Source organism: Marmota monax, unplaced genomic scaffold (genome assembly GCF_021218885.2).
Source record: "Marmota monax isolate L192 unplaced genomic scaffold, Marmota_monax_Labrador192_F-V1.1 WCK01_AAM20220418_F8-fsc00065, whole genome shotgun sequence".
In the NCBI taxonomy this organism is placed as follows: Eukaryota; Metazoa; Chordata; class Mammalia; order Rodentia; family Sciuridae; genus Marmota; species Marmota monax.
The window spans coordinates 593597-1170312 of record NW_026694038.1 but is presented as its reverse complement, the minus strand read 5'-3'; the positions used below and the strand labels follow the sequence as shown (position 1 = coordinate 1170312).

Here is a 576716-nt window from a genome sequence, read left to right as displayed (position 1 = left end):
ATCTTAATGTTTGCTAGTCTACTAAGTAGAAATGGAAATATCTACTAATTTTAGTCTAAATTAGTATGCATTTGATAATTATCAAAGATGACCAATTTTCCTATGTTAAGGTCTTTATTTCAATCTGCAATGAAAGCTCACTCATAATTCTAAAATATAGATCTTAATTTTAGAGCATTTTCAGGGTCGCAGCAAGATTGAGCAGAATGTACAATGATTTCCAGGAAAATCCCTCTCCACACCCATACACAGCTTCCCCTCCTGTCAACATTCAGGCTGTTCATGAATTTTGTACACTTCTCCTGTGTTTGGTGTGAGTTCTTTTGGAATAGTCATCTATTTCCTAGTATTTGGCTTCTTCTTTTCACTGTTTTATGGTGTCTTTTGAGGAGCACAAGTTCTTAACTATATGTGTAGCTCATCAATTCTTTCTTTTATGAATCTCTTTCTGCTTTGTATGCAAAACTCCATTTTAATCCAAGGCTATGAAAGTATCTTACTATATGTTCTTAGGAAATTTTATCCTTTCATGTATGAGGCTTTAATCCACTACAATATATCATAGTGTATAATAACATGTCATATATAATAGTGTACTATAATAAGGTAAGGCTCCGCTAAAACCTTTTTAGTAGAAATAATGCAGTTCAAGTTTAATCAGTATCTTAAATCCTTTAGCTCAAAGTAGAAAAACTTTGATAAACTTTGATTCTTCTTATCTCTTTCTTACATACATGCTACTTTGTTGCCCTTTTTTTTTAGTTTTTCCTGTTTTAAACATAACATGTTGCACCTTTTCTTATACAAATAATGTTTAATTTATATTTATATGCATACTTTTAAATTCTTCATTTTCCATTCTTGTGTTGCAAAGATTTCCCAAATAATATTTTTTTTTCATGAAGATCATTGCAAACTATTTAAGTTACTTGTTTTCACTCTAAGTGAAATGAGGAGCCTGCTTGGCAATTTTGGTAAAGAAATGATATGATCTGACTTATATTTTAAAAGGATTGTGCTGCTTGCTGTGTTGCAAAAAATGTACACATAAAAATAAGTGAATATATGGAAATCAATATGGAGGTTCCTTAAAATATTAGAAATGGAACTACCACTTGACCCCCATATACCACTCCTTGTTTATTTATTCTTGTCTTAGTCAGCTTTTTTGCTGCTTTGACTAAAGGAACTGACCAGAAAAATTGTAGAGGAGGAAAAGTTTATTTGAGGGCTCATGGTTTTGGTATCAGAGGTCTTAGTCCTTAGAAGGCCAACTGCATTCCTCAGGGCTCTAGGTGAGACAGAATATCATGGCAGAAGAGTGTGGCAGAGGAAAGCAGCTCAGATGATGATCAGAAAGCAGAGAGAGACTCCACTCTCCAAATACAAAATATATATCCCATAGCCATGTCCCCAATGAACCACTTTCTCCAGCCACACCTCACCTGCTTCCAGTGACCACTCAATTAATCCCATCAGGGATCAACTGATGAGGTTAAGGCTATAACCCAATAATTTCTCCTCCAAACTTTCTTGCATTGTCTCACACATGAGCATTGGGGGGACACCTCACATTCAAACCTTAACAATTCTAAAAATGAAAGTCACCATACTATAGTGATGCATGCTTACCCATGTTTGTAGCAGCACAATTCACAATAGCCAAACTATGGAACCAGTCTAGATGTCTATCAATGGATGAATGAATAAAGAAAATTATATTTATACACATACATACATATATGTGTATGTTTTATTTATCCATAAAGTAAAATGAAATGACGTCATTTTCAGGAAAATGGATGTAACTAGAGATGATTATGTTAAGTGAAATAAGCCAAACACAGAAGGGTCATATATTTTCTCTCATATGTGGAAACTAGAGAGGAGAAAGGAAAAGAATGGTATGGCGGGGGGTGGGGGGAGGTTGGGAATCTCATGAAAATCAAAGCGAGATCAGTAAAGGGGGAGTAGAAGGAGGGAAGGAGGGAAGAATTTCTGGGGAGTGATATAGGCCAAATTTTATTACTATATCATGTGTTTGTACAAATATGTCACAAAAAATCCCATTACTATGTAGAACACTAATATACCAATAAAAAATGTAGAAAAAATAAATGAGTGGACAATCAGACAGGAAGCTATTGTATTATTCAGAAAAGAAATGATGTGGGTTTAAGCAAACTGGTTAAGCTCAGAGGTAGGGAGGAGGGAATGTTTTTGAAGATGGAACTGCAGAATTAAAACATTTCTCTCCTATGTTTTCAAACATTTTTATATAATAAGATATTTTTAAAATGCCCAACATTATTTGGAGAAATATTTACTATTCAGCAATCATGTTATAGATTTTCTTTTACTAGAAAGGTATGCATTGATTATTTTAGTTTTAGTTTTCCAGAAAAATAGTAATTCATCATCACATATACGTGAACTATCTCTTGAATTTATATTTGACAATTTTTAAAAAATTTAAAATAATGTTGTTCTAGTTGTGTAATGCTAAATTATAAAATCTTCCTTGAATCATTTTTGAGCATGACTCATTTGTTGCCTAGTCTTTGGTACTTGGAGGTAATGGAAATTTAATATTTTAAGATGTGACTTTCATTTTCATTGAGTCCATTAGCTTAAGATTTCATGAGTAACATTAGTACTGAGCAAAACTATCAGCTGTATTAAATCAGGATATAGATAACAAAATTGCATTTCTAGGAAAGTAAGGACAAATAAACTTTTGGAAACTAGAGAGTTTCCATAGGGAGGTGATTGGATGAGTAAATGCAAAGACTAGAACAGCGTCTCAGATTGGACCAATAGGAGGAATAACAAGTTGTGACAAAAGTTAAAGAAATCAAGCAAAAATGCTTCAATCCCTAAGTAAAAAAGAGATGAAAAATATTGTACTCTAGATGCATATACCCAAAATGTGCTAGGAGTTATTATGTGCTTGTGTTTGTAAGGGTAGTTTAAACTTCAGGCAGAGGAAATTGGGATAAAGCATCAACTTCTCATTCCTTGTCTAAGATTCTTAATAGTTGCATTGTTTCTATTAATACTAAGGAGAACACTGTGAACTCAATGAGCTTGGTTTTAAAATGCAGAGATCTCACATTTTCAAAATCATGTCAGTATGGATGAATCTTCCACAGTTTCATCATGACACACTGTTATGGTTTGGATATCAAGTGTCCCTCCAAAGCTCCTTTTAATGCAAAAATATTCAGAGGTGAAATGATCAAATTTGGAGAGCTGAAATCTAATCAATCCATTCTAGTTTGGATGCACTGATAGGTTAGTATATGTAGGTAGGTGGAGCATATAGCTGGAAGAAGTGGGTCACTGGAGGTGTGCCCTGGAAGGGTATATCTTCCCTGTGGCCACCTACCTGTTCTCCTTCTTGGCTTCCTGGCCTTGCCATGAAGTGAGCAACTTTACTTTTCTGGACCCTTCTCCCATGATGTAGTGCCTCACTTTGGGCCCAGGGCAATAGAATTGTCCATCTATGTACTGAGTCCTTTAAAACCCTGAGGCCCAAACAAACTTGCCTTCCTCTAAGTTGTTCTTGTTTGGTGTTTTGGTCACAGTGGTGTAAAAACTAACTAAAACACACAAAATATAAGATCTTTTACTGGAATGTGAGGTGGATGGTATCCAATTAGCTGGGAATTCTTTAGCAGTAACTTTGTATCTCAGGATGTTACATTCTCAGCACATTCTACCTTAGTTTTGAGGACTACAGGAGAGAAAAAGAGTGGAGAACTAGGTTGGTCTACAGTAACCAGGAGAAATTTCCTACATCTCATGGAATAAATTCAAAATTGACTTCAGTTGCAAAAAATAAAATCATCTTAAGAGTAGAAGGTAGAAGAATTTTTTCCCCCACTGAATCTCTCAAAGGCCTTTCTATGACCATATATCCCAAAATTACAAAAGATTAATAAAGTATAACTACATATAAATTCAAAATCTCACCAAAGAAGTACCTAAGAGCAAACAAGCATATCTAAAGAGGAGGGCCCAAGAGACTATATGAACAGTGGCCAGAGATCAAGGAAACATAAATGGCTCAGCAGATGTGGATGTGAAAGGGTAACAAGAGCATTGACCAGGTGGAAGCATGATGCCAATCAAAGACAATCTTTAAAAGATGTGGCAGTATGTTAGTTTTCTAGATTTAAATCCAGTGATTTGAGGAAGAAGAAAACACTTGAATTTTTTAAGATATCATGGTTTCTCTGAGTTAGCATGAAAAGTGATTGAATTTTTACCATCAGGTAGATTGGGGACTCAAAAAATAAACCAATTAAAAAAATTTTTATTTATATAAAAGTTTCCTCACAGCAAAAAAATACTACAAACTATGCCAAAATGCAGATATCTCATATTTAATTTACTATATTGAAATTGTAGTGATTGCAGATATATAATTAACAAAGTGAAAAATACAAACAAAACACTGAGGAAGAAATATTTCCAATATATATCACAGAAAAGAAATAATTTAATGTATATATAAAGTATTCCTGAAAATAAATAAGAACAAAGTTATGTGACCAAAGACTAATTATGGAAATGAACTGAGGGAATTTTTCCCAACCTCGCTATATAAACTACATTAAAATTTCAAAATTTGTCAACATATTTCTTGATAAATCTTTGGGGATACAAGCTTTGGGGAATCAAAGCTATATTACCAGTGGAAGTATAATAGGTTTTTAAAAATTCCATCGACAATTAGGCAATAGCTGTGAAAGTTACAAATGAACAAGAATTTGACTTAGCATTCCATTCTATGGACACATTTACATACGTGTGAAATGAATATGTTGAGTGTTTGCAATTAAGTTATTATAAAAATAGCAAATGACTACAAGAATTTCCCTATTGATCAATGAAGGATTAATTAAATAGATCTTGGTAAATCAATGGAATACAATTGTTATGAAGCTTTATAAAAAACCTGAATAAATGTGCAAGGAGCTAACATGGAAAAAAATTCTTATGTGAAATTTTGCTACATACTATACAATTAATTTTTTTGAAAATGTAAATGTGATACCTATTCACACAATTTTTTAAAAAAATTAGTGAAGTTATTATATAATAATACATAAAACCAATAAAAAATATATTGAAAATACTTTGCATTTGAGGAGTGATGAAATTAGGTTTGGTCAACTTCTTTCTTATAAGAAAAATATAAATGAAAATCATATGGTAATGCCATTTTCATCTGTCCAAAAGGAAAAATCCAAAATTTGACAATTCACAGTATTCGGGAGGCTCTGGGCAAATACTCACTCTTATATAGATGATTTGCCAACCCTGTAGCTTTCTCCCCCCAGTATTTCATTTTCTTTTTCCTAGAAAAAAGTCATTTCCCACTATAATAGCTGAAAATATCAGCCACTTTCTTTCCAATTTTGCAGCTCAAACATGTGCATGCAAACAAGTATAAACAAATAGAATCTGACAGGATATCTGGGATTGATTCCTTTCTAATAGAAAGAAACACACAGAAGGAAAATTCAACTCCATAGAGTTTTGAATGTAGCAACTACCTTGGACCATAGAGAGTCCAATAAATGTGGGTCACAGATTTTGTATCATACAAAGATGACAAGTCTGTCCTTCCAGCCACATTTAGTGTGTGGTTTTATTATTTGCGGCTTTAAGCATTCTAACTGATGAATAAATTTTAAGTTATTGTAACTTCTTCATAGGTCAAAAGTGAAGATGTAGAAGATTATAAAGGCTGGAGACCTTTGAAAGGAGTAAACATTGCCTTTTTTTTTTTTTTTTTTTTAGCAATGGTGTTCCTTACTTGTGTGGTTTAAGTACATATGGTTTTAATCTCATCATTGACTACAATTTTGTGCATAACAAATACTAGTATAATTTACTGAATGAATACGGAATTCAAGAAAATAGCTTCTCGATGAACAATGATGATACTGATGGTAGTCTCTTTTACATCTTAGTTGATTTTATCTACTTCAGATGTCAGCAGTTCTTTGTGATTTGGGGCCCTAAAAGTGATCATTCAGAAGAGTTTCATATTACTGGCTTCTCCTAAGCTATCCAGTGACCCACAATTGACTCATAAAAATCCAATTCATCTATGATACTATGCAACCCCTGTAAAATTACTACTTCTTTAATAAAACTAAATAAGCTTGCCTTCGAAGCAAAATTATGTTTTAGGTTTTCAAGTCTATATTCTAAAATAATCCCAATGATTTTATTTTTCTCCAAATCAAATCATATGAACAACTGGTGTATTGTTAAGGCATTTGTATGTAACAAATAAATCAATAGACCTAGCAAAGATGAATTTAAGTAAAGATTTTTATTAGCAATGACTAAACCAATTCTAGTCAAAGAGCTGATTGCAATGATTAATTTACTAGATTATGTGACTTCTCTAATTTTCTGTACTATAAATGCTCATTTTCAATGAAACCATATGTGTGCTCTTGAAACTGAGAAATTCTACCCAAACTAGTATCCAAAATCTATATATAAATTTTTTAAATTTAGGAGTATTAAAGACTTATTGATTCTTTTATTTTTCCATTATATTGAGAACAAAATCACATTTCTTATATGAACTGGTTTTCATGCTTGGTATATTATTATGGAGTTGGAGATTAATTTTTCTGAAAAACTTTTAAAATCTATTTGCAACAGAAATGGCATCTGAGAAATTAATAAATTTCAAAAGCTTTAAGACTTCATTTCTCAGAATTACATGTATACTTAACATAGAATTTTATGAATAAAATATTTTGATAAATATTCAATTCTAAGTTGACTATTCAAAATACCTTACTCCAGGGCTAGGTATATAGCTCAATGGTAGAAGACTTGTCAAGCATGTGCAAGGCTCTGGGTTCAATTCCTTCACTTCCCAAAAGAGAAGTCTTATTCTATGGTTGGAAATATTCTTTTTTATTTTCTTTATACTTAAATATTTTAAGTTAGTTAGGGATGTGTATTCTGTCCTCAGGAGGAACAGAAGCACATACAGTGTGCAGCAAATTTGGCTGATCTTCCATCTTAAGGAAACTAAATTTGCTCATTGTCTCTAGGAGACATCTAAGGGTGAGATACCTGAGGGGAAGAGAGAAAAGATGAAGACATCTGAGGTCTTTTGATGAGCCCGGGGTCATATCCAGTGGGGAGACAAATATTCAAGGAAAATGTAGATGTCTCTGAATTATTCTTAGAAATATTGGGTATGGCTGCTCTCAGATTTATCATGTACTACAAAACAAAAGTTCCCAAAGTCTTTGTGAACACATTTCATTCATTACAGTTTTTATTTCCTAAAGCTAGAACACCTATCTTGTTCTAGTTCTCTTTTTCTCTCCAAATGTTTTTCTTTACAGTCTCCTAATATTGAACTCTTTTTCTTCTCTTGATCATCCTCTCCTTACTTTTGCTTTCCTATTCTATGAAGCAGAAAGTGGCTCAGTTATAAGCTTAATTTAGATAAGGTCTTTTCTCTAACGAGGCTCTTAGAGGAGCCTACTGTATACATTGTCTTCTATATGTCTTCATTAGAAGATTTATATATTTTGTATTATCTTATGCATGTATTATACTTATTTGTTTCACCCACTATTATATAGCACCATAACTGAGAATAGGGGTTGTCAGAAATACACATGTATTTACATGGTACATACATACATATAGACATAGTATCATTTCCCCATTTTATTTCAGATAAGACCAATATTTTTTCAGGACATCTACTGCATGATACAGGTGTGACTGCACTTCTAAGTATTCTTTCATGAAATTTTACAGTAATTCCATTCATATCTGCCTGACTATATCTTGCACACTCACCATGACTCTCTTACTTCCTTTGGGTTCTACTTATTTCTGCCTTTACAACCTCATCAAGGCCATGCTTAGATGAGCCTGCAAAGATATGGAATTCTTAAAAGGATGTGTTTGACTATCCCTCCAAACAAGTATGTCACCATTTTATTAAGCTCTTTGTCTCTATTTTCTAATAAGCATAGTAATATATCCATCTTGCTTTGACTGAATATCTTTGTCATTGTCTTATTCCAGTTTAACTTTCCATTCATGTAAACGTATACTGGTTTCACAACCTTTTTTTTTAATTTTTGGATAACATTTATTATAGCACATTGTTACCCACAATGATAACAAAGTGGCACCTGCTTCTTCCAAGTTTAGCTCTCTGAGTGTAGGTTTTGCTGTGTTCCTTTCTGTAGCAGTGAAATGTGCAGGGACACCTCTGGTTTGCTCCTGGTGATAGTGACATTTTTATTCTCTCTTTATCTGTCCTGTTGTTATATGTTCATTTTCATTAGGTTCTGTGAATTTTAAAAATGTCCTTGATAGCTTCCTCATTGACTCATGGGTTATACAGAATGGTTTGTTTAATAGTCACATTTTAAGATTTTCCTGGGGTCCTGTTGTTTACTCCTGGTTCATTTCATTATGGGAAGAGAACACTCATTTCTTATTGCAACCTCGATTCTTCTGAATCTTTGAGGATTCCTTTGTGAACTGGGACATGGTCTCTCATGTTGGTGTTCCATGTGAACCTGGCGAGAATGAGAATGCATGCTCTTTGATTATTGCACAAAGCACTCTGTGAGTGTGAATAAGATGCTGCTGATTATGGGACTATTCAGTTTCACTCTGTCCTTACTGACTCCTACCTGTTCGATCTCTTTACTAAGCATGTCAATTATTGATACAATGTGTCCAATGCCAGTATCTTCAAGTTGGAGTCTTCAGTTCTAATAGGGATTTAATCTGTTTCTCTGTTCAGATGTGTCATCTTTTGCCCCAGTGGTTTGAAGCTCAGTGGTTTGGTAGATACCTATTTAAGAAAGCACATCTTCCTGGTGGAGCCCTTCTTTCCTGCCTACATAGGGTCCCTCGCTGACCCCAGACATTTTCTTTCCTGTAAAGTCTACTCATATGAAACTAATGTGGCCACTGCTGCATTACTAAATTAAAGTGACCCAACCTAATTTTACCCCTCCTTTACTGACAGCTCCCATATCACTATGCTTGAAGGGAGCTTCTCACATACAACATGTAATAGCCTTGTATTTTTTTTAAATAAATTTTTCAAACAGGTGAGCATAGCTCAACCCATGGGGCAACATGCCTACATCTGAAGACATGTCCTCAAACTTCCAGGACCACAGCAATGTCCAGGTCACTATGAGATGTAGTAACGGTCGGTCAAAACCTCTCCAGCTCAGGGAAGGAGAATGCGAATCATTCACACTGGCTGCCCATAGGACATATTCTTGCTTTTTTATTACACCCTCAGAAGAACTATCTGTGATTCCAGGAGAATGATTCGAATCCCTTTTGAGGGCAGGAACACCAGTGGTTTCACAATCTTCATGGAAGAAGCAACCAAACTTGTTTTTTCTCAAACTTTTTCAATTTCTTAAAATTTACAACTAAAGATCATATGTATTTATCATGGATAACATTTAGAAATATGAATATATTTGTGGGGTGGCTAAATTGAGCTAATTAAAATACTTAGTTTTTTATGGTAGGAGAAAATCCTCTCATCTGGGACAATGTGGATGAATCTTGAGGACATTAGGTTAAGTGAAAGAAGCCAAGCACAGAAAGACCTTATCATATGAACACACTTTTAAGGGGTATATCAAAATGTTGAACTCATGGTAGTAGAGAGAGTAGAATGATGGTAACCAAGGGCCAGGCATGGTGTGGAGTTGGGAAGGTGTTGCACAAAGGATATAAAATATTCAATGGAATATAGGAAAAAGTTTAAGAAATATCTTGTACAATATTAACTATAGTTAATAACATTAGCTTTTATGTATATGTCCCTCTTATGGGAGCCTAAAATCATTCTTTCTTATTCCAGTATTTACAAGAATAAGTACTAACTGGCCATATTTAACTCATCTCTCTTTTACCTAAGGTCATCACATATTTATTTTCTGTACCCTCTTTAATTTAACCCAATCATTTCATATACATTTATGAACACATTGCAGATAAGGTATAATTAATTAGACTTCAGTGTATTATTGAAATTTGTTTTTTTTTTGCCTTTCTTTTAAATTCTGCTTACATTTATATAATAAATATAGAAATTTCACAAAAATATTTAACCAAATATTTTTATTCATTCTGAAACATTAGCTTTCTTTATATATTTCTAAGGAGTTTGTCTTTTTTTTTTTTCCACATCCACATACAAAGCAGTAGTGTGCTCCTGAGGAACAGAGCACATTAACAGAATAAAGCTTTGTTTCATCCATCCAAAAAGGACAATAGGCTTCCTCAATCTCAACAGGTGCTTTTCTTTTTTCTTTTTTTAAATATCACTCATCTCCTTCAATTAGAAACATTAGGAAAATGTGATATATACCCTCTTTGGGCTCTAAACTTCTTTCTAAGTAAGTCTTTAAACTTCCACTAGCTCATGGAATAACCGGAAAGCCTTTTATTTACACCTCGGTGAAAATACTTAACAAAGAATCTTTAAGTAAATTTGTGCAAAGACACATCTAATTTTGGTGCTTGTATCATAAGAAATGGTAATACTGCTAATGATTATAATTATTTTTAGCTCTTTCACATCATTAGCACTAATGCATTTAAATGGTACATGCATTTTGGTTTGGAAAGCATCTCAAATGGGTATCATTTTAGAGCAAAATTGCTTAGAGTGAGTTTCCTTTCCCAAGGAACTTGGTTTCACTGCTAAAGAGGAAAAATCCCATTAGCAGTCATGGAACATTCACTGCCAAATAATTTCCATTTCCTTGAGGTAGAAAAAAGCCCTTTAAAAATCCATTATGGGTAATGGTAGACAAGCAACCACAACCCATGGGAGCATGGGAGGAAAGAACATCAAAATAATCAGTATTCATTTAAAATAGTTTATTTGTGCAATATATCTAACTCTGTTATACACACAGATGCATATATGTGTATATCAATTATGAAAAACATTATAGGTCCAAGTTTATTGTTTTTACAAACTGCTACACTGTTTCCCAATATCAGTTATTCAAGATTGAATTTATGTGTAAAAGAAGCATAACTATAAGCATCCTAAGTCTACTTCTGGACTTATTACTATTTTTCATTGTGCTCTTTATTCACATGTCTGCTAGCACTTTTGATTATTTAGGCATAAGATATTTTCTTACCTGCTAAGCTAGTTCAACCTTATGATTCTTTTGCAAAGGATACTACCTCCTTCTTAATAATTGTTTATTTTTCCAGTTTGAAATTTAGGTAATTATACAAAGTGATATTTATACAATCCCCTAAATATCTCATTGGAAAAATTAATATTATAATATATATAAATGAACAAATAAACATAAAACTTGATATGCAAAATCAGTAGGTATCTCTATGATAGTTTTTTTTTTTTCCCACTTTACTTACTGGTATGGACCGAATGTTTAGGTACCTCTATAATTCATATGTTGTAGCCTAATCCATGATATATTTGGAGGTGAAGCCTTTACAAGATAATTTGGTCATGAAGGTAAAGCCCACATGAACAGGATATATATTTTAATATACATATTAATATACATGTAATATATGAATAAACATGACATGAAAGGCTACATTTGTATTTAAGCCTCACTTTGTTGAACTTGGCTGCAACACGTTTACTGCTGTTTTAGATATTAAGTTTCCTGTGTTGCATCCCCATGTGGAGAGCTGAAAGTGAACTGAGTAAAAATAAAAGCAATTAATTCTTGTTTTAATGCCAAGATTCTATACTTCATAAAAGTCCTCTTAAGAAGCAATTTCTCAGTACTTACCATTATAAAGAATATTTGCTAGTTGCACATTACAAAAGCTGAGACTCAGTAAATGTGAACTGAATTGACTTGATTAGCAGTACCAGGTACTTGAAATGCCCAGCCAAACTAGTATGCCAAACCACTATCTTCTCATCATTCAAAAATTAAATTTCACTTGCTTTGATTTGACTTCCAGATATGAGAGAAATTCACATTGAATTCTTCCATTCGAATCTTACCTTTTGATGACAGATTTTGTAGGTTCTTTTGCAGCTCTGTGCAAGATCTGACACAAACAATAATCTTTGTTGTATGTCCTATAAATATTTTATTATCTATGGATTTTCTGTTTTAGGATAAGTGAATGAATTTATCTCATCATGTCTGTGAATTATTATAAATTCCCCAAAACAGAGACTACAACTAACTTTATACCATTTTATGGCATATACCCATAAATAGTTAGAAAATCAATAAATAATTTTGGGTGTTATTGAGGACTTGTATCATGGTAATGTAAGTTTTTCCTCTGATCTATTACCTATTAAAGGCTTTTCTGCCCTACACATATTTAAGTTTTAAAAATTCATTTTCAAGTATATTTTCTTCATTTGCAAGTGCATGTATAATTTAAAGGAAATTTAACCCACATGGTTTCATTTATTCCTATTTAAATTGTGAAAATATTCACTTTAAGAGCTCTTTGAAGTTCAAGGGTATGTTTAATAGCCCATTTAAGCCTTTTTATCTTTAAACTCAATTGCATTGTGCCAAGAATAAACAAAGACAAACACCTAAAGGTTAGGGTTCAGCTAGAGATTTCAAACTCTCATATTTTCCCCCATGTGCTCTAAACTTAAAAATTCAAAACAAAGCCTCCCTTCTCTAGTACCAACTAGAAAATGAACAGTTGGAATGTGGAAAGTACCTTCTTTATTATATTCATTGACATTGAATTCTGAAAAATCTGATTTGTTTGTCAACAGATTTTTTTTCACTGAAGCTATTGCTTTATTATGACTTACAAGAAATCACCAACATTTTATCTTAAATATTAAATGAAGAAAATAAATGGTATGGTATGGCTTTATTTATCTGATTTATTAAACAGCTTATGATGTATGACCAAAGCTGTTATTTTTATACTGTAAGTATCTTGATTTCTAAGTGCCAAAGATAAAGAGAGAAAAATCCACTTGAGTAAACAAGCAGAAGATTGAAAAAAACTTACTCTGTGAGATGAAGCACAGCACTTTTTACATAAGAGATATTTGGCCAGTTAATTTCAAAGTATGCAATCAAGGTATATTATTTACCTTACCAAGTTGTACATTATTTTTCTTTGAATTAGTCCAGAAAGACTAATAGCAGTACCAGGACTGGTGGGTAAATCTCTTCACACGTAGACATATACCATAATGCTAGATGCATTGATAGAAAGTATTATGCCCTCAGCTTGTCAAAAAGTCAATGGTATGATAACCACTTCAGTTATTCCAGTATGAAGTGAGTAAGAAATAAACTGATCAATTTGAGTTGTACTATCTAATTGATGCCTATGGTCATCACAAGCAACTAAGTTATATGCTTAATGTAAGTACATTTGATTAAAGATGGAATAAAATGTGAATAGCATACTCTGTTTCTAGTAACTATAAGTTTGCAAAATTGTGTAACATACATGCAACTTTGAAATGAAGAATATTAATCACAAACTATTCCCTTGTCATATCTATAATTCATTCAGTAATAAATTTTTGTTCTTATTGATATAAGTTTTTCTTGGTAATTATGATAAAATTTGGCAGCTCTTAACTATGAATATTAGAGAAAATGTAGTGAGTGGATATGGCAGACTTACTATGTAACATTTCATGATATACATTTTTCTTTAATGATTTTTTTAGATGATCCATCATAGGTTATAAAAATACTGAAATCCTATAATTTGGGGGGTTGCTACTAACAACAGCACCTTTTCTATTTATTCTTCATTATAAAAGTAGCAAAAATTATGTATTTTTAAAATAGGCTAATATATATAAACTGCAAAGTAGTTTTACTTTCACATATAAAATATATATCTTAGTATGGAATTCTACATGTACATGTTTCTATATCAGAGAAATAGTAAATATTAGTCCAAGGTACATTGAGATACCTTAGGTAAATTATCTTCCAATGTATCTTCCATTGCTTTTAAAAAATACAGCTGAATATCAATAAGTTATCCTTCTGGAAATGATTTAAATGATTTTTTAGTAGAATATCTAATTCTTTTTAAATTTTTTTTTTCATCTGTATATATCTAGTCTACTTGTTTGAAGGGGCTTGGATTAGGGCAAGAATGCTGCTGAGAATCTATATTTTATTATTAAGCAAAGAAAAAAATGGCCCCATTGTGAACACCAATACTACTGGTACCTTCTCAATTACTAACAACCCAGCATTGCAGACAGCAGAAGAGTGACTATAGACACTTTCAACTGACAGTCGCAAAGTGGGCTGATTCTCTGCTATCAATGGGAAAAAAGTGTGGTACATTTCAAGATCTATATAAGAAACAATATGTTGAAATAAGATTTTTCTCATCTTGGCTTACCTAAAACACTAAGACAAGAGATTAGCTATTCCAAAGTCAGACAGTCTTGCTGCAATTTCAAATGTAACTGTTTGAAGACCTGTTAGACAACTCTTAACCTTTCGTCCATCTCTAGGGTCTCAAAGGTTTAGAAGTCAAACATTAAAAGAGGAGTATCAAAGGATTTACAAAGAAAGCTGTTTGTATATTGGGAGCCTCTCCATACTCCTTTCCATGTAACTAAAAGACTGGTGACAGTGGCTTCATTGGAATCTGGAACACTTGATGTGTATTTACTAAAGTTAGAAATATGGTGGTGAATTAGTATCTGACATCTGACTGAGACATCGGAAGAAAGAGATGAAAGCTCATTACAAGAAACTGGATCAGCTGGAAGATGCAGAAAGAAGGTCTATAAATTTGTCAGAGTAGTTTCAATGGAGAATGGGGATATTTGAGGATGGGAGCATGAAGACAAAATCCTGATATAATTACATTGAAATGAGATGGGTTGGTGAGACAGTGTAGAAGGTAAGTGGAAAAAAAAATTCTGAGTAATAGCCCTCTCCTTTTTTGAGGGAGGCAGAGAAAATGGGAATGATCTAGTTGGAATAAAATAATGATTTGGGCATGACAGAGTTTGTAATTACAGGAAATAAGTTTTAGTAGGGTAGAGAAGATGGGATACAGTGCACAGATAGAGCGAATGCCCTTTGACAACTGCAAGAAAAAAAAAATTTAAAAATCCTTTGTAGGAGGAGAGAAAGTAGAGATCCTAGCATCAAGTCTAAAATTCCTAAGTCAAGGAGAGGACATCAAATTACCTTGCCATTATCTCCAGCCTTATGTGTACTATTCTTTCTTTTTCTCCTCAGCACAAATGGTGGGCTTTTCCTGGTTCTTTCTATAGTCCCTCATTGTTCTATCATTTACACCCACATTGTTCTCACTACCTGGACAACTCTTTCATCCAAAACCATCTCTCTTCTATCTTTAGTACTCTATTTGCCCAGCTAATTGTAACTTGTGTTTTACAACCAAGCTTAAATATCAGATTCTTGGGCACAGCTTTCCAGTCCCTAAACTAGGCTAGAAGCTCGAATTACGCAAACACATAGTAACCAGTATTATTTTGCAATATTGATTCCTCTGCACTTATTTGTGTGCTTTCCTTGCTTTATTGTGAAGTCCATGTGGATCATGATTAGGTCTTCCTTATGACATAATGCTACATCTATGATAGTTGACCTACAGAAAGTACTTAATAAATTTACAGACTGATTGACCATCTTGCTTAATTAGCTGAAATTCTACCCTTAGTTATCTCTTTAGCCATGTCTTTAAATCTGGAAAAGTCTGCAAAACATACATTGAATATAAGGGAAGCTATTATACTAATACTCATTAACACTACTTTTCAGGTAAGAAAGACACTTAGCAAAAAGCAGAGCAAGACAGTAATGAAACAAGGTGTAAATAGCTCAATGGGGACAGGAAAAAAAAAAACTGGAAAGATCTGAAGCATTGGCTAAGGATTTGGCACAAAATCAACTAAATGGAAGGAAGAAAGTCACTACATTTTCTGAGGAAAAAATAGAAATTTTCCCACATTCTGTTTTCAATTCAGTCCAAATAACACTGGTCTTTTCTTTTTTTGTTAACCTGATCATGGTTCAGACTTATGCTCAATTTAGAGAACTTGATTACTCTTAAATATGGTTTGGCAATAGCATTTTCCAGCTTGCTCCCATCAACTGAGTATCTGCTTTATATTATTTTTTTCCAAAATTTATTTTGAGAAGTTGAATGCCAACCAGTTCTCCAATGTAAATATTGGGGTTTTGTTTTCCTTCTGTTTTCTGAGATAGCTACCTTCTTCAAGTTGTCCCTGAGGAATAATCCATATTTTGTGCATATGATAAATATTTATTAAGGACTAAGTATTTAATAAATATTTAATAACTAAATAATATTAAATTGAATAATAATAATAAATTTAATTAAATAGCGATAGATTAGATACATAATAGTTTAAATTAAATAATATTTGATATTTAATAAATATTTAATGAGTAAATATTTATTAAGTTCCTGTTTATTGCATAACAGGAAGTGCTATTAGTGTAGAGGGGCATTGTTTCCCTACACAGTGACACAAATTGGTACCCAATTAATTACAAAATATAATGGGAGGTGATTAGAATTATTGGACAATAGTAAGTGGTCTTCACAGCCAGGTGAAGGAATAATAAATTATCTTGAGAGAATTCAACGGCCTTTATAGAGAAATTCTGAATGGAGCCTGTGCTAAGAGTTGTAACTCAACAGGACATTCAAGCAGAAGACTGGCACTATTACCAGCATGGAGATGTCAGCTGTGTTTGGACAGGTGACAACTTTGGTACGCCAGGAATGCTGTGTACATAAATGAAGTAGGGACGTGAGGCAAGAAAAGGGAGCTTCAGTTGTTATTCATAGGACATTAGGACATCGAATGGCTTTCTTTAAACTTTATTTTGTTTGCAGTGTAGTGTAATCTAAATATAATGTGTTCATTTTTTTGTTGCTGTGGTCAAAACACCTGACAAGAAATAATTAGAAGAAAGCACATTTATGTTGGCTCATGGTTTCAGAGAATTTAGTCCATGATCTGCTTTCCCCAAGGCAGAAACATTATGGTGAAAGAACCATGGTAGAAAACAGTTGCTCAGCTCAAGGCAGCCAGAAAGCAGAGAGAGAGAGCAAGGGGCTAGAAAAACGATTAACCTTCCAGGGCATGCTGCAGTGACCAACTTCCTCTAAGTAAGTCCCAACTTCCTCTAAGTCCCAACTTCCTCTAAGTAAGTCCCAACTCCCAATAGTCCATTCAACTGTCAATGGATTCATCCGCTGATGAGGTCACAGCCCTTATGATTTAATCATTGCCTAAAAGCCCCATCTCTGAAACTTTCAGTTTTGGGGACCCTGCTTTTAACACACGAGCTTTGTGCCTGTGTATGTGTGTGCATGTGTGTGCGCGTGTGCATGATACAGAGAATTGATTGAACCAAGGACATTGTGCAGTCAGTATATCACTGAGCTACATCCCAGCCCTTTTTGTATAATTTTATTTGAGACAAGGTCTGGCTAAGTTTCCCAGGCTGACCTTAAACTCCTGATCCTCCTGCCTCAGCCTCGTGAGTTGCTGAGGTGTGCACTACTGTGCCAGGATTAACACATGAGCTTTTAGGGGAGATTCCAGATCCAAAGCATAGCACCTATATTTTTATATACAGCTAATTTGTAGAATTGGATGAAAATTGGGAAAGAAGAAGCCCAGTTGATCAGTCTTATTTGAGGAAAGAGAGAAAGCCTGAATCTGGAGTGAACAAACTCACATTCACTTACTGAACTCCTACTAAGTACCTGATAATGAGCTGGATGTTTCATAAAATGTCTGTGTTAAAACTTCCAACATTCTTACACTACAAAGTGGACATCTCTATTGAGAAAAATAAATTATAAAATAGCAATATTTATGTGTTCATTATCCAAGTGCTCTTCATGAGTTTAAACTCAATGATCCAGCAAACCAAAAGCAGGCCCAGAGAGGTTAAGTAACTTGCACAAAGACACATGACTTGCAAGTGGCAGATTTAAATAAAAAGCACAAAAAGTATAGCTCCAGGATTCTTCTACAACCCTAAGTTTTGCTGCCTGGTAAGGAGATAGTTAATATACCAGGTATAATGCTATAGTTTGAGTTAGCAGTGAGGTTACTAGGGCCATTGAGGATGGTAGGAGAAGGAATGGAGAGAAATTGTAGACCAGTGCTGAATTCCTGTAAAATGACTTTTATTTTTGTTATGAAACTAAGAAATAAAACTACATAGTTATTTCTAGTTATGTAATTAATCCTTTCACTGTCTGGCCTAGCATGTTGGTAAAGTGTGTGGTCTCTGGAGAAAAAATTTCTGGATTGAGATTTGGCTTTGCCAGTTATTGGGTGTGTGACCTTCCAGAAGTTGCTGAATTATTCTGTTCCCGTTTCCGTGTAAATGATATGAGGAGTCTTAAATACTGCCCACCTTAGAGTTTTGTACTAGGCACTAAATTATTTAATGTGATGCAGCACTTATAATGGTGCCTTGATTGTATGATAATCAACATTATATAAAATCTGTTAAATAAAACACAATATCAACTCAAATCTCAGTTATAGCAATCAGTCGTATTAAATACAAACATAATCAATTGAACATCTCTATTTGTGCACAAGCTGCACTAATGTATGACCTGTGTGTGTGTGTGTGTGTGTGTGTGTGAGAGAGAGAGAGAGAGAGAGAGAGAGAGAGAGCAAAGGTGTGGTGAGCCGCTTCTGCCGTTTCGGCAGACTATGGTCGCCATTACAAGATGACGCTGGCTCCGCTGTGGTCTGTGACAAACAACTCCTTATCTAGGAAAGTTGGCACATGATTTTTCACCACCCTGTGAGAAAGCTCCACGCGGCAGCTTTGCATTGGGGCTTGGGATGCTTTATTAAGGCTGGGAGGGGCATCCGAGAGAGGGAAGAAGAAATATCAAGGGCCTGAATAAACTGCTGAAAGAAGATTCCTGAGTTGCGTCTTCCTTGCGGGCAAGGGGTCGCGACAAGTGGTGCTGAAACCCGGGAACCAGAACTTTCAGCAGTCAGGGGTGGTGCACCGGTTAGTCCCAGGTAAGTGGGATCCGCGATCAAAGCGGGGTTAGTCCCTGGTAAGTGGGATCCGCGACCAAAGCGGGGCAGCTCCTCTGTAAACACAGAGAGAGCCTTACATTTTATTGCAGCTGCACTGTGTACTTTCGCTTTTGTTTTCTGTGTTTCTTTTGTTGTGTCATTTCGCTTTTGTTTTTTGTGCTTCTTTTGTTGTTGTTACGACAGGGACGCTCCCCTGTAAAAGGAAGAGAGCGGGGAATTCATAGAACGGAACGCTCCCCTGTAAAAGGAAGAGAGCGGGGACTTTTGTACTTTCACTTTCTTTATAGCTCTAAAAACATTATGGGTGTTGCTTCTTCAAGCCCAATTTTGTTGGCCCTAGATGGGTTGTTACATTCAAAAGGACTTAAGATAAAGCAGAGTACTTTGCAGATGTTTTTAAGAGAAGCTGATATAGCGGCTCCTTGGTTTGCTTTTTCAGGGAGTCTTACGGTTCCCAGCTGGGACAAATTAGGGAAAGATCTAGATTTCGCTCATGAGCAAGGTACCTTGCAGGGTGGCATTATACCACTTTGGAAGTTAGTTAGAGGATGTATAACAGATGGTAAATGCCAGGAAGCTGTGAGTGAGGGTCAAGCTATTCTTGAGCAACTGCATGAGGAAAAATCTGAAGGATCATGTAGTGAAGTGGCAGAGAGTATTAAAAGTAACAGTAGTGAGAAGGCAAAAGAGCCTGAAGATAAAAATAGGAGAAGGCTCTACCCAGACTTGACCGAATTAAAAACGCCTGAGAACACAAGCGACTCAGAGAGTTCTGAGGACCTTGATATATTGTTACAACAACTACATAAGATAAAAATGAAAAAGAAGAAAAAGGAGACACAGGTGGGCACGCAGGCCTACTGTAAGAAGGAGAAGGGAGTTAACATTGGTCAACAAAACTCTGAGGAGGAGGAGGTAGAATATCTAGAAGAAGATATGGTGCCGATTGCCCCACCTCCGTATGTGGGGGGGAGCCAAGGTTCCGGGAGATCTTTTCATGCACAAGTTTGGAGGACAGTTAATACAGATATGGGACTTGCATACCCTGTATTTCAGGACAATAACAGGGGAAGATATCATGAGCCTTTAGACTTTAAGATAATTAAAACCTTGGCAGAATCTGTCTGCACTTATGGCATAGATGCCGCTTTCACTCTCATTCAGGTGGAGGGACTTACTAGATTTTGCATGACTCCCTCAGATTGGGCTAGTCTAGTCCACGCTTGTGTTTCCCCAGGGAAATATTAGGAGTCCAAAGTTGGCTGTTTAATGTTTCTGGCAGTACCCAAGACTCGGAGCGAGGTAGGAGGCTTAAAATTTCTGCAAATAATTCACAATTATCTAATGCTACATTACCCTCCGCAGCAGTCCGTCTCCAATCTCCGTTCCTGTTTCTTTTGGCTAATGTTACATTACAGGGGATGCTTAATTGTTCTAATATTACCTGTTATTTGTCTGAGTGTTGGAATGGCTCCTGGACTACGGCAATGGTTATGAAATTTCCAACCTTTGTCCCGATCCCGGTTATTGCAGATCCAGAGTCATTTCCTATTGTTGAACTGATTAGAGCCCGCAGAGATTTTGGAATTACGGCAGCTATAGTGACAGCTGTGGCGGTATCTGCTGCTGCAGCAGTTATAGCTGGAGTAGCCATGGCCAGCCAGGTACAAACTGCTGCCACTATTAATCAGGTTATTCAACAAACATCCACCATACTTGAATCTCAAAGTAGAATTAATCAACACATTTTATCTGGGATTCTGGCTGCTAATCAAAGGATAGATCTGCTTCAAGCTCAAGTTGAGGAATTGTCTGACCTAGTACATTTGGGTTGTGTTGATCAACGTGCACATTTATGTATAACCTCTGTCAGATTTTATGATTCCAGAAATGCCTCCCGCATCATCGGGGAATATTTATCCGGAACCTGGTCCATGGAAGCAGAAAACATGATCCAGTCTCAACTAACCCAGATAGCTGTCTTGAACAGTACCCGTGTCGATCCCGTGACTTTGGGTCAATTCACCGATTGGATATCTTCTGCTTTTTCCTTCTTCAAAGAGTGGGTGGGGGTAGGCATTTTTGGTGCAATGTGTTGCTTCGGTGTTGTACTTTGTTTGTGGCTTCTCTGTCGCCTTAAAACTCGCCATGCACAAGAAAAGGCTATGATCATACAAGCTCTTGCAGCTTTAGAAAATGGCAACTCGCCTCAAGTCTGGCTTGCGCATCTTAAGCAGTAAACCTTTGTCATGGTCGTTACACCCCAAGTTATTATAACATTGCACTGGGATCGACATGACTTTCCTTGTTATTCTCTTAGTGTTGGAAAGCCCTTGCACTCTGCCAGTCTTACTGCCATTGCACGCAGATGGGTTTCCATACTAGTACTTTTCTATCGCCTTGAAGTTCGTGCCTTTCTTTCAGGGTGCTGTCAACTTGTTTGTCATTATAAACAGTCACAGTTCAGCCTCAGCTATCCCCCTTCGTCCACCATCATCACGATACAGGATGCAAGGCAAGGCACTGCACTTGAGTGATCCTTGACGTGGACCTCAAGGAGAGCATGTCCTATTGCATGCGGGTTAGACGCGTTCACGCCCCGCCCCATGAAAAAAGGCGTCGGCTGATATGGCTTCAGATCTGGGGAAGGCGCCTCCTTAGGACTGAGTCATACTATGCAGCCACTTCTGCACAGTGGGATAGGACCTCTACTCTCGCCTGTATTGTTTTAAGAAAACAGAAAAGGGGGAACTGTGGTGAGCCGCTTCGGCCGTTTCGGCAGACTATGGTCGCCATTACAAGATGACGCTGGCTCCGCTGTGGTCTGTGACAAACAACTCCTTATCTAGGAAAGTTGGCACATGATTTTTCACCACCCTGTGAGAAAGCTCCACGCGGCAGCTTTGCATTGGGGCTTGGGATGCTTTATTAAGGCTGGGAGGGGCATCCGAGAGAGGGAAGAAGAAATATCAAGGGCCTGAATAAACTGCTGAAAGAAGATTCCTGAGTTGCGTCTTCCTTGCGGGCAAGGGGTCGCGACACAAAGGTGTATATTTATGTTTAAGGAAAAAAAGAGTGCATCCATAAAACTAGTATACCTGTTTGGCTCTGCACTGTTTTCCTCTTCCTGGGAAGACTGGGGAATGAACTGCTTACTTATTTCAGAGGTTTAACAGAAATAATAATGGTACAGAAATGGCTTATTTTGGATTGTAGTAATAAACATCTGATGAATTTCTGCAACTATCTTTCATATGAGCAGAATTGAGTCACAGAAAGTTTTGTAAAACGTGGAAAATCTAGTAATTCTCATTTTATAAAATAATTGAGGCTTGTCCCAGTTACAGCATTTTAGGGAAATACTTATATTTGTGAAGTAGCTTATAGATTTATGTGGACATTTTGCTCCAAAGAGTTTATCTTTTCACTTTGACTCAACCCACTCAGCATCATAATCTCTAGTGTTTTTAGAAGCAATGTCTAAATCATATTTCAAGGTAAATGCTTGTATTATATTTGTTTGATATTTTTAGAATCTGTTGTAAAAATTAGTGTAACTGCAGTAAGTCAATTATGAAACAAGCTTTGTTTCATGTAGAATGTTGGTGAAATTTACTGGATCAGAGCTTGCATGCTTATTTTCATAGTATTTGGAACGGTCCTTGATACTATCATTCCTCCACAACCCCATATAGTCCCCTTCCAAAGTAGAGCTGGCTTTGGATTGGTAAATAAATTGGAAAGAAAACTTTCTGGAGGTCCAAGGAAGAGTTAAAACAACTTATACTAGTCTTAAAAATCCTAAGTCCTGATAAGTAGCCTTCTCTCATGCAAGTGAAATCCTTATATTCCTGGCTTACTTTTTATTTGTTCCTGGTGTCATGACTCCATCTAGCCTAAGCTGTTTATGTTTAGTAATTTCCAATTTCCTCCCCTTACATTGAAAATTACACTTGAGTTTTCCTGTAGGCTAATAAATAATCCTTATGGATTTTATTTAGTAAACAAGAAAGGATTGGATAATCCTTTGAGAACATATAAGAGATGAGGTGTTTCTTGTTTGCAAACACCCTTTGCAGTGGAATCTTAGTGTTGCATTGTATATCATTTAATTAAAACATTTATATGTGTATGGTGAAGTCTGTAATTTTTCTGCAAAGATTTTGATAAAATTTTGCTTAAATATTGATAATTTTTTATGTACATCCTTAAAAAACAAAAGGAACTTTAGCCTGACTGGCACCTGATTCTCCACTTCAATGGGTCAGCTGACCTCAAAGCAATAAGACCCAGGAAATTTCCTGTTTAAATTCCAGTCCAACACTAAAGGATCAATGGACTCCAATAAAATGAACTCCAGAAATTTCTCTTCTGTCCCATTTTTTTAAAAAAAACCCATTATAACCCAGACCCTTGCTTCAGCCCACCGCCATTTTCTGCCCATGACAATAAGTCATGCCAGGTGATTGACTGATTGAATTCACCACTGAATAATAAATAAAGAAAATCTTGCTGAAAAACAAAAACAAAACAAAACAGTCCATTATGAGAAAAGCAACATCTTCTAAGGATAGGTTTTAAACATTTCCTTTTGAATCTAGTTTTAAAAGATGCAGTGTTTGGTTCAGTTAACAGGCTGAATAATTCTTGGTAGTCTTTATTACACTGGACACTGTTGGTTATTTGGTAGTTAAACACTATCAGGTTTAGTTTTCACCAGGGAGGAAAGTTTTAGAGCTACAATTAGCATATGCCAATGTAAGTGGGTAAAATATTAAATATAAAGAAACTATAATCTTCAGTCTTTGCCTTTCTAAGATGGAAGATCCCTGATTAGTAAGGTAAACCAGTGAATGGGGCTGCAACAGCAGAAGCTGAGGGAGAAAATATTATATAAGAAAGAGAAAATCAGGAAAAATATGGATTAGGATATATAGGAAGAACTCCGCTCAGAATGGTGTTGAAACAGTCCTAGAAGTGTTAAGTCTACAGACAGAATTAGGATATAGAAGAGATAGGAACTGCTATGGAAAGTGGGATGTTGGGAAAAAATAGTATTTCAAAAGAATTTTGGGGGCAGCTAGGGATATAGCTCTGTTGATAGAGTGCTTGCCTCACATGCACAAGGCCCTGGATTCAATCCCCAGCACCACCTCCAAAAAAAAAAAAAAAAAAAGAAAAAGAAAGAAAGAAAGAAACCCAAGACCACTTAACCACTGAGCTATGTTCCCAGAACTTTTTATACTGCATTTTAAGACAGGGTGTTTCTAAGTTGCTGAGGCTGATTTGAACTCGTGATCTCTTGCCTCAGCCTCCTGAGCTGCTGGGATTACAGGTATTCACCACCAGGCCCCTCTTAAAAAGAATTTTAGTGTTTTGTTTTATGTGTTCTGAACCTCTCCTATGTCCTCTAAAATATATTTAAAAATCTTAATTTCCCCTAATATTGTTGTTTAAAATATTATTTACTGATTACATGAGTATCGATAATATGCTTATTTATGTTTATTAAGATTTTATTTGTGAATAATAATATTAATTATTTTAATTTGGGATCTTTTTTTGGATGCTGATGATTAATACAATTGTATAGTATCAATGCATTCAAGATGTAAAAGACCTTTTCTTCACTTTCTCTTCTCCTGGCTCTTTGCACCTTGTTCCCTCTCCCAACTCTGGTCCCAGACTACCACTGATCCATTTTCTGTCACTATAATTTGCCTTTTAATAATTTCAAATGATCACAGGATAACATGGTAGATAATTTTTTTGTGTGTTTGCTCTTTGCCTAGCTCAGTGTTTCCCAATCTTGTTAAACTTCTCTAATTTTTATATTTTTCCTATTTTCTATTCCATATATTTTTATCTTTATTGTTTCCTCTTTTCTGTTTGCTTTAGTTATGTTTTTTCTTCTTTTTCTTGTTTCACAAGGTAAAAATTTAGCTTATAAGTTGAAATGTCCGAGAAATACCAGTGGCAATAAAAAGTCTAGTCAATTTACTTCTATCTTTAATTTTATGCATTTTCTTTGCATTGTTTTTGTTGGTTTGGTGGGGAACAAAATGTTAATCAACTTTAAGTGGGGATGTATGGTTTGTGTGTGAAATGTGCCCAGAAAGCTCCTATTAATGCAGGAATATTCAGAGCTGAAATACTGGATTATGAGAGCTGACTAATCACTCTATCCTAGTTTGAGTGTACTAACTGAGTGGTAATTGTAGGTAGGTGGGGCATGGCTGAAGGAGGTGCACCATTGGGGGCATGCCCTGGAAGGGTGCATTTTCCCTGTAACACGTATCTCTCCCTTTCTTTCCCTTTTTCTCTGCTTCCTGACCTGGAGATGAGATGAGTTGCTTTCCTCTGCTAGGCCCATCCCCCATGTTGTGCTGCTTTACCTTGGGCCCAAAACAAAGAAGTAGGCCATCTATGGGCTGAGACCTCAGAAAGTATAAGCCCCCAATAAAATTTTCCTTCTCTAAGTTGTTTTAGTTCTTTCTGGGAGCTATAGATGCATTAGAGAAAGAAGAAATGAAAGCCTGGGTGTGAATGACTTTTTGCATGTCATTCTAAGATGACATATAAAAGTCAGAATATTTCTTGGCTACATATAAAGATACTCCATATTGTCTAACAAATAATTCTTATAATTTGATTCAAAATCTTGGCAGGGATCCCATGAGATAAAACTTACATCCTATTAACATGGCCTTGGAAATGTTGAAAAATAAGTATGGACTAAGATGCATGTAGAAGAAAGGTCAAAAGACTCAAGAAGGTGTTCTTGCTGGGAAAGTTATATTAAGTAAAGAAGAAGGGCCAAAAGGACACTCCATTTGTTAAAGAAGCATGTGAGAGGAAACCAGTATCATTGGGAGGCTCAGTGGTGATTGCCCTGTGTAGGCCAGGCTTACAATAGAAAATGCTGATTCAGAACACAGTTCCCTAAAAGTTGTAAGGGGCGGGGTGTCATGCAATGATAGAAGCCAGCTGGCAGCACTTAACCATCAGAATTCAGGTGGGAGCAATTACCATAAGCAAGGTCTGAGTGGCAGCTGGTGATCCTGACCCATTAAAAAGTTATTGAAATAATAGAACAGCGTGTTCCTAGACACAAGATAGTAGGGAAGCCAGCATAAATATTATTTAATCTATACAGTCAAAGCAAATAAAAATGGGTTGATGAGGAAGCTGAACACAATCTGCCAAACAAAATGTCACATTCTCATGCCCAGTTTCCAGGCTTGAGACAGCTCAAAGACTGGAATCCACTGGCTAAAGGAGAGGCAAGTCTGCATCAATAAAGACTTTGTAATTTCACTGGAAGTGTGTACAGTGTGGTACCCGTAGTGGCTTTCTAAATAAATTCATGGCTATCCACTTGGCAACTGTTTATTGAGAAGAAGGAAGTAGGGATTTTGCACTTAGGACCCAAGTCCTGAGTTGATATGGATAACCTGGTTTCCAGTATCATTGTGGTCTCACTGTGACATTGAAAGTGTATGAGAACTTAGTAATACATAAGGTGCAGTTCACAATGTTCCCACTAGACCTACATATCCACCAAGCAGTTTTTTTTTTTTTCCTTATTCCTGAATTTTCCAAGAAGTTCCAAACAAATAGGTAAGGGCAATGGTACAGCTACCTGAAGAACAGCTAAGTGAAGAAACCTTTCAGTGATGGGGCACCATTCTCCATGAGGACATAGTATACATTAAAATTAATATTATTCTGTACTATGTATGCAAGTGATAAAGTACATGGGCCCTGGTACCATTGTTCCTGGGGAATTTGTGCTCACATTTTTTTTTCATCTTTAGGCTCTATGTGTTCAGAGCAATTGGAAATGATCCCTATTCTCACCACTCAGTCCAACTTTAATAATTATCAATGCATAGCCAATCTTGTTTCATCTCTATTCCTAATCCTCAACACCACATATTATTATTCATTATTTTTAGGTAGTTTCTGGTATTATTTCATTAATAATATTTCAGTATGTATTTCTAAAATGAAAGGACTTCACTAAAAAAGAAAGAATGCCATTATTGAGATCTAAAATTTAATAATTAAAGTATGATCATAATTTTATTTTAAATTATGCACAACTGATACTAAAAGACAATATATATATATATATATATATATATATATATATATATATATATATATATATATAGAGTGCTGGGATTGTACCTTTATTTTTTTTCATTTTTTAATAGTATTCATTAATAAGATAGTATGGAGTGGGCCAAGGTTTGTGACTCAGTGTTAGAGCACTTGCTTGGCATGCATGAGGCACTGGTTCAATCTTGGAAACACATAAAAATAAACAACAAAACAAAGATAGTATGGAGTAATAGTGAATCTAAAAGATGAGTTTTTTTTCTAGTTCAAATAGTACTTTGTATGCCAATAGATTAACAATTATCATGTATTTTAATGAAATAAGCAAAACTTTTAAGAATAAAGGAAAAATGGAGAAAAATATTTAATACTGACTGGTTAAAGATATAATAGAAAGATAATGATGGTTTCTTAGTGAAATTTTGACATATTACCATTTTACATGGACATATACTTGGAAGATTACTAGCTAGTACTTCCATTTTCATTCAGGAGCCAAACAGGGAACCCGGAACACAATGCTCCTGTCTGTATTGAGTGGTTTAACACAAGTGGATGAGTAAATTCATGCTTCTAGTATGGGCCCCCGAGAGCTTTACCACTGTGACTCTACCTGCCCAGGGAGGAGACGCCCCCAGTGGAGTATGGATAAATCCAAACACACAGTGTGAGTTGGCTTGAGATAGGAACCAGTGGAAGGCTTGTAAACTTGCCTTTACCTTTGCAATCACTTGGGATAGTCACATTTCTTAGAGGGAAGTGAAAGCATGAATTTTAATGAACTACTTTTACAAATTGGCAAAAAGAAATATGAAGAAAAAGCAACAGTGACAAAAGCATGATAAGTGCAGGAAATCGCCAAGCATTTCCTTCATGCAAATTAGAAATTAGTATTAGTCCAAAGCATAAATGAAAAGGATAGAACAAACTAGAAAAGCTGTTTGCATTAAATCTAACAGAGCGTGGTTAGTACCAGTTCTATGTTAAAAGTTCTAACTTGGCTTAAATTTATAGTGAGGTGTGGGAGCAGGTGTTATGATTTAGGTATTAGATGTCCCCTAGAAGCTCATGTGAGAGATAATGCAAGAATGTTTAGAGGTAAAATGATTGGGTTATGAGAGTCTTTACCCTAATCAGTGCATTAATCCTCTAATGGGGATTAACTGGTGGTTACTGTAGGCAGATACGGTATGGCTGGAGGAGCTGGGTCGATGGGGATGTTCCCTTGGGTTTATATTTTGTCATACATAGAGAAGAGAACACCCCCCCCCGCCCACTTCCTTGCGGCCATGTCCTGAGCCACTTTCCTCCACCTCACTCTTCCACCCCAATGTCCTGCCTTACCTTAGGCTCTGAGGAATGGAGTCAGCTATCTATGGACTAAAACCTCTGAAACTGTGAGCCCCAAATAAACTTTTCCTTAAATTGTTCTTGTCAGATCATTGGTCAGAGCAACAAAAAAGCTGACTAAAATGGCAGGTAGGTATATTAATTAGTCAATATCTCTGTGCCCTTATCTGCAAAATAGAGATAGTAATAATATTATTGTGAAGATTAAATAAAATGAAAACTGTTAAGCTCTTGGCACAACCCTCAACCCATCTTTATTATTATTACTATTATTTTAAAAAGTAAATCTTTAAACACAAAATTTTAGTCTATAAATATTTTAGAGTATTAAAATAATTTCAATGTGGAAATTTGCATAATTAATATGTACTAAAATATTGAATTTTGGAGGAATAAAAGATAAATGCAGTTTAAAACTGCATTTTTCCTGCTAATGTATAGCAAATTCAAAAATTGATGCCACAATTTAAATGAAATGAAGGAAAAGAGACACTTGCAGGTTTTTTTCTGCTATAATTATAAACTAGTGCAAGCTTCCTGTAATTATATTTGAATACTTAATGGCCAACTTGAAATAATTATAGTGACTGCTTCCTCTATTAAAACATATTGTAAGGGAAAATAAGACAAAGATGTATACAATATATTCACTGTAGTTTGAATATCATTTGAAAATGGCACAAGTAAATTCCCAGCATGAAGCTTACTGTTAATCAATTGGGAAGTCCTCTGAACTACTAAAATTTTCATTAACATTAAGAAATTCTGCATGATGAAATTGGCTGTCCAGGATCATTGGCTCCAACTCAAGCTTGCTCTTCAGGCTTCATTCATGGTTAAGGGTATGTAAGAGTGCCCTCAGCCAGTTTTCTCACATCATAATGTTCTTGGGTTCTGGAGTCAAGCTCTGAGAAACAGCAGACTGTAGACTGGGATGAGGCTAAGGGAAAAGGCATTTCCTGATCGAGAACTCTATTCTCAAGCAGACTCCTATTTTAAGAGCCTAACTCTGAGGAGTTTTTAATTTGATGTGTTTCCTCAAAGTTTAGGAGGAAATGAGATAATCAAACAATTCATTAGTAATTGCACATTGTCTGTGACTAAACCTGTTGAGCTCTTTATACTGTGTTGCATAGTTAAGCTTCCTCACTGTCTACTCATCAGAATTAATAGATGAGTTAAAGAAGAATTAGATTTAGATTTCTGTGGAGATTCTGACTTAGAAAATGAAGCATGAAGCCCAAGAGTCTGGATTGTAAGCCAGTTCCCCTGTTCCTTCCTATTGTAAAGCATGGTCTTTTGAAAAGCAGAATTGGTATCAGTGGGGGAACTTTGAGAATCACAGGTGAAACCCTTGACTATCTAATTTGGATCTCCTTTTCATTAAGATCCCTAGGTATTTTGTACTAACTTTAAAAGATTTTCTTCAGTTCTAACATTGAGTCTATTGAGTCTAATAAATACCCAAGTCTGTTAACTTGATGATGGAACATCAGGAAAGCCTGAGAGTAAGAGTGTTGTTTTCATAATTTGATTGTTTTTATGTCAAACATATAAACCCAGTTAACTATTTTGTCAGGATAACCCATACAGAATTAGTTTTGAAGAACTGTTTACCAATTAAAAAGTCTTAGCTGTAAATAAACCTATGTCATAACCACAGAACCACACACAACAAAAATCAATTCAAAGTTGATCCAAGACCTTATATTAGTATGACCTGAAAGTTTGAAGACACTAGAAAAAAGCACAGGGGAAACCATCCAAGATATTGGCACAACCAGTGATTTTTTAGTAAGGCCCAATAGCTCAGGAAAAAAAAACCCAAATTAAGAATTGACAAGTGGGATTATGTCAAATTAAAGTTTCTGCATAGCAAAAGGAAAAATGAGTAGAATGAAGAGCTAAACCACCGATTAGGAGAAAATCTTTGCCAACAACAGTTTCAGAGGTCTCAGTCCATGAATCTGACAGAGTATTAATATTCAAAATACATAAAGAATACAAAAAAAATAACCAAATAAAAATATTCAAATGATATGAATACACCCTTCTGAAAGAAGTACAAACAGCCAACAATTCTATGAAAAAATGTTCAATATCTTTAGACATCAGAGAAATGCAAATCAAAACTACATCAAGGTTACAGCTCACCCCAGTTAGAATGGCTATTATCGAAAACAAAACAAAATAACAAATGTTGTTGGTAGAAAAAAGAACCCTTACACATTAATGGTGGAATGAAAATCATTGCAGACACTATGGAAAACAGTATGAAGATTTCTCCAAAGAGTAAAACTAGAACTACCATATGATCCAGTGTTATGGTTTAGATACATGGTATCCTCCAAAAGCTTACGTGCAAGAAAATGAAAGAATGTTCCAACGTGAAATGATGAAATTATGAGAGTTGTAGCTAATTGCTGGATTAATCCACTGATTTGGATTAACTGGATGGTAACTGTAGGCAGGTAGAGTCTGGCAGGAAGAGGCAGTCACTGGGGATGTGCCTTTCAGTTTTACATTTTGTCCCTGGTGAATGTAGCTCTCTCTTGCCTCTTGGTGCCATGTCCTGAGCTGTTTTTCTCTGTTACTCCCTTCTGCCATGATGTTCTGACTCATCTTAGATCAAAGTTTTAGAGTTGACCATTCATGCATGGACTGAAACCTCTGAAACTGTGAGCCAAAAAAGTTTCTTCCTATAATTATTAGGTCTTTTGTTGGCAGTGGCAAAAAAAAAAAAAAGCTTACTTTAAATCATCCAGCTATTCCACTCCTGGGTATATATCCAAAGGAAATGAAGTCAGCATATAAAAAATACCTGTATACCCATTTTTATTTTATTTTATTATTATTTCACAATAACTAAGATGTGAAATTGATCCAGGTGCCTGTCAACAGATGTCTGAATTTAAAAAAAAAAATCTATATATGCACAGGGAGTATTATTCAACCATAAAGAAGAATGAAGTCATGTCACTTGCGGGAAGATGAATAGAACTGGAGCACATTATGTTAAGTATAACAAGCCAGACATATGAAGAGTATGTTTTCTCTCATATATAGAAACTTCAAAAAAAATAGATGACCTGAAGTAGAAGAGGGACTTTAAGTAATGAGAAAGAAACTGGGGGAATAGGGAAGAGAGGGGAGGGCAGAAGAGGACAGAAAGAAAGATGAATATGATTAAGGCATGATCATATAATGCATGTATATAAAGATCTCATTAATTTGTATAATTAATATGCATTAATAATTATAATAATAACAGAAAGTTCATACAACTGTACATAATTCTTTCCTATAGGATATTTATGATCATGTATAATATGGAACATATCAAGATATTTACAGACCTAATGGAGTGAACTTAACTGAAGACACTAAATTACAACACCAACAAAAACTACTGCGATATAACTCAAAGCAGCATGTCTTAGCTTTGCTATATTTGGCAGAAGTAACAGTAACAAAATCAAGCTGGTTGGAGGCTCATTATATCTCACAAATGTAGAAAGACCCAGAAGCCAAGAGCAACAGAATTTGAGTCTTCATTAATAAATCTGTGTACAATCTATTCATGTTTGTACTGTTAAAAAGGACATTTGTCATGTATCCACAAACTGTGGCCATACAATAAGCCCTACTTTCTATTATAAGCCAATAAAATAATAAGCAACAAAAAGTATGATGGTATCAATATTTAAATCATTTCAATAGAACCAAAGTTTGTGATGTCATGATTAAAACCTGGCATCTCTCAGGAGAAAAATTAGCACAATCAATCCAGATCAGATAATAATGTCATGAAATCTGATAAATCATAGCTGGAGTAGCACTGGAAGAATGATGAGAAAGGCTAAGTTTTAGCCACAAATTGCTTGTGTATCAGCTATAAATCTGGAGGTAAATAATTCGAAATCTTTATATATCAAGTCATGTTCTTGCAGTCAGGTTCTTAATTACTGCTGTCATGTATTTATTTACACAGAGGTACTTTAATATTGATTGTGGAACTTCACATTAAAGAATGGAACTACCATATGATCCAGTTATATTACTCTGCAAGATTGATCCAAAAGAACCAAAGTTAGCCTACAATAGGGATACAAGCATACCCAAATTTATGGTAGCATAATTCACAATAGTCAAGTTATGAATATAGACTAGGTGTCCATCACAGATGAATGGATAATGAAAATATGGTCTATATAAAAAATGAAGTTTTATTTGGCTATACAGAAGAAGGAAATTCTATAATTTTCAGGAAATTTTATGGAATTGAAGAACATCATGCTATGTGAAATAAGCCAGACTCAGAAAGTCAAGGACTATATGTTGTCTCTCATATGTGGAAGCTAGAAAGAGGGAAAAAAAAGAAAGAAAGAAGGGGGCCTCGTGAAAATAGAATGGAGATTGGTAGAATAAAAGAAGGAGATCAGAGGATGAGAGGAGAGGAGAGAAAGGGGAGATAGTGGGGAATCAAATTGATCAAATTATATTATATGCATGCATGAAAAACCACAGTGAAACTCAATTTTCTGTATAATTAATATACCCCAATAAGAAATCTTTAAAAAGAACATTTATTTCCCTAAGGGCAAAACCAAACCAAAATCAAACCATTACCAAACCAAAGAAAATGAACTAATAAGTGAGTTATGTGGCTCATTCTCTTACTGTTTTATGAGACCAAATTTATTTTAAGCTCTCAAAGAAGCTGCTTTCCTGTTTGGTTGAATTGGCAGCCATCACTGCAAGAACTGGGAGAGAGTTTAGAAGTCATTTTGCCAGAAATATGGAAGAATAGGAGGAAAAAAGCATCATGTAAGTTATTTTTTTGATAAATTGCTCCATTCTCTAAAAGAAAAAAATAAAAACAGACACAACAAGGCTAATTAAAGCATAGCATCTAAGTGCTACTGGTGTATGACACCCATTTTTTGCATATCTCTTAACCATGGAAAATGTAAGTCTAGCAAACAATATCTTTGGTAAGAAATAGCAACATTGATATCTATTAGATAGTGGGAAACAATTATAGTAGGAATAGTAAAAATAAAGAGATTATGTTGTTTTTTAATAGGAAAAGATATTAGGGCAACTTACACAATCATTATTTTAATGCAGGAATAATAACTTCTACTCAGATACTGCTATTGGATTTTTAATTTTTTAACCATTATAGAATTTATCTATCTTCAATGTGGATTTCTTTCTGTAGTAACATTAAATATCAGTATTATATTTAATTGCCACAGGCCACTGGCCCCAAATATATTTCCAGTCCCATAATTCCTATTGCCTTCAATAATAACCCCATAATATATATGTATACATTTGTATATATACATACACATATTATCAAGTAGATACTTGGCCCAGGAAAATGTCTGAGAGAAGATTAAAAATATTAAGCTACTAGAGAAGTTTTAATCTGGGATGGTCACTGCAATCAGTTGGGGAGCTTTAAAGATATCAACATGATGCTCATTCATCTCAGGCATGCTGATTTCACTGCTCTTGGATACAGTAGGGATTTTGGGATTTAAAAAAAAATGCTTTCCAGACATTTCACCTATATGCTGAAAAAATATTAACCATGATTAAGTTGAAATGATCACAATGGTATCTTGATTATTCTTTCTTTGGACAAGCACTGGCACCCTCTTCTGATTCCCAATTCATTCCTTCTTGGTCTGATTTTTTGGAATTCTTTCGTTGCAAACAAGAACTGAAAATACAAATGGATTATGCCATGCAAATGGTTTAGGTAGAGCTCTTGAATTGCTGATTGAGGACCACTATCTCCTTAGAGTCACTGCCTATGCCACCTCCTTAGTCTCGGGGTCCCAATCCTTCTGAAGTTCCAAGTACTCAGCCTCAGTGTCGTCATCACTCAAAAGAAGGCAGGAACAATGAAAACTAACAATGAACTATGTTTGTATTTCTGAGTTAGTGCCTAAGGTTTCAAGTCTCTCAGATATGACTTAATTATACATACAAGTTTTTAAAGAGTATATATTTTTAATGTTTTATAAATCTGCCAAGTTGAATCTAACAGTACAAACCATGTTTTATTAGTGCAGTTTTTGTCATCTTATTTTAACTATTATATACATTGCATAAATCAGAAAGTGTCATAACTATCTCCAAATTTTCAACAACTGTTTATACTCAGAATATAATCTGAGAATTTTTCATGTGTCATGCAAAGTTCTACCTTGTTACATGCCTTTCTGCCTTCACAATCATCTTTTCTACCGTATTTCTCTTTGCTCAGACTGTGTCAATAGTATAAGGTCACTTACTACTTCTTTTTTTTAATTGGTCCATTTTAGTTATACACGACTGTAGAATCCATTTTGGCATAATTATACAAGCATGGGATATATGTTATTCTAATTCAGACCCTAGTACCTCTCCTTGCCCTTCCCTTTCCCCACCCTCTGCATCCCTCCCTCTATTGATCTTTCTGCCATTTACCCATAGTTATTATTTTTAAATTAATTTCTTGTGGATGTGCACAAAAGTCAGATTTAGTGTGATATATTAATATATGTACATAGGAAAGTTATGTCAGATTCATTCCACTGTCTTTCCTTTTCCTATCCTCCTCCCTTCCCTTCATTTCCCTTGTTCAATACACAGCAAAATACTTTCAGGTTGTTAATGTAATGTTACAATTTCTTTATCTTTTCTTTTCTTTTTTAGTTTTGTTACTGGGGATTGTTCTCAGGGGTACTGGACCACTGAGCTACCTCTCCAGCCCTTTTTTGTATTTTCTTTAGAGACAGGGTCTCACTAAATTGCTTAGGGCCTTGCTTTTGCTGAGGCTGGCTTTGAACACGTGATCCTTCTGCCTCAGCCTCCCAAGCCACTGGGATTACAGGCATGTGCCACCACACCTGACCTAACCTTTTTAATTGTACCAAGCAAGGGTTGTTCTCAGAGCCTCTGCACTTGCAGTTTACCCTTCCTGGAACTTTGCTCTATTAAATAGCCAAAGAAGTTACTTCATTCAAGTCTCTTTTCAAATACAACCTCATCGTGGAGTTCTTTTTTTTTTTCTTTTTTTTTAGTTATAAATTTTTTTTATTATGCCATTATACATGAGCTCTATTATTATTATTATTATTATTATTATTGCATTACAATTCTTAATACACCTTTATACTACAATTTATCATATCTCTGATTGTATATAGGGTATGTTTACACCAAATTCACATCTTCATACATGTATTTTGTATAATGATGAGGGTCTCCTTTCAATCATTATGTCCTATCTTTATCAATCTTTACTCCCTTAATTTCTTCTTCTTCTGCTACTGTCAACAATTTGACATCTTACATAATATCCACTTATTGACTCCTGCCACAACACACACACGCACACACACACAGAAATACATTGTAAATCTTAATCTAAGGATTTTTTAAGTTTTCATATCCAATGCATTTATAATATATAGTATGTACTTAATAAATACTGGTTGAATGTACAAGCAATATAGAAACAGAAGATCACTATTGATGATTTTTTAACACTAAGGAGTTTTAGATATCCATGTCTCCTCACATTCTAAATCTTTTTTTATTTTTTACAGTTGAAGCACTTTATGATAAAATTAATGAATATTGTGCAGCTGGCAGACTGAATACCTTGATTTAATTTTATGTTTCCAGGTGGGATTTTATCTAGGCGATCAATTGTTTTTAATGCATATATAATGCATAGCTTTGGAAAGAATTGAGTACACAAGTAATTGATTCTCATTTCTAGGGTATGTGGTATTTGATTTATAAATTATGGTATAAAGTCATCAAACATGAGAAAAAAATTTAATAGTATAGTACCTCATTTTCATTATAAAGATTATATATATAGTCATTCTATTTTAACCATTATATACATTGCATAAATCAGATAGCACAAGATATTTACACAGAACTGAGTAATATAAAGAGACTTAGTCAAAATGCCTGACTTTTAGATATCTTAAAATATATTAGCAGAGATAATATCTATAGGCAAAAGAAATTAGCAAATGATAGAGTGTTACAAACTAATTGTAGAGGAAGAAAATTCAACTTTGACCTGAAAATATCTTACAGTCAGATAAAATGTCATAGTAGAAGGACAATAATGTGATAGTGTCTGTTGGCAGTGAAATATAAACATTTTCCTAAATTACACAAATGAAGGCCAATCTAAGAAATTAATAGCCCATTAACTATCAAAGTTCAAATTATTAGAAAAAGAATGAATGTTAAGAATAAAACTAGGGCTGGGGATGTGGCTCAAGCGGTGGTAACGCACTTGCCTGGCATGCACGGGAGCGCTGGGTTCGATCCTCAGCACCACATAAAAGTAAAGATGTGTGTCCAACAAAAACTAAAAAATAAATATATTAAAAAAAGAATAAAACTAATCCAACCAGGAATGTATGTAAAACTCTAGATAACTAATCAACTAACACAAAAGACATGATAATTTCTATTTACTCTGGACATAAAAAAGTTGCTGATTGCAAAGCTTCTCTTTTGAAGAGTTACATATAACTCTAAAGTTTTAAATTCCTAGTGAGTTGACTATAACTGACTATAACCCATGTCTGTCATTCTCATGAACCCAGAAAAGCGATGACATCGGTATAAAGTGAGCAAACAGACCTTTTAGTGCTTACAATAGTGAACAGGTTTCAGTAAATCCCGTTCCTGCTTAAACTGAAAAGAAACTAATCAAACATTGTGTGGACATCAATATAGCTTTAAATTTGATTCATATTCTCCAAAGACTCTGAAAGTCCGTTAGCACCAAGCTAGAGAACATTGTCTGTTTTAGTAAAATCCCTAGTAATAACAATAATAAGGCTGTTTTCTTGAGGAACCTTTTAAAAATATTTATATCCACTCCAATCTATTGGCTGCATCATTTCTAGGACATACTTTTTTTTTAACCTGTCATAAGTTAAAAGTATTTATTTTCTCTCTACCTCCTTGCTTCTACCTTCCCTTGGTTTCAACCACATGCACGTTCAAACACAAGTGCACATACATAAACACACTTTGACAGCACAGCAAGAGATATGCAAATGACAATGACTTTTTCCTTTTCATTAGTCTGTGATAAGTCCCAGTTTAGCCCATGAGAATCAAATGGATGCAAAGCTTTACACTGAAACATGAACAAGAAAGAATGAAATTGTCAAGTGAAGTACTCTCTGTTCAGTTCCCTTCAAGAAGTATTTTTTTAAAGAAAGAAGTATTTGTTTGTAATAGATATCAGGTGAATGATTTTTATACTTACATAGATTTTCTTCCACTTCTCCTTTTATTGACTGTCATGCAATTCTTTACAAATACGCCTACTAACCCAAACCACAGAAAATTACAGACAATAAATGGATAAGCTTTGGGGGCATAGTCTCACTACAAACTTGACAATGGATGTCAGAGCCCAGCAAATACCCTACTGGTCATTTCTGCCTGAAGCTGGAGGTCTGAAATATGCATTTTCTTGGCTTCCACAAAGAAATAGGAGGTTAAATAAAGAATATATTCTCAATAAAAGGAGAGAGGGAGAAAAGTTTATTAGGTTTGCCACTCAAAATAGTAAATATCATGGATATGGGATATTAAGTTTAATTAAATATCTTATTCCTTCCTGTATGCAAAGGAAATGAATGATTATTATATAGAATTTTTAAAAAATATTTATTTGATAAAGCTTTTCTGAATGTTATTCTTGGCCCTCAGGCATAGGCTTTTGATCTGGTTAAAAGTTTTATGACAGTTATGAACAAAAATTGAAAGAAAGACACATAAAGTTCTTCCTTAAAGAGACAAATTTTTAAAACAATAGATTTTTGCACTATTAATATCAAAATTTTTAATTTGTTTTCTTATCATTATAATTAATCTTCATATAAGAAAATGAAAACCCTAGGTGTTTTCCATAGTTAATTTAAAATTAAAAAACTGATACACTGATAGAAGAAATATTTAAAAATTAATAGCCATGAAAACCTACTGCCTATATCTTTATAGGAGTTTTCTACTTTCTCAAAAAAAGAGACTTTTAGGTTTACTGATTTCATGCTGAGTGTGGTGGAGCATGCCTGTAATTCCAGTGGCTTGGGAGGCTGAAGCAGGGGATCTGGAGTTCAAAGGTAGCTTCAGCAAATTAGCAAGCCCCTAAGTAACTCAGTGAGACCCTATCTATAAATAAAATATAAAATAAGGGGCTGGGGATGTGGCTCAATGGGAAACCTTCCCTGGGTTCAATTCCCAATATTGAATGATGATGGTGATGGTGGTGATGATGATGATGGTGATGATGATGATGATTCATTGATTTCATATGTTGGTTCTTTCTAATTTGTACAAGTAGTTAAGATTTCCACATTAGAAAGCTGTGAGGTTATTCCAGTGCATTTTTTCACCATCAGAGAATAAATATTTCTTTTTTTTCTTATTTCTTGAGAAGACTTTGTTTAGAGCAAAGGAAAAAGAATTATATTTCTATAAACTCAGAAGTAATTTGAAGCTTTGGAGAAGTAAAATCTGTTTCCTTCAGATAGAAAATATTGTGATAATTCAGATAGAATTTTTTTCTGAATACAGCAAGATATTTGAGGCAAAATTTTAGATATAGAGCAGTACTGTAAAGGTTTTACATGGACTCTACTAGAGACATTTAGATGTTATAAAAATTATAGCACGTAGTGTGTTAAGAATATCTTGTTCAAGCACTTTGATGCCCTGCTCCCCACACTCCAAGATATTTCTCAAAGATGTTTCTGGAGCTCCCACTGGAACTGCTGATGGGTGGGAATAGCATTAAGTAAGAAACCCTTTGGACTTTTCTTCAACCAGGAGAGACCTATTCTGTGACTTCATATAGGACTTTTAATATAATTAATGAATTAATTAAAATTAGGTATATATGACAGCAGAATGCATTTTGATTCATTGTATGCAATTGCAGCACAGCTTTTCATTTCTCTGGTTGTACATGATGTAGCATTGCACCATATGTGCAGTCATACATGTACATAGGGTAATGATGTCCATCTCATTCCACTATCTTTCCTGCCCCATGCCCCCTCCCCTCTCATATTGGACTTTGCTATTGCATTTTATTCAAGGAAAAAAAATATGTGTCACTTTTGGACCTTTAGAATGTAGATATCCCTCTGTAATATGTAGTATAAGATATTGAGTGTGGGAAATACTTGGAAAAGTTAAGAGGGAGATGGAAAGGAATAGGTGGAGTGTGATAGTCTGAGCCCTCAGAGAGACAGATGCCTAATAAAATATAAATATGAAGTTTCTATATTAGAAGTACCCTTTGAAAGGAAATAGGAGGCTAGAATTGGCTGGGATAACCGTCAAAACATGACAGAAGTCCTGTTCCAAGGAAAGGAGGGTTGAATGGCAGCATGTCAGACAGCTGTCCAATCTATCAGAGGGCCATCAAGATCTTCTGGTGAGTTCTCAAGTTTAAGTTAACTTTCAAAGGAATTCTGTATCTACCAGGAATGCTTGCTGCCTTGGGTAAATTGCTAGACTTAGGCAATGGCACAAAGTGTTCCATGGAAAGCATAGTCTCATTACAAACTTGTCATAGATGTCAGAGCACAGCAAATACCCTACTGGTCTCTTCTGCCTGAAGCTGGAAAATATGCATTTTCTTGGCTTCCACATTGGTGAGCACCATGTCACAATGTTGATCTGTTAAGAAAGAGAGGGAACAAACATTGACCAAATGGGAGGAAACTCAAACTGTAGGGCAGCTCTGAGAAAGACCACCAGGCTGACAGTGAGCCTCAGAGGAATGGTTGCCCAACAGGAAACATACACCACATCAAGCCAAAATGGCAGTTTAATTGCTACGTGAAAGGTCTTTCCAAAATCATGTCTTTAGTTTTTTTTTTATACAACTTAGAATAAAAGCAAATATCTTCACCCCAACCTGAAAGTATTTCTATCATACTTTTGTGCTTTTTCATTACTGAGTTACACAATATGACAAATTTGGTTTCTGTGTTATATGTCTCACCAACAAAGCCTTCAAATAGTTACAGTATAAATAAAAATCACAATTTGAAATTGCTTACAAATTTATCTTTCTTTTCTTTTCTTTCTTTCTTTTTTTTTTACACATGTTGAAATTGTTACTGAAAGTTTCACTCAGAGAGAATCTTATGGTCAAGAGTTAAGAATGACATGATTGATTGCTGAATTGATTTCAAGTCAGTTTGAAGAGATAGAAATACTTAAGGTCAGATGTGACTTCTTAGAGAACTAATGAACTAAAGGGGACACTCACCTGGATTAACAGGATAGTCTCATTAACTCCGTGAGAGTGAGACAGGTCACTCTCACAGCTAACACAAGTCCTTAGATGTATTCTACAAACTTTTGTGTCTACTACTTTAAAAAATATTTGCCTACCATAAAATTTAAAGTGCATAATTCAGTGGTTTTACTATATTCATACAATTGTGAAACCATCACCAAAATCTGTTTAGAACATTTCATCACCCCCAATAGAACTCTTGTACTGATTCCAGCCCGTTTGATTTATTTTTACTTATTTTATTTTTTGCACAAACTTCTGTTGATTTGCAGATGAACAAAGCCATGATCAGAATTGCATTGCCTGGCCTGCCTGAACAGGGAGAATCTGTTCAGGATTGTCCAACTATCTCAGTCAGAGAGCATCAAAGAAAGCTTTGCATTTCTTTTGATATGGTTATCTTCTTCTATTTGAAGATGCTTCTGTTGACAAGATTCTTTCTATTTGTTAGCAAGAAGAAAGTCATAAAAATCACTCATCTATGTTCCATTATCTGGTATGTACTCTTCAAGCTTTGCTTCTGGAATTTGAAGTCATGACTTTGTGGAAATACTTTACAGTAGTTTCTTTTAAACACTTGAGAAAAATAAATGTAATATGTACTGGACTTTGTGTAAGTTAATTCAAGAAATAAAATTAAATTTAAAAAGCGGACATTACTGCTATTATTACTGTGATTATGGGTCTCACCAAGAAGCTACAGAATTAGTCTTTTTCCATATTTTATTTTTTCCTCTAATTTTTTAGCTTGTTGAATATTATACTTGTTATTAATTTCCTAAGATGACTTTGATTTTGTGCATTGTAGGGTCATGTTTACAATTTATTGCCCTAAATTGAAAATATCCTCTTCTCTCTATGAGGATGTCTCTGATTGTATGCCTAGTATTGCCTTTTTCCTTATTGTTTTCAGAAAAAAAAAGAATAAAATAAGCCAGCAATATTACATTTATTTTACAACATTAAAAAAGTTAACTTTATAAGATGATGTATGTATATTTTTGTATGTCAGTTTTGATTTAATAATCATATCATAAAAAAGTAAAATACTGGGAGTTTTGTTATACACTATTGTTTTAAAGAAATTTAGACTCTTCTTTTGCTTTAATAAGGAATTACTAGGATTTCAGATCTAATGTGAACTTAAAATTCATTTAATTCATCTCTTTCCCTGTGCATCTCTGTAGAAAATATCTAGCAAATTGGCAACCACTTGAGTCAGAAATAAAGATTATTATTAGAGAATAATACCTTCATTGTGTAGAGTATGCCCATCTCATCTACTGGTTTTACTTATTGTTTGGGAAACAACTCAAAATTATTTTAGTCCCTTTCCCCCATGGCATACCACATTAAAATTAGCAAAACTCTCATGTCTCTATATAGATATGTAACTTTAGCTGAATATATACTAATATAACTTGCTTTTAAAATTAAACATTTCACTACTGTGGCTTTCAGTGCATCCTGGATACATTAAGAGTCTTGCTTGAAGAAAGCACATTTATTAGACTGGGTTGGAGTTTTTATTTCCTTGACTGTTTTGCAAACCAAGATTCTGATGAGAAGCAAAGGGAGGGAATTTCTTCTAATCCTTTAGATATCAAGGTGAAACCTCTGGGGAAATTGCAGTAGAAAAGACAGAGAAGGTTGAGCTTTAAAAATAACAGAATCTGATAATTAGATTTAATTGGGTCACCTCCTTACTATCATCACATTCTACTCTCTCCTTTAATGTTATTACACATCACAGGTGAAATTAAGAAAAATTTTGTAATGAACAAACTGAAAGTCTGTTAAAAAGTGAGAAATTTAAGCAAATAGAAAAGTGTTTAATCTGTAGCTTTTTAAAAAATTAGTGTATATCTTTTCATGAATGCACCTTAGTTTCCATTATGTAAAAATTAGAATGAATTTGTAAAACCAACATAATGGTAAATAGAATTTTATAATTCTACATAGAAGTTATAACCAGAACTGGGGTTTGTTCTCTTTAAGTTTTTTTAAATATGCTTCTTTTAAATTAATTTTTTAAATTTATATATGACAGCAGAATGCATTACAATTCATATTACACACATAGAGCACAATTTTTCCCATCTTTGGTTGTATATGAAGTATATTCACACCAATTAGTGTCTTCATACATGTACTTTGGATAATGAAACCATCACATTCCACCATTATTTCTAACCCCATGCCCCCTCCTTTCCCCTCCCACCCTTCTGCCCTATCTAGAGTTTGTTTATTCCTCTCATGCTCCCTCTCTCTACCCACTATGAATCAGCCTCCTTATATTAGAGAAAATATTCAGCATTTGTTTTTCGGGGGATTGGCTAACTTCATTTAGTATTATCTCCTCCATTTACCTGCAAATGCCATGATTTTATTCTCTTTTATTGCTGAGTAATATTCCTTTGTGTATATATGTCACATATTTTTATCCATTCATCTATTGAAGGGCATCTAGGTTGGTTGCACAATTTAGCTATTGAGAATTGTGCTACTATAAACATTGATGTGGCTGTGTCTCTGTAGTATGCTGTTTTTAAGTCTTTTGGGTATAGATGGAGGAGAGGGATAGCTGGGTCAAATGGTGGTTCCATTCCCAATTTTGCAAGGAATCTCCATACTGCTTTCCATTTTGGCTGCACCAATTTGCAGTCCCACCAGCAGTGTATGAATGGACCCTTTTCCCCACATCCTCGTCAACAGTTATTGTTGTTTGTATTCATAACAGCTGCCATTCTGACTGGAGTGAGATGAAATATTAGAGTAGTTTTGATTTGCATTTCTCTAATTGCTAGATATGTTGAACATTTTTTCGTGTATTTGTTGATTAATTGTATATCCTTCTCTGAGAAGTGTCTGTTCATGTCCTTGGCCCATTTATTGATCAGGTTATTTGTTTATTTGGTGTTTACTTTTTGAGTTCTTTATATACCCTAGAAATTAGTGCTTTATCTGATGTGTAAGCAGTAAAAATTTGCTCCCGAGATATAGGCTCTCTATTCACCTCACAGATAGTTGTTTTTTTTTTTTTTTTTTTTTTTTTTTTTTCTGAGAAGAAACTTTTTAGTTTGAATACATCCCATTTATTGATTCTTCATTTTAATTCTTGCACTATAGGAGTCTTATTAAGGAAGTTGGGGCCTAATCCCACATAATGGAGATTAGGAACTACTTTTTCTTTTATTAGAAACCGGGTCTCTGGTTTTATTCCTATGTCCTTGATTCATTTTGAGTTTTGTGCGTGGTGAGAGATAAGGGTTTAATCTCATTTTGGTGCATATGGATTTCCAGTTTTTCTAGCACCATTTGTTAAAGAGACTCTTTTCTCCAATGCATGTTTTTGGCATCTTTGTTTAATATAAATTGTAATTTTATGGGTTAGTCTCTGTGTTCTCTATTCTGTACTATTGGTCCACGAGTCTGTTTTGGTGCCAATACAATGCTGTTTTTGTTACTATTGCTCTATAGTATAGTTTAAGGTCTGGAATAGTGATGCTACCTGCTTCTCTCTTTCTGCTAAGAATTGCTTCAGCTATTCTGGGTCTCTTATTTTTTCCAGATGAATTTAATGATGGCTTTTTCTATTTCTATAAAGAATGCAATTGGAATTTTGATTGGAATTACATTAAATCTGTATAGTGCTTTTGGTAGTATGGTCATTTGGATAATATTGATTCTGACTATCCAAGAACAAAGTAGATCTTTCCATCTTCTAAGGTCGTCTTTGATTACTTTCTTTAGGATTCTGTAGTTTTCATTGTATAGATCTTTCACCTCTTTCATTTAGTTGATTCCCAACTATGTTATTTTTTTTTGAGGCTATTGTAAATGGGGTAGTTTTCCTTTCTGAGGATTTGTCACTGATACACAGAAATGGCTTTGATTTATTGATTTTATCTCCTGCTACTTTGCTGAATTCATTTACTAGTTCTAGAAGTTTGCTGGTGGAATTTTTGGGTCTTCTAGGTATAGAATCATATATCATCAAACAGTGCTAATTTGAGTTCTTCTTTTCCTATGGGTATCCCTTTAATTTCTTTCATCTGTCTAAATGCTCTGGCCATTGTATCAAGAACTATGTTAAATAGAATTGGTGAAAGAGGGCATTCCTGTCTTGTTCCAGTTTTTAGAGGGAATGCCTTGAATTTTTCTACATTTATAATGATGTTGGCCTGGGGCTTAGTATAGATAGCCTTTTTGATGTTGAGATATGTTCCTGTTATCCCTAAGTTTTCTCTGTTTTGAACATGAAGGGATGCTGTATTTTGTCAAATACTTTTTCTGTGTCTATTGAAATAATCCTATGATTCTTTAAGTCTATTGATGTGATGAGTTACATTTTTTGATTTCCTGATGTTGAATGAAACTTGCATCCCTGGGATGAATCCCACTTGATCGTGGTACACGATCTTTTTGATATGTTTTTGTATTCTATTTGCCAGAATTTTATTGAAAATTTTTGCATCTATCTTCATAGAGATTTTGGCCTGAAGTTTCCTTTTTTTGATGTGTCTTTGCCTGGTTTTGGAATCAGAGTGATATCGGCCTCATAGAATGAGTTTGGAAGTGCTGCCACTTTTTCTATTTCCTGAAATAAATTGAAAAGTATTGGTATTAGTTCTTCTTTAAAGGTCCTGTAGAACTCTGCTGTGTATCCATCCAATTCTGAGCTTTTCTTGGTTGGTAGTCTTCTGATGGTGTCTTCTATTTCATTGCTTGAAATTGAACTGTTTAAATTGTGTATATCATCCTGATTCAATTTGGGCAAATTATATGACTCTAGAAATTTGTTGATGCTTTCAATATTTTCTATTTTATTGGAGTACAAGTTTTCAAAATAATTTCTAATTATCTTGTGTATTTCTGTAGTGTCTGTTGCGATATTTCCTTTTTCATTAAGTATGTTAGTGATTTGAGTTTTCTCCTCTTCGTTAGCATGGCTAAGGGTCTGTAAATTTTATTTATTTTTTTCAAAGAACCAAATTTTTGTTCTGTCAATGTCACTGATTTCAGCTCTAATTTTAATTATTTCCTGTCTTCTACTGCTTTTGGTGTAGATTTGTTCTTCTTTTCTAGGGCTTTGAGATGTAATGTTAGGTCATTTATTTGTTGACTTTATCTTCTTTTAAGAAATGAACACCATGCCATGAACTTTCCTTTTAGAATTGCCTTCATAGTGTCCCAGAGATTTCTATATGTTGTATCTGTTCTCATTCACCTCTAATTTTTTTTTTTTAATCTCCTCCTTGATGTCTTCTGCAACCCATTGTTCATTCAGTAGCACATTATTTAGTCTCCAGATGTTGGAGTAACTTTTATTTCTTATTTTATCACTGATTTCTAATTTCACTCCATTATGATCTGATAGAATGCAGGGTAGTATCTCTACTTTTTTATATTTCCTAAGAGTTGCTTTGTGGCATAATATATGGTCTATTTTAGATAATGATCCCAGTGCTGCTGAGAATAAAGTGTATTCGCTTGTTGAATGATGAAATATTCTATATATGTCAGTTAAGTCTTAGTTATTGATTGTATTATTGAGTTCTATAGTTTCTTTGTTCAGCTTTTGTTTGGAAGATCTATCTAGTGGTGAAAGAGATGTGTTAAAGTCACCCAAAATTACTGTGTTGTAGTCTATTTGACTCTTGAACTTGAGAAGAATTTGTTTGATGAAAGTAGTTGCTCCATTGTTTGGGGCATATTTATTTATAATTGTCAAGTTTTGTTTGTGTATGGTTCCCTTGAGCAGTATGTAGCATCCTTCTTTGTCCCTTTTGATTAACGTTAGGTTGAAGTTTACTTTAATTGATATGAGGATGGAAACCCCTGCTTGCTTTTGCAGTCCATGTGAGTAGTATGATTTTTCTCAACCTTTGACCTTCAGTCTGTAGATGTCTTTTCCTATGAGATGAGTCTCTTGGACAGTATATTGTTGGGTTTATTTTTTTAATCCAATCTTTTAATCTATGTCTTTTGATTGGTGAGTTTAGGCCATTAACTTTCAGGTTTATTATTGGGACATGATTTGTATTCCCATACATTTTTGTTTATTTTTGGTATTTAGCATGACTTGGTTTCTCCTTTGATTAGGTTTTCCTTTAGTGTAATACCTTCCTCTGCTGATTTTCATCCTTGTTTTTTATTCCTCTTCATGGAATAGTTTGCTGAGGATATTCTGTAATGCAGGCTTTCTAGTTGTAAATTCTTTTAACTTTTGTTTATTGTGGAAGGTTTTTATTTCATCATCGAATCTAAAGCTTAGTTTTGCTGTACATAAGATTCTTGGCTGGCATCTATTTTCTTTCAGAGCTTGGTATATATTGTTCCATGATCTCCTGGATTTGAGGGTCTGTGTTGAAAAATCTGCTGAGATATGAACTGGTCTCCCCCTATATGTGATCTGATTCCTCTCTCTTGTGGCCTTTAATATTCTATCCTTATTCTGTATGGTATGCATTTATTTTCATTATAATGTACCTTGGTGAAGACCTGTTGTAATTTTGTACATTTGGTGTCCTGTAAGCCTCTTGTATTTGGTTTTCCAATTCATTATTCATGCTTGGGAAATTTTCTGATATAATCTCATTGAAAAGATTGTGCATTCCTTTTGTTTGAAACTATGTGCCTTCCTCTATCCCAATAACTCTTAGATTTGGTCTTTGGTGCTGTCCCATAATTCTTTTATGTTCCTCTTACAATCTTCACTGTGTAACCAACTTTATTTTCCAGATTGTATATTTTGTCTTCATTATCTGACATTCTTTCTTCCCAGTGACTTAGTCTGTTGGTTATGCATTCTATTGATACTTTTATTTGGTTTATTGTAGCCTTCATTTCAAGGATTTCTGTTTTTCTTTCAGGGTCTCTATCTCTCTCTTGAAGTAATCTTTTGTTATCTGTATTTGCTCTCTTATCTCATTGTAGAGTAATCAATTTTTGCTTGTATTTGCTCATTTAAATCATTCTTTAATTCACAGATTATTTTAATTATGAGCCTTCTGAACTCCTTCTCTGACATTTCATCAACTTTACCGTCCATGGGTTCTGTTATTGTTTGTTTTGGGTACTTTCCTCCTTTCTTTTGTCATGTTGTCATGTATCTTCCTTTCTTGCAGTGTGGATCCTGGACCTGGGTCCTGTGCACTTGGTGAGGGCAGATCTGGTCTGGGCCTGCCCTACTGGGGTAGTCTGCTGGATGGAAGTGGTGGTCTCCTGCTGCAGTCTGGGCTCTGGCGTGTGTCTGCAGATGGTGGGATGGACTGGGGCCTACTGTGAGCTTGGATCCCATGCACGCTGGTGTGGGTGGATCTCTTTAATATGCTTTTAATAAGAGTCTTATATAAATTCTGCCAAAATTAAATTTATATCAGTATATATGAAATTTCTAAAATCTAAGGTTTACTTTTGTCAGTATCCTTTTATGAGTTGATTATTAAAAATCAACTTCTAGGGAAGAGAATGAAGAGAATGGTAGGTTTCAGTTGCATAGAAATTGATGGTGAAATTAGATACATCACTGGAAAATGTCTTCATGCTGAAAGGAATTAATATGGTATTTTGCCAAGGTGTATACTATACAAACCACTCTCAATTTTGATGTTTTAAAATTACATATTATTTCTTGGTAAAGCAACATTATTTGCAATGCTCTAGCTTCTTGTTCATACGTGCAAAATTATCCTATTCAAATAATAAAGTTTGTGCAAAATGGATAAAATAAAAAGTTTACAAAGTGGGGACTGAAAATTCCTAATAATTTTTGTTCACTAAAAATAAAAGTTCACTTTTATAGCTGTATTTGACACCTTTTGTTTTTGTTTTGCTATATTCCCTCTCCATTTCTTCTCACAGCATTCAGTCTTAAATAGAAAGGCCCATCCCCCATGCATATGCTCTACTGGGGGTCCTATTCATTGAATTGTATCGACAATTTTAGAAGTATGAACAAAACTCAGGTTTGAATAATAAAAATAGTAATTTATTCTTCAAAGCACTGGCATAGGCATCAGATAAAATCTAGAAGTTTTATATAAAAACATTGATGGGTAGAAAAACTTCACTTTACTTTAGAAAGACAATCTGGACTGATATAAGCTAGGATCTATCAGATGTTATGTGCTTGCAGGATATTAAGTAAGTCTGTCTGCAGAAGGAAGAATTAAGTCAACTTATAAGAAGCCTGCCAGAGAGACAGATGGATGAGAACTTGAAGGCACCATTTTACACTTTGGAATCCTAGATAAAATTACCAGTGAATCCATTTTTTTCTTGAATAATCTAGATTGACTTGGCTTTTCATTTCACAAGTGACAAAAATCTTAACAAATGCAATAAAACAATAGCCTGAAAAAGAAAAGCGATGTATAGTAACTTACTGTACTAGAAAGGAAAGGGTAAAGTTACAATGAATAAAGTAGTAAAGCATGACATGTTGATAAAAATTCACAAGGTGAACCACTGAAACAGAAGTATGCACTGGAAGGGCCTATGTGGGTGTTAACTCTATGCTATTTGTAATTAATCTGTGTGCGCTCGCAATGCCCACCCACATGCCTGGTGGGGGTTGGGAAAATTGGTACATAACAATAGGGTATCAAATTAATATTAAACAAATAGTGCTAAGTTACTTATTTGTTAAAAAAAAAAAAAGCCAAGTCTGTGAACGTCTAGAGCGTTCGGGTCCCTGGGTAAGGGTCACGAAATAACCGGGACACAGGGGATGCAGAGCCAAGGCAGCAATCGCAACTGCATGCTGAAGTTTATTTGCAAGTTCCTTTTATACACTTCTTCTAACAAAGCAAGCAATTCTTTAATATCACGTTGCCCACATTGCCCAAATATCATGCCTCAGCGGATACACAGAGCTAGATTCAGATTGTTCCTGTTTGTTTGATAAGTACCCTCCTAAAGTTCTTTGTAGACATTATCTAGTCCCCTGAGGATGCATTTGTTTCTTCAGAATGTACTGTTCCCAGGATAAGTATGCAGGAAGCTTCTTCCTCTTGGCCAAACCATGCAGAACTTGTGACTTGTGATAAGGGGAAGAGAACTTTTCCTCCTCCTAGCTGAGGTTTGCCTCAGCTGACCTAAATCACAGCCACAGCTCTTGCAAAATGTCAGGCCTGAGGGAGCTAAACTCTTCACACTTAAACCCCAACAAAGTCATTCACTCTTAGAACATACCACCTATTTGTATGTTTCCATAACAAATGTGTGTTTACATGTTAAGTTTACATGCTAAAAGTTACAAAAAAAGGAAAAAAAATGCATACAATATAGATGCATATAATGTTTACTGCCTCTAGAAATAGTGGACATATTATCCTGAAAAATAATGAAAATAACCAAAATACCATGCATTGCATTTTACATACTAATATTAGAATATTTTCCAAATTTGAAAACTAAAAAAAAAGGAATGAAAAAATAATAAACTTTATTAAACAAGAGATAAGACAATTAACTAAATAAATTCAAGTGACTAATAACTATATATAAATTAAATGTTCAGTGTTAACAGTAATAAAGAATGTAAATCAAATGTAGAAAAGAGAGAGAGATTTACTGGGATTAGAAAATGGCAAAGAAATTACACTACCACACTTATGGTAATAGCTTGATCTTGGGTCCTTTCTTCAAGAAAATTTGCCAGTTACAATAAGATTTCTTACATTCATGGTCTTTTAATTGGACTTCTAGGTGTCCACACAAAGCAAATACTTCCATAATTGTTTTTTACGTGTCAATTAAAATAATTATACACACGAGTAATCTTAATGCTGTTGTAGTTAATTCAATTATTCTACTTTCACATAAAGAAAGATTTGAAAGCCAATTACTTTTTCAAAAACAATGATAAATATGATGTGTACAAATATAAAGAAAAGAGCAGAAAACAAAAACATGTGATACTGTTATTTTATTAAAAAAAAGAAGGAAAATAAGAGGAAAGGAATAGAAGGAAGGGAGTGGAGGTAGGGGAGGGTAGTCCAGAAGAAAACTTGAAAGATAATTTTTTGGGTTTGAGAGATTATTATAAGACATTTACATCAAAATTATAATACCTTGGGAAATTCCTTTCTTTAATAATTTTATAATTACTTTTGTTTTGATTCTTAAGAATAGAAACAGAACATTTCGTTTGTTTAAGGACCTGAAGCATTCTCAAATATTCTTAGCTATTATTGGAAAAGTAGAATTTAAACATTTTATAGGATATTTCAATTCAACTTTATTTTTATCTACATAAGAAATAAGTCTAGAGTGTTATTTAAAATAGGATTAAAAATAGCGAGCAACAGTGATTGTGAATTGACAGATTACATTACTATTTACAAAAGAGAAAAGAAACTCTCCAACTCTCAGATCACCAAGAAGGCAAATTTTCAAAACTTTAAAGAAGTAGTGGCAAAGAGGAACAAATGTCTAAACAATTTAGTCATATTCTTACATAGTTAATATGAATTCATTTAATGTCTATTAAAGTTCTATAGAGTTTGGTTTGGCAAAAAAAAAAAAATCTAAAATCACAAGTTTGATGCTAAAAATTTTAGCGTCTTTGTCCTCAGCATAAAATAATGCTTGGAAAGTAATAGACACATGCAACAAGTTATGCTATAGTAGGCCACCTCAAAATGGCCCTAAAGATCCACACCTTCCAGTGTTCTCATTTTGTGCAGAGAACAAATAGAATATTTGTTCTATATTGCTTCTAACCAATAGAATATGGCAATGATGGTGGGGTGGGGGTTACAGGGTGGGGGCCCTTCTGTGATAAGGTTTCAGAAAATTGTGAAACAATAGAGTTGGCCAGATTCTTGCTGGCCAACTCTATTGTTTTCATGATGTGCATATTTGATGATGTAACCCGCCATATTGATGATACCCACATTGCAAAGAACAGAGAGTGTCCTCCCATGAAGGACTGAGACCCTCAGTTTTACAGACTGAGAGGAACTAAATGTTGCCTGTAACCAGAACTGAACACAAAAATTGAGCCTTTACATAAGGCTGCTGATTCTGAATCCACATCTTGGTTTCAACTTCATTTTTACACAAGAGAAATTAGAAACAGAGGACCCAGTTAGGCCATGCTCCAATGACCAACCCATAAAAACTATGAGATAATGAATGTGTTGTTTTAAGCTACAAAATTTTGGGGTGATTTGTTTTGTAACAATAAATAACAAAATTTGTTTGCATTACAATATGTTCAAATACACAAATAGTGGAGTTATTATGTTTATGGGGCTACCTAAGGTAATAGGTTTCTAATAATACTGAACTTCAATTGCTTCTAAATAGTTCACTTGAAGAGACTCTCTAGTTCATAAAGTACCTCTTATAGTTTTGTATTAGTAGTGAACCTGAAGAGGAAGAGGAGGAATATTAAAGGGCACTGACATCCAGAGAATATTCACTATATCATTTTTCATACATATTTATTGAGTATACTTTTTAAAAAATACTTATTTTTTAGTTATAGGTGGACACAATATCTTTATTTTTTTATTTTATGTGGTGCTGAGGATCAAACACAGTACCTCACTCATGCTCTACCTCTGAGCCACAACCCCAGCCCTTGAATATACTTTTTTAACAGAAACTTTCTTAGATGTATAAGCAATGTGCACAATTTCACTTACATTCAGCTACAACTACTTGAAGGTTGTATGTAAATGCCAAACATTGGTTCCCTAAATATAAATCTATCCCCATGATACTGACTATGACATTGACCTGTGAGAATTGAAGCTTAATGGCTTAGGGTTCAGTTTCTCACTAAAACTAAGTGAGATATACTTACATGATCCTCTTTTCCTTCTACTTGTACATATTTATCATAAATGATACCTACAGGTTATAATAAATATTTCTGCAACTGAGAGAGACATTTATATATATACTTTATATCACAGTCAATAATATAAAATTTTGTATGATTTTATGCACCATAAAATTCAAATATATTATTTATCATGTACAATTAAAGGAAAATCATACTATGTGTGTTGGAATGAAACCTAGGTTGTGAGTTTTGAATGAGTATTAGAATTAATTCTGCAGGTGGACCACAAGGATTTGACATTTAGCACACATTATTCAGTCTACTTATTATAAATGTTATATTTCATGTATTTTTTTTCCATTTCCCTCTGATTATGTGGAGTAAGTGTACATGAGTAAAAACGATCCTGCATTAGTCATAATTTTTGGCAGTATTGAGGCTACTGTTAATAATAGAGGTTGAATAAATCCCCATTTCTTCTACTTCATGCTACACACAGTCAACACAGCTGAGTTATTCAACCTTTACATGGGAACTGCTATCTGAAAAAAATGTTTGACTCTAGTATTACTTTCTTGGTTTCAATATCCAATTATTGAAACATTTCAGTGACTTACCAACTAGTAAGATATATTCAGGCAATTCAATATACAGAAGACATATATTCTCTCTCTCCCTCTCTATATCTCTGGCTCCCTTTTCTCCCTCTCCTCCTCTCCTTCTCCCTCTCCCTCCCTCTCCATGCTATTCCACATGCAAAATATTCCAAAGATGAAAAATTCATTTGTAAGTGTAACTATGGTAGTACTACATAACATTCAAGGATTTCCTGAATTAATATTTAATATTTTTTCAGTAATGAATGACTCCCATATGTACCATTTTACCAATAATTCAGAACAGTCTTTTGTAGTACTACTGAGATTGCTTGAATTATTTGGAGACTCTAGAAGGCCTTTTCTTGACATAAATATCAAAATATATTTTAAGGTAAGAGGTAGAGACCTAATACTAAAGTCCAAGACAACTAAATATTTCCTCTATGGTTGGCTGGACAGTTCATTGCTTTGGAAATTTCTACACAGTTTTAAAAAAAAATTATATATGGTCATTTCTAATACTACAATTAAAACCAAATATATTGGATATTGTTGCCTTAGACATAAAATAAATAACCTCTATTTCCTAAAACTTGTTAAAATTTTCTTGTTGATTCTCCTTTTGAAAGAACTCTTCAGAATCCATACTATTGCCGCTCTATTATTGCCATTCTTATTATACTAATAGATAATATTTATTAAATTTGTTTTCTATTTTAAACCTTGTATGATGCATGTGAGGATTGATTTATTATAGTTTTATCAAAGTAGTAAAATATGATCACTCCCTTTTTGCAGACAATAAAATAGACAAAAAAGTTGACTATATTTCTCATATGACATAAATGGTCGATCCAAAATTTGAATGAAGCCATTCTTGTCTTAGGAAATAAGCAATACTTTATCCAAGAAGACACTAGAAGCAACTCGATTTTCTGGTGAATCCAAGGGAAGCAATATACTGTGACTGATGTCAAATGTCATTTTCAGAGAGGCTGCTTATCTCCTAGTACAATGTGAGTCCACCATGAATCTATTCTCCTGATAAAAAGTCTACAACTTCCTTAATATCAGTTCTCAACAGTGCTAGCTTTTATGAACATAAAAAATATTCAATAAAGTAAGTAATCCAAAGCCAAATGTTTTATAGAACTTGTAAAACTAAAATATATTTATAAATGTCAATTTGGTATACACATACACATATATACTCTATTAAGTAAATGTGTGTTTATAGAAAAGGAAAAATTTAAATATGTAGTCACTTTCCATGTATACAATGTGAATCACATTTGAGAAAGTCAATTTTGTTCTCATAAGTTTTATATTTGGTGAATTATGCTTTTCTGGCTAGAGTAGATCATGCCATCTGGTGTACAGAGTGAGTGCTACTATGAAGAGTAGGACAAAAACCTTATAAACCAGAACAACCACAACCTCAGAATTCAGTAAATTTTATACATTACATTTGCTTGATTAGACTAAAGATTATAAAATAATATTAAGGGTTTTTTTTCTAGACCAGGAAAGTTTGCATCTCTAGGTTATTGTGGCCATAATATTAGCCATTAATCCTTTCCTCCTTCCTTCCACCCCATTTCACCCAACGTTATCAACTCAAAACCATGTCCACTGATAAGATTTCTCAGTTATTTATTCAAGTGACCAATGAGAAACATATGAAATAAAATTCTAGAAACTGTAGGAATAAATTAAACAAAAAATATTTATCTGTTTAAAGGAAAAGTTCTAAAAATAACTAAACACAAAAGGAAGCAGATTATCATAGAAAACTTATGAGCAGTTAGAGAAAGCAGAAATAGAAATACCTGATGACAATTTCATTAATATGTGAATAAATAAAACATAAAGGGACATTACAAAGCCTAATGGACATAATTATATTATTAGTCTAGTCTGAATTCAAATCTAGGATTCACCTTTCATTATCGTCCTCAAAACTCATTTTCACTTCATTGTTGAAATGAAGGTAATTGTAGAACTCATCTCAAGGGATCATTGTGTAGATTGCATTAGGTCACAATCACAAAACAGTAAGGACAGTTCTAAATACTTACTAAGCATGCAAATGTCTGATATTGAAAAATTATAAGAAACTGGTAACACTTGCTTAGAATGTCAGCTCCCTTGTTTTCTGTGACTCGGTCCTCCACCATCTGTATAGACTAATTTGTTGCCAAACTAGAACTAAGTTCTATAGCCACAAAAATCTTCAAGGGAGACTGGGAAAGGGTAACCACAGTTTTGTTCCAAAAAGGAAGAGAAGAACTGCATTGAGGCATGTGACTATCAATCTCAAATATCAATATCAAACGTGTTGCTATTTAAGTCTGAATTTGAACTAAACATTTTACCCATTAATAATGATGTACTCATTATTCAGCTACATTTGGACCCTTAATAAATAATGACCAAGAGCAGCACCCTGAAACATTCCCCTAAAGTATTCTCCCCAGATCTTTACTTAATACAAACGATGCCAATATCCATTAAGTCTCACAACAAAACACACATATAGTCTGCCCTATCCTCTGAAAAACAACTGGGAACCACCCATTAATTAAACAAGGTTTAATACATAGCAGGAGTAAATAAATTTAATTTCCAAGTACAAAAAATCTATAAATTTCTCTTAACACTCCATAAATACATCATACATCATTCTATAGTTTTTTTTCCTTTGGTTGCAGCAAGGGTGTTTTTCTCTATAAACACTTCTGTTTAGGGCAACTTTTAAATCCCAACAGAATACCTAAGATCTTTAGTTAGGATGAAAGCCATTTGAAAAAGGGGGCATGAAATGCAAGTCCTGGTGAGGGACGGGGAGAGAATACAGAGAAAAAAGGAGCTGGTGTGTAGATGAAGGAGCACATTTTCCTGTTTCTCAGGTCTGCCTGGGAGTAGCTCAGCAGAGTGCCCTTGTTTAAGAAGGCAGCACAGGTTTTGTTGTTGTTGTTGTTTTTTTAAGTTGACAAATAGAGCCACACTTGGAATACTTGCTCTTAGCAGATCCTTTGCTTTTAGAGCTTCCAAAATTTTGTCTGTGTCCTCCTCTCTTTTTATTTTTTCTGCATAATTGCCTTTCTCTATATTCTCTATGTGGTTAAATTATTAATTCTTTGAATCATCGTTCAGATTTTGCAGTTGTCCACTCCTCTTTCTGTACCCTAATGCACACATATATATCCTTGTGACCCAGTGTGACTACAGTCTACCAGTTGGCTGCAGCACTTCCTGGAAGCTTCTTAGAAATGCACATGACTCTGAAACATTAAGTCAGAATCACATTTTATAAGATCTGCAGTATGATTTGTATATATTGTGTTTAAGAAGCATTAGCATATATCACTATTTATATTTTAAATATTTGTGCACATAGAATTCCTTCAATTTTATTGTGTGTGATTTAGGTAAAAAAAAAACTGTGATCTATTTATATTTAAATGAGTACTGCCAAACATTATATTTGTTCAAAAAGCATTTTTATACCTAAATAAAAATATCTTGCAAAAAATAAAAAAAGAGAAATAGAAATCAATTGAAAAATGAATATGACCCTAAAATATAAATAAGCTCATGTCATGAGTATATTCTTCTCAAATGTAAATTTAATTACTAAATAAACTTGTGATAAGCTACCAAAAAATAAACTTTAGTAATAATTAAGCTGATAATCTCAAAACTTTCCCTTCTACAGCCTAATAAACATCAATAAGAAATTATCTTCTCAAGAATAAAAAAGGAAACTAAATTAAATTCTGAAAAATCACTAACTTATTTGGAGAGAGAACTTTTAAGTTTTGAGATGGAAATTTATTTATTTATTTCCTTTTCAGCATATACTATATTATATTGTCTCTAACACTTAGTATTTTTTCCTCTTGGAAAGCATGTGTGTACATTTGTGTGGGCACATGTGTATCTGTGTGGGTGTTTTCCAAAAACTACACTCTAGATGTTTGCAATAATAAACAAATGTGCTTACATTTCCAATTGGAAGAGGAAGTTTTAAATAAAACTGTTTTGGAGGGCCTAAAGTGTCAATGGGACTTCTTGAGAAGGTCAAGAGCAGCCATTTACCTAAGACTTTGACATTGCACTGTTTTGAAGATTACTGCACACATTTTCCAGCTCTGATATTACATTTAATTTGATTTCTCTTTCTCTCTCTCTCTCTGTCTTAATGGTGCTGGGGATTGAACTCAGGACCTCACATATGCTAGGCAAACTATCTACCACAGTGCTACTTACCTAATCCTAGTGGTAAAGGATTGTCTCAGATTTGAGGAAATGCACTACACACACACAAGGACCAAGGGATATAGGGAGTAAGACTAATTCCTCTGGGTAGGAGCTTCTAAAAAACAGGTGACAAGAAGAACATTAGAAGGTAGGAATATGAGGCTTGTGGGATTGTGTCTGCAGTGAGATTGCTCACTAAGAGTTTAACTTGCCTACTGCTCACCTAAAGCAAAAAGTTGCCCTGGGCAAGGATCTCTGCATGTTCAGCCTGAGTGGCTGCAAAATGGAAAAGTATATTCTTGGTTTAAAGAGGTATTTCGGTCTGTTTAGGGTACTACAGCAAAATGCCACAGACTGTGTGGCTTAAACAAAAAACAAAAACAAAAAACATATTTCTCATAGTTATGAAATCTGAGAAGTTCAAGATCAGGGTGCTGATAGATAAGATCCTGGTGAGGATCACTTCCTGGCTTGTAGCTGGCAGCCTTCTTGCAGGGTCTTCACTCACTGGAGAAGGGGATGGGAGAGAGAAAGATAAGTCTGTCTTCCTCTTCTTCTAAGGTCACTAATTACACCATGATGTTCCCACTTTCATGATCTCTTCTAAATCTAATTAGTTCCCAAGGTCTTCACCTCCAAATAGCATTGCTTTAGGCATTAGAGCTTCAAAATATGAGTTTTGGGGACGTAAGCATTCAACCTATAGCAGGAGGCATCTGTCATTTAGTTCCAGTCAAATGTTGTGACTCAAATGCACTTATAGGTTCAGGACTCCTTGAGAGTCTAATCTTACAAATGAATTTGGAAATCTGGATTTTATAGTGAATCCTATCAATTTGCTTTAAAGCACTTTATAAGTCGACCCTTTAAACAACAACACAACTTCTTTGGAGTATGCAAAACATTAAATATTTTTATGTGTCAATTTCAAGTTGTCTCACTTTATGGAAATTCTCTTTGGACAAAAAAAGCAAAATTGAAACAACTGAGCACAGGAGAAATAGAGTGGTTCACTATTGCTTTGCCTCCCACTCTCAGAAGAGCCACCCTCTCATTATATTGGTTGCATCCAGGAGCTTCAGGGCCTGGCACCACCATGAGCTGGAGGAATATCAAAAGGCCTATGACTTCAATAGCTAAGCTATGGAACTAACCTAGGTGCCCTTCAACAGATGAAGAAAATATGGTCTATATCCACAATGGATACTCAAGCAAAAAGAAGAATGAAATTATGGCATTTGCCGCTAAATGGATGGAACTGGAGACTATCATGGTAAATGAAATAAGTCAAACCCAAAAAACCAAAGTCTGAATGTTTTCTCTGATATGCAGATGCTAACACAGAATAAGCAGAGTTGGGGAGGGGGTGATAGAAGTTCATTGAATTAGACAAAGGGAAAGGTAGAGAGGATGACAATAAGAACGACGGTAGAATGAATCAGACATAAATTTTCTACATTCATATATGAATACACAACTAGTATAACTGCACATCATGTACAACCAAAAGAATGGGATCCTAATTACAATAAGTTATACTTCATGTATGTTCAATATATCAAAATACATTCTACTATCTTATTTATCTAAAAATATAAATAAAAAGGTCATAAAAAATGTAAATAATCCATTTGTCCATCAATTGATGAATAAACAAATTGAAGTACATGTACACAGAGTGTTATTGGATCACGTAAAAAGTACTGACTCATGCTACAACCTGGATGAACCACACAAACATTATGTGCTGGTACTGTAAGATCTTCAGGATATGTGGAGATGTTATGTTGAAAAATACGCACTTGGATCTCATTTGTTTTAAATACAAAGGTAAATACAAAAAAATAAAATAAAATAAAGCCCTGTGTGAATTGGGGCAAATTGCCTAGCCCCTCTGAGCATTTTTTTTTCCAGATAAAAATTTTTCCATAGAGTCATAATGAAGATTAAACAATCAATATACATATAAATTTTAGAAGTCTTTAAAATACTGTCATGCATAGCACTATTCTTTTAATGTAAATAAAATGATTTTCATAGAATAAAAAAAGGGGGTGTATGATTTGACAAATGATGTTAAAGAGGCTTCTCAAAGAGCATATGAGTAAAAGTCCTCTTTCCCCTCAATAGTACCTAGAGAAAAGTAGCCTTATAGCAGGGGTAGAATGTGGAGAAGCTAGAGGGGAGCATGATATATCTAAGCTGTGAAGATCTGTAAATATGAAAGGGAATCCAAGTAGCAAAATGTTCATTCAGTACTCTAAGAAGATTTTATTTTCTTCTTGTTAATTTTTTTTTCATTTTTCCAGGAAATTTGAATGGGAAATGAAAATTTGAATGAAATTTTAATGTCAGGGTGGGGGAATATCTCAAACTAGAGATTATAAAAGTCAGAAGAGACAATTTAGTTAACATTCATAAATCACTGACTCTTGGAGTTATGCACTACATTTGATAATTTCATTTAAAAAATGCTTGAAAGTCCTGTGAAAATTCTCCAAATGGAAATTTCCCTGAAGGTATAGGGGAATAATTTATTTCTCATAATTTTTTAGAAGCAACATGTAATTTTCGTTAGTAATCTCTGTTGTTAATGACTTTTAGTAATTTTCGTATTCAAAGTTACATTTATTTCAATAACATAAAATATCTGTGAAATAAAAAACTTAATCTCTTAATGTCTTTTGTTATTTTTAATTTCAAAAAATAAATTATTTAACTGAATTGATTTTTTTTGAGAATTTATTTTAATACAAAGTTTCAAATAAAATATTGGAAATCTGGATAAAACTAATAGAAGACAAGTTTTCCATTTATTCAAATGCAATTTAGATGTTAAATCATAAGCAAAACATTTTCAGGGAGCTGGGGTTGTAATTCAGTGGTAGAGTGCTTCCCTACCATGTGTGAGGCACTGGGTTCACTCCTTAACACCACATGAAAATAAATAAGTAAAATAAAGGTATTGCATCCATCTACAACTAGAAATTAAAAAAAAAATTAAAAACATTATCAGATTGATTTTAGAAAGTTTGGGAACTATTAGGTTAAAAGGAAGTTTATTTATCTCAGCAGAATTTCTTTACATTCCATAATTTGATTTTTTTTTTTTTTGGTAATATATATCTGTTTATGTGTGTGTGTGTGTGTGTGTGTGTGTGTCTGTTTAAAAGTGATGGCTTAAACCACCTATCAAAACATAAACTTGATATAAAAACAGGAAATTTTTTGCTGTACTTTTATATCATAAGTTAATCATACTTAAACATAGAACTAAATATAGACATTGAAAGATTAAAGATTTTTTTCATTTTTAAGTCCCAGCACCTGCAATCACAATTCTGTGATTTGATTTACTTATCTTGAAAATAACCATTGTTAATTTTTAAATGTGTTCAATATAACTGAAACATGGGTTTTTTACATATAAGTGAAAGCAACTACTGGAAAGATTAAAACAAAGTTTGAATTTAAGCAGGAATAGCATTGTCTGATTCTATTTACCCATGTGGTGTATGTGTGGCATGCCTGACCGTGCACATTCATATGCGCCTGCAAGTGTTCAGGCCTGCTTAGGTTCCACTTCGGACTCTTTATTTCCCCTGAGATTCTGACCATCCTAGGCTTCTCTGTACCTTTGACATATGTTTACGCACAAAGGTGGAGCCTGCTGGGGAAATCTCTGCTTATTCTGAAAAGAAAATAAGCTCAAAATTGAGCCAACGATTAAAAGAATAAGTCTGGTAACTGCTGAATATTCTTCTAAATTTAATATCACTATTAAAATGCAATGTCCCAGGGCTGGGATTGTGGCTCAGTGGTAGAATGCTTGCCTAGCACTTGTGAGGCACTGGATTGGATCCTCAGCACCACATAAAAATAAATAAATAAAATAAAGGTATTGTGTCCATCTATAATTAAAAAAAAAGCAATGTCCCAAACTTTATTCACCAAATATGTCAATTTATTTTCATTTTTCATTTCCTTTAATTTAATGTATTATTTGCTTACATTTTTTTAAGTTTGAAATTTACTAAAAAATTAGAGTGGCTAGAAATTTTAGAATTTTAGTTATTAATAGTCACACATCAAATTTTTTTGTGGCTTAAAATAAAAGATATGGGAAGTATTTGATCTACTTTTAAAACATGCTTCTAAAGACAAGGGCTAAACTTTTGTAAATAAAATTAATTGATAACGTTGAAATCACTCCTAAATTTTTATTTCACCTCTCTCGTTACAATGATATCAATTCCCAGAAATGTGTCAAGCTCAGTAATTCACTGAGTTTATCATTATAATGCGACAGAATAAATTATATATATATATATATATTTCATAGGTAATAGTTTATTGTGCTAATGTGAACTTTGCCCAGATATCTAGCATCTCCACTATAACCTCACAATTTGAAAAATTTCAGTCCTTCATCCCACTTGTCAGATTCTCTGCTGAGCATGACAGTATCAATGCATTCTCCTTAGCTCCATTTTTCTCTGCTTTTACTCCCTTCAACTTGCAGGAATCAAATATCAGGTGTAGAAACAGAGACACAAAGTTTCTAATAACTGTTGTTAATAATTAATTGTCCCAATGTTAATGCCTGAGACTTCTGCTGAGTAAGTCCCAGCATTGTTTTCCATAGAAAAGAAATGTGAACTCTGTAAAATTCTGAGATGAAGTGAAGCATAGGAAAATACTTAAAAGTATCATGTTATCAAAATAATACACATATAGATTTTTTTACTAGTAGCAAAATATTGGGGATGAACTCGTCTGAGATTTTAAGTTATGTGTAGATTTCAATTAAAATTCTTACATTTTTATGCAATTTCTAATTTATCCCTCTATGTAAATTATTTAAACAATTCAAGTTTTACTGTCATACAGCAGTAGAGTGCATGTGTGATGTGTATGTGGGCATGTGTATGTGTGTGTGTGTGTGTGTAAGAAGGATATATACCTAATCTTAAGCGGTGCTTATTATAGGATATTAGGATGTTTATGGGATACCACTAAGATTCCTGTGTTTTGCATATTGTGGTTTAAAGTAAAAAACACTTTAAAAATGGTGGCATTTTCTACAATCCAAATGAAAGTTGAAATTTGTTCCTGTGAAGTGTGGTGCTTATTTTACCATCCAAATTTATGAAAAATACCCATAATTTCTGATGACTAATCCAAATGCATATGCTTATCTTAAATTCGAAGGTAGTTTGATTAATAGGAAACGATGGAGCTTTTCATATTGTTTGTTTTACATGTACCCATTTCCAAAGGGCATTTTTAGTATCTTACATAAGCAATCATTTGTCTACTACAAAGCCCTAGCTTCTGTTTTCTTCAAGAATATATTTTATTTTAGTTTTCACATTTTAAATATGGCATGAGTAACAAGTCACATTTCATTTTCTATTTTTCATGACTACCCCATTGTTTTAGTGCTATTTCTTGGAAGAATTATCTTTTTTACAAATTGCAGTGGTGACTTTGTCATATACAACGTGTCCAACCTTGCACAAATACTCAGTTATCCAAGTTACTGCAGCTTTAGTATGTATGAAAATTTGGCTAAGTTCTACAACTTTTTCTGTTTTCTTCTTTTTAAAATTTATTTTGCCTGATTTAGGTCCTTTATATTCCTACATGGTTTTAGAGAGAAAAAAAATCTTTTCATTCTCATGAAAATAAAGCTCACTGAGATTTGAATTGGTATTACATTTAAGCTGCAGATCAATTTGGAAGAACAATTTGAGTTTTCAATTCATGAGCACAAACATATCTCTATTTATGTCTTTTAAAAAATTCCCTTAGCAACAATCTAATTTGTTTCTCTAGGGAAAACATTAATGCTGGTCATACTGGTGCACACCTCAGGTCCTCTGAAGGCTAAGACAGATTGTGAGTTCAAGGCAAGGCTCAGTAACTTAAAGAGACCCTCAGCAACTTAGTGAGACCCTGTCTCAGAATAAATAAATAAATAAATAAATAAATAAATAAATAAATAAATAGGGCTGGGGATGTGGCTCAGTGGTAAAGTACCTGATTTAGAGCCTCAGGACCAAAACAAACAAACAAAAGAAAAAAACAAACAAAAAAATCTAACACATTTGTCTTTTTGGTGATATTGTAAACAGCATTTAAAAAAACTTCTAACTATTGATCAGTGTTTTTCTAAAAATAACTTATTAACACTAATTTTTTAGATTGTTTTTAATCTTCTAGATATATTTTTGTCATACATAGTAAAAATAATTTCATTTCTTTCCTACCAATCTTTATAGGCTTACTTACTTCCTCTTTCATTGTACTGGCAAAAAAATTGAAAATAAGTGATTAGAGTATATATATCCTTCTTGTTTTCTAAACTTAAAGAGGAAGATTTCATATTTTGTCTTTGATTGTGATGTTAACTATGTTTTTTTTTTTTTTTGTAAATACCTTTTAGGAGATTAAGAAAAATCCCTGCTAATTCTCTTTCTGAGAATGGTAATGAATTGTTAATTTATCAAATGCTTTTTCTGCCTTTGGAGATGGTCACGTACTTTTCCACACTTATTGTTAATATGATAATTTACACTTGTGATTGTCTTTGGCATGATAACTAATATCAAATTTATGAAAAAACTCCCACTAGAACATGATGAAATAAACATATATGAATATTTTGTTTTTATTTGTGTAGATATGTAAGAAATATTGCAATTTTCTTATAAAGTTCATATACATTGTTATGATGCTGATGCTGATTGCAAGAATGAACAGGGAAATATTTCCTTCTTTTATTATATAGTTTGTATAAAAATTGTCATTTATTCCTTAAATATTTATAGAAATGTATCAGCAAAGATACATGGAGCGTCACCTTTCTTTGTGGGAAGTTTATAAATGATGATTTAAATATTTTAAAAATTATTTCTTAGATTGTCACTTTTATGTTTTACCTTAAGCATTACTGAGGCTTGGAGCAGTAAAGAGAGTTAGTGCTGACAGGTGATGCTTGTCCATGTTAGGAGACTGTTATACACACATGAGAGGGACTCTTCAGGAAATTTGGGAAGCCTATCACATCATATAGCAGATCTAGTTACGGAAGATAAAAAATATGGAAGGATGATGTGGGAACATGTATGTTCCATTTAGAACTTGAATTTCATGTATAAGTTCAAAACAGTACATTTTTTGTAAGAAACAAAGTGTGGTGAAATGTCAACAGATTTTAGTTTAAGGACATTGCTGATTTATTTTGTCTTATTATTTCTGAACCTAAATTTACCCGTGCTGAAACCTATCACTGGTGTATATGAATTTCCTCTCCCCCATCAGCAGCCTGCATATTCAGAAGGTAGAATGAATATTTTTGCATTTGTTTTCAATTATGTCTCCAGATTGGCTCATGTATGTTAGAAGATTAAGGATTTCCCTTTTGAAATAATTTCAACAATTTGCTTGATAAAAAAGTATCTACCATATATTGCCTGATTTTTCTTTGAAAATACTCATGCTTTTCTAATTTAAGTTGGTATGAGAGAGGGAGAGAAAAGCATATTTATTCTTGACTTATTGAATTCAGAATTTTTACCAGGGTCATGCATGAAATATTTCCATATGCTACTGCACAAAATGATATGTTCATATTAGATTACCTGGTTCTTTGTTGGTGATGATACTATATTAAACCATCCCTTTTCTAAAGCAGAGAAAAACAGTAAAGGACAAAAGATAGCACCTATTATGTTGGTTTCACTTTCCCAAATTTATAATTAGTCCTAAGAACGTAAGGTCTTTAATGAAATTGGATAAAAATGATAATTATAAATTAAACTATTTTTGCTACTTTACGTGTTGCCAATGTAGGGAACAGGTTTCAGAAGGCTTACACTTGAATTACTTATTTATTTAAAAACCTCGATGAAGCACTTACTATGTTTTGGATATTCAGTTAAGTTTTGCTGAATTAAGGATTGATAAATGTCTAATTAGTTGCTTGCATGTGCTAAAGTCATAGTAGATGTGATCTTCACACAATATGATCTGTCTCCAGGTAAAGAAGCCTAAATTATATTTCACAATCTAATCTGTCAGAAGCCATAAGGAGAATAATGTGTTAAATGTTTTTTTCTGATAGCAGGATTTTTATGAAAATTGAACTTAATATTTCATTAACCACCTGATTAAATCATTAAATTTGCATTTGATTTAATGTTCACTGTGTAGTATATTTCACAAAGTTCTAATATAGTTTCATCATTCCTGGTTTAGAAGATAACATTTTACATATTGTTTAACACTCTTAACCTAATTTTGAATATAGCATAATCCTTAGGAAATGTTAACAAGTTATTATTAAATTTTATGAACATACTTAAATGTTTAATATGATTTACCTTGGGGATGTACCTTATTTTCTTTTGAATTTCAATGACAGATTAGGCATTCAATAAATGTTAATTGAGCAAGTCAAAAAGTATGATGATATAATTTCTTCTCTGGAAATGAATGACAAAATAACATTTTTGTAATAGAGACTGTGATAATTTAAAACCATCGATCTAAAAACCTGTTCAATTTTGGGAAAAAAAATAGTGGGACATACTGTAAGTGAACAAAATAACATTATGGATGATTTGTACTTAATTTCAGTGTGACCTTCCGTATTAGGAACACTAAAAATCTTTCACTTATCTCATCCTTTACTTTCTATTTATTATTTTGATGGGAAGCCCTACGTCATGCTATGGCCCTGCCCAGATTTTACCTTCTAAACTTGGAGGTCTTGCTATAGAGAACTTCTCAGCAGAGTTAGAAATGGAAGGAGCCATTTCTCCCTAAGTTTGTTCATTCATAAGAAAACAGTTTTACAATGAGGAAGACTATTCGTTTTTCACTCTTCCTTACTTCCATCTAAACCAAATTCAAACATCTTTTTTTTTTTTTCTTTTTCAGGTGCTGGGGATAGAACCCAAGGCCTTGTGCATGCCAGGCACAATTAGAATTTTCTAATTAGAAAACAGAGATTACCACATTATTCGTATTCTGTTCTAGCCAAGGCAATTTTAATTGCAGGGTTTTATGATTCACTTAAGCAAAGACCAAGAAGGGTTTTTAGTTTAAGAAATCCAGACTCAGAGACTTTAGAAATGAATATAATACTGGTCTCACAGAACGGAAAGCTGTCAGGAACTGAACTTAATCCACATATCTCAGAGTTTTCACATTTCTCATTTCTTTTTTCTGCTCCCCCCACCTACATTTTCCCATGTCTGTCAAAAAGAATTGCTTCTTCTGTATATTTATCACCCTCAAATAGCTAAAAGCTTGCATCTTTAACTGCCAAATAAATCACTGCCTGACTGCTTTCTGTGTTCTTGAAATTGGTATGAAAAATAATCAGATTAGTTTAGTTTAGACTATGGATCCTTGTTCCACTTGTGTATTGTGTGTCTATCCTAAAGTAACCAACAATGTTCAGGACTATGAATACATGTGATCCCTGGGTACCACATCCAGAAACTCTAGAAGGGACAGAGGCTTGTTAGAGGTTGTGGTTGAATGAGGCAGGCAACTTCACTACCTTGGCTGGTGTAGCACTGGATTAATTTAAAGTGAGCAGTTGCCTGTGTTCATGCCTTAATGGATTGCGAACCCGTTTTCTGTCTTTTTCTGTTTTTCTTTCATTGCACTCTGTTTAGCAGCTTTTCAAAATTTTGGCGAATTTAACACAATTAAATGTTTTGATATTACTGTTTTTGTTCCTGTTGTCTGACTAGACTTCTTTTTCCTTATTCATACTTTTGTGCACTTTGAAATATCTACAACCTACATAATATTGATGTGAAATAGCTTAAAACAATTATAAAAACATATTTTAAGTTGTGACACTTCTAAGAATTGAAGTTATATCTTGTCTATACTCTCATCCCCCCTGAGTTGACAGTGATTATACCAATGGAGACACTGTAGCTTAGTGACCAACCTGAAGTTACACCACTTACTTGCTCATTCTAGCTCTACCTTATACTAGCTTTATTATCTTAGGTAACATGCTTAATACACTTAGTTTACTAAATGTTTATCAAAGGTCTAAGTAGTTGTTTACTAAGTGTGAGCTATTACTACTGTTAATGCTACTAATAGTAGTATTATTAATAACTATTATCACTACTATTGGAACAACTACTAATGTTACTATTAGTCAATTATTTTTGAAGCTTATTATTTCCTTAGTATTTACATATCAATTAAACATATTCAATTATATTCCTGTGGCTTTTCTGAGAAAAATATTTAAAAATTTTAACTAGAACTTCATTAAACTTTCTGTCAACTTTATTGAACATTTCTCCACTGAGAAAATCCTATCTCCTAAATTAAGGTCTATCTAAAAACTTTAGCTCTGTTTATCATAGGAAATTTTCATTTTCAATGCTACATCATTGCATGTACCCATATGAAGCTTTCCTTTCTCCTGATTCATTCTAATCTTGAATGACAGCTTAGGTTACTACTAGATTCTTTCAAGGTAAGGAATTAAATTATGTAGCATTTACTTTTTATGGCTTTCTAAAATTTAAGTTGTATTTTTAAATTATTTTACATAACAATAGTCAAATATATAACATCTTATTTGAATAAAAATTATATGATTTTAATGGTTAAATGTTTACTATTCTTAAGGAAATAAAGTTTTGTGATGGTTAAGCTTTCAATATAAATTTTGCTATCATAGTTTCTAATTTCTTAATGTGGAGCAAGACTTTCCATTGCTTATTATTCCTTACTTACATTTAACCAAGTTCAATCATCTTTGTGTGTGTGTGTGTGTAAAACTGCCATATTATTGAGGAAAGAAAGAATAGGAAGACATTGGACAATGTTGAAAAAGTACACATCAATTTCTTTACAGATTCTTAGTTGCCTTATTCATAAGAACAGTATACATGAGTAAACTATGAATCAAATATGCACATAAATTATAAAAGCAGAACACCCTTTTCTGTTAAAATAATTCACATTGTGGCAGCCCTTGTTTATTTCAAATCTTGCTGCTACATAAATATTTATATCGTAAGTGCAAATCAAGAAGAAGGTCTTTTTTAAATTAGTGTTAAGTTTGAGAATAGATGGCAGCTCAGTTTCTGGAAAAAGAACATTCTCTGGTGCTTCCAATCTGATTTCTGAGAATGGCAATCTTCATGTATGCTCACTGAACTTTTTCCAGGAAGGGCTCCTTGAGTAGGGCAGCTGGTTAAAAGCTGGCAACACATTTACATTCTTTGGGCTGGCCATCCTTGGGAGGAGGATTATTAAACAGATGTATGGGAAACCTTATATTTACATTTGATGATGGTAATTCATATGGGATGGTAGAGATTAGGCCTTTCTTTCACCTTTATAAGAGCCTAATCTTATTTAACTGAAACAATTTTCTTTTGTTTCAAACAGATAAAATTATACTATTATAAATAATTGAAACCAAATAGAAGCTTTCTTAACCCCAGCTAAACAATCTTGTGTGGTTCTCTCTCTCTTTTCATTTCTTCCACTGATGAGATTTGTATTCTCAGAAGGAAGCTTATGGAATGTTAGTTGAGCTCACTGAATCTAGTATTTTGGCTAAAAATACCTCCAAACAAACAAAACCCCAAACCTGTATTTGTGTTTCTATTTTTGCAATAGAAATTATGTTTTTGATTACAATTAAATGACTTAGAAACTACTAATTCATTATCTTGATACTTCTGGATCTTTATAAAATATATTCTTCTGGCAGGAGTATGGTATTTAATAATTTAAAGAAAAATTAAAGTTATATAAATCTGTTGTGTGCTGTAAAAGTACAATTAAATAGAATGTAATGCAAATACATTCCCCATGACCTTCAACTTAAAGGACAACATTGTGTTAGTGTTTGCAGGGCCACATCTAATAGCAGATTTCAGACACTAATCTTTTGAGTGGTCAAGTGCCAGAGCCTATATTATTGGATAGGAGCTGACATTTAAGTTGAGACTCACTGGATAAGAAATGTATGGCTAAGAAGTATTTCCAGGAAAGGAGCATCAAGTTTCGTATTCATTGATTCATTTATTCAATGTCTCTTTGCAAAACTTCATATAAAATCCTAATGGGTATTGGGAAGTAAAAAAAAAAAAAGGCAAATAAAACAATTCACTTTCCTTTAAGTCATTTGAAATATAAAGAAAGGAATACTTATTTGCATTTAATGCAAAAGAAAAAAAAGAAGTATACAGAGTTGAGGTAGGAGAAACAATTTTAGTAAGGAAATGAGCCTAAAAGTGACAGTCTCATGGTTCCACATTATTATGGTATGAACATCTCTGAAATCTCATTTCAGGAGCAATGCTAGAGAGAATGCCAGAAGGTGAGGTGACTCACCATTCCCATCTCAGGGTCAAAGTTGATGACCAAATATAATAGATCTGGAAGAAAGAGGTTAAGCTGGATAGAAAGAGCATTTCTAACATACAAACATGCACTCTCTGTTTTAGAATAACTATAATTCTGCTGTTTCTTTAATAAATCATGACTATTGTGTCTATTTTCCAAGCATAATCTTTAAAAATTAAAAGTATTAATATTGAGAGAACTACCATTGTAGCCTTATGCTAAAAAGAGTTATGAAACTTGATTTGTATATAAAGCATTGTAATATGCTAACTCAATTAATCAAGTGGTAGTAACAGTGATTCTTGATGTTAGTATTAATGACCTTGAATCAAACTCTTCGTTATAAAAATATTCAGAAGATTTTTACCCTCCAAATCCTCATCTTTTCTTGCATGTTTAAAGGCAGTCTCCTCCTTGGTTAGTCTACCATTCTTAGGTAGACCTTTAGATTTATGTTTATTCAAGTGAAAATTCTTTGCAATATCTGTTCCCCTGAAGTGTGTGGTCAAGATATCTGAAGATCCTAAATCAGTGACAATGCATTCATTACTGTGTTCATATGAGAGTTCAAGAAACTTCAAAATTATCAACAAAAGCAATAACAAGGGCTGGGGATATAGCTCAGTTGGTAGAGTGCTTGCCTTGCATGCACAATGCCCTGGGTTCAATCCCTAGCAACACACACACACACACACACACACACACACACAATAATATGTAAAAAGGTCACAACAATAAAAATAGTAAACCAAAATGAAAAAAGACATAGTCAACTAATGTTTTACATATATCCATCTGCAATAAGGAATTTAAATCAAGTATACTGAAGGAAGGAAGTAAATGATCTGAGGAGAACTGACACAAGAAGGAATAACAAGCAAAGAAACAGGTAGACATGTAAGTAAATATATTTTCTGTAAGGTAATAGTATAGTGTTGTCTAAATTTTAGATCTAAGAAAAAATATTAATGATTTAGATAAAATTTATATAATTTATAAAATTGAGACACTAAATTTTAGAAAATGATTGTTAGTATATAAATAGTAAAATTCCAAAGTATTCTTATTCAAAGGGAAAAGATTAACAAGTAAAAAGTCACATCAAAAAAGTAAAATGTCAGAAAAATATAAAAATATAGAAACAGTGATATACCAAAAATGTGAAATAAAAATGGCAGTAGTAATTCCAGTGGTAGTAGTAAGTAAGTTGGCCAAAATTGACATAGGTTGCAGGTGAAATAATGACATGAAATTAGCTATATTATACAGACAATATGGAGATGTAGAAGCATTCAGTGAAAAAAAATGTGAAGAAATTAGCCAACATGACGTTCTAGAAACTACTGGGTACCAATCCATGCATGAAATTGGTGGTGGAGTTAAAGTGGGAGAGATCATTTCAACAGTAAAATTCATTTAGTTATGCCTTAAGTTATATATACAAATGAATGAAATATTTGTACTCTGTTTCAAATCTGATTTAAATAACTTAACTCTTAAAAAACCAGACATATCTTAGAAAATAAGGAGAAATTTGAACAGGACAAAAGAAGTAAAATTAGGACAAGCTACGTTTTTAGAACTGCATTACTACAAGTTTACGGATTGTTTCAGAAATTGAAATTATGCATTCAGAGGCAGAGGTGGATACAAGCATGGCAAAGTCATAGACTGGATCTTCAGCATCAGAAAAAGGAATCATAACCCAAGAGGCCAACAGCTTTGTGTAAATGGTGTATGCATGGGGAACACTTTCTTTCTTTCTTTGACCATATGTTTATTTGTCATATATCAATTAGATTATAACAAGGTTATGTATCTTTGTCTAAACGATATTATGAACCTCCCTGTAGAGATAGCTCTACAGTTAGAGTACTTTTATTACTCTGATGATAAATCTTTTTAAAAAATACTCAGTGTTTCATTTAATATGAAATTGTTGAGTCAATATAATCTATTCAATTCATTTAATATAAAAATTATAGTATTGTTTGCTATTGTATGCAAATTGCCCATATGTATGCCTATATATAAATGTATATATATATATATATATATATATATATATATATATATATATTTCTTACAACATAGAGGTAATTTAATGTTACATAATATAAATGGAAAGACTGCATTTTGTAAAGTAAAACTCTAACATGGACATATTGTATCCATAAGGGCTCCCTCTTTCTCCACAGAATAAATCACCAACATTCATTACACGGTTTCCTGTTATGGTTTGAATATGAGGTATCTCTCTAAAGCTCCTATGTTAATGCAGGAATATTCAGAAATGGCATGATTAGATTATGAGAGCTATAGACCAATTAGACCATCTAGTTAGAATGGAATAAATGGATGATAACTATAGGCAGGTGGGGCATGGCTAGAGAAGGTGGATCTCAGGAGGTGTGCCCTGAAAGGATTCACTTTCTCTATGGTTCCTTCTTCTTCTTTGTCTGCTTCTCAGACACCATGTGGTAAGTCGTTTTTCCTCCATTAATACTTTTCATTATGATGTTATGCTTCATCTTGGGACCAGAACAATGAAGCAGGGCTACCATAGACTAATAAATCTCTGAAATCATGAGCCAAAATACTTTCATCCTCTAAGTTATTCTAATCAGTGTTTGTTTTGTTTTGTTTTTGTTTCTGTATTTTGTCTCTTGTTTTAGTCGTAGTGACAAAAACCTAACTAAAAAACTACCCAACCTGCATTCAAGGTATATTTCCAGGCTAAATTTCAGCATCCAGTTCATTCCTTCTGTACCTTTGTTCATGATGAATCCTATGTCTGAAAGCTTCCCCTGTTTTGTCTGGACCATTCGGGTGACACCTACATTTGTGTCCAAATATCACTTAACGTTATGTCTGTCTTATAACATATTGTCATCATTTGCTCTATCTCCCACTGAATTGGAAGCCTCTGATACATCTTAATTTTCTTAATGTCTGTTATGGATTCAACATTTAATGTGTCCCTGGTAAATATTTATTGAAAATATGAAAGAATAAAAGACTGAATAAATGATAGTGTTTTTGCAATTTATAAATGTATCACTGTTATATATTTTGTTTGTTTTTTAAAATTGTGCTGCCTTGACTTAGTTTAGAGGTCCTGACTGGAGGCCATTCAGTTTCTATTCTTGAGCAAGTGAATAAAATCATATACTCAACCAATTTCCTTGTTAGGCTCTCTCTCACTCTCTGGGCCAATGTGTACCAGCCATGATCATCCCAGGGGCAGATACTAGACAACTGAGAAATCCTGCATGCAAGAAAACTCACAAAATCATTCAACTTAGCTAATCTGATGGAGCTGGAGAAAAAAAAAAAGCTAGCTAAATCCATCCTCATACCTACATAAGCTGCCTCTTACAACTCTAGTTTACCATTATCCTGTGCCAGGTATAACCCCCCCACACACACACATGAGACCCTGCTGGCAGCCTTCTCCTTTGGAGCTGCAAATTAGAAAATGCTTTGCCTCTCATCTTATGGAGGCTTACTGTGTTATGTCCTACCGTCAAAAGAATCTTGAAACCTTATGAAACATATAACAACCCTTACCTAAAACATATGAGCATCACATAAAAATAATTAACTTTATATTCAGGACTCCAAAGAAGAAGGATTCTTTAGGAATTTCAAACAAAAGATATTCATAATAAAAAATCATAAAATTATTTCCCTAGAGAGGACAAAGAAAGTGTAGACAGTTACCATGTTTAACTAGCTTTTGAATTTATTAAAAGATGGAATCATGCTTTAATTCTCATATAATGCCTAGCACATACCTATGATCCATAATAAGAACTTAAAAATGATTACCAATTGATTGAGTTCAGGACATATGATAGATCTTTTTTAGATCTGTCTTTCCAAGAAAACAGTTCTTAGTGTTTCATTCATTGTGTGTGAACAATTTAATACAATATATTAATTTAGGGTGGGCATAAAAAACCCTGAGATTAAATAACAGACTGAAATTGTAATTAAATTAAGACTCAAATAGTATTTTATTGTTTTAAACCAACTAAGCTGATTGCAGCTAGTCTTCTTTTCTGCAGTTTCTAGCATCTGCTGAATTTCCTCTGTAGGTTGTATTGTCCTTACATTTTGGCAGAAACATAAGAGAGCATATTTTCCTTACTGCCCCTCACACTCTTTGATTGGAAGGTTCCACTACTTTATTTGGACATTTTCCATTATACTTCTTATAGCATCCATATGCTAGCTTTTTATGCCTATTAATGTTTTCTTAACTCTGGGCTCTCTTCCAAACACACCACTTTGAAATATGGAACTCCTTACTTAGTTATATAGCCAATATCTGAAAACTTCAACCAAGAAAAGATTTTCACCAGAATTTTCGAAGGTGCTGTTAAGATCAATCAATGCAGCCATTCAATGAGTGCAGAAAAGAGTCTTATATCAGCTCAGGAAACCCACCCCATAAAGCCTCTACCAAGGAGAACATATCAGAAGACAGAAAATACAAACCACCATGAGGGAAAACTGTAGCCAAACTCAGCGGCAACAGATGTAGAATAAATGCACTTATTGACTAACTTCCTTGTGAAGCTATATTTATGTTTCTACTTACTGGGTGCAGATTCTACTTTCCTGCCAATGTTAAATGCTATTGATTTAATGCATGTGACAGCTCTATACCGCATTGTAGCCCTGTGAGATGTAGGGGTGGAATAGAAACATTGACTTCTTTTTCTCAGAGAGAGAAGGTAACCCATATAATGCATGAGCACTCTTGATCAAGAAAGGCTTATGGCTAAGAAGTTGTATATTATCTTTTGGGAAAAAGCATAGACATGAAGCAAAAATACATTTTGGATGGGGATACATAATATACTGCTTCATTTCTAGATGTCTGCCTAATATCCTTGCCAGAAATTTCAAAGATTTGTATAAAAATTTTCTTAAAAATATGCTTACCAATGTTCTGTGAAAGAAAAAGCAAGGCACATAATGGCTTCATCATCTCAGAGTGAATCATAATGAACCAGATACTGCATCATTAGTGAGAAAATGAATTCAGAGAAATGAGACATCAGGGGTCTGGCCATTGGCAGAGCCATGCTGGCTAACACAAGCAGAGGCCTTTGATCTGATTGTATATTTGCTCCTTTGTGATGATGACATTCCATCTCCAGCATTTAGGATATAAACATTTTAAAGTAACTGGTTATGTCACTTGGAAACAAAATCCCAGAAATACTGGCTAGAAGCCAAGGAGTTACCCCTAAATGCATAAGAAAGTGGTTGCAGCATATAATTAGGTTAATGCTGGACTGCACTCTGTTTTTGATGAGTTGGCATCTCCCAGACTGCTTTGCTTTAAGTGGGCTAGTGCTTGGGAGGAAAATATACCTATGGGACCTAAAGGGAGGCAAGCACCAGAAAGCAAACAAAGGTCTGGGGTTTCACAGACATTTCAAAAAAATGGAATCACAAGACAGAAAGATCAACTGTTTCAGTTCCTGAAACTACCTGGGTTGTAAGACTAAATGATAAAATATGTTCTTCTTTTCACTATGTCTCCATAAAAAAAAGACTCCGTCATGTTCTTTAGTGAAGGTTTAAAGCTATGTTGAAAGTTCTTCCACACGACTCTTTAAACTCTCTTCGTTGTAGTTTAGTCCAGTGAACTATTTTCTCATAATCTCTTTTTCATGTATGCATATTAACTGTTCCAATATCTGTACTATTATAGGTACTTTTCAATGGCTCAAAAATTAATCATGATTTTGTATAACAAAAGGGTTGATCTAATTATAATTTGGCAAGTGTTATACTCTAATTTGCAAATTTTCTACTAAAGTTCTGATCACTTGCAAAAAATAACATTCTATATTCTTTGGCACTTTTTTCAAGTGAAAGATATTGTAAAGGGCACCTACTATACAGTTTGCCCAATGTCAAATTGTTGTTAGCTAAAATCAAATTGGTCTGAAAGTGAGAATGTAAAAAAGTATCAACATGTAGAAAGAATTTCTTACATATAAGAAATTCTGATTTTTAGATAAAATAAAATTTTTATTTAATTTTATTATTAAGTATGTAAAATTATATATATATCATGTTTTAACATTTTAGTGTTGGGACATAAAATTTTCAAAAACTTTAATTGGAGTAATATGCTTCAGTTGTTTATTGCTATTAAAATATTAAAAACAGAATCATTTTATTTGAAAATTTTTATGCACTGTGAAATGTCAGGAAAATGCCTTCTAGTAGCATGTTTTTTTAGAAGAAAATTTGGATGAAAGACCCATATTTGAGAAAATTGCAAGAATACATTGACCTGAAATTTTGAAAATTATTAGCAAACTATAGCAATCATTTTGACCAGCTTTTTGGTAAGAGTGTTAGTCTCTATAGACAGAAAATTATGAGAAATTCTCTTAATTATTGTGATTACACTATTTTGAGTTTTGTTGAGAAAGAACAAAAATGTTGTTGTACATTTGTTTCCTTATCCTCTCTTTGTTTCTTTAAACATTAGATTCTTTATTCTATTTGGATCTAAGTTGCTTTGTCAACTATTTTAAATACATAACCTTAGAGTTTTCCTCCTATGGAATTTCATGTCTATGATGACATTCTACTTTTAAATTATTATGAGAACTACTAAATAGATTATGTTTTTTTAAAATAGTTATGGCCTAAATGAAGTGGAATAACAAAATATTAAGAATTTATTAAAATTAAATACTGTTTGATTAGTGCAATGAATTTTAAAATTCAAGACAATTCTATAAAGACTAAAACTAATCTATATAGTCATTCCTCAGCTCACAGAGATTGGTTCCAGGACCCTAATCTGCCTTGGATACCTAAGTCCCTTATAAAAAAATACTATAATACTTGCATATAAAACAATACTTGCATATAACCCTTACATGCATTTTCCCATGTACTTCAAGGCATCTCTATATGATGATATTAGGTACAATACATATGCTATGTAAATAGTTTTTACATTGTATTGTTAAAACAACAAAAAATATCCATACATGTTCAGTATGAATGCAGTCATCAAAGGCCCAACTACATAGGACCAGTCAGTAACATTATCTTGTTTTCTCATTTTTTAAATATTTTCAATCTGTGGTTTGTCAAATCCATGTATTTGGAACCCATGGATATAGAAAGTCAACTATAATTAATTTCTACAGTTTTTGTAATAAAAACTTGTCACCTTAAAAAAGGGATATATTTTTCCTATAATGGCCAAGGTTATACGTTCCACCTTTTAAAGTTTCATGGTTTCTTACATTTTGAAACTTATTACTTCTGTTTTTGCATGTTAATATCTTTCATGGTCATAATGAATTATCGCAGCATTTCATTGTTACAAATTTGTGCCCATGTGTGTATATATTCAAAGAAACATTTATTTCCTAAAAAGAGGTCTTCTTCAATTCTAGCAATGGTTTTTGTTTGTTTGTTTCTTTTGAGGCCCTGGGGGTAGAATCCAGGGCCTCACTCATGCTAGGCAAGCACTCTGCCACAGAGTTAATCCCCAAACTTCAAGCCCCTGTTAAATGGACCTCCCAAGGGCTACACCAGACTTCACTCATTTTTTTGTAGTAGTCTAGGCAGACCAACTGCAGTGTCCTTGCATTTACAATATTTTTTGTCTGTTTTTCCTTTGGTTTCTTCCTCCGTTCATTTCTTTCTTTCAACTACTTTATTAATGTAATTTCACCCATGTGAATAATCCAATTACTTCATTTAAGCTGTATAATACAATGGAGTTTAGTGTATTTATAGTTATACATCATTTCACAATCAATTTTAGAACATGCCATCCACCCAAACTATCCTTCATATGCCTTGGCAAATTTCCCATTTCCTCCCAACCATCCCAGCCCTGGGCTAATCTACTCTCGGTTTCTACAGCCTTGCCTATTCTGGATATTTCATATAAATGTAACTATACAATATGTGATCTTTTGTGACTGACTTCTTTCACTAAGTGCAATGTATTCAGGGCTTATCCCTAATGTAACATGTTTAAATGCTTTACCTGTGTATTGCTAAATGACACTTTGCTGTAAGTATATAACAATATTACTTATTCAGTCATCAGTTGGTGGATATTTGTGTTCTTTCTATTCTTTGGCTGTCATGAATAACACTGCTCTGATAATTCATGTAAAAGTTTTCATGTAGACACATGCTTCAATCTCTCTTAGGTATATACCTAGAAGGAGAATTGCTGGGCCATAGGGAAACTCTATGCTTAACATTTTGAATAACTGACAGACTGTTTTAAAAAGCACTGTACCACTTCACATTGCCGTCAGCAGTATATAAGGGTTCCATTTTCTCCAATTTCTACACAACACTATTTAGTGATAATTTTAATGTAGCTATTAATGTGTTAAGTGGTATCTCACTGTGGTTCTGTTTGGTATTTTCTAGTTAATCAATGATCAATAATTTGAGTACATTATATGCTTGATAGCCATTCATATATCTTCTCTGAAGAAATATATAAATATACCTCTTGTTCTGTTTTTTAATTTTTTTAACTATTGAGCTATGACAGGCCTTTTTTACATATACTGTATGAAGACCCTTATCAAATATATGATTTGTACATATTTTCTGCTATTCTTTGGCTTATCTTTTCACTTTCTTGGCAATGCTCTTTGATGCACAAAAATAAATTTATTCCCCTTAGTTGATGTCTTATGCAAGGTTTTGCCTAACCCAAAGTCACAAAATATATTCATATATTTTCCTCTAAGAGGTTTATTGTTTTAGCTCTTGTATTTAGGTCTGTGTACCATATTAAGTTAATTTTTGTGTGTGGTATAAAGAAGACTCTTTTACTGTCTCAGCATCATTTTTTTTTAAAGAACTCTTCCTTTCCTGTTGAATTTTCTTGACACCATTGTCATAAATTAATTGACCACAAATGTAATGGTTTACTTCTAGATTCTATATTATATTCCATATTTCTATACTAACATATGCCAGTATCATTCCCATTGCTACCAGCTATTCTGTAAGTAAGTTTGAGATTGGAAAGTGTGACTTTTAATACTTTGTCCTTATTTTTTATAATTTTTTGGCTTCTGGGTCCTTTGCAATTTTATATGGATTTTAGGATAGACATCCATTTGTACAAAGAAGGAAGCTGGGCTTCTGATATGCATTGTTTATTCAGCCATGTAAATAATCAAGAGAACACAGCTTTCACCACAACTCTGAGGAATAAACTTGATAGGGGAGCCCAGCATCCTTGAAGAGCTCTGTGGTCACTTTTCTCTGTAAGTCAGAAATTACAGCAGGACATGCTGCCGATAATGTGAGATTTTTAAAGTGTAAAGTGGATAACTGGATCCAGGATGGCAGGGGCCAGGTGGTGTCACTTAATTGCCAAAGATAAAGTGATTGTTGTTTCTGTAATGGACAGCTGAGTTCCCTCCTTTAAGTGAAATAGATAAGCAGTTTTTAAGATTCTTATTTGTTCTGTAGAAGTGGAAGAATTATAGTTCAAGAATAAATGTCTAATTTCACCCATAAAAACAGACGCAGATCCTCAATCAATTTTGAGATTTTGGCCAGTTTAGAGATTCATTTCTCCTTAAATGAATGGGAAGCCAGTTCCCCTTGAAAAAGAAAATGCTACATTATATAAATAATGTATAGACAAATAGTTGTACTTTTAGTCTTTCCCTAGCTTTCCCCAAATGGATCTATATATTTTAACAAGGATGCCCTATCTTTGGAGAAAAGGAAATAATCTCACTTTTAAGGGATTACCAGGTAATGATTCTGAACTGATATTTAATTCCAAATGACCCCAAGTGTAACTGAGGTCCCCCAGAATTAGTTTGAGCTTATGAAAGTCAGGAGATAAATAGAATTTTAGCTCAGATGTGTCTCTCAGTAAATTCGTAAGTCTGTGAATCCTTTTTCATCTCATTTCTTGAGTATGTCTATTCCCAGTATGCATACTGGGAATGCATAATGGGAATAGACATACTCAAAAATTGGCAGATTTTCCATTTTTGTTTTCTGACATGTGGAGTAAGAGTGATTATGGTAGGAAAGACTGAGAAGAAGCCACTAAAACTGCCCATATCTAGGAAAATAGCTAATCAAAAGCAATATTGCATTTCTAGAGTGACTGCAGAACCTAGCATCATCATCAGGTACTTGATAATGTAGGGGTGGTGATTCTCAACACAAACCCTTCAACCCACCTATTTTGCCTGTACACAGAAGACAGATGAATCATGGAGAATGAAAATGACAGTGGATTAATTTTAACAAAGCAGTGACTCCAATTACAGCTTTTGCACCAGACGTGATTTCATTGCTTGAGAAAATGATCCTCAGAATCTGGCATGCAGCTATTGATCTGGCCAAAGGTTTTGTTTAAACTATCTGCTACTAAAGAATACCAGAGCACCTTGAATTCAGTTGGCAAGGCTAGCAATATACCTTTATTGTCCCACCTCAAGTGTATATTAATTCTCTATCCCTAAATCATAGTAAATTCATGGAAATCTTTTTTATTTTGAACCCAGGAACCCTTAACTACTGAGCCACATTCCCAGCCCTTTTTTATATTTTAGTAGAGACAGGTATTGCTGAGTTGCTTAGGGCCTCACTAAATTACTGAGGCTGGCTTTGAACTCGCAACCCTCCTGCCGAAGCCTCGCAGGCCACTGAGATTACAGGCATGTATCACTGCATCCTGTTTCATGGGGATCTTGATCACCTTTTCCTACCACATCAATAACCTTATGCTAATTAAACCTGGTGAACAAGAAGTAGTATCTACTCAGATTTCGTGATAAGACATGTGCATGTCAGAGGTTGGGAAGTAATTCCAACAAAAATTGAAGAGTTTTCTACCTTGGTGAAATTTCTGGGAATCCAATGGTGGTGTGGGACCTGATAATATTCTCATTAAGGTGAAGATTTAAATTATTGCGTTAGCCTTTCTTACAATAAAAAAGGTGCAATGCCTCAAGGATCTCTATGGATTTTTAGAGGCAAAATATCCCTCATTTAGTTTTGGTACTCTGGTCCATTTATGAACACAATAAAAGTTGATAATTTCAAGCAAAAGAATAAGAGAAGGTTCTGCAACAGGTCCAGACTGCTATGCAAACTCTTCTACTTCTTAGGCCACATAACCCAGCAGATCCAGTAGTGATCGAGGTGTGAACTGAAGTTAGAGATGCTGTTTGGAAGCTGTAACAGTACACTTGTTTGTGTGTGTGAATCACAGCATAGACACAAAGGATTTCAGATTAATGCCATGCCATTTTTTTTGTGGATGGCTCTTCTCCTTTTGATAAACAATTTTTGGCTTACTATTTTTCCTTAGGCAAACCAGACCCACCCACAAACTATGTATGTGTTTCTGTGGGGATGTGCATGCACATACCAAGGTACTTCAGGCTCCACTGACTTTAAGATTAATTATTTCCTTATCTGCAATGTAACTCAAATAAAAAGGCACTGGACCAACTTCTTAAAGCATATGCATTAAAGAACATTAAATTCTATTTTGATCAATGAAAAACATTTCATCTATATATGTTTAGGTGAAATACATTTGCTCTCCATGGGCAAGATGAAAGGAATGTTCTTCAAGTAATGGAAATTTTATGAGTTAGTGAATTAATTGCTGAACATGATCTATCCATTTTTTCCACAAACACTTAGAAAACATCAAAATGAGAAAACTGTATTTGAAAAATTTCTTAAGAAATTTAATTGAAATGATGAATAATGTAAAGGTTAATGATAAATAATCAGAAATCAGTTATTTCCTAGATGTAGATTTTTACATCATGCAATAAATGGCACTGATTGCCTATTACTTAGTCTTGCTCTTACAATGGAAAACCTTATGATGTTTTAAAAATGTTTTATCAATAGGCAATCAGTTATATATAACTTTATCTAACACAGTATGATTGTAGACCACCTTCAAATCATCTTCACAATCTGTTATGTGATAATGCTACATTTAAAGCTGGAATTACAACCTAAAAAACGATGATAAATACCAAACCTATGTGCCATGAGCAGGTCCTAACCTTAATGTCATAAAAGGAAAAGCTACTGCAATGGTATCAAAAACACTGCTTTGCTATTTTGCCACAATTATGAGTTTTACTTTTGGATAACCTTTTAAAAAATTTTTATTGGCACATTATAGTTATACATGATAGTGGGACTTATTGTTACATATTCATACATGCAACCAACAGAACAACATAATTTATTCAATTTCATTCCCCGATATCTCCCCTTTTCCTCACCATGTCCCTCCCCTGCTCCCTTTCCTCTATCTAGGTCTCCCTTTTATTTGCATGATACCCTTCCCTTTCTTTTTCTTTTTTTCTCTAGCTCCCACAAAACTTTCTGAGTTTGGCTTATTTTGTTTAACATAGTGTTCTCACATTCCATACATATTCCTGAAAATATCTTAAACACACTTGACAACTTGGGTTTTTCTCTAAAAAGAAAGTTTGCTCTCTATTATAAATCTATAAATATTTTTGAAAGTTTGAAAGTCAACCCAGAACGTAAAGGAAATGTAAAACTGCATTTAAAAGTTGATAAAGCTTAAGTGTTCTGTTTTAATTGCACATAGGGAAGATGGTTAGGAATGTTTAATAAAACAAGGGAGAAATCATCACTGGGGTATGTTTGAAGAATACCTTCTTTGTCATTTTAAAATGTGTTCATTAAAAACAGAAATTTCAGAACAAGAATGGAATATCAAAAGATCACAAACAATAACATTAGTAGGAAGCATTCTAAAATTCAGATGTGAGTTGTAATAGAATAATTTAGATCCATACCATGAGCAGTAATTGAAGAGGAAGACAAAAATTTTGAGTGTAAGTCATTAATGGGCTCTTTGAGTATGTGATTATCAGGTTATTTAAGAGAAATGTATCACATTAAATTATTTAGAAGACTTTTGGTATAAATAATATAAAGCCCACAACACACTGCTACAGTGAGAATATGGAATATTTAAGAAATACTGTGGCTTATATAGAGAAGAAACTTGGTAGATATTACCCCAATTTGGCACCAACCCTGACAAGTATATGATATTAACTGATAGTTATAAAGGTAAAATATGTTTTAAAATGTTAATAATGTGGAGATATTTTCTATTATCTCTATAGTAAATGCTAGTATACATTTTTGCTAAATTAAGGGACAACCAGAAGTATCTAGATAAATATGTAAGGAATAAGTGTTACTGAAGTGTGTCAATCAATTGATTATTAAAACATATTTGTTTACTACTTAATCAGGCTCTGAACTTCCCAATAGTCCCCTCAACTATTAAAAAGGACACTGCATTTTTCATTTGCCTGACTCAATACAATGTTTCTCTACTTCATTAATTGTTTTCTAAACTATCCTTTGTGAACCATTAAAAATTGATGCTCTCATTCATAGCATATGGGAAAAGAGAAATACTTATCAGGAAATGTGCACAAATACATTACAAATATGCTTAAAAAGTAAAGAGAACAGATTCTTTTGATACAATAATAAATATTTCCCCATTCATTTTCATGATTCATCAGTTATGTGGTATTTACTAACTTCTCAATCCCGGTTTCTGAGTCATTCATTGGTCTAGGCACTGAGAATATATTTATGAAAATACACAATCAGGTTTCAGTAAGTATACTTTAATCAGAGGTATTCCAAGTTGTTCTAGCCTGAATAAAGCCTAGAGACAGTATACTTTTTTTCCCTATTGTATCTGTAGATGGGCATGTCTTCTTTCTTTTCATTAAAAGTAAAGTCTCTGAACCAGCAGCACAGGCATCATTTGGAAGCTTGATAGAAATTCAGAATCTCAGACCCCATGCCAGACCATTCTAATCAGAATATGCATTCTAATAATTCCTCAAATGATTTTTGTGCACATTAAAATGAAATAGCACTGGACTGATTTGCTATGACTTTCTGTCTCTTTAGAGCATTTCATTGGTCTGATACATGTGTATCTGACATCCCAGCCAGACAATACTAGAGTTGGTTAAACAGTCACTCCACAGAGAAGCTAGATCCCTTGAGATGTTTCATTGAACTGGGTGATGGTAGGAAACACAAAATACATAAGGAAAGACACTATAATATTGTGAGAGATTGAGGAGGGCATCATTAATACTTTAGTGGCAGAAAGATGCTTTCATGAGATGTCATCTGACCTAGAATTATAAGAATAAAGAGAGGCATAGAAACATTTCTTGGGCAAGGTCTGAGAAACATGGCAAATCATGATGCATCTGGGACAACATTAGTTATTACAACAAGAGTGGATCTTAGTCTGCACGAAAGATTGAGTGGGATGAAGTAACCACAGATAAAACTGATGGGAATGTAACTTAGAATCATCAGTGTATATCAAGAGAAGGTGATAGAAAAAAGTTATAAATATAGTACTTTCAGATTTGAGTTTTAACTTAAATGCATGGAAGAAGAAACATTATTTCTATGGGTGATTAATGTTGTACAATGTATAGCCAGCATCCTGGATACTCTAATGGCATTGAAAACTCTCCTTCTTAGAAAAGATACACATAAACAAAGTACATAGTTTTGTTTATTCTGAAAGGTGTGTTAATCCACAGCTCCAGTATCCAGAACAATCTCCCCATTGCTAAACATTCATCATAAGTGAGAACCCAGGATTCCTTGTGTTCAATTTTGATATTTTAACACATCTGATCATTCCTCTACATATCTTCTACTTGAGCAAGGCTCCCACCTATTTAAATGCAGTAGACTTTAAACTATTATCCCATTTGCCTGACCTCAAGTGTGGAATCCCCAAATTCAGTCAGTATTTTCCATTAAAGCTATATGTACAAAATATCCTACTAAAAACATAACTGAGGTAAAACACAGAGATAACACAGTAATTTAGTTGATATTTCAAGAATGTAGATTATTTTATCAAACTTTTTTTTAAACTAAGCATTTTGGAGAAAGTTTTGTTAAATTCATTTCCATGTTTCAGGAAAAAGAGATTTGAAGTTCTTCTCTGGCTACTAAATTACAAAGCTAATGGCTGAATATATTCTGAAATGTTATGACAAAGAGGTGTAGCTATTCTCCAGTTCTGTTTCTCGTCCCACCTGAGAATAATGTAGATCCACAGGTGTGGCATGAGAATGGCTTCTGACCACAGGATGGGAATGGAAATAATACAATTGACTTCTGCAGGCAGCACATAACTTCTTTCTGATTTCCATTCATATTTCCTATTGCTAACTGAATTTTGATGCCCAAATTCATCCAAGAGAGCAGGAGTTGAAGGTGGTAGAACTTTTATCAGCCAAGACACTGTGGCAATTTCATGCAATATACCCCTTCCATATTCCCCCACTCCTGATCAGAGGCACCTGACTGGACTTTGGACAGAAAGTAAAGAAGGGCCTTTCTATTTTATCATGCTACTGAAATATCAGGAGTTCTCTCCTACAGCTACTATCAGTTTCCTGACTTGAAATACTTAGAAGAAGACTAGAGGTGGCAAAGTGTAGTTGAAGAGATTAAAATCATCATGGATCAATTTAAAAGCAATAGGTCAAATCTCTTCTTGGAACTAAATTAAAAATTTGAAAGGAGCCAAAGAACACTGATGATGGAGGCAGTGGGATCTTGTAGGCTCTTTAAGAAGTTTGTTTTTCTTTTGTCTGAGAGGATTATATGGGGATTTCCCTGAGCTATTTGTTTCCTTATAGTAATGAGATTATGTTCTTATGTTGAGAGGAAAGCTTTGAATTATTATGTACCTGTGTATAGCTCCTACTTGCAAATACAATAATTTCTTCTTTGTTATTTTGCAAAACCTCAAAAATTTTTGTAAATAATTTTCGATTGATCGTGTATATAAATTAGTTTTCCAAGATATCTCTGGACAAGCAATTGAATTTTGAACTTCCTTTTGGATTTAACATCCTATTTTATACACTTTTAACTGTTGAAAATAAAGTTACAGACCCAACCACCCTTAGTCCAAAAAATAAAAAGTAAAAGATTGATACTTCCTAGAACTACAGGGATAATCAAAGCAATGATTAAAGCAAGTTTGTCCTCACTGATCTCTGTCTCAGAATCCTGTTTTTTTTTTCTTCACCTTATCCACTAAATATGAAATTATTTTGTTTTCTTTATTGAACTTCTCTAACTCTCAGTATAATGCACATTAGAATAGGTCTTGCACCCTTTTTATTCTAGTTGATTGTTTTGAGTCTAGCACAGCATTCAGACTATAATAGGCACTGAAAGATTTTTTTACACAAAGTAATGAGTTTAATGGTTTTAAGATAACTAATTTTATTAAAATATTTACCACTAGAGGGCATTTTCTTTCTATTTTAAAATCCTAGTTGCCTTTTTTTTTACTTTTTAAACTGAAAGTATTGAGTAATCTGCAAAGAAAAATTTCAGATAAGTAAATCATCTGAAATTATTATTAAATTATTCTTTGAGACACATATTACCTTAAAATACATATATTAAGTATTCATATTCTATAGTTATACTAGCTAGAATTTAAAACACTGATTCAGTAAAACACTCAGGCTTTATAATTTAGACTAGTATATGAACACACTAATATATGAACACATGAATACTCACTTACATACACATGTAGAATTGTGCAAAATATTCCAATGACATAAGTGAGGCACAAAGCCCCAGCATTATGCATTTTGTAGTATTTTAGTCATCTGAAAGCATATTATACATTTGATAAGATTTGATAAGAGATAAAGACATTTTGATGAAGTTAAAGAACAAGTGTATTTTCATTAAAAAGGACAAAGGAAAATAAAGTGGTCACAAAAATACTGACTTACAGTTTGAGTTGCTGGCTGGGTTCCCCTGTGAGCAGCCCCTGAGGTGGAATTATTCTGCAAGATGTTCCTCAGAGAGACAGAATGCCACTGGGGTCAACAGGTAGAAGGGAAGGGATGGAAGCAGACTTGGGGCAAGGCAGAGACCAAATTCAAGTTATAGAAGTTGACAGAAGTTGGACTTCCTGATTCTGCCTCTAGCAGTTTTGGATGTGAGTCTCTAAGGAGCTGAGCATCCTTGAGAGAACCAGCACGTTGCAGTGGAGGACTCCCTGAGTACACTGCCAGTTGTAGAATGGGAAAAGAAAAGCTTAGAGGGAGGTTTGGGAAGTGCCTGGCCCATGTCTGTCACAGCTTAATTTTATGAAAAATTTATGTAAACCGCTAGTTAAGTGGAGGTTCTGGAATTAATAGGTATGTTTGGGAACACAGTGCATATTGTAGATTAAGTAGAATTATTTCAATTTAATGGTTTTGAAAAATTAATGCATGAATGATTAAAGTATGATATTAATATTGCAGATCAGAAATTGAGAAAAAAAATGTAAAGGTACTTTGAATAAATGAGTGAACATTTAAGTGGAACAAGGAAGTTATCAAAATAATTTAACATTAATAAAGCCATTAAAATTTGTTATATATATGCTTGCTATAATCTCAATGTTGATATTAATGTTCTTGAGTAGATAACATTATATTTTAACTGTCAAGAATTTCCATGCTACAGCTAATTAACCTGAAAAAAAACTTACAAGAAAATATAAATATCTAGGTAGAAGAGGTGGGAAAAATCTCTCTGACTTGTAAAGTGAGAACTTCATTTTAATTGTTCTTTGTCAAAACATTTGCCTTGTTCTCCTTTTCCCTTCATCCCATTTCACATTTTAGAGTGAATTCTACATAACTTTGTGCAACCTTAAGTGAAGTAAAATCCTGAAAGGGCAATGATAGTTTGAACAATTCTGTAATTCAGCTTCAAAAAAAGGAAAACCCTCTAGGTAATGATTTTCTTCCCTACTAAGTTAAAAAAAAAAAAAATTCTGCATGTTCTCCACACTGTTGACCAGCAGATGGCATTCTTGCTCCTCAGAAATGAACCTAGAAAAAGAAACTTTTCAAGATTATCAGTCAAATATCTCTTCTTGAAAGTAGTATAATAAAGAAGGTGCCTTTAGCCCATGTATGGAAACCAGTTGAGATTCTTTATGTGCAGGTGCAACTAATCCTTTCAAGATGTAATGAAGCTCAATAAATCCTCCTTCTGCAATATCTTCACTGGTCTTTGAGGCGGATTTTTTTGTGTGTGTGTGTGTGTGTGAGACAGTTCAGAATGGCTCAGCACAATGCTATATGTTTAAGCAATAAGGAGAATGACTGCCCCATTGTCTCATTTCGAGCTGGTTGGGATGTAATTTCCTTTTTCCCCGTTCTCAAAATTAGCTTATGAGGACAAGTTCCCCAGGTGAGCATAAGTTCTCCAGATTTTTCCCCGCCTCAAAGTAGATGACCAAAAGACCATGCCTTTGCTAGCTGTTTCTCTTCACTTTATGTGCTGGGAAATTCGCTTGAGCATGACATGCTGTCCTTCATGTCTCCATTATTGCTTCTGGTTTGTAGAACAAATTATTTATCCCCTGTTATTCATTGCCTTTTAATGATTACATAAATACTAGGGCTCTCCTTTTGAAATTTTCAAAATTATTATACTTAGGATTGACAAGTTTTTTTTTTTTTTTATACAGCTAAGTTATCTTTTTGTGTAATAGAAAGCAGCTAACCCATAGGACAAGCTCTCTAATAACAATCATTTCAAGATTGCATTTTTAAGCCATTTTTTAGGAAATCTCAAATTCTCAGAGTTAAGAATATTACTGCTAACTATGTTTTTCTGAGAAATAGTATAAATAATAAAGTCTCAGAGGTTTTCTAAGTTATTCTTAAAGAAAATTACAATAATGTCAACTGATGAACCATCTAAGCTTTTCACCACACTTTCAGTTTAGAAAACCAGTAGTGCTAGGAAGAAAAGATAAAAGCAAAATTCAGAGGAGGTCTGTTACCCTTGACAGTTACTTGGAGTTTACATCTTCCTTCTTTTATAGCCTTCCATTTTCCTCTTGCCATTTAATTAATAAGAAAACCTGCTAGGAATAAGAATTAGGCCCAGAAATGGCATGTTGTACCTACCCCAAGTCATCCCTCTATGACCATATGCTAGTCATTTAAGGACCAACCACACAAAATACATTCTTTCATAGCAACTAAAGGCAACATTTAAAATCCCAAACGAATTGAGTCTATTTTCTGCTTATTTAAAAAAAATTCTGTATGAAGATATGAATTTGATGTCAACCTACCTTATATACAATTAGAGATATGATAAATTGTGGTATAAAGGTGTATTAAGAATTTTAACACAAAAAAACCATATTTCTCATTCCACAGATCAGAGCTCACGTGGAACCATGAAATAAACTAGTTATGTTTATATTAATTCTTTTTAACTTAAAAATTGATGTGGAACACATCCTGATGATACCAAGTTTTTATGTGCCTGTTTAAAACTCCCAGTAAAAATTTTGGTAGTTTTCTTAAGTAATTTATTTTGCAACATTGATTCAAGATTTTAAGAAGTCATCATTACAATTTTTGTTTATTTTGCCCAAGAGTTTTCATGAAGTCTGATTTTCTCTCTCTGGTCAAATGGTTGTTTTACATTTTTACCCTTAGCAATATTAATCCAGAGTATTACTGCATCTAACATTCTGGCATCTGGAATAAAGAAAAAAAAATCACACTTAAAAAAAATTCTGAAAACTCCATGAACATAGACTATTGTTAACACTTAGGTGTTAAATCAACATAAACACAGACCCCCATTTTTATCATCTAGATATTTTAAGTAGGTGCATGTTGTCTCAGGCACCTCTTTTTCACTTAGCATTTTACTATGAATCTCTTTCATTCATAAATATCTGCACACAATTCCACTGTTGAATTGTACTGTAGTTTATCTTACCAAAGTCCTATTTTTTTTGGTATTTAGGTTGTTTTCAATATTTTTTCTTATTAACAATGACTGTGTACTAAAATTTTTTTTCTATATTTTCAAATTGCAATGAAAATCAACATCTGTATCAATTCCTATGTTTCATACAACTTATATTCCTCTTTAATCTGTCATCTACCTTTCTGCCTTCAGCCCATTGAGCTCTAGACTGATTCTGGTTTCTAAAAGAAACCACAGTTGTTATAGTCTTAGAATCTTTGCTGTTGCCATTTCTTCTATTTTGAACGTTCATTCTGCTTATGTTTTTGTGGCTGACTCTTTCTTTTAATTAATATGCCAGGGTAGATGTAATTCTATCATACCATTCTCTTAATTCTTTGTTATAATCAATTTCTGCTGCATTAGTTCCTAGGGCAGCCATGACAAAAAAAAGTTGTAGAGGCCAGAAGTCTGAAACTAAGCTGCTGATAGTCTATGCTCAGGAGTAAGGCTCTAGGGACAGTCCTTTCTTGTCTCTTCCAGCTTCTCTTGGTTCCTGGTATTCCTTGCCTTGTGGAAGCATAGCTCCAGCCTCTGCCTCTCTCCATCTGCACATAGCCTCTGTGTGTGTTCTGTCTTCTCATCTTAAAACAGGCACTAGTTTAGGGTTCATTCCAATCTCACACAACCTCTACAACATCCCTATCTTCAATTCTGAGGTTCTGGGTAGACATGGACCTTAGAGGAACATTATTCAACATCTGTACTCATTATTTGATATTTTCCTTAATTTATGAGATAAATGACTGATTGTCTTTCTCTCTGTACCCACCATGAGCATGTTGGCTCCCTGAGACAAGAAACATTATCTATACGTTTGTCTCATATGCAGATACGTAATAGAAACTCAAATCTTTTTTACTTTTAATAAGTGAATGAATACTTGGTGCTTCAAATAATCATAGTCCGGGACTATCAAACATTTCAGTCATATGACTAATTGCCTTTGTTCTGATACCATGTTAAATAAAAACATCCCCTATAGGTTTCTCTCTTTCACAGTGATATTTCTTTTTCTTAATTAATAAATTGTCATATTGTATTTTGTAGGCTGGCGTCAGTGTTCCTGAGTACAGCAGCTCTGGAAATTTGGAAGGTCAAGTTTCTAACATTGGGCCTTGTTGAATACAAGAAGGTAATTCCACTTTGTGTGGCCTTTGTTCGATTAATCTTTAGGATATCCCCTGGAGATACCCGAAACTTACCAGATCCTCTTTTTATTAAAACCTCTGTTTTCCTCCAACAGGGGAAAACCAGCAGAGGATAAGATAATATCAAAAATCCTAGAGGGCTCTTTGAATATCATCCTAGGCATCACCAACTCAAATCTCTTCCTTAACTGGATGAGGGTCAGACAGGTTTTAAATTCCTGTTGTTCACACCCTATCACAGAGGATTTCATACTTGGTTACACATCAAGATCACTTCGGGGAACTTGAAAAAATTCTGATCCCAAGCAGCACCCTGGACAAATTATATTATAATTTCTTAAAATACTTCATAAATGTAACTTGTATGTGTTGAGTAGCACACCACATGCTGATTGGATATATGTATCCACTGTGCACTGATTACCACAGTCAAATTAACGCATCCATCCACACATACAGTTTCCTTCCTAAAGAGATCTCAGTGCAGCAGTGTTTGATGATTACTGCTCTTTCTGTCTTCCTGGTTTCTGTTCTTCTCATTATTTTTTCTTTTTCATGGGGCTGATATTCTAATGTACTCTGTGATTCTTTTGAAGGGTCCTTATTTGTAGTTCAACTTTCCTTTCAGTTGTTAGGAGGGTATTTAGCATATCAAGTCTGGGAAAGAACAGAAACTACAGCTCGTCCGTTTACTACACACATAACATCAGTGATTCTGGTAGAAGACTAACGTTGCCTTAGGTAGAGTATGTCTGTTGTGCTCTTTTCTTCTGTGTCTTTTCTTTTTCCATCTTCCTCTAGCATTACCAGAGCATTGTCATTTGTCTCCATACATTGGAGGTCTGCCAAGAGACACACAAAAGCTTCAGATCATATTGGCAGAGAGGGATGTGTGGTGTGGGATGGCAGAGGAACAGGAAATGGGCTTGGACTAATGCACATTTATTCCTTTTGTGGTCTCTCAATTAATTCTACTGTGGTTGTATCTGCCCATTCCAGGAGTCTGTCCTAAAATTTCTGTGGCTTTGCTCCTAGGAAGTTTTAAAAAATCGTACTCTTGCAGAAGTATGTTCAGGTGATATTTTTTGTCTTTTTTCTGGCTCTTAGGCATAACTTGGTTTTGATCTTCTGAAAAAATTTTTTTCTATTTCTAACATGGCTGTATATTTATAAAATTTCTAAAATATATATATATTTCCTTAGTGATTCTGGGGTTTCATGTGAGGGAAGAAGACTGTAGTATACTCACTATGCCTCTTTGTCCAATGCTGCAGCATAATATCAAATTGTATACACATGATTGCACACACACACACACATTTGTCATTAATCTCAAATATGGCAGTCCGATTTTGACATACTTGTGAATAAAATTTTACATGTTTCTAGTGGTATTTTCACTACACATCAACCAATTAAATACCCCTTGAGTGCTTACTCTATGTGTCTAGAACTATGCTAACAGTGTAGATTTGATGATATATATATATATATATATATATATATATATATTTTTTTTTTTTTTTTTTTTTTCTCTTGAAAACCTACCCTCAGGTTAAGGGGTAAGTCAAATTAAAATATAGAGAATAACTTATATAGATGTATAGTACAAGATTATATATAATCTACAAAAGTGTTAGAAGAGAGGTCTATAGAAAGTTTTCCTGAAGGAGTAAGAACAAAATGAGTATACCTTTGAGGGATCAAGATTTAATATTTTTAATTACTTTTTGGTTTGTGGTCATTGTGGATTTCTTCTGTCTTCATTAGCTGAACTTAGGGAAGCTCTGGGTGGAGAATGGTGCTTTGGTTAAGCACTCAGTGTTTGAGTCATGTGACTTCCTGTGGACATGGTTATCTGAGCACACGAGGCCTTCTGTTGGTTTTTCATTCTTTATACACTTTGACATTGTCTCTTTATCTTGTGAACTATGTGAAGTCTTTGCTTAAAATGTGTCACTCCCTCTTAGCTCAGTGTTAGCCTGACCTGCCTATTGCCACTGGTCCACTGGAGATGTATCTGTGTGTCAAGTTCATTTCCTCAGTGATGTTATTGTGTTTCTTTCTGCTTGGGGGGTCACTGTATTTAATTTTAGAAATTATCCTATTACTGCTACTCTTTTTATACCCTTGACCCAAAGGAGCTGGAGTAAACTTTTCCAACTTGATAGAATTAAATGGTTTGTCCTCAGTCAAATCTTACTACAGAGACTTGTTTGTATTTTCTCACATTTGTTTGGAGAAGAAAAATATATTTCAAAATATTATTACCACTATAATATATGACAATATTAAAATATAATTTTTAATACATTAGTTAATTTGGGATAGTTCATCAACTGTTAATAGATAAATATGGAAATTATTCTACATAATATCCTTATTGATTGATGTATTTTGCTAACATTTTGCATATATTTCTAAAAATTTTAGTTGATAAACAGATTGCTGTGTATTTTTGCACATGTTCAATATCCTGTTTTCTTATTATTTAAGTTTTATGCTTAATGTACTTATGAATATGAATCAAGGTAATAAAACCTACTGAATTTAATTAAAAAGTACTGATAAAATTGAGGGACAATTGAGAAATTGTGAATAGATATGTTAAAATATTTACATATCTAGTTTGATTGCAGGTTCAGCTTTTGTCTATTTCAGTAGTGAATATCTTTATTAGGTAACTTTTTGCAGATGCATAACCAGCCAATTTTAGGAATTGAGTTACCAACGAGTAAGAAGTCTACTCTATTTTAAATGCAACAATGTTTAAATACTTTGGAGAAAATTTCAGCACTTATAAAACAATTTTATTTTATACAATGAATAATTCTCTCTCTTAAAAAATTTGATTTTATTATTTTTAAAGTTACTTCCCTGTTTTAAAGTGTTAGTTGCTATAATAATATGTAACTAAGATTAATAATCTAATTTAAAATGTAGAAGAATTAAAATACTTTTATAAATATACCTCATTTGAAACCACAGTGATTTGGAGAATGTATACAATATCAGTTTTCTCAATTAACAAAGCATTTGGGGAAATCAATCCAAATAAGAAAATATAATAACACTCCTCTGAGATTTCAGAGTTAAGAGATAGTGGCAGAAAAGAGCTGTTGTTAAGAAAATGTTCCCAATAAATAGATTGTCTGCATTTCTCCACATTAATCTTTCCCACTTATTCATTTGATTGTATATTACTTCCATTTCCCTATCCAACTAGGTTTTAGTCTCTAGCTCATGAGCTAGTTATGAAAACAAAGTATACTTTCTCATGGTATTGTTTCTCACTAGCAAAGCCTTGGACACCACTGAAATACTACTTAAGTGAAGGTTTATTTTTCAATATTTGCAAGTATAGTTGTCCATATGCTTATTTTAGTTCTCCAACAGTAAAAATTTATAATTTTGTGATTTATAGCACCTACTTACCTTTTAATAAAAATAGGTGAATTTAGAAAATGCACTCAATTCGTGGATGGAATCAACACATGTCAAACACTTTGACTCTATTCATGTAATTACAACCTCAAATAGCATTAGTTCAGTTCTGTCAACTGACCCTGATGGAAACTATCATAGATTTACAATGTGTCAATTTTTTTATCCTGGAGGTTTTTCATTTGAAGAAGGGCAGATGTTGAGATTCAAACTGAATGGGACCAGTTCTTCATTAAGTGGTTTCCACTTGATCCTATGTTCATGGTATAAAATTTGCAATTGAACACTCTTATACTGTTGAACAACAGGAAGCAATTTAAATGAAAAGGTTTTAAGGGTTAGTTAACTCAGAATGTATATTATGATAACATACGGAGGTGTTTGTCTCATATTAAAGGATTTCTAGTATGCCAATTTAAAGCATTCACACATTTTTCTGGATCATTAGAAGTACTCCATATTTGTTGGATTAAAGAATTAAGATAAATATTATAATAAAATATAATTTAGTAATAATGATTAAAAGAAAGGGTTACAGCACAAATAGTAAAACTATCAAATAATATAATAATCAGTTTCAGTAACTCTAACATATTTTATCCTCCTACTTGGTATATCAGCCATAGTGAGTATTTTCAAAACTTTAGTTTATATACGGAAGCCACAGGGAAAAGACTAATTTTCAGCCACAGCTGCAGAACTGCTTGGCTAACTATGTTAGCCTTCACACCCATACTCACCTATTACCCATTTTACAGAGCTATAACTATCACTTGTCAGACTGATTCTAATAATTAGCTCAAATCTCTCTTACTCTTTGATACCTTCTGATTCCAATTGCAAATTGTCAGATACCATTCTCAAAAGTGAAGAAGGAATAACATGCATTTATTTCATCCTTCATGATTTTTTCAACTGCAGCCACCCTATTAGCTGTCTCTAACTAGCCAGAGCATGACCAACTCCTTGCTTTCAATTTACAGAACATTTACAATGTGCTGTGCATAATTTTGTGTTGAAGTGAACTGACAAATTTCACCATTTTCTACATGCTAGGCACTCTGATTTACTCATTAATTGTATTATATTTTTAAATCTTTACAGAAACCCTGGAGATAACAATTTTTTTATTCTCATTTATCAAAGACGATAAGTAGCTTGTGAGTAAATAGCAAATCTAGGCTAAAGCTTTTATTCAACAAATAGTTATGAAGCACTTACTGTGTACAAAGCACTTCCCTTTGTGTCAAGTAAACTTGTGGGCAAAACGAATAACAAATATTGACTTGCTTAATGTTTTACTGTCTGTATCACACACTGATACATGAGATTTCAGTGCAGAAAATTTCTTTTTTTTCACCACTAATTCCTAAGTAATCAGACTCATTCTTGACAAAGACAATAATGTTTATAAAATATTTATTAATAAATGAATGAATGAACTGTGTCCTTTTGAGTGATGACTTATGGGCCAGAGATCTAGATAGCGATCATCTACGGAAACAGTTTCCGGAATCATCTACGGAAACAGGATTGCAAGTCCAATCTAAAAAGAAGACCTAATAATGTCAGAGTAGTAATTTTTATGCTCAGTTATTTAATCTCAGCAATTGGGATTTGTCATAAAGATTACACTGATTTAAAATCCCTCCACATTTTCCCCCAAATCTGTAAATAATGCAACAGTAGGTCTCCAGGGAAGATGGCAGGTGCAGGTTTGCTAAAAACATGAAGACTTTGCTAAATGTCTACACTCATCTGTACTCATGTAATGGTACATTCTTCAAGATAATGATACGTTAACATGTTTTTGAATTGAAAAATAAAATGTCAAAAACAAAAATTGCCAAATAATTCAGACAGGCATTTTATGATGTGAAAATAGCTTTCACAAAATCCCTGGATACTCATATCCTGAGAGGTTTTTACTTGAAAAGTCGACAGCCTGTTGATGTTTTCCCCAGTGCAAGTTCATTCTCAAGAGTGACCTCTTCCTGGGGTATATGTTAGCAACTAACATACTTAGCTAAATATAATCGTGCATAATGTCAGTTATGTGAGAGAAATGAGTGATTTGAACTAGAATATTTCTACATAAATGAAATAATTATCAGGAAGGGATTAATAGGTATGAAGTAGTAGAAGCTACTACTAAGCAAATGGAAAAAGCAAGAACATTAACATTATGAAATAGTTGTTCTTGAAATATAAAAATATTTACACAAAAGCATCTTGTAAAAGTGTATTTGCATAAATATCTCAATTATGATAAAGAAATATTTACTTTAGCTTCTTATATCATAGAGACCATGATATTTACTATGAAAAGCACTCTATAAGGAGCCATGAATCCTAGTATTGGAACATTGCACCAGGTGTCCATTTCTTTGGATAACATGCCTACAAGGGCAGGATTTATCTGAGAAAGGGAACAGCTCCAAAATTACTTTTGAGACTCTCTTCTGACTATATAAAATGTGAATCCTTATATCCTGTAAGCCTCTTCTTAAGATGCTTACTACTTTCTATTATATAATTCATAATAATTATTTTATCTCAACTAATAGCTTGTGACTTTACAGAAGTCAGGTTTATATTTTCTGTTCCAAGTGCATTGTAAGGATTTGATAATTTTATTTAGTGAATAAATGAAATATATAGATTGCCCTAGTCTTCCTGATCTCATTGATGATAATTATATAATGCATGTGTAATTTATACATATTCTCATCATGTGATAATTGACTATCTGCCATATGCATCTGTTTCTGATTAATAGAGCTAAAATTAACAGAGTCATAGTACAGTAATGCTATGGTTGTATTATAAGGGATAGGATTGTATTGTTTAAAAAAGTGGACTCAGATTCTCATCATAGAATAAATCCATATCCACAATTCTGAGCAGAAATGAACATATCTCCCATAGAAGGAGAGTCAAAAGATATGGTGAGCTTTGCAGGCAGGCAGAGGAGGTAGTAATCTGAATGATAAAATTTAGGAAAGATCCTTCCTGATCCCAAAATACTTCACTCTTAGTACTTCATATTGTCATTAAGATTTTCTGAAATTCCCTTACAGCAAGTATTCAATGTATATTAATACACACATTTCAGAAGTTTGTTAGAATGACATTTTTAATCTGTTTATAACAGTCTTGTGATATTTATAGCATTTCCTAAAAGTTTGCTTGGTTTGTCTTCTTTCCTTTGGAAGCTATGGAAGAGTTTGCAGAAAGGCTTGGGAGTGTGTTTTCAGTTTCTTCTTGTACTTTGGGAGAGAATTAGAGTAATTGTACTTAGGTAGTCTTGCAGAAAAGTCTTTGACACACACCTTTATCTTGCCTGAGGGTTCTTTGTGTCAGATTTCAAATGAATACTTGAAAAAGATTATTAAGGAAAAAAATTTAAAATGTGAGTAGACTTATTGCAACTATCATCCAATTATATGAAAGTGAAGGGTTGTCTCACCTCACTAAATTTGTGAAAGGGAGGTTGATATGCTAGGAATGAGAACATGTCCAGAGTAGCAAAGTTGGGGTAGGAGAAGAATTAGGATGGCACCAATGAGTGGCAGTGGGGTCTGTTGCTAGCTTCCTGAAACAGGTGTTTGGTGCTGATGTGTGAGTACCCACAGGATTGGGCACTAAGTAGTCCAGGTAATAGTGCCACAGTCAGCTGTGGATGAATGCAGGCATGCAGCAGCAGGTGTCAGGCATTGGGTTGGATATAGAACTGCTACAGGATCTGGTGGTCGGCTGCATAGTGGCAACAGGCAGAATTGAAGGTCAAGACTTGTAGAAATAATCTATAACTGTGAGGTTTCATATGGCGTTTTATTGTTCTAAGTGAATTGCCCCCAAATTTGGTGGAAAAGATAGGACTTGTGGCTTTCCCCTGATTGAAGGGTGCATGCCTAGTCAAAGGAGTTATGATGCATCTTATAAGCTAGTGTTCTGTAACCTAGCAAAGAGGACAAAAGTTGCATAGGTACTTGACCCATAAAGGCTGTGATTCCCACAGGCAATTTTATTTTTGAAATTAAATATGCTACAACTGCCTGTTGCAAGCAATGAATAGAGAAAGGGTTTATTATCAGGGCTAAACATGTTTGAATTAGTTACCACACACACACACACACACACACACACACACTTATACACACTTAAACTTGTATGGTTTTCTTAATACCTAGTAAAAACCTTCCAAATTTTGAGAATCTCTTTCCTGTTAAACGTTTGCTCCCAAACCAACCCTTTAAACATTGTTCTTTTTCAGATTCTCCCAAGCTCTAAAATTATCTTTCCTCTGTAATACTTATTTGAAATTCTGATTTCCAATAGAAAGCAAAGTCAGTTTCCTTTCTTTCTTCTGTCCTGACTGCTCTCTCAATGTCACTTTCTGGTCATTCCTCTAACCCCTCGACCATGTGCAACCTGTGTGCCTTTATTTGGGGAAGTTTCTTCCTCTCTAGGAATGGCCAATGACCTCTGCCCCTGTCTTCTGACCTTCTTGTGTACTGTGTGGTTCTCTCTCAGCCCTAAAGTAGAAAGATACTGAGTCTACTAGAAAGTGTAGTTCTTCTACTAGTTTTAAAAATTTTCCAGCATATCTAACAAGTTAAAGCCTAGCCCATTTTACATAACTTTTTTTTTTTGTCCTGGAGTTTGAACCCAAGAGAGCTTAACCACTGAGCCACATTCCCAGCCCTTTTATTTTATATTCTTCAGTAACTTGCTAAGTTACTGAAGTTGGCTTTGAACTTGGAATTCTCCTGCCTCAGCCTCCCTAGCCATAGGGATTACAGGCATGCGCCACTCTGTCAGACAACTTTACATAACCTTTATAAGTCATCAGCTACTGGCCACTACTTTAAAGTGGTCAGCAATGATTTGAACAGTAAAGGAATGTAGGTACTCTACTACATCTGGGCAAGGGAATGTCAAGGTTTTTCAAACTTCAATGAAACTGTCAGGAAAAAAAAACACATTTACAAAAGCAGAATGTGCTCTCAATGGAACTTTGGACTTAAAAATTCTGTAGCATTGAATTTGTGTCTAATGATAAAGCTGTTGATGTTATATAAGACTTTTATCTAAAGGTTAACTTTTTTTGTGAAAAAATAAAGTAGTAATTTATTAAATCATATTTAAAAACTGAATCTTTAGTGATAGAAATGAACTGCTTATATTTCATGATCCAAAGAGTAAACTAGCACCTCTCTGTTAGGGATTTTCCCCTAACAACTGCACAATTAGTGTATCTGCTTTGTAAACATTCCTGTACCTCCATTTACCCCCAGACTCCCATTCCTATTGCTCCCAATTTATCCTCTCCCCCAACAAAAATTTAAGAGTCTGTGTTACACATTACCTAATCAGCAGTATTTTAAGATGATTTACAGAGGGCTTAAGATAAAACTGCATTTTTCAAACTGCATGACTGGAAACTCCCTTGAGCTTTAATTTAAAGTCCTCGTTTCCTGAAATCTCATTGACATAAAACATCCAGTACTTCAGTTCTTTTTTATTTTTTTGGAAGTGATATTTAATAGGCACATAAGGCTGCTGCAAGTCAATAAACAATTTTCATACAACAATAGTGTATGGAACCCCTCCATTTTTAGGACAGATATTCTATTTGATGAGGGTGTGTGGATCTGTTGACAGTTGGTAATCCAGCAAGAAGTGCACAGGCTACTTTAAACAGATAGTGTCTGTCGCTTTGACATGCAACAGTGAGTGCAGCATAAATAAATAACTTCATTCCTCACAGTCAGACTTGAATTTGCCAGGAAAGATTATTGGGGTGAATTTAACATTATGAAAACATTTGTGATTGGACAACTAATGGGAGACATTGGTGCTTTTTGCTGGCAGTGAACTGGCAAACTTACTGAAACCTCTGTAAATATTGTCTGGTACTTGAACACTGCACACATGGATTTTATTTATGATGCTTTTCAAGAACCCTGAACTTGGGATCAGCTGCTTATAGTGTAAAAAGCAGTAGTAGACCACCCAGCATGATTCAAGAAATAAATAAAATCTTAGAAATATAGGACATATACCCATCATGCATTGCTAAGTTGTTTGTATGTTGAAGTATACAAACATTATTAGGTTTTAATGGCACCAAGATATTCTAAGGAAATAGCCTTGATTAATGTTGCATATTTAAATTTAAAACATCTTTCTGATGGTAATCCACGTATTTCTATTTAGAGGAAGTATTTAAATTACTGTATTTCTTCCTTAGGAAAAAAATAAAATTATTTGAAAAATTTTTGAGAAATTTAAACAGCAATTCTCACACTTATGCCAAATTTCAGGAAACCTAATACGTGAATAATCCAGAGAAATCTGTACTTTCATTATCCTAGTAAATAAAAAGAAAATGAGAAGACAGTGTTAGATTAAAAACTATACCCTTCTATTGCATTTCATAACCTAAGAATGTTGTTTATAAACTAGATACAAATATTTCTGTAGGAGAGTTTTCCATATCTGAATTATAATGCAAAATAAACAAAAGATATCTTAGAATAATTTTTTATTCTAAGATATTTAAGGATATCTTAACTGCTGAATAGTAGAAATATCTTCTAAGAGAAATTATACCTCTAATCTAGCTTGTGTTATTGCTGGGTAAATATTATTGAAATAAAATAATTTCTATATATTTCTGTTATAATAATTCTCAAACCTATGTAATAGCTTCTCTTCACTAATAGACTAATTAACTAACCTGGTGTTCTGGGGCCCTTACATCCTTATTTCTTGGTGTCTAATTATCTGATCTCTTCCTTTAGGGCCAGTAGACCTAGGAGGTAGGAGAGCCTTCTTAGGTCTCAGACAGGAGAAAGCCTTTGTGGTGCCAACAGTTCTTAAGCAATCAATCATCAGATACAGTAAGAATTATCCAAATCCATGCACTTTAGAAAAAAATTGGATCCAAGCCTACACAAATGAGTCATATAGAGCACTGCTGCTCAAACATGATTGTGTACACAAATTACCTGGGAACTGAGTTAAAATTTTGATTCTGATTCAGTAGGTTTAGGGTGGTTATTATGTATATGCACAACTCATAAATTTTCCAGTGATGCCTGTCTGTAGTCCACACATAGGACATATGTTTTAAGTAGCCAGGACTTGGTGGATGTTTGACCAAGGTAGACAAGACAGAGATCAATAGGACACAGAGTGGGTTCTTTGGAAGGGTAGAAAGACGAATGAGACAGGAAGCCAAGCATTTGCACTGTTAATAAAAAAAAAATCTCTTCATTTTATGCTTCACTTCCCAGGAAGATCAATGCACATTTTTCCCTTTTCTCTCTTGGTCTGCTTTCGGCCTTTCTTCCTGAGCTCACAAAATTTGATACTTTTTTGCTCATTATGCACTAACATTTCCAATTTTGAGGAATCTCTAATCCCTTAATGCTCTGTTAAATACTTTATGTCATCATGTGGCTAATAAATGAAAGTTGGATATACAAAGTGAACTGTGTTATATTCTGTGCAAGAAATTTAAGCACAAGACTGATCACAAATACTGAGAAAGGGAACTGAGAAATAATCAGAGGACACATTCATACTTAAGAAAGCCTACTTCAAATTTCCCATGAAAAAGATTTTCAGTGTTATATACTGAATGTTTATACTGCCTATTGAGTTTTAAACTGAATATTTCTTTGACAGTATAAAATATTTGTGCACCATCTTTACTCTTTCCCACCCTCCCAGATTGTCTAATACACACAATAGTCTTTCCTGGGGACCAGCCCAAATGGTCTCTTAAAGTTCCTACGACCAGAATGATTGCACTTCAAAGCGTGCATTGTTGTTTCATCTCTTTATGCTGCTTTTTATCAATTTCCAAGATAGTTAAAGCTGAAAGATGAAAATACTTCAAACAAAAAGCAATTATTTAAAAAAAATTACCAAATAATTGAAGCCGATCAGTGTTCACACTGTTGGAACTTTTATCCTTTCCTACCAGACCTTGAAGTCTGTCAGATTTTGCTGAGACATTCATATTAGTGAACATCTGGATCGTGTCATAGTTGGGTCTGATTTTTGCCTAACAGTTTCTTTGTGGATTTGCCTCCCACAACACATATGGTTTATTTCTTGTGTTTATCCTTAGCTTGGCAGGGTTTTGAGGTGTCATGTCTCTTTTCATCTTTACTTTTTAAGGGGAATGATTTTGCATAAATTATTGTCTTTCTAGGTGTGAATTATGATAGTGCTCTTTTTCATGTGTTCTGTAGAGACTATGAATAAATGCCTGTTCTTACATTTTCTTCTTGTGAATTATATCTCATTACAAGATATGTAGTTTCTTTTATATGTATATTTTTTCACATTTTTTTCTACTTTTGAAAGCTCTTCATCAGCATTTGTAATTGCTTAGACTATGCCCCACGCTTTTTCACAAAAGTGCACTTAACACAATATGGTTTTTATTGAGCCTATATACAAAAATAATTATTTTGATTTTTGTGAGATAGTTTAAAAATAATGTTGAAAAATGCCTTCATTTTATGCTTGAAAATGCTAACTTCAAAAATTACATATTAAAAATACACCAATTGGGGCTGGGGATGTGGCTCAAGTGGTATGACGCTCGCCTGGCATGCGCGGGGTGCTGCGTTCGATCCTCAGCACCACATAAAAATAAAATAAAGATGTTGTGTCCACTGAAAACTAAAAAATAAATATTAAAAAATTCTCTCTCTCTCTTTCTCTCTCTCTCTCTCTCTCTCTAAAAAAAAAAAAAATACACCAATTGAGTAATTTACTTTTTACAGTACATCCCTGAGAGTTATGATGGCAGACATAGTCCCAAAATGAGAATTAAAAAATAGTATAGTTGGTATCTTGATTTAATGGAATTTTGATAGGAAGGCTGCAAAGTCAAATATATATTTTAATTGTAATTCTTGTAGAATTTCTTTTTAAAAGTTTAAAAGGCAAAAAGTAAACAAATGAGCAACTGAATTGCAGGGGTAAGGGAAATTATTGCTATTGTTATGATTATTAATTTAGAATGGGAAGAGCAATTACAGGTATAAGAGGCTGAGCAAGCTACCTGTCTAGGGAGTGTGGCAGTAGATGTAATCAAGAGCATTTTCTTTGGAAACAAGGAGGAGCATCTTTTTATCAGGAGTGAATATAGATTAGCATTATTGAGAAGCAACTTTATGGATTAGTTCTTTGTCATTTCTTTTTTACATGTGAAGAACTGAAAATCCACTTTTATAAGTGGGAGAACTTAGGCCAATGAGTATTAAAAATATAAATACCCGAAGACATTACCAGCTAAAGGGGTAGAGCTGCCATCACCACTTACTTGCTGGCCCCTAAAACCCCCTCTCTCAAGTGCTCTGATTTGAACTTGGTATTTCCTCAGTGTGGGTGAGGGAGGCACTCCACTTGTTTCAGTCAGCTTTTTCACTGTGGTGACTAAAAGACTCAAGTACAACAATTGTAGAGGGGGAAAAGTTTATTTGGGGTCTGATGGTTTCAGAGGTCTCAGTCCATACATAGATGGCTCCATTCCTTGGCTCAAGGTGAGGCAGATCATGGCAGAAGAGTGTGGCCTAGTGAAAAGGCTGACATGAGATTAGGAAGCAGAATTATACTTCACTCACCAGATACCAAATATATATACCTCAAAGGCACATCCCCATGAACCATCACCTCCAGTCACACCTTACCCACCTTCAGTTACCACTCAGTTAATACCATCAGGGAATTCATTCACTGATTGGGTTAATGCTCTCATAACTCAATCATTACCATTCTGTCTGATAACAGGTAGAAATAGAACAACTGACCATAGAATCAAGATGTTAATAGGTCATTAGTGTGGCAGTTGAATTTTATGTGATAGTTTGCTTCCTGGAGATGGCAAGATCTTCAAGAAACACAAATTTCTTTCCTTTTTTCCTTTTAAAGTTATGATTTTTAGCTCAGAGTTTCCAAAATTACTGTATGGGGTGACAAGGAAGCTTTTTCTCACTGAAGAGAAATATTCTGTTTTAACAATGTGGAAATATCTTTTAGGGCATTACTATGTTGAAGCGATTTTTAAAAATGTATTTATTAGTTCTAATCAGATCAGTAGAAAGCTCTTCCATTTATTGTACACAAATGAAGAATTTTTCACTTCTCTGGCTGTGCATGAAGTAAAGTCACACCATCCGCTTTGCCCTATCCAAAGTTGTTAAAGCAATTTTTAAGAGATACTGGGCCAGGCACTGTGGCGCATGTCTGTAATCCCCATGGCTTGGGAAGCTGAGGCAGAAGGATTGCAAATTCAAAGCCGTTACATGTATTGGGATTGAATGAACATACAAAGGTTCTAATTACTGGTTCTGAAGAATGAGAACATACATAGGATTTCCTTCTGAATGTATGTTTATAGATATTGATATTTGTAATATGCTAGGAAGCAGCATCAATGACAAGCATTTTTATAGTTGCTACAGCCACATGCTTACTATTGAATGCTAACAATTTTTAAAGTTTGTTTATGAAATTTTGTCTTTTATATGTTAAGCTTTTATGAAAGGTTATATTTCTCACAAGAGTAGTATTTCAAATTATTTTTAAATAGATATATTTTTAACAAAATTATTTACAAAAATAGACACCAAATATGCATTTAGATTACAGCCTTTTTTAAAAAAAGGTTCTATTTTAAAAGGTTCTATTCTTTTGTATATTTTGTATAAATTCAAACATTCTTTTTTGTTACACTTAGACAGTTTAAGAAAGATACAGAAAGAAACCATTATTTTTCTTTGATTTTTTTAGAGCAAATAAATTACAGACACCAATTAAAACATTTTATAATGGGCCATGACCCACTTTTCATTGGTTCTTTCATTTTCTATATTGTTGCAAAGTGCCCACATCAATAAATTATTTCCTTGAATGTGCTTTGTGTTTGGGTGAACTAAACTAAAATATTTTTATTGTAGTGGTAGTTTATTAAAACTCTGTGATACAATATGGTGATGGAATATTCTGTTCCAATTGGATCAAGTGAGATCAAATAACAAATTGTAATTTCAGTTTTTAAAACTTGCTAAATGTAGCCAGACATAATTGGGCAAGCCTATAATCTCAGTGACTTGAGAGGCTGAAGCAGGAGGATTACAAGTTCAAAGCCCACCTCAGCTGAATTTGTAAGAATTCAATATACTCATTGACAGAATATTTCTCCATAAAAATACAGGATGTTTTTCTGATGCTATATATTAGTCATTATATAATAATTTAGCCCACTTTCCAAACCAAATAAGTTATAAGTAGTTTCAACTGACATGTAACTGGGTCAACAATAATGCAAAGAAGAAAATGAGCAATGTTTCTAAACTGGAATAGGGTAGCAATGCCAGTGTGATTTATAGATGCACCCTGATCAGTCAGTGGAATTTATTGAAAGGCACAGATACTTAGACTTCAACTCATTGGTATATATTTAGCAGCAATTCAAAACACTGCATGAATAAAATAAAAGTATTTGAGACCTAGTAAAACTGTTATTCTTATTTGAAACTCAAGGAAGCAAACCCCCAGAAAATTGAAGTGCATTTAAAAAAAAAATGCTACCTAAAGTGGAAAAAAAAGTGTTTGATTTTTAGACACAAACTTTGCCTAAAGAGCTTAAACCTTTCTGGATTTAGCTATCAACAAAATAAACAAAGCATTAAGAACTGGGCTACACAAATGGTATGGATTTACAAAATGTATTTACTTGAGGTCTAATGCTCCAGTGAGATATACAGAGAAAAGATGGAAGTTGAGACTTCAAAATTACCCCAGTTGTGATGACTTGAACACATTTATGAGAACTTTTGCTTAGGTACTATATAAATAAACATTGTATCTACAAGTATATTGTTTAGATTAAGAGAAATAAAATACATGCCTTTGTTATATGAGAAAATACTTGACAGTTTAATGTAATGGTGACAGATTCAAGACAAAGCTAGGCCTCATCTCTTTTGTTTTCATTAAAAAAAAAAATAGGAAACTTTGCCAGTCAACTGTGTGTGCTAATCTCACCTGTAGCATTGTTTAGCCACAAGTTACTCCATCTACAGTATTCTTTGAATAAATACAGGCTTCATATTTTAATACTATTTTGTGGAATTCTCATTGCTAATTGATAAGGAGATGTTGGAACCCCAGGAAGTGTACTCTAACACTAGGTGAGTGAGGTAGGTGAAATGTAACATAAGTTTCTGTTTGAATTGTGTTTAAGCACAGAGAGGTCAACAGATAAGACAGCATCTCCAAGCCGTTCATTTGTGTTATTCCAAACTCGAGCTAAGTGTGGTGGGTTGAACTAGAGAAAAAACTGTGGCACAAAGACTAGATGGAAGATGGCTATAGGAACACTGCCCAGTATTTTGGCTACAGCTGAGTAAACATAAGTGAGGTCAATATTAATAGGAACAATAAGGAGAGTGTGGGTGGGGTAGGAGGTACAATGTATGACATATAACATCACCTGCCTGGGATGAGTATATGGACTATAAGTAAGAAGTGATAAACCACAATCCATGAAAAAAATAAATGAGTACATCATTTTGACTCAAAGTAGTGGGCTGTTTACTTTTCTTTTTGAACCATGTGCTCTATTTATTTAGAGTACTAATTCCCAGATTTTTTTTTAAAGCACTTTTTACACCTCTCTTTCATACTCCTATTTTCTCTACCCAGACTGCCCTTCTCTCTTTCTCCATCTAGGCAAATCTGACTTATGTCTCAATTCACAGTTTAGATATCACCTTTTGTCTGAAGTGCTCCGTGATCTCCCTTCTCACACTAATGCCTCCCTCCTCTTTGAACTCATAGCATGCTTATCATGAACTTCAAGTGGGAACCCTACCACCTTATATGTAACCTAGTTCTTTCCACCAGTGATGCACTGAGCTCCTTTCTGTATTTGCCATCATGCTAGGCTCTAGGGAAGAACTGAACTGGATACAAACCCTGTTCCCTATTCTCAGGGATCTCACAGTCTGAAAAGGGATTCAAGAATGTGAAAAAAAAAAAAATCACACTCATGTGACAAGTGAGTTAATAAAAGAAACATACCAGGCACAAATTTAGCACAGAGAAGGTGGTTAATGTGTTCTAGGGACAGGAAGATCAGAATAAGCTTGCCAGATACAATGGTGGTAATTCATCTCACAGTGAGCTCTTGGAGGATAGGGTTCCTATTTCATGCAGTACCCACATTACTTAATAGGCCACCAGCACAGAATTGGTAGTCAAGCTCTCAGTGACACTTGAGCAGGTAGAAATCTGGTTCCAAAGGACAAAGTGTCTAGAAGTCCATTTTCTTCATATTCAAATTCATCTATTTGTTGCTGTTATTGTACTATTTGATTTGATTTGGTTCCTTTCCCTCTGACTGTGATTTGCCTGTATGTTTGAAATGGTGTTTTCTTTGGTTAGGTTGATTATGAAAATGGTCTTACTACATGAATCCCATTTTTGCATCTTTCTTCTCTATTTCATTTTGGGGTCCTCATAACCTACTAACTTAAAAATATATATTTCTATAATTAACTAGTATAAAGAAATTGTTAGAAATCAAACAAACTAATAGGATTTTGCAATTGCTTTGAAATATAATGCTTTCCTCTTTATGGAAATTTGTATTTTCTAAACATTGACATTGATTTTAAATAATTATTAAGATAAATTAAAATGAAAACACAGTGTCTTTGGCATTGGGCCAGTTTATATCTAACATGTTATTATACAAAAAGGTGATGTTGAATCCTACTTATTAGTGAGTGTGTCTTTGAAGTCATGAAACTGGATAGATGTGGACTAAATGGAAATTGTGCTTAAAAATGAATTTGTAAGCCAAAGATATCCAAATGTTATACTGATTCCTTCCATATTAATAAAATGCTTGCCTATGAATTTCAGAATAGGCAATATCAATAACAATCACCTGCCATCTTTATAGATCTGGAATGAAACCAAACTGATGATGGTAATGACACATTGTAGAATTTCATCCCCATATTTTTTTAAGTATGACATCAAAAAGAAAAATATTTAATTTAAAGGTCATAAAAGTTCACATCATCATCATAAATATAGAATCTAGTTTACATATGACTACAATGAAGAAATCTGTTAGCTAATTATGTAGCAACCTGACTCTGTTTTTCAGAATTTCCTAAGCTTATGTTCCTTAACACCATATGTTACAGGGAACAGTAAAGACATCTGAATTCAAATATTTTGAAGAAATGTGTATTTAGCAACTGAATACATGCTAAAAGGAATAATTTACAGCAGCAGTTTCATTACATTTTTTTCTCTCCAGTTTTCTAGTTCCCATCTGAAATGCAATGATAAATACAGATATGGAACATATTTACTACCTGGCAAAAAGCATGCTTGTTGAATGGGCACAAACCTTCTGCCCTTAAATATAAGTACATAAACCACCTTGTCACCTGTGTGGGAAAATCTTGCATTTTAAGGTGATGTTCAACACATTGAAATGGAGTACCTATAGAAAGTTGTATTTTACACTGTTCTTCCTCTTTGAAATTATTTACATCTCTTCTGCCTAATGTGTAGGTAGCAAAAATATTAAACACATACCATTAAAGTCACTAAATAATACATAAAAAGAAGCAATAAGTGTGCATCTACATGCATTTACATTTTACATTTTATTTCAATGGGGCCTTAATTTCTCTGCTGTGATGCATCTTTTTTTATACTGTAAGGTTGCTGTTATAATTTCCCTAAGGTCACATGAGTCTCTTAACCAAGTTTCATCTCTGATGATACATGCATATGCCAAAGTCTATTAAAGCTGAATTATTAAATGGGACATTAATTCTACTTCGTGCAAACTGCCCCTTCTCAATACATATCAGCAGAAAATGATGACTGTAATGAGTTAATTATCTGCAAGTTATACATATAATTTTTTTTTCAAAAATTTAGATCTGATGGTTTATAAAGTCATGCCAGTAGATTTTTTTCTTTTGATGCTTTTAATTGAAATCTAGACTTTTTTCTATTGATATTTCATAATGCTAACCAGAATGCATTCAGGTTTTGGAAGGCATCCATAAGTTACCATACAATATCCATCCCTTCAAATCCTCTATTTTTAAACACTAAGAAGAAATAAGATACTTTTGTTATTGTGAATAAATTTGTTTCAGCTGCAAATTTAGAACAAAATGATACAACTGAATTTTAGTACCTTTAAGTTACTCTACCAAAATATGACCTATTTTGGAGCACTCTTTGTTCCTTGACTTATATTTCAAACACTTTTTTCCTGTACAGGAGTGTATTCTTCAAATGGTTTAACAATCCATTTGAGGATGCACATCCAAAAGCAACACCATATTAGTCAATGGAGCCTAAAATTGGATGTAGAATACTTTTAGGCTTTTATTTGAACAAGTGTCAACAAATTATTTATTCAAATAATCATTAAAACTGAAACATGAGCTTCCATCTGGGAAATATTTCAGCTGATGGGGAGTAACAATGCACTGCAGTCTGAGGTGAGAAATTAGTGCTGTTAATTAGAATCCCAAGACAACTGGAGTTAAAACTTCAATGTCACTTCATTAATTAGTAGTAAGATATTTTCTTCCTTTACATTTTTGTGTGTGACAAGGACCTAGGGGAGTGAGGTGCTAAAAGAACAGTGTTATAATGCTGAAAGTCTTAGGCATATTGAAGTCCATGATTCTCAAGGAATCATCTTGGGACAACAAAGTAGGCAAATCCTTAATTAAAAATCGTTTGCCTTATTTTGTGAGGAAACAAAGAGTTTCACATTTTCTTAAGTGTGGGTGTATTCTGGAAAATAGTTTAAGTCATTCCCATTGACCTGAGAAGAATGATGTATTCTTCATACAGATAATTGTATTTTAAAAAAGTGAGATAAGAGACAGCTGATTTAGACCAAAACAGTTGGGAATTTGTCTTTAGAAAGTTATTCTGGATACTATTGGTCTCTCTTTTCATGAATCATTAAGTGGCTTATACAATTCTTAGTGGAATCATGAGAGAAATTTTATGTCTAAAATATCATGCTGAGATTCAAGCACATAATTAAGAGCATTTTCTATTAACACTATATTAAGAAAAAGCTTATTTTCATGAGCTGTACAGTTCATTTTTCTCCTCGTTGATCCTTTAGATATAATAAAATGCATTTAACAAATCAAGTTGTTTTTTTTCCCTTTGTTTTGGCTGGTTAAATGCTCTGTTTTTTGTAGAACATTATGCAAGTTAGAATTAATTTAAATAATACTTTAAAAGAGGAGGTGTCAATAGCTTCCATTTGTTTGATTTCCTCTGAGAAATAAGGCATAATTTACATCCTGTTTTGGACATTAACAGTTAATGATATATATGTTTCTAGAGTAACATCAGCTATCCCTCCTAGAACTGAAAACAAAATGTTAAAAAAAAAAAAACAAGCAGCACACAAATGGAATTTTTAAAACAAACTATATAGCATAATAATTGTAAGACAAAAACCTACTCTAGCTTAGAAAACAGCTAATTTTTACTGCATATTTGTCATGGTACATTTAAATTATAGTTTTAATAAAATACATCTTTAGATCAAAGCTGAAAGAAGACATCAGTAGTAGATCAGTGTATTCCATTTTGCTTCTGGATGATGGATGGCTTATGTTTTTTATATTTCCACAGAACATTTCATTCAGTATCATTTTACTTATTTCACTCCTCCAGTACATACAAACACGAGTGCTGGTAGACAAAAAGTATCCTTGAATCCAACCACATTTTGGAATATTCATCAGCTTAGTAAATCCATGCAGTTTATTTTAAACTTTCAGTTCAATCAAATGGCTTTGCTGATGCAGTTTTTCTCCTTTAGATGGCAATATGGCAAATGACGTTTTTATTTCTCAGGCAAGGAAGAAAGCGAAACCTGTACAATGAAATCTCATAGGAAACATAAAGTCTGCTAAAGTGAACATCTGTGCTCACCTGTGATCTCTGTTAGGTGTTGGTATTAGGAAGAAAGCCTGTTAGGAAAGTTATTCATGGACTTAATTTATAATTGGTGGAACTCAGTTGAATTTCCCACCATTGTAAACATCCACATAATGCCATGAAAAAAGTTCATGTATATTGCATTTTTTTTCCAGTTATTGTCTAGGCAAGGTTCTACTTGAGGTTTTTAGAGGTAATGCAGCTCAGACACTCCTGGGTGCCCTCTCAAATTCGTGGGTCCTCCTATTTCTACCTTTCTTATTTTCTTGTAAGTGCTTCCATTTATTACTATTCCCTTGAGTATGTCCTGGCCTTTGCCGACGTTGTTTTCGGTCCCTTTTCCAAACTTGTTCACAGAATTCATCCATTGTGTTCAGGTTGGGGTGGTTGATGAGCTGCATAAAGTCTCTGTACCACACCTTCTGGCTAGGTGTCATGCTGTTGGACATTTCTTTGGTCTTGGAGCCATCTCCATCATCATCCTTATGAAGAAGTTCTTCTAGATGCTCTGTGTCAATGACTTCTAGGGTCACTTTAAGGAGAGTTTGCATGAATCCATGCTCCACAGCATGACACAGGTAATTTCCAGAATCCTTCCTCTGTAGACTACGGAGCAGAAGTCCTTGTTCTGTCCTGATGATATGATCATCCACCCTGATCTGGGGGAGGGGAGCATAATAGAATAATTATATATGTATACTAAATATAAGATCTAAAAAAGCGCCAGTAAAAATTTGCATTGTTTGTTGAGATACCTTTTAGCATTTAACAAAATTGCAAACTTAATAAAAATGATAGGCTTCTCGCATCAGAAAAATGAGTTATATCCACCAATTGTTTTTAAGATACTTGTGCCACTGTTGCAATAGAATTTCTTATCATAATAATTTAATATGTTGAAAAAAACTTGAGGAAAGAATAAAGATGTATCTTATTTTATAAAGTTGAAAGTAAGTATATACATATAACACATACTTTAGATTGAATACTGAAATTGGAACAATACAATCATGATACTAGGACACAAAAGAGTATTAAGTGATTTGAAAAAAAAATGAAATAAAAAAATCAGCAGTTGAATAGGCAGAAGAAATAAATTTGAGATTTCAAGTTTAGCAATTATTTATTCAATTTATGAGATCTTGGTTGTGAAATAAGTTGGAGGATATGCTGTTGAATATAATATAACCTCACTTTTATTTTGAACACAATTTACAATAGAGATCTCAAAAAGCCTAACCTGGCAATGTATAAGCTCAACTGACATTGGCACAATGTAATTCTATAGTTTAAAATCTGTTTAAAGTGTCAATAAGAAAACAGGAGTATTTTTACCTTTATATATTCATATTTTGTTTGTAAATTTAAAAGCACATTATAAGGTTTAAAAATCAACTAAATACTCTGGTTTCCCCTTTTAAATGCTTTTCAAGCATTTTAAAGGTCCATAAAACTCAATGAAATTTTTGGTAGACATTTTAGTTTCACAAAGGAAAAAATTGATCTATTGAGGAAGATCTGCTTGAGGCTACCTCAACAATTTGTCAAGAGACCTCATATCTTTTGTCTCCTATGTCATAAATCTATTGCCTGCTTCTCCCAACTTTCCCTATTTGAAGAGAAAGTTGTGGAAAAAGGAAAAATAAAATAATAAATGTATTTTCAAATCCAGGAAGGTTCACAGTGCAGACAAATGAAAATTAATTGAAGAAAAGTTAAAAATTAGTATGAAGACTTGATTTTTTTGATGAACAAATATAAATAACATAATAGCTTTCTAGATAACCACAATAAGAAATATGGAGACTTGAAAATATATCTCCATACTGGTTCTGGGGCAGCAACTCTTACCAGGTCACATTTGTTTCACCAGCCTCTAGATTTACAAAGCCTGTTTTTTAATCAGCCTATATAATAATGAATGAACTATTGGTCAATTAAGAAAAGGATAAGTTGTGCAGAGGTGTACTTTTTTTTTGCCAAGTAAAATCTGGGGTCACTTAACAGTACATGTGATGTATAAATAATTCAGTCAATTGTGCCCCTGTACCTCTTCTTTTCGCTCTTCATTTCGTCTTTGGAATTGCCAATAAACCAGTGCTCGCTGTGACTTTGGACTGCATTCCAAAAATGTGCTACTATTTTCTACTCCATAAATGATTCTCTCTTCAAGACTGTGGACATGATGATTATCTGGCCAGTGACAAGAAAATGAAAAGAGACAATGTTAGAAAAGTAATCTCAACTTTTCAAGACATTTACCTGGAAATTCAGTAGATAAATTGTTGTCATGTTGGAACCTGTTTTCAGATTGATTCAAGATGGCAGAAATATCAAGGCTGTAAGGGTTTCGGAATCCAAATGCCTACCTATATAGACTAATCATACTGTTATAGGTTGTACAAAGCATACATAGAGATTTGTCTACCTGCAAATAACATATTAGCAAAATCAGTGATATGTGGAGTATAACTAAATATCTTTATATTACATGATAATACTCTATAAGAAACTATTTTTACTATAAAACTCTTCTCTCTGACTAAATGGAGTCAGTTTGTATTATACTATCATCTAGCAGAAAAATTACTGAACTGGGCTTTTGGAAAGAAAAATATGTTTTTCAGAAATTATTTTTGTCTCTTTATGTTTGCTTTTCATCTATAAAATTAAATTCACCAACCAATAATATTTATCTAGTATTTTACAGAAGGTAGAGATTGGGAAGTTTATACTCCCCACCAAAAACCCTTAAATAATCCTCAAGTTTTTCCTGCAGATCAATTGGTGTGAAATGTTTGGGATGGCTCAGAAGGAAGATGCATAATTACAATGCAATGTGGTTTCAATCGTCCTTATTTTAAAATGACACATCTTTTATTATTTTCAAGAATTAGGCTGTGGAATATGGCAAGAGTATGTAATAAAATGCAGCAATATGGAAACCTGTTTCCTGATTAAGTTTCTATTATTTTACCCTTTATGTAACCTCTTTCAATGGGGTAACTGAAACATAGCTCAGATCAAAAGTACGACACCGAGAATCTAGGTAAAACTCATTTGGAGAACAAAACTCCATATTATCTTATATAATCCTGTTTCCATTATGACATCCTGTACAATCTGGAACTCATTAAATTAATTTAGAAAATAATAAATGTATTTTCACATCCAGGAAGGTTGACAGAGTAGACAGATGAAAAACTTTTGCTCTCTACTTCAAACTTAGCTAGGTTTTTAATTTAAAAATTATTCTCTCCCCCCCCCCCTTTTTGGGGCATCAATTTGACAGTTTTACTCATGTCATAACCAGCTGAGTACTTTTGTCTGTCATAACTGATACAGCTTGCTTTCACTAGATTTCAGGATTTCCCAAACCCTTCTTCTATCCAATCCCTGGGCATGGCCTATGTTCCTTGTCTCCTATCTCACCCTGATGCAGTTGACCTGGGCCTCCACTTGCTATCCCCAGGGATATCAGCCCTCAGTTCCTGTTTCTCAACTGCCCTGAGTGTGAAACAAAACTCTTCCCATATTGGGAAGTATCTGTCCCTTCTTATTGAAAAGATCCACCCCCTGGAAACAAGGCAGAATAAGAAATGACACAAACATAAAGAAACAACAATATTTAACTCATTCCAAGTCACGCTTTTTTCCCTCTGCATTGTATCTCCTTGTGTGTAATTTCTACAATGAATATGGCATGCTTTTTTCCCTCTGAAATTATTAGTGCATCTCAAATTTACGAAATATGGTACATGTTACTGTGCTAGTTTACAAGACATCTGTTCCCTGGATACAGGTGAATTGAATTTCTATGTCCAACAGGATCTGGAAAATCTGTAGTTCAGGAACTATCACCAATAATGAGAATGCCTTGTCACCGAGGCCAATACTATTTATATACAGAATAGATTTTTTTCCTACTATTTTTTTTGCAGTGTAAATATGTTTGATCTAGAAATCTTTTTACTCTTAGGAAGAACTTTCCATTTAATCTGTGAATGAATCATAATGTATTTGGCTTGATAATATGTAGGTAAAAAAAACATGTGAAAAGCCATTGTCTTCTCTATTAACAGGATGATGCTCAGAGTAACTTATTTATTTCTTGCCTGTTCTGTTTAAATTACCGTCAAAATCTATCAAAGGCTAAGGTATGGGTAAGTTGTTGCTCTCAAACATAGAATTCTATTTAAATCCCTAAATACATTAGTTGACACAGAGAAGATCAATGTGACTTCTATAATGGGGCAATTAATTTATTTTTTGTTTGTTTTTGCAGTGCTGGGAATGGAATCCAGGCCCTCAAACATACTGAGCAAGTGCTCTACCATAGTGCTATACCTTCAGCCCTAAGACTTACATATTATGAGAGAAAGTGCTTCACTATAAATAGATGCAATATCTTCAAAATTACTGAGCTGTCTTCTTTTCTGTTAATCTATTCATTTCAGTTAATCTATTCATATAGTTTAACTTTTCTGATAGCTCTAGGAATACTGTTTGGTTTTTATTTTCTTTTTAATGCATTTTCCAATGGCAGGGAACTGCTCTCAATGTACTAGAAAAAGAAAGAAAGAAAGAGAGAAAGAAAGAAAGAAAGGAAGGAAGGAAGAAAGAAAGAAATAAATCATCTTAATAGTAAATGCCTTCTTACATTTAACGTAATTCATCTTATCTGCTACTTTTCTATAGTTTAATCTGATAGATGATGATTTGTGGTTAAACAAAGGATTTAGAGCAAGTTGTTTTTAGTTTAATGTGGTAATATTTTATGGCCTTTGCAAAATCATGACTTTTAGGTTTTCTCACCTTGATAAGATAACTACAACTGGGTAATTTGGTTCATTGGCTTGGTGCCTCCAGTTAGTCTGCTTTGATAACTACTCTTACCAATAACTTAGAATCTCATTCTTCCTTATCTCAACCCTTTCTTTCTCTCTTTTCTGCAAGCAACAATAAAAGAGAATTATCTTCTAGCTAGTAACCAGTGAAGTTTAAGATTCTGTCATAATAACTTTGAATCACAGTCTGTTCACAGACTTTGTTAAGTTCTGCTGCCATCAGCCATAATTATAAAAAAGTAAATTTCCATTGCATACTGTTGTTCTTTTAATTTTCTATAATAGAATGTTTTGATCATCAGCAACATCTAATTTAAGACCAGAACTTTCATTTAATGTGGTCTCAGCCCAGGACCCATATATTTGGGTGCACAGATATAACCATTAGTAAATCGTAATCTATTAATTTCCCCTCATTTGATAAGTTATAAACAGAAACATAAAAAAAGGTTTAAAAATAATTATAAGGCACTCAAAAAATATCCATTCTGTTCTCTAAGTGTTCTACCCTAACCATTTGCACAAGTTTTGTACAGGTAGGAAAGATTAAAGACCCAATGACAATGTGTTCTTCTCTCTCATTTTTTCTGTCTATTCCCTCCCTCCTTCACCCTCTCCCTCCCTCCCTGCCTCTCCAGAAAGATTTATAAGCAAAGGAAATACTGATATTCTTGTTTTCCTTCCTTATTATATTCTTTACTTTTTCTTGGGACATTGTACTATCAGTTTATTTAAGGCAAACAGATCTATATATGAATGACTGCACAGTGTAGCTGTACTTTTCAGATAATGTATAGGCTTTATAGTTAACCAATGCAAATCAAAAGCTCAATAGTGTTGATTAAAGATTTCCTGAGGATATGAAATCTTACATATTCAGGTTAAGTGTAAGTTAATCTCTCTCTGGATTAAATCAGTTGACCTGAGAGCAGTTGACATGGAACCTACTGTGTTAATGGACATGGACTTTATTGAGTTGTTTGGTGGTATTCCCTGGATTGTGTCAAGGGAGCCCACAGCCAACACATTGAGGTTACTCACTGTATTTCTGTCACATTATTGTTGAGTACGGTGTTTTCTGCATTGTGATGCTTTGGGAGATTTTTCTCTGGCCTAGTTTTTAGGAATGATTAAGATTCTCTTGATCAACGGACTTTTTAAAGATGAATTTTGTGATCATATTCCCACTCTACATTGGCTGAAAATAAAACATTAGCCAAGTTGATGTCATACCCTTCTAACTATTGGTAAATATGTTCTTGCTGCATGACTGGTTTTGTTCTCTGTCAGTGTACCTGCTTTGCCTTTGAAACACTGTTGTTATTGCTATCTTTGATTTTTTTGAATCAAACAATTGTAAACCATTTTTAAATATATTAGATTATTTTTCAAGTGTAGAAAATGCAGTGTTTTATAATGTTTTAAATACCTTTTTGTTATGATTAAAATATGTCTACATAAAATATTAGAACAACGTCTGGGCATAGTACAGTGGCATGTACATTAAGTGACATTATTGTTACTTCTCTTGTGCTAGCTTAAACTGCCAATTCAAAACTTAATCTTTTTCTGAGAATCTCCATTAAGCTAAATAACGAAATATTTTCCCACATCAATCCTATTCCCAAACAAGTATCAAAGAAAATATTTTCTTTTCAATAGTTCCCCAAAATTTCTTTTCACATATCTCTTTAGAGCACATGTAGTCTTACTTGTTATAATTATTACAGAATGGTTATCTTTCCCAATACTGTGTGCTCCATACCTGGCAGAAAGGCAATCTAGAATGCTTAGAGGATGTTTGCTGAACAGTAAATCCAGGCAACTACACTGAATTTAAAAGCTGAAATCTCAGGTAACTTTGACATCCTTAAGACAAAGAGTTATGATTTTGTGAAAGAAATGAATAAAAATTTCATCAATCAAAAAAGGCATAGGGATTATAACTCTGATTATGATAGAATACTTCATTAAACTGCTGGTGGATGTATGCCTAGCAACATTTTTTAAGTTTAATAAGTTATGAAAGTTGATTTGAGATATGCTAAGAGCAGTGATGACTAATCAAGTACATCCCAATATCAACAGTTCCAAATATGGGATAATAAGAAGATAATGTGATTTGAGAACTCCTATGAACATATTCTCACATCCCCAGGGTGACCAATACCACTGAAGATCCATGGGTGATCTTGTAGATTTCCAGAAAGAAAGCAATCTCACTGAAAATTGTTTTTAAATACATCTCACACTTTGAAAGCAACTGTTTTGAATACAAACTTTTGTCATGAAAATTAGAGTAGACAAGAAGAGTAGAGTTTTAAATTGGCATAATAAATTCTCATGGGTTCAACAATCTGAATAGTAGAGCAAAATAATTGAAAACAACAAAACATTAAAATTACTTTAAAAGCACCATAGTGTGTTTGGATAACACAATGTTACAATATGTTGCAGCTGTTAATGACAAGAAATAATGTTTTTAAGGAAGCAATCTTCAATTAATCATTTCCTCTTTTAGTGGGATAATTTATGGAAATGAAATGAGGCTAATAAACCAGAAAGAATGGGAGGAAAGAAAGAAGTTAAATAAATTGCTTCCTTTTGTAACAACAAAAAAGTCATGATATCCATCATTTGGCCAGAAATATCATGTTGCTAAAGGCCTTATTTAGCATTTGATTCTCTTCCAATATAGCAGAAACAGAAGGCATCACGTTTCAGCTTTCCATTTATTTCACTCTCCATTTTAACCCCATAAATGTCTCCCAAGATTGAAATGTGAATAATGTAACAATCTTAGGAAATTTGATGTCATGTAGAAGAGACAGAGATGGATGAAGTAGGGAACCATGTATTAATTCACTCTCTGATTTCTGACATTAATTTTGATGTTCTCCCTCTTTATTAAAAGTTGAATTTCATAAATAATAAATATAAAATAAAACTTTGGAGAGAGGCAAACGGATGCAAATTATTTTCAATGTTTAGGTTATTTAGCAATTAAACTTCATTACTAGACTCCATAAAAATCAAATTCCAGTTCTTTTCTTCACATTGTATTTTTTAATATTTCTCTCACTAATATTCACTAAAGTCTAGCAAAAGAGGAAAAGAAATGTTGCTCATGAACCCTTGCAACAATGCACTACTTAGGTACAAATTATCTTACTTAGGTTTTCCTTGCTGGATTCTAGGTGATTTTCTCCAGAAATACAAGTGCTTTATTGACAGAAAAGATTTGTTTGACTTCAATGACTGAAAAACATTTTTTTTAAACTAGAAGTACCTTAAAAGTCATTTCAAGGATGAAATAGATCTTAATAGAACTCTTGGAAAGATATAAAACATTTTAAATTTTTAAAAATGAAGAAAATCATTTCATTCATCTTTAACATTCTTGTATATTTCAGATCTGCACAACAGATTTATAAAGTTTATACACTGTAGTGCACTTTAACAACTCTAATATATTTCTATATATATTAAAGTATATATAGGGATCATGCTTATTTATTTATCAAGATAATGCTCAGTCCTGTTTGTACAGTGTTTAGTGTGGTAATTATACTAACTAGATTATCTGTAAATGTTTGTTGGATGTGTTTTGCTTGCATGCTTGCACCAATCAATGTATGCATGATTCTGTATTAAAGTATATTCATGTGTGTTTAATCTATCTACTAAATTGTGACAGATATTTATGAAGTTTAGAGAATGAAACTTGTCAAAAACAAGTACATTTTGGAACAAATACAAAAAGACTTGATTAATTAAGCCTTATAGAAAATTTAAACTTGTAATTTAACAACTTATTAAAATAAATCTAAATTAAACTACATTGTCTTATGCAGTAAATTAAGATCTTTTCTTGATTTTCTTGGGGCTGGGCAGTAATTTTCAACCATTCTATCATTTAGATGTTAAAATTCAAATAGTTTCCCATCTACCTGGATTCCCTGGATTGCTGTAGATTTGTTCTTAAAATGTGCTAGTATGAATATAGATTGGCAGATGGATAAGCAGAGAGAAAATTTTAACTTTTGTACATAGGTAATTATTTTAATCAGGAGAGTCAATAGTATGTTCTTTTTGAAGATTATTATTTTAAAAATATGATAATGAAATTGATGCATTATGAAGTAAAATATGAAGCCTTTTTAATAGTTCCTCACTGTACCTGATAACTTTTGATGGCATAGATTGCGACGCTTCTTAGTATAGAACAAGATGAAACTAGATTACTTAAAAAGTAATACCAATATGAAGATACCTACTATAATATTTGTTTAGTCTACATGGAACATCTGGTATGTTTTATTTTCATGATTTTATAGCAAATGCATTCCCAGAGAAAGCACAAATAATCTACATGCCAGAGCAAAATTACCATAAAGCATTTACTTTAAAAAATCAGGAAACATGAAATTTAATGTTTCACTTACTTTTCCCAAGAGATACCATAAGAGATAGAAAACGCTCTTTGTCTGAAGCAGAAATCTTCCATAACAATAACGAAAATACCATATTGTACTTTAATTATATGTCATCTTTATAACTTTCGGAATGAAAGAAAAATGCATCAAGCTTACAAACCCCTTGTTTATAACAGCTAAACTTTAGTTGTATTACAATTAATCTTTCGTGACATGCTCAAGGAGTTTAATAAGGAACAAAGATAACAGGTAATTCAGACCTCTTCTTTCCTGTTTCATGTAATTTGCACACATTTTATGTGCATGATTGAATTGTTTGTGCAAGGTAACATCAGAAGACAACTATTACTGGTTTTCAGCAGTGACATAGTTTCAAAGGGGTTTATAAAAATCTTAGAATACTATAATGATTTGATTCTAGGATGCATACTCATTTACATTTTAACATCTCTAATAACAGACTGTGTCTCACAATTGTTCTTCATCTGAGTTAAAGTAGCTTTCCTCCAGGAAGAATTCTTTCTGACATCTGCCAGACATGTGAGACCCCACAAACCTTATAGCTTTTTAAATTAAAGCTTCTACCTGAGGTTTTGGGTCTACCCTGCCTATGTGAATTCAGAAAATAAACCTTCATTAGTACCACCTTGAGGTTCAAGGAGTGCTTTTGCCCCTTTTCCCACAGTCATGATTATGGTGGAAGCAGGCCACCTTCCTTGCTATCTTCATCTGCATGGAGTTTATTTCTCATTTAAACTATTTCTCAGTCACTCTGTGTCCCTGTTCCATGCTGGAATCTTTTAGTAGGTTACCCATTTCGGGCAGTTTTTCTTTCTTAGCAGCACATAAATAGTGCTGCATTTTACATTCTTGTCATCTTAGACTTGATGAAATTTGGTTATTTATTAAAGTTGGGGATTTCTTAATGCTGACATCAGCTCATCTATCAAATCTTAAGGCTCCTCTTTGGGCTAAGTGCTCAGATTCAGAGTTGGAAGAAGCTAAGGAGCAGACCATAATAGCACTGCTGCAAACTACTAAATTTATGGCTCCATAGACCATAAAGATGGCATTGCCAAAGATACTTTATGAAATTTGGAAATGATTTTGATGCCAACCAAGACATAAATTGAGATGGGCTAGCTGTGGAGATAATTTAGAAGATTAAATTCTGTGGATATTTTACTGTGAGATGCTAAAAAGGAAATGCATATATGCAGACCAGCCAAGAAAACTATTGGGGAGTGAAATTCAATGATGGCATTAAACTACAAGATAGGGCATAAAATATTTCAAAGATCCAGAAATCTAAGATGATGTTATGATTAAAAAAAAAGTACTGGGACTTATGGTGTATCTTTTTCCTTTCTGGACACATAAATCATAGTAAGGCTCATTTTGGGTTTGTAAGGAAGGAGGAATGGGAGAGAGTTTAGAGGTAAATTGACTTGGCCAGTCATTTTCTTGAATGTAAAGTTGGACAAGCTCCAACTCTGTGCATAGCAATTATTTCAGGGAAGGGAACAGACTGGAAACAACCTGAGACTTCTCTCAAGCATCCTGTTTAAGGTGTGACTGGGAAGACGAGATCTGCCAGCACACATGTATTTTTAGGGTTTGATATTAAGAGCTTTCTGAGTGAGCAGTTAGAAGTGATGGAGAAGTGTGTGCTAGGATTCAAGGGAAGTGGAGCTGGATGTTTTTCTATTTCACTAGGGCTGCTTTGTGTGAAAGGAAGTAGAGTGCCAAATGAGTGTTACAGGTTTCATCTAAAGTGAAATTTCTTTCACCTTAATTCTGAGTTATTTTATGTACAGTTTTTCTATTAAGAACCTCGGGATATGTAAAATATAGAGTGTTACAGAATGTTTACCATTACAGCTGGAAATGATCACACTGAAGTGTGTAATTTGGCTTCATGTTGCTTAGCAGCTTTCTGTGAAAACATCTCATATCTTTATATGTTTCCATATGAGCATATATATTTTATTGAATGTGAGAAGTGACATTAGCAAGACAACATGCATGATTTAACAGGGTTGGGCTCTGGAATTTTGCCCATTTTACTCTCAAATATTGACATCAACTCTTCCAAGGTAATTCACTGATTCCCAATAGTAAGACAGCCTAGCCAAGTGGGAAGGCCTCACTTAGTTTCCAAACATTTGAAATCCACTGCAATCTATTGTGCATATGTTTTATTTTTGCTCAATTAGCAACGTTAGCTGACAAGAAATAAAAAGAATAAAGAGGCCTTCATAAAGGAATGTTTTATCGCTGCAAAGTTTCTAGGGCTATTTTATCCTTTCCCCCCACGTATCACAAATATCCAAGTAGGGTTGTTTACCACAAAAAAGAAAAGAAAAATGATCCTGTAACATCAACTATAGAAATTCCTTTTTTCTCGTATAGTGTGTATTTTGACTGAAGAACTAGGAGAAAATTTATTCATATTTTCCTTACTTGTTATATATGTACTTTTTTTTCACTTTTCATAGACTCTGCCCATTCTGATTTCACACACACACACACACACACACACACAAAATCTTTAAAATCTGAAATACTCTCAAAAGCCCATTCAATGATTAACATTATTTTTTATCCATGGTCTCACTTTTATAAACAAAATCGCTTTGGTCAGTTTTTCCTCTTATATATAACAGACACTCATAACTCCAATATAAATAGTATTTTAAAATACTAATTGGCCTAATAAAGATATTGTACTGATAAACATAAGGATGTATCAGTAAGACTATGTATACATATAATTTCTAACAATTTTTGAAATAGCACAGTGCTCTGAACATGATTGTATATAATCATTATTTATTAATTGGATCTTATGATGGTTCTTAAAAGATTTTATTTCTTAATATGATGGTGTTGAAGATAATAATGTATGACTCAGAACATTTTTCAATATAAATACTAGATGCTGCTTAGTTCAAATCTCTTACTGGAAAACAATAATAGTAAGGAGCTTATTATAGCTTGAAAACTTAAGAAAACTTATTCATCTAAACTGTATTTACAGAATACTTACAATAACCATGATGCTACCTCTGGGGTAGTATTACAGGTATGATCAAGAGCATAATAACAAAGTTTGTATTGATATGGAGATTAAAGTCTGATTGGAAATGAATTCTAATTTTATTTTTTTGTTTCTTTTAGTTCCAATTACTATAACTAACTCTCCAACTCTAAGCAAATAGATTATTTACTCTAATAAATTAATATTTTATAATTTTTTATCAATTGAATGATGTTGATCATAATTCAATATTTTCACATGGAAGACCAGTGAATATTATGTTGTCCAATTGATATATGTCATTTGAAAAAAACTCGGGGAGGTGTGTCAATAAACCATAATACTCATGCAGGGACATTCATAATATTTACTTCATTTAGTGGCCTCTTTCTTGTTTATAATGAGGACAATAATAGGAAAGTCCTTGGCAGTAAAGGTTTTAAATAAAAATGGGTCCTAAATATTGGCTCCATTAGTGGTCACCCTACTTGGATATTGTCATCTCCCAAATAACCCTATGTGGAATTGTACACCAGCACATTCAAACTGTGCCAGAGGGATACCTGGAATTCAGATTTTGGAAGGCAGGCTAGGTGCAATGTATGATAGTTCTTTTTTCTTTTTTAACATTCATTAAACATGAATATTCTACACACCATTAGTAAGTCAAATAAGAGCTAATGAAATTAATGCAAAAGGCACCAACATAGTTTATTATGTTCAGTTAGTATCACATTTTGCAAGTTAACTATTTTTTACAATGAATTGTTATAGTGATGTCATTGACAGGTTTCCCCAGCAGAGGGAAGCATAACTTCATTATTATGTTCATAAATGATTGAGTTGGGGTGAATGAGTTAGATATTTACAAGAATGGTTGATGTTTCAACATTATATAGGAAACTTTGACATTAAATAGGTCTTGACATCTTTTAGGCAGTCTAAAATGAATTTGGTCAAAAGTGCCCAGTTCAAGGGAACATCCAAATATTAATTCAGTGTTGAAGAAAACCATGTCAGTTTACTTGAGCAGAATGATCAAGAATACATTGTGTCTATATCACCAGCATATAAATGAGTAATGTGCATTGCTTATTTTAAGACTATATTTCCTTCTTCAATATACTTAAATGAATCTTTTTGTTGTCCTATTCTCAGGTTGCTTCTCTACATCAAAGTACAAACTTAAATTGGCTTCTTTTTGTTAGTATAAGAAAGCTAAGCTTTGAATCTCATAAGGGTCTAAAATTAGAGTTTATCATGACTGTGATTGTAAAATATAGTTCAATGCTTGTGTTCTTCAATATTTTCTTTCTGCTAGATTTTATTTCCCTTGGAAGACATGGTACCCTGCATGGGTGTGTGTGGATATGCATTATCATATGATTTAGCCTGGTATTTGCAGGTTTAAAGTTGAAAAAGATGACTTACCATGGTGTTGTAAGTCTGAACAGTGAGTCAGTGGGTCTCCATTTCTTATATCTTGTCGTCTTGTGCGTCTAGAACAATTACATTTAAAATGTATTATTGTATTTCTACTTTACCCTCTTAGGAATTTGTCATAAGAATGAAGAAGAAATAAAATCCGCATAAAAGACTCCAGGAACTTATAAGAAGAGATGTATTTACATCCAAACAAAATTTTTAAAAAGCAGTTCAGTATACCTATAAAGAGAAGTCTCCAAGACCAGAGACTTCAAGGTGGGAACAAGTAGACAAATATACCAACATGGTATTAGGTACCTTTTGAATTATCTACAACAAAGAATTTATGGATCTTTGATAACAGGTATTAATAACAGTCAAATATCTAAAAAATCGAAGGGGGGAATATTCCACAAAATTTGGAATCGCAACCCATTATTTCAGGAAACAGAATGAAACTCTGATCATTAATGTGGGAGTGAGGTTGAAAATTAAAATTCCCCTGAATGGTATCTTTTTCTTAATGCTTATACAAAGTTGCTTAAATAGACATCTTTGAAATTTTAAAATATTAAGCCTAGGAATTATTTTTGAAGTTAGTTTTTTTTAGGTTATTTTGTTCACATTTAAAAAATGGTTTATTTAATTATCTTATGGTTAGGATTGCAAACCAATTGACCAGCAATGTGAATAAAATGAAAAAGGCAAAAATAAATGTAGAACTTAAGGGCAAGACCTCCTTTTGCCAGAGTAAGTGAGAAAGGAGAGGTGAACTGATTTCTAAGGGAAAAACCAAATTTGTTTTTAAACATCAAAATTAATTTTTTATACTCTATGGCTCAAATTGCATTTCAGGTTCCAAACAGTCTGGGCATCCTTTCTTTATAGTTTGCTAGTGGGTGGAAAGAAGGAGGGGCCTTTAGCTATTACTACAGAGAAAGATGGGAAGTTTGAAGAACAGACTAAGTATGGAGAACAGTGGTGGGGAACAGACTGAAAAGATTGGGCACACTTGACTATTTTCTGCAGCTATTTTAATGGGTATTGTCTGGCTGAAAATTAGTTATCATCCCTGAAAAAAGCTTTCACAAAGGCCATTGAGAATTGCAAATATGGAATTTGTTACTGTATTCATAAATTTAGACGTCTAAAGTATTTATAGATTTCTATTTGTAGAATTAGTGAGACTATCAAACAGATGTTGCACATTTCAAAATTGAGCCAAGAGAACTTGTGAAACATGAATCAAAAAGCATTTGGGAAGGCATTTTTCACTGCCATTTAACTTTTTGAAAAATGCCATCACATAGAATATATAAGTTGTAAGGCCTCTAAACATCCTTTTCAAAGACATGTAGTGTCAGACCCATGAAATTGGATTAAGTAAAATCTGTAAGGCATAACAAAATAGTGTTAATGAGAATTCCTTGGATCCTGAAGTGTAAATATAAAATAAACACTTCCAAATATATAATGCACAGGTTTTAACTTAGTATAGAAGTGGTTATGGTTTTCTTTTTATCCCCTTCCTTATTAAGAAAAGCTTAAAATTCAAATGGATTATTACTAAATTAAGCAACGTTATTCACATTCACTTGGAAAGGAAGCAATATTCATTTGCAGTTCAAACATAAATTTCACATTTTTTAACATAAAAGTCCCCTAGAGCTAAATGTTTTTAAGAAAAAAAATCATTCTAATTTTAAATAATTTATTATTATTACTGTAAAGACAGCATGTTGTTATTTATTTTAACTACCCTTGGTACATTCTCAGTATATATTATTTTCACTCTAAGCTTTTTTTAAATTTAAAATTCCAACAAAATCAATATAGATACTAATGTAATACAAATATATCATCAACTCAATTTTGAATATTGAAGGCTTAAGATATTTGCATTTTTAATCCATTCTGAGTTATTACTATATTTGCTTATAGGGTTAACATGATACTGTGTTTTAATCCATACAATTATATGAAAGACTTAGGTTGTAGATAATTTAACACTCAGTCAATGCTACCTAAATTTGGAATAAAAAATTTTATGCAACATGGGGGCCTTTTCCTTTTCCTAACATTTTTCCCACACATTTAAAATGACTCAAAGGTTGCAGAACTTATCTCACTAGCTATGGAAAAAAATCATGTTCATAGCTTATTTGAAACTTTAGCTATAATTTAAAAATAAACAAAACAAATTATATTGCTTCTAAAATGCAGTAACTTGGTGACACTGGTTGCTGCTTCATGTTTCAAAAGGTTGATGTGCCATCAATCATTAGGGCCATATTAACAAGCTGCTGTATATTACTTTCATCTATCATTGCTTGTTTCATAAGCAGTAGATATCAATAGAGAAAGGTAACCATCAGTGAATTGCAGAGGATGTACTGAAGTGGCTTTTTGTCAAATGAAGAAAGTATTTTTATTTTTTAAAGTATAAGTAAACCGATTTGTCAACAACTTCTAGGATTTGTCTATGAGTTCTCTGTAGTAAAATCACATTTCCAGGAAATAAAACTGTCTTTAAAGATCCAATGTCTGTTCCTAATGCATTCAATCTTGTATGCAGTAACCCACAGTTATGTATCATCTCAATGTAGTATTGTAGACAACTCTCTAAGTATATCTTAGTAACATTCAAGTTCAAGCATGCCCCCCTCAAATACTTCCAAGTATCATTAAGAATATATATCATTTATAATATATATACTATATCTGTATATATATATATCACTTTATATATATATATATATATATATATATATATATATATATATATATACACACACACACACACACACACACACTACATATATACGGACAGATAGATGGTTGTTTTATTATAGTTTTATATTTAAAGTTTTAACCTGTAAATACAACATGATACAATAATAATACAGAGGCATTTAGATTTCCTTGAGTTAAATAAAGAGATGCTGGATGCTAGTTAATCAACACTTATACCACACACATACAAATATGACTTTTTCTATTATTAGAAAAAAATTAGCCTTGATTTTTTAATGGTTGAGTCCTGATGTTCTCCCTAAGACTCCAGAGGTGAATGAATTTCTTTCTGTAAGAATTTTCTGTCCATCCAGGGAAATAAATTCTCTTATTAAAATGTAAAAACAGAATAGAATGTTTCTAAGGAGAATAAAAGAAATAAATTTTGTTGAACAAAAAAGCCTCTTGCTCAAAGACACAAGGCCTGTTCTAGATCCTGTTCATAACTTTCTGTGACTTTGACCCTAAATTTCCCACTGTGTAAAATAAAATTGCAAAATTATAATTTCCAACTGTAAAAATTTAGGAAAAGTATTGTACTGTCCTAAACTTTCCCCAGTCATTTAAAAAAGCCAGTTGTTCCATTGCATTTAGTACCCAACTTTCCTACTACACATTTTTTCTGGATGTTTTCACTATTTTAAGGAAAAGGGAAAAAATTAAAAAAAAAAAAAAAATGGAAAGAAGCAAACCCAGTTCCAGCCCAAACCTCTTTTATTCATCAGAAGAGGGTGGTATTCTTATTTTAAGAAAGCTCTTCTAGAAATGGAATCAAACAAGGAAACTAGCAAACATTTTATTTTTCATTCCTACCTCTTTGCAGTAGGAAAATATCGAGAGCATGAGGAACCATCCCAGGCACAGTACGGGTCTCGAGCCAGGCAGCACTCTGCACAAGCTTTCCCATAAATATCACATCGGTGCAGAGGGAGTTGGGCCACCCCAGCAGTGGAACCAACATATAGCTGTTGCTGTGAAAAGAGTTTACCAAAACTACTTTGATTTTCAAACCTCCTTTTTCTTAATAGAAAGTTTATTTATTGACATCATCAACACTTAACAACAATAAATGATATCTCTAGGTATAAAAACAAACCACATTGTTAATAGCTTCTTTGAAGGCTTAGCAGATAACAGGAGAGTTTAAAATGGAGCAAGAGCAAATTTTAAGTATTTGATTGAAACAGGTGTTTTTCTAAATATAAAAGGAAGATAAAGTTATCTGTACACCAAGCAAAATGATGTTCAAACTTTGAGTTTTTATCCTTAACATTTTTTTTTTTTATTTTCCCTTACAGATTATACTTTTGTTTGACCAAAGTATCTCTTTGGCTATGTGCTCCAGATGAGCTGGAGGCAGACATCTGATTCTGACTCCTGGGTGCCCTATTACATCACATGTGATGCACCATTTCCTCCTATGAGAGGGAAAGGAAGATGTTTAGGTATTTACATTTGAAAAGAACTTTGGACTCAACTGTCTTGCTTTTGCACTGCCTCCAGGAAGATTATTTTAAGCAGTACTACTAAATCACTTTCCATTCAAAAGATCATCAAAAGGGAAGAGAGTGAACTCTGATGCAATCTACCAAACTAAAAGCACTGAATTGGGCATTGAAGAGCCCGGGTGCTCAGTCTAGCCTTGATAACTCTGTGTGATCATGGGACATTCACATATTTTTTGTAGGAATTACCTTCCTTATCTATAAAATAAGCATGTTTCACAGATATTTAAAGTGAGCTTCCAGATGACATTTCACAACCCTATAATCTTCAATGAAAATGGATATATTGAATGAGGCAGAATAGGGACAAGTAAAAAAACCCAAAATTCTAGCAGCTACTATTTCAAGATTTCAGTACAACTTTAAAAATGCCTTGAAAAAAGTTGAGTGAATGTAACATATCAGCTGCAAACTTATATAAACACAAAATGAAACAAAAATAAAATTATTTTGTGATTTATCCAACATGTACTTTAATTAGTACCATAGCTCTTTTTTCCTTGCACTAGAGGATTGATTGATTATAGCAAACCTTAAATAAAAGTTATCTAATTGCTAAAACATGTAGTAAATCACAGGCGAAAGACTTCAAATTTTTATCTTAATTTCTCCAGTATGGAGATGAACAATATTCAGAAAAGTCACACTTTGAACAATGGTGTTCTCTTTTAACATTAGAAAATATCTAATAGTCATAAATGGACACAATTAAAACTGTATTTCCAAGGACTTTCATTTATGGACAATATATGTATATATAAATAGATAAATTGAATGCAGAGTGAAGTACTATTACAATTTAAGAAATCAGTAAAGTTATAAGGAATGTTTATGTAGAAAATAATTCAGTGCTAAAATCTAAACAACATACTTATATCTTGAGATAAGAAAGGAAAATAAGAGGGAAAAAGTAATACAATTCAACAGTTATGGTTTGGATCTGGAATGTCCCCCAAAGCCTCAAATGTTGGAAGGTTGGGTGCCCAATGTAGCATGTTCAGAGGGAGGACTTTGGGAAGGTGATTAGGTCAAGAGGGCTCTGACCTCATAAACAGCTTAATCCTCTGATGGATTCATAAATTGACAGCATTATTAGAAGTGGCAGAAACTATAGGAGGTGGGGCCTGGTTGGGGAGGTCACTGGGGTCATGCTCAGGAGGGGTATATCTTGGTCCTGGTCCCTTCTCCCCATGACCCCTACACTGTGTGTTTGTGGGTGTGTGTGGGGGGACTTCCTGGCTGTCATGAGGTGAACAGCTCTGTTCCCACTCTCTCTGCTTCACCACAGTGATGGGAATCAGGTACTATGGACTGAAATCTCTGAAGCTGAGGAAATAAATATCTGCTCCTGTTGGTGTCTTTTCTCAGGTATTCTGCCACAGTGATGAAATGCTGAGTATGAAATGCTGACACAACTATGGAAGCATTTATTCTGGTAAATATTGCTATTTGATTCCACTAAACAGAAAACATAAAAATATCATATGTATTACTATCTGCTCAACTTTGTACTATAATTCAACTTTATTCTTACATTCAATTTTAGTATTATATTGAATGATACTAAAACCCAGGACAAATTAAGAAATGATGGTGAAATCCCTGGGAGGAAATGGCAAATAGTATCTTTACCCTTTTACCCTTTATTTCTTTTTCCAGTAGCCTCCTTATCCTTTTAAAATGAATTTAGAGTCAATGGAATCAAAGAAATTTAAATGTGATTTAAAAATAAATGAATATTTAAACAAACAATGGAATTACTTAAGATTGTTGTAGCAAAGTCCAACAGAATCATGGTTGGCAACAGTGAATACAGACAAGCTAATTCACATATTGTGATCATGACTACTTTAAAATTCTACTAACCAAATTGGTCAGTTAATCAAAAGATCTCTATGTTTGTCCAATAACTTTTAAGAAACATAAGCAAAATAAATACATATAGATGTATGACATTTGAGTAGGAAAATAATTATCTAAATAAAACATCTAAATGTCATATCCCTTTAGAAGAAAAACAGAAATAATGTATGGGAAGAATACACTGTAGTATTTACACATAATACGTGTGACCACTGAAGTTATTGTGTTGAAAATCTAAAGTGTGATTAAATGCTAAAAGTTAAATGCAACTGTCATTTTTATTTTGTCAAAATTCTTCAGGATTATTAATGATCTACTAACATAATTATGCTATCCAAATGAAATATAGGGGAGGCTTGCAGGCCTCACTGAACACAATCCAGTCACTAGCAAGGAAACTGATGTGCTTTTTCTGCCCAATTTAACATCTCCACAGGCGTTTCACTATCCTCCTTAACAAGTTGTGGGCCATAGGCAGGACGTGAGCCTGTTTATCCAGAAAATTAGTGATAACACTACTTGTCACTCTTGAAACAACTGCCTTATTTTAAGAATGCCTGCAAGAATGCATGAAATCAAGTCAGGGCTGAATGAAATCAAACTTCCTTCCAGAAATGAAAAATGTATGTCAGGGACACTTTCTTCTCTCATGATATTTTAAACTGTGAAGTTTTTGGTTTGTTGGTAAAATACTGCATTGGTTTGCACTCTTTTAGGTAGTTTTAACAAATTTAAAAGAGAAAGGAGTATTTTACAAAGCTAGATGTTGAGGTAATGCAGTTAGGATTTGCTGACATAAAGAAATAATTTTAAAAATCATTACAGGAAAGAGGATCCCAGTCTAGCTTTCATCCTGGAAATCCCCGGATTTCCTTGCCAACATGTGACAATTTTTAGATTACCAGAACAGGTGAACACATACTTATGAAGTGTGAGATAACAGTATCAGGTCAATAATATCTGCACTCGGGGTTGTTTTAAATACCTTGGAGATTATCAATCTATTTTGATATGTCTATGTGGAAAGGACATACACTGAATTTCATTGGCTCAGTAATTTAGTGTTTTATTCAAGGGATAAAGCATGGTCATAGACAAGACCTGTAAAAGACTTAGAAATAAGATTAGCCAAGGGAAGGAGTAGGGAGAAGATAAGGGAGAAAGAGTGGAATGAATCTGAGCTAATTTTTAGGTACATATTTGAATATAGTACAATGAATCTCACCATTATGTATTTCCACAAGACATTAATTTTAAAAAAAATAAGTGTAAGTAAATAGCAGAATTATTGTTAGAGAAAAGAGAACAGGGGAGGGAACAGGGAATGAGTTGGGCTAAGTACTGTGTGCTGAATTGGAGCAAATCATATTCCATGTATTTATTTCATATTAACCAAGTGATTCTCATAATTTACATTTTCATGCATGTTTTTACTATAGTAAGGGGCTTCTTATTTCACTCTGGCTTTTTCTGCTTACTTATTTAATAATTAATTTCAACTTAGTATCCAAACCTTTTGTAAATTTATCATTAATGTACTGAATTAAACACTGGTAACATTTATGAGGAAAAGATAATTAGAAGTTAAACCTATACTTATGCTGTTCATATCATTTAGTATTTAGAAGTCTTTTGCTTTTCTTAAGTATCTTGCCAGAGCATTCATTTGATATGAATGGAAACACTATTAACATGCTGCCCTTAACTTTTGAATTCATGCAGTTTTAGAATTTGTCATTTGGTAGTGACAATTTTTCTGTTTAGCCAAATTTAAAGTCACATTTTATTTTCTTGAGCACACTATCCTAGTAAAAAGGAAGAGATCTGCCAAAAATGTATAGCCAGTGCTTAATTTTGTTAGCCTATAAAGTACATTTTGTTTGCATTTTCAAAGTAAAATTAAGTTGTAAACATTATTCTGAAATATCTACTCATATTACTTTTAAAGTATATATATATATATTCATAAAAATGGGAATCATTACTGAATATTATGTAAATTATATTTTAATGACAAAGAAGAATTGGTATATTTCAACATTTATAACAAATAATGATTCAGGAAATACATTTTAAGACACAGATGAGACTGGTCAAAAACATAAGGACAATGAAAACAACCTTTAATTTTCATTCTACTAGATTATTTTTAGGAATGGTATTTCTTTGCTCTTGGCTCCTTATAAAATTGTTAATCAATCTGTGAAATTTGATGGACAATAGAGAAATCTATACATTTTAAATACAAACTTAACAAAATATAATGTTGATGGTAATACATTATGACTTACCTGCTTAGTGGAAAGCTCCATTGCTGAAATAGTAGTTGGTTCCTAAAGAAGAAAAAATTTAAAATGGTCAATTAGAAAAGTCAGTCATTAATCAACACAAGGCACCAATACATAAGGTTTCAGAGACATAACTTCGGTTCTCACAAGGAGCAATATAATTGGGAAATAAGACCCATGAAAGAAACTGCATAGGTAAATGTCAAATATGTGGAATAGACAGTAAAATTATGTCAATATCATTCAGTCCAGTCAAAGGTCATGAGCAACATATCTGCAATTGACCAAGTTGGGTTTACTGCTCTTTGCAGTAAGAGAGAAAAATGGAAAGGACTTTTTATATGGGTTTGTGTTAGGTGATTGGGGAAGGGTTTTTAAAAAATAGGGCTTTTCTTGACTTTGGTCACTGTCTAAAAGTGGGGGTAATTCTATGGTTAGGTATATTCATAAGTCATTTTGAAGGAGAGAAGAACAGAACAAGGCTAAAGCTATTACTGGTTTACTTGTGTTTGGCAAAATGAGGGATATTTGGTCATTTTTGTGGATTAGATAATGTTCATGTCTTGGTCTGTGTTCAGACATGATTACAGAATGGTCTTGCTTCTATCTTAATTCATCACTTCAGAATGGCCCTTTCTGACAATGGTCTTCTGTGAAAATTTTATGTTCAACTGGAGAACAGTATGGCTTGGCTAAATGTGCTAGGTTGGCTCCTAACAGCACCAATGAGAGCTAACAATAAATACCAGGCAGGGTTCCAGCTGTCAAGGACTGCAAGAGCTCAGTTGAAATGACATGACTTTATTATTATTAAAATGTATGTTTAATGTGCAAAGACCTATACTTCAGGTCTTTGCCACAGAATATAATCTCCTTAATGCCTATCAACAGGCTAGCAAAGAGCAACATAAGTAATAACGGGGAAACTAACAATTACCAATGCACTTGGTAAGTGTTCTAACTGGAATTTATTGTGAATGTATATAGACTTGTACAAACAAATCCTGTTCCTTGATGCACGTAGCACCAAAAGGTTGTATGTTCAGGTTGAACATATAACCTTATATTTCTAGACTCACTCTTATTGAACATACCTTCTATCATATCTGCTTCAAGGACTAACACAATGGGAAGAGGAACATGCTTCTGGGTTTCAAAAGAGACTGATGAGAAAGAGAAGTAGTTGGAAAGGATGATCTTAAAAGACCTCATTGTGTGAGGTAACTGAAGCTAATCCCAGAAGAAAATATATAGAGTTGGACACTGAAACCAAACAGCATGGACTCAAATTGTGACTCATGACTGACCAGAAGTGTGATGTTGGCCAGCAATGTAAATTCTTTGTAATTCAGTTTTCTCCTCTGAAAAATGAGTATGGTGGTATTTTCCTCATAGGGTTCTTGAAGAGACTAATAAGTTCACACATGTAAAGGACTTCATAAATGCATTTGATGAATGGTGTTTTACCAAATCTTTTCTTTCATCTCTGTCTCTGTCTCTGTCTCTGTCTCTAACACACACACACCACCACCACCACCACCACCACCACTACCTCCTTGTCTTGCTTTTCTCCTTAATGCTTATCACTATCTGTATATATGTATGCATATGTGTGTGTGTGTGTGTGTGTGCATTTTCCTTTGGATCCTCAATTCCTCCTTCTTGAGCTTACCACGTAGTGTGCTTTGGGGTGGGTTAGAAAAACTCACAATTTCATCCCATCCTAAAGCTAAGTCTGAGGTAAAAGCAAGAGTGTGGGGCTGGGGATTGACAGGAAGATGTAAAAGTCAATAAAGTGTGTGTTGTAGAAATTACCATTGAGAGGAAATCTGAGTGTAGTAGATGATGATTCACAAAATTGTCCATTGAGATTTGTACCAAGAAAAGTATTTTTCATTTCATTACTTATTGGAGCCTTGCAGAGGTGCAAAATCTCCTACATCCCCAGGTATAAATCTTGCTTACATTTTGGCATTCTGTCAGAAAAGTTCTGCAGCGGAAAGTGAAAGACTCTCAGCAGGAATTAGAGTCAAGGCTGACAGGACATGAGGAGGGCAGCAGCCATCTTCTATCACTTGTTAATTTGAGACAGGGATTTTGGCTGATTAGCTACCATACCCCTAGAACCAAAAATTACACCTAATATTTACAGTTTTCAATAAATATTTGTTGAATGAATGAATGGATTCTCTATCAATTTCCCCCTTTCTCTCCTACTTATTTCTTCAACTTACTCCCCTATATTCTTATCTTTTGGATGCAAATAAAATAAAGGTAGCCATCTTATAAAATGTCTTTCCTTGATTCTTCTACCTTAGCTTGAGTTTCTTTAAAAATAATCTAAGTAGTGTATTCTTGCTGTCTTTACTTGTACTTCGGTCATGCACCTATCAACCTTCTAAATCTGTTCCTCCTCTGGAGAGGCAGTCTACTATCCTCAGAAGCAGAAATCACCAATGAACCCTGTATTGTTGAAGGAACACTTTCGGGACTGCAATGTTATTATTGGAATTCTCTATTTGATGGGCACTATTGATAATTCTTCTCAACTACTACTTCTACTAAATTCCAATATGCCTTAGGATTCTTCATTGGCTATTTCTGTTAGCTCTTGTCACAGTCTTCATCCCATCCTGCAACTATCTCTAAAGTGTTTGCCCTCTGTTTTCCACTCCTTTCTACTCTCCCTTGGATGTTAACCTTCTTTCTTCAAGTACATTAAATGTAGTGGTGCTAAGTACCTCCATGTACTATAGAATTACAAATCTCCACATCAAACTTGATGACTGAACTGAGAACAAAATTTTCTGAACAAATTTAGGATAAACTGCCTAAGATGCAAATGAGACAAATGATTTACAATATTCATTAATTTAATAGAATAATTTAGAGATTCCTGTTAAGCTTCCATTTTCATGACTTAAATGAATAACAGTAATTATTAAATATAATAATTTTCCTTAGGAATTATCAATCATTCTTACCAATTTTATCAATGTGGAGATATGATTTTTAGCAATCAGTAGCATCGCATCACAAAAGTATGAGAAAATTCATCATAAATACTCTGATTTAAAAGATGAAGCTGAAGATATTATTTAAGTTTGTACCATACTGGAATAAATGAACCAAAATGGAAAATTTAGAAGAATTAGGAAAACGTTGCATAGCAATTCCTTCTATTCCAACAGTTTCACATGAAAAATAGTTTTGTGGTTATATAAGCAACTGACTTCATGGAAGAAATTTTACAGTCAAGGTGCAAAGAAAATGATGCTTAGGCAGAGAAAAATTAAGAGTGTAACTGAAGTGAAAGTTAGCTATGTCTAAATTCTTTGCAAAAATGAAGCTGATTAATATTCATATGTTTCATGTTCATTGGCAAACATCTATAAGGCAGATGAAAATGAATTATTTCACATATAAATTGCAAAACATGAAACAAACCCCAACACCCACCAGACTCATGCCATATTATGTTTTAGCATTCTTAAATTAAGATCCTAGAATCCCTTAATTAATAGAACATTATTTATTATTTAGACCAGGAAATAAATTACAATTTGGAATAATATGTGTTATATATTGCTTGTGGTTGAATTTTAATAGACAATACATTAAGATGACATCCATTTAAATAAACTATTTTTTTCTGAGAAATAGCTGTTGGTGAATATGACTTCCATTTAAAACAGATGTAGCTTCATAAGCATTTTTTCATGAAACTGGTTTCAATTGCAAATTTAATTGGTGTTCAAGTAAAAATGAAATTAAAAACTTAGCATCAATTCAAGATTTTCTATGACTACAATTTACCATATTTTTTCCAGATATTTTAATCTCATTCTTATTAAACTTTTGCACTTGCAAAGCTTTTCAACCTGCTGATCCCAGGAGATTCTAACATAGCTCACTGGATGCTAAGCACGTGGACGGTCTTTTAGAATGAGTTAATAGGCTAGGTTTTGGAAAGCATCAATTATGTTTTACATTTGAATGAAAATTAAACTCTTTCATTTGTTTGCTCAGCTGTTCATGGAATATTGCATAAATTGGGCTTAAAATGCATGTGTTATTGATGTAACCGCCTTGCAATCCTTTGCAGTCAAAAGACTATAAATAAAGTCCATTGTCCTATGTGCTCTGCAATTCCATGTGACACTTCGCTGTCTCAAAAATAAGACTCTCTTGGTCTGAATTAGAAAGAATATCCCACGCTTAAAAATAAGTAAAAATCATCGTATGTTTGGCTTTTGATTCTTCTGAACATTTTAAAAAAATAAGGTACAGATAAGACAATTTCAAGAATTTTACACCTATAACTAGTTCACAATAGCTAACATTTAATATTAAGCTTAATTAAAAAAAATTAAAAGTTTTTGTAATCAGAATATTCATTATGAGAGGAAATTGAGGCTAACTTTAACTAGCTTTTTCAGAATGAGTAGTTAATATGATCCAAATTCAGATTTATCATGGCAAATCATATTTAGAATTTGGTGGTGTCTTACTACATTAATTCCATTTCAAATACTTAATTGTGAATCAGTAATTTCTTGACTCCTATACAAATGTCAATTTTATTTCACCTCTTATTACCTGTTAAAATTTTTACTCTAAAATGGAAATTCTTATTACCAAGGATTATTTTTCTTTCTAGAGTCTGAATGGGACTTTATTCACCCAGAATAAAAGTATCTTGAATGTAATAAAAACCATTGGAATGTTCTATGATTAGCTGGGGTATTTTCTTAAAGCCAGTCTCAAGATGGCAGTGGGCATGATACTGGTTTTATTCCAAGAATTTGTATGAGGTTTGGTTATTCAGTCTAGTAAGCACACATAATGAACACGGTCTCATGGAACTATAATATGGTAAAATTAACTGGTTGGTTAAATGTGCTTTTGTGTGTGTGTATGTGTGTGTGTGTGTGTGTGTGTGTTTAAATCCAAGTGTATCAGGCATAAACATGACCCTCACTCTGTATCTTGTCTATTTATCTTGTCATGCTATCATAATGCTCACATCGACCTTCTTTTACTATATTTCATTTTAAATGGAATGACACAAGACTCAAATGAAACATAGAAAATGTGATATTTCTCTGCTTGTTTCACTGTACATGGCTATCCCTTTAATGTGTTGTGTTTTTTTTCCTGCACTACAAAATTAAACAAAGCTTGACATTGAAATATTCCAATTGCTAGACCACAATATATGTATGAACTTTGCCTGATAGAATAGAATGTTGAAAGTAAATATTTCTCTAAACTCTGCCCAAATATGTTTTGTCTACTTGAGTGCCAAAGTAATAATAATGACAACATGCATAGCAGAGAATGTGGAAGAAACTAGAACATTTTCTATAGAAGGAGACGTGCTCCTAGTTGCAAACAGACTTTAAAAAATTGTGGACAGCTAAATAACTCCTTTATTTTTATTTTTAATTTTTTTTAATTTTTATATTTTGTAGTTGTAGGTGGACAGAATGGCATTATTTTATTTGTTTTATTTTTATGTGGTGCTAAGGGCCAAACCCAGTGCCTCACACGTGCTAAGCAAGCATTCTGCCGCTGAGCTACAGCTCCAGCCCAGCTAAACTTTAAACTGTTTCTATGGCAGTACAATATTACCTATTTATGTTCAATTATTAGAGACAAACAAAGAATTTTTTTAAGATATCTGCTAAACAAATAATCTATCAGTTATCACAAATATAAGACGATTGTAGGGCTGGGGATGTGGTTCAAGCTGTAACACGCTCACAGGGCATGCGCAGGGCGCTGGGTTTGATCCTCAGCACCACATAAAAATAAAATAAAGATGTTGTGTCCACCGAAAAATGAAAAATAAATATTAAAAAATTCTCTCTCTCTCTCTCTCTCTCTCTCTCTTCTCTTTTTTTTTTTTAAAAAAAGATAATTGTAGATTTCTCTGGAAACAAGAAAATGCTAATAAATTATAATAAATTATTTAATAATTGTATTTGCAAGATCATTGGCTTCGAACATCTCATCTCTGTTTAGTCATTTTAACAGTTCACTTGAAATTAGAATCTTTTTAAGTTGAAAATTTTATTAATATCCAAAATAATATAGGTAATATAAACTTAAAATCCTAGAGATATGAGAAACAAAATTTAGCCAAAATACAGTATCATTGAAAAATTATGCATGCTTTGATTCATATAATCCCAGAAAATAATAAATAATAGGAATAAAGAATAGTATTCTCAAATGTCATGATATCACTTGAGACAATTCTCCAAAATACAATGTAGTTAAAAAGTCAGGCATTGAAATGAAGAGTTATAAAACTTAAAAGCCTGTAAACTGCATGAGCTCAGGGACCATATTAATAGAGTTCATCTTTGTACCCCCCAGTTTAGCATTATGCTAGGATCAGGATGGATACCAATATATATTTATTTGCTGTTGAATTGATAAATGAACTCTATTTTAAGGACATACAACAACTAAAGGGGAATCAGAAAAGGAACATAACTGACTAATACAAGTAAAGGATTCCAGAAATAATTTTAAAATGCTTAATATATTTTAGTGTCTCCTATACCTTTATTTGCAACTGTGGTGGCAATATAAACCTTCAAATACATAAAATTGGTTAAGGTTTCTTTTGATCAGAGAATAATACGGGACCAGATTACCAGAATATTTTGTTTCTGTTTTTAGTTTAACTTCTTTGTACTCTGGAACCTCACTTTAAGGATGGTCTAAGGTCCTTAAAATCTTAAATTTCTCAAATGTCATTTTCGCATCAATACAGCTTCATTCATTCATTTATAAACATTGATTGGGAATATATTTCAGGCTCTGGAGAAATAACAATGAACACAAAATGGCAGTTTATAAATCCACTTCTTAATGTGCATAATTTATTTGCTAAATCTCAATGGACTCTGCAGTGGAAACACAGTCCATTTGGGTAATTGTATTTTTTAAAATTTATAGGCTAAAGTATCAATGTTTTTGTTCACTGAGGTAACTTATCTGACATGGTAAATGAGAAGTCAACACTTTATACCTAACATAAAAAGTTAAAGTACTTGATTTTAAAAATCAAAATTTTGATGATTTTTTTTTATTTTGAAGGTTAGATGGATTAGTAGAAATGGCTATTGGAAATGTCACTTACTTTCAGTTTAGCTCAATGAAAACAATAAAATAATATTAACAATAGCATTTTGTCCACAGTGCTGTAACTGTCCTTGGTACTTTAAATATGCTGTCTCTCATTCTAATCTCCTGGTGAAGTGCATGTTGATCTCATTCGTTTATTGATGGGAAAGCTCAGTGGAACTGTTTTAGTGTTCCCAATAGAATCATCATGTAATATGACAGAGAGGCCTAAACTTTTCCCACTAGAACATTGTTAGTCTAGTACTGAAAAATGTTTATGTCACAATTTACAAAGCATACATGTTTCAAGGCTAATCATAATTTAACGGATTTAACATATAAAACACTCGACATGTTTTACTTCATTCTCTTTTGAAAATCTTACTGAATGATAAAAAAAAAGCCTGTTGATGTGAGTACACTAGTAAAAAAAAAAATTAGTAGGCTAAGAGAGTGTTGGGAATACTTTGCTTTCCATCAAATATTGAGTCAAATGGAAATTTTAAACCAGCACCTTTATTTTATAGATAAATCATCTGTGCCACCTGGAAATTAAAGAGATCACTTGAATTGTTCAATATTTTGTCATTTTTATGTTCACCAATTTCCTCCAGTTCATGTTTATTTTGCAATTATAAATATCTTAATATGTGTGTCTTCTATTCTTTTATCAAAAAACTGAAATATCATCTTGTATAGGAATCTGCTTTTCATATATCATAAATAAATCTATCAAAGTGTACTGGATTTAAACTATTCCTATCAGCTAGCTTTCTAGAAAGAACTGCACATATAACATACATACTGTACTACCTTGGTTTTCCTCTTTCCCTCACCCCATGTCCTGTGCTTCAACTCTAATTTTCCCAACCCTATGCAAAATTACCTGGACTTCTATGACTCAGGACAAAGAGACAAATATCTATACATTCCATAAGTATGTAGACTAGAAATCTATAACAAATTTGTTGCTAGTGATATAAAAATATCAAACTTCCTTTAGTTAACAAATTTCTTTTAAAAATCTGATAAAACAATTCATGAATAAGCTAAAAGTGATTAAAATGACTTCATGACTCTGTCATCTTGAATGTATTTCTCCTAGTATTCACGCAAGTTGCATATCATCACTGTTATAGCACAAAGTGTGAAAGAAGAGACTTTAAGAAGGGGAGGAGTTTATTCATTGAGGTAACTTATATAAATAATATAAAATGTAAATCATATATTTTATCATTGAGAAAACAAAATATGAGCCAAGAATGTATTTCTTTACCTCTTTAGATTGAACTAGCCCTGAAAGTTTCAAGGTTTATTTTGACTAGTGTCTGGCTTTCTAATTGACAAGCTAATTAGAAGAGTATGCTAGACTAGTTGTCCTTACCAAGTTCAGTGTGCGGCTGTCCTGAGGGAAAGAAGTACAACCGAACTTGTTGACACTTGAAATTAAGCAGCACTCACCCGAAAAACTGTCATTTCTTCCAGCAGAACTTCTTCTAAATCATGCCAAGTCTCCTTAGGAATTGAGACTACTTTAAGAACGGTCCCAACATCTTAGAAAGAAAAGAAGGGAGTAGATCATAATTTAAATAGACTTGAGCAGAGTTCAGTACTAATGGAGACAATCAGAACTTCTCGAAAAAAAAAAAATTGACCTTAATCTCCCTTTTAAATTTTTGGGAAACATCAGCAAATTACACATTAAAATGTATATCATGAAATTATAGACTATAAACCATAAAGATAGCTTTGGAATATTAAAAAATCGAGTTTTTTAGAAGTATATTAATCTTTGAAGAAGGTTTTTTTCCCAGAACTGCATGATTTTAAAAAATGTATTAAATCACTACAGAAATTGATTCAGTTGGATTAATTCAGTTTATTTTTTAAAAACAATCACATTATCAGGAGTCTCAAAAAATAAAAACAATTTTTTAGCAGTTTGACAGGACAGGTTTTTCCACATTTATTATGAAATGTGGGTACTACTATGAAGACTGAAGGAAGATACAAGATGTAAGGAATGCTGTCAAGCAACAGAGGTAGTGATATCCTCAGAGTCCTGCCTGTAACTCCTGTTACCTGAGAACTGTCAGTACTCAGAGGCCCTTGAAGAGAGACCAGTGATCATGAAGTTATGAATTGCAGCAACAAATTCTCAAAATAAACCCTTAGACATGTATGATTATGTCAAAATGAATCCTAATATTGTGCATAACTGTAATGCACTAATAAAAAAAACATTTAAAAGTAAATAAGATGTCTTATTACAGTAGTTTTCCAACAATGCACACATTAGTTAATGCATTTTAGAACTTTAAAGAAAATTAAAATTCAGAAATATAAATAATAAAAGCAATTATATTGTATACATTTTGTAGATATTTCATACCTTATTTATTTTATTTCATTATCAAAAGAGAAAAGTTGTTTAAATGACAAGTGCCAGCACTTTTACTTGAAATTGGTTTAAGGATGATATTGATTTTCAACATATGGTTATGTTCCTATTCCTTGATAAAATCTACAACAGTGTCATCCTAAACTTAAAAAAATCAACTCTTGGACATTTCAATTGTGACTAAACTTGATTGATTCTTTTTAGCTTTACTTGGTCCATTTTAATCAAGTTTAAATGACTATATATGAAGAAAACATGACCAATAAAAATATGTTATACCAGAAAAACAATTAAATGTATTTATGCTGTTAATAACCGTTTTCAGAGGACCAACAGGATGCATTACCTATGATTAAGAAAGGCTGCTAGCTTATCCCTTACAAAGTTAAAAAAAATACTCTTTAAAGAGGATCCTTCTATGTTTATAGGACCTTGGACGACTCACAACACTGAAGATTAAAGGGAAATCAGGTTAATCTACTCACTGCCTCTGATCAGGTCCCCAGTACCCAAATACAACTTTATCTGTGATCCAGATCAAGTTTTACCAAGCAGTATTTCAAACAATTTCACACAAATTGAATCAGATTACTCAACAAGGATCAATACATGATGATGTGCAACTTAGTTAAAAGATACAATTACTGTAATCAATTTACTTTGCTGACAGATGACCCTGGACTGTACTGACCTATAACCATCCACATCATCAGACATTCAACATTCTCATTAAATTGGTGCCTTAAAAACAGTTTGTGTCCAAGAGGAATTAAAAGCCTACAACTGGGTTTTTTTTGGTCAAATGCCCAGAAGCTTCCTTATTTTGAAAGTGAGTGAGGGACTTCCCAAAAGTTTAAGCCAGAGGTGAAGAAGAAGGCAAGTGTGACATTATTGAGTCAATTTAATTATTTTGCAGAGAGATTCAATTATAAGTTGACATTAAATGATAAACTAATATTTGCTGAAAAAAAATCCCATTATCTTATGCTTTCTAAAGATTTTTACAACCTGAAATTGGTACGGACTATTCATTGACTCTTTTGGAAGCCTGGATCTCATTGGAATTCTTTTTATTTGATAGAGAAACTACTTTACCCATAAAAGTAGACTTTAACATATTGCTCAGGACCTGACCTTGATACACCTTATAGCATAGCATTTCATAATTTCCATATAAAACTTTAAGTCTTTAAAGCAATTATTGCACAGTTGCCATTCTGCAGGAGTAGTTAATGTGATTTTTTCCCCCTATTTCTCACCAAGGGAAAATAAATGTTATTATACAAGGTTTTAGTGGAGCACTCACTCTGTTTTCCATTGATTTATGTCAGTTAACAACATTAATGGAGACTACAAATTTATTACCTTGGAATCTGACCCTAAGTAGCAAGTTTCAGATTTGTAACTGGTACTTTCAAAATAGTATTACTAATAAAAAGAGTAGTGGAAAATAAAATATTGTCATAACAATAATGGAATTAATTCTGAAAATATATCTGCAAACTTTTTGTCTCTAATAATGAAATTAGTAAAAAGCTGTTGGTAAGTTTCTATAGTAAGATATTTGATGATGTTCTGTATCAATTTTGGGGTTTTCTTATGAAGACCTCTTTCTTTTTTTCTTCTCATTATATAGCAGAAACAATGAATAAAGTTTGATACTAGCATTTATTTGCTGGAAGCTTTTCACTGTATAGTAATTTTAAAGCTCAGTTAATCTTGTATTATTATATTCTGGAAACATTACTGAATGTCCTGGGAATTTCAGGCATGGTTTGGAAAATACATCTTTGTTCTAAAAAGCTACTAACCAGAAATGAGTTATGAGTCAATTATGAACATTGATTATTTACCTAATCATTAGCTTTACATTTATCAACTTTTCTTTGAGAAGGAAATCTCTTTTAAATTAATATGCCTCAACTTATTTTAAAAGATAATATCTTTGTAATGGTAGAATACTTGAGGGTTTATTCATTTACTAGAGGTGAACTATACCTTAAAAGTGACAATAAATCTGCCTTCAGTTCTTTATATATTTAACCAGTTAAATACATTGTTTTAGAAGAAAATGTATAGCTAAAGTGAAAAAATTGTACCTGTTCCAATAAACATGACATCATACTGGCCATCTTCTGCATCCACTCTATCTACTACAATTTGTGTAAACTGGTAATTTACATCTGTCTTGATCATTATTGGACGGTTATTAATAGGAAACACTGGATTGTACATGGCTGGATGACTTCGTGCGAAGGTTATAACATCATCAGGAAGGTCCTTTGTAGAGTCAAACCCACCAAATGTTTTACTGGGACACTATCAGGATAAAGAGAAAAATATTTTTTGATTAAAATCTGACAAATAAGATTATAAATTATAACACATATTGCCTTAATGGTCTGGGACTCTAAACTTATGACAATTGTTCAAAGTCAGATACTTATTTTTTACACTAATAAACTAAATGAGTAATAATTAGTTGTTACCAATTATCAACTACTTAAATTGATATATGCAATATGCTAATTTGAAAGCAGTATATATTTTCTAAATATAGTTTTCTCAATAGGAGTTATGCTATTACTCTTTACCAAATACTTCAAATCCATTTGATGAATTCAGTGTACAGGAGGTATATGATAATTCTATTACTTATGCCATCACATGCTTTATTTATATGATGGATATTTGATATAGTGAATAAAATCTGCAACAACTAATGAAATTAATGCTATGATTAGAGAAAGTTAATGATTTTCTTGGATACATTTAATTTTTTTACTATATTATCACCCTAAAGGATAATTTCTTTTCAAGCTAAAAGGCAATATAAATAATTCTTTATTGCTTTATTTATAACATAACCCTAAAAAACTATCATCTATGACTTTAATAAGTACAATTTTATAAAAATAGGAGAAGTATTATTCAAACTGCTCAGCAACTGGCATGACGGAAAACTGACCACTCAGAATGACATCATGACCAGAAGTCGTAAAGGAAGCATCATTGTTCGCTGGCATAGTGCCACCTCCAGCTAGAAAAAAACTGTACATAAGGCAATAAATCAAATGAGAAAAATGAAGATTTTACTATGTCTCTTTTCATTGCATTTACTTATGTAGCACAAGTGTTCCTAGAGTACAGTATCTCCAATCTCATACTTCTTGTCTTAGTTTCAATAATTTCTGCCCTTTAATGTAAAAGCTTGGGAGATGAAATATAATTAAGAGACAATCCTGATCTTCCAAGAAGCCTAGAATGAGAAATCAATTGTTTTTGCTATTACCTTGAAGAAACCATTAATAATTCATGAGAAATAAAATAAATCTGTCTTAAAATATGAAGATACATATATGCATATTTATGTATGTATATGCATGTATGCAGACATAAATAGTATAATGATGGATTTAAGAATTTACTCTTTGTTTTGTAAGCAAATTATAAAATTATTTAATTAATGTTATAGAAATATCAAATATCTATATTAAAAACCTGGAAGAAACAGTAAAAAACAAGACACTGAAAATTATTTGTGTGCTTTACTACCATGTAAAATTTTGCAAAAATGTGTAGAAATGTGTGATTTAAAGTTAATGCAAGGGATTTATTTATTTTAATATCTCTTATGATTTGCCTTATTCTTTTGTCTTACTGTCTTACTTATCATACACAACTTAGTTTATAAATTTGTTAAAGATGAAAGAAAATGCTGTGGTACTGACATATTAAAGTCATTTAATATTTTGTCTCAGTAGCGTTGATAGAATAATATGTGCTCAGCCAGCACCTTTTGGGATACACTTATCAGGTGAACTTCATTCACAGAGCTAGATGTCACCTCTAGCTCCTAGATCAGGCAATGCTTCCTGCCTCCTGTCTCTAACACTTAGAGTCTACTGCTTGCTGATTTATAACAACTACATATGAATAGTAGGTGAGAACTAAGCTGCCTAGATTGAATACTGGTTCCATTACTTAACATCTCTTGCTTCACAGTTTTCATCTGTGACATGGGAAAAAAACACTGGCTATTGAGGTCCATATCTATATACAGATACAGGAGTTATGCTATGTATGTATAAAACTTCCCTTATACTAGGGTTCAGAATACAATAATTTCCACCTTTTTTTCCTAATTCCTATTTTTATTAATCCCAAATATATTGTACACATATTCAGATAGAAAACTAAGTTCATCTTTGTAGCTCAAAATAGTAGCATAGTATCTAACTCAGGAGTGTCATCATCCCAGTGGTTCGGGAGGCTGAGGCAGAAGGATGGTGAGTTCAAAACCAGACTCAGAAACTAGTAGTGAGTCTCCAAATAAATTATTAAAAAAGAAAAAAAGACATGAGAATGTGGCTCAGAGGTTAAGCACCCCTAGGTTCAATCCCCAGTACCAAATTTAAAAAAATTTAAAAAGTGCCATCAAATTAATTGCAGTGAACCTGGGAAGAGTTGATTTGTGTTTAAAAGACACTCTTAGCCATAGAAATATAAACTATCACTAACAAATAAAAACAAATTATCATTAAGATACAGAGTAAATAGTTTGTTTTTTGTAAACCCCATTTTATTTTCTATAATCAATAGATATTCCATCTTAGCTATTTATTCTGAAATTCTACTTTAGAATGCTTCAAGATTCATCAGCTAGAATATTTGTAAAATGTAAATTTTTTATTCTCTCACAAATAATTTATCAACACAGAGAACATAAGAATATTAAAAGTTTGCTACATTTAATAAAATAATTTTAAAAACATAATTTACTTGAATTCAATAGAATATTAAAGCATGACAGTAAAACTAAAGCCTAAACTTCAAATGCATGTTTTTTTCATTATATAAAAGTATTTCCTCAAAGATTTATTAGCATGCCGGGTGCAGTGGTGCATGCCTATAATCCCAGCAGCTTGGGAGGCTGAGGCAGGAGGATCACAAGTTCAAAGCCAAACTCAGAAATTTAGTGAGGCTCTAAGCAACTTAGTGAGACCCTGTCTCTAAACAAAAGATAAAAAGGGGCTGGCAATATGGCTTGGTGGTTGAGTGCCCCTGAGTTTACTCCGTGGTACCAAAAAACAAAAAAATCACTAATATTAGAAAAAGTTACACTCATGAATGGTTCTATCCAGCTATTCTTTACCTCTGACATCATACAGTGAAGTCACCTTCACTGTTTTTCATCTTATTGATATGTTTCTTTACTTGTCCAGTCTCTACTTTCAATTGAATATTGAAAGCTGGTTTTATTTTGGGTTCTATCCAATTTTCCTTTTAGACCTGGTGTGCCCACAATTATGAAGTGAAAGGGAGAGGTAGACAGTTGGATATTTAGCCCTGCTCTTTTTTGATGTATCTTCTTTTAAATATCTTCTTTACCTACTTTGTCCAGTCGCATGAAATGATAATATTGGTTATAATAGTTTTTCTCCAATATAATACACAAGCCGAGTCTTCCCTACAATCTGACATTTAAGATCACATATATCCTATTAGTTTCAACCCTCCATGAAGGTCATTTCCACTGTATCCCATTCAGAAAGAGAGAGAGAGAGAGAGAGAGAGAGAATGAGAATGCAATGTTACTATTTTTCAAAAGTTCAAATTAAAAGGGCTGGGGATGTAGCTCAGTGATACAGTGCCCCTGTGTTTAATCTTCAGGACCAAAAACAGAACAAAACAAATTATGCATATTAAATGGTTAAGACTAAATTTAATATTGACATCTGCAATGAATGTAGAATTCTATTGGAATCACACAAAATCCTGCCCATGCTTTCATTTTTAATCTTTGAATCTTTGTTCTATATTATCTGTACTTAGTGTTTGTTTGTAGCTGCATTTGTTTTTTACCTTTGGCAGAAATAAACTCATTTCACATGTTAAAAAATTTAAGCCACTTACAGTTCCTGGCCGTGGGTAGGGAACTCTTCCTTGATAGGGCACCCATTGGTAGTTGGGACCATCCCTGTGAGCATATGGACCAAGGAACACCCTTCTCACATCGCTCATGCTGTACATACATACTGCTGATCCCTTGAAGATGTTACTGAAAACAACAACAAAAAAAAGAGAATAAAAACTGATGTTCATCCTTATAAAAAGGCATGTGAATTTGAGAATGAGTTACTAAATTTCATATATTATCTAAACTTGAATATAAATTTTAGCAATAATATTATATTAAGAATATTTTAGTCAGACGAATGTATTTTAACAATGCACAAGAGAACAAATTATGATTTCTCAAAAATAGCACAATGAAACCATTTTTTTTAGTATTCACAGAATATATGCATTCATATCAAACAGACTATTAGAAAAAATACAGAGAAAATCTGTTCTAAATGAGTATTTAACTTTAATGTCATTTGGAAATAAAAATTTACAACATGTTTAAGCCTCAAGCACCATTACTGAAACCAGAAAACTTTTAAACAAGCAAGAATTTTTAAGAATTTACTCAGCCTTAAAGAGGAATAAAATTATGGCATTTGCAGGTAAATGGATGGAGCTAGAGAATATCATGCTAAGTGAAATAAGCCAAACTCAAAGAACCAAAGACCAAATGTTTTCTTTAAGTGGATGATGATCCATAATGGGGTGAAATGGAGATTGAAGGGACTTTGGATTGTGCAGAGGAGAGTGACAGAAGGGGAGTGATGGGAAGGACATTGGACTGAGACAGATGTTATTACCCTATATTCATGTATGATTACACTACTGCTGTTATTCTGCACCATGTTCAGCCAGAGGAAGGAGAAGTTGTGCTTCATTTGTGTACAATGTATCAAAATGCATTCTACTGTCATGTATAACTAATTAGAACAAATTGAAAAAGAAAAAAAAAAGAATTTATAAGTTGGAACTAGTGCATAATTGAATAGTCAATGGTAAATTATTTGTCTTATATATATATGTAAATATATATATATATAATATTTTCTTTTAAATATGTATTGATGTATTATACATATGTGTGTATTTGTGTGTGTATATATATGTATATATATACATATATATATATATATATATATATATATAATGAAAAAAATGCACATGCTATGAACTTTTTTTTCCTTTTCCTTTTTCTTTGAGACTGAGTCTCACTAAGTTTCCCAGGTTGACCTTGAACTTGTGATCCTCCTATTTTAATCTCCTCAGTAGCTGGGATAACAGGCATGAACCACCAGACCTGGTTTACATTATAGTGTTTTTTATACCCCAAACCAAAAGCTATTAGATCTAATAACATAGTTTGATATTTTTGAAAACATTTAAAATAATCTATTTCCAACAGAGAAAGTAGTTTTAAGTAGTAGTTATTTTTCCCAAGTTAAAGCCAAGCATTAAACAATTATTTTCATCATTTTACTGAATAAAATCATGTAACTGAAGTAAAATGGAGATTGGTCACTGAGCTGCCAAAATTTTCCATTTTATTTTGCTTATATAAATATGACTTGCAGAATGTATTTACACAAACATATTATACAGTTGTACACTTTTTACAATAAAAAAATACTTATCTTTAAGTTGGTCTCACCCCACAGAAAATGACATATAAATCAGACTAATGCAAACCTTGTGTTCCTACCAATTTATTTTTGGAAACTGCAAGCTTCATGAGGGAAGGGATTGGCTGGTTCCTTTCCTGCAATATCAATTACTTACCACATGGCACTTTATTCATGGTAAACGTCAATAGGTATATATGAAATTTAATGTTTTTGTGATAGAATAAATAGCTAATTAACACATGTGATGCATCAGAGTTGGTAATGTAGTTTATTGTGTACATCCCTTTTCCATTGCTACAAGTTTTGCTTATTTATTCATGTAATCAGTCATCATTGAAAGATTTGATGGATATGATTTTCAGCTATCAAGACACACTCACAAACAAATATCTATGTCATGGAAATTGAGAGGTGAAATTCTATCACTCGTTAAGCTACTGGCAAAGTGAGGTCCCTAGACCAACAACACAGGCATCACCTGGGAACTTGTCAGAAATGTAAATTCTTAGGATCCTCCATCTCATTCCTCCTGTCTCAGGAACTCTGGGAATGGGGCTGGCATTCTCAATTTTAATTATTTGTCATTTATTTTTTTCTATTTAAATTCATTTATTTAATTGGTCACAAAAAATAGCAACCCAAATTTTAACAAATTCTTTAGTTGATTCTAACACATATGTCTGAGAACTACTGTACTAAGCAGTGAGGAGGAAGCAGAAAAAAGGGATGAATTTTTGGTTGACTTGAGTCTCCTACTACAGTCTTCACTTCTTTTGTATTGTTTTTACATCAAAGGGAAGAAATATGTTGGTACAAAAGCTTATATATAAATTTAGTAAAGTAGGTTTCTCCATTTGGACATATTAATGTTTAAAATTAAGTAAATGCATCCAAGAAGTGTGTAACAGCTTTAATATTTGCAGAATAAACTAGTGTTGGACGTTGCAGTTAATCTTTCTTTCATGCTATCACAATGACTAACAGAGCTTTTTCTGACTATAGATTTGAATTCTTTTTCTTTTAAATATTTTACCAATATGCCAATATATATTCACATTTGTATTCATATAAATATATATGAATTCTTGCAACAACACCCGGTGATGTGAAATTTATACTGAATATAATGATGGAGAGATAATTGTTGCTCAATTGACAGCAAGAGCCTCAGGAAAGAAAGATGAAAAATTGGGAGAAGAGAAATTGTGGAAAGGGAAAGAAAGCAGAAGAAGGGAGAAGGACAGAAAGAACTGAAAGGTGGAGTGGAAGTGAAAGGTGAAGGGGGAAATGAAGGAAATGAAGACTGAATTTTATATTATATATAAAATAGAACATAGGTTTAAACCCAGTACTAATTTAGCGTTCAGGTTTTGTTGTTTGATCTCATTAGAACTTATTATACCATTATTTTAAAAATATGTATTACAGGATGGCCAATAACAAATTAAGTAGACTCTTACAGAGAGAGAGAAGGAGAGAGAGAGAGAGAGAGAGAGAGAGAGAGAGAGAGAGAGAGAGAGAGACTACTACTAAAGCTTTTTTTAAAGTATTTTTTTAGTTGTAGTTGACACAATATCTTTATTTTATTTATTTATTTTTATGTGCTGAGGATCAAACCCAGGGCTTTGCATGTGCTAGGTGAGTACTCTACTGCTGAGCCACAACCCCAGCTCCAAGACTACTAAAACTTTAAAGTATAAATAACTGAAGTTTTATTAATGCTTTTTAAAAGTATCCAAGAGCAATTTAGTAGTTTCATTTGTGAGTATTCAGTTTTTCCTAAACCTGTAAATTCTTGCTTTAATTCCAGAGATATACAGAAAAATATAGTGAAGACTAGATAGGTGGAAAAGAGGGTAACCAAAGGACCATGGATACATTGGCATTTCTAGATGCGTTTTCCTCTCAGATTTTCATGCCAACCATCTGATCAGAGAAATTACTCTCATATCAGTGGAATTGCTGGTACCAAAGAATATCTGAGCTTTTCTTTTACCTAATTTATTTTGCAATTGATTAAAGAGACTAAGACAGAGATTTTAAGTATATATTAATTTATAAATATATGAGTACTAAATTAAGCTATATGTATACATATAATTCATAAGTTATAAATTAAGTTTCTTTACCCTAAGTTTATATTGCTCCAAATACTTTCACAAACTCAGATATCATTTTGATAATAGTCTAGACTTCATTCAAATGTTTAAACTCAAAAGATGAACCTTGGATACAACACAAACTTTTCAAACTGTTTTACCGTTCTGTTTACTATGATGATATTCTTTACTAAAACTCGCTTTTAAAAACAATTACTTTGGTCATAACTTATTTAAGCTACTCAAGAATGTAGCTCAAAAGATTAAAGCAACATGGTTCTTTGAAAAATTATATTTTCAATAGTTAAAGACACTCCAAAAAATTAAAGGACAAGAGGTTTCTTGCATAAAATGGAAATAAAAGTTATTTACCTGGATGTTGTAAACACTCCATATACAATTGGGTTTTTAGGATCTTTAGAGTTCATTAGGAATACATCCTCTGTTTGAAAACAAAATTGGGGAAAGTTGCATTTTTACAGTTATGGAAAAGACTGAACAAATGTCCTCTGCGTGAACACCAACCACTTACGCAGTTCATCAAAATGGGTGTCTATGCCATTTGGGCCTGGCACTGAGCAAATCAGACGAGCCTTAAGGAATGTTGTCCATTTATTCACCAGACTTCTGTGTCCTCCAAAGTCATTCTAAAAGGAGAAATAGCCAGTTTTAGTTCCTGTGCATGCAAACATTAATTTGAAATATTTATTTTTTTTGTATATTAAGACCAATACAAAAATTTGTCATCTTTCTTAAAAAAACAGAAGAAAAAAAAACAGTTCTTTATGCAACCAAGGGAGTTCTTAATTCCTAAATTTTCAAAATTTCCATAAGCATTGTAAATGACCAGACACAAGTAAATATCATTTTTTATTTTTTATTATATCATTGGTCAAATCATTGACTCAAATTTTATTCAAGGAACTTCTCACAATAAATGTCCAATGGTGATAGTAGAAAATAAAAATCTACTATATTCTTTAAAATTGTTAAGAAAGTGGATTCTAAGCATTCTCACTGCAAAGAATTCTTAATATGTGAGGAAATACACATGTTAATTTGCTTGATTTATCTATCTACAATATGTACATATTTTACAGCATCATGTCTTACATGAAAAATACATTCAATTTTTTTTTTTTTGTACTGGAGATTGAACTCAGGGCCACTTGTTCACTGAGCCACATTCCCAGCTTTATTTTGTATTTTATGTAGAGTCAGGGTCTCAATGAGTTGTGTAGTGCCTCGCTTTTGCTGAGACTGACTTTGAACTAACAGTCCTCCTGTTCCAGTGTCCCGAGTCACTAGGATGCATTCATTTTTTTTGAGATTACAAAACAATTAATCTTTAAAAAGTCACTTCACTTTTCCCATCCTGTTACCACTCGGCCATGGATGAACATTTATTTACTGTTGTGTTTGTTTTGTTTTACTGATGTCTCTTGTTCCTAATTACCATGTGTATGTTTTTTGTTGTTGTTGTTGTTTCTTTGTTTTTAATACTGGTTTACAGCCAATACTTGGTATACAATAGGCACAGAGTGAATATTTACTGAATGAATGATAAATCCATGCCTCATAATCTATACTGAAAATATATTCCCCAATAAAAGAAGCTAGCATCAACTACTTTCAAAGCTTAAGGTATTGAAAGAATTTATACTTTACAAATAACACACTGAGAAAATATTTGCATAAACCTTAATAAAGGAAACTCATTCCAGAGAAAATATTTTGAAAGTGTACTCTCACTGTAAATACAACTGAGTTTTAATCTAAATGTAGCAATAAATTCTATTATAATGTTATATATTTACTATAGTCTTTTAAAATAATATTTATGTGCATACATTGAAGGAACATATAGATTTCTTCCAAAATAGTGCATTGATTTAACTTTTGTTTATATGATTTTCTTAACTATATTTTTTAACCCTTGTAAGTAATACTTTAAAAATTATCTATATTTTGTGGAGAAATGAGTTTTATCAATAATATTTTGTTTGTACATTCCCAGAGAGTTAAAAACTTAATTTTCTAGTAATTGAACATGCCAGAGACAAAGAATTAGATTATTTGGGGATAAAAAAAGAGACCATAAAAATATTTCAAATGTTTTGTTATTTTTCCCTAAAAAAGGAAGAATTGAATTTGAAAATTTCTTGGATCTGTTTTTGTGATTTTCTTTTTGAAAGATGCTTTAATATGTGCTAACTTTTTTCCACATTTTTTTCACCCTATACACTGCAGAAGGAAAGAATAGTACTGTTCTCATGTCTTCTAGTTGCTGGTACTAATTAACTCATGAGTATTTAATGAGCAATATTATTCTAATATCTAACTTTATAATGTAATACGAAAATACCAAATTTCTCCTAGATATAATTTATATCTCTATATCTATGAAAATATTTTACATCTTCAGAACTTCAAACCAAGATCATTTAGTGTAATTGTGAAATAACACCAGTTACCTCATAATCTTTATTTGCATATTTGTGATTGTGAAGAGTTACTCAAAAGTAACTAGAATGCATTTGCAATCACTTTCTACCATTTTAATATTTCTTGTATGGAGACACATTTTAGTGACATTTTTCCTTTGAATTTTCAATGAAAATGATGAGAAATAAAAAGAAATAAAACATGAGTAGACAATGACAATTCTTCAGTTTTTTTTTTACCTCACCTTGCATATCTGACCTATTCTAGCATGGGTGGCTTTTCCAGAATGTTCTCCATCTATTGCATTTTCACGGAAGAAAAAATATACTTTGTCATCTTCAGGGTTGTCACTCTCTGGGATGAGGTGAGCACTGATGAACCTTGGATCTGAGAGACAAATTACAGCAGATGTATTAATTCACAGTTTAATAAGAATATGATTAAGTCCATTTCACTGTCTCTTAAACCATTTTTTATATAGCTCAAGAAATTAATATTTCCTTAGCTCAATTTTCAGTACATGAGAACTGTTCTTTATGCATTCCAAAGTATATTACAAATCACATCATATGTTAGAAGTAGATATACAAATCATCCGTGTGACCATATGCAACGCAAATGAATTACTGGATATTCAAATACTTTGCAGATTTTAAGTGGTATTACCATTTCTAGTCTCCCTTTCAGGCATACAATAACTATTAATTGGTGTGTTCCTGATTCCAGCAAAGCATGGGTGGGAAGAGAAAGGTGAGTCCTATACAATAAATGACAATGTCATTGTAATAAATACTCAGGCCCAAAACCTTGGCTTCACTTTTGCGTCTTCTCTTGCTGTCCTGTATTCTATCACTATTATTCTCATTCATAACAATTTTTGACCATCCTTTTCTGAATCATTATTGTCAATCTTGTTTAAAATAGATTTCTAACTAGTCTCTCTTTCTACCTTACCAACCTCCATGTCTTTCTCCATATGACAGCCAATGATACTCTGACAGGTCACTTCCTTCCCCCAGCCTCCATTATCTTTCCAACTCACTTATAATAAAATGTAAACTCCTCCCAACAAGATTATATTCTTGTCCATGTTACCTGTCACACCTTTTCTCCTACTTACTTCTCCTTCCTATGTACTCCTACAGAGCAATATCCCCTTCCTGGTCCTCAAACTTGTTAAGAAAGGACTCCTTTGGTCTTGCCCCAGAGTCAGCTTCCCTGTGTAACCCTTTGCCCCCATACGCCAGGGCTGGATTCTTATTTTTATTCAGGTCTTTGTTAAAATATTACATTAAATGACTTTATTGACTACTCCATCAAAAGCAATGAAATCCTTGTTCCTGGTCATTCTCATTTTATTTTCTTGCATGATGTTTTTCCCCTAACACTGTTCAACATCTGAAGCAATCTCTCTTTTTCTCCATTCATCTATCAAATCGTCATTTGTTAGTTGCCTATCGCCCTTACCATCTTAATGGAATAAAAAGTCTGAGTGCAAGACTTGGCATATTTTGACAAGGTGTTTAAATGCAGAGTTTAAACACAGTGAGAAGTCAATAAATATCTGTGCAAGGAGGAAAGAGAAGAGGAAAAAAGAAAGAAGAAGAAGAAGCAGAAGAAAGGGAAAAGGAAAAGAAAGAAGGGGAAGAAGAAAAAAATAGCAACAACTACAACATAAAAACATATGTCTGCTTATACTAGTGAGAACATACATCCATAATGTTCAGAAACCCACTTCAAAAAATACTTTGTAAATAACTGGGTTGATATGGTTGTGGCTCAGACAGACTATATAAAAAATATGAAATGGGGCTGGGGATGTGGCTCAGGCGGTGGCGCGCTCGCCTGGCATGCGTGCGGCCCGGGTTCGATCCTCAGCACCACATACAAACAAAGATGTTGTGCCCGCCGATAACTAAAAAATAAATATTAAAAAAAAAATTCTCTCTTTACTCTCTGTCTCTCACTCTCTCTTTAAAAAAAAAAAAAAAAAAAAAAAAAAATATGAAATGGCTTCAAGACTTTACCATGTAATGTGCTAAAAAGCTGAAAGCACTTAGGACATTGTAGACATTTAAATTCATACAATAATCTACCTTTACTCCATGGTGTATTACATTATTAAGGTAACAATGAAATATATACACACACGGGTCAGCACCATTCTTAAGAGACCAGGAAAGAGATCAGAATCCCTAAACTAGCTTTACCCATTTACAGTCTAGATATTCAATCCTGATCTTCACCTGCGAATAATCATCTCTGTCATGTGTTCTATGCTTATAATCTCCTTTTAATGTTTTCTCTGGGACAATGCACTGAATATATTTCACAGGGCTAAATTTCACTCCTTTTCAGGAAAATTATTCAGACTCTGTAAGTAATATAAAACATATGAAAGATTACCTATTCATATTGAAAGTTCAGTGTACCAGTGAACAAGAATAACCAAATAATGATTTTAAAGTAGAATCAGTACCAGAAGTTTTAAAGATGTATTAAACAAAGCTTGATTCTTAATAATTACCTGAAGCATAGTTTTTTAAAAATTTAGACTTGTTCATATGTATACATACATTTATATATACATATTTGTCTCATATGAAATGACAAGAAGAATAATTAAGAGTCATAGATCCTAGACAAAAAACAAATAATTAGTAGTACTGCATTGATGAAGTTAATTTCCTAGAAATGCATATGTGCATGTGTACACAACTAATACATTTGTGCACACAAGTGCGTGTACATGTGTAATGCATACGTGTGTGTACACATTTCCATCATAAACCTATACATGCAAGAACTCAGCTCAGTCACATCACATTTGTGAACTTTGGAAAGCCTCTTCCCTCTCAGATGACTGACTTCAAACTGGTTTTATTTCAAATTGTGTTATTTCAAATTGGGTTCTACTCACCCTGTCTGTCATAAATAGTTCATATAAAAACAAATATTTTTAAATTAAGTTATGTAAAACAACTGTGTAAAATGTTAACAGATGTATTATTTTCATTGTGATGATACTGAAAGAAGCCTCCATCATACACTAAACTTGGGAATCTCATTACAATGCAGCTGTAGACAGAGAAATCATACATTCTTCAACTTTACTACTGGAGCAATGGAGAAGAAAGGTGTTCTAAGGTGACCTCTCAAATTGGGGTAGTTGTTCATGCAAGCACTTAAATAAAATAGAATTCCAAGTACGTAAATCCAACTACCTTTGATTAGTTGGCAAATACGCACAAGACACTGTACAGAAAATAAATGAAAAATATACCTATTCCTGATTCTCAGGAATGTACAATCTAACAAAAGTAATGTTAGAAATAAAAAACAGACAATAAAGAAAGCAACATACTACATGTATTGATATATATTTTTATAACTTGATGTTTGGGCATGGGAGAAGATAACCAAGCATCTTATTTTTGTCTCAAATATTTGTATGGTAATTATTATTTTACAAGAGTCAGCTGTAGTGAGAAATAATCCAAATAAGTTATCAGGCGCATTCATTGTCGAAGAGCCTTCAATCCTAACCTTCCTTTATATCTGATCCTATAGGCAAGGAGGTTTTATCAACAGTCCCACACCTAGGATTGGCTAGAGCCAAAAATAAAATTATATAGGAAAAATGAGAACCAAATTTTTCAATATGGGAGAATAGATTATTAGAAAGGAAACACTGTCAATTTAGTGTAATTTATCCAAGGAATTTGAGTTATATTGTAGATTTGGAAAATCATGCATTCCCATTTCAGAATAAAGACTCTATTTTAGTACATCTCCTAAGAATTTTAAAGGAGTCATTCATTTTCTAATATTTTCAATTTAGAAAATCTCCTTTTTAGTCAGAAACCTCTAATCACTACTCATTTCCACTTATTCAGTCTTACACATTCTGCCTTTCCTTTCCTTCTTATGGTTTGTCTTCTCATATGCTATCCATTTAGCCAGTTTCCTCACTGGTCAATCCCTTCTTCATTCAATCTGAACATTCTATCAGTCATTTCAAATATCCTCACTATGATCCCTGACTCTTGGACTCCTGAAGTTGCCCGGTACTTGTTTTATAAAACCCTAGAACTTTTCTTCCCTGCTCTATTTCTCTTCCAAGCAAGGACAAGAAAAACAATATAATTATACTAAATGGATTTGCTATAAAATCAAGCTATTTTTCCTAAACTAAACAAGAACTCATATTGCTAAACAAATAACTATGTGCTTTTAGTGCCTCAATATAGATTTATTATCAGTGACTATTAAAAAGAATCCTTATTTTCTTCAAATCTGTTAATGTATCATCCCTTATTTTACTCTCTAAAAATGGTCTTGTTTGTTGGAGTGATAAGAAGGCCATATAGTTAGCACAAATTTCTCTTTTCTTCCTTTTCTATGTTTTCTATGGAAGAATGTTCTCCTCCTTTCTAAGTCTAGGGCCCCCATCTATGTACTCTCAAGCCAATATTTAAATAACTTTATTTTTCATGCATTCACTTACCATTTATATTTTCACTTATCAATGTTTGCTAAGTTCCTACTCCGTGCTCTGGATTGTGGAAGATTACAGGATAATATGGTGAAATGCTTTCTGTCCTAAGAGTGATTACTGTCAGCAAGAAAATTCCAACAATTCAATACCAATTCTTATTTTGATTGTTTGTTTTTTTTCATTTGTTTGTTTTGGTACCTGGGCTTGAACCCAGGGACACTTAACCACTGTCATATCCCCAACCCTTTTTCTCTCTCTCTCTTTCTTTCTTTTTTTTTCTTTAATTTTGAGACAGTTTCATAGAGCCTCTAAGAGTTTCTGAGGCTGGCTTTGAACTGGGATCCTCCTGCCTCAGCCTCCTAAGTCACTGGGATTACAGGCGTGCACCACCATGCCAAGTCCAATTCTTAAACTTCACGCAAAAAAAAAATTTGAAAATAATGAGTTTGAAAATAATGCAGTTAGAAATAGAAGGGGCAATTGATCTCGTCTTGAAGAAATCAGTGATTTTTTTTCTTAGAAGATATGTCATATACTTCAAGACCTGTAGAATGACCCAGGTGCCTCAGGTAGAAGGAGCACATAAGCAAGATTCCAGAAATGTTCTAATGGCTCTGGAGGGAAATACTGAAGTATGTTAAACTTACTAATGACTTATCAGGGTACTATTTTAGGAGAATCACTTTGGATACTGCAGAGAAAAAAAATTATAGTGAGGCAAGAATGAAGGCAGGAAGACCAATTTAAAGGTTGTGAGAGAAACACAAATGAGAAATGATGTGTTAGGGGCAGTGAACAGAGAAAGGGACAGAGGCAGGGATCATTTGAGAGCAGAATTAATGAAGCATGTTTACCAACAGGCTGCTGAATGTATGGAGTACTAACAAAAACCGTGGAAAATAAAGAAACTTCTGATCCAAACTATTTGTTGGAGAAGAGTCACTGAGACAGGGAACACCTGAGGAAGGGCAGGCAGATAGGTGAGTGGGAACTGAGTGAGCTCAGTTCAGTATGTCCAACAGGAGAGCTCTGTGACACTGCCCCATAGATCATGGATAAGAAGAGCTCAGAACTAAACCTGAAGTCATTAAAATTGAGCTGATAGAGTGATTAGGAAGATAACAGAGTAAAAGAAAAAAAAGAGAGAGAGAGAATGGACCCTATGCCCCAAGAAAAGTGAAGAAATTAGCAAGTGGGGAGATGTAGAAACAAAGGGAAATAGGTATTTCCTGGGTTTTCAGTCTTTCCCAATTTTTCAATGTCTTTATTCTGTAAAAGGAAAATACAAAGAAGTTCCCAGACACCGTGCAGTTTCTTGTATCCACTAAACCACAGAACGGTGGGGCAGGCCCCACGTTCCATGTGGCTCTCTTGTGTCTTTACTACTTAGCCTTCTGTATCATTCACTACTATTTCACTGACAAGCAAGAGAAGCTTTCAAATCATCCTCCTTAGTTGTCTTCAGCGATCAGCACAATAAGGTATTCAGGTCTTCCTGAAATTTTCATTGCTTTTCTGACTTCGTGTGGCTTTCATGATTCTGAACTTAAACTTTCTCAATTTCTCTTTGGGTACTTGTTTTTTCTTCCCAATCCTATATAAAAGAAACCATTTCCTAGTGTTCCTTCCATTATTTCTGTATTCTTAATTTTCCTATATTTCTATTTCTCTGTGAGAATTTGTTCACTTCCACAGCCTCAATTATGGTGAAATAACCTTCTTGTTCTTCCTGTATCTCATTCTACATTTCAAAATTATGGTTTAAATTCTTTTCCTAGATAATTCACTGCAACTTTAATTCATTATGCCTTAGTAAGGAAGGCATCAACTTTTCTTTCAAACCCACTTCTCCTACCTTTCTCATTTTGATTAATGACATCATTAAGGCCTATATGTAAATTGTTATTTTACCTTAAACTTTCTCCTCCTTCTGTAGTCCATTTTGCACTCTAAGTTTATCAAACTTTTTTCTGCTATTGTTTTCATAGATTTTTTTTCTCTTTTTGACAGCATAATTCATGTTATTATTATTATACATAACTATTTTTAGAATAACTGGTCTTCAACATGTATCATGTATAAGCCATTTATACATTCCTATAGAAATATATGCATTTATAGCATGCATTTTCCAGAACAAATTTCAGGTGTCATAGATATGACAAAGTAGTATAAATTAGCTGAGGCAAGCAAAGAAGACAAGAAGATTGATGTTACTCTGAGCCTGTAATAAGGCTGAAAGTACATATCACATTGATCAATGCATGTACTTGAGCTGGGTCACAATTTTGGCTCCAAATATTCTAGCACAAGAGGGAAATGGAAAAGCTTGTCAGTTTCATTATTCATAGTCAGCCCCACAGAAAATAAACTAAGGGCAATGAGTGTCATCCACAAACTAACCCTGACATATCTTTCCAGTGGAACTGACTACAGTTTCCCTTCTTTAATCCTTCATTCTAGAACATACCTCCTCCACTATTTTCATAAGAATATTGTTTGAAAATTGAATAGAAGTTTCTGTTCCCATATTAAAAAGAATGTTTCCAGTATTGAAAGAAAGTTTCCTTCATCTTTGATAATATTCAATTCTTTTTATTTTTTTTCCTCATTTTCATACTTATCTTATGATAGCTACCTATCCTATATCTCTCCTCTCTCCTCTTCAGCATCTATATATAACAGTTTTCCCCCAAGCTTATTTTCATCTTTCCCACTGCAACACCCAAATATATAACTTTATCTTTTCTATCCTGGCATATTCAATCTGTTTTCCCTGCCTCCAGCCTCACCTTCCCCTAACCATGTTGTTCCGTCTATCGCCTTTCAGCATACAAATCATTCACCAGCACCTGTGCATACACTACAATTAGAATCTATTAAACTCTATTTTAATCACTTGTTTTTTTTCCTGTCTTTTTGTTAGCTAATCTCACTATTTTTTTCCTTCCAGTTTAAGCATAGTTTCAAAAACAGTATATAGTTCCAAAATAAATGAATCATTATATGAATGAATGAATGAATCTCCAGAAGTAAAATTCATAGGTTTTTCTTAAAGAAGGAATCACATTTTTCTTGCTTTTTAAAGTATGGTTTATTACAGTTTTCTGGATAGGTCAAGCTCCTCATAGATTAAAAAAGACTCAGGGTCCTGGTTAAAGAAATGCTTAGATGTTGCTTCTTTAAATTTAAAGTATTCCTAAAAGTTACAACACAACAGCAAGTTTTCAAAATGTTTTCTAAAAGTTCATGAATGTCCTTTGAAGCTAGAAGAAGCTTTTCTTTGATCTTATCCTTTTACATTATATAATTAATATGGTAAATTAATTTTCTCTTTGCAATTTTTCAAAATTAGATTTCATCAATAGGATTAAAATAACGGAAAACATGTCCATTTTATGTAGCTAAAAACAACACATATGTTGGAAGTCAGAGATTACCATTATCCTGAGAAACTACAAGCAATTCAATAACTTGTCATCAAAAACTCCCCATGGAAAAAGTTTACCCAAATTCATTCAGTTGACCTACTTTATTAATTCTCCATAGAAAGCTAAGAAAGTTCATGATGTTCACAAAGGAAGCTATTCTATGCTCAGTTATTCCCTCAAATGGGAAGCAGAAATGAAAAATCCAAACCCACCAGTTAGTTTTTTTAAAAATCTGTGTCCTATAAAGTACTGAAGATGAAAATGCCTTTTCAGTCTCCAGATATGAATTCTTTATTTTAATGTGGCCAAGTCCATTGAAAGTAACAGACCCAAATAAATAGATCTTTTAATAATGTAAACAGCTATAACACCCCTAGACCCCTTTCCACATGGAAATGTTCTCTGTGAAGTTTGCAAAATCCAAGATGATGATGGCTTAACAAAATCTGTGAGCTCACACAATTTGAAAAGATTTCTTTCAATGTGAAGCAGGAAGTTGATGATGTGTATTAAAAGCTGAACATCAAAAGAAAGTGGATAGATCCATTTAAACAAGATCAAAGCACTTTAATCTCGCCTGCATAAAAATGCAATGTAAACACTATGAAAGGTAAATAGAGTTAGAAAGGAGTCTCTCATCTGGATAACTTAAATGGTATGCCTTTGGGGAAGAGACTTTGTCTTTACAGACACTGGTACTTTTGCAATGCCCTAAGCACATGGTGGAAGCTAAACAAATAATCCCATTTAATAATCTTGGTCCAATGCTATCATGTGAAGCATGGAATCTTTAGTCATGATAATGGCATTAAACACTGAGTAAATACACCATTCTTTTCTCTTCTCCTTTATCTCTTTTACCACCCCCTTGACATTCTTCTACACCTCATCCCACAGATGGCATTTCTTGCAAAATTCATGTTTGGCACCACCTGCCACTTGTAACAGTACCACTCTGTTGAAATATTTTTAGCAGCTGCAAATTAAACTGTCCTTCAGGTGCAATCTCACACTTAATGAAAATGACACCTTGGCACAGGACATGCGGCTGCCTTTATGATTCACTTGGCAGCTCAAGCTTATTTAAATAATGAACACATTTTGCTGCTCTCAGCATTAGAATCAATCTGAATCTCTACTATAGCAAGAGCATTTGGCTGGACCTATTCCTTCCACCAGTAAGCCCCAAAAGGACAAGGATTAGAAATATTTTTTTCTAAAAATGAATTAAAGTTATAAAATGATGAATTAAAGCTTTTGGAATATCTATAAATTTAAGCTAGGATAGGTATTGGTTTCTTAAGACATAAATTATACATAGGTCATTTGTAAAAGAGAATGGAATTAATGATTTAATCGCTCTTGCACAAGTGCCACAAAGTCTAGAGAGTTTCATATCATGCATCACTCTTGTAAAGCATGTTAGAGGCTCCAGAGCAGAGTAAGAGAAAATTAATTCTACTGTCAAAAAAACAACCCCAAATTATCTATCTCTCTGAATCAATAGGGACACCATCTATGAGGTTAAAAGAAGGCTTTAGGATAGTACCAAAATAAAAATACACACTCTTATTTTCTTCCACTTAAAAGGTGATTCCACTGACATGACTGGTGGTGTTAGAAAACCCTTGAAAAAACAACAAAGAGGCAAGCTCTTCCTTCATTGAACATCTAAAAATTATTTTGTGATAGAATGCAGAGAAAATGGATGAAAACAGGCTTCTCCCACTCACTAGATATATAATGTCCAAAAAATCAATTAAATGTCAACTAACCTCAGTTTCCTTGTCTCTCGGCAAGTGCATATCTCTGAGAAGTGTTAGAAGAATTGGGAAATAATCTACATCTATTTCCAACATAGCATAGGCTTTCAAAATTACTACCATTATTATTTTATAACACTGTTCAAAAAACTTGGTGAAACAGCCTACAAAGTATATATGTTTAAAAGTTAGTTAATGGTAACATAAACTTTTACTGCTAGTGAAAGCAAGTTGAATCAGATGCCTGCTGATAAGGAAGTTGCAAACCTGTTAAAGACAACAGAGGAAAACAAAGACTAATTGTAAATTATGAAAATGTCAAAATGCTATTTAGAACCCAATATCAAGGCCTCGGGCTTCAAAATACTTACAAAGTAACTGTCTAGGAAATTGATAACAGGGAAAAATCATCACCAGATGAGGGCCAGCATACTAGGATGGCAGCCACAGGGATGGATTCTTCCCTTTCAGCTCTGCCATAACACAAGGGAAAACAAAAGCCCCAAAGAATCAATAGACCATGAATGAGAACTTCCAGCACATTAAGAATGCAAGGAATGTAGTATAAGGTCATCTCACATTCGCAGCCAACAGCTTAAGCAGAGTAGACATATCATTTTTGGCTGTGGAATAGAAAAACCTCTGGCTGCCAGGGAATAGGCCTGGAAAAACTTTTGATGTTTAGCTAGCTGGGAAACTGTGAACAGTCTTTGGAACAGTTTAACCCCCAGAAAGGTTCAAGAGGAATCACATCAAGATGGAGAAAAGGGCTGATTAAAATAGAAGATAAACACAAAAGGTAAATGAAATTAAGAGCTACTGTTCATTGTGCCACTTTGTTGTGCTTTGTATGCATTGTTCTAATCCACACCCAATCTGAAAGAAACCCTTAGATTAAGATGCAGAGAATGCTCAAAGTACAAACTAGTAACTGGCAGAGCCAGGACAAGAGCAAAGGTTGAGTTCTTTCTAGTACTTAAGTTGTGTCAAGTGTCTGCAAACCTGGTTTTACAGTGTCTCTAAGTTGCATGTACTTATACACTATTTGTTTATTTGGTGTATGAGGTTAATGAAGAAATTTGATCTTAACATTAATAAAAAAATTAGTGGAAAAGTTTACTGCTTTCTACCCACGTAAAATAAGGCTATTTGAATCAAATGGTCATATCCAAAGCAAATGTCCACAGCATTCCTCAACTGAAGGCAAATTACTAAAGAGGAAGTAAAAAAGCCTTTGGGATATTGGACTCATAAGGATAAACATATGAAGTTATCACAAACATCACTAGCAGTGCAATGCCTTCAACTCTCAATGTCAAATCAAATTAATTGCCTTATTTCTCTGATGGACCCTGTCATTGACAGAAAACAGTTTTCCACTTTCATCTTTCCAGTTTTATCCCCCATATCATGGAATTGATGACAATTCTTACCAATTCTTTTCTGATATACTTTTGGAATTATTTTTTCCTTAATTCTTTTGTCTTATTTATAAGCTCTTTTCTTTACTAAAGTATCGATCTGTCCTCTCCAACACCACAGCTTCAAGTTGTTCTTCTTCCCCATCAACACTTCACAATGTCAACAGTGTGTATTTCTAAATATAGACTTAGTTATTTGATGGTTTTCCTTTGGCTGTGCAATTCAATTCAGACTCCTTCAAGATCTCTACTCCCTGGACGCAATATATAATTCTAGGCTTATATCCTTTTGAACTTGCCCCTGAACCCCTTGTCTCATTACTCTGGATTCCCTAAACTTTCATTTTAAAATATTTATGTAAACCCCTCTACCAAGATCCTTATCAAAAATCTTTTCAAAATACTTCCTTTAAATTCTTTAGGAGGAAATTCTTCTGCATTTCAATAATATTTCATCTCAATTGAGTCACACCTGCTGGACTAAATTATCCCTTACAATGACTCACATCTGTGCTTCTTAAGTTCTTGGAGTCAGGGTATACCATTCCTCTTTGAATCTTCTCTAGCATTTAGGATATTTAAAGATACTTGCTAACTTGAACTCAGAGGACACTATTTTATACAATTGGTTTCCAATTTGTGAACTGCCTTCACTGAGATGATAGTGTAACCCACATGGCCGTAGAGGAACTGTCAGAGTATCCAGGTTAGTTCCATCACTTACTAACTGTGGAACTGGGAAGGTGTCATTTGGTATCTTTGTCTCAAGGTCTCATGCTAAAGTGAGTATGTGGATATGTTTCATCAAATGACCTCATAGATTTCACACAAATGGACTTACAATGATGTTACTGTGAAACATGAAGCATTCTTAACTAACATACTTCTTTTTCATTATTCAACCATGTGCTTTTCATCAGAAATGATTTTGGAAGAGTATCAGTGAAGTCAACAAAAACAAGCATCCTTTTTGAAAATAGAAGTAGAAGATTGACCTCAGGTGGCTATAATGGAATAGAATATCAAAAAGACTCAGAAATTAGGAAAAGCAGCAGCAACATTGTTCTCTACCCTTAGACAATGACACAAGGATTAAAAGAATCAAAAAGAGGTTAAGTTTTACTCTTAATGCTGAGGCTTGAATAGCTGTTAGTCAGGCAAAACTAGGTATGCTTCAATACTTATAGGTGTTTCTCTGTATTCACTAGTTAACAAATTAGTTAACTGAAGTATATTCATCAATTACTGTTCTTGCACTATTTAAATTCTTTTTAATTACATTGTGAGTAAGAACAATTGAATGGGTATGTATGACCACTACGAAGTAATAAAATAATTTTGGGATTAAATACAAGAATATAAGAAAGTTGAAAAATATGATACTCATTTGAAAAAATACTGTGTAATGATAGAATTGTTGCTTCTTCCCCTTTCCCATAGACACTTTTGATTATTTTAATTCTGATCCATAATTTCCAAGTTATTTTATGACTAATCAAAAATTTTGACTGACATTTGACCATGTCTGTGATGCAGTATTGCATGTTATCTTGTTAAAAAATGACTCACTATCTCCATCTTCTCCCTATCTTCTTCTCTTACATTATTCATCTTGCTCAATGCCATCAAATGTTTTGGAGCTCAGGAGCCTGGAATTAGTCTTGACTTTTTCTTGTCATTAACATCTTATCAATCATCAAGCTTAATTTTAATTTCCCTCTTAAACATCTTCCATATCTACCTTTGTCCTTAATGTCCTCATTTAGATCCTAAAATTTTTCCACTTTTTAAATAACTATGTTTTTCTTCTCAGTCTTACCTTCCCACATTCTTCCATATTGATACCGAGTGACTTAATCAATCTTCAAAAATGTTAATGCCAATCCAGTATTCAACATTTTTCTTTATAAATTTTTTAGGGGGGGGGGGATATACTATTGTCTGGCAGTGTTTTATAAAAACAAATATTTACCTGCTCTGTGATTCAGTCATTCCATTCCTAGCTATTTAATCAAAAGACATGAAATGCTATGTTCACACAAAATTTGAACAAGAATATTTTAGCAAGCTTATTAAACATAGGTTACTATCAATAGATGAACAGGGAACACATTGAGGTATTTCTATACAATTGATCACTATTTGGCAATAAAACAAGAACAAATTGTTAATACATGTAATGATGTAAATGAATTTCAAAAGCATTAGAACAAGAGTAACTGTTATATAATTGCATTTACCTGAACTTCTAGAATAGGCAAAAGGAATCTGTTGTGAAACAAAAGCATATCTGATTTATCTAGAGGTCAGGGTGAAGGGATCCACTGATAAGGAGTACACAAGAATTTTCTTGAGCAAATCATTCTTTGATATGGGTTTGTGTTAGAGAAGCTTATCATTTATCAGAACTCCTTGTATATTATACTTAAGGTTTGGGCACCTCATTATATGTAAATTTTAACTCAAAAAACAAAATAATTGAAGGCATATTATTGTTAATCATTATGAAAAAGGTGTACTAATGTTTCAAACTACTTCAATTTCATAAAAAATCATTGGTAAATGGAGAGGAGTGAATGAATAGATACATGATACATTATAATAAATTATTAATTTGCATAGTCTAGGTTATGGACAAAGCTATAGTTCTGTAAGATCATTTTATCTTTGCTTTATTTGAAAGTTTTAATTTCAAACTATTAGAAAAAAATTTCTATGTCTCCTGAGACAAAAAGTAACATATTTTCTTTTTAGTTTGTAGCAAAGGTGAACTCAAGCAAATATATGGAATAAGATAAAATTAAGAAAATGAATGTGCATATATAATTATTATTATTGGTGGTGGATGATGTAATTTACTTTATTTTACCAATACCTATATTTATGTTCAGTCTTAAACTACAGCAAAATTCAAACAATATAACTGAGCCTGTTTAAAAGTACTAGAGATTTTCAGAGATGCAAGTTTATATGGTAAAATCTCAATTTGTAATTAGTTTTCTATGTCTAGATAACAAAAATGTTCTTTTACTTAAATATTGTGGTCTTTAATATCTTCTATGTAAACAGGAACTTTTGTTGTTGCTGTTATTTGGTACTGGGGATTAAATGCAGGGTTTTGAATGTGCTCTACCATTGAGCTAACAACCCAGACCTCAAAAAGGAACATTTCCATAATGAAATTGTCCATAGACGGTAAAATTGTTTTGGAAATAAATCAGTGATAAAGTTTGTTTGTTTGTTTTTAAATAAAGCCTGTCATGTTTTAGTTTTATTGTTTCATTGATGAATTTGTACCTATCATATCACTTTAAGATCATTTTTCTATCATGGTGAATACCTTAAATTGCAGGAACATAGTGCTGAGCATAAGATACGTTTTAAGGAGACTGGTTGGCTATAAAAAAGGGAACTTGTTGATATCTAAAAATACAAATGATATAATTAAGCGCCTTATTCTCCATATTTTAGAGGGACTTTTTCCATTGCAAATTGTGGGAATGGTATATGGTATCTTGTTATTTACAAGTGCACTATGTATAATGGTTTAGAAGTCTGTGTCTTGTAATGTTAACTGTGGGTTAGAAATATTTTGATATCCTTAGATTTAATCAATTTACCTGAACTACAATGTTTGCAGACATTTCTATAATTTTTGTTATTTATTATATCTTAACTGTAGGAAACAGCCATATTTATAGATGCTTCCTTGCATTAGATCTCCAATAAATAAACTCATACTGTGAATATACTCAGTTGTCCTTTTCAACTGCCCTTCCATTATTTATATTATTATGCTTTTGAGTGATGCTAAGTATAAAGTGGTGTGTGATTAAATAAGATTATTTTTGTCATTTGAGAAGATCAGATAGAATTTCATGCAGTAAATAATCTCCAGGAAGAATATTTTATTTATTTATCTCTCAATGGTTTTTTTCTCTCTCTCTCTCTCTCTCTCTCTCTCTCTCTCCCTTCCTCCCTCCCTCTCTCTTTTGATATTGATTTTGAGTTCATATAAATACATGAAAGACTTAAGCAAGTTGTTTTTCCCAAAGAATTTCTATAGAACGGAAAAGGTTTGGAGGAAAGATATTCATATGTCTATATTTTGTCAATGTGGTCATTTCAACCTGAAGGAGACGTTATAAAGTAGATGAGTAAAAAAAAAAAAAAAACTATTCTTTGAAAAAAAAATCATGCTGTCAATGGAGTCCATATTCACAAAAATAATTAAAATATTTTTCATAAAATACAATTAGAAATAACTTTGAAACTTTTAAACTTGAATGAAGAAAACCAAGTCAGCAAGACTTCCTTTACTATATTTGAAGAAAATAGTACTTGTTGCTCCCAGTAACAAATAATTTATATGGTTTTAGTTAATCAATGACCTCACACCAAAACCTTCTCTTAAAAGGGAAAATTGGTAGAGTTTCAAGAAAAAAGGCATTTCCTAAACTACCTCATTTTAAATTAGAGCACGTTTTTCTTCCCTTTGCCAGAAAGTTCATCAAATTTTTAGACAGTGTGCTTACTGTGCTTTATTAAATGAGATGAAACAAGTGCATATAAGTGTGTGTGATTTATATTTTAAAAGTTTCAGTGCTTAATCAAAGAGCTTAAAAGAAAAAAGAAAAAAATGAAGAAAAAAATCAACATTCCAAGTAGATATAGTACAGGCATGATTTAAATCTCTCTGAAAAGGAAGAAAAACATAGTAGTACTTCCTTTCAACTTTCTCAAATTCACAGTTATATCTCACTCATTGGTAATGTTTAAATAAGAACTGGATAAGTTTAGGATGCATCTCATGTAAATATTTGTCTAAACTAATGATATAATATTACTTGAATTGATAATGTTCTTCTTGGTAACTATTTGGTATTCAATTATTTCTTTATCATGTTGAGAATATTTTGTTCTACTACTGGTTAACGTGATTTAAACTGATCAGAAGAAATCATTTGATTTTATCTTATTTTTTAAGCTTGAACAAGAGAAAGCTTGTATTTTATTTTTTAAATATTAAGGTAATGAATTGATTTAATAGATTTTCTATTACAGAATCACCCTTGTAATATTGGAATTGATATCACAGTATTATTTAGAACTTGAATATTTATATATTCATTTCTAGTTTCTTTTTTTGTCCAATACAGTTATTGTTCTAGCACCACATAACTTGAATAACTTGAAAATCTTTTCTAGTTTTGCCTATGCTCTGAAACATTTCTTAAAGGAATTGTACAAGTTTCTTGCTCATATATTTTATATATACTTCAAAATTAAGTTTATTGATGGAGTAAAATTTGGAAACAAAACCACTAAGCAACACAAAAGCAAAACAATTTCAAAACACTAACTTTCTTCTTTTATTAAAGTCTTAAAATACAAGTGTATACCTGTATTTCTGATTTGTTTTTTAAAACTCAGAATCTACAGAGGACAAAACTAGTATGTTTGAATTCCAGTAGCAATTTTATTAAGAAAAAATAATTATCATAAAATCATAAAACTTCATTGTTAAAATATTTCCTGAATACACAATGACAAAAATATTTTACTCTGTGAAAATGTAAAGTCAATTTTATGAGAAATGGGGAATGTTTATTTTTTATATCTGCCCATTTCCTAGGGTATATTAATAGTTCCAGCTCAATAGTGTGACATTGGCAGGGGAGGTTGTCCTCTGAGTTGCCCTGATTAGGCCCTTGGGTTCTAGTAAAAGGGTAGTAGCTGTAAGAATGTGGCCTGATTCCTAAAATAAAATAATGGATTTAGGGACCAGGAAAGATTTAGGTCAATTTTTATTGGGCACAGGCCTTGGCAACATTTTAATAACGTGAGTATTATTATAGATAGAACTTAATTATCCTGATTACAACACTAGAGACACGTTCAGCACTTCTATCATTCTCTGGCCAGAAAATGTTCTCAAAATTACCGGAAATTCAGAATCTCTTCAAAGTAGAAAAACATGTTTAACTGCAATATAATTAGCAGTTTCTGTGGCTTTTGTTCTTAAGAGACAATAATAGTTTAGATTCTTGAAGATGTCTAATTATACAGGGAAGGAAATTCAAGCAAGAAAAGGAGACAATTTATGGCATAATTTTCAAAGTAATTTGATTTTGTTGAAAACAATTCTTATTGCACACCCTGTTTAATCTGCAAGAATTTATTATCCCTTAAGAGGCAATAATTCAAATTTCACATCAAGTTGCATTGTTTTTTTTTGTACTTTCCTATTCTTAATATTGAAATTAAAGTATTATTATCATTTTGGTTTTTAAGGATCATGTCTGTTTAAACTAGTAAGAAAATTGTTATTATAGTTATGAAATTTAGAGAGTGCTTAATATTGGAAATACTCATGAATGTGTATATATATATGATATCACATAACTATAATTTGAAATTTAATATTGCAAATTAAAATGTAATGTTGCCACATAAGACATATAATTTGTGATTTGATATTTGGGTTTTATTCTGGGTTTTGCACTAAAAATTTACCTCATTTTTCTTTACTGAGAATTTGGAAATAAGATATTTAAATGGAAATTACAGACAATTATATACATTTTTATACTATGTCAATGTTATATCACCCAATTTATCACTTAAAATAAAATTAGTTCTAGCCTAATTCCAATGAAAGATGGTTAACTCATCTTAATATTTTCTGAAAATATTTTTTAATATTATTTGAGACTACTTTTTAAACCTAGAAGTAACCAGACCTCCCCCATATTTTAAATGTTGCTATTAACATTTTATGGGACATGTAGTTGTGGAAGATTTTATAGGCCATCAAAAGGGTGCTTGCAGCTGTTTTAATGTGACACTGTCTCAGTGCATTGTTTCAAGCAGCTTAAAATGGGACTTTACTTACTGTTGCTTGAAAATCCATCTTCCCTGTTCAAAGGATACACTTTTATATTTATATACTCATTTTAAATGAACAGAAGTTAATAATTTAAGAAGGACAATATTAGAACTGCACAGTTTCAATTAGACTCCAGTATGAGCATGAGCAAGCTGAATCTAAGTATGACCTCTCTCTCTCTCTCTCTCTCTCTCTCTCACACACACACACACACGCACACACACACACACAACACAACACACACATTCTTGAGTGTTAAACATTCAGATATAAGAACATCTGCTGTTGAGGTACAATGGCATAAAAGCCATTGTATCTCCATGTCTCTTTAAAAAAACAAAACAAAATGTCACCTAGCTTGATAGTTTAGACCTTCTCAAATTTTAATTAGAGAACTTAATAAAGTACAGATCTGGATTAATACATTTGGATGGTTACTGAAGTTCTGCATTTTGAGCAAACTCCCAAGGGAAGGCAAGTTGCTAATTACTTCAAGAGTCTCACATTTTGGAGCAAGGGTTTATACAAGCTCAGTTTTCAGTGATTTAAGCTATGCATAAATAATGTAATTCTTTGTTTTGTGAACCACTGTAGATCCTTTGACTTCAGCAGATCTTTGTTGTTTAATATCTATGTTCCTCTACTTTATCTTCCAATAATCTATATGATACTTGTTAAATATTTCCTATATAAATGATATTGGAAAATAGCAGAAATAAGCAATTTTTAAAAAATTATAAATAATAGAATGAATATGCTAGAAAAAGAACACACCTAGAATTCAGTAGACATGGTTTAGTCTTAGTTTTCACTCCATCACAGGTTGCTACTAACCTTAAATGTTAGTAGCAGTTTTCCATTTCATAAGATTTGGAGAGGATGAAGAGATTATATAGGAAGCACTTTAAAGACAACAAAATATTATACTACCAATATAGGATTTCTGTTCATCTTTAAATTACTTATATAGTGATACAAATTTCTTCAAATAATTTCAATTAAATATTAAAGCTTTTGAATAAGCTTTGTTATAGCACTACCTGTCATAGCACCTACAGTTTAGTGAATGCAATTTAAAATAGCTGCTGATATCCATAATCAGTTTTTGGTTTTTGTTCAGGGCAGGCCCTGTATCAGCCTTATTTTTCCTTCTCTTCCTCCTCTCTCTCCTTCTCACCCCTTTTTTGAGTGCTAATATAGAATTGTTTTCATAGATACCTGATCTTGACTAATAAATGTGTTTTCTAAACCAAATTTATACTTCCAACTTTGATTTGAATAGAAACCAGTTTCTCTCATCCTACTTAAATAATACTAAGAAACAGTATCTAATGTCTATAATAAAGACTAAAATTAAGTTCAGTTTGCATTCTAGTGGTTCTACTATTTCTATATTCTTTCATGAAATGAGTGTTGGAAAATATCTAGAACTATTATCTCTGAGCAATACTCTAGTGAGTTTTATATAATTACACATTAAATAGAATATATTTCTTAGACTATATGACAAGAAATGCAACATATACATATATTCCAAAGAAAGGCTAATTTTAAAAATATTCTTCAACATGTTGAGATCATGAAAAAAGTATTATATGTAAATGAAAAAGCAGTTAAAACTATAACATCAAATAAAATTTATAGATTTGTATGACAAAGCCCAGAGAAATTAATAAATGACTATACTTAATTTCACAGCAATAATTTTGGTTAGTTTATTAAGGTGGGAATGGTTACTTGAAGCCATCTGTTTGGGACATGTTTTTAAGTTTCTATTCAGCCATTGCTTTAAATAATAAAACTAAAAGTTAAAATCTTACAACAAAATAAAATCTTAATACACCTAGAAAAATCTCTGTATCAAGAGCCAAGAATGTTGCTAATAATTAATTCATTATTATTTCATGTGTGAATTTTAAACTCAGATCTTATTTACATTTATAACAGTCTAAGTCATCAATTATCCAACTTCTACTGAAGAGAAAACAATGTTGTTTCCAGTTCTCCCAATTCCTTGACTCTTTCTTTCTAACCACCAAACATTTCTCCTTTCATTATTTTTGCTGACTTTCCTTAAAATTTCCTTATATTTAGAAATATATGTCACTGAAAGAACATAATTTTAAAAAACTATAATCAAATTATCTACAAGTAACATACAGTTTTTCTGATTCCAACTGATTCCCACCTTTATCCTCAAAATTTAAAAAGGAAGAAAGTTTCCATTTTCTTGTCTTTCTGAACTCTCTTCCATATCTATTCACTAAGAAAGGACTGCACGTATTTGGACAAAAGTTAGAATGTCTTATAAATTACTCTATCTTACTATCACTTGATAGTAAAATCTGCAGTTTGTGTTTAGTATAAAAGCCTGAAAATCAAATGGATCAAAAAAATTAGTGTTTCATTAAAAGGGAGATGGATAGCAACTGCTCCCTTACTTCATGAGTTAAATAATGATTTTGAGATATAAAGATATCTTGTAAATATGTGCATATTATGTGTTAAGATTTCCAAGTTTCTATTTCATAACAAGTTCTCTAGGTATTATCCTGGAGGCCTGGGATCTCTCTATTCAGCTCTGCTCCTTACTACAGTCTTGGTTCCTACTAAGTGCTCATTGCTTATAGAAAATAGAAGTTGTCCAGGTAAGATGATGGTGGCTAGCAAATGTAGCTTATTACCAGTAATAATGGAGAGACTTAGAGCAACCAGGAAATGAAAAAGAGAAAAACAATTTATATACATATTGTGTTGATTGATAAACCTCAGTTACACACAGATAAAAAGAAACACTGAATGAGATGAAAAGAGAATAGACTTGGGGAAATGGAAAATATCCATTAAAAATAGAGTGGAAAAAAAAATAAAGCAAGTGGATAAATAGCAACTGAAATGGGTTATTTAATCTCTACCAAAAAAATCTACTTTTAACTTCCATTAATAATGTAGCTATTTACCTCTATAATATCATATTACATACTATCTTAATTGTTATTAATGACAGCCATATGGTCAGATATAAAATGACAATCTGAGTATTCTCAGCAATTATTATTTGTTCCAATAACATTTTGAAATTCTGTAAACCTGTGGAAAAAAGATCTTAAATATGCATCACATCTAACTTATATTACAAACTTCAGAGTTAAACCTTTAAAGAGATTTTATGGTGTAGTCTGTGGATGTTTATTTCAAATTGTGATGTTATAAATTTTATTATGGCAAGGCATGTTGTTTATTATAGTTGAGTGATAGCAGCAAAAATCGAATCAGGAAGTAACTGTTATACATTAGAAATTTTTCTTTTCTTCTTTTCCTCTTCTTCCTTCCTCCCTTTGCAGATTCCTTCCAAATAGTTGAATTACCCACTAAAAACTATTTTTCTTCTTTATGATTCCTTATGTTTTCCATTCTAGAGAACATTTAATAGTTCCACGTAGTCAATCAGCACGATGACAACTTACTCAGCTTCCTGAGTCACATTAATGAGCTAGAGGAAATTTTCTTTTGCTCTTACTATCAGAATATTCTTTACTGGTGCATGTAGCATTATTTTTTTTGCTTATAAAATATGATCATTTTGAGGAGTATGTGACTTGTGAATTCATAAATAGTTTACAACCAGTATGGATACATGGAGTTTGCAGCACATCCACAGAGGCAAAATGACAAAGTTAACTCACACAATGATAAACTTGGTAGAGATTTTGCAAATCTCCATGACATGGCTACTTTGCTCTCTGGTGCTTCCTCTGCTGTGTCACCATCAAATGACATCTGTACCAAGCAGCATCCAAGGGTGGACCTGTTGATTGTCTGACACTGCATATTTCTATTTTCTTTTTGCATACTTCCAACTCCAGACAATCTTTCAATTTACCTTTTGCATGTTACTCTCACTCAGGAATTAGGAAAAAATAAGGCAGAATCAGTTAAAGAGAAAAGAATGTAAAATCACTTCAGACTCTGTGAGTCATAAACACACAATTATCTCAAATTTTCTCAAATGCAATTCAATTATAATTTTATTATATGGGCACCGAGTCTTGATCAAAGTTGCCTGTATTTACCTTGATATCATTTATGAAGAATGTGAGGTTTCTTTCCTGTGATTTTAAAGGAAATAAAGAGAAATAACACTTCAGGAATATCAGTTATTGATGCCTTCACATGGCACTCAGAACTATCCCCCTATGTTTTAATAGTTTCTCTTCATTCAAAATGTTTGATATGATTACTGTGAGCATGTAAATTAATTGAACAAAGATGTTAAGTGTCTTCTTGATCCATCTTAGCTCTGTAAAAGGTTCTATCATTTGAATTGTCTATATGACTAAATTACCCTTCAAATTATTCAAAAATTAATAAGGTTTTGTGAAAATCCATGTCTTTCATTTTATATCTTCAGAGTCATTTTTTTTTTGGGGGGGGGTGCAGTACCAGGGAATAAACTCAAGGGCCCTCAACCACGGAGCCACTTCCCCAGCCCTATTTTTTAGAGACAGAGTCTCACTGAGTTGCTTAGTGCCTCGCTTTTGCTGAGGTTGGCTTTGAACTCAAGATATTCCTTTCAGGCTGAGAGCAGCCACTGGGATTACAGAAGTACGCCACTGCATATGGCAGAGTTCATTTTTTGATGTATAAGATTTTGTTCTTCCTATAACATTTTTTTTTCTCACAAATGTATTTTGAAAACACATTTGAAAAATAAACACTGGTTCTATAAGTATTAAGCAATTAAAGAACAGTCATTAGTTGAATATCAACCTCGGTATTACTTAACATTTAGGAACAATGAGATTAAAGTTCACTGAACTATAAATGTAACATTTCATATTGTAAGACTAAAACAGAAGTAAGTAACTTAAATCCTATTGTATGGTAAGCTGAAAAGGCTGTGTGGATCACTAAGGGAAAACCAAATCTGCTGTCACCAATTTCCTGTACACATTCTTATTAGAATTTTATAAATGTATACATAAAATAGCTCTCTGATATTGAAGCTCTGGCATCTTTTCAAATTAGTAATTAAAAGAGCAAAGAGATTATTTGGATTCATATGAATTTAGACACATTTATAAGCATATTGAAGAGACACATTTTGATGGGTCCCTTATGCAATCAGCCTACATTACATCTAAAGTAGTTATAATTTAGCAAATCATCAAGCAAAATAATATAAACTCTACTTATAATTTTAAACATTGCCTCTATTTTATTTACAAATTACTATAGATAAATAATAATTCAGCTTAATTCAGAATAAAGAATATCTTTATTCTGAAACTAATATGTTTTAAAATAATCATAATGTCGTCTAAAATGCAAAGTGTATATATGATTCAAAGTACCATGGGAAAGAGATACATTGCTGAGAGTCTGGAATGGGAGGCAAGGCTGGAATGAAGGGGCTTGATTTTCTCTTTGTCTAGTCTCTTAATCTTAAAGTGACCCAAACATCTTTACCTTGAAAATGTTCCTTTTAAGTGCATCTAAATATACTTTAATCTTTCTTACTAACATTATCAGAAAAGCAATTTAAAGACCTTTTTCCTGGGTTGTATTTTATAATTTGTATCTAGTTGATATGTGAAGTTAAGAATCTTTTCAATGTTCTTTTTTGTCATATATATATATATATATATATATATATATATATATATATATATAAAACTTGGCAGTAAATATGTCACTAACCTTAGAAAAATTCTTTTTTCTTTATAGGAAAGGAGTAGTGGATTTATTTTCATCAAAATGAGAAAAACTCATTAGGCAAAAATCCTGTACATACAGCCAGGATCCAAAGACAGGGCATGGGTCACTATCACTTCATCTGCTCTTGTTTCCCTTAAACAACTTTCATTGCTTTCCTTGAAATATGTGGTTTCTCAGTTTGTGAGATTGTGCAGTTTACTACATTTTGGGTGATGCAATGTATTTAGGTGTTTTATTGTCCTAATATGAAATTCTCACATATTATGAAACCAGCTAATATCAACTTGAGGTTATATTTTATTTTTAGGTAATAGAAATCACTTTTCCAAATGTATTACGTGTATTCTCTCGTTCATGGTGCTTCTAACAACCAAATGAGGAAGAAACGACTTTCATTCTTTGTTTGGGAAAAGTAGGACACAGAAATCTTATGCCAGATGCCTACACTTGCCCACCTATACAGTAGTACTCCAGAAAATCCACACACTTTTGTCTCCTCATGAAAAAAAGTTTAGTTTAACTGAATTATTGCAGAAGAGATGATTTTTCTACAGTCATAAATGCCCTCAACTTCTCCTTAACTATTATATCAAAAATTTCATTTTTTTTAACTTTATTTTATATATGTGGTGCTAAGGATCCAAGGACAGGGCATGGGTCACTATCATTATCCCAGAACCTAGGACCTTGCACGTGCAAGGTGAGCACTCTACAGCTGAGCCATAACCCCAGTCCTTCAAAAAATATTTTTAACAAGTATTAAACTAATGGTTTCTTTATTTAAATGGTAAGTATTGTATTTACTAGAGCTAAATTAACACAGAAACACATTTACTTGAATTCTAGCCTTGATTATTTCATTTCATTGTTTTTTCTGCTAGTTTTGTTAAATACACTATGATAAGCAATATTTTATATATTATTTTAATACTAAAAATAAATATATCTTCCTAAGGAAATATAGGCCTCATATAGAAGTAGTTATCAATTGAATAAAACAAAGAAAACAAAATGGCTTGAGAGCAGATTAAGCAAAGGAAGGATGATTGAGATTGGTTCATTGCATTAATTTTCCAAATATGCATTAGGTACTATGTCATGGAGGTGGTCTATATAGGACAGCACCAAAATAGTTAAACACCTTTAGTATTTCCCATATTGTCATATGTCTTCTGTATTTTCCATATTGTCAGACACTAGACACTGTTCTAATTACTCTACATACTCTATCTCATGTATCCCCAGAAAAACCATATGAGTCTTTGGTATTACCCCCTTTTTTTTTCACAAAGTATAAACACTGGTGAACACAAATTAAGTAAATGACTTCCTAAGTCACATAAGAAATTGAGAGTAGACCTGGTATACATATCGAGACAGTTTAACTCCAGGGCCTATGAAGCAGAGTCATTAAAAAGTTTCTTATTTCAAACAATACTAAAGCATGAAGTAGGATGTCAGGCCCTGTGAAAAATACAAAAATGCTTCTAAGTGCACTCAGGGTTGGAAGCGGGGAATACTTAAAATCCATTGGGAAAATAGTAAGGTTAAATAAAAGAGAAGAAATTTGAGGACCGCTGACTCCATTTGAATTACTTATGGTAGTGTTTAATATTGGAGAGGTCACTAAGGATTAGATGATAAAGGATTTGATAAACAATAATATCTGCATTCAATTTACTTTGAAATGGAGACACATAAATGATTTTTGAATGAAAAATATTGTGATAGCAATCACTACAGTATTTAGGGAGACATCTATCAGTTGTATCTAAAAAGGAAAAGTATATATGGCTTAAAATGATATGTAATCTTACAAAATTAAGCATAATCAATAACTTTTAAATTTATTTAAATCATCAAACACTGCCATCCAGAATTCTTTGCCCTAAAGTTGAAGTCAAACTTTTTAAGATATAATTATACTAACTGAATTATGTAAAGATAAATGACAAAATATATATTCTCATGAGTCAACATTTCTTTGACTCGGGATTAATTTTATAGGGCATCTGAAGTTTGTGCCTTATACAATAGTGGGGTAAATATAAAATAATTTTATCAACATGAAAAAACAGGTTACTTTATATTTTTTTTCCATTTCAATATCATCATGTTACCTTGGGGAGATTATAATTAATACCTTCCATTTTGAAAGCTTATGAAATTTTCCATTTTAAAAGTATTTGTGTCAAGCCTACCTTGAATATTTAATTGAATATTGTAAACCTATCTCTTACACTCAGAATGATTAAAATATAACAAGTGGCTTTTTTGGTCAAAACTATCCATGTCATTAAAATTCAATGGCATCGTTCCCTGTCATTCAGCTTTATCTGGCTAAAATCCTTTAATTCCCCAGCCCCTGCTGTTGGGGATCTCCAGGCTCATCATACTTAACCTCTGCCTAGGCTTCTCAGAATAGAATTTGTTTCACTTCATTCATAGCTTCAATAGTTGAGCAAGCCACACGCAAGTGCACAGTGGTCTTTTACCCTGAGCACACTAATCTGATTGTTTTTCCACTCTACAAACTCTGGGTCAACAATCAAGCTGCCGCCAGAAACTAATTAATTTGCAAACAGGCTTCTGTTTTCACAGAGGGAAAGCTTTTGAGAGCCCTGTCAGGGAGGCCGGTCACACCATGGTTACATGCATTGTCATGGTATCCACTTCTCTGGGTAAATCTCTTGCTTGATGTCAGTGCACACAGGAACCCAGATTACCCAGTCAGCAGTAAATCCCTATTGAGGCCCACTGAGCTCTGAATGTAGTGACTCTGGAAGAGGAAATTGGTATAGACAGGCTCTGTATTCATTAAACTGATGGTGAGACAAGAGAGAGAAAAATGTTAAAAACAAGAAGGAAAAGGTTCTGTCTTCACTTTAAAGAGTTCCCCAAGTTAGTCTCTCATCTTTATAAGTTTTAGCCAATTTTAATTTTAAAAGTAGGCCTACCTTAACTAAATATAATACTTAGGGTTTTTTTTTCCTCCTCTCACCATTTAATTCCTAATAAGCTATTCACACGTTGTGACTAATATGCCACATCTGAGAATTATACTTTTTAGTTCATCAGTCAAAAATATTAAATGCCATATCATAACAATTTTATTCAAAGACATTTTTGTAGAAGCCTGAAAAAAAGATCAGCTTTCTAGAATATTGCTACTAACAAGTTAATTTTTACTCCAAGGTTTTATTCACTATTCCTCATTTCTGCAATGTAATTTCAAATAAAACTGGTTAAAAGTAATGTTTCCTAGACAAAAGTGACAAAAAAAAAATTAGGTCTCTGAAAAGAAGATCAACTGGTAACTTTTAGCTTTTTAAGGAAAATAAAGTCATATTTAGTGATTTTATTAACCATTTAGAGGATAGAATAATTTCATGGTACATATTTATTTATTGAAAAGATTTTACTCCTATGGGGAGTGCATTCTTTATTAGGATGAAAATTTTTTGCATAACAGAATTCATGAGAAAACATAATGATGACTGCCAAGTTAATAGTATAGATATAAATACTTATTTTAAAGTATTGCCTTTTCATGTTTTAGCTCAATTTCAGAAAAAAAAATAACCACAAATATTTCCTTTTTTGTTTGTTTGTTTTTTTGGTGGTACTGGGAATTCTAGGCAAACTACTACCCCCACTCCCAGCCCAATATGGTCATTTTTATTTGTGAGATTCTATATACTGATACTGCAGAATTGACAACAGTGAGTACAGAGGGAACTCATAGATATAATTAAAAGCTAAAATATACTACATTCTAGTTATTTCATTCATGATCTTCAAAGACACAAAGAACCCTTGTTGTTTCTACTTTAACTGAATCATCGCTCAGCTTCTGTAAGATTTATCTGCTCATATAAACATAAAGCAAGGCTTACAGAGGGCTTTTTCTCCAAAGATCAGAAAAATATTACTAATTTACTTCAGCTAGAGAAATGACATCATTAAGAAGTCTGACATTAGGCAAAACTGAGTAATTTATTTTACTTATTAAAGAATAAAAAAGTACCTTCAAACAAGGTTGAATTAAAAGAGTTTATTAAAAGAGCTGTATGAGTGATTTGAGACTGGTATCTGATACCACATAATATCAATTTGTACACTCAGAGTTTATCTGCAGTCATGTTTCTTGGTTCTATTTTTCTAAAAACAAATCTTGTGGAGAAATTTGAATCTTAGGAGAACATGCAATATCCTAGTACGTGACCACAGAGGAAATGATGCTGATTCCAGTGAGGGCCAACCAGCATGGTATGAATGTTACAGGGCAGAGGAAGTGGAACCATGACTAGCATACCATTCCAATTACAGAAAAAAAACAAGTGGGTTGGTCTATCCACAGGCATGATCCTTTTAGGAAATTCCGCTAAAAGAAAACAGGTCTTCCTGAAACGAGTGGGAAGGCCTCACACTTCAGGCATTGTAATTAGTTCTGTTTGTGTTCACCGGGCCTTGGCTCTCTCAGGCTTCCATGTGGTTTCATATATTAGACCCAACGCAGGCTGCCCTTTCACCCTGGCTCAACTATAATCACTCACAGAATGAATCTGACAAAGCTTGCCAAGCATGCTCCACCCAGGTGAAGAGAAAAGGATATAGAGATAATTAACATTTATTAAGTGCTTACTAAATGCCAAGCCATTGCTCATTTCTTTTTTTATATTGTTATGTGGTCATTTAAAAAAAAATGACTATGCGAGGTAGGTAGTATTACCTTTTCATTATACATAAGGTCAAAAGTCAAGAGAAAATTTTATTACTTTAAAGATTTGAAAGTCATTCTTTCAAATCATATGGCATCCCAACATTATTCCAAGATAAACAATATTGGAAAACAGTCTTCATCAAATAGAAAAATAAATGTGAACTAGCCCTTCATCTGCTCTAATGAATGGGTAATGAGTACAATAATTATAGTAGTATTTGCAGACTTAATGTTAAGAAATTCTATCACAGCAGCATAAATTCATTTACTTATATTGCTTATTTTACTATAAATAGACACAGAAAAAATTTACTTTATTTCAAATTAATGTAAGCTGAAATTGTAATTGAAGTTTAAAATCATATCATATCAAGAACATTCACGTAGCACAAGAAAAACACAGTGAATTTTGGTATATCATGTCAAATTCACACACTAGTATTTTATGAGGTCAAAAGTCATTCTAACCCCTTGCAAACTTAAAATAGGGATTCGTGTACATGATGAGAATTTTTTAAAATATTGTTATATATTAATATGTAAAAACTCAGTAGATTCTCCATCTTTTAAAAATGTCTTTCATTCCTTCCCATTTCTTTCCATTAAAACTATAATTGAAACATTATTGGCACTGTTTTAAAAATGCAAAATAAATAATAATTATGGAAGCAGTAAAATTCCATTATTTAAAAAAATTAAGATATTTTAGGCTCCAAATCTAGATGGCTGTTTTTCTCTTTTCTTTTTTGTTTGTTTGTTTAGTTTAGTTTAGTTATATTTTGTTTTTCTCTTTTGAGCAGGAAAAAAAAATTAAGAGCCATCTAAAAGAGATGAACTAATTCTTCCAAAGAGTTGAACCTATTTGAGAAAAGTAAAGTAAAGCATATGCCAAAATTCATTTAATAGCTTCAAAGACCCCTGGAAAAAAATACCTTACAAGGCAATTTATTCCTTCTGGCAACACAGATGATTGTGTAGTCTGTGCTGATTCCTCAAAGCTCATTTATTTTATGCATGAGTGTGTAAACACTGTGTTTCCAATTTCATTCTGAGATGGTATTCGATTTCTCCAGGCCCTTCATTCCATCTCATAGCAGCCTGGTTTCTGCACCCTGTCACATGGAACCTCTGTGCTAATTTGGAGAAATCAGTTCTCACGTTTAGTGCTGAGAGACTGATAACTGAATTCTCAAATGAACTACACATTTTCAAAGATGAAGTACAGAGCTGCGGACAATGACTGTGTTTTCCCACAGTGTAAATTCTTCAGACTCAGCTGTCAACATGCAAGCGTGCAGCATAAAAGCAGCTTTAACTTGATGACTTTTTTCCTCCAAGGCCATAAAAATGAAATGGATACTACACTCTCCTTTATGTTATTCCATCTTCTAATGAGATTTTTTTTCTCACGGACAGTGAAAGCCTTTTTACCCCTCACAGTCCTTAGCAGATCAAAGTCACCTTCTTGTGCATAAAAAACAAACATTCTCTCTTTCACACAAATATTTCCATTTGAGAACAGATCAGACAGTAAAGCTGAATGGAGTTTTTTTTTTTTTTTTTTTTTTTTTTTTTTTTTTTTTTCCTGATTCATTTTGCCTCCATACACATCCCAGGTTTAATAATCAATGGTAAATATTCCAAAGTTGTCCTTTGGGCTCTTGGAGTTTTACACACACCCTTGTTTTCAACTCAGTGTCTTGTTTTTCTCTTGGTGAGGCTTTCAGTTTCTCAGATGGTCACCCAGATAGCACTATACCTCCTTTACTCCAAGGAGGAGCTATTTGACTTCATGCCCACAGTGTTTGTACTCAATCAGGAATGGTCTTAGGGACTATCTATATTTAAAACATCAGTGTGGAACTGGAGCCATGTTTAGAGAAAACAGTGTTTTGAGAATGGGCTAGTTATCAGTGGCATATGCTTCAGGAGAGGTTGTCTAAATGGAGATTGATTAAAAAAAAAAAAAAAAAAACTAGACAAAGTCATAGGTGACCTTTGGAGGAAGAGTGGCTCAGGGATAGATTATTGGATAAAATGCATATTGAAAGTGACTAAAGGAAGTGCAAATATTGAGGAAAAAAATGCTAACCAAGCTACAAATTTAAACATATAGGGACATTGTGACATATGATGATTAAAAGAAGGGTTTCCTGTGGGATAGGGGTGCAAGATTTCAGGTCATTGAAAGAAAGTAATGACAGAGAGAGAGAGAGAGAGAGAGAGAGAGAGAGAGAGAGAGAGAGAGAGAGAGAGATAAGGAGAGCAAAAGAAATTTAAATTGGGTAATTTATGAAGAATTCCAATGCAATTAACAATAAAGGCAGAAGGGACAGATGAGGCATCCGAAGAGTCTTGTCTTTGTCTCTAATGCATGAAAAATAATAGATCAATCAGAAATGTTGGCACAGGAGGAAAGAGATGCTGACTGAGGTAACTTGAGGACTGATTTATGTTTTTGAATAGTCACTTTGAAGCACGGGGTTAAATCAGAACAAAGATCATCACACACAACTCATGGTTCCCTGAAGTATCACTGAGGTATAGAGGCCAAGTTATGATTTTTTTTTTTAAATAATAGACCAATGAAAGAAAGAAGTGACAAAATAAATTTTGGGCTTCTCAGAAGTAAGGGCAGGAAAACTAACATGACTGAAGTTCCCACTACATAGAAGTAGATATTAGGATCAGTTAGTTAAAAAACCTGAATTAAAGTATTATTTATTTATTACAAGCATATGCATTTTACACATTTTGTTTATGTTAAATTAATATAGAAAAGTTAAAGAGTAATTTACAAATAAACAATCTACTAGTTCAAGTAATTAAGCCTGTGCCTAAAGTTCAGGAAACTAGGTTCTTATTACAAATCTTTGACTATTGGGTTAAATAACATATTGACCCAAATTTTCTCACCTATAAAATGAGAGAGGGGATTTTGAGGAAATTAGAGGTGAAATTATGCAAAATAATGATATGAAGTCAGGTGAAATAATGATACAAAGTCCTTTGGGATTTTAAGAACAGTGTCAGTATAATGTTATTAGAATAGAAAAAAAAATGTTTTTGATGTTCAGTACCTTATAGTATGTTCTCAAGGCAATAAGGGGAAATGTGGAGGAAAAAAGAATGCTGTACTGTGAGAGTCTTTGTGGTGTCCCCATAAGACAGGATGGGTAAACCATCTTATCTTTTTCCATTGCCTCCCTTCCGCAGCTCTAGCTCAGATCTCTTTCCATAGCCAACTACAGAGAAACTTCACATTTGTCACAAAACATGTACTTCCTGAAATTTTAATCTCTCTTTTCTCTTTTTGCCCAACTTTCTCACACCCAGTCATGAAGTCACCACCATGAGCTTAACAACACACTAAATCTCAAGTCATGTTGTATACACTATAAAGGGAAAGTTCCCAGTGATTTAATACAGAGGTTACGTGCCTGAGTTCTTGCACATACCACCTACCATTGAGCCATCTGGAATCATGCTGCTCTGTCCTGATTGGGTGGTGGTGCCCCAGAGTCCGGAATATAGCAAAGTCTCGCCCCATGAAGTCAGCTGCTGTGCCAGAGTATAATTCTCCATCTGTGGTGTGGCAAAATGAAACCACATAGGTATTATTTAATTCAATTAAGGCAAGACAAACAAAACAAAGATAATACAAGTTTCATGTTATGAGCACACTGAAGACGGAAATAGCATGTTTATCATTATGCAAAGCTACTCATATTTCATCCTGTGTCTTTATTGAAAGAATATTTTACCAAATGATCATTCAGATATTAAGTACTTGACTATTCAGTTAATACTCAGAAAATTCGAGTAAAAACTGATTCTGTGACTACTGCTAATGTACAAAACTACTATTTTCCCACTAAGACCAGTGACAAAATTTACAAAAGGCAAAACTATATTCATTATCATCATATTGCTTTTTTTTCTTTATGTGTGTAAAACTACTATGATCTAATAACCTTATTTAGTGGGGTAAGAGATTATTGTAAAATCTTGCTTATTGCTTATTTTAATGGCAATTAATCTTTTTATGTACTTTTTTTCCTAGTAGGATCTGAATGAATGAAATTTTACTATAATTCTGAAAGGACCAATATTTTCTTTGCCAACTTTTTTTTTTTTGCTTTTTATTTTTTAGTATATCTGGTGGGATAAATGTTTGAAGTTGGTGTAAGCTAACATAGAGACCCCAAATAAGTGCACCAACAAACAGAAATGTATTTGAAGAGGAGGGAATTTTGGCAAACCCAGATAATAATCTCTACAGTTAAAGATTTCACTGCTTTTTGACTTTCTACTATTAAATTGAGTTAATTCTCAATAGGAGTTTAATAACAGAGAGATCATTACCAGAAGGTGAAGACTCAAAGGGAAAGGAAGAATAGCAGGAGAAGGAGCAGTTAGGTTCACTGAATACCACTCTGTGCTTGGCAGGCAGTCAGGCACTGGCTGGACACTTTCAAATTATCTCACTTTAATTCTGTCAATGTCCCCATGATGTAAATAATGTTGTCCCTATTTTATAGTTTAAGAAATCCAGGGCTGTTCAGCTAATGCCTAGGCAAGTTGAGCTGAAGTTTCAAACACAGGTCTGTTTAATTCCAAGCCTTTTACGTTAAACCATACCACCTTTCAACAATTCAAGTCTGTAAAAATTGTGTTTTCTTGCTTGAATCAGAAAGTGTCTCTTATTATTTCTTCCAGATAACACATAACTGCCTGCCTACTTACAGTGAATTAATGTACTTGCAAAACAAAACAACAAAAATGAAAAAAATTTCTTCAAACAATCCACGATAATTATAGTAAACCTTAATTTTATTTTATTGATAACTACTATGCTAATGGTTTTGCTAGAAAATATTCAGAAAGTAGAGAGGGCCTAGATAGATCATAACATAAACATTTGTTTAGTACTATTATTTCCTAGGTAGTTTCATGTTAGATAAATGGAAAACAGTGAATCTTCATATATAAATGTCTTTGGGCAAATCTTTTTAATCTTTTGATTCCTTAGATGATCTTCTGTATTTCCATTTTTATTTTTCACGCCTAGACAAGAACTTTGCAATGTAAAATAGATATTCTCAGTTGTCCAACCTGAAGCAAGTTTGTATCATATCCTTTGGCTCACTATTTGTTTTAATGGACTTGATTTTGAAGAATCTCTAAAACAATGGAAAATAGCTATAAGAGAAAAATCACTGAAAAATAAGTTATTGCTTTAAACTTTCATGTAGGTAGATACCTTATCCTGAAAACTGCTAAAAGTTGTTCTCATATTTTGGATTATTGTGACTGAAGTTAAACAAACATTGTTTAGACAATATATTGATTTCAGATTATTAGCTAAATAGAGAATATTCATATATCATCTTATGTCAGAGAAAAGTATCTTTGGGTTTCAAAAGCATCTTGCATTTTCTTAATTAAATTTCAAGTGCAAATGTGACTTGCCCACATTGAAATATGATGATAATGTTTTACCTGACTACAGTTAAACGAATACACTTTTCTAAAGCTCAAAAATACTACAAGTCAGCTACCTAATAAACTTCAAAAGGTCCTTTGAAATATTTAAAGGCCTATTGTCTATTTATTGTTAACCCCTATTTTTATGAAAGTTAGTGTTTTATCTTTTTACAAAGATTGATACATAAATGTGATATAATTTTAAACATTAGGTGAATGATTTTTTGTTGTGTGTGCAAATTAGAGGATGTTAGGTAAAAATATCATGTGAAAGTCCTATCGACTTTAAACAGTTTCATGTTGGAACACCTGTGGGAGGAAGCTTTGGCTCTTCTTTACCTTGAACAATCAAAAGCTGTGACTCTTTCATTGCGTCTCATTGCCCATGAACCACACAAGATGGTGAAAATCAGGGCAAGTGAAAGCAGAATGACGAAAAGGTGAAGACAGCAATTTAACATCAGACAGGCTCTGCTCAACAGGGGATTTGCCCGGAAATGGTGGAGTCACAAATGCCAATGATTAATCATTCTGTCAGTTAGCTTCTTTAGGGTAAATGAAATTCATAATTGGGTTGTTATTACACACAAACTCTAGTCAAGAGAGAATTGGAATGACAACAACGAAATTATTACTTAGAGGTAGAGCGCTGCTCTTAGCAATTTTTGGTAATATTATAACTTGTTTTACTTGCTTTTATGTGAAGATGGCAAAGATCAATAGAAATGAAGAAAAAGGTAGTGAGACTGACTTTATTACTCTTTTTACAGTAAATAGGAAACTTGTTCAAATTAGAAAAGGTGTTCAGTAGAAGAGCTATTCGCTCAACATTCCTAAAACAGTTAAATTAAAATGTTGTCTTATAAATGAAAGGAGGTTCCCAGGTTAGGAACCATTTGCCTCCAGTCATAGGAAATTATCTCCCACCCACATAATGCTTTTAGCAATAGCCAGATATTCTTGAGCTGGAGGCAACCAGATGATTAGGTGGCCATGAGGGCACTTTCTCTTACTGTTCTTACTCAATGCAAGTTACTGTTCCTTTGTACCAGGCCTTAGATCAGATTTCCTGTTGAGATTGCTGGAGAGATTTCTGTAGGGACTCTAATCTGGGCTGATTGTTCCAAATAAGTATGATGTCTTTATTGGTTTTGCCCATAAATATAGGTGGTAAAATTTTGCTTATTTCTTGTGAAATAAAAAAATATATCAACCAGCATACATGCCAATTAGTAGACTCGAACATTTTCACTGTGCACTAAAGAGGTGTTATAATCTGTGGCTCTTTGAAATAATCTAAAAATATCCGACTACAAAAAATTTAGCAGACCCTAGTTTGGGCTTACTTTAGGATAACAGATATATCTAGAATGAAAACCTATTGGCCAAACATATTTTGTACATTCTGGGTCACTTAATAAATTATCAAATTATATGTTGATTCTGGAGCACAGTGTTAATTTGACAATTTTATGACCCTAAATATAAGTTTTCTTGAAAATATGAAGTAGTGTATAAGGTTAAGGTTTTTCTGCAATGATTCAAATGGCATTACATTTGTGATACACATTTTTGAGGTTTTCACTAAGTCACTAGTGAAAGGAAATGTGACAGTTGTCCAATTTTATTAAATTGATGATAAAATAACATGTTCAAGGATTTTTAATGTATCTAAGTATAAGACAATTATATATATAACACAAATGCATACACAAACACATATATGGTTTAGCATTCTCTGTCGAATAAGATCTTTAAGACTCTACAAAAAACCACCACATGGGCATTTTGATGTCTCAACAATATTCATATTAGTTTAAGGTAAATTAGTGCTGACAGTTGTAACTAACCATCTGGAAATTGCCAAAGATAAAAATGGCTATTTGAGGGCTGGAGTTGTGGCTCAGTGGTAGAGCCTTTGCCTAGCATGTCTGAGGCACTGGGTTCTATACTCAGCACTGCATATAAATAAATGAATAAAATAAAGGTTCATCTTCACCAAAAAAAAAAAAAAAAGAATTTGAAAGAAAAATGAAATGGCTATTTGAGTATACCTCTATTCTTTCCTAAGTTTTTTGACCTGTCTTTAAGGAAAATATTTTCTAGGAGAAGAACAGAAACTTTTGCAAACTATATTTCCATCATGGTCGAGTTACCTGAGAAGCACGTATTAAAAACAAAGATTTATATGCACTTTAGACTTTCTGTTCATATTCAAAAAGAAGTAGAAAATGTGGCTTAGATTAGTTAATATATCAGATTACCATTCCTAAGAAGGGTGTGGTGAAGAGACAGAGGCGGGAAAACAAAACACAAAAAACAAAAAACATTTCCTGATGAAATTGCAGCCTTACTAACATAGGTAAAGAGTGTGTCATGAAAGTGAGCAAAAATCAAAAAGACTTAAAGACCAAGACTTTCCGTTGTTAACACCTCAAGTAAACTCCACGCACAGGGTAGAAGAGTAATTAGAAACAGAAGGGAAAAAAAAGTTTTATCTCCCTCCCTTTCCCTTTCTCTGTCCTTCTCAAGCGCTCTCTCTCTTTCTCTCTCTCTCTCATACACACACACACACACACATCACAGATAAAATTAATTCCCTGGAATGGAAAAATGTGGCAATAATATTACAGTTTTACATTTATTGAGCACCTTCCTTCCCTATGCCAATAAATACCACATGCTGGCTCGTTACTTCTGTTGTTCTTTTAAAACTAACATTTTCTGAGTAGTAACATGTGCATATGGCACAGAATTAAAAATACAAAATTTATAATAGACCTAATCAGCTTTCCAGTTTACCCACAGGGGGCCTCTGCTACTAGGTTTGCTATTGTTGTTATTGTTTGTTTGTTTCTACTTTACACATATTCCAGAGATATGCAAACACCGAAAATGGTAGCACACCATTAAACTGTCTTATTTACTTCTCACAACAAACTAGTAGAATTAGTATGGCAGACAATTTTAAGTGCAAAGAAATTAAGGTTCAGAGAGGTTCAAATAATTTTCTCAATTTCATTTAATTAATTTAGGGAGTGAGTACCTTACTTATTCTAACACCCAGAGAGACCATTTTCTAATGTTAAATTATATTCTTTCCTGAGTCAAGGCAAAATTCCAGCTTAAAGATATAAACCTTAAATGAAAGTCCCAGACCTTTGAAATAGACTTCAATAATATCTCTTAGTGATGGAATATTTCTAAATTATTAGTGCTGCATTGCCTGGAAAAGATTTCAATAAGGAAATAAAATTGCTCTCAAGTTGACTATTCTTTTCACATCATGAAAATGTGAGATGGTACTTAATTAGTGTGGAAAATACTAGGTTTTATTCTTGTGATGTGTTCACACCTGGCATTTATTCTGAGCAGGGGAGCAACTGCTATCTTTAATAAAGAAATTTCAAACAAAGACATAAAAATATTTTGCAGGTGGAAAGAATCAGAAATATTTTAAAAATAAATTCTGGAGCAACTTTATATTGACAAAATGATCATTATTAAAGAAGATTGGCAAAATTAACTTTAATAAGGTGATTTGAAAAACTTAGGACATGATACAGGATTATCATGAATTAATTAATTAATGCACACTTACTGAATTAAGTAATTCAGTAAGTGTGCATCACTTAGGTGAGAAATCATATTTTCTATGGTTATCAGTTTAAAAATCCATGACTTTTTGGAAAGAGGTTATACCAAACCTTGATAGTCTGTGTAAACTAAGTTTTTCAGCTGTCATCTGGTTTTAAAGTATACGACTAGTTGAAACTGCTGTATACTGGGATTGGTGGTTTAAAAAATATCTGTTACAAAAACCCACCTGGCCAGCTTACAGATGGTTTGAGCCAAACCTGGAGTTTTATCCCAGTATTGGGGAAGGAAGCAACCTGGAACCACCTTCAAATTTTTATTTTACGATGGAAACGTCTCCAGATTAGGAGGGCAAATAGGCTTTCCTAATGACCATTTTCTGATATACAGAGAGTAACCTGTATATTTCAGAGACAGCTGTTACCCCCATTTTAAAAAGAGTTTGGGAAGTGTTGTAGAAAATATTTATTCTATAAACCTCTATTAAGCTAGTGAGCATTCTTTTTAAAGCAGCATTAAAAAATGCCAAGAAAATCTCAACAAGGGCAATTAAATGTACTGTAAGAAGAATTACTAACATAGTTATAAAGGAAACAAACTCCAAAAAGAAAGTTATAGGTCTTGAACCAATGGTATTTTTACCAGATCTAGTAGAGCTTGTTCCTTTTCTGAATCTTGCTGTTTATTTTTTTTTTTAAATTTTTGGTTCAAAAATTAATTTTTTTTGGCCTTGTCAATAAGCACTTTCTACCTCTGAAAGTTACTGGGTCATTTTCCCATATTAGGTATTCCATGCCAAGGTTGTTCTTCTGAAATGTCTATTGTTCTTTCTCAACTACACTTCCTCTCTTTGGCTCCTTGACCTTCTCTTATCCTCTTCCTTTTCATAAAACCTATACAGATTTTTCAAAGAAATTGTAATATAAAAACCAAACTTGTGAAGTCTCATATTCTTTGTGAATGTTGCATGGTTTCATACCATGGGAGCTATGTAATACCTACCTGTCATCATCCTGTCTCGATGGAATATTAAAATAAATAATCAAGCAAAATTCTACTGAGAAGCATACCATAAACTAAACCTGCTCTATGCACACTTCTGCATGCTGCTTTTTGGGTGTTCTCAGTGTTCAAATTTAAATAAGTGTTCAAATTTGAATAAGTATAGACTTGCAAGTCAGAACAAAGTATGGCTCCTCCTATTTTTAAGATGAGTTTCAGGTTTCAGCATATGCTCTTGAGGAAGGCATTCACATGTAATCACTAGGCTACCTTCGAATAGGAAAATTATATGTGTGCTACATTCCTCCAGGTCTTAAACTGTTGTTAAAGTACTGCATAAATGGATCAAATGGAATACAATTGTCTAGATCTGAAAAGCAATAGAGATGATTTATGCTGAAGTGGTTTTATTCTTAATAGAATAGGGATTAGTGATAAAGTAAACACCACATAATAGTGGAAAAATTTATCTTCATAGTTAATGTGGTAGGCTACATGACTAGAATTTTATTTTCTTGAGTACAAAGGGAGTTATTTATAAAGGGAAAATGATGAAAAGGTATACAAATTTATGACACATCAGATAATAATTTAATTTTTTAAAATCTAGATTTAATATTAAACTAGAAATTTTGTACTTGAAATTTTCACATTATTTGGTTGTGCTATCAAATAATTATATTCCATATTTTATAGCAAAAGGGCAAAAGTACACCATTTCTGTATCACTATGCAGATTCACAACACAGAATATTTCATATGTTATGCTGTTGGTAGCCTCAAAAAATAAAGAAATAAAAAGCAAAATACAAAGAAAAGGAAGAAGGAAGGAAATACTACTTCAATATTGATCACTATCTGTGTAATTATTTAATCACAGTATGGAGATGGTTAAAAGGATATACAAAATATTCTTTATCCTTCAATACAGACTAACATTATCTCCTACTTCTACCTAATTCCATCACCCCACTTCTGACCATTGGAAGTATACCTGAACACCCCTGACCCACTAATGCAACCCTGAAGAAAAAGAGGATAAAGGAAAGCTTGAAGAAAACATGGTAAGAGGAAAAGTAGAGGAAATCACAAAATGTTGTGGCACATTTTTTAAAAGAAAGCCTAACGTCATAAAAGTGGACACACAATGGCTTCCTTAAGAGTGTTCTAGCAAACAAGATAGTGAGAAAACTTGAGCAACACAAAAGGGCTTTGCCAAAGGTGCTGCCATTTACACTGATTGTGTGGAACAAGTTGTCCAAAATTTCAGGCAGTTATAGATCTTGGACATATTTAACAGGGTAGAATGAATGGCATTGTTTCTTAATAATTTCTCAAGATTCTTCATTTAAGCAACTTTTTATGAGATGAAAATAAAATTTTTTATCAAATTAATACTGAAGTTTAAGTGGGACTGTATATTGATTAAGCAGACTATTTGCATTTCTTCTTTTTAAATTTTTTGCACTACTGGGGATTGAACACAGGGTCTCACACATGCTAGGCTACTGCTAAACTGCATTCCCAGCTGAGCAGGCCGTTTAAAAGATGCTACTAAATCATCACAACAAAAAGAATCCTACTTGAAAGTGCAGTTACCAAAAGAGAATTTAGTGTTGCTTTTTTTTCTTTATTTTTAAAATACTTGAGCATATCACAACTGATGTTCTCCTGCTAAGATTGTTTATGATTAACAGTGAAATATCTTTGTAGGTAAAAAATAAACAGGCCACATCGTTATTTTTTATGACAGATTCACTGTTAATTGATCCTTTACTACATACCTATTAAAAGAGATGCTGTCAGCAGCTTAGGGTCATAAGGACTCTTCCCACGGCCATTTTCAAAATGTGAGTCCTCCAGTTTAAAAATGTTGTCCTGTAGGTTAAAACAAGAGAAGGGCTTCATTCATAAGGGTTTCATTTCATTTATAAGACAAAGTGTTTTCAACATGTCAGTTTATTATACAGGTTGAAGATTCGCATCCCAAAACAAGGAATGTTTTTATTTGTGTAAACTTCAGAGATGAGAAAATAAATTAAGTGGATAAAAAAGAGCTGGTATTAGCCAAATTTATACTTAGCTGGATTTTTAATAGCAGTTTGCATATTATAAGTAATAATATGTAAATGAACTCTAAAGAACGGAATGTGTCAGGATAGGAAATTCTCACATAGGTACATCAAGACCTACCCTAATGGCTCTTGAAGAAAGAGTTTTAAATTTAAATAAAGTTTAAGTTTCTTCCTGGATTAAAAAAAAGTAACAATCCATAAGATTATATGTCTAGAATAAATCATACTCTTACTTTTCTGTAGAGCTTACATTACAAAGTGCTAAATAGCCATAGCAATTATTTCCCCACTCTGTTGTTTGTAAACTGTGGTGCATGCATGTTTCTCCTGTATTTTAAACTTGCACATGCAGCAGGGGAGGTTCCTGAAACTATCCCTATCTGCCTCTAAGAACGAAAACATCAAACTGAATATTAGGCCCAGTGAAACTGGAAATGATGTCATTAGAACAATAAGCACATTTTTATCACAGGGAATTCTGCTCGAGTGGGGCCCAAGTACCCAGAGACAGAAATGAACTTTTGACTACATATAAAAATACGCTCATGTCCCGAGGTAGAATGTGTGTGGGAAAGCATGACAACAAAAACCTCGATACAGAGGTGACTAATGTATGACTGAGACCTGTTGTCAGATGTGTCTAGCTACTGCAACCTATATGTGACAGTGGAATAAATTTGGAAAAATTTCTGAGCACTCTTTCAGACCCAAGTGCCCTGGGAATTAATTAGGTCAGAATATGTATGCTTTTTCCAGTAGAACATTAACTTATCCATAGTCTGAAATAAAATAGCTTTTTTGGCAATTTCTCTACCATTCACACAAAAGTATTTTCTAGCTTAGAATAGTAAATGGTGTTCATTTTATGATCAGTAAGGATCACTTTCTTTAATGTTTAATACTTCTGATGGAGCTAATGGCAGGAATTCAAATTATGACTCTTAAAACTCATTTGAATTAAAGAGGAAAATAAAAAAAGGAAGTAAACCAAAAGTACTCTTTGGTTTTATTACTGTATGAGTGAGAATTATCTATTCTATTCTTTCCTTGTATCGATCGTGTATTTAGAAATTAGCTGTCCTTTTGCAATGATGTTTCTTTAGCTTAGTTCTAAAATTTACATTGTGTAATATTATAGGTTTAATCAGAATTGTGCCAAGTTGTTGTGGGAAGGGTAGTGAGTCAGGCACCCAGCCAAGCCAGATAAAAATCAGGTTTGGATCTTGGGTCACCATCCCATATCTCCGAGTTTCTTGTCCCTCAAAATCAATTTAGATTAAGATATTTAGCCTCATAGACTTTTTATATAAATTTTAAAAAATTATACAAAACACTTTAAACCAGTAAGATAGAACTACAGCTCATATTACCACTTTAAAAAAATACTATGAAAATTTAACATGTTGTTACCCTTATTATCAATTTCCTAATGTAATATAAAAGAAGTATTAAAGATAGTTCCTTAACTCAACAAATACTAAACTTGTTCAGAAAAATAATTTATCATAGGCACATAAATATTAATATTATATCTGGAATTAATTGATATATTCTAATAAAAACATAAAAGAACCTCTAAATATTTAGATTACATTTTGATTGCCATGGATCATAAAAAACTGTTATTAAAATTTGTGTATGATATTATTAATTACTTGTTAAAGGAAGCAGCAGGGAGAGGTAGTATGGTGGACAATACTGTTACAAAAATTCTGATCATTTCTTGTGCTTATGATATTTTACTATACTGACAAAGACAGGGAGACTATCCACTCATATGAGGCATTTGATGTCTGGGATCATATGTCCAGGTCAATCAGACAATGCCAAGGTAGATGAGAAATACTTCCAATCTCATGTAATACTTGATTTACAAGGTGGAGGATTAAACTTCATAGGAAGAGAAGTTAAGCATATCAGTTATGGTTCAAGAAAAGATGAAAAACTATCCTTCGTCATGGTGTCAGGTAATCTGTACAAACCTTTCCTCCTTTTTATTCAACTCCATAAATAAATGCTAAGTTGAGCACCTCCTTTACTGATATACAATATCTTTCTTGTAAATGTAATTTTTACCCACATTACTGAGTGTCTACCATGTAAATCTCCTATATTCTTATATAGTACTATAGAGGGGCAGAACAAATTGAATTTCCTTTCCAGCTCAGTGAGATGGGGGCTTGAAATAAATGTAATTTGATTTCTGGATAGGGGCGCAAAACAAGATTTCTTGCATATAAATGTTGGTAGTATAAAATTCATACCCATTACATGTGGTAATGGTGTCTAGGGATGTTGAAATTGGACAGAGCTGGGTGTTATCCCTGGCTCTTCCATTTATTAGCTCTGGGCCTCAGGCAAGTCCCTAAACCCTTCTAAAACTCAGATTCCTCATCCGTAATAGGATAAGAAAATCTCATGGCTGATGTGAAGATGCATTATAATGCCATATAAAATATACTTACTATGCCTTCAAAAATGATTTTCTCTTTTCCATTGTTCATAGTTGCTGCAGTAAAATTCTGTCTCATGATGCTGATCAGTCTCTTATACCACAATAAAAATGTCTGCCTATGTTTTCATCAGTAAAAATTAAGACAGCTTCAAAAATTGTCCTTTCCTAAAGTTGAACAAGTGTCTAGTTGAAAAACATTCCTAAACAATGAATCATTTCTGAATGATTTACTTGAATGATTGTCATTTCAGAAATGATATCAGTTCTGTATACCTGAGTTAACGATAGTATATGAGTAATGACTACTGGTTTCAGTCATTATCCAAAGTACATATATGAAGACATGAATTGGTGTGAACATACTTTATAGATAATCAGAGATATGAAAAATTGTGCTGTATAGGTGCAATAAGAATTGTAATGCATTCCCTTTCATTTATTTTTTAAAAATCAATTAAAAATTTAAAAAAGAAAAGAAATTAGAAAAAAATAATGATTTTTAAATATGTGATTTTATTTTGAAATGAACATAACTGCCAATCCTTTAAAATTATTTGTTGGGTATTTATAAAATTATATTATTTAATGGAATTTGTACAAAATATTTAATTAAAATGGACAACCCTCTTTAGTGTATCTGATAACTTTAATATTATTGATATAAAGATATCAATATTGATGTTTCTATTTTCCAATGAGCAAGACCTATTAGATGTATAAATATATTGGCTCACTGTGAAAGAACACTGTTTAGTATAATTGTATGTTGACATCCTATGTTGTTAGTTCGTTGTCTAGCTGTACCTGTAAAGCCTTTTGAAATCTGATTGCTACCCAGTGATTTTCTGTTTTCGAAGAATATGAAGAAAATCACAAGTGCAAATAGTAAGACTGAATATCCTAAGGCCAATGTACACAATTTAACTTATAGCCTATATGTCTTACTTGGGCTAAAACAGTTTTCATGTTTAGTAATACATGAACAAAGATCTAGCTGCGTGGACTCTAATTGCTTTAGCAGATACATGAGCGAATCGGGTAAGTTATTGTGCCATATTTTATTACATGATTGCATCAGTTTTCAACGACTATTTTTAGCTTTCAAGACTACTCTTTCCCCTTTGTCTTTTGGATTTCCTGAATGTTATTAGACTGTGGTGAGGTAAGGCATTAAAGGAAATAATAACTGTGCTAATGTCTAATCCAAAGTCTTATAAATTATAAACCATTGGTGACATCATGGTAATAAATTTCCTAAATCTCAATCTTGTCCAAGTAATAAATTTTGGCAATAATGTTGCGATTTTAGTTATTTTACTTAATGATTAAAACATAAATGATGTTTTTAAATGGAAAGAAAATAATACTCTACATATATGTGATAGAATGAACATTTATTTTGTGAAAAATTCCATAAATTACATAAAAAATAGTTCTTGACACTATGAATATTTTTATATTTTTCTAAATTTCTCTTTTTCCTCTTGCTTCTCACAAACACATCTTGTATGCAAACTTATCCTGAATTATCCAGTATTCCCCAAAGAAATCTTGCATGCAAGTTATTCTGAACTATCCAGTATTTCCTGATTGTGGCATACTTTTCTCATCTTGGCCTGAAACTTCTTCCTTCTCCTCTTACCTATCCTTAGCCTTCAACCCCAGGATGACCTTTCTTTCCTTTAATATTAAGTTGAAAAGTCACTTTCTAGAAGAAGTCTTCCAATTCCTGCAGATAATTTTTTTTTAGTTTTCTTTTGTGTATACCTGAATTAACAATAGTATATGGGCAATGACTACATAGGGCAAAACTACTGGTTTCAGTAAAGAAAGAATGTAATAAGATCTCACAGGAAATATTGTGCATATGACACTTTGACCATAGTGGATCTTTTTGTGAATCAAATTCACCAAAATTTACTTTTTCCAAAAGGGTGACTCAAGTTTGCACTGTGCAATACTGTATAACCGTGAGTCACATCCCTTTATTTAATTATAATTAATTAAAATGGAAAAATTCCATTCCTCAGTTGCATTAGTCACATTTCAAATGGTCAATAGTAAGCCACATGTGGCTTGGGGCTACAATACTGAATAGAGGCAAATACAGAGTACTTCAAATGTCACAGAAGTTCCCTTGGATAGCATGGCTCTAAATCCTGAATCCTTTCTGCTTAGCAGCATAGAGCAGAGAGTTGGGAATCAGTGGTCTCTAAGACAGAAAATTGAGCAGCAGATCATAATCATAGTGGAAAAAAACCTCCCTGACATATATAGGCAGAGATCATACTGAAAACATTAGTTAAGCTCATTTTATTTTTTGTTTTAAGGCAGGAATTAGGTAATATTTAATGGCAGTGCAAACAATGCACATCCTTTGTTTTCTTGTAAGTCATTCTACTTAGAATCACTTTTTACTTAACCTATTTAGGTACATTTTTTATTTAAAGTTTAGGCCATGATAAATACTGCATTATATATTAATTGATTTTCCCCAACAAAAGAAAGTGTTTTTTCCTAAAGTTGCTTACCAACCTGTTCACAACTTTCTTTTATCATTTTTTACCTTCAACCTTGGTAGGCAATGATAAATGAATTGTTTTTTCCTATTAAAATCTCTGGAGCTGATGGACAAATATTACCATAGTTCTTTCAAATAATAAGATAAAATTATGCACTGGGCTAATGCTCAATAAAAGAATGAATAAACGAGTGAATAAATGAATAACAGTGACTGTGTTGGAAAGACTCTATGGGAAAATTATATCCAAGTAATTATAACCCAGAGAAATACCCCTGATCTCAAGGCAGTAATAATTTAAGAATATGACACATTTGTGAGAATAATTTTGTAATAGACAATAGCCTACAAAATTCAAATATTAAGTAAAATTATTAGGTAAGAAAATTTCACTGGGCCTTATAATTTTTCACTTATATTAAGCTTATCAATAAATATTAGCCTTCTCTAAAGAGCCAACTTTAGTAAGGACTAAAAATGATCAGATTATTTATTTGCTGATCTTAAAAAACTTTCTGAACAACATAATATTTCTTCTTTATACCATATTTCAGTAAAGGTATTTTACCTTGCTATTTTTACTCAGTAGAAATAATTCCAGGCATATCAATACACAAATCACAAAGCTAACAAATGATGCAGAATTTGATAAGAGATGTTTCCAAATACATGTTTTTAATACAGAAATTCAAAATAGGGAAAGAAAAATTTCAGTTTTAGAAGATGAAGAAAAGTTTTATTAGATTTATTTCTTGAAAAGCACGTTTTGGTAGTGGCTGTATGTGGGTTAGTGTATATATGTCTGGGTGTGTGTATGTCTGTGCAGGTGCGCTGGGTATGGCTATGGTTCAGAGAACTCCATAGAGAGAAGAGACAGTTAAGGCAAATGGAAGGCAGATTTTCTTATCAAGAGGAAACAGCATGAGAACAATCCTCAAAGAAAATAAATATATTTCATATTTGAATAATGATATAAAGCTGAGTTTAGACAATGCAACATACATACATATATTAAGAGATAAAAACTGAAAACTAAATTTGGGAACCACATTGTGCCAGATTTTTGTGCCAGAATAAGCAATTTAATTTCTAGGGAGAAGGTGTCAGTGGTCATTTCAGCTTTAGAACAATAGGCTCAAAGAAGCACACTATTTTGATGAACATAGTGATGTGTGGGAGGACTCAGAGACATCTGAGCCTGGTGGCAGGAAAAGAACTACTGCCAGACTCTGGAGAGGGAAGATTTGGGTCTCATCACATATTATGACAGCTTAAAAGACTTCTGCATGCAAGTGGTAACTTGGTCAAATCATTGAGCTTTTTTGTAGCTGGTATTTCTTAACTTTTGTTACCTCAGAATCCTTTGTTGTTCCAGTGGAGCTAGAGAAGTAAAGCATACATATATTTTGTAAGTAACCTTAAGGTTTATGGACTTTATGTGATCATGATAAAGGTTCCAAATTAGTGACTCTGCAAAGATATTTCCATTTGTCACAGTATGATTCTAGGATCCTCTCACTTTAACTACATTTACTCTTTCTGTTGTTCTTTGTCCCACTCCTTTCACATAAATACAGGGATTGTGTAGATTTTAAAAAGTCTACTTTCTTCTTCATTCTTCACTATTATTTGGAATTCACTTATTTTTATAAATTCAGCTATTGAACTTCAGGCCCCATCCTTTGCTAATCAGGTGGTTCAAACTTGGTTTCCTGGCCTCTATGAAATCTCCTTATTTTCCATAGTTATTTCAAAATTGAGAGAGCTATTAAGAGTCCTTGGCTCTTCAAAAGCATATAAGAGCAATTACTAATAATAAGCTTCATAAAAATTAGTCTGTCAGAAATAGTTATTTAACAATATACATTGTAGGAAGATACAAAAGAAATGTAACCCTGGTCTCTGTCACCAAGTGCTGAGAAATTTAAAAAGTAATGCTATGTGAATAAAGCAGGTATAATTTTCTTCACTGATTAGAATGTATTAGTCTTACATTAGATTTAACTGATGTATAGCCATATCACATTTGAATTTCAGTTTTCTCTGTAATAAAAAAGCATTAAAATACTGCCAATAAATGACTATTGTTAATTGAAAAAAAGAACCTAAGTGAAAAATAAGCTCAAGAAAAGGTATACTGACTAGGATTTCTAGGTATGAGCATTTTAATTATTTTCATACTAATTAATAGTTTTGAGTAGTTTTAAAAGTAAAATAATTATCACATGTAGTTTTAAATCACAAATGTAATTTTTGAAGCTGAAATATGTTAAATCAATCATTATAATTATTACATAAAATCAATAATTACCACTATTTTTTCAAAAAATATACACCTTGGAAAAGGTATTCTCCTCAGCATGCATAGCTGCAAATCCTGCCATGAGAATTACTTTGACAAAATTGCATTCTACCTATTAAACAATAAAATATGGTCATGTTATATAAACAAACATATTCTCCAACTAAGCATTCATGGATATATGATCAATCTCTAATCTATTTAAACATTATTGAATACAACTTTTGTTTCTGGAGAATTCCTACTAGAATCTAAAATAGAAGGAATGATAATTTTTATTATCGGGGTTGACAACCTTCCCAGAGAATACGTCTACCTGAACTTCATAGGAATGTTTTACCGTGGCCTCCTTGACTTCAGTTCCTATTGTGTCTGTTCAACTGCTGCTTTAGTATAACAGAAATCATACTTCTGACATAGTATTCTAGACATGAGATGGTTTTTACAACCCCAAATTTTCTTGCTATTTGGATTTCAAGGTAGATGTAGTAAAAATATTATTGTTTATGGATTGCAAAATCTAGATTCTATGTTTTGTTAGGCTGATTGTGGCCCAGAACAAGATTTTAAAACCTCTTTGAGGTACCAATATTTTATCTATGAAATGGAAATACTCTATAAAATTGTTTCAAAGGTTGAATAAGATATAATATGTATTATTGACAAAGTATATTTAAACCATATAAAAATTTAGCTAATTATAATTTTATTTGTCATAGATACATTACTGGTGTTTTGTCTTTGCTATGATAGCAAGAACACTCATTGTCTCTGGTAATAATATCTGTATATGTTCAGCAACTATTACTCAAGCACACTCTTCTAAGTGCTTTATAGGTATTTACTTTTTATACTCACAATAACCTTTGAAATATGTAGTATGATTATTCCTCTTTTTGTAGATGGAATAACAGAGACAGAGAGAAAGTGACTTGACTAAAGTCACACAGCTAGCATGTAGCAAAGCTGGTAACTGTCTTCCAGAATTAGTTATAAATGGAGCAACTATAAAAACCTGATGCTTTTTACTTGATTTGTTCTATTATTATTTTATTAATAGACACTAAACATAAAGCACTGTTACATATTCTTTAATAACTTTGTAGTTCCTGTAGTTCATACATGTTTGGTTCTGAGTTGATTTTAACTGAATCAAACATGATATATATATATATATATCAACCAGTTTTTAATTGAGTTCTCATATTATGCTATTAAAATATTAAAAGCAAGTAAAAGGAATTAACATATTTTCTCCTTCATTTGCAGAGAATGTATGAAGTCACCTTGTTTCCAAGGTTGTGGAAAGTTAACATCACTCTATTCATTCCCCTCCTAGTAACAATACCTACATGCATACAGTCTTATAGCTGGATTAAATAGGATTTGCCCTCTTAAATTTAAGGGACCTGAATTTATCTGGGTTCCCCACACAAACATCAGGGCCATAATTCATCTGCTTTTTGTCATCATTAAAATTAATGACATAAACCAAGGAAAAGAAAAAACATATGTGTTCATACTTCATGCAGATTATGCTTTTAATAGGAGCTTAATTTGAGTTTATGCAGATATTGCATGCTTGTCATGCTATAATTATTCAACTATGAATGCCTGTTAACTCCCAAGGTATATAACAAGGAAAGGGAAAATTCTATCTTGGCTAGAATGAGGAATTCCAGAACATGAACAATTTACTCTACACTGTTTTGCTCCAGTGAGACCTGGTAAAGTAAGCTCAGTCAAAAAGCAAATCAAATGAAAGAGGGGAACACATATCTTTTCATATGTACATTTTAAGTCTTCCATCTTCAAAATCTAGTTACTTTTTATTTGTGATCTTAGAATTCCATAAAGCATCAGTGTTTTTATTCTAAATTATGAAAGAATAGTTATTAGTTTTTACAACTTCAGTTTATAAATGTATTCATACTTAGACACCACTGGGAAATTTTTATCAACTTAAATGTAAATATGTTAATGGAAAAGAGCCATATGTACTATAAGAAGAATTGGAATCTGTTCTTATGATTTCTTTACATTTCCATTTTTTTTTTTTCATAGATGCCATCTGGGAAGTGATGAGGCTAAAAGGATGAAGATTTTATTTATACCAAGCTTAGTTTAAGCAAAGACTTGTCATTCAAGTGTTGTCATAATGATATGATGTAACTATGACTTTCTTTCATCAAATTAGCAAAGACTTCAAGAGTAATTATTATTTTGGCAAAGTTATTGTAAGAAACAGACAATTCTGTCAATTCTTGGTGAAAATACAAATTTTGGAGAAAAGTTTGGGAGCTAAAAATATCCCTAAAATATTCAAACACTTGATCATTTCACATCTGGAAATAAATTGTAATAAGAAGAAAAAAAGAAGAAGGTTACAATGGTGAGTATTTCAGTATTCACAAGAATACTGAAAAAAAAGTTAATGCCAATAAGGTATGAAGAGTAACTATGGCATATCTATACAATCAATAATGAAAAAGTTGTTAAAATAGTTGTTTATATTAAATGTTTTAATATCTAGAATTCATACTTCCACTATTTCATTTTTGAAGTATTATGGAATAATGCAGAACTATGTAAGATGGATGAGAAATTATTTGAAGGAAATACATTAAATTATCTGGTCTTTAACTTATGAAATTTGGGTATTTTTTTCTATTTATATTGTTTTACTTTATTTTTAATATTTTGTACAATGATAATGCAAGATAGATATTTTGAAAATAATCTGGGTTTCTATATGCTATGTCTAAATAAAATTTCAAATTTGCATATCATGGACTGAATCCAGCCCAGAAACATTCTTTATTCCCCAGACATAGGATTTTAAAATCTTGAATTTGAATGCCTTTTCTTGGGACTTAGGATTTTTCATGGCAACCGGATGTTCCAATTATTCTTTATTTCCTTCTTTCTCATTTTATGTCACCTGCATGGTCTTTGTGGGTATTTGAGCTTGCAACCCTTGTAAAGCATTGTTGCTCACTTTCCAAAACCACACTGCATTTATCATCTAAAATGTCCCCATTCTTCCTATTTACTTCAAAAAACAAAGTCCACAGAAGGATTGTGGTCAAGCTCTCATATTTCATCATTTAGGTAGCACATGATTTAGCAATTAATCATGGTTTAATACTGAAGTTAGTGAGAAACTAAAAGAGATTCAAAACTCTACTTGTCACCGTGCCATAAATTTCCATAGCTTTTCTATCATTCCTCTTTATATAAGTCAATCTTCACATACATTGCTACTTAACATGCCTCTGTTTTATTTAGAAAAAAAAAACTTGATTGCTCAAAATATCTATGAACATTTTTACTGCTCAAAATATATTAATTTATGTCTAAATTAATTATCCACATTTTTTAAACATTGAACTGGTTTGCATGATTAACCATGGCAAAATATAGGCGGAAGAGTCCTTAAAAAGTATTCAGATATTATCAGGTTATTATTTTTGCTATGAAATTAGTAACTGGAGATATTCTATATCACCTCTGAGTTAACTTTCAGTCATTATTCATAACCTATTATAATGAACACTTAAATTATTTATCAATGAAAGTCCCTCACTGGTTAAGTGTCAATTTATGCCTAGAGAACAGTATTTTACATCAATAATGAATGATAATTTCATAATCTAGCATAAATCAAGGTTTTAATTTCATTTATTGATTGCAAGGTTTGATACTGAAAAGTATCCCTAAAATAATCATTCACATAAACTGGACATATGTATCATTCCAAATTGTATTTTTAATTAGACAAAGCATAATAAATCCTGATTGTGAGTTATTTTGAGTAACTGAAGCTCAATTAACATATTACTAAGCTTATTTATGGTAATTTATAATTCTTTAAAAATGTACATTGTTGTTATTAAGAACTTAAACTTTTCATATGTGGAGATAATAAACATAGATATAGATGGATATAGATTTAGAAGAATGGCTTAAACTATACAATAGACAGATGTTGGAATAATAGAAAAATGTAGGAAAATTTGTTTCTGGACTGTCTAGACACTGTTGAATTAAAAAATGTTAATATTTCCCTGGTTCTGTGTTTCATCAGTGACCTAATTATAGTCAGAAAACCTTAAGCAAATATGTATGCAATTATATAAATTGGAAGGAAATATATAGATATAAAAAAATTGTTAGACTACCAATTATATGTATATGTGTGCATGTGTACATACATATGTACACATGCCATCCAAAGTGTGTGTGTCTGTGTGTGTGTATATATATGTACACACACACACACATATATATATATATATATTTTTTTTTTCACAATCTCACATTTGATGTCAGGTATATTACATATTCCATTAAAATGTGTGTACTTAACATATATTTTTAAATATTTTAAACCATGATATTTTATTTATAGTTATATATATATATATATATATATATATATATATACACACACACACACACACACATACTCAAATTATAATACATATCTTAATAGTTAAGAAAACAGAAACACAGAAAATAATTATCAGGTTGACTAAAGGTTTTCTATTTTAATTACTGTCCCTTTCCCATTTTGATTTTCCTTTGTAACACCATTGGTTACCAGACTAAGGTGGCTTGCCCTGTGGCATTAGTAAAACAAAAGACTTAAACACAGCTTCTACCTGTTGAGTACCTTCTGTTTGCCTCATAGTTTTGCCTTAATGCTGGTTCCTTTCATACTGTTTTAACATCTCTTAGTAATACTTTTATACTGCTTTGTGCTTGTGCACTGAGAGACAAGAAGTATATAATTTTGAAAGAGCACAACATTATATATGTTTGCTTCATTTTCAAATTTTGAATTATTTAGATGAACTATGTTCTAACTACAAAGCTTCATAATTAAGATGAGCAGTAAGAGGTGAAAAATGGAATATGTTCAATTTGCTATTATTAACAGATTATAACAAAAGAGTTGAAAATATAACCGAAAAAGTATGGTTATATTTTAGATTAATAAATCCTACAGAATTTAGATAACTTCTAATATTATCATTGAAGACATCCTTTACTACTAAATAAAGCAATGACCAATTTGAAAAATAAATGCATGATCTTTAAGTCATCTTTATTTATAATCCTACATAAATATGGTGATGCTTAAAAAGAAAAGTTACACTATGAAAAACTTGTAAAAAAAAAGGGTCCTTATAAAGTGATGTCTAAAACAACTAGGTGTATCTTGAACATATAAAATCCATAGGTGAAGTCAACTATTTTATTAGCTTTCAAGATCAAGAAATTTCTATAAATTACTGTTCTATTAATTCAAACTCAAAGAAATTCAAGTCATCCAAAATCTACACAAGGAAAGAAAAACTAAATTTTGGTTTTGTGGCAAAATTAAAATATTTCAGATTTCATAATCTCAGAGCCATTTTTTGTACCTTAAAAAATACGTATTCAAATTGTGAGCGATTTTCTTGTGATTATTTAAATATGAAACAATACTGATTACTAAAAATATGATACCCATGTCATTTTAATTAAAAGATAAGTTTCATCATCACAATTTTATATTATAATTTGAGCATGTTGAGATTTCTCTTCACAGAAATATATATTAATATTAACATATATTGTAAAAATGCAAATCAAGTTAAATTTTGAGAACTGATCACTTGCAATTATATTGGTAAATAAATCATAAAACATAATATTTTACCTTTAAGCTTATCTTAAAATAGTTTAAATTTTGGGAACTTAGATAGCTTTATATGTACATGTAAATATATTCATATATTTAATATTAATTTATTAATTTTACTATTATATGTAATCCATCAAAATACATTGAAATGCTGAAGTTCAGATCTATAAATAAATATCTCAGCTTTAAAATCTTTTCCATTAATAACCTTTACTCCTTGCTAACTTGTATTGCTGTTATATTTAATATACAGTCATAACCAATTATGTAAAAGGCAGTGTTCTATATAAAATACAAGCTATATCTCAGTGTCTTTACTAATTGTAATTATTTTGTGTTTATTTTTGCTTACCACTTTTGAGTCTTGGTTTCTGCTTGACTGAGAATCATGATCATACAGATGGTGAGTGTGTAGTAGTCTTAGAAGCACCAAGCATTTTAACACCATTTTAGCTGATTTTATGTATTTAGTGCCTTTTGATTTTAGAGTTTGATCACAATTTTGATACCAAAATTGTATAATTTTGTTATAATTTTCTATTTCTTTATTTTCATTTTTCTTTATTTTTTTTAAAGAGAGAGAGAAAGAAGAGAGAGAGAGAATTTTTTAAATATTTATTTTTCAGTTTTTGGTGGACACAACATCTTTATTTTATTTTTTTATGTGGTGCTGAGGATTGAACCCAGTGCCCCGCACATGCCAGGTGAGCGCGTTACCACTTGAGCCACATTCCCAGCCTCTCTTTATTTTCTTTTAAGTCTCTAAAACTTATTCATTTATGTAATTTATTTATACAACAATAGTTTTAAAATGATCAAAAAATTAGGTAATGAGTACCTGGTTATTACTTCTGTTGTCTCTGAAAGTATTGCACATGTTTTGAATAGATGATCAAATAGTTATTAGACAAATTATATTTAAAGTTTATTTTAAATTACAATATTAGCTCATGTAATGAAAATTTCCCCATAACAAAACTATGTTCAACTAATGAATTATAATTTGGTAGATATTGTTTTATAAACTTTCATTTAGAAACCTTTGAAAACATGAAGGAGTCCAGTGAATTGAGAATAAACAAAAATTTAAGTGAAGTCACTTATAGCATGATCTGATTATTCCAGTTCTCCAGAACATAAATCATAAAATAATTCCCTAAGCCTATTTTGTTTAAAATTCCTCAGAGCTAATTTGGAATAACAAGTATTTGGGAGCAAAATCCATTTGGTATATTAAATGACTACCAATATAAATGCTGATGCTCTGTGATATTCTCAAAAGTCTTCCTAAAAGAGCCAAAACACTTTAGAGAGCTGCTTGTTTTGTGGTTTTCAAAAATCAAAAGAACATTTTTGGAATTTGAGCCTAGTCTCTTGTCAATTAAATTTATGCTTCTGGATATGGAGGTATTAGAGAGCTAGCTCCTCTTTACTTGACAAATTTTGCTGAGTCCAAGCTACTCCATATAAAGGAAAAATGGAAACTTTAGACCATTTTACAGTTGTTGAATAAAAAGATAACAATATCCATTTGCTTAGATATTCTAATACATCAAAGTGCCTGAACTTGAGCAAAATAAGAAAGGGTGTGTATGTGTGTGTGTGTGTGTGAACACAACAGTAGGTGTATTATTTTTTGTCTTTATAGATATGGTTAGAAAGGGATTCCTCTCAAAGACCATCCAATATTCTGAAAAATTATGTGTTCTGTGCTATATGCTGTTATATACTGTCAAAGCTAATGGCATAGGGGGAAAAGGTATAGAACACTGAAACCTGAAAATGCCTATGTAATGGATCCTGTACCTACTCATGTAGGTTTCTCAAGGGATGTTAATAATCAAGGATAAGGATGTGTCAATATTAGTAAGGGAGGATGCTACATTTGGAATGAGATATTTTTTGGCTAACTGCATCAATGGGTTGCATTGAAGTTTAGGAGAAGCAAAGGGAGGATGAGAGGGGGTGTCATAGGAAATGAGAACATAGATGTAGGAGGATATCATGTTACACAGAGCTTTGAAACTGACCATAAAATCTTAGACACTGCTCTGGGAGAAAAAAAGTAACTGGTGGGCTGAGATGAGGGCAGTGAGTGAACACAGATGGAAATGAAAACCTGTGACAAGACCAGAGATGGAGAAAATATGATAAATTGAGGGATATCCTGAATTGTGTGTTAAACTTTAAACTGTAGCACAAATGTGAATTCTGAAATTTAGAATTCTAATTGCAGGTAAAAATGATCATTAACCTTGAGCAGGGAATAAACAATTAGAAAATATGGAATAAATTTGTTGAACTGGTTATGTGATAAAGTTAATTTCATTTTAAACACCTCTCATTTTACTCTAGTTTTTTGTATCCTCCTTAACTTTCCATACTAAATGAAGGTGTCCTTTGCTGTTAATGCTTTGTATTCTCCGAAACTTTTTAAAAATGAAGGAGGCAAAGTGGAAAAGATGCATATGGATGGATTGCCAGGGAGAAAAGACTCTTTGTTAGTCAGAAGCTTAGACAAGTCCATTTTTTAGAAAGAGGAATGTACAACTAAGCCATAAATGTGTGGTCAACCCCAACTGCTTACCTTCCATATAGATTTTGGTTTTGCTGTTGTTGGCATATTATCATTATTTTAGCTCCCAAAGATATGCAACCACAGGGGCTCAGGGAAGGGGCCAGACTAATGCTGTTTTTTTTTTTTTTTTTTTTTTTTTTTCCTGCTTTCCCTACCCCTCTGGCTATTATGAACTCTGTGGTTGCTCTGTGTGATAATTTTGCAGAAGTAGAGTATGCACATGGAAGGCATGACGGCTCCTGCTGTTGATGTGGCCACCACAATCACTACTGCTGCTGTCAGCCTTTGCCAGCATGTTCCCCAGTGCTTGCATTAAATCACAGCAGTGCAAACAGAACAGAGGAAAGTGCCAGGTCTTTGCTGGACAAGATTATAGTCTGTAGAGTCAGCACACTTCTGTTGGAGGCCAGGAACTGATGCTTTGGAGTTGTACGGTTGTGTATTTAACCTCCCTAGCACCTAAGGGTGTTTTCTCGTAGGTGATAAACAGTATACTAACTCTTTGATTTTATTTTATTCTGGTTACTTTTCCTATTGCAACTATTAGCCTCACAAATGATCTATGAGGAAAATATAATTTTCTTCATTTTACAGTGAAGGTGACTGCTTATGCCTCAGGAGGTACAACTGGTAATTAACAGATCTGAAATTTGCAATAATTATATACATGACCAAGGTATTATAATAGAAGACAGTGGGCTTAACTGTTCAAGTTGCTGCTACATGAAACGTGTGATTTTTAAAATTCATGGCAAAAATAAAGATGTGGTTTGTGTTCTCAGGAAATACTCTGGGAACAAAGACCTATTATGTCTAATCTTAATGTGCCACAAATTGTCTTAACTTGTTTCTTCATATGCTCAAAATGATAACCGGGGCCTGTGTAACGAATGATAGACTTGAGAAGCAAAGATAAGTCCTGGTGTTTTGAAGGGATTAATTGGGAAAGATATTTCAGACCCATAAAGATAAATTTAGCAGGTTGCACAATTTGTTTTTCCTGCTGAACTATACTCTCTCAAATTTGATCCCTTTCACAGCCAGAATTCACATGTAAGTTATTCTGTTTGTCACCTTTCCTCAATTAGGCCTTCCACATGAACATTTTATTTTAAATTCCATTTCCACTTTTCTACTTAAAGGGTGGTACAGGAAAACACTAATGGTTCTTCCTTCAACTCCCCTGGAGTTCTTCCAAGGCTTTTGTTTTGTTTTGTTTTGTTTTGGGGGGGGCGGGTATTTTCATTGAATATGGAAATTCTGAATGCCTATTTCTAGGTATAGTGCTCTGTTTTTTTCCTTTATTCTGCTTGTTCTTCCTATCTCTATTTTATTTTCTCCATTTCCTTTAATATCCCTTCTTTTTTCTCCATCTGTATTCCCCTAGCTTCAATAAAAGTATCTTTACTAATATTGAGTCTGGTTCTCTACCGTCTTATTTCTTTTTAAATGTTGAAATTCTCATTCAGAAGTGAAGTCACCACTCTCATTAACACCACTACTTCTTTTTCCCTTTTACCTAAAGTCTTGCCTAATTGACACCTTGCCTACATGTTCCTTCTCCATCCTGACCTCAACAAAATGGAATTCAAGCACTGCACTCCTGCTATGCAATGCGGTGATCCTATTATCAACATAGTTCTCAAATAATGATGCTCCAAATCCTATCAATAAAATCATCATTATTTGGCACCACCATGTCTAAAACATACCTTTGGCTTTTCTGCTTTATTTATTCTTTACTATCAATATCAAATAAATCTCTAGTCCTTCTGCAAAGGAATTCTTCCGTTTTGTTTTTTTTTTCAATCTGCCTTTGCCATTTGATTATGTAGACTAGATTTGTGCTAAACTTCCTAGCCAATATCTTTGACCCTTTATTCCTTTTCACCCAATCACACTTTATCACATACTCCACTAGTATTTACGAAATCCGGTTTCCATCATGTTGATTTTCCTACTTGATAATCTTAATATGTCCCTCTTTTTTTTCAGTACTGGTGAATGAGCCCAGAGGTTTGGGCATGCCAGGCAAGAGCTCTATACTGAGCTACATCCCTTAATTATTATTTTGAGATAGGGTCTTGTTAAATTGCCAAGATTGCTCTTGAACTTGCAATCCTCCTTCTTCAGCCTCCAGTGTAGCTGGGATTATAGTTGTATATCATCATGCCTGTCTCTTTTTTCATATACAAAAATTTCTTTTGAGATTCTTCATAATTTATTCTAATCCTAACTGTTCAACTTCTTTTCTTCCATTTACAGTAGACAAAATATTTGACTTAGAAGAGTTTCTTTACTAAGCAAAAATGCTAGTAGATTCACTATTAATTTCATATCTTTCTTTGTCTGAGGTTTTAATGTAAGTTTATTGTTCTCCTATAAATCCATAATGTTGGTTTCACCCAAAATCATCATAAAAAGTTGTCAATAAGATGTTTATTGCCAGTTTTGTTTTTAAGAAACTCTAAGTATTTTTGTCTCATACAATTCAATTTTATTTACTATTATCATAATGCAGCATAAATGGTATTCTTTGTGTAAGTATGCTGGTTAATTGTGAATACATTTTGACACACATTTAAAGACCATGAGAAATTGTCATTTGACTGTAAAATAGGACATATTTAGAAAAATGATATAAAATGCACAATCCTATTCTTTTGTATTTTTCCCCTTCCAGGCTAACAAGATAAAACCCACCATAATATGATATACTCATTTGAGAATTCAAAAATATAGGGTGCAATTTGATCTAATTGACACTTAACTCATCCTTTGCTAGAGGACACATTGTTGTTATGAATCTTCTTTCCTGTTAATATTTTTTCCCTCAGGATTTTAAACAACAGGTGAGGCCTTTTTTTTTTTTCCAAGCAGCAAAGTTACTTTTTAAAACTTAGGATAGGATAAGAGCAAAAACACATTGAAGTACTAATCCTCCTAAGACCCAATGGTGATGCAATTTGGAGCTGTTAGGAAAAAGAATTCCATTTAGTACAAAAGTATATGTTAAGCACTCATCTCAAGCTTTGCAGCCTGCTTTCAGAGAACCAGTATCAAATACTTCCCTTTAGTTAGGAAGAAAATCTTAAGATCTCAGTTCAGCATCATGTTCTATTTGGCATTCCACTTATAAGAGAAAATACACTTTGACATATGTTATACATGTTGATATTAATTATAACTGGTACACATTTTGTCATTTTTAAAATTAGTGAAGTCATCATTAAATGCAATTGTTTCAACAGGAGTAAGTTTTTCAACTTCACGGGTACAAATCTATAAAATTTGTCAATTTTTCATATTTTGACAAATGCCACATTGCAAATATTGTTTCACATATTTAAAAAGACAATGTTGAAATTATGGATTATAGTGCAATTGTAGGTTTCAAGATACCATTTAATAGTCTGTAGATTTCAATTGCTTGATGAAAATGATATATATATCTAAACCATATATAGCTATACTCTGATTTTAAATTGCATCAACAACTAATAAAAATGTACTTCCTCCCTTAAAGTAGTTATTATCCTTTCGTTTGGTAAATTCATTATAGGGTTCATTTTGCAAAGTTGAATTCTTCTTTTTTAATGATACAATTCAAAAGTGTGTGTGTGTGTATACATATGTATGTATACATTTGGCTTATATATGCATATATTTATACACATACACAAACAATTCATTGGTAACACAGAGTGTATTTACCTTGATTTGTTAACTGTAAATGAAGACTTTTGTGTAATCTAAATTTTAAAAAAGTTATGAAATGTGCTGGTGATGTAATATTCATTTTTGAATTTGAAATATTAAATACATATGTAGAAACTAAAGTAAGACATAATGAAAATTCATTCTTAGGAAAACATATTTGAAAAAAGCATTATTTATTAAACCATGAAAGAGTCAAAGTTAGTCTGTCTTTTATCAAACAGAAACTAGAAATTATTTTTAAGAAGATTTGAAAGTCTGAAGTTTGATGCCATCTATTCTCTGAATAACAAAATATTATGCAAGATTATTTTCATTTTTTTATGCTGCAGTAGAGGCATAAGTGCATGTGGCTCCTAGATTTGAAGTTTAGTTCGGAAATAAGATTGTAAGAACTTAAAAGGAAAACCATGGAATTCAGGGACTAAGTAAGTCAGTTTGAATATGTTATAGGAAAGATAAATGTTGTGTTTTTAATGAAAATATAAGAATTTAAAAATCAGAGAACTAATGCATGCTGAATCATGAAATACTCTCCTTTCTACTTCTAAAATGTATAACCTTCATTATTTTCTCCTTAAAGGTAGAAAGGGAAAACAATGTTTGCAGATGATTTGCCTAAATACCTGTGACAACAGCCTCCAACTTGGCAAGCATGTTGTTTCTTTAAGGAGGAAAGATTCAGCTCAAATGTGAAGACAAGAAAAGCTGCATTAACAATGCAAGATGGAATCAAAGCTTATACCTCTAAGTATAAGGAAGGAAAACAAGTTCAAGTGGGATGAAATGAATGTTTAAATTTTATCTCTTAAAACCAAAATATTTTTTAAAACTGAAGCTTTTAAAGTTGTAATAACTATACTGATATGGATGATCATATCATTTACTGAAATTAAAAATATTTTCAAGCATCTAAATTGTATAAGACACCATTCTGTAGAAAATGGCTTGGATTGGTAGAATACACCTTTACACGTAATATTTTATATTTCATATCTAACCTAAAAAGCAAACTTCAAACTAAAACAGCATATACCTTGTCAGCAAAAGACTGGGTTGGGAATGTGAGGGAGGAATTAGAATGAGAAATCTCAGTGTTGCAATTCAGAATCTGTTTAGCAGAGTGCTTTACTGGATTATACGCATTTTATTACAATATCCCTTTTAGGTAAAATGATATAATTAAATCTCAATCTAATACTGTGGTTAATCTAAAGTGGTTTCTTGAAACTCAGTCAGGCTTAGATAAAACTGCTTTACTTTCACTCCATTTGTTTAGGCAATGAATTCTTGCTTTTGTAAATATGAATATCCAGATAAAGTAATGACTTATTAATAAGCAGTGAATGAAGAGCTTAAACAGAGGCATTTTGATTGTGTTTGTTTTTCCAACTTACTAAGCTCTATAGAATTCTAAGTTGCTTTATTTAGAATGTAAAGCAATGAGTTTTGAACAAATAGAATTCTTTGATATTAGAGCATCTTTTTCTAATGGACACACAGGTTGTATTTTTTTTTTTCATTAATCTGTACATTTTCCCATTACTCTGCTATGATTCTAAACTCTAGTTAACTCATGATCTGGTCTCTGAGAGTGTTAGTGAATTAATGTTTTCCACATGCCAAATACATGTTGTTCATATACAGACCCCCCCAAAAAAAATGGTGGAGGTGGGTTGGGGTTGTGGGTGGCATTTAAAGAGAGTCAAGGGAAACTTGCTTCCTTTCAAATTGAAATACCTGATTGTTAAGTGGCTTGTGTCATCTCTTGCCAATTGGAATGCTGATGAGGGGAAGATAAAAGGCAATTCTTTGACCAAAATAAAAATTTCCTTTATCCTCAGAGAGCTTTAATTTGAAACTCAAACAATGGAGCACAGTTTCTTGAAAGCTACCTTTAGTTATTATCTATTGAATATCAGTATGTATGTCCACTACCTTTGCCTTCTGCTGGCCTCCTTTGCCCTCTCACCTTACAACGCCCACTTTCTTAAGCTTCAAAAAATTTGCTGCTGAACATCACATCATTTTTGTAATTTATTGCTTCCTATGTGTTAGTTTTCAGGAATAAAATGTACATTTTATTGTAAACATGCTGAATTTTCTTCATTGTGGTAAATGAGGGAGAAGACTCCCAAAATCTTTGTGTCCTACCTTATTCAGAATATTGAAATCTAAGAAGAAAGAGCCTTCTTATTTGAAAAAAAAAAAAAAAACAGAAAAATAATTAAGAGATGTAATTATTATGTGATAAAGTCCATTGTTAGCCATGTTGATTTTACCAAAATGGATTTTGATATATGTTCCTCCTTCCCTCCCTTCTTCCCCCTTTTCTCTCTTTCCTATTTAAAATTATGGGTGTGTATATTCTCCATTTATTTCCTGCCTTGCTACATAAGGACTTTAACAGCAAAATAATTTTCAATTGCACATTCGTGTAAATGTTACTATGAAAAGAGTCATGTAAATGTTACTATGAAAAGAGTCTATTTAGGTTGTATGCATATGAGAGATAATGCAGTTATGTTAACCAAAGCATAAAAATATTAACATTTATCATAATTATTTGTTAATAATCATAAATTATTCATGACTTAAAAGTCATGATATATGTCAAATATGGAAAATTACTTGTATTATAATATAGAGATCTCATATTTTCTTTTTTTTTAGAAAGACCTGCTAGTGTTTACCTAAGAGTTCAAACTAGATAGGATTTTATTTCATGTCTCATTTCAATTTTCACTTTGTGGAGAAAAAAAACATCTAAGAGGAATAAGCTCTTGAGAAATGAAGAAATGATTTTCAATAGTTCAGGGAGTTTATGCAATGTGAATCCTATCACAAATATCCCTCCTATTTCAGACATAGTCTCTAAATTTTATTACAGCACTTAGCAGAATATGTGTATTTATTGTTGACCTCCACATTTGTGTTGCTATTAAAGTATGTATAATAATTGCTTTATTATACAATAAAAAAGAAGTCAAAGAAACTTGCTCTGAGGAAGTAATGCATAAGTCAAGATCATGCATTTATTAAAGCAAACACGTAGGATAGATATGCCCAGCTAACAGAAATAATAAGTACAAGGACCTACAAGGATAGAGACTGGGAATGCCAAGGAACCTAAAGAAAAGAAAGAGCTCCCAGTTGTTAGGAGAGGAAAGTGAGTGGTCCATACAAGGATGCAGAGGGAGGAGGGGCCAAGACAAAAAGGCAGATTTCTTTAATTACTAGGATGAAAAGGAGGCAAGGGAATGCTTTAGACAAGGTAATAGTGTACCCTTTGTTTTTTTAGATGATTGCTCTGGCTTTGGTGTGGAGACCTGACTAGATAGGGCAAGTGGAAGCAGGGAGGAATTAAGGAGTGGAGGGAGTATTTTTTCATCAAGTGAAACCATATGTTTTTGTGACCTTTAAGCCTCTGGTCTGGTACTCAGCAGAAGACTCCACTTAGTCTATTATATGCAGGCACCACCTCAGAGGCAAATGTCTCTCTTTTATATTTCCCAAGTATTTTCTCACTACATCTGAGATCATGAATTCTTGCTATTTCTTGCCCATGTTGCACTGTCTTTGACCTTAAACATGGCTTGCTTTCCTGAACTTAAATAGCTTTCTTTTCATCTTACTATTATTTTTAAAGAAATTATGGCCAATTCAAGGTTAAGTCTCTAATGTCATTAATTTACCCATTGGAATTCCAAAACATCATGCATATAATGATGGTCTTGTGCCCATGAAAAATGCCACATGCACACAAGCATGTCATCCACCAGACAGAAGACTGGGAGCTGCTGCTCTTACATTCAGAATCCTAGAAAGTATTAAATTACATGAGAATGGAATCTATTCTTTAACAGTACAATATGACATCAATTCTAAAAAATAAAAACCCACCATCGGCAACAACACACTTTAGGATACCAAAATTCACAAACTTGAAATTACTATCAAATTCACAAAGTATCCATGCAATATTTTTGCATTGAGTATTTGTAATAGTTGAAAATATATCTGTATATAATATATATATATATATATATACAGATATATATATATATATATTTGTGTATAATGCACTATATAATAGAATACATATATGTATATAATATAATCCCAATGAATACATTTGTAGAAAACCCACTAATAGTTTTTAAGTACTTTAAATATAGATCAAACTGCTTTTATTTTAATTTCTTCTTCCTAAGTCAAACATTATGTCTTTGGACTATTGTGATAAGTGATGATGAATAATTTTGTATCTGCATTTTATCTTTTTATTTTTCTTTTTTCATGCTCTATGTCAACACTCAGCTAGTCTCCACCTTGTTCATTAAACATTTTTACTAACAGATGTTGTTTTATTTTTCTCCTTTTTCCTCTTTTATGTTATCCATGGGAGATCAAAGCATTTAGTCATTCCTGTCCATTGTATGCAGAAGTGTGGGAGTGAAATGTTGCATGATTCTTGTGTTTGGGTTGCTTCTCTAATGTTTTCAAATATTTTCTTTAATAATATTTTATACACGCTGACTGCTTTAACAAATACAAATCATCTTAAATCCAGCTACTTTTATGAGAATAAAAGGTATTAAAACAAATTTTATCTACTTTGTAGAGGCAGTCAACTTATTTCCAATAACTAAATGTTATTGTTGTGAAATAATCATGAAAACTTTCCTCTGAAATTACATGATATGGCTTATAATCACAAAATATATGCCCAGAGAAATAAAGGTTTAAAAAAAACCTGTATTTTAACAATAATTATCTAATGTTACTCACAGAAATATATTTTATTTAAAAAAAACATAAGCAGCTTGAAGCATATAGGTAATTCTGGCTTTCCTTTTCTTTTATGCATTCGGCAGTGAGAGCAAAGCAGTGAACTATAATAAAAAGAGCACTGAGTTAGCTGTTGAGAGAACTTAAATCCAATTTTGCCACTAAGCACCCATGGATTTCAGAACACTAGTTAATCAAATTGAGTTTAAAATTTCTTTATTCTAATGTGAAAAATAGGAATTAGAGGAACTGTAGGGTAGCTATTTGCTATAGGATCTTTTAAAATATGTTTTTAAGCAAGAATTTCATGGAGGTTGTAGACACCATTTATCACTGGACATATATTTTTTTTAAAGGAAGATATCAGATATTGCTGAACTTTATTTTCAATATAGTAATGAACTTAAAACATTGGGACTATTTAAAATTTTTCCACTTTTCATATTAAAAATTTCCAGATAAATGTATATTTTTAACACAAGTATCATGCTTTTCATTTTGCCTTGAGATTATTAAAAATTTCAGATCTTGATAGAAAGTAGAACAGAAACTGGGATGAAATTTGTTATAATTTATGTGGCAAAACATCATTTAATGTTATCTTTTTACCATCTGAAATTGGTTTTTCAATCAAGAGGTTGGAAAACAAAAATTGTGCCTGATAAAATTTATAAACAAGGTTCTTCAGCTCACAACTAGTTTGCTGGATGTTCGTAAGTTAAAAATGGCAATATTTTGCTCACTACCCATATAACATTTCCTATTCCTCTGTCTGGTCAGGCTTTATATCTTTCCGGAAAAGAAAAGAGCTTTACATATGCCTAAGATACTGTGAAATTTTAGCATTAATTTAAAAATGTTTCCATATTACTCTTAGTGAAACTGTGACATGGTGACAAGGTGGTAACTAACATCGCTATCTAGCATAACATTATTCAAAGAATGAGTATTTCTTCTTCAAATCTACATTTGTCCCCAAGATTTAGGCCAACAGAGGGCAAGTAAATGTGGAACACTAAATATTCATCCTTTCCAGGTTAAGCAATTTAAATATGAGGTAAGCTAGCTACTAAATGCCAACAAAATATAAATCAAGAGAAGAAAAAATTGCCAAGGTAAAAGCACTGGAAAGGAGCTTGAACCCTGGCATGTATACAAAACCCCATCTGCATCATTCAGACTTTTAGCCTTTGTATAAAGCTTTGTGATAATCTCAAGTGAGGTAACTGGCTGCAATAGAAGGTAGCCTGTACTTCTTTATCAGTAACCTATCTTCTTAAGTGTGCATGCTTAGTGTGCATCAGATAAGTATTTTTTTAGCAAGAGACAAATACTAAGGGATGAAAATGTTGAGGAGACCAATTTAATGCCATTTCAGTGGCAGCAAAAGTCACACAATGAGTCAATGGCAGACCTGTGAATTGATTTTAGATCCCATTAGACTTCCATTTTAGCCACTCAGCAATTCCTGAGATTACTTTCAGTGACCAAAGATGCACAATTGAATTAGAATGGCAGACTGGAAAATAAAAATGAAAAGTAGTCATTATATATGGTTTGATTTCTGACAATTTGAAATGGTGTTATTGGCTGCCTGTAAATGTTCAAATTACAAAGCTATGCTCAGGTAGTAGTACCAAATTTTCTATTACTTATTTGAAAGGATGTTAAATGACCAATATATAATAGCAAAATATATAAAGATGAAGGTGTATGGTATTCAACATTTTAGACAATGATCAAAGGATCATCCTTTACAGAAGTATATATTTCTCCAAATACACTTGTCCTACCTGGAATTTTTAAAGATCTATAAATTTGAAATTAAGTGAAATGTAGCTTTGTTTTCCAAACATGGTAATATTTCAACATCTTTTTCAGTAGAAAAGCTAGATAAATTCATTTACGTTGAGTACCATGGAATAATGAATATGTCCATTATTATGTAATAATACAGATGCCATATGAAATTCAGTATTTTCTGTTTTTAAAACAATCTAGAATTTACTAATTTATGGCAATTTTCCTAGCATATACTGTTGCAAAGGTTTTTCTGTCATTGAAATATGACATGATCAAAATATTAGAAGAAAAATAAATGCATTATTGTTAAACTTACTTTGAACAAGTGTTGGAAAATCTTTTTTTTTATATTTTAAGGGCTCTATTTTAAGTATACTTTTATTAATGCTACAAATCCTATTTTTTACCTCTTTGGTAGAAAAATAATTACAATTCACTTTATAAAGTGTATTACCATTCTATCAAGTGTCTGAGTGGAAGTTAAGGGTAGATTAACTGGGTTTTTGGTTATCTTTGCTCAATCTCCAGGTTATCTATGAAAAGAACTAGTAGTAACAGATGTGGCTGTTTCTGTGGGATATCTTAGCACTTGTTTTATTGAAACAGCATTTACTGGTTATATTATTATCATAATCTTTTAAAGGACTCCGTTGTCATCGGCATTGGATTTTACCAAGTTGACATGTACTATCACATTTTCAGCACAAAGAATTAAATGCTATTTTCAAGAAGGTCCTTGATTATGCAAGTTTTGATGAATTTAACTTAAAATTCAATGTTTTCAGATTGTTTAGACTTGAATATTAATAAACACATGGTACAACATAATCCCAGTTGGGTATAATATTTTTGTCATTAGAAAGACCATATGTTATGATGGTGATGAGAACAGATTTACTAGCTATGTATTGATAGGTAACTTCTTGAACCTTTCAGAACCTTCATTTATACAAATGAAGAGTGAAGATAATATTTAGATCACAGAGCTGTGATAAAGAAATTATGTAATGTTGAGAAAGTCATCAAATATGCCAACAATGATAGCCACGATTACTAACAAACATAATAACCACTATGATAAGAAGTAGTCATAGCAAAAAAGCAATTGGACAGAACAACTAGGGATAAGCTATAAATATCATTTTCATGAAATTTAATATAATTAATAGAAGCTGAAATGTAGTAAAGCATTACAAATAGCATAGCTTTGTGGTTTTTGACAATAAAATTACTATTTGTAAACAGTGTATATTAAATTTTATTCTTTTCTGTTTAGTTTTTCTTGTGTGAAGGATTTTTAATAAAAGTGCTTTTGAATTGCTTTCTCATCTGACTTATACAAAGTATCTTTCTCTGAATTTATAAGTTTGAAGAAACTGCCTTTTGTGCTATAGTATGGGTAAGAAATTCACATAACTTTATACATAATAACTTAATGTTTATGTACAAAATAAATGCTGCTTGTTTGTAGGCTCAGGAGTAAAAATTTTGCTAGAGCCACAACGAACTACAAAACATGTTTGCCTAATTATCACAAAAGAATTGGAAGCCCATATTTTCCACTGGAAAGGTTAAACTGTTTCATTTGCTATAGTTCATTTAATAGTTATGAAATCTGAATGTGACTTTGATATCTTGTTGTTTTCTTTTTAAAAAAATTAGCATTTTATTCTGTATCTTTCACTCAATCTCAATCTAGGGTCTCATTGTGCCACTACCAAATTCAGCCACAGTCTCAAATTGGATATACCTAGATACTTATTCATTTTCTTCCCATATTTACACCAGAAGTATGTTTCAAAACTAATCATGGTAATAGTGGTAGTCTCTTGCTTAAAACTTACATAGCTGTTGACTAGCTTTCCTAACTCAACTTGTTCTCAACTTTGCACAGTCTCAGCTCTTTTGTAAAACATCATACTAAATGCACATTGGGTTATCTTCATTTGCTCATTTATTGTCAATGGAGTCAAATGCACCTTAGTTACTTAGACAATGCTATATCTTTATGACTTCTTACAAGTTCATTGTTTGCTTTCATGACAAGTTTACTAGATCCCCAAGGTTACTTTCTTCCTATAAGAAGCATAAGGACTTTAAGGAGATCTCATGAAGATATTTTCTTTGTCCTATTCACTGCTCCCATATCTTACTTATCTTCCACATCCATCAATTCTTCATCCATTTTTCTAAACCCAGTTGAATGGGACAGATGTTATTCCCTTCATCAAGTGATCCTTTACTATTTACTCATCACCTTGTTCATACTGGGTAGGTGAGTTGGATGCAGTGGTACAAGCCTGTAATCCCAGTGGCTCAGGAGGCTGAGGTGGGAGGACTGCAAGTTCAAGGCCAGCCTCAGCATTTTAGTGAGCTCCTTTTCTCAAAATGAAAAATAAAAAAGAGTGGCAAAAACATCCTTGGGTTCAATTCCCAGTACCAAATAAATAAATAAATAAATAAACAAACAAAGTAAGTATGTGTTACGTATATCTGAGATGTAATACAGGAAAAAATGCTTGACTTAATCTCCTAAATCAGAATTCATCTTTTTTTTTTTTTTTTCTCTCCTACTGCAGGCTGTTGGTATTGCCTTTGAAGATGCAGGTTCTGGACTTGGACATTAACCATTGAATACAATGATTACCTCAGGTTCATTTCAGAGGACTCTGGAAACCTTAGTTTTCTTATTAGTAAAATGAAATGCCTCATCAGATTTTATGACAATTCAGTGAAATAGTGCATTCAAAGCAGATACTACAGGACATACATTAATTGTCCAAGAAATACTACTTGTTAGAAGCATAATTCTTATGATTGCCGATGCTTGAAGTTAAATTTTTTCGTGCTATGTGAGCTCTTTAAGGGAAGACATTTGTGTTTGTATTCCTCATCATTAATCTTAGGATTTTGCTTAGAAAAATTGCCTCTGTTTTTATTAAAGACGATTTTATTTTTTGAATCATTTACTTGAATACAATTGCTTCCAAGGTAACTTGGATGCTGGTTATAACACTTGAGCATAATTGTAGCTTCAAATTTGAAGAAACCTAGATAAACATGTTATTTCTCATTACTCTGTCAAATGTATTTAATAAATAAAAATCTATCCCAGAAGGTCTGCTTTGCTCGTTATGTCCTTCCTTTTTACCTCACTGCTATTCTCATCGCCACATGCTGATTTTCCTCCCCAGTCTCTGCTATTTCTTCTTCCCCAGCTCTCCAGCTGTCCAAGCTGGCTCACAGTGCAAGACTAAGCTTTAGTCTCACCTCCCCTTCAAGGTTATAACTGACTAATCTGACTGCTCTTCCATGGTACTCCATGATCTCTTTTTTTGTCTCTATATTCCTTTTGCATTTATAGTCAATGCAGTCAAATGCACCTTAGTTACTCAGACAAAGCTATATCTTTATGACTTCTTACAAGTTCATGTGTTTGCTTTCATGACAAGGTTATTAATTAGATCCACGAGGTTAGTTCCTTCCTTTGCATAAGGGCTTTAAGGAGATCTCATGAAGAAAAAGCTATTTGATACAAAGTTATGACACCAAACTCACCTTTTCAATATTCTAGACAAATAATAATTTCTTCCCTTTTCCCTTGGAAATAAGGGCCCTTTTCACACATTTGTACACTGGGGAATGGCAACTGAAAGCATGCAGTTTGGAACTTTGACCATAAAATTCTCTGAAAAATTATTACCATTTTAAAAATCACTGTGCAATTGTAGAATATGGTTTTCTCTCCTCACCCTCTTGAAGTTCAAATGTGCAATATATTGGACTACACATCTGTTATTTTTAACTTCTAGAGCTCATTAAGTTTTTGAGGCAATGATATTTTAATATCGGGGTAAAACTAAAAGATATTAAATTTCTTACACAAATGCTAAGGTCGACATGATGACTGCCAATCATTCTGCACTGTAGCCTTCATTTACCTTCTTAGACCAGAATTTTCTATAAAGTAGCCACTAGACACATGAGGCTATTGAGCTCTTGCAATTACTAGTCTGAACTAAATTGAGCTATAAGTAAACAATATATACTGAATTTCTAAAGAAGTACAAGCCAATGTAAATGTTATTAACAGCATATTGAAATGATATTTTGAATATATTAAATTAAGTAAAATATATATTAAAATTAATTTCATCTGCTCTTGTATTAGAAAAATAAAAATTATATAAATCTCTTGCATTATATTACTATTAGATAGAAGAGTTCCAGAAAACCCTAATGTACAATATGGAGTAAGCAACATAAAGTGAAGAACCTTCAAACAAGGGTGCTAGTCCAAGCCCGAGCCCTAATAAACTATGTGACTTTGTGTTAGTGAAGTCAACTCAAACTTAATTAGAGATGCTAACACATGGTAAGAGTATCGTTGCATGACGATGAAGGTTAACTTCTTCTCTATTTGTCTATCCTGAAAGAGTTTGTTAGGATGCTTGGTAGCCTTTACCTTTACATTTCTCCATAAAATTTACTCTAGAAAGAATAAACCAGGGTAGGGTAATACTTCCATCATGAAATATATGTTCTATTTATTTTTGCAACTCCCTAGTTAACTGGCTCTAGCTTTGGAAGACAGTGATAGATGTACTGTAAATGGATGAGACATTTCTAGAGAAAAAGCAGTGTTAAAATCATGCAGACCACATGTGCCCAGTCTGAAGCAGCTGAGAACCATGAGGACTCATGGACAGAGGCTATTAAACTAGGGCAAAGGCAATGTCCTCTGTGAGGAACGTAAGGAAAGAGTTTACACTATCTTAAAAACCACAGCTAAGTGACTTCCTGGTGTGTTGTCAGGGTAACCTTACTTTGTATATTTTCTAGTAGAAATTTGGTAGAATTACAAAGCTAAGTTATGCTCTTCGTGCTTAAAATTAAGTACCAACAAAATTAGAAAACAAATGCTATTAAAATTAGCTATAGAGCACCATGTGACAAAGATGTTGCTGTGTATCCTGAAAAGTAAACATGTATTTGCAATGTCAACATGGTTCTCCTGCCCAGAAACTTGTCAGAGGAACTGTCAGTTCTATCCTTACCTGTGACCTGGGATAATTTAATTCTTTCACTTTTTCTCTCTTTCAACTACAGCAAAATCTCCTTCATAAGTTACACTCTATTTTTCCAATTAACTACTAGAATTCTGAACTCTAAATATTGTCAGTAAGATTACAAATATTGTCAATAAGACAAAAATTTTAAATAAGTGTGTGAGGGATATTGGTTTGGAGTTCTTGTCTGTCTGTCTATCTATCTATCTATCTATCTATCTATCTATCTATCTATCTATCTATTTTTACCACTTTTGAATTCCTTTTTTTTAAATCTAGTCTTGTTTCTAATCATAACTTAGACCCCCTTACTTCTTAACTTGATAACTAGTTTTGTTAATTTTTAAGAAATAGTCTTATTGACAATATTTAGAGTTCAGAATTCTAAGTTAATTGGAAAAAATGTTGAGGAAGTTCTCTTTGAATTCATGATCTGTGGAGCTTTGTCTCAAACACAAACAGCAGGTCATTTAAAAATATAACTTGAAATATAAATGATAGCATTGTTTACTACACATAGAAACTTACGCAGGTCAGTCTTCTATCATGATTCAAGTATTCAACTGATTAGGAAAGAAAAACCTAAACATCACAGAACAGTTGGCCTTTACTACATTTGTGAAATTTAATGCACTGCACTAAGTTTCACTAGTGCAAATGAGGGATACCTTGCCTCTGGTGGAGATGATGAACAGCTAAGAAGGAATTGCCTAGGACTACTGATTTTTGTCCCCCAGGTTAGCTTGCTACAAAGAAAATACAGAAGACAGTATATGTTGTAAAGGTACCCAAAAGAAAGTTGTAAAGTTGTAAAGGTACCCCAAAGCAATTCCTCATTATTTTACAAACATATTTGAATTTTTCTATGTTAATATCTCTTCTTGGAAATAAATTTCTGCACCACTCAACTGAATAACATAATAAATTGAGAGAGGCAATTTTCCAGAAGGGGTTAGACTATGTGCATCAGTTAGTTGATAGAACACTCCCTAATACTTAAATAGTATTCTGGCCTAAGGGATTGTTACTAAGAACATTTGATTCAAAGTTTCACATAAGAACAAATTCCTATTTTTGGTAGAAAGGAAAAACCAGACAAACTATTTCAGTTTATATATAGATATATTGGTTGTCATTGTGGAAATGACCTTAGAGATAGCCATTAAGCCTCATTGCGTTTCTTAATGTCCCTTTGGTTCTGACATAAATTGAGATCATGACATTATGAGAGTATTTATAGAGTTAATACTTTCCAGCTCTCATCTGGGTCCATCTTTCTTTAGATTTCCTGCCAGTACATAGACGAGGCCCATTTGGAATTTGAGAAAACATCCAGAGACTTCTTCGAAAAGCTATACTCTTCTTAAATTCATGCTTTTTTTATGAACAGATGTAAATTTGAAGGGAAATACCATATACTATAAGCCATTTGGGAATAGTCTGCCTCTTAAGGATGACTTACAATTTTCATTTGAATGGCATAGATGCTGAGAGCTGAAGCTCAAAACTCATCTGTGCTCTAGTTCTGAATTATTCCTTCCGTGAACTCTGTATGCATTTTATGATAAACACACACATGTGTACGAAGTATGTGACCTCATTGACAGTTATCTGCAATGTCAAGTGCTATTGGCAGATACCCAAGAATTGATTGACACATATCTTACAGAACTGGAGTTAATTAATATGTCTACCAACTCCCAAATGTACCACAGGAAACAGAAAATCTGTTTAATACAGCAATCAATGACATACTGCGTGTGGTCAAAAGGCATTCACTATACAAGACAAGATTTTGGAATACACTTTAAGAATGTATGTATTGTTACTAACATGCTACAAATAGTAAAATAGAACTACTTTTACAGCTAGAAGACTAAACTTGGAGGTATTTTGTAATTGTTTATCATTAAAACACAAATGTTAATTTCTCCTATAAGATCCAAAGCTATTAAATGATGCCGGGAATCTTGATTTGTTTCAAAAAGATGTCTTTCCTATGTAGCATTCTGCCATTCAGAATGTTAAGTCTATAGTGTTATTTTCTAACAAAGAGGTTTCAGCTAGCTTGGGAACTCAGTGTAAGACAGTGTTAGAAAAGAAACTGCAAAGAAAACAATTGAATGTTAAAATGTTGATGAAAGTCTTGATAAAATCAAAAACCAAAATGTCTTTTTCTCCTAAAATTGTTTGAATTATATAAAGACTGGACCAAATTTTAAAAAGGAAATCGTATTTCATTATTTCATATGGCATGGGGCAGGTATCAGCAGAGTACCCATTCAGTTTTTAAACTAGAATTTAGAAGACATGTCCTTTTTTTTTTTCTGAAAACTCCCTCTTGTAAATAAGAGTTAGGATATTCAAACTTCATGAGCTTTTACAAACTCTCTTCTAAGAATCTCAGCCTTGCTCCTGTTAGCTATTTTATTTCTTACTTTTGCAAGCTTTCCATTACTGTCATTCTTTTTCTAACAGGGTAATATATATATTGTATCCTTTTCTCAACTTCAAAAACAACATAATTGTTTAAAGTCAAGGGTAGTATTTTAAGTACTTGTGTAGATCAATTTAAAGCAGATTGTCTCATAAGGCAGTTTAAGCATTGAAAATTGAATTTGATGTAGTCTAGACAAGATATCTTGATAATATCTTTTCCAGAATTTCCTAGATTGCCTGTCTAGACTGCTCCAAATTCCCCAGGTAATTGCATAATCATCTTCCTACTGACCTCCTAAGCAGTCTGGAACAGTATTTCCCATTTTATTGTATTCATGCAAATCAGAATCACTGTGCTTCTGAAGGGGGATCTTTCTCAAAGGCTCTGGGTTTTAGAGTTTTGAGAAAATACTTGAACCCCAATCTCCCATCTCAGAGGAGCTCATATATAAGCTTTGTTTACTTATTGTTTTCAAGGGAGGAGATCCCAGGCAAATGGCCTGTACCTCTTCATTCACCCACTGGCCCACACCCATAAGACAGCAATGGGCAGTTGAGGAGTTGAAAAGGAAATAGGCTCTCAATGCCATCAAATTGCAAATTCCGAAAAACAAACATTATGGGAAAAATGATAAAAATGCTGTGACATTTTATTGTAAATTATCATTGAGACTGTGTAAGCCTCAAAATTTAAAAAGGGGGAAATTAAGACAAGTACAGAATCACCCAGCCACAGGGGGAGCATGGTACCATAAATTACAACCTCAGATAAAGTGAGGGATATTTAAGAGGTAAGATGACAATTATTATCAAGAAAAGCAGCAATAGCTTTCAGCCTGAGATGTAAATTTATATTTTCTAATATTCATTGCCCTTTTTCCACAGCCTCTACCTATTGAACAATGTTTAACTTTCACAGCGAGTATGGGGACCATTTTGCATGACAGCTTTCTAGATGAGAAACATAGATGCGATGAAAAGAAACATCTTGCTGCAGATCAAGCAGTTAGTACTGAATTCAGGATGCACAAAAGCCCTGCAGTCTGAGGCCAAAGGACAGGCTTTCAACAATAAGGGGATTAGAGTTTCTGCAGCAGAAAACATCAAGGAGTCACACCCTGCTAGGAGGGTCAGAAGGCAGTTAGAGGCAATAAGCCAATCTCTCATTTAGAAGACATGGATACTAAGGATCCAAAAGGTTTTGTTTAGTTTATTTTGCATATTGTGAGCCAGAGTTTTGCAGAGATTAAATGATTTCTTCAGTGCTCCATAGCTAGTAGCCTGATGTGACACCAGGATCCAAGTCTTTCCCAATAATCTGTACAAGGAGCTTAAGAGTTCCTGATTCCATTGCCAATCAGGTAATCATGTCCTTCACAATTTTTTGACAGGTGTTAAAAATAAATAAATAAAGAAATAAATGGAAGAAAAGAGCAATTTAATGTGAACAGGGTTCTATAGAGCTATCACCACAATACAGAAAAATGGGACAATCACCCTGGGCCCAAGTTTTAGGACACCTGAATGATTATTAGGAAATAGCTTAGAAGGTAGCAAAGAGAGCCTTATTTAATCAGAAGGTATAAAAAAATTAAGTATATAATGTCTCTAGGGCCACATTCCTGAATGCATTGCTAATTTCATCAACATGAAACAAGCAAGTTAAATAGAACTTCCTTTCCTTAAAAATTACTCTTTATTTAAAATTTTTAGCTATGTCAGCAAGGACAATGAAGAAGAAGAGAGGAAGGATGCAGTGGGTGAAGAGGCTGACAGAGGGCCATGGCTTACACTGGTGAGTACTTGTGAAAGTGTCTTATTCTTCCCAGACTCATTGGAAAACATAAATATTCAATTGTGTTAGCCCAGAAAACACAATCTGTAAGGTGCCTTTGTATACAAAGAAAACACAATGCAAACTATCAATTTCTAATTTTTTGAAACTAAAGAGCACCTGAAGATAACTCAAGAAAATTTAGAGAGGAGATCCAGTGTGTAAGTTAAAATGACCTATAAATTAGATCTTAGATTTAGGATTCCAGAAATATTCTGTGAACAAATCCTTTATTGGTTGAGTTTTTCTGAATTCCAATTTGGAAGAAAATTCTGTCAAATACGATTATCTTACCACATGAACACATTTGTTCTTCTTAAGAATTAGTGCCAAAAATTATTAAAAGGTTTATTTTTTTTTATTTTTATTTTTTTTAAAATTCTTTCTTTTTTTTTTCTTGCCTGTGGTGGGGGTGGGGGCGGGGGTGTCACTGGGGATTTAACCCAGGAGTGCTCTACCACTGAGCTACAACTCCAGCCCCTTGTTTTCCCTCTCACATCTTTTATTTTTTATTTATTTATTTTTTTTAATTTTAATATTTATTTTTTAGTTATCGGCGGACACAACATCTTTGTTTGTATGTGGTGCTGAGGATCGAACCCGGGCCGCACGCATGCCAGGCGAGCGCGCTACCGCTTGAGCCACATCCCCAGCCCTAAAAGGTTTATAATTGAAAGCAATGGATAACCTCAATTCACAAACTGCTTTCAACATTTAGCAATGTTTTGTCAATTTTACTTTTTACTTATATTTACCTATGATTTCCTCAATAAATTTTTCCAAACATCTTTTAGAAGCAGTGGACAAAGAAACATTTTTTTTTTCTTTTTCATACCAAAATAATAAAGCAAAATATAAAAATATTTAGTTGAGCAAGAATACCAGTGTGAATAGTTTGGGCCAAACATGAGATCAGATCATTGTGCACATGTAAGGCATCATTTCTCAATCTCTGGACAGAAGAAAACAACTGGGTGGCAGACACTTCTGGCTGAGGATGGAAATGGAAGGGAGAGCTGGCAATATACAAAGGAAGGAGAAAGCAGTACATATTCAGCCTGCTGACATCTGCTGCACATGCAAAATGGATTGGACTCTGTAATCCAGGGTGAAAACAAATGCTTTCTTCCATCCTTCCTCCTTTTCCAGAGTTATTGTTGAGTGATGGTCTTGTTCTTTTTGTATTCACAGATTAAAATTAATAAAAGCCTCTGAATTTGAAGTAGGTACCACTGAATAGTGAACCAGAAGCTAATTAAGCTGAAGAAATGAGTGATGAAGCACTTAAATAGGAAAGGGTCACAGACTAACACCATTTTGTAAAAGCCAGTTTTACCTCAGGATGATGTCCAATTTCAATATAGGTGCAAATTGGATGAAAAGCCCCCGTTCCACAGGCATATAAGTGAGTCTGATTATAAGCCTTAAGGACCTTGATGAAATTAGCACATTCTTTCTGTAAGACAAAAGGAAAACCAGTGAGTTCTAGCAGTCAGCATGCCTGAGGTATCCTCCTGAGTGCTAGGCATGCTAGAACAGATTTTTTTTCTGCAGCCATTTTACAAACCCTTTTAGGGATTATTTATTATTCAGTTGTTTTGCTCATATTATTACATGCATTGAAATTATAGAATTTCTTTCTTTTTATGGGGACAAATATGACCTTCTATAAATATTTCATTAAAACTATTTATAATTTATTTATATTATAGTGGAATAGAAGTTTTAGATAACCAATAATCACGGGTGACTTTTCCAGAAGCAAGAACAGCAAATTATTTAAACAATCGATTACATAAATACAATGATGGTTAAAATTTCCTTGCAAAAAAAAATTAACTTTGAGTTTAATTTTAGAAAAAGAAAAAAAAAACAGATAAAATGGCCTATTAAATATGAAGTATATACACCATTAGTAATACATTTTAAAAGTTTTCAAATGAGTACTCATATGTTAAATAATTTAAAAAACTACATTGAAAAAAATCCTTTTTATTGATTATTGCTATACTTTGGATATGAGGTATACCCCCAAAGCCCCTATATGAATGAAGGAATATTCAGGGATGATTGATTAGAATATGAGTGCTGTAACCTGATCAGTCCATCCTAGTTTGAACTGGGTGGTAACTGGAGCAGATGAAGTGTGATTGGAGGAGGTGGGTCACTGAAGCATGCTCTGAAGGGTACATCTTGGACAGACCCCACCCCACTTCCTGGCCAGGTAAACTGAGCAGCTTCCCTTGGCTGCACCCTTCAGTCATTATGCTCCACCTCACCTCAGGTCCTGAGCAGTGGAACCAGCAGAGCATAGACTGAACCTTTGGAATTGTGAGCCAAAATAAATATTTCCTGTTCTAAGTTGTTCTTGTCAGATATTTTTGTCACAGTGATGAAATGCTGACTAATGCAATCACAAACTTTCTTAGTTTTGTCTATAAACATTTGAAATTAAGAAGGAAATATGTACTATAAAAGCAGATAAAATTCCAACAGACATAGCATTAACAAGGCTGGTGAGCATAATAAAACACTGGATCTGCCCTTGCGTTTCTAAGTGTGCCTCACCTCCAAAGTCATTCTGTATGACCTGTGACTATTCAAGTGCAAGCTCATAGGGCATTTGAACTTAGTTGGAGTTTATAAGAGAGGTGTTTAATAGTGTGAGTACATTTCCATGTGCCATCTGTATTCTGTATTTGAAGGTTATGATTTTGGTTTTACTTATTTTGGTCTCACAAAAGAAGGAGCAGACAGTGAAATTTGAACACAATGATGGACATTTAAATTCAAGGAATTGTGGTCTATTGCTGACTTTTCTATTAAGATATGATGCCCTTTGAATATATTCCTAGAGATGAATTAGGTTGACTCAAAGTAAAATATCAGAATTCCAAGTTATGACTCTTTGTATTTTCTTAATATGTGATGAGAAGGTTGGAGTTAACTAGAATAAATATATAACTTCTTCCACTGTTTGATAAATAAATTGATGAACCTTCCTTTTTTTTATGGTAAGGCATTACAACATACAACATTGTGCTCTGAAATCAGCTGATTTTGCAAGTTGTTCTGTAATAGGAAAAATTACCTCTCTTAAAGGGTTTCAGCATCTCCTTTATTCACTTTGAACAGGGTACTTCCTAGGTAAAACTGTGAAACAAATAAAACCTAACTTCTGCTACTCTTGGCAACAAACTCTTCATTCTATAACAGTTTTCCTCCTTCCCCCAAAAGGACAGGGCATGAATGCTTAGACAGAGGAAACAGCTTTTGGAAGGGAAAGATCTGATAAACTCATTTACAAATGAGGCATTCATGAGTCTTAACCAAAAGATGTATTTGTACTCTAAAATATTCAGTCATTTGCAAAGAAGCCATTTTCAGGCAGATTTTAATTTGAAAATGTGTAGGTGGCCACACATTCTGCTGTTACATATAGACAACCATTTCTTACTGTGGGCTCAATATTATAGTATTTAAGATGATAAATAATGAATTCCAGCACCATATGTTGAAACCAAGATATTGGCTATGTAGATGTTGGTAAGCAAATGCATCTTCTAATAAATAATAGTGGCAAACCCAGATGGATGTCTTGTTCATTTTAGAAAAAAAGAACAAAAAACAGGATTTCACTTCTATCATACCTGTAAACACATGTATGCAATTTTATTCACAAACCCAAATAATCAATGTCCATCAACAACCCCTAAGTGCCTCCTACAATTTTAAGAATAGATCTAAGTACTCTATAACAAAAAAGGGGAAATGTTCTTTGTGCAAATACTGGCCAACACAAAGGAAGGCTTATGCCACCTCTGCAACTGTTACAAATGATAATATCATAGATTTTATGGGCTTTCTATTTCTTATAGATGATATAGCTAATTAGCAAAAGATTATCTTTTCAAGGAAACTAGCAGATTATAATTAATATAACAAAAAATTCTCCCAGTTCTTGAGAGCCACAGAATTGGACCACACTGAATATCTGTTAAAAAAGAACCTCTACACTACGACAACTATTCTTCTGCAGAGCTGCTGGAATGAAATCAATCACGGGACTATAGCTGTGAAACCTGGCAAAGAGTTCTACAGAGAATGCTGATAACCACAGTCTATCTGTGTTACAAAGCAACTAGACCCACCCTGTTGGCCTAAGGCCTGGAGCAGTTTCCTGCATTTCCCAACAGACCTCTCCCATTAGCAGCAAGTTGTAAGGTTGCCATGCCTGGGGGCAACCTCAATAGTCATTTGAAAGTGAAGGTTGATGTGGCTAGAATGGGGAGAATTTTTGAGGGGGAGTTTGAGGGGAAAAGATGATTGAAAGGAAAAAAAGAAATGGAAGGAAATACTTTCAAAACTGGTTAAATATAGCCAAGAAAAGAATCATCAGCAACAGTGGAGGAGAAAAGTGAATTAAAAGAACTGGACAGAGAAGAACGGAAAAACTTGAAAGAGACATGTTAGTAAGGATTTGTTCTTAACAGAAAGTCTATATAAAAGAGTATCAATTCTGTCATTCATTTGCCTTCGCTCTTTGGTTTGTTGCTGCCAAGGTTTTTGAGTGTTCCAAAACAGGATATTCATTTTATTTGGAAGTGGCTTGGACATTCCTCTAAAAAAGAAGGAAGCGTGGCAGAAAAAGGAAACACACTTCACACATTTCTGCTCTGAGGAGACAGAAGAAGAGTGTTTTTGACCTTTTCTTGAACCATGACGTTTCTTAAAACGCAGAATGTAATGTACTTTTTGGCATTAAACTACTCCACTGCTTTGCTCAGCACCGGCGGATTTACAGCGTAATAAAGACAGTGTAATCAGTTCAAAATGAATCAATTTTTCAAGCCTTGATCCTTTTTGGAATTTAAGTTGATATACGCAGACAAGTTTAGCAACAAGTTGGCTTCCCGAGAGTCAGGCAACCAGATTGACCCCTTATTTTACTGAAATTTACTCCAGATCAACAGTATTAAAAGTATTAGGTTAGAAATAAAAGCAAAAGTGTTAAAACCAGTAAAATCCAAAGCCACACCTGAGGAGCAATGATTTATCATCTTCAGTGACAAGCCATTTACACTTATATTTAAAGGATTTCTAGTCTTTTCAGATCAAATGTATACAGGAATTATGCATGTAAATATTAGCTTGAAAAAAATAAATTTAAAGAAAATATCTATTCCCAGAAAAAGATATAAGAGCCAAATGCACAGTGATTCAAAAACAAACATTGTAGATATGTAGCACTGATTAGACTGTGTTACACAGACTTTTCCTGGACGGTTACAAAAATAAAGTCCATCCATCTGTCAAAACAACTGCTCCATGCATGAAAATTAAAACAGAACTGAGGTGTTTTTAACTAACTTCCGATAATTATGCTTTCTACAAAAGAATATAATTTACCTCCAATTCCAATTACCTCCTTGCATTCTCTTAAATTATGGATAGAACCGTGAAATTTTATTCTAAATAAGGAAGGGGGGGAAAAAGGGAAAGAATACTGTGAACATGAGCAATCTCTATTCAAATATATTCAGTTCATAATTAAATCAAACAACTTGCTCTGGTTCAAATATAAATCAGCCCCAAATGAATGGGTATAGAACTGTATTGCCTCGGGTCAGTGTGAATTCATCTAGAAAAAAAAAACAAAAAAACAAAGTTTCTATCCTACCAGTATTTTATGTAGAAATATTTTAATGTTAAATCTAGCAGCTGGGAAAGCAAAGGAAACCCTTTCTATCATGATGGGTGGAGACATTTCTGCATGAAAATCCATTAATAAGCTTAATTCCTGAAGTTAATCTGTTGACTCTCTTTTTCTCTGGTCAATTTATTTGGCAAGCTAGATGAATACTCTAGTCTTCCTGCCAAAGCAGTAATCCATGAGATTGTTCCTGTCACTCACTTTATCCATCCCTCTATTTAAGTCATTCCATCCTTATCTGACAATAATGTTTTGTCCTTTTTTCTCTTTACATTGTGCTGTTACAGCTGTGATCCGATTATCCATAATCTTGTCTTCTTAATACTTTAGCATTTACTAAAAATATTAGAGCTCTCTACTTCAAAGAGGGAGATCCAATAAAACCAACATAAAAACATGTTCTAATTATCATATTACCCATCATATTTTAAATCTATGACCTGGAATTTTTTAATATCCAGATTTTTTAAAACAGTGAATAGTTTGTTCTGTCCATTTTGGAGACATTTTTGCCTTTGCTATTTAAAAGGATGACTGCATAATCAAACCAATTGACCTTTTTATCTTAATGCTCTTTTTATTAACTTCAGAAATTAAAAAAAAATGCTCATTCAACTAAGACAACCAAGTTAGTGTTATATCATAGCTAATTATTGAAGTATGTAAGCATATTCGTATTGATTTAACTAAATCAATATTAAATCTATGGCAATTAAAAAATAAATTTGAAAGTGGCTTAAATGATATGATCAACAAAGGAAGACTCTCTGTAAAAGGTTCTAAAGTCACTAGAAATTTAAAATATGATGCTCATTTCAGTTTGGTGCTCAAATTTTATTTTATTTTCCCCTCTGGATTGGATATTTATTTTGAAGTTCTAGATATGCTGCTTAAGACTCTATAAACATTTTTCTTTCAAATTACTTGAAACTTTCAAATTTGGTCAAAAGACTTATACACATTGGCACTGTAGACATGATATTAGCAAAAGCTGACCAATGTCATTTTCTTCCAATATGTAAAGGAGCTCTGAACAATTTTACTTTGAGATTCCATGTGGACCAGAGTAGTTTATAATATTTATATGTAGATTTTTTTGTTGTACCATCAATGTAATTAGTCATCCCATGAGTGTCATTCATCGCTATGTGATTGTCATACATTATGCATACCTAGCATAAGTTTTCTTTATCTTATATTCTAATGAATGCAGACAACTATAAAAATATTATGTGGAATCTACCTAAATATGTTTTCTGTGATGCCAGGAAGTTTTCAAGTCATCACAATCCTTTCTCTGCTTTCAAAGTGATATTCTTGTGGTTTCCAATTTTAACAAGGTACTGAGTACTTAGTGCTCACACCTTAAAGCCAGAAAGTCATTGATTCAAGTGGGAAGTTACATGGAGAACATTAATTGTAGACAGGACAGTTTTGCATATTTAGTTCAAACATAATATGCCTTTATCATAACAGAATCCATTACCCAAATATGGGAGATGAACTGCATCTTTAATCACATAAGAGAAAGGAGGCTAAGAAATGAAGCCTAGATTTTTGAGGAAGGTTGATGTCACCTGTAACCACCTCCCTTCTTACCATCTGCATTGTTTAATACCAAAATTAAAAGTGGGTTTCCTTAATGTCCAAAGTACTAAAGGCATTATATAATAAATAATAAAAAGTGTTCTTATCACATATCTTTTCATAAATGGAAACATTATCCAGGTTTAGCACTTGTGCCATAGATATGGATATATCTGATTTACTCAAACATAAGCGCCTACAGGATATTTTACATGTTTACTCTTTCTTCTTTTTTTAAGAGCTTAAAGTTCTTGTGTTTTATAAAAATCTTAGAAAGTAAACCATTAAGAAAAAAAAAGAATTTTTACAATATAAAAACTGTGGAAATTAAGTCAAATGCCGATAGCTAATGAATTTTTAAAAGCACAGTTAAAAACACTGTTATGAGCTGAATCACTTCTTCTTAAAATTTATTCTTGGAAGTCCTAATGCCATGTACCCCAGAATGTGACTGTGTCTGGAGATAGGACCTTAAAAAAGTAACTAAGTTAAAACCAGCCTCTTAGGTAGGGTCGTCCTTATTCCAGTCTGCCTGGTGCTCTTAGAGGAGGAAACTCGCATACATAAAGAGAGCAGGCATGAGAGCACAGAGGGATGGCCACATGAAGAGCTTGGTGATCTGCAAGCCAAGGAGTGGAGCTTCAGAGGACACCAACCTTGCTGACACAGTGATCTCTTACTTCTAGCCTCTGTAACCATGACAAAATAAGTTTTTATTGTTGAAATTGCTCAGTCTGGATCTTTATTATGGCAACCTTAGAAAAATAGTGTGAATATCATCGAAAGAGTGGTTATTGAAGGACACAAGCTGCTTAGTTTATTGTTGCTTAAAATATCATTTTGTCCAAACAGAACATATATAGTGTCATGATTTTGTTGCCAATTTGCCAAGTTGTAGCCTTCTGCTTTGTATAGAATTAGACACTAAAGAGGAAATTTCACACATTTAATTTGTTCTGGCATATTTCGCCAAATATTCCTTCAAATACTATCTTTATATATTAATCTTCCTAAAGATAGATGCATACATACATACATGTGTATATGTGTGTATGCATATGAATATGTATATATGTGTTTGTATACACACACACACACACATATATATATATATATATATATATATATATATATATATATATATATATATAAACTAGTAGATATAATTTCTGAATGTAATTAAAATGTGGAACTTTGAAGACTTAAATTTCATTTGCATTTATTAGTATTGAGTGAAAATGTTAGTCAAGTATTTACATATGAAATAGATTCTCATCCTTTTGCAGCTTAATGGCAAGAAAGGGCTACAAGTTTCTTTTTTAGATCACCCAAGCTGAAGCAAAGGAGGTTGGAGGCTGGAAGTAGTAGATAACACCTACTAATTCTAGTTTGTCCTTGTTCTTCCCACTTCACATCTAGTTTTTCTTCCCTAATGCCAACTCTTGTTTCCTATAGTAGCTTCAAGCCCACCTGTATCAAATGAAATAGCCTTCATAGATTTCTTCACCACTTCTCACAATTGTACAAGGTCTAATCCTCATAATAAACAAGTTCTGGCCTTTGATCAAACCTTAACCAATGGATATATCTTGCTACAATAAAATACCTATTATAATATGTAGTGTAAGGGAATATGAACTTAGCCTATTTAAAACACACATACATATATACAGATATAGACTATATTTAATACCACATGTAACATATAGTATAGTGAAAGTGTATTCAGTATTTTTAGCACAGAATTTCAATAACAGTAATGAGAAGCTTTAAGAATATTCTGCTCTGAGCTGGGGGGGGAGGGCATGCCTGTAATCCCAGCGACTAGGGAGACTGAAGCAGGAGAATTGCAAGTTCAAGACCAGCCTCAGCATATCAGTGAGGCCTAAGGTCTTGTCTGAAAATAAAACATAAAAAAAAGAGCTTGGGATATGGTTCCGTGGTTAAGTGACACTGGGTTTAATCTCCAGTACAACAAACAACAAACAAACAAACAAAAAACAACAAAGAATATTCTGCTCTTAAAACACAAAAATTAAAATGAACTTAATATTCTTAGTCCCTGGAAATATTGTCAAGTTTTTAGAGGTACCAAAATTTTTGAACTCTATTGTCCTTACCATCTCTAAAAAAGCAATAAATAGATATATATTAAAATTAAAGGATTCAAAACATGAATGTTTTATGATCATCTGGGAACATGAGAAAGATGATATTTTACTGCTACTCTTTTGAATGAATTAAAGAAAAACAGTGCAAAGTTGACCACAGTCTTAGTCATCTTGAGACCAAGTATATCATCTCTAAGGTGAATATTCCCAGAGTCAGGTTAGATCTATGATAGAATGGTCAGTGTACCCTCAGAAGTAAATAGAAATCCATGCATGAAGATTATAAAGCATGTAAAGAAGAAGAATAAGAATGGTGGTTTTAGAAGCTACACATCAGTGGGACTTAGAAGCACTTGTTTTCTATGAAGTTAGAGACATTAGCCAAAACCCTTTTCTCAGAGGAACTATCCAAATTATACTAGAGAGCCTCACAGACATAAAATGCTTACTATATTCTGAAAGTATGTACCCTGATGATGGGTGAATTATGGTATCCAATCAAGTCCAAACAACTTGCTAACCAATGCCAAATACTTGACCTTAATTTCAGCCATTTAAGAGTGGAATTGAAATTTCTAATAAAAAGGGAACACATGTCAAAAATCTTCAAACCTCTTGAAAACTTCTATTTCAAATGCTAGCCTTACTTTTCAAGTAAAGAATTTAAGTATTTTTAAATTGTCATTGTAAACAAAGCATAATTACAAAATATTAAGTTTATGTAACTATTATAATAATTACATCTCATTTTGCATTAGTAAAATATAGGACTAAAATATAGTGTCTGAAATGAGTTTAATGGCAAAGTTTCATTTGCCATGCATCTTAGCTACCTAACACTCAAAACTGGTGCATTTACTTATTTTGACAAGAAGTATGTGTCTATAACCAAATATTAGTCACTTAAATCAGCTTATAAAGGAAAATGCATTTAGAACAATATCAGATATGTAGTAAGCTCTCAGTGTTTGCTATCATAATTATTACCTCTGAATACTGAATTTAAACTGTAAGAACCTGACATTTGCTCCCAAAGAGAAATGCACATACACGAGGCATAGGAATGTAAAAATCTGTACTTATTTCTGTGACATTCAATAAGACAAAGTTTTGCTGCCTGTCATCAAGTCAGTTATCTGTATAATTTAAGTACCATCAAATTTCATCATGGAAACATTTAAAAAATAATAAACTGACCATAACCTTTCATTTCTGATATCATCTAGAATGCCTACAAAATTTATACAATTAATATTGTCAAGAACTGTAAAGGGTCTGCAAATTTACCCTATTTGTAAGATAATGGAGTTAGTCTGCCATGGTTTCACAGATACTGGCAAAAGATATGTGGCTCCTGAGCCAAAGATAAAGGACTTCATTACTCACAGAAATAGCAGTAGCCAGGATATCAGCATTTGTTGTGCAATTCCCAATGGGCACTGAGGAGAGGGCCAGATGACATCTGCATATGCAGTGAGCTGCATTATAGAGGAGGAACCATGGTTGAGCAAACCTGATTATTTTTAAATGGGAATGGCATGCTGGCTTTTAGATCTTGAGGGAGATATTGTGTTCTCTGTACTGGACAGTAAGCATACCTGCCCTTTGCTCCTGAGGAAGACACTATCTTTACTTCCCAAGATGATTTGAAGAGCAGCTTTTTGCTTCAGAGGGAGACAGAGTTTTCCAATGTTCCTAATTGTATAATCATCCTTAAAAAACAGTCTGTAACGAAGGCAGTCACTTCTCATAAGATGTGGTAAAGTGTGAGACAACTATACATAAGAATTTTGAGGTTTAAGGAAACCTTAGAATTTTTGCAGACACCCATATTAGAAGGCAGTTCTAACTAATCATTTAATACATTTTTATTATGACCTAAGGTGCCTAAAATAAAATAAAAAATTAAGTGGATGTTAACTTTGACCTTTGAAAAAGTAATTGAAATTCAAGTGTTGGCACGTGCAGTTTGGAATGTACTGCAATTTAAGATGTGCATGTGTAGCTTCAAATTCTCAATTGCATTACTTGGCAAATATTAGTGCTGCTGAGGTCCTGCAATTTGATCTGTGATAAACTTGATAGACATGTTAAAATATATCATAGCATCAAAACATGTATAACAGCTAAGGAAAAAAAATATAAATCCTGTGGAATTTCCAAAAAAGTCCTAAAGTTCAGGTGCATGATACTACACTTTGAAATGTATCCAGGAATAGGAATGTTATGAGAATCTGCTTTTTTTTTTGGTTCCTCTCAGATGGTTGAAATTTTGATTTCCAATGATGTTCAAAATATTTCTAGCAGTCATACGGTTGCCATTTGGTTTTATTGAAACTTAGTGCAAAGAGAGATGGTTTAGTAGGATAAACAAAGAGGATTCAGAGAGCTATTGATTCAAAACAGATTCTTTTACCAGCTTAGCATGAATTCAGTTTTCATTTGCAAAACAGGGTCAAGAAGTTAATCCATCAATAGAAATGTTATTGTGAATAACTAAGTGGATTTTATGCCCCAGGAACATATCAAAAATGAGAGTAAAGGTGGAGAGCAGCAGTCAGATTTAAATATATGGGTTGCATTTATCTCATTATTCAGGATTTCTTTCCAATAGTATTACATATTACATATTTTTTCAAGTAAATCTTAAGAAACAGAAATGGAAAAGTTCATGAGCATTTTATTCTTCTAATAATAGAAATGCTACAGCAATATTAATGTTTAGAACATACAACAACAGGAAAATAAAGGCATATTAATAGGATATGTTTTCTATCCTGTATATTCACTTCAAAAGAAAAAATATATTTAGATTACTGTTGTTTAAAATGTCATTACCAGTATACACACATCTACACACGTCTCTGAATATTTGTGTGGCTATGTATACATACACACACATACATAATAAAAAAATGAATGTCATATATGCTGTTTACTTTGTGCATTTGTATGTGTGTGCACCATATATATGTGTTTCAAGCTGCAGAAACCATGTCACCACAAAGTTCATTCTTTATGAATAGTTGCCCCAATTGCAGCTGTTGACTTAATGTTGCCCCAATTGCAGTTGCTGACATATGTTTAATGCAAAACTGAGGATGGGTTGGACCTTCCCAGATGGATGGAAGAATGAGGAGAGGGAATACTTTTACATATGATACTGTATGCAGTTACACAGGGACTATGTAGTTTCAGTCCAGTGGCCTCTCCCCACTTCCCCATGACCATGCAATCCTTGTATATGAATAAAACATTCCCTCCACCAAATCTGAGAAAAACTCATTCCCAAGGTGGATAACATTAGCTGGTGTCTTTGCCCAACTTTTCCTGTTGTATCCTTGGTCTAAATTGAGTGCTGAGAAGATACCACTTTCCCTAGAATGATTTATTGAAAGGCACTTTATTTCCAAAGAAATTTTTGAAGAAACATCAGGTAAGTGATAAACCCATACTTTAGAAACCAGAGAGAGCACACAAGGAGGTTGTTACTTCACTTTTCTATGAATGTTCAGGTCGGTTCTTATTTTGATTATGATTCTACTTTGGAGTCTCAATGGCTGGAAAACCCACTCAAGCCTCATTCTTGTGGTTTCCAGCATCACAAGGGCTCTTTGAAAGGAATTATTATCCATAAATCCCAGCTGACTGGTATTTACTCAAGATGCAGTGCAGAATTCCCATCAAACTGTCTGTCACTTCACAAATCAGGTGTTGAATGAAAAAAGTTCTTTCCCCTTAATCTATCTTTCAAATTGTTTATATAAATTATTGTTAAAATATTAGTGATATTTACCTTCTATGTTTATCAAAGAAAAATTCTATGAATCCCAGGAAGTCATGTGTTAATAAAATCATATGTAAAGAAAGAAAGAGGAAAAAAATGCATCTATAAATGAAAGTCAAAGAGCAACCAAAGAATGCCATGCATCTTATTTTGAATGCAATGACTATATAAATCAAGGTAATACTTAAATGACGTTGCCTTGTAACTAAAGTGAACTTCAATCAAATGTATTCTGAATGCAGAAAATATATATTCAATAATTTGGAAATGAAAAGCAGTATTAAGGGATCAAAATGAGTTACCAAAAAATAGTATATAGAAATATAATTAAGTGTTAATTAGAACTAGATGAAAATACATTTTTTGAAATAAAATATGTCAAAACTATTTTGTTTTCATTTCATTAAATAAGTATTATGAAGATAATTCCAAATGCACAATTGAACTTATTTAATGCAGAATGTATAAGAATACCAAAAAGCACACATATTTTATAATGCTAATTAGTTTACATTTGAAAAGATTACTTAGGGTAATCATGATTGAACATTTAAAAAATAATCTCTTTCAAAGCACTTATCTCTACTGTAGAGTATGGCATATGACATACTCTATAGTAGAGATACGTTTTTTGAGAATCTTTGTAATAAGATGCTATGACATGCCCAGTTCAGTCTGGCGCATACCTGTAATCCCAGGGGCTCTGGAGGCTGAGGCAGGAGCATAGCGAGTCCAAAGCTAGCCTCAGCAAAAGCTAGGCACAAAGCAACTCAGTGAGAACTTGTCTCTAAATACAAAATAGGGCTGGGGATGTGGCTCAGTGGTTGAGTGTCCCTGAGTTCAATCCATCCCCCGTAAAAAGATAGTATGACATGATCAGATGTCACTTATGCAATGTATCAGATTTACTAAACTCCATGTGTCTTAGTTCCTTTTGATTTAGTTCCCTAAAATCTGTAGGCATTTTCAATAAGCCTGGAAAATACAGTAAAGTTGTCCTTCTTTTTAGAGAAGAAATTTCTAAATTCACGATTATGTTAACTGTGGGGCACTGTGAGATCACGAGTTTATTACAGCTGCTGAAATTTCATCAATAATGTTTTTACTTAAACTTTGTGCACATAACTCTATCACATATACCAATAACACTAATTGTTAATAATTTATCATTGATATTATTAATAGTTAATATCACAGTCTTGAAATAATTTCACTTGTATTTCTTTTATAAGAACTCTGAGAGCTGGTTATTATTAGTATTACACTTTTGATGATCCACAAAGGGAAGATATCTGTTCAGTTCTCTATTATATATCATGTAATAGGCACATTCAAATGAAAATATTCCAACTAACAATAAAAACAACACAAGGGCACAGGAAGTGTGCCTAGTTTTTTATCCTAACTTCTACCATAATACCCAAAATGTACAACATCTTTTAATGAAATGCTAATTTTGAATTATTTTATTTCCCAATCAAGAATATGGGGGTAACTATACCCACCTCATAAAACTGTTGTTAAAATAACATCTGCAAAATCCTTTGTAAATTACTGTAGTGCTTGGTACCAGAAAGCATCTTAATTTTCTTAGTAATTTTCTCCTTATCTTTTATACATTAATAAAAATCTAGAAGTCTGCATTTTTTAAAAATAATAACCATATACAGGTAAGATAATCATTTCTATTCATCCTCAGTTATTGTACTGAAAAGTTTCAATGTAATTTATTAATGATAAGTGTGGCCTTTTAATGCTAGTAAGTTTTTATTTATGGAGTTATGCATTTTGATCTTACATTTGTGAAGTGTTTTTATCCCTAATAATTAGTACAATACCTATTAAAACTTGCTCCCATAGTCATATAATGTATCTTGTTCCATTTAATGGATGGGAAATTTAAGCCCAAAGAAAGTTAAAATAATTTCTCAGGACATTTAATGAGTCAGAAAGAGTACTGCAGTAAAATTCTCAGCATTTCTGGACTCCTACTTCTTTGTTTTTTTCTGAGTAGAAAATAAGTCCTTTACAAAAGTCTCAACATATGTATCAGTTTGGGAGAGTAAAAGTTTGAAAAAAAATTTTTTTTTGGTCTACATGAATGATCAAGGTATGGAGTGACTTACATTGGTTGACTCTCACTGACCTAACTCTAGTCGAGCTCCCCTAAACTGTTTTCTGTAGGGTTTCTGAATTCATCTCTGCTTAGTTTTGATTTTAGCAAGAATCCTGCTGGTTAATTTAGAAAAAGTCCCCCTCTGTTGATATCTGATCAAATTCACCATTGGCATTACCCAACCCGGTCTGCCTTTAGCAATAATCTTGTCAAATCAGTTTAGCCAGAATTCCCCTTACTCCTGAAGTTTCCTCCCAGTAATTTTCCATCCACTGACCCCACCTTGCTTCATGACTGCACTGCCTATCTTTGTATTCTGCCTATTTTTGTATTCAGATTGGAGCCCATTTTTACTCTCAACCTACAAAATTCCACTACAGCAGTCCTGAAAAAAGGCTGCTTTACTATTTTAAATTAACATCATGAATCATTTTTAACATATACCTATATTTAATATATAATTTTCAAGGATGACTTTCCCATATTTGTTAACATTTAGGTGGATCAAGGATGGGGACTACCTATGCTTTTTGCTCCTTAATCTACTTTAAGTCACCAGTGGCCAACATTGCTAATAAATTGAGGCATTCTTTTCCTATGAACTCAGATCCTCCCTTTACATCCTTCGAAACCTAAATATCAATTTAGGCAGCTGCTACAAATCAGTCAAGTTGTCCCTTGATAATAATAATATATCTATACAAAACGGAGGTCGGTGTTTCTTTAGGCAACACACAGTATAAGTTCCTTCTAAATGTCAATGCTTTAAAATAGACAAAACTTTAAAACTTATTTCTTTGTGTTTTAGACATTCCAAAGGATTGATTAAAAAAATTATATTTTTCCATTTCTGTAATTTATTTTAATCCATTGAAGTGATTATAACTATTTTCCATGATTTGTGTAGACACTTGGCTAAAGCCCAAGTCAGTGCCCATTTAATTTTACTAACAAAGTTTACCTTTTTACAATGGTAAAACCATCATAGGGGTTGCATATTATTCACCTTTGGCTCTACAGTGTCCAGGAAAAGGCCATTTTGTATGTAAATATTTGTATTTAAATATTGTATGTAAAAAGTTACATACAATATTTATTTATAAATCAATATTTATTGTAAAAATGAGAGGAAGAAAGAAAAAGAATGGAACACAAAGAAAAAGGGGTAACTAAATCATGATAATTCAGATGTGGAAACAATATCATTTAAGATAAATTATAGAATAACTAACATATGTGAATCAACCTGCAGAAAGAAGTTAACTTATTTAATATAAGTATATCTGCTAAAATTGCATTTTACTAGTATCCTTTGCATATATAAATCATCAAAGGGACAGTAGTTTTCTTTACGGAGGAATGTTGTTATTGTTTACTCATTTTCTTTCAAAAACTATCAATGCTTCCCAAATCGTATTCTTTTATTCCTTGAGTGATTAAGCCCATAAGTACAGTATGATGTTTAATAGAACACAGAATAAAAATAGAGTAATACATTACTTAGGAAATTAATGATTTAGTAGATTAATGCTTACCAGGATGTCTTTCCCAGCCCACTTGCATTCATCTCTTCGGGTATAAGATACTGGCCACACAATCTAAGGATAGAGAAGAAACATTATTTTGTGCCAATTAAGTTCTCTGAGAGATCTAACATTGCATAATATTTTGGATGAGGTTGGGGGAACTAAGGTAAAGAAATTTCCACAAAACATTATGTGATAGGAAATTTTCAGTTTAGACATTCTAATATCAGTTAATTGGTTAATCATTTTCTGTCTACCCATTACCTTTGTTGTTCATGAAAGTTGAATAAGACAAATGAATGCAGTCAATACATTTGAACAGTACACAGTGGAAAGAATGGTCTCACAGATTGGGAGAGTAAGAAAATCCTAGGGATGTGAGAATCTACAGAAAGGTAAAAATCAACACAGAATATGGCACATACTCCTCTAAGTTGGTCAGTATTTATCAGGAAATAGTGATTTTAAAATTTTAACATTGGGGTGCCCTGGATCTATTTTTTTGATCCAAATCTCAGGATGACATGCTAGAATGGGAATTCAAAGTGTGTGAAATCCCATTTTACAAAAGAATCTTTTTCTTCTTCTTTTTCTTTTGGAAAGAGAAAATGTTTAAGAGTAGAACTGTATATTTTTGGAATATGAAGTTGGAACTGTAGAAGAAAAAAAAATTACCCTCCCACTATGGGCTAAACTTAGACTAGTTGAGGAATAATTGTATTTTCATCTCTAATATTTGCTTTTTATCTGTTCAAAGTTTACATATTTTGTGAATATGGTCACAGTGGCAGATGAGCCAAATGTTACTGGTGACTTGGACAGTTGCATATATTTTTCTCCATGATAATAACCCGAATGCACTCATCTAAATTTTAATACAGAATTTTCCAGATCCCCTGAGTAATTCCAGTGAATCTATCTGTATTGGGCAGAACAATTTAATATTCACTTATTCATCTTTCTCTTCTAGTACTATTAGTGAATTGCAAAGAAAAAAATGTCATATGTAAAAGAAAAATCCAGAGACAGTGGCCGTTAATCATTCATGTCTGCTGGAAAGTTTTTAGCCTCAAAATGACTGATTACCATTCATTTGGAAACCTCCAGATAATTCAATTTATATGGTCACACACATGGGCAAAGGTTGTGATATTCAATCTGGGGAATTAAAAACCAAAATACAACACATTTATAAGCAAGAATTTGGGCCATATTGAAACAGAACATGATGACTTGATAAACACATTTCAGTAACATGACACAAATATAAAAGACCTAGAAATTATTGAGTATGCATTCATTTTTACCATTAAGCTCTTAATTTGCATATTCTTTTTATGTACTTTTCACATATGTCTGCATGTCTAAATTAAAACTGTCATCTGACTTGTTCTACAAGATTTTTACAAAGTAGTCATAATAAAAATATTCAGGAACAGTAAATGTATCATCCTTACAATTAGCATTTTTCTGACTCCTGAAATTCTAGAGTGTTTGCTGGACAGTCTCATTACACAGTTCTAATCTTCCAATTGGCTCTGCAGAGGTCAGATGATCTCTTCTTACAGTTTACACGGAGGAGATAAAATATAAATTTCTCTAGGGTACAACAGTAATATTATATCAGAGCTGTCTTTTGACAGATTTACTTTCCAGATAAATTATGTTAAAATCACAGATTATTAAACATATATATGTTTATATATGCAAATATATGTATTTATTTAAAAAGACAATCTGTTTTCTCATAATTCCTAGCTTTTGAGTGTTTGTTATTGAGATAATATAGAACTTATTTTGTGGTTTCACTGTTATGTCAAATATTAATAAAATAATTTTCATATTCATGCTATGTTCTTTTTGTTCCTTTGCCCCCAAACTTTTAATTTACCTAACATTGTCTAAATTTCTTACCCTTCTAATCAGAATGTTTTGTGATATATTTTGCAGTTGTTCTTATTTTTTTTATGATTCCATGCTTCTATTCATGTCCATCTTTACTCATGATTTTTTTTCTTTCTTCTTTTTTCAGTGTTTGAGATTGATCCCCAGGGTCTCATGTATGCCAAGCAAGTACTCTACCACCAAGTTCCAACCTCTGCCCCCTTACTTATGATCTTTAGTAAATATGTATGCCTTAGAGAGATTGTGCTTTTTACTAAGGTAAATAACTTCCATGGCTCTTCCAAAGCTGAGAATGTGTTTTCGCCTCTAAGAGGAGGGATTGGCCCAATATTTACCTTTATGCTCACTCATCTTATCTTTACTATTACCTTGTAAAGTCATCAAGAAGAAGAATTATTTATAACCTGCATAGTCATAAATTTACTCTTATAAAGTTTATCACAAGAGTGAATGTTTACAAAAAAGTTGCTAAATATCTATACATAGGTTTAAAAAATTATTTAAAAAATAAATAAACATACCAAACATAAATAAACAGATATAAACACTTAAGTAAATTGAGTTTATTCTTTTAAACAAAATATAAAAATAAAACAGATTATTAAAATTAATAATCTGTTTTAAATGGGATGTTTTAAAACTAGAAAAATGTCTTCTCTTTTTAGCATGATATTTTTAAACTCAAGGGTAAGAATTATAACAAAAATACTAAGATAATAGGCAATTCACTTAATTTTAAACTAATTCATAACACATACATATTTATTACAATACCAGTTGGTAGGAATTACTATAATATATATGAGATATATATATATATATATATATATATATAATATTTGTAATATATATGATTGTATAACTATAATATATATGATATATATATATGTATATATATAATATTTGTAATATGCATGCTAGGTGTACAAGTGACTCTAGGAGTTGTTTCAGTTATAAAATTGTACATTTTTATGATAACTTGGTACCTTTCAGTTTAGAAACATTTAACACATAAGCCAAATTTAGAATATTTATCCAAATAAAAATGTTAAACACATGAAACATATAGTGTAAGGTGATCTGTGCTTATATACTATCCATCCATGTATATATTTAAGTATATCAGTTTTACAAAATAATAGAAACAATACTGACAAGTTTAACTGTTACAATTTCCTAAAATTAAAATGTCAGATTTTTCTTAATCATTCTATGTTTTGATTTCATTTCATAAAGAGCAATTTCTGTGTGATAATACAACAATAAAAAGTATTTTGTGAGATTTTTGAAAGATTAATGCAAGCATTTTTATCATTTTGGAAAAACAAATGAATAGCAATTTTCTTAGATAATAGATAATCTTAAGTATGTATTACTATCATCTGAGGAGGCTTAGAAATCAATCAACTTGAAAAATCAGAAAAAAAATGCCAAGAGTGATTTTTAAATGCCATATCATATGCCCACACACACATCTGTGTGTTTATGTGTGTTTCTTTTTATAAAACTACATATAATGAGTCAAACCTCTTTATGAATATGATCAGAATGTTAATGTTTGGGTAACAGAAGAAAATGGAACAGTCTTAGTTTAACGCTATTTATTAATGAATAGTCACCTAACTCCTAATGAATTTCAAACTAAATTTATATTTGAATATAAGCCTCTATTTTGTACCAAAAGCAGCATTCTCCAATGAGAACATAAACTTTTTACAATTTAGGGACTTTTTGAAAGTTACTATCCAATCTGTTACAGTTTCTGAGTAGTCAAGGCACACATCTCTAAAGCCCTCCATGTTAAGAAGCAAAACGAATACACATTGATGCTGACATGTATGTGTTATGGTTCTCATGAAAAATATTTCATAAAGACCTATGTTCCTAAGGGAAATAAGACTGGAAGAACTGACTACCTAAAAATAGTTAATTTAGAGTGTCACATGTAAATTTAATAGCATAATTTCTACTAGATTATAAATCCATGCTTATTTTTCAACCTGTATAGCTTATATATAAGAAAAAAATACTAAAAGAAATAAGTATAAATTGGTTTCTTGCTGATGTATAAATGTTCACATTGGCAAAAATCTGACATCTTGAAAATTGATCTTTTCCTTTCTTTTTCTTTTTCTTTTTTTTTAAGACTGATCTTCTAAATCATTTTGTTTAAAATGCCAGATAGTACCTTTAGTATATCTTAGACTTTGCGGGTCAGATTATTTCTGTCACAACTACTCATCTGTGCTGTTTTAGCATGAAAGCTGATATAGAACATATGTAAACTAATGAGAATCCCTGTGTTCCAATAAAACTTTATTTTCAAACATTGGTGGCACATATGATTATGCATGTGAGGAATTGTTTGATGAATCTTGCATTTGCTGGTAATATAGAGAAATGTATAAATACAATACATATACATAATGCATGAAATCAGTAATGATGTATTTTTAATCAGTTATTTAATTTATTGCAGGAAAAATATATAATTATTGTTGAATTAGCTAAAGTTAAGTATTTTTTATAATGATCTATGCTTTCTTCATTGATGATGTTTATGACTTACTGCATCCATTGATTTGATATTGTCATTAATTTTTTTGCATCTAAAATAATAAAGTATTCATTTAAAACAGTTTTCTATAAGTTGTCATATTTAATAGCTAGAAAATTCTATATATCTTAAGATGTTTCACAAGAACTACAGTGTACATATTAAAATGAAGATACCTTTTGAAAATCCTTGATATTAACCAGGTTGAATGAAAATATGTGATCCTTTGCTCCAACATACAGCCTACTCCGTTCCTCATCCAAAAGGAAGGTATGATAACTGGAGCTGTTGGCCAAGCCATTGAAAGTGATCACATTGTTGGATTCCAACATTTCTGCAAGGTAACAAAGCAAAACATTGGGTGTTAATGTGAGATCCTACATGAGCAGAAGCTATTGGTACATGGTAATCTGACTACTGTCTGCTGTCATGATCAACCAGTGGCTACTCTTCATGGTATTAAGAAATACACAGAAACTAAACTTTTTTCATTTCATTGAAATGTGGTTATGGTCATCAGTTTGCTGATTTCATATTCAAGATGACACACTATTAGTACAAAGAGAGAGAAAGAACTTGTCTATACAAGCTCATTTAGTGGAATCAATTCACAGGTAGTAATGGATCAGAATAGTCAATATTATATATAAACTTCCATAATTTTATGAAGACTTGCTTACATGGTTTTATTTGTTCCAAGCTAATAGATTGAAGAGTAAGTATAGGGGCCAACAGGGCAGAGGGAATGTGTAGAAAACATAAAACTTAATCTCCTAGGTTGTTTCAGGTCTCTTTTTATTGAGATATTTTAATATGTCTTTTGGATCATTATGTCATTATTTTCACCATCTATATTTTTCAAAACTATTCCCTGAATTAATACCTCAGGTTTTTCCAGTACATAGTAGGAACCCTTTATCAGAATTCACAAAATGTAGAATTTCTTTCAAAGAGAGAAAGTAACAATGCAGACCCTTTCTCTGTCCTAGCCCTATACCCAGGAAACATGTGATACATGTTTACATTCATGTGATACATTGCCTTGCTTTATCTCTCTCTCTTAATGACTTCCATCATGTTATCCAAAATATGATTTCAATAGAGGTTAAAGTTCAAGAGAGCTTAATGTTCCTTAACTTAGTATTGGCAGTCAAGTCAAGGCCATTCCAATTTAGACCTAAGACCAGTGTTTCTTAGCTTCATGTCCTTTGTCAAGCAGGAAAACATACTTTGTAGTTGTACACTTTTTGGCCTTTGTGCCATTACTTTTGACTCCTACAGCAACATGCTACCTGGACAAGATAACTCCTACTCTTAAAAGCTAGTTCAAGTGTAACTTCCAAGAAATTTTTATAGAGCTTCTTGTTATAGCATGTTTGAGTTAGTCTTACAACTTTACACACTGTCAAGTACTGCAATTATTCATACAAATGACTTATCTGCCAGAATTAACATTTCCTCATGTCAGGAAACATATAATTAATAGCTCATCATTTACAACTTATTTGCTTCTTTTTTTTCATATTATCAGGTCAACAATGAATGTATATCTTTTTATCTACTAATCTATCTTACAGGCAATATTGCAAGAACTGTAAACAAGTAGCTTAAAGATACATTTCTGATTTCTTCGTGAGATTTCTTTAGTATAATCTTGAGCTGACCTCACTCTCCTGTACTCTTCTCTCCCAAATAAAGGAATGAAAGAGAGAAGCAAAGAAAGAAAGGAACCAAAAAAAAAAGAGTTTTATTCATATGAGTCATTGCTGAAATGAATGAGAGCTATTAGTCTCCAGAGAAAGAATATACTACATGATATTTGAATTTAAATGGCCTTCTTTTCACTAACATCCAAATAACTGAAAAAGATCAATACTACTCAGAGTCAATATGACTGAAATTTCAAAATTCTGTGTACAGATGGAAAGGCACGGTGCTAAAGGCAGGGGTTACATAATATGTTCAGGCATTGATTGGCCAGTTAAGAAGATATATTTATCAAATAGCTGCCCTTCACACTTCCTTCAAATTGTAAAACCTACAATGGAATCTAGTACTGGAGAAGCCAAATGATATGTAGCCAGGCAAACTTAAAAAAAAAAAAATGTCAGCGTAGCCTAAATCAAGATATTTTCATAAAGATATTAAGAAATGAAAGGGGCAACTAAGATGCATGAGTGGATTTTAATAGAAATCACAATAAAACCACATATGAGAGCTCTAATCATCAAGTAGACGTTAAACAGAAATAACTACTACAGCAACAGTTTTGGGAGTCAACCCTCTATAAGCCCACACAGGAACATCATCACAGTACTTGTACCCTAGATGTGCACACCAATATGATTTCCTTAAATGCTGGAGCCTCCATTTCTAGAAAATGAGATTAATAATTTATTCATAATATATCTTCCAAGAGATAATGTTAAGGTGACATGTAAAGGGCATATAATAATTTGCATAGTATATACTCAAAGGCTACCTGTTTATATAGTAGAGGGTAAATATGAATTGTGTTTGATCTTCTTGACCAGACAGGAAATTAGGGTGTAAGTGAAGTAGACTCAATACAATATCTTTTACTTACTTTACCAAAGGTGCTTGCATGTTAACATCAATAATTTTGTATAGTAAAAGGATAAATGGAGAGGGCTAGGGTTGAGGCTCACTGGTAGAGTGCTTGCCTAGCATGTGTAAGGCACTGGGTTCGATTCTCAGCACCACATAAAAATAAATTAAGAAAACAAAGGTCCATCAACAACTGAAAACAATGGAGATTTTGTTTGATCTATATCAATTCTAAATGTAATGATATATGTTGATGATAAATATAAATGTAATATAATACTGAATATAATAAAGTATTCTTTTTTGTTTGTTACTTTGTACAACTTCAATTCTAAACAACAAAAAGAATCACTTTTATAGTATAATTTCAAACACTGAAAATACCTTTCCAATTGAAAAATATGTTATATACTGAATTTTTAAGTAAGTTTGGGCAGAATTATTGGTTTCTGTATATAGACAAATTAAATTTTGGATGGCTTATGTATGGAATCACATTAGAAACAAATTACACATTTTAAAATATTATTGCTGAACTATTTCACTAAAAAAAAAAAACAGATAATACTTTCTGGTTAACAGCTATTTTCCACTGCTTTCAAATGCACTTATTTTTATCTCTTCATTCCTTCCATTCTAATTTCAATCTAATCACAGGAACTTTCTGCACAGTTTTATAACTGAGACAGAAGTCTTTCTGAGACCCTCTTGGCAATGAGCAAGATAAACTCTGGATCGCTTCAACTATCTTACGTTTTCTTGGGCAAAAATGCTTGGGTTAAAATCAGACATCTTTTCTCTAAATCTAGTTCTCATATTCCTCATTATTCTCTTTTCCCTATTTAAATTTGTGATTTTATTTTTCCTATGTGTAGACACGTTCAGCTGCAATCAACATTAAATGGCTTCAAGTTTGAAATGACTCTTAAAAATTTTAGGTATTTCTTTTGGGGTTCTGTTATTTAAACCTTGTGATGACATAAACTTGTGATGAAACTAAAATAAATATTCAGTAATGTGAGATGCTGGTTAACATTCCTCTACCTTCTCAAAATTGCCTGTACTCATATCCAGTCAAAGAACAAAGAACAACAAAATGCTATTTAAAAAAAAATACAAATTCCCATAGAGTCAATTCAGCTATGGTGAATCCGATAAGATTAAAGCTTTTGTAAAGGTGTGAATTCTCTCTGGGTAATATTGTGGCTTTTTTTTTTTCCTGGTTGAGACATTACTTCAATTTCTATGTGCTGTGTCAGTTGTAAAGTGAAATAAATGTAAGATTATAATCAAAGATGCCATCTTAGAAAAAGCACTCTTTAATGAATAATATGTTCTTAAATTTGAAAAGTGATTAAAGAAGTATTCTGTTTATTTTAGATTTACCAAATAATTTAGAGTCATTGTACTTTGTTCAACAACAAAATGGAAGATAAATTGATTGTAAACCCAGGCAAGCAGTTGGAGCTCAATAAATATCAACCATTACCACAGGGGGAAAAAAAAATTGATTCATGTAATTTCAAATAAAAGTGTCATCCATTACAAATAGGTCACCTTCTTTTATGATAAAGTTATAAAAAACAGTCTCCTGAAAATTGTAACTCTTTTAATGATAATAATTTCTATTTAATCTAATAACAAATAGCAAAAGAAAGTATAACTAATAAGTCCTATAATGAGAATATACTACCAAATTATCATAGGAGAAAAGCTGTAATCTTTTATAACAAGTCAATTCTAATTCATTCTATTTATTTATTTATTTATATTTGTGCAGGTTTGCCCTTTCCCCTGAATTCATTATGATCTTTAATGTATATTCATTTGGGGGGGGGGGGCAAAGGAAGTCATTAGCAGCAATCACTGTCAGTACATTATTTAAGATATTGAAAATTATTTTATAAACTAATAAAATAATGTTCTTAGACATTAGAAATTTATAAAAAAAAGGTAGGAAAATTATATCAAAACCACACATGATGATTCACCTCTACATAATAAAATTGCATAGTTCCTGTGGTGTTCTGATTGTTTTTAGGATAAACAGATATTTACACAAATGATTACAGTGACTGGGTCAGATTCTAGAAAAGACAGTGAAATGAATACTGATTTCCAAGATATCTAAGACTTCTCAGATCCTGGACCTTTTTATAGTAGGATGGAGCACTCCTGTACACTTGACCTTCAAATCCAAACAATGGCCACCCTGTTCTTTATTTTTCTGACTTCCGATACCTCTCTCTATTTTTCTTCCAAGTTTTATAGTAAGAACAGTAATAGGACCTCACCAGTTGCTGGATTCAAATGAATTGTGTGTATTCATTGGTGGCTCTCAGCTTACATTCTTTTTCCATGACTTGAACTTTGTCCTTTTCATAGAACAGCTAAACATCCCTTTTAAAATTTTCAAGGCTAGGTCTATAAGATGCCAAAACATTTTGGCTAAATGATAACCACATCTTGATATTTGTAAATATTGGAAAGTTCAGTAAAGTCCAAAATTTTTTGGATCATATATTTCAGTGCTTCTTTGACCTTTTTAAAATTTCTCAGGCAAAGAAAAAAAAAATCCAAAAGTAAAACAGGCAGAGGGGCTGGGGTTGTGGCTCAGTGGTAGAGTGCTTGCCTAGTATGCATATGGCAATGGATTCGATCCTCAGCACCACATAAATATAAAATAAAGAAATAGTGTTAACCTAAAACTAAAAAATAAATATTTAAAAAAACAGGCAGAAGCACAACTTTTTGTTGCATTGTAAAAAGAAGACAACAAAATCAAGTGCTATTTACCCTCATTATTATTTTATATAAAAATGAAGCAGTATTTTATTTTACTAGGAAAATTAACAGAGAGGACAAAAAACAAAGGATAATGTTCACAGATGAATGAGTTATACAAAGGGAAAAGTCATAATATCTTCACTTTATTTTTATTTCACCAAGTAGTAATTTTAAATTTTTTTCTGTGCAGTTAGTACCTTTCCACTGGCTGGTGTTTGGCAAGTACTGCCCTAATACAAACTGTGCAATTGACAAATTACACTCTTACCATTTTGGGCCAACGGACCATGTCATGCGTAGATAGAGTCATATGAGTGTTTTTATTTATTTATCTTTATGCTTTTATTTATTTAGTCATGCTAAGAATATTCTCTCAATTTCAATTTACAAATTTGGGTAAGTATTGCATGAATATATTTAGAAAGATAATTTATCTTTTGATTTCAATAGAAGTAACCCCTAAAATATGCATAAAGTTCACCCATTCTCAACTGAAGATAACTGACTTATCTTTTTGCATTTGCTGGTGGGCTTATCTCTAATGTCTCTATTCCATCAATCTTATGCCAGGACTCTCTTCCACTATTTTTTTTTTTTTTGTAGTTTATGTGAATAATCAACTTTTTGACTTAGACTCCCTAATCTAGGTATGACTTGCCCACACTTGAGCTTTGGCTGAGTACAGGTCCATTCCTAGCCTAACCACAGTTTCTCCACTTTTAGACCTCATACAATATTCAAGCATCCTAAAACACTCTGTCAGGGAGAGAAAGTGCACTCACCCACATGTTCTCGTAAAGCATCAAGAGCAAGATATCAGTGATATTAATCTATTTTCTATTCTTTATAATAAGAAAAACATATACAGAAAATTATTTGTTCACCAATTAATCTGATTAATTCAATTTTTATCATTTAGTGGTCATTCATCTGCTAATTCAACAAACATTAATTCCTTATCATGTACAACACATATACTTTGGTTAAAAGTATGTGGAGTATGGAGAAGAATAGAACTTTGATAGAAAGGTAGACAAATATTCTTGGAGAAACAAACACTAAATCAACAACAATGAAAAGAGGATAACAAGAGCTGTGGAAACTAATAGAAGGGAAAAAATAATGCCACACTGAGAAGCAAATGATCCTCAGAGAAGGTGCTAGGGGATTAAACCTGGCCTTAAAAAAAAATGTACAGGACTTTCTCCAGAAGAGAGAGGTGTGGCAGAGCCTCACATTCAGAGGACATTAGTAGAGACCAGATGATACAAATAAGGAAGAACACAGGGTACCACATCATAAGTGCCTATTATGTGCCAGAAACTGTGGAATGATGTATGTGAATATATATTTATGCCTCACAATGCTGTGAGGTTGGAATTCTTCTTCCCTATTGTTTATCTCATAAGGAAACTGATTGAGATAGGCTATTGGAAATGCCCTCTGTCATAAAGCAAATATTCTGGGAAGTCAAGATATCCATTTCTAACTGAAACGTGAGGTCAGACTCTTCTTGCTTTTCTCTGTAGTATCTTTTTTAAAAAAGTACATTTTGCAGAATATTAAGTTCTTATTGTTGAGAACTTTGGTTATCTCTTACTCTCATGTTACTTACTTCAATTAACGGTGTCTTAAATATTTATATTATTTTATTTACTTTCCACTTGGTCTTTTTATACAATAATAACTCTGTGGGCAATCTTATCTACAATTGGAGCTTTCACCACTAACAGTATTTTGACATGTCTCAAATATATGTCTTCTAAGACATATTTTCCTCCACAGGCCAAACAAAGGCTTACTAAAAACCTCTATTTAGATGTTGCACAAACATCTCAGAGTCTGCATGACTTAAGTAGAGTTTACTCCCTTTTTTTCTTTCCATACTGACATCATCAACTTTCTGCATGTTTTATGTTGCTTATAAGTATCACTCATCCATATATCCATGCTAGCCAGAGCCTTTCATCATCCATACAGCCAATCTATCCCTCCGGTTTTGTTCACCACAATAATTTGTCCTAAGTTTTCTTTTGCTTACATACTCACTGCCAATAGTTTAACTCCCTGTATCTTTCCTGAATTATTGTAACTATCTTCTAACGGAACTTCCTCTCTAGGTTTATACTAACAAGCCACATGAGGTCCTGCCTCCAGATGAACCTTTCTACAAAAGAAACACACTTTCTACTGGTGAAAGATGATGGAGGAAAGACATTTTTCTTCTATATACTTCCTTTGAATCTCTTGGGGACAAAAAGAAAACAAGAACAAAAGAGGAAAATATACATGTTAACTGAAGATAGCAAAAACACCAATGGGATATCAAATATTAAAATAATATATCAGAGTGAAGCTTGAAATTTTTTTTACATAGGATGTTATAATCTAGGTAAGAAAGAGTTAGTAAAAAATGAGAGCTGATGACACTATAGTATTATTGAAAAATATCCATAAAAAGTGCACCTGGAGCTAAAGTACAATGCATCATCTTTAACACATGCACATCAGGGACTGTTCTAATCACTCAAACACACACACACACACACACACACACACACCATTCATTGTGTGCATTATTTGTCTACCCAAAGGATAGCATATAGGTAAAGTGGAGTGAAGGCAGGAGTGAACCCAGATGACATCACAGGGTATCTCTAATGCAGCTTAATGAGAAACATACCAATCATCAAAATATGGGAAAAATGTAGTGGAGTTTGTTCCCACAAGAAAATACGTTAAAGACTTTGGAGTGTGCTTTCGCATAGAAATGGAGGCTTTGAAGTCTTCCACCTTATCCCCTCACTGTGAGAAAGAGGAAAATAGTTCACCAAAATGTGAATAGGAAAGAGGAGGATTAATCTGGTTAGCAAAATTTCAAACAAAGTAATAATAAAATCAAATTTGACTTGAAAGAGATGTTGAGATTAAATGAAAGATATCTATAGACTTAAGTTTAAAATACCCTTGAATCTACAGACTGAAGCATTACCATCTTCTAGTAAAATCTAATCTTACAAAAGGAATAATTATGGAATTCACTAAATAAAGAAAGAATATATTTGGTATCCAAGCAGAAAATCTGAGCCATATAGAAAAAGGAAGAATTCAGGTGGACCTCCTACTTCTTTGAAACAAAATTGCTTCAATCCTAAAATTATGCCTAGAGATTATCAATATCTCTGTGATTTCAGTTCTGCATGTTTTCTACACTTGTTTTTTTCTCATTTACCAACAAAGTAGGTGTAAGTGTATGTGTGAATGTGTGATTACCTATATATACTACAATATACAAATATATTACATTTACACACACAGGATTATTTCCAGTTCACTCAATGATATACCACTTCTTGTTCACAGATTAGAATGTTCTCCCCCCACTCCCCAGAGCTCTGTTTCTTTCACCCTCACCTGCATGGTGAGGAGATTCACTTTTAGTGTTCAGGTTTCGTCTCTACTAGGCACTCTGTGACCTTCCAAGAAATAATGCATCCTGCTTTCTTTGTGAAACAGTGCCCATTACATATGTAGATTGTTCACTGCATTATCTCCAGAGTGCTCCTCATATGTTGGTTTTGGTTATTTTTGTAGGTTTAACCTTAGAAATGGTTGGTTCCTGGCATGATTAATAGTTATGGCACATAGAAGCATGAATCTCAATAAATATTATTTGAAATACATTCTATTTCTTAAGATGCAATAAAACAGTCTTAGTAATAAATGTAATATTAAACATTGAAGAAAAATTGAGAATATACATATATTGGTACAATATACATTATATGCCAGGCAACATACTATCTTTTCCAATTAGCTACACATTAAGCTCAATTGACTCATTAAATCATATCAAAATTTTACAAACTAATTATAAAAATTACAATAATATGGCTAATTTTAATTTCACATGCTGAGCAATGTACATTGTTTTACATATAACAATCACATTGGCAGATTTCATTTGAGTTCTCTTTTGTCAGTAGGGTTGAACACAGAGACTATTGTAACAATAACTTATCTGGTCCTCTATCCATAATTTCTCTCAATTTTATTATGCTCTTCAATTCATCACCGTATAAATTAACCAGAATATATTTCAAAAATTTAATATTTTCTCAAAATAAAACACAGCATACCCACCACCTTTACCTTAATGCCATCCAAAAAAAGCTGCCATGCCTAATCTTTCCTAGCTATCTTATTTTATGCTGCTTTCTATGAGTTTCCACAATTCAAATGGCCAATTAACTCTTCTGTAACCCTTGCCTGCCCTTCCTTATTCTTTCTTGTACTTCAGAGTTCAGTTGGAAGCTACCTTTCATGGAAGGATTGAGAATTAGCAGGTATTACTCTCCCCTCTGATGCCCCACTGTGCTTTAATAAAAACACACAGAAGTGAATTAATTGCATGCCAGTCTGCTGCATGAGTATCAGGGAACATGCCCTCAAATACAAAGGTTAGCACAGTGCCATATAAGTCAAATTATGTAGAGGAAATAGCTAACTTGATAATTAATTATTGAATCAAGAGATCAAAAAGGATCTTTAGACCAAAAGTCTGACCACTTGCATGTATAAAAACATAAGTAACCCTACCATTAGTTGCAGAAGTCATACTGAAATCAGATCTAGGTGTAAATTCAATGCTCTTCCTAAATAATTTTTTTAAATAGGGCACCTGTGCTTTTCACACATCCTCTTCCTAAATAAATTTTTTTTAAAAAAGTTTGCTTTATTTTTTTTTCTTATTTTTTGCTGCCTGATCACTGTTATTCATACATAATAGCTTGTGGCACAGGTATATAGAAAAAATGATAGTTGCTAACAATTTTACAAAATAAGTGGTTTTTACTCATTTATTTACTTTGCTTTGGAAGAACAAAAATAGCTTAAATGGAATTACATAAGGTAACTAAGTATTTTAATGTGGATTAAAACAGCTAATTCAATATGCATTTCTATTGATCACTCATTTCTGTGTAAGATAGTCTGTAAAAATTTAATATTAAAGCATTAAGTACTTCTTTTAACTTTTTTTTAGTGTTTTGTATTATGGGCTAGTAATCTGGAGATTAAAAACTTTATTTTTGATACTTATGTCTTAATAATTTATGATACTCCTTATCAGTTAGTCCCCCATCAAGTGTTTATTAAATAACAATGAATGGTGATAATTGTATTATCATTAGCAAAGAGGAAAAGAAGAGGCTTGACTGTTTCATACAGTGAAAAATATCTAATTTTTCAGATAATCTTGGCCGATTAGTTACATGTAGCACAGCATATGTTTTAGTGTGTTCTTCACGCAACTATATTTCACATAGTTACAAGAAAGCAGGTTTTTGGACATTTACTAGTGGTATAATATAGTAAAATTGTAGAAAATAAATCACATACAGAGAATAAAATAGTGATAAACAACCTTTACCCATTATCTGTTGCATGTCCACTATAAGAATTTTCATTAAAAACCACTTAAGAATAATATATTTGAATTGTTCTAAAACTGAAGAAAATGAGCTTTTATTAAAGAAAAATATTGAATACTCCATCTAGTATATTTCCATTTCAGCACACATTTGTGTTAGGAAGAAAGTTTTCCTTATTCGCTGATAAAAACTGTTCTCTGGTATGTTTACATACAAGCATACTAGAGAACATATTCATTTGTGTGTTCATGGATGCCTCTTTTTGATTTGATATAAGCTTCTACTTAATTCCTATTGTGAGAGTGAGACTTGGTTACAAGAGATCACAGGGACCATATTCCAGGATCAATCAAGTAACCAAATCAGAAAGGCGTGGTTGGTGGTTGTTTTCTTCCATCCTTTATTTGGTGGTATGGTGGGGTAGGGGATTAGGGGTGGGATTAGGGGATTGTAGAGATTATTCAGATGGCATACCTAACTTGTCCTGCTTCTTTAACTAGAATTTAAAATTTCATTATGAAGATTTCTGGCTTATTGATGAAAGCATTTTGTTAGGATCAGAATTCTCTGCAGAAAGATGAGAAAAAGATGGTAGAAGAGTGTGTTGAAGACCACTGAATTTAAGAATCTCTAGAAGATATATGCAATGTATTCTGGGGACACTGTGGTCTTACTGAGAGTGACGTCCTATATTAAGATGGCATATTATAAATTTTTCTTTAATAATAGTGTGTTTTAATTTTAGAATGGATACATTTCACAATTTTTTAAACAATTAAATCCGATTCCCTAATAAAGTTTGTGCACAACAATTTATTGACATTATATAAGTTGTCTATATTTACAAATAAAAGGAGGAAATATGAAATTGTCATATAGATAAATTTGGTAGGAGAACGTTCTTCTAAATCCAGCTCTTTGTAAATAATTTTTTGCAAAATTTACCTGATAGGATTTATTCTAGATATATTTTGATGGAACAGGAAAAAATTTAAAAAACAATTTAAGCATTTTTCTCTTATGAAGCAAATGAGATCTATGTAGATTGTTCCATTTATTTTCCAAGTATTTCTGCCATAAATATAATATTCTAAAATTAGTTCATGGTTAGAAATGTTCTGGGATTGAAGTTAAATATAATGTGAGCCAGGTTTGGTTTAAGACCCCTAAGGACAACTCATGATTCCCCAAGAATAAAGCTAAAAATCCAGCTAGTTTGCTGAAAATCCCTGCTCTCTCAGGGCCCATTAAATCAAGCACACCTCTGGGCTAGACAGGACAATAGACAGTAAAGATTCACTAGACCATTGCAGGACACACAGACATTTATTCCCATAAGGACAAAAGCCTAATTCAGAATCAGATTTACTACATCTTCAAGATTGGGGGCAGAGGGAGAGTGGCATAAGCTATTTTCTCATCAAATTTCCTCCTATACTTCACAGAAATGTGATTGTGTCCTTTTTACAAAAACAAAACACTAATAACAATGTTAGAATTACAAGTCATTAACATTGTTTAGAGTGAAATAAGATCTGCTTTAAATCCCTGCTGGTCACTACACTAATTCAAAATGAGACTCCCATTAGTCTGAAGGTGGAGAATAACAAGAGTACGATTTTCCCTCATATTTAAGGAAGAACAAATGTGTTCATGCTAGGAAGTTCTAATAAACCCTCCAGTGGTTCAGTGTGAGCAACTGAAAGCATCAAAAACATTTTCTAATGTCCCCGATGTCTTAATTCTTTCATTTCCTAGGTAATTATTAATTTTGCATGTAAAAATTAAAATAAGGGTATCTCTGAAAAGTCACTTCTTTATAGTATAGTTTATTAATAAACTTTGGATTAAATTATTAAAAATAATTTTATATATTCAAAATTGAAACATTTCTTTGATGACACCTGGTAGGTATTATTTTTTAACTTCTCTCTCAAATTAATAAATTGTTATGAAAATAACAACATATGTTCTTCTGCCTCACAAAACTTGCATTAAAAGCTGTTGTATGTTTGGTGTGTACCTACCTAAGTGGCAATATATTTTTTATAACATTTCCAAGATTTTTAAAATTTGTTTTATTATATTTTCCTATAAAGAAATTATTTAAAACAGGCATTTGTTTCTTACTAAGCTAAATGTCACTACGGATAAAAGTCAAAAAGTTGTAGAAACTAGTAGAATTGGAGAACTGAGGGAAGAAAAACAAGTCTAGCTTTTCCAATTATAATTCCATTGTTTTATCATTTCCAAGTATTCAAGGTGGAGAAGTCAACTTCAACTTAAAAAAAAAATCTAGAAATTAGTTGAAAAGTTCACAGTTGAGTTTGTTTGATGAAGGTAATGACTTCCACCTCATTTAGTAATTCAGAATCTTCAAAAAAATGCTGCACCCACCCTTTTGGTAAGCTCTGGAGTTTGTCAGCCTAGCTTTGCCACTTCATTAGCTGTCAAGAACCAGTAAGTGATATTGCTTTGAAAGTCGTGTTTCAGGTAGTTGAAAATGCTCTTGTTGGGAAAGTACCAATTATCAACAGACTCCAGCAATGTGAGCTTGTCAGGGAAGGCACACTGTCCATACACATACACAGTTGCTTATCATCTATGTAGACATCAAAGAAAGAGGGAGCATTTGAACTATCTGTAGTGGTAATGTTCAGAAAAAAACACACGTTGTTTCCATATACCCTGCAGTGTGGTTATTGTTCACTATAAAATTCTTATAATTGTATGATGCCCCCCGCCCCCCCAAAAAAGAAATAGGAAGAAAAATTTAAGAAGGCTCTTACATTATTCTCCATATTTAAATAGATACTTAAACTTGGATTTAAACTATTTTTGTGGCCTTTTTTTCCCCTAAATGTTTGTTGTTGTCATAGAAACAATTCTACCATAAATTTCACCTTTGAGAAAGGCATATTATTTGAGATTCAAAATGTTACTTTAGTGAATTTGAATCATATAGACTTTTGTGTTCTCTCTCTCTTCTACCATACTTCTAAGGCTATTACACAGACAAGTAAACAGGCAATACATTTTGGCAAAAAATCTGAAGTATCCCAAGCAAAAGCTAGAAACTATTTTCTCTGTAAATTATATGATATTTGACATATATATGTAAGTACATATTTTTTAAAGAACTCTGGTTTTTGGCTTTCTGAAAGCAAACATGCATATTAATGAATAAATGATCCTTTACTGGTATGTGTCATCAAACATCAGTTTCCTTTGATGCTTTACAAAGGATAGAAAAATGAATTTATGGAAGTAATGGATATTTCATGATATTATACTTCGAGTTAGCATATTAAAGACTTTGGAGGTCTAGCCATAAAATTTTTGTTAAAAAACTTATATTGAATCCTGTGTTTACAAGCTATGTAGGACATAGAAGCCCCTCTCCCTTTTTTTTTTCTTATAACAGAACTCATATTTTCAATGAATGTTTAGGGGGATAGAATTGTATTGATGTAAAATCTTGATTGTTAAAAACATGATGGAATATATGAAAAAAAGTATAGAGGTGTTAAATGTTTTGGGAAAAACACTCTGGTGGAAATTATTTTAGATATGTGAATATTGCCTAATATAATTATTTTGAAAAATGAAGACAAACCAATTTCTTTCTTTGAACTCTAATATTTGCCATTACTATTTTTTGGAGGGTAAGAGTACTATAAAAACAATGCCCTACATTTTTAATATATTCCTTCCTATGAATTTTGTGGGTTTTTAGTACAAATTTCTAAACTAAAGAATAAATAATAAATAGAACCTTGAGAAAGGTGATGAAATGAATACAATAAATATTTAATTTCTAATTTAGTCAAAACTGGTTAATTCACAAAGTCTGAATTTAAATTTTGGATGGTTTCCTAGAATTTCAATCCTATAACTATAACTGAAAATAAAACATAAACCACTTTGAGACAATATTTTTAAAAAATCCATATCAATATATTTCTGGTCAAGTCTTCTGTTATTGATTTATTTAAAGGAAAATTATATTTTTGTGCTGAAGCAGCATGTCTGAAATGCTTGAGTCCAAACGTCCACCTCTCTTTGAGAGTTGTGGAATCTTTAAAATGACAGTAGCTAGTTTAATTCCATTTGTGTGCAAGACATTATTTTACAAAAGCAGCTGTTTTTCATGGAATAAGTCCAGGTTTTCTCCTCAGGATATAAACCAGTGACCTCATCCTTCCAACTCAAGACCTATCTATCAACACTCTTTCCCATGCAAGATTTTCATTATGCAGGATTCTTCATATGGTTGGATCAGCATATCCAGGACTACATAAAATAGAGTCTCTTTTAATTAGATTCAAATGTGTTCAACTCCCATTAGATTTTTATAGCTATTTTTTATTTACTCCATGCATTCTGGGAGAATTGGGATGAATTTTAGCTTTCATCAAACTCTATACCTTACTAGTCCATAGCTTCCACATTTTAAGAAGTTGCTGTGCTTTGAGCAGGTGTGTTTCATTCTTCCCAAATAACTCAACAAAAACACTTGACCTCCAATAGGCTGTCTTTTGCACTTTGGGGATTTCTGTTGGTCAGATACTAAATTGTGTCAGATTATATCAAGCATTATCTTAGGGGTAACTGAATGCAGACTCCTTGGCCTGCATTATTGGTTTCCTCTCTGCACCACTACCTTATTTTAATCTCATGAGGGAGGATAAGGAAGGTCAAAGTCAAAATGTTTTAATGTATTTCTATTGTAAAATTTCTAATAAATACTTTAAAGGTATGCAATCTATTATTTGCTAATGAAATCTGATATTTTGTTAAAATTATGTTGACAAACTTTTTTCTTATGGTTAAATCAACATGTTATGTATTTTGCTTTCCAATGCATCTAGTTAAACTGCAGGGATAAGAAAGATTCAGGAAACTCAGTTTTTGTTCTAAACACTATATTTAACTCTACAACTGATTTATGACGAGCTACTGGCAAGATCCTACCTCTTTCTCTGTATCAAACCACATACCTGCCTCTAAATATTTCTCAGGCAAACTTAAAAAGAAAAGAATGATGTAATGTCTGAACTTTTTAAGACCTTTTTTTCCCCCCTGAAGATGTTATAATGATTCCAATTTTTCAGTTTAAGACAATTTCTAATTTGGATTTTGCAAATTATAACAAGACATTGTTTTTTTTTTTTCTTTCTTTGAAATCCTCTTAAATAAAAGCTTGGTGGTTTTTACATGACACATTGGTAAAAAACAAAGAACAAAAGAAAGAATGACAGAACCTACATTTTCTGACTCTTGGGGTATATATCTGACCAAAGTCTGGCATTTTTGGGGTCCTGTATGACAACTACTTGTTTATTTTCACTCAGTTTGAAGTCTTCCTTGGTGAGCCTTATATTACAACTTTAGACTTTAAAAGATTTACCCATGGCAGGTAATCATGAATCTCTGAAAGCCTGACACTTAATAAAATGCTACTGTTCAAGCTATGATAGCATCTTTGACTACTGTACGACTTGAGTTCATTTTCATAGTAAGCCATTAGAAAAAAATAATTTAGATTATTGTTGCATAAACAAGCAGTCCACAAAAAAAGTTTTATTACTCAGTATTTATTAACTGGATGGTGTAGGGAGTAATTATTTATAAAAATGCACAGTCCTATGTATGTGGCATGCTTCTGTGGGAAAGTTTGTATGTATGTAAGTCTGTATACATTGAAGATACACATGTCAAAAAGACATAAAATATATGTGGGAAGATTATGTTTTTTAGCAGCTGTGTGTTATAGAAGTAGGATTTTTTTCCTCCATGTTTATTTGAATCGAAGTCATAGACCTCCAACCTGACCCATCAAATGTTAAGCCTTTCTAGAGGATTTCAATTTCTTTTGTTAAAGGAGCTCTGTATAACATTGTCACAAAGCTAGCTTTACAATACATTATTATCAAATTCTTACTGGTAACTAACCTTTTCACCTATAGTATTATTGTCAGACTTGAAATGACTGTTATTCACACCAGCATTTACTTAAACTATATGTATGCAATCTCTTATTTTTATTTAAATTCTTGAAAAATTAGCAATCATCATTATAATTTTGAACCATGATATATTTTGATCGAGTGATTGAATGCTTTCAGTCACAATGCAAGTTTACCCAGAATGTATACATGGGTAAAAACTGTACTCTTTTGAATGGCAATAGAAACAATGCTGATCATTAAAATTTCTTCAAGTATTAAAATTTGCTAATTTTCTACTTGTGCAAAATTCTTATAATACTTTACAATGCTTATATTTAAAAATGAACCATTTTCCATGTTATAAAATGACACCTTTTGAAATACCACTCTTCATTGTGGAGATATATAATATCTGCAAAGATCTCGAACACTTTGAGTTCAGAGCCCTGTTGAATACTAACTTTAGAATTTCCATGCAAGGATTTGTTGATATTGTTGATGACCACACACTAATACCTATAAAGATTAAAAGGAATCTGGAGAGCAGATGTTATGAAAAATTAAAAGATGAATTCTACATTCTTCCTTTTTAATTGATTTTATGTGTGTATGAAAATAGCACTCTGAAGACCTACAGTACACAGTTAGCTCAAAAATTTTAATATTCCAAGATATGTTTGAGACTTTAACTATTAGGGAAATTGATAGAAAAGTGCTTAGTTCTTGCAATTATCTAAATTTGGAAATGATAGTTAATTCTACACTTACATCACAAACCTACACACGTCTTTCAATTGCTACCACTACCACGATAGTTCAAGATATTCTTCTCTCTTACCTAGACTAAAGCAACAGAATTCTAAATAAGCTTGCTGATTTGACTTCACCATTCAATGGATTCCACACAGAAGATTCAGGGAGGTCCTCTTAAAAATGTGGGTCACATCGTGCAACTGCTCTGCTCAAATTTTGTAGTGTTTCCCATTTAATACAGGAGAGAAAAAAGTCTAACATTTTACCTGTCCTCAAGTCCCTGTCACAACATGACTAATATCGTATTAATTACTCCCTGAACACAGAGATATAGTACTTTTCTGTCTCAGGTTTTTAGCAGATACAATGACGGTCTGGAAACTTCTAGTCTTCTTCCCCTTTTCACTTTGCTGTCTTGAACTCTAAGCTCATTTAAATGGCACTTTTTCATTTATATCTTGCCGAATGTAACTTTTAAAAGCCCCACTGCTAAATTTTCTCCTGAAGTCCATTTGCTTCATATCATTTCTGATATGTTAGAACTAGATATGTTTATTCTTGCTGTAGTTTGCTTACTATGTCTCTCCCAGCTAGATCATAAGTGTCATTTTGGTAGTGCCATATATGCTTGTGCTTCCTTGTACCTCCTATAGCTAATGTATTACTTGGCACACTTGGAGCTCAAAAAAAAAATGATTGCATGAACTATGAATTTTTAAAAAAACTGAAAAAATTTAATTGGCAATTGTTCTTTCATTGATTATTGCACATGGTCATTGTGACCTGAATTTTACTTTTTTCCTACAATTTTTTTACATTACATTTTCTAGAGAATATAAAAAATCTACACAATGAAAGCAAAGAAGAAAATCATACATATTTGTTAATAAATGGTTCCCAAGATTGTATAATGAAACCTACATTTTTGAATTAATTTCAAAGTTGACCTCTATGGAAAGTAAGCAATAAAAAGAAAGGCCTCATTTGACTTGAGGGACATAATAATTGATGATTTCGTTTTATCATAAATTTACAATATTATTGTTTTCAATTATTTTTTGAAGAAATGGATTTAATTTTTTGCCCAGCTTCATCTCTTTACAGCAATGCATCAGAAAAATCAGTTACCATACCAAAATAAATAGAGTGAACATCTACTTCAAATTGTTTACCAAGGTGCTAAATATGCAATATTTGTAAAATTCTAAATATTTTAATGTTTGATATAGTTATGGTGATACTGAACAATTATTTCAATACCTATAGAAATAGTTCATCCCAAACTGCTACATTTTGTAAGGACCATATTCTTAAAAAATTCTTTTTCAGTGCCTTTTTTTAAAATTTTAAAGTAATTTAAAGGAAGTGTGGTGAGGTTTCTGTAAGCACTGGTATTTACAAATGTATTTCTCCACAAGAAATATTACACATAAATCTTGTTAAATAGTAAAACACTTTAGATGCAAAACTCCTACATAAAGCTCTGTCAGTCTACTCTTGCCTTATTTCCAAGGGAGCTGACATAGTAATTGTGGAGGAAATAAAATTAGAACACCACCTCTTCACACCAGTTAGAGAAAAGCATTCCAACATTAAGGCAATTTGCAGTTGGAAAAGTGCGTTACTTAACGATACTATAATTCAACCACAGAATAAACTGTCAAAAAATATGGTTAGGATCTTTTAGCAATGCTTGATGCAATCTAAGCATTAATGCTTCCAATAATTTGAGGGCTAGAAAGACCCAATTTTGCCATTAGCTGTAGATAATGACTTACTTGCTAGCTGGGTATGAACAACGGTGTTCTAATGGGCTTAATAATGTAAGTTTCATAATTTGGACATTTTTCTGTTAGAAAGCTGGAGGGGGTCCCTGAAACCAGTGTGTAGAAGTTCCATATTGGAAAGCAATAATTTTCACACTAGAAAGAATAAAAACAGGCATAAAGATCATAAGTTGATCCTCAAAACATGATCAATTCGTGGTTCAATTTTATTTCAGAAACAGCATACAATTTTTTTAAGCCTTAGGAGGTAACTATGAGTTTTGAATGAAATCTGAGGTACTGTAAACTTAGAATAAACATTTATTCTTAAAGATTACAGTGATTCTGCATTTATTCTCTTTGCCATAATTGAAACAAATATTTGTATTTACATGTTTAACTATAGATAGTTTCACAAGATAAATAAAATGTTAGTATTTATTTAGTTCTACCCTGTTCTCTTTATACATTACCCTCACAATAACTTTATGAGATAGTTTATAGTATTAGTATATTATATAATAGCATACTATACATATATAGTAGAGAGTATTATTCTGATTTTACTGTTGGCAAGACTGATGTTCAAAGATGTAAAGAACATGGCAAAGGCCTTAAATATCCAGTGTCAAGGCTATCTGAATTCAAAGTCCCCAACTGTTCTTCCTGCTTGCTTCAACCGAATTAGTCACCAGATTTAGGATAAAATGTTGTTCTTTTGCATGAGTAGAAGTAGGGAAGGCTTTTTTTTTTCATGAAATTTTTTTTTTAATTTAGTCCAGAAATTAAAATGTGAAAAATACAATCTTAAGTCTACAAACTCTGTCTACAGCACAAATCATCCCAAGCACACTCATGGGACATCAGGAGTCCTGGCTCCTCCACCTTAGGAAAACCAATGTGAGCAGGTTTGTACTCTACCACACTATAAAAGTAGTTGGCAAGCCAATGAAATATGTGTCTTGAAGTGATGTGTGAAATGATTTCATTGTACAGTGTATATACTGCTCTGCTTTGGAGATCACAGAAATACTTTGATTTATGAAGAGAATTGCTGCTAGATCTCTATGGTCTAATTTTGGATCTGGTACCGAGCACACACAGAACAGACATACTCATTCAGGTGTAGAATACTTCAGCCATCTAGACTGTACTAAAGATCAAAACAGATGTAGGTTTAAAATGTTTATAAGCCAACTGTCAAAAGAGAAAATATGAATATTTTTTAAATATTTTTAAATACTCTAGAAGAATTAATATTTGAATTCATGTAATAATATTATTGTTTCATTTTTCTAGCACATTGATACAAGCTTATCAGTAAAAACAACAACAACAATATATCAGAAAACTGCTTGGCTTAGTGGTAATTTTAATCCTGACCCTAATTCCCAGTCCTGAGAGTTTAGCCAGCTTCAATATACAGTATGTAACATAGGGTCTTATTGGATTTAGTAGGAATAAAATATTTATATTTTATTGTTAATGTTCCTGGGCAAGAATATACGGCTTCACGTAATAATCTGTTGAATACTATCAGTATATGGTTTTAATAATTCATTAGTGTATTGGTGTGCAGAAACTCTTGCACTTTTGGAATTTGTTCCAAAGTATCATTTTTTCCCTATTTTTCTCTAATAAAAGGGAGTCACTATAGAAACAATTGAATCCTGTTACTATTTGGGCATGGCTAGCAGAGCTGATGCCATATGTAGACATTAGTAGGATTTTACAGCTGTAGATACAAGAAAGGGAGAGAAGCAGACTACACAGCCAGAGCCAAACCTGGGTATAGATTTGGTTAAATTCCAGGAATTGAAGCTGGGGATCCCTCACTGCTTTGGGGCCTGAGATGAGGGAGACAACCAAAAGAAAATTCATAACAATTCTTAAGAGTAATAATTTAGGGATGATTTTAAAAACAGCAAATTTATCATTTGATTTGTTTTTGGTTTGTTTGTTCATTTGGTCTGGCTCATAAAATTTTGAAGTAGCATTGTTTTTGGAATATAAATTCACATGGCAGCCTCCAGGGACTCCCACAATCTTAAGAAGAGTTCTTAGAAGGAGGCTGGGATGTAGCATTAGGAGCTACATTATCAAAGTCAAGGATACATAAGTTATTAACCAGTGGGATTGCTAGTAAGTCCTTTAGAAACTTCGGTTCTAAGTACTCCTCAAGATAATGACCACTAAAATTTAATTTATTGGTAGGCACGAAAAGGTTAAAGTAACCTGTCAAAATCCATACAAGTTATTTATTCCAAAATTCAAGCTCTTTCCAGTATTTGTATGCTTGAAGGAGTATTATCCTAGTTTCTACAAACTGGGGTTAGAGGTATAAGTATATAATTTCAAGTGAGATGTTTCTCTGACATGTATATCAAGAGCAAATATATACCAAGAGACCAAATAAAAAAATCAACTGTCCTTATGTGAATGAGTATAATTTTCAGTTAAAGAAAAATTAAAAAGATGAGATCTGATGACTCAAAATTCCTATCAAAATGCATGGAAATATTTTGAACAAAATGCTTTCATAGTATATGTCAGTGGAAAAATAATACTCTTCAATTACTATATTATTTTACATATAATTTTCACGAATGAAATTTAATTAATAAAACTAATAGTAAAAAGATATTTTTCAATATACCTAAATTTTATACATTCAGGTTGACCAGTATTTGGAAGAAACCTTGCTTATAAACCTGGCTTATAAATTCTCTTTTAATCAAACAATTTTTTTTCTGAATGTTCTATATTTATACTTCTAGAGGAAATAATTTTTGTGTGGAGAAATGCAACTAATTTTACATAATACTGTTTTTAATAGAGATGCTTAATTATAAAACCAATGATGAATATTTTTAAAAGTAATTGAATAACAAGTACTAAGTTATAGGTATATAGGAATAAGATCTGTTGTATTGTTGCATAGTAGGGGAACTTTAGATAGCAATTTTGTATCATGCATTTAAAAAAGCTAAAATAAAGGAATTTGATGCTTTCAACATAAATAAATGACAAATGTTTGAGGAGATAAATATGGTCAATCTGTTTTAAACATTTAAACATATATACACATCACATGATACCCCACTAATATGTTTAATTTTATGTTTTTAAATCTTAGTTAAAAATGAACTAAATATACAAGGTGTTTCTATAGCAGCAAATAGCAAATGATTAACGTAAATATTCAAAAACCTAAAATGTCAGTGAAAACCAGGAAATAAATGTCTTAAATGCATAGCTTTTTCTTGTTCATGCAAAGATTTGTGATGTGACTTTTTTTATATTAGACTATAAGTTTTTAAACAAAATTAAAATTATTTTTATTTAAAAAAGCAAATAAGCTTTATATAATATACATGTATATTGCAACATCACATAAATATGTATAATTTTTATGCATAATTTAAAAAAATTAGATTAAAAGAACAAATAGTACAAGAAAAGGAAAAATAAATAAATAATACTTGAATGAAGCTTGGGAAACATTTTTTAAATTCTCCTTTATTCATCAATCAATGTAATTGCCATGATGTAGTCTGAATTGCAATTAAAATAGAGAACTTTTCCAATAAAATACTTATAGTAAATTTGAATTTTCATCCCCAAAGGAATTACATAGTCACAAAAATTTGAATTGAATTGAAATAGTACTCACTGGCCAAGAAACATTTTTATTTTTGTGCTTTAGGCTTCTACCTATACCCAAGAACAGATATCTTATATACTTCCTGATAAAAACAACTGCTTCAACGTATATTCTGCTTAAGTAGGCAAAGTACACCTTCATTAGCACTTTTAGTCCTATTAATAATTCTATGGGGTAGATACTACTATTAATCCCAACTTATAGTAAGAAAATTTACATGATACCTAGTAATAGTAAATAACTTGTAAACAGAACATGGGCAACTTGAATTAGCAATGTTCTTGTTCATTATACCATTACTGCTTTTTTGCTCTGAAACAATAAAACCAGAAAATGGTTCTTAATTCTTTACACATTTCTTACTACCATGGTATTAGTCCAAGGTGGCAGTGTATTTGCATTTTAATATACTTTTAACACACTTTGTACTGAAAGTCCACCAAGGATAATTATTAAAATATGTAATATACTCCTGCAAAAGCCTGTGCTATGACAAGACACAGGACTATCTCATCTAGAAATGCTCCCCCTTCATCCTCTCTTAAAAGTTGGCATACTTGGGCTGGGGTTGTAGATCAGTGGTTGAGTGCTGGATTCAATCCTCAGCACCACATTAAAAAATAAATAAAAATTAAAATTTTATGTCCATCTACAACTAAAAAAGTATTTTTTAAAAGTTGGCATACTATTTTCAGACAGAAATTTAGGAAAAAGTTAATGTAAAAATAATAATTATGTAATCATATGGGCCTTTAGTTAACAAATGACATCAGTGAGTCCAATAAACCCAAAAACTTATTGAGTAATTAATAACATTGGAAGAAAAAACCTTTTCTATTTTAGAGAATAAGATGTATTAAATATGGCAGGCAGTTGAGCTCACATGTGGCATAATTGGTTATATAACGGTAACTTCTTGAGTTACTTTTGCAGTTATAATTTGCAGTAAACAGAAGTAATCTGTGATGTTATAAAAAAGGGGAGATAAAAAGTAGTAGAATAAGCGAGATGAGCAACTGCAAAGTTGAATAAAGGAATGGACAATGTATTGTGTGACAATGTTTTTTTGAGCTATTTTGCTATTACTACATCCCAATACATAGAACGTTGCCTATCATATAGTAGATGTTGAATAAATACTCGTGAATGAATAAATTTTGCTAAAGAAATTCAGATTTACTGAATCATGGCTGTAAAAGACAAAGCAGAGTGACATAATAATAAAAGGACAGGTATCCTGGATGAAGACAAATCAGAGAGGACAAAAAACAAAAATGAAATGTAAGGGCCCTAAACAGAATTGAACCCCCAAAAGTCACATGTGATCCTCAAGCTGCCCATGGAATATATGGTTGTTATGTTCAAGTGACAACTGAATAAGGATTGAAATAATTAAAACTATTAGTCCATACCATACCCATAGCTTCCTTCTCAACACTGGGAACAGTAGTCCATTGCCATGCTTTATAGATTGCAATCACAATTCATTGGGTCAGTGATCTGTGGATGAGCCAAAATCTGTGCTCTACATGACTCAGACATGGCCTGACACAATAATACTAATTTTTAGTAGGAACATTTCTTATTGAAATTTAATTGAAAAGATTACATTGACTCTCTGGAAATTTGAATACTAAGACACAGAGAGTTGAAAAGGCAAACACCAGATAAATATAAAGAAGGTTATAAGAACAATTCATGACAGTAAAAGTCATAAAAAGCAGAAATTATGAGGTAGAATGGAATACAGAAGAATTTTTAATGGTGTTAAGAGAATAAGAGAAATGACAATCATCTGCTGCAGTTTTTTCTGCCATTCAGATACACAGTTCGAGAATTTTTAGTGTCCTCATTTATTATTCATAATTTAGTGGCATTCCAAGAGGATATGATAGAAATTACTATAATAAGGACCTCAAATATTGACATTATTTATTGAAATGGCTTAATTTTGAAATGCATTGCAGTGATTATGTCAATGTTCTGAAAAATGAAAATAAATGAAATATACATGTACATTTTAGGCTAAAACAAAGTTCAATCATTTGTTTGACTGTATTTACTATTTGCATTCTCATATATTATATGACCATATCTCACTCTCCAAGTGTATTGCCTAAGAAAAAATAGAGGTGGCATCAATTCAGGTCAAAGAGAAGTCATATGTAAGTGGAACAAAATTCTGAATTTCCACATTCAAGCCTGATATTCAATTAGAAAATACTATTTCTGGAAAAAAACAAGGAAAAATAAATGAACATGTATCAAGACAAAATAATGTGTCTCTTGAGCTATTATTACCTACATTCAGATGCATTGTTTTTGCAGAAATCAAACTAAACCTATAGGTATATTCCGTCCCTTTTTATTCATATAGATTATGATGTATTTACAAACTCTTCTTCTGTTTGTAACCTACATGCTGATAGAACAACATGTTTTCTATTATCTTAACTTTTAACACTTTAATATTTTAGATATGCCAAAAAGTAAAGGTACGCAGGTATTTTTATAATAAAATAGCTAAATTTGCATGATATTGTTTGCTTACATAAATAAAAATAACAGCAATATTACATATCTTTATAGAAGTATCAAAAAGAAAGAAAATTTATACCATCTTAACTTGCAAAAGAAATAAATGTATGCTTCTAATAAAAAGATTGCATTTTTTTAATCTAGAGGAAAATAAATGATGACTATCTAGTTATGAAAATTATTAACTTTATTTTAATCAATTTATGTAATTTTATAAGTACATTAGATGATTAATGGAATAGAATTATATTTCAGCATCTGATGAGAACAAGTTGAGATACTTAATATAATACCTAGCAGTTCAGAGCATATATGAGCTTCTCTGTCATTTGTGTTAATATTTTAATCTGAAGATTATCTTCATTATGAGATTAATGGATTTAATTTTATTTTCTTGAGGATTAAGTTGATATTGCCCCATATACTACAAGAGTAGCTAGTGTAGCCATGATCATACATGAATGTCACCTGACAAGCTTCAAAGATGTTTAGGCTAATATAGCACATTCTGCAAAAAGATCAGATTGTGAAACTAACATTCATAATGTTAAGACAGAAGGATTTTCCCAGCAGCTAAATCTTTGCTTTTAAAAAAAATCATGTCACTGGAATAAACTACAATTAATCAACACAAAAACAATGATACTTTCTTTGGAAGTATGATTAAATACTGCAGTTAGGAAGCACAATGACATTAATTTATTTATGTACACAATAAAATTGAGATCAATTTAAAAAATAAGATATTATTTATTATGAATGACTAAAACTGGAATAACTTTTTGAAGGTTCTGAGTATAGAAAATATCACCCTTCTTATTAAAGAGTTTCATATTTAACAAATTTTAAGACCTAAAGCTCTGTCCCCACCCCCACTCTGGCCCTACCTTAATATAAAAATAAAGTTTCCTTGATAAATGAGAGTTCCAGCAAGAAAAGAATAAGTGAAAAGAAAGAAAATGATAAGTATAAGTGTCACAAGCACACTGCAATTTCAGGTTTCAGGCTGTAAAGATGAATGAGGCTTCAGGTGAAAACAGCTTGGTTAGCACAGCCCTGATCTAACTTACAGAGGGTGAACACTGCTTGGCTCTCAGTTACAATGACTCATTCCCTTGTAATGATAAAGCATTTTTATACATGCATTGATTCACATCTTGCCCATCTTTTTATTTATAAAGGCCTTGACATTACATTTAAGAAATCAAAATGATTTCTGTACTATATAAAACACACAAAAATAAAATGTACATACAATGCAGCCACTCAATTTCTCAAGACGCTGAATTATATATTCATAGTGACTTTAGAAATGAATTTTGGGAATCTTTTCCTGCCATGTTTTTTAATGCTAATAAGCTGCACAACAGTAAATACTGTGACTACATGGATAATATAGAACGGGTCATTGTACATTTTTTTCCCTGCTATTTGCTGAATTTGATATATGTACAAAAAACTTTATATTGAGTTTTTGAATGTAATAAAACAACTAAAATTATTTTAGGGTATTTTCAATAATGTAATTAATTTGATTTCAAATAAATGCTTATCTGTGTATTAAAAACTCTGAGAATATGTTCAGACTTTCCATGCATTTAAAATTAAATTATTGGATCTCCTTGACTGGGTTACAATTGATCCTCATGAATTGCTTTTGCTGCATAAAGGGATTTCCAAGCTGGAAACAGACAGTGTGTGGCTTTATGTTTGCCAAGTGTTGCCATCTTACAATCTTGACTGTTGAAACAATAACATTTTGGCTGCTTTTATAACACTCATTTAATGTTTACAGTTTAGTAAATGTGCATTTTTACAAACAGAGGGCTTACCTAATTAAACTGGACCAGTGTAAGAACTAGGTCAATGTATTGTGAACAAAATAATCCCAATATGGTTGGGTTATGGAACAGCTCAATTTTGCTCATTGAGTTCTATCGATTTTTGGCAGAGAGAAAAGAAAGAAAGAACAGATGGTGAAAGAAAGAAATTGAGCTGCCGGTGATGGAATACACTATCACACTGAATTATAAAGAATGGTGCTCCAATCCCCTGAATAGTTATTTCAATTAGAGTACAAAATCAACATACTGCTAATTTTTGAAGCAACAGAATGTTTTCAACATAAATGAACATAGGATTCAGTTTCAAATTATGGTGAACGAGTACTAAAATGTGACATCACTGGAGGGGAAAGATAGTTTTCCGCAGCTGGCTTAATAACACAGATCATGTATTTATTTTCCTATTTGAGAATGGGGAGAAATTTGGACTTCTTCATTCGCAATTTGAATGTTCAAATCTGAGAGACTTTTAATACTTAAAAATAGGTGTTTTATCTGTAAATAAATATCTTTGCCCTGAAAGATGTTAGAGAGGATTCTACCTTCAAATAAACAAAGTCACTAGAAAAAATATCACCCTTTTAAAAATAATAATATAAAGATCTCAATTTAGAATAATATGGAAAAATGATTTTATGACAAATTCAAAATTCAGTCATTGAAATAATTAATAATTTCCCAAAACTTTTTCATGAATCAGAAATGAAAATCTCAAGTTAAGAGACTTGTATTAGGTTTGGAAAAGAATAGGGCAAAATAATTTTATATTGGTACCTAGTCTATAATTTTTTTGTACAACTTTAGATAAAAGTTTGAATAACTAAATAATAGTTGTATGCAAGATTTATAAAAATGTGAAAATTATAAATGAAAACAATATAATTTTTACACTTTGTTTTGATAAGAAAAAAGTATCATACTAATAGAAGAACAAAATATGAAAATTATAAATGAAAACAATATAATTTTTACACCTTGTTTTGATAAGAAAAAAGTATCATACTAATAGAAGAACAAAATTTGAGGGGGGGCGCGGTACCAGGGATTAAACTCAGGGGCACTCAAACACTGAGCCACATTCCCAGACCTATTTTGTATTTATTTAGATAAGTTGCTTAGCACTTCACTTTTGTGGAGGCTGGTTTTGAACTCATGATCCTCCTGCCTGAGCCTCCCCAGCCACCAGGATTACAGGCACATGCCACCACACCCAGCCAAGAAGAACAAAATTTTAATACTAAATATTTAAAAAAAATAGGCAAACAAATATAGGAGCATAATCAGTTTGCAGGATTTTTTTTTTCTTTGCCAAATCATGAGAATAACAATTCAAGCCCATATCAAACTGCTTCACACAAGTGTTAAAACAACAGTCATTAATGTATATGCTCATTGGTGGAGGGAGAGAGCCGAATGATCAAAAGCAAGAGTTCAATGTACTTTTCAAATTTAAAACCCACTCTTTTCAAATTTTGAATCTGAATATGTTTTGTGAGTTACCATTTTGCTTTTATGAAAACTATTTTTTATATATTACCTTTTGCGGTTTCAATAAACTTTGTTATATAATGACATATGATCAGCTGTGCAGTATTGGAAAACTATACATTATAAGCCACTTCAAAAAACAGAGGTTTTCTTTTGTGGAAATTTTATCATATTTTAAATAGAATGAATGAATCTGTAGATTATACTAATCTTCTTACATAATCCTAATTGTTCATTTTTAATACGTAGTTCATGTGTTTAGAAAAGATTTCAATTTTATGAAAGATTTATCAGTTTTAGTGTTAGTGTGTATTGTAGGTGAGGAAAAGAAATCTCTAAATAATTTCCAGGAGCAGGATTCTGTAAAATATTTATTATCTTCAATCTAAATAGCAATAACTTAGACAAAGAATTTTTAAGACTGATTTAGTAATTTTTTTAAAAAGCAATTTTTTCCCACTGTACTGAGAATGTACAATTGCACAGTTGTAGCCTCTGAACTATGGCCTCTCCTGATCTTGGGGAATTAGTTCTTCAATATGAGCAGTGATCTAAAGTATTCAACAGACGTGAAAATTCTAGCTTTTTTTTTCCACTAATTTTTCAGATTTGGACTTGGTTTCCTTATCAATAACGTCATGGAAAATAAAGTCCACTGTCTGGTGTTGCTGCAACAATTACATGGGGTAATCTAGTCTACACAAAAATCTTAAAACTGTTTCTGGGCAATAGTAACTAGTCATTAAACAATGATTACTGATATTATTTTCATCATTGCCACTATTTACTGTAACAGAAGCAAAGGAATTATTTCTTAAGTACTATTTTTAAAGATAATTATTTCAAACTCCAGTATGTATCAGCAGTAGAGAATTCCAATCTTCCTCAGTAAAAAAAAAAGAAAAAAAAGTGATTGACCTTCACTGTTTTACCTAGTCCAGTTGGGCATCCCAACTGCCTGCTTTCCCTTGCTCTGAGGGCACGAATGTTCATCACTAGAAAGTGTATAGGCAGGGATAGGAACCAATAGACAGTGTCACTTGGTACATTGGTGCAGGGGCCAAAAACTGGACTTCTCTTGTGAACACATTCCATTGCCTTTTTGGAGAGTCATCTGGATGTCTTAAGGCAAACAGATAAATCGCTTTGGTTATCTAAATGATAGCTGACAAATGTTACAACTGTAAGCTTACAGAAACATTTTCATTTATCTTTATATCATTGCATCCATTATTTTGAAGAAAACAATCTGAGAAACATTGCATTAGGTGGATGTGTACTATTAAAAGCTTGATATGTGAAATCCAAATGTCTGGAAGTAGGCATAGGAGCAAACTCTGTTTGAACCTTGCCTGCCCCATGAAAGAATGCTCTGAAGTTTTATAGCAGTTTTTATTTATGGTCACAGTGATTCACCAACACTAACAAGCATTAAATTTTCACAGCACTCCTATCACTTTATTTGGCATGGTACATGGTAAACATACTGCAGCTTAAAAATGCAAATCTGAATTAAACTCCAATATTTTTGTTCTCTAAAAACATTTTTTTGTGTGTTTACTTCTTCCATTTTTAAATAATACAATATATTATTTCTTGGATTTTAGAAATTATTTAGGATGTTGTCCTTATATTTCAGTAGATACAAATCCTGGTACAGAATGCACATTAAGAGGTTGTTTTGTGGTATGTTGTAAATGGTTGGGGCAATTTTACATAAAGGTTCCAATTAGTGCAAATAGTAGGAACTTTGAAGAAAAGGACCAGCCATGTCAAAAAAATATTATCCAGACAGGAATAAAGATCAGAGGGGTGTAAATATGTTTTCTATTGGGATTTCTACCACAAATGGTTCTTTCTTCCTGTATTTAATGCAAAACATACCATGAGTTTGATGTATACCTATCAAAAAGAAAAAAGTCATTTATTATCTACCAAGATATATGATTATAGATTTTTTTTTAATGAAAGATGGCATGGGAAACCATTAGGATTCCAGATTAATCCTCTAAGAGTCTGGAACAGTGGCATAAAAGTTGCTTTAAAATCCCCCCAAAATTAATGGTAGAAAAAAATCAGTTCTTGTAGACTAAGTAAACATCTTAAAATTTAAGATGTAAGAGTAATTTGTAAGCAGCTTAAAATATTCCTCTAAATATTTAACAAAACTGTCAGATCTGATGCGGAGGGATTCCTAACACCTTCAGTTCAGTCACATTTCCAAACCACTCTGACAACATCAGTTTTGTGAATTGGAAGCAAGGACTTTGATTAAAAAAAAAATCAGAAAGTTCAGTCTGGAGTCATTTATCTTAGTAACTTGAATGGAGTTTAGTGTGTGCAACATTCAATTTTAGTAGTGAAAATAAGTGACTCTGAAAATTGGAAGAATGGTGTAATCTAAGCCTTCTTTCATTGTTGCATAATAATGTCTAACCTTAGATGTTCAAATTGGAGTACTTTATTGGTGCTCTCAAGTTTCTTGGAAATATATTTAGAATCATCTGCTATTATTAGGAACACTAAGGGAAAAAGTTGAGAAAATGCTACTTCAAAAAGTAAAAAGGACACAATGCAGCACTTTCATTCACATGAAGTTCATTCTTCTGCATGAGTCACTTAAGTGAAAGTAGTCAAACGACTAGAACTATAATCCAGGGGAATGTCTTTAGAATTGTGATATCTGAAAACAGAATGAAAGGAGCACCAATGTAGAGCTTTAAGAATCATATTTGGATTCATTGCACATCAGAATATATATGATAATAAATCAATGTAGACGTGAGCTAGCTGTGTTTGATTCTTGTCAGTTGGCCATGCATTATAGTCTCCTAAATGACTGTGATGTAAAGTTACCATCTCAGTCCTTTAGCTACAGCATCTGCCTTTCGTTGTCACCTAAACTCTTTTTTATTTTCCTGGGCTAAAAGAAACCATATATTGTTAAGCACAATTTTAGTAAAACATGGAATTTAATGAGATTTGGGGAACAGGTTATCATTTAGTAATGATGATAATTTTATAATAAAAGTTATGATTTATATATAATATGTATACTATATTAGCTTTTTATAAAGTACATTCAGAAAAGACCCCATTTAGTTATGATTGTTATCCAAAAATTTGATATTCTCTACAAACATTTAAATGATTTTGCACTTTAGCTGTTTCCCATCTCAATGAATAGAGACATAAGAAAAAAAAATAAAGCATGTCTTTTCTAGTTTGCATTGAGAATGAATGTCAAAGTTGAGCTTAGATCTCCCTGGTTACTAAAACCATGTTCCTGACTACAATGCTCTAATGTTTTCAATTAGATTGTGGTTCCAAACTTGGTGGCTTGCACCTAAAATGTACTCAAACATGTACATTAAAATAACTATGATGACAATTTTTAAAAATTATTTAATCATTTCCACTGGGAGTGACTGGTGAAAGAGGAAACAGTTATGAAGTGTCTCTTCTGTGTTATGCATTATGAGCTCCAAGAAGTCAAGTTGTTGCCCGTGGTTGTTCAATTAGCACCTGAACTGATCTGACACAATTTTGCTAAACATGGCTACACAAAGAAGACTACTAAATATTTCATGAAGTGTTCTCAATACTTTCTCTCCTGCTTTTTATGTATTCCTTCACCTATAATGTTCTTCATCCTCTGATCCCCTCCATGCCTGCCAAAATATTCTTTGATGCCCAACCTCAAATGCTTCATTTCACATAGCACTTTCTTGATCCCTTTTTCTACTATGATGGCTCAGTATTCTGAATTCTCACAGTTCTTTGTTGGGATACATCACTCTTGGAACATTTCCCCAATTTCGACATACTTTACTTCTTCCCCACTGAATGTAAATTCTTTTGAGGATATGTCTTACTGATCTGTGCGTGATCCATAATTTATATTGCACTGCATGGCAACTGTATTAGTATTTATTAGAGGAATGATCAAAAATTATAACAGTTATTAATCATTGACAGATTTACAGAATGGTTTCCTATTGCCTCATAGTATGCCACTCTTTTCCATATAGAGTAAAACTAATTTTCTGTTTCACAAATATGCTATACATATTAATGCCTCATGGTTTTAGACAGTGAGCTTCAACTAGAAAGCCCTCCTCCTTTCCATTTTCAATGTTAATGAAAATATTGAAATGTTACATATCTTTATAGGCCCAGGGAAATTTTCACTTCCATGAATCCTACTTTCCTCATGCTTAGCAGCATACCATAGCATAATTAACAAATTAGTGTAACTTCTGGACATCATAACATTTTGTTTTATATCTGCATGGTGGACCAATTTTCTCTATCATATTCCCATGATATATTGTAAAGTTCTTAAGAACAAGGATCAATTCCATGTGTTTTTTGATTCCTAGTAATCATTAGTGAGATTGATTCATAATCATACTTAGTAAATCTTTGTTCACTTAAAGTAGGTTTTAAATTTTTTTAAAAATCCTAGATGATTAAAAGAATAACCCAAAGCAAGAGTGAAATGAAGTGGAGATATATAGCAAGAGTAATCAAAGCAAAACTAACAAAACTAAGACCCTAGTGTAACTGCTAAATCAACACACCTACACCTCAATTGAATGATTTTTATTCCTCTTCCAGCACCTTTTTTTTAAAGCATAATTTCATTTTGTGGTAGTGAAGATCAAGTCCAGGGTCTCTCACATGCTAGATAAGCACTTGGCCACTGAGCTACCTTCCTAGCCTTCTAGTTACTTTTCACACATGTAGTTTTCTTGTTCTTTGCTTACCTCCTTTCTTCCTGACCATTTTTTGCCATCACTGTAGGAAAAAAAGCTCCAAATCACAACTGGCATCTGCCTAGTAGGCTATGAAATTATTCTACTTTAAAAATATTATATTTTTTGAAAAATTAACCTAATGACGTAAGAAACCTTAAACTGTCTAGGCTGATACTGAAGATTAAGACCCTTCTGCAAAGGGACTGCATCTTTTGCTCCTGTGCCAATTTTTTTACAGATTCTGGACCAGAATATACTTACTGATTGAAAAAAGGCATATCCAGCCAAAGGTTGGATGCTATTTATTTTCTTTATATACTGGCAAATTTTATTTAGAAACTTATAATGACTCATTTCTTCAGTCCTTCAAGCAAATATGTTGGAATTAGTGAGTTTTTGTTTTACTATAGATTTTTTTTTTGGTACCAGGGATTTAACTAAGGAGCACTCAATCACTGAGTCACATACTCAGCCCTATTTTGTATTTTATTTAGAGACAGGGTCTCACTGAGCTGCTTAGTGCCTTGCTGTTGCTGAGGCTGGCTCTGAACTCATGATTCTTCTGCCTCAGCCTTCTGAGCCACTGGGATTGTAGGCATGCATCAACATGCCCAGCAATACCTATAGATTTTTTAATGAGCACATTGGCAGTACAATGGATCTGAGTTCAACTTAACAGAACATGACTTTGTGCCTTTTCTTCATGGAAAAAAATGGTAAGATAATGCTTAAAAATTCACATTTGATTTATTATATTTTGCTCTATTTTCTTTCCCTCCTCAAATGTGTGTGTACCTGTGTCTGTGTGTGTGCATGTCCAGTAACACTACTTTAAATTTGTGTCATTTTAATATCCAGCTTTACATATAGCAGCTGATAAAAACTATTTTAAAAGAGGCACGACACCATCATATTGAGACCAAAAGTTTCATTGTTATGAATTTAAAGAAAGGAAAACATTTATTTTTATTATATCCATTTCCTTTTCAAGGAGATTTGATTCAGGGTATATGTTCAAAATTTATGAAATGTTATGAAACATATATCTAGAGACATATACATACATTTAAGTAGAAAGGGTATATCATAGGCAAAAAACCTAATTTATACCATGTTAAAGGAAAAATGGAAGGAATCATTTATTTCAATGAAAGATAAGTACAGCCACACTAAAACACTACCCTTTGTGAAAGTAGTTTTTTAGAGATAGACGGATGTAATTATGTCTAACTTCAGCTACTTACATTTTAGCAATTACTTAAAGAAAAAAAAATTTGCCTTTGAATATTGTGTCTGAAAAATATAACAGCACAAAGTAGCAGTATATTTTACATTTATTGGATTTTACTAAGAAAACACTAGTAGTTTTATGAATTCATCGCTGATTATTTTTACATTTAAGTTACTATTAAAAGGAAAGTTGCTCTTTGTGATGTGGTTATAATTTATAACCACAGACAGTCTAAGTTTTTAAGCTAAAACTGTGCCTCACCTTCACATATCATTTACATACACTGATTGCTTCCATATGTCTGGCATAAGGTAAAATAGTTTATGAGCATTGTAATACAGCTAAAGCCACAATGAAATAAAATTCATCTTTGTCTAAAGTACCTCAGAAATTTATTCATGCTGGTGCATAAGTGTTTTTTAAAAAAATTCTGTCTTCCAGAAAAATCCTTTAAAAGCCGCCTGTAGTTAGTGTCACCTCTTTTCCTGACGTCTAGATTTCCCAGTCTGGTTTCCAAGTGTCTTCTGTTAGACAAAAGCCCCTTTAAGTTACCCTCAACATGTTCTTCATTCTATTTACTAGCTTCAGACTTCAAGTTTATTTTCTTGAGTGACTGAATATCCTCTTTCCTGCAAACGGGTTATTTGCAATCACAGGTGGTTCATGGAATTGGTCAGAAAGACTCAGACTTTGTATCTACAATGCTTCATTCAGACTCAGGGACATATTAAAAAGGAATATTGTGCTAATTCCTATGTGGATTCAATACTCCTTAAGTTGTCATGAAGGATGTTGTGTCTTCATGGACCAAGTCATAACAAAATAATATTCAAGCAGCTATTACACCACTGGAGAGGATATGTTGTAAGTACAGGAGCAAATAAAACTCGTCATTTCCTGGTTATTTCTACTAAATATTAAATGACTGACTTTAGTTCATGTTGAAAACATAAATTGGAACTTACAGTCTGTGAGATGCAGCTAAAACTTTCCTTTAAAAACAGGTGCTTCCTTGCTCCACCTGGCTCCAAAAGAATTCACAGCCAGAAGACCTAAAAATTAGGTCTCCTTTCATCCCCATCTTTATCTTTAAGGTACATTAATTCTATTAAAATTACACTTTTGAATAAATTCATAAAGCAAGAGGCCTATGATCAGGACACTTAGCTTTACCTAAATGTACGATGAGGGACTGAAAGCCTAATGCTAGAGTCAGCTATTTTATGCCATCAGTTGTTTACTGCAAACACTATCATTTTACAAAGCTTTCTCATATCTTCCCTGACTAGCTAATGTTGACAAACTTCATGTTTTTAAACATTGATATTGCTATGCCATATCTTTTAAAGAAGCAAGTCACAAATACATGTTATTATTTTCTTTGTATTATCTCTATTCATTTAATTCACAAAAGGTATTAGCTGGAAAATACATACATGTAAATCTACCACAGATGAACTAAACACTGTAATCCAATTATTAATATTCATGGAATTAATAGTTATTGACTATGTCTTTGCATCAATCACTGATTGGGTATCTTACCCAATCATTGTTGCTATAGCCATAACAATTTTCAGGAGATAACTAGTCTATAGTAGAGAAGAAGGACTTAAGGTTGAAAAAAAAACCAGTCCAAAGTCCTCACACCTAGGAAGTGCCAGAGAAAGTTCAATGCTTTTAGTACTATGCTAACACTACTCTTATCCTTGTAAAATTTTTGTTTTGATTGTTGAATTTCAAAACTGTATTAATTTTCAAAAGGCTAACAAGTAGATACTTGGATACCATAAGCACAGTACAACTTACCATTCAACAATGATAAGTAACAATAGTGTACTTTATCAAATAATATACATTGAAGTTAAACACATGCAATATCAAAGAACATGCAATTTTATTCTCTTGGAAATATGAAAAGGTGACAAATCTGGTCCAGTAGAAATATTCAGCCATTATCTCCATCCATATATAAAACTAAATTATTTTTAAAAATACACTGAGTTTTGAACAATGAAGGCTCCATATTCTATGGGTATACTCAATATTTAGACTGAGATCTGTCCTAAAGAAAAAAATTACTCTAGCATCACTAATTTTACTTCCTTATATGGAATTTACTTCAAACAGACTCTTTTGAAGTTAATTTCCTGATGTTTATACAGTTGTGAACAGAACTGTCATAGAGTAGGTAGTTCTCTCCAATTTGACAGCTAAAGAGAAAAGCCAATAAGTGTTAATCTTGGTGTGATGAAACAAGAATGGACAAAAAAGACATTGACTCTCACTTGCTGAGTATTTCATGGATGCCGGGGGTTGGGGGTGGGGACACTCAGAACATTCTTTTAATTATTTGCTCTCATTTTGTTGTGTTGAAATGTTTCTCAAGTAGTTGAATGAGGGGGTTAAACGACAGAGAGAGGATGCCTCTGTGTTAGGTCTGTGCAAGGAAAATCTTAATTCTGTGCTGAATAGGCACCTTTGGAAACAAAAGTCAGAGATTCTATTGAACATGAAGATCACGCAGAGAAAGTAAGAGACTCCATGGCTCTGGGCCAGTGTGTGAAAGCCTAATAGGGAATTGGAATGTTAGGAGTAGTTGCTTTGTTTAATCACAGATTCCAATTACATCTAGTTAGAATTCAGGATAAAGGAGTGAATCTCTGCATACCAGCCCAGGAGAAGAAAATTATCTATTGAAAGAATTATGAACCCAAATTATATAGTTAGTCAATATAAAGAAAATAGTCACCCACAGTGTCTTGTTTTCCTAACATAAAAAATATCCTGATAAATAACAGTATATGTAGGACTCCTGATCAAAAATTGTAAATGTATGCTCTGCCATGAACTTAAGAAATTTGAAGGGATTAATGTGATATAGAATATTTTTAGATAGGCAGCTATATACTAATTGTCAATCTTTTGTTGGATTTTAAAATTTTAGGCTAAAGCATAAAACTCTTCAGTTTTTAAAGTGTGACTTGCTTTTCTGTAGACTCACGATATTATGAGTTTTATGTACATAAAAACAAGTTACATGTCCATGTGTGAAGTCACTGTATCCCAGATGAATAGGTCATTATCTGACGCCCCCTTCTGATTGGTAGCCATTTGTTTCAGAATCTTGCTTCATCGTCTCAGAAGATGACTTAATAACTCATATATCTCAATACTTGAAGGTAAACTCCTAGTTATCTGGATTCCAAAAGCCTTGCTTGGCTCATTTCATTTAAAAAGTTACTATCATCTATTTGCTTAAGTTTAAACACTATAATCTCTATTTGAAAATTCTCTGCCACTTGTCCATATCTAAACTGGCTTTTCAGCCTTAAATGGTATTTATCCTAACTAAACATTTTATTAATCTACTTTATAAATCTTCAAATGAATCTAGTGAGTGCCATGCACTTAAGTCTATCATATGTAGGGTCTCACCTGTGCGTCTTAGTCCTCTGACCTGAAATGATTATCTGCCACCTTCTCACTTATTACTTACGCTGCTTCATTCAAGAAGTATTTAATGAGGGCCTATTATACACAAGACTCTCTACTTAACTTGACTATAAATATAAAATGTATGCAGAACAGTTGTGATGTTAAATAGCTGACAGTCTGTGTCTTTTCCTCTCCCAGATGCTAAATTTCTTCAGGACAGTTGCTAGACCATGTCTCCTACGCCCTGCCTCTTGGAAAGCCTATCCAGAGGAGATACTCAAGTAATGTTTATTGGAGCTGAGGGCATTAGTAAACCACCAAGAGGCTGGGAAGTGTGTCATCTCATGGAAGTGCTCCCAGGAAGGAAAGGCTGTGGAGAAGAAAGTGCAGTTGTGGGCATGATTGGGGGCATGAGGTGAAGAAATCCTCCTGTTTGGGTTATTATCAGTATTGTCTCATACTTCTGGTTGTGGAAATTTCAAAATTTATAGTTCCCTAATTCTCTGAGTCCTAATCTGTGCTTAATCAATTAATTAACCAAACTAACATGTCTATACTTTCAACATAGCTCATCTTCAGCCTTTCTTCTTCATTTCTATTATTATTATCATTATCATTATCATTATCATTATTCAGGCTTACTTCCTTATATATGAACAAAGTCAGGGCTTTCAACAGTGCCCTCTACCACCTAGACTCAGGTTAATCACTTTAATAGATCACATGAAGTAGTTTGGGCTTTAATCAGTAGGAATTTTAAATAAGAGAAAAGCATAATTAAATTATGAATTCAAGAAAAAAATTATAGCCAGAAATAACAGAAAGAAGAATTAATGATTAGAGGTTGCTGTTGCAGTAAAGGTCAAATGATGACAGGGGCCTGTTCTCACCTGGAAGAGAGAACAGAGAAGATTTGAGTGACAGACTCAAGAGGCAGAATCTATAGGACACTGAGACTGGTTAAATATGGGGTGGACCAGTCAGGAATAAAGGGACACATGTATGAAATTAAATGCCAAGATAACCTCATTAAGTAATTGTCTTTTTTATTTTGCTCTGCTATAGATTGTTTCGCCAAAAATGAAATGGAAAGTTCTTAACCTCCTCTCAAGAGTCACATAAAGTTTTTGTTTGTTTGTTAATTGAGGGCCTAAAACCTTTTGTCATTTCCCCAGGGAATAATTCACAGAATGTTTTTAAAAAGGATAGCATTCAATGGGAGTTATTTCAATAGATCAAGAAAAATACAGACTGAAGATTTGTATTTTCGGGTGTGGGGAGCAGAATCTTTTTTTTTTTTTTTTTTTTTTTAGGTAATATATTTCAAACCTGGAAAGGCAGAGGGTGATTGAATTGAGGGATTGGTCCTGTTCACACTTTGCACCCTGGAGGTGCAAGGCCCTGAGGGTGGAAACCTCATGCTATGGAGGCAAGACCCTAAGTGCTAGGGCCTGAAGCCACGTGATGAGGATTCTCAGTGGAAGGAGTTTGAAAGGTACATCCTGGCAATGTCCCAGAGTAGCTATGCCTGAGCAAGACAAAGAATGAGCTGAGAGCAGCACTAGATACAGAAGGTGCTCGGGGAAGGTCCACTGTAAAGGAGAGAAAATAATAATCCTCCTGAACAGCTGGGGATCTGACATCAAGCAAAGTGAGACCCCCTCCTAAGACCTTCCTTACAACCCTGTGATCTGATGGGTGGCATTCCATGTTCTATAATTTCAAATTAAATGTAATATGATTTAGAAAATTGCAACGGCTTTTCTTGTACTTGAGTATTATGAATACACATAATCATACATATATACTAAATATAAACCCATCATTTAGGTATTTCTTCATCTAAATTCAATTCTGTAAGTACAAGGAATTCCAGAAGTGACTTTTTTCTTTTTTTGAAGTTTGTGTTGCAAGATACAATGAATCTACAACTTTGTCTAATATAAATATGAAATGTTCCAAGATTTTACTATCCTGTTTGTTATGAAACTAATTTTTTATGAGCTAGAGAAACATATTGAATGATGAAGTACTATGTAGGTAAAAGTATATGTAGTATATTAATTTATATTTAAAGATAGGAATCATATAAAAGGAACACACAATTAAAGGCGCATTTTATTTCTGGATGCCCATTGTATGAATGTTATGGATATCTCATATATATATATATATTTATATATTTGCATTTTACATCCTTTTCATTCAAGGCCCACCTTCCTGTTCCCCATTTTACCTGTTATAAATATATATATATATATATATATATATATATATATAATAAATAAAATAAAGATGTATTTTATATATATACATCTTTATTTTATTTATTTATTTTTATGTGGGGCTGAGGATCAAACCCAGGGCCTCACACCTGCTAGATGAGCGCTCTACCACTGAGCCACAACCCCAGCGCCTGGATATCTTCATATTAAAAGCAAATATGTTTGTAAAATAGGAACTGCTCTTTTCACAACTTGCTGGTGAATTAACAAATTAATAAATTAAAGCAGAATAAATAAGAGTTAACTAGGAAAACAAGGCACCAGCGTTCTATATTACTGTATTTCATAATCTCAATGAAACACAGTGGGAATACTTTCTACATTGAATAAAAAGAATAATTTCCTTTTTTATTTGGTTAGAAATAAGCCAGGTTCGTGTGTTTTGTAGACATCCAAAGAAGAGATAGATAAGCCCAAATGACTCTGACCACTGTGGAAAAGTCCTTCTAAGTGTGTGTCACCTGTACTTCTTGATGTAATTTTTTAGGCAAACTTCTACAACTACATATTAATTATGAAGTTCCTTGTCTTCTGTGCTGCAATTTTAAGTGATATAAATTATGCATATTGCTTTGTGAAAACCAAATCAGAAGGAAAGTTTTCAATAGTGGCAGTCACCACTTTTCTCCACATTTGCCTTCTTACATTCTTCTTTTCATTTAAGGCCCACCTTCCCTGTTCCCCATTTTACATGAGCCCTAAACTCTAAGCAGATATATCTACCTCAGAAGCCCTTTCATATTCATATTATTTATCTAAAAATCTATTCATTTATGAAGAAATGTGAAAAATGACTTATGTGACTTAATGTCATACATATAATATGTATTGGAAATATATAATAACTGATTTTTGTAAATAAAGTCTGTAAAGCTGATAAAATGTAGTTCCATTTAACCTAAGACTTAAAGATGTCTCTTGAGATTTGAAATTCGAAGGGAACACTTAATGCTTCTGACACAGAAGCATCGGTTTTTTCAAAATTATTATAAATTATTATAAATTCTGACACATATCCTGAAGATCCATAAATATATATAGCTTGGATTGACCTAAGGTGTAAACAACTTTATTCTTACTTTGCTTGAATATATGCTTAAGGATTAGGACTAGGCCTACATTACTTTTACTGCCATTTAATAGTTACGATTGGTACACAACAGTGCAATTGATAGCTGTTCTACTGTTCTTTCCTGCTATTTTTAACTTTTGACCAGAATAACAAATATTTTTTAAGAATTTTCCATCCATATTTGTAAATTCCTTAAATTACAAATGTCAGTCTACAGCCCTATAAGTGGCTTAAGGAAATTAGGCTATTATCCTCTTCCATCTTCTTAATAATTTGAGATCAGAATCTAAATCAGAGTTCAACCTGTATTATTGTATAGTCACATTTCAGCCAGACATTTTTTTTGGCTATTTCCTATCACATTTACTTTTCTGAGAAAGAGCTCTGAGGATGAAAAGGTTGAAGAGGGAAATGGGAGGTGTTACCAGGCTGTGGGGCAGGAAGACAAGGGAAGGAAGAAACTGACTTGGAGATGAGGCAGCAGGCGCTGTGAGCAACTGTTGCCCTTGGTAAGTGTGACAGAAGCAGCAAAGGAAGTTCTGAAATGCTGCATCTTAGCAAGCTGTCAGAGAGCAAAGCCAGGATTCTTGAAGAAGTGGGGACAATGAAAAATAGTCAGCTGAGATTGTTCATTAAGGATATGTTCAACTTCATTTGGGAGGACTGGTTTTGCTACACAAACATTTCAAGTGCTCAGTGTGAGGTTAAGACAGTTTTCTTTATCTTTAGCCACTATTTAGTTTTATAACAGTGTCACTTTCTTTTCCATATGTGAGTACTGCAACATAAGAGAAAAAGGAAATCAAATGTGTCCAAAGAAAGGAAGTAATTCCTCACCTTGTACCTAGAATCTTCCTGTACATGTGTATTGTATATTCCCCATTTCTGAGCTGTAGGCAAGAAAAGATGACCAGGATATTTTCTGATTCAGTCTTGGAATAGCCTTGGTTCAAAATGAGATGTGGCTTGGGAGAGATGCCACTGTTCTCACATCCTTGTGCAGCTGAAGTATCATTGACATACAGCCTCTACCCTTGCAGCTAGCAACACTTTTCCTTTCTTAACAGTACTACAATGTACAATTCACTTATAATAAATTGATTTATTATAAATTTGCATTCCTCTTGTTTCCAAAATGAATTGTGTTTTTTAAAAGGCATATTTTAGATTTAAAAAAACACAACAAGATGCATCAACTAAGTCACAAAATCAGTCAACAATGAGTGATTGTACTAGCCTTTGAGAGTATATAGATTAAAATATAATACATAATACATATCCAGCTTCATGAACCTCACAATCTGGCACTACAAAGATGATTCTTGAAAGTAGTTTTACAGACTTAAAAAAAAGTCATTTGATGTAGTCAATAGAACAGTTTCATTTACTATTCTGATGATAAGCCAAGTAGGTGATGTTTGTTTTACCTAAAGACATATTTATGATTATAGCAGCACATTAATTACTATAAGTTTGGGTCAACATTGCTTCCTGTGCCACATCTCTCCAAGAAAGAGAAACCTAGAAATGCAGGTTTAATGGTTTATTCAAAAGATGACAAGACCTCCTAAATTTGTGGTCCTTCTAAGTTTTAGCCTAAGCTTGCATAAAATACTAAGACCAAATTATTCTTATTTTATCAACAGAATTATATTTTTGCTTATCTTCATTCCCTAGTTCAAGTATAAATTGTATATTTTCTTATCCTGGGTTTGACAGAGTCCAGCTTTGTTACTGTTTAGAAATAGTGTGAGAATTCTCTATTTATACTGATGTTTATGTCTTGGCAATAGAAGGAGATAGTAGCTGGAGACATTCAGACTTATTTATGTCAGATGGGATTTATTGATTCTTCCATATGTTTAATTATGATGATAATTTTGAACAGGTTAAAAATTAAAAGAAGCCATTGTTTTACAGATACAACTTTCTAAACATTATCTTCTCAGCTAGGTACTCTCCAATTATAAATGGTAGCAATAATGTGCCACAGGCAAGCTCACTTCTTCCTATAAGAAAATGATACAGAAAATACATATATATGTAATTTATTACATACCAACATATGTAATTAGTTTTCATACTAATACCGTCCTTCCATCACTCTAATTGTTGGTATCACTATGTCACTAATTAGTTTACTTTCTATCTTAGAGATCAGGCTCACATATAACCTCATTTAAGTTAAAAAATTATTGTTTATATATAACCATTTACTTCTTCCTGGTCAAAAATGTATCAATAAGTGCATGCAAGGAACACATCAAAATCTTTAGCAAATTTCACTTAAGTAATGTATCATTTTCATGCATGTCACATCTCATGACTCTTGCCAGTTTTACCAAGCACAGCCTCTACACTTTGTTCCATGGGTGCTTATCCTAGCAGCCTGTCCTTTTCAGAACCAGTGAAAAAGCTGTGACAAATGGCTAGTGCCACCTATTAGTGGAAACATAGAACTGCAAATCATGATGATTCCTTTAGATAGCACCTTGGAAATCACAAAAAATTAATGGCATCCCAATCCTAATTTATGTTTACAACTTCTGGTCTTCATAAATGAGTTCTAACTCTAACTTTGTTTGGAAGTTATATGTACAACTTTACTGCAAAGGATCATTTTATCATAAACTAATTCATAATATTTTGATAGGAGTAATGTTTTATTACTTTAATATACAACTTGCCAAGTTATAGTATTAGGACTTTGTAAATATATGAAAAAATAAAATGTAGTGCAATGAAATAGGTGCCTGGAAAAGTCATTCATTTATCCTCTCAATTTATCCCATTCAACACTGGTTGCCTAATTATCAATCCAAAATGTATTTTAATATTGATCATTTTGGAAACTATTAGAAAAATTCAAATATAAATTCTATTTAAGATAGTCCTGATTTTAGATTTAAAAATTCTTCAAACGGTGTGAAAGTATGGTATTTTGATCTTTTGACCACATAGATGTGTGGATGAAGTTTAAGTTTGAGATAATAATTTAAACCACAAAATTGCTCATGGACACGTAAAAGTTGATGATAACTTTAAAATACAAGTTTCTTAAAGCACACATCTGAAAATATGATGCAAAATTTAATACAGAATGCAATTGTGTATTCACACTAAGGATAATATCTTCTTCAATCAATAGCTTAGCATCTATTTTTGTCAATAGGGACATATATAATCATATTAATTAACCTATTAAATTTATTCCTAAAATATCCTTAAATTAATTCTTAGGTGCAGAATTTAAGTAAAACTGACCCCAAATGATATTTGTTAATTATGTTGTTTATGGGTGATAATTAAGTCAGAAAATGAAGGGAAATTAGATATCACAGTCTACACATCTATTTATTGGGCTAAATATCTTGGTATTTTTTATATAATTTATAATAGTAGACTGTTAATTAACATGAAAAGAAAATACAACACAAAAATTAGAATTAGGAAACTTGTCTATTCAATGTTCAGGTTTATTGAAGTTAATAGTGACTGAATATCATTGTTATAAGTTAATGATCTAGAGGCTTATTTTTTGGTCTCAATTACTTTCCTACATGCTACAGTTTACACTGTATAAATTATTATTTCAAAGTCCAATCTGTTTGGCAGCATTAACAGAGGAGCCACAAATGTGAGACTTCACTAGCCATCATTTAATCTGACCAGAACTGAATTGAATCACAAGATGTGTGACTTTTATATTATTTTTATGTTCATTTTTCATTATTTTGCCAGCATATTCTCGTTGATTAGACAAATTAAAGTTCTACTGTTCTTTGTGTTTAAATTGAAGATCTTGGAATCAAAATCTGAGGTTAAAGTTAATAAAATTTGAAAAGATCATGTTAAATAAAGATTAGCTAGTTAAATTCCAGGTGCCAAATGAATAGTGACTGTTTGAGAAAAGAAACTGCAAAGAATTTATGACTTTGTTGCTCTATGCACACACACACATGTGTGTGTGTGTGTGTGTGTGTGTGTGAGAGAGAGAGAGAGAGAGAGAGAGAGCTTGTATGTGTCATTCTTTCCCCTAACTTTCCTACAAAATTTAATTTTAACTGCAATAGCTAAATTTTTCATGTAAGACACATTCCATTCTATACTATTATATAAATACTTAGGATATTCATCAAAACTTTTCACAGGACTTAAAGGTCACACTCCTTTTATTTTATTTATATATAATAAATATGATATAAAATACGATTGTCATTTTAAGCTAATATATTTATTTGTGAAGGCTTTTTATCATAAGTCACATCCTGTAGATTGCTGAAATTATGATATAAAATATAATTGTCATTTTAAGCTAATATATTTATTTGTGAAGGCTTTTTATCATAAGTCACATCCTGTAGATTGCTGAAATTATTTTCCCAGCCATAAATATCAACATGAAGATATGTATTTTAAATAGAATACATGTATGCATATATCCATATCTATACACATATCCATATCTTTATATATGTAGTATGTATAAATAAACTCTTTCTCTCTCTCTATGTATATATGTGTATATATATATATATATATATATATATATATATATATATACACATATATACTATACATATAATATATATATAATTAAACACTATTTTGGTAAAAAAATTGCTGAACAGAAATAAAGTTCAGTAAATCATTATTTATATTGATTTGTTTTGTAAACAATAATAATTTGTTGAAGAATAGACTAAGAAGAAAAAATTTTTGAAACTTTTACTTCAGAGATTTTAATTAAATAAAATTTTCTTCTAATATCAGAAAAGTGTACATGAGAATTTTGATTTAATTGGCAATCTCATTCTCACAAGAATTAAACAACAAGACTCTAAGGGGGGAAATGTCATCAAATATGAAAAGAAAGTCTTTAAAATGTCTACCCTTTATTTCAGTCTTATTTACTAAGTCCTCCCTATGAAGGTAAGGTTAAAATTATTGATTTAACCTTTGGATTCACAGGATCACCATCACATTGAGACTTGCATGTGTCTTTGATTTCTACTAAAACTGAAACACACAATGTCATGGGAAAACCCATTACATTGAATGATGGAATATCTGTCATTTATTTAAAACCTGAAACTTATTCATTCTTGTGATTTACATAGATTTTACTGAAACCTTCATTGTATCACATATCCCAAATGAAAGATTAAATTATTTTCTAGTATTTCATAAGAAAAGTAAAATCTGTCTAGGTTTGTAGAGGAAATAAACAGTTATGTGCCATTTTTTTAAAGTAGCAGCTTAACTTTTAGTTCTATTGCATACATTTAAGGAAGGCAAAAGTATCTCTGAGTGAATGTTTCTTGAGGATAATTTCTATGTGACTGCTGAGATTTATGGAGTTCTCACATTTTCTTCCCCCACAAGGATTCTAAATCAGATTGGTTCAGAGGAAAAGCCAGCATACCCCATTTTTCTAATATTATCACTTCTCCAGATGGTCCTGAGCACATCTATTCAAGTCCTTTTTCCTAGAAAGTAAAGAGGTATCTTATTAGATATGGGTGTACATTCCCAACAAAGGCTGCCTTCTTGTTTTTACTTCTTTTTCTTTCTCATTTAATGTATCAAATCTCTTTAATCTCCTACTAGGCAAGTAGAAAATAAGTTCAGTAATTGCATGAAACTTCATCTTAGCCACCTGAGCAATGAGAGGGTTAATGGTGGATCTTTGAAAACAAGTGACCATGGGAAATGAAGGTTGGCAGGGATTTAACTCTTCATGAGTCCTGCTGGAATATTTTTAAGGGTAATGCAGTTGATATTTTAACTATGTTTGACATCTCATTAAGGAGGAAAAAGAAGTAGCTAAAAAAAATCTATCTCCATTATAGTTTAGAAACAAAGTACTGACAATTGGATGCCAGGTGTTTGCTTTGGCAAAACAAGCTACATCCAGAGACAAAAAGGTAATGACAGACCAATAAAATGACACAAGAAAAACTGTTTGGACCACTCTGTTTATTCTTGTTGTCCATTTCACAGTTTATTTTTAACCAAACTGCCAAGCTTTTGGTATATCAGTAGAATTGTTATATAGCTGTGAGGCAGTTTTGATTAAAAAAAAAAAAAAGCATAATAATTCTGATGAATGACATTTACCAAAAAAAAAAAAAAAGGAAAGGCTTATAATGACAGTGTCTAATATATAGATCTTGTCAAAGTATAGAGCTGCTTCATCAGACAAGGTTAAAATATTTTAATTAAATTCTATCTACCTGACTTGAATGTATAGAAAAAAGAAAAAGGTACCTCTTCTATCATGGAGAATGATAATCTATTCGCCATGAAAATAAGATTATTTCAAAATAAGAAAGTATGGTATTCAATTTTTATTTGATTTTAAAATTGATTTAGCACTTTGACAACTTTCTCTAAATCTTATAGATTTTAGAATGTTTCACTTTTTTTCACATTTATTAATCTAAAATTATAGCATGCAGCCATTCACATCTTTGAGAACTAAAGTTGCATATAAACTTATACTGAATATAAACTTGAATAAAGTGGACTATTAAGAATTATTTGATGGCATCTTCTCAAGGAGAGAAAAGATGTCATAACATTAAATGTTATAGAAACAATACAAAGACAGTTATTAAATAGAAACATAATAGAGATTTAATTGAGTATTTAATGGATGGTATGCTTTTTAAAAAAAAAAAAAAACTAATAAAATTGCAATTTTTGCTGATGCTTAAAATCTGTTCTTCATTGGACACCCAAGAAATTATTAGACCAAAAATATTTTCTAATTCAATGTATTTTTCACAATGAGTATTAAATTCAAATAAACACATTTAATAGGTGTTTAATTTCTAATCCAGAGTGTGAAAATTACCTCTCTTTTCTACTTGAGATCCTCTTTCACACTAAAGCATTCAGAAAGGGATGTTAGCCATCATGTGAAAATTAAAGATTATATCTTCTGGCATAGAGCAGTGTACAGTAGACAGACATCACCACAGATATCCAATAGTTTTCTTTTACCCCATAGGCTAAAATTGTAGCATAATTGAAGCTTCTCACTGCCCCACCCCCAATTCTAGAAATCTGAGAATCCTAAGAAATCAGCACCTTAGGGAGCAGAACTACTTGAGTGCAAACAGTTTAATCTTCAACTCCATTTCATAATACCTGAGTTATAGAAGTATTTTCTGATATTAAAAAGTATTATCTGGAAGCATTTTAGCATTACTTTATACATCAATCTATAAAATCTGTCTAAACAAATTTTATGATGAATATTTTCTCTTAAATCCTCAATTAAAAACAAGCACATGCATGAAACTGTAACCAAATAAAGTACCATGTAATACAGATGGGTGTTTTTTTTTCTTTTATCAATCTATACTTTTTTATAAAGAAGTTCACATAAGTAGCTATGCAACTAGAGAGTAATAGCTCTTCAATTCTCACTGAAGTGCATACGGAATTAAATAACATTATATTTGAAAAGCTAGCTTTACACCAATTAGTCAAATACACAGTCTTTTGTACAATCATAACACACTGTGGAAAAACTAGTCTGTTCTCCAGTTTATGTTCTCTTGGCAAACCGTGATCTACTGCTTATGTTAAGCATCTGATTGTCAGATTTGAACAAACTGAATATTCATGATGATGATTAACCATTTAATGTCTAAAACTAAGAAAATACAATTCATTATTATAGGTGAGACATGCACATTTATAAAGAGACCATTTTTTACATTAGTATTGTTTTTAATTTTTTAAGAGAAGTAAAGTCATAAAAATTAACAGAAGATATGATCAAAAGATATACAGATCAGCATGTACCAGGCATGCAGCTCTTCTCTGCAAATGTGATTAAATGTTCTTTGTTTGCATTTAAATTGTCACATATCAAACAGAAGACGTGCTTTAAAAAAAAAGTGTTCAAATCATCTCAGAAAGGTACATATAATCACATAGGTTTCTCAGGTTAAACTAAAGGTTTGATGGTTTGGGTTGGGAGGGAGTTCAAGGAACGAAGTGTGTGTGGCGGGGGCAAAAAGCCAGCCCAAAAAAAAAAAAAAATAGAAAGAAAAAGAAAGATTTACCTTTGTAGGATAATTTCAGCCTTGGCACATTGTTCTTCCCATTTTGATAGTTTGCTCTTGCTGTAAGTAATACTCCCCAGAAAAGACAGACAATCCCAGTGAACCAGCCCATGCTGCAGACGCTGTAGGTCTCTGTGCTGCTTCAGTCTTCCTTCCTGTATTGTGCGGCCAGAGAAGTTCAAACAATCTGGAAACTGGAGGTAACAGGTGATTTAGGTCAGTTTCATTCATAAATGCAGACAATCAAGACCTCATGGCAACACTAACACCTCTTCTTCTGTAACAGTCACTGAAGCACAGAAACTTCAAACCCTCAAAAAAAAAAAAAAAGAAAAAAGAAAAAAAAATCGAGCCAGGCACCGGATAATGAGGCACAACTGTTGTGTGGAAAGAGAGAGGAAAAAAAAAAAAAATTAACAAGGGCTGCGGCAGTGGTGGTGCTTAAGAAGCAGTTCCTTTTATCTATGTTCCTCTGATAGCCGGTGGCCGACTCTAATCCTGCTCCCTGCTTCATTCGGCTCCGGGGAAGCAGAATGAAAGGGAAACAGAGAAAGAGAGAGAGAGAGGAGGGGAGAGAGAGAGAGAGGAGAGAGAGAGGGAGAGAGAGAGAGAGAGAGGAACCGTCAGCAGGAGCAGCGCGGACTTTTCCTGTACACATGTAGGGAGAGATGACACAAGATCCCACAGACAGGTTTTCCCAACACTCACTAGACTGGCTGACAATGGGAGAACAGGCGAGCTCAACCCACTCCCCTTCCCTCCTGTCACACAACACATGCAAAAAACATCTCACAGAGATTAGAGCCGGGAGCAGAACCCTCCAGCGTGCCTGTGAAAGGCATGTAGCTATAAATTTACTTCCCAAGGCAAGCGTTGTTTTATAGCCATTTTTGGGTGCAATTTTGATTAAAAAAATCTGAATACTGTTACCTACATAATTTACAATTCATGCTCATTATACAATCCTGCTGAACTTGAGTGTGCGTGTGTGTGTGTGTGTGTGTGTGTGTGTTGGAGAGAGAAACCTTCTCATCAATATAACTTTAACCACTGAAGGTTTTAAAGCCTTGTTAGAGATCATTCCCTCCTCCCAACAAACCCCTTAGGCTCAACCACCCCCTTCCCCTGCCCCACTGCAATTTCAGTGAAGAAATTCCTAGTAAAGCCCATTTCAACAATCAGTTCAAGACAAATATAGGTCCACTGAGAATTATAAATTACAACAGGGGATTCTCAAAAGGATACTCAAAATTTAAAAACATCCATGGCTTTCCAGCTTCTGGAATGCTCTGCCTAACATTTTTAATGCATCACATCTCATTAATAAAAGCTACTTCCCTAGTTTTGGTTTAAAGGGCAGAGGAAGATGACAAAGTTCAAGAAAGTCCCTGCTGAGTGTCAAGGACCAAAATAAAATGAATATTTCTGTCTCTTCATGAGTTGGTGAAGGGTCACTAAATTTTCTGGGGGGCACATATACATGTATTCAGGGAATCAACCAAACACCATAAGTTCTTTACAAAGCAGGCATGTGGTCTGTGGTGTCTCAATTTCCTCTATTTTCTTTCAGTCTTTCCCAAAGCTGATATCCTTATAGGATTTGGGGGTTGCACAAAAGTTAAAAGGAGAGAACTTTTCTTTTGTTAGTGTCCAACTTTCTCTGCTCTTTCTTTCCTGCCACTGCCACCCCCTCTCAGCACTTGAAGTACAGAACTGAACTTAATAATATGGAAATTTCTTGGCCAGAAAGAGAGGGTGAGTCTCACAATTAAAAACACAAACACTTAGCTGAAAGCAGTTTAGAATCCTTACAAAAAATGATCTAAGCATTGTCAAGACAGCTTTCATTACCGAACGACTACAGACCAATAGAGAAAGAGCAGTCACTGTGCACTCTCTCTCTCTCCACCCTCTCTCTCTCTCTTTCAAAATGTGTTTGTGTGAGTGTAGGTGGAGGGGGATAGAAAGGGGGAGGGGTAAAGGGAGGCAGGATTCTTCCTCCACTTCACTAGATTGATTCCTCAAACAGATCCTATTGTATTTGTCAGTTTCCACAAGCCTATTGATCAGTTAGTATTGTTAAGAAAATAAAATCCAAAAATAATGTTGATTTTACTGATTCTCACACTTGTTATCCTTAGTGCTTTTCACGCTCTGGGCAATGGATTAGGGCTACAGATGACAAGAGGCCTGTCTGTCTTTCATGGATTACTCTGTACAGACACTCATTCTGCACAGGAATTCATGTCACTTTGGGATTATTTAGAGGAACAGACTAATTAATCATTCTATTGAAATCTCACACATGATTGTTTCAAATACTTTAGTTTCACCATTTTAATCAATGTATATTTTAAATGTCTTAAAGCATTTTTTTTTTATTTTTTACTATACTTCTTGTTACATAGTATAGGAGAGTTAGGTTTTGTCAAAACCAAACTGGATAAAGCAAACCTAGCAGTATATCTATTTCACCCATGTAATGTCCTAATCTTGGTACATTTTGATGTGTTCCAGGAAAAAGAAATGGTTGTAGGTAAATTCAGATAAGAGGTTCAGAACTGACTCCACAGGGAAAGAAGACATTCAATCTGGGTTCTGAACCACAAAATCAGGACAAATTTATTTCATTTTGTAAAGCAAAACTTTAAATTAATGTCACTGCCTAGGATTTGATAGTCCACACACCCCCATATTTACAAACACATTCTTAAAAATTTAATATATTTATTTGCATGTGGTATTTTCCAGACCCTTTACATTCTTATCAGCTTTGTATTTTTCAAGATGCTTGAAAGTCAAATAAATCGATGTTTCCATTTTCTTTTTGCGCAAATTTGTTTTAATCTTAAGAAGTAAAAATGGTAAATCCTTCAGGTAGACGTAACTATCATAGCCTGAATAAATTGTAAAATAGTAGAAAAGTTCAGCTACAAAATAGATATTTTACCTGTGATTGTAAAAAATAAAGAAAGAAAAAAGAAACTATATACCTGAAAAATACTTACAAAAACATTAAGAATCTTATAGTTATTGCTTTCTCATTTGACTTTGATAAGCTTAGCTAAGTTGTTTTCTTTTTTAAAATATTTTTCCAAGCACTTGAGAAGTAATCAATTTGAATTTTTTTTTTCTCAACTCAGGTAGAAACAAAGTAGAAGTGGACCTGGTTGAATGTTTGTTAGAATCTACCAAAACATAGCTCCAGGTGTGAAATGTGGATTTGATCCATTCCTCTAGTTTTTTTTCTTCTTATTCTGAGAATCTGTGGCCTATGTCCAGACATGATAAGCCCTACTGTAAGTGCCACCATAACCACTGACTTTACTGCATCATTTGCTATTTAAAATTCAGAAATATTTTATTGACCTTTTAACATTGAAGTTTATTTAAAGTATGAGTGAAGCATTTATTCCTCTTCCTAAAAACATACTATTTTGAATTATTTTTCTAAACCACAATCTACATCATGTACTATAATTTATTCTATCTGCAACTGAGTTCCTAATGTCTTCTAACATTTCACATTTTTAAATGTGATTAACTTCTGCCACAGTGTCAAATTTGAGCAGGTGTTTAATATGATGATCAGGCTGTTGTATATATTTCTGTCAAATGAATCAGTAGTTTTCAACATCACCACACTCCATATTGAGATGGATTACTAAGAATGGTATTTTCTGGATGCTGTGTTTGAATATCCAAAGAAACAGCACTTCCAACTTCACAACAGGTTAGCTAACCTGTTGTTTTTACAATAAAGACCTGTGTAGTCATAGGAGATCTGTATTGAAGTATTTTTCCATTGAAAGGGTGTTTCTGAACTTTTTTCTATATTGGATGAAACCAATGTGTATATTTTTAAAATACCCACTCTATGTTTTGTTATTAAGGAAGAATTTGGGATGGTAATAAACATTGTAACTGAAGAGCAGAAATTGTTCTAATTTGTGAAATGATATTTCAAGTAGTTCTTTAGGTTATAAATACCCTGAATCATCTTGGAGTAGAAGGTAAAGACACTTGCTATATTTGAGTATAAAAGAATATAAGGAGAAGGTATGTTTTAGATGTATTTAAAATATTTAATGTATAAAATGTATTTGAAGCTATGATTCTCTTGAAATACATTTTATCCATTAAATAAAAAAAATATCTCTTCCTGAACTCCCATTTAATTGTGACTAGAGAATTCTCCAAAAGTGAGTGCAGCCCACAGAAGCATGTGACCTGTTTAGGGAAAATGACTGAGTCAGGAATTTCAAAATGAGTTGGTTAATCAGTTCTCCTAATAAACAACACCAAGGAGGAAATCAATACTAGAAACAAATTTCAGTGTTCTTCCCAAGGTATTTTAAGATTAAGTCATATAAAAAAAAACATATATTGGTTTCCATTCAACATCTGTTATTTCCTGCTATTTCTTTCTTCAAGGGAATACTTCCTTAGCATTTGAGAAAGGCCTATGAGCAACAGAACTATAGCAAAGGCCATATTCAAACATTTGCCTTGCTCTGATTCTCATGTTGTAGTTCATTTTTAATGAGAGTCTTTCTGGAACCAGGAATTTGAACCCACTTTTTTGTCACAAAAAAGAATTGTGCGGGTGAAAAAATTCTTTAGAAGATCAAAGGACATCCTAATAATTGGGAAAGCTAAATATTTGATGTGTTATTTGTTATAGACAAAAATGATAGTTATTTAAGAACTACTGGAGTCATGGATGGGAACTGGGAGTGGCAGGTTAAAAGCAAGTTTTCAGAAATTAAGTTACACTTTTCATATCTGACCTTTATGAATGCTTTTAGTATAAGCAACATGTGAAAGCATGACTTTAGAAAAGCAATTGGTAAAATGCAAAGGAAATTCAATCTCTAAGGAAGCATTAACTCCTCCTTACATCCATGCCCCTCCTCAACCCCATCAATAGAGATTTCAGTAAAACAAGCTCATTCTTTCTCTGGACTGAATATGTAACATTTTGCAGTTTTGTGTTTTCCTTGCAACATTGAGACTTCTTGTTTTTCAAATGAACCAAAGTGATAAATATTAAATCAATGTGGAAGGAGATAAGAAGCTGGACAAAGAGTTACATTATTTGTGTCTGTACATTTTATGACAAACCTAGATAATTCAGGATCTCAGAAACTATGAGGAATGTTATCCCTTTTCTTGAGACTTTGATTAGTGGAGGGAGTAGGTGCATATTATTTGGTTAGTACATCTGACTGGGGGATGGAAGACTGGAAAAGTGATGCATAAGTTATAGTTAGTATCTAAGTTGTCACCAGTGGCTAAAATACAGGTCTTAGGAACATGATTTATCATTTCTACAGTTTCTTTTGTGTTTTGTCTTCTTCAATCCATCTCATATAGCAATATTTCAAAAATGTTTAAAAATGCCATTTTCTTTGGGTCATTGCTATGTGCTTAATGAGCTTGTCACCAGTCAGCTTCTTTATTAGATTACCTGATAAATGAATGCAGGTTCCTGAATATTGATTTATTTAAAAACAACAAAACACTGAAAATACCTGTTGTTGTTTTTAAGTGAATGCCTCTACCTCCACTCGGTTGGAACAAGAAAGTTTTCAAGGGAGACAAAAATACCATTGTTAACACTGATCAGTACAGTCCAGGCAGTGAGGAGGAAAAGTGAGGCATCCATGGAATACAAATGAAATGAGCAGGTTGGCCGTTCACTGTTTCAGGATATGAAGTTATTAGTCATCTGCTTTCAGTGAAGACATACTACACACCTTCTCCCCAAATAAATAAATAAGCAGACCTATACAAAATAAACAAAGTGAGCAAACCAACAGCATTGTGTAAGGATTGCTTTATATCTGACTCATGCAAAGCAGATGCAGAGTTGCCTTTTGTCATCCACGGAAAAAAGTGGTGCACCTCAGATGGAGTTTATTACAATCTCTATACTCTAAGAAAAGCCCCCCTCTTTTTTTCCCTTTATTTGAAATGTGGTTAAGGACTTTGATAATGGAAAGAGGCAGATATACTAAATCCTAGCATTAAAGTTCCTTACAAGAGTGTACTATATAAGGGCAGAACCAACAGTTTAGCAGACAGTGATTCAAAACTAGAGTGCAGTAAGGTTTCTCCAAATCACAAGAGTTATGAAACTTTAGTTTTTCTGTTCTATTCTGTATTGCCTCAAATTTAAAACATGATTGGATCTAGACAATGCCCTTCCCCATTTTTTCTTCTGTAGTGTCGGGGTAGAATTATATTCTGGGTTTCATTTCACTGCCTGGGCTACAAAAGCAGCTGTCACATTATAGAGGAGATTAGGAAATGCCTTGTTTATTAGTTAACAATTTTTTTAAAATTATTAACTATGATTTGTGAAGAAAATTCAATTTGCCATTTTTCCTTAGAGTATATCCATAGAATTAATCTCTTTGAAAAATCAATCAACATAAATTCATTTTCTTTTCCCTGCTGTATCAAAGAAAAGAGAAATAGCAGGCAATGTGTCTAGCTTTGCATCTTCTTAAATTACAGATCTCAGTTGAAAAGGTTTGAGTTGAAGACTTAAATGACAATGTGATTTCTGTTTTTTTTTGTTTGTTTGTTTGTTTGTTTAAGTTGATGCGTGACTTTGGTGAATTAAAACGTTTTAAAAACCTTCAACATCTAATTGAATTTTATAATCCTCCTCTTGAGACAAAAATAATATCCACTATATCCACTGTGCTCTCATATAGTTTTTAACTCTATCATCTCAACTAAAACTTTAATAATGAATCAACACAATATGTTAATCAACATGAGGAAAAAAATTAGTTCATCTTTGGACTTGAGATTTTAAAAAATGAGCCTATTTCATATTGTATAATTTTTAGAAGTTATATTTGATATTTTTGTTAGAATTGTGCAATATGATGAATATGATTATTAACATATGTATTTTGAAAAATGCTAAGTGAATGGATATAAAGTACTTTCATCCCCAAACTGATAACTATAGGAGGTAATGCTCATGTCAACTAGCTAGATTTTGTCATTCCATGTTGTATGCATTTTTTATATATTGCACACAGTAAATGCATACAATTTTGCCTGTCAATTAAAAAATTAATAAAAATTAAGCACTTTGGTGGTCTCTTTTTGAATTATGAAATAATCGCTATAGATTTTATGATGCTATGATACCTATTTCAACTCTGTTAAGCCAAAATAACAAAAAATTAGAGAAATAAGAAAACTAAAACTGAATGAATGAAGCTAAATATAGTGGTATATTTCTCAGGCAGTCAATAAATACTTGTCACAATGTTCTATCCAGCACATCAAATTTGATTTCAGAGACACAATTTTAAATACACTCTTTTCTTTACTCGCATACCCCAAAACCTTTGAAAGCATTTTACTTGTCAAATTTCTTGCATTGTTTCCTTTGTATTTATCCAGTCAACAATATTTTGAGATTTTTCCTACATGCCAGTCATTTGACTTGTAAAACAAATTACATGTTCTTTGAGAATAGTGATATGTATTCCCAGTAATAAGTGGCCCAATTCCAATTTATTTTTCCTGCCACAAGTCACATGGACTATCTACAAATTTTTTTATATAGTGGCTAAGTTGTTCAATTTTTAAATACATGAGTATTGCTATACTCTTTTAATCAATTCCTGCATCTGTTTTTATTCCTTTTAGTAATGTCTTTCCTACTATTGTGGAAGAGTTTAGCTGATGACATATTGTGACATATTGTCCACTTATTTTGTAGAAATTCTCATGATTACAGGCTATTCTATTTCTCTAAAGCAAATATGCCCTATATCAGGATTTTGAATTAGTAATATATATACACACATATCTTGCATTAGGAAGATATATATATATATATATATATATATATATACATATATATATATGTATATATATATATATATATCTTATATATATATATACACACACACATACACACACATATATATTTATGTATATGCATATGTAAATATATATGTACATATATACACACACATACACATATAGCCACATATACACATATACATACATGTTTGTGTGTAAAGTGTATATCTACCTATACTTGTGCAATATTTCAGAATACTTTGCAAGTATTCTGGGAACTTCCCCTTTCCTGTGTTTTTATGGTGCTATATATACCTATTATATATGCCCATTTTAGCTATTATATTAGTAAAATATCCTATTATAACTAATTACCTTATATCATATTAAATTTTCTTGGTTGACTGGAATTTCAAAGAGAACAGGAATTCTTTGTTTTCATTATTTTGTTTTCAGTTTTCAGGACAGCATCTATTACAGAATAAAGCTTAACTTATTAATTAATGGATTAATAAATTAACTAAAGAATCTGGGGAAGACTATGCTATATAATGAAAATATTGTGCCTTAGAAATCTCCCAATTTAAATGAATAATTTTGTTCTTTGCAGATATAATTATATTAGCTTTTCATGCTCTTATATAAGAGCATGAATTAGAATGTAGACCAGAGCATTAGGGTTCTAATATGTAACTTTAAAATGCTGCTAAAATAACTATTATAGAGTCCATAAAACAAAATGTTTGGTCTTTCCTTCAAAGCATAGAAATTTTCATTGTTGCTATTATTACTTTTGTACAATTCTATATTTCTCTAGAAGTGAAAGACCCCTTGCATTTAATATAGATTGCAAAGTGTCATAGTATGTTGCTAATATAGATGTTATATGGGAGATAAAACACCTGATTTTAAATCACAGGATCACAATTTATAACAATATAATATACACCTAAGTTTCTTTGTCTAGAAATGCAGTTGATCATCTCCTTTCTCCACCATGGTTTTCAAATTGCTTCTATTTGTCATTGCCAAATACAAGGCACCCAGATAGCTAGTGTCACTAGGCAGTTTCTGCCTCCACATGTTGTGGAGTTGGACTCTTCAGTCTGACCAAGTCTCTGGGCATCAGAATTGAAGATGGGGATGAGGCAACCATGTAGATCTTAGAGAGAAAAAAACAGTTCTGAAATGTTCTTTTGGAGAAAGAGGAGACAAGTTCTTAGCATCCCTGTAATAGGCACCACAAAAGTTAAATGAAAAAGAAAAAAGGAGAATCTAGGTTGATATTAATCTTATGCTTTGAAAATTTGTCCTTTAACTATTATATGTTAAAGTTTAAGTACACTAAATTTATATATCAAATCCTATAGATTTGACCATAAAAAAGATTATCTAAATTAAAATTTGAGGAGTCAAGAGGATGGTAGTGAGCAAAGAAACCATGAATTAGACTAACAAGCATGAGGTTGCCTTCGATAATCAGCCCTGCAACTGCAGGCAGCTGCAAATTGAAGGAGAGCAGCATTTTACCACTTAACAAATTGCTGGTGACTCGCTTGGCCAGATGTGTTTTTGAGATCCTCCGCCTTTCACAGTCTGCACAGTATAGAAAGAATGGTATCTTAGATGGTAAATCAAGCCTTAAATTATTTGAAGACCCATTACTAGTACTAAATCCTCAACATGTGAGTGGGTTTTAATAACCTAAGTTGCAAGTTTCATGAGTTAGTATTTATGTTTCAGAGCAAATTATTTTCCCAGAGAAGTGTCATACTTAACTTTAGGAAACAGAGAAGTTAAGGTCAACAGGTGAAACACCTGTACAGTTATTATGGGAATATCTCATGCTACTATTTATATTTTAAGTCATTACATCTCATAGGTCAATGGCACTCTTTAGCATTTTAACTGTTCAACAAGTTTCGTTTCATGCTGTTTTCAGAACACTAGGGAATCCTGATTGGCTGGTAAATAAGTTAATTTTCCATCCTGGTGGAATTTTTACTATAATAGTTTCAACAGGAACATTTTTTTTTTTACCTTTAGGATCACTGTTTAAACATATTGGAAAGAATGTGACAATGATTAATATTACACAACTGTCAGCTTCTCATGTTTACAAATGGATACCCACAACATATCATTTATATTTATAGTATAAATTATTATAGGTACTTAATTTACTATTCATATTTGTTTATTTTTCATAATAATTGCCCAAAGTCCTAAAAGAGTACACAATTAAGTGTAAAGATATGATTGCTTTAATCTCGATAGATGTAGAATTTCTATGTATAAGAGTCAGCAAAACTTTCTAACTGTATTGGCCATAAGTAGTGGGATTAAGTAGATTTTAAAGAAAGAATCATGTGGAGCTGGGGTTGTAGCTCAGCAGTAGAGTGCTCACCTAGCACATGTGAGGCTCAGGACCACACAAAAATAAATAAATAAAATAAAGGTATTGTATCCAACTATAAAAAAAAGAATATATTAAAAAACAGAATCATGTTTTATAACCTTATACACAATTCTTAGAGTTCATCCTGTTATGCTTCTTTAAAAATGCTGGATTTGAAACACTTTCAACAGCATTTTCAAATGTGAATTCAATAAATGTGGGAAGCCACTTAGTCTGTCTCTAAATTGACTCTATCAGAAAGTGGTTCAAATGTCACTAATTATTTTATAGGAATAAACATGTTGTAGCTTTAAGCAAACATAAGCTTTCGTCTACTTTAAGACTGGAGTGCCAGGATGAAAATAAAGACTCTTCTGCTGAAATACAGATGATTGAGTTAAGTTTAACAAGATGCAGGATGTGGCACTTCAGCTATCTAACAGTGGTGGGCTGTTTGCCACCCCAGAAGCAAGATCGTGTTTCCTCTGTCTTGTGCAATTTCAGAAAACTTCTTAAAAATTACATGATTGACACTGTGGCATTCTTCTCATTCTCCTGTACTTAAATGTTAATATCTCTATAATAAGCATATACTTTTACAGTATTAGAAAAGCAAAAATAAGCCAACCTTTTACTTTTGAGAGTTTTTAGAAGGTCAAACTAGAATGGTCTTTTATTTTCTCTGAAGATTTATTCCTTATTGCTGTTGCTTCTCTAATTTCTATCTTTCCATCCTATAGATCTTTCTCCTTCAACTGTAAAAATGAGTGACTAGATACAGTAAAGACACAGTAGTATGAATTTTTCTATGTATGACATAGTAAGTATAATATTATAGTAAATAGATCCTTCCAATTTGGTTATCTATTTATTCAGTTCTTCGTGGTTTTGCAAAATCTTTTATCCTAACTGCCAACACCCCAATACTCTATGAACTATGAGTTAAATTTCTATCCACATACACTGTGTTTTGGGTATATTTATATGTGCTGACTCTGTTGGCAAAGTGTATATTTCATGAGCATATTTGTCTTGTGGCACCACTTTAATGAAAGGACCTTTTTCAGTTTTAAGCGTTATATGATCTAATTCCTGTGAGGTTTCTAGGACAATTCCTTTCACACAATGGTCCTCAATAAATGCAACTGAATAACTTCCTGACTATTATTAGGAATTTCCTGGGAGATACAGGAGGGGGGTTGCATCAAGACACAAAACTGGTTGTTAAAACTGTTAAAGTCAGATGAAGAGAAAAAAAAAACAGCGGTTGAAAGAAATTCTGAAGATTTTCAGAAAAATTCTATCTTTTCTGTTAAAACCTGGTTTAAAGTATTCTATGTATTCCTGAAATTACTAAGATCACCTTAAAAAACAAATTAGAGAATTCCAAACTCTGGTCAAAGACCATTTGATTACTTAAAAAAAATGGCTATGTTTAAACACTATATTGAACTGAAGAAATTACCATGTTCTACCATGTTCTATTTTGGGATGTATAGAAAAGTCGTTTTTAGTAAGGTGATGAAATATCCTTAAATAATAGAATTTCATTAGGAATAGGTTTGACATAAATGACTTTCATTTTGCCTAATGCTCTGAACCATAAGCTAAAAATCAAGTGTTATAAACTTTAAGAGGTAAGTCATTTTTCTGTCTAAGTAGGTGTGGGAAAAATGTGTCTCCCATTTCCCAGGAGGACAGTGGGACTGTTGGTATAGAAGGAAGGTTTCCTTCTACTTGCTCTACCATAAAGGAACACTGCAAGGCAAGAATAGGTTGTGTATGTAACAAGGACCTTAAAACACTGCAACAGTGAACAGATTGTAGTTACCTGAATGTTTTTACTCCCAGGATTATAAAACATTTTAGTGTTATATATTTTATATGTGTATGTATGTATGTTTATATATATATATATATATATATATATATATATATATATATATGTGTGTGTGTGTGTGTGTGTGTGTGTGTATGTGTGTATGTACGTATTCTTGTAAGGCTGCATATTTATACATGCATATATGTTGTGTGTGTGCATATATACATATATGCACACGCACATACAATTATTGACACATACTGGCAAACATTACATACTCACATATGTATACACTAAATGTGATTTAAAAAGTAATTGTTGAAGATTTCACTGGGTACAAACATAGATAAAAGACAAATACTATGCTAACAATGTAAGAATTCAAACACAAATAGGATTTGCAATTGAATGGGAGAAGCAAAGTAAGATTAGACTTTTAGAAGTACACAGCAAAAATCTTTTTAATACCATTCAAATATAAACTTTAAAACACAGACAGTAGAGGCAGATAATTACTCTTGTCTTTCTGCAGTATTTCGTTAAACTGAGGTAGTTTCCAATACTGTGCCATAAAATATTTCTCTCCTCCCTCAAACAATACAAATTCACATGTGATTTTTGGCATCTTAAGTATAAGTGGAACACTTGGCTTTGACCCATTTCCTTATTCAGAAGAATTACTCTCAGATTTCAGACTTGAAAAAGTGATAAAGTCTATTTTCAGAAATCAGACTCTCAGGATATAGAAAACTGCAGGTTTCTGATTACTGCACTACAAATTCATGTAGAGGTGAACACCATCACTTGAGTCATTATGAGAAATAGATACTATATATTTTAATGCTCTAAAAATAATACAACTAGCTAAAGAGTATATATTTTTACGGCTAATGGGCTAGTAGCCTATTTATGAATTCATTCACTTTTAAGTGTCAAGAAAATTTGTGACTAACATTTGCATTTAAAATTTTTGTTTTCCTTCATATGTTTAATTTTATCTATACTGGAGATGACACCACTTTTCAGACCTCCATTTTGTTACATAGATAAAATCTGAAATGAAATTGCAAAGCAGAGAAGAACATTCTGTAACAACTTTTTAGTCATTTACTAATTTTTGAGATGAGCTTTTGACACTTAGTAGTCCAAATAAGAGTGATAACAAAAGGATTATACTATTCAACTAGCTCATGTTGTGGGATGTGTGTGTTTGTGTGTGTGTGTGTAGGCTCATGTTTAACCGAAGTGGATAGATTACATTATTAAATAACCAATACAGAACTGTGTGGTGAAAGACACCCAACTTGAGTGCTATTTGTAGCTTAGCTGTTAATCAGTTTTGTGTTATTAAGTTTCTTGGGGGGTCCCAATATTCTCTGTAGATAAATTAGTTGAACCAAATGAACTTTATCCTTGATTCCCTCTAGTGCTGAAAATATTATATTATAACACATATTTCCCGACCATGCTATAAAACTTATCACTTAAAATATTAGCTACATATTTAATATTTTTGTTAGAAATAATATTCATACCATTCCATGCAAGACAGTAATTTCAGTTGTTGAACAAAATGTTAAGCTCATTTTTAATACTATGCATTCAAAATACTTGATACTCTCTATGACAGCTCTACCATCAAAATACCAATTTGTTAAATAAAAATATTTATAATATGCCTTCTATACTAGACTCTGAAGTAGGAACCTGGGATAAAAGTCACATTATATGGTTTGGACATTGAAAGTAACTGGTATGATGGAGAGGAATTTGGGTGAAGTTAAGATTTCTAAGTGTGTTTATCAAACCTGTCATTTTGAGAAGAGTTAAGTTTCCTCTTCTAAGACAGTTAATAGATAATGCATATTTTCAATTTACAGTTTTTTCATTTGATTACAGTAAAATATACATTTGGTGGCAAGGAAAACAAATATTGATAATAATTCAACTTACCACAGTGACTATTATTTTCACACACTGGAATCATATCCAAACACTGAGCTAATTACCATGGGAAGGAAATAAATGAATAAAATGGATTGTTGCTCTTGAGGAAGTCCCAGTCTAGTGAAAGTAAGAGTTAAATAATAAGAAAATATAGCACTCCAGTTGCTTAGATAACACAGACGATAGGCATTCAGCCCAACTGGGGTTTTATAGGAGGCTTCCTGTGGGAGATGGTGCCTGAGCTGGGTCTTAAATGATGAGTAGGAGCAGGTGAAGAAAGATGAGCAGGTCATACCCGGGCTTCAACCAAAGTACAAAGCCAGAAAATAAGAGAGTGTGTGTGAGTGCAGGAAATGGGAGCAATCTTGTCAATAAAAGGGTGTAAATTGCAAAGAGAAGAAAGAAAGGAGAGATCAGCAGGAGCCAAATCATAAAGCATCTATAAGGTCATGCTTGTAATTCTAATATAGGTGATGAAACACCACGGAAGGATTTTAAAGAGGAGAATACCACAAGAAGATTTGCTTTTGTGATAAATGAGTCCTGTTACAGTGTGGAGGGAAAAAGCATGGAGCTAGGGAGGCCAGCCAGGCTTTATTTTAATGATCTGGAACAGAGATAACTAAAGCCCCAATCATGGTAGTGAAATAAGAAGACATAAAGATATATTTGAGAATTATGAAAGAGACAAAATCTACTACTTTGGGGGAAAGGTCGGATAAAGAGAAGAATGGAAAAGTAGGATTTTATAGTATTTCTCTCATGATCATGGCACAGATGGATAGATTCATTAACTGATGCCAACAAGAGAAGATGAGGAGCAGATAAGCCTCATCAGAGAAAGGAGTTCAATTTTGAACTTGTTTATTTTGAAAAGACTACCAAGTAGTACTTTAGGTACAAGTAAGCAGTTCAGTAAATTAGTTAAAAGCTCAAATGCCAGAGGCAGAAATAGGAATATATGTGGGAGTTAAGATTAATAGAGAAAAAGTTGGCTGATGAGAGAACTCTGGATCGCAGTGAAGAACAGGTAGAAGAAGAGAACCCTAAACAGGAATATGAGACGAGTCAGGTAAAGACTGGAGGAAGTAACCTCACAGACAAGGGGTTAGAAACTTTTAAAGAGGTCTGTCAAATGGGAGGACACAGGGCTGCACTTATAATTTGAAGTAGGAGGATCTCTAATAAAGATAGAGTCTATGGTGGGAAGAAAAGCCAAATTGTAGTGAGTTAGGGAGACCAGATATGTGATTTAAAAAAATTAATTATTAGCTGATATTGGCTAATCAGCTCTATCCCATTTTTCAAATATGAAATGAGAATGGGGTTTAAAATCAATTTCATCTTAGATGTTTGAATTACAGGAAAAATTGAGGGATTTACTCTGAAAATGGTTACCATCTACAACATATAACAGATTTTACATCTATCATTACCACACTGGAGAAATTAATTATTTTTTTCCAAATGATTGGATTTAATTTATTTCTCTTTTTTTTTCTCCAAGTGTTTCCAAGACTCCTTGCAAAAATTGATTCACTGATCACAATGTAATATTATACCCTTAGCTTTTTCAGTGGGTTGATGTAACAAATGATCTTTTGGAAAATATTCACCACGTCTGCAAAACTACTATTCATTACAGTAGTCAACATCTCAAATAATGATACACATGGTGAATTCCTCATAGAATTCAGTGACAGGAAAGATTTTCTGTAATGTTGAACTGATAAACTCCATTTTATCAGTTAATGGAAGTGCATTTCTTTTTTAACCTTGGCAGAGGAGAAATTTAAAATGAAATCTAGTGCTCATGTGTGGAAACCACCTTTATAAATTTCCTAGTTTGTACCTACCAGTTATATTTTCCTTTCTTGTATGAGTTTTCTCATTCTACAGTATTTTCCTTATGGGTGTATGCTCACATGCATGTGTGTTTACCAAAGTAACCATCAAATTCTATTAAGAATACGAAGTTCAATTAACACTAGCAATAAAAAATAGTAATAAAGTGTTTGATCAATATTGTATTTCATTTACCCTTCATTGCTTTTGAAGCTCTCTTTTCCCTCTCACACAAACCTAGTCATGTACTATTTAGGGGAAAAAAGTGATAATTTCTGTGGAATAACTTTTAAGATAATTTTTTTATATTTAAACTTTCTCATCAGCTATTATATTCTTTCTCCACACATTTAATTCCAAGGAAAGAGATGCAGTAGAATTTAATGCAGCTTGAAAAGCATTTATAATTTATTATGTTTTTGCTAATATTTAAATATAATTCTGAGTCTAGTACTAATTAATGTATACATTGGTGATAATTTTTTAATAGGACATTTAGCTGCCTTGAGGACTACTTAAGATTGTATCCTAATTCAGACTGATTCTATGACATTATCTTTTAATAACGTGCTTTTTGTGCATGCTGCCCTTAAATCTTCATATTCCTTAAACAGAAATTCTGAAGAGCACTGTGAAAAGTGGCATGTGCAAATAAAGGATTACAAATTTCATCCAATGTAATGGAAAGTTTACAGTTGAGTATAGGTATAACAATTATAGAAGTGATTTGATTTGGGGAACTAGCAAAACCTGCTTCATTTTACAGATCCTAAGATATTCTTAAATACACTCCTTCCCATCTTTAATAACTCATTTCAAATGTTACTTTCTCTTTGAATCCTTCCCCCAAACTCTAGGCAGTTGTGCCCCTTTATGGATTCCTGATCATCAGTCTTTAGCAATTATAATGGAATCTCAAAATATATTGCAATAGTGTTTGAAGATCAGCTTCTTTCCTCTTTTCACCAGGAAAACTTGTACCTTCCTTGTCTTTTTAATGTAAGGAATAAGCATAACACTAGACATACAATAGGAATAATGGGACATCACTCTGGATTTTAGATATTTCACTTTTTAAATATTCAAGATGATTATAAAATTGGCAGTGATATTTCTAATGATGGCATCAGGTAGCAAGAAAGAGTCCTAGCAAAAATTTGAAAAGTTGGGAAATAAAACTGGTACAAACCCAGTATTAAATCAATAAACTGTTCTGGAGTAGTGATATCAAATCCCTCCAGTAGATCACATTTATCCCAGAAGAAAAAGACTTGAACTGAATCTGCCCGGCTATATGAACATAGTGAACATAAATATGTGTAAATCACAAGGAGGTAGTGCAGATAGTGCAGCAATGGTGGTGGCACCAAGAGAAAAGACCCAGGGCCAGCTCTTGGCAAGACATAGGCCCTAGATCTCTCCTTGATTTTCATTTCTCAAAAGGGGAGTTTGTTCCAACTCCATGAAAGAAATAGGGGAATTAGGCTTTGTGCTTTGACATGATGCTATTCAACATCCAAGGATGTTATTTATATTGTTTTGGCTCTAAGTAGTCTGCTTAAAAGTTTAGAATGTGATTGTCATGAAAATAGGCATATTATGGGTTATGTAGCATTTAAGTTTTACATTGCACCTTAATAATAAACATTTCAATTCATTATACAATAATAATAGTTTCCAGTGCCTATGATAAACCAGACACTAGACCAGGTACTTTTTCATACAGTTACCTCAATCCTCACAGTACTTTGCAAACCAGAATGTTCCTCCCCATTTTGCCAATAAAGAAACTAAGACCTGAGTAATGTAAGTAATTTTATATCTGCTGATGAAGCTCATATTGCATTTCTAATCTTTCCTCTGTATTGTTACAACTTGATTGGACTTATATTGGTACAGTCAGATAACATGATGTCAATATTAGAGACATATATAGGACTATGTTTTTAAAAATTCAATCTCATTGTGAAACTGAGTCAAATATGCCACCAGCACACTGTCATTCTTCCAAACATATTTACTAAACTAAAATGATAGTTACTGATAAAACTCAAATGGTGAGAGAACATTTTATTCAAATGGAACAGGTGAACATATTTCCTCTTTTCAGCTCGAAAGCATTTCTGGGTAGAAACTCTAAGCCCTGCACATTTGGATTTTAATAGTCAAAGGCCAAGAATTGCTATTTCTCCTGCTCGACCTGTTCTTAACCCAGAGAGCTCTTATTGCTCACTACCTTAGCTCTTTTATGAAGCTACACAAAGGTTGAATGAGGTTACATTCCTACTAACAACACAATTTAAAACTTTATCCATTATTTTTTTTCTTTAACTGTATTTTTCCTCATAGTCCTTTTTACTATAGGCCATATTATACATCTTATTTATGTGGGATCTGCTTTCCCCCATTAGAAAGCTTTTCCTATACTTAGTCTGCTTTATTTTGTATCACCAGTACTTGGAATTGTGCCCAGTACATAGGAGGCATCAATAAATATTTATCAAATGAATGAATTCATAGCATAACAGAGGTACAACTGAAAAATTAATGGATCCATTTTATGGACTCTGAAATAAATTTATTTTGCTAATGTTATATAGAAAACATGCAATCTTTTTAATAAGGCCAGTTCCACATGTAGTACACACAGATATACAGATGAACAATTAAGTATTAGTATAAATTCATTAAAAAATATTTATGAAGGATGATCCTTTTTGACCTTTATTTACAAGTGAATCATCTGGTATTGAAACAAACAAACAAACAAAATCCAACCTTGAGATTTGTTTTCTAGATATTAGAGCAGTTGGAAAAATAGCTCTTTGCATTTAAGTATCAAGACCTATAGGAAATACATTTTTAAAATATTTCTTCAAAGCCTGCTCTTTTCTCCAACTGGAATTATACTGACATGTTTTTGTTGTCATTGCTTTTGTTGTTTAGACAAAGCAGCACAATAGGAGACTAACTGCAAGTTATGTCACTCAGAATGAGAAAGAAACTGTGCCACAGTCATGCCTCTGAGTCATGCTAGGCAGAATGACAAATGGACGATGATGTACATAATGACATGGGAGTCTTTGGCTTTGCACAGAGGTCCATAAATATTTTGCACATGCTTGGAATACATGGACGTCCAGTTGACAGACTCTCCAAGAAAATTCTAAAATTAGATACCAGATCTAAATTGGTATGAGGAATTTAATGAAAAGGGATGTCCTTTGAGGCTTTTAGGTCATCACACAAAGTGGTCTTCGTTGTGTTTTATTTAGCAGTGACTTGCAAGCCATTTGGGAAGAATAATGTACAAAGAACGAAACATTAAGACATTGATTCACTTTCCCCCATATTGCAATCAGTTTGAATAACAGCAGATATTCGATTCATGCTAATTGTGCCAAAACAGCAGCAGCATGAATGCTAAATTATTCATCATGTTCACAAACTGTCAAATGGGGCAAATAGCCAACTATTCAAAATAATTGCAAAAAGATTGGCACAGCTGTAATGTGTTTTCAGAGTGTATTCCATATCCTCCTGAAACCAATGTTCAATGCAAAAAGGAAAGCCTCTCTTTGATAGACTCAGGGAATTTAGAATTCATTCATAAGTATTTCAAGCAAAAACTAATTAATTCATTTGTACTGTAATTTCCTCCTCTCCAATAAATTAAAAATATCAAAATATTTCCAGATTAGGAGAAATCAGTAATAAAAATGAATGCCCAAATATATGTTGATGATGCGTTGAGATGTGCTTTGCAAAGTCATTTCTAAATTGCAGTCCTGTCTATTTTTAAACTAATGAATACACTTGACCTTATATAAAACATCTTGAAACTTCTACTAGCTGCAAAAATTTCATAGAAATAACTTTAAATTAGTTCTTATCCATTTGTGCTATGCAAATAGTTTACATTACAAATACTCAATACATTTATAAAATTAGCTAAATTTTGTTATAATATGGCTTTCTAAATCTACCATGTGCTACAGTGTTTAAATGGGCTACATTTTTAAAGATGAGGGGGAGAATAGGGAGCTGAAAAGAGAGAAGCACAGAAGGAAAGGAGGAAGGAAATAAAGTCAACTCAAAGTTTAAAATTTCTGTTTAAAAAATATCTTTCTCTGGAACATTGCATATATCTTTTAACCTTTTAAAGCACCCATTCTTCTTCAGTAAGAACAGAATTATGAATAAATCCACACCTAGTCTTACAATTTAAAACAAACTTCTATTAGCTGCAAAAATTTCATAGAAATAACTTCAAATTAGTTCTTATCCATTTATGCTATGCAAATAGTTTACATTACAAATACTCAATACACTTATAAAATTAGCTATATAAAGTTCTTTTGAAATTTTCTGAAGATTTCATAGGATAATAAAGGAATAGTTAATTAATGATAACAGAAAACCAAGAAAATATAATTAATATAATTTTTATGTAGTATATTGGTAGATCGCAAAAAGAAATTTAGGTTTAAAAGTTAGAAATATGCTTGGGGCTGGGGTGGGGGCTCAGCAGTAGAGCAGTCGTCTTGCATGTGTGAGGCCCTGGGTTCGATCCTTAGCACCACAAAAATAAAATAAAATAAAAAGGTATTGTGTCCACCTACTACTAAGAAAATATTTTAGAAAAGGTTAAAAATATGCAAATGATGGAAATATGATAATTTTGTATAAACAGAACAAAGGGTTTGTTTAGAGGGAAATTTTGCCCTCACCCAAACTCTGAGGTTCTTAGTAGTTTTTATTGAAGGTTATGCTTCCAATCATTATTATTAAAGAAACTTATCCAATGCCATGACAATAATTGTACATTTTCCAGTAGCAATATATCAGGTTTCTATCTTTGTCTTAATATTAATAAATAAGATAAGCATAGTTCATCATTAAAATAAGTTTAGATAGTTGTATATATGTTCATAAAGTTGGGGAATAGGCAATGTTTTGTCATATATCAAGTTAGAAAAACATTTTTCTGACAACATATTAATTGTCTTTTATTTCTATTTCAAAAATTCCAGGTATTATTTTTATTTGTTCTAATAGTTATACATGACAGTAGAATGCATTTTGACTCATCATACATAAATGGAATATAACTTTCCATTCTTCTGGTTGTACATGTCGTATTTGACAAAAATTTTACTTGATGGTAAAAACTTCTGAAATATTGCACTTGTGTAATAGACTTTCAGGTGAAATACATATTTCATTTGTAAATTCTTTACATTTGAAATCCTTATAATTTGAAAAAGTTCTGATATGATTCCTTGATCTGTAAGTAACATCTTTTGTTTGTACTGAGAAGAGTTTTTAATACTAAAAGTGAGTAGTAAATTTACGATGTTTATCCCAACAACTAAATTATGAACTTCAATCTAGACAGCTATGTGAAGAGAATTAGAATTCATGTGAGATTATGTTATCAAAATTCATACAGAATTGGTCATCCCTTCTATATTCAGATAAGCTAAGAATTATTCTAAAGGAATTTTATAGTTTCCTTTCTCTAATACCAAATCATTTTTCAAGAGATAGCATCAGGAAAATTGCTTAACATGAAAGAGAAATCATTTAACACTTTATAACTTTGAGACTATATAATTTCTAGATATTTTTAGAAACATCAAAATGAATATTGAAAACTCCAAATCTTCTAATTATTGTGTGGTCTTAGTAATGATATTCAACTTAAATGTATGCTATTCAGTTGAACTTCATTAAAAAATAAATGAATTTTTATAGAGAAATAAGGCATTGATAATGTATATGGGGAACTCAACAGTGTATGAAATAGAAATGTCACATTTAGCTGTGCCTTCCTTCCTCTAACTTGTACCTCTACTTTTTCCTCAGAGGAACCAACTGTATTCTTAAGAGGCAAAGGCATATTTTATATTTAACCTCCCTATCACATTACTTTGTGCCTACCTATCTTCAGTTATGTTAAGGTCATGCCTATCTGCCTTATTCAGGGTCCCCTACAAGAAATTGAACTAAATATTGACCAAAGTAGGCTAATTTGAATAGGATTTATTTACATACTCAGTATTTACAAAAATATATTGGTATGGAGGATCTACCAAGCGCTCATTTTCCTTCTCAAGGAGACTGAATCTTTATAATCCCTTCCCTTTTGGATTTTAGTAATGACTCCATATTGCTAACAGAAGATTAATCATCAAGTGAGAGTAATATCTGATTAAAATCATCTTCAACAAAAACATAAAGGATCTTTTCTAAAAATATTTAAATCATTATTTATATGTAGTCTCTACATAGTTAATCATTTTATAAGTGAAGTAAGAAGGGATGGGATCAAAGAAGGGATGTCATGGGCCTGGGGGCTGTGGCTCAGTGGTAGTGCACTTGCCTGGCATGTGTGAGGAACTGAGTTCAACTCTCAATACCATATAAAAATAAATAAATAAAATTAAGGTCCATCAACAACTAAAAAAATATTTAAAAAAATAAAAGATGGAATGTCTTCATGGATGTCTGACACAGGTGCCCAAAACTAGTTCTCAGTATGGTATATAGAATGGATAAGGAGTTATATAGATACTCAAAAAACTCTAAGCATGATAATCACAGCACATACATAAGCCTGTGAGGAACTGACTTAAACTTCCTGAGAAACATTGCTTCAATATGTGTACCAATGCCATAAAGCTCTGCTATTATGATATAAGTCTCTATAGCATTACTTACTAATGCAATCCAGTCAATGCTGTCAAAATTCACTTTTCCACCTCTGAAAAACTCTCAAGATATCAAGACTTACATGTAGAAAAATGAGATTTTCATTATCATTGGTTTTGATCTTATGCCCCATGTTATTCAATGATAAAGTAATCAAACAATACTTAAAGTTTATAAATAGAGATAGTTTTCAAGTTTTATACCTGTGATACTAACTTCTAAGCTATAAATATCATATCCTATCTTCAGATTTTCTTACACCTATGGGTAAAGAAGGGCATGGACACCAACAATAAATACCTAGATGAATGTAAGGTTATCAAGATTTTTCTTTTATATACCAAAGTAAAGGTGTGGAAAACAGAACACAGAACATATCAAAGCATGTCAATCCATTAGTATTAAGATAATGAGCAAATAAGATCAGAACTTACAAAAAACCACAAACAGCATTTACAGTCGATATTGACGGGTAAATTTGGCATAACAGGGAGAGAGATGAAAATCACAGTTTCTGACAAAGAATCTTAAGGAATTAGTTATATATTTTGTTTTAAAACTTAATATAAACTATGAATGTAGTATACATTTTCCAAAAGAATAATACATAAATTTTATATAAGCAGTAGTGATTTTTAAGTGCATTATTTTTTCTCAGAATAAACAGATTTGTTGATCCTAAATTAAAATTGTTGTTTATTCATTTGTCCATGTCTAAGACACGCAACACCTGTAGTAGAGTAATGGTCCTCAAAATTGGTGGAGTTAGTATCACCGGGGAAGCTTGTTCAAAATATAAATATATAGAAATTACTCCATTTTTCTGATTCAGCATTCAAAGGTGTGGGGCACAATTAACATTGTTTGTGGTAAGTTCTTCAAATAATTTTTATGCCAGAGACAAATGTTTAGTCAATTAAGAATGCTTCTGAATATATCTTCTAATTATAAAAAAATTTCTAAACATATTATAAAACAAGTTTTTATACATGAACCTGTTGTGTCTGTATATATGTTAGTCAATTGCTTTCTTTTCTACTCACCCATATAACACAGGCTCTTTGAAGGCTAATACTTTATAAGTATGTGAAAAACTAAGGCTTTAACATATGAAACCAATATGGAGCTAAAGGTAATAAAATTAACATGCCATCTAGGGAATTTCAGCTATCATGAACTTTAGGAAAGATAAGATGATATGAGAGTCTAGGAATAAAATATAAATCTTATCTTAACTGAACCCAGTTGTGATCTCACCAGCAGAAAATGGTGAGACTTGTATTATTTGCTCCAGTTGAAATAAATATCCAGGTATACATAAGGCTAATTACAAAGTAAAATTTTTTCAAAAGCAAGGACTAATGTATGTGTATAAAAGTTCATGATTTAAAAAGCCTTAAAAAGTGTAGGTAGAAATATATTAAAAATAAAATGAGATATAGAATAATCTCCCCAAAATATACATTGTTCAAATGTTAAGGAGAAACAAAATGGATTACCATTTTTTTTCACACAGTTCTCCCCATCTTTAACTCACTCATTTACTCAACATTTATTTTTTTATTCTTCATGTTCTGTTTGACATTAATTTTAAAGAGAAAAACTCATATTAAATATATTATTGTAATTTTATAATTTAATACTTGTGTTAAATTTATATTAAAATAGAGACAAGATCATTAATTTGATCTATGAATTAGGTCCCTAAATCAGATATTTCTTTCTTTCTTCAAATTCTGATGGCTTAACTAAAAAAAACATGGATTCTATGTATAATTAATTTATAGAAAAAACTTAAATATTGCAGTACTAATCTTGTCCTATGACAGAAAGAAATTTTTGGTAATTTTCACAACTCCTAAAATACTCTGGATTTAGGGATTTGTAAGAAATTATCTGGTAAATATATGAAAGGGTAAGAGATCAGTTAATCTTTGCTCTATTTAGGCTTAAAAACATAAACAACACCATGATGAATGAGCATTGACATAGAGCTAAAACATTCCCATGAAAATATACATTATGAAAGTATACATATGCACAGTCCCTTAAAAAAGACCAAGTCCATTCTCCCCAACCCCTTCTACGATGGTATAGCAAGAGACAGATATTCAGGGCACCTTGAACACACTTTCAAATATCACTAATGAAATAATACTATTGTAACCTCACCCACTGGGAGGTGGGTGTAACTTTAGGCATCTTCATTTGTCACTCTCCAATTGAATAATGCTCCTTTAGTACACAGACCATTCCCCCACAGCTGGTAGCTATGCTCCTAGAAGTTAATTGAGACATTGGTTCCCCTTGAACCTATGAGTGTTTGGGATTGTGAACCATCAACATTGCATGTACTAAGGGGGCAGTCCAAATCCATTATGAAAATAAGTTTAAGCTGTTTTCTACTCTACTTACCCATTTGTAATGGAACTTTAATTCTTTAAAAGGAACAATGTTGAGGGAAGAACTAAATCACATTGTATAGAATGAGAATAAGTTTCTTGTAGGCCTAATAGGAAATACTTTAAAACAGTGCACATTGTGTTTCAAAGAGTAGTTTGAATTAATTTTTCTGATTAATAGTCACTGATTTACAGTCAGGGACTTCTAACTATATCTTGTGAATTCTCAGTTTCAGATTTAATACAGTTCTAGAAACTCTTTGTACACATTTTGAAGAGAAATTGACAATGATCAAGAGATCTGAGTTTAGGGTCACAGTTCTGCACAATAGAAACGGCATGTGATTAAGTGATTGACCATTTTACCACGTTTCATCTTGGGATACCCCAGGTTTTTCTCAGAATGATGCATTCAGAGTTGTGGAAGGAAACTAAACATCCCCAAACAACCTGTATCCAGTTGGAGAGAGCAAGGTTATTCCTTCTGAGTAGCCTATAAGAAAGTAAGGAAGAAGGTTTTGAAGGTTTGTTGTTCTATGATTGGTAAATTATCCCCTTCACAATTGAAAAGAATGAAGGCCAAAGAGACACCGGGGCTTCTACAAAAAGTCATGTGGTTCTGTTATCAATAAAGAGATTGTTTTTAATGTCCTAGAGTTCATGCATTGTATCCAGTGTGCTTAATGCTCCAAACACACACCTTAGCATCTAAACAGAACCCTGAGTGCCAGGGTAAACATCCTAGATGCACAGTGACATTTGAGCAGTGAGTAGGCTCCACTGTGTGAAGAGCTTCAGATACTTCCTGTAGGACACAGACATAATAGTGTAGACAACTTTGAAGCAGCTGGAGTGGGATAATTGAAAAAAGTGGGAAAAATAAGATAACCTGCTGTCTACTTTACAAGCAGTTGCATGAAGATTAATGGGCTAATTTCTGACAAGCACTTAAATAGTCATGGATGCCAAGTTTAAACATTATTATTTATTAGTTGGCTATGTGGTAAATTTCCCCTGAGAGCATGACTGAAAGCCATATAAAAATGTATCTTCTTATTCAATTTCAATATGCATATTATCCATAAGGTAGGTTTTAATTGTGTGAGATCATTTAGAGTGCTAGTAAATCATCTTGAAGTTAGCCCAACGGAAAAAAAACATGTATCTCCAAATATTGAAGAGTGTTCAGCATTCAAAGGATGAAGAATCAGAATCAACCAATATACGAGAGATTCTGACAGAGTTGTCTCTGTCCCTAGAGAACAAGATTCAGGAGAGGGAACATAAATTCAGAATGGTGCTGTTGGGAACAGAAAAGGTGTCAGAAATCACACATTTTTCCATGGACTCCCCTATAAGAAAGTCTTTAAAGAAAATGTCTTTAAATGTACAAACAGAGACCATAAAGTTTTACAAAAAACAGAAGTTGGGAGAACCCAGACTTGCAAACTTACACAGAAAGTTTGAAGCACTTTAAAAATTTGTCTACAATAAAGTTACAAGGCATAGCACATGCAGATATGTGTTTTTATAGTAAAAATCACATCTATATTTTTTTTCAGTGTAGCCTGTTACCCACTAAAAGCCAAGATTTTTCAATATTTTTGCTATTTAAAATAAATGCAACTTTTTAAATGTCACACAGTAGTTGGACAAAGATTTATAGCCAACACTGTGGTGGTTAAAATCATGTTAAAAAAAAATCAAAGAGCCAAACATTTAAAATCATTCTGCATAGTGTACACATAGGTATGTTCTATGATGAACATCTGATACCTGCTCTTTAATAACCAATATTTGAAGCTAAAAGAAAGCAAGATGATATTGACATAAGGTTTTTAAAAAAGATCCACTACAAATTATTTATCATTCTATTCTTAATGGCTGTGACATTTAGGAAATGAAGATTTATAGTCAGTTACCATTGTCTATAATTGTACAGATGCCATTAAAATCCCTCTTTGCATTAAGTATGCCTCACCGATTCAACCCTCATTATGTGTTTAATGCTTGAGGTTTATTCTTTGTCAGATAGAGGGACAATGGAAGTGAGAGCAGCTATCCTGTACAAGGTTAATTTGTGAATGATAAATGAGTGCTTTAGAATGAACTGCACAGGCTACAATTTAAACAAGTTTTGGCTGACGACCAGTTTTCTCTGTCAGTTGGGATTTTATATTAAAAAAAGAAAGGAGAAAACGCAACAGCACAGAAGAAAATACCAGTGATTACAAAGTCTTTTTCCAAGAACCTTCAGAGTTCTTTGGGATTATTTTTGGTTGCAGAGCACTCAGGATTTGTGATACTAACTTGGACCCAAGGAGCATTTATTTGCTCCCTCATTTCTTGAAACAACAGCAGAACCCAAAATACACTCTTTGCTTTAAGTATGTCTTATATGATGGTTGAAAAATGAAATGCACTTCAGTTAAATAGGTGCCTGGAAAAGTCATTCAGTCATCCTCTCAGTTTATCCCATTGAAATCAAGGCTACTTTACCATTAAATTATTTTTACCCTTAAAAGTAGGACTTCTAAATTCATTATTGTTTTTCCAATAACTCTAAGAAAACATCATAACATGCATTCTATTTAAAGGCATTAGTTCTGATGCTTGGAGGATGGTGGTGAGTTACTTTTTTACTGCCTAAGACCACCTGTGTGATGTGATTTGAATGGAATCTAAAGACCCGCTTATGCAAATAATTCTACCACAGACTGCCATAGAAACTTGCCTTCTTTTTCAGTTTGAAGTTCTCCTCACAAAGTAATTTTTCTCTTTCTGCTAGTGCACACTGGTATGTGTGTTTGAGAAGGGTTCTCCTTCTATAAGGCGTGTAGCTGAAAGCTTCAATGGGATTTATTTAAAAAAAAAAGTGGGGGAAAAAGATATTGAGAGGTAAGAAAAACTCAGTTAAAATGTAAAAATTGCCTTTAGTGCTTCAATAAGGTCTTTTACTCTACCTGTATGGAAGGCAAGATATGGCTGGTATGTCTGGATGCAGATATGCCACAGGTGTGTGCTCTGAAATGAGTCAGTGAAGAAACCAGAGAACAGTGGTCTAGCATGAGCTCACTGAACCTGGAATAAATGGAAGCCCAAATTATGGGCAGATTGGAAAATGCAGACTACAGTGAACATCTCACTAATGAGAAAATGGAAATAATTCTAACCATCATTGGACCAAGATTTGGAGACCTTAAAGAGGCTCAAATACCATATACCATTAAACTTATATTGTTTATTATTGATTGATTGTGGCTACTAAGAAACTGAATTCATTTTCAGAAAATGCTATCATTGTTTATTTTAAAATCAACTATATATATGCTGAAGATTTTCTATTTGCTCCTCCAAATATCCTTTTCTTCTTGTCTACTCTTCTTTGTTTCCATATCCAGACTCCAGTGTCCTCTGGCTTCTATTTGGGATGTGTTAATGGGGGTTAACAGCAGGAAATCAGAGCAGGTGAAAAAAGGAGGATTTAATGGGCTGATGGCATTCTTCCTGTCTCTTTTTCTAAGTTCTGTAAACAATTCCTCTCCTTCACCCACTTAAGTCCCATGGTTGGAAACGATATCTTTTAGTGGAGACCTAAAATTCAGCACTGTCTCTTGTAGTTTTCCTAGTGCCTGTCCCAGTTTCGTAGAGTCCTTTTAGTGAAACTTCCTCAAGGTACCCATTGTAAATGTGCCAGCTGCCTCCAGGACCTTGACTCTTAAGATATAGTTCATGTGCAGGAGATAGCTTACTTTTATACTCACTGGATATATTCTCTTCATATCAGTTTTTAAAATCTCATTTTTAACTAGCAGCATAGGCACTCATACTAAGAGGTGGATAAAATGTGAATTTAGTTACAAAAGTTGCTTTTAGATTCTGGATTAAATTTAGCCAAAACAAAACAAAAAACCGAAAAGGTCTTTATATTTGTCTCAAGTTTCCTTTTGAGCAGTCTTATTTTCACTAGATAGTAAAGGCAATAAATAAGTAAATAAATAATAAGCTATATATTAGCCATGGACAATTGTAAATCATTTTTTTAAAGGAAGAAATTCACACAAAGGATTTCCTCTTGGTAATTTTTTTTAATAAAGAATAAAATATCATATAGCAGAATTTAATTTCTCAAATGGACTCTCCTAAAAATATTTTACTTTTTGGTGACTACCACAATGGAATCTTGTGTCTTTAATAAATTTTCAGTGTCTTCTAGTCTTATATTTCTATGTTAATGTCAGTTCTAAGATGAAGATTTCCTGTGAATAGAAATCATTATAAAAATTTTTCCTGAGATTTATAATATAAACTATCAGTTCCTGGCTCCTATAATGTATCTATGTAAACATTTTGAAATTTAAAATTTTTTTCTTTATATTAATTTCTGGTATACCTCTTGATTCTTTTCTTTTGAGTCAAAAACCTGTCCAATGTCCTGATCTAAAGGAAAGATAAAGAAAGACAAACTCAGTGAAAAGCATTTTCCTTGCCCTCATGAATCCCCCGTTTTTTATGAAATAATTTCTGTTATTTCCTTAAAGAAGGAATTCACTGGGACTCTCTTCAATCTTATCCTAACTTAATGCTTAACCCAGTTCTAGGCAATCAGGAGAATGATCGAATCAGGTCATTAAGGTCTCCTCATTTTTTTCATTTGTCATCTTATTTCAAATCTCTGGCATTTGAAATTTGACCAATTGAAATTTCTACTTGAAGCTTCCCCTCTGTTATGGCATGCAGCTGCAACCAAACTCTTCATTTCCCAGATGGGTACCTTACCATCAGCTTGGTTAACAGTCACTTTCTCTTAAATCATCTTTCTTTATCAAGGGTTTATCCCTTTATCTCTTCTCTTTTCAGCCTACCATTAAAAAAAACAAAATCACTTCATTTTCATGGCTTCAATTATTAAATATATTCAGATATTTTTCATATCTATATTTCTGGCCCATAATTCTCCTTCAACCTTCTATCTTTTTTTGTAGTCATGTCTTTGTAAACACTCTCTGTGGAACTCAGATCTAACAAGGGCAAAGTTAGTTATTATTACCCCCAATAAACCATCCCTCCTTGATTTGTACTTTTCACCAATGAACATAATAGTCTTGAAATCTCAAAGTCAATCATTTCCTTTCATTTATCTTCCCTCATATATCTCCTAGCTTTATATGCCTATTTGTTGTTTTTTTTAAATCTAATCAATTACCCTATTTTCCTGATTCATGCATCTCCTAGTTTTATTTGCTTATGTTTTTTTTAAAATCTAATCAATTACCATATTTTTCTGATTCCACTGTCTACACATGAATTGTCTAGTCCTATTTCTATTCCTACTGCCATTTGCTTGGTTTGCTGTCTTCATTTCTTTTGATTACAGTTTTACAATAACCTCTCAAAACTTATAACCTTGAGTACACAGTGACCTAGTTAAAATGAAAACCACCCATGTCATTCACTTACTCAGTCTTTTGATGTCTTCCTTGACATTGTAAAAAGGCTTTCAATAATACAGTTCCTGTGTTTTTAAATTTATCACTTAGCACCTCCCAGTTAACTGTATATCTGGTATTCTAACACTTACAATTTATTCAAAATCTTACAACATATATATGCACACTCAAATCATTTTAGCTGGAATACCGTACCATTCTATATCTGAGGAAGCTCTAATTATCATAGGTCAAAATTCTCTTCAGTTGATCCTGCTTCCTTGAACCCACCCCTGAGTCTCACAAACATAGTAAATATTGGCAACTTTATTGCACTCACATACACTTTTTTTCCAAATATCTTATTATAGTAAAATGGTTAATTTGCACATCTGTGTTTTAAATTATCCTATGACCTTCTTAACCACAGGGAATGTGCCTTAGTTGCCTTAATTCCTCAGTTCCTAGCATAGTATCTGAATCATACAGAGCGGTCAATAAATATATGTGTCCACCCACAAGGAATGAGTCTTGGAAAGAGAAAGACCTAGATGACAGTCTCATAATAGCACACCATGTAGGCCAGGAATAAGAATCCATGAGGCTAAACAGACAGAGACTGAGTCACCACTGAAAGGGAAAAAAAAAAAAAAGATCAGAAGGGAGAGAAGAAGCTCTTTGAAGATAAATATTCTAAAAGTAGAAGCTATAAACAAGGTGTTAACCATATCTTAAAACTCCAAAGTAAGGTAAGACTATACTTTCCTATTTATTTTATTTTTGAGAGAGAGAGAGAGAGAGAGAGAGAGAGAGAGAGAGAGAGAGAGAGAGAGAGAGAGAATTTTTAAATATTTATTTTTCAGTTTTTGGTGGACACAACATCTTTATTTCATTTTTATGTGGTGCTGAGGATAGAACCCAGCGCTCCGTGCATGCCAGGCAAGCATGTTACCTCTTGTACCACATCCCCAGCCCTTTCTTTCCTATTTAATTTTTAAGAAGAAACCTAGCACACTATTAAAGAGATAATTCACTTGGTGCACCAGCCATTCTGGAGAAGACTCTGAGGTGGAACAGCTATAGGTTTTTCTGTCTTGGGAACTACAAACAGATGACTGGAAAGCATGAATCCTGTGCAATAGGTTAGCACCAGAGGACTGATATTTGCTCAGTAGGAACACATTTTAATGAATTGGATATAAAGGGATAGGAGACAAAGTCAAGAATCATGTCAGGTCAGGAAGGAAACCACCTCAAAGCTTGAAAAGTGACTCTTTCACTTAGAGAAATGGGGGAGGGGGGGCATACCCTCCCCACACAGGCTGTAGTGGAATTCTTGGCCTTAGTTCATTGGTTCTTAAACTTAGTTCTTAGTAGAGTAGAAGGCGAGACTAACAGAAAGAATGAAAACAAAGGACATAAAAAACTTTACATGCAAATAAATAAATATATTGATATACATATAAAATAATGGTTCAAAGAAAGCTCACAGAGCTTTATGACAAAATTGTCTTTAAGTTAAAAGGTACTGCTTAAGAGGCTCATCAAATATGACAAAATATTTAGTTCAATAGACATAATATTTTAAAACTTGTCTGTAACTACAAATATCTTATGAATTTGAAGAGCAAATATGTACAGTTTTTCAAACATAAATTGAAAATACTATGGCCAAAATAGCAGATTTTAAAGCATTTTTCGATGATAGATTATTCAATCACTCTCACACGCACACGTATATACAAACACATTCACACACCAATGAAAATAAAGACTATTTGATCAACAAAAGTAACAAGCTAGTACTCAACAACCAAAGAACACAACTATCCTTTTGTAAATAAAAGCAATGCTATCCTTTGGTTCTTAATTGTGTTTCTTTTAATATAATCTTCTCTTCATTCTAAACCCAGCACCTAAATAAACACTGTATTCAACCTCAAAGAACTTTGACTTGTTCCTACTAATTTTCTTACAAAACTAACTTGGCATGTCTATTTTCATCAATTTCTTTGAAATGCCTCCAAGTTCTCTCTAAATGAAAAAGAATGCTTTACACAAACAGATTCTTATTTCACTGATATTCAGAAATCTTCACTCTTCTAGGTGCTTTCCCTTTAGCACATTTTAGTCAGCTTTTTCATTGCTGCAACCAAAAGACTCAACAAGAACAAGTTAGGAAGAAGTTTATTTGGGGGCTCATGGTTTCAAAGGTCTCAGTCCATATACAGTGGATTCCATTCCTCAAGGCCTGAGATGAGGTAGGACATCAGAAAGAAAGTGGCTCAGAAACCCCAAAGTCACACTCCCAATGACTTACCTCCTGTAGCTACAACCTACCTGCCTACAGTTACCACGCAATTAATTCCAATCAAAGGATTAATGCACTGATTGGGTTATGCCTCTCATAACCCAACAATTTCACCTCCAAACTCTCTCACATTGCCTCACACATGAACTTTTGGGGAACACCTAATATCTAAACCATAAAAGAGCCCCACCTCTCAGATTCTTTCTACCAGTCCAGCTAAGTGTCAGTTTTCTTAGTAGACAGACGATGTGGCATTTGGTATAATCAAGGCCCTTCTTTATGGGTACTGAGAAACAAACGATTAATTTAATAAAGAATATCATCTTAGCCCTGAGAAAATAACAAGTAGGTAAAATGGAATTGGTCTTTGGAGCTACTCTATTCCTTTTTCAGTTATTTCAGTAACTTTGTAGGTTTTCCATATCCCATTTGCTAACCAAGAGAAGTATTATGACCAAAGATAATAATCAATGTGACTCGGAATTTCTCAATCATGCCAAAGTACTTTCTATTGTTTTTTTTCCTAGCATGCTAATACATTCATTGGCCAAAACCAAATACCTTCTTGAATATTTTATTATCTTGAGTAAAACTTACGTTCTGATAAATATTCTTGCAAGAAGAAACACTTAACCCCATGTCCACAATCTACTTGTGATTTGACTAATTTTAACCTCTCTCTTCTTTATTTTTTCATCTCCTAAATGAACAAAGACCAAACCAAATGAAGAAAACGATAGTGTATTCAATGGAATATTACTCAGCTTAAAAGAAGAATGAAATTATGGCATTTGCCGGTAAATGGATGGAGTTGGAGAATATCATGATAAGCGAAATAAACGAATCCCCCCAAATCAAAGGCTAAATGTTTTCTCTAATATGCAGATGCTAATTCACAATGGGGGGCACTAGATTAGATGGAGGGAAGTGAAAAAAAGAGAGAGGAAGGGTTGTGGTAAGTGTGACAGAAGCAGCAAGGGAAGTTCTGAAATGCTGCATCTTAGCAAGCTGTCAGAGAGCAAAGCAAGGATTCTCCAGAAGATTAGAAGGAGGGAAGTGAAGAAAGGGAGGTGATGAGAATAGAAAGGATCGTAGAATGAAACAGACATTATTGCTTTATGTATATATGTGACTGCATGACCAATGTGATTCTATAACATGTATACTCAGAAAAAAGAGAAATTATATCCCATCTATGTATGACTTATCAAAGTGCATAAATGCACTCTATTGTCATGTAGAACTAATTAAAACAAAATTTAAAAAAGAAAGAAAATGGTATTAACTTCATAGAGTTGTTGTGCAGATTAATGCATGTAGAATAGTTACCATAAAATATTCTGTGTGGTAAATTTCATGAAAAATTCACAAGTATGTAGTTTTTGCACATAAAGAGAAATAAAAACTATTTTTTAATCAATGAATATAAATTAATAAGAACTTTTTCATTTCAAAGTTATACAAAAGTGAATTATAGATATCTTTAAAAAGTCTTGAGAAAGATTTTAATACTAGAACAATATATTTAATAATACATTATACTGTCTCATTCCCTGAACACTAAGAGAAAACTGAGTATTTTTCTTATATTTTCTCTGAAATTCATTTATATTACAATAAATCAAATGACAGAATACTTTAAAAATAATACCTTTTGCTGTATTTATTATGTGTCCAGACAGTATGTCTGCCAAATTCTGCCAATACAAAGATGACTATACATTTAGTGAAGCCTGGGTCCCTGGAAGGAACTAAACATTAAGTGGTTATTCATATACATGAGATATATTTAATTAATCATAAATTTTAAAATATTGTGACTATTATGGTTTAGATGAGGGGTCCCCAAAAAGCTCATATGTGAGGCAATTCAAGAAAATTCAGATGTGAAATGATTGGGTTAAGACAGCCTTAACCTAATCAGTGCATTGATCCATTTTAAAATGTGTATCCTTTGAAACATGAATCATATTATTAGCAATTTATGCAAAGATAATTAGTATACCAGTATATATATATATTTTTAATTGTAAATAATGAATTTGTTATACAAATTACATAAGTATAGTGTACTAGAAATGCAGGCACTAATTTTATATTTATATTGATTAATATTATAAAACTATATTACTGGGTGAAATGGAAGATAATAAATTGTTGTATTATATTCAATTATAAAAATGCAAGTATATATCTAATATTATGTGCATAATTTATATGTGTTCTATGTTGTAGGTAAAAAACTGCATATATTTTGTAGCCTGGAAAATGTTCACTAAATTATTATTATTTAATGATTTCTGATATTACATTTTTGAATAATTTAAAAAAATTTTCCTACAACATTTTTAGTTTTTATGTTTTTATTAGTGCTTATAGTTATATATATATAATAGTGGGGTTACATATATAATAGTGGGGTTCTTGTTAATATATTTATACATGCATAGAATATATTTACTTCATTCAATTCCTAGTATTTCCCCTTTCCCTTTCATCTCCCCTAATCCCCTTCCTCTACTCTATTGATATTTCTTCTATTAATGTATTGTTCTTTTTAAAATTGGTACATTACAGGAATACATAAAAGTGGAGTTCATTGTGTTAATATACATACATAGCATAGTTTGATACACTTCGTTCTGCAGTCCCTTCCTCTACTGTCCTGTTCTCCTTTGTATTTACATGAAATTCATCTTTTTAAAAAAATCCTCATTTCTCTCTAGCTTCCACGTATGAGAGTAAATATTCAACCTTTGATTTTCTGAGTGGCTTATTTTGCTTAGCATGATGTTTTCAGTTCCACCCATTTAGCAGCAAATTACTTAATTTTGTTTTTCCTTATGGCTGAGTAAAACCCCATTGTGTATATATACTAAATATTTACCACATTTTCTTTATCTGTTCATCTATTGACATACACCTGAATTGGTTTTTATAACTTGGCTATTGTAAATTGCTCTGCTATAAACACCAATGTGCTTGTATAACTATATTTTGCTGAATTTAGTTACTTTAGATAAATACTAAGGAGTGGGATAGCTGGGTTTTATGGTGGTTCCATTTTGAGGAATCTCCATATTGCCTTGAATCGTGATTGTACTAACTTACATTCTTACCCAAAATGTATAAGTGTACCATTTTCCCCACATCCTCACCAGTATTTATTATTGTTTATATTCTTGATGATTGGAGTGAGCTGAAATCTCAGTATAGTTTGGATTTGTATTCCTAAAGATATTCAACATTTTTTTCACGTATTTTTTTGCCACTTAAATATTGAGAAGTGTCTGCTTAGTTCATTTGCCCACTTATTGGGTTGGGTTGTTGTTGTCATTTTGGTATTAAGTTTTTAGAATTCTTTATATATTCTGGGTATCAGTACCCTGTTAGAATAGCTAACTGTCAAAGATACTCTCCCATTCTGTAGGCTGTATATTCATGTGCTTAATTTTTTTCTTTGCTGTGTGAAACCTTTATAATTTGAAGCTATCCCATTTATTGATTCTTGGTTTTATTTCTTGAGCTTTGACAATCTTATTAAGAAAGTCAGTGTCCATACTGATATTTTGGAGTGTAAATACTATGTTTTCTTCTAAACATTTTAGTGTTTTGTGTCTAATTCTTAAGTCTTTAAACTATTTTGAGTTGATTTTTGTGTAGACTGAGAGATCTAATTTCATTCTACTACATTTAGATACCCGGTTTTCCTAGTGCCATTTGTTAAAAAGGTTATTTTTTCCCACAACATATGTTTTTGGATCCTTTGTCAAGGATCAGATGACTGTCTAAGTGGATTTATTCCTGTGTCTGCCACTCTATTCCATTGGTCTTCATGTCTGTTTTTTTTTTTTTTTTTTTTTTTTAATGTCAATACCATGCTGTTTTTGTTACCATAGCTCTGTAGTATAATTGGAGATCAGGGATTGTGATGATTCCAGCAATATTATTATTGCTCCATACTTTCTAATATAAATTAAAGTCTCTGTATGAATATATGTTACTATAATAGAAAAGTAATAAAATTAAACTATATTAAGTTTGAGGAAAATAACAGTGTAGATATAATTGTTTTACTTTTTATTTTCCATTTTGTTTCCAAATAAATTAAAATCTAGTTTCCTGACTCCAATTATTCTACTTAAATATTATCAGAAAAGAAAAAGATTCATATCAATAGTTTCTTTTCAAATCCAAGGACACCCTATTACAGGATAGCTCTGAGGAATCGGTTTAGCCAAATATAATTTCGGTATTAAAACAAAACTACTTTTAACTATAGTTTATACTGTTGCATGTTAAGCTACATCACCAGTTTATTTTCTTTATTTGTCCCCTAAGTACTGACATTTTCTAAGGTCTCACATTCAGCATATATTCCATTTCACTCTAAACATTCTTCACTAATCTATTTCCCTCCCATAACTTCAAATATCACCCTTCCTGGATGGTTCCCAAATTCTTAACTCAACATCAAAGCTACACAACAAACTTACTTACTTCACAGAGAAGCCTGAAGTCCACTTGAACTTTGTTGGTGCCAATAAGAATTCCTTAGTTTCTCCTACAGGCATTCTTTCTCCTATGCCTTCAGTTTTAAGTGTGCTGCTATCCTGTCCTTTACTTGGATTTTAAAACACACACTTCTTGAACTTCCTCCCTAGCGCCTGATAAATAGTCACTACATCTCTATTGATGATGTGCCTATCACGTATCTGTCAGTGGGCAAACTAATTGAAGCCCTGGATGAGGTGTTATTTCCTTTTTTGCTCCCCATTGTACTGACTTAATTTGGACATTAATCACCTATATCCTACATGTCCAAAATAGTTTTCTATGAGAGCTTTCTAACTCCTTTTGCTTTCAGTCCCAAAGTCATCAGCATTAAATTGCTAAGGTCTTGATTATGAGTAGTCTATATTTGCAAGAGAAAAAGCTTATTACTAAGACATTAGGATGATGTTTCACATCTTTACTTCTCATTTCAAGCTTTCTTTGAAACTTCATTTTGCATATGCAATATATCTTCATATCCAAAATACTCTATTGGTCACAAATAACTAAGCTCATTCTCCTAAAATTTCAATACATACAGTTAATTTGTCCTAGAGAAAGAGATTGCAATTCACTTAGAGTATAGGTAGTTATTTATTTTACCCAATTCTCAATTGTTTTACTCAGCTTATCAAAAGAGAAGAAGTATGTTCTTTTCCTGTACCTGAAAAGAATCTCTTTACCTTTTTACCTCGCTTTTTGTTATAATGGAGTACATGCCAGAGTTGCTGTGTATTGCAGTTAATTCCATAAGTGAGTCATCCTCATATGACTGAAAGCTTGTTTAAAGCAGAGGCCTCTTAAAAAAATAGAGTTTATTAATTACATTCAAGAAATGGCAGTAACTTATATGCTTAAAGATATAAGTACATACACACATATGTATTTTTTATTTAAAATTAATTTTACAACATTAGAAAGGAGGACAAGGAAAATGAATTTAGATACTTAAATTTATAGTAGCAGGATACATAAATCAAGTAAAGCAATAACCAGCAGTGAGATCGTAGTTTTAAAGTAATTAACACCTGAATGATAATTAGCAGCTAAATGTATGAAGAAATTGACTAGGCTAAAAACAAAGTGTCTACTTTATTTAAGAAAAAGACAAACGTGTGTAGTTAGGGATAATTGAATTAAGGGATTTATGACCAAGATTTGAGATAGACTATAACAACTGGTGAAGTCCCTTACCATTCAAATTAACCATTCATTCTCTCACTGAAATTTATTTCTTTTGGAGTTAATACAATATACATGGTATTATATTGGGGAAAATATCTTCACGAAGTTCATAATCATGAAACATGGAGGATAAACAGGAGGAGCAGAGAAGATGGGTAGGAAAAGAAGTCGAAAAAGGGAGAGGTGGAAGAGGAGGAAAGAAAAGGAGGAGGAGGAGGAAAAATGAAAGCTGAGGGAAAGAAGAGGTAAATGTAAGAAGAATGAGAAGAAGAGGAAGCTTATTTCATATATAACATATAATGCTCACAACCTCCCATACATTTTTCTAAGTGGTTTACGTTTAATAACTCTTACAATCCTGGCAAAGGAGCTATTCTAACTACCTATATTATCTACATAAGAGAATTGAGACATAACATAGTCAGACAATTTCTTATCAAGATCATTGAATGACAAAGGATCTGATCTGGGCTTCACTCCAGTAGATAATCCATAGCAGGAATAGTGAAGATCTACACCATTTCATTTTTACTTCTGTATTTAAATCAATTGCCTTCAATATTTTGGTTTGGCCAAAGAATAAATTACTGGTAACCACTCATTGATAATATTAAATAATTTTATAGAAGTAAATATAGAGATGGAAGCCTTTACGCCCTACTCTGTTTTCAAGATCAATTTTTATTATTTCACTTCATGTATAAAACCTCTTTGCAAAAATGCTTATACAGGAATCTTATTTTTATCTATGAAAATTAATTTAAAGCCAACTGTCTAATCTAAGAGATTTAAGAATATAGACCAAACATATTATAAAGGTAATACCAAAATAAAATATTTTTTTTCTCAATTTCAGCAATAGATTACATATTTCAAAGTAGTCTGCAAGATTCCATGGTTGTACAACTGTGTATATTTAAGACAAAACAAAGAATTTAAAAACTAACAGTTTATTAAGTACATACTCCATTAGAGGTTTAATTATGAAAAAGTTTCTTTTCAGAACATTATGTATTTATAATACATTCAACATTTTATCTAAAAAATTGAAGCAATTTTTTTTTCTGCAAATAAATCGAATCCATTGCTTATAGGCAATTTGCACCCAAAATACACTTTGTAAGTAATCAATTTTATGTAACTTTGATATTGCATCCAAATACCAAAGAGAATTATAAGAAATGAGTAATAAGTAATACTTCTAAAATATTGGAACTGTTACAGAAAGGAAAAATTACAGACAATTTTTGAGAATCTTAATGCATTCATTTAAAAAGGCATCTGATTATCTTTTTGACTAAAAATACAATACCAATTCTATTTTATAGGTGGTCATTTTACTTTATAGTTTAAAATTGGGCCATAAAAAACAACTGGGGTTAGAAGTTGTTTTCACACATTTCATAGAATATAATGAGATTGGGAGCTAAGTCAGAGAATTTTGTATTAAAGACAAAACCCTATTATTGACTTTCACCATTGTTAGATACTATTTTTGGATGCTTTTTGAATGATGTAGATGTATACATGACCACTACTTCCATTATTGTGATTATAGTTAGTGAATATTCTGATGAAAAAGAGATCAGTCTTAAAAATTTACTTTCTCCTAATGAATATCAAATCTTGATATAGTGTTGTAGAATAATTTTTCCTATAATTTTGTAGGTAGAAAAACTTGCATTTTTTTTTTCTACTCCTGTTCGTCTGAAGAATTTTAGCCAGGTGTTTTAACTAAGCTAACAGTAAGCAGTATATTTAATTTTAATAGAACATTATCACACAGATTCTCAGGTGCTTCAAATCACCACTTTATACCCTCACTGATAAGTCAATCTCCAGGATCCCAATGTAAGTAGTAATACTTGCTATAAACATTACAAAAAACCCCACCAAAACCAGCCTAGATATAGCAGATTCAAATGGTGAGATGGAATAAGGAGTGTAAAATATTTAAATTATAAATGGGTTTTAAAAGAAAATTTCATAAATTCAATAATGGCCACCCAAAGATAACAATCCCCAATGCCTGGAATAAGTGAATTTAACTTCAAGAGGTCTAAGTTTCGTAGGTGTGATTAAGTTAAGGCTCTCGAGGAGAGGTCTTGAGTTATCCCAGAGGAACCCTAATTGACATTACAAGCATCATTAGAAGAGAGAGGAAGAGAGGGATTAGACACATTCCCATAATGTACAAGAAAGTGGTAAAAACACTACACTGCTGACTTTGAAGATAGAACAAAGTGCCATGAGCCAGGGAATGTAGAATTGGGAAGAACCACACAAAGGAGCGTGCTCTTGCCACTTATTTTGACCAGCAATGCTAATGTTAGACTTCTGGCTTCCAGAACTGTGAGAAAATAATTTTTTGTTGTTTTACATCACCATGCTTGTGGTAATTTTTTACCACAGACTTAGGAAATTAAAAACAAGAATTTTCAAGCACAAACACAATGGATAAATGATTGGGAAAAAAAAAAAGAATTTGACAGCATAAAATCTCAAACTTATACATGCTGAAAATGAAATTCAAAAAAATATAAACTACAAAGATTATTTAGCTACACATGTAAAAAAGCACTAATATTTTCCATGCATAAAAAATTATTAGCACTAAGACAAAACTCATTGCAAGTCAACCTTTGGAATAAGAAAAACAAGAGGCAATAATATATACATTACCTCTTTTATATAAAACCTGAAAAGCAATCAAATAAATGCAAATAAAATCAAATATATATTTTTTACTCATAAATTGGCATAACCCCAAACTCTATATTTTCTCAGTTTCGTTTGGAATATGATGTTATATTAAGCTCTAGCATTATCTTCTCATAGGAGGACAAACTGTAACCTCTTAGAGAAGAGTTTGATGTATATATATGTATAAACAGTGACAAGTTGGTGTGTATTTAACCCTATGATTGAACTTCTAAAAATTAGTCTTAACAAAGTTACCATTATGTTTCATACAAAATTATTTTTCAAGTGCTATTTATAGTAGTGATTAAAAAACAAATGATTTAAATGATAATATAATAGATTTATAATTATTGTAAATGATACAATGAAAAAGATGATATGATTATAAAAAATATATGATTATAAAAAAGCTTACTCTTTTCTAGGACATCAGAAATGTGGTTTTTTTTTAAGAGAGAGAGAATTTTTTTAGTATTTATTTCTTTATTTTTTGGGGACACAACATCTTTATTTTATTTTTATGTGGTGCTGAGGATCAAACCCAGCGCCCTGCGCATGCCAGGCGAGCACGCTACTGCTTGAGCCACATCCCCAGCCCTCAGAAGTGCTTTGATGGTAAAATTTAGTGAAATATGAAAGTTTACAAAAAAGTAAAAATATCAAATATTTGGCTTATGAAAAAATTGTGGAAAGTAAAACCATCCATTCAAAATTTATGAGACTGAATATTAAAAATTAAGCATATAAGGACAGTCTCAGATTTTTAGAGTAGTTAATTTTCAGTGATAGCTATGTAGGTGAGTTTCATTTTTAATATCTAATTGTTCTGTTAGAGGTTTATTAGTCTTACTAGATTTCAAATTAAAATATAAGTATCTAAACCTTACAGATAAAAATATAGCTTTTCCCATATATTATTTAGCATCACAATTAACATATTATCATATTTGCTTCTGATCTATCAGATTTTCTAGGTTTTATACAATGGGAAAAGTAATGATATAAAAAAGTAGCAACACCTCTCTCTCTCTCTATTTCTATAGTTAACAGATATCCAAAAATTGGCATGGATAACATTTGTAATCAGAAACTAAGGCATTATATTTTAAAGCACAATAAAATGAAACCATTGGTTAAAATGAGGTAAGTCAATACACAGTGATCAATATTTCTAATATTTATAACAAAATATTTTGATTGACCAGTCAACAGAGGAAGGAGGAAAGAAAAATTATCAGCAAGATGGAGAATAAATAGCTGTTTCTGATTCCAAAAGTCTTTGAATAAACTTAGTGAGCCACCAAGCACCTGTGAACCACAGTTCTGCATCACCCACACATAACCCACACTTGACCCACATGTGACTGTCCAGAGGAGAAGGCTGCTGTCCAGAAAGAGTTTTAGAAGAACTTATGAACTGCAAATGTGATGGCTCAGTGTTCACAAGATAAGATGTGCTATTTTAAAATTCCATCTTAAGGATCCTTTAGACACAATTTACTTTGGGGATTGAATCAAATGAACTGACTAGCTAAGCTCTTTTATAAAGTCAGGGAAAGGGTACTTGTGCATTTCTTCTTCTTCTTCTTCTTCTTCTTCTTCTTCTTCTTCTTCTTTTTTTTTTTTTTTTACCTTTTTTTCCTGCTTCATGTTGGACAGTATGAAGTCATGATTTCCTTGTCACCATCAAATAAGTAAATAAATAAGTAAATACCAACCATTCATATTATCTACCTATTTCACTTTATTACTTTAAAAAGGAAATATGGCATTTGTGATCTATTTTCTGGTGCATTACTGACATAGTGAATACTTAATGAATAAAAATAATCCTACTTTTTTAATGTTCATGGTTTCCCTTCAATCCTCTGCTTTCTCTTCAAATAACTTGTAGCCTTTCCTTTAAAATGGCTGTTATTATTTCCTCTGAGGAAAAATTATTAAAATGGAATTTAAAAGTACTTCAACTGCTTGACCACACCATTCTGACAAACAAAACAACCACAAGTACCGTCTGTGCCCCTCGTATGTCATGTCAAATGCCCCAGCAAGCAAATACTTCAGAGCAAAAGTTGACCATAGGAAGAGTAGCTTTTTCCTTAGACTTTGTGGCATGTGGTCAGGCAAATAAGTTCACATGAACTACCCACTTGTCTTTTGTGAGAGTCAGCAGATGTACATTTAGCTTCCACTAGAATGTGTCTCACTTATTCTGCCTAACAATAAAAAGCTGCATTCTTTAGCCCAGTTATCTGTAAGTGTTAAAATATTTTTTCAGACATGTGTTTCAATAAACAGCATGCCAATGATTGTTTATAGTGCTAAAATGTTTTCTCTAAGCATTCCACCTAGTGAAAAAAAAAACTCCACTCTTTGATATCTCTCTTTCTCTTTCTTAAATACACACTGATACTGTGTTTTGGGAAGGTACCCACCTAGAATAGATTACAAAAAGTTCCTTAAGACTTTTAATAGCCCAATGTTCCCACTAGAAGAGAATGTAAGGCTTCAAGGGAAAAAAAAAAATAAAACCTGTTCCTCAGGGTGATTGGTTCTTCCCTTGTAGCATGATCTGGGTCAGTGGAAGGCCATATTTGGCTGGACATCTGTGATACAAGCTCTAACCTCATATGGAATAGGAGAACTGCATGTTCCCTTGGCAAACTACATGTAATATTTTATGTGGTTCAGTTGGGAATGCGGTGTTTCTCTGCACCTTGTGCATGCCAGTCCTCTGATTCCTGAAGGAGACCATGTTCCTACCCCCGCTACTATATCTGAACATTGCATAGAATATAAAGCATCTATAATGGGGCCAGTTTTCAATTCCACCCTTCCTCTTTTATTGACCTTTTGTACAAAAATCTTAGATTAACTTCAGGCTGGGAGTATTTGTTCTTCGAATAGCTACTAAGACCAAAATAGGAAAGAAGGATCTTGAGTTGGTCACAGTCCAATATATATTACTTCTTTTTGCCAGTACATGCAGGTTTAATAAACACTTGCAGCTATCCCATTGTCCATGGTGGTGAGTTATTTTATTTTTAGGCACAAAAGATTCAGTTAACAGTACTTTAATGCTTACTTATAGGGCTAAAATGTTATTCTTTAAAGACTACCACCTAATATTCTGATTAGAGATAAAACCAAAAATTCAATGAAACTGAAAAAAAAGATAATTCCAGGTATTTTATCATATTATGTGGTAGAATTGGCGCAGAAATCAAGTCTGGTTTCTGTTCTTATTAAGTATGTCCTCTTGGGCAAATAAAATAATGTCTTGATTTTCCTTTTCCCCCCAACTTGTTTCCCTCTCCTTTATGTAATTGTTTTAGAAATAGGTGAGATAATATATGAAATTTTTTTGTATAAAATAGATTATGCTTTCACATTGCTATGAGGAAAGAAGAATAGTAATGTCTAGATCTTCTGAGTCTGTGACTAGTTTTCTTTGTAATTTACTTTAATCAAACAGAAGTAATGTTATTATCTCATTTCAATAAGCCTGATTCTTTTCCTACTTATAAAAAAATAGAGACTTCAAAATTCCTCAGACAACCTATTACAAAGGGATAAACCATAATTAGTTACTGGTTGGAGACATACATACTATTCTTGTGTGATTTTTATTGAAAAATTGGATATAATTAAGCATAAAAGTTAATTTCTTATGAATCATTTTGTTACTCAGAGGTAGAAAATTTACATTTTGATTATATTAATACTTTTTTCCTTTTTGGTCTCTGGGTTAAAAGCAAGAAAAGTGACATTATTTTAACTGTTTAATTGCTTCCATTTTGTTTGGGAAACTTAACCTCAATTTAACCTCTGTGGCTACTGTGTGAGTCAAAATCAAATGACTTTGACCATCTCAGTCCCAGAATAATAAACTCTTTGGGGGCTTTAAGACTCTTTACCTTTAACGGGGGAACTGAGCAGTCTTCAGCTTGTTTGTGTTCGTTGATTGATAATGAGCAGTTTCTCTGTCTGCATCTGTGTGGGACTATGTGAGGTCTGCTTTAGCCTGCTGGGAGTTGAGAGGAGGGAGAGGCAATCACAGTGGGTTTAAAAAATTGTTCTAAAGATGACATTTGGGAGGAAAATATTTTGGCCACAGGCCAATGTGATTTTTTTTTTTAATGCTAAAACAAGCTTGGCACTTTACATTTTCATTTTAATCTGTTTTCACAATTCAATGTAAGTTGACAGTTCAGTATGTCTATGTAATAGAAAGTTTCTCCAAGTGGTAACTTCTATCAATAAGAATTTTTTAAAAAAATACATAGTGAAGGAAAAATTCCAGAGTTAAAAAAATTATTTTATGTTGATTTCATCATATTCTGCAAAATTCAGTAGGAATATCTAATCCCTACCTTTGTCGTCAATTTAATTTGAAAAAATAAGGCCCATTTTCAATATGCAAATAATTTCCTGAGGAATGAAATAATTCTTAAGAAGTGTAGAAGACATAATAGGGATAAAATTCATGGAGCTTACTCTTTTTTCTTAAGAATTGCACAGTAAATAAGTTCAAATATAACCTGTATCCTTAGTGGCTTATTCAGCAAAAGAAATATGTGTTAGATTTTAACATGTCTACGGCTTTAATAACATTATTGGCTTCTTTATTCTTTGCTACTGGTCATGTTTAATTCTACTAATATTGTGGTTCTTTGGGTTTTCAGGAGCATTGATTAAAATGAAAAATGTCATTTGCTGATCCAAGGTGCTATGCTTTGGAAATGATCAGGACAGCAGCTGGGTTGGACTTTCTGACTGAGAACAGCAGGTTAGAAGCCAGGAGAAGCTGGTTTATGTGACTGGAGCCAAGAGCCTGCTTCCAAGTGGACAGGAGGACTTGAAGCCAGTACACATGGTCAGAAGAACCGACTCCAGCATGAGCAGTGTGTTCTCATTTATCCTTAAGTGAAGACATCTATGTTAAGTGAAGACAGGGATACTGTCATTTAACCAGAAGGCTGACTCAAGAAAAGTATATTTCTTTATTGCTTGAAAGTCTATCCATGGAGAGTATGTCCCACAGAAACCATACTGACATTCAGTGACCACCACACTCTTTACATAAAACTTATTATTATGTGACTCATCTAGCCTCACCACATACTGAGCAGCAAAAGCAGTTTGTTTCGTCTTGATAACAACTTGTAGAATTTCCTGGGTCATTGAATCTATAGGATTCTCTCAAGAATTAGGACCTCTCTTCTGATTAACCTAAGAGCAACAGGCAAACCCAGACCTTCTTTTCCCAGTCTTATGAGCTGCTGATTAGACAAGGAGGATTAATACAATCAAGAATGGGATTCAGAGTCCATACAATAAAAATAAATCATTCACAGAAAATGTGTATTTATTCAGACTGGAGAAATCTTTAATTAAGAGTCCTGAGGGGCTGGGAATGTGGCTCAATGGTAGAGTGCTCACCTAGCACATGCAAGGCCCTGGGTTCCATCCTCAGCAACACATAAAAATAAATAAAATGAAGTTATAAAAAAAAGAGTCCTGAGAACTTTGATGCCATGTAATCATGATAAATATATAATGTAATCATGCACGTTTTAAAATAATATTCTATAATTCAAAAAATACTTCTATTAGAAGTTAAAATGATACACAACTGTGAATATTCCGCTGAACCCAGCAACAGAGTGAGGATCTGCTAGAGTGGATGGAAAGGAAATGCTCCAAGCAGTCCTCTGCCCTCAATGCCACTGTTCCCTGGGGAGATTTGGTAAGTATTGAGCAGGAGGAGTAAGATCCTTGTTAGACCACTTGCCTGATCCTCTCGTGTTGCTAAAGTGTAGCTTCATACACTTTGTCAGTCATAGGGAAAAGGATTGATAATCAAAGTAGAAAAATGGAAAAATACATTCTATCTAGAAGAGTACTAACCTCCATGTAAAGGTAAACCACAACACTACAAGGAGGAATGAGATTTTTTTCGAGATGTGATATTGATTCTCCAATAATACGTATACTGCAATGGGCTATACAGAAAAGATACATGATTGAAAGTGAAGTCTCCTTTATTGTTACAAATCTGTCAGAAAAAATACCACTTTCTGGAGATTTTTTTTTAATGTTTGAAGGACATATTTTGTTCATTGAAAACTAAAGTTTCCCATTTATATAAATTATGAAAATAAGCTCTCATCTAAACAGTGATTCAGAATGACACACAAATATGAAGAACATCTGATAAACAGTGAAGAATCAAAATATATTGGATGATATAAAATACATTACTTACTCGCCTATCCATTTACAGAAATTGCATTATGTAAGATCATAAGTTAAATTGTTACAAGTGTGAATTTAAATTAAATTTAGAAAACTTGACTTGAAAAGTTTTATGGAGTGTTTTCTTTGTGCTTTAGTAACTCAGAATTATACTTTCTGCAAAGGCCAGTGTTCTTCTAAATGTAAATCCTGATAAAGAGTTATATAAAGTTTTAGAACATTAAGTCACACAGAAAATATTGACTGAGTATTTACTGCTAGAGTTTAGAAATACAAGAGACAGATATAGCTCTAGTTCTTACAGAGTTTCTATTGTGAAGAAAAGAGAGTTTAAATGAACAAAAAGTATAACAAAGGTCATAAGGGTCACAATGTGTCTATTAGATTAAGGAACCTAGTTATCAGTTACATGTAACTTTAGTGGCTAGTTTTGTAGAGATAACATGTGTGCAAGATACATGTGTGTATAACTTACGAATTGTATGTGCAAGTTTATATAAAAGTTCTCATATATTCATATTTATACAGTACACATTTAATTAAATATAGATGTATAATATATGTATGTTTATGTTATGTTTGCCTTATATAAGATACATGATGTATATATATGTATATAATATATAAATATTTCACTGTTTAAGAAAGAAAGCAAAAAGGTGAGTAGTGATTAGAGGGAGAGGCAGGACATAGAGAAGCCTTCTATAAAAATTGTCATAAGATGAAAATAAGAATTACCTATCATAGAAAAAAGGGTTCAAGAAATAGGAGGGAAGAAATATAAGATTACATGGGATCTCCAAAAAAAGGATGAGAAAAGGAGGTTCAGAAAACAAGTTGAACAGGAGGTCTAAAATATTTTCTGTTGTACAAAGAAGAAATTTAAACAAGTAATGAAATCTCCATACTACTTTTCATATTTGCTGCACCAATTTGCAGTCCCACTAGCAGTGTATGAGTGTACCTTTCCACCCACATTTTTTGTTTGTATGCACAATAGCTGCCATTCTGACTGGAGTGAGATGAAATCTTAGAGTAGTTTTGATTTGTATTTTTCTAATTGATAGCGATGATGAACATTTTTTCATATATTTGTTGATTCACTGTATATAATCTGAGAAGTGTCTGTTCAGGTCCTTGGCCCATTTATTGATAGGGTTATTTTATTTTATTTTATTTTGGTGTTTAGCTTTTTGAGTTCTTTATATACCCTAGAGATTAGTACTCTCTCTGATGTGTGAGGGGTAAAGATTTGCTCCCAAGATGTAGGCTCTCTATTCACCTCACAGATTATTTCTTTTGATGTAAAGAAACTTTTTAGTTTGTATCCATCCCATTTATTGATTCTTGATTTTTATTCTTGCACCAAAGGAGTCTTATTAAGGAAGTTGGGGCCTAATACCACATGATGGAGATTAGGGCCTACTTTTTCTTCAATTTGATGCAGGGTCTCTGGTTTTATTCCTAAGTCCTTGATCTATTTTGAGTTGAGATTTCTTGGAAAATTGGGAATGGAACCACCATTTGACCCAGCTATCCCTCTCCTTGGTTTATACTCAAAGGACTTAAAAACAGCATACTACATGGACACTGCCTCATCAATGTTTATAGCAGCACAATTCACAATAGCTAAACTGTGGAACCAACATGGATGCCCTTCAATAGATAAATAGATTAAAAAATGTGGCATATATATACAATGGAATAATACTCAGAAATAAAAGAGAATAAGATCATAGCATTTGCAGGTAAATGGATGGTGTTAGAGAAGATAATGCTAAGTGAAGTTAGCCAATCCCAAAAAACCGAATGCCGAATGATTTCTCTGATATAAGGAGGCTGATTCATAATGGGGTAGGGAGGGGGAGCATGGGAGGAATAGAGGAACTCCAGATAGGGCAGAGGGGTGGGTGGGGGCATAGCATTATTAATGATGGTGGAATGTGATGATCATTATTATCCAAAGTACATGTATAAAGATATGAATTGGTGTGAATATACTTTGTATACAACCAGAGATATGAAAAATTGTGCCCTATATATGTAATAAAAATCGAAGTGCATCCCACTGTCATATATAAATTTTAAAATACTAATTAAAAAACAAGTAATGAAACCGTTATATTTATCCATTTGGTGGCAGAATATTGGTATGATTTTTGTTTAAGGGTTATTATTTTCTCCATTGCCATAGGAAGCTAAATTACTTTGAGAGAGAGAGATGGAGGAGGTTGTATGTGCAATTGATAAAGACAATTCAAATGAGTGCTGTGGATAACTGCAGAGAGAATTGGCAAACACTAAGAACCACCAGGAAGCATCAAGGCTGATCAATACTGGTCATCATGAATGGGTGTGTTACCAACTTTTATTGTTTTGTGATTTTCTCTAGCAGCTCTAGTGGGAGAATGGAGATGATAGGTTACTTTAAATGATCTAAGATTGGGGCTTGGCAAAAATATGCAAAGGAAGTCCAACTGAGTTGGAGAAATGAGTTATTAATATGATAGTAATTTGTAAGCTAAATAAGGAACATGGTAAAGAAATGAGAAAAATTAACAGTTGAGAAAACAGATCAGGTTCCAGAAGTGTGTGGATTAGACAAAGAACAGAACTCTTCTACTCATAATGGAATGAGAGAGCTGGAAGAATGGAGACTGCCATAGATCTAGACATCTAAATCTGGGATGCCAAACCTTTCACACCAATGACAAGGCCCAGGTAGGACTATTGGAAGTGAAGTTGAAACACACGGGGATAAGACCAAGAATAGAAAATGACAAGATGTCATTTGTGCAAGAATAGATGTTACATTTTTCCAAGAGTGCAATAGGATTTTTTTTTTTTTCAATAGAACTTTGATGAAAAACGAAACAAAACTAAGACTTGAGTTGAGTGCTAAAGTTTTCAAAAAATTATTGGAAATGATTTGAATATGAGCAAAATTATGCAGAAAAAATAATAAAGGGCAATAGATTGCAGTGTCATAATTTATAATTAAGAAGAGGTGCAGAGGTTTAGAGGCTTCCCTGAATTTGAAATCAAAGTGCAAATGACCCATAATATTCCAATGTGAATTCTATATAATGGGCACTTCATGAAATCCTTAATTCTAGGTAACTACTTAATTATAATATGGTGATTACAAAGTACAACACTGTAAGTGCCAGTGGACAAATCCTTACAAAATGTACATACCATGTAACTACCACCCAGCTAAGATGGAAAAGATCACCAGTACCCCAGAAGCTTGCTTCCTTCTTCTCACAGTCATTACCTACCCATGTAAACACGTACTTACTAATCTGACTTCTTCATCATGGACAAGTTTTGTCTATTTTTGTGTGCTTCTATAAATAGTTTGACCACATTTTTGGCCTATAAACATGTATCAAAAGATACTTATTTTTAATATTTCAAATTTTAACCAAATCAAGCTTGGCAGGCGCTTTATCTGGAAAGCATGTATGTTTTGTCAAGTTCAATGTTTGAACTAAGTCCAATGAAAGGTAGTCAGAATTAAGATGAGGCTGTGAAGCTTTAACCCAAAACACAGATCACCATTATGGAGCAAAGAACTTGGTAACATTTAGTATCTGGTTATATCTCTGAGTCCTTGTCCATGGACAGGCCTTGGCTCAAAGATGAATTAATCAATAATAACATGACTAATAGAAATCAAGTTATTTTGAGGCATACATAACAATAAAAGCATTATTTTAATAACTGCATATATATTATCTTCATTATTGTTACCATTCATTTTGTAAGTTTGCTATTACTCTATCATCATTTTATAGATGCCCAAACTGAGACATAAAGAAGAACCATCGTGGAAAACAGATGCCCATTTCCTCCCAGGATTTGTAGCCAGAATCTCTACTCCACTGGCAAGCTTTCTGACAGATTCCTTCCACACCAAACTTTGACCTCCTTGCAAATATTGTAGAATTCCAACTACAAATGCACAGGAACACATCTGCCACTCTCCAGCAATATAGAAGAAATTTGAAACCTGAACTATTCAAATGTATAGTCTTTGGTGAATATTTCTCAGGTCCACATTTTCCCTTCTCCTTGGTCTAACTAATCTAGAAAACTTCAGAGGTTGATCTTCACTGTGTTCTTGTGTTATTTCCAGTGACTGCAAAATCAGTGTATGATTTTTATCCTAAACTCACATTCGACACCAGTTTTATTACAAGAGTTGATGCTGCTAATGAGTGGAGAAAAGATGATGTATAGATTAGTAGCCATATCAAAACCACTTCCAAAAATAAAAACAGAAACCCTATAACATTGCATTGATGTTTTCTATCCTTTAAACAATTGCCAACTGGTAAAATAGGCAAGACTTTTAAATTTTTAATGTCCCCTTTATGGTGATGGCAGATGAAACCATCTTGCTTGTATCACTTCTTAATTCAGATTTATTGGGTATCTAGAGATTTATATTCCTTTCCCATAGTATAAGAATAAATTGTAATATGCAATTAGCTACCTTTTGAAGATGATGTAGTTGTGGGAGTGACAAAGATGTTATGATATCAGTAACACTCAAGTTCCTGTATGTTTGATTGTGCACATTTGAAGCTTCAATATTTGTTTAAATGTACACAAAATGTGGAGAAAAATATGAATGTGATATTCTTTTATAAGAAATAGCATGTTACAGTAGGCGGAAAACTATGACATTATTACATTTAATACTCAATAAGTGACATGTTAATTTGTGAAGTGAAGGTAAATGCATTATGTCTTATAACCAGTAAAAGATACATCCGTATCCAAAAGTAATGATTTACCTCTAATTCATTGAATGATGAAATGCAAACTTTGTTAAAATTCAATATAACTGATTATCACTCTTGAGATTCAGAGATATTTTGGATATTTTTAAGTCATGGTTTTCCATCATTATTTGATGTAAAAATATTGTTTCAAAAAAGGGATTTAAGGAAAACAAAAGCTTAGTGAACTTAAGCATCTGTTTGAAAGTATTCTCATTAACTACAGTAATAAAAATGATATGACGTATTATGTTTGCTGAACAGAGGGAGACCACAGCACAAGTCAGTGCAGAAATGAAGGGGTTACTGTTTATCAGTGTACAAGAGATGGAAAATGCACACTGGCTCTCAAGTTCAAAGGGCTTGAGGGAACTCTGGTAACTTTATCCCCTTTAGTCACAAACTCTGAGGCGGCATATGGTTAACATCCTTTTTTGGTGTTATTTTTAAACTTGTTTATAAGACATAAATGAAAAGTATTCTAAACCCCATAATGATTTTTTTTTTTTATGAACAGAAACTTGATGGTGATGGCAGTAACTATCCAACCACTTTCCTCTGAGGAGGCAGGAATATGTACTGGAGAAGCCAACATCTAAAAACATAAAATAGTACATTGTTACTCTTCTTTTTTTCCCCCCTGAGTTTTCCAAAGCATAGGTATTACAGACCTAGACAGTTAAGATAGTTGAAAAGGGGATTTAGAGAACTGTCAAAAATCATTTGGAGAAAGAAAGTGTCTCCACATTTTCCATGAATCAAATGGTAACGAGGGAATATCATTTTCTGACTAACTTAATTTCTGACTCTACAGCAGCTAGAAGCTTGGTTCTCCTAAATCACAAAAGATATTTATTAAGGGGGGAAAAAAGCCAAAGGAAGTAATAAATGTCAAACACTCATCAAAAACAGGCTGGGCACTTTATTTATTTATTTATTTATTTTATTTTCGTCTCTACTGGAGTTCTTTGAACTTATAATAAGTAACCCATCTGTAGTTCAAATCTACTGTAAAGCTGCTTTACCATGCTACTTGTTTTAAAACTTACATCTTTCCCCAGGAAATTAGGAAACTAGGACCATAATGCACTGCTAAATACAGCCCTCTACTCCTTTTAATTTTCCTTGGGATATATTTAGAATTCCACACAATGAAAATGGGTAACATTTAAAGTAAGAAGAATCCGTAACATGCAAGTCATTTGTTTTAGGACAAGAATATGAACCTGCTCTGAAATATGGCTCCTCTTAGGGGCTCACCAGGGTCTCTCACTAGAAATTAAATGGTGCCTGCTGTGGTTTTCCCTGCTCTCTCATTTACTGTGTGTGCATTGGCTCTCCTTAAATGAAACTGAAAAGCAGTGCAGACAAAGTACACAATATTTTAAAAGGCACTAGGTTTTGCTTGTGCTTATTTGTGACAAAAGTTGGTATGTGTATATTGCTAAAATATAAAGAAAATGGTCTATATGGAATGAATATTGTGACTCAAATAACTTAACCAATGAAAGGAAAAAAAAAACTGTGGACAGAAATACAATAAAGTTTATCTTTCTATTTTAGATAAATTAAATAGAATGACATTTCATTTCTTGCGTCTCGTACCTTTCTGTGATAACACAAATGCAATGGCAAACACTCTCGTGATTTATCCGATGTGAGAGAGGACAATCACTTTAAGCTCTGAGATGCAGGCCACTGTCCTTGTGTTCAAAGGCTTGGTCTCTACCTTTCTTCTGACAACACTTCCCTACACAGGGTTAGCACATGGTTAGTTCCCTTCCCCTCAGTGTACAGATTCATATCCAGCACCTCATTTACTTGGGGTGATCCCTTGTGCAGGTCAGGGAGTGGATGAGAACCCTGGCTTTCAAACCAGTCCCCTCATTATAGGCTCCTATTTCCAGAGGTCAGATGCTGCCCTTGCTTAACATGACTGTTATTAAATTCACCTTACTTCCTGTGCACGATGGGTATTCATAGACGGATGTTTGGTAATGTGATGTTTCCACTGAACTCTTGAGGAATTCTTTTCCACCATGTGAAAGTTCAAGGGAAAGAGAAAATGTGACATGGTAATCCAAAGAAAGATTTATATGCTGTATTTTGAGAAGATAATTCTACCCTTTTCAATATTATTCTCTGAACCTTGTGGAGAAAACACACACACACACACACACACACGGATGATCATTTTGGGTTTTGCAGGATTTTACAGATTTTCAGGCAAGTAAAAATAATATTTCTTAAAATTCATTTTTTGGCCATCTGATAGTTGAATAAAAATATTAAATACTTCTGGTGACAATGAACATTTGCTTAGTGTGCTTTTCACAGAGCCCTGAAAACAGTCTGTTGATATTTATTTATTAATCAGGGCTAGTTTACTGCTCCAGACACAATGAGTAAATGCCACAACCAAAATTATAACCCAGGATTCCTCATTTCCAGTCATAAATTCCAACCATGAAACTGAACTCTTCTTCTAAGGTATTGCTGTAGAAATCTAGTCTTATTCTAAAGCTAAAACTCTAGGGATTGTCTAAACCAGAAGGGGGTGATTATTTTTTCTTTTCTGAACTGTGGCTTTGCCATCTGTTAGTTTTCCTTTATTGCACAAAACTGATTTTTATGACCAAGAAACCAAAGTTCTGGCAAAGAAATAGGGTTATCTTTTAACTATATTTTATTTTTTGAAACCAGTATGTTTGTATGACCTCAAATATTGAGATACCTGTATTTTAAATATTCTTACATGAATTAGTTTTATCCAATATTAAAATAAAATATTTAAGCATTCAAAAACTCATACTATAATTTCAATTAGTCAATGATGACTGCCAATGCTTCACCTAGGTTATATTTCAGAGGGTAGGCTACATGGGATGCTACATTTAAAAAATATTTCTATTGTCTATATTTTGTACAATTTTTAAAGAAGATTTGTTTCTCATGTCCTTGTTGTGAATATTACATCACCACTAGGGTAAATTAGAACCAAGGAGACAAGGATATTTTGTTTCTCCTCTACACCTTCACACCATCCATTCTGAGAATAGAAATTGGTTCCCTAACCTTACGCAAGATTCACTTCTTAGGTGAAATGTATGTAAGATGTGCATGTTTGTGTGTATTTGTGTGGACTGGGGAATTGGGAAGGACTGATGAAGAGGCTTGGGGAAGAGTGATCTGCATATGGTACTGAAGAGGAAAAAAGAAAGAGAGACAGAGACAGAGAGACAGAGCATGAAAATGAATAATATTTAACTTTCTTACAATAAATCCCAGGTACTTGTTTCAGAAAATAAAACAGACATATTTGTGGTGTTGGGAAAGGAAAGGAATCTTCACTTCCTAAGATCAAATATTGCCTAGGAGAAGAGGTAGATGTTGTTGATGAGGTATGAGAAGAAATTAAACAAACTTTAAGTGAATTGAGCAATTAGTTCAGTAGAAAAAGAAAGTAGAATACTTGGAAGTAGGATATGTCCTAACTTGAAGGCAGCTGTTCTCTAGTGAAACAGTGACCTACAGCAGGGCTCCTTATGGAGGACAGCAACACCAAGATTTGCTGAAGCGCCATGTCATTGTGTGCTTTATTTTTTCAAAGACATTCTCTTATACTTCCTGCCATCCACAACAAATAGAATGTGCTTGGAATATAGATAGTAGGCAATGAGTACTTTTTGAGTGAACAAGTAAATTAATAAATGAAAGAATAAAATGACATGAGAAGGACTGAAACATTACTCCTAGAATATCAATAAATTCATAGGAGAATAAATAAAATAAATTATCTCCATAATAACTTTATATCATGTATAACAAACACTCTATACCTGGCATTATGCTAGGTATACTACTAATATTATTTATAATCCTCACAGTCACTTATGACAGTGAAAATTTTTATTCTCCTTTTCAGATTAGATCCTCTTTTAACAGATCTGGAGGACCTTTTGGAGCAAAAGGAATTTTATATATGGTTCACATTGTCTGTGAAGACCTTAAATAATTACATTGAAGATCATCTCTAAGTTTAATTCTATTTTTATCAAATTACTGTTTTATTATCAAAGGAGAAGCCAAAGAAGTATATCTTTTGCCTAATGGCCATAACACTTTAATATTTCTATATTTTTTGGAGGGGCACTGGGGATTGAACCTAGGGGCTCTTAGCCATTAAACCACATCCCCAGCCCTCTTTTTATATTTTATTTAAAGAAATGGTCTTGCTGAGTTAGTTGTTCAGGGCCTCACTAAGTTGCTGATGCTGGTTTTGAACTTGCAATTCTCCTGCCTTAGCTTCCCAAATTGCTGGGATTACAGGCATGTGCCACAGCACCCAGATGCTATATTTCAATGTATAATCATACTAATATATATATTCAATGAAAGATTCAACATTCAAAGATATGGTAACTCTTTTAATATTAACTTACTTCCCATGAGAAGAACAACTAAAGAAATCTATATGCATATATATCCGTAACTGTATCTGCAACTGTACATTTACCTATGAGAACATGGGTGATAAAACAACTTTCTAACAAATGCATTCAGTAGCATCATTTAAGGTTAAACCAATTTTTATTCACCAGTCCTGGACAGAGTATCCCATGGTGCGTAGACATATAATATATATTTTTTTAAATTTCATCTGCCTCACAGGTCAGATGAATATTTTGCAAAGTGTAGACTAAGAACTTCCAATTCTTCTGCCAGGCTTTATTCACTGTCAGAATCAAGCTCACAAAGATAGCAGATATTTCATGAATGATCGATGGAGACAGGAAAATGATGTAGAAGTAGAAGAGGCTGTCTTTCAGAAGATATAATTTTGAATATAAAATTATAAATTTGTAAGACCTCTTAAATTTAGCATAATTTTAACAAGAAAATGTGGCAATTTTATACTTCAGCAAATGGAATTTTATTTTTCATATTAACCTTTGTGGTAAATATTTTCCCACTACTTCAAATTTTTAAAAAGATATCCTTAAATTCTAAAATACATTGCCTTGTACGGATAAGTGCCTGAATTTATGCTCTTATTTAATCTTATGAACCAAGATCAGATATGTGCAGGCAGGAATGCTGGATATCTGAGAGTCTAAGTTACTCCCACTAGAAAAATCTTGTAAGTAGGGCAGAGCACAAGGTCAGAGTCCTTGTCTCAGAGCTAGAGATTCCTGGTCTTCTGGAGTCTGTAATTATATTGTTGGCAACAGAAGATGTGGCATTTTTTCTTAGCTTGTCTTTGCACTACTTTTAGCTTCCTCCACGGAGATATTTTATACTTTCCCTTGGTGTCTATGAAATGAGTTTCATAAAAGTATCTAACACATAGCATTGTTGTGAGGATTAAATTAGTTTACACATATAAAGCATTTATAACATGTTTGGCACATAATCAATGCCATGTGTTTGCCATTTCCTCTCTCTCCTCACTCTCTCTATATATCTATCTCTGTCTCTGTCATTCTCTCCTCACCCCCCCCCCCCACACACACACGCAATGCACAGACAATTTACCTTAAAAAAGTTATTTGGAAGCAATGCTTCTTGCTCATTATCTCCTGTTTGGGTTTTATAGTATTTCAAAGCAGTGGAACTATTCTACACCTTTCTAGTACTTATTAAACAGAGAGTACATATTAGACCAATATGATCATTCCATCATAATCATAATCATGACTCTTGGTCCTAAAAGGAAATAATTCATTTCAATCTAAACTGTATCACAATTAACAAATCTTTCCTTTATAGTGTTAGAACTAAGAGTTGAATAGTGGATACAATAATCTATTCTGGCATATTTCAAATTGTTAAATATAAAACAGCATAAGCTAATTTCTTTCTAAATATAAATCGTAAATAACTTATGACTCAGCATTATCACTGCTGTCTTAAAGAAGAAATGGATGATTGATCCTTCGCTACTGATTATGACATCATTTTACCTTTTCTATTTCTTGAATTTATTTAGATTTTATTTTTGTCTTAATCAGATGAAGACTAGTTTAAATATCCATAAGTCTGCCTTCTTGCTAATACATGTTTAAAAATTCTTTTCAGCTATTCACATAGAAGGAATACTTAAGACATTTCAACATGAAGATTCCAGAATGTGTTAGGAAAGAATGTAAATATTTGAAGAAAATAAATAGTAACCTGAAGCAAACTACTTGGGGGGCCTACAACAATGGGGATAATTCTTTCCCCTGTTTTTTTTTAATTTTTTTTGAATATTTATGCATTCTGCTTCTGGCTAAAGATGGCTGTAGAAGAGCCAAAATTGTATATGAAAAATTACTTCTGTGGTTTTCTCTGGCTCCTGTGACAGCAATAAATTCAGGGATACAAGATATATTAAGATAACATATTTTCATTAGATATCTAACCCAATTGTGAATCCATGTGGTTCAGATAAAATGCATTTGTGTACCCAGATTTGAGATGCTCCTCATGACCAATCTCAACTTCAGTGACTTGGGGCATTATTCCTCATGAGAAGGAGACACATTCATGCCTAGAAAATACAAAATCTATCTTTTAGGGGTGGGTGAGGGGAAGGTTTAAAAGATATTTTGTAGACTGCATAGGGCTAACTTGAGCTTGGACACACTCACTCATCTTCTCCCTTTGCTTTGCTCCAAAATGGAAATGTAGGCACCAACTCTCAATTTCCTGTTAAATCATCCTGGGTCAGAGTATCTCAATATTGGCTAGTTTGTTTTGCAAGATTTGAGGTAGTCCCAATTCTCAGCTACTGTTCTGAACCAGGTTTCTTGTGTAACCTCTGTTTTAAGTTCCTGCCCCATCATAAGCCTACTTACCTGTTTCCCTAGCAACATGAGGCTACACTAATAATACCCATTTCCTGCTCTGAGTACCTCACTTCAGAGATCAAGGCATCTACTTAAGTTTTGTTTTGGAGTTTTTGAAACTTTAGCTGGAACAGAGAAAGTGCAAGATCCCTGCCCCATACACACCCAGAAATGAAGTCTAATACACAGCAAATCTTGAGCTTATAACTACATCCAATCATATCCATCTGATCCAAATTTCATGTATATATTCTTTAAGCAACTATTTTTCCTTTAACTTGTATTGTTTTTTCTGTGAATAAAATAAATGAGGGTCTAAACCTAACCCCAGAATGGAGCCCAGCAATTAATGGAATGGTCTCTTAGATACTATCAGATGCAGGAAGTCAAGTATTACTTAACCCATAGCCACTGTAACTGTTGTCTGCTCTTTGATTTTTTTGAGAACTATAATTCTCAAATGCTATAGGGCCTTTAACAGATTGAATGAATAATACTGTTCCTATTTGACCATGTCAACCATGGCTGCCTCTGTTTAAGAGGGCTCATCACTGAAATCCGCCCTCTATCCTCTCCAATGCCAACCACTTTGCCTCCCTTGAGCATACAGCCTTACTTAGATGAAACCCACAATAGGCCTCAAGCATAGGAGATATGTAGGCAATCTAAAACAAATATGCACAAACAACATAGAAAATTATTATGATCACAGAATGGATGATTTTCTTTGAATGCCAGCTTAAAAAACTTAAATAAAATTTAGTAAGAAATTAGTGCCAACTCACTCTTTTTAGATAGCTCAAAGTGATATTTTGAAGAAAAATTTCCAGCATTACCATGGTAGGAAAAACAAAAGGTCATTTCAGCAATGCAGAATACAGGTGAGAATGAAAAGGAGAGGGAGACTTTGAAAATTAAGTGGCTTTTGAATGAGCCTATAACGTGGCAATATGAAATCATTATTCTTTGCCAAATTTTTAGAATTTACATTTCTGAGTCAAGAAGAATATAAAAAGGGGGCAGGGAGCTTATGAGTCATCTAGTAAGAAAGAGGTACTAGCTAAAATTGCAATAAAATAGAAAGCCAAATACAACTCAAAAAAAAAATTAAAAACATAATTGAAAAGAAACTGGAGGTGCCAACTGGCACATACATGGAAGGAAATTGCTTTAGCTGGTGAGTGAGAAAATAGGAATGATGAATTTGTTGAGGTCTGGTCACCACAGGACTTGCTAGAATGTTTTAGGAACATTGTGAATCTTATACACTGAGCTTATTGAGAATATTTACAATCTTAAATATAAACATTACCTAATCATTGATGTCTATCAAAACACAGCTATATATTATTTATTTTAATTATAGAAAAATAAATATTATGAGTGAAATATATTCAAATTTATGAAAGTCATCTAGTATTCCCTAATTTTATTTTCATTGTTTTGGATAAACACACCTATTAAATCAATTTCACATATTTTAGTAAAGGTATATACATGATTCCATCATTTGAAATACTTATACTTATTGAGTATATTATCAAAATAATGTTTTCACAACTCTTACCTTTGTCCATCTTTCCTATACAGGCATGGGCATCAAATACATGGTTAACATCTTCCTGAAGGTAGAATGGTAGGAATTGCTATTTTTTTAAATTCCCATATCCTAGTAATTTTGCCTGACACTGAGTAATTTTATCAGTAAATAGTATTAAGCTAAGTTCCTTACCTTACTCAAAAAATAAACTTCCTTTGTCTTTAAAAATAGATTTTTTTCTATATGTATCTGCATATTTATACCTATACCTGAACAAACATATGCTTTTATCTGAAAGTTCTTAATAAATATTAAAATGTATATAATGTCACAAAATAATCTTTAACTTTGTGACCAAGTCTACACAAATGGGCAGAAAGTTAGCTAAAAGTAAATTCAGTACTCACGTAAATTTCTAAAATATTTAGTAAAATTACTAAATATTCTTTAATGTGCACTTACAAACTAAACATGCAGACTAATTAAAAAAAATCAACAGTGCTTTTTAGATGTAGCTATGAAATTCAAGTTGTAATTTTAAAATAGCAAATGTTTTTCCTTTACAGAATTGTTTTAAATGTTTGTTTATTTTTCTTATGGTTAACAGCCTGATTGGTATATTTATTTCTACTATTGTTTGTAAGTTACCTGATTTTTTTAGAGAAATAAATATGCAAAGTCTGTTTGAATTGTATTATTATATCTATGAGAATGGAATCGATGAGTATGCAGCTATGTTATTTTATTTCTATCCTTTAAATGTTATTGAAGGGAATAATTGAATTAAGTAGACAAACAACTTCTATGCATTCAACTCTGCTGTGAACCACTGCCCTTGAACCCTCCTTCCTTCTTAGAACCCCCATTTAATGCTAGGAGAACTGTTGTGTATGTAATTCACAGTGGATAGCATGCCTTGTCTCTCTATGGTCATTACAATTTGTAAGGTGAAAGGGAAGCAAAACATTGGGAAGTAGGGTCCTTTCTTGGAGAGAGGGAGGGAGGAGACTGAGCAAGAGAGAACTTGCTTTTCCCTTGGAAATCCCAACAAGAGAGGAAGCTAATTGTGACATTTCCCCTCAACCTCCAGCTTGGTCTGCGGTCAAGAGTGAAGCCTACATGGGCCCAGGTGAAAACGACATAAAAGATTAATGAAATATATCAGTGTCTACTTTGGTTGCACCTGCGGCAACTCTTTCCCTGTCCCTTCCAGTATTTTACATTTTTCCTTAGGATACATTGGGCTAGGTTTGTGTAAATGTCCCCCAAGAGTTTCCTTGACTTCCTCAGACAGGCATTCATTTTCAAGGTTATGAACAATTTACAGCCCTCTATTACTCCACCCATTTTTTTCCCTCTCTAGATAGAATGTCAGAATGGAAGCAAGAGGGTTATTATTATAGGCTTAACCTAAATGTGTTCTGATTTACTTTAAAGAAAATCATTTGCAAAGTTTGCTCCTTTAACAAATATCAAATTTCTTGAGACTCACCTCCCAACTAATCATGACCCTCCAGTGTACCCACATCACTCCTGAGAATTGCAACTACAGTGCAAGGAAAATGAATGTTTCTCATTTGCTTCCCATACATGTGTCTGATCAATGAGCAATCTCATTACTACTCTTGCGAGCAAAATGGACTTTGCTGTATAATTAGAAATTTACTTGTCTTCCTTCCTTCCTTCCTTACTTACTTCTTTTCTCTTTTTTTTTCTTTCATTCTTTGGTTCTCTCTTTCACCCTAAGATGTCCTTTATTCTTTCTTCTTTCATCCTAGATTAATAAAGGGCCTGAATCTGTTAACCGAAAAAACATTCTGTTCATGTCTCATGCATATATTCTGCATAATTTAGCAATCTTTATCATCACGCAGCACTAAAATACTCTGTTCCTTGTATGTTGTTTTTGTTTAATTGCAGGAGTTAAAATGATACTAACTTGTTAAATTCTAAATATACTTTAACAAACCCTAATAAGTGATGTATGGCTTCAAAGTAGTTTATCCTTGGCCATATACTGATATCATTAATCCAAATGAATCATGATAAAAACTGGGACATGTGAATTTATGGAGATGGGAATTGTGTAAGGTTAGTCTTTTAGCATCATAGAGATTTTAGTGCTTACAAGGACCTAGGAGATATTACAGTCAAACTCTCCAATTTTAAGGATAATTAAATTTAAATCAAGAAAGGATAGGGGAATTGCATAAGATAAAACAGCTAATTGATAGCAGAGCACAGATTAAAATAGGGGTCACCTTTCTCACAAGTGAAACACCTTGTTTTTGCATCATATTCTGTTTTACTCGAATGTTAAGGAGATAAACATTACGGTATCATCATTATCATCATTATTATTACTTACATTTGCACAATCAACTCTCCACACAGAATTTTATTTTCTTTTAAAGTATTGTTTCATATTTAATTGTTATTTTTCTCAGTGACACCATTTACCCTTGGCTACAATATTTAGTGTCTTTGGCATACAAATATTTTTCCTTAAAACCTTTTACAGAATATTTGAATACATTATGACAGTCATTTTGTTATAAAATAACTTTTTAAAAGAAAAATAATTTAGCTTCTGAAAATAAAAATCAAGCATTTTCTTTGTAATGAAATCATATTAGCTCAAAACAAAGAATAGTTTTTCCCTTAAAAAACTTGTTGAACCAGTGTGGTTGAAAGCAGGAATATTTAGATGGAGAATATGATTTGGTATTCCCCTGAGGGAAGATCAATTTTCAAAGGATTAAGCTTGGAAATCTTCTCAAATGATTTACCTGCTTGTCTGGTTGGACATGAGAGCTGGAGTGGCACATAGTCTTGCTTTATTTTGCAGCCTGGGTGGGCTTAATTTTGTGAGCCAGGTAGAGGAATTTGTGTAAATTATTTTCCTCTAAAAATTTGCTCTTGGCATGATGGAAAATAAAAACTGAAACACCTGTGAGCCAAGTACAAACATCTGTATGCCTTACAGAATATCTGAAGCATACTCCACACCACAGACCTTTATTTGACCTGCTTTGCAAGAGGATACAAGTGAAGGGGTGGAATCAATAGAAGATGACAAAATTGAGAATAAATCCTACTTCCCCAGTTACTTCCAGCATATTTAAATAGCTCTGCATGTTTTTTAGGTTTGCTGTTTATTGGCCTTGGGCCATGTATCTTTATTCTTATATATACATCTATAATTTGTTTGGTTTGCTTTCTTGTTTAGTAAATCTCAGAGACCCATTAGGATTAAGTAGTATTTATGAAGGGAATAAGAAAGCAGTTGCAAATATTAAATTTCAAAATAATATACTAACAAAAATGTTTTTTAAAATATTTAAAAAATAATAATTTATAGGCAAATACTGTATTTCACAGGTTTATCAACAGGTCAATTTGTCAAAGTTGGAATTTCAGGTATATTAATCTACCCAATTAAATACATGATTCACCTATTGACTAGGTTGGGATTTTTTTCAGTTGAATGTTACCCAGTTTTATTTGTTTTCATTTTCAATTCATATTTCTGATGCACTTTGCTCTTATGAGACAAATTTAAGAATCATCAAATACCATAAGAAATATATAGGAACTACATATTGTGGACAGCATCATCATTCCTCCTAGTCTTAACCTATTTCCATTTTCTACTCCCTCTATTTTTTTTTAGCTAGCTCCTCTAAAGTATACCAATTTCAAAGACATACCTAAATCTATTAACACAACAAGCTCACAAAGCAAAAGGACTCAGCACTTTTCAACTTCAATCAAAACAGCCTTCCAGAAACTATAATTTTGATTTCTGAACAATCATTTCCACTGAATCTTTAATAGAACCATAAATGTAAATAAGGTAAAATCAGGGTGTCAGCCTCATAAAGACATTTTAACTGTTCTTCACTCTTGTGACAAACTTCTTGAGTCCAGACCAGGTAATTATGATATTTGAAGAGGTCCAAACAAACACAATCATCCCAAACTGAAATAAGTCACTGAGGTCCTTAATTCTGCAACCATGATTCCCCCCTTTAACCTTAACCATTGAAGATGCAGGAGAGATTAGCAGAGTGGGCATAAATCTGTCAGCACTCTTCAAAGGTCATGCCCCATGGATATCCAGGCAGAAAAATCATCCTCAGAAATTTAGGAAAGCATACTAACAAAAAAGGCAAACATAATGATTATTGTAACATGGTTTTCCTAATTCAACCTTTGTTTTTGTTGTGAGATAAGAGTACTTTATACTTCATAGTACTCCTTTCAATTAGTAAATGCAATTATGTTGTCTATTAACTCATCATGGTACATCTTTCTTACCAGATTGAAGGCAGAAACCATGTCTATTCTATTGATAGATATGTTCAAAGTATCTAGCACTTTTTCTGGCACAGTTTGAGTGAAATAACTGAAACAATTTGGTAAAAACAATACATAAATTATAACAGGTACATTGCAATTAATCACAGAAAAAAACCTGAAAAGCAATAATATTTGGAATCTAAAATGAAAGCAAGACATATGTGCAACTGGGATAATTTCACATGCACCTGTTGCAGATTTGATGGAACTGGGAATTGTTGTTGTTGTTTTGGACACTACATCCAGAGATTTACCTCTACCATGTTATTAACCCAATTATTATTTAATTATTTATTATTACATATGGGCCATTCAGATCCATTGTTGTTAGTAATATATAAAATTCAATTGAGTAGTAACAATAACAAAGTAATAGAAAAATATTTATGATGATGTTCAAACATGTAAAGTGATCTTACACAAAGAACTTGATTTTAAACAACTAAGCAAAAAATAACATTGTATTAATAACAGCATCTTAAGACATCTTTAATTATCACTTTATTTCACCCATCTTATTGGATTTATTTTATTCTTTAAGTTGCATCATTCATATTAATTGTAAATGATACTAGGTTATTAAGTCCAGGACTAAAAAATAATTTTCCCACACTTCCACCAAGTTAGCCTTCCTACAAGCAGGTCAGGTTACACCATTATCTCTGAGCATCTGGAAAAGTATACTATTTGATCCCTAGGCACCAACAAGCAATTCTTTGGGGAATTTTCTGTTTTTCCAGTTCAGCTTTTTTTTTTTTCCACCATAAGAAATAAATAATAATCATGAGTTAAAATGTAAATGCAATTATTTTCCAATGGCATACTATTCAAATAACAACAAGAATAATTTTTTACATATACTTCTCAAAGTGTATCTATTTTCTTTCAAACATATACAGCTTGTTGTACATCCTAGTTTTACAGAATCACAGGTTTTATATACAAGGATATTTTTAAATTGTTAGTCAGGTTCCTGGTCAGCCAGGTCTTTTGCTGATATATAATATAAACTTAAAAATAACATTGCCTTTTAAGAAAAATGAAGACCTGAAGAACCAAACAATGGAAATTTAAAGTCACCTAAAATATTTTGAAATATTTGTCCAAAACTACCTATGATTTTATTTAAACTTAGGTATTCATGTCAAGTACAACAACATGTTAGAAATAGTACTAGACTGACAGCATTTCTTAGCCCAGCAATTCCCAGAATGTTTTCTGTGGGACCTGAGTATCCTGCAATATCAATATATTTCATTCAATTTAAAGATTCTGTAATTTAAGAAGCTGAAGTAATAGTGGAATAACCAAAGTTAAATAACCAGTCACTGTAAGTAACTCTAAGAGCATTAAATATTTGAATGTGCAAAGTGAATTTCAGGACAATAATCTAGGAGACAAGTCTTCCCTCACTTTCTTGAATGTGAACGTTTCCCTGAAGACATATTGGAAGAGCTAGTCTTCCAAGGAACACATTTTGAGAAATGTTGTCCCAATCTAAACCATCATTATGTGAAATACTAAAATATTGTAGATATTGCTGGAAATGCTGAGCGACTAATTGCATATGGTTGGACACTGTATAGTATAATATATATTATGTGCAATTTCAGATTTTTACATTCCCTGACAAATGGCTGCTTTATTTTCCTAATATCTCTGTTTAGTTCCGTTTTCTTTTTCACTGTGAGAGTCATGTTTAACAGATAATCTTATGTTTCTGTTATAAACATATTTCAGAGTCATTAATTTTTGATTCACTAGACCCTCCTCCCTAAATTTAGCCTGGCCTGTGCCATTCTATGGATCACTTAAATTTCATAGTGAATTCTCTGAAGTTTATTATCCTATTCTCTTCAGTTTAAATAAAAAAATATTACTATATTGACATGGAATGGAAAAATATATCTCTGTAAGTTTTGTTTTCTTAATATAGACATTTAGAGTTCCAAAAGATTTTCAGAAATAATATAAACTTTCAACTATTTACAATGGGGCCCACTTCTAGTCATTTAAATTTTGTCTTTTGCTTTTTCTGCTTAAACATAAAAATATTGTTCCGACATATATTTAACTTATCCCAGGAGAACCACAGGTGGATGATCCACTGTACAGTTTGCAAACTTGCCTTTAAAGGCTTGAAGGCCACTCTTTCTTGACTTGGTTAAGTTACTGTCTCCTGTTGATTCTGCTTTTCCTTCTGTCAGTAAACAATCTGCTATGCAGGAAAGACCTCTGAAATTCCTAACAATTACTTCCCCCTCTTCCCACAATTAAGGGAGTAGAGAGAGGAAAGAGAATAGAGAAAAATACACAGTTCTGCTTAGACTGTCACTTTGCATCAGTCTGAGAGGGAACACATATTCCCAGCCTGAAAGGGGTTTCGGGAACAATTAAGCATGGCCAAGAGTGAAGCTGGGAAACATTCCAGCTTCTAGCAAGTCAAGTCCTGGCTGTGTGATCTTCCAAACAAAACAATGACAGATTAAACTACCAGAATAGATGTGCTTCCATTTAGAAGTAGGTATACAGACTGTTTACTGTACTTTTACATTATATATAAAACATTTGAAATATAAGCTTTAAGGGCATGTGATAAGCACAGAGACCAAATAAATGATTTATCTTCAAAACAAGGCCTTTTTTTGAGAATAAAACTCAGTGTGATTAACATATATTGAGACAACATAGGTAAAATCAGAGCTCCCCTTACAAACCTGGATGTAGCAAATGCCTAGCAAAGAAGATTAAATTGAAAATATTTAAAATGTCATACTTATTATAACTTTATATTATTGCTATTCTTAGATAATATCTTAAAATATAATAAATACTTGAGGCTAAGGTGCCCATTAATTGTAGGAATGTTAATCTCCCACTCAAGTAGATGTTTTGGTTATTTTACAGGTTTCAGCTCCACCCTAGTATATCTGATGTCATCATTTTTTACCTATAATTCAGACTGAAAAAGACTTCCTATGTGGATTAAAAGGGTGATTTTTTGCCATTTCTTTTTGTTTTCTTATACTTGCAAAAATATAGTTGCCATATTTTTTATAGACTTTATTTTTTGTGAATTAATTAGTACTGGGAAATATAAAGATATAAAATTACATAAATCTACTCTGCTGACACAGGTAATAGATAATATATATTTTCTTCCATTTGTAGAACTTCAGTTCTTACTCCAGACTACCAATATTAATGATATAAAAGAATCTGACACTAGGAGCAAATAAAGCTACCAGTATGAACATAATATATGGAGATACTTGTAAAGTTTAATGTACTTTATAAATCATTAGTTACAATGTTAAGTCAAGGATTACTGTAAAAGCAAAATGCACAACAGGTTTTGAAGACTTACTACCAAAAAGAATGCAAAATATTTCATGGATAATTTTAATATTGATTACATGTTGAAATAATTTCTGACATAAATTATATTTCACATAGGATATGGGTGTGTTAATAATCTTGATATAAGTACTAGAAATTTAAAATTATTTATATGGTTCACATTATATTTTCATTGGAGAGTGTTCTTCAATACCAAAGGAAAAAAAAAATCCTGATTATGTAAAATGGCAGAGAAAGCATTTACAATATGCCTCATTTAATCTTCCCGGACAGCCCTTCTCTCTTTCTTCACATCGTGCTCTAAATCTCAGCTACGTGATGACTTTTGATATTTACCCTACATTTATCTTTCATTTATTTGATTATTCAATAATTATTGATCTACTGTACAGTTTGCAAACTTGCCTTTAAAGGATTGCAGGCCACTCTTTCTTGACTTGGCTAAGTTACTGCCTTAACTTAAGGCCCACACAACTAGATAAGGCTTACAGGTACTAGGATATAGCAGAGAAAAATAAACACATGGCACTTAGCTTCATTGACCATGTCATCTATAACTCTTCTCATTTCATAGAAGGAAAGCCCCTTTATCCCTTACATTTTTCTTTTTTGTGAAGTCATTTGCTGTCTCTTCAAGCTGTACTTCCACAGTGTTTCATGTGTATTTATTAAAAAAACAAAACATTGTTTTATATTGCATTTAATAGTTATTCTGTTGATTACATATTTTTCTTTAAATAGGCTGTCAGTTAAATCTTGGGGTTGATTCAATCATATTTATGTTTTGGATTAAAAGCCATCGTATACAGTTATACTTAATAAACCAATTTTAGAATGGATTGATCATTTCACAAATAACATGGTAAAATTTTAAAATATTTGTTATTTCCACAACATAATTAAATTTATTTATTTATTTATTTATTGTGGTGCTAAGATTGAACCCAGGGCCTCATGCCTACTCTACCACTGAGCTGCATCTCCAGCCTAATTTAATTTTTTAAAGCAGTGCTTATTTTAATTTGATTACAATTTGGCATGGTTCATTCCAGCCCTCCTTCTGTTATTACAAATATTTTATGTTCTAATGTACTATCAAGCTCAGCAAATTTAGAACAAATTCAGCAAAATTTGATCCATGACTGGTGTCCTTATTACACTTTAAGCAATTCATTTAGTCTCCCTGAACACTGATCCCATTAGTAAAATGGATTTTAAATTACTACTGTATTTGTTGAAAAGACTGTAAGATTCAACTCATGAAATAGTGTATATTTCATAGCAGTACCTCAATAAATAAGAAATCAGAATAGTTAAGACTTGGTGCATTTCCTTTATAGTAACTAGTTGTAAAATTTTGTTTGGTGGGTAAAGCATTAGTTAACTTCTGAAATCCAAGTAAAATTTATGGTCTTACATTTGTGTAAATGTGCTATCTTGGCAAATACTCTTGTTTCCCTCTCTCAGTTACTTTAGGTGTAAAATGGGAAGACTAGACAAAATTACATCTATCACAGGTCTAAAATTCAATCAGTCTGTGTAGGTGATGACGAAGTCTCTTCTAAAATAATTGTCAACAGAGACCAAGGCCTTTTCCTTCTTCCTTCTCCAATTCCAGGTTGTTATAATAGATTAAAATTGGCTCTACTGGGTATGAAGTTATGGCTTAATATATAACAGATGTAGTTACAGAGAGATATGTGAAGTTATGTATGTATGTGTTGGGTTTTATCTATATGGCCTTGTTCTGTCCACTGAAGGAGCCTATAAACACAAAAGCCCCCAAAACAATGACAACATGTAATGCTTAATCTTCAATCTTCATAAATTTTTCTCTGGAAGGAACTAGAACTTCTTCAAGAAATTACTGATCCATGGGCTGTGACTATAAAGTACAAAATGAGCCTGGAATATTGTGTGGTATCATGTAGTAAAGAGTTCTTCAAAGAATGTCTTTGAACATGTCAAAATGATAAAGGATCTAACTTAAAGGACTCCCATTGTCCAAATCTGAAACCTTTATAATATGCTTAGTAAAATAGGATTTCACTAGTTTATACTGATAAAACAAACAAATAAATGAATGTAGAGAATATAAATATCTTCCTACAGCAGTGTACCAACTAATAGATGCCTTCAGATAAATGAAATTAGAAAGTAATCATTTCACAATCAAAGTAATAATATAGGCAAGAAGTGGCATCTGTTTCCATAAATAAAGGATGAAGTGGGATGAGAACCAGGATATTTATTTGGTCTAAATATATCTTTCTTAAAAAATATTTATGGAGAGTACAGTTTGAACTGCTGAGAGGCATCACTCAGGGGAAGACTGGGCTAGCAGAAGAAGCCAGGACTAGCAGGAGAAACCAGGGGACTAGAGGCCAGGCCCTCGCGACTGGGCGGCTGGAGACCTCCCGCCTGCTGGCGACAGCCCACCCGCTGCCACGCAACTGGGCGGCTGGAGACTGCCCGCCCGCCAGCGACCGATCGCCCACCGCCTGACCGCACGACTGGGCGGCTGGAGTCCGCATGCCCGCCGGAGACCAACCGCACGACTGGGCAGCTAGAGATCACCCGCCTGCCGGCGATGGCCCACCCGCTGCCCACGCGACTGGGCGGCTAGAGACTGCCCACCCGCCAGGGACCGACTGCCTGCCTGCTGCCCGCGCGATTGGGCGGCTAGAGAACACCCGCCCGCTGGCGATTGCGCAGCTAGACCCCGAGGTGCGGCCCAGCAGGTACGGCACAGAGACTCTAGGAAGAGGTGTATAGCCAGGAGCTGAAACCAACCAGAGGCAGTCCAGTCCCACCCCGCCCTTCAGACACCCCAGCAAGGAGCCTGGGGCTCGCCATAGCAGAGAGGTGATGTCACTGGAGCTCGGCCGTCAGAATTCCTTCCCAGGGGAATCCACTTTAGCAGGCATAGTCTACCAACACAAAGGAGAGACAACAGAGATATACAAAACCAAAACAAATCTATAGGAGAGAGCAGAAACACAGCAATCAAATAGAGCTGGGAAATAACGTGAACAACATGAAAAAACAAGGGAAAAAAGGATTACAAACAATGTAGGACAACTTAAATCTACAGGAGGACCTAGAAGCATCAGAAACATGGATAGGGAAAGAACTCAAGGCATACCTAACTCAGATGGAAAGGAATATTAGAGAAGATATGAGACAGCAAGTCCAAGCAATGAAAGTATATTTTGAAAACGAATTAAACAAACAAATTCAAATGGCAAAGAACGAGCTTTACCAGGAGATAGAGATCTTAAAAAAAAAAAAATCAATCAGTAATCCTAGAAATGCAGGAAACTATAAACCAAATTAAAAACTCAAACGAGAATATTACAAATAGACTAGATCAAGTAGAAGTCAGAACATCAGATAATGAAGACAAAGTTTATCAACTTGAAAAGAATATAGTCAACACAGAAAAAATGCTTAAATCTCACGAGCAATCTATTCAAGAGATATGGAATGTCATAAAAAAATTTGAGAGTCACTGGGATAGAAGAAGGCATAGAGATTCAAACCAAAGGAATGGACAACCTATTAAATGAAATAATTCTAGAAAACTTCCCAGAGATGAAAGATGGAATGGATTGCCAAATCCTGGAAGCCTACAGGACCCCAAACATTCAAAATGGTAATAGACCAACTCCAAGACATATAATTAGGAAGATAGCCAACATACAGAACAAGGAGAGAATATTAAAAGCTACAAGAGAAAGGAGGCAGATTACATTCAGGGGTAAAACAATTAGGTTAACGACTGATTTTTCATCACAGACTTTGAAAGCGAGAAGATCCTGGAACAATTTATTTCAAACGCTGAAAAATAATGGATTCCAACCAAGAATACTGTATCCAGCAAAATTAAGCTTCAGATTTGACAATGAAACTAAAATCTTTCACGATAAACAAAAGCTAAAAGAATTCGCAGCCAGAAAACCAGCACTGCAAAGCATTTTGAGCAAAATATTACAAGAAGAGGAATTGGAAAATAGTGCCCAAAACTAACAGTGGGAGGTTTCTCAGTAAAGGGGGAGGAAAATAACCAAAAAGTCAAAACTAGCCAAACTAAAATAAATAAACATGACTGGAAGTACAAACCATATTTCAATTGTAACCTTAAATGTTAATGGCCTAAATTCACCAATTAAGAGACATAGGCTAGTAACCTGGATCATAAAAACAAATCCAACAATATGTTGCCTTCAGGAGACTCATATGATAGGAAAAGACATACACAGGCTGAAGGTAAAAGGGTGGGAAAAATCATACCACTCATATGGCCCTCGGAAGCAAGCAGGAGTGGCCATACTCATATCAAATAAAATCAACTTCAAACCTAAGTTAATCAAAAGGGATAAAGAAGGACACTATATACTGTTAAAAGGAACCATCCACCAACAAGACATAATAATTATCAATTTGTATGCACCAAACAATGGTGCTGCAACGTTCATAAAATAAACTCTCCTCAAGTTCAAGAGACAAATAGACTACAACACAATAATTATGGGTGACTTCAACACACCGCTCTCGCCATTACACAGATCCTCTAGACAAAAGCTGAAAAAAGAAACTATAGAACTCAATACCACAATCAATAACCTAGACTTAACCAACATATATAGAATATATCAACCATCATCAAGTGGATACACGTTCTTCTCAGAAGCACATGGATCCTACTCAAAGATAGACCATATATTATGCTATAGGGCAACTCTTAGTAAATATAAAGGTGTGGAGATAATACCATGCACCATATCTGATCATAATGGAATGAAACTGGAAATCAATGATAAAAGAAGGAAGGAAAAATCCTACATCACATGGAAAATGAACAATATGTTACTGAATGATCAATGGGTTACAGAAGACATAAAGGAGGAGATAAAAAAATTCTTAGAGACAAATGACAATATAGACACAACATACCGGAATCTATGGGACACAATGAAAGCAGTTTTAAGAGGGAAATTCATTTCCTGGAGTTATTTCCTCAAAAAAAGAAAAAAAAAAAAACAAATAAATGAACTCACACTACACCTCAAAAACCTAGAAAAGGAAGAGCAAAACAACAGCAAATGTAGTAGAAGACAAGAAATAATTCAAATCAGAGCAGAAATCAAAGAAATCGAAACAAAATAAAGCACTGAAAAAATCGATAAAACTAAAAGTTGGTTCTTCGAAAAAATAAATAAGATCGACAGGCCCTTAGCCATGCTAACGAAGAGAAGAGAGAGAACTCAAATTACTAACATACAGGATGAAAAAAGCAATATCACAACAGACACTACAGAAATACAGAAGATAATTAGAAAGTATTTTGAAACCCTATATTCCAATAAAATAGAAGATAGTGAAGATATCGATAAATTTCTTAAGTCATACGATCTGCCCAGATTTAGTCAGGAAGAAACACACAATTTAAACAGACCAATAACAAAGGAAGAAATAGGAGAAGCCACCAAAAGACTACCAACCAAGAAAAGCCCTGGACCGGATGGGTATACAGCGGAGTTTTACAAAACCTTCAAAGAAGAATTAATACCAATACTTTTCAAGCTATTTCAAGAAATAGAAAAAGAAGGAACTCTTCCAAATTCATTCTATAAGGCCAACATCACCCTGATCCTGAAACCAGACAAAGACACTTCAAAGAAAGAAAACTACAGACCAATATCTCTAATGAATATGGATGCAAAAATTCTCAATAAAATCCTGGCGAAGCGAATACAAAAGCATATCAAGAAAATTGTGCACCATGATCAAGTAGGATTCATCCCTGGGATGCAAGGCTGGTTCAATATACGGAAATCAATAAATGCTATTCACCACATCAACAGACTTAAAGATAAGAACCATATGATCATCTCGATAGATGCAGAAAAAGCATTCGACAGAGTACAGCATCCCTTTATGTTCAAAACACTAGAAAAACTAGGGATAACAGGAATTTACCTCAACATTGTAAAAGCTATATATGCTAAACCTCAGGCTAGCATCATCCTAAATGGAGAAAAACTGAAGGCATTCCCTCTAAAATCTGGAACAAGACAGTGATGTCCTCTATCACCACTTCTATTCAATTTAGTTCTTGAAATACTAGCCAGAGCAATTAGACAGACAAAAGAAATTAAAGGCATAAAAATAGGAAAAGAAGAACTTAAATTATCGCTATTTGCGGATGACATGATAATATATGTAACAGACCCAAAAGGGTCTATAAAGAAAGTGCTAGAGTTAATAAATGAATTCAGCAAAGTGGCAGGATATAAAATCAACACGCATAAATCAACGGCATTCCTGTATATCAGCAACAAAACTTCTGAAATGGAAATGAGGAAAACCACTCCATTCACAATATCCTCAAAGAAAATAAGATACTTGGGAATCAACCTAACAAAAGAGGTGAAAGATTTATACAATGAAAACTAGAGAACCCTAAAGAGAGAGATAGAAGAAGATCTTAGAAGATGGAAAAATGTACCCCGTTCATGGATAGGCAGAACTAACATCATCAAAATGGCGATATTACCCAAAGTTCTCTGCAGGTTTAATGCGATGCCAATCAAAATTCCAACGGCATATCTTGTAGAAATAGATAAAGCAATCATGAAATTCTTATGGAAAAACAAAAGACCCAGAATAGCAAAAGCAATTCTAAGCAGGAAGTGTGAATCTGGAGGTATAGCGATACCAGATCTCAAACTGTACTACAGAGCAATAGTAACAAAAACAGCATGGTACTGGTACCAAAACAGGCAGGTGGACCAATGGTACAGAATAGAGGACACAGAGACCAATCCACAAAATTACAACTTTCTTATATTTGATAAAGGGGCTAAAAGCATGCAATGGAGGAAGGATAGCATCTTCCACAAATGGTGCTGGGAAAATTGGAAATCCATATGCAACAAAATGAAACTGAATCCCTTTCTCTCACCATGCACAAAAGTTAACTCAAAATGGATCAAGGAGCTAGATATCAAATCAGAGACACTGCATCTGATAGAAGAAAAAGTTGGCTACGATCTATATACTGTGGGGTCGGGCTCCAAATTCCTTAATAGGACGCCCATAGCCCAAGAGTTAATAACAAGAATAAACAAATGGGACCTACTTAAATTAAAAAGTTTTTTCTCAGCAAGAGAAACAATAAGAGAGGTAAATAGGGAGCCTACATCCTGGGAACATATTTTTACCCCTCACACTTCAGATAGAGCCCTAATATCCAGAATATACAAATAACTCAAAAAATTAAACAATAAGATAACAAATAACCCAATCAACAAATGGGCCAAGGACCTGAACAGACACTTCTCAGAGGAGGACATACAATCAATCAACAAGTACATGAAAAAATGCTCACCATCTCTAGCTGTCAGAGAAATGCAAATCAAAACCACCCTAAGATACCATCTCACTCCAGTAAGATTGGCAGTCATTATGAAGTCAAACAGCAACAAGTGTTGGCGAGGACGTGGGGAAAAGGGTACACTTGTACATTGCTGGTGGGACTGCAAATTGGTGAGGCCAATTTGGAAAGCAGTATGGAGATTCCTGGGAAAGCTGGGAATGGATCCACCATTTGACCCAGCTATCGCCCTTCAAGGACTATTCCCTGAGGATCTTAAAAGAGCGTACTATAGGGATACTGCCACATCAATGATCATAGCGGCAAAATTCACAATAGCTAGACTGTGGAACCAACCTAGATGTCCTTCAATACATGAATGGATAAAAAAAAATGTGGCATTTATACACAATGGAGTATTACGCAGCCATAAAAAATGACAAAATCATGGAATTTGCAGGGAAATGGATGGCATTAGAGCAGATTATGCTAAGTGAAGCTAGCCAATCCTTAAAAAACAAATGCCAAATGTCTTCTTTGATATAAAGAGAGCAACTAAGAACAGAACAGGGAGGAAGAGCATGAGGAAAAGATTAACATTAAACAGAGATGAGTGTGGGGAGAGAGAAGGGAAATCATATGGAAATGGTAGGAGACCCTCAATGTTACACAAAATTACATATAAGAGTTTGTGAGGGGAAAGGGGGAGGGGAACAAGGGAGAGAATTGAACAACAGCAGATGAGGTAAAGAGGGAAGATGGGAGGGGAGGGGAGGGGGGATAGTAGGGGATTGAAAGGTAGCAGAATACAACAGTCACTAATATGCCATTATGTAAAAATGTGAGTGTGTAACCGGTGTGATTCTGCAATTTGTATTTGGGGTAAAAATGGGAGTTCATAATCCACTTGAGTCAAATGTATGAAAGATGATATATCATGAGCTTTGTAATGTTTTGAACAACCAATAAAAAAAATATTTATGGACTATAAAAAAACAATAATTTTCTAGTGGAGAAACCTGAAAGTAATAACTTGATTAATTCAGCTATTCAAGTTAACACTATCAGTAATGAGATACATCAATATCCTATGCTAACCAGTAGGATATGATGAGAACAAAGCTTCATGCCTGTGTTCCTGCTCCAAATGCATAACCTGGATACATGTAAGCTTAAAGAGAAACTGGACAATCCACATTGATGGGCATTTACAAAATGAATACCCTATACTCTTAAAAAAATATCAGAATTATAAAAGATGAGGAAAGACTGAAGAACTGCTCTTACTTAGGAGATGTAGGAGACATGACCACCAAGTGCAAATGGTCATCCATTAGTTGTGGTCACTGCCTAGAAAACAGGCAATATTGAATGATGGGCAATGAATATGTTGGGGTTCTTTATATTCTTCTTTTAATGTTCCTATAATTTTAATTTTTTTCAAATAAAATTAATTTTCCTAAAGAGATGATAGCAAAACAAAGCAAACATAATTTTTAATATCTTCAATAACAGAAGCTAACTATATCCATTTTTCAGTGGGTCACGTTAAAGCCAGTGTAATCACAAGGAATGTGCTATATTGGCCAGCTCCATACTCTTTTGATGACATTTTTCCTTTTTGTCTCTTGACAAGTAATGTCATATTTGTGTAGCTCATTACAATAATAAAAGTCTTAATATTTGGCTTCCCAGTGCATTGATATGTTACTCTTTCTATATTTCTATAGCTTTCTCTGTGTACTTAAATCACACTGTATCCTGATCTTGAATGTAATTCCTGATGCCTTGATGGTGGGAAACGACTTTCCATTTCCAATGGCAATATGTTTCAGAGTGACAGATTCACTAATTCCTTATTGTCAATTATGTATCTTTTAACAATAGAAAAGTAACTCTTTGATCCATTAAATTCTTCTTTGAAATGTCAATATGTCTATTAAAATATTAGTGTTAATATAAAAATATTTTTAAAATTTTAATAACCTGGTAAAGTTTCACCTAATATTTGGCTGTTGATTTCTGTGAGAATTTAACAAATTTTCACAATATCAAATTTCTGGCATTGGATTTTGCAAATAATATATCATTGGACTTAGTTTTCTTGCTCTAAATGCAAACATGTATCTTCTAATATGGAATTTTCTCACTTCGCTATTGTAAATAATATGCCTTTCATTGTAATTTTTCTTGATTCCATGCCTCCTGGACATTTTTAAACTTGTTTAAAAAGTCATTTTCAATTTGATTTAAAATTCACTGTTATGCAGGAAAGTATGTATTACATTTTAAATGTTCTAGTCATTCCTATTTAGTTTTTCAAACACATTTCTTAAACCCTTAGCATTTCCTCTACTAGTTGAGAGTAAAATTTTATATCTTGTATAATGCAAGTTATGGCACAGGGATTGATTTCTCTGCATCCTTCTCAATTACTATCCAGTTGAAGCATTGGCTTGAGGGGGATGGCAGTAATACACCACAGAGGAGGTCCACAAAGAAAGGCCAGCATGAGGGTGATCCCTTGAACCAAAAAGGAAGCAGCCTGTGGGGCTGTTGACATGAGTCATTGGTGGTCCCAGCGAGTCATGTGGAAGATGAGAGGAAGTTAGTCAAGATTAAGTTAGGGTGCTGACAATCCAGTGAATATCACTCATGAGCTATACTTGGATGGGATTAGATAGGGATGACTCACCATTTTTCCCATGAAAAAAAGGGAAAAAATAGTTAATTTCATCAATGAAATCCTGGGTTTTTCTCATTCAAACTGCTTTATCAGTTTGTACCAAATTGAAATCATTGTCAATTTCTAATAACTTCTGAAATTAAATGACATAGTGTGGCAATTAAAGACCAACTTTGTAGCCATATTCACCAGGGTTCAAATCTCAGCTCTGTGGTTGACTAGCTGTGAAGCGTTGAGTGTTTTTCTTCCCTACCTTAATTTTTTTTAACTATAAAATAGAGGAAATGGTGGATTAACAATAAAATATTTGCAAAGATAAACTAAGTCAATATGTTGCAATGCATTGCTAATAAGAAGTCAACAAATGTTCATTGTTATTATTAAAATAGTTTGTAATAGCACTGAGAATTTTATTCTTTTGTTATCAGCTCTAAGAACAAAAGGGTTGGATTTGGCTGCTACTCAGAATCCATAATGAAGTATAATTACTTGACTATCCTATTAAAATGATCCTTTCCATAATATTCAAAATCACTCAGGCCCTTGACTGCACCTACTTTGCAGTGTCAAAGGTGGCACATATAGAAACCCCACCATCTGTGCCCATGTCAGATCATCATCCCTTTCTGGAACAAATCTATCATTTTCAAGGTACACAGTAGATTCATGTCTTTATAACCACTGCTGGATCTTCAAAGCTTGTTTCCAATATTTAAGTTTATTATTATTTTGTTAGTTGATTTCCTGTTGCCGTTCCTTTTTAAATTTTTTTTTAAAAAGTATGTTTTAGTTGTCAATGGGCCTTTATTTATTTCTATGAGATGCTGAGAATTGAACCCAGTGCCCCAAACATGCTAGGCAAGTGCTCTACACTGAGCCACAATTCCAGCCCCTGTTGTAGTTCCTCTTGTTGCTATTATAAAATAATTCTATTCTTAACTATTGTGAATTGAACTTCTATGAACATTGATGTGGTTGTATCACTATAATATGATGATTTTAAGTCCTTTGGTTATATGCCGAGGAGTGGGATAACTGGGTCAAATGGTGGTTCCATTCCAAGTTTCCTGAGGAATTTACATACTGCTTTCCAGATTGATTGCACCAATTTTCAGTCCCACCAGCAATGTATGAGACTACATTTCCCCCACAGCCTTGCCAACATTTCTTGTTACTTGAATTCTTGATAATTGCCATTCTGACTGAAATGAGATGAAATCTCAGTGTAGTTTTAATTTGCCTTTCTCTAATTGCTAGCCCTTCAACAGATGAATGAATAAAAAAATGTGGTACATATATTCAATGGAATATTATTCAGCCATAAAGAAGAATGAAAATAAGGCATTTGCTGGTAAATGGATGGAACTGGAAACAATCATGCTAAGTGGAATAAGCCAGGAACCAAAAGCCAAGTGCTTCCTCTGATATAGGGGACGCTGATTCACAATAGGCAGGTGGAAGGGGAGTGGAAGTTCACCAGATGGGGATAGGGATGGGAATGGGAAAGACAGTAGAATGAATCAGACATAACTTTCCTATGTTCATATAACTACACGACTAGTGTAACTCCACATCATGTACAACCAAAAGAATGGGAAGATATACTCTATCTACGTGTGATATGTCAAAATATATTCTACTGTCATGTACAAAGAGAACAAATTTAAAAATAAGAGTTTATATGAATTAAAATGTGACCACAACAATATTTTAATAGACTAAATAATAAAAGATTCTATTCTCAAGTCAATCACATTATTTCACCAACTTCCAGAAGAGATAACCTCCAAAATTTTTTTAACAAATTCATTTCTATGTTAGTGTTTAATATCTACTATAAGAATGTTTGTCACCCTCTTAATTTCTTTAAATTTTATACTATCTCTATTGACTTCCCCCTTTAAACAAACAAAATTGTCTTTCCTATCCTAAAACATCTTCTGCCATTTCCCCATCCTAAAAGTTTGTAAACTAGTCTCACTCTTTTTTAAAACCTCCCTAACACATTAGATAATCATAAATCAGTGTTTCTTGAGGAAAAATGTTTGTATTTGTCTAGAGTAACAACTACACTGGACCTCACTGTCTCTCAAAAGCAAAACAAAAAAATTCATGATAAAATAAGTTTTGGGAATAGTACATAAAACTATATAAGCAGTTTTTTTGATAGACAAACATCTCAGAATTTAAGTTGATTAATATAGAGTGTTAATTTGTTAGTCTTCAAAATGTGTATGTGTGTGTGCATGCATGTGTATGTGCATGTTTTGGGGATTGAGGGTTATGAATGGTGAAAAATTTCTTTGGATCTCAAACATACTTGGACACCTAAATCCTCATTCTCAGAACAACAAAGATAATGTCATTGTAGAATCACCAAACCAATAAACAGATGCCAACCATTTCAGTGATCTATGTAAATTCAGATACATCAGGTACACTCATGTATTAAAGTATGCATTGGTGAATGTATCAAATTAGATCTGATTAAAAACTAAGGTTATCTTTATTGTTCACTGTTTAACTATTACTATTAATGTAATTGACAATCTTCTCAGTCTTAAAATTCCCCCATAATGCCCAAAATAATCTTTAGTTCCTTTCTCATCCTTTAATTTACTAAGGCAAAAGGAAAGAGTGTAAAGAAAGGTGATATCAATAGAAATGAAATTACAGGAAAAAAATTTACAAAAGAATGCACAAAATTTGGTAACTGATTGGATAGAGCAGATTAAAAAACATTAAAAGAAGATATCAGTCAGACTGACATGATAAAAACAAGTACTAAACTACTTGTTAGTTGAATATGTATGAATTTTCTTTTTACATAATTCATATAGTAATAGTATTACTAAATGTATAGGTAATACAATAATAAAAGATTTAGGATTTAATCTTCTAAAAGGAAATTCTGTGCATGCCATTGATGCACTGGTGTTAGTGAAGGTTTAATTTTATTTATTTATTTATTTATTAATATTTATTTTTTAGGTGTAGATGGACAAAACACAATGCCGTTATTTTTATGTGGTGTTGAGGATCGAACCAGGGTCCTACCCATGCTAGGCGAGCGCTCTACTACTGAGCCACAATCCCATCCCCATAGTGAGGTTTAATTTTACAAATGGCAACATAACTTCAAGTTTCAGTAAAAGACAATGTGAGAATTTTATATGTTACTTTAATTGTGCAAACACACCATGGATTTTTTAATGATAAAATTAAGTTAATTTCCTATTTTTTCCCCAGATAGTGCACAATCAATTAAGATGTACATTGTTTTTTAATGTTTTGGCTCTAACATCATGAACTCTACTAGATTAGGGAGGCAATGAATGCAAAAATTAATACAAAACAATTAAATAAGAATATCAATGTTAGTATTGGCTCTGAAAATGAGCCTCATTTTTTTCCCTTTCTAAATTCAGATAGTTACATGATACAAGGAAATCAGATGAGTTATTTATAACTAAATATAAATTAAGTGAAATTTGAGTATCTACATTCTCTTCTAAAGTAAACACTGTGTGTATCCGTCTCTGAGCAGGCATTCGCATTAACATTCTGGATGACACTGGTTAGTAGGAATAGCAAAAGAACCATCTACTCAGAAAAAAAGCCAGTTTCTCTTATCATTTTTTAAGAATTACATTCTCCTTCAATTTCAATTTTTGTGAATCAAGAGTGATTTTTAAAGTAGACTTTAAGATACTAAAACAAAGAAAACAGGAAGCATAGCCATATTATATCCTCCCAAAAGTTCATAAGTAAGGCAATGCAAAATTGTTCAGAGATGAAATGATTGGATGATGAGCACTATAACCTCATGAGATTATGAGTGCTATAACCTCATCGATGGGTCAATCCACATGAATTATTAATTTGAATAGACTACTGGATGGTAACTGTAGGAAGGTGGGGTGTTGTTGGAGGAAGCATGTCACTAGGGGCTTAACTGGACTTTATCTGTCCCTGGCCCCTTCCTCTCTTTCTCTCTCTGCTTCCCAGCTGCTGTGCTCTGAGCTACTCTCCTTTGCCACACCCTTCCACCATGATGTTCTGCCTCATCTCAGACCCAGAGCTACAGAGTTGGCCAACCATGGACTGAACCTCTGAAATTGGGAACCCACAAAAAATTTTCTTTTCTAAATTGTTCTTGTCAGGTATTTTGATCACAACAACTAAGAACAAAAACACTCTCTTTACAAAATGTTTTAGTAAGAGCACATGTGGCTGGTAAATGGATAAACATTGGAGTGTAAAATGCTTCATTTCCTTCCATTCATCAAAAACTAAACGGAACTTTGACTTTTAACTTGAGTGTTGCTTTCTATAAAGAATATTTAGCAATTTAAATAGAATACTGAATCCCAGTTAGACATTGTGTCCTATGAACTAAATTATTTGTTTTCAGAGTTACTGATAACAAGAGTCATGAAGGAAGAGAATGTGCAAATGTGCTTTTTTTTTTAATCTCACTATCAAAACTCTTTTCCAATTTTCTAGGTGCTGTTTCTTTTTTGACAGGCCTATTAAGTTTCTGGAAATAAAAGCCAAACAAACACATCATACAGAGGTTTTCTTTAGGCACACAAATTCTAGACCTGTTGAACACAGTGGGGTCACCAAACATCCAGTACAGCCTTTGCCAATGTTTGTGTTTTCTTGCAATTAGATGGAAATCAAAGCCATGTGGACACCAACAGGGAAAACAGCAGGTCTCAATGTGTGCTTGGCAGGGCACATTCTGTTATTCTCTTGTACCTTCTATTTTTTTTTCTTTTTGACAATGTAACAAAAGCATATTTTATTATTTGTGGTATTGTGGTGGTGGTCTGAAAAATTTTCCCCCACTTTACATATATTGTTTATCTACAAGAAAAATCAAACTTCCCTCTGGAATGAGTCTACTTTCTTTACTGTTTAAGTACGGAAGACAATATAGCAGGTGCCTGAAAACCTGTGGGAAGACATTAAACAAAAGGCAAATATAAGGAATTCTGATTTTATGCTTCACCAAAGGCTTTTCCAGGAAATGAAAGCAATACAGGTGTACCAAAGTATCTAAGAAAAAAAAATGTGTATGTATATACACATGTACACAAACATTCATATACACAATTGAGTTCCTAAAATATGTAATAATGGCAATAAAAATCAATAATTTCCAATGTATTTAATTGACTAACATAAATATATTACTTTTTAATTTTCTGAGAGTTGCATTGAATGATTTAAAATTACTCCCTTTGACATGATTTTTCTTTGTTGCATATGATGGGATTTTTTTATAACAAATTATTTGTTGGGGAAGAAGTAAAAATGCCTGTTTACATTATCAAAAGCATAAGGCCTCAAATTCCATGAATAAACTTTTTCAAGAAAATTAAATTTCTTTCCCTCTCCCCACCTCAGCTGAAAAAATGCAGACCAGTGAATTTTTTTACTTTAAGGAAAAGGAAATAAATATGAGGCCGCTTGATATTAGCAGTAGTGACTTTGGTTTGACATTCATCCAAATCAAACTCTTTCATTCACATCTTGAGTTCTCATTGAATTCAGTGCCAGACAGTGAAGGAATGTAGGACAGATAGAGAGTAACACAGATAAAGAAAGTTAGGGCTTAGAATTTCATTTTGACATGTAATACCTTTGTTTTAAAAAAAATGATTTCAAGAATTGCCAAAGAGTTTTATCTAAAACAACAGACTCTGATAAACAATAAATAGCAAATACGAGTGTCTAGGAAAGAAAAAAGAAAGCAGTGTTCATAGCAGTCTAAATCACTACCTTTCCTTTGATAGAATTCTTACTAGATAATACTAGCTAACATTTCTTGAACAAAAGCTATGTTAATACTTTATCTGAATTATTGTCAGAATAGTTCTTTGATACAGAAACTATTGTTTCTTCCCATTTTATACAAAGCTTAGAGAATTTAAGTAAAAGTTTATAGAAATAGTAGAGAGAAGGTGGCTAGAATTCAAAGGTAGAAAACTCTCCCCCAAACCTCCCTCTACCCTCCTCCTCATCCAGAGCTCTCATCTTCATTACAATGCTCTACTGTTTTAGGTTCTAGCTCTGTTTTATGTATTTCAACTTATTGTTTTCATTTCAAGGAACTATATTTACACCATAATAATAATGTACACTCAAAGATAATAATGTATATGCAAAGATACTAATATTGGATGCTTTCTTGCCATCAATAATCTATATTTTCATTTAAAAGAAAGTTATATTTTATATCCAAGACTTACATAATGTGTAGTAAATATGTTTATTTTCTATAACATATACATACAGAATAAGAATGTTCATAAGTGTTTAAATCAATACCTAAAAAATTAGCAGAATAATTTCAATCACAAAAATGACTGATGCTAACTATATGTCAAGTTTTGTTGCAGGTTCTGTTCCATCTCAGTTGTTACCATGATCAGGTTATTTTTATCTCTCAATGAAAATAAAAACTCAACATTTATATTACCTTACTTTATTGTGAATAACTAAACTTGTCATGTTCTCCTGATTTTTCATTCCAAATTATCTAAAGACAGAATCATAGTATTTTTGTTCTTGTTTCAATGTGATTTTTTTCCAGTTTTGATGATTACTAATAGATATATAAATATATTTAAGATATATATCCTAATGAGTTGATATATATTATGAAATGATTTCTACAATCAACCTAATTAGCACATCTTTTTTAAAAAAAAAATTGAGACAGGGTCTACTCTATGTTGCCCAGGCTCACCTTGAATTTGCACTCGTCCTGTGCTAGCCTCCCAGTGCTGGGAATACAGGTGTGAAACCCCATGTTCAGAAAACAGACATAATTTTTGAAGCTGAAAACTGCCGTTCATTCTGGTTTCTGAATATATCACCTTTCCTACTTGTTTTCCTTCCCTCCCTGTTTTCTTTCCTTCCTACGTTCCTTTCTCCTTCCCTTCTTTTCTTCCTTTCTTTTCATATTCTCTTAATTACAACTCCATTCATAGGATATGTTTTGAAATCCATTCCACTAAATATATTATCCCCCAAATGTCTCTTCTTCCAGGCCTCACCTTAGTTTCCTTCTCTTATTGCATGTTTCTAGCCTACTTGGCTCTGAAAATACATAACTTGCTATATCTGTAAAACTTTTACTGTATTTAAGTTTTTTTTAAAGTAAATTTCATTTGCTTTGAGTGTGAAGTACTTGCTTTCCTTTTTGCAATCATTCCAAAAGAAGATGTATTTTAGAGTCATTTTTAATTGGAAGAATATATGGCAGCAAATTGCCATTTCCAGTTATCATTCTTTTATGTTTTAACCGATGCATATAAATTGTACATACTTATGGGGAAGCAGTGGTGTTTGGGACATGTAAACAATTTGTAGTATTCAAAGGACCTAGAAAATTGGAAAAGTTTTTTGGTGATTGGTAACCAGCGTCATAGCAGGTTTAGTGTTATCATTTTAACAGAAGCCCTTCATCCTCAAAGCAATATTTTACCTTATTTACTAAATTTCTCCAAACCTTTTACACCTATGTATTTCTTTGCCTTAAAAAGTATGCCTAAATAAAAGTTTATTTCCAGATTTATGGTTATGTGGAAGCAAATTTGGAAAACTAGTGCCTCCATTGTTCTGTCCAACATGCCATTATGTAAACCAACTACACCAAGCACTTTAAATGCTGCTTGTTCATAGGAGATTTCCCTTAATATCTGCAAAGAAAGCTTAAACCTTTGTGGTTTGTCTTGGATATAAAATTCCTATAGGACAATGAGAGTTTATATATATATATATATATATATATATATATATATATATATATATATATAAACTAAGTAAATGTAAGGTAAAGTAAATGTAAGAATTGAATTTTAAATGAATAAAAAATTATATCAACCAATATACCCCCAAAAGAGGAAGTAATTTCTATTATTTAAAAATAGTTGGTACACAAGAGATTTAGTGTCATCAATCCATTCAATGAACTAACACAATGAAGTCATAGAAGGTCAAAGAGCAGGTCTGTGTCCTTGGCTAATCTAGATCTATAAATGTTCCCTGAAAATTTCATGTTTTGAAGGCATGATCCTGAATGTGTAAAACGTTCAGAGTTGGGACTTTTAGGCTATGAGAGATATAATCTCATTAGTGGATTAATCCATCTGATGGATTAATAATTTGAATAGACTACTGGATGCAGTAGTAGGCAGATAGGGCATGGCTGGAGGAAGTAGGTCACCGGGGACATGCCACTAGGAATTAAATCTTGACCCTAGCTCTTCATTCTCTCTCTCTGCTTCCTAGCTGCCATGAGGTAAGCAGTTCTCCTCCACCACACCCTTCTACCATGATGTTCTGCCTCACTTAGGCTCAGAGCAATGGAGTCAGCAGACCATGAAATAAATGTCTGAAACTGTGAGCCCCCAAGAAACTTTTCCACTTCTAAAGTATTCTTGTGAGATAGTTTGGTCATGGTGATGAAAAGCTTACTAGCACAGCTCCCAAATCTCCTTAGTATTATGTCTAGTTATTGCACTATATTTATTTCAGTTGGAATAGGTCACATATCTCAATGATAGCTCATGTGGCTAATAAGTTTGGTTATTAATTATAAACACAGCATTTATTTTACAAAAAGAAAAAAGAATTTCAGATAGTTAAATCATAAACTAGATATTATTCAGGCTAGTGTCAAGGAGTCAATTGTAAATTATTTTCAATAAATTTCTGTGTAATGTATCACCTCAGAAGGTTGCTTATAGTATCCTATTATATATCATATTTACTGAACTATAAGATGGAAATTTTCAGATAAATAATATCTGCAAATATGACTTTCTTTAAAGCATAAAGTAGAAATTTTTATTTACACCATACTTATTTATATTTCACACTATTTTCCAGCCCTTAATTATTTTACTTATTGTTTCTGCAAGAAACCAGTGCAGAAATCTAGGACATAAGGTTTCTCAAGAGTTAAAGAACATAAGGATTATCAGTAGCATATCTCATTCAAATTTTACTCTATATTCATTTACCTAAATTCCTTTTTATTATCCATTTATGTCTGATTTCCACAGCCAAAAGAGATACTAAACACTTAAGTAATGGTTTCTCTTGAATTTTAATATGAAGCCCTAATCTTTAAGACATTGCACATTTCCAATTTGAAATTTGTGCCACCATGCTGTTTGAAGCTACAAAAGCAAATAGTTTTATGTAGTAAAATTAAAAAAAAAATAAGAAAGTAACACCCAGATATATAAGAAAATGTGATTTCCTTTGCCTAAGTTGCTTGGTCTTTATTTGTTACTGGGCTCACACTACTGATATCTGACACTGGCCATTCTGCAGTTCAAAAGTGAAAAGCTTAGGAAGAAAAGCCCCTTGTCCATTTAATTCTCAAAGGAGTTTACTCCTTTGGGCCAAATAATCATGTTGAGCACCTGTGGTGCAAGTGCTAAAGAAATATTAAGCAAAACCCAGCCACAGCTGTGCTGTAATCACTGAAGTGTGCCCAGGGCATAATGGCACATTAGGTAGGCATTGATCTCTGCCAGTTTATGAGGTCTCTTACAGAATTAGGCAGACTTTTTCACTGAAACCCATGGAGCAGAAATTGCTACTTCTAAGCTAATCCATTTTCAAATTACCATCCAATTGTGACTGATGACCTCACTACAAATCCGCTTATCTACCTCAACCCACTCAACAAGCAAGGGAGAATCAATTGCTATTTCCCTTTATTTTCAATTTTTAAATAATAATAAAAAAATCCCACAAAACTCTTCCTGCCATTTTTAGTCACCTTCAGAGCTACTGCAGCTGTGAAGATAAACATGATAAATGTTAAATACTGTCTAATTGTCAGTATTTATTTGGAAGTTAAAATGGGAAAGTAGAATATGTAATTGCTATACTTTTGATTCAAACTAGGCTGCTATACATTATGGTTAATTTCATGCATTTAAATATAATTTATTCAGAATTGGTTCATTCTGAATACCTGACTTTAAAAAAGTAAAGAGAAAAAGAAGGGAATCTATCACCACATTGTACAGATTTTTCTCGTTAAAACCTTGGGTCTAACTTAATCACCTGAGTGGATAAAAATAAAAAATAAAAGTTAAGAGAAGAACTTTTGTTCTGAAAATGGAGGCATTTCCCAGTTGTTTATTTCATTGGGAAGCAGAAAATTCTAATTAATCAAAATCTATTTCCAGGGGCTGGGGATGTGGCTCAAGCCGTAGCGCCCTCGCCTGGCATGCGTGCGGCCCAGGTTCGATCCTCAGCACCACATACAAACAAAGATGTGTGTCTGCCAAAAAATAAATAAATAAATAAAATATTAAAAATTCTCTCTCTCTCTCTCTCTCTCTCTCTCTCTCTCTCTCTCTCTCTCTCTCTCTCCTCTCTCTTTAAAAAAAAATCTATTTCCAATTTCTCCTCAACTTTCTCACAGATGCTAATAGGTGTCTTTATGATCCACAAAATTCTGTAGTTGCAAGAATGCACAAACAGATGTTCAAAAGTGATTCTGAATTGTGTTTCTTTCTATCAAAAAACAGTAATTTATTGTAATTATCCAAGGCCTTTGGCCATTTTTTAAAAGACAACAGTTTAGTGCGTATTTTATAGGTTAGTCATACTGTGAAAAACATCTTGTCCAGTTCAATGGAAGTTTTTCAGGTTGGTTAATGTGATGAGGCCTAGTTTTAATACATATGATAATATTCATTTATATGTTTCTCATAGCAAATTGTATACAAGTAGTAATTCTGTTTTAGCAAAATTATAGAATGACTATTTACAACTGCATTGGATAATGCACTAGTTACAAAAATCTCAGGCTTGGCAGGGTGATGGATGAGGCAGAGAAATAATTATTTCCATGTCTATAATTAAAGTACATATTTTTATGTTTATAACTCAAGCATAATCAAAATTCAAACATCTGGGCCAATCCTTGCTGCAGAGCATCATCCTAGCTGTTTTATCCATTGTGCCCTGTGCAATGGACTGGCATAATTACCTGTTCAGAGCCAGTTAGCAGCACTCTAGTTTTGTTTTGTTGTTGTTGTTGTTTTTTAAGTATCTTCTCTAAGAAGCTGGGGGATACCTTTCTCACAGTTGTCCTTTGAATGATACAAGTATCTCAGGGTTTCCTTCTGAACATTAATCAATGATATTTCTTATATTTGGTGTATAAATTAGGGTAAGTCATTTGTGAATTGAGATAATACTATTTACTCCACCTACCTATTGGAAGCCAGGATGAAAGATACCACATTAATAAGCGTATGCAATAGAAAATTAATATTATTATTTCCTGTTTAAAAAATTAATTTTAATGGCAATAATATCAACTTTTTCAAATTCTGTGCAAGTAGGTGGGGAAAAGCCATAAATCTATAAATTATACACAATTAATAATTGCTAAACCATTTCAATTACATTTATCTCATTATTTTATAGTATTTCTTCGTGTTTTCTTATACTTAATATTTTTAAATAAAAACAACATATGTTCACCTTTATTCAGTATATAGAAACTATGCAATGGGAAAATTTAATGACCATTAAACATGTCCCATGTTTCCAAAGCCAGCAAAAACATCTTCCATATCCTTAATCACATTGATTAAAACATATACAATGTTATATCAAACAGATTGAGTTTTATGTCAGTGATTTACAAAAAAAGTAACACATATTGACAGCAATAGTTGCCATATTACTTAGGAAAAATTAATATTTCACAAAACATATCATGAATAAACCTCTAGCCTATTGCACAGATCTGACTGGTACTTTTAACCAATACAAAATATTCAATAATATGGGTTAAAGTTATATTGCTTAATTCTTCCCCAATGATGAACATTTTGGAATCCATGAATTTTTACTTTTGTCCCTGCTTGTTTTGTTAGTTAGCTGTCATTTCATTAAAATATGTGCATTTTAAAATTTTATTTATTTATTCTAATTTGTTATAATGACTGAATGCACTTCAATTCACAGTACACATATAGAGCATAATTTTGCACATCTCTCATTGTACACAAAAAGTCACACCATTCATATCTTCATACATGTTCTTAGGGTAATGTTGTTCATCTCATTACACCATTTTTTCTTATTCCCTTGCTCCCGCTCTTCTCCTCCCTCCCCTCGCTAACTCCTTTACCCTATCTAAAGTTCCTCCATTCCTCCCATACCCCCCCAATAAATATGTGCATTTTTAATAGATATTTCTTGATTACTTTTCATAAATTAATAGCCATTTGGATTCTCTCAATATGAGTGTGCCTAATTCCTGGCACCCTAGAAAACACTAAGTTCTCTCTCTTCAATTTATACCAATCTGGTGAAAGAAAGATGCCTCATTACTTCTGTAAATGGAATTTCCCTACTTGTAAGCTTTAGCATCCCTCCATATTTTGCTGCATATTTTAGCTTGGCCTGCAGTAACTCCCCATCTACATATTTTGGCCAGTTTTACATTAGGTTATTTGTCTATATTTATCATCATAATTAAATGAATTAAATCTCTATATCCTTCTCTTGGGAGTTCTAGCAAGGTTAAGTAAAAACTGAGAAGTGGGCTCTCCACCATCTTAGCACTTACCATATTTTTACTACATTGCTCCCATGATGGCATTCTTTCGATTGTAGGGCAATTATTTCTATTCCTCTTTTACTCCAATAATTGATCATAATACATGGAAGATTCTGAATATTCAGAAAATAAGACTTGAACTGATAAAATGGTGAGGCGAACACATCTCCAATTAAGCTGCCAAATACTTCAGACTGCCAGAGAAGGAATCGCATCTCATGCTTATGTGTCCCCCACATAAATCTGTTCGAAAAATATTTCTGAATTAATTGTAATCAGTTGCTCCATCTTGAAACTCTTTCCTTCAACTTCTCAGTTCTTCCCTGGAGTTAAAAACAGATCAGCTTCAAGTTTAAACATACCAGTGGAGAATGCTAGAGGCCTCCCCACTGGCTCTCTGAAGGACCTTTCTGTACTATGCAGCTTTTTATGTTAATTTTTCTTAAATTTCCTTGCTTTTAGTACTATGATCATTCCATCCAAACTTGGCAATTGAGGATTGTGTGGAATTTCAACTAACACATCTCAGATGTGCATGATCTCAGCCTGTGGGATATGAAAGAACTTAATTTAGAAGGCACCTCTGTCTAACAATCAGAGTCTAGACTAGCAATTGGTCTACAATATTCCTATAACACAATGGTCTCTTGATTCAAAATAGACATTAATCAAAATGCTGACAGTATCATTTTGTTGTTAAACGAGTGACATTAGGTTCATATTTTTGTTGGATATCTTCGCTAACCAGGATGTAGAGGTAAAGATTTACTTCATTCATAGATGTAAATGCCATAATTTATCTTTTGCTTAGGGCTAAATTTTTCAAAAGAATACATTTTTGAATTTGGAAAATATCTGAAATGAATACCACATGCTTGTAGTGAAAAACTGTCTTACTAGGATTCAAAATTGATTTCTATACCTAGGTTTTCTATTAGCTATGTGATTTGGGACAAATCATTTTGCATTTCTCTCCACATTTTTTTTATCCTTATGCCTAAATGAATTGTGCAGAATGATTTCTAAAACTACTTCTAGCTCTAATTTTGTTTTATTGTGTTTGCTTTGGTAAAACAAGTGAACTAGTGTGTAAGCAAGGTTGTAATTATAGCCTCAGATACACACACCAATGTTTCACTACCATTTTTTTTTAGTGCACTACTCTCTGGTTGTACTTTATTCTCAGTTATAGTTAAGGATTTTCATTATTATTTTAAAAACAAATCAACCACCATATTGAAAGCCATAGTTACATAAGATTTTGATGTTATAGACTTTACCATACTTGGGATTAACAACTCAAAGTCTATATGAAGAAGAAAAAGTAATTATGCATCATACTAATCTCATATTTTACTGGAAGCAGCAAGACACCATGAAAATAATTAAGCAAAAAACATCATCATTAGGTGAAAGCAAAACTAACCAAACAAGAAGCATGCTAACTGAGCAACTACTAGTGAATAGTAGAGAATCTCAATTTTCAACTTAATAGAGAATATAATTTTAAAAAGTGGAGCATGCAAAAACAATAATGTGACGTGTACTGCAAAATATATAGGATTTTTGTGGAAGCGACGTTTAACAAAGCCGGGTACAGTGACACATACCCATAACCCCAGCAGCTCAGGAGGCTGAAACAGGAGGATCCTGAGTTCAAAACCAGCCTCAGTAATGGTAAAGCACTTAGCAACTCAGTGAGATCCTGTCTTTAAGTAAAATACAAAATAGGGCTGGGGACATGGCTCAGTGGCCGAGTGCCCCTGAGTTCAATCCTTGGTACCCCTATATATATATATATATGTATATTCATATAAATATGTACATTCATATAAATATGTATATTCTATACATATATGAATATATATCTATATATATGAATATATATATATAGATATATATATGAATATATATATATTCATATATATATCTATATATATGAATATATATATATATATACACACATATGTATATGCAGTTTAAATAGAGTTAGCCAAATCACGGATAAAGATGGAAATTAGGTATTAGGAAGACCACTGATAGAACCATATGATTTAGTAGTTTCATCCAAATGGACACTTCAACACGTGTACCCTCCTTTTAATTATGAATTCAAGCAACATAATTATCTATTAGTTTAGATATCAGATGAGACTTATCTTATACTAAAAGTATAAATTTCTCAATCATTTAAATATCCTTCTTTCTTTACCACCAACACTCTATAGCAGAGTGGGAGGGAGCCTTCTAGTAGGTGTTGCTGTATAGGGGCATCTTGACGCTGCACAGGGAAAATTGGGTGTTAAATAATTATAAAGCTGAAACTGACTTTTCTATTGGTATGAACAACTAAATTCTAGATTATCTCTGACTCTTAACATTACACATGCTTTTAATTTTATTCATCTTTGTATTTCCATACTTTCTTATGACAGCTGTTTAATCAATAGCCAAGGAAAATTTAATATTGAGATATTAAAGAACGATCATTCAGATTTGTTATTATTGTTATTACTTTACATATTTTCACTGAAAACATTTAATAAAATAAAGCTTGGCAACATGACAATATATTTATAGCTTGGAAGTTACTTCAAATCATGTCTGTTTGTCATCCAATAAAATAGTTTTATAAATACAATGTCATATTCTTTTTCTGGAATTTTAAATCATATCTGGGAAAGTGCTACTTAAAATTTAAAAATGTAAAAATTCCATCTGAACTCCTATGCTCTTCTGGCTGAAAATAATTTTATGATTTGGTCTCATATTTTTTTAAACTTTTAGAAACTGAACAAAATTGACCCTAACAAAGACAGCTCAAGGGAACTAGTGATCACATATTTAGAGTAAAGTAGAATAAAAGTCCTTAAAAACTTAAGGGCTTGATTCTCAAGTTTTATAGTGTAGATTAAAAAAATTGTTCCAGCATTCCATTCATAATAAATTATATTGATCTATGTACAAGACTTTACAAATCCAACTACTATCAATGCCTTGCTCCTTTATAATTATTTCTTCATTATTATTTTCAGTTCTAGCTAACTGTTATTTGTTAAGTTTTCACTAAAGAAGAAAGGAGTGGGACAGTTTCTATAGCAACCATCTCAGACCTCAGACAAATCCCCAATGACTCTGGGTAGTACTTGTAGACATAAATTGTTTCAAAGGCCAGTTGTGGCCCAACAGGGATATAGTTTTGATGAAACCCAGATGAGCTGCAACTATATTTCAGTCTATACTCCCACTTAAACTAAAGTCAATCACATATAGTAAGAGTAAAACAGAAATAACAGGAGTAATGAAATCTGCAGATAATCCCAAAGCATCATTTTAGCCAATAATTTCAAATCCCTCCTCCATCAAACTTCTTACTAAAACTTCTTAGTATGTATTAAAATGGACACTTGTGAGTTTTCTTCTCTTCCTGTGGTATAGGCGCTAATAAGTTATAAAATGATACACAAATGTAGTTACAATTGATGGAAGGTTGATTACTCATTGGTACTCTACATTGTTTCTGAGAAATCCAGGAAATCGTTTTTTTTTTTCCCATAAAACCTATGAAATACATCATCATCATCCATAATAATATATGAGTTAAAAGACTTACATAAAGTCTCCGATTATTTGTTAGAAATCTCACATGAATTCCAATTAGTCAAGGAAGAGCTCTTCCCCTTCCTTTAACCCCAGAAAATGTATAACAGGGAATTAAAATCAACAAGCAAAAAAAAAAAAATATATATATATATATATCACCCATAAAGATCAAAAGATTGATAAAAGTAACCATAGCAATATAAGATTTCATGGAATTTGGTGGATAAAGTATTCACATAAAATTCACTGACAGCTTAGGGGAGTTAGATATCTCATAAGATAAGCAAGCCCATTTGCTCTAAGGAAATAAAGAGATGCTTAGCACCAGAAGGCATACCACACCACAAGATACGGAGAGGCAAACATTTCCCCCAACCTGCTTTCATAATATTGCCAATCAGCAGATATTTCCCATTTACCAACTAATGGAGAAACTGAAAGGCTTTAGAAAAAGAACTCCACATATATTATTGGTGGTTCACAGTGAGAAGAATAATTTACTCATTGGTTAACATAAATTATTTCAGTGAACTAATCTACAAAATACCTGCTAAACTCTTCTACACACACTTCCATTTCTACTCCATATAGTAATTTCAAAATGGTTTGAAATATCAATGGACAGCCTGGAATCACCTGATCCATAAAGAAAGCTCACAACTAGAATGACAAACAATAAAAACAATGACAAAAAGCAAAAGCCATTCAAGCAAGGTGACACACACCTGTAATCCCAGTAACTCCAGAGCCTGAGGAAGGAGAATCCTAAGTAATTTAACAAGATCCTGTCTCAAAATGAAAAGGGCTGGGGATGTAGCTCAATTGTAAAGCTATTACCATTGGGTTCAAAGCCCTGGGTTCAATCCCCAGTATCAAAAAACAAAACAAAAACCAACTTAAAGAATTTGAAGGAAACAAATCCAATAAGAAAAATGAATATTAATCAAAAGTATATTGATGCTCCTTAGAAATAAAAAAAATAGTACATTAAAATTTTTTAAAAAGTCTTACTTATTTTGTAAGACTATATAGAAAAAGGACAGAAAAGGAGTTCCTAAGAATTAAATCTATGGAAAATGAAATAACTTGAACCAAAAGATTAGAAAATAAAGTCAAGAAATTTTCCATAAAATTAAACAGCAAGAACATAAAATAGAAGTAAAGAAAATTAATGGGTAAGTTTAAAAAATCAAATAGGATATCTTTACAACTAGCAGAATGAAAAGATAGAAAACTCAGGAAAGATACACACGTACGAATAGATGCAAACATGTAATTTACTGTAAATGAAATGCATGAGTCTTTAGATAGAAAGGGTCTGTTTAGTGCCTAATTCAATGCAAAAGAAAGAAAGAAATATCATAATTATATTTCAGAATATCAGTGATAAAAATAAGATGCTAAAGACATTTTTGTTTTTGGTAGAGGGTATATGTTACCAAGGAACAGAAATCAGAAGATCTTAAATGCTCATCTCCAGCTTCAAATGGTTTGAAAATGAATAGATGCAAATAACAATCATAAGTATGCAAGAGTGACCACATATTAATACCAAAGCAAAAGCATTACCAAATAAAATGAAACATTCCATAATGATAAAAGAATCATTTCAGCAGTCTCACTAAGTTGCCTAGACTGGCCAATTTGCTTCCTCTTGATTTAGTCTCCTGAGTTATTAGGATTACAGGCATGCACTACCATGCCCATTTATCTTGTGCAATTAGATTTTGATAATTACTATAAATCTACAAAAAAGAAGACAGTGCATTATTGGCCAAAGGGTACTAACATAGTCTATTGGAGCAAATTAGAAACTCCAGAAATAGGTCTTTGATTTTGACAAAGTTGTCAAAGTAATCCAATGGGAGAAAGCAATCAATGTCTTTTCAACAATGTTAGAACAAATATATTGACATAGAAAATACATTAATCTTGATATATACCTCATATTATCTGTAAAATTTGACTAAACATCAACTATGGATCTACAAAAACAAACACAATAAAACTTTTAGAGGAAAATATTAGAGATAAATGTTTAACCCTGAAGTAAGCAAAGGACCCTTGCATAGTACTCAATGTCACAAGTCATAAAATAAGAAAAAAAAAAACAATATATTACATTTCATCAGTATTAAGATTTTGCTTTCAAAAGAAACTGATAAAGGAAGCCTTGGAATGAGAGAAAATATTCACAAAATATATACATCTATCAAAAGCCTCATCTCCATGATATATGCAGTTACTTTCATAATGCAATAATAATAGGACAAAGAAGCCAACTGAAAAAAATGAATCAACTTTTCCCTAGATACCCCACACAAGAAGATATAGAGACGACAAACACAAATTAAAAATGCCTAATATCATCAGTCATCAGAGAGGAACAAACTAAAGACACACTGACACTCCAACAATACACATTAAAATGGCAAAAATTAAAATAGACTTCCAAGTTTTGATAGAATGTAGGGCAGGGGTCAGCAAACATTTTATTTAGTGGGTCAGATAATAAATATTTGTAGCTTTAGGGGTCCTAATTACTCAATTCAGCTTTTGTAGCATGAAAGCAGCCCGTTCCTAAATAAATGAGTATGGCTGTGTTCTAATATAATATTATTTCCAAATAAAAAAGCTGAATTTGGCTCAAGTATGAAAGTTTGCAGACCCTTGATAAAATGCAACAGTAATTTTTACATACTGCTTACATAAATAACAAATGGTATCACTCCTTTGGAAAAATGTCATTTCTTAAAAGATAAAATACACATCTACTAAATGAGCCTGATATTTTAATTCTATTTCTACATGATAGATGAAAACCCATGTTCACACAAAGAATTGTATGCTAATGTTTGTAAAAAATAATTTACAAATGTCAAAAGGTAAAAACAACCAAATATCCACCAGCAAGTGAATGAATAAAAATTTTGCAGTACATCCCTTCAATGGAATACCATTCAGCAATAAAAAGAAATAAAGTATTTTTACACACAAGCTACAGATAACTCTCTAAATCATTAGGCTAATTGAAAACACACAATTATATTTATATGAAATTCAAACTAATGTATAGTATTAAAACAAGAAAGAGACATTAGAAATCTTGTCCCTGGATGACAATATTCTATATCTTGGTTGTAATAGTGGTTTCATGGATATATACCAGTATCAAAACTCATAGAACTAAACCTTTAAAATTGATGTAGTTTATTTTATCTAAATTTGTCCTCAATAAATTAAACAAGAAGAAGTAAATATATAGAGAAGCTACAGCCAAAACAAACTAAAAAGAATGAAAAAAAAACAAAAACAAAGAAAACTTGCACACACTTCAAGAATTTCCACATAGTGTTTTGCTTTTCAAACCAATATCAGCAAATATTTAGGCAGCCATTAAATCCCACTCCCCAAACAAGTTATTCTTTCAGTAATTCACTATATATGTATCTCTTATTACTCAAAATTTCTTGCTCCATTATTTTTACTTCTCAACACACTTTTATTTGTAGAAGAGAAGAGCCACACATTTACTTTGTTCTCACAATATAAATTTTTGTTAGTGATAATACCGATAAATAACAGAAATAATGGAAACAAATTAAATGAGGAAGAGCATCTTGTAAAAGGAGTATCTTGGCAGCATGAATTTATGATATAAAGGAAACAACTCTCAAATTAAAATAACTTGTTTTAAATTCCTCTTGGTCTCAATTTTCTCATGTAAACAATGAGATTATCTCCCAAGGTTCTTCTGATTTAGAAATTCTATGGACCTAGAAACATTTAGTTCAGTTTCTCAAAGACTAAGAAAAATAGAAGAATGATTTGAGAAAAGAAGACATTATCATTCAGCAAAATAGATGATTCAGCTGAATCTGAAGTTGGACTTGTGCAAATATGAAGAGGGTCAAATATTCAGAGGTAGGAGACTTTCCATGCCTGCTCAAGGCCCGTCAGATCCCACCCTCATTGGGTACACAGAAGGTTTAGCCTGTTCATTAGATTTTCTCAGGAGCAAGACCACACTCTAAGCCCTCTTTTGAACCTATGGGCCCTAAGATCTGAGTCAGGACTGAAGGTGAGAGCCTGCTAGTTGAGCCTGTTGTCCAGGTTCCTGGTTGCTAAAGCTGAATGGTCTATTCTTGGCTCACCTGGACAATATATCCTTCTTTCTTCTCTGAAAAAATTTATAGGAAATCTCCAATAATAATAAAAAAGGTATTCTAGTTTCTTAACAACATTTAGAAGTGCTTACACTATAGATTGAAATGTTAAGTATACTATAAGCCAAAAGAACTTAAATATCAAAATGTAGTAATAGCTGAATTAATCGGTAACATGCTGAATCAAAGGATTCTTCACTGAAAAAAAAGTTTTTAGACTCTTAAATGTTAAAATCCTTCCGAAATTTAAATGTTTTAAGTGTTTTTTGTTTTAATTCAATTTAACAGCAACATTTCACATAATAATTATTCTTTCCTTCACTCACTGAATTAATATTATATATCCCTTTAAACTTGCAGGTAGGAGCAGGCATGAAGAAGAAAAAACATTTTTTCATTTCTAAATACTTGCAATCTACAATTCAAAAATAAGATTTAAATAACCATGAAAAAAAGTGGAATGTTCTTAAAAAGTAAGGTAAAATATAGAGTAGTTTTTAATCAAAGAAAAAAGGAACCAAAGAAAGGCACATTTTAAAAATTCAGTTTTGCCTAGGGCTAGTGTATGGCTCAGCAGTAGACTGCTTGGCTAGCACGTTGGAGGCCCTGAGCTAAATCCTCAGCACCACATAAAAATAATTAAAACAAAGTTATTGTGTCCAACTACAACTAAAAAATAAATATATATTTTAAAAAATTCAATTTTGCCCCCAAATTTATAAAATATTTAAAAATATGTTAAAATAACTGTAAGCAAATAAAATTTTGCATTATCATTCCCAAGGCATAAATGAGAAAATAAGGCAAAGCAATTTTCTCAAGGCAAATAACAATTCAGTTTGTGAATCCTGAACTATTTAAGTCTAGAATGTAATTTCATTTGCCATATGAGACCACCTTCCTACAAAACCAGAAAGAAGTTATTTAACAGTCACATAAATATGAAGGGATTTAACCTTGAATAGAACAGCAAATTATATACTGCTATTGATCTTATTACATTTTGATTTTTATGTTCTTCCTTCTCACCCATGTATTTGTAATTTTCCTTTTTTTAAAAAAAATTTCCTCTCTTTACAATTCATTACATTCTTTTCTTAACTATAGACTCCTTTGATTATCTCCTACTCTTTTACACAAATGTTTTCAATCTTTATCAAGAACTTTCAATTAAGATATTTGCATATATTTAATCTGGAATTTATTTAGAATCAAAAAAAAATTAGAGAAAAAAAATGTTATCATGGATCTTGCTTTGCTGGCATTCCTTAAACAAATAATATAAATTAACAATAGAATTAGTAGGATGAGCAAAATATACTGTAAAATTTTAAATAATTATTGATATAAATATCTCATAATTCATTTGCCATGACAACAGTTCTCTAAGTTACTTTAGTTAAATAAATTGAGAACAACAACTACTCAACTCACTCCACGCCTCCTTCCCCAGCTTCTGGTAACCATTATTCTACTCTCTAATTTATGAGATCAATATTTTTAGATTCCACATATGAATGGGGTCATTCAGTATTTATGTTTCTGTGCCCATCTTACTTGGCTTAACAAAATGTCCTCCAGGTTTATACATGCTGCTTCAAATGACTGGATTATTCTCTTTTTTTTTTTCATGGATGAATAGTATTGTGTTGTATAAAGGATAAATAAGTTCAAGAAATGTATTATGATCATGGTAATTATACCTAGTGGGAATATATTGTATTCTTCAGAAATAGTAAGAGAATAAATTTAAGTGTTCTCATCACAAAAATAATTACCATGTGAGATAAGGCATATTTTTAACCATTCCATAATGTGCACTTGTGAATAGTTGAAAACATCATGTTGTACATGATAAATGTACAATAATTTTATCTATCAACTAAGAAGAGGGGGAAGGCTAGATAAAATAAAGATCTCAATGGTCCCAATTTGAGATGACTATATCACATTCTCCAATCATTATTGAATATCCAAGCTTGTCTTTGTATTTCCCAAAGTCCAGAAGCACAAATTCAATTCTGCAAATATTTCTATTAGACATAATATCTATGAGCAGATTTTGTCACTTTTTAGTTGAATTTTGATATTCCAACTTTTATAAATATTCATTAGTTGGTATCTAGTCACTGTCCCATTTCAATCCAATAATGTAAAGTACTAGTTATAATCATGGTTTAAATTCATCAACATGAACTGCTGATGTTTTTTATAAATTAATATTTGAAAACTAGCTTAATCTTCAAATAAATATTAAAAGCCACAGTGGCAGTGACATTGAAACCAGGTCTAAATACAACTTTGTCCTACATACATATGAAACAGATTTTAAATAGTATGCAGGAAATTCACCTTGTAAATTTTTCCTCCTTTATTTTTGCCCTTGGAAACAATTGTAATTGGAAAATCAGAAGGTTATAATTTGCTGAAAGTGTTTAATCTTTGTATGTATTATGTGCTAATGAAAAATAGCATTCAGTAAATTAATATTGTAAAGTCTGAAAATTAGTCTTGCCAAATAATGATTATATCTTGTATACACATTCACACACACAAAAATGCACACATATGCATGCATGCACACATAGATTGTTTGTATTGGAGAACTGGTACTATTTTTTTTTTGAAGTCTTCGTTGTCCTACTAATACTAAAGATAGGAGATAGATCCTAAGTTAAAGAATTAATATGTATTGACTTGTGTGGTGAGCCGCTTCTGCCGTTTCTGCAGACTATGGTCGCCATTACAAGATGGCGCTGGCTCCGCTGTGGTCTGTGACAAACAACTCCTTATTTGGGAGAGTTGGCACATGGTTTTTCACCACCCTGTGAGAAAGCTCCACGCGGCAGCTTTGCACTGGGGCTTGGGATGCTTTATTAAGGCTGGGAGGGGCATCCGAGATAGAGAAGAAGAAATATCAAGGGCCTGAATAAACTGCTGAAAGAAGATTCCTGAGTTGCGTCTTCCTTGCGGGCAAGGGGTCGCGACAGACTTGGTATCAACTTTAAAATTTCATCACACATCTTAAATCAGTGTATTTTCACCTTATGTGATAAATGTTTTGCATATGTAAATGCTGCTCCCACATAGCAATTTTAATATGTACTTCATTAAAAATATTTCTTGATGCTAATATAAAAAATAAAGTGGAAAAGCATTTATTCACATAGGAGAAATAGGAGAAATCAGCCAATCAAATCCAAAGGAATCCAATAAAATTGGAAATTCCTTAAATGAAAACAAAAATAAAAATGAATTTTATTCTACTTAATGATCCACATTGGGGAAGAAAACATATTTAAACTCAGGGCATTTTTCTTACCAACTCCACACATTATTCATAGATCTCCATGTTATCCATTTCTTCTAGTACCATCAAATATAACCAATAGAATTTTGTCTAACATTACAACTTTTTTCCTACTTAATATAATAAAATTAATGTTTACAAACAATTAAGTTGAAAAGGATAAAAATAAATAATATGGATACTTTCAGATTTTCTATCAGCATTTCTATTTAAGGGTAATTGTTTAGTCTTACATCTTCAGTCAAAAAGAAGATAGTGTATATTATAGTTTAGATCCAGAATGTCCTCCAAAAGTTTGTGTACTCAAGAGTTGGTCCCCCACTGGAAGGACTACTAAAATGGTAGATACTTTAGGATTTGGTGCCTAGTTGGAAGAGGTGGGTCAATGGAGGCTTGCCTTTGAATGACACGTTTTGTCCCTTGACTTTTCTCTCTCTGTTACTCAGCCACCATGAGGTAAACAGCTCTGCCCTGCCAAGTTCTCTCAGCCATGATATTCTCCCTCACCACAGGTTACAGCTATGAACTGAAACTTCTGAAACAATGAGCCAAAATAAACCTTTCCTTCCTGAAGTTGACTTTCCAGGTATTTTGTTGAAGCAACAAAAAGCTGCCTAACACAGAATAACACTTTAAAAACTGACTTCTTCCCTTGGCTTGGCACTGGAGCCATTGCATGATTTTAGCTGATAGCAACCAGCTGTGGTCAACGTGATGTAGAAGGGGCAGGTTAGTCAAAGGACATTTCTAGGTAAGAATCTACCAACATACCAGCTACTTTACTCTGTGGTTTGGGAAACTTGGCCAACCCAGAGAATTTTCAAAGTATGAAGATTAAAAGCAAAAAAGCAAAATAGTAGAAATACACCTCTTGATAGTTTTTAGTGGCAATGTAGCCTCCTTATAAGGTGTTTTTTGTCTTAAAGAGTTAAGAAATCTCTGACATAGCCAAATCATTCCACAGAAGACTGAGCAAAAGTAGAATGTGCTCTTCTTTTTAAAATTATGGTATCTTCTAAATTATATGTTAAACAAACACGTGAATATATTTAAATTTACATCAAAACTTATTAACATGCAAAAGTACATAGTTTTTAAGTGTCTTACCTCCTTTGAAGAAATATTACTTCCTGAGGTACATCTCTTCAGTCCTCTGGTTGTTTTAAGGACCTGGAAACTTCAAATACCTTATAAAAATAAACAAGTTCATTTTAGAATTCAGTATGCATCACACATTTAGCCTATAATTATTAGCCTATAATAAAAATTGAAAGTCAATGTAAAATTCTTTAAACTACCTCAAAATTTTGAACAGGAAGATAAAATGTGGGAAGGGAAAAAGATGTTATAGGAGGCAGGCACTAATTTATAACATTTTTCACTCTAGCTCCCCCTCCAAATTATATTTGTATTCACTAATTGGGGTGCATGAAATAATTTATCGTTTGAGCTCTGACTGGTATAAAATTAACTGATTTATTGAGAATTAGTTGAAACACTGATGTGCTCTATTGAAGGTCCTGTGACCATCAGTGGGGGAAGAGGGACATCTATGATGCTATGATGTCATTAACATTTTTCACCACTGAGGATGAAAGTGTAACACTGACAACCCCACTAAGCAGTAGTTTCATAGCATTATTAGCAAGTAACTGATTTCACTTTACAAAGATTTTCCTGAATAAATATATTAAATTATAAATGTAAAATTTAAAAAAAAGTTTTAAATAACAGAATTTTTCAAATATAACATTGAAAACATGCTTTGAACAATTTCATTTTACTAAAATACATTCTTTATAACGTTGATTATACACTTATTTGAATAAATAAGGAAACAATTTATAAAATAAAGACAAAAGAAATCTGGGGTAAAAATGTAAAGTTTTGGCATTTGGGAATATGTATATTTTTTTCAAGATAAAATATGTAATGGAGATTCAGTAGCTAAGTTGTAGTATTATTAAATATTAATCTTATCAAAGTAAAAAATCAATGAAATGATACAAATTCAAAAGGAGTAGTGATTTCACAGTTATTTCCAATTCTGAATTACTTTTTACTTTACAATTGAGAAATATTTCTATATTATTATATTGTTAAGAAATATAGAATATTTTATTCTACATCCACTGATTCAACAGATATTCATTGAAATCCTTTCTATGTGACAGGATTAGAGAAAACTTACAAGAGTTGATTCAAACAAACAGATAATCTATTATCCCAAATATGAATACAAACAGAAAACTCAAATGTGAATATCGTATCAAATATCTTTTGGATACATGCATCATGAGATGGTGAAATTGTTTCAAGGTAGTTAGTTATTAGGTAGAAATCAAGACCCCTGGTGAGAAGAATCAATTTATGGAGGGATTAATGGTTTTGAAGACCCTGACTATTGAAATTATCATAATACGTAGCAAGAACAGAGTTTGAGAAAGTCAGGAGAGACAAAATCTCTACAGAAAAGGGAAAGTGACCAAAGTTTGGTGGCAGACCTTGGGTAGGTATGTAGTAGTTCACTGGTAGAAAGCTTGCCTAGCATGTGTCAGACCACAGGTTCAATTCCTAACACCAGAAAAAAATATTTTTTGGAAAAGCGGACTACTAGCAGATGTTATCTACTGATGTCACGAGAATCTAGCTATAAGATTTTAAACAGGAGGAAGAAGAGTGCTCAGGAAGTGATACTGAAGGGCAAAGAGAACATTGCCTCCATTCTAATCTCAGTGACTTAAGTGGTGTGGGAGGGTAATAGCTAGTTCTTGAAAGGTGATGTAAGAAGCAGTGTCATTGGGCTTCCTTGGAGAGAAGACAAGAGAAATACACAAAAGAACTTGAAGATAAAGGGGATCTGTTGGGATGTGGAGAGCAGTGACCTGAGCCATGGTTTCTGATTCCCTCATGGTTGCTTTTGCCTAGGAACTGCCTGTAGACTGTGCAGGTCAAGACAGCCCAGTTGCTATGGTAATGCCCAGCCAGAGGAGGCTACTGCAGAGGAACATAGCTGAGCTAAGACACCAAATCCAAGGGGTAGAGAATACTGTGCATGACAAGATAGGTCCTTCAGACTGTCTGCTTTGCTACAACTTTCTTAAAATAACCTTCTGATGACAAAACCTATATAATAAATATGCTGAGCTAGCTCTGATGTCAGTCAAGGCTCATCAGGGCTTAGCTTTCCCACCTGGCCCCAGCTTTTTCTCTGTGTCTCTTTGTCTTTTCTTCATCCCCTCATCGCCCTTTTGGTTTCTGAATAAATGGCTATGCTGGCCACAGCATTGCGATGCTCCAACAAGAACAGTGAGGGGTATCTAGAGACAGAGAAAAATGGAGAATGAGAATTAGAGTCTTGGGGATCAGAGATAACTTGGTAGTTGTAAGATATTTTTGGTGACTAAGGTAAAATAAGAACGTGAGACAATAATGATAGAGAAGGCTATGAGAGCCGGAGGGGTGGGGAGAAGGGATGGTTGTGAGACCTATCAGCAGATATGAATTTCTCTTGACTTATAAATTAAATCTTTCTAGATTAACAGAAGGGCAGTCTTTCTCACAATGGCTTTACAGATCACTGGGAAAATATGCCACATGGGGGATTACTACTACTTTACATAGTGCTATAATGTAAGAGGATAAAAGATGACTGGGTATTCATGCTTAGGATGGTCAGGGACTCCTCTTGGAGTTTGTGGCATTTTATCTGAGATCTGAAGGAAGAAACCGCAGGGATATCTTGAAAGATAAAGAGTATTCTAAATCCAAAGGTTAATAAATACAAAGCCTCTGAGGCAAGATCATGAACAGAATAGTTTAGAGACAGCAATAAAGTCAACATGTAATACCTGAGATCACTGATGAGAAGAAAGTGGAGATGCAATAATAACAAGGTCACAACTATAAACCAAATTTCAGCAGATAACAAAATGAACTTTAAATATTGGCAAGATCTATGCCATGAATAACATTTTCTAGTTTACAACAATGCATTGGTTATGTTGAAACATTTTAGAAAAAAAAATCTTTTTTCTAAAATGGATAATGTAATTTAAAAATATTATTCACACAGTGGAGGTTTTGCTGTTTCAGATATCTTTATCGAACTGACCATAATACAACCATCAAGTTGGCTAAAAAACATTACTCTAATATGCAGAGTATTGTTCAATAGTTACGTCTGTGTTAAATATATTTGTATGACAGAATAAAAAATTTCATCTTCTTTGATACTGTCAAGAATGTGCTGGCATAGATGAGGTTTCCCCCCCTATCTTTGGGAAGACTATATGAGCCAAGCAGGCACCTGCAGTTACAAAATAACCGATCCAATCTGACAGTTCTTTTTTTTCCAATTCACACCATATAATTTTTCTACAAAAAATTCTGTCAAAAGAGGTTCCATTAGTGTCAGGTAAAGATTCCTAACAAGCATACTTTTAACTTGTTCTAAAATGATAGTAACATGTGAAACTTAAATGGGAAACTCCTTTTGCAAATAGATTGTAATTCTTTATCTTATCTATTTCTTTTCTTTGATCCCGGTATTCTCCTGGAAACTCTAAATGAATAGTGACTTTGACAAATATAATGTGTGCTAGCTCCTACAGAGATGAACTAAGAACAAATAAAACATTCTGCTTTCTGCTGTACCTGTTTCATTAAGCAATGATTTACTAGGAGTTAGCAGAACAGAAACTTACAGTGGCCATTTTTTAAAAAACTTACACTGACCTTATTGGAAAGGCTTAAAGGAGTCATTGGTATTGCTGAAAAAGTTCATTTTAAATTTCAAGCATCTTCTTTTCCCTTTTCCTTCCTTCTTCCTCCCTATTCTGTCTTTCTTTCATGGGAGGATGGGAAGATGAGATAATTTGGGCAATGAATATGAATAAATTAAAAACTAATCAATTGAGGTTCAATTTCATTTATCATGAAGAATTCTGAATGGCTTTCATTAGAATTAGATGTAATTATGTATTATATTCATAATAACTTGAAATATGTGTTGTTCTGAATATTTAAAGTATATAAAATGTGGGAATTTAAGTAATTTCAACATTTTTATCTTTAAACATAAACAATTTCTATATTTATTTGTTTATGCACTTAACAATACCTGTTAAACATGTCCAAAGTACCAGGAAATGATTTAAGTGAAAAATTAAAATTAGATATTCAATTAAAATATAATCTACTGGGGGTGCTGGAAATTGTTCATTTTTTTTTCTATCCCCGGGACAGAATAATACAAAACTAAATAATGAATATATGTTACAAGTGAATGTCTATGTTGGAATGAATGTATGTTTCAGTAAACAAACAAATGTGCTTCTCTTTTCTTTTCTTTTGTTTTACTGAGGAAGTCAGATATGTAATTAATGATTGTTGAACAACTTAATGAGTATAATGATGGTCATATGTATTGAATGCTTAGGAAGCAGAGAGGTGGGACTCCAAATCAGTGTCCTGGGGTGTTCCTGGTTCCAAGTTTATGAACTGAAGATTCAAAATGCTTGGAAAATATTTAGAGTACACACATCAGGGGCTGATATAGCCTTTAGGCAATACATTGCTGAGAAAATGCAAATACAATTTTCCCAGACTGGAAAAAAAATATCTAAGTTGTGAAAATTTTGGTAGTTCCTATAATACAATTAAAAAGTTATGTAAATGGAAATTAGTAAGCATCTAGCTAAATGTGTATTACATTTAACCTTTCAATCATATTAAATTGCTAAATTGAAAACTTTTTATATTTAAGATTTTCTTCCTTTGTAAGTAGCCTCAAGTATGCTTGATAATTGTTGGAAAAAATCACAGAAAATATAATGAAATAAAAGGGCAAATTTATAAGCCCTCTTCCAACTTTTAAAGTTATGCTCACTATGGAACAAAGATAGATTGTAATATATTTGAAATGACATGACATGAGGCTACCAAAACAAAACAAAAAAAAAATCATACCTACAGCTTCAGAAGACCTATAAGAGGCCTGTATCAGCCAGTCTTGAAACAGTTTTAGGAGAGGCTGAAAAAAGTATAATTTAATTAAAAATAATTCTATAAAATATATCTTCAAAGCATCTCTGAAGCCCCAATTTATTTGTTTGTCTATAGTTAAGAATAGAGCCCTGAAACAAAAAGTTCTATCATTAAAATTTTTCAGTGAGATTATAAAGAATATATGAACAGAAAATTAATATAGTCTCCTTAGTTTAAGATCCTTTAGAATAATTATTGCCTTAAATAAACTTCCTAGTGTTTTTTCCTACATACTTTAAATCAGCCTGAACAAATTTCTTGGGTCAGTTTTGGGTCATTAAACGGTCATGAAGGAAGCCCCAATGATAACACATAATTTCTAAAGGCTTTTAAAAAAATCACACTGAAACAATTTTTCCCTTTGAAAATAAACACACATTGTATAAACCGTTATAGAACTAATCATGTACAGCTTAAGTACTTAAGTTTACTCATATGTTCATCTATCATATAAACTTCCATTTGTTTGTAGCTTATAATACATACAAATGAACATTATAACTATACACTTGCATATATATACACATATAACAATACACAACACACATGTATATGCACACATGAATGCTTGCATACACCTACATTCTCTCTCTCTCTCTCTCTCTCTCTCTCTCTCTCTCTCTCTCTCTCTCCTTGGAGAATTCTTAACTAAGTTGTACAAGTTTATTATGATTTAGATTAGTTAAGCTTTCAACTAAATTGCTCAAGTATTTGGTACAACCATTTCTGAAATCCCTATTTCCTTCTGAATATATATTATCATCTATGCCAAATGTACATAATTCCTTCATTTTGAATATATATGACCCTTCACAAGATTTTGAATTTTTCTATTAATTCTTAATTATAGTTATAAACATTATTGGTATGGACATTCTTGATACTTCCTGGTGTTGGCAACACCTCCTATTCTGCAGTTACTTACAATATAGATAAATTATTTTTTGAAAACATTATGTATAAAATCTCAGTTCTCTTCACACTAAACCATTTGATTCTATTATATCAAGCATTATTATTTACTATTATTTTAAGAATGTCAGCTGTGATGGGTATTTATTTTCTCTGAAGTTCTATTGCTATTTAAATGAAAATAATTCAATTTTGAAAATAAATGTAAAAATCATAGGAAGAATAAAACTATGAGTCTGTATTCCATACACTTAGGCAATTTCTTTGGAATTTTATGAAAACAAAGATATCAATGCATAGTTCCTTGGGAATAAATCAAATTGATTACTTGTTGCTTTCCTCTGTGGTCTTAAACATTTCATCAAAAGGTTTTCAATCTTTAAACTATGATTTAAGAAACTAGTATTTTACTTTCTCTTGAATTGTATGGCAACATACAGAGTTTTACACTTAAAGTCATAGACAAAATTTTGCCTAGTGAGTCAATTTGTGATAGATCTAGAAGTGCATACTCTATTCTTGAATGTGTGCATATGATGAGTTAAGATAGGTAAGTGTTTTTTACAAATGTGGCACTCAAGTTTTCAACCCGTCAAGCTTTCCAAGCTCACCCTGGACCTGCCCCTTGTCTTAAGTACCATGCGATCTCCTTCATGTGTAGAATATAAAAAACTTGATCTCTTAGAAGTTGAGAGTAGAATGGTGGTTACCAGAGGCCAGGGGAATGGGGAAATGTTGATCAATGGATACTAAGTTATAGTTAGACAGGAGCAAGAAGTTCCAGAGTGTTTTTGCATAATAGTTGTGACTATGGAGAATGATAATGTACCATACTTTTCAAAAAGCCAGAAGAAAGGATTTTCAAAGTTTTCACCATAAAGAAATGATAAATGTTAATGGATAACCTGATTTCAACATTATACATTTATATACATGAATTAAAACACAAATAATATGAACAATTTTTTTGTTTTTAAATGTATCATTAAAATAAATTTAATATTGCTAGCTAAAAGAAAACACTTTGATACAAAAAACTCTACAAAAAAACCCTCAAAATTCACTCAGTGACTTCATAGAGTTTTGAAATTAGAAGAAGAGATGAAGTTTTAATTAAGGCTGAGATTATAGTAATCTATGATTTTATTCCCTGGACCTACAGATTACAGACAGACATCCCTGCAAGAGGATTAGACTTCTCACACTATCAACTTCATACTCATTCATTTGACTTGCGTTAGACAATGAATGACACCTGACTGAAAGTAACCTGTGCCACATCTGAGCAGAAGTTTTAAGAACCAGCTCATGGTTCTGCCCCTGCTCTTTACCCTCTACCATGAGATTAGTATGTCTCAAATAGAAACATACTGATACATAATATGTATATTAGTATGAATTACATACTAATTCACGATGGTGGCACAGAATTCAAGTGATCTCATGATGGATACAGAACCTGTGCAATGTGTAAACTTTGCTGTTATAAGCCACACAGAAGTTGAGGTTGTTTGTTACCACAGTGCAACTTAGTCTAGCCTCACTGATGGAACAATACAATAGAAAGTGCACAGAAGCAAAAGATTTAGAAAAAAACAACATGTCAGGGATGATAGACGCCTTTGCTCAGCCAAGCAGTGCTTGCTGGAGAGAAGACTTGTTTTGTGCCCTGTCTGCCTTAGTACAGCAGGAATTCCAGGGAACTGGCAGCTAAGACTCAGTCATTTTTCTCAGTAAAAGCTGTTTTTTTTTCCCTGAATACAAAAGAGAATGAGATATGCAACCAATGCAGAAAGAATTTTTGTTTGGTTTAATCTCATAATAAATCCAAGAGAGTACTACAAAATTATGAAGACTAAATAAACAACAAATTAACTAAAGAGAATATTATCTGCAGAAGTTTGTTGTTTGTTATGAATTACTTTCTACTATCTATTCTATCTGGTGGGATTCTATCAGCAGGTCAATCATTTCCAAATAGGTAAGTTGACGTGACCAAAATTAAATTCCAAAAACTCCAAAATGTCATATCAATTTGAAATTTAAAGGTCTATAAATGTAAATTGTGAATTTGCCAGCTCACTGAGCAGGTATAACATGCAAATGTAGATGATGAAGTTAGCAAAGATATGAAATATTCTCCTCCATTATTTTTAATTTCTGAAAACCTTGATTTTATAAATGATACCACCACTGTGGACATTAATTCCATGGATGACAGACCATAAAATAGGAAACTGTACACACTTTCTATGTTTCCTTGGATGAGTGGCATGATGACAATAGGTAGGATTTTGAGGTATATTTTTTAAATGGCAGCTATGACTATGAAGAAATAAAACTATAGGATAGAAACAAATTTTAAAAATCATCTAAATTATATATTTTTAAAACCAGCCCTTTAGTAGTTGGTGTTCTGCTTAAATAATTATATAATGTATCTGGTGACTTACATCTCTACTTATGTTTTATTTTCTTTTAATAATGACAACAATAATAATAAGCATAGATGAAACTGACAAATATGATCAACTACATATTCTTGCTCTTAATAACTAAATTTAGCAAATGTTTTAGAGGTTTATGTTTAAGAATTTTCACAAAATTTTGTACAAGAACTTATATGGACTTCATTCAAATAGCTTACTGTGATACCTGTATCTTATATAAAGACGTTTTGATGCTATGTAATTTTTAATTACAAATTCATCCAGTAATCTGAATATTAAATTATGTGTTTTGAATAAAGCCAGGGAGATAATTTCCTTTCACAATTTATTTTAGGCATGTTTGTATCACTAATATGTATTTTTTTTCATTTTGTAATTTTTGTTCCTGTTCTTCTAACTTCATTTTCTTACTTCTTTTATTTAAAAAGTGAAGTGCTCTTCATTTTCAAATTAAACTTTTAATCATATTTTAATTATTTTAGTTTAGTTTGAGGAAAGTTAACTGATATAAAATTGTTGAAATTGAAGATCATTGCCTTAATTCATATTAACTTTCAGCATCATTGAAATCAAAATTAAAACCAAATTAAGAACCGATATAAGGAACTATCTGGAGGTGTATCCGTTGATTTTTTTAAATAATAATAATTTAAAATCTTTAAACTAGGAAAGCACTTACTTTACTGCACACAGAATAAAGGTACACAAAGTAAAAAATCCATTAACTTACCAATACATAAAACATTCCTTTAGATTTTGGATCACACAAAGTACATTACTACCAATCAAGTCAATAGCATTATTAAAAGAGGTGCTTTAAGTATATGTATTAAAAATAAGCTTGGAAACATTGAGAGAGAAAGAGAGAGGGAGCGGGAGGGAGGGAGGAAGAGAGAGAGAGAGAGAGAGTGAGTTACCATTTAGAAGCTCCTGTAAGTCTTCTTTCCTATTACTTGCTGATGATTTTATAAAAGCAGATTTTTAGTCTTCCAGAATCACATTCTTTTACTTTGTTTCAAAACTATTTTCCAGAAGCAGAAGAAACTTCATGAACTGCTAGTGGTCACAAAACAAAGGACAAGGAGTAATGTAGGGTGCCCACAATTAGGCTGATTAAACTCTGCAGGATCTGCAGTTTGTCAAAAACCTTTTTGCTGCCTCACATTTTCTAAAAATGGAAAAGGTGAAGCTTTCACAAGTAGCAGGCTCCAAATAAACCGGTACACCCAGCACAAAGCTCGTGATACCAGCAAAAACATTTTTTTCACACATTAGGAAATTCTACGATTAGCTGGTCCCCATCACCCTAATAGGATATTTATTCTTCATATTAATGTGAGATTCAGCTTGCATGCAGACCCTAAAACTCTTTCCATCCCTCAGGCTACATTTGTCCCAAAGAAGCATTAGTCACATGTAGCCTTAAGGGACTTTTATACAAAACTTGGGGGAATAATATATAGATTCTTTCCTTGGAAGAGAAAAAGACAAGACAAAACAAAACTGGGTCAGGGATGGTGACTGCTAATACCATAAAACTGTAAATGCCCTTTAGCTTCTCCCTCAGTTTTACCTTCTGACTTTCTAGAGGAAGGAGTGTTGCGTGTAGAAAATTAAATATGGACTATATGATAGCTACCCATGAAGTTCTGACTGGTGACAGCATATTCTCACAACTCATTCATTTTTGCCTCTTGCCCTGTTTCAAGGTTGAAAGTAACCAGCTACTGTTTCCATCTTTTTTTTTTTTCGAAGTAGATGTTTATCATAGGACAGCTTTATTAACATTTTAAGTTATATTTTAATTTTCCCAAATATCACTATTTTTTCAGCTTAAAAATATTAAAAACTAGAATAATCTTATTGTTTAGTAGGTATTATTCTTTTTTTCTCCTGGCACCTGCTCTTCCTATTCTGAAATTCACAGTACATTTCACATTCACTATACTTGACTACTCCTTGTCTCAACATATTTCATCAGTTATTATGGTGGCTGAGTTGCCAATAAATTATTTAACTGAAATAACTGTTCTCTGGTGGACAGCATTTTTTTTAGGACCAACTCAATGAAAATGCAACTACTGCAGGGAAGCCTGAAACTGCAAAATTACATTCAAACTGTCAGGTTTCTAAATAAAATTTGAAATAAATGCGATTTAAGAAGATGTTTGTTGCTTAAAATTCCATGGATCCAGAGATATTTGCTACATTTTATACTATCAAAGAAACACACTATGAATGATGAAATAAAATAAACTTATTAAAAAAAAACAAGCAGAAGTTGTCCATCAAGTGCTTTTTAGGTCATATCTAAGACTTCTTTTCCTCATCCATTAAAATAAATAAGCAATAACCAATTCCTCAGCCTTTAGCATAATATTTGCTGTTTTAAAACATGTATAATAAAATGTGTATTTTTTAATAAAAATAATTACATTTCTTATTTAGCTTCTTGATTTCTTTAGTTTCAAAATCTAAATATCAAATTGATCATCACCAACCTGTTAATTATGATTTTGAAACAACTCAAATAGGAAATCATTATAAACTCTTTACATATTTATAACTTACTCTCTAAATTTTTACTAACTTTTTTAGACTTTTTGCTTTTTGGTTATCATGAAATTTACAAAAAACATCTTTTGCTCAGAGCAAGCTACTTTGGAATGATAACATTTTAACACAATTGTGCATAAATATAATAAAACAAAACAGGCAAACCAGTAAATATGTTCATAAAACTACACTTGTTCCTTCCTTCTCATGTTATAAATTTTGTTGTCTCATTTTCCACCTTTCTATATTGCCTACCTCTTAACTTAATAATGTAGTTATTTTAATTGGTTTGGGTTTTAACCTTCAAACTAAAGGTATAAATGCTTTCCACACCATGTTTACAATGTTAGAACATTCTGAGTTCATCAGCATAGTTACTCTTACCAGTGAGTTTTTATACCTTCTGATGTTTCTTCTTAGTCATTAATATCTCATTTTTTTTTCAGTTTGAAGGACTCCTATTAGACCTTTTTTGAGAACCAGTCTAGTAGAGATACATTCTCTCTGCTTTTGCTTATCTGATGTATCTTTATTACTTCTTCATTTCTAAAGAATAGCTTGGAAGGGTACAGTCTTCTTGGCTAGAAGGGTTTTTATGTAAATATTGTGAAAATCCCTCTATTTGCCTTGGAGGTTTCTTCTGAGAAGTCTCATGTGAAGCTAATTTGACATCCCTATGTGAATTTATTTATTCATTTTTTCTCTTGCTTTTTCAAGTTCTTGTCTTCATTTTTTACTTTTACCAGTGTAATTACAATGTGTCTTGGGGTAGACTTGGTTGGCAACCTTCAGACTTATTATACCTGGATATTTGTATCCTTCTCTAACTTTGGGATATTTTTCTTATGACCTTTTTGAATAAGCTTATTAGCCCTTTGGTATTCTCAACTCCCCTTGAATTCCAATAACCTGGATGATTTGCTCTTTTATATTGTTCCAAAGTTTCCATAGGCTTTTCTAATTTCTTGTTTTTTCTTCTTTTTTCTCTACCAACTATGTATTTTTAAGTATCCTGTTTTAAGCTTACTGATTTACTATTCTGTTTGACCAATTCTTTTATCCATATCCTCTATTGTATTTTAACTTCACTTAGTATATTGCTTTCTTCAAGGATTTCCATGTGACTTTTTAATTGCTTCTATGCCTGTGTTAATTTTTTTCTTGTAGTATTGAATCTTTTCTGTGTTTTCTTAAAGCATATTAAATTTCTTTAAAATAGCTCTTTTTTTTAAATTAGAAAAGTTCCCCATACTGATTATTTTCTCGTTAACTTTTGGCACCTTTTCTTGACTGTAGATGTTGTAATGGATTCCTGAAAATTCAGAACAGTAAGGATTTTATTGTTGCTATTGGTGGTAGTGGTGGTTGTTTGTTTGTTTGCAGTGCTGGTGATCACACCCAGGCAAATGCTCTACCACTGAGCCATATCCTCAGCCCCATGGTTTCTGCAATTCTTGATGCTTGGTATATTATGTTGACTGGGCATTGAAGGATTTGGTATTTATTCCAATCTACAGAATCAGGATTGGTTTGTGCCTACACTTACAGAAATTTCAAGCAAGCTTTAAACATAGTCACTTCGCTATTTCAACACAGGATGATATTTAAGTTGAGGTTCATCACAAGTCTACTTTTGGTGTGTTATCACTGGTTCAGCACAAGAGAGTGATCCAAGCTTAGGCTTTTCCCAAACCCACAGATGGTGTGTTGTTCAGCATGAATCAAGTAAGAACCTAAAAAAAAAAAAAGCCACTTTATCTCCCTAAGCCTCTCCCTTGTTTTGGGGTAAGCCCAGATGCTTCATCATAGTCATTGACCTGTATATGCAAACAAACTCAGAATGCTCTACTATTATAAATGTGGTATATGAAGCATTTATATCTTCAGTATAAAGACTAAAACTCAAAATAATTAAAAAATAAAAACTGCATTAATGTTAAGAGAGAGCAGTATAGAAAGTTGAGGCATCAAAAATTCATAATGTGAAGAGGGCTAGAATGCAAGTGTAGATATTTTATTGGTACGTTTTCTGTTTTTTCTTATCTTTATGATCATCTTAAATTGTTATATTTTCAAAGTAACTAATAAGTCATGTAGTTAACCTCAAAGGAAAAATATATAATAGAAAATCCAAAATAAATAAGGAATCAAAACATACTACTAGAGTAAATTACTTAGCCACAAAAGAAAACTATAAGAGTAAGAAAAAAGAGATAACCTAAAATAAAATGAGAAAATAAGTTACAAAATGACTACAGTAAGGCCTTGTCTATTAATAATTGTCATAAATATCAGTAGATTAAATTCTACAATTGAAATATAAAGAATAAATAAATGGATAAATAACAAGACCCAACTATATGTTGTTTGCAAGAAATTATTTCACCTCTAGAGACATGCTCTATAACTAATTGTATGACCTTGGTTTAATCATATGTAAAATGAGAATAGTAGCACTATCTACCTCTTGTTAAGATTAATGATTTAATATGTGTAGAACAAATGCCTGTTAAAGTAAGCTCTCAATAAAAGACTATGCTTATCTGGCTCTTATTGTCATCATGACCAACATCATCTTCACTTATATTTTAATTATATACAAGGAAAACACATATTTTAAGAAAGATACAAAAGTTGAGTATTTAATAAAATGGGAAGTCACTTTTAAACCCAGTATAAGCATTTTGAAGGATTTTGCATTTTAGAAGAGGAGCTTTCATGCTTAACACTAGGGCAGAATTACAGTAGGTATGAGCATGTCCAATAGGGTCACACTGCCTGGTGGAAATGATTCCATTCCAAATGCATTGGAGAACCTTTGGCAAATGACTACAGCTCTGCAAATTGAGGGGGGAAATAGTATACCACTTGTCAATTTGTAATAAAAGAGTTAAGTAATTATAAATGACCTTCATCAAATAATGAATATGATTAAATATACAATAAATATTCAATAGGCATTGAAAATAGGGCAAAACTAATCTTTAAAGATAGCTACCAATAGATTGACAATATTAATGGTTAATTTTTCTGTATGCTGTAATATTAACGTTAATCAAAGGCATCAAAACTAAAGTAATCAAAAGAGTATTTGATTACTTCTTCAAAAGGTGCAATTCACTGCAGTCTGGTTGCTAAAGTTTGCTAATATTCATTTTAACAATGCTTTTAATCTACATGTTCTTTTGGCACTAATACTATATAACCAAACATGCCATGAATGACAGACAGACCACCTTCAGTTAAGGCAGAACATAAGAACTATTCTCTTCTGAAAAAGAAAACATTTGTCTGATGAGGAGATATTATGTCATTTCCTGAGTGGGAGTTCACAAGGGCGTACTTACAGCATGCAATAAGTAGAAAAGAATAAATTGGGGGAAATAAAGTTGAAGAATCTTGCAGAAATCATATAAATAAAAAATATGCCCATGCTTCCATGTTAAACATGACCCCTTCTTACAATGAACTATAGTTCTTTTAAAAAAATGGAGAGCTTATACTCTGATTATATTCTGTCATAAATCATATGGACAGATGTGCGCCTTAGTCACGCATCATGGTTGATTACCATCATTCAAGGTTTATACAACACAGGCCAAGAATTTTATTTTTTAATTTAACATTTAATTTCTTTGGTATTATAGTAGACAAAAAGTAATATCCCATGAATTTTTCTTGGTTATAGCACATCTGCACAATAAAAATATTTATGTCAAATATTTTTATTATGACTTTAAAATCATGCATGTTTGTTTATTATCTCCCATAAAGAAGCATATTTTTGTTATAAGGTGGTTTAAAATAAAATATTTTGAAGTTTTTAGATATGTATTACCTTCCCTAGCTATTTTAATGAATGGTAAATCAATACAATGTCAAAATGTGTAAATAAATAAAATATTCTGGAGAACTTCTGTTTTCCCCTCTGATGGCTAAACCAACTTACATTCTTGGTACCATGAGTCAAGGAGTTTTCAAATTACAGGGTGTGTGAGGAACTTTTCAAATATTGTTGCATCACAGCAGGCTGACTTAGGTGGGTGGGATGAATCCATAGGGTGGTTTCTTACAAAAGCAAACTGAATAGAATGACAGTAATCTAATGGGGTTCCAGTCAAACCTCATTCATTAGTTCAACTCAGACCTGGTATAGAGAGATTAACATGAGATTACTCAATATTTCTATTAGATAGAGTTCAGATTTGACATTGGTCATGGATATAAAGTTAATGCTGAATTGGCTTTGGAATTCAAACCCTTATAGTTATCTGACAGTTCCAATGAAGGAACAAAAACAAGATTGTTACAGAGGAAAAAGAAAAGAACATGTGGTTGAAACAAAGCAAATGCTGTTTTTGGCTGAAAAATGGCAAACTGATGATCATGTATACTTTGGAAATCACTTTATCAAATTAGATTCCTAGATTATAAAATGTAAATTTTTTATCTTTAACAAGAGAAGTGAAAAGAATTTCTAAATTATTTTTTTTCACAGATTGAAGCTTATTATGAGGTATGATCTTAAAAATCACTACTTTTGTGAAAAATAATACACATATCAAAATGTTTAGCTAAATAGACTGTATAACAGAGATGAAAATGATAAGATTTGCAATTTACCTGGCTTTATATTTGTTATTCAAAAAAATAATTACATTCTTTCAACATTCAGCATATATTTATTGATTGATAAAATATATAAGGCATGTAAAATGTGGAAAAGAACACTACAAATCAGTAGACAAGAGCAATGTCTTCCCTCAGAGAACTTGTACTTGAGAAGGAAGAAAAAAACAGACAAATAATACATAATAAATGGTATTAAAACAAGTGTGATAATTAACATGATACATACTATATATGCAGTAGTTTATATTGGCCATTGTTTATGAAATAGTCCTACAGACCTATAACAAAGGACAGTGTATATATATGCATGCACACATTCACCTGTCCGATTTTCTGTCTCTAACTTCTATCATCTATCCATCTATCATCCATCTCTATTTCAAATAAATAATTTGTTCAAACTATGGAGCAGGCATAGATCTAAACAATTATAAAAATTATTTGATAAAGCAAGTACCAAAGTGGAGGAGAAAAAAGAATGAGGGGAGTTATTATTTTGGATTGAAAGCTCAGGAGAACTTCTCTTATAAGGTTGCATTTGCTAAAAGATCTGACAAAGGGAGAAAACTCCCTACAGGATAACTGAATCTGAGGAAGAAGAGGCTCAAAGTGCACAGGTGGAAGTATTGCAGGAGGCCCCTGTGACTGTACAGGCCTTATTTAGGAGCATGTTTGTAGATGAGATCACAGAGGTATGAAGGAGACTGAAAGACTTTTGGAGAATTGTAATTGCAAGCTTTTGAACAGGATAGTAATATCATCTATTCATTTTTTTAACTATGTTAGTTTAAAAATTAATTAATTATCCATAAAAATTATATAAATCAAGGTGTGATATGATTGTGTGAATATATACATATACATATATATATAAAATTACCATAATCAAATTAACACTTTCATCACTATGCAAGCTATGATTTAGAGCTCAGAGCTTGTTCATCATATCAACAAGGCTTTGTTTTGTTTCTAGGTGTTTTGTGATGCTGGCAATGAACCCAAGGCTTTATGCATACCAGGTGAGTGCTGTTCTATTGAGCTACATTGCTAACTTGTTCGTCTTATAACTGAACATTTGTACCCTTGCACCAATATCTCCCCATTTTCTCTATACTCCAATCCCTAGTAAACATTCTGTTGTCTGCTTCTATGAGTTTGACTTCTTTTTTAGACTCCATGTGCTACTGGTATCATGTGGTATTTGTCTTTCTCTATCTGGCATATATCATTTTGCATAATGTCCTCCAGATTCATTCATGGTGTCACAAATAGCAGAATGTCCTTCTGCTTTATGATTGAATAATGTTGCATTGTGATCTGACCTATTGTAAAAGGATCATCTGGAATTTGATGGAGAATGGACTACTGGAGCTGTTTGTGCAAGTGAAGAGATAAATTATACAGTTTTACTGTAGTTCATAGAAAAGTTGGTTCCCTTTATCAGAGTATTCATGGGGTTATTGTTTAAATAAAGGCTTCTGGCCAAATTCTATAATTCAAGGACAAAAATGTTACAATTGAAAGCTAAGTGTTATGGATGATAAGTAATAAATATTTTCTTAAGATTATCTTCCTTTGATTTATTTTAGCTTTGGGACATATAAATAATACCTATTACTATATTTTGCACATTTCATACTTACCTATCATTTAAAAAATAGGCCTACAGTATTGTACCAGTAACAGTCTCTGAAACTGTTTTCAATACAATGATAAAATGAAATGTGCAAACTCTAATAATGAGTTGATCTCTATCCTTAACAAATTCTACACTATTTCCAGGGAGGAAAACATTTATATATGAGAGAATGTCAATAGATTTTTAAAAATAAAATATCTAAAATATAACTTAATCTGATATCATTTTTTTTATAATCAGTAGTAGTCAGGAAGAAAATAATCAATTATATTGCAATCATCAGGAAACACTTCATACAAAATGATGAGAAGACCCTAAAAAGGAGATGCAAAGAAAGAGAGAAATGGAGAAAGAAAAGTAGGCAGACAAAAGAAGTAGAAAAATGCTGAACCATTAATGTATGTCCAGGATTGTACTAGGATCTTCATACAGAATGAAGGTAATGGCAAAGAACATGCAAAATTCCTAAAAGAGAAAGCATAAAGGCATATAAAAGTATTCTTTATTTTTATAATATCTACAAGAATAATTCTAAATTGGATCCTATTTAAAATATATGAAATTATTATTTACATATATAATTACATTATTTAATAGAGAGTTTAATCTTTCAAATTATCTTTATTTTGAACTAGTTCTAGGTTTACAACTTTCTTCACTGCTAGCTCATGCAAAGAATGTGGCCTTTAATCACAAATTTCAAGCCTAAAAGCATGCAAATGAAGCAAACTTCATTATAGAAAACAGTTATAGAAGTGTTTTTTCTTGTTCTTTTGTTTTTGTTTTGTTTTGGTGAATGGAAAACCCTCAGGCTATTTGCCTTTTTGTTAGGACTTTTAGCCTGAGATAAAATTCAAACTACGATTAATGGTAACAACATAATATTTGCATGCAATTATCACAAAATAAATGAAGCACAAAGACTATTTATAACATTTTCTAATTTATTGCAATTGTAGTTGATAGATTACAGTTTTGAGTTTATGAATTAAATATTTATTTTCAGGCAGCCCCATTGATCTTTAGATAGTTTACCTTTACTGGATTGCATAAAATTGCCTTAATGCACATAAATGTATTTATAAATTATAAAGAAATAAAAGAGCAGGTATAATCTTTATAAATCTTATTCAGAACCAGCAATGAATCAAGAGAATAAGGACTGGAAATATAAAGATAAGTTTTTTTTTTTTTATTGCAACAATAGAAAAAATGTTTTAGTGTTCTCATCTTCATAGTTCAAAAATTTCATTTGCATCCTCACCAGAGAGTTTGGTAATCATGAATAAACATTAATGGCCTCTTTAGGACTATGTCCTAGAGAACTTTCTGTCATAAAATAATGTTATAACTTTAGGGGAAAAAAGAGAGGAGACAGAAAGGAGAAATAGTAGGGTAAAGAAGAAAAGAGAAAAGAAATAGCAGATAATTTTCAGGATAAGAAGCTTTTTTACAGGGAAAAGAATATATCTGAATCAAAGATACATAGGTAGTATAAACAATGGAATGAACAATTCCATCATGGTTCCACAGGAGATTTCCTGGAGGAGGTCATGGTTTAATGCAATGCCAATCAAAATCCCAACGGCATTTCTTGTAGAAATAGAGAAAGCAATCATGAAATTCATATGGAAAAATAAACGACCCAGAATAGCAAAAACAATGCTAAGCAGGAAGTGTGAATCAGGCGGTATAGCGATACCAGACTTCAAACTATACTACAGAGCAATAGTAACAAAAACAGCATGGTACTGGTACCAAAACAGGCGGGTGGACCAATGGTACAGAATAGAGGACACAGAAACCAATCCACAAAACTACAACTATCTTATATTTGATAAAGGGGCTAAAAGCATGCAATGAAGGAAGGATAGCATCTTCAACAAATGGTGCTGGGAAAACTGGAAATCCATATGCAACAAAATGAAACTGAATCCCTTTCTCTCGCCATGCACAAAAGTGAATTCAAAATGGATCAAGGAGCTTGATATCAAATCAGAGACACGCCATCTGATAGAAGAAAAAGTTGGCTACGATCTACATACTGTGGGGTCGGGCTCCAAATTCCTCAATAGGACACCCATAGCACAAAAGTTAATAACTAGAATCAACAAATGGGACTTACTCAAACTAAAAAGTTTTTTCTCAGCAAAAGAAACAATAAGAGAGGTAAATAGAGAGCCTACATCCTGGGAACAAATCTTTACTCCTCACACTTCAGATAGAGCCCTAATATCCAGAGTATACAAAGAACTCCAAAAATTAGACAATAAGAGAACAAACAACCCAATCAACAAATGGGCCAAGGACCTGAACAGACACTTCTCAGAGGAGGACATACAGTCAATCAACAAGTACATGAAAAAATGCTCACCATCTCTAGCTGTCAGAGAAATGCAAATCAAAACCACCCTAAGATACCATCTCACTCCAGTTAGATTGGCAGCCATTATGAAGTCAAACAACAACAAGTGCTGGCGAGGATGTGGGGAAAATGGTACACTTGTACATTGCTGGTGGGACTGCAAATTGGTGCAGCCAATTTGGAAAGCAGTATGGAGATTTCTTGGAAAGCTGGGAATGGAGCCACCATTTGACCCAGCTATTCCCCTTCTCGGTCTATTCCCTAAAGACCTCAAAAGAGCATGCTACAGGGACACTGCTACATCGATGTTCATAGCAGCACAATTCACAATAGCAAGTCTGTGGAACCAACCTAGATGCCCTTCAATAGATGAATGGATAAAAAAAAAAAAAGTGGCATTTATACACAATGGAGTATTACTCTGCATTAAAAAATGACAAAATCATAGAATTTACAGGGAAATGGATGGCATTAGAGCAGATTATGCTAAGTGAAGCTAGCCAATCCCTAAAAAATAAATGCCAAATGTCTTCTTTGATATAAGGAGAGTAACTAAGAACAGAGTAGGGTCGAAAAGCATGAGAAGAAGATTAACATTAAACAGGGATGAGAGGTGGGAGGGAAAGGGAGAGAGAAGGGAAATTGCATGGAAATGGAAGGAGACCCTCAGAGTTATACAAAAGTACATACAAGAGGAAGTGAGGGGAAAGGGAAAAATAATACAAGGGGGACAAATGAATGTCAGTAGAGGGGGCAGAGAGAGAAGAGGGGAGGGGAGGGGAGGGGAGGGGGGATAGTAGAGGATAGGAAAGGCAGCAGAACACAACAGACACTAGTATGGCAATATGTAAATCAATGGATGTGTAACTGATGTGATTCTGCAATCTGTATATGGGGTAAAAATGGGAGCTCATAACCCACTTGAATCAAAGTGTGAAATATGATATATCAAGAACTATGTAATGTTTTGAACAGCCAACAATAAAAAATTTTTAAAAAAATGTAAAAAAAAAAAATAGAAACTAAAGAGAAAATTTGTGCTAGGCCAATAGGGTTGTAGTGAAGGGACCTTGGAGAAAACAAAAAGAACTTTCCAGGCAAAGGTAACATTAGATATAAAGAAACAGAGGCAGTAAAACATTGAAGTACATATGGTTTTATGTATCAGATGTACATTTTAATAAAATTAGTAGGTGATTTCAAAAAGGGTTGTTATGGCAAAGATTTGAAGAAGATTCTAATGAGAGGAGAAAATTGAACAGAATTTTAGGAAGAACACTCTCAGGAACCTAGAGTTCTGAGAAATTTTGATATGACCATTATAATAGTCCAAGTGAATAACATGGGCATCCAAATGAGATGGAGGCCATTAGTTTGCATCCTAAACTTGAAATATATTGTTACTCTGTGTTATCTAATCAGTAATCATTAAAATCAATAGTATATAACATGCCTCAGTGAGAAATCATTGTGAATATAGCATATAATACCAAAAATTATGTTACTTGTTTGCATTACTCTTTGTGCCTTCACATGGTGCTTCATGGCCTTGAAATAAATACTATATTGCACTGTAATGGTTTTATAATGTTATTTTTCTGGTAAATTTAGGGCTTATTTCTGTTGGCTTAATAAATGAGACCTGTCCTTTGACTAATTCATAATTATCAATACTGGATGCCTCACATTCTTACCTAATGGTGAAAGATAAAAGCATACATACATACATACATACATACACATACACACACACACACACACATATATATATATATATATATATATATATATATATATATATATCTTGATATATATATCAAAAACTTCTTATGAAGTAACTCAAGGAAAAGAAAAGCAAGGGCAGTGATGTTGAATTTGTTCTAAAGTATCACTGGTTCTTGTGAAATTAATAAATTGAAGAAATACTGTATGCCCTGAATATATGTATCATTGTTCATTATTGTGGCTGTTCAATTAAAATATACTTAACTGGGAATTCAAAAGGAATGTAAAAGAATCTTGTATGGTAGTAATAGGATTTAGATTGCCTTCATAAATATTTTTATATCAGTTCAAAAGTAAGGTTGACAATTGCATACTTATTTCAAAGAGATTGGCAATTCAAATAACCTTTTAAATGTACATACTGAACAAGTAGGAGTCTAATAGTAAAATTTGAAGTATTTTTTAAAAATAATAAAAGCAATAATTAACCAAGTATAATATGTATTAAGTAATAAGATCTACTGGTTTTCAATAAAGTTCACCTGTTTAGATGGATATAGAAAAGGATATTTTTCCTCTACCACCTAAAACAATCATCTGTCACTGATTGCCCAGTTTGTTTTCTATCACTTCCCTTCATCCCATGGTATACTGAGGTTGGTGCAGCAATTTGACTTATTTTTTTGCAAATTAATGCGAGGCATTTTTCAATTCTATAGCTAACTCCTCCACAAAACTTATGCTAATGATTGCATCATTCCTTTTATAATCTAAGAATAGTTTGAATTTTATCAAATCAATGAGCATGAAAAATACAGCAATAGATTATGCCCTGCCTCTTTGTTTGATATTCATATCTCAGGGTGATAGACCAGAGCATCCAAGACAAGAGCCAGCTGCCCCAGGGTGCAGAGAGAAAGGCAGAATCATACACAGTTAGATTTTATGAATCAAAGTTGATATTTCAGGTTTTGTATTTGAACCGCATGACCTCTGTAAAAATTGATAGAACAGAATTTCAACAAGCCAATACCTGTGACAGGTATGGGTTTTTGTTGTTGTTTGTTTGTTTTGTGATTGATTACTTTTCTGAGTAATCTTCAAATTCTACTTTGCAGTCATTCTATTTGGAAATCATAAAGACATCAGGAACTTTAGGATATGAAAAACAATGGAAATCTAAGATGATGAGAAAACTTACCAGGGGTGTTTGGAAGGATTGTTTGGATTTTTTTTTTTTTTTTTTTTTTTTTTGGCTTCCCTCCAAAGTTCTTTTAGCTTGAAATCAAGGCTTAATATTTTATGGCAGGAGCCTTCTACCTTAGATAAATTTGGTTGAGTTTCTGCTTCTAATCCCAGCCCACCGTTTTATAATAAAATTTGAAAATGAAAGATTCAAGTGACTCTAGTTGCACTGCTGTTTTATATTCACTTATATTTTAAGTCAAGTTTTCACAGCCTCTCATCCATAATGCACTGAACTTGTTCTTTATTACTAGCAGTTTTTGTTTTATTTGCTTCTCAATGATCATTGCTTATTATAACAACAGAATCAGATTTCCAACTGTGGTTTGATGTTGTTGTGTATGTACAGGACATCCACAGGTGCCTGAAGGGCCATGGAGAAAAAGAAGGAAACCAGTCAAGATTAAAGTTTCACAGATCCAGATGTTGCTGCTGCTGCTGGAGCTTGGCATTACAGCATCACAGCTGGCAAGTAATAAGCGAACGAAATCTGTGTGCGTGTGTGCGTGCCTCTTCAGTGGTAGGAACAGGAAAAATGGAAGGAAGGAAAGTCCAACCTGTTAAATGAAACAGGAATGTGGATGAGAACATGTTCAACCCCACTGGAAATGAGGTATTCCCCTAATGTTTATGAAATGTTCTGGTATAATGGTGAAAATACAATCTGTGTAAATGAACATATAGAACTAAAAATATAAAAGTTCTGATTCCTACTGGCTTCTTTTTTCATTTATTCACAATGTTGTCATAAACAGGATTCAGTTATTTACCTTTTTTATTAACTTACTTTTATCATTACTTAGTCATAACACCCATTAAGAGAGAGTTCCCACAAAAAAAATCCAGAGATTACAGAGGTCATTGAACCACACAATATGTTAATATCCAATGGCTGATAACAGATGTTCATATTAGGAAATTACAAATAAACCTCAAAATTTAAGTCCTAAAAACACTTCCAGGAAAAAATGACATCATATCTGCTGTGCATTAAAATGAAAGCAATGTGAATATAAATACTACTCAATTATTATTCATGGTAATATAATCTATATTCTATTTTTATATCTGTCATCATTAAATACACTGTCAATGAAAAGAAATGTTCTTAATTCTGGGATAGTCTGGACAGTGGTCTGTAGAAATCTAAATGTCTAGAAACATTAGTCTATTAAAGCCTAACAGGAACATAGGGATTAGATGTCAGGCCAAATTGTACATCCTCATTCAAAGTCAAAGTTAAAATTAGGAAGAGATAAATTAATTCTAACTCAATGGGAAAAACACAATCTTTCTGATTTTGGTTTTTAGTGGCAATTCAGTGTAGTACTTTAAAACAACATTGCCTTAAAATATGGCCCTGATGTAATCAAACTAAGGTACTGATAAATTGAGATAAGTATGTAGGTGTATGTATATTCAAACACACACACACACACACACACACACACACACACACACATATATATATATATATATATATATATATATATACTTCATAGAAAGAAGAAAAATATTTAATGACTATTAGATTTTAGCACAGAGTAAATATTTTTGGTTTTTGAGCATATTTGAACATTGAGTAACTTTACTATTAAGTCTACTACACTCAAATAGGCTATTTTTAAGTGTCTCTATCCACTAAGGGCAAGTTATCAATGTTATAACTTCATCAAGTAGGTTTATAAATCATTATGTTATTTAGGATAAGAGTAATGACACAGTTTAATTTTTTTAAAAAGTCATGATTCAATCTAAGGTTGGTATCTTAGATGATATTTCAAGCCTTGATATTGGAAATTGGTTAAACCATCCTCTGGTTAACTCCATCAGCTATTTTCTCTCTAAAAAGCTAGGCTTGATGAAATGCTTATTTAGAAAAATTGGAAAATCAATAATATTAACTTTATATTTTATTTGGAAATTTAGAAATAGTTTGTAAAAACATAATCTGTACAAATTCTCATTTGAAGCTTTAATCAAGATTCTCATCACAAAAATATGAAAGGTCTTCCTAAACACCACAATCTGTTATTTTTGTATTTCCACCTGATTGTAAGAACTGTTCTGTAGTTAATATTCAATCCCCAAACATCCTAACTTTACAATGAGAATGCTTAAAGTTTTGTACAACTTGACTGTATTTTTTACATGTTTCATTTTCCTCTTATAATTCTGAGCATTCAAAGAGGCAGTTAAAACAGACAGCACTATGAAGTGACAGGAGTTGACTCTAATATAAATTTATGAAAGTACTAATTTTCCAAAATGTTAAACTTTTCTTGCATACCATGATATACCCAACCCCCAAAGAAAAGCTTAAATGAATAAAAAGTAGCCATAAATCAGGAAGTCAAAGATCATTCATTAAGTGTGCTTGAATTATTTTGAAGAATGGAAATTTTCAAAGGCATAACACCTGTAAACAGTGACATTTTCTTTTGGTTGCTTTCATTTTATGACTTTCATCCAAAATATATGCTATATTTACTGAGTGACTCTCTGTTGTAATTTAAATGAATTCCAAGCAATGGGGCATCCATGAAGTTATTTTTAAAATTCAAAGGAAAATAATTTTCAAACTTCACATAGTGCATTCTGTTCCATGGCCCCAAATTTGAATGCACTGAAAAGAAGATATGCAATTTTCAGATTCTGGATTGTGCTCTCCCCTGGATTTAACACATGTTGGTATATACCTACAATCTACTAAGTATACTGAAAAATAATAAATAGTCAAAAATTTCTTTTCCTCCAACTGACTAAATGCCCAAAGCAATAGTTTCAAAGACTAAACCTAAATCCCTGCTACTTTAAGTACATAATTCCAAATTCTAGATTGATCTTTTTAAAGAGTTAATATTTTGGAATAAAAATTTATTTCCATTTCTATATTTCCTATACTTTCAATTTAATCTGAGGAAATATATTTTAATTAATATATTTTAGGGAATAAAGTTTTCAGTGTAATACTGGAAGTATTTCATAATTAATTCTACATAAACTTAATCTACTTTTCACCGGACTTGAAGTTATATGGGTAAGAATATTTTCCAGAAACATTGTCTATTTAAAATTTATAATAAAATGAAATAAACAAAATAAAGTTAATAAGAGGCAAGTAAATCATAATAAATTACATAATAAAATATTTATTTTATATTGATTTTTTGCTAAAAAATTCAAAATAATTATCAGTTTCAAATATTTGATACATATTTCTTATTACAAATTCCTTACTGACAGAAGCTTACCCTTCAAAATTTCAATATTTTAAATAATTGGGATCTATTCTATAAACAGTTTCAATGAGGAGAAGAAATTATCTAAAATACTAGGATTTCCTAATAATTTTTCCCTTACCCCACTATTAATTTATTATGAACAATTGTTACATGTACAACCTAAGGCTATAGCCTTAGGGAAAAAGATATACTTACCTTTCTACATAACAAATTGATCATAATAAAATAGGCCACCCCATTTTCATAACAAAAAGCTTATTTTTCATGTCTTTATTCCTCAGATCTTTTGCATGTATATTTTGAGTCTAAAGTGTATTTCCTGCTAAAATATATTTTACATTGGGAAATACAGGTCATATTTACAGAATATAGTAACTTTTATTATTATAAGAAACTGTTGATTGATATATATGTGTATGTGTGAAAGAGAAAGATGTAGAGATCCATTGCTCATCTTTTTATCCAATAATACATGTACAAATATCTGGTCCTTCTGAGAAAGTCAAGATAAAGCAATTCACATTTTTATTGGGAATTAAGCCATGACACCTTTGAATGACACATTTTTTAGCTATAGAGAGACATATTTAAGCAAGGAAATTACAGCTGAAAATAAGAATGTGCATATTAGCCCCCAAAATTAATATATTAATTAGTGTTTTTGTTTATAGTTTTTTTTTTTTTGTTTTCATTATATATCATCTCAGATTTCAGAAATGGTCTAAGGCAACACTAATTGAAATATAAGTGGACCACATGTATTTTAATTTTCCCAGCAGTCACCTCAAAACAATTTCAAAGATGAAATTAATTTTTTAAACAGTTTTTTAAAAAATACCTTTATTTTATTTATTTTTATGTAGTGCTGTGGATGAAACTCAGTACCTCACATGTGCTAGGCAAGCACTCTACTACTGAGCCAGAACCCCAGCCCCTGAAAGATGAAATTAATTTTAATAATATATTTTATTTAGCTTAATAGAACAAAATATTTTAATTTCAACATGTACTAATAGAAGAATGATTGTGACTTTTAACATCTTTTCTTTTTTATAAAGTCCTTAAAATCTACACACTGCAACACACAATTCAAGAACTCAATTGCCACATGTGACTGATGGTGATTGCTCATATTGGACAGCACAGGTCTATAGGTAGCTAAAATCCAGCAATAGTATGATCTTTATCTTGAAATATCAAGCATCTTCTTCCTAGATACCATATTTAGAGGAATATAGCAGGCAACTGTCACATTTAAATATCACAATGACTATAGAAACAAATCCTATATGAGTGCAATTAAGGGGAAACTTTTCAAAACAGAGAGGGTAATTAAGTAGAAAATGTGTGGTTAAATCCACACAAAAAAAATGTTGAATGGAAAGACCCTTTTCCAAACAGAAGAACACCAAACATAAAAGGAAAGGGGACGGGTGGAAACTTAGCACAGGCAAAAATTACCATATTTACTGAATAGATGGCCAGTTTGGCTCTGGAAAACTTCTTCTTTTTTCCCCCAAGAGAGAATGGCCACACGCCAATAGATACAGGCCTAAAATAGAGCATATACCACGGTAACCATAGTAATGAGTAGATGGAACTAAAAAAGCTGGTCTTGGGTGAGCAGATGTTCAGTCAAAGCAAGAATGAAAACATGAACTGCAATTCACAACCTTCGTTTTCTCTACATACAGTAGGACAGTGTTCTGCAAGCCTGTGGGAGAAATGTGCCTGAGAAGGAGGAACCAGAATGCCAGAGCTGACTTGTTATCTGCACAGGCACACAGATCTGAGGTTCCATTAGAGAGGAATGTCCCAAAGGAGGTTTATGAAAGAATGATAAACATTTCCAATATGTACGAATATACATACTTTCCTTAGTAAAAAGTGTGTCTTGTAGTTTTGTAAACTAGTGTCCAGGTTAAAGTGTGAAAAATATGTACTACCTTAATTGCCTTGGAAAGCCTAGCTTAAATATAATTTTTCTAAGAATAGTATAGTTTTTATCTATATAATGCCAACACCTTCCCCCAGACTTCAAATTATCTTTGCTTCAGTAGTGGATCAGTGCTGTGTTTAGGAACAAGGACTGTTATACACACAGCCTGAGTTTGAATCCTGGCTCATCAGGTGACTTTGAACAAGAATTTTAACTTCTTAAGACCTTTAGTTAACTAATCTGGAAAATAGGATTAGACCATGTCACATCATAGCATTGTGTATTGATGAACATAAAGAAACTGGAAGTGCTTGGTAAATAATTAGCAATAATACATTTTAGCTATTTTTTATTGTTATCCAATTTAATAAATTAGTTTTGTACCATATGCCAATAAGTTCCAAAATATTGGGCAAGAAAAATACTAGAACTATGTTTTATGGTTCCCAGCATATTTTTTTGTTGATACATATGTAATGTATACAAAAACACCAAAAAACACAGACACCTGTCCACATATATCTGTATTTTCCATCCCTTAAGATAGGCATCTTAAGACAAAACAAAGATGCCACACTCAAAGAATACAGGTAGCTCTCATCTTGTCTTCTGAAAAGCTACTTGGCCCATAATCCATTGTGTGTTGAATGCAGCTGGCAGTATTTCAAAACACATCCCAAGCCCTACAAGACTATCCAGCTCAGGAAGCATTGCGTCATTATTAGCTCAAGATTAAAGTTCACTGAGGAATGGCTTCAAATTCAATTTAACATAAAAAGGCTTTAAAGGGAGGGATCATTATGTTGAGATCTCAAAGAAACAAGCTTGCATTCTTGATGATTGGAAACTCCTTGATAATGAATCTCCCTAGATCCTTAAATGCCTTATGCAGCTGGGGTTTGAGGTCACACTTTTCACTAAGTTTGGTGTGGGAAAAAAGGTTAGCACAGGTTCTTGATCTACATTCAACTCCAGGCATTCTTGTGGAAAGTACAAAAGTGTACAGAATTGCCTAACAGGTAAGGCTTACCATCCACAAGTTTCAGGGAGCAGAGACATCACTGAAAGGAGAGCATTTCAAGAAGAAATTGAATAGTGAAGGCCAGTGGTTATGGATAGTGAATCTTATCAAAGATTGAATAAAATCTTTATATTAACCAAAGTTTAACCAAAGCATTCCTCACACAGGTGTTCCTTACACCTTATTTACACACACACACACACACACATACACACACATATAAGGTATGTAATGAAGTATAGGGGTGCACTAATTTTAAAATAGTGGAAAATATTATGCATACCCAAATGACTGGAAAGTAAACAAATACATATGATCTAAATAAGAATTATATGCTTACATAATATAAAAGGAAAAAAGATATTCATGAATACAGTAACACAAATTCATTTGAAATATGAAGTTTAGGTAGAAGAGGAAGTTAAACCAAAAGTAAAATAATTATTTGAAACTTTATGTCCCCCCAATTTTCACACCATGCCTCTCTTTTATGAGAATGAGCAATTAATATAGATTATTAAAGTATTCATATCCTTCATATTTTAAAAATTGAAACTCATAATGCCCAAGAGCTTAAACACATTTTATTATTGCCTCATATCAGTTACTCTAGACTTCACTTATTTCTAACACTTAAGCATCTAAGGAAGAATGTTTGTAGAAATGGGAAGTTAAAAATGTTTGTAGAGGCTGGGCACAAACAAAGAGTAATGATGGGAAAATGACAGAGATAGGGATTCAAGAAGGCCCATATCCGTGACAACAACAAAATATTTAAATGGCAATGCAATCTTCTCATGATTCTGCCCAAGAATGTCATTCAACTGTGAAAAGTTAGAAGCTAAAAGAAAAGAAAGGCAATTTGTAGAAGTCCAGTTTTTGAACATTTTTGAAGAGAAAGGGGAAAAAAAAAAGAAATTTCGAAGTATTAACTGAAATTGTTTGTTCTTTGATGGGAACAAGAACTACATGGCCAAATCTAGTTATTTAAAAATTGGAAGAAAAACATGTTTTCACTTATTTTAATCAGATGTGGGTTTTTACTTGAATTTGTTCTTTGTTTTCATATGGTACAGCTCAGATATCTGTGGTAGGTTCCATTCTCCAATTTGGTATGTGTATACACACACACACACACACACACACACATATATATATATATATATATATATATATATATATATATATATATATATATATATATCACATATATTGGATTCCTAGTAATAATTTGGTGCCAGGAATTGCTTCAGACTTTTCAGGAATTAACTGTTCAAATAGTGCTCTTTTGGAAAATTACAAATCAGAGAGTAGGCACTAACTGAACGAATGTAATTGCCCTCTCTTTGGTGTGGGTTTGTGTGTTGAAAGAATATGCAATCCTTACAAAAGTAGATGATTTGGAGACTAATGGAGGTACAATAAAAGAGATCAGACTCCCCCTGCAAGGTCAATTAGAGACTGCTTGTGCAATTTCCCTCCTGTCTAATAGCCTTAATATAACCACATATTCTTATTATTGCTCTAAAGTTATTGAACATATGTAATCTGGGTATCTGCTTTGTGGGTCCTTTCAATAGTACTACTTAAGGCAGCTGCACTTGAAGCTTAAGGGCTTGCAGCTGTTGGAAGCTATAACAGGAACGTGAGGGTTTGGCACTAGTTTTCATAGTTCCTACTGTGTAGAAGTTTGGCAAGAACTGTGGAAAGGGTATGGTGACTTAAATAATGCTTGTAAAACTTTTCTCCATAGTTGTGGTTCTAAACACATGAAGTATGGAGTTGAAGAATACAAGGGTGGTTATTTTGATTTGAGGTATTTGGACCCCATTCATACAATTATCATGAGGGCAGAATATTCTGAGACCCTTTTTAAACTTTGGTTTGTCTTTGATAAGTACAGCAGAGAGAAGAATTCCATGAAGTAGCTCTTAAGAGGGTTCTGTTTTCTCAATTTCAACAGCAATTTTCAAAACCTTAATATGGCAATTTATACTTATAGCACCTTTAAAGAACATATTCATGGGAGTATTCCTGAAGAGTTTCAAATTCATAGAACCATGTTACTTTGGCGAATACATTGTGAACCTTAAATCAGCATTAATATAGGCTATTTGAAGACATTGTATAGAGGAATGAATTATGGAGGATTAAAGATAAAATTTCTTGAATTTTTTCCTAAAGTTTTAACTGCCCAGGAAGCACATTTTCAAAAACTACCATGATGTGTTGAAACAATTATTATCAGATCATTTAAATCTTATAAAGAAAAGTAAATGTTTAGTTAATATATTTTATGATACCTGAACATGAAAAGAATATTAAAGTGGATCATTTAAATGGCTATATGATTGAATAGTTATATGAATATAATTATAAGCCATGAATTCTCAAAGATCCTGAGAGGAAATTTGAGAAAGTAGTAGTTACCTAAGTAGCTTTTTAAACAACATATTAGAATAAATTAATAATCCAATGAAGATTTTTATTATTTGACCAAGAATAACATTTGTGATTGAAGAATATTTTTAAACTTTAGAAATTTGATGTTCTCTCTAGGTCATTTAGTTTGCAACTGACAGAATTATACTAAATTTATGATGGGTTTATCTAGAAGGATTTAGAAAGATACAAATATACTGGGACTACTTGGGGGAAAGTTAACTGTTAATAAATTTATAATTGTTTTAGCATTTCTAGTAAAACTACATTAGACCCATACATGCATTTTTGAAGAAAATATCTGTTTCTTTCTGATAATTGAATGGTGTACAAAAACAAAATAGTAATTAAAAATATTCTATAAACATTTGATGTAAATGACAATTAAGAATTATTCTGATAGTCAAGGTTTCTTATATTGATCTTTATGATATTAAATATTTGTTGTTTTAGTCAGCTTTGTTTTGCTGCTGCAACTAAAAGATCCAACCAGAACAATGTAGAGGAGGAAAAGTTTGAGGGTTCATGGTTTCAGATGTCTCAGTGCATAGATACCTGGTTATATTCTTTAGAGCTTGACAGTTAGGTAGAAAAACATGGCAAAGAGTGTGGTAGAGGGAAGCAGCTCACATGATGATGGAGAAGCAGAGAGACTTCACTTACCAGATATATATCTCAAAGGCATGCCCTTCAATGACCCATCTCCTCCAACCACACTCTACCTGCCTTCAGTGACCACCCAGTTAATCCTGTCAGGCAATTAATGCACTGATTGGGTTAAGGCTCTCAAAACCCAATCATTTTGCCTCTAAACATTTCTGCATGGTCTCATGCATGAGTATTTTGGGGACATCTCACATTCAAACTATAACATTAGTGTACAAAGCAAAATAGGGAAGAGTAAAAGAATCTCTTGAAAAATTAATCCTTTGAAGTGTTTTACTGGAACAATTCCATAAGAAAAATTTCCATTTTATTTCATATGGACATAAATTGCCACAATATCATCAATATGGGAAGCACATACTCTCTGAGCTTCAGCTTATTGGGCACTTAACACGATCAAGGAAGACAACTATCAACATGTTCTTAAAGGTGCTAGAGTATAAATTGCCCCATTAAGGCTTTGACCAAGTGTCTGAGTCTAATAGTCACCCAGCACCCACTTATTAAACACTTCCTACATACAAAATATTACAAGTATAAATACTGTTTTCAAGGAACGGTACTTATGATTGTTTTATCAGTATTCAAAGAATATTTTAGGGCAATTTAGACTTTCTGTTTTTAGGAAACACCACTAAACTCAAAGTCTAGAGACAATTTCTTCTAAATTCAAACATGTAAATCATGAGACAGTTGCCAACAACATGATAATTATTATACCAGTTCATTAATTTAGCTGATGAATCTGAGGAATCATTCTTTCCTTTGTGTTTTTCCTCATCACACATTCATCCTTCAGCAGGTTTACAGAGAACCTTCTGAGTAGTTCTTGGTCGTCTCCACCTCATTGTCACACAAGTATAGTGTCACCCAAGCCGTCCTCATCTCAACCTGGATGACTAAAAGAGCCTTTTCATTATCTGTCCTTCAATGTCTACTCCACACTATTTCCAAATAAATGACTTTAAAACTATAAATTTCATCATGTTAGCTACATATCTTGATCTATCCTCTCTTTAAGAATTTTAAATTGGCAGTATAACTGTAGAGACTACCCTTTCACTAAAATCTTCTGCTGCTGCTTTTAAGCGTTTATGCTGGTCACACCTTAGAATCTTTGACCACATTGCCTTTTCTGCCTTCTTACCCCCGAACAAAGTAATTTGTACTCATTCTTCACAGGTCATCTTATGAGTCTCAACATCCAAGAAGCCTTTCCTAAATTCTCAGATTGATTTGTTTCTTTAAGTCACAGAAATTTTTAACTTTATTCTAAACATTCACAATTATGTTTTTGTAATTCCTTCATTGACTTCTATATTGAGAATGCCATAAGCACAAGAACATAGTCTCTTTAAATAAATTAAATGAAAATTAAGATATTAAAAATAATTTAGGATAAGTACTCATTCAAATCTTATTTTTCAGCTAAATTAAAATCTCCAAATAAAAGAAGAAAGAAACTCTTACGTGTATGTGTGTGTGTGTGTGTGTGTACATATATTTGTCAATGGAGTCACTTCAATTGTAAGTTTTACACTTCATTTGAATTAACACATTATGTAGTGATGTTTGCAATTATGTGTATAAATAGTTACTAACATTTGTATAATTGAGGAGTAAACATTGAGTTATTGGGGCACAAAGAAAAGGAATAATTCTACCTCTGAGTATTTACAGGGATTAGGTATTTACAGGAGTGGTGGTCTTTGAAACAGGCCTTGAATGAGTATCAGAATGCTAGCAGGCATAAGAATGACAGAAGACTTTGCAGACAATGGGAATTGTATGAGTAAATTTGTGGCCTCCTGATTGTGCTTAGTATGTTTTTAAAACATTAACCAATTATGAATAAAATACGAATAACAAAATCCTTTATGAGCAATTTTCAAGTGACAGACTTGGTGTTATGTACTTTTAAATACACACCATTATTTAATCCTCAAAGACACATAACATAAGCACTACATTACCACATCAATTTATTTAGCTAAGTTCTCCAAACTCAAAATTAGAGTATTTTGGTAAATTTTGCATGTACTTATCACTACGAAATAAAAACTGACTTCCAGAGCCCATGGACTGAACAAAATCATACTATTTTTAAGAAGTAAATGTAGAAAGAGATGAAACTAGTATTGTAAATTATAGTCAAATTGTGAAGGGCACTGGATACCATGTTTAGAAGTTTCAATGTTGTGCTGCATGTGATTGAAAACACTAAAAGTTCTGTGATCAGGGTGATTCTAATGCATAGTAATTCCAAGAAAGATTTCTATAGTAAACCATGTGAGAAATTAAGGAAGGAAGTTTGATTAAATTGGCAATGACTTCATTAAAATGCCTGTAACTGAGCTAGGCAGCTAGAAAACTAAAGGTAATTTAATATAGTAAGTTACTCAAATCAAATGTTCTTGAGTGATTATTGAATTCTGCCTCATCCTGTGCCAAATTGTGATTCCACAAGGAAAAACCTATCTGATGAGGTTATCTGGCACTGAGTGGTAGCTGACAGGCTATGGGACAGCTAAATGGGGATGCCAACAAAAAGTTGACAGTGTAAGTCAAGGAGCAGGAGTCCACAGACAGAAATTTTTAAAAGAAGGAAGTAATCTGGCTTTATGATAATGTACTAATACTTAGGCATGGAATACACTAGAATATGAATATTCCTAGCATTAAAATTTGCTCAAATAAAAATGGCTATAAATACACTTAATATGGAGTTTTGATAATACTTTCTATATTATGGATGATAAAGACTAATACTTCTGGCCAACGTGGTATAAAAAACTAGATTTATCGTTCTATCTTAAACAACTCGAAAAAGAAAAGCAAAAATACATTAAAAATGGTTTTAAGACATTGAACAAGAGATGATACAGATCTATAACCCCTCAGAGAAAGCAAATTAACAAGTGAGTCTTACAATGGCACCAACTTATTACTCAGGACCAGTATCCAGACAGGGGAGACAGGAAGAGAAGAACCAAGCCCAAGGCGGAAAAAAAATTAAACCGACTTACAAATTCAGAGAACCACATTGTGAAATTTCAAAGCAACTCTAGACTTTGCTGTCTGAAGGCCTTATAAGGATGGAGATGGACAAAGAAACAGAGAGACCTCTCAATATCTACAGAGGGATCTCTGCCATTCTTTGGCTGACTACTTCTCATGTAGTGTAGACTACACTAGTGAGGAGAAAAATCAATTTTAAAAGGAGTAGGCAGAAGAACTTCTGGAGCTCAACAATCAGTTGATGTTTCCATCATTAGGAATGCAAAGTCCTTCTAGATCTAATATGAGGCATAAGGCAGAATTTCAGATTCATAAAACAGCAAGGCATACTCTAGGAGAAAATATTTTCAAAACACATATCTGAAGAAGAGCTTTCATCCAGAATATATAAATGACTTGTACAACTCAACAATATGACAAACATTGTGAAAAACATTTACATAGACATTTACCAAAGAGCACACTCTTTTTTATGTGTTTATTTGGTAAACACATAAAAAGAGGCTCCACATGAGTAGATATTAGGAAAATGCAAAATATCACAAGAAGCTACCAATACACACTTTATTTTACGGCTAACACTAGAAATACAAGTGTCAGTAAGGATGTAGAATTCATGCATATTACTTGTACAAATGAGAAATTCGATAAAAACGTTGGAAAACAATTGACATTTTTTGAAAAAGCAGATATGTGGTTATTAGCAGCCAAAGGAGAAGTGAGGGAAGTAGCTGCAAAGGGCATAAGGGAATTTCAAGGCTGACAAAATTGTCTTCAATGTGATTGGGCTGATGGCTAGATGATCATACAAACCTGTCCCAACCTGTCAATTTGCACACTTAGAAGTAAATTTTATCAAATGTATGTAGCCTAATAAGACTGATTAAAAATTTAATGAGGAGGTTGATAATAGGAAACCTGGGGTGGGGGTGGGGGTGTCAAAGAATCCAAAGGAACATTGCACTTTGGGCTCAATTTTGCTGTGAACCTAAAAGTGCTCTAAAAAAGTAGCCTATTAAAAAATAAAAAATACTGCTGAAAGGTAAACCACACCATCAAATAAAAGCTAATGTGATTTTGCTAAAGTGCTATGACTTATCATAAAGAAAGTAGAAAATAACTATAAGAGAGTTTTAACTAGAAGAATTACTTCAGTAAAAATTATGGGAAAATACTAAAAAAAAATTGTTAATATGTATCCAAAGTCAAGATTAGCTTTCTCACCATATATTACAAAATGAAAATTCCATTCACATTAGCTAGGCTTTCTGTTTTTGTTTTTGGCTAAGGAAATAATTCCTAGAAAAATGGTCATTTAAAATTCCTGAAGGTATGTTTTGAGATTTATAGTTGGTTGCTTTCTTAAGAAGAAAAGTAACCATCAAAACATCAGAAGGAGTATCACAGTTATAATTTTGGGGAAAAGCCAGACCCCAAAAGTACATATGTATGTTTTTATTTATGAATTTCAAGAATAGGAAAAAATAATCTATAGTGATAAAATTCAGAAGGTAGGTTTTATTGGGGGCTAAGCTATTGTCTGGGGGCAGACATGTAGGAATATTTGAGGTTTCTGTGAATTTCTATAGGTTGGTGATTGGATTGATGTGTGTTTGTGTGTGTGTGTTTGTGTGTACTGCGTTAAGGGTATTGACTATATGAAATATCAAGTTATATAATTCAAATTGTATAAATAAGAGTTGTTCTATTAGTCCCTTTCTTTTGTATTTAATTCTTGAAACATTTTTTTTTTTTTGTATTGGAGTACCTGGTCTTTTTCATATTTTTTTTCTAAAATAATCTATTGATTTGCTTTACCTTCTTGGTCTTCCTTTATTCCCTTAGCAATTTCCATTTATTTTACAGGTTTAACTCTACCATCTGTTTTTACCCCCTCCATCCCTTAAACTTTCTTTCCTAAAAAAAATATTTTTTGATAGCTTACATATTCCCAAACTAGGCTAAGTAATGGGGATAAAAATGAATTGTAGAACTAGATGTCCCACTTTCACAGAAAGTAAATTTTAGGAAAAGATAATAATATTTATAAAGAAGGAGCAAAAGGAGGAATAAAAAGAAGAAAAAATAAATCTTCAAATGGAAGAATGAAAATCGCCCTGTAATAGCCTGAAGTAACATATATGAACAAGGCACTAGGGTCAGAAAAAGTTTTCCTGAGTAAATGAACAGGTGGAAGAATCAAAGAGGAAGACATGGACTGCATGAACATGTGGGCAGACTCTGTGACCAGAGGGAAAATGCCAATATGAGGAAATAATGTTCCCTCCTACATATTAATAATTCAACTTTCTTTTCTGTTATAAATGCTAGACATTTCCATAAATATCTATGATTTAAATGAATAACTAGTCAAATATTTTCCTGATGCTAACTATGGTTCAAATTTCTCCTCTAAGCTCCAGTTTTACATATCTGTCCACCTTCTTGATATCTTCAGGGTATGTCATTGTATAAAAATTGGGAATAACATTTTTTCTGCCATGAATCCTGCAGACAGACCTAACTACAAATGTTGTTATTCAGCATTACATCTATCTGTCACACATCCAGAAGCCTGGAACTGACTCCACTTTCTTATTTATGTTCTGCATCTGTATATTTCCTTGGCTTTTTTGATACTTTCTACCAAACTGTTGTTCAGATCACTGAAATGTTCCTAATATCAAGATGTACTTCTCATTTTCACTTCCATCATCCTTGTTCATACTACATCACTTGCTTCTTTGTGCCCAAACATACACCCCAATATCTTCTCAAACTGCCTTATACAGGGGACCAGGTTTTTTAAATGGGGTAGAGAATAGGGTAGCTATTGCCTTTTAATCAAGTATAAAGTAGTAAATTTTCACTGAAAAAGTAATATGTCTAATTTTTGTTGAATCCAACAAAAGTTTTCTATGCTTATTAACTTCATCATTATTAAAACTGGGAGACATATTTTCTTTGTAATTGGATATGCACCCAGGGAAATCATAGGCCAATGGCCCAAATTATATTTGCATAGATATTGTCCAGGATCATTGAATTCTATATTCCTCTGTATTTGAAAATGTGTTTACTAACAATATGGATATAATTCATATTTTTATTTAAATCTTTTTTTTTCAAAAAACAGTGTCTGCTTCATCACATTAAATTCTAGATTTATAATTCTAAGAAAACATTATTATTAATGCTGCTTAGTAACCAAAGAAAGACCAAAGCACAATTGTGTCAACAAAAATCTAACGCCTTAACTACCATGGTTGTTAATTTATTTCTGAAACTTGCATTTCTTAATTGTCTTTATTACTCATGGAAATGGGAAAATGTGGGTAACCTTTGAAATGTAGTCAATTTGATCTACCCTGACACTTAATGCCCTTGAAGTATTGTCAGTGATTGAAAAGAAAATGAAAGTAAGATTTTCTTTTGTAGTCCTCCTAGGAAACCAGATTATTTTCAAGACAGAATACTAACAGCATAAATACAAAGTTATATGAACTCAGGGTAGCACATGTGTATGCACATGTTTGCGCACATGTTTGCACACAGGTTCACATGTGTATACACATGCTGCCTAAAGTCATGTGTTAGAATATATTTAGGGGATAGCCAGTTATCAGAAAATTATAGAGGACAGACATATTCACGGTGTCCATATGGTGCTCACTCCAATGTGTCTGATGATGAAGAAGGCCCTTGGCACTCCTCATCCTTACCACTATGGTAACTATTTGCTCATTTAAAGTTGGACTTGGAGTTTTGCTTGATCTCCCTCAAGGGTCTCATTATCTTGGATAGATCTTTGAAAGATGTTTTCCAAATGGACTGCAATTCATTTTTCAAGTGCTTCGTTAGAAATTGAGGGGATTTTTGATCCTTAATATACAACCCAACACAACTTTTGCCTTCCTGTTCTAGATGATGAAAATAGCACTTCAAAAATTAAACCAGACTCATGCCAGGCACCGTGGTGCATGCCTGTAATCCCAATGGCTCCAAGGGCTGAGGCAAGGAGGTTCACAAGTTCAAAGCCAGCCTCAGCAACTTATTGAGGCACTTAGAAACTCAGTGAGACTCTGTCTCTAAATAAGATATTAAAAAGGGTTATGGATGTGGCCCTGTGGTTAATCACCCCTGGGTTCAATCTTTAGTTCCAAAGAAATGAAAAATAAAATAACATAAACATAAAAAGTAAATAAAATTAAACCAGACTCTTAGAGTAGAACTTTTTATAGAGTGAGCCTGCTGTCCCATGGAGGCAGTACATGAGGACCACGGCTGAACATAAGATGTGGATGCTTTAAGGATGTGGTTATGTGACATGGCTACTGTGTGAAGGAATGGCTACAGTCTGATAGAATAATATTCTATTACATCCCCAAAAACACTTGAGACTATCAGAAAGTGAGCAAGTTGGAGTTAGAATGCCATGTCATTCATTGATTTTCATTATGTCCTCAAAAATATATACCAAATAAAAGAAGACTCATATATCATTGATGAAAAGCAATGGGTAAGAATTTTGGATTGGCAGGGACAGATATCAAATTAATGCACAGTAACAGTGTACTATATATATGTAAAATATGTGCAAGTACACACACACACACACACACACACACACCCTTCTGTCTCTTTTAATATATTAGAGGTGTTTTGGATCATTGGCTATACCAATCCTTAGAGTATACTGAGAAATTTTTTAAAAGAAATGTGATTCTGAAACAACATGCTTGAGCACAAAAACTCTGATCTATGAGATAAATTATTCCTATGTATATCTTCCAGATGCCTAATGTGTGTTTCTAATCCTACAAAACATATATAGTGGATATAAAGATTCACATAGGTAAAGCATAGTTCAACACAGATGAATAAACTAATAGGGTATATGGAGAAAAAGTGTTTCATTTTCCTTGTCATATTAGAATAGAAGCTGACATGTTATGGTACTCACTGTCTGAAATCAAATTCAGAAATGTTGATTTTTTTCCATAGTATATTTTTGGGAGAGGATAAGAAAGCCTTGATAATCACAACATCAAAATGTCATAAAACATGGAGTCAAACTTAAGCAGTAGTTTTGTCCATGAGCTTTTAGGTCCACATTGATTGCTGATTTTATCTTATTCTCAAACCATATGTTAAATTACAAAACTTAAATTGCATCATTAAATCACATTTTTCTTCTTTTATGTGTCAGTTACCTATTGAGAACATATGCTATCTCCACACTAATGCTCACTGTCAAGTCATCTACCATAAATTTAATGCACTGAAAAAAATATAAAAATAAAAATGTCACCATGTTCTAGCAAAGAGTAAAATGTTATCAAAATCATATTGTAAAAATTTAAAAATTAAAGCAAAATTTATAATGATATGCTAACAAATTCATAGATTCCTTAGATATACACAGATATACCAAAGAACACTGGTAATGTGTTTCCCTCAGTACGCAGTCATTGCTTATTCTCTAATTGATTTACACTAACCAAACTTAAACAACTTGTGTTCACCTAATGCTAGTTCTTTAACTAGTAAAATGACTTCAAAATAATTCTTGTTAACAAACCATACCTTATTAATATTTTTATAAAAGAGAAACAAAATATAATTTACGATTAATTGTGAGAAGGTATATATCTGGACTCTTCTGTTACATGATTTATTTTCATTTCCCTTTCCATTTCTTTTCTACATTTCTTTTCCCTTTAATTGACCACATTTTGGATAATTTCTTTGAAGAGGTTTTTCTAAAACAAACATTTGTATAACTAGACAATAGTAAATTAATGTCCTGCTTTAGAGAACATTGTTAAAGAAAAAAGGAAGGGAGAAAAATTATTCTGTTCATTATATCATATTTTTTATGATGGTTTAGGAAAGAAGAATTTGATTCTGGCTTTTTAACAAGTGATTCTGTGTTTGTATGTGTTGTACATACCCTTCAAAAAACATATAGCTGTGATTTTGAGGGGAAATTCAAACAAAACAAATTTCCCAGAATCACCAAATGCAGGTCATTCCTCCAAAAATGATATGAAAATGTGGTCTTATTATTGTTTTTAAGATAACAAATTTTACTCTCCCAACCAAGTCAAGAAATAAGTTTTTCTCCCATTGTAACTTCTGTAGAATGGAAGACCATGCAACATCTGCATACCAGACCTTCGTGGCTAGACAAGAACAACACAGACCATTTCCAGTTAAGATTCTCAGGGAAATTAAGTACACAGAATGGAATTCTCTAAATCAGAATGTCCATAACATGAGAGGAGCAACTGCTTCAACTGGAAACCAAGCCTTCAGTGTTTCACAACTTTATTATTATAAAGACAAAACTGCTTTTGCTCAATTTCTCAGCTATGTTGTAGGATCTATGATTTCATTAATTCAATAGCCTGGAAATGCAGCTTATATTCAAATGTAGATATACCTTTCTTCCAGCCAAAACACATGTGTCCTCTTCTTTTTCCTGTGCTCTTAGTGAGAAATATTTTGCTATGGCTACATTGTTTACTATCACCATAATTTTGTATTCCATTATTACTAATATATAAGAGACACACAAAGAGTCTTTAATTTGTACATTTTTAACAAGAAAAATTCACTACCCATATAGGAAACAAACACAAAACTGTTAACTTATTAATATACCAACTGCACACAGAAGGAATAATGCATTATTTAAGGCTTAATTCATGTAGCTCACACTGATAGGAGAAACAAGGGGTTGATTCCATAATATTTGGATAATGTATGTAAATATGTTTTTAAAAGTCTTAATTCACAAACTGACTTTTATATTACTATTACCAGTAATTTCCCAATATCATTTATCGTTGTCTGATCAAGGGTCCATATCACATTTTTCCACTTGGAAAAAATTTCTTTCCACTGAATTTAGACAATCAAAATTAAGGAGAAATTTGAAGAAAGCTGAAAACATAGGTGCCCAAGTTAAAATGTTTAAACAAAAGACTGAGAATAAACGACCAATTTATAAATGTTTGAGAATGTGATTTGTTAATGCATATCCCCTGGCCAATAAAAAGTGAATGGGAAACCTGGTTGATATGATGTGCACAAGTCTTGCAAATTGCTGTAAATGGAAATATTCTAGACTGAAAATATCATGGAAAAAGTCTCCTGAAAGTGCTTTAATAAGAAATCACAATGCTAGACTCATCTTTGCAACATTTGTAATTCATGCGTTGTGTCCTACAGACCTTGTTTACTCACTGTGCAAAATAAATGCTGTATGTATTTGAATATTGAAAGTATTATTTATTTTCTTTAGAAAATTATTTCAGTGATTTAGTTTGAAAATCTAGAATTTGTTTAGTGGATAGGGGTTTAGTCATACTGATGTAGTAAATACAATAATTGACTTAAGCTTTCTCTTCTTACAAGATAATTCATAACAGATATTTATTTATTGGATATAAATGCTAATTAACTTTACTTCTTTGAAAATGTATCTAAATATCAAATGCACAGGCAAACTTTATTCATTTAATTTCAAGAGAATACACAGCACTCTACTTTTTAACTAGACTATATTATAAGAAAATGGCCAGAACCATACAAGTTAAGCTTTAATGTAACTTTAAAAATAATTGTTTCTAAAAATGTATTTTGTTATTACCAGTGATTTAGTAGAAGTCTATTAAATGAATGTAAATTAAATTCTATAAAGTAAGACCAAATCATTATGAAATCAAGAACTTAACAACATATATTTTAATGAGAAAAATGTGCAGTTTGAAAAGTTAATGATTTTTTTCATGATAAGTAAGCTTTTTACCTACCAGAAAGTGTGTTTATAAATGGATTTCAATTGAGTGATTCAGTGTTAACTGCTTTGTTTAATTTTGAATTTTCCTCAATTTAAATAAAAATAAAGAATATAATTATTTTATTACAAATAATGCTTATTAAAGGATTAATATTTAGTTCTGTCAAGCCTAAACAATTACATTTAAGCTTTATAAATATGACAAGCTCTGAAATTTTAGTTTGGATAATGTTCTATGGGTTATAAAACAAACTAATGAAACATTGCTGGGCAACTTTTAATAACTACATAAAGCTGCTATAGACTCAATTTTTAGTAATCGTATTTGAGAAACACACATGGAAAATTATATGACACCTTTCTTCTATTTTATGTTGACAAATTAATTCCTAAACACATTAACAAGTGCAGAATCCTTATTTTGACAGATTTTGAAGGTGTTACATTGAAAGAGTTTATAATTACAGAAGTATTAATATATTTGTTCTTTACCCAGATGACTTGCAGGATGTTAGGATATGTCTAGAAAATGTAACTTATTGTATAGCTTGCTGATAATGTACACAGGCTTCTTAAGTTAACTAAGCTTCAAATTAACTGAATGCACATTAATTTAAAAAAAAACAAGTTCAAAAATTCTATTATAAAAAGTGGAACAATGTGAATTTTAAAAAATATAATTGTATCAAGTGTTTGGAGAATTAAAATTCAGTTTAATATTTGATTTTATGTATTTTCCCTTTTCATTTGAACAATTTAAAATATTTTATGACTTCATTTTTTTATTAAAATTTCTATCGTGGGAAAGGTTTTTAACTGATTTTATTAACCTACACAGACATATTTGACACTTGCTATAAAACTGCTTGAAGTCAGTAGGAAAACAAGGTAGGAATGAGGTTAAACAGGTTATCTATCTCTCAACAGTAATGGAATGAAACTAATTTTTTCAAAACAAAACTGGAACTTGGTAGTCTTTATAATCTTTCTCACATTGAATGTAACCAACAATCAATTTTTGAGACATGAGGTAGACAAACGGGCATTCAACAAAAGTATATAAGGAAAGAAGGACAAAAGGTAAAGAAATGACAAGAGGTATCGCTATATACACAAGTGTCCGGAAGGGCAAAACAGATTACTTACAAAAATACTATTTCAGTTTATACACTATTTAACCAGATATAAAGATGTTAGAATAGACACATGAATAAAAAACATAAAACTTTTCTGCAACAAATATGAGAAATTTATATTTGTTAGTATAAATTTACAAATGTAATTTAGAAGCAATTCTTCTGATTATCACAGAGAACAAGGAGTATTTACAAAGAGAAAATCAACATAATTTCTTTTCTTGGCATGGTGGTCTAGTTACAGAGAGGAAGAAAATCTAAGACCTCCAATCTCCTTCAGAAAACTTACTAGATTTGCCTGAATCAAGAATTCGTTGTTTCCCTAGCAGATGAATTAAATTAATTTTGAATAATTCTTGAAGATCTTACACTATGATTTTGGGATAGTTTAAAATTAATTGACTTTAAAATGCTATTATTAACTAGTGTTAATTGGGTCCTGAAAGATATTAGGAACTAGCAAAAAAGCAAGGAAAAGATTAAAAAGTAATGATTATAAGCTTGGAATGACTATCTCTTAGGAAGTACTAAGGTATTTCTACAGTTTACGAAGTAGTCATGAAGAGAAACCAGAATGACTAAGTACTATTGGAGATTCTGATCCAACAGAGAGATAAATAAACTTGGAGCATGTTCTTATGAAGTGCTTAGATTGTTTGTTTCTAAAGAGAAGGGCTAATGGACTTGAGAAATGTATAAGACTTGGAAGATTTATATTGAATGAGAGAAATGATACAACATAGAAACAAAGATCATACTATTCCTAAAAAGGAACAAATAAAACAAACAATATAAAAACTACAGTCATGGTGCTATGCACTTATGCAGATCAATGTAAATATCTTTACTGAACATTGGAGTCAGGTCTTTTTAATAAGAAGCAACATTGTATTCAAAGAAAATGAATAAATAGGCAACAGTAAGGAGAAGGAGTAAAATAAGAACCAAGGCAGAGCTTTTCTACTACAAATGTCTCATAACAATGAATCTCAAGACATGGATGAGGAAGTTAAGCCTTCTGGAGAAATGCACTGATCAGCAAGGAAGACCCCAAGAAAACATCCTACTGACAATTCATATGAACACAAATGATGCTGTGAAGAGTCAAAGTATCCATGGGTATAGGTCTGGGAGGTTAACTGAAGGCCGTGTAAGAGGAGGTTCTGTTCTTCATCATCATCGCTTTATTTGCAAAGGATTTTGGCACTAGATTCTGTTTTCTCCCACTTCTATGATAGTTCTTGATTTACTGAAAATAGCTCAACTTTTACTTGTTTTTGCAGTTTTTTTTTTCTTTCAGTGTTGAGGTTAAACCCAGGGCCTTGTGAATGTTAGACATGTGTTTTTCCAATAAACTATACCCCCAAAATCTTTTTTTTTGTGTTTTATAATTACACTAAGAAAGTTTTAATGTTGTTCATACAGTTTTGTATGGTATACTTAGTGGAGAAGAATGAAACATTTACAAACAATCTCTTGAGGTAAAAAACTCTTATCATGATTAAATAATGGAATGATTTTTATTAAGTTATTTCATCTCTCTAAAACTTAGCTGTCATATAGTGACAATAATAACAGGACTTTCCTCACAGTGGTAGTGAAAGAACTGAAAGAAAAATTCTCAATTACAAACACATAATAAATGTTCAACCAATGTTAATTTAATATCATTATTTCAGGCTTTGATAATAACAAAATTGTTAGATATATTTGAGAACTTGTTCTAACATCATTAGTGAGATCCAGCACACTATATGAGGATGCCATATAATAATTTGGATGATGGTCACCAAGGACAAACATGTCCCTACATGATCAACCTTATTGTATTTTATAATTTTAGATTTTAGTTATGGCTTTTAAAAAATGTCTTTTTAAAAATATTTTTATTTTATTTATTTATTTTTATGTGATGCTGAGAATTGAACCCAGGGCCTCGAAAGTGCTAGGCGAGCGCTCTACAGCCAAGCCACAACCCCAGCCCTTAGTTATGGCTTTTTGTAAAACTTTACACCCTTGCAGTTTCACCTGGTTCTGCACATTAAATCCTATTTTATATTGACAATAGAATTGTTAACTATTGGTATTTACATACTTAAATGAGAGTATTTTCACTGGTAATTTTATGTTGCTATCAACTAACTTTGACTTATTTATTTTTTGATGTTGGGAATGCCTAACAGTATAACACATTAAAGATGCAACTATAGTTCAAACAACCAGCATACAGAAGCTGCAGTACGTGAATTGGACTCAGAGTTACTTGAGGGCAATGATTGGGCTCTGTCTAGAGCCTTGCACTGTGCCTTATGGAGTGGTAATTATTCATTCATTAATTCAGCTATGGAAACAGGTTACAGTTCTAATGATGAGAAGAATATGGGACTGTTACAAAGTAAACTGCAGTGTGGGACTGTTCCACTGAGCAAGAAGTTGGAGGAAGGAAATAGATGATGTGTTCTGACACAGATCACCAAGCTGCCTCAGAAGCCAAACAAAGTAGCAATGGGAGAGTCAGTCTATGGACATCTGCTGAAAATCTCCTTCGGCAAAGTCACATCATCTGACAAATTTCTGACACATGTTATTGAAAATTCCATTCATCAAAGATAAAGGAAATGAATTATTTGGGAAACAGCTTTTCTGGACCTAATTCTAACCAACAAAGAATTGATTCATTAAGTGAGAGAAATCTGAATCCTGGAAGAAAATAGTTTAGTGGCCTGAAATTCCATAATAGGCCAGACTGGATAGTCATTGTTTTCACTATTATACATTTGGAACTATACATTCACATCCTGAGGTAATCACAGATAAATTTTTGGTACATTTTCTTCCAGTCCTTAAAAACACCAATAATCAAACAAAAACCTTAGCAGCTTTATTTATATCAATTCCCAGTCATTTAAAAGTGTATCAACAAATATTTTAATTGACTACATGAACCATGTAATTTTATAATTTTTGTATTCAAATTTACAACATAAATATGCTTCCATTTAATTATATGTGATTAACCTAAAATAAATGGATGCTTAGCAATAAGCTTTATGGTTTAGAGAAAATTGTGACTGTCACTTCCACACCAATTCCATTTCTTCTTGCATATACTACAGCAATACTGTTTTTATGACATTGGTATCAATCCCAGCTATGGTAAAGCCCTGAGTGGTTTAGGATAATGTTTCTCAGAATATGATCTGATCTCGGGAGGCCAAATCTTCCTCAAAAACTTTTCTAGGGCTGTACAAGGTCAAAACTACTTCAAATCAATATTAGGAAACAGTCTGCCTCTTTCACTCTCATTCTCTGGTATGTGTGCAGAGCAGCTTTCCCTGAGGATGCAGATGGGTGCTGTCACCACACCTTTAACACAGAGCCAGGTCTGAAGAGGTATCTTCTGAGCAAGATATTAAGGACTTGCACCAAAATAGGAACCAATGTTATTTCTTTACTTGCTGGTTTTGCTTTAAAAATGAATTATCTTCTGTCTTCTTTTTTCCAGTACTGGAGAGTGAACCCAGCATCACTTTACCACTTAGTTATAACCCCCCCCGCTTTTAAATTTTATTTTGAGTCAGGATCTTGTTAAGTTGCTGAGGATGGCCTTGAGCTGTGATTCTTCTCCCTTAGCCTCTCAAGTTGCTGCAATTACAGGCCTAAACCCCGGTGTCTGGCTTGAAAGAATATTTTGATTTTAATATGCACTAATGTTAACAAATGAAATAAAAAATATTTTTAAATATTTGGTTTAATTTCTATTACAGAAAAACTGATAGATTCATACAAGACCTTTTAGGATTTGACTTTGAAGAATTTTTAAGAATTAAAGGACATCCTAAAAGAAATGTCTTATATGTTAATATAATCCTTTATCATATTGCCTGAAAACACTCTCTCTTATTTTGTAGGAAGACATTGGTTTTAAAAAAATAGAGAGACATAAACATATAAATACTTGTTTCAAATAAAAACTTAAAGTTTTGTATTATCTGATACTTGTTTTATTGTTTTTCACAATAACTGGTCATTCAAGCTTTGAATTCCATGGCCCTTTTGGATTAGAGCTATATTTATTTTTCTAATGTTTTAATCATTTCAATTTTTATACTTAATTATTTCAGGCACAAATATTATTGTATGGATTAAGAAAATAAGTACTTTATTACCCTAATATATTTTGTTATGTGACATAAAAACTCAAAGAACTTATACTCTTTCCAAATAACCAAAATATTTACTTCTATTACTGTGCTGTTAATATTACTATTTTTGAGTAATAACTATAGATCAGAGGCAAATTCACTATATAAAAAAGGGATGGCCATATGCCTATGGCCCCACTGACTCAGGGGAGGCTGAGGCAGGGGGATTGCAAGTGTGAGGCTAACCTGGGTAACTTAGCAAAAGCCATGTTAAAAATTAATAAAAAAATTAAAAAAGGCTGGGAAGATAGCTCAGTGGTGCAATGCCCCTGGGTTCAATTCCAGTACAAAAAAAGAAGAAAGGGAAAGAAAAGGAAAGGGGAAAAAATGAAAAAGAAAACGGAAAATGGAAACAAAAAGAATCAAGAGTGACTTTTCAAACCAAAAGAAGTTAGTAAATTGAGACTAAAGTCTACAGGTCAGGCAAGCCCTGAGGACACAGAGAGACTGAGGAGTGAAGAAAAAAGAACAAGGATGGGGGGGGGGGAAGTAGAACTGTAGAGTTGTTTGCATTCTTTTAACCACAAGAATGAGGGCAGCAAAAAACACAGAATTCATTTGACCAAATACAGTTACAAGTCTTGATCAAAGCTCTACTCCCAGCTGCCCAGCAAAGCAAACCCTCTCCTACAATTATCTTGTGGCTACAGCACTATAAAGGGAATAAAAGGCACATGACAAATCATAATAATTAGAAGTAGCAACAAAAGTGATATAGGCAGTTCAACTCTGCATGGAGAACTGAGAGGTGTTTGGGTGGAATTTGCTCCACAGGAAAACATGACATCATGCCAAGTACAAATACATAAGAAAGTCTCATGTTAGGAAGGAAACCCCACATATATCAAGAGCTTGGAATCAGAAAAGTACTCTTTTGCTTCCCTATGGTTCAGAATAGTCTAGGTATGATGGCATTTGGTTTGTGCTTTCTGCATTTGTTATCATCATGCTCCACTTTATACTTGAAATAGATACTGAAAGAATTTAAGTAATTTTCTCAATGTCACAGAGCTTAAATTCATGATTCAAACCTGTTTTAGCGTCCAGAAGTTATTCCTAAGTCAACCCCTCACATTTGTAAAGATTTTTCTTTCCCAAACTGAATTTTACTATACTTTTATTCATTCCCTGGATATGCTTATTGGGTTTTTAAAATATTTTTGTTTATTAATTTATTTTTATGTAGTGCTGATGATGGAACCCAGTGCCCTACACATGTAAGGCAAGCACTCCACAACTGAGCTACAGTCCCAGCCCATGCACACTTTTATATGGTAACTTCTAGTTGTTCCTTATTTCTTTCTGTGACTTTGATGTGGTTTGTGCCCATAAGGTCCACGTGTGGAAGCTTGGTGCTCAATGTAGTGGTATTGAAAAGGTGAGAACCTTCAAGTGTGGGGCCTAGTGGGTGGGCTTTGTATTACTGGGTGTGCTGTCATTGGAAGGGAATAGTAGTCTTCCATGTTGAATTTTCATGAGAGCAAATTATTATATAAGCCTGAACCTTAGAGTAGTTTTGATTTGCCTTTGTCTACTAGAGATGTTGAACATTTTTTCATATATTGGTTGATCAAATGTATATCCACTTCTGAGAAATGTTTGTTCAGCTCCTTATCTCATTTGTTGATTAGATTTTGTTTTGTTTTGTTTTGTTTTTTGGTGTTAAGTTTTTTTGAGTTCTTTATATATCCTGGAGATAGTTCTCTATCTGACATGCTTGTGGCAAAAAAATTGTTCCCAAAATGTAGGCTCTCTCTTCACCTCATTGATTATTTCTTTGGTGAGAAGAGAAGCATTTTAGTTTGAGCCTATTCCATTTATTAACTCTTGATTTTATTTCTTGCTACTTTAAGATTTCATCTCACTCCAGTCAGATTGGCAGATATTAAAAATACAGAGAGCAATAGATGTTGGTCAGGATGTGGGGGGAAAGGCACACTCATACATTGCTGGTGGGACTGCAAATTGGTGCAACCAATCTGGAAAGCAGATGGAGATTCCTTAGAAAACTTGGAATGAAACCACCATTTGAAACAGCTACCCCACTCGTTAGTCTATACCCAAAGGACTTAAAATCAGCATACTATAGTAACACAGCCACATCAATATTTACAGCAGCTCAATTCACAATAGCTAAACTGTGGAAGCAACCTAGATGCCCTTCATTAGATAAATGGATAAAGAAACTGTGGTTTTATATATACATATATATATATATATATATATATATATAGATAGATATCTATATATATCTATAGATATATATATATATATCTATATATATACATATATATACATACATACATATACACACAATGGAATATCCCTGAACATTAAAAGAGAATAAAATTATGGCATTCACAGGTAAATGGATGCAGTTGGAGAATATCATGCTAAATGAAGTAAGCCAATCCCCCAAAACTAAAGGCTGAATGTTCTTTCTGATACATGGATGCTGATTCATTAAGAGGGGGACATGGGGAAAATGGAGAAGATTTGATTTGGCAAAGGGGAGGGAGGGGGCATGGGAGCAGGAAAGGTGGTGGAATGAGATGGACATCATTACCCCATTACCCTAGGTACATTTATGACTGCACATATGGCACGATGCTACAATGTGTACAAGCAGAGAAATGAAAATTTGTGCTGCAATTGTGTACAATGAATTAAAATGCATTCTGCTGCCATATATACCTAATTAAAATAAATAAATTAATTTTTTTTAAAAACCCTGAACTTAACCCTTGAGTTTTTCTGTTTCCTATCTTGGGATATGATTTCTTTCTCTCTCAGCTTCTCCCCACATCACTATCTGCCATTATGTGATTTAGCCAACAGGACCCAACTAGAACTATGCCCTTGAATCTCCAAAAATCTGGGCCACTTAACATAACCTCTTTTCTTTAGAATGTTAGTCTTTCTCAGATATTTTGTCATAGTAATACATAACTGAGTAATACATAATTCATTGTATTACATTTTAAAATAGGTTCACTTTATTTTTCTACAATAACTTCAGAAGCACTTTGACTTTATTCTTAAATAAATACATATTCAGCATATTTCAATTACAACCAAATTCAAACAGTATTTTATCATTGAGAACTATGCAGACATTATAAAAGATTTCTCTAAAAGTTTTATAATTTTTAAGAGATTGAATAAATAACACATCTATAAGCAGTAACATTAATTTGGCTCATATTTAAAATATTTTAAGTTGAATAAAATGATAACATTAACATTGTCATTTAAATTTGAGTAAATAAACATAATTATAAAAATTTTAACTAAAAGAATTAGAGACACCTCTGTTCAAGTAAATGATTTAGATATTATCCTTCACAACCAGATATAGCTCAGTTGGTAGAGTGCTTGCCTTGCATGCACAAAGCCATGGGTTCAATCCCCAGTACCATGAAAACAAAACAAACAAACAAAAAGAATTAATAGCTTGCTCATGGTGTTGGAGATCCTTCCTTTGAAGTATCATAGACAGATAGCTCATTTTTTTAAAATAAGCAAAACCTCAGAGATTATTTCCCTTATATGTTATAAGGGAGATTGTTCTCCCTCAATTTTTGACTTCAATGTACCCTGTGATCTAATTTGATGAGTGAGCCAAAGAAGTATGTTGTAGAGTTTCATCTATAAAAATCTACTGTGAACCTAATAGCCACCCAGATGTGAAGTAGGCCCATGGAATATTCTTTCAACTAATATAGAAATATATCACTTCATTATAAAGCTGAAAATCCAGGGAAGAAATTTTAAAAAACTAAAAAAATAATTTTATGTGTGATAAACAGTTCAAGAGTATAATCTAAAATGGTAAGTAATAATGGCATGATCAATAATCTTTTACAAATACAATAATTCCCCCATTTTTGTACTCTGTTATGATCAGTTATGTTTCTGAGAAAACTGCCACAGCAGAAAATGAATCCTTGCTGTCTAGTTATCCACTCAACCTTGATTCTGTAGATTATGACCATGGTTTATACCCAATAAAGCAAAAAACACGGACCACATATTCTTTTGGCCTCAGTAGGTGCATTCTAAGGCAGCATTATCTAAGGCTCCCACAGGAGATTCATTCAGTTCATCTATGAACAACAGCTGAGAAAAGGCCTAGCTCAGCACTAAAATCCACTTGTCATTTTCTGCAGCACTTTAATGTAATGATCATATTAGTAAGTAAATTGCTATTCCCAAACCAACCATAAGAAAAGAGTAGTTCAAATTTAGGAACTTAGTTATGCGCTGTTTTTCATTGTGCTCTCACTTGATTTTGTAGACAAGAAACTTGAGAATTTGTTCTAAACAATTCAAAGTTCTATTGATTAACATATAACTCATTTAATCTTAAGAATTCAAATTTAGTTTTTGAACAAATTGAGGTTCTGGGAATTTTGCAAATTGCCCAGGGTATTGATAATGTCTCTGTGAAATATAATTATGAATCTTCTAACCCTGATCTTTTCTATTTCTCTCCATTTGACTCTGGGTTCACAGGATAGATCAAGTAATAGCCAATATTCCTTTAGAAATTTGGGATGAAGTGGAATTAAGAAACTTTTTAATAACAAATGAATCTATATGTTATGTATGTAACCATCAACTATGGATATGTATCCATAATTCATTCTCTATCTTTAATTTCCCATCCTAAAGAAGCAGGCCAATTAATGCTACTTGGTTCATTTCAGGTTATATAAAATTGCTTTTAAAGGAAATGTTCTTACACTGTGTCTGTGAACCTTATAAACTGTTCTATATAATCTATGTCTAGGTTTTTAAGAATCCTAAAAGGTATTTAAAGAGCTAAAGTATGTGAATAATTGAAACAAATCTTCAAAAAAATAACTGTCAAATAATAGCATAATAATAACTGTCCAAAACTTCTCTGGATATTTGAAAGGTAGATTGGCTACAGATGCTCAGATGACATGGTGATTTAGTCTAGTTATATTTAGTTCTTCTATTTATTTCAGAGAAGAATGGATATGAGTTGGGGCTTAGTAAGAGTCTATGGTATACACAGGACGTGTGGAAAGGAAATATTTTGGATAGGAAAAGTACAGTGCAGAAAGGTATGTGAGTGAGAGAGGATGAGGCACATTTGGAATAATGAGTGAAATATGCATATGCAGGTAGAGAGCCATGAAGGTTGGAAATGAGGGCAGAAATCAAACTGTGAAAAATTTTAGAGAGTAAGCTAAAGAAATTGTATTTAATTCTTTGGGAGTCCGAAAGTTTCTTAGCCAAATCTACAATTTTGTTTCTTAAAAGGATCTCAAAATCTTAGGTTTATAAAATATTGGGCTTTCTGAGCAATGCATTAATTAAATGAATAGTAATTTTACATATACCCTATTCTAGGCACAAAAGTTAAAAAAAATAACTAAGGTAGATTTAATGCTCCCCCAGAAGTTGTAAATATAGCATAAAATATCTAAGCTTACTTTATATATAGTAACCCACGGTACTCTTAAAAGTAGTTTATAAAGTCAAAATATCTATTTTTTATTCATGACTGTAAAAACAGTGTACAAATTAATTCACTGTATATGTGGATTTTACTCACCAGAACAGTGACCTTCTAACCAGGACCTAGTAATTTTTCATGATATGTAATCCCTTTTCTGTGTCAACCCAATAGAAAGTGACCTGCATGTCAAAACCATTTATGGATATAAATCATTATCATCTGTAGGCGAGTTGCAATTAAAAGCATGTAATTTATCTTTGTAATGAGAGTTACAAGGACAAAATTCACTTTAAAAATCAAGGCAGCTATTTTATTCATCTCTTAAAAATCATATCAGTAGGTCAGAACTATTGTTTGGGTACAAGGGATTGAACTCAGGGGCACTTGGCCACTGAGCCACCTCCCCAGCCCTGTTTTGTATATTATTTAGAGACAGGATCTCACTGAGTTGTACCTCACTTTTGTTGAGGTTGGCTTTGAACTCACAATCCTCCTGCCTCAGCCTCCCAAGCTGTTGGGATTACAGGCATGTGCCACCACTCCTGGCTAGATTTTATATTTATAAAATATAATTCAGTATAGATTTTCTTTCAAATATTTTTCATTTATAGTTTTTAAAGATAGCTTTCATTTTTTAAAGTTAATGTCTTTCAAATATTAAACCAGCCCTAAAACTTCAGATACAATTAGAGTACAGTTAATTTATCACATTGAGAATATTATTACGTTTTGACTGAAAACAGTAATGCCATTTTGTCATAATTGAATTAAAATAGAGATCATGAATAAAGAAATGGACTTATAAAATACACAAACCTGTATTTGGAGTCTAGGCAAAAACAAAAACCAACTCAAATCCAAACATTTTACTAGTTTAGTATGCTAGAAACATTTATTAGAAAAAAATGTATTTTAATACCCTGTATTCTATAAAGACTTATTTTAAGGGGATTTTTGCCAAATGTGCATTATCATTTTTTCTTTGAAATCAAGTAGAAAAATTATTTTTATTCAATCCAGAAGTGAATACTGTGCTGTTGAAAGTGACTCTGGTGTTTATGGTACTTTGTTCATCAATTTCATGACCCCAGGTGACAAAAATGAAGACAATAATACTTATCATTATTTCATGGAATAAACTGAAATACTGAGAAGCTGCAGAGGTGGGATAAAAGAGCCTTGTCTTTCAGAACTTAGATTAGGCAGTCTTTTAAAGAAATATTCTACTTAATACCTTAATTATGTAGACCAGAGAAGACAATAAATTTGTTTCTAGCATATGAAAATGTCAATTTATTCGTTCAAAACCTATAGCTTGATCATCTAGTATATGCCAGGTAGTAATCTAATTGTTGTAGATAAAATGGTGAGCAGCAACAACAGAAAAGACACTTAATCCACAGATTTGTCATTCTTTTTAAGTGATGACTGATACTAAACAAACGACCAAATAAACTTCACATACAATACTAAGTAGTGATTGGCATTGTGATGACAATATGGAGTGAGTGGGCTGGATGATGTAGACATATTTCCTATAGGCTGGTCAGGAAAGACTTGTCTAAGGACATGGTGAGGTGTGATGGGAGGTGAGATGTGAGCAAGGCTGACATGTGGTAGAACATTTCCTGTCATGTTCAAGGAGCAACAAAGAGGCAGGCAGTTGCAGCAGAGAGTCAGCAAGAGGAGTGGTCAAAATACAGAGGTTACAAAAAGGAATTGTTTGGATCTTATCTCAAATAGTAAGATAGCATTTTATTAGTTATGATCATCTTTATTATTCACAATTGGGGAATAGAACTCAGAGACAGCTTTTAGAAAATTGTAATTTACAAACTTAGCCCCATTTATATCTCATTATTTTAGTTAATTAATTCTATCTTCACTAATAGAAAATAACAAGTTCTATCACTGCTCTGTAAATTGGTAATTTTATAATAAGTAATTGGTAACATAGTATTTTTGTGAGCTTTTCCATCACTGTGACCAAAATACCTGATAAGAACAACTTAGAGGAAGAAACATCTATTTGTGGTTCACAGTTTCAGAGGCCTTATCTCATTGATAGCTAGTCTGTTGCTTTAGACCCCAGGTGAGGCAGTGCAGATCATGATAGGGTCAGGAAGCAGAGATAAAGAGAAGAAGAGTCCATAGGGAAGATGCACCCTTCTAGGGCATGCCCCCAGTGACTGACCCCCTCCAGTCATGTTCCACTTTCCTATAGTTACCACACAGGCAGTATATTCAAACTAGGAATCTAAACAGGGACCAACCACATTACCCCTTAGCATTTTGATATTAATAAAGGAATTTTTAAGGGACATTTCTCCCTTAAACCCTAACATAGAATATTACTTTTTCAGATGATGAAAGATCAACAGTCTGAATTGATTTCGAAATGCTGCTAGGTTAAGGCTGAACTTGATATTTAAAGGATTCCTAAACTTTGGTCAAGTTGAAAAGCCATCTCAGGTGGGAAAGGTAATTGAAAGAACAAAGGTGAGGATGTATACTGCCCATGGAAGGGTGGGTATCATGAATAGGGTAGTTTGATTGAAGCATAGAATCTTAGGGACTTAAGTAGAAGATAACCTTAGATAAGTAGTTTGTAGTCCAATTTTAGAGAAACTGGAATGGCAAGATGAGGCAGTAGTAACTTATTTTTAGGCAAAGGAAGATGATGCCAATTTTGAGTTTAAACAGGCCAGTTTAGGAATGTATAAGGATTAGATGTATAATGTATGTGAAGTACATTTCAAAAACTTCTTCTCCACATGGTAGTTTGCATGTTCCATAGCTCCAAAACCTCAGAAATGTGTGTATAACAGACCAATACCTTATATTCCAAGGTGTAAATCTACCAGATTTTCATGGTTCAAGAGATCTCCTAAATAAAATATGGAATATTTATGGAAATCATAAATAAACTATAATTTTTGTATAAGATAGAGAATATAGGCCTTAAATATAATTAAAAATTATTAAAAAGAAAAAAATAAACCTTCTTTCTCTGTGGAATTTTTTAGCCAAGTCAACCATAGTTTGCCTTATTTTCTCAATTCTTCCTTTCCATTGTAGATACTTCTATTTCAAGGTATTAAATAACACATCATTTTATTTAGGCATATAAAATATAAATAGAGATATATACATATTTTGCCATATACATATACACAAAACCATGTAACTCTTATATATATTTCATTACTTATACTAAGACAAGCCATATAATCAGGAAACAATTATTATTTGAATTTGGATATACATCCGTATCTCCATATACATCCTCATTTTATAGGAGACAAATGGATTCATAGATACAAAGTTGTAGGACATGAAGTTTCTTTAGTTGATAAAAGAAGAGACACACACACAAAAAAGACTATATAAACTGCAAGCTAATGTATCATTCTCCTAGGCAGAAGTACAGCGCCTAGTTTCCCCAAATTTCTCCATGGTAACAATAGCAATAAACTATACTACCTAAACAGGTGAAAGATAAATAGAGTTGGTAGATAGGTAGGAAGGTAGAGAGATGGATGGATAGTTAGAGACAGATGATAGGTTTAAATACATATGGGAGGTACATAAGTACAAGTTACATTTTACATGTGTATATATCCTATTACACACACATGCACACATATATACATATTATCGCAAATATGTCTTTCATAAGTTTTCCAAATTCGCAGTTTTTACAGGGGAATTATGAAGTGGTGCTTGGTGGAAACTCTTTCCACTAATATTTTCTTCCCTTCTCATCTCATCCATTCAGAAACTTGTTACAGAATCATATATGCATCTGTGCCATCAATGTTAATGTTATTGTTGGGCAATGTATAATATGTCCCAGAGAATTTTATTGATGCCATGGAATTTGGGAGACAGAGACAGATGAGATATTTAGGGCAAATAGAATTTGAACAATTATCTTTAAATTTTTTAAATATAATTTTACTTTGGATTAAAATATACTAATTATACACATTAATGAGGCAACACTGTGATATTTTTAATATCAAATGCCAGGGTATATCTTAGTAATATTCAGAATTGATCATTATTTTTAGTTTTTGATACAGAATACTTGGATTGTGTTATAAAAAGTAATCCTCTACCATAAAATTTTGAATTTTCATGTGAAATTCAATAAGTATTAAGGTCTTAATTGTTAAGATTATAGCATCAATAAAATATGAAACCATGTAACTGTTATATTTTATTACTTATGCTAAGACAAGCCATATAATCAGGAAACAATTATAATGTGAATTTGAAAAAATAAGGCGAATGGTTGACTACATTTTTCACCTTGCTATTAAGCTGTTATTTTGAAGACTTTGGCTATAATAATATAAAAATGTTAATAATCTCCTTAAAATTATTTAGGTTCCACTTAATGTAAAACACTGAGCAGAGTCACCTGCCATTAGAAATGACATTTTCTCCCCCTTACCTGCTGAAGGGCCTTTTGTTGAGAAGTACCTCCTTTTGTTACTTTACAGCTTGTCCCATGGATTATGCGTTAAAATATCCTGAAAAGCAAAGCAAACAAAAACCTTCTTTTATATCTGACCTTTACAAAAACCTAAACTTTCTTAGTAAACTGGCTTAAAAAAAGAACATTCCTTCCCAGCTGGTGAGCTCTTCTATGGCACCTTAGAAACAGTGGTCTATTTCTCATGCATCGCTAAACCCAGTGTTCTCTCATCACTAGCCACTCAAAGCACTCTTATCTCCCTCACTTCTTCCCAAATTGGATTCTTAGAGATTATTTCCATTATTTGTGTGTGCAAATTTGGCTCATGTCTTCTCACTCTCTATTTAGCTGTCTTATCTTTTTAGACGAAATCTGTTCACCCCCCTCAGCTGCTTCAGACATTTCCGGCTTTCTATCTTCAGTCATCCTCCTGGTCTGTGAGTCCGTCCTCCAATTTCTGCTTAACTCACTGTGAGTGAGTAATAGTTACCTTAGGATCTGGTTCCCCAGCAAACAAGCTGTTTTTCTTACAGACAATTACTCTCAAATGTTCCCCTTATACTATAAGGTTAAGGTTTGGTTTCTTGGCACAAGTTAAATAGGAATTCTAGATTCTACAATTTTCATGCTAATGTGACACAGCAGCTTCGGATTCAGCGGCTGTGGCATGAGGTTGAGTGGGTGGATATAGTGGTGACTAGTCCAATGAGTCACTGCCTGAGAGGTTTTAGTGCTGAAAACTGAACCTAGAGAGACACATGAGAGGCTCTTAAAGAATCTGAGCAATATCATTTCATAGGAAGAAATAACCTGACCAGAAAGTCTGCATCAACCCACCTTCCCTTGGGAAATTGAGTTGCATTGCATCCTATGATCAAATAATTTAGAGTATAGGTTGAAATTTTAATTGGAGAAAAAAAAGAATATATTTTCAAATAAAAATGCAGTTGTTTTGGTGGTAGGCTACTCTATGTCCCCAGTTCTTCCCTCCTTCTTATCTTCATGTTCTTTATCTTTTCAGTTCTTCCCACAACTGGGAAGATCTTATTTCTCACTCTTTAGCTACCAATTTGATACAACAGAATGAGACAAAAGTTACAGTGTGCCCGCTGCGAGCCAAGGCCTCAAAAGGAATGTTGTGTTTCCATTTGTTTTCTTGAGTTTCTGATCTAGCCAGAAGATGGATATGCTTAGGCTAACCATATGGTCCTCAAAAAGTCATGAGAAATATGTGTGATGCAGAAGCCCTGGTCAAACTTCCCAGCTCACCTCAGACCAGGTCAGTAACCCAGTTAACCTGAAGAAGCCAAAATGAACTTGTATCAAATGAACCCAGCTGTCTGAGCTGAGGGTTGTTTTAAAACCATCAGATTTACAATGGCTTGTTATGGCACGTCAGCTAATTAATAAACCTGGAGGGGAACAATTTCTCAAATAACAAGAAATTAGTTATCTACAAGTTTACCTAAATTCTTACTTCATTATAATTATATGAACATACTTCTGACGATTCTTCTCTTAGAGAATATTTATTACCATTATAAGAAAAATGAGGAATAGGATCAATGACCTTGTATTATGATCTAATAAAAGATATTTACTAAAATGATATAAAATCAACATTGGCTCATTAAAATCTTCATTATATAATAATTTATCAGTAAAATTAATTTCTTGAATGATGTTTTTGAATTACTGAAAAAGTTCTAAATTTATTTATTAACCTCCAAATGCAGACTGTATATCATGGTAGCTAAGAATAGAACTGGAATCATACAACCATGGATATAAGCACAAATTTGCTATTCATAGGCTAATTGTCCTTGGAAAATAATTAAAGTTTTCTGTGATTCAGGTTTTTATTTCAAAGGAAGATATTAATAGTAGCATTTAATTATTTATATGATGCATATCCAGTTCTTTGCACAGTACAATGCAAATAAAAGTAAGCATTATTATTGTCAAAGAAAGTTTCAATTAAATTCATTAGTATGCACAGTTTATCCCTATTTTTCATCTTATCTTTTAAAAAGTAAGTAGTTGTTGAAATTTTCCCTATAGGGAAAAGTTCATCCAGGTAGTCCTCAAGTTTGAAGAAAGAGCCTGAGTAAAACTGTCACAGAGAAAGTATAATCAAGAAGGCCTGGGCATGAGATCAGGGGAGAGTAAGGAGCTTCAGGCAGCATCACATGGGCAGTACCTGAGAGAAGAAAAACTGTAAATACAGAATGAAACTCATACAAACTTTAAGACACTATATTGCCACTGGGGACAAAAACCAATAGTAGAATTCTTAAAGGTACTATGTATTGATGTATATATTTTTAGCCCCAAAGTTCCATTCCAAGGAGTTCCTTCAAGTAGTAACAATAAGATTGTATGCAAAGACATCCTTGTGGATGTGCACAGCAGTACTGCTAATAAAAGTGGAAATGGAAAACATGCATATCCTTTAAAAAGGCATATCATTAGAAAATATTAATATTTCACTTAAGATGTATACATACTAAATACATATATTTCTTATTTATTTTAGGAATGCATGCATGCATATGTTTGTGTATATATATATATATATATATATATCTATATTACTTATACATATATATGCATGTGTGAATGACTGACAGTATATAAAACATTACTCCATAATATATTATTAAGAATAAAATTATAAAATTGTATTTAATATAGTCTTAAATATTATACATGAATGTGTATTTGGGTATGAATATGTACAACAGCATGTTTCAAAGAACAATGACTAAGTTACTAAAAACTACCTCTGGTATAGAGGCATTTCACTTATTTTCCCATTTTCATATTTATTTGCAATTATAATTGTATTAAAATAATCCTTTAGAAATGTCCTATCAGAAAAATCACAATGATCTAATTAAAATATATCTAAGCATATTATATTAACACAGAAGTGTTTGACTTAATGCAAAAATCAAAACAGCAAACTTCCAATAATTGGACTAATGAACTGATAGCTTCATATGGGTGATACTAGGTAAATGCGGTAGAAGTGATTGTTTTTAAAGTACACTGACAGTGTATAAGGAAGCAGGAAAAAAAAAGTGTACTTGTGAGATCAATGAGACTGGACTAGCCACTCCATTATAGAATCTGCAAATGACAGAATTATATCTACTATGGCTCCTTGTCTGTAATCCTGGGGAGATAACACAAATTTTTGCAATATGAACAAGTTCTTTAAATCAGACATTTTGAGGGGAAAAGCAACATCACTGAGGTTATTATGGGTGGTAAATACCAAGCTACATTGTTCAAATATGCCACTTTGTTCATCAAATGGGCAAGAAATAAACTTTTTAACAGTTAAGAGTTTATAACTAATAGTGTTAATTTACATTTCTATTGTTTGTATCTCCAAAACTTGTCTAGTACACTTAAGTATATACATTAGAGATGAAGTATATTTATGGGAAAAGTCTGTTGTCATCAAGAAAAAAAAATATTTTTCAGAATGAATTGTCTGCATTGATCAAATTCAAGAGTGAAATTCCAAAGAATTGAGTAAACTCCCCATGAGAGATTATGTTCAACACGCACTCTACTGGATTCATCTACCAAACATATGAACATAATTGTATCTATTTATAAGAACAAAGCTTGGATTTGAGGAAGTGGTCTGGTCTTGAAAAATATTCCCTAAATCACCAGCTATTCCAAAACTAGAATGAAATGATGAAACTGAAGCATAGGAAAAAAATTAAGCTCTATGCTCATCAAAATTAAAATGGGAAAACCCATTCAATTTTGTAACCAATAAACTTCAAAGTACTGGTGGCTTTTCTCTTCATATTTTATTGCTCACAGTATTTTCCAATTAGGCACAATTTGTAAGAAGGAAGGCAAAAACACTGGCAGCATGACTCACACACAATTGCTAAAAACATAAATTAGATTTTTTTGGCAACTAATTTGGGGCTATTTTGATTCAAATTTAAAAAATGTAAATGAAAGTTATCAGTTTGGAATGAGACTGAATTTAACACATTAGACTTCAAAAATCTTATTTCTTGTACATGGCATTATGAGAAATTTCATGGTAGGTTTTATGTGCAATCAGAATATTTAGTCCAACATGTTTCCAAATAAATGAGACTGATTTGAAATATGCTTTCATTATTTACATTATAACAAAAATCATAAAGATGATACAACAAATGGAAATGAAGGGATATTTTCTTACAATGAAAATATTTAAACGGTTATTATTTCATTGATGCAGATGATTTTAATGCAATAAAAATGTACATTGTCCCAGGTACAGTGGAAGACATAAAAGAAGGATAAATGTGAATCACTCCTATGATATGTTCACAATACAGCTTAGCAACATAATTAATTTGGATGAGCTCTTTATGAATGACCCTTCAGGGTTCCCCTATATGGTATGGACCATGGAAAAACTTTTCGAGTGCTCTTCAGAGACGACCAGGGTTTGCTCAAACTATCAATTTACAAATGCATTTTGGGCAAGCATGAAAGAAGGGTGAGGCCACTTCAATAGAAGCCATCAAGAAATTCAGGAAAATAAAATGGATTTAGTATGAGTGTCAAGTTTCTGCTGCTACTGTGAAAAACTAATAAAGCATTATTGGTTAAACACAACACAAATATACTATGTGGACATTCTACAGGTAAGAAGTTAAGGTGTTAGCAGGACTGAGTTCCTCAGAGGAGGCTCTGGGGGAGAATTCATTCCCTTGGATTTTTCAGTTCCCAAAGTCTCTCTCTGGTCCTCATATGATGCCTACATTTCAGGACAAGCACCAAGAAACTGAATCTTTCACACAAGCCCATCTCTTCCTGAACACTGCTAGAAAATGTTCTTTCCTTTTAAGAACTCATGTGAATAGATAGGATTTACTTGGATAATCCAGGATGATCTATCCATGCCTAAGAACTTAAGTTTAATTACAAAGTAACATCCAAAGTTCAGTAAATTTTTTTTGATGATCAGTAAGTTTGAAAAAAGATAATTTACAAAAAGATATAGCGATATTAACATTTTCTCAAATTCATTTTTAACATTTTACTTCTAAGTAATAACTGTAGCAAATTTACACTAGAAATAGTGAGAATTTAATCACTGATGCAGATAATTTTAGTCCTTAGGTAACAGAGGAAGAGGTCTAATTATAATTTATTCAAATGAGCCATAAACTGTGATCAAATAGAACAGATTGTCATATAAACTTTGATGATATAGAAAAAATCTTAACTAATTTATAGAAAAAGAAATGGAAAAATATCTTACAAGTTATTTTGTCCTATACAATGCATTTGTGGAAAGTCCATTGACATCATAAATAAGAAAATATTTCTGTATTGAAATCTGCTCTTTGAATAATTTAAAGAGAAATTTTTCATAAATTTACCTCCTCACTGACTTTGTACATTCAGCTCTTTAAGCTTTAAGAAAAATAATTACATTTGTAAAAGCTTAGTATTAAATACTATCATTAATTATTTAAGACATAAGTCTCCTCTTTTGCCTGGGCCTCACAGGTTTGGCTAAAGCTCAGGTTTACTCCCTTCCTTGTCAGTCAATTTAGGATATTTGGAAACCTCATTAATCATTTCTGGTAGGGTACTTCTAGGACACAACTGTCTCAATTACAAATAGGGTCATATGAAAGTTAATGAGTCCTTTAAATAACTCATTGGTTCCTTGTTCCATTTATTTTTGTGAAGGTATTGGGGCAGGGATCACTTTTCTATGACACCAGAAAATTTAAAAATAATCATCTGTGGTTTTCACATAATTTTGACTTTGTTAAACATGTTAAACTTTATTTTAGGTCTATGTATCAAAGCATTTTCAGCCTAAGAAAGAACAGTTCTAGCATAGTAACATGTAAACAGTAGAAGAGAGATCATAATAATATGTAAAAATAAAACTGATCAAACATATATTTGTTAAGAGTACTAGTCAAACATGCTATTCAGTCTAAACACAAAAAGCAGTATTTTTTTCCTATAATTTACATTAAAGATGGTAACAGTGGTATGTGAGCCAAGAAAGGCAAGGCTATGTGGTGACAACAATAAAATCTCAGAGGCTTAACACAACAAAAGTTTATTTCTCATTCAAACAAATACACTGTGCCTTGCAGAGCCCCATGACATTCTAGGCCACTATGCTCTGTGCAGTAACTCAGTGATACAGACTGCTTCACCCTGAGACTGCATCATCTCAACACAGGCCTTCGTTGCCAAGTTAAGGAAAGAGAGCGATTACAGAGACAAATATAAGTCAATCTCTCCTGACCTGAAAGTTACACGTGTCACTTCTGCTCACTTTTGTTGACAGAGCAAGTTTTGGACCTGTAAATCAAATCCGATCAAATGTAGAGGAGTAATGGAGTAGTGGGGAAATATAATTTGGGTACTGTCTCTTGTCACCAAATATCCTTTGTTTTCATTAATCTACAAAGAAACAAACTCAACAAACTATTCTCTAAATTAAAACAACCTAAAGGATGAATCCATTCCATGCTTCAGTTTCACCCAGAACTCTGGCTAATGTATGAGCATCTCATGCATATGTCACCACTCTTTATTGGGACATATAAACTGAAAAAAACAAGAAACCCCCTTCTCCCCCGGACACACAATAAACATGAATAATCTAAACATTCATCAAAATGAACAGAAATAGAACAGACACCATTTGAAGAGGGGAAGAAGGAGAAACACACAGAAGACCCTAGTCTGTAGACATTTTCCTTCTGATGAGAAGGCAATCTGGCAGGTCCTGAAGTAGGACTGAAGAATGTTGATCCATGGAATTTAGATCCTTCCCTTGGAGAAGTAAGAGTCTACTGTTCTTTATTTATCCCGGTTTCATTTTTAAGAATGCTTTTTGCTTTTTCTTTATCATTATGTTTGTTGTACCTACGAGAAGTGGGTGGTATGGAATATTCTCTACTTGGAATCCCAGGACCTTTGCCAGTCACAGAATCTTAGAGGATTTAGAGTCACTTTAAGTATATAACAATCTTTTTTTTTTTTTTTAAGGATGTCAAAGTCATACCTTTTTTTTTTTTTTTTGCCAGTACAAGTGTCAAGTACCCAGTAAACTTTAATTTCAGTCTTCTCCATGTTCATGGAACATACCCAGATCATTCTATCTTATTCAGTTCTTCTCTTTCATTCTCTCAATGTAACAGGGTTGCAAAGAAATTGTTTGAATTTCCCAGGAAAACCACATTTAATCTGATCCCTCTTTTTTTAAAAAAAATATTTTTTAATTGTAGTTGGACACAATACCTTTATTTTGTTTATTTATTTTTATGTAGTGCTGAGAATCAAACCCAGGGCCTTGCACGTGCTAGGCAAGTGCTCTACTGCTGAGCCATAACCCCAGCCCCTAATCTGATCTTTCTTTTAAATCATTATACCAAATTCTTGAGAGCCACATTCTTAACCTATTCTTTACTTTGACTCAATGTAATTAATGTGGAAAATATTACCATATAATTCCACATTAATATTTAAGACTTTTTCACATTTATCGTTTGTTAGGTCATGCAGCAATTTTGTTCCAACACAGAAAGTCTCAGGATTTGGATCTCTCTACCTCTTTTACTTCTACTTTCAAACTGGTCAGTTCTATTCTAAGCCTGTTTTTTCATACTATACCTTGCCAAATATACTTTATAACAAATCATACATATTAACATTCAGGATTCAAATCAAAATCACAAATTTGTTAGATGCATGACCTGTTATGTTACTCTAAGGTTTTGTACTGTAGAGGATGAATCTCCATATTTTAAAAGCCTGTAATATCAGCCCTCTTTGTGCTGACCTATCACAGGATCACTCAGACAATGCCAAATATATAAGGTTTTCTAAACAGCCTATTACTTCAGATTCCAAATTCTATATTGACCAAGAAAGGCTGCAATAGAAAGAAACAAAATTGCTCACACATCAATGCTCAATGTAACAAAGGCTAATTTCTGATTCATTCCAAATTCATGATATATTTGGGCAACTTTTAGAGCACTGTTTCCCCTAAAACAATTCAATAATTAATAATTCAGATACTTTTGAGGTACAATAGAGGAAATAAAAAAAAGTAGAAAAGAAACATAAAGGAAGGACAAGGAAATAAGATTTTAATTCAGAAGTTCTGCCTGCTTTTCTAGACCTGTCACTCCCAAATTTTCAGAAAATCTGTACATCTACCTATGCTGTATTAATTAGCATACCTCTCATTAATAAAGTAAAAAGAGATAAGATATTTAGAGAAACCTATAACTTAGGGGATTTCCCAATGCTATCCATTGATCAGATAATGAAGACCACATTAGCCTAAGGATTCAGAGATTGACTGACCACCAAGCCTGTCATGAGATCATTAGATTGACATCATTCCTACATTCCTTCCCAAACCCACCACTTGAGAAAATCCCTTTAAAAGAGGAGACAGTAATCCACCCCACAACATCGAGTGCATTTCTCATTCTGCAGATGGTCCACATTTTCTCTTGAATGTATACTTTTTTGCTTGCTTTAACCCCAAAGTCATCTCTCTTTTGAAATGCAGGCATTCTCCCTTAAATGTGTATCTACTTTCCCAAATAAATCCCTGTTCACACATCTGACTGGCACATGCTGAAATTCTTTCCCCTTATGTAAGCCAAGAATCCTACTCTTCCTGAGTTGAGTTCCTGCTTCTCTCCAGGGACTGCTTGAATCACTCTTTGGAGGTCCCTCTTGTACCTTGACACTTTGAGGTTTGTGGTTGCTATGGTTTAGATATTGAGTGCTCCCCAAAAGCACATGTGTGAGACCATGAAACAAATTTTAGAGGCAAACTGATTGACAGCATTGACATAATCTCTGTGTTAATCCACTTGAATGGTTTAACTGGGTGGTAACTGTATGCAAGGTAATGTGTGACTGGAGGAGTTGGGTTATTTGGGGTCTGCCTTTGGGGTATATATTTTGTCCCTGGAGAATGGATCAAGTTCTCTCTCTGCTCCCTGCTGCATGCCCTGAGCTACTTTCCTCCACCACACTCTTTTGCTATGATGTTCTGCTTCACCTCTAGTCCAGAGCAATGGAATCAGTTGTCTATGGACTGTGAACTCTGTGAACTGTGAGACCCAAAATAAACTCTAAAACTGTGAGACCCAAAATAAGCCCCAAATCTCCTCTAATTGTTCTTTTCAGGTCTTTTGGTTACAGTGGTCACTACCATAGGCAAAGAGAGAAACTAAAGAAGGATCACAGAGATTTTTATCATTATCAGCCAGAAAATGAACACACAATATGTCTTTCCTCACTTTAAAATAGTTAACGAGGTTCAAACTAGTTTCAATGGAATCCAGAAATGTAAGGAATAATAATAGAATTTTCAGTGAGCTTTACAGAAGAGGATTATACCCCATATACCATTTCCCTAAATATTTACAGAAATAACACTATAAAATATATATCTATTTTAAAGTAGAACATTGTAAATAACAAAATCTCAAATGGAAAAAAAAATAGAAAATATATTTGAAAAGTTAAGAATGCTGGTTTATTATTAGAGGTTAAATAGGATAATTTTAACAAAATACCAGATATATATGAAGTATATCATGTATGTTGACATTAATTTTGAAACACATTGCATTTATATTTTTTCTACTTCCATACAAATAATGTAGATATTGAAGTCACAATTTTCTATTGAGATCAAATATTAGTAGAATTCTGTCATAATAATCTTCTTATTTTGCCATTGGAAAAAAAAATAAAATAAAATTTTGCTTGAAAAACTTCAAATTTAACTTGCTAACCAGAATTAATTTTAAATGATCTGGAAATTACAACACATGGTGTGACAACCATGACAAGTTAACTATTAATTAAGGGGAAGAGAGATGGTGATGGAGAGGTGACAAGGTTAAGAGAAGGGTGGAGTACATTTAATGACCCACCAAATATTTAATTTTGTTTGAATAAAATGTAACAGTAATTTTGATTAATTAATAGACAACATGGCTTCCTAACATTTTATTTTAATACATTACTGTTATATCTTGCTTAATCTCTTTTTATTGGAAACATTTGATAAATGACACACATATAGACAGTTCTGCTCTAGTTCAAATCAGATAAAATGAGTTTCAACTTTGAATCTGATCCATAGTCTGGCTCTTTTATAGCTGTCCTGACTTCTAAAGAAACAGAGTTATTTAAAAACAGAAACTGTTGAGAACAGGGACATGTTTGACATTTTAAAACTCTACATTTCTTTGATCTTACCAAACAATTTGAATATATATCAACATAAAGAAGGCTCGCATCTGCCACAAAAGGCATGTTTACAATCATTTTAATGATACCATTAGAAGTTACTCTTCAGGGCTTCCCATTCCAGGCTGGTATATAAAAAACATGGGAGATAAGTTTACCACCTGTGCACAAAAGGTAATAACCTATTTAAAGGAATCATGCTAAATACATATACAAGATAGAACTCACATTAAAAACAAAGTAGTTTGTGATGGAGAAATACCTGTACTCTGGGGGAAGAAAGAGAAAAAAAAAAAAAAAGGAGAAACAATGAACAGACTTTTCCTGATCTCAAAACATTTGAATCTCAGTGTCTCTGGAAAAGTCTGTTAGTTGGCAGGTAGGATCTTAACTCAAGTAAGAAATCTGAGCTTAAAAAGCTTTTCCAAAATATTTACCTGGCTCTTAAGCTGTCCTGGATTTAGATGTTTTCAGGGAAGTTGGTAGTTAAGTAACCATAACCTCATTGCTTCTATACTTCTCTTTCAAGAGGAATGGAAATTATTGTATGCTTTTTGAAGACTAAAGGAATTATAGGGTAATTCCTCTTGAATCTGTACTGTTTTAAAGCACATTTGCTTTAGCTTAGGAACTGCATGAGAATTCTTTTCACTTAAAACCATTATTGAATGATTCTAGAATTGTTTTTAATTTATAATATCTTAATTTTATATACTTTCTGTATTTCCAGACAACTAGGCTGTTACTATCATCAGAATTTGCAGTAATTCTTTATTCAACTTTCAATAGAAAAGAAAAATGATTATACTTTCATGTATCCAATATTTTCTGTTATTATGAAACTGTACAAGGTCCTAGGAATAAAAATATAAATAATAGAAACATAAATAAGTTTCCAGTAGCTTATAGAATATTAGAGGAGTTCTAATATCTAAGAAGCCTTTAGTTTCTGATAAACTAAGGAGCACTTCCTCTGAAGTGTTGTATGATTCTAGAAAAACTTCCATTTTCCTTACCTGTTCCCAAGGGCCGGGCCGAAACAAAGCTTCATTAGTATGATTAGGAAAATAAAAGTGTGAAAGCTAATTGGGATGCTTCCTTAACTGTAATGATCACATGTAGCAATTTGAGTATCAAAGTCAAAATCTGCCCTTTATAATTACAAAGGAACAAGTTACCAAAAGGAGACATTATGAGGGGGAAGACATAAGAGGAAGGGACCCATTTCTTCTCTGTGGCCAGGATTTAAAATATTTGGAGTTCTGCGAACAGAACTTCTTTCTATGCTTGTCTAACACAAAATCAATCAAAGGAAAATATATTGAAGGAGTTTTCCTGATTAGAAGAAGTATACCCAAAGTTTATTTTGACTTTGACCTTCTAGATATATTGGAGTTGTTCCACTCTTGTAGAAAATTGCTAGAGTGAATCTAATCTCCCTGTACCTCTCCCCAAGTGTCAATGTGATATACTCTCTGATTTTTCTACCCAATGTTTACAGGAAGAAGGCCTATTTTGTGAGTCTGAAGTATGTAATGATGCACCCTGAGAGTGCATTTGGCTTTTTCGACTGTGTAGCTTTTATGGTGTCATTTCCCCCTTTTGATTTTCAAGTATGTAATTTTGTAACTCAATGGTACACACCTGGCTTCTGAGTAGTCTAGCCCAGGCTGGTAGGGAAAAAATTCATAAATCTCTGAAGCTTTAGCAACATTAATATGTCAAATTTAATAAAACTGTACAAAGATCCTAAACATACATGCTGAATGCTGATTGGAGACACCCCCCCTATGTATAACATAAGGTTATGCATACTCTTCTGTGCATTACACATTGTTTAGTTAATGAAAATGAATTTCCCCTACTTTCTTGCTGCATATAAGAATAACCATGTTAAGAATAATCTTAACTTATATATGATCAGGATGAAGGAATATTTATGCTTTAAACAGAACCTGAAATATAGGTATGTAAAAGCTTTTAAAACTGAGGGGGGGAGGATATATACTATACCCCGCAAAATATTTAAAATACATTCATTGGCACTCAAAATTTATATAACTGGACTGTGCCTATGCAAACTGAGATTGAAAGGAAACTACAACTAATTTTGTACCTTTTTCTGTCAATCTTATTTCTATATTTTGACTTGTTAAACTCAGTTTGTCATGATTGTTTTTACATATAGTCACAACTATCCTCTGCACAAAATAAAAAGTAAATAAATGAAAAAAAAAAGGATTATGTTTCTGAGATAGTTTATATTCATAAGCCAAGCATAACTACCAGTTATCTTGAATGCTTTATTGAGAAGTTTATGGTACTTTCCAATGCCGTTGCCGTACTGGTAGGAATTCTCTTGTACACCTGGTAGTACAAGATATATTTTTATTGGTACTTTTTAAAATATTATGCTAAATGAAAAAAAAAAAACTGGTGAAAAAAATTTAATAATTATTATCATTAAAACAGCTGAGAAACAATTACTGAATGAATTCCAATGAACAATTACTGAATGAATTCCAAAGGAGCATTAACTCCTTTGCTAAGAGAAATACAAAATAGTCCTGGTTGTAAATTTAATTTATAAGAACACTATCTAACTTTTCTGTTGTTTCCTGTCTGTTTTCTTCTTGAAGGGCTACTATTTACTTGACTCAGCATATGTAGAGCTTAAGGTCATTTAATCACATTTAACTTGACATTCAGACATATCAGATCCCCATGACCTCTGTAAATGCCACTGTGTATTCTGAACAGAGCAACAGATTTGGATTGATACAAGGACCTCTACATGTAGTACTGCTTGACCACAGGATGAAGGGAGGGAACAACTAGTCCCGCCTTTTGGAGATCCTTGTTAAGATTTGGTGAGACATTATTTTGAGATGTAAACAATGGGCTAATAGAGGTTGGATGTTGGTGAATGACACGTTAAAAAGTCAGGATGCTGTCCTGAGTTTGTTACTTTGGAAGCTTCCTGAGAGGAAACAGTTAAGAGAGACTAATGAAGTTAGACTCAAAATAAGCTAGGTACAAAGCACAGAGAAAAGAAAACATGGCTCTGCTTGTGGTTTACAATCCTGGCTAACTGAGAGTCCACCTTCTTAATTTGAAACTTGGCTAGGTTGGAAAAGTCAACTTCAGTTTGCTTTGTTTTGTTCATTTCCAATCAAAGATACCTAATTAAATTATATGTCTTCTCTTTCCTTGTTTCACTTTTACTAGCTACACTTCTACACATCTAATTTCCCTGAGTTTCAGTAACAATGAAAACATTTACAATGTATCTGTCAAGTTGAAGCTGCAAACAAGGCAGCATCAACCTTATTAGGAGGCAACTGGGGCCTCAGACCATCCTCAACACCTTTCATCAGGAGAAACCTACCAAAGGCACAGTAGTAGATACTAGGTCTAAGCAACTTATTTTGGCCATAGATATAGGAGTATGAAATTGACCCAAAGCAAATAAACTCAAGAATACTAGTATCTGAGGGGAAAATACTAGCAACAAAAAAACAAAATTTGGGTAGAAAATACCTGTGGAAATTCCTGCATCTCCAAGCTTGCAACTATGGGAAGAAACATGCTAAAACAGTGATTCTTTCAAGAGGAGCATCTGCCCCACTCTCTAATTCCAGTGTGTATGGGAAGGAAAAGAAGAGGAAATTCCTCTCTCAGAGACAGAAGTGAAAATGTATGGTCAGAAGCAAGAAGAGAAAGACTGGCTCTCTGGAAACTTACTTCAATACCAAGATTTCCTCTCATTACCATCTAGCAGATAAGATATGTGTTATTAGTATATTTTAAAATGAAAAATTAAGTTACACTAGAATTTTTCTTCTAGTATTTCTTCTCCAAAAGTGTATATTGTATGCATTAAAGGTGAGTATTTTCTGTTTTAACCCTGTATTTCTAGGTGGTGATTATCACAGCTAAGCTGCCAGGGCATAATGCATATCATCTAAATTCTTTTTTAAATATTTATTTTTTAGTTGTAGGTGAACATAATATCTTTATTTTACTTTTATGTGGTGCTGAGGATTGAACCCAGTGCTTCACGCGTAGGCAAGCGCTATACCACTGAGCCACAACTCCAGCTCCCACATCATCTAAATTTCTTAGGAAAGGAGTCATATTGGATATAGGGATGAGCTGTTAGAGTTCTCCTTTGCAGAAGAGGTGGTATCTTCTGGGTAAAACAAGTATGGCTCTTGAATAACTGATGGCAGTGCTATTATAGATTCCTTTCATTTGTTTCCCACTGTCTAGTCTCAACTTCCTTCTCCCTTGTCCATTCCCAGAAGATCTCATTCTTCTTCTCTCCCTTAAACCAGAAATAGTCACGTGGCCCAGTGCTGGCCAAAATAACCAAAGGAAAATTTCACTGGATTCTTGTTCAAAGATACTTTGCCAAGAAGAAATAGGCACAAAGAAATTGCTGACTAGTGTTACTCCTTTCCCATTTTTTTCTGCCTTGCAAAAGAGATTTTTAGCTATGGAACAATTTATCCCAAGATGCAGAAAGGATTAGGACAAATATACTAACAGTAAGTATCCTTGTACTATTAATTAATTACTGGGTCATTCATGAAATATTCTCTGTATATATCTTTTTCTATATATAATAAATGACATTATATGTGCAACTACTATTGGTCAGGTATTTTGTTACTTGACAGTTGCAGCATTTTTAATTCCTAAGTGCTTATAGACTGTTAATTCAACCAATTCCATGTGATTATACTATGTGATTTGGAAAATTGGGAATTTATACATTGTCAAGAAATATTTTCATGTCAGTCAATAGGTTATAACATTTTGCACATTCAAAGAATAGATAAGATAAAATTAGAGTGCTATGTGTAAGATATAATTCATAGGAAACCAGTTTTCTGTGGAATTATAGAGGCTTATTTCATAAATGAACTATATTTAAAAATTAATTTACCTTTTGCATCATTTTCAACAAAGCACCCATAGTTGATGGCTGATTAAAACAACAAATTAACTTTTTAAAACCTAAATTTTATGTCTTGGAGATATAAAAAAGCAATGTTCATGTATAAGAACATAAGGAGGCATATGTAATTGGAGTTTTATAAATAGTATATACAAAACTTTCATTGTTAGCAATTAGACAAAATTACAAATGGGTCTTCCAATGAAAGTATTAATATAACTACTTAACATTTAACAAATATCTTTTACAATGCCCTTCTAAAGTGGAAATAAATTAAAGAATCCATACAGGTTAAAAATAGTTAAAGTGAGACCCTAGGAATTAGGTGTGCTCAACAGCCAGTTTCTACCCTCTGTTGAGGCACCAAACCAGGGGCTTTCAATTTTCCATTTTGATGGCTTTTCAGGGGTATAGAAGAAATGTGATAAAGCCTTGTGGTATGATAGGAGATTGCCCTATAAAGCTGGGTTCCCAAAGGATTACACCTGCAATAAACCCATAGCATACAGGATAGTAAATAAACTTCTTTATGTCACTGGTGTTGTGTAAAGAGGAACAATTGTCCTTTGAGAATTTATCACCATAATATGGTCCTCATGAACATTTGATCCTCAACTTTCTATGACTTGCAGGATTCCCAACAACTAATAGAGGTAAATGCAAAATCTACATTACAAAACTTTAACTTCAATTCAGAATACTCATATACAGATACAAATTAAAAAATCTTAAAAAAAATACCATGAGTGAAAACTAGCAAAAATATACTTATACATCCAATATTGTATAAATAGTAAAATAATTTAAGTAAGCATGCCTTAAATATTTCAGGAAGATTAAAAATTCTTTAATCTGAGTGAGGATCAAATATGTAAAATGTCTGTGAAGACTTTAAAAGGAATCTAATGGAAGTTTTATAAATAAAAAAAAAAGTAACTGAAGTGAAAAATTCAGTGCATTGAAGTGGAATCAAGTTTAAAAGACAAAATTCAGACAATATTCATGAGACAATTCACAAAAAGAAATAATCACACATATCAAATACTATATGTTTCTGCACAGAAGATGCTTTGAAGAAGGCTGAAATAAGGCAATGAAATTCCAAAGTAAAAAGATTAGCAGCATAGTCAAAGACAATATTTGAAAATAAAATTGAATATAATTATGAATTTTGGAAAATAATTGTAAGCTATGAAATTATGAATATGATTTTACAGAAAAATGAAAGATGACCAGCTTTTTATTCTGAATAAAGATCAAGAAATCACTAAAATGGTAAATGAAAACAAATTCCGAGCAAAATATATTATAGTAATATATAATAGTTCTAGTATAGTAATTATAGTGTTTTAGTAGTATAAAAGATAATGAAACCTCAGGGACAAAGAAAAAATTTTAGAAGTGGCAAAAATAATAGAGTAATAGCATAACAATAGGTCAATATCTCAGCACCAAAAGGAGAAGCCAGAGGCACTGTGATATCTTCAAAATATTGAAAGTAAATCACTCCACAACTTCTAATTCAATAACCAGAACTACTATCATTCAAGAACCAAGGTGAAATAAAATGTTTCAGGCAAATAAGTGAAACATTTATCAACCAGTTGACTTTCATTAACCTAACTTGCAAAGATTGTAATATGTGTAGCTGGAAAATAACTTCTAGTTGAAGGGTGGATATATAAGGAGAAATGAAGAAAAAATAATATATTTTTTTCTTTTCTATCTGTATTAATCTTTATTTTGCTTTCTTGACTTAAAAATCTTATCTAGGACCCATACTGTAATACTCAATTTTCTTATCAAGAAAATATTTACATCATCAGCTTTGTAGCAAGCATAAATTCTTGCAAGATTTAGTAGATAATAAATAATTTGCATATGGCACACAGAATTCTGATGCCCTTGTATCATTGTCCAACATTAGTTAAACAGATCTGTTTTTGTTCTATACTAAATGGTTGTATAAATGGAAGCATAATATGTATAATATAATATAGTATATTTTGCTAAGAAAGTTTGAAAATGTGATAGTTATTATTGAGATTTTTCAAAATTTTGAAATTTTACATTTCAGGGTGGGCTTTTTATTGTTTTTTTTTTTTTTTTTTTTTTTTTTTTTTTGGTGCTGGGGATTTAATTCAGGGGCCCTGAGCCACTGTGCCACTGAGACGGGGTCTCACTGAGTTGTTTAGGGCCTTGCTAAGTTGCTGAAGCTGGCTTTGAACTTGTGATCCTCCTGCTTTAACCTCTAGAGTCTCTGGGATTGCAAGTATGTGCCATAGCACCCAGCACATTTCAGGTTTATAATGAAAGTTTTTAAAAGCATGTCAAAACACCAGATGAGAAATTCCAAATTTTACAAAACTAATTCTATGTACTTACAATATAAAATAATAAGAATTTACTTCATTGAGTTTGTTACTTATGTTGTCATATTCTGATTAAAATTGTTATGTATAGACAAAGGTAAAAATGTGGAAAGGATTAGTCCACTGCTCAAAAAACATGTATTGAGAGTTTCTTACCTTTTAAAATTCTGAATATTTCTTTGGAAACTTTGTCACCAGTAATCACCATGAATTTATTCCCTTTTGATTTTTTTTTATATGCATAGGCACAGGTAGCTTCTAACATTTAACGTGGCATGGTAGAGAGGATTCAGACAATAATCTCTAGGCAACTGGTTTTGAAAATTCCAAACTGCTGTGGATTTTAATTTCCTTATATCTAAATCAACATATTAGATTGAATGCAATTCCTTGGAAAGGGGCATTAGGCCATGGGTTTTTTTGTTTTTGTTTTTGTTTTTTTGATAATTAAATGAGATAAATCATACAAAGTTTATAAAACTGGGCACAGCACATGGTAAACAAAAATATTATTTTATACCATTGCATGCCAGGTATTGTGCTATGTGATTTATGCTTTATTTGATTTGCCTTTTCTAATGACAGGAAAGTCTGATTTTAAAGAATGAAATTAAACAAACTAATCAATCAAAAGATACTTCAACTGGTATTCCTTTTTCAGTTCATTTCTCCTGACATTCACACATTGATAATCCTGCTACTTATTCCCTTTCCTATCCAACAGGTCTTTTAAAATTCTGAAGTTGACTTTCACCTCAATCCTCATAATTCAAAATAATAATAACCCTCACTTATTATTGCATACAATTTCCCAGAACCTAGAGCAGCATCTTTACACTGATTCAGTTTTAAAAAAAAATGAGGATTTTTGCATCTAGGTTCATTAGAGATATTGGTCTGTAGTTTTCTTTCTTTGAAGTGTCTTTGTCTGGTTTAGGTATCAGGGTGATGTTGGCCTCGTAGAATGAATTTGGAAGTTCTCCCTCTTTTTCTATTTCCCAAAGTAGCTTGAAAAGTATTGGTATTAGTTCCTCTTTAAGGGTTTTGTAAAACTCTGCTGTATACCCATCCGGTCCTGGGCTTTTCTTAGTTGGTAGTCTTTTGATGGTTTCTTCTATTTCCTCAATTGATATTGGTCTGTTTAGGTTGTCTATATCAAAAATCCTCAATAAAATTCTGGCGAATCGGATACAAAAACATATCAAAAAAATTGTGCACCATGATCAAGTAGGATTCATCCCTGGGATGCAAGGCTGGTTCAATATAAGGAAATCAATAAATGTTATTCACCACATCAATAGACTTAAAAATAAGAACCATATGATCATCTCGATAGATGCGGAAAAAGCATTCGACAAAGTACAGCATCCCTTTATGTTCAAAACTCTAGAAAAACTAGGGATAACAGGAACATACCTCAATATTGTAAAAGCAATCTATGCTAAGCCTCAGGCTAGCATCATTCTGAATGGAGAAAAATTGAAGGCATTCCCTCTAAAATCTGGAACAAGACAGGGATGCCCTCTCTCACCACTTCTGTTCAACATAGTTCTCGAAACACTGGCCAGAGCAATTAGACAGACGAAAGAAATTAAAGGCATAAAAATAGGAAAAGAAGAACTTAAATTATCACTATTTGCAGATGACATGATTCTATACCTAGCAGACCCAAAAGGGTCTACAAAGAAACTATTAGAGCTAATAAATGAATTCAGCAAAGTGGCAGGATATAAAATCAACACGCATAAATCAAAGGCATTCCTGTATATCAGCGACAAATCCTCTGAAATGGAAATGAGGACAACCACTCCATTCACAATATCTTCAAAAAAAAATAAAATAAAATACTTGGGAATCAACCTAACAAAAGAGGTGAAAGACTTATACAATGAAAACTACAGAACCCTAAAGAGAGAAATAGAAGAAGATCTTAGAAGATGGAAAAATATACCCTGTTCATGGATAGGCAGAACTAACATCATCAAAATGGCGATATTACCAAAAGTTCTCTATAGGTTTAATGCAATGCCAATCAAAATCCCAACGGCATTTCTTGTAGAAATAGAGAAAGCAATCATGAAATTCATACGGAAAAATAAACGACCCAGAATAGCAAAAACAACTCTAAGCAGGAACTGTGAATCAGGCAGTATAGCGATACCAGACTTCAAACTATACTACAGAGCAATAGTAATAAAAACAGCATGGTACTGGTACCAAAACAGGTGGGTGGACCAATGGTACAGAATAGAGGACACAGAAACCAATCAACAAAACTACAACTACCTTATATTTGATAAAGGGGCTAAAAGCATGCAATGGAGGAAGGATAGCATCTTCAACAAATGGTGCTGGGAAAACTGGAAATCCATATGCAACAAAATGAAACTGAATCCCTTTCTCTCGCCATGCACAAAAGTGAATTCAAAATGGATCAAGGAGCTTGATATCAAATCAGAGACACGCCGTCTGACAGAAGAAAAAGTTGGCTATGATCTACATACTGTGGGGTAGGGCTCCAAATTCCTAAATAGGACACCCATAGCACAAAAGTTAATAACTAGAATCAACAAATGGGACTTACTCAAACTAAAAAGTTTTTTCTCAGCAAAAGAAACAATAAGAGAGGTAAATAGAGAGCCTACATCCTGGGAACAAATCTTTACTCCTCACACTTCAGATAGAGCCCTAATATCCAGAGTATACAAAGAACTCCAAAAATTAGACAATAAGAGAACAAACAACCCAATCAACAAATGGGCCAAGGACCTGAACAGACACTTCTCAGAGGAGGACATACAGTCAATCAACAAGTACATGAAAAAATGCTCACCATCTCTAGCTGTCAGAGAAATGCAAATCAAAACCACCCTAAGATACCATCTCACTCCAGTTAGATTGGCAGCCATTATGAAGTCAAACAACAACAAGTGCTGGCGAGGATGTGGGGAAAAGGGTACACTTGTACATTGCTGGTGGGACTGCAGATTGGTGCAGCCAATTTGGAAAGCAGTATGGAGATTTCTTGGAAAGCTGGGAATGGAGCCACCATTTGACCCAGCTATTCCCCTTCTTGGTCTATTCCCTAAAGACCTAAAAAGAGCATGCTACAGGGACACTGCTACATTGATGTTCATAGCAGCACAATTCACAATAGCAAGTCTGTGGAACCAACCTAGATGCCCTTCAATAGATGAATGGATAAAAAAAAAAAAAAAGTGGCATTTATACACAATGGAGTATTACTCTGCATTAAAAAATGACAAAATCATAGAATTTACAGGGAAATGGATGGCATTAGAGCAGATTATGCTAAGTGAAGCTAGCCAATCCCTAAAAAACAAATGCCAAATGTCTTCTTTGATATAAGGAGAGTAACTAAGAACAGAGTAGGGTCGAAAAGCATGAGAAGAAGATTAATATTAAACAGGGATGAGAGGTGGGAGGGAAAGGGAGAGAGAAGGGAAATTGCATGGAAATGGAAGGAGACCCTCAGAGTTATACAAAAGTACATACAAGAGGAAGTGAGGGGAAAGGGAAAAATAATACAAGGGGGACAAATGAATGTCAGTAGAGGGGGCAGAGAGAGAAGAGGGGAGGGGAGGGGAGGGGAGGGGGGATAGTAGAGGATAGGAAAGGCAGCAGAACACAACAGACACTAGTATGGCAATATGTAAATCAATGGATGTGTAACTGATGTAATTCTGCAATCTGTATATGGGGTAAAATGGGAACTCATAACCCACTTGAATCAAAGTGTGAAATATGATATATCAAGAACTATGTAATGTTTTGAACAGCCAATAATAAAAAATTAGAAAAAAAAGAAAAAAAAATGAATCTGGTGCTTTCTTTTCACCTTTTTTCCCTGACTGACAATGCCTTTGTGTGTGACATTTCTCACCACTTCATAGAAAATTGCTTTTCTCTTAATTCTGAGGTATCACACATTTCAAATTTTATCAGTTCCTCACTGAAGTCTTTAAAATCACAGTTACATAGTAGTCAGTCTTCCATTTTGCTTCTGCATCACTCTAACATCCATCAAATCGGGCCTACCATACTACATAAAACCTCAATGGCACTTTTTATATCTAACCTGTGTTATTTTCTTGACATCTTAGAACTACTCAAATAAAAATTTGAGAGCAAAAGAAACTTTGACATTATTAACATTTAACTCAATACTCACTTGGGATTTGATGTTTGGAAATTGTTATCTTCCCTGAAACTCAATTAATCATCCATGAAAAGAAGATGCCTATTATTTTAATTCCTCTTGAATTAAAAAAATCAAATTTATTTGTGTCTAATTTAATAGTCTCCAAATCAGAAGAATAAAGCAAATGTGTTTTCTCAATCATGAGAAATTAATAATTAGGAAGTAAATGAGAAGTTTTTCTTACTCACCAAATAAGGTTATGGTTCATGATTAGCAGGACCAATAGTCTAGAAACAAATTAATTTAGATAGAACCTATATAAATTATACAAAAACTTCATTTTCTAGAGTTGTACTGTGGCTTCCAAGGTCCATCTTTTGTGAGGTATAAAGTACAGGAGAACTAATTTTACTAAAAAGAATGCAAATGTAAATTTTACTTAATCTTTTCTCAAAAGTTCTCATTTTCTTCTGTTTGGAAAAAATGATTAATACAGATCATATATGAAGTAGTATTATTTATATCATAATTGATTTTAAACACAGTTTTTCCACTGATAAAGCCAAAGTTATATGAAAAATACAAGACTATAAATATTTTATGGATATATAAGAATCAATAAACTAATTTTATCTTCTTATATGATAGATTATTTACTATTAAATAAAACAAAGTCACATGACACTTTATGCCTTTTGTACATTCATATGATGCATATAACTGATACATATAAAAGCATGCACAACATAGTTTTTCATTTACAAGAAGTGGTTGTGGTTGTTCATCAGAGTGTACTTCTATAATTTTCGAGATAAAAGGCATTCTTCTAATGTCAGCCCCATGACCACATGGTCATATATTATACTATTAAGTGAGCAACCTGGGTTTAATTTCCAGCCTAGAATTGCACACTCCCCAGGCTACTTAGTTCAACACTTGTAAAGAACAAAATTACTTATGCTACATGAAACACCTATTTTAGTTTGAAAGAGAGGTGCTAACTTCCAATAAAGGAATAAAGTGTTATTTTCCTTTGTTTCTGATTGGAAATGTAGTAGTTGTGTCCTTTCATCAGAGAATGTAAAGTCACCCACCAAGGTTCCCTTCCCAGTGTGTTCATTGTTCTGTGCACCGCCACATGTTTTTCTCATAAAGAAAAGAAAAATGCAGGTATTAGAGATTCTAATTATATGTTTCTACAAACTGAATTAACACGGAAACGGTGAATTGCTTGGGAGAGTAGTTAACCCTGAGCCTTTAGAGCATTCAAAAGTATTTGTGTTTCTCCACACTTGGCCTCTTAAAAGACTTTTGACTATTTTCCCAGGATGTCTGCACCTGTGAGGCTAGCTTTATACTGACACAGTAGCAACTATGAGACAGAACTTCTCCCAGTTTTTCTTGAGGGGTTGTAACTTTTCATTGACCCCAAATCTGAAGGTTTAAAATAAAGTAATATAACCTTGTGGTAAGTCAGTGTACTCACAAATGTTTCTATGGTGTGTGTTTGTGTGCCTCTGTGTGGGTGTGTGTTTAGGAGAGAGAAGGAGAGAGCTAAACATTACTCAGAAACATCCAGAGTGAGAGGACAGTAGTCTCCTCTCAACATGAAATATTCAATTTCTGGAACAGAAAAAATGTTGGTTATAGTCTACTTGGTATTTTTTATAATGCTGCAAAATGGTTGTGATTATGAATTTCTATTTTAACAGCTATGTTCAAGGGATAAAGTAGCAAACACAGTCATTGGAGCACAAACTTGAGGGAGATGTAATAGGACATTTATTGTCAGAATAATTTATCTCTTAGGGATGCCAGAATGCTGAGTCTATTTTACTTCCTAATTACTATGTGTTATTGATTCATGTCCTGTTACTTCCATTACTGTGTTTCCAAATGTCAACCAAATCAGTCTTTTATATTAAACCTATTTGAAAAATAAATAGACTACTAATATAACTGCATTCATTTCTTAAAATATAGACGTTTGGATATGATGATATATTGTTGTATTCTATGATTATAACAAAACAATTGGGATAAAGTGGAGTTAGCTCAAATTTACTGAATTTTCTAAATTCAAAAGGTATATACAAATTCCATTGAAAACTCCTAAGTTTAACCTTATATACATGGAGAAATTTTCTGATGTTATTTTTTTTTCTCATGTCAACATGAAACAGCTGGATAGTATTTGTGACATAGTATTTCAGATTCTTGTTTGTTTTCTTCTTTCAACAAGAGGTCATGGACCATGTGTAAACTAGATCTTGATGGATTAAATAAAACTTGTGAAATTGTATCCTTGTAATATAATAGAGTCTATAAAACAGTTACTTTGTATCTCTCCCCCTATTATTCCATTCTTTTGTCATCTCTCCTAATTCAATTCTCCATTTATTTTAAAAACCTGATTTGTACAAAGTTCTACAACAGGTCTTGCCTTCTTTCCTAAGATACCCAAAGTGACTTTTCTTACTGTGCTGCCAAACTTTGATGCTATTTATGACAGCTCAGAATGAACTCCTTGATAAGGCCACAGAGCAAAGTAAAGTCTGGAAAAGCCTCTGATGAAAAGGTTGGTGGGAAGCAGTGCTAGCCACAGACTCGATCATGTATGTGGCTACAGGAGGCCACAGGTTTTTAAGGAGTGAGGATCAAGCAGGGTCAGATCGGTTACAGCCAATTGCACAGTACACTCTTCTCCATTCATCTCCAGCTGAATCTCTAATTGTGACCTACACAATCAGCACTGAAGCACTAAAAAGTGGAACTGTATTGTTCCATGGTGAGTGCTTAGCAAAAAAAAAAAAAAGAAAAAAAAAAGCTGGAATTTTATATTAGTCACAGTTTGCAAACAATGTGGTTGAACTACCTGCAGGGTCATATTTTTACATTCTGAGGCAATTTATTAGTAATGCTACCTGTCACTCAGAAATCCCCCAAAAGCTCTTTCATTACTAGACATGACTTTGATATAGAAATAGTTCAAAGTAAAAAGCAAGTAGTACAAGAGCTAAATCATTTACAAAGAGACATCACCACATTCCCTTTATCCTTTCCAAATGAACAATCTTTATAGTTGTGCTCTAAGTGGTGCAAAGATTATACTGGATGGGTTGTTTTAAAAGCAAGCCTTTGTATGTGTCAATGAGGAATTGTTAAAGTTCCTAAACTATTTCCATGACTTCTTTCATTCTAACTCAACATTTAAACAAAAGGGAACATGCAGTTGAAGCATTTTATGCAAAATGATGCTTTTCCCAGCCATAGTGCTCTAGATAGGGATGATTCAAATTTCCAAGGTTTGTCTAAATTTGAAACCAGAGCCTTAGATAAAGGTGTTACACGGCTTTCTTCCAATACCCATACATGGGTACACACTATCACACACATGTGTGCATGTAATATGTAACCACATTTACTTGTCCAGTACATAAAGCAAACTTATACTTCTGATTTTTAAGATAAATAGAAGTCAACAAAATTTTTTTTCCTAGTCTTGTAAGAAAAAACACTTTTTTATAAACACATGAAATGTTTTAGTGGTTGTTATTTTATTCTTTTTTTCCATATATTACCCTGGAATTATTACTCTGTTAAACATTTCTTTCCACTACTGACCTCCACTGAAGAGCTTATCATTTGTAGCTGTTCACTTTATGACAGCATAGAACGTGTTGCCATATATGTAGAATAATGTCGCTATTGCCAAACCTTGTTGAAGTTGAGATTTTTAGCAATGGAAGCCACATTTTTCAAGGATTTTATATGGTACTGTTTAGAACAATGAAGAGGGAATTAAGGTAGGAAAATGGATGTACAATAGAAAGCAGGTTCCTTGGTTGAAATTTCATATATGAAGGGGAAATATTTGAAAGTAGCTTAGATCTTATTTCATCTATTTCTTTGTTTTATATTAGTCATTAAGAAGAAGGAAAAAGGAAATATTCACATGATTGGTAGGAAATGTAATAAAAAAAAATACAAAACCTCAAAGTCCTGATATTTTGAAATTATTATTACCTGCCAGGAAATAATATCCTATTTTACATGTTATCTCCATTGATCCTCAAAGTAGTTCTACATTTTCATCTCTGAATCTATGAAGTAGGTATTGTTATTCCTAGTTAAACATATTGGAAAATTTAGGTTCAAGAAGATACATGTGGCTCCATTGTAAATTCCTGATAATGATACTTTATTAAAACTTATAAAGATACTTATAGCTTAACTTCTGTGAACTTGAGCAACATATTTAATAGCAGTTTTAAAGGTAAGTTAATTTGATATTTGTTTACTTGTTTTATATTTTTAAAGCTGGTTTTCTAATCAAGAAAATATCTAATAGTTTTCTAATCAAGAGAATTCTAATCAAATACATAGAAGCATAATCTATGTATGCAAATCCATGCATGCATCTCTTGATCCCAATCCCAAACTCCCTTAACCATTCATAATGCCCATATGCACTGGCATGTTAAAGATTTGGTTTTATGAATCTCAATGTAATAATTAACTCATGCAGGAATCCTCATCAAATGCTCAATGGATGACTAAAAGTTTGGGAAACAGAATATTTACATAATCTCAAAATGATACCCAACAGATACACAATAAAATGTGATTTCTACACTAGAGGAATCCTACAGAAATTATCTTAATCATTATCTTTAAAACTTAGGAAAATTGTCATTTTGTGAATCTGATAGAATATCAATGCACAATATCATTAGTAGTATTATTATCAAAGTGTTTAACATTACTTTAATCATGACTAAATACTCAGACACATCCAGATGGTATAACAGTCTATCAGACAATTAATTTTCATTATTTTTTAAAAACAAAAGGAAAAATTCAATATTATAAAAATCAAAAAGGGGTGAAATGGAAGGTATCCATTTTCACATTAAAAGAAACAAAAGAGACATATGTAATAATTACTGTACAGGATGTTTGATTGGATTCTGGGTTGAAACAATAAAGCAAATAAATAAGTAAATAAGTACAAAGAATACACTTGAGATACTTGGGGAAGTTTGAATAATTTGTCTTTGATAAAATTAGTATAAAAGCCTAATTTTCAGAGAATTATAAAACATCATGCACAAATATAAACATCAAATACTATTATATATGTCATCAATTAATAAGGCAACATGTAAGCTTTTAAAGTCTATTTAAATATTATATTAAGACTTATGTTTCTACAGGCAAATTAAAAAGTATTAGGACAATATTGCTGGATTAGATAGGAACTAGGGCAATTAATGATCATATTTCGACTTATCTTTTAAAACAGAAATTATTTGCATCTGTCATGGTTTGGATCTTTTATGTCACGCAATGTTCCATATGCTAAAGGTTTGGTTGCTAACTGTGGTGCTTTGAGGAATGTGGTGCTTTCAGATGTAGAGACTGGTGGAAGGAGGTTAGATCATTGTAGGTGTGTCTTTCAAGGTCATATTGCAACTTGGGCTCCTCCTCTTGCTCTCTTTTTGCTTCCTGGCTGTCATGACTTGAGAAGCTTCCCCACCACTTGCTCCCTGCCATGACTGTCTGCCTATCCACAGGCCCCAAAACAACAGAGCCAACCAACTATGAACTGAAACCTCTAAAAGATTTATATGTGAACCCATATAAATCTTTCCTCCTTATAAGTTGCTTACCTAAGGTATTTTGTCACAACAACAGAATGCTTATATATATATATATATATATATATATATATATATATATATACACAGAAATCTACAAGTTAGCTTCTGTTATTTTATAAATATATCTGTAATATAAAATATACCAGTCAAAAGAAAATTTACCAAAGTCATAAGTATAGTACTAATGGGTATACCAGAATATATCCAGTAATCCCTTTTTCCTACTAGCAAATATAAGAATTTAAAAATCTTACATTATTGTATCAGAGTGAAAGTTTTAAGTATGGTAACAATATTGCCATTTTGTAGAAGGCTGTCCTAGCTTCTAGAAAATACTTGCTGAAATATTTAGGGATTATTTTCACCACATCTGCAATTTGCTTTATAATGGATTAAAGATACTTTAGGAAAGTGGATAACAAGTGTGGCAATAGTATTAATACCCAATGAATATTAATAGTTGTTAATTTCTCTAATCCTCTAGTTTCTATGTAGGATTCAAATGATTCAAAATAATTGCTTGAAGACATAAATAAAGAAATGTTTGACATGTTTGGTCATTTTTTCTTATTTAAATTTTAATGTTATGCTGGGCATGGTGGCAGATACCTGTAATTCCAGCAGGTTAGGAGGCTGAGTCAGGGGGATAGCAAGCTCAAAGTCAGCCTTAACATGGTGAGTTGCTTAGGAATTCAATGAGACCCTGTTTCTAAATAAAGTATAAAAAATAGGGCTGGGAACATGGATCAGTGGTTGACTGCCCCTGAGTTCAATCCCCAGTACTCAAAAAAATAAATAATTTTAATGTTATATCAACTTGCTTCAATGTGTGCCTTGGTTTTCTAGTCATGGGAATGTTCAGAACTTGGAGTATTGCTTATGAAGTGAGAGATTATTTTTAGCAGCTTCCACATTCAAATTTGCTACTTCTAAGTCTTGCACCCTCAGGTAATTTGATCACACTTTCCATGCTTATTTTTTTCAGCTATAGGAATAAAACACCTAAATTATCCATTATATTTAGTGTTTATTACTAATAAATGTTGTTTCATTTTATTTTATTAGTAATTAGATCAGTAGTATTCATCTAACTAGATTTTAAAAATTTATTTAAAAAATAATGTGGTCCTAATTAAAAAGTTCTCAGAAAGTATACACTTGTAATGTAGATGGCTCTTATTGACTTACTAAAACATTCAACATCTTTTGTTATTGGCTGGGCTTTTAGGACTTTGTTTTATTGGTACTCATTATTGCTTGCTGATCACCATCTCTTAAATGTAGTGTGTTCCTATGAATTTAGCTAGGACATGCAAAGGTTTGGAGTTTGAAAAACTCTCAAATGTGGAGATTTGGAATTAATACAGATTTTAGTGAGTAAAGATGATAGCTATCTCAGTTAGTCAGCTTTTAGTTTGAAACCAGATTGGAAAAGTTATAGAAAATTGAGATTCAAAAACAATTTTAAATGCTCTCAAGTTTGCTTCCTTTTCTTTGAACATGGAAAGGTATAATTTAAAACAATATTTAGAGAAAAGGGTTTGGAGTAAAACACAAAGAAAAAGATGATGCAGAGACTATTCATTTATTTTTAGTCCATATGGAGTCACAGCTCCAATATAGCAGGCTAATTAGAAAAAATGATTCAGGTCCAATGAGGAATAAAATTCAATTCTTGGCTTGCTCTTCAAGGATCCCATAGTATTTGCAATTTTAAAGAAAAAATCCTTTTAAATAAAAAAACCCTTAATTTGCTTGATTATTGTATCCAGTCATATTATTTTGAGATTTAGGCTGTATGCTAAACTTCTATGTAATTTGGTTGCATTATAAATAGACATTTAATTTTAGTTCAGAGAATTCCCATTCATTCCAACCATGAATAGAGATTGTTTTATCCATAACATGATCTAATAATGCTCTACTTTGTAACAAAAAAAAATAGTTCAAAACTGTTTTTTTGATATTATGTGCTTCTTAGAAGACCACTACAAAATGTAAGCTTATAATAAATATGGGGTACTATAATGTTGTTTGGTTCAAAAGTGGTAAGGTGATGAAATATTCCTTTAGATTTCTGAAATAATAGTATTGTATAAGATATTTGTTTACATGATAGAAGACAGGAGAATTTACTTCAAGGCTTCTGAAAAAAACAAAGTGATACAAATGAATTATAGAAACCAAAATACCTATAACTAATTTATGCTTCTATTATAAAATTTTGTTTTATTTCAATTCTTATTTTAAAAAATTCTGTTCAAAGTTTTTAATTTTTCAGGGATTTAATTTAATCCCATGGAGAATGTATTTATTACTTGCATATAAATTTATCTTATAATAACAAATTGTCAATTTTAAAAATGGCATTTTTTCAGTTATTTAAGCAGATATCACTCCTAATAGTCAATTATTTCTAGGTATTGAACTAGATGTGAAAAATAGCAAACCAATTGAAATTATGTTTAAGAACACTAACTATTTTTCAAATGGGTTTGGAGTGAATATGTGAACAGCAATCTTTCCATAGATTTATGATCATTGATAGGATCATTGATAATTATTGTTGAACACTAAGTGTATGTACTTAGCAATATGTACATAGCAACTACTAAGTACCAGGCATTTATCTAATGATTTAACTAATATTAATCATTTATTTTTCATGCCTATGCTAGCAGCCACTATGATAGTGATTGGGATTTTATATATATAATTGTCTTTTTTCCTTTCATGTTATATAGTATTATTTGGTTTCTCTATGTATTGAATTTAGGCATGGCCATGAAGCATTACTTGGTCAGTGTAGTGGAAATGATGTGTTTCACCTGAATTCCGAATAGCCAGAGTAATATATTTTTCTCTAATGTTTGAGGAGACAGATCTCTACCTATAGCCTGGATTCTTACTAGTACAAGTAGGTCTCCTTTCTGACAATATTCCACAAATGTGGCATGAATGTAAAAACATAGTTTTAAGCAACTGAGATCTGAAAATTTTCATTTTATTTATTTAGCTTAAATAATTATGTCTTTGTGTTTTTATTATCTCTATTGTATACATGAGGAAGTAAACACAGAGAGGTTGAATGAACTTTCTGCAAAAACAGAACTCTCAGAAAAAGCAGAACTCTCTAAAGGTGGAACAATAAGGAATACACCTCAAAATATTGTAAGGCAAACACAAATCTAAAGATACATGAAATATGATATGTCAAGAGCTTTGTAATGTTTTGAACAACTAATAATAATAAAAAATAAATTGACAAAAAAAATAAAAAAAATAAAGATGCATGAGACAAAATCTAAAGATGCAACTCTTTATCTTATCAAAGAGGTGATAAGATAAACTGCCTAAATCCTAGAAGGAGAAGCTGGAGAAAGAGACTTCTATAGGAAAGTAAAGTATAGCATTCAAAAGTGCTCACAAAGCCACACACATGTCCAGAACAGAGAACAGGATCAATAAAGACTTGAGAATAACATAAGCTTTCACATCTTCTTGATCTCTACCAGAAAAATAATTGAATGGTAAGAGTCCCCTTTGTGTTCAACAGAAAATTTGGGCACTATAAGCAGGAAGTGAAGGCTAAATCAGAGTTGTAGACAACATAAAAAAAAAAAGGAAAAAAAAATCAAGCAAAAAAGCAATCTTCAAAAACTGGGAGAAATATTGTTTGTTTATTGTCTTTAGAAGTCAAGGAAATTTCTATCAAAATAGTAGATGGACACAGCTCTAGGCACTGGAACTTCAAAGACCATATATGACATCAAATGCAATTTGATGTTTCTAAAACAGTTTGGAACAAGTAGATAACTGAATCTTTCTCAACCAAAAATAGCAAGTTCTGGAAAAAGAGAAAAATTTTTTTTCAGAGTTTTAATTGAATATTATTCAAATATTTAGCCTTGGACAAAAAGTCACAAGCCATACTAAAAAAAAAATGTAAAAATATTCATTCTTAAGAAAAAAATATTGACCAAAAAGAAAATCTCTGAGGAATCACAGACATTGGAATTATTAGCAAATACTTCAAATAAACTGCCTCAAATGTTCAAAAAGTGCTAATGGAAACATAGACAAAGAACTAAAGGGAATTAGGAAAAATATGTATTGTAGAAATGGTAGTATTTGAAAGGATAGAGAAATTATAAGTGGAAAAATTAAATTTTCTTGAACTAAAAGCTATAACAGCCAAAAGTAACATTCATTGGAAGCTTTAAAAAAAAGTCTTGAGTAAGCAGAAGAAAGAATCAGTCAATCATAATATACATCAATTAAAATTATTCAGTTTGAAAAGCAGACTAAAAAGAATGAAGAAAAGTAAACAATGTAACCTGTGGAATAAAAACAACATATGAAGAATAATGACCAGAACCTCTCCATATTTGATGAAAAACATGAATCTACATCTTTAGTTCAACAAATGCCAGGTAATATTACCTCAAAGAAAACCACACTGAGACATATTCTAATCAAACTATTGAAAGCCAAGGAAAAGAAAGACTTTTGAAAGCAGTAGGAGAGAAGCAACTCATCTTGTATGAGGAATCTTTAAGTGCCTTTTTTAAAATCAGAAATTGTGGAATTCATGTTTGGTGGGATTATATTTTTTAAATGTCAATAAGAATTTTATGCCAATCAAAATCATCATTCAAAATTTTATAAGAAACTAATACAATTCCCCATAAAAGCTAGGAGAGTATCAATCTACCTGCCTAGAAGAAATGTTAAAGAGAGTCTTTCAGGTTGAACCATCAGGGCACTAAACAACAACTTGAAGAGATAAAATGAAATAATATCCTCCAGTAAAGGTAACTACATAAGTAAATTTAAAGATAGTATTGATACACTTTGGATTATTGCATTTTGGTAACTCTGACTTTTATTTCTTACATGATTTAAAAGACAAATACATTAAAATAATTATAAATCTATTATTGGGCACATAATACAAAAATTCTAATCTATGACTAGAATAACATCATGGAAGAAAAGCTGGTTAGAAATAAATTTTTTGTACACTATGGAAACTACTTGATATACTAAAAACTAGATGATTATAAATTTAGGATGTTAGTTGTAATCCCCATGGTAATCAAAGAAACAGTTCTAATTCAGGCAGTTTAACCACTCAGCCAGTATTTTTAACCATGTTATGCTATTGCTCATTGTAATAGAGAATTTTAATGCATTCATTCATTCATTGAACAATTAGGTATTTTGACCTTCTAGTGATTAATATTATAATATATTCTGGAATTAGAATCAGACTAAAGTACCCTTCAGTAGATCATAGTTTAATTATTATAACATTTTAATTTATTGCCACTTAGACAAATACATAACATAACAATTTCTACTGAATAAGTACAATGTAAAAGAAGATATGTTCATACTCTTGGTGCTATGAGAATACTACATAAAAACTATGGAAAAAAACTTACAGTTATTATAATTTTGTGAATTTTTCTGTGTTTGAATATTGGTAAGTTTTGAATTATCTCTCCGGCCTTTTTTCCTATCTTTCTTCCTTTGCAGCCACATTGTTTTCCTGCTATTTCTTGAAATCCCCCAGCACATTTCTCCCTTGAAGGCTTTGTATTTGTTATTCCTTGACCATAAACACAGTTCCTGTGTATAACCTTGGTACTTCATATCTTTTGTATGTCACTTAACCCAAAAGGTCTCTGACTACCTGATAAAATAGAAATAGATATCTTCATAGACACTTTGTGATTTAATTTTATCCCCATGCCTTTATTTATTTTTTGTCATAACTAATACCCATATCTATATCTATGTCTCCATTTTCATTTACTGATTTTATTTGTTTTCTCAAGTAAATATAAGGTCCTGAAGGGCAAATATTTTACCTGGCTTGCTCATTTATGTATATCTAGTTCCTAGAAAAGTATCAGATCCACGGTTGGCCCTCATTAAATATTTGTTAATTGATGTTGTCAATGAACTGCAGCCAATATTATATAATTTTATTTCATCTAAGAATTTAGTAGAATGAGCCTAACATTGTACTAATTTTGAAATTATGAGATTAAGGGGAACTTCAGTTGTTGAGAGCCACAGCCGAAGGGGCCCCAGCAAACTTCCAGCTGCCAGCAAACTTCCAGCTGCCGGCTGATGATTGGCTCACAGCGGCCCCAGCAACATCTAGCTGATTGGCTCCTCGGCCCCAGCAACATCTAGCTGATTGGCTCCTCTGCGGTGATGCTCATTGGGCTGTTTCCCTGCCCTTTCAGACCACGGAGCTGCTCATTGGGGGACTTTTTTGGCTCCGCCCACGTGACCCAGCCAATCGGCCTCAAGAGCAGGAGGATTGTGGGAGGTGGAGAGAAGCTGGTGTGGGAGAGAGAGGCTTGTGGAAAGCCGGTGGTGGCAGTTGAGGCTCTGAGGGTTTTTCCTGAGAGGCTGTTTTGTTTGGCGTGTGTGGTTCTAAAAATAAAGTTAGTTTCTTTTGACAAGTGGCTCCTGATTGTGCCCAGCCAGACTGCGGCATTCAGTGTTCACTCAGTCTGCTCTTCAGCATTTAGATAAAGCAATTTGTTTTACAATTAACAAGAATATATTCCTAATGCCACTCTTCTTTCCAATATTAACTCATTAAACTATAGGGTTATTACAAATCTGTATTAATTATTTAATATGCTTTAACTTTCCCTTCTTCACCATTAGAGAAAAAATTGACACCATACTCATTTTAACAACTTTTGATACTTAAAGAACTTTATAACTTTCAGTAATAATAATCTTACCTTTTCAAAATCAATAGTTTAGTTTTTATTTTAGAGTTAATTTTATACTTTCAAATTGGTTATTAAAACTTTGTATTATTTTGATCTAATGTGGTAGGAAAACCACATATTGTAAATGAACTACTCACCCATATGTAGAATTGAAATATATTACCATTTCAGATGCTATGAATGATGTACTAGATGTTCCATTCACTATGAACAGGGAATGGTAATACAAATCAAAGTGGACATTTATGCTGCAACACCACAGATAATCTATATTTGGTGAGAATTATGCGAGAAAACACTTATGCAAAAATTATACAGCAGTATATTGCTACTTCCTATTGTAAATAGATCTATATGCAAGAATCAATGCAGACTCATTCAGAGTCTACAAATTCTAAAATAACATTTTGTTTTTGTGAGATCATTTTTTTAAAGAAACAATGCTAGTGCATATATTCCCCTCTAAAAAAATAGGATTCTCCTGAAAATCATCACAGTCTCATCATAAATTTGGTAAGATAAATAAGAGAATAATACTCCCTTAACCCCATCTGCTATTCTAAATAATTACAGTTAGACACAACTGCTCATGGTGGCTTCAAAGAGTACAATGACACATGAGAGTAGATTCTAGTTGTCCAATGTGGCTGAATAACTAATATAAAAATACAACAATTAGTTAATTTATATTGGCTTAATAAACTTCAATAATAAGACTATTTTATATTCTCCTGAGCAAAATGTAACAGTGCAATTTAAAGAACTTTAATTACAGCATTTTGTTCAATAAATAACTGCTTTGTTATAGAAATCTGTATGGATTTAAATAATCAAGCAATTTATTGTATCAACTTGTTATGTTGGAGGTCATATTATTACTTCTCTTAAACAAATTATACATTTGTCTCATCCTTTTCATAGCTCTGGGAACTTCTCAATAGTTATAATAAATATGAGAAAATAGAAAAAATATGCTTGCAGAAACACGTTCAAAAGAACAAATACAATATTTTATATGACTGATGAAATTATTTCTTTCATGTTTACATCAAATTTCATGTTTACTTATAATTTCAAACTTCATGGCCACTAATCACAGATATTTTACTTCTTAACACATATTTATATTATAATGATTCTACACTAGTTGCTAAAAAGCAAGCTGTAATTTTTATATAATTTTAAAATTCACTTAAATGTTGATTTTAGGGATTTTTCTGGCATTATTTCTATACTATCACTTGTATCCTAAACACTTCCCTATATAGAATTATCTGTAAATTTAATTGGTATAAAATTTGTACCCTTATTTTTCAGATTGCTAATGTAACTCTCCATTAAGTACTTTTCACCAAAATTGTATGTAATTCATCAGTTAAAAAAGAAAACAATTAATTAGATACTACAACTATAAACAATTTAGTAAATACAAAATGACTATAAAAATAATTTATCTGACAATAAAATTTTTTTACATAATAGAATATAAATTGCTAAATTTGAGGGAAAAAGGACCAGAGTAAGACACCTTTGTTTCAAATGAATCAAAACTCTCTCTAAAAGCTATTTTGCATTTTCTCTGAAGTTTAGGGGGTTCAAAGCAAGATGGTACTCATTGTGAAGTCCAAGGGTGAACTATAGAAGAGAAAGAACTCACAGTCAGGTTCATGTTCTCCAAGAAAATAAAATAATGAGGCATTCAGGAAGATAAAGACAATAGTTTTAAGCAATTTAAAGAGAGTTCTGGTAAGAGCTTGAGATTAATAAGCATATTTTAAATTACTGGATTGGAATCCCTATGAATCTCTCCACTGAAGAATGTTATAATAATTAACATTTTACATACTAACTATATCTCTCTGGGTCTAAAAAGCATTTGTGTGTTTTTCTAGTGAATTTCTTACAGTGATTGATACTGCAAAATTGAACTAATAAACATTTTAAAGTTTTATAAATTCAATTTTGTTCATTTGTAACAACTGTGTGAATAAGAGATCACTGAATCATTTGATAGTTAAACTATTTTACAGGTAAAATTTGAAAATTAATATAGCTGACTAACAGGAGTAAAAGCTATACCATGTATTACATAACATAATTAACTAGTGAACTTTGAATTACTAAAAGGTATAATTTGTTGATATAGAGAATTTAAAGTTTTTAAATAGTGTATTTGATTACCTATTATTCAATGTTCTCCTCACCTCCCTATTTTAATCCCTATTCCTCAGAAAGAACCTAAGCATTTCAGTGGGGCATAGAAAAGGGCATAGGACTTAATCCGCCAACCAAGGATGCCATATCAGGTAAGATACATGTAAAGGAAAAAAGATGGTGAAAATACTTGCATCATCTTGGTTTATTTTACCATTGGCAATGCTGGTGAGAGGCGGAAAAGTGAGTAAAGTAGTAGACATGGATCACATTATTGTGATCCTTCTGATCACATTATTGACAAAATATCTGTAAGTATATATAACCAGCATAAAAATACCACCATGATATGCTCCCAAGAGCTATTGCAAACTTTACTTGCAAGTATTGGAGACAGAAAGTGAAAGTATACACTTTAACCTTTTTAAAAAAAAAAAAACAACTTATTTTATTTATTTATATTTTATGTGATGCTGAAGATCGAATGCAGTGCCTCATATGCCCTAGGCAAGTGCTCTACCACTGAGCCAAAACCTCAATCCCCACACATTAATCTTTATATGTATTACCTCAAAATATTGAGGAGTGTGGGATCATTATTTTGTCAATACAAATGGAACCAAGGTAAACCCAATTTTGGAAACCGTGTCTATTATCATTCTTTCCATTTCATTATATACAACTTACCTTTTCTTTCATTTATGTTTCATTTTTTAAAAATTTTATTCTTCCTGAGTACAGTAATTGTGACACAACATAAAATAAATATGCATATTTCAATAGCTTTACACTATTAGAATAATTGATATGTACTAAAATTATTAGATAAGCAAAAGTAACCAACAGAAATTTTAATTTTGTATATTATCCAAACAAAATAGTTTCCTAAATAACTTATTTTTTCAAGCAGGGAGATGTTTTGCATAACAGCTATTAAACTCCTACAAGGCTATAAGAGTTCATGCTTTTTGGTAAACACACATATTGTTAAAGAATAAAATTAGGTAAAATATCACATAGAACAGGCAATCATAAAAATAATAAAAATTATTATAAGGTCTAATTGTTATAATGAGATCTACAAATGATCATTTGTGCAAATGCTTAGATTATTATTAGTGTCAGTTCAATGTGTGAAATAACTAATAATCCTAAATTTTCATATGTAACACAGTAATATGACCCTATGTTTGATGGCTTATTAAAAAAATAGATTTCAGATAAGCACCTGGGAAACAGTTTGACACTGTGTTTTATGGTGCTTAAGTCAATATTTAGTTTTAGCAAAATAAAAACCAACTTAACTTATAATGGTTTCTCAGATTTTTTAGAGCAGTATTAGATTCACAGCAAAATCAAAAAGAGTATAGAAATTTATTGTATACCTTCCTTTATAACATCAACTATATAATTATTTTAAGAAATTCATGGACTAAGATATACAAAATATGCCACTATATTATCATTTTCCCAAGTGTCAGTTGATATAATGAAGTTTAACATTAATAGCTACTATGCAGTTATTTAGAGAATTAATTTCTCCTAATAATCTGGCTGCCCCAAATATTTTACACATAGGGCAGCTCTAATTAAAAAAACATATTAGAGTTTTTTTAAACCTTCATTTAAAGTTTGTGTGTGGAGGAAAACTAAGTGAATTTAAACTTTCCATTTCTGTACATGAACATTTGAAGGGCAATTTAGTTTCTACAACTGATTCATTAATACCTAATTCATCAATATCTATTCATCAAATGATAATTTATGAGTGCCATTTGATGTTCAAGGAGACTCTTGCATCTGTTAGCCTTATAAAACCTTTTAAAACCTTTCTTTGAAGCAGGAAGTCATGATTTTTCAAGATTAGAATCTAATTTTCCAAAAAATTTCTAAAAAGCTTAGAGTCCAAATTCACTACCTATGAAGTATAGTCAATGAAAAAAGCATTTTATTGTCATTTCCTTAGGCTATAATAAGAAAAATAGTAAAATATGATCCAAAGAGGCCAGGGAAAAGTAAAAATCAAGGTACTTATCGCAAGGCTACCTAAAATTAATGACAAGATTGGGCTTATTAGTTGCTTTATTAATAATTTTAGCATTAGAAAATAATAGATGAGGCCAGTTTCAATAATTAATAACTGAAAGGGCTGTGATAAGATTTAATTAATGTAGCAAATAATCATTGATATTTACATTATAAATATTAAAAGCTGTAAGAGCACCCTGTCTTCAAAAGCTTATGATTGAGTAGAAGAGGAGCACGTGTAGACAAATTATCATAATACATTATGATAAGTAAATGAGTAGAACTACATGTGAGCATGAAGGCATAAGTTCTCTCTGAAAAATTTAGGGCATATTTTATAAAAGGATGTATCATTGCAGTTGGGCACTAAATGGTTACCAGAAATTTTTCACATAAACAGAGGAAGACTATCAGCAGATGGTATCAGCATGGCAGAGTGATTTCTTTTCATTATTGCAATGGTGGATTAGAAAAGCAACTCCATAAGTGGTAGTGGATTATAGTGGAGAAAAAAACAGGTGTCATATCCCTAGACACCATATAAAATTTCTTAGACAAAGCCTAACAATGATGGGAGTCATTGAATATTTTAATGACATTGAATATTTTAGTAACATGACAAGATATGTGTTGCAGAAAGAAAATATGAATCAAGACATGTTCGATTAATATTCTGTCTCTGAGAGTGGTATCCCCGATATAAATTATTTTGTCTTTTTACCTTCATTAATATAATTTTTATGTTTATTTTTTATAAAATTCTCTTGTGTGTGTGTGTGTGCATGTGTGTGTGTATGTGTGTGGTGCATGGGGATTGAACCCAAGGCCTTGTGCATGCAAGGCAAGTACCCTACCAACTGAGCTATATCCCCAGCCCAATAATATTCTCATATTCAAATTATTTCTAGTTCTCTGCAATATGCATGCCATTTTAGTATACTAAGCACTTCAGTTTATTCTTTGAAAAATGCTAAAACTTTTTGAGATTGATTTCTAAAATTGCTTTTGACTTCTAAAATATGAGTTCAAATTAGTTTGCTATAAATTTTCATAATATTTAGGTTTATTTGATACTTTCAGTTGGTTTATGTTTATATGATTTTACCATAAGAAATTATAAGATCATGTCGATCTAAATATAAATTGCTTTTAGAATGCTTTTCTTAATGCAAATATAGCAAACTACAAATAAATGTATTTTCAATTTATTGAGACTAAGTTTAAGCCATAGTTTCTTTCATAAGCTTACTTATGTTCTTTGAGTGTATTAATATTAACTTTTGTTTTTTAAATGTGGAATTGATGAAAAATTTACTGATTCAGAAAAAAAAATGTTTATTTATCCAAAAATCTTTTCATTCATCTGTCCCATATATTTTTCTTTAAGCTGCCATTTAGTGTTAATTCTCAGTGATTCAATTTCATGACAGGAACAGAATCCCAATGACTGTCATCTATAATAGCTTTTCAGCTTCTTAAACTTCTGTATATGATCCTTCAGAATAAAAGATCACAAGGGATTTTTACAATAGGCTCTCTGAATATTTGAAGTGATTCCCAAAGGAGTCAAACAAAGATGATAAATGGTAAATCAAAGGAAATAAGCATTAGTGGTTAATCTTTCCTGGAAGACCAGGTACAATACAAAAGAAATAATAGGATAAACTAAATTAGTCAGAAATAGTAGGTGGGATTTGGTTTCATTTGAACCAGTATGTAGTTTTTATTCATAGTATTGAAGGTTATTCCCTGCTTTGGTCACTCTCCTATGAATGTTCCTAACAGTGTGACGTGAACATCATTTATTTAAACTGATATTGTTACTAGTCCTTTTGTAATAAACTCATAAAATTGGATGTGATTTCCCTTTTTTAGTAAAGGATATTTAATTTTAAAAGCATTTTAAATTTAAATAAAGACATTTAAGAAAGATTTTTAATTACTGGCTATTATGATACACAGAAGTAGAATATTAAAAAAAGATGGAAATTTCTAACTGGGAATGCCAATAAGAAAATACTTTAAAATGTGTAGTCATGCAATTGACAGAATAAAAGCCAACAGAACATCAAAAGACTCTAACATGTAAATTTATCAAACTATTTGCCACAATGAGAATGCTTACATAATATTGAGAAATAATTGCTCTAATATTTTTACAGTCCTGTATTGTTTCCCTGGCTAATATGGGATTCACTGCTCCTCTACTAAGGTCAGTTAGTTTTTTTAAAAAAGCTTTAAAATGCTTTATTTACATGAAAAAATTAAAGCTGATGACTTCATTGATGAATGATGGATGAAAGAATTTCTAAAGGCTGCTGAGCATAGGGCAAGATTTGTTAATCTAAAGGAAATTAACACTATTCTCCCAGCAGCCAACAAATATGTATCATCTGTCTGTCTCCTATAAATAGGAATATCAAAATGATTTGGAAACAAATACTACACTCAAGAAATTTTCAGTGGTATTATGGTTTGGATAAGTGGTGTTCCTCCAGAGCTCCTGTGTTAATGCTAGAATTTTCTGAGGTGAAATGATTACATTCTAACAGCTGTAGTCTAATCAGTCCATTCTGATTTGAATGGATTAATGGGTGTAGGCAGGTAGGGGGCAGGGTCTGGAGGAGGTGGGTCACAGGGAGTGTGTCCTGAAAGGGTTCATCTTAACCTACGGCTCTTCCTCCCTGATGCCCCTCTTTTTCCTGGCCACCACGCACCATGAGTAGAGCAGCTTTCCCTTGCCACTGTCCTTCCAACATGATGCTCTACCTCATCTTGAGCCCAGAAGAGTGTAGGCAGCCAACTATGGACTGAACCTCTGAAATCATAAGGCAACATATATTATTCCTCCTCTAAGCTGTTTTTTTTTTCCAGGTATTTTGGTAATAAAGAGAAAAAACTGATTAACACAAGTGTGTTAGAAATGATTTTCTGGGTGTGTATGTGTTTAGAGGTGTGTACTTCAAAATAAAGTTAGCAGAGGAACATGGTCCTGTGACATTGTATTTTAGCTCACCAAATTCAAATAAGTTTTCCAACAACTTTAAGGTTTCAGAATAATGTGTTAGAATGGAATACACAGAGGACTAAGCCTATAGATATATTATGTGTGCAATGGTTACTGTGGTTGTCATTTAGTTAAAATTTCACTAGTCAATGAAGCTATATAGAACAAATGACTTTTTTCTAGGCATGATGTTGGGACTAAGTTAAAGTGTGAGCTGCTTTATTATGAGAATCAACACAGATTTCCAGCCAACCATTGGAATACCATGGCTCTCAGAATGAAAGCTGAGTAAAAAGAACATGTAGCCCCTGGTCTGGGTAAGAAAAATTACTGGATATCTTGAAGTCTGCTTCTGTAGTAATAAAATGGCACCCACTACATACAAATTATTCAGGAGTTTGAGGGATCAATATCCAATACTTTGATGTTTCAAAGTCCTTGAAGCTTCATAATCTATATATTGTAAAAAAACATCTTGATAAAAAACTTGTGTGTGGTTCTGGAGATTGAACCCAGAGCCTTGCACATGCTAGGCAGATGTTGCATCACTGAGTTGTACTCCCAGCTCCCAAAGTTCTTCTGTGTTACAGTTTACTTTTCTGAACGTGTAATAAGACTACAATCTGAAAATATTAATGTGTCTCAATTATACAAAATATACTAAACGAGAGGGATTTCCTTCAGGAACTCCTCCAGGGACCTCATCATGTTGTTGCAGTGGTGACAAAATTGAGGGCTGCAATGACAATGTGAACACAAGGAAGGTAGAACTGGAACCCACTTGTTCAATTCCTGCTCTTCATTAATGTTTTATCTTCTCTTACCGCCTCACTAAAAAGCTTCTGAAACAAAATGCTAAGAAAAATGTTTGGTTTTTTATTGCCTAAATGTTTGACTTTTATATTCAATGACTTCTCTGTTGAACCTTTATGGACTTAGCATAATGAATACTAACCATCTTGGGCTGTTATGATTTAAAGACTTCAAAATAAGATAATGGCAACTGGTTTTTCTTCTTTCTGTTTGTAACACTAGAACATATGTCAAAATTTAGAGAGAGAGAATGTACATATACCCTCCCACTCTATTTTTCCCTCCTTCTCCTAAACCCAGGAACAATTCTGTGTGTTAGGATATAGAGAATACGAGGAGGCATCAACAACTTAAAACAAGTAAAATTCCATGTACCTACATGGGCAAATTTTACCTTACTTTTACTCCTGTCTTAGCTCTGGGTTATATTTCAAAAAGCGAAGCTATTTTGTTATTTTAGATTACTGACTGCAATGCTGGTTTTATTTACAGTGTTTCTATTGGGCATAAGCAAGGCAGCAGTTCTGAGTATTTTATTTTGACAGATCAAATATGTGTACTATGAAAATTTCTGGATTATGTCTGATATTAACACAGAGCCATGAAAACAGATATTTCTGATGAGACTTTTCAAACAGTGACTCTCAAAGGTTAGCCACCCACTAAGAAGATTTAGATTAAAGCTATAAAAAGCTTGCTTATGGAATTACTCACTGTTAGAAAGGGAATTAAGTCTGTAAATACAAAAGAAACTGGGACAAGATGATGGTGCGTGTGAAGATTTCTGACAGTGTTACCAAGGCTCTAAGATCATAAAATACAAACATGGCAAATGGAATTCATATGGATTATTGAATCAATATAATGAAAAATTTTAAATAAATATTTTCAGATTAGAAAAATATAATCAGTAAATCCATGACATGGAATAGAGGCAACAAATTTCATTCATACTTTTGCATATTTTGAAGCATGCATCAGGTATATACTAAACACCATATTTGGAAAAGGGATACAGAAATAAGCAAATGTGCTTGAAAATTACATTTGAAGAAAAGAAGAGCAACAGGTAAAAATTGTGTTGTTAAAAAGTAACACTTAGGTGGAAGATTCTTGGGAAATGGCAGAATATGAAGTAGCAAGAATGTGTCATCCTGCCTGGACAACAATTAAAATGGCAGAATGTGTTTGATACAATTATTTGGGGGAACTCTCAAATCTACAGAAGTATATTAAAGTTGTGGTGCAAGTGTAAGATTTCTGACAATGTTACCAATACTCTAAGATCATAAAATCTTCCTGGGTAAAAGTTTCATGATAAACTGTCATTTTGAGCTCTTAGCAGTAGTATCCCCTTCCCTCATCACCATATCAAGCACTTGCACACTTATTTCTGGAGCAGTTTGAACAACTTGTGGGAACCAGGGGAGGCCAAAAGACAGTGGCTTCCAGATATCATCATGCTGTCCTGACTCCAGATTATGCCTTCAGATCGCAAAGGCACACTAATTGTTGCAATCCTTTCCCACTCTGGCTGAAGCTACTTACTTGATATTAAATGGGATGGTGTCTTACCTCTTCATTTTTCCTTCTTTTCCTTTTAACAGAAAGACATTAAAGAGCAACCACACATGTAAGGGGAAATGGATGTCACTGTGCATGCGGAGGAAAGGCAAAGGGTCAGAAAAGGTTTGAGAAGAACTTAAGTTTATATCTAAGGCCAGTTTAGTATGGAAACAACTTAGTCATTCTAAACAAACAAAGAAAGTAGTAACCCCTGTAAAGTAGAGAATTTGTTTTCCAGAGTTATCACATTATTAGATTCAAATGTCCAGTTTTAAACAAAACTTCACAAAACATGCAAAAATGCTGAAGAGCATGGCCCAAATGGGGGAAAATATAAACAGAAATTGACATTGAAAAAAACCTTATGACAAATCTATTAGACAAAAACTTTTAAACATCTATCTTAAAGACATTCAAGATGATAAATGAAGATATGAATAAAGTTATATATATAAAATACCAATAAAGAGTTAGAAAACCAAAAATGAAACCAAAAGAAGTTCTGTAATCATAAAGTGCTATAACTGTAATGAAAAATTCACTAGAGGGCTTCACATTCAGATATGAATAGGCAAAATAAAGAATCCATGAATCTGGATATAAGATAAACTTTTAACTACAAAGATTAAGATGTTAAAGATATTTACATATCTAATAATAGACCATCAAAATATGTGAAATGAAAAATGATAGAATTAAATGGATCAATAGAAAATTGTGACTCAAAACAATAAATGGAGAAGCATGAATAGTTTCTAAAGCATTTGCAGGACACCATCAAGGACATCCAGCCACAAACACATTGTGGAATTCCAGAAAGAGAAGAGAGAAAGAAAGTAGCAGAGAATATTTGAAGAAATAATGGTGTGAACTTCCCAAATCTGATGAAAGACATGAATATAAACATCCAAGAAACTTCAATTAATTCCAGGTGAAATTAACTCAAAAAGACTTAGATGAAGACATATTATAATAAATGTTGAAAACCAAATACAAAAAGGAGAATTTTAGGATTAGAAAGAAAGAAGTGACTGGTCAGAATCCTTAGTAACATCATCCACAGATTTCTCAAAAAGCAATGGGCCAATATATTCAATATGCTTAGAGCAATAAAACAAAAACTGAAGGACATAGTTTAGAAATACTTATGTAAACAAAAGCTGAAGGAGCTTGTTATCACTAGACTTTCTCTGCAAAAAAAAATGCTGAAGGGAGTCATATAGGTTGAAATAAAAGATCACAGATAACTCAAAAGCATATGATGATAAAAACCACAGCAATCATAAAAGCTATTATTATAACAATCATATATAACCCCACTTTTAATTTTCTACTTGTTTTAAGAGGTATAAAATCCCGAATATTGTCTAAAACCTAGTCTCATTGTAACTTCTGTTTGTTAATTCTACATTGTGTGTTTCATATGATTTAAGAGAATAGCACATTAAAAATTATTAGTTTATGTTTTTGGACACATATATATAAAGATGTAATTTTGGCATTAACAATTGAAAGGAAGAAAGATAAATTTGTTAAGGAAGCACAGATTGATAGAAGTTAAACTGGCATAATCTCAAATTAGAATGTTACAGTTTTAGAATGTTAAAGGTAATCTCCATGCTAATAACACAAAAAATAAGTAAAGAATGAAACTAAAAATAAATGAGAGAGTCATTTAAATGTTTCACTACCGGAAAAAAAAAAGAAAAAAGAAATAATAGCAATGCAAGAAATGAGGGACAAAAATAGTTGTAAGGCATATAATAGAACAGATAGTAAACTTAAGTTCCTTATCAGTAATTACTTTAAATATAAATGGATCAAACTCTCTAATCAAAACACAGAGATGGAAGAATGAATTTTAAAAACCCAACTATCTATTTTCTACAAAAGACACAAATAGGTCAAAACTGAAAGGTTATAAAAAGATATTTCTTGAAAATAGTAACCAAAAGAAAGCAGGGGTAGCTATGCTAATATTAGACCAAATGCACTTAAAGACAAAAAAATGTTTAAAGGAGATAAAGAAAATATTATATGATAATGTTTCAATACAATAAGGAGATATAAAATGGTTAGCATTTATAAGGCCAATAAGCAAATATTAAATATATGAACCAAAAGTTGGCAGAAATGGAGGGATAGACAATGCTATAATCATTGCTGGGAACTTTAGTACCCCATTCTCATAACGGATACCATGACCATACAGAATATAAGTAAGAAAAGAGAGAACTTGAAAAACACACTAAATAAATTAGACATGCTCAGAACTGCACAGAACAGTCTACCTAATAGCCACAGTTCACATAGGACTTTTTCAAGATAGAACATAAGGATGGACCAATTAAGTTTCCATAGATTTAAAAAGATATCATACAGAGTTTCTTCCCTGACCACAATGGATTGAAGCTAGAAGTCAATAACAGAAGGAAAATAGGTAAAATCAGAATTTATGGCAAATTAAATAACATATTCTTAAATAGCCCATGGTCAGAGAAGAAATCACAAGGAAATCAGAAAGTACTTACAGAAGAATAAAAACAGAAACACTGCATACTGAAACTCATGGGACATAGAGAAAGCAGTAGTAAGGGGGAAATTTATAACTGTACATGCTTACATTAAAAAGCAAGAAATATCTCAAATCAATAACCTAATTTCACAATATAAGGAACTGGGTGGTGAGGCAGGGACTAAACCCAAAGCTAGCAGAAGGAAGGAAATAATAGATTAGAAAATTTGAAAAATAGGGAGAGCAGAAAAATAGCAGAGTAAATCGATGAAACCAAACATTAGTTCTTAGAAAAGATGAGCAAAATTGATAAACTTAGCTGTATGGACTATGAAAAAAGAGAAGACTCAAAATACTAGAATCAGATAGGGAAGTGGGAGCATTATTAATGATTCCAGAAATAATAATTAGAAGAGAGAATAAGAAATTGTATACCAAATGGTATGTAATAAATTATACACGAACAACCTGGATAACCTAGATTAAATAGACACATTTCTAGAAACATAAAATTTTCCAATATTAAAACATGAAGAAATATAAAGATGAGTATATTAAATAGTAGGAGATTAAGTAAGTATTCAGAAATCTATTGACGAAGAAAAGCCTTAAATCTGATAATTTTATTGGTGAATTCTAACAAGTATTTAAAGAATGAAAACCAATCTTTAAAAAAGTAACAAAGTTTTTTCAAAAATAGAAGAGGAATATTACCTAATTCATTCTTTGAAGCTAGCACTATCATAGTACCAAAGCCAGACAGACACCATATGAGAAAACATATGGTGTCCTTATGTATATTGATAGAAAAACCTCAACAATATAATATTCAGCAACATATTAAGAGGATTATATACAATGACCAACTAGGATTTATGCATGGAATTCAAAGATAGTTTCACATCTTTATCAGAATTTGCATACTGAAATGCATGGGACATAGAAAAAAAATCAGTCAGTGTAATACACCATATTCACAGAATGAAGGAAAAAAAAAACAAAAGAAATGGAATCCCAATTGATGAAGAAAAAGCATTTGACAAAGTTCAACACTCTATCAGGATACAAAATATGCTGAACTAATTAGGAAAAGAAGAAAATTACTTCAATATAATAAAATTCATGTATGAAAATCCACAGTGAACATCATCCTCACTGGTGAAAACTGAAAGCTTTTTCACTAGTATCAGGAATAAGGCAAAGACAATCACTTTCATGATTTTTGTGTAACATATTACTGGAAGTTCTACTCAGAGAAAGTAGACAAACATAATAAATAAAAAACATTAAATTGAAAAGGAAGAAGTCAAATAATATCTATTCACAGATTACATGATTTTACATGTAGAAACCTTTATAAATTTCACAAAATTGTTAGAACTAATAAATAATTTTGGCAAAATATAGCAGGATATAGAGCCAACACACAAAAATTAGTCCCATTTCTATATTCAAAAGATTAAGAAAACAATTCAATTTGCAATTGCATCCAAAAAAAAAAAAAAAACCCATTAAGAATCAATTTAGCCAAGTAGGTAAAAGGTTTATATAAAGAAAAGTACAAAAATATTTCTAAAAGGAATTGAAGAAATCACAAATAAATGCAAAGGCTTGCCATGTTCACGACTGGAGGACTTAATATTTGTAATATGCCAACACTGTCCAAAGTGATCTATAGATTTAAAGCAGTTTCTATCAAAATCCCAGTCAGTTTTTCAGAAATAGAAAAATCTATCTTAAAATTCATATGGAGTCTCAAGGAACTCTGAATGACCAAAACAATCTTGAAAAAGTAGAACAGTGCTGGAGGACAAACATTTCCTGATTTCAAATTTTAGAACAAGGCTACACTTAACAATCAACATGGTTTTGGCATAAAGAAAGGTATGTAAGTCAGTGGAACAGAGTCTGGAAATAAACCCTCACCTGTGTATTTAAATGCTTTTCAATAGGATGCCATGACTGCTGAAAGGAAGAAAGATAATACTTACAGTTTTCTAGAGAAATTAAATATTTACATGCAAAAAAAATAACAATAATAATAAAGTTTGACCTTTACCGTTATCATATGTGTAAACTAACTCAAGATGGATCCATGACCAAATGCATTGCTCAAAACTGTAAAACTCTTGGAGAAAACAAAAGGCAAAACGTGTAATGGTGTTGCATTTGGTAATGATTTATCAGATGTGATGCTGAAAGCATAGACAATAAAAGAAAAAAATAGATTATATAAACTTTTTGAAAACAACATTTTAATTAGACATCAAAGACACTATCAGCATTGTAAAAAGGTAATTACAGAATAAGGAAATAATTGCAATTCAGGTATCTGATAAGGAATTAATAATCTAAGAAAAATATATTAAAAACTCATAAAACTCAACAACAAAGAAACAGCCATCCTGGTCCATCAGGGTCAAAGATTTGATTTGGCATTTCTCCAAAGAAACATACAAATGGCCAATAAGCACTAATCATTAAGGAAATGCAAATCAAAACTACAATGAGAGACCACCATATGCCAATGCTAAAAAAAATTAAATAAAAATTTCCAGAAAATTGTTAAGTGTTTAGGTGGTGATGATGCACATTGGTAGTCTGAGCCTATTTGGTGGCTGAAGTGGGAAGATCACTTGACCCCAGGAGTTTAAGGCCAGTCTAGGTAACATAAAAAAGACTCTGTATATGATAACAGTAAGTGCTTATAGGATGTACAAAAATTGGATCGCTTGTGTTCTGTGGGTAGGAATCTAAAATGGTATAGTATGATTGTTGTTTAAAAAATTAAAAATAGAATTATCATATTATCCAGTCATTGCATACCTGGGTCCCTATACTCAAAAATTTTACTTCTCTATTTCATATTTAAAATAATTGAAAGTAAGATGTCAAAGAGATATTTGTATACATGTGTTCACAGGGAAAATATGGAAAAAAACAAAGTGTCTACTGACAAAAGAATAGAAAAGCAAAATATAGCATGTACAAAAAATGAAATATTCATTCCTCTTGTCTTCTTTAATTCCTTTTAGAAATATTTTGTAGTTTTTCTTATACAAATCCTTTACATTCTTAGTTAAATTAATTCTTAACTTTTTTTATGCAATTGTAAATGGAGTTTTTTTAAATTTCTTTTTCACATTCTTCATTATTAGCATATGGGGACATGACTAATTTTTATGTGTTAACTTTACATCCTCCTATTTTGCTAAAATCATTTATTAGTTTAATCTCTAATTGTTTTATACATATAAACTCATATAAATCACATCATGTATAAACAGAGATTATTTGTTTCCAATTAAGATGCTTGTTACTTATTTTTCTTGTCTAGTCACTCTAACTAGAATTTCCAAAACTATGTTAAATAGAAGCAGTGAAAGCATTGTTCCTAATCTTAGAGGGAAAGTTTTCAGTCTTTCACTAGTGAATAGTGATGTCCACTCTGTGCTTTTCATGTATAAACTTTGTTATCTTTTTAAGTCTTAAGAAGGGAGGAAATCCTGCCATAGGCAACAGCATAAATGAACAAGGACATTATCCTAAATACAATAAGGCAGTCACAAAAATACAAATAGTGAAGGATTGTACTTGTATGAAGTACTTAGAGCAGTAGAAAACAAATATGGAAACAGAATGGTGGTTGCAATGAGCAGGAGGAAGGTGGGAATGGGGAGTTATTGTTGATCCATTGTATTTTCAGTTTGATAAGATGAAGATTCTATAGATGAATGGTGCTAGTTATACCATGATATGAATGTGCTTTGTACCACTGAACTGACTACTTAAAAATGGTTAAGAGACAATTTTTCTTATATATATTTTACCATAATAAAAATAAATTGGATGAAAAGAAGCAATACACAACTATGGTTCAAAGGTGACATGGTAGATTGTATATTTCAAATAGCTACCATAATGTCTCCCATCTGATATTCTCTTCTTACAATGCAATTTAGCAACTTCTAACACTCTTTGAATCTTGGAGAGTTGTAATAAAGCTGAAGTAGCATTATGTGATGCCGAAAGCTAAGTCACTAAGAGTGATATGATTTCTTTTTGGTATTCTTGGGATATGTGCCTTCAGAATTCTGTCACCATGTAAGGAGATTGAATGTCTTCAGGTCTATTTTATATGAAATTTTAAACACACTAATTTGGAGAGTCCACAGGATGAGGCTCTGAGACTCTTGAGAGAGGAGGGTGTCTCCCCTGTATTCCAGTGTTCTAGCTTCAGCTACCATCTAACTACAATTGCATGAAAGACCTAATCCAGAAGTACCTTGCCAAGCACTTAACAAATTCTTATTCCAGAGAATTAAGATAGCAATATACTCTGATGTGGGAAATGTAGATAAAGAGGGGATTTGAATGAAATTCAAGAATAAAAAGAAAAGCATGAAATAATATATCTAAGCTATCATTTTAGGAAGCTATATTTAAAAAGAGCCAATTATATCTAAATAAAGTAGCAGAAGGAAAATAGTAATGATAAGAAAAACCAATGAAGTGAGTACAATAAACTGTAAAGCAAAATCCAGTCTAGCATTAATGAAATTGCCTAGCTAGACTTATCAAGAATAGTGGAGTAAAAATACAAATTGTAAATAACAGGACTAAAAGAGAGACATCATGATAGATCATAGACACACAAAAAAAGATAACAAGGATATACAGTAAATATTGTTATTCTGATACACTGACAACTTGGATGACACAGATGAATTTCTTGTAAAGCATAATTAACCAAAACTGACAATAGAAGAAATAGAAAAATTGAATAGTTTTATCCAATTAAAGTAAATTAATTCATTATAAAACCCTTCCTACAAAGAAAACTCCATTCCTAGATGGCCATACCAGTCAATTTTCACATAATGAAGAAAAAAATATATCTTATGCAAACTCTTTGATTAAACATAAACTTACCATTCTACCTTCTCATAGGACCTCAAAACTAACATCCTGCTCTGTTTTTTGCTAATTTGACTATTTTTGATTCCTTCATGTAAACTGAACCATGTGGTATTTGTTCTTCTGTGGCTAGGTTATTTCATTTAGCTTAATGTCCTCAAAAGTTGAAATGGCAGGAAATTCTTCATTTTGAAGACAGAAAACTATTTCATTTATGCATATAAATACACATATGTATTTATAAACTTATGTGTATTTGTATATGTGTGTGTGTGTGTATATATATATATATATATATATATATGTATATATATATATATATATATATATTCATTATCCATTCATGGACACTTGTCTCTACATCTCGGCTAAGATTCATCTTATGAATAATGGTACAGTGAATGTGAGTGCAAGTGTTCTTTGAGATCCTGACTTGACTGCAATTCTTTTGCAATTGCAGAAATATGATTATTGCATCATATTATAGTTCCATATTGAATTTTTTGAGGAATTGACATGCTGTAGTCCACAGCAGCTGCAAGATTTTATGTTCCCAGCAACAGTGTTGAAGAATTGCAATTTCTCTACCTCCTTGCCAGCTTTTGTGTTTTTTTTTTTCCTGACTGATAACAAATATCCTCAGGTCAGGCTCTTAGATAGCCTTGAGTAACCCAAATCTCTCCCTTCTGCTTGCAATTTTGGGGCAAATTGTTTACAAGAAGGCAACATCCTGAGATAAGAAAGGAATGTCTGTAATAACCCAGATTGTGTCCTCATATTCTATAATTCTTGACCTCAGCAAGTATACCCAGATTATAAAAATCAGGATTATGTGTTTAAAGGAAGTCTTAGCTGTGGTGTGATATGGGACAAGCACAAACAAGATTCCCTGTGCTCTCAACAGTTTTCCTAAGCCCCGGGGAACTGGCTCTCCTTGTACCATAGCCTTCTGTTTATACTTGCTGCCTATATATCAGTAGTGATTTTGCTTTGCCTGATTTGCCATGGGAGTATTCTGCCTCACCAGTCTAGACCTAGGAACATTTGCAACCTCCTACTAGGCATGAGTGATAGTTCATGGTACTTCTGGCTTGCATTTCCCTGATGATTAGTGATATTGAGAATGTTTTCATATACTTTTTCACCATTTGTATGTCTTCTTTAGAGAAATTCAAGATTTTGCAATTACTTTAGATTGGGTTATTTACTTTTCTACTATTGAGTTTGTTACAGTTTAGATAAGGGTTGTTCCCCCAAAGCTCATGTAGGAGACAATACAAGAATTTTCAAAGTGAAATGTTTAGATTATGAGAGGTGTAACCTATTCCTCTCATTAATCCACTGCTATGGATTAACTATGTGTGTGACTGGAGGAAGTAGGTCACTGAAGGTGTGTCTTTGGGGTTTATGTTTTGTCCTTGGTGGCTTCCTGGCTGCCACATTTGAGCTGTTTTCCTCTGCCACATTCTTCTACTATGACATTCTGCTTCACCTGAGGCCCAAAGCTATGGAGCCAGCCCATAACAGCTAAACCTCTGAAACTGTGAACCAAAATGAATACGACGTTTATGTAGTTCTTGTCCTATCTTTTGGTCATACCAACACAAAACCTGACTAAAACACCTCTTTAATTAATTCCTGAGATTCTCTTTCTAATTCTCTTATAAAGGAAGTTCTTTTCTTCATTTTTTGATGGTTCATTGTTATTGTATATAAAGACGTCTGAATTTTGTACATTGATTTTGTATCCTGCAACTTTACTGAATTTATTACTTCTAACAATATTTTTCTACAAATAAGATCATATCATCTGCAGAGACAATAATGTTAGCTTTTTTTGTTGTTGTTCAATTTCCAAGCCTTTTATTTCATTTTCTAGTTAGGACTTCCAGTACCCATGAGAAGTGTCCAAGAGAAGTGGTAGGGCTCGGCATTCTTGCCTTGTTTTTTACCTTAGAGAAAAATTTTTCAGTTTTTTACTGGGCACATATATTTTTGCTTAGTTATTAGGGTCTATAATTATCATAAATCCTCAGAAGCAAAACTAGTGAAATGAAAAAATAAAGTACACACACTTTTTTCCAGTTCCATGTAAAAACTTCCCCCTCTGTTTTGGGTGAAATGTGAAGATTTCCATGGGTAATCAAAGTCATAGAAAAAGTCTCTGTTGTCAATTTGAAATTATTCTGGAACAAATTTTGCTCAGATATCACAAATAACTCCTAAATTGATTACAGATGGTCATAGCCCTCAAATATTGTTGAATAAGCAAAACTAAATGGTTAACCTGAGATTCAGATTACTCTTACTAGTGATATTAGTTGTTTTTATAGAGCAAGAGCATGCCAACAGAGACAGTTGCCCTATATAGGGATGTATATTTGATGCATAAGAAGTTAAGTTCCTCTGTTTAAAGTCTCTGCAATTCCTGGTATCTAGCTCTCCTTTATAAAATGACATGGTTTGAAAAGTCACTGCATATTTATCACAGGAAATTTGCCTTGGCAACACTCCTGTCGGAAAATCATTGATGACCCAGTTTTATGCTGAGTACATATTTCATGGAACATTTTATTGCACATAGAAACATAATTTTTATTTATTTTTTATTTTATTTATTTATTTTTTTGTACTGGGGATTGGACCCATGTACTTTACCACTGAGCTACATCCACAGCCCTATTTTTGTTTTTGTTTTTGTTTTTGAGGCAGGGTCTTAGCTTCTTAGGGCCTCCTTAAGTTATTAAGGCTGGCCTTGAATTTATAATCCTCCTGTCTTAGCATCTTGAGTCACTGGAATTACAGGAATGTGCCCAATGTGCCACCATATCTGGAACAATTTTTTAATGTACATTTTCCCTCTAACTTTCCTTCTCTAAGATAGGTTGATGAAAAAGGTGGAAGTCAGTTTCTTTTTAAAGGTAAAATTATTTGAGTTAAATTTATATTCTCTGTTCTCCCCCACCCCACCAGTCTTAATTTATAAATGAATTCAATGAAATGATGCAGGATTTCTTTAATTTGCCATTTAAAAATATTTATTTCTTATTTTTTTTCCTTTTCATCTTTATTTATATGCTTATTTAAGCCTACCTTTATATTTGCATTTCTACTGACCTGACATGAATCTGGATGAAAAGAATGAAATAAGGATTCCATTTTTGTTCTCTCATTTAAGGCATAAAACTTCAATATTTAGCAAAATAGTGCAGTCACATTCCAAATAGACTCAAGGTAATTATTTTAAAGCAAGATTTAAACTAATCAGTATCTGACATAATAAGTTTCTAACACAGCGCCAGTTGGATGTTACTCTGGATGAGTAATGTATCATAAGGTATGCTTTATAGACAGTAAAGTTGTGGGACCATAGTGGAGATCTCAACTTATAGTTAGAGAAGTGAACATTTCCAGCTAGCTGGATAGGTAAGCTATACCTTGTGAGTATGATGGGGTCTTTTCACAGAATTTGTATGTTATTTATAAAGGTAATATGTAGTGACACAATTGATAATTTAAATCTTGTATTCTTATAGCCCAGGCAAGTTACATGATGATTTCTATCCCATTCCATTGTTTCCCTCCAAAACTAGTGATTACTTTTTATTGAGTCTCAGCATGAAACATGTTATATTCCTATTTATTAAGAATTAGTTTTTAAAAATTTAAAAAGCCAGACTAGGTGGGAAGGCATTCACAGGAAAACTATGTATTTTGCCACAGGCCCAGCTCCATGGGGTGCTACTGATGAAAGACTTGCAGACAGCAGCAGCAATTCGCCTAGCTGTTTTCCTTGTACCAACATGATGGATGCAAGGTTCATCTGTCATTGACCAGAAGTGTCATTTTTCTTTTTCTTTTGCAACTTGTCTGAACTTGGTGCAGTGGGTCACTTGTCACTCTGTGTGACCATTTGTGCAAGCAAACAAGGGCCCTTTTTTCGGAAGTAAATCTTTGTAAACTGTCAGGTCTTTCCCCTTCCTGTAAACATTGGAAGATTGCAGGGTAACATCATATAGATTTGCAACAGGTCACTTTAACAGTGATGGCTTAAATTTTTTCTCTATTAGCTTAATACAAAACTCTCTAAACTTTTGTTTTAAGATTGTAAAAAAAAAATAAAAGGAATCCGGGGAGAGAAAAATAGTTGTACTCATACACATATTGACTGCCGAATGCACTGTAAATTAAACATTGAGAAGCAAGCAAAGAAAGATCCTCTGAGTTTAGTGCCAGGGGAAATCATGGTTGATGAAATTTAGTTTCAGTTGAATGATAGACCTCATCCTAATTCACACAATGCATTGTTACATTCTTGTGCGCAGTCAGGAAATGACATATAATAGAGTAACCTGAAGGATACGCTCCCCGTCTCTACCTAAAGATCACAGGGTCATACTAAATAATCTTCCATTATTCACATTATTTCACTAAGGAATAATCTGTAATCTCTTGGCAAAAAAAAAAAAAAAAACTGTCCAAAATTGTTTGCTAATGTGCCAATGAAAATGTTATGCAAAGATCACATTGATGAAATAAACCTAATTTAATTAGGTGAATTAATTTTAATTACTCTTTTTCTTTCAGTAAAGGTAGAAAGTAATGCCTGCCTTTATTCATACAATAATGATACTTCAGAGCAAGATTAAGAAAACTTCTGTGTCAAAAATAAATGAAGTAAATGGATTAAACCAATTTAATTATTATTAGAGCAATGAAAGATGTATCCATACTGTATTTTATTTAATTATTTAATTAAAGCACACTAAATTTTAAATTTTTAAATTATTTGCTTCATTTATATACTTTGCACATATTCACATTGTTAAGGGGCTGAACTTTTTGTGAAAAATGAAAGCCAGAAAACATACTTGAAAAAAATATAAAATAATGATTGAATCTTTCTGCAGTTTGGCAAATATTTTTTTGTCTGACTTTATTCTTCTTTGTAATTAAGTTGCTTTTTATTTACAGACAATGTCAAGTAGTACTAAGATATTCAAGGGTTTATTCTGTTAAATAATAAGATATGTATCCGCTACAGAAAAGTGTCCGCATGGCCTTGATCAAAAAGAACTAACCTTAAGGTGACAGATTAGCTTCCTTTTTTATTCATTATCATTTCTGTTAACTTTCCATTGATAATACAGTTCATTATATTATCAATGAATATAATGATAAAAATTGAGCAAATTATTGTATTCATAATTTATGAATTACATTATTGTATCCACAAATGAATACAAATGATACATAATTGATACACAGAGACCTGTATATTAATGACCTCAGAAAACCATTATTCAACCCTGAAAAGTATGGGGACTATAGTAACCATTATTTAAAAATCTAAATGTTACTAAAATAATAATTATAATTTTCAAATTCATGATATCAATGATAGTATGAATATAATAAACAATATCCATAGCATGATTATAATGAAAAATTGAAAATGTTTACCAGTGAGGTATTACTGCATGTTCACCCTGTTATTAATGTCTTCAGATTTGTGAAAAAGACAACAATAGAAAAACACAAAATGACTAAAACATACATATTTACTCATACACACACACACACACGACAAAAAAATATATAGATATCCTTCTTCAAGTTGCTCATTGAAAACTATTTGACTTTGATTTTTCCTGCCATCTGGTGGCAAGATCAAAATTCATGCAATGCATATTCAATCATATAAAAAAAGCATTCTCTAAGACTTTAAAGGACACTCAAATAAATTTTATAGAAGCCCACTAATGGATACAATAAATCTAAAAATTTCACATATAATCTGAACCTCAAAAATTAACAAAATCTTTAAAATTATAATACTAAAATACACTGAAAATAAGACAAATAAAAACTGACGAGACTGATATCTATTTGTACTTCTCACTGAACCCCATTATTTATTTCAAATTTAGTATATAGTATTATACAATAGGAACTACTTATATTCAACAGCTGAATTTCACTGAAATTTGGAAGACAAGCTTTTAAACAGGAGCATGACAGAAATATGAAAACTCTCATTCTTAATTGTTTGTGAAGTTCAGTGATTGGGATGAATACTCTTTTTGAACATTTAAAAATTTAAACAGTCAATTTAAGATAAAAATAAACATAATTTTACATGAACATGTATGAGTTACCCACTTCCAGTGTGTTCTTTATACAAAATAGTATAATGTTTGCTTTGCATTTTTGATTCTTAGCAGAGAAAAAGAATTAAAAGACTATGATCATTTATTAATTCTAAATCTTCAATATCAGCTAATCAAAATATTTTATCTCTTTAGTATAACTTTAAAAGCCTAAGATATTGCCACATATTACATATTAATTTTGTTGTATTTATCTGAGTTAGTGATGTTATCAGTTAGTAAACTTCTTTCTTCATTTGAGACGTTTCTTCCCCCCTCAGAAAAGATAGTCTTTCAGATTTATTTGTAAATAATCTTTACACTTTGGTTTGATGCTCCTTATCAATACATCTGTGTAAAATTAGAAAAGTTGTAAATGTTTTCATGGTTAGAACTAATGTATAAAAATTTTCTTAAATTTGTAAGTCATAAACAAATTTAAGAAATTATAAGTTGTAGTTTTTAAAATTTCAATAAGAAAATATTTGTTTCCTTTTGCATGTAGGAGGGAAATAACTAGTGCCATAACCAAAAAATATTTCTAAATTTATGCTAATGAATTTACTTTCTTACCTAATTGGCAATAGGCAATTGCTAAAATAGCTCATGAGACAGCTGAATGGCTGATTCATGCAGGTCATATGGATACATATTCTGTCTACACAGCATAAACTGAAGTGGAAATTTGGCAGCAACCCAATTTATGTGATCCTTGACAATTTAGTCCTTAAAGTAGATTTAACACTTGTGAATGAGATGCCTAACCATAAGGATGTTTGAGATGATATTCTTAAATTATTTCATGCACTTCACAACTTGTTAAGTTCTCCTGTGGGGGAAAATATTTAAAAAGCAGAAAACGGCCTCTTTTCTTTTCTCTAATCCTCTATGCTTATAAAGATAAGCCTATAAAATAAGTTAGAGGCTAGGATGTCTCATATTTTTTCAATCAAGTCAGTTTGGGGACTGGGAGATTATATAAGGTTTTCAAATGATAGAATCTATTATTCCAATTTGAATACCAAAGGAAAAATATAGTTTGTAGTAGCTTTGAGGCTCAAAATTAATACAAAAATCATTCATCATGTTTTTCAAATATTTATATGTCATATACTCTGTGTAAATAAGTAAAGAGGCATTATCTTCTCTCAACTTTTTAATTTTGAATGGGTCAGATGTCAAATGATAAGAATTCTACCATGTAAAACCAAGAGTTTAGCACTATCCAAATAGAAAGATATAAATTTTCCAATATTTGGTGCTCCATAAGTATTAATGTATTGATTTAGTTAACTGTACAGTTATATATCCTATAGTAAAACAAAGTGTGCCATGGTGGTGCACAATTATAAATTCAGCAACTTAGGGGCCTGAGGCAGAAGGATCACAAGTTCAAGGTCAGCCTCTGTAACTTAGGGATACCCTGTTGTACAAATCTGAGGAAGTAGCTTAGTAGTAAAGTGCCCCTGGGTTCAATCCCCAGTATTAAAAAAAAAGAAAAAAAATATAAAATGGTGGATGATTTTATTTTTTTTCATTCAATCTATAAAAATAATCACATATATTTGGTTTTGCTTATATGTAATATCTATAATCCCATTTCAAACCTGGGTAATGAACAAACACACAAATAGATCTCCATTTATAGAATATGTTTCAAAGATTCTTTTAATCCTTGGGCAATTTTCTAAGTCTTTTTATATCCATTATGAGGATAGAAAGGGAAGGAAAAGAAAAGAAACAAAACTGAGGCTAATGGATCCCAAGTGATTTGTTAATGCCATAATAAGTTATAAAGCCAGGGCATTCAAACTCAGGTCTTCAGGTAGTAATTTGGGGGTCTTACCTGTCTTTCTGTGTAGATGTAGATGTAGATAGGTATGTATTTTGATAGCAAAAATCAATAGACCCCAATCTCAGATTCACTACTGGCACACTTGGCCATGAAAAGACTCTGATAATGTCATTGCTAGTGTGGAATGAAATGTCAAGAATGGTGAAGAACTGCTAGAAAAGTGGCAATTTTCTAGTTGCTTCTTGGTCCACTATTCTCTAGTACAAAGTGCACTCTTATTTATACATACAAATTCATTCCATTGTTTTGTAGATATGTATGACAGTTTCAAGCTTTCAGTTGTTCTAGCATGAATAATCAAGATCTGAGTTCAGAGAAAATTCTATGGAAGTTGCCGATACTAGCTAATAGTCTAAGGTGTGAAAGATTTGATATTTATAGGAGGAAAATTTGACTTTTTTTTGTTAACTGTGAAAAAAAAATAGTTCTATTTTGCAAAGTTTCAAGTAATTTAAATATATGACTTTGAATTGAATTATTTTGGACCAAAGAAATAAATCTTTAACAAATAAACCTAGAAAACATTTCCTTTGGATGAGACATTTTTTGCTAGATATAAAAATAATCTCAAATGCTCTTATTTTTTCTACTGATACAGTCTAAATGTAGGTTGATATAATTAAGCTCTGAGTATCCATCATAGAAGTATCACATGCACAGGAAGATTCTGAGTTTGTGATCAAAGAAAGTAGTGCCTCAAATTTATAGCAAGGGAGCCAGTTTCCTATGGCCTTTGATAGAAAGAACACATTATAACTGCTCATTTAACATGTGTACCACCTTTTATTTGTGCCCCTCTCTAATGAGAAGAAATTCATGTTGAAAAACTGAACTCTATTGTTATTTAATGTATCAATGCCATTAGTTCACAAGGAAAAAAAAAGGTTGTTTATTCAATTATTGTTGCTATGTAAACTATAGGAACAAATAAAGGGAATATATATTTTGCTTTCTAATTGTATTGCATTTTCTAAGGTATTCTAACAAAATTATTCATTTTCCAACACACTTTGCCCACCTGGAAGCTTAGCATACTAGATTTTTGCCTTCCCTTTCTTTACGGAAAGAGCCTCGTTTAGGCTGTCAGCTTTGTTATAGTAATCCTCCCCCTTCTCTGCCCCATGTCCCCTGAAAATCACATCTTCCTATATTTACTGCAGTTCTTCTGAGTTTATAGCACTAATATCATCTCTCATCCAGCACCTGGTTTTTTAATTTTACATATATATAATTTTGTCCTTACTTTCTATAAAAATCCTCTAAGGACCCATTACATTTCCAACATGTGACTCATTTTCATGTTGCAGAAATTGTTTGGGTATTAGAGCAAGAAGGTCATGTCAAATGATAAATGAGTTGCAGTTAAAAACACATACTCATATTTCTAAATGCCTGTCCAAATGATGGAAAAAGAGAGTGTAGCTACTGAAATATTAAGAGCAAGAAGGATTCACACCAGATCTGTTGATACAGAGTGAATTCTCCAAAGAATGCTGACCAATGCATTTTGTGTATTGTTTAAAATAAAGCAAAAATGCTAATGATTAGTTATAACTATTTAAAATTCTCTCAAAAAGAAAACAATTTTTCAAACAAACTAATAAACAATACTTCAGTAACCTCTGTAGCCACTGAATAATAAGTATTATCAACATTAGCAGAGATGAAGGAAATTGAATATGACTCAATTAATGGTGTGAGAAAAATCAATACTAACAGAGGAATAGAAAGAGATACAGGGTCATGATCATGAATCTCCTGAAGGTCTCTTTGATATCCTGGAAAGCATTCTTTGCATTCAATATGGGTTTTGTAATTTCCTCAGACAACTTTAACAATTTTAAGAAGATTAAATTTTCTCCAAATTATTGTTTCTTATAAATTTTCATAGATATCATGAAAATTCATGAGTTTCATCAGCTCAATTCAACAATGCTATTATTGATTCTAGCTTTCAAAATGTTAAAAAGAACTTAATTCAGAATTTTAAAATCAATTTAAAGAAATTGTTATAACCCCAAATGCATCCTTCAACTGGACTTTCTAATTCTGATAGAAAGGTAAATAAAATAACAACAACAACAAAAATGTTTCACTTTATTTTCTTTGCATATTAAGGAACTAATAGTATAATGCTCATCCTTGTGTCAGACTTTATGTTTTGGGGGATTTTCCAAAAATATAATAAATCATTTGAAACTGTAATTTGCTAATCAATTCTCAGTTTTAAAAAATTGAGGCAGGATAATAATAGTAATAATCATGTTGAAAGAGTTTTATGCATCTTGCAGGCTAATATGCATTTGTTTTTCTATTTTCCAGCCACAAAGAAAAAATATGAACTCATTTTACTTCCTCAAAACTTGTCATTCAGTAAAATTGAGGTAAACAATTATTTACAATGTAAGAGTATTAAAGTTCTTGCACTGTTCCCAGTCTGACAAATGGCCATAACTTGGAAACCAGCATTTAAATCATAATATGCTTTCACTTTGTTTGCTCAAAGTTTAATTATATACTAACTATGTAAGACACAAAACTCTGTGGATAGACAGGGACTATTTTTCCCCATTCAAGAATAAGGAAGATGAGGCTCAAAAAGGAAGTGCATATAGGAAGCAGAGGAGCCAGGTTTTAAACCCCCTAGATTCAGGTGTTATTTTCTGACTCCTTGTAACTGGCACCCAAGAATATCAAAGTAAAAAATAAAGCCACATAGCTTCATTGAAATGCCTGCACTTCCACCCACAGATTGCTGTAATTGCATTTCAAAACAAGAGAATCCCCAAGACGTGCAGTTGAAAAGCAGGCTTATTTATTCCAATCTTTTAAAACACTTTTATTTCTTTAAAATTATTTCAGCATCTCAAATAGAAACTTAAAATTCATGGGACATATACCATTTTGCCTATTTAAGAAAGTGTTATGTGCTTCAAGTATACTTCATTCTAAATGCCATGTAATAGACATGAGGCTCTATAGATGGGATGTGAAATGAATTGCAGATTAAATGTGTTGATAAATGTTCTTAGTGAGCAGTCTGCAGCTGCCTTATGTCTCAGTCATTTACATCCTTAAATTTGCTCTAACATTCAATATATTTAAACATTCAAACAAAGAAAAACGTTAAGGCTCTCCACTGAATATCCTGCTGTGTCCCACCAGGAGTGGCACATTACCACAGTAAGAAGAAGTCAGTTTTAACTTTCTCAAAATTAAAATGTGGCCCCTTGCAAAGAACACATTTTTTGGTAGGTAATTTTCTATCATGAAAATGTATTTTTGATCCAGAACTACTTGGAATTTTTTTTTTAACAGCTGTCTTCACTTCTTTTAAATAAGACAAACTTTGAATCCATAATTTAGGATACTTGCAACTAAAGAGAAACTATTTTGTGCATTATAATTAAGCACAGCCCATGAACAAACAATGGAGATATCTTCTAGTCATACCTTTCTATAAATTGCATGGAAATCTTTTGAGACCAAAGTGAACAATGCCATTCAGAAAAGGATGAAATCCACTTTAAAATACATGGTCTATTACTATTCAGCTAATTATGATAATAGTGGGATGTAGTCACTTCAAATGAAAGAAATAAAACCACATGAAGAAAAGGAATTTATTTCATGTTTAAATAAGATAATTTTGTGATCTATTTTGTGTTTCTTTGACTCTCGTTTCTCATGTAGATGCAGGTTATTGTGTTCTTCACAATTATATTTTCCATCTTGACCAGAAAGACCAATGTTCCTATGTAGGATTTGTAAGTTTAAGGAAAATTCTATTGCCTTGTAATGCTGTGATATTCAGTTTTTTGGATAATTTATTTTGATGATAATCTATCTTTGAAGTCTCCTTTTTTATTTGTTTCTAAATTTGTTTTTTAAATCAAGTAGACCTTAATTATTTCTCTCTGTCCATAAATATGCATAACTAGCACCTCATAGTATATAAAGACTTTTCCCATGTGGAATTAAGAATTGATATCTTATATATCAAAAGATGTTTTTCTCACAAAATATGCCTTAATACTAGAGCATTCTGAAGAATTAACAAAAGATGTATGGCATGCTTTTCAGCTTATATTACATTTTCAGGAGACCACTGCTATAATATTTTATAGTGCAGCATATAATTCAGGGCGTGCATATTAATCAAGCCACAAGAAATGACAAAATTTTACATATAGCAACTGTGACTTCTGGAGTCTTCCCAAGGAATTTTATATAAAGAAGCCAAAGTATCCTTGAAGGAATGTGAGGAACTAATTTTCCATGATCACTGATACTGACCCTAGTTCCAGAAGATCATTAAAGATTCTTATTTTGAAATCAGAATTGCTATGGTCTGTGCCTTTGTCTGGCTGGTTTCCTTTAAATCACATTTTGCTTCCTCACAGTCTAGCATTCTTAATTAGTCATGTTCCTCAAACCTTTATTTTGAGTAGTTTGGTAATAATAGAGGCCCTCTCTAAGGAAACAACCAAGATCCATGTGTGGATGCCTATGCTACTGTAGTAGAACAGTTCATGTTTTAATAGTGATCAGATTGGACTCACAGGAAAAAGGACAGAAGAGGTTCAGCAAATGTACCTTTAAAGATATCTGTATTGAAATTCCCATCTTTTCCCAGAGACAGTATGACTATTCCACCTAGGCAATTGACCTTGCATCTTTACGTTTTCAAAGGTCCTCTCTATTTTGGCCCTTTCTCTTCTTTCATAAATAGAAATTTACTTATCTTAATTAATTTTCCTTCAGTACCCTAGTGTCTACAAGTTTTCTCTCAATATTTCTCCTGTTGATAACCACCAATCGTTCTTGAAGTAGTAGTTGAAATGTTTTTCATATTTTAACTCCACTCATTTCTTAACACTCTATCTGGGTTCTGCATGTACCCCTCAAAAGTGCTAATTCTTGAAAATATTACGAGTGACCTCCTTATATTCAAATGGGATAACCACTTTAATTTTTTAACATATTTAACCTCGAAAGTCAATACTCCATTAACTCACTTTTCTTAAAACCTACTTTCTGAACCTTCCTATAGCATGCTCCTTAATGTTAGAATTGCGGAGGTCTCATTCATGGTTTTCTGTTTGAAATGACATTTTCTTTGCTTGTTAAACATACATTCAACATCTGAAACTCAACTCATTCTGAACCTGTATAAAGGCCCTCTTCCCTTCTTTTCTCTTCTACACTAACAAAATATTACATTAAGATATATGTAGTAATGACATATAATAAAATATTGCTATATATTTACTTCCTCTGCAGATTATACATACTAGCATTATTCTTCCAGGGGTTAAGATTCTTACCCAAAATACAATAATCATTTAGGGATAATGAATGAAGAATGATGGATTATTAATGAAATAATTAAAGTAGGTCCTGGGCATGGCTAGTGATCTAGAAACTTTTATCTCCCTTTAATATAATTTTCCAATCAGACATCCACATTCTTATTATGCCTAACCTTTAAACTCTAACAAAAATGCAACTCAAATTCCTTTTGATTAAAGAGGCAGAAATTAATGCAAACAACAGTTTTATTTGTCAAACTCTTAACTTCACAACCCTGACAATAAAGACATTGTCCCTAGTTTTCAGTAAGAAAAAAAAAAAGTTGAACATCTCCTATGGCAGGAGGTACACTGCCTGTGAGTGGTAGGGCACAAAGCTGTACTCGAATATTTCTCTACAGTTACACATCCTTGCAAATGGGGACTGTGTGAAACTTCAAGCAAATGACCTTGATTTTCCTATTATCAGTTCTTTGTGTATAAAATGGGAAGATTAAACAAGATCAGCAATTTTCAAATTGTTCCTGTGTGCTTCAGGAACTGATGAATATTCAAAGAAATAATATTGACAAGTTCCCCATCTTAATCCCTAAAGGGAATGTTTTTGTGTTTGTTTTATATGTTAGACATATAATGCCCCTAATGAAGCTAAAAATATTGAAAACCACTGCTAAATCATCTCTGAGGCTACTTTTAAGTATATTATATAGCTATATTGTTGACTTTCTTTGCTCTTTTACATAAATATTATTCATAGGTGTTTTCATGCAAGGCATTACCACATAAAGAAAATTTCCAGTTTTTATTTCTAATATAGCCTTGCCTTTATGGATGATTATTTTCAACTGTTCTTATTTATCTAAACTCTCAGAAAGATACAAAACATAACACACTACAAATAAAATCCCCCAATCCTCTTTGTTTATTTTCATTGTCCAAGCCGTAAAACCAAAAAGTCATCCCATGTTCAGTATGTGCCCTTTGGTCAAATATCCTGCCTCCTAGATATCTAAATCTACTCCATCCACCTTGGCTACTGTTTCTTTTAAGCACCAATCTCTTCTTGGAAGACATTAAATAGCTTCTACAGTGACTTCCTGCCTCTAATATCCTCCTTCCCCAAACATTTGCCCAAACCTCAGCCCAAAACCATCTTCTGCTATATTAAGCTAATCATTTCTCTTTCCTTATAATGCCTTATCTAGGTCATACTTCATAGCTGCTAACACCTCCAATATTAACAATTCCTTATATGGCAAACACTCTTTTAGTGTCGTAATGTGCAGTTGTTATGTAGAACACGTTTGTGACCTAACCAAAATACAACCTCATTTTCTTTTCCTTAAACTTTTTCAAGAACATTTTTATTAAGGTTATGTTTCCCTGCCAGAGAAAACTGTCAGGCTGATGAATTCTCTGTTTGTTTGTTTTTTTTTTTTTTCTCTAAGTAAAAGACAGTTCTATAATTACTAAAGCCACAAAACAATGTCTAAATTTAGTATTAGAATATAAATATCTATCCAAGATGAACTTAACATCAGAATTTCTCCCACCTGCCTTCTTTGACCAACCTCAGGGTAAAGAGCCAGATGGTACCTTGGCCCTGAAGATGGGAGAAGCTGATTGTTCTTATGGGAGTGCTTTTATGAGGAATTCAGAAGTCCCCAGCCAGGACCCAATTCATCTGCAGTTCCCCTCTCTGGGCTTGAGGTGATGAAGGTAGCATCAATTTACCTATGAGAATGGTGCCCACAGGTTGGCAATTATTTTTTTTTCAAAGAAAGCTTTTCATACACCTTTTTCCTCTTAGTTTTCTTTTAGTCTGTAAACTAAATGGGTATGGGTAAGGATTATCAGTACTTGGAAATATCATTCAAAAGTGTGCATGTGGTAATTTGTTACTTTAATTTAGAACTTCATGGGGCTTGTTTATTTAAGATTTGGGTGCCTAGCTGAAGTTTCAACATCAATATCCATTAGCTAACTTACTCTTTCGCACAATGCTATATAACAGTGAAATCTAATCAGCTTTAGACATTTGTGGAAACTGAGGTTTGGAGGAGTTAAGTAAATTTTTCTGAGCTGCAGATCTCATAAATTACTACATTAGAAATCAATTTCAGGCACTGGACTCTGATGCCCTTGAGATCTGAAATACATAGACTTCAATGTAATTTCTTTCATGATCTGACCTTTATTTACTTATTTTAATATTTATTTTTTAGTTATAGATGGACACATTACCTTTATTTCATTTTCATGTGGTGCTGAGGCTTGAACCCAGTGCCTCACGTGTGCTAGGTGATCACTCTACCACTGAGCCACAACCCCAGTCCCACTTCTATTTAATTATAAAGCTATTTTTTTCCATTTCAGTGTATTCCAACATCATTGACCTTCTAAGAACTCTTCTCACCTACGGTCCTTCCCTTCCCTTCTGCCTACACACAGGGCATTTTCTCTACCAGATATACCTACTGCCTTCCATCCTTTATGGAGATACTTAGTGAACTCTTCTTCAAGACCCTACCAAAAATTGAAGTATTTCCTATAATATGCCGGTACATAACACTAAAGTATTTTTTACTTATTTTCTAATAATCTGTTTACCCTTATGTCTTGATATAACTCTGAGAACAATGCAGAAGAAGACTATATTCATCAAAACCTTGAGAAAATGTTTGTTGAATAAGTGAATTATACACTCCCTATAGGCTACCCCTGGAGAGATCAAATCCTTGCAAAGTCTGAAATGAGGTTAACTAATGGGAAATTATCTACTCTAACAAACTTATTTAAGAATAAGAACAAGTAAGGGCCAGAAAGCGAAAGTTTACTTTTTGGAGACACCCCATAGAACTCTCTTTTCAGTCACAACTTGGGAGATTTTAAAATCCCTTACTTGTGCAAAGCTTTGAGGTAAGATCATGTGGCACAATGCCAGCATGCAGAGCCCTTACCCCAATCTTCCTAAGATCTAGCAGATGTGACCAGGCTGTGCCAGGACCACCTGGGAGTCATTCCTAAGTGGTAAGACTGTCTTATTTATGTAAAGGTTATGACTACAATCCACAGCAGGTGTTTAGTTTACTGCATTTAAGGTCATTATAAAGGCACTTTGCTAGATGCTAAGATGCAATGCAGTTTAGATCTCACTTTAATACTTAGATCACAGTAACCACGTTAAATTAAATAACTCACTGTTTTTAATCAACTAAGTCAGTGGTTTTCTGTTATCTAAAACTTTTATAAGTCTTTTTTAGAGATAAAATATAAATAATGAATGAGTAAATGAACAAATACATGCTACTGTCAAGAAGAAGGATTTTTTTTAAAAAAATAGTGAGAGGCAGAGGGATTATTCACCTTTGTGTTCAGCAAAAGCTGGTTTAAGTAGTCTAATTCTAAGATTTTTATAATAAAGATTTATGAGTATTGGATTCATATCAAGAGTTTTGTCTTTAACTGCTTCTCTGCAGTAAAATATACTTATTTTTGAAACAGGTAAATATTAGTATCAAATTTAATTTTTAACTATAACTCACGATCATACTAATAGGTAATAAAAGTATAGGGAATTTTCTTTCTTCTACTTCTTTTTTTTTCTCCCCACTTCATTTCAGGAAAGTAAATGAAATAGCAAAAAAATTAAGAAAAATTTTGGCATGGTTAAGATAGAGAAGTTAGTATTTCATTTAAAAACAAAAATATCTGAAGTAAAAAAAAAACATACAACATATGTTTTTAAAGTAATATCTGTGTTTTCTGTTTTTATATTTTTGAATAATAGAGTTTTATTAAATAATAAACTTTGAATAATAAACTTTTTACCCTTTTCTAGAAAAGAGACTCTGTTCTTATTATGCATATGAATGCTAAATGATGTAATATTGCTTGCTGTCTTTTGGAGACTTTCCTCTTGTTAGTGCTGCTATCCCATTTGACTGTAACCCTGTATAATCTGTAAAGAATGTTCTTAGTCATGGGCCTTCACCTTCCAGTGATTTCATCCAGATACAGTTTCCATAGGCTTTACTGGTTTAAACAGAAGAAAAGAGCAGACCATCTGAACAAAATAAAATGTCACCATTAAATTGGTTTTTGTAGCTTAAGGTATAGTGTAATGATATTTTTCCAGCAGCTGCTTTCAGTTGGACTTAAAGTTTAGAAAGAGCTTTGCACTGATACAAAATAATAAAGTGCAGGTTGTGTTACTTCCTTCTTTTGTGTCTCAAAGCATAAGGAAAGTTTTTGTGGAAAACCATGGTCACTGATAATCATTAAGAATTTTTTGTTAACCTAAAGCATTGCCCACATGTCCATATGTGAAAAGCGCTTTTGAAAAAAAAACTAAAAGCATTCTTTTAATAATTATGACTGTAACCTGAATCACTTTCCATTATTTCTCACTTAAAATTGCTTCCTTTTATAAAATGGTTCAATTACTTATGTAAAACGAGATGTCTTAGTGATAAATTTGTTGTTGTTATCAATAGGTAAGGAGTTCTTACGTATAATCACAGTAATTAATTTTATTTTCCAACCATGCTGATGGTTGGTTTTATTTATGAAGAATATAAACTTAAAAAAATACAAACATAAAAGTAATCTAGATAATAACTATCTGTGCCAGTAGTTTTCTTTTTTAATTACTAGTGAAATAAAAAGGATGCAAAGGAAGAAAAGCATATTGAATATTCCAAAAATAAATAAATAAATAAATTGGAAGAGTTTTCATTGCTTCTCAGTAGAGTGAATGAATTGTCACCAATTACTAAATTCACTCTTAAATAATCTGACCAATATTGGAAAAGAGAAAAAAATATATGAGATTCTTTAAGTGCTTGAGATTTCAATATATTTAAAATTCACGAATAGTTCATAAATCTTCTATTGTTTCTATTGTCAGAAGTTTCGAGGTCAAAATTAAGTATGGAGAGGTGTTTTCCAATTATACAATGTCCTTATCATATCTTGTTTTTATTTTTCATTAATTTGGCCAAGTTTATGTTCTTAATCACAAAGATATTTTATCCTAGATTAGAACTAGGCTGTATGACAGAGTATTTCTGGAGATACATACGATCCTGTGAACACAAAAGACAGTAACAGTTGTCAAACATTCTTCCAGAAACGGTCAGGAGTGTGGCTCAGTGGTAGAGAGATTGCCTAACATGAGCAAGGCCCCAGTTTTGACCCCCAGCTCTAAAAAGTAAAGATAGACAACAAAGACATATAAATAAACTTCTGGAAGGTGAGAAGATGGGAGAGTACAAACTGGGTCTTGGTAGGTGGGTCTTACATTGCTGTGACACAGTGACTTCAGAACGAAGCTTTGGATGAATTTAAGAGAAGACTACCAGTTGATGCTAAAAATATAAGGCTCATATATGGACAGTAGTTGACATTTACTCATAGTATAAACAAAGTTCATACACACAAATTCTAGAGGCCTTCCCTAGTTATCTTTTGTTTTTAAAACTTCTTATTTAGCAGTATTTCTTATCAAAAGCTCTACAAAAAGCACCACAGGAATAAAAGTAGGCCCATTCTAACCTCCTCCCTGTTCACCCATTACGTTGGTTAAGATTTTAATTCCTTTTCCTTATAGACTGCACTTTTCATAATTGGATTTCACATACAATATTATTTGGGTCAGAGGGAAAAATAGATTATGATTCTCTACTGGCTTGCAACCAGTAAAGATGGGAACACTGAGAGTAGACCCAGGGAAAGAAAAAAGAAAGGCCTATTTTAATTGGCCTTCCAAAGAGCACGTAACAAGATTGAAATGGGGATTTAACATGCTTTAATTGTGTATTCCAACAAAAACTCTTGAGGTTCACAACCAGCAATACACAAAAGAGAAACCATTTTCTCAAGTCAGAAAGACACAGGAATTAAATTGTTTCCCACTATCTTTTGTAATGTGTCTTTTCTGCCAGGGTCACAAAGAATTAATGCTTAGGAGTGGCCTTGCAGGCAAACTGATATTAAACTGTTTTGTTTTTTCCCCAGTGATATTTCTTTTTTAGCAATCAGTGACTACTTGACACAGTATACTTTAAAAGGCTAACAGTTTTTCTGACTCATCATATTTATTTTTCCCTTATTAAAGAGACACATAAAGCTTTAAAAAGGTGCAAGGAAATCCCTAAAGGACAATCTTTAGGTATCTTTTTTCAGTGCAAGATTTTGAGTAAAATTTTGGAAGTGTTGCTTAATGTAATATATCTCATTTTTCCATAGCACAAATGAAAAAAAAATCTATGCAGGAAGAATAAAAAGAACTTGAAATTTACAGTGATATTTTTTTTAAAGTAAAGCTTAGATTTTTAGAACAATAATTCCTGTCTTTTGAAGGATAAAAATAGAAATTGTGTTAGCAACCTATCCCAATGGTTTTATATCCTCATGAGAGAAAGAGGCTATGGAAGCGTTATGAAATCTACACCAGCAATTGCTAGAGTGCAACAAAGTCCCCAACTCCCCCAGCCAAGAAGAGACGGCAAAACCATCCATATTTCTATGCACACTTTTTTCCCCTCCTGGTTTCTAGGGAAACATGCTTTTATACATAAGACTGACTTGGGAAATCTTTTTTTAGATCCCCTGTTCAAATAAAAATTGCTGCTTATAATTGTGAAGAGCATACTAGGATTAGTGGACCTCCAAATCACCTGACTCTCAGATTTTCCCTTCATATCTTAGGTTAATGCCCCTGATCATTATTAATTGCAAAATAAATTTAATTTAATAGAGTTTTAAGAGACTAACTCAACGTACAGTAGTAAGTAGCTCTGGGGATTACTTAACCTCAAATTAAGTGCCCAATGTATAATAAAATATTAATATATATGGCCAAAACAGCAAAAAAAGTGTGCCAAAGTACATGTGTGATTATATGTCCATATAATTAAAAAAGATAAAAATGGTAAAACTGTTCATGAGCTGAGGAAAGGCTAGCCTGGAGTCAAGGACTATAATAAAAAAGCATGAGCTCTATTGACTTACTTCCTCAGTCTAACATAGGCCTCAGGAATATGCAGAAATTTTGAGAAGGGCTTTGGACCTTCATGAAATACAGATTTAGGGCAAGGAGGAGCTTAGATAAATCTGTAGACATTAAAAACATTTTAATTATTTACAAAATTATTAGTGTTTTGCATTTCTGTTGTTCATGAAGCTGTCGATGCTAGTTCCAGTTTTCAATTTGTATGTTGCTTGTCTTTCTTTCTCATCAGACTTGCCCACCTTTTTTCAGATAAACCTTGCTCCCCCATTTATATCAGATTCAATGTACAATAGTTGTCAGATTTCAAAATACCTTTAAATATGTTAGAGTTGAGTAATTTTTTTTCTGTTAAAAACAAGCTTTCATGCCACAAAAAGATAATATAAAGAGATGAACTCAATCAGATTCTACATTTGAACTTTTAACATGACATACTTCATCATATTAATTCAGAGGAACATAAGTCTACTAAGCCAGAGCTATAAAAAAATTTATGTCAGTATGTTATGGTGGAGAAAGATAAATTTCAAACCTAATGAAATATTGACATTGAAAAAATACCTTTCCAAAGTGGCAGATGATATAACTAACAACAGCTCTTAATACTGCTATCAGTTTAGAGTATTGACAGCATGGATGTTATAAACCTGAACTTTGGATTTAAACAAGTCTGCGTCTAATCCTAGATCTGTCACTACCTCTGGATGTGAACCTGCATAATTTACTTAATTCATTTGAGCTTTTATGTATACTTTCTTCATAGAGGTATTTAATTTAAAAATTGAGATTTTTTAAAAAGAAATAGTTATTTAATGAAAAATGGATTTAATGAAAAAAATGTGCGGTAGGTGGGTGAGTGGGTGTATGAGAAAACCTAGGTGGAACTTCAAGTATTAATTTCCGTCAGCTTATTTCCCCTGAAAGTTTTACTATGAATCTTTGTGTTTAGACACTTCATTATTTTGTATAATTATAATTTTAAAATGGATCAAGTCATCTAGAGAGATAAAGGAATTGGTAAATATTAAAAATTCCATGTTATTGGTCAAATATAAACAGCAGTAATTTTTATGGGAATGGTTTGGTGTAAATATCTCATCATTTGGGCTCAGAAGAAACTCAGAACTCCCCAACTAGGGAAATAATATTAAATATTGGTTCTAAAAGTAAAATTTTAAGTGAAGAAAAAATTAAAAAGGCAAATATTACCAATACCATCCTGTTATGACTCTTGTTTTTTCCATACCTTTATTGAGGGAAGTACTGTATTCTAGAGATGCACACTGAGGAGGATCTGCTGGAGGCCTGAATCAGTTCAAACCTCGCATGGCTGGGTGCATCCTTTGTGGCAGCAATGGTCTTCAGCCTCATCTGCCAGGAAGTGGAAGAATCTCAACTCCTTCACTTTCCTTAGCTCTTGGCCTTGGAAATGACAGTTTCTTTCTGATTTCTCTGAGAATAATACAATATTACAAAAGTGTTTGACTAGAAAAAATAAAAGAATGAATCCTGAACTTTCCTTACTGCAGGAAGAGGAAACAGTCTTCCCATTATTTTAAGCCAAGAGTTGATGAAAAGATGCAAACTCTGTATATCAAAGTGATTAATTACTTAGAAACTTCACCTAGGATGGGACCTTCCTGTGGGGTGAAGACAGTCTTTGAGATAAGTGCCTCAAAGTTTGGCTTTCTCAGTGTGGCTAGTTGCTTCCTGGATGGTGACAGGATTACAGGAAGTAGAGGTGAGATACAATTATATCATCTGCTTCTCTGCCAGGATTGTCGAGTTCTGGAAGGCAGTTTCCCTCCTCAGATGGCTCTGTCAACGGCTGCTCTTCTCTTTTTCTTTTCTTTTGGAAAAACTCTTGAAATCCTTCTGAAATGAGTGCAACCATTGCTCCTTGAAGCATCTTTTACACTTGACATTTTATCCTCTAGGTAGGTATAATAAGAAAGATGGCTCTTTTTTTCCTCTCCTCAGGAGGTTGAGTGCTGGTGGATCCAGAACCCAAAGGAGAGCAGATTGCTGAATTATTACTGTTTGGCATTTATAAGGTGTGTTTCCTCTGAAGAGTGTGAGGCACATCGTAAAATGTTAATTAATAGCCAGTATTCTTCAGTAGGTCCCTAGAGATAGCAAATGCAGGTGATGATCTGACACCCACGCTTCTACCCTGGGAGTTAGGAAGCCCCGTTCATAGTAAAAAATGGAGAGCAGGTACAAAAGACCCCGGGGAATGAACGTTTATATTAGGTTAGAATTGCCCCTCTTTCTAGGGGATCAGACAAATTTGACAAATTTGGAGCTTCAGTAAAGTGAAGGAAAACCGTAACAGAGAAAAAAAAAAATCAGTGCAGGTAAGAGAAAAGAGAATGAAGTGGAAAGAATAAGTGGAAAAAAGTGAGACATTGGTGACATCATTTTTTCTTACAAAGGCCTCAGATGGGCTTCAGGCGCCAGAGTTCTTGCTCCCCCTTTCCCTCAGGAGTGCTGAGTCTCAGGAGGGCTGAGGCTGGGGTTGGGGGTGCAGCCCCTCTCAGTCCCTGGTGAAAGTGTATGTGTGTGATTATTTTCTCTTTCTTGTTTTTCTTTTTCTTTTCTTTTTTAAATCTAGAAATATTCAACCTAAAATTTTCTTGCATTTATGAGTTGTTGGAGAAAGGCAGAATCTGTTTTTGTAGTTGATTTGTTTTTTCTTTCTGTTTATATGTTTGTTTGTCCATTTGGTGTGACCGTGTGTGAATGTGATGAGTAGTTATGCTGTTTTTTGTCGTTGGTTTTGGAGTGGTGGCAGTTTGTTGGCTTGCTATTTTAAGGTTTAAAAACCTCATAGGAAACAGATATCATTTCCTTAAATTCTTTTCTACTTTGCATTTGAGAAAATCTCAAGTGACAGAAGCAGTCATACAGATGTTAGAGCAGATTTTATTGGGTTGAGTGTGCCGCTCAGACCTCTTTTACACATAAAATGAAGATCAAAATGAATTTCAAGAGCAGTTTTTAAGAAAAAAACTTCACGTAACATGCAACCCGGTAGTTTATTTTGGAAAGTTTATTTTGGAAAGTGGTGTGTGTCCTTATTTTGTTTTTGTTTTCTGTGGCCTAATGGTTTATGTTATTAGAACTGGGCAGCCACTTTGCTGATAGAGGAGGTGCACAGGTATTTGGGTTTATTACAGAACTGCTGATTCTCTGTGGCACTTGTCCCTACTTCTATCCTGACATAACTGTGTCAAAGCAAAAAAGCCCTCCCACCCCCCGCCCCCCCACTTCTCCCTATTGGATAGTCTCAACTCTTGGAGTCTTCAAATTTTTTAGCATTGATTTGATGGGCTGCTATTCTCTTTTGGTAAGCTTTCTCTCTAGTTTTCATATTAATCTATACATGTTGGTAAACAAACAATTAAAGTCAGAGTTTCTGGAAAGACAATATAAAATTTTCTTAAGTTTTTTATTTCCCTGGAACCCAAGGATAAAGTGGAGAAAGTTAGTGTAAGAATATTTTGAAGACATCTTAGTTGTCTAAATACAGAGCCAATAACCACGTTAAGGTCTACAAAATAATGCTGTACAGTTCTAAAACTTGAAGTTAGTTTTAAATGACTGGAAAGCTTAATTGGAACAATTTTTTAAATTCTTCAATAAATAACACAGATGCCTAATATAAGCTTGGCAATCAGGTGCTCAAGTGAAATATATGAAAAATAAATGAACATAAAATTTCACATCAGGGCTAGGGCTGTAGCTCAGTGGTAAAGCACTTGCCTCACATGTGTGAGGCACTTGGTTCAATCCTCAGCACCACATAAAATAAAAATAAATAAAGATACTGTGTGTTCATCAACAACTAAAAAATATTAAAAAAAAAAAATTCACATCAGTACCAGGAGTGATCCTTATGTGTAGTAAATCAAATTGATAAATACCCAAAATGTGGTATAGTAAAAGTAGAAGAAACAGAGATAGAGGAAGGACACACATTTTATTTAGTTCAAACTTTGAACTGCAGCTGAGAACCCAAAGCAATGAACACTAACTTGTACAATGTCAATATGGTTTACTTGCCTCTTAGTTGTGCTATTAGTATGCCAAATATTTCTCATAACTTAAAGACGTGACTGCAATTACTAATTACTAATTGTTTCTATTCAAGGTCTGAAGAAAGAAAGAATAACATTTCATCAGTTTTCCAGGATAGAACCTCTATTATGATTCTTAATATTTGTACTAAAGTAAAACTCATTCCTAGTTGTTCTTATGCAAGTAATAAATATTGTAGAAGAGTACCTCCCATGAATTTATTAAAAGAAAATGATAATTCAAAGCCACATAATTCAAAACACACCCTTAGTATGTTTACATCACCGTATCAAGAATAGAAATGACCTGAAATATTGTTAAGGCAGCACCTTTCCTGAAGCAGTGGGGCTTAACTAAATCAAAGCATATGGTGAAGACACCCTGCAAAGACGGAAATTTTCTTCCATGAATTTTCCCAGTTTCCAAGCTACATTTGCATGTACGTTTCATCACTTTGTGTGTAAAGAATGCACAGTGACAGGTCTAGGCTATTTTTGCATATGTATAGAGGTGTAAGAATATGTAATATACTTAATAAAAAGTGAAATAGTGACTTAATGTGGTGGTAGGCCCTGCATATCTCCAAGAGGATCTTTGGGGCCTTGAAAGACCAATTGTTAAAAATGTTTAGAGAGCAAAATTTAAAAAGCAATTTCTATAGAAGTCATTGATTTATTGATTTATTCTCAAAACATGTGGTCAATACTGACACTTGACTCACCTTTGAGGAGCACATTCTGCCTGGACTCTCTTGCCAAGTCACCCTCATTATCAACCTTCCTCCTTAGTTAGGTAACCAGAAAATTCTAAGTGAACAGCTAAGCAGCCTTGTGGCCCTGTGTTGAGGTAACATCTTTCTAGAGTTGAAGTCATTGTGTTACACTGATCTGTTTTTCCAGTGAGATTTCACATTTGTTAAAATATACCTTGAAATCAGCAGTAAGAGAGACCCTCCCTGGCCCTCAGTTGCTCACACCTTCTAGTGTCAGTTCCCTCTGGGACTTAGAGTGAAACTGAGCACTTTGGCAAATCTAAAAATAATCAGTCCATTAGTATCAAGTTGCTTTCCTGAATATAGCAAGGTGTTCTTTCTCTCTCCCCCATCCCCAGCCACCCTCCCAACCTAAACCCAAAATCTATTATGTTCAAACTACAATAGGAACTCTATGGACTTACAATTTTCACTCCAAGGATTGAAGTTATAAAACATAATAGCATATAATGTTACACACAAAACTTTTTGCAACTTTGTAACGTTATTTTACTAAATTCATAGGTAAGTAAATGTAGATCTTGCTGAAACAAAACCATGATATGCAAAACACAATACATTTGACTATATTTACTAACATGACATTTTATTATTAATAACATAATTGTTATTTTATGTGATTTTTGTGAAACACGCAGAAACATAGATTTTTATATACTAAAAAAGATTATGATAAAGCGAGCTATTTTTATTTCAACAAAATTGGTTATATCTACTGGCAAGAATACTTGCCAGAAAAAAAAATCAAAAGTGTTTTGTTAAAATAAAATTATCATTTATTTATTATAATTTAACTTTAGATCTAAGATATTCCAAGTAGTATGTATTTTGAAATAACTGGTTGTTTTAAGTACCTGAAATTAATTTTAAATATATTTTAGCATAACTACTGAAAAATATTTCTTTATTTTTCACAAATTTTCAGGATTACGTAGATGACATGTTATGATTATTATACTTACATAAGATAGTAACATCAAAAAGCATTGTCTATCTTTCTCTTATCAAATATATCCTAACATGCTCCTTAAAATAATATTCCAGTTTCATATACCTCTATGGACACCTGGAAAATTAATTAGAATCCACAGAAAGAAATGGAGTTCAGTGTTTGCTTTCCAAATGCCTTTTTTACAGCCACTCACAGGACAATAAAAACATTCTACTAAGATTCTTTTTCATGCTGAGGAATGCACTGAGTGGGGTCTGTTTTGGGGGACTGTAAGGGGAGAAACCTGGGGTGCTTTAAGGTTAATGGACAGTGATTAAGGTTAACGGCTGAGTGCTTAAGGTTAAGTGCTGTATTTACATAGCTGCCAATTCTCCTAAAAAAAAAAAAAAAAAGTCCTTGTCTATCAATCAGTTTCAGCTAATAGCCAATTAAACAGCAAATGGAGGATACAGACCAAAGGTAAAGACCCTTCAACCTGCATTTATAGGGTAGAATTGTCAATTTTCCACAAAGAATATTTATTGAACACCTACTTTGTCATGCATGGCTGTGTTACACACAACAAAGTAGAAGCCAAGGCCTCTGTGTTGAAAAAACTTGGCATCTAGCTGGGAATAGACCTAAGTATGACAATATCTCAATACAGAAAGCTATCGAATACATCACACAGGTAAGACACATTACATAATCCTGAGCAGGGAAAGATACTACCTAGCTCAAGATTTCATAGAATGGGGAAGGATATTTAAACTAAACCTTAAAATTAATAGCTTTCCACAAGCTATATTTCATTCTAATTTTTAAAAATATACAATCCCAAGGAATGTGAACATACGTCAGTGACAACATTTGACAAACATACTGCTCTGTGCTACAACGATGTGTATAATTTAACAATACTACTAATAAACAAGAAGCTCAATAGGAATATGCATATGATCTTTTCATACACAATATCTCAAGATCAATTTAAAATAATGATGACTACACCACAAACAGCCAAAGAAAATTAAATCAGTGCATTATATTGAATTCAATGTAGACTTTTCTTAGACTAGGCAAACAAGAATGGTGTAGGGGCTGTAAGGGTCTGTAGTTTAGCCAAGGCAAACTGTATCACTGACCCCCAAATGGCTACATGATTAATTGTGTGGATGGAGTTAACTAAAAAAAGATTGATGTTCATCTCTGCAGAAGCGATTGGAAACAGTGCTTTATACATGGAGCAGCCTCACTTTCCCTCAATGAGCAACATTCAGCCAGGCCTCTGTTTTTCTCTTACTTTCTTCACTCTCCCTGAATTTCCAACTGATTTCAGAAGGAAAGCATACTAGGGATGGAGAATATGGCAGTAAAGGGCGGAAGAGGAACAGCCAGAATGGAGGAGAAGGTAAAAATTGACAGGTAACACATAATCATGAAAAGTGAAATTTAAAGCATCTCTTAAAGAATATTTTTTAGTCTGTAAGGTTCTTCTACTGCTTAGTTTCAAAATGTTCAGAGCTTGTGCATAAACTAGGCAGAGGTGAATTGGCACCAAAAGTAAGCAGTGAACTTGAGTAGTCCTGATCTTCTGACAGCAAAAGTACTGGATCATTCAACAGCTCCTGGATCAGGCCTGACCTGGGGCAGGATCGACAAGAAGAGTTCTCTTACATAAAATATAAAAAACCTTAAAAGTTTAGGATTGTATTCCTTAAAAAATGGATCTTTTAACATGCTGCATCTACCTTTAATGAGCCTCCCTTTCAGATCTGGTAGTGAGCATTACCCCAATAGATTGCTTTGGTTTAGAAATTAATGGGAAGGAGGGTGGTAATGTAAAGAATACAAACTATTCAGGAGTACAGGATTTTGTGAATGGAAAAACCCTACTGTTAGCAAAATTTTCTTAATGGAAAAATCCAAAGTCAACACGAATGCTGTGATAAGGGGGGGACTCAACTGTTGAGAAAGAAGAAGAAAGGTTATTATTGAATCAGGAAAGGTGTGAGGAGAAATGTCAAGGCCACAGTTTATGACACTCTAAATTTGCTAAAGATGAGTTCTGTTTTTGATATTGCCCGGCTCTCCATACTTCTAAGTAGAGAAGGCCCACCTCAGGGTGGGGTTGACCAAGGACGAGATACTAGAGCAAATCTAAATCTGCAGGACTCCACCAGTCTTTCAAATATTCACTTAGCCTCACTTGCTTCTGTATCTCTCTCAATTATTAATGTCTTGTGCTGCACAGGTTGGGATGAAACAATAAAAACAATTTTATTGTTTAGACTTAAACAATATTTCAAACTCTTGAAGTAATTTTGGGATGTCCTACTGAAAAAAAGTAAAACTAAAAACGTTTGAAGTATATTATTCATCTGAATGAAGACAGCCAGTCACAGTTGATATTGAAACCGAATATCCATTAAATAAGAAATGTAGTTTATAGTAGAAAAAAGATCTAACAGAAACTTCATAAATCTCTGACAACAATTCCAAAGATTTATAGTTCAGATTTTAAGAAGAAATGTGAGATAATTGAAATATATTTTTCTATTTCTTTAAGTAAGGCTTAATATGGTTTTATATGTTTTTCCCTATTACACATAATGCAAGATAAATTAAGTTCACTCTTTTCAGCTAATTACATTGCACTGTCTCCATTTCATTATGGTGTCTATAGTTTGACAGAATAAAAAATTAGCTTTAATAGAAAAAAGGCAAATTATTATCTATTTAAAGTGCAAGAAATGCATTTTAATTCTTTAATTCATAATAAGCATTTAACAGAAGCCAGAAAAAATAACTGAATCAATGCCCTCATTTTTCAGTATTCAAGTAACTTGAGGATATTTAATTATTCTCAAGAGTAGTTTATTAATTCTGTCACGACTGACTTTAAGTCATTAAAATGCATTGTATAAAGAAGATGTGTTTAAAAATTAACTCACATCCTTATGAGAGTAATATATCTTCTACTTACGTTTGTTTTTAAATTGTTTTATGTCTTAGTGTTGATCAATGTTGTTTTAATTGTACATAAAATTGTATACTGCACTTCTTAAAAATGAGACACAAAAGAAACTGTATACATTGTCCATTTTGAACTTCTTAATTTATAGATAAAAATATAAAGATAGTACTAATAATATTAGTAGTACTAAGTTTTCAAGTACTATCAGTTACCTGTCCATGGTCTTGCTACGTATTTGGACTTTACTGAAAATAAAATCTCTGAATTTTTGGTTTATTCTCTACTCATTATAAAACAATATACATACAAAAATGTATACCCATCATGCAATTATATAACTAATATCTATTTCTAAACAGTAAGTTAATAGATTGAATTTGCATCACAGATTAGTATTCATTCATTTAAATTCTGTTATTTCAAATCTTATTTGGTGCTTTTAAAATCTAATAATTAGCATCAGCAACAAATCCTTCCAAAAAGTTGTAAGCCTACTCTGCCCATAGCCCTGTCTGGAAAAATAGCTGGAGTTAGTCCTTAAACAGTGATGATCATAATTGTAGGAACTCAGCAGGTATCATCTGTTCATGACACAGATGCCCTTCAAAAAAGCCTGAGTTCCTGCTACTTCCTTTCCTTCCCCTAAGGCATGCTGTCCTCAGCCAGGGCCATATATGACAATCTCATGATCACAACTGAGAGACTATACCTGGTTCCTCTTACTGCCTCTTCCCCTTGCAAAGATAGTGCTCGAGAACCAGCATACTGAGTTTTGGAAGTAAATCTAGGCTTATCCTTCGTGAAGCCTCAGTTATTTTCAGAAGTTACACAATTCCAAGTTTTAGTCTTTTAGATGCAGTATCAACCTGTCATAATCGAGTATAGTAAAAATAAGACAAAAAAATCTTGAAATTTTTAATTAACAAAACCAGACCTTTTACAGCCCTTTGTAATGTTGGTGTATAGGTGCATGTAATTTGAAGTGTTTATGGAAGGGGAAGAAATGCTTACAATACTGTGCATACAAAAACAAAACTATAAATGAAGGCAGGTTTATGTGCAACAAGTATAACCATAAACTAAAGCACAGTCTGGATTTGTAGACAGAAGAGAAAAAGGCCATGCTAGTTCTTAAAATTAATCTTCTCAACCTCCATGTTATCCCCCTGTTGATAAAGAACTAACAGTATATTTTCCCCTTCTCTGTGATAATTTGATCTTTTGTTAACTGTCTAGACTTACTCCACTTGAAAATCAGTAAAAATCAGAATGTCTGCTGTATTTTAGGAAGATTTACCTATGATAAAAATGACTCTTGATGGCTACAATGAATCAGGACGAGGAAAGCTATAAACCTGAAAGCAAGCCTGAGTTTCCCTGAATATTGTGGCTATTTGCACTGAAAGGGCCCCTTTCAAGAATCCTAAAAGCTGTGTTTCTGTTGTTGGAAAAGCTATCTGTATCTACAGGAAAGGAAGCTTTTAAACTAGGGTGCCCCAAACCTGTCTCCTTTTGACCTTGTCTGCTTTCACTGAGATATTAGACTGCTATAAAGAAGTCCTGAAGTGGAGCTGCTGATATTGCCCTGCTGGTAGTCTGTGGTTCTTCCTTATACCATCCGCATGGATGTAGGCACAACAAATATGGCCAATAGCTTTGTGAGAGAGCTTGTGGCTGCTTAGGAGAGTCCAAAAGACTTTGGAGAAACACACTATCCAAGCCATACTAATAAAAAAAAAATGGGGCTTTGTCATAATCAAAAATTAAAGTTCAAAATTTCTAATATAATTTGAAAATTGTCAATACTACTGTGGTTTAAACATCTTTTAATTAATATAGAAGACCTCTGTGTAATGGTCTTGGTAGTTATAGTCATTATTTAAAGTTACATATTACATAATGTAAATTCTAATAGGCCAAGGTAAAACTGGAAACAACATTCAAAATGCATATTTTTCTTGTTGGTGCAAACAAAAGCTTGTGATGTAATTCTTAAAAGAATTAAAATAAGGCCGGGGGTTGTGGCTCAGTGGTATAGTGCTCGCCTAGCATGTGAGAGGCACTGGGTTTGATCCTCAGCAACACATAAAAATAAATAAATAAAGGTATTGTGTCCAACTACAACTAAAAAAGATTAAAATTAAACAAAATAAAGTCCATAAAACAAAATAATTTTTATGTGACAGTCTTTACTGTGCAAATATATATAATAGAATCTTGCCAAATAAAAAAAATTTATAAATACATGCAGATAGTTACTTATTCACTTTCAAACACACAGAGAAAGTGTTTACTACATTATTATAACATGGAAGTTAATGGATATACTTTAAGAATATGAAATAAAATAAGGTTTGATACAAAAGTATATCATTTCCCACTGATAAAACCATTTTAGTATCTGCATTTACACAAAAGTGTGATAAAAAGATGTATTACAAAAGAAACAGCATTACCTGATTTTTCTAGAGTCAAAGTAATGGCAACACTAATGCTTTTAAGGCAGGCCAAGAAACCAGAACTATAATAAAAACAATTTCTATCACAATCTGCATAATGTGGACATCTTGACATTTGAACACATCTGCTGCTTTCAATATTAGTCACTTGAATGATTTTTATAGGTTTAATATTATTCATTAAGTCAAGAAAATAAAACACACTGTTCATCTATAAAATGGAAGTGACAACTTTACTTTTGCTTATGAATATAATTAAGCTAATGTGATCCCACAAACATAGTAGTTACAGAATTAATGTTTCTTCTCTGTTTTTATCCACATAGACTTGTTTTTATGTCCTAAAGGAAATAGAACTGTTTGCATATAAATTTCTGTCACCCAAATTTTCATGTTGTGTAAGCTAAATATTTTGTTAAGAAAAATTGGTTTTGATAAAATATACTTCTATCATAATTTCAGAAGTGAAAAAGATCAATGTTACACTATACAATCTATTTTATGGAGTACTTGAGAGTAAGAATGACAATACAAGTCAATATTTTATGTGAATTTTAAGAAGTTCTTGCCAGAAGCAACAATTTTTATTGTCTTAACCATGTGTCAAAACAATATTGGATATGATTGGGCTTAAAACCAAGCCTAATTCAAGGGTTTAGGATTGTAGAATTACTTTCAGATTGTAAAGAATTAGGTCTTTTGTTTTAACTTTGTTTCCTTTTTTAACTTGTTGGAAATGGGTACAGGGAAGAGAATCATCAAGAAACAGTATTAATCAAATATGAACCCTGCCTTAAGTTTATAGATTAGAAAATGTTTTGAGAAGTGATTCTTTGATCCAAGAAAGAGTTCTTTTTTAAGCTTATATTTTATAAATTCTCAAATCTGTAACAGAAGTAATTTGAAATGTATAATACTAAGGAATAAAACAAAAGTGAAGATGACTGCTAATTATAAACTCTTTTGAGTTCTGATTTATACACACCTATGAAAAAGCAATGATAATGTGTACTTCATAATAAACTTAAAGATTCACAGACAGGCTTCAAAATAGGGTACATATTTCAGTGGGCCTAGAATGAAGATAAATATTTAATATTTAGCAATAGTAGAGACCAACACTTTTGAATTTGGGTTGCAGAAATGGCCAAGAGTTCGACTTGTGTAGGTGTACTAGGAGTAAGAGGCCTCTGTATGAAGGAAGGATCATGAGCTTAGTTGAATGTTGTGAGTGCCCACTGGGGATTTGGAATGTAGGAAAACACAGAATTGAGCAGAGATAACCCCTCCCCAGATCTGAGTGGAACTGTCCACCACAATGTCTAGGTCTGTAAGGTTCCCAATTATTTCTTAGGAGCACCAGCCACAAGTGACCAGAGTAAGAACTACTTTTAGACAGGTGCTCTGTGGAAGGCTTGGAATGTGAGGTTAGGGGGAAAGAGAGAGATAGGGTTGGGTAGGGGGAGAGAATGAGAGAGACACACAAATAAACATGAAGTAGTTACTGGATAATACAAAAAAGATTTATTAGTAAAAGATTAACTTCACGGAGTTAGCCTGTTGATCTCTTTGACTAATGATAGTGATAGAGGAAGTCTTTGACCACTGTTTTTAAGTAATCATCAATCCTCAAGGTATTTAGAGCTTTCAGATCCTGTCACCATATATTCATTCTTCCAGAATCTTGAGATTAGGTTTTAAAAAATCACTTGTTTTCCTCTCTTTTCTCTTATAAGAGTAGTCTATGGTTTTATAAATGCCAATCACATTTAAATACCTTTATTAAACAGCTTTTACCAAAACCAAAGGAAATATGAGAATTAAAGGAACATTTAATTCAACTTACATTTTTTAAGAAAATAAGTTAAGGTGGTTTAGATTTTGAAGTAATTTCCTCATATTCATTTCATTTGCCTTATATAAACGTTCTTACATTTATAAAAGTAAATGACACCTTGGTTTAAAATTTTGGGTAATATAGACTATTAAAATAAGATTAAAATCTCTGTAAAGTGAACATTTTTCTTTTATTTGAGAGAGAATACACAGACACATTATGTTAAAGTTATATCATGAAATACAAGGGTTTTTTTGTCACAAATATTTTATTTTCAATCTCTTCACAAAGAATCTCAACCATGTCAATAAATGTCTGAATTAGGGAGAAAGTGTTTTAGCAGATAGGCATACCACAGATGCAGGTCCTAGGAAATTCTGTATTTCAAATGAAATCTTGTGAAGATTTGTTTTCCAGGCTATGTGTCTGCATGACTGAATACACACACACACACACACACACACACACAAATATATATACAAATAAAGGAAAAAATAATTAGCATTATATCTCTTGGAAAAAAAATGTCCAGGTGTTTCTATTGAATAATGGAAGGCTGAAAATCCTTGAGGGTGTCTGTCAGCTCACTTTCTTCCTTGCAGGTGGGAAGGTGATTAGATAAATCTGAATGAGAGACTATTGTAATTAGTTTTCTTAGCAAAGCTTTAGCCTAGTTGGAAATAACCCTGAAGAGATAAATTCTTGTCAGACCCAGTACTAACAGGAAAGGAAACTTAGCAATTGAGGGAGAACAGAAACACTACCTCTTCTTCCCATTTCTGAGATTTAACTGCAACTCCTTCTTTACCTGTAGGAGACCTCTGGAAAATAGTAGGGTCTACAAGTTCTGCAGGATGATGTAACTAGAAGTAAGATCAGACTCACTCTTACCTGACATTCAACTATTTAAGCTTTGTTCTAGTGGGCATGCTATCAATTTTTGTTTATGAACCCTTTTCCAAATTCACCTAGTCTTGATAAAGTGGCCAGAGATAAAATCAGCTTTGTACTGTTAGACCAGAGATCATGCAGACCTCATGGTCAGATGAGGTATCTGCCTTCAGGCAAAGTTAATTTGAACCTAAGCTCCACTACTTATTAGCAGAGATGTGTAACGGGCCATATCCCGTAACCACTTTATTTATACTTTTATCAACTGGAGTAGAAACAATACATACTTTATTGGACTATGAGGTATATCATGGATAGAAAGCACTGAGGATACTGTCCCCTGTATTTTGTAGGTACCCAAACAATGTTTTTCATTAAAACCCTTTCTGGAAGTTGTCAACTTCCAATGCAGAGCAAAAATGATGCCTTGACTAGAAGAGGACCTGATGACACAGCTGTGGGCATTGGTGAAGTGTGAGGCCATCAAGGAGGAACTGTGCCTGCTATGCAGAGGTGACTACATTGTCTTCTCATTGGGTAGTCTTTGGAAGCTCCATTTGTGAAGTATTGACATTCAAAACTGGGCTATTCTTTGTTCTATACTTTCTATCTTGATGGGTAATATTATTCCTTTATTATAATTGCACATGGACTTTTTACACTTTGTGTTGATTTAGGGTTAAAAAGTTATTTGAAAGAGAATATTCCTTAGGGTAAATTGAAATAAACGATGATTTCTAAAAAATTTCCTCTTGGCATACGGAAATTTTCATGTGTAATAAATACAGTATATTATGTTGTTTGTATTACTTGATTTCTCATATTGCAATCTTATTTGAAAACATGGGTGGGTAAAGCCCTGAATCATGAAACAAACACAATGAAAATATAAAAGCTCTTATTTAAGGACCATCTAAATTATGAATTGCCTTAAGTTTAGCATACTTATTAGCAAATATAATAGCAGTCAAAAATCATTAAAAAAAATTTCACAGTGGACTTAGCCATAAGTTTTCCCAGCACAAGTCCTGATGGAAAGATTATAACTACCATTATACCTTTTTCACAAAACAGATTATAACAAAAACTCCATTATAGTTTCTTGGGCTTCTCAAAGGTTTATAATTCTTTTGTTCATCTCTACTGTGCTAAATTTCTGCAATGAATTCTGCCATTAGTGAAAAAGCATTATCTTCATGAGTTACCTGCGTATATTGTCAGCACACAGCCAGCATTTAATCATAATAAACTTAGATGAAACACCAAGCCTTCTTCTGTCACACACCACATATACCCTCACAGTGCCCCTAAAGGTTTATTAAATTAACTGAAACTTGAGGAAGGGCTATATAAACTATTTAGATGAAAAGTGAAATTTCCATTTATCATTCTATGCTTTCAATTATTAGCTTGAACAATTTTTCACTTTATTATTATTATTTTTTTGCTCAACTTCATGTACTATTTGATGTTGTTGCTCATGTATGAAAATAGTCACATGCATTAGAAATGTGCAGTATGGACCACTTGATTTTTATTACACTTTGAAAAGCAGATGAATAAATCAAGAAGAAAGAAATTTAAATGCAGTGCTGAAGTGAGGTCCAGCCTTTGAAACTGGCTTCCTATTAATCACAGGGCTGACCTTTCCATTAAGGGGCACTTGTTGGAGTCATTGACACGGTTACAGCATTCATATGTGTGAACTGTACTCTGTGGTATTCATGTACTGAGGAAAGCATAGTGAAATTAGAATCTCTCCCTGTAGGGGGTAGACATTGACCGCTATTCAATGCCAACAATTGTCGGTTAAAGTATTTCATGAAGAATGACTTTTAAACTGCATTTACTCCACCATCAGTAATGTCAAATGCAATTCTTAAAGAAATATATTTAACTGGCAGTAATTAATTAAACCTCTCATAGCAGCAACTTTATCCAGGCTAAATCATTTTTGAATATACACAAAGGAGTCATCAGAATTCTACTGTCATGGATTTTAAATCATCATTTTCAATGATGTCCATCTATAATAGTTAGAAAACAAAAACAAAACACTGGCCAATGGGGAATTACTTTAACAATGTGATAGTGTTTTGTTTAAGTTTGCCTGTCTCAAGACTCTAAACATGTGTATTGTCTTTTGAGATGACAACGCCATTCAGACTCATTTTTCAAGTACATAACAAAAATTTTAAAAATCAACTCAAGAGATCATAAATACATATATTGTTGTGGTAAGTTTTATTGCATCCTTTTCCTGAAGGATTAATTTAAGTATCATAACTGGAGTCTTTGTAAGGGCATGTGTTCTATGTGTTTATTTCATACGCGGAGCATCATCCATTTGAACAGCAAACACATTCTTCTACACTGCCTGACACTCCACCTGAAAGTCCACCGCAGTTAGCTTGTTAACACAATTCAAGATATATGGTGTAGTAGTAAAAAGATTCCCCATAGCCAAGTAAAATTCAGAGTGGAGGGCTCAAGGAACACGGCTCTACTTAGATCAAATCTGAACTTCAAGTTCAAACATAGTTTAATGGTGAATCCAAAGTTGTAAATGCAAAGTAAACGCAATGTGAAGGCTGCTTTAAACCAAGCATGAAAGACCAAAAAGTCAAAGTTGAGATTTCCCACATCTGGTTTTAATAGCTCTTCCTAGGCTATTAGACAAATGACCTTTTGTTTTGTTTTGTTTTGTTTCACAAAAAGCATTATCATTGTCATTGTTGCTACAATCTAATTCTGCCTTTAGAGTTTTCAGGATCACTTCTTTGGCGAGAGTCAAATCTGTAGAATGAATTTGTTAAGCCAAAATTACAGGAAAATTCCTCACATTAATGTATCAACAATGATGTAACAATATAGTCATGCATAAAAGCCGAAATCCATTTTCAAAAAAGGGTTTGAGCTTTGTAAACATTATTTTTTCTATTCTCAGAACTGTGACAAAGCACTTGTCACCATCATTTTTGACAGTAATAAAGGATATTTCACCCAGAAATAGCAGTTAATATGCCAGGCTCCGGGCTTGAATTAGCATTATTATTAGCACCACATTTCAGTTTCAAGACCTTCTGAATGAGGAATCACTCATGGAGTATTTAAGCTGCAGTGACAGTGCCAGGGCACTGTGCAAAACGAAACTGGAGGAAATCCACAGGGTTATGAACACAGGTTTTTTTGCTGGTTCATTTTTGCACAGTCTTTAGAGGATTCCCTGAGAGTAAACACCCTTAATGAATTCCCAAGTAAAAGAAGGAAAGATAAATATTCTACTTACTGCATTTGTTGTCCTTTGTCCATGTGCTGAAGTCAAAGGGCTGTTCTGCAGTTCTTACCTAGCTTCAGGTTGCCCTCCGGATTAGGCATAAAAGTGAGCGGCAAGAAGCATGTTGACTTTCTAACTGTACAAGGAGCAGCCCATGGCACTGCTTCTAGTGAGCCAGTCAGGACAAAGTGCTAAACTTCAGCAGGAGAGCACAGCATCTATTACCCCTGAGGCTCTACCATTTCACCTACACCTGGGCGGATCTATCAAGCTTCATCTCTATTAGAGCTATTTGACTCTGTGGTTTAGGAGGGAGGAGGGAAAAGAAAAAAAAAAGAGGCTTGCCGTTGTCACACTTGTTTCCTATTAAAGAGCCTTACGGTGGATTGAGTAATTGTGTACGAAGGTAGTCTGGCTGGCAGATGTGTGCAGCCCCAGCGGAGCACTAGATTCAAGGCAGATGGGTTGTACCAGGGCGCAAACAACATTGAGAGAGAGAGAGAGGCGTGATTAAAACAGCAGGCCTCTGTTTTATAGTGCTGGAAGTGGGGTAGCATTAAAGCTCCTGGGAACTAGAGCTCCCCAAATGATATTGCTCTGTATGAAAGAAAACAATAAATTCAATAAAAAAGAAAGATGTTCAAACTACAAAAGTTATAGAGATATTTGTAATATTCAATTTAACTACAAATGAAGGATTAAATGGCACACTCTTCCCCAATACCCTAACTAAACTTAATTAAAACTACTCAATAATGGGACATAGTGGGTTATTGATAGTGTTAATGTGATGGATTTGAAACAGATCCCTCATTCTGCTACATAAGCCAAGGTTATCTTTTTAATCTGAATTAAATTGCTTTAAGGAGATTTACACTGTTGGGCAGATTGACATCCTGCAATTGGGCTTTTTTTTTTTTTTTTAATGTGGTTGAAGCCAATTGTTTGAAAAAATGTCCTTATCATTAGTTATTTCTGCATACTCCTAATAGCTCAGGTAGCTTGATTCAAGGAAACTTTAGGGCTTTCTATGTCACTTTTCTTTCTGACAATAAAATTGCATAAAAAAGTCAGAATGAGTATAATTTAATTTCGAAGTCAGAACTGTTTGGTCTATTTCCCTATGCTGTTGAGAGCTGTTCTATGTTCAACGGTGAGCAACTACTAGTATTAATGATAATGATGATGATGATAATTGAACAATTGCTCTATGCCAGAAACATGCAAAGAACTTTGAAGACATTATCTCCTTTGATACCTACAAGGACACTGTGAGGTCAATACTACTATTATCACCTTTTCACCTCTTCTTCTTTTTTTTTTTTTCACACATGAGGGAAAGTGTCCCTGAGAGGTTCCTCCACCCAAGGTCACACATTTGTTATAGGTTGGAAGCAGAATTCAATTCAATCTGTCTCTAAATTCTCACTCTTCCTGAAGTCAGATAGTCTATGCAGAATGATTTTTATCCTGTACAAATAAAATGATTATCATCAAATTCTTAACAGAAAAATATGAAGTTAACTACCATTTCTTTGGGCAGTTATAAATTAGAATTAGATACTCTAACTTTGTGTGTGCAAGCAAGTCACTGAAATATAGTCCAGTCTACTCACTAATAGAAGTTTCATTAAAAGTAATAAGGACACCATAAGTTAAGAATTGCCTAAGAATACATATATTTAAGATAATTTATTAGAACATTTTCTTTCAATTAAGATCCTTTGAGCAAATGCTCTTTAATAGCTCTACTTGATTTGCAGAAAATCAGTAAAAAGAATAAGATTGAAAATTAAGATTATTTTAACTGTTTTTCATGTTTCTATAAGTTGTTCAAAATTCTTTCATTAATTATTTTTTATTCTCCTTTCCATATTTACCTGCAAATAGAGTCATTATTTCTTCCAGTAGAAGCTTATTTTACTCATCAATAAAACTACATTTCAAAGAAAAAATTATTTTGAGTCATCAGAGTAACATTTAATAAACAATCTTTCCAAAGATAAATGAAATAAAAATCTGTTTCCTGAATAATTGCAGTCTTGTAGTTTGGTTTATACTAGCATACATGTTTTTAGTCCTTTGAATTTAGACATTTATACTAAGTCATATTAAATAATTAGTAAGCTGTCCTGTTTGTCATTCCATTTGGAAAAAAAATATGTTTCAAAGTGCAAGAATTATTTTAAGGAAAGTGTTTAAAGGTGGTAAGTAGAAAGATAAAGCATAGTGAAATGGGATAGAGTATCAAATAAAAGAATCAAAGAATGGGAATAACAGAACCTAAGAAAAAACAGGGTGGGATTTCAGTGTAATCCAAGGAACCAATGCAATTTAAAGAAGCCTTATATGGCTCACAAATACAGTTTGAGTAAAGCTATGAGATGAGGGAAGGGGCTTTTTTTTAAAGTGTCATGTTATTTTAGACACCATTTGTGTGAGTGTGTGTGTGTATGCACATATGTATCTGTGAGTATTTGTGGATTTTTATATCCCAAAGATATTACAGGAACATGTTGATACTCAAGATCAAGAAAAAACACTACCAGAAGAATACAGAATTACCTGTAGAAATATTCTATAGGAGAGCAATTAATTTAATTTTCTTCACTGAATTCTATGTAAATTAGGTTAAAATTTATAACTACCAAAAGTCTGGTATTGGTTTATGCCAAACGTTAGCATTTTCAAATTTTAAAATTTTTCATTGCAAAAGAAAACAAAGCTTCCACATTTTCCTAGTTTCACATAAAATACCATGAAGATTTTCAAAGAACTTTTTTCTATGTTGGCTGAAAATTGAACTTATTGGAAATATCCCAAGAAACAATATCTTGGGGAGTTTCCAGTCTAACTTTTATATCAAAGTTTGGATAAGATTTGGAGAAGCATACAGATTTTATTTTGATTTATTTCTAGTTTTATTCATGACCAATCTTACAAACCTATACTCAAGAGAGTTCTTTTTAACAAACGTTACCTAATTTATGAAGTAATGATCCAATGCTGGCTGGTTGTGCTTTTTGTTGGAAAAGTCAGACTTTCCCCAACAAATGTTTACTTAGCTTCTAACCCCTGATTTCCAGCCTAGCTCTTATGTCCATTCTTATTCCATTCATACACAATTTTCTACCTTTTTTTGCTGATAATGACTATTGTGTTGGTAGCAGTGACTATGAAAATTTTATTAATATGATTACATTAATAACACAATGGAATATTACTTAGCACTAAAAGAGAATAAAATTATGGCATTTACAGGTAAATGAATGGAGTTGGAGGATATCATGCTAAGTGAAGTAAGCCAATCCCAAAAAACCAAAGGCTGAATGTTCTCTCTGATAAGTGGATTCTGATCCATAGTAGGGGAGGACATGGGAAAAATGGAGGAACTTTGATGGGGCAAAGGGGGAACAAGGAGGGGAGAGGGTATGGTGGAATTAGATGGACATCATTACCCTAGGTACATGTATGACTGCACATATGGTGCAATGTTACATTGGATAAAACCACAGAAATGTAAAGTTGTGCTGCAATTGTGTACAAAGAATCAAAATGCATTCTGCTGTCAAATATACCTAATTAAAGTAAATTGAAAAATAAATTTCAAATGTGATTTATCATTTGTTAAAATATACAAATATTGTTGTTTAATGCAAACACTTAAGATATTACATCATTGTAGCAAAATTCAACTTATTTTTATCTATATGATTTAAGACTTGATTCTTTGTTAAATAGGTGTCTCATCTGGATCAAGAATTTGAAGTCCCCATTGTAAATAACTGGAGTTCCAAACTGCTTATTTCTGAATTTAAGAAAATGAGAGAACCTCATACTAACCCTAAGGCCAATTTGGCATTTCTGAAAATGGCACTTTAGTTCTTAAATATAAATTTATTTTATTTACATGAATTTCTTCAAGAAGCATTGCACATTCTTCTGTTTTATACTCCATGATTTCAACATTGAGTCTCATTCCTTTAAGGATATAAAGCATATAGAGTTCATTATAGCATGGGTTTCACCATCTCCTTTGCATAGATGCATCTTCCTCCCAGTTTATGTGAGTGCAATAATATATAAGACAGACAGAACATAAAATTTTGGTTTTGATAATTCACCAGCCCTAGAAAAATGAGACTGAAGTGTTATTTTTTGTTGCTATTGTTTACCATTCTAAATTTTATCATCCAATGGGCATTAAACATAAAAATTGATGTCCAAAACCATTAATAGCAAATTTGCTTTATTATTATATAGATTGTATGGATAAACTAGCAATAGTATAGGATTGGGTACAATTGGAGTGGAAGAAATATTTCTATGAACAGATCTAAAAAAAATATACAGAGAGAGATCAGTTACAAATAATCTAGAATTCAATGAATACTTTTGGGCAACTTCTTTCATGAGACCAGGCATAATTTATAGAATTCTATGATACATAAATATTCCAAATATTTCCAAAATATTTCTCCCTCCATTAGATTTTATATATCCTCCTAAAATATACCCTTCTGGCCAAAGTAAAGAACAATGTTTTCAAAAATTTTATTGTAGTAAAAATACTTCTGATCTAAGAGGAAAATGAATATACAGCCATGAATATTTTTTTAATTTATTTTTTTATCCTCCAGATTAGTGTAGGAATTAGCTGGTAGTTACTGGAAGTCTGTCTGCTACAGGACATCATTCAAAGGCCAAGTTGTATTGCAGAAGAATTTTCTTAGGGAGTGGAGTAGTTTGGGGTGTCAAGACACTTCTCAGAAGATGATGTACAATCAAACAACAAATACATGAAAAAAAATGTTCATCATTACTAGCAATTAGAGAAATGCAAATAAAAACCACTCTAATATTTCATCTCACTCCAGTCAGAATGGCAGTTATTACACATACAAACAACAATAAGTGTCGGCAAGGATGTGGGAAAAAAGGTACACTCATACACTGCTCGTGTGAATGTAAATTGGTGCAGCCAATATGGGAAGCAGTATGGAGATTGCTTAGAAAATTGGGAATGGAACCACCATTTGACCCAGATATCCCTCTCCTTGGTCTATACCCAAAGGACTTAAAAACAGCATACTGCAGGGACACAGCCACATCAATGTTTATAGCAGCACAATTCACAATAGCTAAACTGTGGAACCAACCTAGATACCCTTCAATAGATGAATGGATAAAAAAAATGTGGCATATATACACAATGGAATATTACTCAGCAATAAAAGAGAATAAAATCATGGCATTTGCAGGAAAACAGATGGAGTTAGAGAAGAAAATGATAAGTGAAGTTAGCCAATCCTAAAAAACCAAATGCCGAATGTTTTCTTTGATATAAGGAGGCTGATTCATAGTGGGATAGGGAGCAGGTGCATGGGAGGAATAGACAAACTCTAGATATGGCAGAGGGGTTGGAGGGGAAGGGAGGGGACATGGGGTTATTAATGATGGTGGAATGTGATGATCACTATTATCCAAAGTACATGTATAAAGACATGAATTGCTGTGAATATAATATTCTATGTATACAATCAGAGATATGAAAAATTGTGCTCTAGATGTATAATAAGAATTTTAATGCATTCTGCTGTCATATTTTAAAAAAAGGACACAGGAGATGTGATTAAAAAGCCTCAGGGTAGGCTGAGGTCCTTAAAACCATAAATGCCCCTGAGGAGACCAACCCAAGTTCAGTTATTCTTAGAAAAAGCTAAGTCGATGTTAATGCAACATTATGTAAATATTGTGGATGGGTAAACTCAATTTAAATGAAGGAGGTCTTACAAAATGTTATGCCAATATTTCCAATTTTTTCCTAAACCAAAATTAGGAAATCTGCATATTTATTGGAGTGTACTTATGGGCCAATTACAAACATTAAAAATTTTGAGTGAAAAAATTAGTTTTTACCATTTTTGAAGATTTGTCAGATAATTTTTAATTCAACAAATAGAAAATATTTCGTTCACTGATCTAGATTTCATAGCATTACCTAATATCTGACCTCCACATTTATAAACTAGTTGAAATGAAAATAAATGCACACAATAAATTAAATGAGACTTCATAGTCAGAGAGAATGATACAGACAGTAAATTTAATAAGAAGTCAAAAAAATGAGAGTTCAGTGTGGGTTACATGAATTCAGAGGTAGGCAAGGCCATTGTGTGCTTCAGAAATGATGACAAAAACAGTCTTTGTCAATAGAAGGTTTGAACTGGGGAATCATGAAGAAAGTTTGGAGGGGTTAAGTTGTGTAGAACAAAGACAGTGTTATATTTTCTGGTAAGTGCCTAGAAAGATAAATATGTTTGGGAAAGATTAATTGGAAGGGATTAGAAAAAGGCAAGACTGCCTTTGAGGCTGCTGCAATAACTCAGGAACTGACCTGCATTTCTCATGTGATCATCTCTTTTCCCTCAACCCAGAACTATTCCTGTAGACTGATACATTTTAGTATACCTCAAAATCTCATTTCTGTCCCCATGTTCATGCCATGTGCTTGTGGTTCATTGGAAAGACTAGGATTTTAAAAAGTCTTGGACCTAATTCCTGATTGCATGCCTTAATAGTAATTTAAATTTTCTGAACCTCAACAATAAAGTGAATTGCTACATCTACTTGTGAAGTTTAAGTGTGATGATATTACTAAATTGAAATTTTATAAAGTTGAATGAATATAAAATTGAGGTAATTAATGTCATACATATCTCCAAATTATAACATCATGAATATATTCAATACAGATGTCAAAAATTTCAAATCTTTATATATATATTCATTATTCTCATAGTATTTATCAAAATACAGAAACCTACCAAATTTATTTTACAACTTGACAAAATGGTTTTGGTTAATGGTAATGATATAAGAAAACCAAAATAAAATTTACATTCAAAAGAAAATTTCAAAGCTAAAAACCACAAAACTGGGTAGCCAATTAGAGATAAGGGGGAGAATAAGTCAAAATTAACCCTACAAATAACAGGTGTATTAAGCAATGTCAATGTTTATTCAATGCTTGTTCTGTACTCAAATAAGAGAAATCTAGAAATAGTATTCCAAGTCTGCCATAGTATTATTTCTTAAAGTATCAGAGATCTGCCATCATCTTCTTCCTTTCTATTCTGACCATCTGGCTAATGAATGTCACTTTCAAGGGGGAAAAATAGCTATTGAAATTCTAGTCATTGTTTGTGTGAAAAACCAAAAGAATATGGAGGAAGATAAAAACAAATCCATCCAGTTGTTGAAGAATCCACTGAGAAATTTTGCTTATACAATACTGTCTCCAGTTGCTATAAGGACAATGGAAATGCAGTCATTTTATTGCCTGAAATATAAATCAACAATCTGCTAGTGAGAAAGATGGCTGAGTACTTTAGGCAGAAACCTAAAAGACTTCTTATTAATTGAATGGAAGAATAGTATTTGAGAGTAGTAGAAATTTTTGTGAAGAAGAAAACATTTTAACTTGGCATTCATGGAAGTATTGACATAAATTGTTGATTGGATGATGGGTTTGAATTAAGACATGATGTCTATGATGTGGCTGAAAAAGAAATGATGCTGACGTACATACCAAACAAGAAACAAGGTAAATTAAGGGCATCTAATTAATGAAACTAAGTCAATCAGTTCAGTGAACTTCCAAAGTCAATTTAGACCTGAATCATTTTATTAATACTATACAGAAATCATTTAACTATATATATTTTATCATACATACTTTAAGCATATACATACATGTATTTGTATTTTCTTATCATTAAGCCGAATGTTGATAATTTTTTTAAAATTTTAGAGTTTTTGTCAAAAATTATCTATGTGACACTCATTTGACTGAATTGATCAATTTTACAGAAAATGATATGACCTTCTGCTTATTTAAATTTTTTTTTTTTAAAACAGTAATATATTCTAATAAGATGCTCCACTCAAGTGTTTTTGCAATACAGTAGAGAGCTGAACATTTGAAATTTATAGATATGCAAGTATTTTTCTCCCATTCTGTGTACTATATTTTCAGTGTTGGTTGTGTTCTTTTCAACACCATTTATTGAAAAGTATGTCTTTTCCCCATTGCTTGATGTTTCAATCTGTTGAAAATTATGACCACATATGAGAGTGTCTGTCTGCTTTTATGTTCTTTTATCTCTTTTATTGATACATGTCTCTTTATGCTAGTATACACTATTTTGATGACCATAACTTTATAGCAAGCTTTGAAATCAGCAAGTGTGAGACCCCCAGCTTTGTTTTTGTTTCAGGATTGTTGTGACTTTCAAGGGTTATTTTAGATTTCATATGAATTTTAGAATAGATTTTTCTATGTTTGCAAAAAGCATCATTGGAATTTGGATAAAGTGTATTGAATCTGTAGGTCATTTTGAGTGGTACTGACATTTTAGCATTATTAAATCTTCCAATCCATAAACATGGGATTTTTTCCATCCTAATAAACTGTCTTTCAGCAGTTTATGTAGTTTTTAGCTTACAAATATTTTGCCTCTTCTATTGTTTATTTATTAGTATTTTATTCTTTTCATACTATTGTAAATTAAATTTAACAAAAAAGAGTATATTAAGAGTTATTGAAGAAGTTGTTGAAGTCTTTGGTATTCTCTTCTCCCCAGATGTAGGACTCTCCTCTGTCTCCAGAATCTATACTTTTTATCAGTTTGGTGTTCATATATTTTAAATATAATTGTATCAATTAGCAGTAATCATATACATTGCATTTGAAGTTTATTTTTTAAAACAACTTTTTCATAATTTATTCATAGTAATACAAAGAGAGTTCTCTATTTTAATAATAGTAAGTAAGTTTATCATGTGATCCCTGCTGACTCACTAAACAGATTTAATGTATCCTCAATTTTTTAGAATAGTGTTTGATTATTTGTTTTAATTGGCAAAATAATATATATTTATCACTTACAACATGACATTTTGAAATATGGACTCATTGTGAAAACTTTATCAAGCTAATTAGCATATGCAATATTTCACATTTCATTTTTTGTAATGAAGACACTTAAAATTAATATTTACAATTTTCAAGATTATGACACAATATTATTAACTATAGCAAACATATTGTGTAAATGGATCTCCTGAATATTTCTCCTAAAATTTTATATCCCTTGCCCAACCCAACCCCAGTCCCTGGTAACTTAATTCAAAGAATTCAACTTATTTAGAGCCCACAAGTAAGGCTATACATTCTGTACCTGACTTATTTTATTTAATACAATAGCCTCTGGGTTTACTCATGATAATTCAAATGACAGAATTTCCTTCTTTAAGGCTGAATAACATTCCACTGAGTATATAAACTACATTTTATTTATCCATTCATCCATCAATGGACACATATTGATTTCATATTTTAACTATTGTGAATAATGCTGCAGTGAATGTGGGAGTGCAGGAATTTCTTTGACATTCCAACTTTATTTTCTTTGGCTATGTGCCCAGTATTTTTATTGCTGAATCACATGGCAATTCTATTTTGAATTTTTAAAGAAATTTCCATTTTTTTTCATAGTTACCAATTCACATTTCTACCAACAGGATGCAAGAGTTCTATCTACATCCTTGCAAGCACATTTTTATCTTTTATATTCTTAAAATAATCATTTTTTAAAAAAAATAATAGTCATTACAATAGGTGTGAGATGATATCTCATTATGGTTTTAATTTGTATTTCTCCGATGATTATTGATGTTGGGCATTTTTTTCATACCTGTTGGCCCTTTTCATCTTATTTTGAGAAATATTTATTCCTGTCTTTGTCCAATTTTTAACTGGGTTATTTTGTCTTTACTATCAAGTTGTTTGAGTTTCTTCCATATTTTGGATATGAATCCCTCGTCAGATTATGGTTTGCAAACATTTTCTCCCATTCTTGTGAATCTGTTTTTCACTTTGTTAATTATTTACTTGGCTGTGCAGAAGCTTTCTTGTTTAATGAAATACCATTTGTCTATTTCTTGCTTTTACAGCCTGAACTTTTGGGGTCATTAAAACACATACACACAATACTGTCAGACCAATGTTCTAGAGTTTCCTCCCTATGTTTTCTTCTAGTAGACTCATAATTTCAGGTCTAATTGTAAGTCTTTATTCCATTTTTGAATCGATTTTTGCACATGATGTTAGATAAAAGTTTGAGTTAATTCAGCTGCATGTAGATATCCAATTTTCCTAACGTCAATAATGACTGTCCTTTCCTCATTGTGAATTACAATTTATATTTTATCTCCTTTAAATATTTAAACTGATCCTGATTTTCACCCTTATAAACAAAAAGTACTTCCGTGTGTCAAACGGAAGTAATTATAATGGTTTGAATAGAGTCCTCCCCAAACATTCATGTTCCCCAGTAACCTCAAAATCTGAATTTAAAGCTAGGTACCATGTCACACACCTGTAACCCCAAAGATTTGGGGAGGCTGAGGTAGGAAGATGGCAAATTCAAGGCCGGCCAGGTCAACTTAGTGGAACCCTGTCTCAAAATAAAATTAAAAACAAAATGTTGTGGGGCTGGAGATGTAGTTCAATGGTAGATTGTTCCATTTTTCAATCCCTAATATAAAGAAAGAAAGAAAATAAGAGAAGGGGGAAGGAAGGAAACAAGACAAACTGGAAAACACATAAATTTATGTGGAAATAGGCCTCTGTAGATAACTAGTCAAGAATTGTGAAGTGAAATATATTCTGAATTTAGGGACAGTCCTAGATACTATGACTGTGATCCTTTTAAGAAAAGGAAAAAATTCAAAGAGACAGAGAAGAAAATGCCACATGAAGAACAGAGGAAAGGATTGCTCCATTGCATCTACATGTTAAGGAGTGTCAGGGATTTCTGGAGGTTATTGGATATGGAAAGATATGGTACAGATTCTCCTCTGAAAACTCCACAAAAGAACTAACCCTCCCTATGCCTTAATTTTGGGGTTCTCATCTTTAGAATTATCCTTTAGAGGACAATTTTGTTTTGTTAGCAGCCCTAGGAAACTAATATATCATTTTACAAGTAGTACTTGTAATAATTACAAGTATTTCTTCTTTTATTCCCTCACGACAAAGTATACTAATCAATTCTCATTCTTATCCAGTTCTCTAGATAAGGTAGGTTACTAATTTACTAAAAATCACACAATAGTACTAGAGACAGATAACAGCCTACAAGTTATTAATTGCCTGCCAATCTGGGCTCAAGTTGGAGATTATAGGCATTCAAATGCATAGAACTAGCCTTTTTTGCCAGCATTGAGTGTCAGAATGATTGGTAAAACCTTACTTTCTACCTTATATAAGTTGGATAGCTAATTTTATTACCATACTTCAGAATATATCTATAAGGTTGCATGAGCAAAACTGTTTTTCTATTATTAAGATTTAGAACTTGTCACCATGAAATAGAAGTTTACTACAGCACATTTAGATTATACATATTTAGACATTGCTTTTTACAGAAGACTGAAGGAATCTGAAAAACTAAAGCAAATGCTAAAAATCCTTTAGGCAGGATATATCAAAGGAATGAAAGCTGGTTTTCATTGTTCAAATAATCATTCTACAATACTTCAACATTTCACAGTGGCATGTTACATGTGTTGTTTTATTTATGTGTTGGGAAAGTACAAGGCGAACAACCTATTTAGTAAATCCAGATTTTGCTGCAGCAATAATCAAGAACAAAATCTTTATTTACAGTATGTACTTCTGTCCAATCACATATTAATAAACATGCTAACTCATCAAAACTAATCTAACTCTTCTAAACTTACTAGGTTTCTTCAAATTTTTATTTTAACAATGAAATTTTTACATAAAAAAATGAATCACTTGTTAACACATTAGATTAACCATAAACATGATTGTGTGTGTTAAACTTCTTCACTTTCTCTTGCAAAAATTTTTTCTTCATAATTCTAGTTCTTATGAACTTCAGGACTTTAAAATGTTGCCTGAATACTTAGTATAAAGTAAATATTTTATCACTTACAGTAATGTCATTATTATCTTACACTCTTTTTTTGCTTAATGAATAAAAGTAATGTTTTCCAACAAAATAGTTCTTTGAATTTAGAAGTCACTCCATATATTTTTATGCATTCTTTCACTTTCCCTAATTATTCTTAAAAATTCTCAAAAACTTATGCTCCAAAGCAAAGCATTTTGTAGGTACTGTGTAAACATTGCATTTTTGTTTTCCTTCTTCTCACAGTTCCCTGCACACATTTATAATGTAAGAAAATGGTGTTAGATATGTGTTCATTTAAATGCTTATTTTGTCAAATAGACAATTGTCCAAGAATTTTTATATTGAGTGCCTAATTGCCTAGTATACACAAATTACTCTCCTAGATGTGGTGGGGTGAATGTAAGTTGAAATATTACAAATACTATGCATAAAAGAAAAGTATGGTTACATGATTAGCAAATGGATTTTTTAACATTCTCCTTTGCTTTTAGTTTATAAGCATATTAAATAGTGTTTTAAATGTTCCATTGTATTCCTTTTGGTGTTATTGTCATTACTAGTGCTAATCAGTATTAGGGTTTTTTTAAGTCAGAAGGCTCATTTTTATACATTATGTTCAAAATCTGTTTTGTATACATGTGCTGTACCAAATAATTTAAAGAGGATAATAAGAAGTCATAGACAAATATATAACTATCACTAATAAAGATAAATAAATGATTTTAATATTGAAAACAATGTACATAACAAATTGCAAATACCAAGAAGACTGCTTCAAAATGAATTAGAGAAGTGTGATGATTAGTAAAGATGAACAGAGTGGAATAATAATAATAATAATAATAATAATATCAATAATAAAAGCATATTCTAAATTTTCAGCAAATGTTATCCTAAATGGTGTTATTTATTATGAAGACACTGCATTAGTAATGATGTTTGCTTATTAGGATGCTAAGCATGAACTGCTTTAAGGACTGCAGAGTAGAAAGAAAAAGTTAACAAGAGGAAGGCCCTGAATACTACATGAGGAGCTTTGTTTTATTTTGAGGGTCAGTTGGAAGCCACATGTAGATCTTCAGAATGGGAGTAAGGAAACAACATATCTGACAATACACTTCTGTGGGAGTGTCATGAGAATTTAGGGCAAGAATATCTTTGTTTGAAAAAAATGTTTCCCAGTAGTTTGGCTACTATAAATTTGTGCAGTGATGACTTGAACCGAAGCTTTAACTATAAAAACAGAGAAAAAGAAAATCCAAAAAATAGTATGCCGAGCAGGATTTAGTAATTACTCAACACAGAGGACAGAAAATACAGATACAAGGAGACCTGAAAATAAATACAGACTGTCCTGTGACAAAATAAGGATGATAGACAATTGTCCTAATCATAATGTTTATAAAAGCTTAGACTGCAGAGTTATATGTACAAGCCCAAAATATCATTCTCCACATACAAAAGAGATTTAATTTCTAAACAGCATCCTGTGCTGTTTTCCATTATTTTAGTAAAGTGGAAGCAAAATGTTTTTCCTGAAATTTTTAAGTGAACTCTCTACTGTTCTGTTACATCCTGCCAACAGTAGTCAGTGGGCTGAATGGCACTCTGTACCCAGAGAAAGTTACTGATAAATGAGTATCAGCCTGAGGAGACATAACACACGGTGTTCTGAAAGGGTCACCTTTGTTTGCAGAGATACTTAAGTGTTTCTTCAATGACCTGGAAAATGAAGTAGAGAATAGGCTCATCAAATTTGTAGATTAATTCAATCTTCTGCAGAGAATAAGGACAGGACTACTTATGAAAGATAGATTCAATATTCAAAATGAACTTGGAAAATTGGAAAAGCAGTGAGAAATGAACTGAGCAAAGTTCAAATAGGATAAATTTAAGCTATACAACAAAGACCCAGACTCAAAGGATAAATAATCCCTCTATGCTAAGGGGGAAAGGTGATTTGGAATAGAATTTGAAATATTCTATTTTCAACACCATGACAAAAAGTGTGGAGAAAGCTATCTGTCTGGTATCAGGACACAGGACAAGTAATCCTATAACATTCTAGAACTTTCTGTGGATTTAAGCTGGGGGCCACAAATGCTAGTTGATTTTTTTCTATTTAATAGTTCAGCCACAATTTGACACATGCTGAATAAAATTCTCTGTGTTGGTTTTAATGCTACATAATAAAAGGAAATAATGGGATACAAGTCTAATTCAAAGAATTAGGATCTAGCAGTTTAGAGAAGAACAGCCACAGCAATAAAAACACCTATGCGTGTTCTCTCTCTCTCTCTCTCTCTCTCTCTCTCTCTCTCTCTCACACACACACACACACACACACACACACTAGTTTGTATATTTTTCACTATGAGAAATTAATCACATTATTTTCAATATTATGTCCTTCAACACACCTTCAAGATAAAATAACTAACCACCAATTATGTGTTAAGTATTTGGTCGGTGAAGGTGAATAAGAAATAGAATCTCTGACCTCATGGAGCTGTTGTCTAGTGCAGAGGTCAGCAAACTTTCTGTAAAGGGCCAGATAGTGAGTATCTTAGGTTTTGATGATCATATGGTCTCTGTGGCAGTGTGTCAACTCTGTTATTGTAGCACAAAAGCAGACTTAGATAATACATAAACAAACAGGTGGGGCCATGTTCCCAGGAAAGTTCCCACATTGGTTTGCCAAGCTCTGTGCTAATAGATCAGAGAAGCACTAGACAAGTAAAAACTTGATATAAATAGAAACAGACCAAGTGTCATATGGGAAAATACAGAAAGGTGGGCAAGGATGAGAAAGGTGCTTTAGAATGAGTGCTTTGGAAAGATTTTACTGAGGAAGTGACATTTAGATGAGACTTGAAATGTGATTTGTGGCTGGCCAGGCCACAGTGCAGAGTAAGTGAGCTCTTGTGCAGGTTGTGGCCTGGAAATGGCAGGTGGCCACAGATTTCAGAGGGCCTGTTCTAAATAAGGATTATGAGATGGCAAAGGAGAAAAGTCACTGCTATCCAGGGGTTTAATTACAATAGAATTAGGCAGTTTGAAATTTAATCATAAGCACACGAATGAAGCAGAGGTTTTCAGACAGAGGTTTTATAAAGACAACAGTGATGTGATTTGATAGAATGATTTAGAGCTAAGGAGTCAGTGAGCAAGGGGCATTTGACCTGAATGTAAAGTAGGAGACAGTTCTGAACACACCTGGTGGAAAAGAGTTCTAGCCTGAAAAAGAGCATATGCCAAGTCTCAAAAATGGGAAGAAGCTTGGCATGAAGTAGGGACAGAGCGACAGCTGAAGTGGCCAGAGCATTTGATGGACAGTGGTGACATCTGTTGCAATGGTCAAAATTAAGGGAGGAGCAGAACTAAGTGGATGTGATAATAATACCACTACATTTTGGTTGTATTAAGTTTGTGTCGCATTTTAGGGCATCAAAATCAAGATTTGCAACATGAAGTTAAATACATGAGCTCATGGTTCAGAAGTAAGAAAAAGGTTAGGACTAGAAATAGACTTATTAACATATAAAAGCCAATTTATTTGCATATAGGGGATTATGTGGTGTTATGGTTTGGATTTCAAATGTTTCCCAAAGACCATGTGTTAATGGCTTAGTAATCAGTCTATAACCCTATTGGGAGGTGGCAGACCTTCTAAGAAGTACATCCTGATGGAAAGAAGTTAGGCCACTGAAGGTGCACCCTTTAATTGGGATATTGGACCCTGGTCTCTCTCTCTCTCTCCCCACCCCCCCTCCTCCCACCTCCTTTCTATGAGGAAAGCAGGTTTGTTCTATTACATACTCCCCACAATGATGTTCTGCCTCACTACATGCTCAAAAACAACAGAATCAACTGACCCTGGACTTTCAACCTCTGAAACATGGGTCATTCAAAAATAAGCTTTACCTCCTTTTGAGTTGATTATCTCAGGTATTTTGTCTTAGTGGCAGAAAGTTGACTGATACATAGGGATTCTGGTATAAGGAGTTAGAAAGGTAAGCAGGTCATACGATTCAGGGCCTTGGACACCACATATATAAACAGGTTGTATTTCACTTCAGATGAACTCAGAGGATATAGTATAGTTCTTAAAGGGGAGTGACATGATTCAATTTATAGTCTATCATTATTTTTAGATTCTGTATTTTGGAATTTGCTTACTTACAGCCTGCATATCAGTTTTCCTAGCACATTCATGGTCCTTTATAGATATATACAGTAGTGAAAATTTGAGTATCCAGACACACTTGTTCCCATATGAAGTTGAAGAAGATGATGCTCAGCTTTCTGGTTTCAGCTTTCATATTGTATAATAATTTTCCTTTCTGTGCTCTATTTAGTGCTGTATTATTCCCATTCTTATGCTTTTTGTTGATCTCACTGTTCAAAATGGACTTCAAGAATAGTGCTGAGGGCTGGGGTTGTAACTCAGTGGTAGAGTACCTGCCTAGTATGTGCCAGGCACTGGGTTTGATTCTCAGTACCAACTATAAATGAATAAAATAAAGATCCATCAACAGCTAAAAAAAAATAAAAATTAAAAAAAAAGAATAATGTTGAAGTGCTGTCAAGGTTTCTAAGCACAATTAGCTGTGATGAGTCTTAAGGGAAGAATACATCGATCAGATAAACTTTGAGCAAGCACAAGTTACAGTGAAGTTGGTGTAGAGATCAATGTTAATCAGTCAACAATATTTAATACAACTTGATAAGGTACCTTTAACAGAAACAAACTTCAAACAAGATTATGTATTCACTGGTTGATGCAAACTTTGTTAACAGATGCTCACAGGAACCTCGCCTTGTATTTTCCCTTAGGAGCAATGGTTTCTTATTTGCTAATTCAGTGTTTGCAGGGATTTCCTAGAATATAACTAGTGTGAACAACGAGAATTGACTGTATGTCTCAAAAAAGCTACACTGAATTACATCAGGAAACAGTTGGGTTTATTATGAGGAAGCTTTTCCTCTAGTTGTATAAAATATTGGCAGGGACTTCTTTGGGGGAAAAAAAGTAAAGAAAAGGAGAAAGAAAAGCAATTCCTTTTTCAAATGGCTATGTTTAAAGAAAAAAAAAAACACAGTGAGAAACTTTAGCTCACAGATTATGTATAGCTGTTTAGTTTATCCCTCTTTAGATAAAAGTAATGTGATGTTTCAGTTGGCTTTTTCTGTCTTGGTCTTGAAAAATCAACAAATGCGATTACTTATGTGCATATGTAAGATAAAAGTCAAGTGCATGACAAATAATCCTTGCTCCAGTAGTCCTCCTCCCTTGCTGCTGTTACTGGTCCCAGTGCCTTCTGTAGGAACCCTTAATTGCTATACTGATATGGTATTTCTAATGGACAGAGGTGGCCACCTAAGCAGATTAACCAGGATATGTTACTGGAGTAGGGATGACCCACATTCATCTGTCCCATGCCTGTTATTTCAGCCAGCATTCCATTCTGATGACGACTATTGGTTGATAGAATAAATTGCATGTCTATGCTATCCAGACATGTTTTGTAAATAAAATTATGAATTATGGGTTTAGTGGTGGAACTGCTGGCACTTAGTTTTGGAATCTGTGAAGCAAGGGGCCAAGGGACTGGGGAACGTTCCAGACCAGGGTTTTCTAAGCAGGAGCTGAGTAGGTGGTGTCAGTCGTAGGCTCAAAAAAAGATGGAGTTTTAAAAGCTAGGGAGACCTCAGAGTAGGGTGTTGTGATGATTCTGCTGGAAGGAAAAGCAGTAACAGGAATGCTGAAGAAAGCAATGTTCAGAGAAAGCTAACAAATCATCAATATTAAAAAAAAAATTAATGAAAAAAAAAAAAAAAGCCGGGTGCAGTGGCACATGCTTGTAATCTTAGCGGCTTGGGAGGCTGAGACAGGAGGATTTCTAGTTCAAAGCCAGCCTCAGCAAACAGTAAAGAGAGGCCCTAAGCAACTCAGTGAGACCCTGTCTCAAACAAAATTGGGCTGTGGCTCAGTGGTCGAGTGCCCCTGAGTTCAACCCCCCAGTACCCAAATTAATTAAGTAATTAATTAAGTCAAAAATTAAATCACAGAGATAAAATTAAAACAGAAGGGATTAAGTCAATATAAGCATAAAATTTTGATTTCATTCTTGACTTTATTTTTTTTTTAATTACCTCCATTTTCTACTGTCATCTACTTTTCCTTCATGGCCTCCATTATCTCTGAGATCTATTCTTCAAAATTAGGGTTACAATGGTCTATTCCATCCTCCTGCCACCACCCCTCCAGTCACTTTCCTCACTCCACATTGTGGTTTAGATATTAGATGTCACCAAGAGCTCACGTGTGAGACAATGCCAGAAAGTTTAGAGGAGAAATGATTGGGTTAGGACAGATTTAACCCCATCAGTGAGCTAATCTCCCTCAGAGGTTAACTGGGTGGTAACCATAGGCAGGTAGGGTGTGACTGGAGGAGGTGAGTCATTGGGGGTGTGGCTGAAGGGTTTCCATTTTGTCTTTGGTGAGTGGAGTCTCTATCTCTCTCTGCTTCCTGGTACAACCTTATGAGATGCTTTACTCCCTCGCACTCTCCTGCCATGATGTTTTAACTCACTACAGGCCCTAGGAATGGAGCTGGCTGTCTATGAACTGAGACCTCTGAAACTTGGAGTGCGAAATACATTTTTCCTCCTTAAAATTGTTCTCTGGTCTTCTGGTCACAGTGGTGAAAAAGCTGACTTCAAACACCCCATATTTTTTTTTCTCAGTATTTTGTTTCTTGCATCTCTCTGCTTTCATTCTGTAATCCTGTTTTCACTTTTGGTAAATTCTTCCTCTGTTCTCATCTATCTGGTTTTGTTTTCTCCTCCTGCTTTTTTTTCTTTTAAACCTATCCCTTTTTTGTTTGAATTGACGATAGTGAAATATTAATTTAATGTTTTTTTTTCTTTTCCTTTTCCTCAAAATTTTAAGTGAATTGTTTGCTTTCTTAGAAAAGAAAAGGGTTATTATAAATTTTATCCTTACTAAGTAGAAGGCTTACTCTATATATGACCTCTTTCTTGTCACCTCTCTTGCTACACCAAGACCACTCTCCCCTAATCTGCAGCCACCTACAGCCTTCTTTCATTTCCTATCTAGAGTGAGCTTTTACTAATTTCAAGAATGTCTACTCACAATTTCATCTTCTTTGAATACTTTCCCCTTATTTGCATTACTCCTAGTAGTTTCCCAGCTTAAATTTTACTTCCTCAGGCAGATGCCCCCTGGCTAGACTAATCAACACATATTTATTGATCACTTACTACACAGTAGGCCTTGTCCTAGGCAATGAGAATATAACAGGGTATGAGACATCAAGACCTATTCTTGAGGAGTTCACAACATAGTGGGAAGGGAGACAATAAATTAAGAGGTTAATTCTTGTTTTGTTACATGGTCAGAATCTTAGGGTAAAATTAAGAAGGGCAAGGGAGGAAGAGGACCAGTGGGTTTGCATTTGGTGTCACAATTTAAAAGTAGGCCCCTTTGGGAAAATGTTGTTTAAGTGAAGACATTAGAAACATGAGGGAAAGGGCCATATGGAAATCTGGGGGAGAGCATCATGGGTTGAGGAAATGTTAATTCCAAGGGTCCTGAGAAGGAAATGACAAAGAAATCCATGTATCTGACCTTTTCTGAGCAAAGGCAAATGTAGTAGGATATGATGTCAGACAGGCAACTGGACACCAGGCCAGACTGATCACTGTCCCCTACTCTGATTGAGATGATAAGCCATGGAGAGATCAAGCAGAGAAGTGACATGCTCTGAATTACTTTTAAGTCTTATGACCCTGAAAGCCAATGTGAGCCAAAAGTAGTACTTAAAGAAATACCTGTACTTCTACTCTGCTGTTCTGACATTTTTTTTCCTCTCAGATATGCCCCCCACCGCTTCATAAGCATTTATTAAAATACCACATTATACATTCACTATTATGTTCATTCATTTAGCATCATTTTTCCTATCCATTAGAACCATGAAGGCCAGTGCTTTGCTGACTGGTGACATTGTTGACAATAACTTTTTTTTTTTTTTTGGTACTCGTGACTAAACCCAGGAGTGCTTAATGACTGAGCCACATCCCCAGCCTTTTTTATTTTTTATTTTGAGACAGGGTTTCATTAAGTTGCTTATGACCTCACTTAGTTGATGAGGCTGGCTTTGAACTTAAGAACCTCCTGCCTCATCCTCCTGAGTTGCTGGGATTACAGGAGTAGCCACCACAACTGGCCAACAATATCTTTTTTGTAAACAGGTTTTCAGTTTAGCTGAATACATGGACACATCATAGGTATTGAATAAATAATTGTTGAAAATATTCCAGAAACTTAAGATGTATCATCTCTACCTTAGAAATGAGAAAATTGAGTTTTTGTTTCTGTCAAGTTAAATAGTTTTTCCAAATAATGTGGATAGTAGTAGTTTTTTTCCAAATAAGGTGGGATAATAGGAGTTTTCTCCAATTCTAAACTTACATGTTTTTAATATACACAGTAGTCTATTAATATTTTATATAATTTCCCTAAAAATGTAATTGATACATGAGTAATAATTTGCTTACACACGAAACTGTAATCCTTTGATTTTCATCTTAACTGCAAAGATTTTACTGCATGAAGTACTTTAAGATTGTATTACTCAATGTAATTCAGAGCTTTACACGATTACATGGACTACATATATAAGGGATACATAAAAAAAGAAATCTTCCTTCTTCCTTTAAGAATGAAGGAATACATTTCACAAAACAATTGTGGTTTTTGTTTATGGCAGCAAGCAGATCTCTGGGGACTTGCATCTTTACAATGTATCTTGGACTCAGGGAAGGTAGAATAGAATCACATTTCCAGGAGGTTACCTAATATTATAAAAGGCTCTTACTAAATCTCAAGTGATCTGCAGTAACATTTTACTGTTCTATTGCTATAGTTTTCCACATGTAAGTGTATACAAGCCATTTGAAAGTCTTCAAAAGGGAACTTCAACTGACAAAACTGAAAAAGTATACTGGTATACCTATTACATAAAAGGAAAAAAAAAAAGAATTTAATGAACATTGCCAATAATTCTCAAAATTGTAACTAATATTTTTATTTTTTCTAATTTGAAATGAAACTAAATTAATCTAAGGTGGGCTGGGGATGTGGCTCAAGCGGTAGCGCGCACGCCTGGCATGCGTGCTGCCCGGGTTCGATCCTCAGCACCACATACAAAGATGTTGTGTCCACTGAAAACTAAAAAATAAATAAATAATTAAAAGTCTCTCTCTCTCTTTAAAAAAAAAATTAATTAATTAATTAATTAATCTAAGGTATTTCTTAAGGAGAGTATTTTTTAATGCAAAACCTTTCAAAATAAGTTTACCTGTATAAACAAATAAAATGTCAACTAGGCAGTCTTTAAAATGGAAAAATGGGGAGGAGATATGATATCAGGGATTCTAGGAAATATACTCTTAGAATGTAGGAACTCATAAATTTATATAATCTGGCCTAGCATATTTATGTGCTTCTGTACCTCATACATGTACTTATGGTAGAAAAATAATCAGTGGGAATAGTAGAAGGAAAAGTTTGTTAGTAACATCAGTAATTTTATATTTAAAGTCTTGAAGTCACTACAAATACCAGCTGACTTCAAACCAAGTATTAGTCTATGTGACAATCTGCCTTGTGAACTATGAAATTGTGCAGTTTTATCATGCTATTTCTCTAAGATGGAACATGTTGTCTGCTGGTCAGATACAAGTTTCAAGAGCATAATATGCAGTGCTAAGGACTGTTTATCATTTCTTCTATCCCCTGCTCATGAACATATGATAGATTGTAAATAAGATCCCGGTAATGTAAATTCTTTGTAAGCAAGTCTCATTTTCTCCTCACAACACACTCAGCCTCTATAATACACTAAGTACACAATTCTGGCTATTAAACTAATTATCAATTAAACTAACAAACTAAACCAGAGGTATTTTTTTTTCTTTTTCATTTTATGAGGATACATCCATATAGCTAATTGCATTTTAAATTAAATTTATGTTTGCTTTGAATATACGTCTAGGTTTACTTTAAAATTTATGAAGTGGTCATTTCAGAATTTGGAAGTCATATATTTTCCCTATAAAAATAGTGAGAACAAATTAAAGCATATATTAGGGATTCAACTAAAAACATATTGTTCAAAGAAAATTCTTTGAGAAATAGTTTCTGCATTAAAGAGACTTTCCATGTTGTCTATCAGGTTTCCCCAAGTAAATATTCCATCAGTTCTGTGGACACAACAGCATTTTCATTGTTTCTGATATCCAAGATCTCATATCAAATTCTTTCAAGGTTCTATTTATTTTTACTGTATCTATTGCCAGTTAGGAAGAAAATCTATTTTAAAAAAAAAAAAAAAAAAAAAAAAAAAACTTGTTTTACCTTTGAGAGCCTCAGGGAAAGAAGCAAAGGGTTTGGATGTTATATAGCATATTTTTTTATTGCAGCATCCAGCAAGCAAGATTTTGTGTGTCTACATATGGTGCAAGTCTTGTTTTAATTCAGCCCTTGGGACATCAATCCAATAATGCTGGAAAAATACACTGTTCTAAGTTCAGTGATAATAGAGTCTGAGGACAACACACTTCCAAACTTTTCAGTTCATATGTGACTTATTATTTCTGTGTATTATACACATGTCTATTAAAATATGTATATACAGAATTTGTGACTTTATTTATGCTTAAGCCAGAACTCTAATGTGGTAAAAAAAAATGTCCATTTACTTTTTAGTGATGGCATTATGTATTTACTGTGTTGATGTATTTTTCTGTTGCTTAGAATTTATCTAAATACAAGTGACATCACTTCTTCTGTTAGGTGTTTGAACTTTTTCAAACACAGGTACACATTATTTTGCAATTCAGATGCTTCCTATACACAGTGAAATATGGAATGTCTAAACATATTGTAATCTCCCATCAGAACTGTTGCTTTCTCTGGATCTGTTTCAGGGGTTTTTGGCCCAAACATGGAAAGGTGTCTGCTGATTTTACAAGCTAAGTCTGACATATGTTTTTTTTTTTTTTTTCAGAAATCTCGAATGGAGTAAAGAAAATTGTTCATATTTGGGTCAAAGAAATACTCAGGGGAAGAGTGTGTTCACTGTCGAAATTATACTTACTATGCTAGCCTCTCTATCAGGGGTTTATTTTATGTTTTTCTAGAATAGGGAATTAATCACTTCTATAAGAACATCATATATTCGTTTTTTTTTATTTTTATATCCTGAATAATTGGGAACAGACAAGTAGTTTAGCTACCATTAAAACACAAACTTTGTACAAGCCCTATTTTTTTCTTTTATTTTCAGTACCATATAATCAAAAAGAAGCAACAGGAAGACAACTCTAAATGACTTTTGGTGGCATGTTTTCCATAATGTCCTTAGATTTCCTCTAAGCTTTAAACAGGTAAATAAGTAACTAAAATTGTATTTTTCAGACTTGTCACCTTTTATTAAAAGCCTAAGGAAAATAGATGAAAGAAAGATTATTTTTATTTATAATGCTTTTAGCTTCTCAGTCCAAATCTAATAGTAACAAAAATTTTAATCCAAATATAATGCATGTAATTTCATTATAAGGTTACCAGAAGTCATTCACACAACTATCAAGATAAATCAAATAATATATTTACACAAAGCCATATCTGTAAGACTGAGAAATGACAAATTCAATAATTTTTACCTAACAGTTATAGTCCAAAACAGATTATGGAGGCACTATCCCACTAATATTAGTGATTCATTTATAAAAATCAGAAGTTGTATGTGAAAATAGTTACTGAAGTCCATTACACATTGTTTTAATTGGAGCGATTATAACATATAGCACACCAATCTCTTCTGCCAATTTTCTAAAATCACTATGCATATGTAAGAATATACCATGTTAGGATGTGATACGTTTTATAACATTTGTTTCTGATTAACAAAAGAATGATATACATTGTTTTTAAAAAAGCAGTTAATGCAGTACACTATACTATTTGCATTCCTTACTATAAATTATCATTTATGAAACACATATCAAAATATAATGTGATAAACATTTTTAGAAAAAAAATGCAATTACACAAAGATATAAAACTAACTACAACAACAGAAGAAAGCTGAGGTGATTATTTTGGTTATCTCTTATTACCTAACAAGTACCATCCTCTTGGTTGACTGGACTCAGTGGATAGTTCCAGGGTTTCTCTTGTTATTCTAGTGAGAGAAACTGGCATTATCGTTAGCTAATAATGCAACTGGATTAGATGTCTAAGATGTTCATGCATATAGCTGGCATTTGATACTGGCCTTTGGGGCCATCTATTGCAGCACCAATGCATGGTTTTTCCATGGACTTATCACAGCACAGTGGCTAACTGCAGACATGCAACATTCAAAAGGAAGCATTCCAAGAGGTACAGGAGGAATTAGGAAAGCTTCTTATGATTTAGCCTCACAAATCTCAGAATATCATGTCTGCTGCGTTTGCATAGTGACAAGTGGGTTACTAAATCTGGCTCAAAGTCAAGAAGAAGGGAATTAGATCCTGTCCCTTGGTGTCAGCTGCAGCATGCATAC

The 576716-nt window shown here is 32.7% G+C and overlaps 1 protein-coding gene across 3 annotated transcripts; it reads right to left on the bottom strand.

The window, feature by feature from the left end:
• Positions 1-106333: 106333 nt before the first annotated feature.
• On the bottom strand, positions 106334-552321 carry Sema3a (semaphorin 3A). Of its 3 annotated transcripts, XM_046464206.2 has the most exons (20): positions 552086-552321; positions 463275-463353; positions 405381-405460; positions 302220-302413; positions 252738-252895; positions 248109-248171; positions 232596-232715; positions 195768-195861; positions 187363-187482; positions 155699-155841; positions 153542-153656; positions 153382-153451; positions 149295-149439; positions 145478-145697; positions 142439-142530; positions 133841-133882; positions 128995-129152; positions 125395-125462; positions 113691-113833; positions 106334-112299 (listed from the first exon to the last, which is right to left on the bottom strand). In XM_046464206.2, the coding sequence occupies exons 4-20, from the start codon at positions 302329-302331 to the stop codon at positions 111844-111846; spliced, it is 2319 nt and encodes a 772-aa protein (XP_046320162.1). In that variant the 5' UTR covers positions 302332-302413; positions 405381-405460; positions 463275-463353; positions 552086-552321; the 3' UTR covers positions 106334-111843. The 3 variants fall into 3 exon arrangements, with proteins under 3 accessions (XP_046320162.1, XP_046320163.1, XP_058441469.1); XM_046464207.2 differs by lacking the exons at positions 405381-405460; positions 463275-463353; positions 552086-552321 and adding an exon at positions 302928-303074; XM_058585486.1 differs by lacking the exons at positions 405381-405460; positions 463275-463353; positions 552086-552321 and having other exon boundaries at positions 302220-302921.
• Positions 552322-576716: the final 24395 nt, after the last annotated feature.

Coding starts and splice junctions, on each gene's coding strand:
- Sema3a (XM_046464206.2), bottom strand. CDS start 302,331: ATGGGCTGGTTCACTGGGATTGTCTGTCTTTTCTGGGGAGTATTACTT. Junction 248,172..252,737: donor ATATCAAGGATTTTCAAAAG/GTATCTTCATTT, acceptor CTCTATCCTTAG/ATTGTGTGGCCAGTATCTTA. Junction 153,657..155,698: donor GAATAGGTCAGATATGCAAG/GTGAGGTAAAAA, acceptor TTCTCCTTTTAG/AATGACTTTGGAGGACACAG.